General features: G+C 44.6%; 4 protein-coding genes and 1 long non-coding RNA gene across 10 annotated transcripts; 1 reads left to right on the forward strand and 4 right to left on the reverse strand.

Annotated features, from left to right (window-relative positions):
- Window positions 1–9,915: 9,915 nt before the first annotated feature.
- HLF (HLF transcription factor, PAR bZIP family member) lies at window positions 9,916–68,505 on the reverse strand. Of its 2 annotated transcripts, none has more exons than XM_033962439.1 (4): window positions 68,294–68,505; window positions 66,748–67,077; window positions 13,802–14,022; window positions 9,916–10,508 (listed from the first exon to the last, which is right to left on the reverse strand). In XM_033962439.1, the coding sequence occupies exons 1-4, from the start codon at window positions 68,400–68,402 to the stop codon at window positions 10,293–10,295; spliced, it is 876 nt and encodes a 291-aa protein (XP_033818330.1). In that variant the 5' UTR covers window positions 68,403–68,505; the 3' UTR covers window positions 9,916–10,292. The 2 variants fall into 2 exon arrangements, with proteins under 2 accessions (XP_033818330.1, XP_033818329.1); XM_033962438.1 differs by having other exon boundaries at window positions 9,916–10,511.
- A 51,667-nt stretch (window positions 68,506–120,172) lies between these two features.
- Window positions 120,173–297,701, reverse strand: STXBP4 (syntaxin binding protein 4). The gene is given in 18 exon segments (XM_033961059.1): window positions 120,173–121,442; window positions 137,456–137,513; window positions 163,411–163,544; window positions 181,748–181,797; window positions 194,817–194,933; window positions 198,631–198,807; window positions 225,784–225,849; window positions 236,863–236,946; window positions 242,980–243,101; window positions 244,258–244,354; window positions 253,036–253,130; window positions 264,119–264,197; window positions 265,700–265,919; window positions 270,584–270,608; window positions 270,611–270,667; window positions 270,670–270,682; window positions 281,531–281,663; window positions 297,628–297,701. Coding segments are annotated over 18 exon segments (1,707 nt in total). The 3' UTR covers window positions 120,173–121,336.
- Window positions 297,678–316,884, forward strand: LOC117367940 (cytochrome c oxidase assembly protein COX11, mitochondrial). The gene is made up of 4 exons (XM_033961060.1): window positions 297,678–297,933; window positions 299,979–300,134; window positions 310,861–310,986; window positions 315,779–316,884. Exons 1-4 carry the CDS (start codon window positions 297,712–297,714, stop codon window positions 315,959–315,961), a joined length of 687 nt encoding a protein of 228 aa, XP_033816951.1. The 5' UTR covers window positions 297,678–297,711; the 3' UTR covers window positions 315,962–316,884.
- A 2,581-nt stretch (window positions 316,885–319,465) lies between these two features.
- Window positions 319,466–428,329, reverse strand: TOM1L1 (target of myb1 like 1 membrane trafficking protein). Of its 5 annotated transcripts, none has more exons than XM_033961329.1 (16): window positions 428,088–428,326; window positions 390,954–391,038; window positions 390,369–390,447; window positions 380,233–380,382; window positions 375,442–375,573; window positions 372,480–372,569; window positions 370,610–370,726; window positions 368,778–368,911; window positions 366,655–366,715; window positions 353,130–353,283; window positions 347,633–347,729; window positions 336,988–337,042; window positions 332,624–332,720; window positions 329,796–329,868; window positions 325,878–325,952; window positions 319,466–320,770 (listed from the first exon to the last, which is right to left on the reverse strand). In XM_033961329.1, the coding sequence occupies exons 1-15, from the start codon at window positions 428,149–428,151 to the stop codon at window positions 325,886–325,888; spliced, it is 1,455 nt and encodes a 484-aa protein (XP_033817220.1). In that variant the 5' UTR covers window positions 428,152–428,326; the 3' UTR covers window positions 319,466–320,770; window positions 325,878–325,885. The 5 variants fall into 5 exon arrangements, with proteins under 5 accessions (XP_033817220.1, XP_033817221.1, XP_033817219.1 ...); XM_033961330.1 differs by lacking the exon at window positions 319,466–320,770 and adding an exon at window positions 322,603–323,088; XM_033961328.1 differs by lacking the exon at window positions 319,466–320,770 and adding an exon at window positions 322,603–323,115 and having other exon boundaries at window positions 428,088–428,325.
- Window positions 428,330–532,279: 103,950 nt separating this feature from the next.
- LOC117367691 lies at window positions 532,280–570,190 on the reverse strand. The gene is made up of 3 exons (XR_004540824.1): window positions 570,060–570,190; window positions 533,682–533,819; window positions 532,280–532,527 (listed from the first exon to the last, which is right to left on the reverse strand). It is a non-coding gene; the product is annotated as an uncharacterized LOC117367691 (long non-coding RNA).
- Between the last annotated feature and the right edge of the window lie 6,526 nt (window positions 570,191–576,716).

Below are 576,716 nucleotides of genomic sequence, written 5' to 3' on the forward strand. Positions count from 1 at the left end.
CTACCCTTGGTGAATCCATGTTGGCTGGGATCCCGGAGATTTCCCTCGTTCAGGATCGTATCTAATTTATACTTAATTAGTGTTTCCATGAGTTTACACACTATTGAGGTGAGGCTTACCGGTCTATAGTTCGCAGCCTCAGCCTTGCAACCCTTTTTATGTAGAGGAACGACGTTGGCTGTTTTCCAGTCTAACGGAACTTTCCCCGTACTTAGTGAGAGATTGAAGAGCACTGCCAACGGTTCCGCCAGAACATCTTTAGCCTTGCCAGTTCATTGTAGACGTCCCCAGGTGTGAACTCAAAATTCTGAAACGGGTCATCCACGTCTTGTTTTACCTTCAACTGTGGTCCGTGTCCCGGTGCGTGGGGAGCAGGCAAGGGGTGGTGGTGGACAGCCGAGGAAAAAGAAAGACAGAAATACAGAAAGCGGCTAAGGAGAGAGAGAAAGAAATAAAGACAGACACACACACATATATTCTAGCACCCGTTAATGTAACGGGCTATAAGACTAGTATGTTCATATAATGATTCAAAATTTTGTGTGATCGTGACACCGAGGTGCCCCCCCCCTTCAAACCCAAATGGGAAGATTGGAGAAGATGAGACAGCGTTGGAGCTCATGTCGTCTTTTGTCAGCTAAGTCCTTGAACGTGCCTCCGGGTGACTTTGCCCTTTTCTAAACCTGTTGGGTTTTTTTGCCAGTGAAAGTATCAAAAGCAGTTTTGATTTGTACCTTTTGGTTGTATACTCCCACATTAGTCTGAGGCTTTTTCTCCCTCTTTTTGGGTGCATGCTGGGTTTGAAGAGGAGGGTACCTCGGTGCCACGATCACACAACATTTTGAATCATTTTAATGATACTCATCATGGTAGTGACTTGTATATCATAGGCATTTTTATATTCTGATGTATACAGATGCTTGTTGTTGAAGCAATTTGTATGTTATTTGTAGTTCTATGTGTATATTTTGGTTAGAGTGATGGTTGTGTTGATGTGATCTGTATGTTAAATGTAATGTATTATTTTGTATTTAAAAGTGTTACTCGCCCTGGATAAGGGCGGGAGATAAATAAACGAACAATATCCTGTTTCCATCAGTGGCCAACTCAGATCACAAATGCCCTGGCAAGATCCCAAAGTGGAAAACATATTATATGCTATTTATCCTAGGAATAAGCAGTGGATTTCCCCATATACATCTTGATAATTGCTTATGGACTTCTCTTTTAGGAAGTTAGCCAAATCTTTTTTAAACCCTGCTACGCTAACTGCTTTTACCACATTCTCTGGCAATGAATTCCAGAGTTTAATTACATGTTAAGTGAAGAAATATTTTCTCCCGTTTATTTTAAATCTACTACTTTGTAGCTTCAATAGATGACCCCTAATCCTAGCATTTTGGGAAATGATCCAAGTTCCACAAAATGTCCAAACTCGGATTTGGCCATCATATCAAAATTCCCCTCCATATATGCCACATACAAGGTAAAACCACATTCAGTATATGAGAACATAAGGACTAAACAGCCGGTATAAAGAACCGAATTTGCAGAGGATACTGTCATTTCCACAGCCTTCTTCAAAAAAAATATGAGCACCAAAAAGCAGGATATTTTGGAAAGGGTCAAGCAAATACACAGTACAGCAGTTCTTAATGCAAATGTTCTTTAACCCTTTCAGGACCATAAGGATCGTAGGCCAATTTTTGTGGTTTTGACGACATTTTTATGGTAAAAAGGCTTGCAGATGCCAAAAAATTGATTTTTTTTGTGAAATATCATTATTTTTATTTAAAAAATCACACTTCTGGCTTATGGACAGTGTGGCAAGTGAATCTTCTCGTCAATCTGGCAACGACGCTAATGAATGAATGTCGGAACCAGTTTGTTTACATAAAGGCAGTATCATATGGAATCCGTACATATCAAATTTAGAACTGTAGACTATCCCAATCAAAATTTATAGGATTTTAAAGTTATGGGACAAATATGTCCCTTGGTCCTGAAAGGGTTAAAGTATTTGTAACATGGAAGTCCCTCTAAACTGACATGGCTTTTACAAAATTTAGGGCCTGTTTTACAAAGCCGCGGTAATGGCCCCCGAAGCCCACAGAGATTTAAAGGGCTTCGGGGCTGTTGCCGCATGGCAACAAGTTTTAGCTGATGTTCAACCCTTACAGGAATTTAAAAATAATGTGTTTACAGATCAAATAAATTTGCAAAGAAAAATAGAGCAAATGGAAAATTATAACAGGAGACTGAACCTTTTTAATTTTCCACACGATCTTGCTATTTCCCCCTTGGATATGTTCAAGAAATACCTGACTGAAATATTAAATTTTTCCTCCGACATGATTCCACCTTTAAATGTTTATTACTTGAACGTAGTAAGGAGAGAATATTACATCAGTTATTCAACATGAGAAATTGGATTTAAATAATATTTCAGCAATTTTGAGAGTCTGAATTAGATATTTCATCTCGGTCAACTTTAGTGGCTTCCTTCGTATTTGAACGAGATTTGAATAATGTATTGAAATTATATTTCCGTAATTTGAACGTTTCCTTCTTTGGCCAAAGGGTTTGGATTTATCCTGACGTTGCTAAGATAACACAAGATCAAAGGAGAGCTTTGCTAGCATATAGGCAAGAGACGGTTAATCTTGGCACTATATATTGATTATGTTATCCATGCAAATGCTTGGTAAAATTTGGAGGTTTAAAGTACAGTGGTACCTTGGATTACGAGCATAATCCGTTCCAGGAGCATGCTCGTAATCCAAACTGCTCATTTATCAAAGTGAGTTTCCCCATAGGAAATAATGGAAACTCGCTTTGATGCGTTCCCCCCCACACACGAGAACCAGCATTCTTCCCCCCGAAGGCCCCCCCCCTGCGATCGGGCACCTCCCCGCCACGCGATTGGGCACCCCCTGCCACGATCCGGCACCCCCCGACGTGATTGGGCACCCCCCTGCCACGATCCGGCATTCCCGACGCGATTGGGCACCCCCCCCCCCTGCCAAGATCCGGCACCCCCCCGACGCTTCTTACCCTCATCTGAACATGAACTCGCAGGCCTTGAGCATGCTCAGATGCTCAAGGCCTAGCAGAAGAGGAGGCAGATCTTCGGGCACCGGCACCAAGCACTGGACATGCCGGTGCCAGTGCCCAGATGAGGGTAAGAAGCGTCGGAGGGGGGGTGCCGGATCGTGGCGGGGGGGGTGCCCAATCGCGTGGGGGGGGATGCCGGACCATGGCGGGGGCATGCCAATCGCGTCGGGAGGGTGCCAGATTGCCGGGGGGGGGGGGGGGGGGTGGAGGGCGCTCGTAAATCGAGCCATGCTCAGTTTCCGAGGCACCGATTTTGCAAATGTTTTGCTCGTCTTGCAAAACACTTCAAACCTGTACACTCGTAAACCGAGGTACCACTATATGTATTTTTTGATCCAGAGCAGTTAAAAGCCTTTATAGATCTAAAGAAGATTATCAAGCATTAAAATGGTGGAAGTATAGGATTATACGCTGTATTAGTGTTAGGGCTAGAAGGGCTCCTTTTACAAAGGTGAGCTAGCGTTTTTAACACACGCTCCAGATTAGCGCGCGCTAGCCAAAAATCCACTGCCTGTTCAAAAGGAGGTGATAGTGCGTGCGGCAATTTAGCGCACGCTATTCCGCGCATTAAGGCCCTGGTGCGCCTTTGGGCTCCTTTTACGAAGCCGCGTTAGCGCACGCACCACTTTTCATCATGCGCTAAACCCCGCGCTAGCCGAAAAACTACCGCCTGCTCAAGAGGAGGCGGTAGCGGCTAGCGCAGCCGGCGGTTTAGCGTGCGCTATTACGCACACTAAACCGCTACCACGGCTTCGTAAAAGGAGCCCTAAGTGCTAATTTTATTTTTCTTCCGATTGATCTCCTTTTTTTGTTTCAGTTTAACTCCCCTAATGAGGAAGTTGGTTTAATTTTTCTGCTGTAAAGAATTTTTTCCTAAAATTGTTTAGGAATCTGTATTTCTGTAGCAAGTGGGTACTTATTACATTACATTACATTAGCGATTTCTATTCCGCCATTACCTTGCGGTTCAAGGCGGATTACATCCAAACTAAAACAAAAATTACATTCAAAATTTGAAGGAATAGAATAAGCAATGACATAGAATTTTTAAGGTAAAGAGTTACCAAAGGGAAGTGGAGGTCTTTAGGAGATAAGAATAGGGTGAAATTATGGGTTTTAGATAACGTTTGGTAGATAGAAGAGTATTATAGAGAGATCTAAGGGTAAATAGAGTGTTGGATATTGGGTTGGGATTGGTTGTGCTGGATAGGTTTTATGTGTTTTTTGAAGACTATGGTTTTAATATCTCTCCTGAAGGCTTTGTAGTCTGTAGTCGAAGATAACAGAGTTTAGCAGCTTTGGAGGCTATTAGGTTATCATAAAGTTTTTTTCGTTTGACATCTTTGGATGATGGGTGAGTGAATAGTGAGTGGGATCTTCTGTGTCTGGTTGAGGAGGATTGATTTAGTCGGTTATTCCGTTGAGAGCCTTGTAAAGTAAGCAGTAGAATTTGACGTGCACTCTCACTTCTATTGGAAGCCAGTGCGAATCATGGTATGCCTCTGTGATATGGTCATATTTTTTTAGGAAATAGTCAAGTCTCAGGGTTGTATTCTGTATTGTCTGCAATTGCTTCATCATAGTCGCAGGACAAGGTAGGTATAGTATGTTGCAGTAGTCTATCATCCCAAGGATAAGAGATTGTACCAATAGTAGAAATTGCTTATGTAATGTTTATAAGTGCAGCATACGTACCGACCCATATATCATCAAAAGTCCCAAAGTTACCTTTGCATAAATTGATGAACATACAATCTTTATAGTTTAAACATTGATTTTTTTTTATTTTTTTCTTTCCCATATATATGTCTTTCAAAATACATGGTATTTGTATTTGAAAAATACTGTACAAAAAAGTATTATAATTACTCTGTATAAACTTTACATGCCTTAAATCTCTCTTTCTTTTGGTCTATAGTAAACATTGGCTTGATCGGCTTAACCACGGTTTATGACATCACCAACTGCCTTTATGAAATACACCAGTGTCCTTTTACATTCATGTTCAGAAATCTACTTTATACAAAAAAATAAAATACTACATAAACATAAAAAGCACATAACTAAAACCAAACAGAATTCCAAAACAATCAGCTCATCAAATACTCCATATTTTGTCACGTGAAAACCAGAATTTCTTAAGCATACCAAAGAGTCAAGTTGGCTCTATAGCTTCTTGGTGATTTTTAAAAAGTTCTTTGCTGTTATCACAAAATTGGCAGCAATAATAAAGCAAAAAATTAAAAATTAATTTGTTAGTGGAAATCTCATCCTAAAAGAAATTTCAAGATGGCTTAACCTTTTCCTCTCGTGTGTCCCGGATGACGGGACATTCCAAAAATGTTGTTGCCTTCGTGGATAAATAGTCTGTATGGACTAATAAAGAGCCAGGAACACAAAATATTTGAATTGACAGACTTATGACTTATTTACATTATGTTTACAATAGCCGTAAAGGATAACGGTGAATAATACAAAACTTTGCTAAAATAATTACGACTGGAACCAGCGTAACGTAAAATTTATTACGATAGGAAAAGGTTAAGGCTCCTTTTACTAAGCTGTGAAAGCGGTTTTAGCGTGCACTAGACCTTAGCATTGAGCTGGCGTTAGTTCTAGCCATGTAGCGCGGTTTAACGCACGCTAAAATCGCTATCGCAGCTTAGTAAAAGGAGCCCCTTAATGTCTAGCCAGGCAAAACTGGTCCCTTTGCTGAGCTGGACAATATGTTTTTGACCTACAGCTTTCCTCCAGGATGGCTTATTTCTCCTGGAGGAGCCATTTTGCGCCACCGCCACAGAAGAACGCTCGGCCAATCACGCACTCTTCTGCTACTGTTGTAACAAAACGGCTGCTCCCAGGGGCAGTGGTGACTCTGCAAAGTTAAGCTACCTCAAAAAGTTATTTGGATGTAAACCTTATTTCACAGCCAAAAAAAGAACTCAGACCTTGGCAGGACAAATCACCTAAGAGCCAGGGCACTAAACTGTATTGAGATGGACCGCAAAGGTGTAGTAATTGCATCGGATGTACAGATTTCATGGGCCATATGGGTCTTTATCCGTCGTCAGTTTCTAAGTTTCATGTTAGTGACGTGAAAAAGAGTTCTGCATTCATTTCCAAGCATTAATGAAGAACTTGCACGTGTGCATTACCGTAGAAATGCTGTGTTACGCTACACTTTTTGCATCCTAGTTGCGCAGCGTTTTTGCGCGAGACTCGCAAGCCACAGTAGTTTGCATGTGCTGGAAATGCTGCAAAACGCAGAAACTAGTTTATATGTGGGATAAATGGGGTCTTTTGACTAAAATGCATTAGATTTTGCAGTTACCGTGGCTTAGCACAAAAAAAATTAACATGCAATAGCGGTTTCATAGACAAAACCGCCGAAGACAAAGGCGCGCCGACAACTGAGCGCAAGATGGAAGCACGCGCCGAAGAAAAAGAGTGTTTTTAGGGGCTCCGACGGGGGGGTTTGTTGGGGAACCCCCCTCCACTTTACTTAATACAGATCGCGGCGGCGTTGTGGGGGGTTTGTGAGGGGTAACCACCCTCATTATACTGGAAACTTAACTGTTTCCCCTGTTTTTTAGGGAAAAAGTGAAGTTTTCAGTAAAATGTGGGGGGTTACAACCCCCCACACGCCCCCACAATGCGGCGCGATCTGTATAAAGTAAAGTGGGGGGTTCCCCCACCCCACCCCCCGTCGGAGCCCTTTAAAGCAGTCATTTTCTTCGGCGCGTGCCTCCGCATTGCGCTCAGTTGTCTGCACGCGCCTTTGTCCCGGCGCGCTTTTGACCTGACACCGCAATAGCTGCAGATTTAACGAGGTAACACATTTTTCCCTGCAGGTCTTGCATTAACTGCTGCATTAGCATGGGGTAATCAAGCTGCAGTTAGCACAGAGGAAAATACCCCTAGATTCTGTATCATCACCAGCAGTTAAGCACTCAATTTTGGCAATCTGCGTGTAAAGTACAGTGGTGTCTCACACAACGAACTTAATTGGTTCCAGGAGCAAGTTTGTTATGCGAAAAGTTCGTTATGTGAAACGTGTTTTCCCATAACAATACATGTTAAAAAAAATAATTCGTTCTGCAGCATAAAATATGCTAAGATGACATAAAAAAAGATAAATTTTTGGTTATTATTTTTATTTAGATACATCTAAAAACATAATTGTTTTTTAAAACAACACACATTTTTTAAATTTAAAGACAGACTAAGTAGAGTCTAATTTTACAGTGAGAGAGGGCAGAGTCTCAGCGGCAAAAACTGGGACTTAACTGTTCATTTTTTTTTTTTCTAGCATCGGGGAAGCGGCGAGAGTAGCTCCGCCCCCCCCAACGCATCAGCAGTAGGCGCCGGGCCCCTGCGAGCCGACGGTCCGCCACTGCACAGGGAGCCAGGCGGAGAGAGGGCAGTTAAGCGCAGTGCCTGCGCGGAAGGATGCAGCTCGGGCGACTTCGTTGTGTGAAACGAAGTTCGTTGTAGGAAGCAAGACATGAAGTTCGTTGTGCGCAGCGTTCGCTGTGCGAGGCGTTCGTTATGCGAGGCACCACTGTAATTGGCTAAATGGCTCTAACGATCGATTACCGACATTAAGAAGCACTTAACTGACAGTAATTAGAAGTTATACACAGATCTATCCTATGCCCTATTCTATCACATGCAAGGGAAGAATGAGGGAGGGGGGCGGTCCACCCCGTGCGCTATTTTGGTTGGAGTGCCAACACCTGTCCTCCTCTCTGCCCCTCCCTGCTCCTTCTTGACCCCCCTGCTGCGCGCAGAGTTCAACTGTGTATTTTCGCTTCAGACTTCGCATCAATTAGTTTCTTCAAGATTCGAACCATTTTGCTCCACATTTGCATATTTCGTCAGCCCATCACTCCGGAACCCTTGAAGAAGGCTTGTTTGCCGAAACACGGCCCGTGTCGGGTCCGTTAAACATTATTGCAATCTAATGCGGATAAGTTTTGGGTGTTGAAGATTTTTGCAAGAAATAAAAGGGGGGGGAAAAAAAGTCAAGAACATTGTAGTTTCTACCTCCATTGTATGCAAATCTCTCTCATGCATATTCATTAGGGCTATCCCGAAAACCCAACTGGCTGGTGGTCCTCCAGGACAGGGTTGGGAACCACTGCTCTAAAAAGAGGACAGGCTCAGGTCAATCTGGACAGCAGGTAACCCTATCTGCGAGCCTTTACTCTGACTGAAAAGCAGGAGATCATCCCGGTTCATAGACAAAATCGCGCGAGACAACGGCGCGCCGACAACTGAGCGCAAGGCTGACGGCGCGCCGAAGAAAAGCACTATTTTAAAGGGTTCCGACGGGGGGGTGTTGGTGGGGAACCCCCCTATTTTACTTAACAGACATCGCGCTGGCGTTGTGGGGGGTTTGGGGGGTTGTAACCCCCCTCATTATACTTGAAACTGAACTTTTTGCCTGTTTTTTAGGGAAAAAGTTCAGTTTTAAGTATAATGTGGGGGGTTACAACCCCCCAAACCCCCCACAACGCCACACCCCCGTCGGAGCCCTTTAAAATAGTGCTTTCCTTCGGCGCGCCGTCAACCTTGCGCTCAGTTGTCGGCGCGCCGTTGTCTCGCGCGATTTAGTCCCGTCACTGATCATCCCACATACTACAGGAAATCTAGCATGCCTCGTCATACACAGGATTATTGCTTCAGGTAAAAACAAAGATATGCAAAAAAAAATTCTTACAAAACAAACCCTGTCTTAAGAATTATGTTCCTACCCATGAAAAGGTCTCTGAAAACGAAAAGAACCTTAGCAGATAGAAAAATCAGTAAATATAGACTCTTAAGTACAGCAAATTAAATTCTAACAGCACTTTACATTCTGAAGACAAATATAATACCACCAAAAATGTTTTAAAAAAATACAATAAAAGCAGCTAATAAGTTAAATATCTTTTCTCTGCAGTGTATTTCTACATTTTCATACATATATATATATTTATTTATAAATTAGCTTTTTTTTAAATGAAATTGTATATATATATATATACAGTGGTACCTTGGTTTACGAGCATAATTTGTTCCAGAAGCATGCTCGTAAACCAAATTACTCATATATCAAAGCGAGTTTCCCCATAGAAAGTAAGGGAAACTCGCTTGATTCGTTCCCCCCCCCCCGAGGCCAGTGGCACTGCTCTACCTCCCCCCCCCCCGCGAACCGGCATTGCTCCCCCCCCCGCATGATCCGGAATCCTCCCCTGCTCGAATCGCCCCCCCCCCCAAACGCCGCGATCCGATATCCTCCCCATCCCAACACCCACCCAAACGCATCACTTACCCCCCCATTGGCACCCGGCACCAAGGCACAGGACATGCCGGTGCCCGAAGATCTCGCATCCTTTTTGCTGGGCCTTGAGCATCTGCGCATGCTCATGGCCTTAGTTCCTACTCTCTCCGAGATTCTTGGAGATCTCGAGAATCTCGGAGAGAGCAGGAATTAAGGCCTTGAGCATGCGCAGATGCTCAAGGCCCAGCAAAAAGGATGAGAGATCTTCGGGCACTGGCACCGGCATGTCCTGTGCCTTGGTGCCGGATGCCAGATGGGGGGGGGATAAGTGATACGTTCGGGTGGGTGATGGGTATGGAGGATATCGGATCACGGCGGAGGGGGGGGGGGTGACGCGAGCGGAGGGGTGCCGGATCACGCGGGGGATGCCGGATAGCAGGGGGGAGGTGCTCGTACATCGAGGTAAGCTCGGTTTGCGAGGCACCAATATTGCGAATGTTTTGCTCGTTTTGCAAAACACTCGCAAACTGGTGCACTCGTAAACCGAGGTACCACTGTATTTTTTTTAATGGGAGGGCTTTTTTTTTTTTTCACTGGAAATTTTTCCGTGCCAGAGAGCGAGGGAGAGGTGGAACACAGAATCGATTCAGTGACATCAATAAAGAACAGTTTCCTTCTGGAGGTTCTCGCACGCTTTAGCCTCCTTGAAGACGGGCTTCAGAGACCAGGAAGCGCCGAGATACATTTGCACGCAACAAACAAAAAAAATATAGAAACATATGTTAATAATATTCAGTCAGTTTGTTTCGGCTTCCGGTAAAGTGCTAATGAGAAAAAAAAGATCGGTTTGGGTGCGGAGCTGTCGAAGAGGAAACGCCATTGTCCAACCATTCAGAGGCCGAAGAGAAGCCGTCTACAGAGGCCCATGCCTCGCCTCGTATTTAACAAGCGCGCTCTTACACTTGCTCAGCTCCCTCCGTAAGTCAGACACCTCGAGACGCAAGGCAGAGTTCTCTTTCTCCAGGAAAGACGCACGGATGGCTATCTGGTTCTCCTTCAGCCGCCGGGCGTCTCGCGAGCGTTTGGCAGCCATGTTATTCTTCTTGCGCCTTGCCCAGTATTTGTCATCCTGCTCAGGAATGAAATGAAGATAACAGAAAAGATTAGATTTCAGAACAAGAACGCCAATGGCTCAGTTTTTTGTTTTTTTTTCCCTCTCTCTCTTTCTCAAAAGGAATGTCTTAATTGACAGGGATTAACCTTAAAAGAACAATACAACCGCCCCTCCCTAATTCTATATACAGTACTACCTTGGATTACGAGCATAATCCGTTCCAGGAGCATGCTCGTAATCCAAAATGCTCGTTTATCAAAGCGAGTTTCCCCATGGGAAATAATGTAAAACTCGCTTTGATGCGTTCCCTCCCCCCCGAGAACCGGCATTGCTCCCCTCGAAGGCCCCCACCTGCGATCAGGCACCCCCCCCTGCGATGCGGCACCCCCCCTGCCTCGAACCGGCACCCCCCGACACGATTGGGCACCCCCCCCGACACGATCCGACCCCCCCGACACGATTGGGCACCCCCCCTACATGATCCGACATCCCCCCGACACAATTGGGCACCCCCCCGGCGCTTCTTACCCTCATCTGGGAACTCTAGAAGATCGGACTCCTCGTCTGCTGGGCCTTGAGCATCTGAGCCTGCTCAAGGCCTGCAAGTTCACGTTCACGTTCAGAACGTGAACTCGCAGGCCTTGAGCATGCTCAGATGCTCATGGCCCAGCAGACGAGGGCCGATCTTCAAGAGTGCCCAGATGAGGGTAAGAAGCGGCGGGGGGAGGGGGGGTGCCCAATTGTGTCGGGGGGGGGGGTCAGATCGTGGCGGGGGGGTGCCGGTTCGAGGCAGGGGGGGTGCCGGATTGCCGGGGGGGGGGGGGTGCTCGTAAATCGAGCCATGCTCGGTTTCCGAGGCACCGATTTTGCAAATCCTCATACCCAAAGTACTACTGTATAAACGGCATCCAGCTTTGAGCATTATTTTTGGGTGCTTAAATCTGGGCGGCATTACAGAATTGAGACCCAAGTCCTCAAATTTAACACCACTGCTACTATTTATCACTTATATAGCGCTGAAAGGTTTACACAGCGCTGTACATTTTGACATTTAATAGACGGTCCCTGCTCAGAAGAGCTTACAATCTAACTTGGACAGATAGACATGACATATAGAGTTGGGGATGTAGAACCCAAGGTGAGAGGAGTTAGGAGTTGAAAGAACTCTCAAAGAGGTGGGCTTTTAACTTGGACTTGAAAACTTTATCTTCCCCCCCCCCCCCCGACTGACCCAGATTTGTAAGCAATGACAGAATTCAAAAGCATGGGATAGAGCTTTAGCAAGAGGATGGGATCAAACCAAAATAACCCCCCCACACACACTTTTACAAAACCACAGAAGCGGCCTGCGAACGCTCCGCACTGCTCCCGATGCTATAACAGAAGAATGAATGTTGGTAGCCTTGGATTTCAGCTGGGGCGAAGTTTTGGATAAACCTCATTCTCACTCTCATAAGAACATAAGAATAGCCTTACTGGGTCAGATCAATGGTCCATCTAGTCCAGTAGCCTGTTCTCACGGGTGGCCAATCCAGGTCACTAGTACTTGGCTAAAACCCAAAGAATAGCAACATTCCATATAGAATCTCAAAAAATAGCAAGATTCTGGAATGCCAGAGAGTAACAAGATTCTAGAATCCCAAAGAGTAGCAACATTCCATGCTACCGATCCAGGGCAAGCAGTGGCTTCCCCCCTGTCTTTGTCAATAACAGACTAGGGACTTTTCCTCCAGAAAATTGTCCAAACCTTTCTTAAAACCAGCTATGCTATCCGCTCTTACCACAACCTCTGGAAATGCGTTCCAGAGCTTAACTATTCTCCGAATGAAAAAATATTTCCTCCTATTGATTCTAAAAGGAGGGAGGTGGAATCAAACGGGTAAAGATCAATTGATTGGAAGGATTTTTGGTTTGTTTGATTTTTTTTTACCTGTGTTCAGGTGCAAATATTCACAATTTCTCAGTCACCTTTAAAATATTTATGGGGCAATATTCAACTCTGGTTAACTGAGCAGGGAGGGTTCAACCTGGTTAAGGAGCCCTAATCTAATGTCTGACACCATAGCAATATCCAGTTAGGCTTAAGGATGTCCTGAGTTAACTTGATGTCTACCCAGGTGCCATCGCTGAATCTGAGAGTACCCGGGTAACTCCTGGTGCCTGCCTCAGATTCACACTTTCAGTAGCAACACCCAGATTGGGGCTGTCTCTGAATATCTAGGCCTAATTCAACGCGGCAGCAGCCAGAATTTAAAGAAATACTGGACCACCACCAGTTAAATATTGTTCCCTTAATAATTCATGCTCAAATACCTCAGATCTGCACATATTAGCATCAATAACCTCAGATTTAACCAAGCCAATTCATAATTGCCCCTAATAATTTAGGTCAACTCAAATATCCATGAACTGGAATTGAGAAGACGTTCATCTAGCCTGAAACAAACAAGCAAAAAGCCCTCTGGGTAAATCACCTGATCCATTTTGTCTTTATGATTTTCCAGTCAATCAAGAGCCCCCGCCCCAGTTGGTCCTACTCATAGTTACTTCTATGTCTGTGTCAACATCCAGGAATACTGATAAGGAGAAATACCGATCACAATAGGAGAGGAGGGGGGAGAGGCATGTTAACACACTGCAAGGGGAGGGGGAAATGACAAAATATTGTGCCAAGCTGACTATAAGCCAAGGTCCCAATTTTTGGACTTTTTTTTTTGGGGGGGGCAACATATTTCAGTTTATAGTCGAGTGTATAAGGTATAAACAAATTTTTATTTATTTTAAAATTTTCTATACCGCCAAAAATGTCAGCGGTTTCCAAATGTGGTTCCCTAGTACCGATACAATATTTCCTAAGTCACTCATTTCATTTTTAATCTGAAATAACTAGAAAATCCCCAGGGTGCCCTGTTTGAGCAAAAAGAGTGCAATATGGATGACACTGTCCCTCGAAATGGGGGGGGGAAACGTTTTTTTCACCCAAATAAAATGAAATCCCCAAATAAATCTAAACCAAACAAACCTAACCTATACAGCACCGAATGAATGCATGTTGCACAACTGCTAGTAGCAGCAGCGGAAACAGAAAGACCAAACGACTCCACAGTCATTAAGATATCTTCATCGTCGCATTTACTCCCTGTCCTCAGTAAACTCTTAATATAAAAAGAACTACATATCCCAGAATGCTATTGGGCAACAGATTCAGCAACAAGTAGATGAAAATGCCACCTAAACTTTAAAATGATGCTTGCATGGAAACTAGCACCCTTTCTGCACTCCCAGCCTGGTTACCAGTTCCAATTTACCTTCAACTCTTCTGTGATGAAGACTTTGCGAGCTTTTTTGATCATCGGCTGTGGTTTGAGCTCCTCCTCCGAGAACTTGCATTTGCGAGGATCAAACATCTCCTGCCCCGGGATACTGGAGAGCGCAAGATCTGCAGGGTCTGGTTCATAACCCACAGGAACTTGAATGGTTTCCGGGTCGATGGGGCTTGGTGTGTTGCGACTGGATGGCAAAATGTGACCTACAAGCAATGCCAAAAAAAAGAGGAATATAAGGGTTTTCTTTTTCGAAAGAAAATTTTCCCATTACGTTCTTCGTTTCCCCAGGAATTTTTTTTTTTTTTTTTTGTCTCTTCTATCCTCATGATGTTTTGGTTTTTTTTTTAAATAAATTCTTTATTCATTTTAAAATCAGATACATAGTGCAAACAGCTAAACAAACAAGTACAGTGGTGCCTCACACAACGAACTTAATTCGTTCCAGGAGCAAGTTTGTTATGCGAAAAGTTCGTTATGTGAAACGCGTTTTCCCATAACAATACATGTTAAAAAAAATAATTCGTTCTGCAGCATAAAATATGCTAAGATGACATAAAAAAAGATAAATTTGTCAAAATGGTGAAAATGGTGGTCTTGCTGAGGCCAAACTCTTTGACGAGGTCACACTGTTTTACCCCACATTCACTCCTTCTAATTATTTCCCGTTTCATTTCAACAGAAATCACCTTCCTGCTTTTTCTAGAAGCCATGATCTATAAAAAATATTGAGTTTATCTTAAAAGGACGACTGTATACAGTGAGAGAGGGCAGTTAAGCGCAGTGACTAACGACTGCCTGCAGTGCCTGCGCGGAAGGATGCAATACATCGGCAGCTCGGGCGACTTCGTTGTGTGAAACGAAGTTCGTTGTGTGAATCAAGAAATGAAGTTCGTTGTGTGAGGCGTTCGTTATGCGAGGCACCACTGTAATATATCCAATTGCACTTTGATTCAATCAAATACTATACAATTATTAAATCCCACCTCCCACCCTCCCTTTCCCTCCCCCCATCCTGGATATGTATACCAATCTTTCATAAACCAAAGAAAATTAATATTACCATATCATAACTTGCAATATTTTGTTAATGGGTCCCATATTTCCTTACATTTACTATGATGACCCCTCTGTAAAGAAAAAAATGTTTTCAAACTTATAAATTTGACAAACGGACTCCCACCAAAAACTATAATTCAAGTTATTACAATTTTTTCCAATTTTTCATTATCGTCTGCATGGCCACTCCTGTCATGATAAGAAGCAATTTATTCTTATTTGCTTTATAGGTTTCTTAGTGAACAATATCGTTCCAAATAATATTATATCATATGATATCGATAGTGGAACTTCCAATATCAAAATAATTTGACCCCAAATGGTTTTCCAGAAGTTGAGTATCAAAGGACAATAATAAAGCAAATGATCTAACGTCCCTATGTCAAGATGAGAATGCCAGCATTTATTAGATTTCATACTATCCAACTGATGTAACCTAACCGGGTTCCAAAAAGATCTATGCAATAAGAAAAACCAAGTATGTCTCATAGATGCTGATGCTATACATTAGAGAATGTCACGGTGGTTGTTATCCGCGGCTAGCTGCGGGTAACCCGCCAAAACGGTGACCAAAAAAAAAAGGTCACCGTGAGATCGGGGACAAGGCCATTCACCGCCCCGTGGAGCGGTGAATGGTTAGCACGCGCGGTGAAGAGCGTTCGATCCGGCAGCCCCCTCTCTCCCGCCGGCCGTCCAGCCATGCATCTCCCTCCCTCCTTTTCCCTTAACCTTCTCTTGTTGAAACTGGCGATTTCTATAAGGCTATGTGCTGTATTACAGCCGGAGCCTTGAAGTTGCGTCGCGTTGCCTGCTGGAAAAGTCTCCTCCAATGCAACTTCCTGTTTTCGGTTGCATCGGAGGAGACTTTTCTAGCAGGCAATCCGACTTGGCTTCAAGGCTCCGGCTGTAATACAGTGCATAGCTTATAGAAATTTCCAGTTTCAACAAGAGAAGGTAAGGGAAAGGGAGGGAGGGAGGGAAATCCACGGCTGGCCAGCAGGAGGGAGCTACTGGAGAGTGTGAAGGGTGCTGGGGGTGGGAAGATGGAAAGGAGAAGACGCTGAAGACGGGGACGGGGCGGTGATAGGGACAGCGGGGACAGGGACGGGGCAGTGAAGGGGACGGCAGAGATGGGGACGGGGCGGTAAAGGGGACGGGGCGGTGAAGAGGATGGTGGTCCGGGGACGGGGCAGTGACGGGGACATAATTTTTCCCCGTGTCATTCTCTACTGTACATCTCATCCTCCAGTTTCAAATTCATGGCCATCGAGATGCAGAAATTTGCTGCTTTATCTCAATACGCCAAATATCGTTAAGACAAGTTTTTGGGTTTTTATTTATTTGGATTTATCCTCATGATGTTAAACATTTTAAGAATAATGAAGCATGCGCAAAAAGACACGTTGTAACCCTTTTCTGAACGCATTATCAATTTTGGTCCAGCACTGTTGTCCACCTACTTTGGCAGCCTCTATGGTGCCATGAACCTAAATTTGCAACTAATAAGAGTTTCTTCTCATATTCTCTATTCCCTGCCTCCCCCCCCCCCCCCCAATTAGTAGTCATTACAGCAAAGGGCCTCAGCCGTGGGCCATAAATTAGAGCTTCCACCTTAATGTAGCTACCACGGCTCCTGAGTTTCATCACAGTGATAGATGGACTCCTTCACTCCACAGGCTGTCAGTGCCCAGTGAAGAAATGCCAGTCCCAGGAACTGAAGTCAAGGCAGTGAATACAGGGGTTATTCTGTATCTCCTTCCAGCACCCAATTCAACCTCCCATCCGCCGCTGCCTGCCAGCATCCCTCCTTCCAGCACCGATTCAAATCCCTGCCCGCCGCCGCTGCTCCTTCTTCTTGCCACCAAGAAGCCTTCTTCCCATCAGTTCTGACGTTGGAGAGGCAGTTCCGGGCCAACCAGGCAGCGATTGGCTGACCTTAAATTTCCTCTCCGATGTCAGAATTGACGTTGGGAAGAAGGCTCCTGGGCGGCAAGAAGAAGATGCAGCGGTGGCGGACGGGGGTTTGAATCGGCGCTGGAGGGAGGGGAAGCGATCACCTGCCCCGTTGTCCCGACGCACAGCTTTGGGACGCTGTCCCTGAAAACGGGACATTTCAGGACAATGGGACAGTCGGTCCAATAACGGGACAGTCCCGTTGAAAACGGACGTATGGTCACCTTATCTTAAAAGCCCTGCATTTCATGTCTTGCTCTGCTTGAATGAATTGCCATAAAACACTAAATATTCCTACGTAGCATCGCAACCATTTGGACAAGTCTGCACAACAGCTGTGGTCCAGAGGAAACAAAGTCCTTTCACTTTCCAGTGCAAAACATCTGGATCTTGTTGTGTTTGGGAAAGGGCCGACAATTGAGAGGAACAAATATATTGTATTCATAAAAACATCTAATTCCTCAGTTGGGGGTTGTTCTTTAGCAAAAATATAAAATAAAACCAAAAAATAGCTGGAAACCCCAAAAAAATTCAGAATATGGAAAACAAGATTGGAGGAAGACCAGAAAGACCAAGAGAACTTAGATTTAAGATCAGTTCTCCATCTGCTTGATGTAACTGCTGAAAAGATAGGATAAGATATGGGGCTGAAGAGGGGCACTTTAATTGCTTATCACATTCTCAGGATAGATAGTTGTAACAGATTTTCCTATATGATGCCATTTCATTCCTGAACTCCAGGAGAAACTGGGAGAAGGATCAAAGTCTTTCACTTGATTTTTTTTTTTTTTTGGGGGGGGGGGTTCATTTTCTTATTTTGTCTAAACATTCCAGTGATTGGCAACTATCAAAAAGCCCTCTTTTGGTCTAGGAAAGAAAACAGATATCCTGGGGATGGGTGGGGGATTACATCAAGGAATTGTCTGGATGGGAACGTCTGGAAGGAGTAGAAATGCAGAAACTGAAAGGAGTTATTGTAAGGGTGACAAAATCTTTTTGTGATGCAAGTAAGAAAGGCCACTTTGGTTCTCAAAAGTAGAAGCTGAGAAGGTAAGGAATAAGAGGTTAGCTTTCATAAACCACACACACACACAAAAAAAAAATCGCAGAAAGAGGAAGACAGACAAAAATATCTGGAAAAGCTAAGAGAGGCTGGTCAAGAAGTCAGGAAAGCAAAGATACAAATGGAAGAAAAAAAATAGCTGACACGGTAAAACGGGGAGACAAAACATTTTTTAGATCTATCAATGATAGGAAGAAGTACAAAAGTGGCACTGTGAGACTCAAAAGTGAAGTGGAGGGAAACTGATAAAGAAAAGGCTGAATTGCTTAACATACATTTCTGTTCTGTATTCATGGCTGAAGATCCAGGAGCAGAAGACAAATGCAAATAGGGTTGATGGAGTGGAAGACCTGGCCTAACTTACTGGTGCCCACCACAGATACCTAATGACGTCTAAGTCAACCAACAATGAGACACAACCAACTATGAGACACAATCAACCAACTATGAGAATCAACAATTTATTAAAAAATATATAACACATAGAATATACACAAAAATTGACACATGTAGCATATATGAAATATATGTATAGCAAGGCCTAAGAAAGTCTTTAAATCCTCTGTTTCCTGGACTCCAACACAGTCTGTGTTTCGGCTGAAACAGCCTTCCTCAGGGGTATTTTAAAAAATGCCTCCAAAACAGTTGATCTGGGCCTGCCTCTCATAGTTGGGCCCGATTCTCATAGTTGGTTGATTGTGTCCCTTCCCCACTCTCTCTTTTCATATTACATTTCCCATGTGGGGCTGTTTTTCTTTTCTTTTTTGGATAAGGTATTTTCTACCTCTAACCATGCAGGTAGGCATTGTTAAGCGCTGGTAGGCGCTGTGCTGAATTCTGCATGCAACATCAATTAAATGTTAAATAAATGCTTTCTGTTTTTAAATTGCCTTGGAATGGCGTTTTCAATTAATTAATTTGGAGTGGCACGAATAATTCGGCTGGGTGCCTCGAATAAAGTGCCATTTACAGAATTTCCCCCTTTGTGTGCACTGATATTTTAATCAGCACTACACCACAAGAGGGCACAACCTGTCTACAAAACTCGTCTAATTATCAATCGCAAACTCTGCTTTTCTAATTTCTGGCTCCAATGTCTTCATTCTAAAGCAACCGTTAAAAGCCAAGGCAGTTGTATTTCTACTCTGCAAGTTTTAATAAAGTAAAAAAAAAGCTGATTATATCAAAAAAGGTGTACTCTGTTTGGCACACAAGGTTCTTTTCTTTCTACCAGGTCCCAAAATAGCTTTGAACAAAACATGTGAACCCACCTCAGAGTTTCTTTAAATACTGTCCTTGAAGACAAAAACAATATTAACTACTGTATTTTTCGGACCATAAGACGCACCAGCTCATAAGACGCACCCATCTGTAGAGGAGGAAAAACCAAGAAAAAAAAAATTTGGTTCAGAATTTTTTTTCTTCTTGTTTTTTCCTCCTCTACACGTAGATGCGTCTCGTGGTCTGGTGCTGGGAAGCCCGCAGCCACCCAAAGCCCGAAGCCGCTAGAAACTGCCCACAGCCCAAAGCCACCAGCAGCCTCCCTGATACCTTTTTTAGTGGTGGTGGTCCAGTGCTTCCTGCCTGGTCCCGCATTGCTCTGTAATTGGCTGCAGTCAGTAACTGACTGCAGCCACTCACAGAGCTGCGCAACCAGGCAGGAAGCGCAAAGGTCACGCTCCTGCATTGTGCGTCGCTCTTCTAAAGACCAAGGCAGCCGTCCAGGAGACTAGAGAGTTGCGCGGGGACAGAAATCCCACCCGTCCCCACCCGTCCCCGCCAAAGTCCCACCCGTCCCCACCCGTCCCCGTGAGGACTCCCACCCGTCCCCGCGAGGAATCCCTCCGTCCCCACCCGTCCCCGCGAGGAATCCCCTCGGTCCCCGCGAGGAATCCCCTACATCCCCACCTGTCCCTATAAACTACAGAAATAGTTATTTCATTTAATTATGCTACTGAATTAAAGGCTCTGGTAGAAACCCATTTAAAAATAAGCAAAAAGACTTTATTAATTTGGAAATATTAATTGGGAAGAATACATACTTTGTAAATGGGTTTCTACCAGAGCCTCTAATGTTTATAAATTTTTATCAACACAACTAATATACTACTTTATCCTTAAGCAAAAAAAAAAAATAATAATAATTTTTTTCCTACCTTTATTGCCTGGTTTCTGCTTTCTTCATGTTCTCATTCAATTCCTTCCATCCACTGCCTCTCTTCTCTCTGTGTCTTCCATTTGCTCTGTTACTGTGCCTCTCCCTTTCTCCCCCCTCCCAAATTGGTCTGGCACCCATCTTTTTCCCTCCGCTCCCCCCATAGTCTGGCACCTCTGTCTTCTTCCCTGCCAGCGTCTTCTTCCCATTCCCTCTTCCCCATTTCCTTTCAGTGTCCTTCTCCCCCACCATCTTCCCCATGTCCTGTCAGGCAGCATCCTTCTCCCCTCTCTGCCTTCCCCATGTCCTTTCAGCGGCCTTCTCCCCCCTCTGTCTTCCCCATGTCCTTTCAGTGGCATTCTCCACCCCTTTGTCTTCCCCAGTGCTTTCAGGGTCCTTCCCCCCCCTTCCTCCCGTTTACCCCATGTCCTTTCAGCGGCCTTCCCCACCCCTATTTTCCCCATGTCCTTTCAGTGGCATTCTCCACCCCTTTGTCTTCCCCAGTGCTTTCAGGGTCCTTCCCCCCCCTTCCTCCCGTTTACCCCATGTCCTTTCAGCGGCCTTCTCCACCCCTGTTTTCCCCATGTCCTTTCAGTGGCATTCTCCACCCCTTTGTCTTCCCCAGTGCTTTCAGGGTCCTTCCCCCCCTCATCTCCCGTTTACCCCATGTCCTTTCAGCGTTCTTTTCCACCCCTTTGTCTTCCCCAGTGCTTTCAGCGGCCTTCTCCCCCCTTAAGCGTCTTTTCTTCTCCACTCCACCTTTCCTCCCTCCCTGCCTCCACCTTTGTGGCGCTTTTGCACCCGACCGACAACAGAACAGGCCCGGTCGGACAAATCTCCCTGTCCTGTAGCCGCAAATCTAAATTACCTTCTTACAGCAGCTGGAGTAGTGAAGCTGCTGTAAGAGGTAATTTAGATTCGCGGCTACAGGGCAGGGAGATTTGTCGGCCGGGCCTGTTGTCGGTCGATCGGGGGACCTGACCGGCTGTGCACATTCTTCGGGGCGGACCGCCCCCTCCCCCCTCTTTCGTTCGCCATTGCCTTCTCCCTACCTGCCCTGTCGCAGCACACAGCCGAACGGAAATCTTCCTGATGTCAGCGCTGACGTCGGAGGAAGGGAGGGCTTTGCTTAAGCCCTCCCTCCGACGTCAGCGCTGACATCGGGAAGATTTCCGTTCGGCTGTGTGCTGCGACAGGGCAGGTAAGGAGAAGGAGACTACCCTCGCGGCTCGACCAACCCCGCTGCGATCCAACCCCGCAGGAACCCCGCGACCCTCGGAGGCGTCCCCACGGGATCCCCGCGACCCTAGGGGGCGTCCCCACGGGATCCCCGTGACCCAAAGGGGGAACCCGCGGGATCCCCGCGGGTCCCGCGGGATTCCCGTCATCCCCGTTCCCGTGCAGCTCTCTACAGGAGACCGCGCTGGACCACGGCCACTAAAAAAGGTACGGGGGGAGGCGCAGTGTATTCGGTCCATAAGATGCACCCCCTTTTCCACCCCCTTATTGGGGGTGGAAAAAGTGCGTCTTATGGTCCGAAAAATACGGTATTTGATAAGCAGAATTAAGACAGATTTGACAAACCTTAAAATAATTTCCATTATATCATTACATTACATTAGTGATTTCTATTCCGCCATTACCTTGCGGTTCAAGGCGGATTACATTCAAACTAAAAACAAGAATTACATTCAAAATTTGAAAGAATAGAATAAGCGATGATATAAAATTTTTAAGGTAATTAAAAAAAAAAAAAAAAGTTGTGATAGCTAATTCCAATGCACCCACAAGTCCTGTAAGAAAACATGTTTTCAAGAAGAATAAACCACAAGATTAAACTGTTTTTTAATCACCCATCCGTCTCTCCCGGTCTCAATCCACCCAGCTCAGTGGCGTAGGAAGGGGAATGATCTGCCCCGGGCGCCATCTTGCCCCCTTCCTACTCCTCCTGCCGCACCTGCGCCCTTTTCTCTGTACCTTTTTAACTTTGGCACGAGCAGCTGCCAACTTGCTGCCCATGTCGGCTTCGGAGCACTCTCCGACGTCACTTCCGGGACCCGCGCCTAGGAAGTGATGTCAGAGAGGGCGCCGAAGCCGATGCGGACAATTCTAGTGGCTGCTCATGCCGAAGTTAAAAAGGTACGGGGAAAAGGGCGCGCGCGTGTGGCAGGGAGGGGCTCACCCTCGCTACGCCACTAACCCAGCTCATCCTGTTTTTCAACTAACCCACCCCACCCTCATAACATACCAATCATCTTATATACCGCAGGGCCATGAAGTTCTATGCGGTTTACTAAACGTACAATTAAATGAAAATTAAAGATCCAAATGATTAGAAAATAAGACTATAAAGGCCTTGTAGTTCGTTAGGTTTGCGATATCTGTGTAAATTCAAACTAATTACGTGAGATTGTCATTGGAGTGCTTTTATGTTTCCCTTATACACTTCTCCCTTCGTATTCGCTGGGATAGGGGATTAATAGAACCGCAAATACAGAAACACTGCAAATAACTTTTTTATATGTTATTCACTGTTTTCTATTAAAAACCATCGTGAATAACATGGTGGAAAACTTAGCCTGTTCCTGAAGGAGAGGCAAAACATGGTGAAAAAAGTGCCGGGAATTGGCGATTTTCTCTGTAAACGCTTGGAATCAGCGATTTCTCTAGGCAAGCTGATATAATTTGGGGGGAGGAGCCAGCAAGCTAAAAACCGTGAATAATCGAAACCGCGAATACGGAGGGAGAAATGTACTTTATATTCAGATATTTCTCAGCATTTGCTCATTTCTGATCTGAAGGTGGCGCTGTCTTCAAATGCTAATAAAAAAATGTATTATGCTAGTCCAATTAAAAAAAAGAGAGATCATCTTTCTTTCTTTTCTTTGTTTGGTTTCTCTTTATTGCCTTCAAGAAGAATGAAATTGAACAAAATGTCTTTGATCTTCAGACACCAGAACTCTCACTTCTTCTAATCTAATACAAGATTTCTAAATCGCTCTAATACCATTTAGTTCAAGACAATTTACATCAAAAAGAAGCCAACGTAATTCTAGAGGAAAATACAATTCCTTGGATAAAAAGATGTTCTTACAATTCTTTAAAGTACTAATTTCACAATCTTTCATATAAAAATGTTTTCAACGTTCTACATTTCCAATAACTAACTTCTGTCCTTATTTGTACAGGTAAATCATTCCAAATGACAATAACAGCATATATAAAAGAAGAATTAAACTGACGTTTCAAACGTATACAGTAAACCACCGCGAATTCGCAATTCACGAACTCAGTAATTCGCGGTATTTTCCAACCGCCACTTCCTTGTGCCAAAGTCATGATTATACCAATCAGGAGCTGCTTTGGTACGCTATCTGGCGTGTCAAAGCAGCTCCTGATTGGTGTAGCCTGACTTTAGTAACAGGAAGAGGCGGTCGGAGCAGACCGCGAGTGATTTTTCAGCCCCCGCCAGCGCCCCAGCTGCCCTCTCCTGCCTCTCGACAGGCGAAAAACGGTATTTGCGTTTTTTCAAAATCCACGGGGGTTCCTGGAATGGAAACCCTGTGAATTTCGGGGGAGTACTGTCCCTCTAAAAGGGGGAAACTGCAATAAAAATGTATTGCTCAATCTTTTGGATGAATAAGGCAAACGTGAAAAGAACAAAGTGAGATGATCGGAAGCCTCTGCCTGTATAAAATGATGAGTCAGACAAACTGTTTTAAACTATACATTTCTCTATAGGCAGCCAACAGTGGCGTAGTGGTGGTGGTGATGGGGTCTGCCCTGGGAGCCATGTTGGTGGGGGCGCTAACACTCCTCCTCTTCCAATTCCTCCTTTCCACGCGCGCCCCCCCCCCCTTCCCTCTAGTTGAAGTTGTTTGCGGCAGTCAACGTGTTCTTCGCGACCTCATCGTCTCTCTCGCTGACATCACTTCCGGGTGTCACGCATAGGATGTGACATCAGAGGAAGAGCCAACGGGGTCGCGAGGAGCGTGTTGTTGACCGCCACGAGTAACAACTTCAACTAGAAGGGGGCGATTGCGGCAGGAGGGATCAGGGAAGGAGTGGGGGGGGGAGGTGGAAATGAAACAAGGACTGGGGAGGGCACCACCACCCCAGGCACCTCTCACCCTCGCTACGCCACTGGCCAAAGGAACCAGGTTTGACTCCCACTGCACCTCTTTGTGACTCTGGGAAATTCACTTAACCCTCCATCACCCCAGGTACAAAATAACCACCTGTATATAATGTGTAAACTGCTTTGATTATATGTGCTGAAAGGCAGTATATCAAGTCCCACCCCTTTTCCCTTCAGTATCTGAAGCGTATTCCTATCTGCAGGTGGGATGAAGAGGTGTCAAGTCACACAGGGTCCATGAACGAGAAAATGCATCCCCTGAAATCTTCAGGTCAGTGTATCTCAAACTATGTGCCAAGGCACACTAGTGTACCTCGTGAGATTTCAAGTGTGCCACGGTACACTGGGGAGGAGAAGCACCGGCGACAGCCGACTGCCTCCAGGACGTGGCTCTCGTGGCGAGAGGCACGTCCTGTAGGCAATCAGTGGGCGCCAGCACCTATCCTTCTCTCTGGCCCTCCTCCCTTCTGGCACCCCCCCCCCACTGGTGTCTCAGGGCCCGCCTGGAGGGCCTTCACACACACGCGGACATCGACACGATGATGTCAGGCATGCGCGTGATGTCATCACGGCGATAGCCACTCACTTCCGGGTGCCTCGAGCCACGGCCACTACCTTTAATGCGCCGTGGTTCAAGGACGTTGGCGGGTCACTGCTTCAAATGTACGACACCACTAGCTCCATAAACAAGATCATTGTAAAGGAGAAAAGCAAGCCCAGCCCCCTTCACTGGAACACCACAGTTGAACAAAGGAGTTACAAGGAATATTAGTACACTTCTCCCTCGTCATTCGCGGGGGATACAGGCAGAGCCGGACCGCGAATGCCGAAAAAACGCGATTATCCGGCTCTGACCCACCCCCACCTCCCTGCCACCTTCCTGGCCTTACCTGGTGGTCTAGCGGGCTTTCGGGGCAGGAGCGATCTTCCTATGCTCCTGCCCCATGCAGATCACCATAAGGAAATGGCTGTAGGGAGTTCCCAACATAGTCTCAAGAGACTACGGGAACTCCCAGAGGCCATTTCCTCATGGTGATCTGCATGGGGCAGGAGCGTAGGAAGATCGCTCCTGCACCGAAAGCACTCTAGACCACCAGGTAAGGCTGGAAGGCGGCAGGGAGGAAAAAAAGATGGATTTTTTTTTTAATTTTCCCCCTCCCCAGAAAAAAATTGCGATTATATGAAACCGCGAGTGCAGGAACCGCGAATGGAGAGGGGGAAGTGTAATCATATTTTTGATTTGAGTGAGGGGGGTCTCAAGTTCCTCTGGTGGTAGAAGAGTGCAGGAGTGAAGATTCCCTTCTCACCAAAAAAAAGCCAATCTCTGTGTTTAACACTTGAGGAGTTGCCTAGCAACCCTGCTGGAGCCCACATCCTGGGTTTCCTTTCCAGCCCCTTCTCAAAGGATGCAATGTTTTGCTGAATCTGAAATACCCAAGAAAAGCAGCAACTAAGCAACCTCTTTGTACGATTTCTGTCTCGCCTCAGTCAAACCAGGATGCCCAAACCCTCCCACCACCAACCAACACCCCCCTCCCCGGCAGTGGGAGTGATGCCCAGTCACTCCCGCTGCCAACCAATACACCCCCCTCAACATTTCCCAGCCCCTGGCAGCGGGAGAGATGCCCAATCTCTCCCGCTGCCAATCAACACGCCCCCCTCAACCCCCTTCAGCAGCGGGAGAGTTGCCCGCACTCAACCACCACCAAGCAACACCCCACACCCATGCCTCTGATAACCCCCCCCTATCTCCCCCTTTCCTTACTTTAGATGGCAGGCCGGAGGGATGCCTACTCCCTCCAGTCAGCTGGCTCGCCTCTTTAAAATGGTGGGCCTTCCCCTGGGAGAGGCCTTAAACAACCTGGACCAATCAGAGCCTCAAGCCCTTGCCCGGATGTACTGGGAAGGGCCCATGGCTCTGACTGGCCCAGATGCATAAGGCTAAACCTTGTGGAACCAGTTTAAAAGGCAACCTTAAATTCTGAGAATCTGGCCCTAAGTGCCAAACCCTCCTCCTCCACAGGGAGCTGATTAGTAAAAATTTATCATCACCAATGGTGGGACTTTCCTCTACCACCTGCCTCTATCAGGAAGCCACACTCGACTGGGAGAGAGGGGGGAACGCAACTTCCTAGAACATTCTACAGAGGCTAGGTGAAAATGCTCGTACTTAGCACGGCTCAAACTTTTAATGTACCACATCAAGCATTTTATTAATTGCTTTTCCAAACCTGAGTTCGAGGCAAGTTTCAATTCAAACACCACAAGTCATTTCCCTCTACCTGGTGCAATGGAGACATGTCCAGCATCACAAGAAGCATAATTAAGATAAAGGGGATTCAAACCTTGGCTTTGTTGGTTCTCAGCCTACTGCCCTAACCACCAAAGCTATTTTTTAACTCCATGTAGAAGCGTTGAGGAGTTGACCCACCCAGGACATCTGCCAGTAGAGGCTTTCATGCATCTTACTATCAGAGCACAACACATTAGTAATAATATATACCTCTATATTCACTTCTCTAAACATCACTCCTAGTAACATAGTAACATAGTAGATGACGGCAGATAAAGACCCGAATGGTCCATCCAGTCTGCCCAATCTGATTCAATTTAAATTATTATTTTTATTTTTTTTTCTTCTTAGCTATTTCTTTGGCGAGAATCCAAAGCTTTACCCGGTACTGTGCTTGGGTTCCAACTGCCGAAATCTCTGTTAAGACTTACTCCAGCCCATCTACACCCTCCCAGCCATTGAAGCCCTCCCCTGCCCATCCTCCTCCAAACGGCCATGCACAGACACAGACCGTACAAGTCTGCCCAGTAACTGGCCTAGTTCAATCTTTAATATTATTTTCTGATTCTAAATCTTCTGTGTTCATCCCACGCTTCTTTGAACTCAGTCACAGTTTTACTCTCCACCACCTCTCTCGGGAGCGCATTCCAGACATCCACCACCCTCTCCGTAAAGTAGAATTTCCTAACATTGCCCCTGAATCTACCACCCCTCAACCTCAAATTATGTCCTTTGGTTTTACCATTTTCCTTTCTCTGGAAAAGATTTTGTTCTACGTTAATACCCTTTAAGTATTTGAACGTCTGAATCATATCTCCCCTGTCTCTCCTTTCCTCTAGGGTATACATATTCAGGGCTTCCAGTCTCTCCTATAATTCTTTCCTTCCATCATGGCCTTAAATTACCATATTTTTCGCTCCATAAGATGCACTTTTCCTCCCCCCCCCAAAAAAAAAAGTGGGTGGAAATGTAGGTGCATCTTAAGGAGTGAAACATAGACTCGCGACTCGTGAGAACTGACGGCAGCCATTCAGGGAGCAGCGCGGGACCAGGTAGGAGTGCAAAAAGCTCACGCCTGACTTGTGCGCCGCTCTGCTGCAAGAGACGAGGAGGTAGCCGTCAAGCGAGGGAGGAGCAGGAGCGTGGAAAGCTCCTGCCGATAAAGCGCTGGACCACCAGAATTTTTTTTAAAAGGTACCGGGGAAAGGGGCTGCCTACCACTAGACCTGCCCTGTCCCAGCCTACCACTAGACCACCAGAGGGGGGACAAGGTACATTTGGGTCAGAATTTTTTTTTCTTGGTTCTTCCTCCTCTACACATAGGTGTGTCTTATGGTCAGGAACATCTTATAGAGTGAAAAATACGGTATATCCCCTTCTTCTGGAACGCCCATTCCCTCTGAAAAGAAACCAAGGCTGCGATAACCCTTCTAGCCCAGTAAATTCCAGAGCTGGAGTAAATCCAGGATTTCTGTTTAATCCTCTACTTTTGGTGGACTGGGAGTGTCTTATTTCCAAAGACTGCAATAAAATTCTCCAAAGATTAAAGGATAAAAATAGCTGAATTAAAAAAAAAAAAAAATGTTTTTCCCATTGCTGGGGTGTAATCCACTCTGTACTTTTGACTTCCTAAAGCAAGAGAGCGCACATACCTGTGAAGAGACCGTTAACGTTCTGCCTTTGAGCAGTGCTGGAACCCTTAGTTGCTTTATCAGAGTAATGTAGTTCTGCCCTTTTTCTCACCCCCCCCCCCCCCCACACACACACATTTTCTAGAGCAAGAGCTATGTTTTCCCTCCTGATTGACAGGCTAGGGAGGATACACCCGTGAAAGGGAAAATTTGTGCTTGTATAAATACCCAGCTCAGGGGAGGTTCCTGGTCTTTGGTTTCTGATCTCCATCCACTGTCATAATGTAGAGAACTAGCAGTGACATTGTAAGGGGGTGGAGTAGGGCACAGAGCGCCCCTGGTGCCATTTTGGTATCTCTCCTTCTCTCCCTTTCCCCCCGGTGATGGGGGGGGAGTTCTCTTAAATGAACCCCCAGTACCTCTTCTAGTCATCGCCGGCAATAAAAAGAACTTCTTCCCACTGCTCATGCTGTTCCCAGCCCTCCCTCTGATATCATTTCCTATTTGCAGGATCAGGAAGTGACATCAGAGGAAAGGCTCAGCTGGTGCAAGCAGTGGGTAGGAGACCCTAATCACTGTCAGTGACGAAAAGAAGACTTGAAGAGATACAAGGGGAGGGAAGAGGGAAGAGTGCCTCTAAGCAATCCCCTGCCAAACCCCCGAACGTGGGAACACACCCTGCCAGGGTCTTGCTGGGGTCATGAATATTATCACTGGTCCCACTCCACCTCCTTCCACTCAAAAGTGGTTTCATTGTAAAATTTGCAATTTGTGCTCAACAAACACCCAAAAAGTGAACATTTGATGCAGTTTCAAAAAGTTCTAAGAAGGAAACACTTAACGCTCCCGACGGAGAATCATCCGTTTCACAGTAAGCTTCATCAGGGGTTAGTCCTCTCCACTCCACCTCACAATTGCGTACAGTCGCAGGAAAGCGCTTGCATGAAGTTACAGCAGTGAGGCGGGCAACTTTGCAGAACACAACCGCCGGACATGACCGCCGGACACTTAAGGCACAAGTTTTCCATAAAGAATCATTCTTTTAATACTCGAAAGAGGGTTAAAAAAAAAAAATTTGCAATTTATGCTCAATAAACACCCAAAAAGTGAACATTTCATGTAGTTGCAAAAAGTTCTAAGAAGGAAACACACAACTTAACACTCCCGACGGAGAGTCATCTGTTTCACAGTAAGCTTCATCGGGGGTTAGTGTTTCTGTATCCTGATATACAGGTATCGTATAGGTCACTGTAATATTTCTTTAAATACAGGAGACTATGACTATTTTGCTGGAATTCGGCCAGTAACAAAGCGTTGCAAAGTCTCCTGTATTTAAAGAAACATTACAGTGACCTATACGATACCTGGGTGAAGAACTTCCTTACGTTTGTACGGAATCTATCCCCTTTCAACTTTAGAGAGTGCCCTCTCGTTCTCTCTAACTTGGAGAGGGTGAACAACCTGTCTTTATCTACTAAGTCTATTCCCTTCATTATCTTGAACGTTTCGATCATGTCCCCTCTCAGTCTCTTCTTTTCAAGGGAGAAGAGGCCCAGTTTCTCTAATCTCTCGCTGTACAGCAGCTCCTCCAACCCCTTAACCATTTTAGTCGCTCTTGTCTGGACCCTTTCGAGTAGTACCGTGTCCTTCTTCATGTACGACGACCAGTGCTGAATGCAGTACTCCAGTTGAGGGTGCACCATGGCCCGGTACAACGGCATGATAACCTTCTCCAATCTGTTTGTGATCCTCTTCTTTATCATTCCTAGCATTCTGTTCGCCCTTTTTGCCGCTGCCATTAATTGCGTGGACAGCTTCATCGACTTGTCGATCAGAACCCCCAAGTCTTATGTGTTTTATGATTGTTCAATAAAGTCTCATAGTCCTGTACATCATCACTGCAGTTTTTGCTTTTTGTTCTTTGGTTTTTCTCTTCTTCCCTTTCCTCATTAGTTAATGCCATCCTTATTTCAATTCCTTTGATGTCTTATTGATTTATGGCCTTATTTTGTACATGAGTATTGCAAGTTTGTAATTGCTGAATTGATCCATTTTTGTTCTGTTTCTGTGTTATATTGATAATTCAATAAAACTTACTTGAACTTTAAAAAACAAAAAAAGTGTGGGGGGGGTGAGGGGTTGAAAGTTTTCCTAATTCCCTTGCACCAGTTCTACATTGCCATGGTGTCCTACATGTCTATCACAACAGAGGAGTCGTGAGGATCAGATGTCAATGATTCAGCCAATACACTTGATTGACTGTAGCACTGCGAAGGCTCGCGGGGACGGGAAAATGAGTTCCCACGGGGACAGTAACAAATCTGCCCCCAGGTCATTCTCTAGCCTGTATTTCCCTTGCATGTGAAAATGAGCTCTTCTACTTACTGAAAAATGTCTTGGGTTCAGCATCTGGGTGCCTTATGGAGAAGCTCCACCACACCCTGCACATCTGGCAAGATCAAGGGCTCCGGTTTTAGTATCCAAAGTTGCCATCCCAAGAAGTTTGCAGTTCAAGCGATTCCCGAAGCCCATCTCTCTTTCGGAACGTCCATTTTCTCTTGATAGAAATTCCTTTTTTGTTCCCGTTGCTCTTTGGGTACTGCCAAGTAACTTTTATTTTTCTTACCAACAGCTGCTCATTATCTTCCATACACATATTCATTGTGGATATCCTGAAAACCCGACTGGCTATGAGGTCACTTAAGTTTGAGAACCACTGTGTTAAAATAATAAGCTGCTAACGGTGGAAAGAAAGTACTCCGAGTACTGAATAACTCAAAAACATAAGAGTTGCATTGAAGAAAACACGGTGTCAGGTCAAAAGCGCGCCGGGACAAAGGCGCGCCCAGACAATTGAGCGCAGCGCGGAGGCGCACGCCGCTCAAAATTACTGTTTTTAAGCGGGGGGGTGTGGGGGGAACCCCCCACTTTACTTAATAGACATTGCGCCGCGTTGTGGGGGAGTTGTGGGGGGTTTGGGGGGTTGTAACCCCTCATATTTTACTGAAAACTTCACTTTTTCCCTGTTTTTAGGGAAAAAGTTAAGTTTACAGTAAAATGTGGAGGATTACAACCCCCCAAACCCCCCATAACGCCGGCGCGATGTTTATTAAGTAAAGTGGGTGGGTTCCCCCCCAAAAAACCCCGTCAGAACCCCTAAAAACAGTAATTTTGAGCAGCGCGCACCTCCGGGCTGCGCTCAATTGTCCGGGCGCGCCTTTGTCTTTCGCGCCGTTGTCTATGAACCGAAAACACAGCCAGATATAACAAAAACATTTCTGCTTGTTCACCTTCCTCTAGTGTGTTAAGATTGATTTAGAACAGAATGAACTGGAGCTGAGAACAGCACCTGGCATATTTAATTTCAAAACGTCGATAGTTTCTCAAGGCAAGTCAACGTGTTTGAGATGCTCGTGTGTTCTCTCTGGCTGCTTCTTGTTTAATTGGAAACTTTTCATTATAACAACTGGTCTGACATGGAAAAACTGCGCTCTTTTCCGCCATCGCGATTAACCAATTTTAAAGCACAGGAAAAAAAGTAACGAATCAACACCCCTTTACATGCCTCTTCAATCAACACCACTCTGTGAAAGGATGAAGAGGGTAAATAACTCAAAGATCAAAGGGTCTTTTGGGCGCCAAGGAATGTCTGTCATATCTGAGAAAAAAAAAGTGAAGATTGGTAGAAACATAGAAACACGATGGCAGATAAAGGCCAAATGGCCCATCTAATCTGCTCATCTGCAGCATCCAATATCTCCTCCTCTCCCTACTGGCTAAGGCTCTTAACATTTGCATTTCCTCTTCTTATAGGCTAAGGCTCTTTACAGCTGCATTGTGATGTCATAGAATTTTATGGTTATAGAAACATGATGGCAGATAAAAGGCCAAACGGCCCATCCAGTCTGCCCATCCGCAGTAACCATTATCTCTTCCTCTCTCTAAGAGATCCCACGTGCCTATCCCACGCTTTCTTGAATTCAGACACAGTCTCTGTCTCCACCACCTCTTCCGGAAGACTGTTCCGTGCATCTACCAACCTTTCTGTAAAAAAGTGCCATTCTATAATGTGTAATGTAATCAAGGTTTGTGCTCTAGTAAATATCATTACCGTACTAATAGCTTTGGTTTTCACAAGGTAAAATTTCTTGTGTCAGAAACTGCTTGAACCTACTTTTGAATATGGATATGGATTGCTCCTTTTACTGTTGAATGTGGAGATGAACTTCTAATCTGTTACCAAAAGGGTCTCTCCAGTTCCGCTTTAAATCACACAGGAGACAATGGAATCAGGAGTGTCTTAGGACCTCTGCCGGCACACCACTGGGGAGGTTATACTTTCCCTTCAGGAGGGAGTTAAAAGATAAAGCAACCCAAAATCATTTGAAACCAAGAGTGCCAAAATCGCCAGTCCTCGAGGACTGCAAATGGGTTGGAACGACTGTACAAGGATAAACCTTGTACAGTGGTGCCTCGCATAACGAACTTCAGGTCTTGCTTCCCACAACGAACTTCGTTTCACACAACGAAGTCGCCCGAGCTGCATCCTTCCGCGCAGGCACTGCGCTTAACTGCCCTCTCTCCGCCTGGCTCCCTGTGCAGTGGCGGACCGTCGGCTCGCAGGGGCCCGGCGCCTACTGCTGATGCGTTGGGGGGGGGGGGGCAGAGCTACTCTCGCCGCTTCCCCATGAAGGGAAGGGTGAGCGCTCAGAAGAAGAAATGTTTTATGTAAAAGCAGCACAAACTCGGGGGAAAACGGCAAATGCTGGGACTGTGAGCTGCCCCGCCAGTAGAGCAGAGATCTGCCTTGCAGAAACAACTGCCCTCTGACCGGCCTTTATTGCTGAAACAAGCACTGGCGCTACAGCCGACACCCCGCCGAGAAGAGAAAGTGATGTCGGCAGGGAAAGAAGCACGGTATCAAGCAGCTGTGGGTCCTGCACCGCCGATGCGGCTGCATCCACTGAGAGAGCCAGCGAAACTGAATTCACATCATTCGGGCGGGAAAATGCCAACTCAACCGGCGCCATTACTACATCTTCCCCCGAAGCGTCCACATACCCTGCAGTGCATAACCCCGATGGTGTTTGCCGCTTCCCACACCGGAAACAACTTTTAACCACCTCTGCTGCCATGTTACTGCACCGAAAAAGAGAAAAAACTAACACCACAGAACATGAAAACCACCGGGCCAACCAAAAATAAGCCAAGAAAAAAAAAATGAACAGTTAAGTCCCAGTTTTTGCAGCTGAGACTCTGCCCTCTCTCACTGTAAAATTAGACTCTACTTAATCTGTCTTTAAATTTAAAAAATGTGTGTTGTTTTAAAAAACAATTATGTTTTTAGATGTATCTAAATAAACATAATAACAAAAAATTTATCTTTTTTTATGTCATCTTAGCATATTTTATGCTACAGAACGAATTATTTTTTTTAACATGTAAACATGTATTGTTATGGGAAAACGCGTTTCACATAACGAACTTTTCGCATAACAAACTTGCTCCTGGAACGAATTAAGTTCGTTGTGTGAGGCACCACTGTATATATTAATGAAAAATGTTCTGAAAACTTGACTCCGGAGGCAATTACGGATCAGAACTTGAGGCAAATGCCACACTGCCCCCCCCCCTACACCCCCATCCTGCCTCCTCCATTAAAATTATGGGCCTGATTTTATAATGGGGTGAATGTGGCGCAGCGGTCAAAGTTTCAGACTCAGCCTCCTGAGGTTGTGGGTTCAAACCCACAATGCTGCTTGTGACCCTGGGCGGGTCACTTAATCTAATATAATAAAATGGTAGGACGCGCATGCGCACTCAAAAATCGTGTTCCCTGATCCATCGCGGAAACACGAGTGCGCATGCGCGCGTTTTACGTCACCGATCTCTTCCTCCTGCACCATGGCACGCCAGCCATGTCCGCCGCTGGCCTCGAGCTCCTGGGGGCCGGCGGCGCGAGCCGCCCGGCCGGTGCTGAGGCCCCGCCTCCCGCTTCCGCCCTACACGGCGACGCCAGACCCGGCCCTACAAAGCGCTGAGGCCCCGTCTTCCGCCCAACATGGCGCCGCCAGAACCGGCCCTACAAAACGGCCCTACACTCACCGCGAGCAGGGTTGCCATGGAAACAGAGGGGATCAGGAGCTAAACAGAGATTAAAAAAAAAACAAAAAACAACAGTGCACAAGGACAGAGACACACAGACACTCACAGAAAGACAGGGGGCTAAAGAGACAGATTGAAAAAAATAACAAAACACTAAGGAGAAAGAGACATAGGTAAGGCGTGCTGCTGGACAGGGGGAGCAGGGAAGAGGGTCAGGGGGAGCAAGTAAGGAGTGCTGCTGGGCAGGGGGAGCAGGGAAGAGGAACAGGGGAGCAGAAGTGCTGCTGGACAGGGGGAGTAGGGAAGAGTGACTGGGGAGCAGGGAAGAAGTGCTGCTGGACAGGGGGAGCAGGGAAGAGAAACAGGGGGAGCAGGTAAGGAGTGCTTCTGGACAGGGGGAGGTAAAAGGAAGGGAGAAGGCCTACTGCTGGACAGGTGGAACAGGCAAGGGGTGATGGTTGACAGCCGAGGAAAGAGAGAGACAGAAAGCGGCCAAGGGGGGAGAGAGAGAGAAAGAAAGAAAGAAAGAAAGACACACACATCTATTCTAGCACCCATTAATGTAACGGGCTTAAAGACTAGTCCTGGTATATTAGACAGATTGTGAGCCCACCGGGACAGACAGGGAAAAATGCTTGAGTACTTGAATAAATTCAGGTAAACCGTTCTGAGCTCCCCTGGGAGAACAGTATAGAAAAATGAATAAATAAATAGTGTGAAAAGTTTCTGATAACCAGAGCAGGTATTGTGACATCATAATGCCTCATTCCACCAATGCCTAAGAGCCAACCTCATCACTGATGTCACAATGGCTTGATTGCCCTATACTTGGCTCACTTTTACTACATTTTGATTTCTAGAGTGGTGCAGTGGTTAAAGCTAAAGCCTCAACACCCTGGATTGTGGGTTCAAACCCCATGCTGCTCCTTGTGACCCTGAGCAAGTCACTTAATCCCCTCCCCCCCCCATTGCCTCAGGTGCATTAGATAGATTGTGAGCCTGCAGGGAAAAATGCTTGAGTACCTGAATACATTCATGTATACTGTTCTGAGCTCCGCTGGAAGAACAATATAGAAAATTGAATAAATAAATACAGTGGTACCTCGGTTTACAAGTGCACCGGTTTGCGAGTGTTTTGCCGGGCCTTGAGCATGCACACATGCTCAAGGCCCGGCACAGGAAGAAGATTTTCGGGCACAGGACATGCTGATGCCGGCGATGCCGATGCAGAGGGAAGTAAGAAGAGGGTTCGGGTGGGTTGGGGGATCTCAGGTGGCGGCGGGGGGGGGGGGAAGTGCATGATGGCGGCGGGGGGGTGCCGGATCGCGGGGGGGAGGGTGCCTGTTCGCGTGGGGGGGGCCTTCGGGGGGAGCAATGCCAGTTCTCGTAGGGGGGGGGGGGAAGGTTTGGGGTGGGAACATATCAAAGCAAGTTTCCCTTACTTCCTATGGGGAAACTTGCTTTGATATACGAGCATTTTGGATTACGAGCATGCTCCTGGAACGGATTATGCTCGTAATCCAAGGTACCATGTAGTGTGAAAAGCTTCAGCCTCTGGCAACCACAGCAGGTATTGTGATGTCATAATGTCTCATTCCACCAATGCCTAAGAGCCAACATCATCAGTGATGTCACAATGGCTTGATTGCCTTTACTTGGCTCACTTTTACTACATTTTGATTTCTAGAGTGGTGCAGTGGTTAAAGCTACAGCCTCAGTACCCCGAGGTTGAGGGTTCAAACCCACACTGCTCCTTGTGACCCTGGGCAAGTCACTTAATCTCCCCATTGCCCCATATACATTAGATTGTGAGCCCACTGGGACAGACAGGGCAAAAATGCCTGAGTACCTCAATAAATTCATGTAAATCATTCTGAACTCCACTGGGAGAACAGTATAGAAAATTGAATAAATAAATATATGAGAATAGGGTTGCCAGATTTCACGACTGTAAAATCCACACCCATGGCCCCACCCCCCAGGCACGCCCAAGTCACGCCCCGCTCTCGTGCCAGTGTTGGCTCTTCCTCCGACATCACTTCCTGAACCCGCGCCTAGAAGTGACATCAGAGGAATAGCCAACGCTGGCATGACAGCAGCTGCTGCTCACGCCAGGAATGTCACAGAGGTACGGGGGAAGGGAAGTGGCGTGCGCATGGCAGGAGGGTGCGGGGAAGGAGCGTGTGGGGGTGGAGGGTGAGGAGAAGAGGGCGGGGAGGGGTGCCTCTCACCCTCGCTACGCCACTGATTGGGGGGGGGGGGTGCTTTTTTGATGGTCCAGAGAGATTCAGGAATTATTTTTTAAGTAAGTGTTATTTTGTTTTATTTTAATTATATATGTGCTCTGTGAGCCACTTTGATAAAAGCGCATATAGATATGGTAAATAAATAAATAATAATAGAGAGGAGCACTGAAAGGCATACTCCACCTTTTTCTTTTTTAAATATGAAGGAATGAATTGTTTGGAGTATAACCTTTTCTCCACCTTTTACTAAGCCTGACATTGCAGGCCGTTGCAGTAAATGCTCCAATGCCCTTAGGAATTGAGTGGGCGTCAGAGGATTTGCCGCATGGCACTTGGCTGTGCAGATTAGTAAAAGGCCCTGTAAGTTTTAATCATTTGATATATTTTCTCTTATTCAAAAACATATAGGCAGTTCACAATCCAAACATTTGCATAATATAAGTCAAAGGGGCATTACAATGTGGAGTCGCATTTTAGCTAGAATTGACAGATCCAGGTCAGTATGTACACAATTCTAGTAGTATTAACCCGACACTTTGTCTGGGTTTAGCTTGGGACCTCATCAGGAGGGCATTTGTGCATTTGCGGATGCAACATGGTGATGTCATACATAAGAATAGCCTTACTGGGTCAGACCAATGGTCCATGAAGCTCAGTAGCCCATTCTCACAGTGGCCAATCCAAGTCACTAGTACCTGGCCAAAACCCAAAGAGTAGCAATTTTTCTCAGTAGAGTAGAGAAAAAAAAAGAGTAGAGATCTTTTCTCAGATGAAATATGCGCCTTAGGTGCAGGGCTAGCTTGAAAAGACTTTCTCAGCCCTCTTTGGACAGTTGAATGGCTTACACGAGTTTTGATTTGTTTTGTTTACACGGTCTTGTATGTGTTGTCGGAACAACGTTTAAACTTGTGTTTTAATTGTGCATGTATAGTCGTAATCCACTTTGAATAAAAGTGGGATTTCAATAATAAACTATACCAAGCTATAATATTCTCCTTACACGATCTCTTTACTGGCCTGATTAGGGGGAGATTAGATTAGATAATGGACCTGCTATAAGGTTGATCTATGTATTTGTTATTATACTGCAAAATAAGAGCATAAGAATTACCGCTACTGGGTCAGACCAGTGGTCCATCGTGCCTAGCAGTCCGCTCACGTGGCTGCCCCCAGGTCAAAGACCAGTGCTCTAAATGAGTCCAGCCTCACCTGCATACGTTCCAGTTTAGCAGGAGCTTGTCCAACTTTGTCTTGAATCCCTGGAGGGCGTTTTCCCTTATGACATCCTCCGGAAGAGCGTTCCAGTTTTCCACCACTCTCTGAGTGAAGAAGAACTTCCTTACATTTGTACAGAATCTATCCCCTTTCAACTTTAGAGAGTGCCCTCTCGTTCTCTCTACCTTGGAGAGGGTGAACAACCTGTCTTTATCTACTAAGTCTATTCCCTTCATTATTTTGAATGTTTCGATCGTGTCTCCTCTCAGTCTCCTCTTTTCAAGGGAGAAGAGGCCCAGTTTCTCTAATCTCTCACTGTACGGCAACTCCTCTAGCCCTTAACCATTTTAGTCGCTCTTCTCTGGACCCTTTCGAGTAGTACTATGTCATTCTTCATGTACGGTGACCAGTGCTGGACGCAGTACTCCAGGTGAGGGCATACGTTTGTACAGAAACTATCCCCTTTCAACTTTAGAGAGTGCCCTCTCGTTCTCTCTACCTTGGAGAGGGTGAACAATCTGTCTTTATCTGCTAAGTCTATTCCCTTTAGTATTTTGAATCTAAATTGCAAAAGAAATATATAATTATCCCCCACTCGTACTTCCTCTAAGAGAGAACACACACCTAGTCCGCAGGTTCGGGAAAAAACACAAGTGTTAGTTACATATTCCCCAGTATGACATCATAAGGGACAATGTCTCCAGCCAGACTTCTTTCTCGTTGAAAATCATTCACAGATATCACCTGACAATTACAAGAATTACCTGAACGCAGCAAGGTTTCTGTGAATTGCCAAGAAAACAAAACAAAAACAACGAATCAACAAACAAATCGTCACAGAGTAAAACAGGGGTGGGGGAGGGGAAGAGAAAACCAGAATCCATGCAGTAAAAAAAAAAAATCAACAACCCTCCCAAAAAGTACCTCCAGGAAAGTGAGCAAACTCCTATTTTAGCAGGTTTTTGCCCACTTTTAAGTTCTGCTGAACCACAACAGTAAAAATAAAGTTTTTTTTAAAAAGTGTGTGAACAATTTGCTTAACATCTTCCCCTCAAAACCCCATCAAACATAAGAACATAAGAATAGCCTTACTGGGTCAGACCAATGGTCCATCAAGCCAGTAGCCCGTTCTCATGGTGGCCAATCCAGGTTACTAGTACCTGGCCAAAACCCAAGGAGTAGCAACATTCCATACAGAATCTCAAAGAATAGCAAGATTCCGGAATCCCAGAGAGTAACAAGATTCTAGAATCCCAACGAGTAGCAACATTCCATACAGAATCTCAAAGAATAGCAAGATTCCGGAATCCCAGAGAGTAACAAGATTTTAGAATCCCAACGAGTAGCAACATTCCATACAGAATCTCAAAGAATAGCAAGATTCCGGAATCCCAGAGAGTAACAAGATTCTAGAATCCCAACGAGTAGCAACATTCCATGCTACCGACCCAGGGCAAGCAGTGGCTCCCCCATGTATTTCTCAATAACAGACTATGAACTTTTCCTCCAGGAAACTGTCCTAAGCTTTCTTAAAACCTGCTACGCTATCCGCTCTTACCACATCCACATAAATAATCAAAATCAAAACCTGTTATTAGCAGATCTGCATCTTTCTGGATTCAGATTAAGCTGTTAGCAAGGGGCAGTATCACCTTGCTGATTACTAACATAGCCAGCCATCCTTATTTAGGAATTGGGGTGAGCTGGTCTAATTAACAATCACCAAGTGAAAGTGCTTCTACTTACATTTTGAGGCCCTTTTACAAAGCTGCGTTAGCTTAAAATGGTGTACTGTGGAACGCACTCGGGCTGCCTGCGGAAAATGCCATTTAAGCATGTACTAAATCCAGACGCTGAAAAATTTGTCTATTTATTTATTTATTTATTTTTTTTGGGGGGGGGGTAAGGGACATCCCTATAATAATCCAGAAAAAGGAAGATGGACTGAGACATCCAGGTGTTACTTCCATTGTTTTCAAGGGCGGTGAACCCCGGATGTCTCAATCCGTCCCCCTTCCTTTCATTGCTTTCAGGGGCAGTGATCCCCGGATGTCTCGATCCGTCCCCCTTCCTTCCATTGCTTTCAGGGGCAGTGAACTCTGGATGTCTCGATCCGTCCCCCTTCCTTCCATTGCTTTCAGGGGCGGTGAACCCCGGATGTCTCAATCCATCCCCCTTCCTTCCATTGCTTTCAGGGGCGGTGAACCCCAGATGTCTCAATCCGTCCCCCTTCCTTCCATTGCTTTCAGGGGCGATGAACCCCAGATGTCTCAATCCATCCCCCTTCCTTCCATTGCTTTAAGGAGCAGTGAACCCCAGATGTCTTGATCCGTCCCCCTTCCTTCCATTGCTTTCAGGGACAGTGAACCCCAGATGTCTCAATCCATCCCCCTTCCTTCCATTGCTTTCAGGAGCAGTGAACCCCAGATGTCTCGATCCATCCTCCTTCCTTCCATTGCTTTCAGGAGCAGTGAACCCCAGATGTCTCGATCTGTCCCCCTTCCTTCCATTGCTTTCAGGGGCAGTGAACCCCGGATGTCTCGATCCATCCCCCTTCCTTCCATTGCTTTCAGGGGCACTGAACCCCGGATGTCTCAATCTGTCCTCCTTCCTTCCATTGCTTTCAGGGGCAGTGAACCCCGGATGTCTCGATCTGTCCCCCTTCCTTCCATTGCTTTCAGGGGCAGTGAACCCCAGATGTCTCAATCCATCCCCCTTCCTTCCATTGCTTTTAGGGGCAGTGAACCCCGGATGTCTCAATCTGTCCTCCTTCCTTCCATTGCTTTCAGGGGCAGTGAACCCCGGATGTCTCGATCTGTCCCCCTTCCTTCCATTGCTTTCAGGGGCAGTGAACCCTGGATGTCTCAATCCATCCCCCTTCCTTCCATTGCTATCAGGGACAGTGAACCCCGGATGTCTCGATCCGTCCCCCTTCCTTCCATTGCTTTCAGGGGCAATGAACCCCGGATGTCTCGATCCGTTCCCCTTCCTTCCATTGCTTTCAGGGGAAGTGATTCCCGGATGTCTCAATCTGTCCCCCTTCCTTCCATTGCTTTCAGGGGCAGTGAACCCCGGATGTCTCAATCTGTCCCCCTTCCTTCCATTGCTTTCAGGGGCAGTGAACCCCGGATGTCTCGATCCGTCCCCCTTCCTTCCATTGCTTTCAGGGGCAGTGAACCCCAGATGTCTCAATCCGTCCCCCTTCCTTCCATTGCTTTCAGGGGCAGTGAACTCCGGATGTCTTGATCCGTCCCCCTTCCTTCCATTGCTTTCAGGGCCAGTGAACCCCAGATGTCTCGATCCGTCCCCCTTCCTTCCATTGCTTTCAGGGCCAGTGAACCCCGGATGTCTCGATCCGTCCCCCTTCCTTCCATTGTTTTCAGGGGCGGTGAACCCTGGATGTCTCAATCCGTCCCCCTTCCTTCCATTGCTTTCAGGGGCGGTGAACCCCGGATGTCTCGATCCGTCCCCCTTCCTTCCATTGCTTTCAGGGGCAGTGAACCCCAGATGTCTCAATCCGTCCCCCTTCCTTTCATTGCTTTCAGGGGCAGTGATCCCCGGATGTCTCAATCCGTCCCCCTTCCTTCCATTGCTTTCAGGGGCAGTGAACCCTGGATGTCTCGATCCGTCCCCCTTCCTTCCATTGCTTTCAGTGGAAGTAAAACCCAGCAGTCTAAATCTGTCCTCCTTTTCTGAAGCCATGTGGTAACCCTAGGCCAGATTCTATAAACAGCGCTTAACTCAGCGGGCGTCTAGCAAAGTGGCGCCTACTGCATCCCAGTTAAAGTTAGGCGCCTAAATTAATTTTACTGCCGGTAGGCGCCAGCGTATTAAGTCAAACCATCCAACTCAATCCACATCCAAACTCCGCCCCTAACCTACTTTCCATGCAGGCACCGGTAGTCACCTCAATGTAGTTTACTGGCTAATTAAACACACACACACCCCCTTTTACAAAACCGCGCTAGCGTTTTTTTTCGCTGGTCATGGCAGTAAAAGCTCCGATGCTCATAGAATTGCTATGCGCGTCGGAGCTGTTACCGCCACAGACGGCGCTAAAAACCATGCTACAGTTTTGTAAAAGGGGTGGTGGTAAATTATTTTAAATTAAAAATTAACCCCCCCCCCCCCCCCGCTCTTTTATGAAGTCGCATTAGGGATTTTTATCGGCGGCTGTGGCAGTAAAGCTCCGACGCTCATAGCAATTCTATGAGTGTCGGAGATTTTAAAAAAAAAAAAATAAATCCTAATGTGGCTTCATAAGGGGGGTGGGGGGGAAGGTAATTTAGGTTCCTAACTCAGCAGGCGCCTTTTATAGAATTGGGGTCAAGTGCCTACGTAATCTTTTTTTTTAATAACCATATGCTAATGACAACATTGGTGCATGGCCTTTCAATAGAAAAAGTGGGAAATCAGTTGTTTTATGGCTGCTGCAAAAACAACGCAGAGAAAAAGCCCATGCGAGGGCATGCTAGGGTCGTATTTATCCTGCAGCTTAGTAAAAGAACGTCACTTCTTGGTATTTATTTAATAACCTTCAAGGAACCCACCCCCACATTAAAATAACAAGCCTCAACGAATATCGCAGGCCAGAGTGATCCCGTATCTTGGCTCGTTCACTGCTGGGCAGAACGTTCAAACCGATTTCAAGAGAACAGGCACGAGAGGAACCCGAAATAGAAAAGGCAGTTTCCCTTCATGTTTTGCACATGAAACGCAGGCGGACCCTAAACAAAGCGGGAAGGCTTGCTACCAAAAACATGCGCCTCCTGGACACGCTGCCAAAGAGTCAAACACGCCTGGGCGCTCCAGCCCAAGATGCTGGCTTGGCTGCGTGCCCAGAGCTATTCTGAACTTCGCTCAGACAGCCCCAGAGCCTGGCAAAACAGAGAGAGCACACGCTCAGCTCCACGTGAGGGAGAAGCCGGGCGCGGGCTGCCTCCCTTCTCCACGCTGTGTCCGGGCCTGACAAAACGTGATGAGGGAAGGAAGGAGGGGGGGGAAAAAATTCCAATACCGCTGCTATCACAACAGTAGAAAAAAAAAAAATAAGCAGACAACAGGTTAAACTTACTCTACAGTCAGCAAAATCAAAGGTGCCTGTGTGTTTCACAGTACTACCAGTAAACAAACAAGCTTTTTTTTGAAGATTCATGGGGAGTTGATCCATAAAAATCAACTTTGTTGTGCTTAAGCCCTTCCAGGAGGTCACTCAGGATCTGTGTACTGGAAAAGGTAGAGCTCTCTTTTCCGAGAACTGTTTTTCTGGGGCGCATGGGGGGGGGAAGAGAGTGGGCTCAGCTCCACAATACAACCCTGGCCTGTGGGAAGAAAGAGAGCACGAGGGGGTGGGAGCGAGAGCAGCTCCTTACATCCTGCTTCTTGGAAGATTACATTTCAAAATATTTTTTAAACTAGTAAGGCCGGGACAAATGGCTGCAGTTTTTAAACCCTTGTAAAAAGCAAGTGTAAAAATATGGCAAGGAGAGTGTGGCATAGTGCTTAGAGCTGCAACCAGAAACGAGTGACAAAATTCATCACCGCTCCCGTCTCCGCAGATAACCGTGGGAAGCAATCCTGTGTCATTCTTTGGTGCCATCAGAATTGCCATCAAGCCCAGTAGCCCGTTCTCGCGGTGGCCAATCCAGGTCCCTAGTACCGGGCCAAAACCAAAGAATATCTCAACCTCGGTCCTTCTACAGCGTTCTCCAATGCAAGGCTTGAGGGTCGGTGGTGGTTCCCAGTCATACTCTGATTCTACCCTCTCTCCTTAAAGAAGGACATGGAGATGGGGCGGGAACGGCAATTTAATTCTGTCACCATGTCATTCTCTGGTTCAAACCCTGCACTGCTCCCTTCTTTCTAGTCGTCTAGCTAGTTGTGTTTTTTTTTTAGGAGTTCGGTGTCAAACCATTTGTAAATAAATATAACAAATGGTTTGACACCGAACTCCTAAAAACAAAACAACTAGCTAGACGACTAGAAAGAACTTGGAAAAAAACAGGAGAATTGGCAGAACGTAACAAATGGAGAGCCAACATAAAAACCTACAAACAACTAATAAAAACAAACGTAAAGCATTCTATTCTACTAAAATCAACTTATCTTGCAATGGTTAAGAACATAAGAACATAAGAATTAGCCTAGCCTCTGCTGGGTCAGACCAGAGGTCCATCCCGCCCAGTGGTCCGCTCCCGCGGCGGCCCTCCAGGCCCATCACCTGTGCAATGGTCCCTGACTATTCCTATATCCTACCTCAACTCCTATCTGTACCCCTCAATCCCCTTATCCTGTAGGAACCTATCCAAACCTGCTTTGAAGCCCTGTAATGTGCTCTGGCCTATCACATCCTCCGGAAGCGCGTTCCATGTGTCCACCACCCTCTGGGTGAAAAAGAACTTCCTAGCGTTTGTTCTAAACTTGCCTCCTTTTAATTTCACAAGGAATCAATACAAAAGAGCTGTTCAACCTGATCACAAAATCTATTTGACACCACTCGTTACACCATGCCCGTGCACAACTCTAAATTACCCTCTGCAAATGACCTAGCGCTGCATTTTGATTCAAAAATTAAAAACCTAAGAAAAAACTGTTTAACAAACATCCCCCCCCAGTGACTACCAAATAGCTAACGCTCAAGGAAATGAAATACCAGCAGGCATGATCTGGAGTTCCTTTCAAGACTCAGAATGGAATAACTACACCAAACTATACAACAAATACTCTAAATCTTATTGCGTCCTGGACTCATGCCCCCCGGAAATTATGAAAGCGGCGCCATTAGAATTTAAATTATCATTGCTACACTACTTAGCCCATAACCTAAAAAATGGGAAGTTCCTCATTAACAACGGTCACATAATAATAACCCCAATCCTAAAAAATAGAAAGGAACCATCAGTGCTAGTAACCAACTACAGACCTATAGCATCCATTCCATTTATTGTAAAAATCATGGAGGGATTGGTTCACACCCAACTGATGGAATATCTCAACCAGTTCGCTCTCCTCCATGAAACTCAATCCGGTTTTAGACCTTTATTCAGTACGGAGACAGTAATCACAGCTATCTTAGACAATCTGCGCCTATTGTTTAGCCTCAATGCCCTGATCTTGCAATTCGATATAAGCTCTGCTTTCGATCTGGTAGACCATGGGAAATTGCTTCAATGCCTGGATGCCATTGGCATCAGGGATGAGGTGTTGAACTGGTTTCGTGGCTTCCTTACATCTCGTACCTATCAGGTACGTTTCAACTATGATCTCTCCGATACCTAGAGCAATTCATCCGGTGTGCCACAAGGGTCACCACTATCCCCTTTGCTTTTCAATGTCTACATGTCCTCATTGGGCATGCAATTAACCCAGCTAGGGATAAAACTATTCAGTTACGCAGATGACTTTACGATCATCATCCCATTTGCTAACTCTATCTTGGAAACCATTCCCAAGACAACAGAAGCAATAAATGTGATGGAGCAATGGATGACAGACTTCAAGCTCAAACTTAATTCAGAAAAAACGAAATTCTTCATTGCTTCCCCTCACCCGCTTGACACCAAAACCCCACTATGCATCAATGATCTTAGATACCCTATTCAGTCCACCATGAAGATATTGGGTGTAACTCTGGACAACAAGTGCCTAACCATGAAAGACCAGTGGACTCCATAATCAGAAAGGGTTTTTTCAACTCTCTGGAAACTGAGGATCCGTAAGTCATAGTTTGATACGTCAGCATTCAGAATCCTGGTACAATCGGAGGTGATTAGTGGAGTACCACAGGGCTCAGTCTTGGGCCCAATCCTATTCAACATCTTTATAAGAGACTTTGGCAGAAGGGTTCGAGGTAAAATAACATTATTCGCCGATGAGCGCCAAACTTAGTAATGTAGTGGGCAAATGCACAACAGACGAAGATTCAGTGCCCGACAACAGATGCACGACCTACTCCTACTGGAGCGATGGTCTAGGACATGGCAACTCAACTTCAAATGCCAAAAAATGCAAATTTATGCACCTGGGCAGCCAGAATCCATGCAGGGCTTATACCCTTAATGGTGCGAGAATCCTAGCAAAAACGGTAGCAGAACGAGACTTGGGGGTAATCGTCAGTGAGGACATGAAGTCTGCCAATCAAGTGGAGCAGGCTTCGTCCAAGGCAAGACAAATCATGGGCTGCATACGAAGGGGTTTCGTCAGTCGTAAGGCGGAAGTCATTATGCCATTGTATAGATCCATGGTGAGGCCCCACCTGGAATACTGTGTGCAATTCTGGAGGCCGCATTATCGCAAGGATGTGTTGAGACTGGAGTCGGTGCAAAGAATGGCCACCCGGATGGTCTCGGGACTCAAGGATCTACCATACGAAAAACGGCTTGACAAATTACAGCTATACTCGCTCGAGGAGCGCAGAGAGAGGGGGGACATAATAATAATAATAATAATAATAACTTTATTTTTATATACCGCCAACAATCTTGCGACTTCTAGGCGGTTTACAATATAAGAAACTGTTTACAATAAAAGAAACTGTAACTACAATAAAAATAAAGAGAAACTTTACGTACAGCGAATTGAAGAGTATAACAGTGAATATCTCGTACAACGAATTAAAGAGTATAGCGGTGTACATCTGATAACATTAATAATGTTAACGTCAGTTTGTGTGTTGCAAGGCCAGGAAGTGCCAAGTTGTTTACACAGAAGTAGAAATGATCGAGGCGTTCAAGTATCTTACGGGCCGCATCGAGGCGGAGGAAGATATCTTCTTTTTCAAGGGTCCCACGACAACAAGAGGGCATCCGTTGAAAATCAGGGGCGGGAAACTACGAGGTGACACCAGGAAATTCTTTTTCACTGAAAGAGTGGTTGATCGCTGGAATAGTCTTCCACTACAGGTGATTGAGGCCAGCAGCGTGCCTGATTTTAAGGCCAAATGGGATCGGCACATGGGATCTATTCACAGGGCAAAGGTAGGGGAGGGACATTAAGGTGGGCAGACTAGATGGGCCGTGGGCCCTTATCTGCCATCTATTTCTATGTTAATCCCTCGTACTAAGTCAACTTGGCTACTGCAACATCGCCTATTTAGCAATTTCCCAAAAGAATATGAGACGTCTGCAACTAGTGCAAAATGCAGCGGTCAGACTTATCTTAGGGTTAAAGAAGTTTGATCACGTGACATCTTACTACCGGCAGTTGCACTGACTACCGACAGAAGCACACGTAAAGTTTAAGTTCGCCTGCCTCTGCTTCAAAGTACTCTATGGTCTAGCCCCTAAATATATAACAGACCTTTTCACCTTCTCCACCAACAAACACAAGAGAAGCTCACATCTGAACTTCGTTTCCCCCCAGTCAGAGGTTGCAAACTAAAAAAACACCACGAACACCTTGTCTCATATCAAGCAGCATTATGGGGCAAAGACCTAGAACAATTGCTTTCGCCCACCACTTATGAGGAATTTAGGAAGCGCCCAAAAACATACCTATTGCTGAAGTACCTAGACAACTGACCCGTACACCTCTCTCAATAACAGTTTTCTTGACCTATTCTCATTCTCTTCTCTCTTAAGTTCACTCATTTTGTACCTCTTGTAATCTTTTGTAAACCTCATAGAACTTCATGGTATTGCGGTATATAAACTGTTATTATTATTAGGGTTACCAGTCAAAACCCGGACGCGCCCTCTTTTTAGAGGACATGTCTAGGTGCCTGGAAGGACTTCCACAACCCGGCAGTTTGTCCGGATTATGGAACTCCCCGATGCCTGGGTAGCAGGTGGAGGGCCTCCGTGCATGTGCGGACGTCAGCGAGATGACGTCATGCACATGCACGTGATGTCATCGCGTTGACCTCCACGCATGTGCAGAGGTCCTCCACGTGCTGCCCCGATGCCATGGAGGTTTGGGGGGGGGGCATGGCCAAGGGTGGAACGTGGTAGGGTTGAAGGCGTGGCTATGCATCCAGGATTTCGGCTAACAAAATCTGGTAACCCTACCTATGATCCTGCATAAGCCACTTCAACCTCCACTGCCCCAAGTACATTAGACAGATTGCGAGACCACTGGGGCAGATAGGGAACATGCTTGAAGAACATGTATGTAATAAACTGCTATGAGTGTGGTAGTTAAACTATAAAAAAGGTAGTAAACAAGTCCCAATCCCTTTCCTCTCTTTGCAAAACTAATTATCACATGCGGTATATAAACTTAAGGTTTAGTTTAGTTTAGAAACATGACGACAGATAAAGGCCAAATGGCCCATCTGCAGCATCCACTATCTCCTCCTCTCCCTATTGGCTAAGGCTCTTAACATTTGCATCTCCTCTCCCTATAGGCTAAGGCTCTTTATACCTGCATTGTGATGTCATAGAACTTTATGGCTATAGAAACATTGTAACATGATGGCAGATAAAAGGCCAAATGGCCCATCTAGTCTGCCCATCTGTAGTAACCATTCTCTCTTTCTCTTCTGAGAGACCCCGCGTGCCTATCCCAGGCCCGCTTGAATTCAGACACAGTCTCTGTTTCCACACATCTACCACCCTTTCCGTAATAAAGTATTTCCTCAGATTACTCCTGAGCCTGTCACTTCTTAACTTCTTCCTATGCCCTCTCATTCCAGAGCTTCCTTTCAAATAAAAGAGACTCGACTCATGCACATTTACATCATGTAGGTATTTAAACATCTCTATCATATGTCCCCTCTCCCGCCTTACCTCCACAATATACAGATTGAGATCTTTACATCTGTCCCCATACGCCTTATGATGAAGACCACACACCATTTTAGTAGCCTTCCTCTGAATTGACTCCATCTTTTTTATATCTTTTTGAAGGTGCGGCCTCCAGAATTGTACACAGTATCCTAAATGAGGTCTCACCAGAGTCTTTTACAGGGGGAATTAATTTCTCCTTTTTCCTACTGGCCATACCTCTCCCTATGCACCCTAGCATCCTTCTAGCTTTTGCCATCACCTTTTCAACCTGTCTGGCCACCTTAATGTCATCACGTATAATCACACCCAAGTCCCACTCTTCTGTCGTGCACATAAGTTCTTCACCCACTACACTGTACCATTCCCGCGGGGGGTTTTTTGTGTTTTTTTTTAGCCCAAATGCATGACCTTGCATTTCTTAGCATTAAATTTTAGCTGCCAAATTTCAGACCCTTCTGCAAGCTTCGCCAGGCCTTTCTTCATGTTATTCACACCATCCGGCATGTCTACTCTATTGCAGATTCTGGTATACCTGCAAAGCCTCTCTAGCACTAGCCCCTGAGCTATGAAACTATCAAGGAGAATTCAGGTCTTCTGCTCGCCCTACTGACCAGCTGCAGAGCCAGAAGCAACCCTCACAGCGTTTTGGAAGAATCCCTGGTGAATTGTCCCAAAGGACTATGACTGCAATGATTAGACTGAAGTCAGTCAAGAGGGAAAATGAAACAGGGGAGGAGGGTGGGGTGGGGGCTGGCTATCCTCTGGTAATCGAGAATGAAGAACAGCAGGGACAGGGCTGGCCTATCTATTAGACCATAGCTAAACAAGAGATCCTGAAAATTATAGAAATTCAAGAACCATCAGCATAAGTTACCATATTTTTTTTAAAAAAGAAAACCCCGGACACATAACCCCGCCATGTTCCTCCTCCAGCCCTGTCCCCAGAAAGCTTCCTCTTTGCGACGAGCTACGCCCATATCTGTAGGGTCTGGAGCATGCGCGGATGTGTACGACGTCATCCGCACGTGCTCAGAAGCCCTCCAGATGGGTCTGGAGTTTGTGGGGGGGCTCTCCAAAACCCAGACAAACTGCCAGGTTTTGGAATAAGAACTTAAGAACTGCCGCTGCTGGGCCAGACCAGTGGTCCATCGTGCCCAGCAGTCCGCTCACGCGGCGGCCCTCAGGTCAAAGACCGGCGCCCTAACTGAGACTAGCCCTACCTGCGCACGTTCTTGTTCACCAGGAACTTGTCTAAGTTTGTCTTGAATCCCTGGAGGGTGTTTTCCCCTATGACAGCCTCCGGAAGAGCGTTCCAGTTTTCTACCACTCTCTGGGTGAAGAAGAACTTCCTTACGTTCGTACTGAATCTATCCCCTTTCAATTTTAGAGAGTGCCCTCTCGTTCTCCCTACCTTGGAGAGGGTGAACAACCTGTCCTTTTCCACCAAGTCTATTCCCTTCAGTACCTTGAATGTTTCGATCATGTCCCCTCTCAATCTCCTCTTTTCAAGAGAGAAGAGGCCCAGTTTCTCTAATCATTTGCTGTACGGCAGCTCCTCCAGCCCCTTTACCATCTTAGTCGCTCTTCTCTGGACCCTTTCGAGTAGTACCATGTCCTTCTTCATGTACGGCGACCAGTGCTGTACGCGGTACTCCAGGTGAGGGCGCATCATGGCCTGGTACAGCGGCATGATAACCTTCTACGATCTGGTCGTGATCCCTTTCTTTATCATTCCTAGCATTGTGTTCGCCCTTTTCGCCGCCGCCTCTAAAAAGGGGACATGTTTGGGTTTTTCCAGACGTCTGGTAACCCTGCATCAGCATGCACTTTTACACAGGAAGTGGGTAGGCTAACTCATGCCACGAGGTCCCATTTTATATACGAGTAATGAAAGCGAGCTACTGAGAATTGGGGTTAACAGCAAAATAACATGTCTTTACAGGAGCCCATGCCGATAACTTCTGGTATTGGCTTCAGATCTGCACATGTTACATAGAATTTGACTGCTACAAACTAAGAAAGATAGCCAGGAAAGGAGACCTTTTGTTTTCCAGTTATTCTGCACGGATGATTCCATTTGTCTCATTTTACCAACCTTATAAGCCCTACTTCTGCTGCAACAAGGCAACACAGGACAGGAACCGTTCCAAACGTGGTGATGGATGAAGAGTCGCCTATGCTCTGTTCTACTAATGGTTTGGTCATGCAAGCATTGAAGGTGAGCATGCAATCAAATTTCCAAAGGAGCCAACTCAGTTATACACTTTCCTCACCCATCATCTCACAAAGTTAAAAGATATGAAAGTGACTATATTTAAAAAAAAAAAAAACAACAACCCACAGCAACCGACAATGGACCTGCAGAATCATGAAGTGAAATCAAAAGCCTGAACAAGAAAAGTTAACTTATCAAAAACCTGTTTTGCATTGCGTTTGAAATTAGCAAAAGATCAACCTGCTAAACCTAGAGAGTGCAGAGGCCTCTAATTTCTTGTCCGTGTGGAAGCAATTTTTCAGCTTCCAGCGAGTTACTGCTTCACGCCCTGGTCCCAATGCAATACCAGGAAACTGACAAAAACCAGGCTTTGATGAAATGTGAGGGGACAGCAAATGGTCAACTGATGCCTACGGTGCTGCTAGAGAAAGTTTTCAAATTTCATTTAAAATTTGATATACCGCTTAAAAATATTGTCGGGCAGGCCTCTCTTATTTTATTTATTTATTTTAAAACTAATCTTTAAGCCCATTACATTAACAGGTGCTAGAATAGATGTGTCTGTCTGTCTTTCTTTCTTTCTGTCTGTCTCTCTCTCTCTCTCTTTGGCTGCTGTCTGTCTGTCTGTCTCTCTCTCCTTAGCCGATGTCTGTGTGTCTTTCTGTCTCTCTCTCTCTCTCTCTCGTTGGCCGCCGTCTGTGTGTCTTTCTGTCTCTCTCTCCTTGGCCGCTGTCTGTCTGTCTCTCTCTCTCCTTGGCCGATGTCTGTGTGTCTTTCTGTCTCTCTCTCGTTGGCTGCTGTCTGTGTGTCTTTCTGTCTCTCTCTCGTTGGCCGCTGTCTGTGTATCTTTCTGCCTCTCTCTTGTTGGCCATTGTCTGTCTGTCTGTCTCCTTTTGCTGACTGTCTCCTTGCCCACTGTATGTCTGTCTGTCTTTTTTTGCTGTCTTTCTCCTTGGCCACTGTATGTCTTTTTTTTCTGTGTGTGTCTCTCTCCTTGTCCACTGTCTGGCTTTTTTTTCCTTTCAATCTCTCTCCCTGGCCCCCTGTCCTTCTATGCGTGTGTGGAGATGTCAAGGGGATGTCAGGGGAGGTCCAGGACGTCGGGGGAATATTGGGGATGTTAGGGAGGGGATGTCAATTATCGTGACCCTTTTCCCACCTACCTTTCATTATTTTTTTTTTTATCACACATTGTGTTGAAAACGGCAACCGGCACAGAATAACCGCTACTGGGTAAAGTAAACCGCCACTTGCAGCAAATCGAACTTGTGCATACACGCCGAATGCGCGGACACGTTGCACGTTTTACCAACTTCTCTGCTTTACAATACAATTTCTCTGATGGCCTCAGAGCTACGGACACACGGAGCTACCAGATTTGAAGTGCGCATGCACACTAAGGGAATTATTATAGCGGATTTTCTATACCGTTTAAAACTAAACGGTTTACATAATTTACATACATAATTTTGTAAAAACATGATAAAACAGACATAAACAATCATCTGAAATCATATCGACAAACTAATACCAAAGCTTATATAATTAAAATCATGAATAATTCATCAGCTGTGCAGAGAGGAAAATTATTGGCTAAAAAAAGGCATCTACAAATAACTGCGTCTTGAGCAATTTTCTAAACATGCCCTTTTCACTACAGTTTCGTATTTGGCCTACAAGGGAGTTCCATATTTTAACTCCTGCACAGCATAAAGTCATTTTCGTCTTCAGTAGTGCTAAATTCTCAGAACGTAGTGATCCGTTCGGTGTATAGCAGGGATCTCAAAGCCCCTCCTTGAGGGCCACAATCCAGTCGGGTTTTCAGGATTTCCCCAATGAATATGCAGGTGTCAGGTCAAAAGCGCGCCGGGACAAAGGCGCGCGCAGACAATTGAGCGCAGTGCGGAGGCGCGCGCTGCTCTAAATTACTGTTTTTAGGGCTCCGACGGGGGAGCGTGGGGGGAACCCCCCCACTTTACTTAATAGACATCACGCCGGCGTTATGGGGGGTTTGTAACCCTCCACATTTTACTGTAAACTTAACTTTTTCCCTAAAAACAGGGAAAAAGTGAAGTTTTCAGTAAAATGTGGGGGTTACAACCCCCCAAACCCCCCACAACACCCCCCACAACGCGGCGCGATGTCTATTAAGTAAAGTGGGGGGGGTTCCCCCCATGCCCCCCCGTCGGAGCCCTAAAAACAGTAATTTAGAGTGGCGCGTGCCTCCGCGCTCAATTGTCTGGGCGCGCCTTTGTCCCGGTGCACTTTTGACCTGACACCATAATAAATAGTACAACACTAGAATATAAAATATTAAAATCTATTAAGAGACATAACTAAGATGTAAACAGATTCAAACACGTATACACAAGTGGAAAAGGGGGGGGGGGAGAAATACACCCCCTCTTCTACGAACACGTAGCGTGGGTTTTAGCACCGGCAGCAGCGGTAACTGCTCTGACACTCAAGTTTCAAGTTTATTTAAAATTTCTTATACTGCCCAATCAACCTTCTAGGCGGTGTACAAAATCATAAAAACATAAAAATATACTTTGGCTAAAATACAAATTTAAGCTGACAAAACATCACCACACAGTAACAATAACTTACGAAGACTTTTAAAACCAAAAACAAAGAGGAACAAAAGGTAAAAAGGCAAGAACTACAATAGTCAAAGTAAAAGAGAACAATTAGGGAAAAGCAATAGGAGGAGCTGCTATAAATAATGTTGAACTCAATTGCCCTTAAAAGGACAGTTAGGGCGTTGGAACAGTTGCCACCATTGCAGGCACTAAAACCCACGCTATGTGTTCGTAAAAGAGGGGGACAATTTGTAATAGGATAGAAGAACAAAAAAGGCCAGCACAATAGGGGGGGGAGGTTATGCTCTTCCTTCGTTGATTATCTCTAAAAGAAGCTACAGATCGTAGGCATCCTTACATAAGAATGTTTTTAGATCTGTTTTAAATTTCTCGGTGTGGGCCTCTTCCCGTAGATACAGTGGGAGAGACGTTTCCATTAGAGAATGACACGGGGAAAAAATCTGTCCCCGTCACCGCCCCGTCACCGGTCCACCATCCTCTGCACCACCCCGTCACCGCCGTTCCCTTCACCGCCCCGTCACCGTCACCGCCATCCCTTTCACCGCCCCGTCACCGCCACTGCCATCCCATTCACCGCCCCGTCACCGTCCCCGCTGCATCCATATAAGCCTTAGTACTGTAATATTTAGCTTATTCCTTTCTTATAAATCAATAGTTCCTGCTGCTGAACTAGAGAAAGAGATGTTCAGCTGGCAGGGCTTTGTTTATAAATTTTTATCAACACATACTAATATACTATTTTATCCTAAAGCAAAAAATAAATAAATAAATATAATTTTTTTTTCTACCTTTGTTGTCTGGTTTCTGCTTTCCACATCTTCTCATTGAATTCCTTCCATCCACTGTGTGTCTTCTCTCTGCGTCTTCCATTTGCTGTTACTGTGCCTCTCCCTTAACCCCCCCCCCCCCAATTGGTCTAGCACCCATCTTCTTCCCTCCGCTCCCGCATAGTCTGGCATCTGTCTTCTTCCCACTCTGTCTTCCACATTTCCCTTGGGGGTCTGTTCCTCTCCACCCTCCTTCAAGGTCTGTTCTATTCCTTTCCACCACCACCCTTCCCTCCCTCCTTTACCATCTGTTCCTTTCTACTACCCTTCAGCTCCTCTCGCGTGGCCTATCTACCTTCCTTCCTCTTATTTTCATGGCACGTTACAATGTAATTTGTGCAAGCCACTGGAGCCTGCAAGCTCGGTCCCTGTCCCATCCCCACAAACCATCTCACTTCTGTGCTCCTATTTTCTCCATTTCTAATATCTCCCCTATGTATCTGTCATTGCCCCCCCCTGTGTCCATATACCATCCCCATGGCATGTCCCCTTTATGTCTCTGTCCCTATGCCCCATGCACATAATTTCCCCTCTTTCTGTTACCTTCCTGTGTCCAGATTTCCCCTATCTTCCTCTTCCATACCAGTGTGTCTCTTCTTTTCAAACCCATCTAGCTTTTTTCCCTCTTTCTTCCCCCCCCCCTGCTTCTAACATCTGGCTCACCTGCCTGTCCTTCCCTTTCTTTCCTGCTGTGGGTTTTTCTTTCCGACTTCATCCCCTTGGCCCAGAATCCTTTTCCCTTTCACTCCCTCCTTCCAATTTGAGCCGGGAACACTAGCGATCGCACGGTCCCCGCAGCCACTACCTGCCTGCCCAATCGATTCTAGTGTTTAGCCAGCTCTCTCCCTTCTCCTCACCTTAGTTTGTAGATTTTCTTTTTCGGCGACCCGCACGCGCGGCTGCTCAGTGTTCAATCTTCTGCTCTGCTGCAACTTCCTGTTTCCGGTTGCGTCAGAGCAGAAGATGGAAACTGAGCAGCAGCGGGTGCGCGGCTCTCTGATAGCGTGCGGGTCGCCGAAAAAGAAAATCTACAAACTAAGGTGAGGAGAAGGGAGAGAGCTGGCTAAACACTAGAATCGATTGGGCAGGCGGGTGTGAGCTGCGGGGACCGCGCGATCCTTCATGCCTCACTGCGGGGACAAGACCATTCACCGCCCCGCGGGCGGTGAATGGCCTTGTCCCCGTCGCCGCAGCGACTGCTAGTTTTATTCCCCGTTTTCGGCGGGTGACCCGCGGCTAAAATGCGGTGGCCGCGGGTAAACCGCCACCGTGTCATTCTCTAGTTTCCATCTACACAGCAGTGGCCCGACCATCAGAACTAGGCAGCTGCCTAGGGCAACAGGCTCTGGGGGAGACAGCAAAGCCACCCATTAAACCTGGATAGCCAAAAGTCTCAAAGAATCATTAGTATGTAGTTTATACATGCGGGAAAGGTGGGCAGTTTCAAATCTAATCTAATCTAATCTAAACCTTAAGTTTATATACCGCATCATCTCCATGAGAATGGAGCTCGACACGGTTTACAAGAACTTAAAATAGTGGGTAGAGAAGAAGAAAAAGGAATTACATGAACTTATGTGTAGAAGGGGGGAGAGAAAGGGGGAAAGGATAGAGCTACAATTTGCTGAAAAGCCAGGTTTTCAGTTGTTTGCGGAATAACTGAAGGGAGCTCAGGTTCCGCAGCGGGGTGGTGAGGTCGTTCCAAAGACCTGTGATTTTGAAGAGAAGGGATTTTCCCAGTTTGCCTGAATAGCCCATTTATTCTGGCAAGGATAGTGTTGGGGCATCACGATTGTTAAGAACATAAGAATTGCCGCTGCTGAGTCAGACCAGTGGTCCATCGTGCCCAGCAGTCCGCTCACGCGGCGGCCCTCTGGTCAAAGACTAGCGCCTAACTGAGACTAGACCTACCTGTGTACGTTCTGGTTCAGCAGGAACTTGTCCTCTTTGTCTTGAATCCCTAGAGGGTGTTTTTTCCCTATGACAGACTCTGGAAGAGCATTCCAGTTTTCCACCACTCTCTGGGTGAAGAAGAACTTCCTTACGTTTGTACGGAATCTATCCCCTTTCAACTTTAGAGAGTGCCCTCTTGTTCTCCTTACCTTGGAGAGGGTGAACAACCTGTCCTTATCTACTAAGTCTATCCCCTTCAGTACCTTGAATGTTTCAATCATGTCCCCTCTCAATCTCCTCTGTTCGAAGGAGAAGAGGCCCAGTTTCTCTAACCTTTCGCTGTATGGCAACTCCTCCAGCCCCTTAACCATCTTAGTCGCTCTTCTCTGGATCCTCTAGAGTAGTACCGTGTCCTTCTTCATGTACGGCGATCAGTGCTGTACGCAGTACTCCAGGTGAGGGCGCACCATGGCACGGTACAGCGGCATGATAACCTTCTCCAATCTGTTTGTGATCCCCTTCTTTATCATTCCTAGCATTCTGTTCGCCCTTTTTGCCGCCGCCGCACATTGCACGGACGGCTTCATCGACTTGTCGATCAGAACTCCCAAGTCTCTTTCCCGGGAGGTCTCTCCAAGTACCACCCTGGACATCCTGTATTCGTGCATGAGATTTTTGTTACCAACATGCATCACTTTACACTTATCCACATTGAATCTCATCTGCCATGTCGATGCCCATTCCTCGAGCCTGATTATGTCACGTTGTAGTTCTTCGCAATCCCCCTGCGTCTTTACTACTCTGAATAACTTGGGGACGGTGGGCGGCAAAGGATCTAAGAGTTAAGGTTGAGGGGGAGGGGTTGAACAGTTGCCTAATCCCTTTGCACCAGCTCTACATTGCCACGGTGTCCTACATGTCTATCACGTGAGGATCAGATGTCAATGATTCAGCCACGGGCGTAAAATTCAAGATACACTTCATTGACTGTAGCACTGCGAAGACTCGACACTGACAGTGTTTCGACGTCCATGAACAGGGCAGAGGCAGAATGGGGTAGGGCTGAGGTGGAAAAGGGCGGAGTTATGTGTCTAGGGTTTTATTTTTTCAAAATTAGGTAACCCTACCCATGTTGGGTCTTCTGTTCCTCAGGTCAGCTGGGGGAGGGCGTTGCTGCACAGCCTTTGGGGAAAAGAGGAGGAGGGAATCATTAATATAGAAACATAGAGCATGACGGCAGAAAAGTTTGCCCACTCAAGAACCCTCCCTCCCTCAAGAATCCATCTATTAAGCTTCCCTCCCTCCCTTGATCACTGCTTATGAGTGACACCTAGTAGCTATAAGTTTCAGGGTCTACGACTATAGAGCTCCATAAGAAGACCTGGTACAAGGCTCCTGGACCAGGATTATCACTACTACCACCACCACTAATCATTTCTACAGACATCACATTTTTCCCTGTCTGTCCTGGCGGGCTCACAATCTATCTAATGCACCTGGGGCAATGGGGGATTAAGTGACTTGCCCAGGGTCACAAGGAGCAGTGCGGGATTTGAACCCACAACCTCAGCTCTAACCAATGACCAGGCTAAGTAAATGTTTTCCAGAGCATGTGTGTTGGGGGGAGGCGGTTAGAATATCAGAAAGGAGACAAAATCCCAGGGTAGCTATGAATGAAGATATTTGATACCAGATCACAGCCCTGGCTATCTTGCAGTATCAAGGATCAGATAAAAACTGTCAGGGAAGGGAAGAGGGAGACCAAAAGCAATTCAGAAATAATTATAAATTACTATTTATTTTAATAATTTATATTCCGCATATCCTACCATTCTTTGCAGATTACAAATTATTCAGGTACTCAAGCATTTTTTCCCTGTCTGTCCTGGCGGGCTCACAATCTGTCTGTCCTGGCGGGCTTCACTACCCTGCCACTACTTCGGGTGTCTTCTCTCCATTCGGCCGCCCGAGTGGAAACAGGAAGTTTTCACTGAGGGTGGGCTGCGGTAGAGAGAAGTCACAAGGAGTATTGGCAGGAGTGGATCACTAAATAACTACCGCCACCAGCAACATGATGTAACATCAAAATAAAGGTAGTTGGGGGGGAGAGGGGAGTTGGACTTGGTGGAGTTGGTGGACTGGAGAGGGAGAGATGGGGAGAAGATGGATGGAAGAGGTGTACTTGGTGGGGGAGGGGAGATGGTCTTGGGGAGATCATGGAGAGGGGAGATTGGGGGAGGGATAGAAGAAATAATGGATCTAAAAACAGGAGAGGGAGAGAGATGGTGGACAATGGGATTTAGGGAGGGAAGGAACAGAAAGGGAGAGAAGTTGGACACAAGGGATGGTGTGGTGGAGGGGGAATAGAGATATTGGATAGGAGGGTAGTTAGAAAGAGAAAGGGAAAGCTAGTGGGGAATGAGGGAGAGATGCTGGATAAAAGGGTAGTTGAGAAAAGGAGAGATGGTGGATCTGGGGATAGTGGAGACCATCGTTGCAGCTGCCAGGATGGAGACGAAAAAAAGGAAAGATGCCAGACCTCCAGGGGAGGGAAGGGAAATGGAAGGAGAAGAAAGAGATGGAAGATGGATGATTAACACGGAGAAAGAAGAAAATGACAAATGGGCAGGAGACCCTGGCAAACGAGTTATCAGAAGACAACCAGAGCCTGGGACCAACATGATTTGAATAATGACCAGACAACAAAAGGTAGAAAAAATAATTTTATTTTCTGTTTTGTGATTACAATATGTCAGATTTGAAACGTGTATCCTGCCAGAGCTGGTGTTAGATGTGAGCAAACGTGAGCTAGGATTTAAGAGAGAGAGGAAAAGTCTTTTTTGTTTATTTCGTTTACACCACAGCGCCAGTGTGGGTAGGAGAGGGCGAAGGGGGTGAAGAGGCTATAAAATAAACCCACCAGGATGTTTGGAAATAAAACACCCAATTAGGCAGGAAAATCGAATCGAAAAATCGATTCAATAGGCTGAATCAAATCGAAATATTTTCTCCCGAATCGGGCAGCACTATCTATCACAGCTTAGTACAAGAGTGTGTGAATTTCCTGCTGCTTTCAATGGTGAGAAGGGAATACAGAGAGACAAACTGCCCCCAAAAAACAGGTTCAAAAAATTCCCTGTGGGACTCATGTCTACAAACCAGCTTTGAATTCTCTCCTAAGCTGTGCAGGAGTGTTTCTATCCTGTATCAGACTGAATGTTTTGTTCTAATTTATATTTCATTCTCTGACTGTATGTTTCTTTACTGTAAACCGCTTTAAACTTCTGGTATAGCGGTATTTAAGAAATAAAATTATTATTATTAAGATTTGGAATTCTTTGGTAGGACAGATATGGAATTGTTGTGAGAGGGGTATGTTTAGAAAATTACTTAAAACCCAGTTGTTCTTTCTTTTAGTCAAACTCTCTTCTTAAGTAAACTTGATGAATTGTTTGAGATCTGGAGTTATGATATTAATTTGTATCCACGACACGATATTAATGTTTATCTCTTTTAAGGTTTATTTTTATGTAAAGCTTTGCTAGCATTTTTTAGCTATGAGTTTCAAGATCTTTTGTATGTCTATTTGATGATGTTTTAAGATTATGTATGTACAGTGCTCCCCCGCAAATTTACGGTCGGCGGTTTGCGGTCCCGGTCATTCGCTGTATTTTCTGACCGTGAATGAACGGGCAGGGGAGACAGGAGAGGGCAGCTGGAAAGGCAGGAGAGGGCAGCCGGAGCGCCGGCGAGTGAAGGCTGCATGTCAAAGCAGCTCCTGATTGGTGAGGCCCGACTTTAGTACAGGAAGAGGCAGTCGGAGCATACAGCGAGTGATTTCCTTCACTTGCCGGCGCTCCAGCTGCCCTCTCCTGCCTAAAAAATGTATTCGTGGTTTTTTGAAATTCGCAGGGGTTCCTGGAACGTAACCCCCACGAATTTGGGGGGCGTACTGTATAAAATAAATAAATAAATATGGTAAAAAATAGTTCTCATAATAGGAGTATTTATTACAGGTTAGATTTCCCAAAATTTTAAATATTTTTGATTTTTTTTTTTAATCATTATCATTCCAGGTACTGCATCACAAAAAAAGTCTATAATTCAGTTCCTCATTCCTGATTTCTGTCATTCACTCTTTGATTACATCCGTACACTAGTAGAAATTGATCAAAATAACAGCAAAGAATCTGTAACTAGAAGTACATTTTTTTTGGTTAATTTTTTGGCTAATTATTTAAAAACTATCAAGTCTGTACGGAATTATCATTTCCTTCCTTATTAGACAACGTTCTAGCATTTTCCAAAGCCTTACATTATCCAAATCTCATCCAGTAACGTTGCAAATATTACTCTCGGCTTCTGTAAATGGTCTCACACCACCCCCTGCACATGAGCTGGGCCGCTCAGCTTTCCTGCTCTTGTGCGAGTTCACCGTGTGATCAGTGGTAGCTGTGTTCGCACGAGTCTGTCACGGTGCTTCCAGCCAAAGCAAAACTGATGCCGAGAGGCTGCACAGGGCAGGGCATGTGCAGGAAGCACATGGTGCTACAGGCCACACCAGCACCTCCAAGCATGACTCACGTGAGAAGAAATGTGAACAGAAGCATTCAGCACTGTACCATCACGTGCAAATCCTACCGTACGGCAGCAGCAAGGAATTACTAGGACGATTAGTCACTGTGCAGTCTACTCAGAATAAAGCATGCAAACTCATCAAAGTTCTGCCTTGCACTTTGGAAAAGGGCTCCCAAAAGCAGAATAATGCAAATATTTCAGCCATCAGGTACAAATAAGCTTTAGTAAAATGTAAGTAGTTTTCTGCTCGTATTTATTTGCCTTACAACTGTGCAGTACGTAAAGGCTTCATTTTGAGCTAATTAGGGATTCTTTCAGAGCACAGAAAAAAATGTCAATGTTTTTGTGGCTTTGGCATCATTCCACCTTTTCCAGTGGAATCTGGTTCCCAGGATCTCTACAATGAACAGGCCCGAAACTGTGTATCCGCACATATCTCCATCATGTGCAAATCTCTCTCATTCATGACAGAAGCTGAAAATCAGGTTTGCAGGCTTTTGGTCTTTACTTCCAGTGCTTAAGGGTCAAGGCTTTCAAGTTATCTCTCGTGAATATGCATGAGAGATCTGCATAGGGTTACCAGACTTCCGGATTTCTGTTTGAGGACATGTCCGGGGGGGAGGGAGAGGGGTTCCTGATGGCTTTTCAAAACCTGGCACTCTGGGTTTTGAAAAGAAATCGCATCGGGAGGGGGGTCATCCACGCATGCAACACAGCGACACCGCGCAGGCACGGGTGCCTTCCTGGGAGGCAGGGCAGGGAAGGGTGGAAAGGGGGGGGCGGGTCTAGGGGTCCGGATTTAAAATCTGGTAACCCTAGATATGCAAGCCTACTAGTCTCGTTTTATGCAATTATCATTATGAACATCCTGAAAACCTGACTCATTTGCAGCTCTCGAGAACCAGGAGTGAAAACAACTGAGCTCAAAAGTATCCCGGGGCAAGGTTGAAAACTTGAGCCATTTTTCTTGGGGTGGAGGAGGATTCTGGATTTTGTACAGACAACAAAGGATGACAGAATCCAGAATGCTAGGGATCCGGCCCTACCTGAACCGGAACGTACGCAGGTAGGGCTAGTCTCAGATAGGGTGCTGGTCTTAGACCAGAGGGCTGCCGCGAGAGCAGACCGCTGGGCACGATGGACCACTGGTCTGACCCAGCAGTGGCAATTCTTATGTTCTGCAGCTGAAAAAGCCAGTACGGTTCAGGGGGTCCCTGATGAACTGAAGTGAGTTGAGCAATGTTCAAGCCTTAAATATTTCCTTCGATTCCTCCAGCCACGACTCGATGCGAGACACCTTAAAACATAACCCTTCATCTCTCTCCTGTCAAAACTGAGACGTAAGGGGCATTAAAGGGGGGGGGGGGGCATTAAAGCTGATTGAGATATACATTTTTATGATCAACAATTCCTCCCATTTCTCAGCCACATGCAGCAACACTTCTATATCATATCCCTCAAAATGCCAACCCCCCCCCCCCCCCCGCCTTCCAAAACAATTATTTCCAAAATAATTCAAGTCTGACTTTGACAATGTTAACCATCGCCTGATTCACCTGTCCATTAACCTCTGTTGCTAAAATACAGATCATACAGACTTTGCTTTCTCAGGCCAGCCTGTCCTCTTGCCAGAGAGTCCAGCACGGACTGATGAGCTCAACAGCTAAAACCGAATTAAATTCATTTTCAGCTGCTCCGATCTCTGTCTTTATCCACCTCGAATGCAAAGTGCAACCATAGTGCAGATTCGGACTTTAGACCGATCGCATTGATCTTTTACAGAATATAAAATAAAGTATCACACCGGCAGTTACATGTTACACTTTTGTCATGTATAATTTCAGAAAACATAACACTGCATTTCGGTATCAAATAAAATGTCACACGATGATGAGACAATCTGATAATGTGCCCCTATTTTGTCCCCATAAAAAGCCACATAACCTCCCCCCTTTCTTTTACAAAACTGTAGTGGGTTTTTAGCGCTGGCCATGAAGGTAACAGCTCCGACGCTCATAAGAATTCTATGAACGTCAGAATTCTGTTAGTGCCGCGGCTGGGCTAAAACCACACTACGGTTCTGTAAAAGGAAGGGGTGGGGCTTAAATAAGCAAAAATATGCTTTAGAAGGGTTTATCTTTTAATTTAACACATACACATCACATCACTTTGCACGGGCAAAGTGATATTAAAAGGCTGCATTCAGGGAAGGGAGAAGCGTTGTGTGAATGCTGAAGTTTAAAAGTAACCTTCCATAATTATTGCAGCACTGAAAACTGTTCCTTATTATCCAATAGTTCCATTTGTAGAAGCATCTGGATTAGAGAATGACATGGTGACAAAATTCATCACCGTCCCCGTCCCCGCGGATAACCGCAGGAAACCATCTTCATGTCATTCTGGAAGGAGAGAGGGAAGAATCAGAGTATGAATGGCCACAACCACTGACCCGCAAGCTTTGCTTTGAAGAATGCTGGTGTAGAAGGACCGAGGTTGAGACAGACACTACAGAATGACAGTCTCTGGTATCCAGAGCAGATATTGTGATGTCATAATGCCTCATTCCACCAGTGCCTAAGAGCCAATCACATCAGTGATGTCACAATGGCTTCATTATCCTTGGCTCCCATAAGAATCAGAGTATGAATGGCCACAACCACTGACCCACAAGCTTTGCTTTGAAGAATGCTGGTGTAGAAGGACCGAGGCTGAAATAGACACTAGAAAATGGCATGGGATTATTTCCCGCGGTTATCCGCGGGGACGGGAACGGTGATGAATTTTGTCACCGTGTCATTCTCTAATCTGGATGTATCCTTCTAAGAAGTGGCCTGTAGTTCTAGCAATTGACAACCAACAAATCAGGAAGTACAAAAGCTCCCTTCTCATCATGCTTGTGGACCTGTTCCTGCACCTATAGCACCTGGGTACTATCAAAGTAAGAACTGCATTTTCTAGGAAGAACTTCTGCAAAACAACTTATTACTCTGCTTTACCAACGTCTGTTCACTTCTCTCAGGCACTGAAATTGAAGACACGCGATTCTAGCTCAGTCCAAATGTCCAAAAACGGCGGTGCTCAGTCTGTCCTGGGTCAGCCCCAGCCAAGTGAGGTTTTCAGAATACCTTGCACGCCATGCGACAGATTTGCTTGCATTTGCCCTGCTGCATCTCCCGCATATTCATTGCGGGTATCCTGCAAACCTAACATGCTGACGCTCTCCCGGGAAAGATCTGCGATTCACCGGACTAATGAGCTAAAATCAAACCATGCCGTCGTTAACATTTAGCCACATCCTTGCTAACCAATAAGCATTTGTGTAAATGTCAAAAATCACATGCCACAGCACCTTTAGAACCAGGCTTCCCCCAGTCAGTCGGGATTTTAGGATAATCACATTGAGCATGCATGCGACACATGTGCCTACAGTGGAGACCTAGTGCATGCAAACTAATGTCCTGTGTATTTTGTATAAAACAATCAATAAAGGCACAACTTTTTATCTTTGGAACTGTAATCAAACCCACACAAATGAAACTGGTTCCAAAATGTACGTTTATGATCTTCTTTCAGCCTTCACATTCAAGTGTTCTTATTTCATCTAATCAATATTGCTCATGCCACAGACCTCAGAAACACCCCTCCTCCATCCCATACAGGTTATGTTTTTAAATTAAGATGTTATGCGGGATGGATGTTTAGCGGCACGAGTGGATTCCTGACGAAGCGGCAGCGAAACATGTCGGGTCCACCCACTTAAGCATTTAAGCACTTATGAAGATAAGTACTATAGCTCATTATTTTTCTAAGAATTTGAGAGATTCATAAAATGTATTAATGAAATGAGTAAATCATTAGAAAATTGAGCCCCGACCGGTGAGGAGTTCATACTCGTTTCTCCCCGTTAAAAACATAACCTATAGAGAGTAGAGAGGGACAGATTCTTCAAACTTTCAAAAAATAAAAGAACAAGAGGGCATTCGGAAAAGTTGAAAGGGGACAGATTCAAAACGAATGCTAGGAAGTTCTTCTGTTCCTTTTCTAAGCAGTTCCAGATACTCTGGATCCTTTTCATTAATCTAGTTCTATTCAAACGATTGTAGATACGAATATTTGATACATGATTTTTAATATGATTCTATGTGTTTGAACTGCTTTCTGTTTATAATTCTTATAATATTCAATAAAATTATTGAACTAAAAAAAAAATAAATAAAACCGAATAAATGAATGAAAAACATAAAAAGGAAAGCAAAAAAAAAAAGGAAGTTCTTCTTTACCCAACGTGTGGTGGACACCTGGAAGGCGCTTACAGAGGACGTAATAGGGCAGAGTACGGTACTGGGGTTTAAGAAAGGATTGGACAGTTTTCTCCTGGAAAAGGGGATAGAGGGGTATAAATAGAGGATTACTGCACAGGTCCTGGACCTGTTGGGCCGCCGCGTGAGCGGACTGCTGGGCACGATGGACCTCGGGTCTGACCCAGCGGAGGCATTGCTTATGTTCTTATGTTCTATATGGGACGGAGAAGGGGTGTTTCTGAGGTCTGTGGTATGAGCAATATTGATTAGATGAAATAAGAACACTTGGATGTTTAGGCTGAAAGAAGATCATAAACGTACATTTTGGAACCAGTTTCATTTCTGTGTATTTTGCATGCATCTCCTCAAAAACCAAACAGGCTGGAGTCATCCATATGCTACTTAGGAAGCCTTGCATTGCAGATACATCCAGCCATAAATACTGGATCACGTGAATACTCTCATGTGGCTGCACGCCTTAAATAGGTTTGGCAATGCAGGGCTTGCTTGAGCCAGTAGGCTGATATTTATGGCTGGATTGAACATTTGTGGCTCGTTTCAAACACGCCGCAGCTCGCCATGCAGGAGATGGGGGTTAAATCAAGTCTTTGGTGTGTGTGCACCGACCTTACAATGGACAACCTTTCCTTAGGAAGCAATATCAACTCCATTAGATGATACTGCTTGTATCACTCCAGCCTTGCGTCGCTAGAATGCACTTTATTCTAGCCTTAACCTGCTAACGCACTGTTGCAATTTGGGGGGGGGACGATTGTTCTTGGATATTAATGTGTTTCAATGTTTATATTCTTTCCCCGACATGCAGACTGTGCAAAGTGTGTATCACAGATGTCTTCTTTCGATAACTCCACTCCCCTCACTGCCCCTCCCCCTCACACGACTACATTTTAGCTGAAAAATGAGGTGCTATTCTCCGACTACAGACGGCCCAGCTGTAGGAATGCCGTGAGCTTTTAAGTGATTAGAAAAACCATAAAGCAAAGGAATCCCTCGAATCAAAGTTGCTCCCCTCTGATACCGGATTGCCCCAGGCCAAGCCGACTTCTGTACCATCTTTCTTCAGATGCCTAATCGCTCGTCTGTCTGGTCAGCTGCGTTTCCTTTCTCCTCCTGGTTCTAATTTCTTATAAATAAAATTATCCTTATTTTCTTTCCTCTCCCTGTACCTTACATAGTATTGTCTCATTAGTAATACTTTTTTCCCTTGCAAAAAAAAAATTTATATATTGAGTGGGTGTTGGGAGCGAGAGAGAAATGCCAGTAGAAGATCTGAAAGAATGCTTCCAAACAGCTTTTGGTTTTGTTTACATCTTTACACTTCTCCTAAAAGTCTCTCTAGGGCAGTGGTCTCAAACTCAAACCCTTTGCAGGGCCACATTTTGGATTTGTCGGTACTTGGAGGGCCTCAGAAAAAAAATAGTTAATGTCTTATTAAAGAAATGACAATTTTGCATGAGATAAAACTCTTTATAGTTTATAAATCTTTCCTTTCGGCTAAGTCTTAATAATAATATTGTAATTTATAGCTAAAGAGACAGATGATCAAGAAACTGTTTTATTTTACTTTTGTGATTATGCTAAACATACCGAGGGCCTCAAAATAGTACCTGGGGGGGGGGGGGGGGACGGCGCAAGTTTGAGACCACTGTCTAGGGCAAGGGTGGGCAACAAGGGCCGCAATCCAGTCGAGATTTTAGGATTTCCCCAATGAATATTCATGAAATCTATTTGCACGCATTGCCTCCATCTATGCAAATGGTTCTCATGCATATTCATTGGGGAAATCCTAAAATCTCAATTGGATTGGGGCCCTCGTTGCCCACCCCTGCTCCAGAGCTTAGGTCTAATTTTCTTGGGATAAATTCAGCAAATAACTGCCAGGCCAAAGCTCTCTTTCAACGGAAGCCTTACCTGGCCTGGCTGGGCTAGGCAAGCAGTTTGGAGACCCCATGCCCGGGTGGATCGATGCCGATGCTCGACTGCTCAAGTCCATAACGGGGGGAGAGTTGGAAGGGGGCGGCTGGAGGCCCGACTGACGTGGGCTGTGCTCGTGGTGCGACGGGCTAGGCGGAATGCCATTTTCCGAAAGGAACTCCTCCAAATCCATGTACTCCAACTGGAAAGTGTCTCCATTGTACGGCAGGGTCTTGTCCCACAGCGTCGGACCCAAGAAAGCAGACTGGGGGACTGTGGAAGCCGAGCTGTCGTCGTCCAGTTTCTTCTCTTTCTCTTTGCCAAAGACTAAAACGAGAGAGAAAGGACATAGGATTTGCACAAGGTGAACAGTTTCTCGTGATAATAGACCTTCTACAAGCCGTGGACGCAATAGGATGCTTCTCAAGCCTTTGGCCAGCTGAACTTTTGCATTCCTGTTAGAGATATAACCTTACAGCACAAGAAACTATTCTAAAAGATGACGACGAAGAGACATTTTGTATCTTTGCGGGGGGGTCAGTACTTACTTTTTTTTCCCTCCGATACATATTTAAAGTGTGATGGTTTTGCATTTTAAGTGCGTTGTATGATTTTAATGCAGTGGTTCCCAACCCTGTCCTGGAGGACCACCAGGCCAATCGGGTTTTCAGGCTAGCCCTAATGAATATGCATGAGAGAGATTTGCATATGATGGAAGTGATAGGCATGCAAATTTGCTTCATGCATATTCATTAGGGCTCGCCTGAAAACCCGATTGGCCTGGTGTTCCTCCAGGACAGGGTTGGGAACCACTGTTTTAATGCATTGATTATATTTTAAGTCACTTTTTGCTAGCCTGTGGCCTTTTTGATCGCTTATTATTGGAAGGGAACCGTTTTCAAATCCCTCTGACCAGATGAATAACTCATAAATATACTCCTAAAACGCTGAGCAGCTGGAGAACCCAACTGTCATCTAAGCAAATCCGGCTCTATCCGAGGGGGGGTTTAAGAGTGTCTGTAAACACTTCCAAGCCCTCCCTGTATCCAGCAGCATCACCTGCAGCAAAGAACAAGGAGACATCAGTCTGCCTCCAGGCTGGCTCTTCATTTCCTCTCCTGGCCAGAACTAAAAGAAAGACAGAACTCTTCCGGAGTGCTTTGGAATCCTTTACTAAGGGTTTACCTTCTGCCTGACAGCATTTTTAAATGCCCAAATGCTAATGCTGTAGGTCACACGGACACAACCAGCTTAAGTCAACATCCAACAACTGATTCATCTTTTCTTAAGAGTGCCTTTGTGTTTTATGGTAAACAGTATTAAAAAGGTAAAGCAAAAAAAATTAAGCAGATTGTCCCGGGAAGAAATGAAATGCTCAAATCGTAATCACCCCCCACCAAATAATCATCTGAATAAGCCCACCTGAGTTCAGTGACTACATCCTGCTGTCCACGGAGAACCTACGCTACAGGTAAGTAACTACACGTTTTCTCTTCCCCTCCCTCCCCCCCCCAATTAAACTGCAGGGATGCAACAGCGTTACCGTCTTCCAGGGGCAGCTTCAGCGGGTTCTCCAGCAGGGACTTGAGCACGCCGTAGGTGGGGGGGATAAAAGGCGAGCTGAGAAGCAACGGGCGCGACATCTTCTCCATCTCTCACCCCGGAGACGCAGCCTCAGCTAATACTGAGGCCGATCACTCGCAGCTCCATGTGCCCCGACCTCGGCCGCCTGACGTCACGGCCCGGCCCCCAAGCTCCACGTCACGGGTGGGGCGGGGCCTATCGGGAGGGGGCGGGGCAGCCCGCTGCTGCTGTTGCACCGCTGGCCACCGCTGAACGCGCTCAATTGGTGCATGCGCAGAAATCCCTATATCCCTGCCTGGTTGATCACAATCCCCGGGCTTCGTTCTTCAGTGGCTCAACACATTCCCACAACGTGTCTTTTTTGCCACCTTTTTCTTTATCCTGGCACTGCTTCCTCCTCAAGGGCCGGGTCCTGGCTTTTCTATTATTTAACAGCTTTCTCAGCCTTTTGGCAATATTGGTCCAGGACTCAATGCCCACTGGCTGTTCAGGGCATTTTGAACCTATCCAAGAACCCATAAAAAATGACAAAGACTAGGAGACTCTCGTTGAAGTTACAGGGAAATACTTTAAAAACTAATAGGGGGAAATATTATTTTTCACTCTGGAAGGCATTGCCAGAGGGTTTAAAAAAAGGTTTAGACAAGTTCCTGGAGGAAAAGTCAACAGGCTGACACAGGAGGAGCCAATACTTTGTCCTGGGATAGATAGCATGGAATGTTGCTCCTATTTTGGGTTTTACCAGGATTGTCATTGTGGAAATGGGATTCTGGGCTAGACTGGACCTTTGGTCTGAGCCAGTATGGGCTATTCTTATGTTCTTATCTTGGATCACTGGTTGACCTTTCCAACCTTCCGTTATGCCACTGTTTCTAGGTGCCACAATTACCCTCGTGGACAGCTCTGTGTACCTGGGCATTAGCATTAGCTCTCTTTTGCACCCCAGTTCTCTGCAATGGTGAAACTTGACTTCTTAGCTCGGCAGCAATTCTTAAAAGTACCTGGACAAATTCCCATGCTTAATTCTATATTCCCTGTTGACCACCCATGCACACATCAGCTTCTTGGTAGCTCCAAATCCGTGGGCACACGTCCCCTTTCCCTTCGTGCAGAAGCCTCATCATCAAAAAATTCAAGGCTGCCCTATCCGGCTCGGTTTCCAAGAGCAAATGTAAAACATCTGATGTGCAGCAGACCAGGTATCTGAGCCTGTAGTCTTCCCTCTTTCCTCCTGAACCATTCTCTTCTGCCCTTCCTCCCCCCCCCCCCCCTAAGTCCTGTCCCCCATCTGTCTTCTGACTCCCCTTGGTTTTTTAATCTCTCGTTTACCAAACCTGGTCTCTTTCCTTTCAAGAGCTATGGGGCTTCTTTTCTACCTGATAATGAATAAATAAATATTTATCTGTAAATATCTGCTTATCTTAGGGTGGTATAGAACAGGGTTTCTCAAGTCAGTCCTGGAGTATTTATTTATTTAAATCTTGATATACCGCTTTCATAGTCAAAGCGGTTTCCAATTAATACAAAGTTTTACCCCTTTGCCAGTCAGGTTTTCAGGATATCAAGTTTCAAGTTTTATTGAGATTTGATGAATCGCTTATTATATACCAAGCGAATAACAGTAAAATATAAAATCAACATATAATTTAATGTACAGCATTAAAATGGGTTAGACGGACTGACAGACAGACAGATAGACCTTGATACATAAGGGAAAAAGGGAGGAAATTACAAAATTAATATTTTTCATTATTAAAAGGTAAAAAGTTAGAAAATGGAAAGAACAGGAGGAAGGGGTGTAAGGTATGTCTTTAAAGATTAAAAGTGTCTCTAAAAAGAAACGTTTTCAAGTTGTTTTTAAATCTATTAAGATCTTTTTCTTCTCTTATATATAATGGTAGGACATTCCAGGTCTGAGGGGCCATCACTGAATAAATATCATGGCGTCTAGTTCCAATAATTTTCAAAGAAGGGACCGTTAACAGCCCCTGGACTGTGGAGCGGAGAGAGCGTGATGATTTGTATGGGGTGAGCATCCGATTTATAAATTGAGGTTCATTAGTAGTCAGTGTTTTAAATACTAGAAGCAGGATTTTATATAAATTATACGTTGGTTAATCGGAAGCCAGTGTGAGTCAATCAAAAAGGGGGTTACGTGATCAAATTTTTTTCCGTTGTGGATAATTTTAACTGCGGTATTTTGAATTATTTGTAAACGTTTCCTTTCCTTTTGAGTGATATTTAAAAGAAGTGAATTGCAGTAATTGAGCTTAGCAATAACAAGTGAATGTATTAAGATGTTTAGCGATTTAGGTTCCAGAATATGCATAAACTTGATTTGCATACACTGCCTCCATTATATGCAAATTTCTTTCATGCATATTCATTGTGGATATCCTGAAAACCTGACTGGCAAGGGGGGGGTACTCCAGGACTCTCTTGAGAAACACTGGTATAGAAAATATACCAGCAATATACGGGGAATATAAAAATTAGCTCAGCATTCCAAAACAGGTATCAATGCTTTAACGCATGATATCAAAATATATGAAAATCCAAAAAATAATTAAGAAATAGTGAAAAATAAACTTAAAAGAATCTGTCCTCCTCTTTTACAAAGGTGCGCTTAGCATTTTATCACGCGCTAAACACGTGCTAAATGCTAATGCGTGCATGTTATCCTATGGACGCGTTAGTGGTTAGCGCACGTGTTGATTTCACGTGTGCTAAATCTGCACTAAAACGCTTAGCGCGTCTTTGTAAAAGAGGGCCTTAGTGTATTAGTGAATGTGCTCAGCACCCCCAAACGCCGGTCACAGATAAAGACCAATGAGTTAAAGGACCATCACTGCAGCATTCCATCCTTATCGAGACTAGAGGTCTGCAAGGGAACGGGGATCGGGGAATCCTCCCTAATCCATGGGACTCCCACGGGGACCCCCCTCTAGCCAACGGGACTCCCACGGGGATGGAAGGCTTTGGAAGCAGGGTTCGTCCATATAATATAATGGACATGTCAGCCTTAGTAAAAGAGGGGGTTTATAAGTTAATTACCTGAACAGAAAACAAAAAAAGGGTTCCACCAAAGAGATTCCACAAGGAAAACAGCAGCGCAAACACAAAAGAAACTGTGGAATTGATGATCCTGCCAGAAGTAATTGCTGCTTTTTATGGGGACGGGCGGGGATGGAGGTAATTCCTTGCGGGGACGGGTGGGGATGAAGAGGATCCTGACGGGGACGGGTGGGGACGGAGAGGATCCTGGTGGGGACGGGTGGGGACGGAGAGGAACCTGGCGGGGACGGGTGGGGATGGAGAGGATCCTGGCGGGGACGGGTAGGGATGGAGAGGATCCTGGTGGGGATGGGTGGGGATGGAAAGGATCCTGGTGGGGACGGGTGGGGACGAAGAGGATCCTGGCGGGGACGGGTAGGGACGGAGAGGATCCTGGCGGGGATGGAGAGGATCCTGATGGGGACGGGTGGGGACGGAGAGGATCCTGGCGGGGACGGGTGGGGATGGGTGGGATTTCTGTCCCCGTGCAACTCTCTAAACCCTCCAATTGGCTAACAAATACTACTAAAACGTAGCATTTAATAAACAATTCCATAAAACACTCTAATTATCCCAGCATAATTCCATGCCAACATATTAGGAAGCCTTCAAGGAATATGAAGAGAATTACTTATCTGGATGCCAGAAGTTCTTATGTTCTTATCAAAAAGGGATTGGATGATTTCCTGAAGGAAAAGGGGATTGAAGGGTATAGTTAGATGGTTACTATACAGGATATTAAATGATCAGGGAATAAAATGTTTTAGGTAAAAAGATCACTTACAGGTCATGGACCTGGGGGGGGCCACCACGGGAGCGGGCTGCTGGGCCTGATGGACCCATGGTCTGACTCGGCAGAGGCGATGCTTATGTTCTTATGTTCTTAAGTTATCTTGAGATGGTATCAGAGGTCCAACGTCTCCAAACAACGGTGGAGAAGATTGTTAAGTCCTCACAGTCCAAAAAATCTTCATGGAAAATTGACAAACGTGCACAGTCCTAAAGTAAAAGGATCGAGTGTTGCTCAAAAGTGTTCAAAATCCAAAACAGAACAAAAAAGAAACCAAATAATGTCCAAAGTAAATTCCAAAATAAATAACCCACTAGGAATATCTAGGACCTCTTCTATTAAACTGCGCTAGCAGTTTTCTAGCGCAGGGAGCCAAGCTGAATGACCCGCGCTGCTCCCGATGCTCATAGAGATCCTATGAGTGTCAGGAGCAGCGCGGGCCATTCATCGCAGCTCTCTGCGCTAAAGACCACTAGCGCAGTTTCATAGAAGAAGGGGTTAGGATCCTTTTAAGTTGATTTTTCACTATTTCTTAATTATTTTTTGATTTTCATATATTTTGATATCAAATCTTTGTTAAAGCATTTTTGATTGATAGAAACTATACAAACACACACACAGAGTTGAGATTGTGGAAACAGCACTTTTTAAAAAGGAAAATAAAATGTAAATATACTGCTAAGTAGCCAGTCACCTAGGGCTTGCTTTTACAAAGCTGCGCTAGCGGTTTTAGCGTGTGCTAAAATGCAGCACGCACTAGACGCTAACGCCAGCATTGAGCTGGTGTTAGTTCTAGCCATGTAGCGTGCGCTAAAATTCTGCGTGCGCTAAAAACGCTATCGCAGCTTTGTAGAAGGAGCCCCTAATTTTGAATGTTTTTAGTAATATTACAGTCTGTATACAGTCTCTTCCTCTGTAAACCGCTCTGAACTGTTTGTGGTGTTGCAGTATATCAAAATTAAGTTGTTATTATTATTGTTATTATTATTACTAGTATTTTAGCCTATTACATTAACAGGTGCTAGCTGTCTGTCTTTCTTTCCCCCCCCCCACCACTTCCCTGTGCAGCAGCCACAGCAGCATTCCCTCCCCCCCCATGTCTCTGTGCAGCAGCATTTCCCCCCACCCTACTTCCCTGTACAGCAGCATTTCGACCCCCCCCCCCCACTTCCCTGTGCAGCAGCCACAGCAACAGAATTCCCTCCCCCCACACCACTTCCCTGTGCAGCAGTAGCGTTTCCCTTACCCCCCCTTTCCCTTCCCGCAGTCCCGACAAACCTGCCGATTCCAGCAGCATGTGCAGCACTCTACACACGCTGCTTCGGGGCCTTCTACTGCCCTGATTTACTCTGGCACATCCCTGATGACATCATCAGAGACGCGGCAGAACAAATTAGGGCAGTAGAAGGTCCCGAAGCAGCGTGTGTAGAGTGCTGCACACGCTGCTGGAATCGGCAGTTTTGGAGTCGGGACCGTGAAGAATGTAGTGGCTGGAGTGTTTTTTCGGCACTACCCTTCCCGCCCCGCGAGGTGTCGCCGCGGCTCCTCTCGATCCCCGCCAGCGTCAGAAGCCTTCTCCGATGCTGATGCGGCTGGTGAGAGGAGCCGAATATTGCGGAGAGCAGGGAGTCCAGCGCTGGCGGCCAGTCCTGTTGCGAGTGTAGGTAGGTGTAGGCACGCGCACTCCTGCAGCCACAGACCTACTGATCATGAAAGCACGCAGTTAAGAGTGCGCATACGCGGCTATGGTTTTATTATATAGGATTACTGTATGATATTTATCATCATTCCTGATTGTGTGATATTATGTACATCGTTCACGAGTGAACATTTCTAATGGAAACCATGGTTTATAAGACCGAGATCATTTTGCAGAGAGGTAATAGGTACAAGGGTTTGCGTGCCACTGGGGCTTGCGCGCATCTGAGAAGCTGAAAGCTATGCCGTCGGTAGTTTCACTCCCAGCAAGGCCTCTCAAGGCAGACAGGATTCAGTGGAGATGTCAGATATACACCACCTGTCTGGGCAGCAGCAGATGGGCAGTGTTGGAGGCGGAGGATCGCGTTTGATTTGACAGCGGCGACAACATTGAATTTATACGGTGCAGAAAATAGGCCCGGCTACCTACTTCTGTATTCTGCCACGGAAACTTGTTGATGTTCACCAAGTTGCTGGAACTCGAACACGAGTCAATGGCACCTAACAACAAGTTAGACTACAATACTCTGGTGAGATATATTATCTGGGGATACAGGATAGAGAATGACACGGGGGCAAATTTTCCCCCGTCCCAACAGGAACTTGATTTCCAAGTCCCGTCTCCGTGAGTTTTGTCCCTGTCCCTGCAAGCTATGCCTCTAACCACACAAGCCTCAACAACTTATGATTTTAAAGTGTCTGAGGCTTGTGCAGATGAGGACGGAGCTTAGGCATTGGTGGAATGAGGCATTATGACATCACAATCTGAGCTCTAGAATGTTGCTACTTAGGATTTTAAAGTGTTTGAAGCTTGTGCAGATGAGAACAGAGCTGAGGCATTGGTGGAATGAGGCATTATGACATCACAATCTCAGCTCTAGAATGTTGCTACTTAGGATTTTAAAGTGTTTGAAGTTTGTGCAGATGAGGACGGAGCTTGAAGGAATGGGGCAGGGACAGGAAAAGAACATGCAGGGACGTGACATGAAAATTTGCAGGGATGGGGGAAAACTTGTCCCCGTGTCATTCTCTACATGGGAGAACATTATAGAAAATTGAATAAATAAATATTGTGAAGAATTTCAGGCTCTGATAACCAGAGCAGGTATTGTGATGTCATAATGCCTCATTCCACCAATGCCTAAGAGCCAACCTCATCAGTGATGTCACAATGGCTGGATTGTCCTACACTTGGCTCACTTTTCCTATATTTTGATTTCTAGAGTGGTGCAGTGTAGAGAATGGCATGGGGACAAATTTGTCCCTGTCCCTGCAGGAACTCAATTTCCCTGTCCCGTTCCCGTGAGTTTTGTCCCTGCCCCAGATATTAACGTAGAACAAAATCTTTTCTAGAAAAAGGAAAATGTTAAACCAGAGGGCATAATTATAGGTTGAGGGGTGGTAAACTCAAGAGTAACCTAGAAAGGGACTTGGGGGTTCTGTTGGACCAAACAATGAAGCCGGGGGCACAATGCGCAGCGGCCTCAAATAATGCGAACAGAATGTTGGGCATTATCAAAAAAGGAATCACTACCAGAACCAAGGAAGTTATTCTGCCGTTATTTCGGGCGATGGTGCACCCGCATCTGGAGTACTATGTTCAATACTGGTCGCCTTACCTTAAGAAGGATATAGCGACATTCGAGAGAGTCCAAAGAAGAGCAACAAAAATGATAAGGGGCATGGAAAACCTTCCCTATGCCGAGAGGCTGGAGAAACTGGAGCTCTTTTCCCTGGAAAAACAGAGACTTAGAGGAGACATGATAGAAACTTACAAGATCATAAAGGGTGTAGAGAGGGACAGATTCTTCAGACTGGCCGGGGTAACAAGAACGAGAGGGCACTCATGAAAATTGAAGGGAGACAGATTCAGAACAAATGCTAGAAAGTTCTTCTTCACTCAGAGGGTGGTGGATACCTGGAATGCACTTCCAGAGGAGGTGGTAGAGCAGAGTACGATTTTGGGTTTCAAAAAGGGGTTGGACAAGTTCCTGAAGGAAAAGGAGATTGAAGGGTATTGTTAGAGCAGGTACTATGCAGGTCAGAATGTCTTAAATAAAGGATCAATTACAGGTCGCTGACCTGGTGGGCCGCCGCGGGAGCGGACTGCTGGGCACGATGGTCCTGTGGTCTGACTCGGCAGAGACGATACTTATGTTCTTATGTTAAGTAATGTTAGGAAATTCTTCTTTATGGAGAGGGTGGTTGATGTCTGGCATGTGCTCCCCAGGGAGGTGGTGGAGAAGAAAACTAACAGAGTTCTAAAAAAAGCGTGGGATGAACACAAAGGATCTCAAATTAGAAAACAATTGTACATATTGAAGAACTAAGGCCGGTAGTGGACAGACTTACATGATCTGTGTCCTTTATATGGCCAATTGGTTGAGGATGGGCTGGAGAGGGCTTCGACAGCTGGGATGGTTTAGATGGGTTGGAGTGAGCTTTGATGGAGACTCCAGTAGATAGAACTTAAGCGCACCGGGCAGAGCTCTGGGTTTCTGGCCCAGAAATATGTAAGAAAAAGGACCATTTAAATTAAATTATAAATGTATAGAGCGTGCACAATTGGGCAGACTGGATGGACCATTCGGATCTTTATCTGCCATTATTTACTGCATTGCCTGCAGCGATGATTTCATATTGTAATAGCCAAAAATCTTCCTGGAACTGGCTCATTTGGCAGCTCTCTTTCTATATACTGTATATAAATATGAGTATGAATTTGATACATATGTATGTACACTTCCCCCTCCCCATTTGCGGTTCCTGCACTCGCGGTTTCATATAATCGTAATTTTTTTCTGGGGAGGGGGAAAATTAAAAAAAGTCTTAAATGTAAAAAAAAATCCATCTTTTTTTCCTCCCTGCCACCTTCCCAGCCTTACCTGGTGGTCTAGAGGGTTTTCGGGGCAGGAGCGATCTTCCTACGCTCCTGCCCCGTGCAGATCGCCATGAGGAAATGGCTGCTGGGAGTTCCCGTAGTCTCTCGAGACTACGTCGGGAACTCCCTACAGCCATTTCCTGATGGCGATCTGCACGGGGCAGGAGCGTAGGAAGATCGCTCCTGCCCCGAAAGCCCTCTAGACCACCAGGTAAGGCCAGGAAGGCGGCAGGGAGGTGGGGGTGGGTCAGAGCCGCATAATCGCAGTTTTTCGGCATTCGCGGTCCGGCTCTGCCGGTATCCCCCGCAAATGACGAGGGAGAAGTGTACAGTCGACTCCACCTAAGTGCACGTCGGATAAACACACGTCCCGGTTATCCGCACCCTACCACCACGGTCCCATTTTTTTTTTTACATTAAAGTCAATGGACGTAAACTCTGGATATGTGCACCTCTGATAAGCACACTATCCGCTTATGCGCACTGATGTCGTAGGTCCCATCTCTATTCTTTCATGTTACCTTCACTCCAGTTAAATGCAATCACAGGTCCTCTGTGTTTATTGCACCGCATATACTATCCCCCCACCCATCCCCCTTCCAGGAACATCACAGCATCACGAGCCGTCCAAAGCGCGCCGAGCGCTCACCAGCACCTTCCTCTCAGCACTGTTTGCTGTTGCCGCCATCACCCCAGGTAGCTGCCGATACTGGCTAAACGACCGCCTGACTAAACCATGACTAAAAGTGGTACTCCTATTAAGCGCACGTGGCGGTCCGGTCCGGAGGCCTTGCACTTAAGAGGAGTCGACTGTATATGCAGTGATGATTTTCTGCAAGATCGCAAATCTTGTGCCTTTCCTACGTCCGCTGGAGCAGAAGAGTATCTTGACCCTGTACCATCTTTTATTAGAAAATTACTACTAATATATTTTCTCTCTCTCTTTATATCAGTGGTCTCAAACTCAAACCCTTTGCAGGGCCGCATTTTGGATTTGTCGGTACTTGGAGGGCCTCAGAAAAAAAAATAGTTAATGTCTTATTAAAGAAATGACAATTTTGCATGAGGTAAAACTCTTTATAGTCTATAAATCTTTCCTTTTGGCTAAGTCTTAATAATAATATTGTAATTTATAGCTAAAAAGACATATGATTAAGAAACTGTTTTATTTTGCTTTTGTGATTATGATAAACATGCCGAGGGCCTCAAAATAGTACCTGGCGGGCTGCATGCGGCTCCCGGGCCGCGAGTTTGAGACCACTGCTTTATATCTACTTCTATATATTATATTACTATTTTTTTTAAAAATTATTTTTTAGAGATTCTGATTGGATGATTGGCCACGTGATGAGTTGCCAGAGTAACTGGAAGGAATTTTAATGGTGTCATGACCTTTCATGCGCACCCAGGCATGATGGAAAGAAAAGTATGTCTTAAAGGATTTCCTGGAAAAAGAATTGACTTTGACTTTTATTGCAAGCAAGAGAAAGCACGAGATGGGATTAAGCAGAAACATTTTCCTACTTTTCAAGGTCCGGGGACGTTGGTTTCCATAGTCTTTGTATATTGTCTTCTTTTTATTTTATTTTTTTTTGGGGGGGGGGGGGTTTCCTTCATGCTAGTCCCGAAACTGTAGTAACTTCCTCATACAGAGCCGTTGTGCTGCAAAGCAGCGAACGGAGATTGTAAAGTGCGCAGTACACACGCAAGGTGCGACACAATACAGTGAGAAGGCATTAATTCACCTAGTGGAAACTTTGGAGCATGCATTTGCTGGCCTGGACTTTGATGCAAGTTCTTACAAGGTTTTTTGATAGCAGTGTTTGCTAATGCTAAATATAATGAATGAATCAAATCAACCTACTCCTAAGACAGGGATCTCAATGTCCCTCCTTGAGGGCCGCAATCCAGTCAGGTTTTCAGGATTTCCCCAATGAATATGCATTGAAAGCAGTGCATGCACAAAGATCTCATGCATATTCATTGGAGAAATCCTGAAAACCCGACTGGATTGCGGCCCTCAAGGAGGGACTTTGAGACCCTAAGAGAAGCTTTAGAGAACAAAAAAACAGTGTGCAGCACTTTCTGGGATGCGCCTTAATGAAACTGTTTCACATAGGTGAGTAGAAAGCCTTTTAAAGCAGGGGTGTCAAAGTCCTTCCTCGAGGGCCGCAATCCAGTCGGGTTTTCGGGATTCCCCCAATGAATATGCATGAGATCTATTAGCATACAATGAAAGCAGCGCATGCAAATAGATCTCATGCATATTCATTGGGGAAATCCTGAAAACCCGACTGGATTGCAGCCCTCGAGGACCGACATTGGACACCCCTGGACTAGCCAATTTATTTATTTATTTATTTAGATTTATAGGTATTCTCTACCCATAGAACTCCAATTAATATGATAATACTAAAGTATTCAGGTATTCATAACCCATAGAACTCCAAGTAGAACGTAAGTTTCCCATTTAGTTTATTGTAAAATATTTAGACTCATTGAATGGTATTGTACTTAGACTCATTGTATTGTATTGTATTTAGACTCATTGTATTGTATTGTATTGTACTGTATTCAGACTCATTGTATTGTATAGTAAGCATTAAGACCTTGTATTGTATTGTATTGCATTAAGACCTCTTGTAATTCGCTGAATGTCCAGCCTTCTTACCATGTTAACCGCCTAGAAGTCACCTGACTATGGCGGTATAGAAAAATAAATTTATTATTATTATTATTATTATTATATCCCGTCCTCCCAGTAGCTCAGAACGGTCTACAAGTAAACATACACAATGGAAGTAATTAGACAAATAAGATGTACAGTAGGTTTAAATGCTTGGACATACAAGACTGTGCAGTATTTATCAGAGTACAAACAATTTCTCAGAGTACAGACAATTTATCAGAGTACAGACTAAGAGAGGACTATACTGAAATTTAGGGAGGTTAAACAGGGGAGAGAAGAGAGAGGTGGGGTTTAAGGGGGGGTGTAGACTGAGGGAGACCTTTAGTTGAAGAGGAGGGTCTTTACCATTTTACGGAATTAGGGGCAGATTCTGCAAACAGTGCCACAATCAGCAGCCCGCCTACTAAAATGGTGCTACGCGTATGTCAGTCACACTACAGCATCGTTTGCGGAATTACGGCATCGGTTAAAGGTTGGCGCCAATAATATAGGCCTGAGTTTTAAAGGCATATATTTACCGGCGCCTGCCTTTGATGGAGAATTAGGCCTTAACACGCCTAAGGTCATTCCTGGCCCAAAACAACGCCTATTTTGATCTTCGGTGCCATTAGGCACCTATGGAGGCGTGATTCTGGTGCCCAGAACATCAGCTAGCACTCCTTCTCTCCTTACCAAACGAGACTGACCCCCCCCCCTCAAGGCCTACCGTGATCTCCTGGTAGTCTAGCAGCCATTCTTCCTATGCAATGTAATATGTAAAAATAAAACAAAAATATAAAGGAAAATATATATATATATATATATATATATATATATATATATATATATAATACCTTTTATATTGGACTAACAAAATGTAGTTTATGATTAGCTTTCAAAGGTAACCTCTTCTTCCTCAGATCAGAAGGGGTTACCTTCGAAAGCTAATCATATTATCTTGAAGTTTTTCTCCAGAAAAAAATTGGTTGCCAAGACTTCCAGCAGCAGTCTCGCGAGGCTGCTTTGAGCCTCGAGAGACTGCTTGTGGAAGTCCCGGCAGCCATTTGTACTGCGGAGGAAGAATGGGCAGGAATGAGTAGGAATCACTCCTGCTCCGATGCGCTGCTAGACCGCCAGGAGATCACAGTAAGCCTGGGTGTGTCAATCTCGCTTGGTAGGGAGGGAAGGAGCGCTAGCTGACGTTCCAGTGGTGTGCAGACGGGGATGCAGGTGTTCCTCTGGCTTGGGAAGGAGGGAGGAAGAGAAGGAGCAGTAGCTGATGTTCTGGTGGGGGTTGGGGCATGGGTGGTGTGCTGGTGGGGTGCAGGCATTACTCTTGCTTGGGCAGGAGCACTAGCTGACGTTCCGATGATGGTAGAGCGGGGTTGCTGGCATGCACTGATCACATCGGTAAAGGTCTGCCAGTTCAGGGAGGTTGCTGCAGCGGTGGAGGGGGAAGACTCTAGTATAAACCAAGACCCCCCCCCCCCATTGATGTGTCTCGGTTTATATTCGAGTACATATGGTAAATCCAGCCTTGATGGAAGAGAGTTTGACAGACATCTCAAGCAAAACCTTACTAGGACTCTTTTAGATAACAGAAAACCAGTTCAGAAATGTTTTAGCTACCTTTCCTTTCTTTGTGGTCTGACTCTTTTCTGATCTTTTATGAGCTACTGCTTGCCCTGGATCAGTAGCATGGAATGTTGCTACTCTTTGGTACTAGGGACCTGGATTGGCCACCATGAGAACAGGCTACTGGGCTTGATGGACCATTGGTCTGACCCAGTAAGGCTATTCTTATGTTCTTACATGAGCCAAGTATAGGACAATTAAGTCATTGTAACATCACTGATGAGGTTAGTTCTGAGGCACTGTGGAATGAGGCATTATGACATCACAATCTCAGCTCTGGAATGTTGCTCTCATTGGGGTTCCGGAATCTTGCTATTCTTTGAGAATGCTGATACTCTTTGGGTTTTGGCCAGGTACTAGGCACCTAGGTTGGTCACCTGGAGAATGGGCTACTGGGGTTGATGGACCATTGGTCTGACCCAGTAAGGCTATTCTTATGTTTAACTGGTAGAAAAATGTGTTACAGTGAAAACTAGAGTAGCAGATAGTTTTACTTCATTCATATCTAAAAAAAAAAAAAAAAAATCCAATATGGTATAAAAAAAAACCCACATCCCCAGGGCAGCCATTTTTGATTAGGTAGTGTGCATTCACCCATACCTGTGCCGGTGCAAACATGATATTCAATAAATGAATTTTGTGCAGAAATTCAGTATGTAGAATGGTCTGATGGCCACAGAAGAACTGTGTTTAGTGTTCTCATTTTCTGAGCTCTTTCATGCACTGTGCACATGCCAAACTGCTGAGCAAATTGTAAATAGATATGACAATCATTGTTTGAAATGTCTGTATGCAAATGCTAGAGCCTAAGAAACAAGATGGGAGAGTTAGAATATAAATGAAAAGATAGATATAATAGGCGTCTCTGAGACCTGGTGGAAGGAAGTTAACCAATGGGATACTGTCATACTGGGGGTACAAGCTATATCGTAGTGATAGGGTGGATCGAATCGGTGGAGGCATATCGCTATATGTTAACGAGAGCCTTGAATCGAATGGATTGAAAATTCTACAGCAGCAAAAACACACCTAGAAATTCCAAGTGTAAGGCGGAAAAGCATAGGAGTGCACTACTGTCCACCCGACCAGGATGAATTGGCAGATGCTGAAATGGGTTCATAGATAATTGCGCGCAAGACAATCGCGCGCGGACAAAGAGGCATGGACAACTGAGCGTAAGACAAGTGAGCGCTAGTCAGTTGAGCGCGAAGACAAGCTAGACAATTGAGCAAGACAATTGAGCGCAAATTATTTTCTATAATGTGCACGAGCGGGATAACTGAGCGCGAGACAACTGAGCGTGAGACAACTGAGCCAGAGTCATGTGAGAGCCGGCAGGTGAGTGCCAGACAATTGAGCGCCGGCGCTATTGTCTTTGCACAGTATTGTCTTTGCGCTGAGTTGTCTTTGCATTTATGTCGGCGCGCGATTGTCTTGCGCGCAATTGACCTGTCACCGCTGAAATGTTATCAGAAATTAGGGAGGTTAACAAACTGGGTAACATCTGTCCTACCTACCCAGATGCAGCAAGTCCCAGCCTGCAACAACTGCGGCTATCAAGACAGTCCATGCATTGGTTAAGAAATCATTTTTATTACTCAGAAAATTAAGGAGAATACAGTGATGTAATAAGGGCGGCGAGGGGGCGGGGTCCGCCCCGAGCGCCGTCTTCCTAAGGGTGTGACACCCCTTCTCCTCTCTGCCTCCGCTCCTCTCCTTGCTGCACGCACACACCGCTTGCCTTCTCTACGCCTTTTTTAGTTCCCCGGCATGAGGTTGCTGCTCGCATCGGCATCAGCGTTCTTCTGACATCACTTCCAGGACCCGCGCGCTTAGGAACTGACATCAAAGGGCGAGCCAACAGCGACGTGGGCATTCTGCTCATGCAGGAGAAGTTAAAAAGGTGCGGGGAACGGGAAGGGGATGCACATGCAACGGGGGGGGGGGGGCGGGGAGGGGCACCACCGCCCCAGGCGCTGCTCACCCTTACTGCGCCACCGGGAGAATACGAAGTTTCTTGGATTTATCAGTCTTTTGGTTGGTGGTGCAAAGTCTGCTCTTGCCTCAACTAGATTATTGCAATGTTTTGTATGTAGGCTATCGTAAGTATTAATTCAGAAATTACAGATGACAGTATAATCTCATTATAATGGACTTCAAGGGACCTGGCAAAACAGTCCATTATATCCAGAGTCTGTTATATCCAGAGTTGCATTTTTTTTAAAAAACATTATTTAGGTCAACTTGAAACAACGTATAATCAATGAATAACAGTCACTGCACAAACATAACAGCAACACCAAGAACAAAACTCAGCGAAACACTGGTATGGCATGAATCGTTTACAAAACCAGACCCCTAAAAGATGTTCTAAAGCGTTATGTCGCACTGTCCTGGAAAGAAAAATACGCTGTCATTTTCTTCTGGGCTGCATTTTGATACTGTATCACCGGCATGCCGTGCACCTTGTAGGCGGAGCCTGCATGTCCGTTATAGCCGAACAAAAGTACAACTAAAAGTGGCTCTGGGGACCAAATTGGTTGTCCGTTATATCCGAAAGTCCGTTATATGCGGGTCCGCTATATGCGATGATTTTCTGCATGTTTATAAAGGTGCTAGGCCAGGACCAGCGGACCTCATCCGCTATAGACGAGGTTCCGTTATAACGAGATTATACTGTACTAGCTTTATAGCCCGTTACATTAACGGGTGCTAGAATATGTGTGTGTATGTCTGTCTTTATTTCTTTCTCTCTCTGTCTCCTTAGCCACTTTCTGTATTTCTGTCTTTCTTTCTTTCTTTCTTTTGGCTGTCCACCACCACCCCTTGCGTGTTCCCCCTGTCCATTCTCCCTTCCTTTTACCTCCCCTGTGTCCACCACCACCCCTTCACTGCTCCCCTTATCCAGCAGCAGCCCTTCTCCCTTTGTTTTACCTCCCCCATGTCCATCAGCACCTCTTCCTGCTCCCCCTGTCCAGCAGTAGGCCTACCTTTCTTTTTTCCCCCCCTGTCCATCAGCACCTCTTCCTGCTCCCCCTGTCCAGCAGTAGGCCTCCCTTCCTTTTTCCCCCCCTCCTGTCCATCAGCACCTCTTCCTGCTCCCCCTGTCCAGCAGTAGGCCTCCCTTCCTTTTTTCCCCCCTGTCCATCAGCACCTCTTCCTGCTCCCCCCTGTGCAGCAGCGGCCTCCCTTCCTTTCCCCCCTGTCCATCAGCACCTCTTCCTGCTCTCCCTGTCCAGCAGTAGGCCTCCCTTCCTTTTTCCTCCCCTGTCCATTAGCAACTGTTCCTGCTCCCCCCTGTCCAGCAGTAGGCCTCCCTTCCTTTTCCCCCCCCTGTCCATCAGCACCTCTTCCTGCTCCCCCTGTCCAGCAGTAGGCCTACCTTTCTTCCCCCCCCTGTCCATCAGCACCTCTTCCTGCTCCCCCTGTCCAGCAGTAGGCCTCCCTTCCTTTTTCCCCCCCTCCTGTCCATCAGCACCTCTTCCTGCTCCCCCTGTCCAGCAGTAGGCCTCCCTTCCTTTTTTTCCCCCCTGTCCATCAGCACCTCTTCCTGATCCCCCCTGTCCAGCATTAGGCCTCCCTTCCTTTTCCCCCCCCTCCTGTCCATCAGCACCTCTTCCTGCTCCCCCTGTCCAGCAGTAGGCCTCCCTTCCTTTTTCCCCCCTGTCCATCAGCACCTCTTCCTGCTCCCCCCTGTCCAGCAGTAGGCCTCCCTTCCTTTCCCCCCCCTGTCCATCAGCACCTCTTCCTGCTCTCCCTGTCCAGCAGTAGGCCTCCCTTCCTTTTTCCTCCCCTGTCCATCAGCACCTGTTCCTGCTCGCCCCTGTCCAGCAGTAGGCCTCCCTTCCTTTTTCCCCCCCTCCTGTCCATCAGCACCTCTTCCTGCTCCCCCTGTCCAGCATTAGGCCTCCCTTCCTTTTTCCCCCCCTCCTGTCCATCAGCACCTCTTCCTGCTCCCCCTGTCCAGCAGTAGGCCTCCCTTCCTTTTTTCCCCCCTGTCCATCAGCACCTCTTCCTGCTCCCCCCTGTCCAGCATTAGGCCTCCCTTCCTTTTTCCCCCCCTCCTGTCCATCAGCACCTCTTCCTGCTCCCCCTGTCCAGCAGTAGGCCTCCCTTCCTTTTTTCCCCCCTGTCCATCAGCACCTCTTCCTGCTCTCCCTGTCCACCAGTAGGCCTCCCTTTCTTTTCCCCTCCCTCTTTCCAACAGCACCTCTTCGTTCTCCCCTTGTCCAGCAGTAGGCCTCCCTTCCTTTCCTCCCCTTTCTCTATCCCCCCAACAGTCCAGCATCTCCCTTCTCTGTATCTCCCATCAACCAAGCATCTCCCCTCTGTCTCCTCCTGTCAGCCGCTGCCATGGTGTTCAGCTCCGGCGCGTTGCTCAAAGGCAGAGCAGCGGGAGCAGCACCACCAGCAGCAGTGCTTCCGGACACTGCGGGAGCCCTTCTCAAGGGGGCGGGACAGGCTGCTGAGTAGCTTCGGGGGCTGCTGCTGTTAGCCCTGGCAGAGACGTCTTCCGATATCGGTTCGATTTTTACATGTCACCGCTGAGCTGGCGGCAGTGCCAGCGCCGCTTTCCCTCTCAGCGGGCCGGTGTTTTTATTTATTTGAAAGCCACCACCGCAGCTCCTCTCTCAATCCTGGTGCAGTTCGAGAGAGGAGCCGGTACGACGCACAGTGAGAGCCGGGGGTGAGGAAGGCTGCCGCAGCTGTGTAACTTTTTTTTTTAATTTGAAAGCCGCCACCGCAGCCAGGGCCGGAGGAGTGTGTGGCACAGTGGATGGAGCTACGGCCTCAGCACCCTGGGGTTGTGGGTTCAAACCCCGCCGCTGCTCCTTGTGACCCTGGGCAAGTCACTTAATCCTCCATAGCCCCAGGTACGTTAGATAGATTGTGAGCCCACCGGGACAGAGAGGGAAAATGCTTGAGTACCTGATTGTAAAAACCGCTTAGATAACCTTGATAGGCGGTATATAAAAAAAAACTAATAATAATAAACTTGTGTTTCCGCGACGGATCAGGGAACACGACTTTTGAATGCGCCTGCGCAGCCTCGCATTTTATTATATTAGATTCAAAATACGTCAGCTTATTTGATCTATTCAGCACATAGGCAAGATGGAATTATTTTATTGTTAACAGATTTCCATTGGTTGTTTATTGAAGCTCAAACTCAATTCAAAATGTGTCTAATGATAATTAGAATAATATATGGGACAGCATCGTCATACATGTTGGTTTTAATATGTATGCTGAAAGGAAACAAAATTAAAATGTACAATTGAAATGTTGCGGCTCAAACTAGTAAAGGAACAAACTACTTTAAATACCTTTTTAAACGAGAGAGGTGCTCAGAATCCAAGATGGAGTAAAAAACTTCAGTTTGGGGAAAACAAACTGAGGTTTTTTACTCCATCTTGGATTCTGAGCACCTCTCTCGTTTAAAAAGGTATTTAAAGTAGTTTGTTCCTTTACTAGTTTGAGCCTATTCAGGGTTTTTGGGAACAACCCCCTTTTTTTGAAATTTTCCCCAGTTGCTACATTTTCCAAACCCTAAGAGGTTATGTTATGGGGTTTTTTTTAATTACATCGGCTTTTTCTTATCAAGCATCACTTGTCTGGAATTCATTACCTGCTCATATTAGGATGATAGAAAATTACCTAGTATTCAGAATCATTCTTCTTTAGATAATGTTTAGCGATGAGCTGCTGAGTTTACGTGTTTTGGGTCATTACAAAGTTCTCTCCCCGTGATTTTCTTGGTTCTCTTGATTGGAATGCACATAGAACTTCACGGTGTTTGCAGAATATAAGAGCATTTGTAATGTAATTTGTAAAAGTTTCCATTGATCCCTCTCTTAGGATGACGCTATGAGGGGGTGCTGAAACGTTCAAAGCCCCACCAAGAGCGTTATTTTGCCACTGTAGCTGAAAAGTGTTATCTTATTTCGTTAAGTGCCAATTTGCAGAAACAAAATTCTATGTTTTGACATTGTTTCCGATCATTGATTGAACCATATCCATGTCATTATCTTGGTTGGGCTGAGAACTTATCAGCACCCCCTTGAAGCAACATTCCAGAGCTGAGATTGTGATGTCATAATGCCTCATTCCGCCAGTATCTAAGAGCCAGCCTCAGCAGTGATGTCACAATGGCTTGACACTTTTATTACATGCAAGGGGGTGCTGAAAAGTTCAAAGCCCCACCAAGAGCGTTATTTTGCCACTGTAGCTGAAAAGTGTTATCTTATTTCGTTAAGTGCCAATTTGCAGAAACAAAATTCTATGTTTTGACATTGTTTCAGATCATTGATTGAACCATGTCCACGTCATTCTCTTCTTGGTTGTGAACCATATCCATGTCATTCTCTTTTTGGTTGGGCTGAGAACTTTTCAGCACTCCTTTCCTAGCAACATTCCAGAGCTGAGATTGTGATGTCATAATGCCTCATTCCGCCAGTGTCTAAGAGCCAGCCTCAGCAGTGATGTCACAATGGCTTGATTATCCTATACTTGGCTCACTTTTATTACATGGAAGGGGGTGCTGAGAGGTTCTCAGCCCAACCAACCAGTTACCTTAATTCTGAGCGTTATTTTGCCACTGTAGCTGAAAAGAGTTATTTTTGTTAAGTGCCAATTTGCAGAAACAAAATTCTATGTTTTTTTGACACACAGTTTCAAACCATTGATTGAACCATATCCATGTCATTATCTTGGTTGGGCTGAGAACTTATCAGCACCCCCTTGAAGCAACATTCCAGAGCTGAGATTGTTATGTCATAATGCCTTATTCCACCAGTGTCTAAGAGCCAGCCTCAGCAGTGATGTCACAATGGCTTGACACTTTTATTACATGCAAGGGGGTGCTGAAAAGTTCAAAGCCCCATCAAGAGCGTTATTTTGCCACTGTAGCTGAAAAGTGTTATCTTATTTCGTTAAGTGCCAATTTGCAGAAACAAAATTCTATGTTTTGACATTGTTTCCGATCATTGGTTGAACCATATCCACGTCATTCTGTTCTTGGCTGAGCTGAGAACTTTTCAGCACCCCCTCGTAGCAACATTCCAGAGCTGATTGTGATGTCATAATGCCTCATTCCGCCAGTGTCTAAGAGCCAGCCTCAGCAGTGATGTCACAATGGCTTGATTGTCCTATACTTGGCTCATTTTTATTACATAAGAGGAGGCGCTGAAAAGTTCTCAGCCCAACCAACTTCCTAAACGAGTGTTATCTTATTTTGTTAAGTACTAATTTGCAGAAACAAAATTCTGTGGTTAAGATGTTGCTTCAGATCATTAATTGAACCATATCCACATCATTCTCTTCTTGGTTGGGCTGAGAACTTTTCAGCAAACCCTTGTAGCAACATTCCAGAGCTGATTGTGATGTCATAATGCCTCATTCCGCCAGTGTCTAAGAGCCAGCCTCAGCAGTGATGTCACAATGGCTTGATTGTCCTATACTTGGCTCACTTTTATTACATGGAAGGGGGTGCTGAAAGGTTCTCAGCCCAACCAACAAGCTACCTTAATTCTGAGCGTTATTTTGCCCCTTTAGCTGGAAAGAGTGTTAAGTGCCAATTTGCAGAAACAAAATTCTCTGTTTTGTCATTATTTCACATCATTGATGGAACCGTTTCCAAGTCATTCTCTTGGTTGGGCTGAGAACATTTCAGCACCCCCCTCCTACTTGACGTATATACCTTGTGTGTTTGGGAGGTTTGGAGAGGGAGTGAAAGAGAGGATATTGTCAATGCTTTCCCAGTTCTAGGTGTGCAAGAAATAACACTTCATGGTGGCCATTGTTTTGATCTTTAGGACAGGCACTTTAGAGGGAGAAAAAAAAAAGCAGCTTTCACAGTCTCAGGTAACGCTATAATCCAGAAAGGGTAAAATGTCTGGAGACAGACTAAACAAACTCTTTTGTGTTTACCATGAATGTTTACGTATTTACGGATTTAGCAAACTGGAGGAGAACCGATGCAGTCCTATGAAATAGTGCATTGCCAATTCTCATACCCAGGCCGGGCATGCCAGGGCAAGGGTGTGGTAATTCCAGGCTCTAAGGAAGTCTCAGAAGCCTCCCGCTGATTCTTTCTTTTGTAACCTTTATCATTTACTCTTCCCTTTATTAACGCGTAGAGCGGGTTTCAGCGCCAGCAGCGGCGGTAACTGCTCCGACGCTCGTAGGAATTCTATGACGCCGGCGTTAAAACCTGCCCTACGCGTTAGTAAAGGAGGGGGTTAATTTTTCTGTAAACTGAGTTAGAGTACCTTTGGTTGCGATATGTGGTATACTAAACTAAACTAAACCTTAAGTTTATACACCGCATCATCTCCACAGAAGTGGAGCTCAACACGGTTTAGAGGAATTAATAAAGAAAGGAACTCCAATGGAAAGAAGAAAGGCTTGGTAAAAAGGAAGGAAAGAGGGGACTTAGTATAATGGAGAGGGAGGGAGTAGTTACATTTTGGAGAAAAGCCAAGTTTTCAAATGTTTTCTGAAGCATTGGAGGGAGGTCGAACTCCGAAGATGGGCAGTAAAGCTGTTCCACAGCTCGGTGATCCTGAAGAGGAGGGATGTTCCAAGATTTCCTGTATGGGATATGCCTTTTAAAGAGAGGAAGGATAGTTTGAATTTTTGAGTGGATCTGTTGGAGTTAGGTTTCGAGGAGAGCCAAGATAGTGGAAAGAAGGGAGGAAGGATGCCGTGAAGAGATTTGAAGGCTAGACAGGCGCATTTGTAGTGAACCCTGAGGATGACTGGGAGCCAGTGAAGCTTAGACAGAAGCGGGGAGACATGGTCGAATTTACTTTTTGCGAAGATTAGTTTAGCTGCGGTGTTCTGAATCCGCTGAAGTCTGAGAAGACTTTTCTTTGTTAGGCTTAAGTAGATGGGGTTGCAGTAATCTAGTCTGGATAGAATAATGGATTGAACGAGGACAGCGAAATGTTGTTGGTGGAAGCAGGATCTGACTTTTCTTAGCATGTGAAGATTGAAAAAGCATTTTTTTTTTTACTAGGGAGTTGATGTGGTCGTTGAAGGACAGTGTAGAGTCAATGATGATTCCCAGAACTTTGCTTGAGTGCTCAAGCTGTAGATTGGTGCCAGAGGATAGTGGGATGAGGGTGGGTATATGAAGTGTGCAAAATAAAAATAATATACATTTCTGCAGCAGCATCAGAAGGCTACGGGGGATTTATAAGGTCTGTGGTGACAAACTCAGATTAAGGGCCAAATTCACTAAGCTTACCGATCGTGTCCCGACCACTTTGCAACCCCCGACCCGATTCACTAACCTTCCTCCCGATCTGTACCTCGGGATACGAGCATGCATATGAGGGGAACTGGCGTGCAAAGTAGGAAGGCAATTCACTAAACAGAAGAAGCAACACCGACTGGCAACTCCTGAGGACCAATCGCTCACGTCCTTGCCAATTGTCCTGCTCTTTGCTGCCCTGAAATCCACTACAGTATAATCTCGTTATAATGGACTTCAAGGGACCTGGCAAAACAGTCTGTTATATCCAGAGTCCATTATATAAAGTTGCATTTTTTAAAAACTTTATTTAGGTCAACTTGAAACAACGTTCAATCAATGAACAACAGTCACTGCACAAACATAACAGCAACATCAAGAACAAAACTCAGCAAAACATTGGTATGGCACGAAATGATTGCAAAACCAGAACAGACTAAAAGATGCTCTAAAGCAGGGGTGTCCCACCTTTTGGCTCCCCTGGGCCGCATTGGCCGAAAAAAAATGTTCTGGGGCCACACAAACGCTGCAGCAAGACAAAGGAGGGAGCCGGCAAGACGGTAAACACCCGGGGGCAGCAGAGGAAAACACTGCATCGCCCTTGACTGGGGCCGCACAAAATATTTCACAGGCCGCAGGTTGGACACCCCTGCTCAAAGCATTATGTCGCACTTGTCCTGGAAAGAAAAATAATCTGTCATTTTCTTCTGGGCTGCATTTTGATACTGTGTCACCAGCATGCCACGCACCTTGTAGGCGGAGCCTGCATGTCCGTTATAGCTGAAGAAAACTACAGCTAAAAGCGACTCTGGGGACCAAATTGGTTGTCCATTATATGTGAAATTCCGTTATATGCGAGTCCGCTATATGCGGTGCTTTTCTGCATGTTTGTAAAGGCACACGGCCGGGACCAGAGGACATCATCCGCTATAAACGATATTCTGTTATAAGCGAGTCTGTTATAACGAGATTATACTGTAGTATCAAAAGTAAAAACAACAAAATAAAGCATCTCCCAGATGCAAAAAGCGCCCTGCTCTCTGCCACCCTGCCTCTCTGCAAGCCCATGGTTTTTACCCGCGGGTTTAAAGCGGGGCTCTATGACATGTTCTGTTCCCCTGCAAAGCATGTTCCAGTGAGAGCAGCCACCCCTCCCCCCTTTCGTTTTGACCTCAAGTTTTGTGCGGAGAGCAGGCGCAAGTGCGGATCACATCTACAGGCAAAGAGATGGTCTGCGCATGCGTCTGGATCGCTCTGCAGCGATCTGTATGGTCGGTAAGGGGCGTGCGTCCAATCACTTCATTTGCAGTAAGTTTAGTGAATCTAGGCCTAAGAGTCTGCAGAGTGCAGGGGTCTGCTTGAGAAGACCTGGGAGTGGTTGCAAACAGGCCCTTTCTTGCTTGGGCTCTTCTGCAGAAGATGATCAGTCATTTTTATGTCACAAAGGGTCTATAGTCTTTAGGAAATTCAGTTGTTTGGCCAGGCTGGTCATTAAATTTCTTTGCTTCCTTTGCTTCAGTGGCCACTGAGCTGTCCAATTCCTGGTTGCTAGAGGTGAGAGGTTCTGCCTGTCTCTTAACTTGCCTCACCCTGGTTCGAAAGCTATACTGTAGATAGACAGTAGACATCCTTAGCTGCCAGGACCACCTGAAGGGGCAAGCAAGATGGTAAGCCACTAGGGCATCAGGCTTGGATGTTACAGGGACCTACACTACTTTGAATATTGTCAAAATAAACAATAAGACGAGTAAAACCAAATCATTATAAGAGGGCAGAAAGTTATTTCAATAAGCTTATGGGGATAATATTTACTTCATAGTGGTCAGCTTTTGTTTTGGTTTTTTTTAATGCTTGCCACCACAGGTTTTTGCTTTGTTTCTTTAACATATAGTAACATAGTAGATTACGGCAGATAAAGACCCGAATGGTCCATCCAGTCTGCCCAACCTGATTCAATTTAAATTTAAATTTTATTTTTTATTTTTTTTTCTTCTTAGCTATTTCTGGGCAAGAATCCAAAGCTTTACCCGGTACTATGCTTGGGTTCCAACTGCCGAAATCTCTGTTAAGACTTACTCCAGCCCATCTACACCCTCCCAGCCATTGAAGCCCTCCCCTGCCCATCCTCCACCAAACGGCCATACACAGACACAGACCGTGCAAGTCTGCCCAGTAACTGGCCTTAGTTCAATATTTAATATTATTTTCTGATTCTAAATCTTCTGTGTTCATCCCACGCTTCTTTGAACTAAGTCACAGTTTTACTCTCCACCACCTTTCTCGGGAGCGCATTCCAGGCATCCACTACCCTCTCCGTAAAGTAGAATTTCCTAACATTGCCCCTGAATCTACCTCAAATTATGTCCTCTGGTTTTACCATTTTCCTTTCTCTGGAAAAGATTTTGTTCTACATTAATACCCTTCAAGCAGGGAAGGAAGAGAGAAGTTAACTCAGGACCGCCACAGGAGAAGGAGCGAATGATCACAGCACGAGGGAGACCGTGGAAAGGGAAATGCAAGGGGGTTGAAAAAGCGAAAGATGGGACGGGAAGGGAAAGGGAGGGGAAGGAAGCCTACAACGAAAATTTTTTTTAAAAAAATTTAAACAAAGGCGAACGGAGGCTCTTCTGTAGCTTTAACGGTGATCTCAGTGACGGCTTCAAATTGAGTGGAAAAAAAACACACCGCCTAACAGAGGGAACAAGGGCAGGAGGAAGAGGAATCTCTAGCACCCGTTAATGTAACGGGCTAAAACACTAGTATACAAGATAACGAGGAAAAAAATATATTCCCAATGACCGGAACACTTATTAGATTTTGTGGTTTCTAAAGAAGAGTTGAAGGTCTTGGTATGACATCTTTTAGTTTAGGATATACTGTATCAATAGGCTGAGGTCTCTCTCTAATTTAGGGCTTCTTTTATCAAGGTGCGGTAGGCACGGAATACCGCGCGTTCAACCGCCTGCCGCGCTAGTCGCTAACGCCTCCATTGAGAAGGCATTAGTTTTTTGGCTTGCCGCGGGGGTTAGCGCGTGATGAAATGTCCGACGCGCTAACCCCCGTAGCGCACCTTGATAAAAGGAGCCCTTAGTTGATTGCCTCCCCCACTGCTTTTCCCCGCCACTCGAGCGCTCCTCTCCCGCATGCCTCTTGAAATGTTCACCTGTGCGAGCAGCATCTTTCATTTGTAAGAACGCTTAAAACATTAGGAGTATGTTTGGATACTTCTTTGAAGACGATAGAGCATGTTTCTTGTATTGTTAAAATATCTATATACAGTATATATATTTTAAAGCTGAGGCTTTTACTTTAAAATCACAAGTAGCAACATTCTAGAGCTGAGATTGTGATGTCATAATGCCTCATTCCACCAATGCCTAAGCTCCATCATCACCTGCATAAGCCTCAAACACTTTAAAATCCTAAGTAGCAACATTCTAGAGCTCAGATTGTGATGTCATAATGCTTCATTCCACCAATGCCTAAGCTCTGTCCTCATCTGCACAAGCCTCAAACACTTTAAAATCCTAAGTAGCAACATTCTAGAGCTCAGATTGTGATGTCATAATGCCTCATTCCACCAATGCCTAAGCTCCATCATCACCTGCACAAGCCTCAAACACTTTAAAATCCTAAGTAGCAACATTCTAGAGCTCAGATTGTGATGTCATAATGCCTCATTCCACCAATGCCTAAGCTCTGTCCTCATCTGCACAAGCCTCAAACACTTTAAAATCCTAAGTAGCAACATTCTAGAGCTCATATTGTGATGTCATAATGCCTCATTCCACCAATGCCTAAGTTCCGTCCTCATCTGCACAAGCCTCAGACACTTTAAAGTCATAAGTTGTTGAGGCTTGTGTGGTTAGAGGCATAGCTTGCAGGGACAGCGACAAAACTCATGGAGACGGGACTTGGAAATCAAGTTCCTGTTGGGACGGGGGAAAGTCAGTGTTAACCAGTTCTAATTCTCATTTGGTTAATCAAAGTCAGATTTTTCCATATTTTGAGTATTGTAATTCCTTGGTTGTTCGTAAGAAAAACTTGAGATCGTCACAGGTTGCTCAGAACTCTGTGGCAAGGTTAATTTCTGGAACTTCTAGTTGGAAATTTGAAGACATCATTCCTGTTCCTAAAGAACTGTGCTGGTTGCCAGTTGAGCATCGAACTCGTTATAAATTGTCGCTACTTGTTTTTAAAACATTGGCTGGCAGAAAATCTCCCGTTTCGTTAGGCTCCCTTTGTATTTGTCGACCAACACAGAACTTGCGTTCCTTGATCAGTAATGCCCTGGCAGTCCCATCTGTTCATGAAATTCACTGCGAGGAATATAGGAAATCTATATTCTACGAGTGTGGGCCACAGTTACGGAACCAATTATCTGAGTAACTGCGAGAACTTGGTGATGCCGATTGTTTCAAGATTCTGCTGAAAATGTTTTTGTTTAGGGAGGTGTTAATACTGATTTTCCAGATTTTTTAAGAACATAAGAATTTGCCTCCGCTGGGTCAGACCAAAGGTCCATCGCGCCCAGCAGTCCGCACCCGCGGCGGCCCATCAGGTCCATGACCTGTAAGGTGATCCTTGTCTAAAACCCTTTATTCCCCTTTATGCTTCTATCTATACCCTTTCATAATCCTATCTCTACCTCTATCTGTATCCCTCAATCCCCGCATCCTTCAGGAATCCATCCAATCCTTCTTTGAATCCCCGTAGCGTACTCTGCCCGACCACTTCCTCCGGGAGCACGTTCCATGTGTCCACAACCCTCTGCGTGAAGAAGAACCTCCTGGCATTGGTTCTAAACTTGTCCCCTTTCAGTTTCTCCAAGTGCCCTCTTGTGTTTGTGGTCCCCCGTAGTTTGAAGAATCTATCCTTGTCTATCTTCTCCATGCCCTTCATGATCTTGAAAGTTTCTATCATGTCACCCCTAAGCCTCCTCTTTTCCAGGGAGAAGAGCCCCAGCTTGTCCAGCCTGTCAGTGTATGAACAGTCCTCCATACCAATTATCATTTTCGTAGCTCTTCTCTGGACCTTCTCAAGTATCGCCATGTCTTTCTTGAGGTACGGCGCAGTACTCCAGATGCGGGCGCACCATTGCACGATACAGTGGCATGATTACTTCCTTCGTCCTGGTTGTAATTTCCTTCTTAATGATGTCCAGCATTCTGTTAGCTTTCTTTGAAGCCGCTGCACATTGTGCTGATGATTTCATTGTTGTGTCCACCAGTACACCCAAGTCCTTTTCAAGTGCTTTGAAGTTTAAGTAATTGCTATTTTAATGTATTTGTTATAAGTTATGAGAGGTGGTGGAGATGAAAACGGTGACGGAGTTCAAACACACGTGGGATGAACACAGAGGATCTAGAATCAGAAAATAATATTAAAAATTGAACTAAGGCCAGTACTGGGCAGACTTGCACGGTCTGTGTCTGTATATGGCCGTTTGGGGGAGGATGGGCTGGGGAGGGCTTCAATGGCTGGGAGGGTGTAGATGGGCTGGAGTAGGTTTTAACGGAGATTTCGGCAGTTGGAACCCAAGCACAGTACAGGGTAAAGCTTTGGATTCTTGCCCAGAAATAGCTAAGAAGAAAAAATAAAAAAATTTAAATTGAATCAGGTTGGGCAGACTGGATGGACCATTCGGGTCTTTATCTGCCGTCATCTACTATGTTACTATGTATGTTTGTTGGAATATACATTTTTAAAATAAATAAAATCTTCCACCTCCTGCTCACGCCAACCTCAGCTCTCTTCTGACATCACATCCTGGTCCTGTGGTTAGAAGGGGCAGAGAGGAGGCGAGACCCCTGCACTCCCGCCAGGATAGAGCCCGGGTTGGTTCACAACCCCCTTACTATGCCATTGAATAAGCACATAGGGGCCCTTCTTTTTATCACTCATGGGGGAAGGAGGTTTGGTGGCTACTAGACTACCGTTACCTCGTGGAGGGGAGGAACGTCAAAGCATTTCACGGAGGCCTTTTAAATGCTGCTGCAGCTGCTTGAAGGATATACAGAAAAGTACCTGTACCTTTTATATTTTGTGAAAATGTGCCCACAGAGCTTTTCTTCACACACTTGTTTTTTGCAATTTTGGTTGCTAATGAGCTGCTTTGCATGAAATTTTGTTATCACAGAAACTCATGAAAGGCAAATTTAAATAAATCCTCACACAAAGCAAATTTTGTGTGAAAGTTGATTGCTGCATAATGCCCTTTCGTGAACTGACTTCAGAAAAGTTTGCTTTGGCATCGTAAAATGCTTAAACTTTGGCATTTTTGTGTGTTTCCATATGTTTTCTACGTGGATCGGGATGGTGCAGAATAAGTTGTGAAGGAGGAACCTTTTCTTGAAGCAGCCTGTCGGCGAAACATGTCGGATATGACAGGTCCCTTTCCCGATGAGATAAGATCATCAAGAAAAAGAATATAATAAGATAAGTTTTAACCAGTTTTTATAACGGTTAAGTTATTGACATTAAGCACTTTAATAAGTTTGAGATATAATGAAGCACTTTAAAAAAAAAACAAAAAATTGTGAAACATATTGAGTAGGGGCTAGTGAAGAAGCCATAGCCAGTGAGAAGAATTTTGGCAACCAAGCAAACACAAAAAATTGTGTGGTGACCAAATGGCATGTCTGAAGCCCTGATAGTTTGATTAAAGCAATTTATTAAGAAGAGAGAGCGGCATTGAGAGATATAGTTGTGGTCCATATGTTTTGTGACATTTTTTCTAGGCAAAGCGCATTTTTATAAGATCACTTCGTGCTTTAGTGTATACGACCCTGAATTAATGAAGAGTAATAGAACAGCCCATTACCAGAGCCGGATTAACAGTTAGGCCTAGTAGGCACGTGCCTAGGGCCCGAACTTGTCAGGGGGGCCCGGTGAAGAAACAAGCAGCAGCAACTCCAAATTTTTTTGTTTTCAAATGGCAACGGGCCCCTGAGAAAATCAGCAATGCGGGCCCCCCCTCCCCCCCCCGGCATCAGCAGCAACAGTTCTGTTGCAAGCGGTGCTCAGCCAAAAGCTTCCCTTCTGACTCAGCTTCCTGTTTCTGCCTGGGCGGATGAATTATGGATGAATAAGTTCAAGTTAAAACTCAATTCAAACAAAACAAAATTCCTCTATGCTTCTCCATGTAAGAAGAAAATTGAATCGAGCCTAAACTTGAATGGGACTTTATACCTGATTAATACCACAATTAGAATTTTAGGGGTCATTTTAGACCAAAATCTCTCAATGAACACTCATCCTGATGCTTTGGTAGAAACATAGAAACATAGAAAGACGACGGAAGAAAAGGGCCACAGCCCATCAAGTCTGCCCACTCTATTGACCCACCCCATTGAGTGCTAGTGACCTAGTTCCTTAACTTGACCCTCGTAGGGATCCCACGTGGATGTCCCATTTATTCTTAAAATCGAGCACGCTGGTGGCCTTGATCACCTGCACCGGAAGTTTGTTCCAGTGATCTACCACCCTTTCCGTGAAGAAATACTTCCTCGTGTCACCACCAAATTTCCCCCCTCTGAGTTTGAGGGGGTGCCCCCTTGTGACCGAGGGTCCCTTGGGAAAGAATATATCGTTTTCCATCTCGACGCGACCAGTGACGTACTTAAATGTCTCAATCATGTCACCCCGTTCTCTGCGCTCCTCCAGGGTATAGAGCTGGTAAGGAAGCGTTTGTATATGCTGTGGAAATTATGAGAACAATTAGACCATACGTTGATATTTCTTCTTTAAAACTGTTGGTTGGTGCAATTTTTAGTTTTGAATATTTTAGATTACTGCAATATTATTTATTTTGCAGGTTACTAAAAAAAAATCTTTGCTGATTGCACATTATTCAAAATCCAGCTGTGCCATTGATTTTTAATTTTAAAAAGTCAGATCATATTTCACCTTATTCTCATACATTACATTGGCTTCCAGTTAAGGCAAGAGTAATTATCAAATTTGGATGCATAGGTTTTACAGGGTCCTCGAGAGCCGTATTCCAGTCGGGTTTCAGGATTTCCCCAATGAATATGCATGAGATTTATTTGCATGCACTGCTTTCAAAGCATATTCATTGGGGAAATCCTGAAAACCCGACTGGAATACGGTTCTCGAGGACCGGAGTTCCCTACCCCTGGGTTATAAGGTCTTACATGGCCAGATACGGAACTGCTGTGAGAGAAATATGTTTAGACAATTACTTAAAACTCAGTTATTTCTTGATGCCTCCTTTTAGACACACCTTTCATGATCCTGAGCTCTGATATTAATGTGGATTCATGACATCTTATTAACTCTTCTTTATTTTAAGCTTTGTTTTTAGACAAACTCGTGGTAGTACTTTTTAGCTATAAATCTTAAAAGTTCTTTGTATGTTTAGCTTATCATGTTTTATTTATTTTTTTTATTCAATTTTTTTATACCGTTTATATGCATTTTTTTATACGGTTTACATGCATTTATTCAGGTACTCACGCAGTTTTACCTCTCTGTCCCGGCAGGCTCACAATCTATCTAACGTACCTGGGGCAATGGGGGGATTAAGTGGCTTACCCAGGGTCACAAGGAGCAGCGTGGGTTTGAACCCACAACCTTGGGGCGCTGAGGCTGTAGCTTTAACCACTGTGCCACACTCTCCCGATGACTACAAAGCACATTAGCAATATCAATCTGTTTGTTGGAATCCACCAAGAAATGTTGATAAGAGTGGAAGATAAAATTTTAAATATATAAATATAAAGAAGGGGAAAGGGGAAAGATTAAGAAGTAACCCGATGAAATACTTCTTTATGGAAAGGGAGGTGAATTCGTGGTATGACCTCTCAGTGGAGGTGGTGGAGATGAAAACCGTATCTGAGTTCAGGAAACTTGAGAGAAGTACAAAGGATCTCTAAGGGAGAAAAAAGGCTAGTGGATGGCATAGTTGGGCAGACTGGAGAGGCCACGTGGTCTTCATTTGTCTCATTTTAATGCTAGGTGCGTCAATTCTGGGTTATGTCAGTTTTCTATAGGTGCACTTACCATGCGGCCTCGAATTTCAACCATAAATTAAATCAGAACTAAATAAATCAATATGGTTTCCACGTCACATTCACCCTCAAGATATATATTTTTAATTTGTAGGTTACTGTTCATCTTTAAACATTTATGACAGAAGAATCTTCTAAACAGAAAGCAAAAAACCGTGGAACTGATGGTACAGAGAGGTATACAATTAAAAATGTACAATAGCACAAAAGACACGGTATAAATGTGGCATAGACCTGACACGGGCCGTGTTTCGGTCGTGACAACGCACTTCTTCCGGGGTCCGGTCTTGCTATGAGCCACAAGCTTAAAAGTGCAAAACGGCGCAATAAAAACTGTACGATCATCGTGTATACAGCTTTCATTGCATTGTGCTATGGTACATTTTAAATTGTATACCTCCGCACCATCAGTTCCACGGTTTTTGGTTTTTTGCTTTGCGGTTAATTTTTTGGACTTTTTTTTAGTTTCCTGCTCTAGAAGAATCTTCTAGCAATTTTTCAATACCCATTTAATCATTAATTAAGAAGCTTTTTAAATATCCAGAACAAATGACTTTCCACCACTAAGATTTAGCTCCACTTTCTGCAGTTAGCAAAGGCGTCAAGTCAAACTGTGTTTCAAATAAGCTTACGAAAAGCAAACGGAGCAAATTACAATAATCGTTTCTTTTTTTCAGTTGCTGATAACACACAATGACATTTTTGAGAGACAACACTCCAAGCAGTAATGATATATTAGTAATACAGCACTTATTAATTACACAGCTCTAATTTGATCCTGTTGCCGTTTCACTGTTTTAATTAGCCCCTGGAACGTGTGGCATTGTGGTGCCTAGTGGAGTGACAAAAAGCACCAGCAGGTTTCCATGTCGGGTTTGGAACAAGGGCAGAAAAGAATCAAACTCAGGGCCTCTCACAGATGCCAAATGTGGAGCAATGTTTCTTGTGGCATAACAGAAACAGCTAATTATCAAAGTGACTGTCTGCTAACCCTGCTACACAAACGAGCCTAGTGCAATCCTGTACGAGTTAATTTTGAACACTTGGCAATTAACTTACTGAGCTCTTTACTGACAGGAAAGTATATAATTTTCACAGCTATTCCCAGTGTGCAGTTGCTGGGCTGCTTTCATCAAGGACCAAACTGATTCTGAAAGGGAGGGTGAAGCTGGGCACTGATTTTAAGATGGGTGACTATCCGTTTGTTTGCTTGTTGAAATTTTCTGGGTCTTGCTGCGTCTGGTCAGGTAGAACCGATGCATCATACCCTGAAAAAAGCCACAGCATGATGGCTAGAGTGTCAGTTCTACCTGACTGGACACAGCGAGACCTGGAAAACTGCATCGAGCACGATGCCAGCTGTGGGGCTTAGGCCCCACCCCAGTGCATCATGTGATTCACAGGAGGGGCCTAAGGCCTTGATTGGCTCAGGTACTGCAGGTTCCTCCCTTGGGTGGGGTCTGAGGCACCAGAGCCAATCACGGACTTCCTTAGGGAGGAGCCTTAGTGAATTTAGTGAATCTGGGCCTTGGTATTTTCTTAGTTGTGTTATTCTCTCCTCATTGTACTTCCTCTAGGCTAGAGGAGAGATTAACACAACTTTGAAAATACCAAGGCCCAGATTCACTAAATTCACTAAGGCTCCTCCCTAAGTCACTGATTGGCTCTGGTGCCTCAGGCCCCAACCAAGGGAGGAGCCTGCGATACCTGAGCCAATCAAGGCCTTAGGCCCCTCTGCATGAATCACATGATGCACTGGGGCAGGGCCTATGTCCCGCATTGCACAGGAGGAGGCCAGAGGAGCAGGAGGAACTTTGCACCCCTTCGACTCCCAACTTAAAAGTAGGGGGGATGGGATGGGGATGACCCGACCAGACCCAATGGCAGGAGGGAATGGGCATACCTCCTGCCATAAGTTCTGTGGGGAGGGGGCCAATGGCAGGAGGGAGTGTGCATCCCTCCTGCCATAGTTAAGAGTGGCAGGGGATGTCTAATGGCAGGAGGGAGCGGGCATCCCTCCTGCCATTTTTTGGGGTTGGGGAGGGGGCGCTGTCAGGAGACTTTTTTGGGGGGCACATATTTTGCGTGTGTAATACATGCAAAATATCTGTGCCATTAAAAAAAGGCCTCCCGACAGAAGCTCTAACAGCAGTGACAGGATGCTACTTCTCCTGTCACTACTGTCAGGGCTCTGCACTGAGCGATTGAGTCAGGGAGTTTGCATGCAAATCATTTGCATGCAAACTTGATAGTGAATCAATCACTGTTTAAAAATCGGCCAACAGCGATTGAGTCACTATCTTTAGTGAATCTTGGCCCAAGTCAGGTTCTCTGAGGAAGCCGGTCTGGCGAAACGTGTCAGAACTCGTGTATGGCTTCTCAGAATTAATTCAAGATAAGAGTCACCTGCTATCATTTGATTAATACAATGAAAATTTGTTTTAAGTCAAGTGGTGTAACAGTACCATAAAGCGCAGTAAAAGACGACGCGAGGCGCATTTAGGGGCGTGTCCCCGATTGTGTTCTCTCTACCGTCAAGATTCTGAGCACTTATAGTAACATGGTAAAAGATTATTTAAAGACACAACATAAAACAATCTACTACTACTTATCATTTCTACAAGCACTGAAAGGCGTATGCAGTGCTGTACATTTAACATTCGATAGATGGTCCCTACTCAGAAGAGCTTACAATCTAATTTGGACAGACAGACAGGACATCTCAGGGTTGAGGAGTTTCTGGCAGAAGGCTACAATGGGTGTAGATATCTGACAGTAGTTGAAAGCACCTTCAAAAAAGTGGCCTTTTAGCTTGGATTTGAATATCGCTAGAGACAGAGCATGATGTATCGATTCAGGCAGCCTGTTCCAGGCATATGGCACAGCATGAAAGAAGAGATGGGGTCTGGAGTTGGCGGTGGAGGAGAAGAGGGACTTACCCGATGCATGGAGTTCACAAGGGGGAGGGGGGAACGGTGGTGGTGGTGGTGGGGGGAGCATAGTGGAAGATAAGTGAATAGACTTGATTAGCAAACATGTCTTTCTGTTACAGAAAAACAGTTTCAAGAAATGCTCAAGACAAAATCCAAAAGGTCTCTGGTTCCATGCGCTCATTAGAGATGGTATCATGGGACTCCACCAAAGGCCGAGTGCACAATAAAGTTCTTGTGCTTCTGAACTTCACAGAACAAATTATTCACCGTGCACAGATTTAAGCCACACACATTAAAGCTGAAATTCTGATCTGCAATGTCCTAACACAATCTAATGCTAAGTGTAATGGGTGGTTCAAGAAATGCAACCTGTCATGCTGTCATGTTACATTCTGTTCAGCCTTAGAGGGAGTCTCATGATTGCACATGGAAACCAGCATCCCACTAGCTCAGCAGAGAGTCCATTAGTAGACCAGGAATGTGTTTCTGCCTTTCTTGATTTTCCTCTCGTTTTTTGAGAGTACAACCATCTAGAGCCAAGCAGCGCTCCCCCTCCCCCGCCATGGCCTTCCCTAGGATGCAAGTGCCAAATTGCATCAAAAATGTACAAAAGGGTGGAATATTCAAGCCCTGTATGGAGATTGAATTTCATTTGGAATCCCTAGGACAACACACTTCCCCCTCCCTATTCGTGGTTTTGGGGTTCGCGGTTTCGATTATCCGTGATTTTTATTTTGGGGCGGTGGGAAAAGCATAGTTTTACTCCTTACGTTGTGGTCTAGCGAGCTTTCAGGGCAGGAGCGACTTCCTATGTTCCTGCCCTGTGTAGATCGCCAATAGGAAATGGCTGCCATGAGCTCCCATCGTAGTCTCGAGATACCACGGGAACTCACGGCAGTCATTTCCTATTGGCGAGTTGCACGGGGCAGGAGCGTAGGAAGTTCGCTCCTGCCCCGAAAGCCCACTAGACCACCAGGTAAGGCCAGAATGCTGGGGGGAAGGCGGGAGGGAGGTGGGCTTGGTCAGAGCCGGACGAGAAGTTATTCGCGGTTTTTCACACTTTGTAGTCCGACTTGCCCCTATCCCCCGCGAATACCGAGGGAGATGTGTATATCTAGCTGCCCCCTATGCCTAGAATAAATTACCTGAGTTTCTCCATTAAGCCCCTTCCCTTCCCTTGTTTAAAAGCAGACTGAAACCCCACCTTTTGGAGGTAGCCTTTAAACCTTAATCCTCTGCCCTCCAACCCAGCCAGTTGATTAACCATTGCCCTTAACTGGATCCATGACATCCTGTTTGGCTGTTTAGATTGTAAGCTCTTTCAAGCAGGGACTGTCTTCTTTGTGATTCTGTACAGCGCTGCATGCGTCTGATAGCACTATAGAAATAATCTATAGTAGTAGTGTGAAGAGTTTCAGTTTTTGGGAAGCAGAGCTGAGCTTGTGATGTCATAATGCCTCATTCCACCAATAAGAGCCAACCTCATCAGTGATGTCACAATGGCTTGATTGTCCTGTACTCCCCTCAGCCCTCCAACCCAGCCAGCAGATTAACCGTTCCCCTTGACTGGATCCATGACATCCTGTTTGTCTCTCTTGTCTGTTTAGATTGTAAGCTCTTTTGAGCAGGGACTGTTTTCTTCTTCTTTGTGACTCTGTGCAGCGCTGCGTGCGTCTGGTAGCGCTATAGAAATAATTAACAGCAGTAACTTCAGACACTGAGCATGTGCCGTTCCATGTTGTGTGCTTATCTAGTTCAAGAACAACCCATGCTCCTTTTGTGGCAAAACAGGACTGTTTGCTTCACCACCACAAGCCTCAGTGATAGCTGTTGCCTCAGAATTTATCTAGCACACGGGAGCACTTTAGGACTTCATATATTCTAACGGAGCAGCAATTTGCTCTGCAGTTACTGTGCTCACTGGAATTGTTTAGCAGCTTTTAGAAAGTAAGGATGTTCACTGTGGAGAAAAATTAGGGAGGATGATAATCTTGGCAGCTGTGAATGCTGAGCAGCAAATTCACCTAAGCTTTGTTGTTTGTAATCTAAATTGATCTCTTCTGCAAAGCTTTACCTCCCCTCCTACACCAAATGGCTTGTTTCCTGCAGTTGATGATATGAAATAGAAACAGAAGGAAAGCTAGACGGCTGTGATTATTTTTACTGCAATTTATGATTAATTTTTATTAGTTTATTTTGCATTTCATTATATACTTTATACCATACTAGTGTTTAAGCACGTTCCATTAACGGGTGCTAGAATATATGTCTGTCTTTCTTTCTGTGTCTCTCCTTGCTCCGATCTCTTTTTTCCTTTCTCTCTCCCTCCCGCTGTCTTTCTGTCTGTCTTAGAGGTCTGCACGGGAACGGGGATCGCGGGAATCCCCCCTAACCCACGGGACTCCCACGGGGACCCCCCTCTGGCCCACGGTACTCCCACGGGGACCCCCCTCTAACCAACGGGACTCCCAAGGGGATGGAAGGCTTTGAAAGCAGGGTTCGTCCATATAATATAATGGACACGTCAGCCTTAGTAAAAGAGGGGTTTATAAGTTAATTACCTGTACAGAAAACAAAAAAGGGTTCCAAAGAGATTCCACATGGAAAACAGCAGCGCAAACACAAAAGAAACTGTGGAATTGATGATCCTGTCAGAAGTAATTGCTGCTTTTTATGGGGACGGGCGGGGATGGAGGTAATTCCCTGTGGGGATGGGTGGGGACGGAGAGGATCCTGACGGGGACAGGCGGGGATGGGTGGGATTTCTGTCCCCGTGCAACTCTCTAGTCTGTCTCTCTCCCTGGCCCCCTTTGTCTGTCTTTCTTTCTTTCTGTCTCTCTCCCTGCCCGCTGTGTTTCTGTGTGTCTGTCTTTCATTCTTGTGCGCTGTCTGCCTATCTTTCTGTCTCTCTCCATTGCCCCCTTCTGTCTCCCCCCAAAGCAAACCAAGATTGCTCCCTGGCCCCCTTTCCCTCTCTCCCCCCACCACTTTCCTGTACAGCAGCAGCATTCCCCCCTTCCCTGTGCAGCAGCAGCATTCCCCCCTTTCCCTGTGCAGCAGCAGCAGCATTCCCTCCCCGCCACTTCCCTGTACAGCAGCAGTATTCCCCCCCTTCCCTGTGCCCCCACCCCTTGCCTGCTCATCCTGTCCTGCAGTAACCCTTTTCCCTTCCTCAAGCCAGCAGCACCCCTTCCCTGCTCCCCCTGTCCATACGCCCCGCAGAAATCTACTTGCCTGGGGATGGCTGCAACAGTGTCTTTGAAGCTACTGTGTTTAACTTCAAAGAAAAGCACCGCGCCGCACTGTTGCTGGCCTCAGTGTCTTCTGTCTACTGTGGTCAGCCCTAGCGGAAACAGGCAGTTGTCAGAGGGTGGGCCACAGTGGAGAGAAGACGGTGAGGTCAGCAGCAGCACGGTGCAGCACTTTGTGGGTGGGTGAGCAGACGAGAGGAAGGAGGGGGAGAAGTAGAGGCAGGCAGGGACGCCTGTGCCCCCCCTTCCGAATCAGCGGCGGCAGCGGTTTCTCTGGCGGTGAGGGTGGGAGGAGGGAGTCGCCAGCGTGTTCCCTGCCTCCGTGTTTGATAATGGAATTCGGCACGGACCCAGAGGCCACAGTCGCAGGGAACACGGTTTTATTATAGAGGATTGTGATCTGCTTTGATGTTATCCATTCGCTAACAGCAGAATAAAATTAAATTGAGAGGTCTCCAGGGACAAGGAAATATCCACGGTACCTGAATGTAACTCTAATTGAGCTACAACTGAACAAGGTTACCACCAAAATACAATTAAATTTAAAAAGTAAATATCAAATGGAATAAAACAAACAAGATAAAGGACTATGTATATTATTGTGCACAAATACTTAGCAACTGCAGTGTTAATTTCCTAATTTAAAACACAATAAATGCAAACCCTCCGTGTTGGGGGAACATTTTGTGGGAGGGCTGCCATGCAGTCAACACTGAGAAAAGAGAAGTTTGCTATTGCCTAGCAGATAACTTGCGATGCAGCTACTCGTTTCTAGCAGTTACTTGGATCAAAATCCAAAGTCGGAAGGTTCCTGGCCCAACTACAGCAGTTGCAGTTCACATGTAGGTGATGGAGGCAAATGCAGTTGACCATTGCTACTTCCCTCTGTGCCTCCTGAACCTAGCTGTCCCCCTGGGGTTTTATACTTCCTGGTCTATGCTCTGGGGCCACTATCCCTCTCATGTCATTTCCCCCTTGAGCTGGACTAGGTATCCTTAAGGGAAAGGAGCCACACCCTACAGATTCCCTCACAGCAACAAAAGATTGCACAAGGGCTAGCACAAAGTTCTGAGGACCTACCGTGTTTCCCCGGAAATAAGCCCTCGTCTTAGGCAGCCGCGCTTCTGTGTACTGATGACATCATCAATAAGGTGGAACAGAGAAGGCCGCGAAGCAGCCTGTGAGTGCTGCTGGCCCGATGCTCCTCTGCTGGAAGGTATTTATGGTCACAATCAGCCGGGATCAGTTGGGAGGGAAGGATGGAGGGTCAGCAGGGGTTTGGCTGCATGGCGGGGACGGCAGCGGCGGTTGCTCAAGGGTTCTACTGCAGGAGGGATGGGAGGGAGGGAAGGATGGAAGCTAGGCAAAGGGTTCTGCTGCACAAGGGATGGGAGGGAAGGATAGAAGCTGGGCAAAGGTTCTGCTACGGGAGGGAGGGAGGGAAGGATGGAAGCTTGGCAAGGGTTCTGACGCACAGGGGGATGGGAGGGATAGAAAGATGCTGCAGACAGATGGCACAAGGGGATGGATAAGAGAAGAGGAAAGATGTTGCACATCTGGGGGAAAGGAAAGAGGAAGAATTGGGGTGAAGGAGAGGAAGGGAGAGATGATCATATACAAGGAAAACATAAGCCCTATCCTTAAATAAGACCTAGTGCCTTTTTGGGGCCCTAAATGAATATAAGAGACTGTCTTATTTTCAGGGAAACACAGTATCATTTACATATATTTATTTGTTTTCTATCCCATTCTCCCCGACGAGCTCAAAATGGGTTACAGGTTGACATACATAATAGGAACAAATGAAGTGGGGAAGGGACACAAGTCAAATCACTGTGCGGACAAATACGTTTATTTGAAATGTCAAACAAATTTCAGTTAAAATCAAACAAATATATAAATAAATAAAATTGCAACGTTATTCTGAGTTTGCGTTTTAATAGTGTGTCAGGTGGCAGGAACATTCATTACAAGTTTACCTCATTTTTGCTTGATTTTGTGTCCTTTGGTGCCATCTACTGGGCTACTTTTTACACCCCTGAAGAAGGCTGTTGTGGCCGAAACACGGTACGTGTTGGGATCCAGTATATGTTTATTACAAAGGACTTTATATGCCTGCCACATTTTATTTATTTATATCTTTGTGTGATTTTAATGGAAATTTGTTTGACATTTCAAATAAACGTATTTGTCCGCACCTTCCCCACTTCTTTTTTTGGTCCTATAGTTTGCCCGTGGGGTTGTGTTTTTCCCTTTGTATTGTATGACATACATAATATACAGCGTAGTCAAAACGGGATACAGTTTTCCATATTTACAATACAATGAGGAGCATTGTCGATAGGACATCTAAGTCTGAGTTTGGAATTTGGGGAAAGATGTCCAGAAATCCAGTGGAGAAAATGTCCGTTCTCAAATCAGCAAAATGCCTTTTTTTAAAAAAACAAAAGCAACCTATGTAGACGTTTTGGTTCTTAGTACGTCTGTTGTTTTTGGCCATTCTCGAATATAAATACATCCACATGAAAAACACACAAAAGAAAATTTTTGTCTAAGCATTCTTAGCAAACTGTTCAGCCAGCTGAGCACAGCAGAGGGCCTCTTCTAAGAAGTACTGAACAGATGTCACTATATCTTGCTTCTATTGTATGGTGAGCCCTCCAAAACCCACCTAAAACTTATTGTACCCACCTGTACACCACAACAATAGCCCTTATGCCTGCAGGTGTCATCTTAATGTAGGGATCACCATATAATGTAATCAAGATATGGTGACATCTGTACCTGGAACTTTTAATGTGACATTCACTGCAGTAATTTCTGCTCTCCAAGCTCAAATGTCTGTTAACATCGGAAGTTGCTTGGGCTGAGAAATTTTTAGCATCTCTTTGTAATACGGGCTAGAATGTACTGGGGTTGTTTTTAATCATCTTTGGGGGGTTGGTGACAACTAGGGGAGTAAGTGGGGGGAGGGGGGGTCATGCCTTAATCCCTCCAATGGTCATATGGTCGGTTTGGACACCTTTTTAGCATTTAGACCCTTTTAAAACAGGTTCAGCTCCAAACTTCTAAAGAATTCACAGCAATTCTTGTTAAAGGTTTGATCATGCCTGATGAGCGTCTGAGTCCTAAGCCCACCTCAAGCCTTCCCAAAACATGCCTCTAACACGCCCCCCTCAAGATTTGGACACACTGGAGACAAAACAACCAGAACTACATAAAGTCAGTTTTGAGAATGCCCACTTGGATGTTTTGACTAGTAAGACGTCTAAGTGCTGTCTTTTAGATGTCTAATCATTTTTGAAAATGAGTCCCAATGTGTTTATCCTAGCTTGACATATACAGAGGATCTGGTTCCAATATACATTTCTTTTTAATCATACAGCAATGGCAGGGCTATTAGATGAAGAGGTAAGTTCAGGAATCAGGAGCCCTTCGAGTAGGGTTAGCATACGGCTCCAGAAAAAGGAGGATGGATTAAGACATCCGGGTTTTGCTTCCATTTGTTTCAATAGAGTAAAGCCCACATGTCTCTCTATCTGTCCTCACTTCCATTGCGTTCAGTAGAAGTAAAACCCGGGTGTCTCAATCCGTCCTCCTTTTTCTGGAGCCATATGGTAACCCTACCTTCGCGGGATCTGATCTGTGGGAGGGGGCAGTCGATTCCAGTAGCTTGGTATGAAATGGGAGTAGGAGTGTCATCTGACATTTTGCAGTTGGAGGGCACGACCAGGACCTAATATTTGGAGACATGTTTATTTTTGTTTTTTTTTTTTGCTTTAGACATCTTTTTATTCTGTTTGATGTTTGGGTTTTGCTGTGGGATATTTTGTGATTTGTGGTTTTGTTGATATTTTTATTCACAATTAACTAAAATTTGTTTTATTATAGTGTATTTATGTGATATATATTTTTAGATCTTGTAATTACTAAACCTCCTCTCTTTTCTCTTTTTCAACAGGGTGCAACTTTCCTCTTTTGTATACTTTTGCTTAGGGTGGAACAGATACTCTTCTTTCATTCCTTTTTTGTTCCCCTTAGGCCTTTGATATTGTCCATCACGATATCCTAATTTACCAACTTTCTGAGATAGGCATTGATTCCACAGTCTTAGACTGGTTCTCAAAATTTTTACGATCCTGCTCTTACACTGTTAACATGAATGGAACCATGTCTTCTCCTTGGAGCCTGCTTTGTGGTGTTCCCCAGGGATCACCCCGTCCCCTATTCTTTTCAATATTTATATGACTTCTTTGAAATTCTTCCATCTATCTCCCTTTGAAACTCTATTTACATATGCAGATGACATCTTTGTCCTTCTCGAGATAGATTTGAACCTCAATAACCTCACCGAAAATATAACAGCTTGCATAACAAATCTCCAATCCTGGGCCCTCGCTGTACAAATGAAGCTGAATGAGTCCAAAACAAAACTACTCTGGCTTGGCCCAAAATTAGATCAGTTACCCACGCTCATTCCACTACCTTCTGGTCCCACACTGCAGATCGAATTCTCAAGCAAAGTTTTGGGCATCATTATTGACTCTATACTTTCCTTTAATCATCATCTCAACTCTCTGGTAAAAAAATGTTTTTTTAGTCTTCACATGTTGAGAAAAGTGAGATCCTGCTTCCGCCAACATTTTGCTGTCCTTGTACAATCAATCATTCTTTCCACTGGACTATTGTAATTCCATCTATCTAAGTCTAACCAAGAAAAATCTTCAAAGTGGATCCAGAACACTGCGGCTAGGTTGATCTTCGCAAAAAGCAAATTTGATCATGTTTCCCCGCTTCTGTCAAACTTCACTGGCTTCCGGTGATTTCTAGGATTCACTTTAAATGTACCTGCCTAATTTTCAAGATCCTACATGGCATTCTTCCTCCCCTAATCCCACTATCCTGGAATTCTTCAAGACCTGACACTACCAGACTTGCCCCCATATTCAAACTATCTTTCCCCTCGTTAAAAGGTGTCATGTATGCAGGTAAATTAGGGAAATCCCTTTTCTTCAAATTCACTGAGTTTTGGAATAACCTCCCTGCCCCGCTGCGGAACCTAGGCTCATTCCAATTATTCCGAAAGCATCTGAAAACCTGGCTTTTCCCCAAAACGTAAAGCTATCTATTTAAAATGTAAAGCTAGCTATCCGCTTCATAACCTCTAATTTCTTACGTCCATCCCTCATGCCGAGCTCTATCTTTATGGAGATGATGCGGTATACAAACTTAAGGTTTAGTTTAGTTTAGAATGACATGGGGGAAAAAAATATGTCCCCGTCACTGCCTCGTCACCGGACCACCGTCTCCTTCACCGCCCTGTCCCCAAACCTGCCATCCCCTTCACCGCCCCGTCCTTGTTGTCCCCTTCACTGTCCCGTCCCTGCAGCATCCACCCTTCCCTCTCACCACCTCACCGCCCTTCAGCAGCCTGAGAATCTCCCTCCCTCCCCCTTACCATCGCGGCGTAAAGAAACTTAAGGGAGGGAGCGCGCGCAGCCCCTTCCCTCCCTCTCGCCAAATCTATCTCTCTCCCTCCCTCCCCCTTACCCTCACGGCGCTTTAGAAAAGAAATTGAAGCCGGCGAAGCCTGCCTGTGCTGCACTGCAGTCGCGTGTGTGTGGGCGGAAGCTTCTTCTCTGACACAACCGGAAGTTGCCACTGTGATGACTAAGAAGGCGATCGGGCACAGTGAAAATGAGATCCTTCTACTAAATTTTTATTAAAAGCGTGGTATGAACACAGAGGATCTAGAATCAGAAAATAATAGTAAATATTGAAGAACTAAGGCCAGTACTGGGCAGACTTGCAAGGTCTGTGTCTGTATATGGCCGTTTGGATGAAGATGTGCTGGGGAGGGCTGCAATGGCTGGGATGGTGTAGATGGGCTGGAGTGAACTTTGATGGAGACTTCAATAATTGGAACCTAAGCACAGTACCGGGCAGAGCTTTGAAATCTTGCCCAGAAATAGCTAAGAAGAAAATTTTTTAAAAAAAATTGAATCAGGTTGGGCAGACTGAATGGACCATTTGGGTCTTTATCTGCCATCATCTACTATGTTACTATGTATTATATTTCAACCGCCACAGGACATTTTTGAAATGGTTTACAATCCTATCTGGAAAGTTTCAGCCATGGTCCCATTTTAATATTCACTTTTTTTATTTTATACGAGGACGCACAACATATAATATATTCATATCAGTCAAAATGTTAAGAACATAAGAACATAAGCATTGCCTCTGTCGGGTCAGACCAGGGGTCCATCGTGCCCAGCAGTCCGCTCCCGCGGCGGCCCTCCAGGTCCATGACCTGAAAGTTTTCCCTACCTAACCTAAAATGTCCATACCCTATTCGCTCAATGTCCTGTAAGGTAAACCTCTATCTGTACCCTGTTATCCCCTTCGCTTCCAGGAAGTCATCCAGTTCCTTTTTGAACCCCAGAATTGTACTCTGTCTTATCACCTCTCCGGGAAGTGCGTTCCAGGTGTCTACCACCCGTTGAGTGAAGAAGAACTTCCTTGCATTCGTTATGAATCTGTCTCCTCTCAGTTTTTCTGAATGACCTGTTTTAGTTGTCCCTGCTAGTCTAAAGAATCTGTCCCTCTCCACCTTCTCCATGCCTTTCATGATTTTATAATGTCCTATCATGTCCCCTCTCAGTCTCCGTTTTTCCAGGGTAAAGAGCCCCAGCCTGTCTAACCGTTCGGCATATGAAAGGTTCTCTATACCCTTTATCATCTTCGTTGCTCTCCTCTGGACCCTCTCGAGTATTGCCATGTCCTTCTTGAGGTATGGCGACCAGTATTGGACGCAGTATTCCAGATGTGGGCGCACCATTGCTCGATACAGTGGCAGGATAACCTCCTTCGTTCTGGTAGTGATACCTTTTTTGATAATGCCCAACATTCTGCTCGCTTTTTTTGAGGCCGCTGCACATTGCGCCACCGGCTTCATTGTGTTATCCACCAATACCCCCAGATCTTTTTCTTGGTTGCCTTCCCCGAGTACCCTCCCTCCCATCGTATAGCTGTACATGGAGTTCCCCTTCCCTATGTGCAAGACCTTACATTTCTCCACATTGAAGCTCATCTGCCATTTTTTTGCCCACTCACTCAGTTTGTTCAGATCGCTCTGCAGTTCTATGCATTCCTCAACAGTTCTGACCCTGCTGGAGAGTTTTGTGTCATCCGCGAATTTGATAACTTCGCACTTTGCCCCGTTTCTAGATCATTAATAAATATATTGAACAGCAGTGGTCCCAGCACTGACCCTTGCGGAACACCACTTGTGACCCCTATCCAGTCAGAGTAGTGCCCCTTTACTCCCACCCTCTGCTTCCTGCCCGCCAGCCAATTTTTGATCCATCTGTGCACATCCCCTTCCACCCCGTGACTCCACAGTTTCTTCAGTAGGCGTTCATGGGGCACCTTGTCGAAGGCTTTTTGGAAATCTAGATATACGATGTCTACAGGGTCACCTTGGTCCAATTGTTTACTTATCCCCTCAAAGAAATGCAGTAGATTCGTCTGGCATGATCGGCCTTTACAGAAACCATGCTGGCTTGATCTCATCAGATTATGTTTTCCTATATGCTCATTGATACCTTCCCTGATCAGTGATTCGGCCATCTTCCCCGGAACAGAGGTCAAGCTCACCGGTCTGTAGTTTCCCGGGTCACCTCTTGATCCTTTTTTGAAGATCGGTGTAACATTCGCTATCTTCCAGTCCTCCGGGATTACCCCTGTTCTCAAGGACAGATTGCAAATATGCCGCAGTAACTCTGCTGTTTCATTTCTGAGCTCTTTCAGTATTCTCGGGTGGATCCCGTCTGGGCCCGGAGCTTTGTCAGTTTTTAATCTATCTATTTGCCTGAGAACGTCTTCGAGGGTTACCTCCATGCATGATAATTTCCCCTCTTGATCTCCCCTGAAGATTTCTTCCGGTTCTGGCACACTGGATGTGTCTTCTATTGTAAAGACCGACGAGAAGAACTTGTTTAGCCTACCAGCCACCTCTTTTTCCTCTTTCACCCAGCATGCACCCAAAAAGAGGGCGAAAAAGCCTCAGACTAATGTAGCAGTATAGAACCAAAAGATATAAATCAAAACTGCTTTTGATACTTTCACTGGCAAAAAAAACTCCCTCAAAGAACAGCTCAGGTTTAGAAAAGGGCAAAGTCACCTGGAGGCACGTTCAAGGACTTAGCTGACAAAAGACGACTTGAGCTCCAACGCAGTCACGTCTTCTCCAATCTTCCCAAAAAGCATCCTTGTTTCATCAATATTTGGCTCATCAGGGGAACAAACAATACAGTTTTGAAAAGTGCAACCATGCTGAGACAAGCCACGATCACACAACATTTTGACTCATTATATGAACTTTTTTATTTTACATTTCTTAGCATTGTAAACTGACCAGATACACATCGATGGTTGGTATATCAAATTATATATAGACTTGAAAACTCATTCAGTAATATGATGGATTCTTATTCCTCGCTGTTTTTGTTTTACGTATTATTGACTTCTAATACAGAGAAAAGGTTGATTTGCCCACTCTATCTTAGCACGGTTAAAAGAGTAGTTCTTGTGCTTTTTGTTTCTAGATGGAATATCTTCACAGGACTCCCCAAATCTCCTGGTATCCCCAAGGTCATTCAACAGTGAGAATGCATGAGATAGATTTGCATTAAAGGCACTCTAGTATGAGCAAACTTACCTCATGCGCATTCATTACAAATATCTTGAAAGTCCAAATGGCTCTAGGGGTCAACTGGACAGGTTCAGGAAGCCCTAATTTCAAGACAAAATATACTGTAAAATATACCTAAAAAAGTTTTTATCTAGACATATTCACAAATAAGAAATTTGCTTTAAAATAATAAGAACATAAGAAAAGCCTTACTGGGTCAGACCAATGGTCCATCAAGCCCAGTAGCCCGTTCTCATGGTGACCCATCCAGGTCCTTAGTACCTGGCCAAAACCCATGAAGTAGCAACATTCCATACAGAATCTCAAAGAATAGCAAGATTCTGGAATCCCAGAGAGTAACGAGATTCTAGAACCCCAAAGAGTAGCAACATTCCATGCTACCGATCCAGGGCAAGCAGTGGCTTCCCCCGTGTCTTTCTTAATAACAGACTATGGACTTTGCCTCCAGGAACTTGCCCAAACCTTTCTTAATACAGAAACAATACAAAGTAGTGAGCAAACATATATGAGCACTGGCCAGGAAAAAGCATCAAACAACTACATTGGCTAATTTGTACAAAGCTATTTGTACAATGGCTGAAGTATCAGTACATTTTTCTTATGATGATGGTTGTAAAACAGTCCTATTAGAGGAATGGGAGTTGAAGGATATAGCAGACCCTCCCCCCATGAAGGAGGAAGGCATCTGATGCTGGTCTGCCACGCAACCTGAGTCTGGATCAGTACTGAGGGACTTTATTGTGCCAGATATGAGGCTCTGAGCACCATGCCATACTTGAGAGACCACTGTCTCATCTGAAATGCTTCCTGACACAAGGGCTGGGAGCCTTCACCCCTCTGCTTGCTTATGTAATACACTGCAACCTGATTGTCCGTTTGAATTAGAATAATTTGATACATTAGCCAATCTCTGAAAGCCTTTAGTGCGAGTGGTATGGAATGCTCTAAAGCAGTGGTTCTCAACCCTATCCTAGGGGACCCTCAGCCAGTTGAGTTTTCCAGATATCCCTAATGAATATGCATGAGAGAGATTTGCATATAATGGAGGAGACAGGCATGCAAATGTGTCATGCATATTCATTAGGGATATCTCGAAAACTCAACTGGCTGGGGGTCCCCCAGGACAGGGTTGAGAACCCTAATGAATATGCATGACACATTTGCATGCCTGTCTCCTCCATTATATGCAAATCTCTCTCATGCATATTTCATTAGGGATATCCGGAAAACCCAACTGGCTGGGGGTCCCCTAGGATAGGGTTGAGAACCACTGCTTTAGAGCATTCCATACCACTCGCAGTTCCCGGAGATTGATGTGAAGAGACTTCTCCTGCAGGACCAAGTCCCCTGAGTGTGAAACCCATCTGCATGAGCCCTCCAACCTTCAACCCAGGTTAGATGCATCTGTGGTCAAAATCTTTTGGGGGTGGTGGAATTCAGAATGAGAGTCCTAGGGTCAAATTGGTTTCAATTAGCCTCCCCTAAGGGAGGAATGAAAAGTAAAAAGTGTGACAAATTGAGGAAAAATACTCACACGCAAAGGCACAAAATCGCAAGAAAATAAGGCCCTGAGTAGATTAAAAGAAGGTGAACTTTTAGCGCCATAGAAAAAACAAAACTGAAGGTCCCATACATTTGCGATGAGGTCACTACGAAAAGTTTCTTAAAGCTATAGCAGTGGTCTCAAACTCGCGGCCTGGGGGCCACATGCAGCCCACCAGGTACTATTTTGAGGCCCTTGGTATGTTTATCATAATCACAAAAGCAAAATAAAACAGTTTCTTGATCATATGTCTCTTTAGCTATAAATTACAATATCATTATTAAGACTTAGCCAAAAGGAAAGATTTATAAAAAGTTTTACCTCATGCAAAATTGTCATTTCTTTAATAAGACATTAACTATTTTTTTCTGAGGCCCTTCAAGTACCTACAAATCCAAAATGTGGCCCTGCAAAGGGTTTGAGTTTGAGACCACTGGTATATAGTGTCCATATCGAGATGTCACACAGACATAAGGATTCCACTGTCCTGCCTCTCCTCAGAGAAAACGAGCGAGTCTCACGTTGTAAGCATTAGTAAATTGTGTCCAACATGTGAACAAAGTTTGAAACCTCTAAGCTATAAGTTCGTAAAGCGATTTATTTATACGGATGCGATTTCATCCACATGATGATGCCAGTTCCAGATTAACAGAACACAACAAAAGCTCTATGGCTAAAAAGTGAAGCAAGTAGGGGACAGAAGGTAGTGATTCCGGAATCCCAGAGAGTAACAAGATTCTAGAATCCCAGAGAGTAACAAGATTCTAGAACCCCCAAAGAGTAGCAACATTCCATACAGAATCTCAAAGAATAGCAAGATTCCGGAATCCCAGAGAGTAACAAGATTCTAGAATCCCAACAAGTAGCAACATTCCATGCTACTGATCCATGGCAAGCAGTGGCTTCCCCCATGTCTTTCTCAATAACAGACATCTCCTTGGAAAACCATGATGGTTTTCTTTTTCTTTGCTTTCTTAACCGCAAAAATCTATTCTTATTATAGCTCCTTTCAGTTTGGTCCATTGTCTTTCCACATTCCTTATTTATTTATTTCAATTTCTATCCCGTTCTCCCAGAAGCTCAGAATGAGTTACAAGTAGACATTCACAATCATTTTGAAAACAGACTAGTCATGACAACAAATAGGTTACAGTAGACAATAACAGAGCTTATTCTAGAGACCAGACTGGTCATAGCGAAGAGTACTAGAAGTATATTGAGGAGGCAGTTTTTAATGGCCCAGTTGGCGGAAGAGGAAGGTCTTTACTGCTCTGCGAAAGGTCATTAGTGAGTCTAGCAACCTGATCTATGTGGGTAGTCGGTTCCATAGCTGAGGTAGGAAATGGCTGTAGGATCTTTTGTACGCCGCACTCATTCAGAGGGATCTCCCTGCGGGAATGCTGAGTCTTTGTTCTTACTTCCCCCCCCACCCCCCCGCCCATTCCTATTTCAGAAATTGCCCCATTTTTCTCAAGTCGGCATGTTTTAAGCTTCTGTAGAAAGTGGATTACTGTAGGTTACTCAACGGATAGTTGAAAAAAATTATAATTTTAGAATAAATTGAGAAATATTGGGTTTTGTTTGAGTTTACTATCGTGTAGCATTCTTCTTGGAGATGTGATAAATAAGGATCCAGTATTTACGCACCAAATATGAGTGTAAAAGGGGAATTTATCACATGGCCTATTGTTAAGATATTATTTTAGTGTTAACCTTGGTTATTACCAACTAGGGGCTCCTTTTACTAAGGTACGCTAGTGTTTTTAGCGCATGCGTAAAATTACCGCAGGCTACGCTTCTAGAATAACGCTAGTTCAATGCTGGCATGCGGGGAAATTTAGCACGCGTTAAAGCCCTAATGCGGCTTAGTAAAAAGAGCCCTAGGTCTCATTGCTTAAAATGGGACCTATGCTAAATTACCATGAGTAACTGGTAAAATAACACATCTTAATGGCAGCCCATATTGATAAATATGCCCCTCAATGATCAGAATACCAACATATATGTTTGTATGTGTGCGGATTATGTGCATAAGCACCCAAAATGTCTGTAAATAGGCACATATCTTACATAGCACGTAGCTGTACAAGTGCACATCACTTATAGAATTACTATAAGTCAGTGATTCCCAACCCTGTCCTGGAGGAACACCAGGCCAATCGGGTTTTCAGGCTAGCCCTAATGAATATGCATGAGAGAGATTTGCATATGATGGAAGTGATAGGCATGCAAATTTGCTTCATGCATATTCATTAGGGCTAGTCTGAAAACCCAATTGGCCTGGTGTTCCTCCAGTACAGGGTTGGGAACCACTGCTATAAGTGATAGCTTCATTTTACAAATTCTATTTGCATTTGATACATGCATAAAATGGCCCTTAAATGATTATCTTGAATAAATGGCCAGTTCCTTATGCACACGTCAAAACCAAAAGGGTGCAAATGGCAAGGGGGCGTGATCTAGGGTTTTTTTGGGTGGGACAAGGGTGTGGCAAGTTCACAGGAGTTTGTACTTCATATCAGAAGGAGACTAAACATCTGTACCCTAAAAGATCCACATCAGGAGTCACATCTGTTACCCAGCACTTTTAGGATTTGCTAAAGAGATGCTTCTGAGCAACACTTTATTGCAGTGTTCTTCAACCACCGGTCCATGGACCAGTGCCGGTCCACAGAAATTTCCTGCCGGTCCATAGGGCCAGCACGTGCATCAGGCCCAAAACTATGTTCTTCAACTGCCGGTCCGCGGTGCAGTCGATGCAGCGTTATCTTTGAACCAGCTCCCTCTTCCTAACTGATTCAGTGCACAAAGCCACAAGTAGTGGCTCCTACGGGCATCCTGCGCCTGAACCGGAAGCCTTCTCTATGACGTTGCAACGTCAGAGGGAAGGTTCCAGATGAGGCACGGGACGTGCAAGGTGCAATTAGTACTATTATGGGGGCGGGGTCTGGGGTGGAGATTGGGTAGAGATGGGCGGGGTTTGGCCCATGACTTAGTCCAGTGTTCTTCAACCGCCGGTCCACGGACCGATGCCGGTCCACAGAATAATTCTTTTATTTCTGCCGGTCCCTAGGTGTAAAAAGGTTGAAAAACACTGCTTTATTGAAAGGTTTCCTCTTTAATCCCCCAGTGGTTATTGTCCCCTCCGAATGCTGAACTGGTTATCTTTCTAAGGTTATGTGCTGATTATGAACACATTAATATTATATACACAAACGTCCATTTCCCCTGTATTTTATAACATTGGCTCTAAGTTGGCAGATTCGGTTCTAAAATACTGGTGAATCTCGAGACACACACTAACTTGCATGTCTCAATTCCTACTTCCATGACCTGTCTAAAAAAAGGGTCACCCAACGCTTACATCAGCTCTTTGGCCTGCTTGTAAGAGCTCATGCAAAACCACATACACACATAAATACTTGTTACACTAGTATTTTAATACAGTACAAAGGGATCAAAATAAACAAAACAGTCAATAACACCCACAAAGAAGTGTACATGCCAACAGAACTGGGACAAATAATTCTTTATTTGGTAAAAGACCCGACACTGCCAGTGTTTCGGCTCTTGGCCTGCGTCAGGGGTCTTTTTTTGGTTGTCAGTCTTATAATTTCCTTTTCAAAAATGAAGGTCCCAATATTGTTTCTAACAAGAGAAAAAAAAAATCCAACACAATATGCAGTGAATAGAACACAAACCAAAACAAAGAGAACTGCAGACAGATGTACAAAGATGCAGGCCCAATTTATTAAACCAAAATCATAAATGCGGTTAATGTTACCACCTTGAACCAAACCATAGGACCCGACACGGTCCGTGTTTCAATAAACACGCCTTCATCAGGGGTCCCAGGTGGATAAGGTATCCAATCAAACCGCAAACAAAAACTTAGCCTTTCTAAGAAATACGAGCAGCAATTTTACATTTTTTAGCATTGTAAACCGACCAGATACACGTCGATGGTTGGTATATCAAATTATATATAGACTTGGAAACTCATTGAGTAATATGGATTCTTATTCCTCGCTGTTTTTGTTTTACGTATTATTGACTTCTAATACAGAGAAAAGGCTGATTTGCCCACTCTATCTTAGCACGGTTGAAAGAGTAGTTCTTGTGCTTTTTGTTTCTAGATGGAATATCTTCACAGGACTCCCCAAATCTTCTGGTATCTCCAAGGTCATTCAACAGTGAGAATGCATGAGATAGATTTGCATTAAAGGCGGAGTATTTCAAGAGATTGTCTTATTGCTGTTCGTATTTCTTAGAAATGCTAAGTTTTTATTTGCGGTTTGATTTCATACCTTATCCACCTGAGACCCCTGATGAAGGCGTGTTTACTGAAACACGGACCGTGTCGGGTCCTTTGGTTTGGTTCAGGGTGGTAACATTAACCGCATTCATGATTTTGGTTTAATATATTGAGCCTGCACCATAAGAACATAAGAAGTTGCCTCCGCTGGGTCAGACCAGAGGTCCATCCCGCCCAGTGGTCCTCTCCCGCGGCGGCCCATCAGACCTATCACCTGTGCAGTGGTTCCTGACTATTCCTATAACCTACCTCTACTCCTATCTGTACCCCTCAATTCCCTTATCCTCTAGGAACCTATCCAAACCTTCTTTGAAGCCTTGTAACGTGGCATTTGTCTGCAGTTCTCTTTGTTTTGGTTCAAGCCGTCTATCACATCCAGCATTCAGCAAAGACTTTTGTCCCAGTTCTGTTGGCATTTACACTAGTATTTTAGAAATGAAAGCAAGCAACCACTTTCTTTTACAGAATAGATTTCAATATAAGTGCATTGCTACAAAATTACCCTTCATGTGTGCATGACCACATACAATGACCAGTTTTTCTTTTAATCTTAGAGATTTCCACTTGTGCAAATATGTTTTATTGCTTCTGAACATTTTGCATAGAAAATGATTTCTCAGAAAACATTACTGGAAGTGTCTTAAATAAATCTTAAAAAGTATAACCCCCAACTCCCCACTAAAGTTCCTGATTTAGAAATTCTTAGAGCTGGAAATGCCGAGAGACTACCGTACTTATGCTCAAAAGGTACCCATCAGCAGTCGTGGGATCTAATTCACAAAGGTTTTTCTCCTGCTTTGTGTTTATGGGGGAAAGATTATTGAATTGAGCCCAACGTATCTCCTTGAGCATCTTGCAGGGTGAGAAATTTATAGAACTAATAAAAATTCAGCAAATTTCAACATTTGCAAACCTTTAAATAAAGGACACTTAATCAGAATGCTGATAATGGAACTTTGGTTTTTTGTTGTTTTTTTTTTTAAGACCATGTTTTTATGTAAACCGCTTAGGATTGTCTTAAGCGATTTATCAAACTGAAATAAACTTGAAATCAGAAAATGTTCTAATCGTTATGAGACAGATGCAGGGCATTATGAAGATGTGGATCCAGACGTTGCAGCATAGCACTGGAGAATACAGTGAAATACCCTCTCTGCCTACAGCTGATTAGAGTATATGAAAGAATAAAACTGGAATGTTCTCTTAATGGTCTCCAAGACCACCTTGATTCTAGGGCTCAGGAGGCTCATCTGGGTCCTCTCCATTCTCCTCAGAATAGGAAGTGCTCAATGCCCTAGTCACAGGATGGATCCAAGATGTTGTTTGTGTCACATGGCTGAGAAAAAAATATATATATTATTAATTCACAATAAGGAGCAGAATGGACTAAAAAATATTACATGTTGATAAATATACATATTAATGAGAAAAAAGAGAAATAATAATTTAACATTTAAAATCATTCTGAATATGATTCCTGTATCAGAGGTAGTTGTTTGCAGTCCTCAGTCATTTGCATCATGGTGGCATCCAAATGGTTGGACTGCAGGTGTCTCACTGCACTGACTGGCTAGGCGCCTACCGCTTCGAGGTAGGAGTCTAGACCAAGGCAAGGGGAGTTAAGCACTTAAAACAGCATGCCTATCCAATCTAGGCGCCTAACTTAATTTTTTTTAATTGGCTTAATCAGCGCTGATAATTGAAAGCACCGTTAAAGCCTGAACATGGCCCTGCATTGAATATCCAGGCTGAATTCTGCCCACTGGCTTAGTGGCTGAAAAACTGCTGAATATCAGCCCCCAAAATTTTTTGTGTATTTTTTTTCCAGTCCTTGTTTTAAGGAATGAAATATAGGAGCAGCAATAAACGCGTCAACTTTCACTTAAAACTATAGGTGGGGTGAAAAATCTTCAAAGAGCAAGAGCTGAAACTGCAGCACAGATCCAGGAATTTTCCTGTAGAATTTAATGAGCTGAATTACCACATCACACTGCTGTAAACCTGGCAGGCTGCAATCTAATCAACCTCACTAGTGTGAAACTTTCACCTGGCAACTGGGTTTCTGGCTGCAATTCAGCTACAGCTTTTTGGCTCACTTCTTGTTAAAACAAATTACACTACTATGGTAAGAAACTTTATTTTTCTTTTCCGATTCCTAGCTTTATGCTTTGAAATATACTAGATTATTTATTTATTTAAAAATTTTTCCCCGTCCCCGCAAGCTCCATACTCATCTGCACAAGCCTCAAACACTTTAAAAGCCCAAGTGTTTGAGGACTGCGCAGTTAAGGCAGAGCTTATAGGAATGGAACAGGGACAGCGACAAAACCTGTGGGGATGGGACGGTGAAATTGAGTTCCTGTAGGGATGGGGAAAAATCTGTCCCCGTATCATTCTCTAGTTTTTATCTGCCTTCATTTTTCCAAGTATGGCTCCAGCCAGTGCTACTTAAGTGGGCAGCAGCACCCGTTACCTGGATAAGTATTAGAGAATGACACGGTGGCAGGTACCATTGGCTAGCCACAGGTAACCTGCTGAAACGGTAGGGGGGAAAAGTGCTACCTGTGGGCATGGGGACAAGGCCATCCACCGCCCCGTGGAGCGGTGAATGGCCTTGTCCCTGCAGTTAAGAGAGGGAAGGCGCGCGGTCACCGATCGCGTGCGGCCCCCCTACCTACGGCCAAATCTATCTCCCTCCCTCTCCCTTACCTTCGCAGTGCTTTAGTAAAGAAACTTACTGAAGCCTGCCTGCCTGCAGTCGCGTGTATATGGGCGGAAGCTTTTCCTCTGATGCAACTTCCGGTTGCGTCAGAGGAGAAGCTTCCGCCCATACACACGTGACTGCAGGCACAGGCAGGCAGTCTCCATTGGCTTCAGTAAGTTTCTTTACTAAAGCGTCGCGAAGGTAAGGGAGAGGGAGGTTCTCGGGCTGCTGAAGGGCGATGAGGTGGTGAGAGGGAAGGGTGGATGTGATGGGGACGGTGGTCCGGTGACGGGGCAGTGATGGGGACAGATATTTTCCCTGGACATAAGAAAATGTGCTGTGCAGCTGAGAAATAGTATTATTGCTCTGAAGGAAAACTAATCCCTTTTTTAACTTCTTAAAGTCTGCAAATCAGAGTCGCAAAGATAATTGCCAATAAACACATTCATCGAATTTGAAATGTATGAAAATCAATGCAAAAAACTGAATTGACCTGACATCAATAGCATAAGGGCTTGTTTCAGTCTGACTTTTGATTGATTGTTGTTTGCTTTAAAAAAAAAAAAAAAAAAAAGCAGATGTAACCAAAATCATTACACTATGCATTGTTAAGAGAGGATGGAATGGATTTCTATTCTGATGAAGAAAAATCACTCAGAAGAAAGGAAGGATCTTTGCATTCAGACAGCGTCTTCCATACAGGGCTTGACCAGAACGAGGCAGACTGAGGATCCTGTTAACAAGTTTTCCTGAGGCTGGCGTAAATAGCACGCTGAGAACTCATTAGTTTCCAGCATGTCTCCAATCTATGCTACAAGCAAATGCTGAGGCGAGATGTCTACCTTTGCTGAACTCTGGCAAAGTCCCTTAATTAAGTTTGCTGCAATTTTATTGACTTGTGTACTCCCAAAATGATTATCTTTCCCCTCTGCCATCATTTACTGCTGAGACTTTTTTGACCCTTTGATCTCATAATCACTGGTTTATTGCTTCCATTTTTTTTATTTTTATTGAACTGAAGCTTAGCCAGGTGGAGAGCTAAATTAGATTTATGTATCTGCAAACTACATATGGAGAACTCTAAAAGGGCATCACTATTTTACTGACAATACAGAAAATGTGGTTATTTCCCTGGAAAGTGCTCATTTGATAGTAACTAATTTAAAACCCTATTATCAAAAGCCACTGTTCTGAAAAATGACAAATGCAACCAGATTCTGATTGTTAATATGATGGTCAATGAACAGAAAAAAAACAGGAATGGCTTAGAAAATTGGGATGAAAATAGCATATGCTTGCTTGGCAGTTGCCCTTAGCAACTTGCATTTTATTTCATTATTTTAAGAATAAAGAAATTCTGGCTCCTTATTTTCAAAATCTGTCTATGGTAAAAGTCTTTTGATAACAGCCTTGCTAGGCCCTGTCTTTCTCAAACCACTCTCCCCAACTGACAGCCACAAGGGGATGAACAATTCCAGTTCAATAGAATTCTTATCAATTAAAAACAGACCAAGTGATTACCGTATTTCCACAACGATAGGCCGCAGCTTATAGATTGATTTTACAGACATGAGTACTGGGTGCAGCTTGCTTAAATGGGGCAGACTAACTAATGACATCCCCCTGTAAATCATCCTCCCCCTCCCCCCGTACCTTTTTAAATCCCCCTTAAATACCTCCCTCGCTGGCAGGCTGCCTCCTTCAATCTTGCAGCCAGCAGTGCAGGGCAGGAGTCCCGCGAGAACTGACGGCAGCCATTCAGGAAGTGGCGCGGGGCCAGGCTGGATGGTGAAAAAAATCACTCCTGCCCTACATCGCTGGCCCTGAGATTGGAGGAGGCAGCCGGCAGCCGTCCAGCGAGGCAGGTATTTAAGGGGGGATTTAAAAAGGTCTGGGGGAGGGGATGATTTTAAAAAAGTTCAGCTACTCTAGATAAGCTGCAGCCCACCTCATTTCGACTACTAACTATTAGATAAGCTGTGGTTAGTAACGTGGGGCGACTTATTTAAGGGCTAGATTCACTAACCTGCCCGATCGGACCCGATCCGGGCAGGTCCGACAAATTCACCAAACTACAACATGCAGATGGGAGTAATCGGAGGAACACCCCTATCTGTTGGCACGGATCGCTCTATAGCGATCCCCGCGCATGCGCAGACCATCTTTAGATGGTCTGCGCATGTGCTGGACCTCCGGCGTGGCACTTTTTTTATTTTCTTTCTTTAAACTTTTTTTTACAGCCCTTGGTTTTAACCCGCTTAAAGCCTGTGGGTTAAAACCACGGGCTTACACTGCGGGGAAGGGTGGGAGAGTCGGGGCAGGCAGGCGATGAGGGCAGCTACAGTCGGGGCAGGCAGGCAGATCGGGGAAGCAGAAGATCGGGGCTGACAGGGCCGAGAGCAGGGTGGCAGAAAGTAGTCAGAAAGGGCTTCAGCGACTGGTCCTCTGTGGTCGCTTTTTGGGTTGATCGGCCAGCACAGTTGAATCAGCAAATTTGTTTAGTGAATCGCGTCCCTGCCTACTTTGCATGCAGTTCCCCTCATTTGCATGCGCGGATCGGAATCGGATCGCAAAACAGGTTAGTGAATACTGCAGAAGGGAATTCGGGTCGCAAAGGGCTCGCAAACCGATTGGTACAAGATTGGTTTGCTTAGTGAATTTAGCTCTAAAAGTTTTAAAATGTAACTCAGCATTTTCTACGGCCTATCATGTGGGGCGGCCTATAGTTGGGGAAATACGGTATAATAAAAGTAGGCAAAGCCAGCCTCCATCGTTCCTCAAATTGTTAAAGAGAGGATGCAGATGAATGATTTGATATGAAAAGGTTTCAAGTAGAGAATGACACGTTGACAAAATTCATCACCGTTCCCGTCCCCGCAGATAACCACGGGAAATAATCCCATGTCATTTTCTAGTGTCTATTTCAACCTCAATCCTTCTACATCAGCATTCTTCAAAGCAAAGCTTGCGGGTCAGTGGTTGTGGCCATTCATACTCTGATTGTTATGTGAGCCAAGGATAATGAAGCCATTGTGACATCACTGATGTGATTGGCTCTTAGGCACTGGTGGAATGAGGCATTATGACATCACAATATTTGCTCTGGATACCAGAGACTGTCATTTTCTAGTGTCTGTTTCAACCGCAGTCCTTCTATATCAGCATTCTTCAAAGCAAAGCTTGCGGGTCAGTGGTTGTGGCCATTCATACTCTGATTCTTCCCTCTTTCCTTAAAGAATGACATGAAGATGGTTTCCTGCAGTTATCAGCGGGGACGGGAACGGTGATGAATTTTGTCACCGTATCATTCTCTAGTTTCAAGTATTAAATGTGCTGGGGCAGTAAAGACCATCCACATGGTTAATCCCTATTTAAGTGCACAACAATTCAATTAAAGTTCTAATGGATCAGATCAGCAGATTAAACCACTTTACTATAAGTTTCCCCCAAGGAAGAAATGCTCCACCTCACATATGTTGATTCTAATTGTTGAAACATTGGACCCTTTGCTTTCCGTTTCAATAGTGAACTTGTAAAGGAAAATGGCATTACAAAAAGTCCGTGGAGAATGTATAAACGGTTTTCTTTCAACAAACGCAGGATCTTCAGATTCACTATGCTCTCTTTGCTTTCTCTAATTTAGTAGTGGCCAGAACTGAGCCTTTTTGAGCCCCATTTCCTGGCCGTTTGCCTGCAAAATATCAGCGCACATTGGTGGTTCCCAAATCTATTCTGAGGGAACCCCAGCCAGTCCAGTTTTCAGATTTGATATACTCAGAAAGGGAGTATATCAAATCTATGACTCTTTATCCTCTTGTATACTTTGGAGGAAAGTCGGGAGAGGGGAGATATGACAGAGACATTTCAATACAATCAGCAAAAAATCGTTATTAGCCTAGTGGTGGCGATACCCCATGAAAGTACATTTATAATAGGTGGAGAAAAAGCCTCAACTTATCAACAATATACGGACGGCAACCCAATGAGTTCTTAAGCCAGTCCTGCTCTGTATCAAAGGCAAAAAAACTCCCCACATTTCAAAATGTAATTTCTCCAAAACGGGACCAAAGCCACCACTGTGCACAGGGAGCCAGAAAAAGAACAAAACAGTTCACTTATCTTCTGACGATGGCAACAACAGCAGCGAGTGGATCTTCCTGCTATAGCACTTCTCACGCTGAAAAAAGACAAGGAACTGGATGTCACCAACAAGGCTCTTGTTTCGCCGAACAACGGCTGCGTCAGGGCAATCATATTCTCTCCTGCTCCGTCCACACCCAGCTCAGAATGGCGCTGGAATTTGTACTTCCAGGTTCATAGGGGTCACTGTCAAAAAACTTTATTTACTGGAACAAACAATCTCCCCAGCAGTAGAAGGCACACCATTCTATTTTCTGATTAAGTCCATTAGGCCAGATAGTTTTCAAAAAGAAAATAGACCGCTGTTCACTTTGATATAAAGAGCCTTGTTGGTGACATCCAGTTCCTTGTCTTTTTTCAGCGTGAGAAGTGCTATAGCAGGAAGATCTACTCGCTGCTGTTGTTGCCTTTGTCAGAAGATAAGTGAACTGTTTTGTTCTTTTTCTGGCTCCCTGTGCACAGTGGTGGCTTTGGTCCCGTTTTGAAAGGTTACAATTTGTAATGTGTGGAGTTTTTTTGCCTATGATACAGAGCAGGACTGGCTTAAGAACTCGTTGGGTTGCCGTCCGTATATTGTTGATAAGTTGAGGCTTTTTCTCCACCTATTATAAATGTACTTTCATGGGGTATCTCCACCACTAGGCTAATAATTTTTTGCTGATTGTATTTATATTTTGTTATTGTGATTTGGATTCTTGAGAGACATTTCAGTACCTATGCGGCGTAAATAGGCCTGAGGCTAGTCTCTTTCAATTGAAATGAATCTCCAGGGTGAGAGGGTATGGGATAAAGTTAAGAGGTGGTAAGCTCAGGTGTACATAAGAACATAAGAGTTGCCTCTGCTGAGGCAGACCATAAGTCCATCTTGCTCAGCAGTCCGCACCCGCGGCGGCCCATCAGGCCTATTGCCTGAAACAGTGGTCCCCGACTAATTTTATAACTTACCTCTACTTCTATTCTTATCTGTACCCTTCTATCCCTTTGTCCTCCAAGCACCTATCCAAAGATTCTTTGAAGCCCTGTAGCGTGCTCCTGCTTACTACATCCTCCGGCAGCGCATTCCATGTATCCACCACCCTCTGTGTGAAGAAGAACTTCCTGGCGTTTGATCTAAACCTCTCCCCTTTCAATTTCTCTGAGTGTCCCCTTGTACGTGTGGTTCCCCTTAATTTGAAAAGTCTGTCCCTGTTATTTTTTCTATACCCTTCATGATCTTGAAGGTTTCTATCATGTCTCCTCTAAGTCTCCGCTTTTCCAGGGAGAAAAGCCCCAACTTTTTCAGTCTGTCAGTATATGAGAGGTCCTCCATGCCCTTTATTAGTTTAGTTGCTCTTCTCTGTACTTTCTCAAGTATTGCCATGTCCTTCTTGAGGTGCGGCGACCAGTACTGAACACAGTACTCCAGATGCGGTCACACCATTGCACGATACAGTGGCAGGATGACTTCCTTCGTCCTGGTCGTGATACCCTTTTTAATGATACCCAACATTTTGTTTGCTTTCCTTGAGGCTGAGGCGCACTGCGCCGACGCCTTTAATGTTGGGTCCACCATCACTCCCAGGTCTCTTTCAAGGTTGCTTACCCCTAGCGGTGAACCCCCCCATTTTGTAAGTGAACATCGGGTTCTTTTTCCCTATATGCATGACCTTGCATTTCCCTATGTTGAAGCTCATTTGCCACTTTTCGGCCCATTTTTCCAGTGTTGTCAGATCTTTTTGGAGATCTTCGCAGTCCTCCATGTTATTGACCTTGCTATATAGCTTGGTGTCGTCTGCAAATTTAATAACCTCACATTTTGTTCCTGTCTCCAGGTCGTTAATAAATATATTGAACAGGAGCGGTCCCAGTACCGACCCCTGAGGAACTCCGCTCGTGACCCATTGCCAGTCTGAGTAATGGCCCTTTACTCCAACCCTCTGCTTCCTGTCCGCCAGCCAGTTTTTGATCCATCGGTGGACCTCCCCTTGTATCCTGTGGTTCCATAGCTTCCATAGCAGTCTTTCGTGTGGCACCTTGTCGAAGGCTTTTTGGAAGTCAAGGTAAATGATGTCTATGGATTCCCCTTTATCCACCTGGCTTGTTACCCCCTCAAAGAAGTATAATAAGTTCGTGAGGCATGACCTGCCCTTGCAGAAGCCATGCTGGCTCGACTTTAGCTGCCCATTTTTTTCGATGTGTTCCCAGATGCTGTCTTTAATCAGCGCTTCCATCATCTTTCCCGGGACCGAGGTCAAGCTAAAGAAATATTTTTTTTACAGAAAGACTGGTAGATGCGTGGAATAGTCTCCCAGTTGAGGTAGCGGAGACAAAGACTGTTTGAATTCAAGAAAGCATGGGACAGGTACATGGGGTCTTTTAGGGAGAGGAGGAGATAGTAGATGCAGCGGAGGGGCAGATTGGATAGGCCATTTAGCCTTTATCTGCCAACATGTTTCATGTTTCTATCTGCAATGGGGGAAGTGGTTAGGGAGGGACAAGTATCTAATACATGTATGAGAAAAAAATGTCACCGCTGAATTTTGCACCAGCTTAGAGGCATGCACAGATTATTTCTGCCGCCACAATGAAACCAAATTAAAACTGCAGCTGTACGACTTCACCGGCACTTACCCGTTTGAGTTTGTTCAGTGGGATACAATGGGTGGTAATGGCGCTATGTTTGTGCCACTCAGTATGTTTCTCAGGTGGCAGCTCCTGCTGCAGGCACTAGAAACCGTGCACTCCCTACAGGTATTTTAATAAAAGGGTCTGGGTTGGCACAACCTGTTCGAAAATAGTCAGAATCGAGTACATCCCAACCCCCATCTCCACGTGCTATGTGCAATTGGCTCTACATCTGTGCGATGACCCACAAATATGGCTAACCCTCTGGAAATACTGGGCCTTCTTTCCTGATTATAGGCTGCCCAACTTGCGCATAATCAGTTTAATCAATTTTCTACTTATTTCCCTTTGAAAATTATCCCACAGAAAACATCCATATACATTTAGAAGTCCTGTTTGGTATGCACACCTTTCCTTGCTTATTTCCCAACTCCATCACTTGTATCAGCTCTGGTTGGATAAAAGATGTGTATCCCTGGATTTTATGTACAGTCAGTGAGGACATGAAGGCTGCCAATCAAGTGGAGCAAGCTTCTTCCAAGGCAAGACAAATCATAAGTTGCATACGCAGGGGTTTCGTCAGCCGTAAGCCTGAAGTCATTATGCCTTTGTATAGATCCATGGTGAGACCGCACCTGGAATACTGTGTGCAATTCTGGAGGCCGCATTACCGTAAGGTTGTGCTGAGGCTGGAATCGGTCCAGAGAATGGCCACCCGGATGGTCTCGGGACTTAAGAATCTCCCGTACGAAGAATGGTTAGATAAATTACAGCTATACTCGCTCGAGGAGCGCAGAGAGAGGGGAGACATGATCGAGAAGTTCAAGTATCTCACGGGCCGCATCGAGGTAGAAGAAGATATCTTCTTTTTCAAGGGTCCCACGGAAACAAGAGGACACCCGTGGAAAATCAGAGGCGGGAAACTGCATGGTGACACCAGGAAATTCTTTTTCACCGAAAGGGTGGTAGATCGCTGGAATGGTCTTCCACTTCAGGTGATTGAGGCCAGCAGCGTGCCTGATTTTAAGGCCAAATGGGATTGACACGTGGGATCTATTCGCAAAGTAAAGGCAGGGGAGGGTCATTAGGGTGGGCAGACTGAATGGGCCGTGGCCCTTATCTGCCGTCGATTTCTATGTTTCTATGTTACATTGCTCAAAGTTGGGCATGGAGTCCAGATGCGTGACCAACTAGTTGGTCAATTGGGTGCCAACAACCAATTATTAGCATTAGAGTTAATTGGGAGTAATTTGGATTTAAGCATGCTTTGCCGTATAAGCTATTCTATAATGCTGCGTGCCCATAGGGTCTTGTGTGCAACCCAAGAGCGGGTGTGGCGGGTGATGGGCATTTCAAAAATTTAGGAACAGTATTATAGAATACCAGGATTTACATAAGGTTCCAGCAGGTGTTAGTCCTCATGCCCAAAGTTGGGTGTGGGAATCTGGAGTAGCCTGGTGGTTAGAGCTGATGCCTCGGCACCCTGAGGTTGTGGGTTCAATCCCAGCACCCTGGCCAAGCCACTTAACCCTCCAATACCCCAGGTACCACAGTTAGATTGTCAGCCTGCTGGGGTAGATAGGGAAACATTTAAAAGTACCTGATCACACAGTAAACTGCTTATATATATAGTATAAGTGGTATAGAAATCACATTCACATTCTATGAAAGGCATCAGCTTGAAGCACTCTTTATAGCGTAGAGCTTGCTGTGGATTTTTCCCAGCACCTATTAAGCAGAATTCCCCCCCTATAAAGTCTGAGCAATTTTAACAAAGGATTTATCCAAGAAAATACTTTATAAATTATCCCCTAAACCTTCTGGTTTCTATCCTGCCTTTTTTTTCTCTTTGCCATTAAATGTACACATGGTCACACTCAGAAGAATGGCTGAAGTAGCAAAAGCTTTAAACGTGGGAGCTGGAGCATCAACTACCCAAAGTACCATCCAAGTGCTTATCATAAACTTTCATAAATCAAGTCATTTTCTTCTTAAACTGGAACAGTCACTCACTTGAACTCAGTCAACTAATTTTCCATTAAGAGTGATACGGCGACAACTGACTTTTACCGGTGTGGCATGTCAAACGACCTAATGCTCAAAGGTGATTGGGTATTGATTAGTGCACAGGCCTAGCAAGCTCAGCACAGAATGGTTCCCGACAGTCTTGCCATGGCAGAGACTTCTACAAGACTATGTACGGTGATAATAACGAGGGGGGCGGCAGGTGTCTTTGCAATTAAAAGCACAGTAAGAGCCATATTCCTTTGGGGCGAAACTAGGGCAAAAAGAAATCCGTTTGCTTGCATAATTTAGAAACAGACAACCAATATTCAAAAGCACTTATCCATATAGTAGGACCTGCTGTCTGGATAATTTCTGCTGACCAGGTCTATTCGCTGATGTTCTGTGGCACTATCTAGATGGTGCCACTGAAAATCATTTATAAATGCCCCTGCATTATTCAGATTGTGCAGGGGTGGTCCATGAAACGAGCATGGGCCGGTCCAAGAATTACCTGGGTACTGGCAATATTCAGTCTAGGACTGAACATTGCAGCTACCGATATTACGCTGGTGCTGCCTTTGAATCTGGATAAGGCACTGAATATCCATATTATATTTAAATGCTATGGCTGGTGTTATACAAATGCCGACTGCAGCGTTTACATACTGACCCCAGAGCATCTTTCTCCCAGGAAAATGAAAGCTAGTCAATAAAGTGTATCTGGATTTTCAGAAGGCATTTGACAGTCTCTCATGAACGACTCCACAGGGATATAAAACTCATGGGGCAGGAGTACAGTGCAACAAAATATGCTGACATGATGTGTGCTAGCTGCTTTTCGTCTGGGTGCCTGGATGTCATTAGAAAATATAGCATAATTCAGCAGTCGTGCACCGATACGTTTATGGCAGGGGTAAACGTGCACATCGAAATGTTGCACTTTAGCATGTAACTTATAATATTCTCTAAGTTACACGCTGTGTAAATGTGGCACCTGTCCAAGCCCCTGCCCTATCCGTGTGCTTTCTCCTCTTGCAAATACACATTATAGGAATGATTCTACATAAAGCTCCAAAAATATTGACATCGACTAGAATGACAGTGCGATTCTAGAAGGTGCATGCACCTTTTATAAAATCATGCTTAGCATCTGTGTGTATTGCATAAGTTAGGTGCATCCATTTGGGACAGATAAAACCAGGCTTTAGGGCTAGATTCACTAAGCCCACTGATCGTGTTTGCGATCCGATTTTCCTCCGACCTAATTCACTAACCTCTGTGCCGATCATCCTCCAATTCGCGCATGCGAATGAGGGGAAATGGCATGCAAAGTAGGACGGATGTGATTCACTAAACTAAAGAAAGCACACCGACTGGGCTGGCCGATCCAAAAACAAGTGACTGGTGAGGACCAGTCGTTTGAGCAAAAACCCTGCTCTCTGCCCCGACTCTCCTGCTCTCTCTGCCCCAACTCTTTTATGCTGGCTCCCCCACTCTCTGCCCAATGCTGGCCGCACTGCTCTCTGCCTCGATTCTCCTGCTTGCTTCCCCGCTCTCTCTGCCCCGACTCTCTGCCGACTTCAGTAAATCATCTCCTGCTCTCTGATGCAATTCTCCTGCTTGCCACCTTGCTCTCTCTGCCCCGACTCTCTGCCGACTTCAGTAAATTATCTCCTGCTCTCTGATGCAATTCTCCTGCTTGCCACCTTGCTCTCTCTGCCCCGACTCTTGCTGGCCACCCCGCTCTCTGCCCTGACTGTCCTGCTTGCTGCCCCACTCTCTCTGCCCCGACTCTTGCTGGCTGCCCCGCTCTCTGCCCCGACTCTCCTACTCTCTCTGCCCCGACTCTTGCTGGCTGCCCCGCTCTCTGCCACGACTCTCCTGCTTGCTGTCCCGCTCACTGCCCCGACTCTCCTGCTTGTGGCCCTTCCCTGCAGCACGAGCCCGTGGTTATAACCCGCGGGTTAAAAACCACAGGCTGGCGAGTAATAAAGTAAAAATAAAAAAAGAAGCATGGACAGCAAACGCATGCGCAGACCATCTACAGGCAAAGTAGATGATCTGTGCATGCTTCGGGATAGCTCTCCAGCGATCCATGTCTTCGGTGAGGGGCGTGCCTCCAGTCACCCCCATTTGCATGAGGGCGCGTTGAGGATCAGTCAGTGGGCTTAGTGAATCTAAGCCTAAATGCCTGCACATAACCCCCTGGCCACACCCCCTTTTCAAATTCACACACTTCAACTGGCACATTTTTTTAATAGAATCATGCTTTCCAAGTTGTGCATATAACTTTTAATTAGTGTCAATTATCAACAATTACACACGCAAAATATCTGCCCGATTTAAAAAAAAAATTAACCCCCGCCTCCCAAGTGCCCTGAAACCCCACAAAAAATTTGCCCTGCAGCCTGCTCTCTGCTGCCCCGAAGCTCTTCCCCGAATATGCCTGCCTTGACTCTCCCCTCTCACCCCAAATCTCTCCTGCCCTTCCCTGCACTGGGAGCCCGTGGTTTTAACCTGTGGGTTAAAACCATGGGCTCCCTGGCCTACAAAAAAGTAAAAAAAGGAAAAGGTTTTTTTAAAAAAATTTCTTTATTGATATTTTGAACTTGACAATGTATACATTTGAAAAATCGAAAAAAAAAAAAAAAAAAGAACTATATGAAAATACACTATTAACATCAGAAATATTACAATAAAAATATTAAATCCCTTCTTAACCTATAACAGTAATGATATTATATTATACTCATCAAAGTCGTGGCTCAGATGCATAGCCCCTCTTGTGTCGATGTCCCTACCCCCTGTGCCAATGCCCCACAAAAGACAGGAGGGATGCCAACTCCCTCCTTCCATGTTAAACCCCTCCTGGCCTGGCCTGGCCCGGCCCACCTCCCTCCCTGTTGCAAAATCTAGTCTGGCCAGCTGGGCAGAACCGAGCCCAACTGCAGGAGAGATGCAAACTCCCTCCTGCCACCACCCCCCCTGGACACCCCATCCCCATTCCAGGCCCCCTTTCCACCCCCTTCCCTGTATCTGCTGCCGGTGACTAGGGCTTATTTTTGGGGGTAGGGCTTATATTAAAACCTACCCTGAAAATCATGCTAGCGCTTTTTTTCGGGGTAGGTCTTATTTTTGGGGAAACACAGTAGTAGAGGTATACAAGCAGTATTAACAGTCAAAGGCATCTTTGAATAGAAATGTTTTTAAGTTCGATTTAAATTTGGTAAGAGAGGGGGTCTTCCCGAAGGTACATAGGCATACAGTTCCGTAAGGATGGAGCAGTGACAGAAAAAAATTGATTTTCTGGTCGTGTATTATATGACGTGGTGATGGAATTTCTAATCAATTTTGATTGCTTGAGCGTAGTGATCGTGTAGGTGTACTGTATATAGAATAAGGTATCTATGGATGAACTCCGGGATTACGTCGTTCTGGTTTTAAAATTTAGGAGCAGAATTTTATAAGTCGATGAGATAAGGGTAACCAGTGCGCTTTGAGTAGAAGGGGGGTTAGATGATCAAATTGTTTTGCTTTAACATGTAACTGGGAGACACACCCATGCCCCCCACACATGCCAACCCCTCTTGCAGTTAGGTGTAATGGCACCTTTGGCACACATAGGTAGTGCCTATCTCTAGGTACCTTTCAATGTTTATAGTATATATAAAGAGAATCTCACTCTTTACACCAAAACAGTTCACTCCAACTTAAATAGTATAATAGCGCTAGATAATATATCAATGTTTTATAAATTATTTCTTAGTCCAGTTTCTTTACAATAGTACATCTTAGGAATTCAGATATCCACCCTTATCGATAGATACAGGTGGTGGGATTCTTCATGATTCCAAGTACTATTTCCCAACTATTTACTTATTTCAATTATTTTGTATAAATATAATAAATAATAGACTTAGCTTATTCAAAGTCCATTCCCCTTCCCGACGCGTTTCGCCAAACTTTCTCAAGGTCGGGGGAACTGGCCATTACAGCATAGCTTCTCCTAGTATAACCAGCCATTTGAATAAGCTAAGTCTATTATCTAATATAATAAAATGGTAGGACGCGCATGCGCACTAAAAAAATCGTGTTCCCTGATCCCGTCGCGGAAACACGAGTGCGCATGCGCGCCTACTACGTCACCACAGCCTGCTCTCCACCTCGCGCCGCTACAGGCCCCACACTTGCAACTCACACATCCGCTGTAGCCTAGCAACTCCGACCACAGCCTTCCCCCCTCAACCGCCTAGGAGCTGCGGCGGGGGCTTTCAGAACAGAATATGATTACCATCTTTCTTTAGGCAGCCCCGGTTGTTTACTTGGATTCAATGTCAGCATTAGGGTTCGCCGGCCGCCAGCCGTGAGAGCCGGGTGAGGAAGGCCGCCGCAGCCTCGCCGCTAGGTAGGGGGACAACAATCGCGCTTATGCTCAAGCCGCCGCCACTACTCCTCTCTCGAACCGCACCAGGATCGAGAGAGGAGCTGCGGCGGGGGCTTGAGCATAAGCGCCATTGTTGTCCCCCTACCTAGCCACGAGGCTGCGGCGGCCTTCCTCACCCGGCTCACATTGAATCCAAGTAAACAACCGGGGCTGCCTAAAGAAACCGGTGCTTGGCCCGCCAAACAATTCCTGCTGTTGCCGAAATTTGCCCCACCGTTCCTTCCCTTCCTCCATCAGGTCAGTTCAGCTCTGTCTATGTTAAAAGCAGCTGCTTTGAAATTGGAGCCCTGCCGCCACCGTAACACGTCCCCTCTGCCGCGGTCCCATATGTCAGAGAAGGGGCGGGACCAAGGCAGAGGGGAACGTGCTACGGCAGTGGCAGGCCTCCGATTTCGACGCGGCTCCTTTTAACATTGGTGGATTCACTGCACCTGATGGAGGGAGGGAAGGAAAGGTGGTTGGGCTCTGTTGAGCCCCTCTTTGCCCTCAGACCCTCTCCTAACTGCTCCCTCCTGTCTTAGACCACAGGGGGGAGGTGCCTGTCTTTAGCTGCAGGGATGGAGGGAGGGAAGAAGAAAGAAGGGGCCCTGGCAAGCGAGTTATCAAAAGCCAACCATAGCCTGGGACCCCTACATGATATGAATAATGACCAGACAACAAAAGGTAAGAAAAATAATTTTATTTTCAGTTTTGTGATTACAATATGTCAGATTTGAAATGTGTTTTGAGGGAGGCTGCCGCGGCGGCTTTGGACAGAGGGGTACCATTTTCGTGGGAGCCGGCCTTCGGAGAGGCTTGGGACGCGGGGACAGATGCGGGAGGGGCTGCCACTGCGAAGGGCTTTGGTGGGGGAGCCAGCCAATCTAAACTGCGAGTGTGGGGACGTTGTAAGCACGGATTGGTCAAGGAGCCGCCGCTTCCGAGGCTTTGAAATTGCTCTCCCACCGTCACTCCCTCCCGCCCCGGCTCTGCCTCTGCCCCTGCCCAGGTTCAAAAGCAGGAGAGTTAATCTAACGGGTTATTATATTTATACAAAATAATTGAAATAAGTAAATAGTTGGGAAATAGTACTTGGAATCATGAAGAATCCCACCACCTGTATCTATCGATAAGGGTGGATATCTGAATTCCTAAGATGTACTGTTGTAAAGAAACTGGACTAAGAAAGAATTTATAAATCATTGATATATTATCTAGAATCTCTAGGTACCACATTATAGAACTGGTCCCTAAATTATTACCTAGGAAGTATAGGTGCTCTGTAAACAAGTCTGTTTAAATGGCATTACGGCACAGAAGCTGTATTCATGGTCGTTCATTTCCCCCAATTAATTTTTATGTTCCTATTGAGAGGTTCTGCAAACGCTGTTTGCTGATTATTCACATCTCTGCCCTATTCCCTTCCAGATGTGAGAGAAATTGCTTAGGCAGCTCTGAAGCCAGCGCTTACTTGATAAAGTACTTGATTCCATCTGCTGTGTAAGCTTCCTCCCAACCGTAAGGTAAACCTATGAAGAAAAACAAAAAAGGAAATTATTTAAACATGCCGGTAAGAAGAGCTGGAGGCAGCATACCATGGAACGGGGCTGGTTTGTACAACACCGTTACAACTTTGAACCCAACAAAAGTTCAAGATAAACTTTGGGCTCCTTTTACTAAGCTGCGTTAGGGCATTAAAGCGCGGAATAGCGCACGCTAGACGCTAATGCCAGCATTGCGCCGGTGTTAGTTCTAGCCGCATATCAGCCGCTCATCAGCTGCGTGCGCTAAAAACACTAGCGCACCTTAGTAAAAGGAGCCCTTTGTCTTTTAACATAGCTGCAAGATTCAACAGATGACGGGAAAACTGAAATGAACCATATCATACTCACCAAGCAGGAGGTACAGAAGAAAATATGATGGAAAATGTTAAAACAGTAGTGGAACTCTCTGTCCTTTGGGTATTAAGAACTGAATGTATATTGTAGAAACTGGCATCTCTGGTCCAAAATACAGCCAATTTCTTATACAACCCTTGTTCCCAAATATTGAGAGAACTGTGCTATAGGGACAAGGTACAAATGGATAATGCTTGTATTATAAGAACATAAGAATTGCCGCTGCTGGGTCAGACCCGTGGTCCATCGTGCCCAGCAGTCTGCTCACGCGGTGGTCCTCTGGTCAAAGACCAGCGCCCTAACTGAGACTAGCCCTACCAGCGCACGTTCTGGTTCAGCAGGAACTTGTCTAACTTTGTTTTGAATCCCTGGAGGGTGTTTCCCCTATGACAGACTCTGGAAGAGCGTTCCAGTTCTCTACCACTCTCTGGGTGAAGAAGAACTTCCTTACGTTCGTACGGAATCTATCTGCTTTCAATTTTAGAGAGTGCCCTCTCGTTCTCCCTACCTTGGAGAGGGTGAACAACCTGTCCTTATCTACTAAGTCTATTCCCTTCAGTATCTTGAATGTTTCGATCATGTCCCCTCTCAATCTCCTCTGTTTGAGGGAAAAAAGGCCCAGTTTCTCTAATCTTTCACAGTACGGCAACTCCTCCAGCTCCTTAACCATTTTAGTCGCTCTTCTCTGGATCCTTTTGAGTAGTACCGTGTCCTTCTTCATGTACAGCGACCAGTGCTTGACGCAGTACTCCAGGTGAGGGTGCACCATGGCCCGGTACAACGGCATGATAACCTTCTCCGATCTGTTCGTGATCCCCTTCTTTATCATTCCTAGCATTCTGTTCATCCTTTTTGCCGCCACAGCACATTGCGCAGACGGCTTCATCGACTTGTCGATCAGCACTCCCAAGTCTCTTTCCTGGGAGGTCTCTCCAAGTACAGCCCCGGACATCCTGTATTCGTGCATGAGATTTTTGTTACCTACATGCATCACTTTACACTTATCCATGTTGAACCTCATTTGCCATGTCGATGCCCATTTCTCCAGCTTGATTATGTCACGTTGCAGATCTTTGCAATCCCTCTGCGTCTTCAATACTCTGAATAACTTTGAATCATCTGCAAATTTAATCACCTCACTTGTACCAATGTCCAGATAAAGATGTTGAAGAGCACGGGTCTGAGCACCCAAGCACCGAGTTACTTCGAATTTTATTATGTATGATGTTATTATTATAGTGTATGTCGAGTACCTACTGTGTAAACCACTATGAACTGCTGGATAGGCGGTATATAAAAATAAATAATAATTATTATTATAAATAAACACAGGTTTGATTCTTATGGGAAAAAATACAATTGGTTCTTTTATCTAGTTATTGCAATGTAACCCGCTATGACCTGTGACCCAGAAATAGCGGTAAATCAAGATTTACAAAACCAAACATTTGAACATATTTTACTGTTGTATTTGTCTAATGTCTATGTCCAGCTTATTGTTGCAGTATACCACCTTGGGGAATTTCTTCAAAAAGGTGATAAAAAGATGATCCTAATAAATAAATAGCCTTTTTTTTTTTTTTTTTTTGGAAGTAGTATTAGACATCAAAGAGGTAAGCATTACTGACTCTGCAATCAAAAGTAAAGACCCCTGTCCAAACAAGCAGGAAGCAGGCAACTAATTCTAATGCCTTGGAGCACATCTAAATGTTGATACGGAGATTTTTTAAACTATCCTCCCCTTTTATCAAGCTGCGCTCGAGATTTTTAGCATGGGCCGGTGAGGTAAAAACCTCTAACACAGTTTGATAAAATGGAGAAAAATATTTTAAAGGTTTGGACAATTTCCTGGAGGAAAAGTTCATAGTCTGTTATTAAGAAAGACATAATAATAATAATAACAGTTTATATACCGCAGGACCATGAAGTTCTATGCGGTTTACAAAAGATTAAAAGAATGTACAAATTGATTGAACTTAAAAGAGGTGAAAGAAAGTGGTTAATAGGTCAGGAGAACCGATTATTGAGGAGAAATAGATGTACGGGTCAACTGTCCAGATACTTCAAAAACAGATATGTTTTTAGGCGCCACTGCTTGCCCTGGATCGGTAGCATGGAATTTTACTACTCGTTGGGTTTCTGGAATCTTGTTACTCTCTGAGATTCCTGAATCTTGCTATTCTTTGAGATTCTGTATGGACTGTTGCTACTCTTTGGATTCTGGAATTTTGTTACTCTTTGGGATTCCGGAATCTTGCTATTCTTTGCAAGCGTTAGCAGGCTTTTGGGGGTTTTTGTTAAACAAGATTTTGGAGGGGAAGATTAATATGAGGGGGTGGATTTATGTTTATTTATGACCGTCTTGATTTGTAATGTACTGTACAATGCTGTTTTATGACTGTGATCAATTATGCGAAAAGTCACTATTGACCAGATTCTGTAACTGGCACCTTAAAAGCGGCCACCGATCGTATGTCAATCATGCATCGGTGCTGGTTTCAGAATCATGCCTATGGGAAAGATAGGTGTTGGAAATGTAGGGCAGGGTTTTCTGGGCATACGTTTCTGGGGCCTATCTGTGAGTTAATGGCGTCTAGGTAGGTGCTTTAGGCCGTCCAGCACCTAGCGCTAGAAAAGGTTCAAGGAAGAGCGACCAAGATGGTAAAGGGGATGCAACTCCTCTCATATGAGGAAAGCCTAAAATGGTTAGGGCTCTTTAGTTTGGAAAAGAGATGGCTGAGGGGAGATATGATTGAAGTCTACAAAATCCTGAGTGGAGTAGAACGGGTACAAGTGGATCAATTTTTCACTCTGTCAAAAATTACAAAGATTAGGGGACACTCGATGAACTTACAGGGAAATACTTTTTAAACTAATAGGAGGAAATATTTTTTCACTCAGAGAATAGTTAAGCTCTGGAACATGTTGCCAGGGTTGTGGTAAGAGTGGATAGCTTAGCTGGTTTTTAGAAAGCTTTGGACAAGTTCCTGGAGGAAAAGTCCATAGTTTTGTTATTGAGAAAGACATGGGTGAAGCCACTGCTTGCCCTGGATCGGAGTATGGAATGTTGCTATTCCTTGGGTTTTGGCCAGGTACTAGGGACCTGGATTTGCCAAAGTGAGAACAAGCTACTGGGCTTGATGGACCATTGGTCTGACCCAGTAAGGCTGTTCTTATGTTGTAGTATAGATGTTTATTTGTATGTGCAAGTTTAACGACTATAGCTCATCTTTTCTGGTTGCTCAAGATATATTGTTGTGTGATATCGAAGCTTTTTTAAAATAATGGAATACAATTGTGTAAGGCTGCATCCAGTTTTCACTGCTGACAACTGAGGCTTTGACTAGCAGGGGTACCAACTTTGTATTGTAATTATTTTTAATTGCTTTAAATTATGCTGTGCTTGGAAACCTGCTTTGTTTCTCTACAACAGAATTGACTTTTTTTAATGAGTAGCCGCTTTTGTCCCTCTCTTTTTCATACATATACAAAGACCGGGGGTTCTTTACAGGTTCTTATCTGGGAGAAAATAAATTCCTTATGTGCCAAGTCTGTCTGTCTGGTATTATAAACAGATAAAATAGCTTCTTAGATATATTTCTTTTAAGGCAGATTAACATCTATGTAAAAACTGCTATAAAAAAGCCGTAGCTATCAATTATTATGGAAAAAGCATAGGACTCGATAATCAAACACACTGGACAGTACTGGGACATTGCAGTTCTGGTCTCCTTATCTCAAAAAAGATATAGCAGCACTAGAAAAGGTTCTAAAAGGGATAGAACTCCTCTCGTATGAGGAAAGACTAAAAAGGTTAGGGCTCTTCAGCATGGAAAAGAGACGGCTGAGGGGAGATAGGATTGAAGTCTACAAAATCCTGAGTGGAGTAGAATGGGTACAAGTGGATCGATTTTTTATTACTGCATCAAGATTTACAGAGACTAGGGGACACTCGATGAAGTTACAGGGAAATGCTTTTAAAACCAATAGGAGGAAATATTTTTTTCACTCAGAGAATAGCTAAGATCTGGAATATGTTGCCAGAGGATGTGGTAAGAGCGGTTAATGTAACTTGTTTTAAAAAAAGGTTTGGACAAGTTTCCAGAGGAAAAGTCCATAGTCTGCTGTTGAAACAGACATGGGGAAAGCCACTGCTTGCCCTGGATCGGTAGCATGGAATGTTGAAACTATTTGAGTTTTTGCCAGGTACTTATGACTTGGATTGGCGTCCGTGAGACGGGAGACTGGGCTGGATGGACCACTGGTCTGTCCCAGTAAGGCTATTCTTAAGTTCTTATGGAGTGTGGGAGGAGGCAAAATTATTCAGTCTAGGCAGAACTGCTTGCCTAATTTTATCTGGATAGCAGTTTGAATATCAGCTCTATCTGAATCTCCAGATATTCTGTGCCACTCACTATCTGGATAGTAACACTAAGGAGGGATTCATCAAAGGGCAATAAGTGTGTTAGCGCACGCAATCAAGAAAATCCAGAGGCTCCTATATTGTGTACAGAACCTAAGAGGTCAGAGGCAGGGAGGCGCCTCAGCCAATCGGGGCCTTAGGCCCCTCCCCGTGCATCACATGATGCACCGGGGCATGGCCTAAGGCAGCTATTGCGTTGGACCGGCAGTCAACAGGAGCAGGAGGACTTTGCGCTTCCTCCTGCTCCCAAAGATTACTGGAGACCTAAGGAGCAGGAGGGAGTGGGTACCCCTCCTGCTCCCAACATTTTTAAAGGTACGGGACGGGGGGTTGGGCCAGTCAGGGTGCGGTTGGGGCCGGTGGGGGGATCGGGCCTACAGAGCAGAAGGGACTGGGCACCCCTCTTGCTCCCAACATTTTTAAAGGTACGGGGAGGGGGGTTGGGCCAGGGGTGGGGGGGTGCGGTGGGTCGGTGGGGGGATCGGGCCTACGGAGCAGGAGGGACTGAGCACCCCTCCTGCTCCCAACTTTTATGTAGGGTGGGTGTCAGGCCGGGGGGGTGCAATTTTTGATTCTCCTGCTCTCTGCCGCCCTACCCGCAGTGCAGCCCTGCTTTAAAACCACGGGCTCGCACTGAGGGGAAAGGCGGCAGAGAGCAGAAGAGTCGAGGCAGGCAGAGAGCAGGTCGCGGCACAGAGCAGGAGAGTCATGGGAGGCAGAGAGAGTCAGGGCAGGCAGAGAGCAGGTCTTCTAGGCAGAGAGGAGTGGAGTTTTTTACACAAGCGACTGGTCCTCACCAGTCGCTTGTTCTTGATCGGCCAGACAGTCGGGTGTGTCAGGAGAAAAGTTTAGTGAATCGCGTCCCTGCCTACTTTGCATGCGTTTCCCCTCATTTGCATGCACGGATCTGAAGCGGCTCACAGGACAGGTTTGTGAATCGGGCCGGAGGGAAATCTGCTCGCTAAGGGCTCCTAAACCGATCGATACACGATCGGTTTGCTTTGTGAATCTAGCCCTAAGTTATACACAAGATTTTAGACTATGCACTGATGTACATTTAGGCCTGGTTTTAGGTGGCCTAAATGGCTGTGCCTAAGTTATGCATTGCATAGCGGTGTTTAGTGCGATTCTATAAAAGGTATGTACATCTGGTAAAAGCACGTCAAGCGTCATTCTAGTCAGCACTGATATTTTAGGCGACATATATAGATTCAGGGCCTATGCCTTTTTCCTAACACGTTTTAGTAAAAGGGCCCCCTAAATTTGTACTTGAGGCTAAAATGACTTGCCCTAGATCACAGGGAGCTGCAGTGGCATTTGAACCCCGGTTCCCCTGGTTGTCAGTCTGCTACTCTCACCGTTAGGTTTCTCCTGTACTCAGCTGATGGGATAGTGCTCTTTTGATTTAGATACGGTCATTTTGTGCACCGTTCTGCAAATGTAGAAAAAAATAATAATAATAATAATAACTTTATTTTTCTATACCGTCATAGTCAGACGACTTCTAGGTGGTTCAATATCGAAAGAAGGCTGGACATTCAGCGAATTACAGAAGCATAAGGGGAAAGTTACAGAAGAAGGGGTGGGGGGGGGGGAGTGGAGGGAAAAGTAAGAGGGGTTGAAAGTGAGAGGGGTAGGAATTGCCTGATGCAAAGGGGGCAAAGCGTAGGTCTGTTTAGGTGATGAATTTGTCAAACAGAGCGGTTTTGATAGATTTTCGGAAAGCGTTGTAGGTCTGTTTGGTTTTATTTATGTAGTTTCCCAGCCAGGATTGTTGTCTGTTAGCTTGGAACTGGGAACTGATGAAAGATTTTCTTTTTAAAGGAAACTTGTAAGTGGCACTGGTTAAAGCTATACATAATGAGTGCTATTACTAAGCATGTGCGCTTTTGAATAAGTGCCCACCATAGATGTCTGTGGTTTTGCAGCAGTCATGAATAACTGAAAGTCCTCCAGAGGCTTCAAGTGTTCACGGACTCACAGGGTGATTATACTTAACGGCCTCATGGAACTATGTTAACAGCACTGAGCTAATGAGTGGCCTGAAGAATACTGCATGACTGTTATTTATCATAACTCAAGAAAACCTATTTTTTTAAAATAAGGACCGTCTTTCCTTCCACTCTCAGATTTTCTAAACAGAACCTATAAATTGTCTAGGTTTGGCAGCTCTAGCCATGGTGCGCCCTCACCTGGAGTACTGCGTCCAGCACTGGTCGCCGTACATGAAGAAGGACACAATACTACTCAAAAGGGTCCAGAGAAGAGCGACTAAGATGGTTAAGGGGCTGGAGGAGTTGTCGTACAGTGAGAGATTAGAGAAACTGGGCCTTTTCTCCCTCGAACAGAGGAGATTGAGAGGGGACATGATCGAAACTTCAAGGTACTGAAGGGAATAGACTTAGTAGATAAGGATAGGTTGTTCACCCTCTCCAAGGTAGGGAGAACGAGAGGGCACTCTCTAAAACTGAAAGGGGATAGATTCCGTACGAACATAAGGAAGTTCTTTACCCAGAGAGTGGTGGAAAACTGGAACATTCTTCCGGAGTCTGTCATAGGGGAAACACCCTCCAGGGATTCAAGACAAAGTTAGACAAGTTCCTGTTGAACCAGAACATACACAAGTAGGGCTAGTCTCAGTTAGGGCACTGGCCTTTGCCCAGAGGGCTGCCGCATGAGCGGACTGCTGGGCACAATGGACCACTGGTCTGATCCAGCAGCGGCAATTCTTAAGTTCTTATCTAAAAATGTATGCAATTCATTAATAGATTTAAAAAAAAAAAAAAAAAATGACGTCCAACACTTTAGCAATTCTGTACAAGCACAAAAGTTCACAGCTGAGGACCACCATTTAAAACCGATTTTGAACTTTTAAAAACAATTTGAGTAATTGCAGACGATTTGGATGTGTTAGTATGCAACATGAAACATCTGTACTGATTTTAGCATGTCCCAGTCTACTGAGTAACACAGAGACACCTTTTGGTCTAAAGAGGTTAAAAAACACAAATTACCTGTACTACATTTTTTTTTTTAAATGCAGACACATAGGGTCCCTTTTACAAAGCTGTGGTAGCAAGTCTTGGCGCAGCATAGGCAATGCAGTTCAGAGGAACTGAATGGACTGCGTTGCATTTGTTGTGTGGGAATCGCTACCGCGGCTTTGTAAAAGGGGCCCTTACCTCCTTACTTACGAGGGTAAATCAAACAGTAAAGGCAAAACACATTTAACAGCTTTAAGAGAAGTAACTTTGAGCAATTGAACCATATCACTTTTCCACATAGTCCCCATGGAAGATGACAAATTTGTTGTATCGTTTCAACTAGCTTCTGCATTCCTGCAGAGAAGTTTTTCGGCTGCTCCCGAAGCCAGGTGAGCACTGTTTCCTTTACTTCATCATGCTTTGTCTTTTGCTCTCCAGGCCTTCTTTGCATAATGTGAGACTACTTTTATAAATTAGGTATTATACACATTCATCTTTGAGCCCATATGATGTCTGAAATTAGCTTAACAAAGCACAGTTAGAAAAACAGGCCACCAATCCAATAGCAATCTTAAGTATATGATAGATTAAGAATATGACAGAGAACTCCAACAGGGTGGCAGTGAAACTGCCTTTCTGATGCTGTGTTTCAAATATATATTCTAGTGCAATAGGTGTGTCACAAAAAAAAAAAATGGAACAGCCTCCCCACAGACAGAAGATTAGAACCAAACTACAGTACCTGAGTTTCATTAGAAAATTGAAAGCATTTCTCTACAAAAGCCACCTATCAGCGGGAAGATCCTTACAAACTTCCCAGAGCTACCAAGCTCATACCGCCATAAACTTATCGCATCGACTGTCCTGCATAATTCTCATGTCGTTCTTTGTCTGGTGATTCCCGCAATGTCTTCTTTGTAAGCTTCCCTTGCCGTATTGGCTCTTGTTTGTAAGCTCTCTTCTTCATTGTAATCCATTACTGCAACTCTTCTGTAAGCTCCCCCATGGTTGTATGGGCTCTTGTATAATTGTAAATCACCTTGAACCTTTATAGGCACAGAGTGATCCACAAACCCTAGATTAGATTAGATTCTGGACAAGCGGGTTATATCCCAGTGCTTGCGAGCTTTACAGAAGGAATCCACTCTGGATTTTTGAATCCCTCTTACTTCACAGAAGACTTTGCTGCCCCCTAAAGTTTTTTCCTTCTGCATGCGAGCCGGAAGGAGTGTTTCTGATCTGTCTTGCTTATTTCTTTATTTTTGGTAATTTTATTACCATATTTTCTTCATCTTTTGCCCTTCTCTGTACCTTTTCTAATTCTACGATATATTTTTTGAGATACGGTGACCAGAACTGCACACAGTACTCGAGGTACGGCCATACCATAGAGCATACAAGGGCATTATAACATTTTCATCTTTGTTTTCAATTCCTTTCCTGATAATTCCTAACATTCTACTTCCTTCCTTAGCAGCCGCCGCACATTGAGCTGAGGGTTTCAATGTATCCTCAACAATGACACCTAAATCTTTTTCCTGGGCAGTGACTCCTAACGCAGAACCTAGCATCATATAGCTATAGTTCGGGTTCCTCTTTCCCAAATGCATAACAGTAAATTAAACCAAAATCCCAAGAAGCCACACCTTGCATGTAGTAACACCAAATAGAAAGATCCATTTCCTTCTATATTGTGTAAAACAAAGATCAAACATGGCAGGAATAGAGTTATAGGAGTGCAACTGCCCCCTCACTAGAGAGAACCCTAAGCCTGATGGAAGCTGAAGAAAGCACAGCCTAGTACTGGGCTTTGTGGTCCCCAGTTTTGTCTAATACCAGCTCTGGCAGGATCTAAATTTCAAATCTTATATATTCTAATCCCTTCTTTCTCAAGGTCCAGTGATTATAGAAGATCTGGATTGCTTTGCTCTTATGGAATGACTTTTGATCACGAGGTGTTAGCATGCAAGGGGTATTCAGAATAATAATGATAACTTTATTTTTATATACCGCCATACCATAAACAGTTCTAAGTGGTTTACAAGGGAAGCTTTACAGAAGGAATCCAGACAGCGACTTTACAGAGAACTTTCGAATTTACATTGGCATGTTAAGTTTAGTCAGGTTTATCTGGAAGTGTATTGGAAGTACATCAGGTTGAAGTGGGGTCAGAAAAATTTGTCAAAGAGATAGGTTTTTATTGACTTTCTAAACGTCTGGTACGAAAGTGCATTTTAGATGAAGTTGGTTAAACATTTGTTCCATTTGCCTGCTTGGAATGATAGTGTTCTATCGAGGTATCTCTTGTAGGTGCAGCCCTTTATGGATGGAAAAGTGAACAAGTAGGTACTGCGTGTATTAGTTGTGCCTGGGAATTCGAATTGGTGAGACAGATAGGTTGGGGATGAACCTGTCATGGTTTTGAAGCAAAGGCAAGCAAACTTAAAAATAACCCTTGCTTCCACAGGCAGCCAGTGTAGTTTTTTGTAATATGGGCTTGCGGCCATAAATGAGACGGACTACAGCATTTTGGACGACTCTCAGTCATTTGATGTTTTTTTTTGAGAGATCCCAAGTATATAATATTGCAGTAGTCTAAGGTACTTAAGATCAGGGATTGAACCAGCAATCGAAAGGAAAAGAAATCGAAGTATTGTTTAATGGTACGAAGTTTCCATAGAGCACAGGTGTCAAAGTCAGTCCTTGAGGGCCGGAATCCAGTCGGGTTTTCAGGATTTCCCCAATGAATATGCATGAGATCGCTTTGCATGCACTGCTTTCAATGCATATTCATTGGGGAAATCCTGAAAACCCGACTGGATTCCGGCCCTCGAGGAGGGACTTTGACACCCCTGCCATAGAGTGAGAAAGCATTTTTTGACTTGAGCATTAGTGTGATCTTCAAACGTCAGGCTTCGGTCCAGGGTGACACCAAGGATTTTGGTTGTGGGATTAATTGGGTAGCCTGATCCATTTAATCTCAAGAAGGTGTTCACGATCTTGTTATTGGGACTTGCCAAGAAAATCTTGGTTTTTTTGGGATTCAGTTTTAGTTTGGAGTGCATAGTCCAATGTTCAACCTTGGTATGGACGGATGAGATGAGTTGTTCTGTCTCTTGGGTCAATGAGGTTATGTGAAAAATAATTGTTATATCATCTGCTATGCTTACGATTTTAGTTTTAAATCGGATAACATATTTCCCAGTGATGCCATGTAGATATTGAAGAGTGAGGGGGAGAGTGGGGAGCCCTGTGGTACTCTGCAGGGATTGGACCAAGCTTGAGAGTAGGTTTCTTCGTTGTAGATCTGGTAAGTACGTTTTTTTAGGAAACCCGTGAACCAATTTAGTACCTGTCCAGAAATGCCGATGGAATCAAGGCACCTAAGTAGGAGATCATGATCGACAAGGTCAAAGGCACTGCTCAAGTCGAACTGCAGTACCAGTGCGCTTTTTCCCCTGGGAAAACAAATGGAAAAGATGGTCAGTCACAGAGGCCAAAAATGTTTCGGTGCTGTAATTTGTTTGGAAGCCAGATTGAGAATCATATAGGATGTTGAACTTCTCTAAGTATTTTGTGAGGTCGATGTTAACCAGACCTTCCATTAGTTTAAGCAAGAATGGTATGTTGGCAATGGGTCTGTAGTTGGCCATCAAGGAAATGGACTCCTTTGGGTTTTTGATAATAGGAGTCACGAGGATATGCCCAAGATCCTACTCTACTCAGGTCTAAAAAGGCTTGGGCAACTTTCCAGCACTGATGCATCCAGGAAAATGAGGAGCTGTTCTCTGCTCCTGTCTCTATGGTGTTAGCGTTCCTCCATGCTGGCCTTGACAAGGGACTTATGGTGGCATCCCTTTGAGTCCAAGTAGCAGAACTCTCTTGTTTTAGGGTTCGAGACCACAGATCTATGCTGGCGTCTCATCCAGACACAGCCAGATTCCTAAAGGGAGAACTGTGTACCAGGCCCCTGGTAAAACCTCCATTCCCTTCCTGGGATTGTAACATGGTTTTGCAGGGGATTAGCCAAGCTCCATATGAGCTGCTAAAGGAAGTATCCTTGATGGATCTGACATTCAAAACAATTTTTTCTGGTGGCCATTACCTCAGCAAAAAGGGTCTTGGAGTTACAGGCTTTTTCTTGCAGAGAGCCTTTCCTTAAATTTACTGAAGCTGGAGTCTCTTTACGCACTGTTCCTTCCTTTCTGCCAAAGGTGGTTTCAGTGATCCATGTCAATCAGGAAGTCAGATTGCCAGCGGTCCAATCAACAGGTTCTAAGAAAAAGGACCAGATTCTGAAGAAGTTGGATGTTAAGAGGGTGCTTCTCCAATATCTCGAGGTCACCAACATATTCAGGCTATCTGACCATCTGTTTGTGCTGACAAATCCAGCTGACGTGGTGCACTGGGTTCCAAGGCCACAATTGCCAAATGGATCCATAGGGCCATTTAGTCTGCATATATTATTCATAGGAAACGGTCCCTTGTTTCCATAAAAGTGCATTTGACAAGCAGTGTGGCTTCATTCTGGGCAGAAGCTCGGGTGGTCTCCCTCAAGGAGACTTGTAGAGTGGTGACTTGGTCCACTCTACATACATTTGCCAGGTTTTACAGAATGGATGAGGCAGAAAGGGAGGATTCTGCCTCTAGGTCCTCAATGCTAAGAGCCAGCACAGTGGTCCTGCTCTAGATTTCTAGGACTGCTTTTGTACGTCCCGCTCGTCCAGAATGACACACCTATTACACTAGAAAAAGAGATTAGGTTCTTACCTTGTGTCAATCTGGACCCCACCCTATCATTCATTTCCTATGCCTGTCTACTATCTCATTCAGAATGTTCTTATGAACATTCTTATGATATTCTGGATGCCAGTCAGACCTTAAGGGTATGAAGAACAGTCTATTGATAGGACACTTTAGGGTATTATGTGAGCTCCATTAATGTTTCTGTTTGGCATGATTGTTTTGCAATTTGATGTTTAACAGGTTTTGTTATAATTTCAGAGCAGAACAGACTTGTTCTTCAGGGAGTTTCCCCATACCCCTCCTTCACTTCTGTTTCTAGAAAGGGCTATTGTCTGCTTTGGAACTAACTGTAGAGGGCAGCAGAAAAATCCGGAGTGGTTTCCTTCTTCAAGGCTCACAAGCACTGGGATATAATCTGCTTGTCCAGAATGACACACCTATCTTCTAAAAAAGATATTAGCAAGGTAAGAACCTAATCTCTTTTTTAAGATTGCTATTGGATTGGTGGACTGTTTTTCAACCTGCACTTTATGAAACTAATTTCAGACATCGCATAATAAATGTGCATTTTCCCCAATGCAGGCAGTTGCTGAAAAGTGGCCGTGTCAGGTTTATGATTATTTATGATTTTGCAATAATAAACTATGAATTGCTGCTGTCTGTCCTCATTCTGACTGGTGTCTGTTCTTGGATTCACTGCCTTGGTAGCGACGCCTCTCTCTCGTCACCAGTAATTTTATAAAGTTGTTTTCGTGTGTACATGGCCACATGCATGCATAAGTGCACTGTTAAAAAAATGATGACTGAAGTAAAAGTATGCACGATGACACGATAGTGTGGTCTTTGCCAGTAGGTGGGTGCAGGGATGGAAGCTACAAGTATTCATGAAGTTAAAAAAGTTTGTTAAGTATTTGTGATCTTTATAAGTAAACATTTACACTTGCACTCAAACATTTCTTACTATGAAGTTTATTTACAAGTTGTCTATGTGAACCTATGTTAAAGGCTGGAAATCAGATCCAGCGCTCTCCCTTGATTCTGGTCACCCAGTCAAAGAAATTAATCAGATTTGTACGACAAGACCTACCTTTAATAAAACCAGAAACCTATTTTTTGTATCTGCATCGGGCCTATATTTCTCGGGCTGGGGGGGCTCATATGGGCCTCTGGGAGGGAGCAGTTTGTACTAAATGTAATCGTTTCTTAGGTCCCCTTACTCACCATTTTTTGGAATGTCCTTCTTCCGACTTATGGCTGCAAGTTCTTCCATTTTTGGAGCGCATTCTTCAACAAGATGTGTCATGGTCTTATGGTTTCTTGCTCTTGGGAGATCAACGTGATTTGATTGAGGGAGGGCTTACGCTTCCCCAGCACAGGGTTCTTTACATGGCTGTCTTGGTGGTAAAAAAGCTCTTGTTGCAGCATTGGATGGCTGACTCAGTGGCCTCTTTTCCGCAGTGGCTTGCTCGTTTTGCTGAGGTGGGGCGGTATGAGCTTCAACGCATCCCTAGGTCTGGGACTCTGGTCCTCCGCTGCTATCAAGCCTTGTGGGAAACGGGTGTTAACTGTTTGTTCCGGCTTGGAGCCGGTGGATACGGAGTCCCTATCCTGATATATCTTCTTGGTGGGGCTGTTGCTCTCTTTTGCTCTTTTTGTTTTTGCTTTTCCACAGAGTGGCTGCACTGGTGTGTGTGCGGGTGTGAGTATTTGGGTGGTTGGCTGTCTGGAGGTAAGCTTGTGGAGTGTTTGTTGTCTGTTAGTTGGGATTTGATGCTGCGTGCTTGAGGTATGGTGAGTTTGATTGGGGGATTTGATATTTCAAAATGTCAATTGTGATGGGCATACTCCCATTGGGTTCTTGTACGGTACACTTTTTGCTGTTATAGTTTTCAAGTGCTGTTTTTCTGGCTGATCTGTTTTTATGCTTACTCTGCTCCTGGTTGTATGTTCCCTTTGAAATTATTAATAAAGATAATTGAAAAAAAAAAAAAGAAGTGTTCCAGTTAATTTACTTACCGGACTAACGAGCCTGTAGTTCCGTCTCCTTCTTATGTCCACTTTTATGGAGAAACAGCGCATCCAACTTTCTCTAGGACTCCAGAACTACTGCGACTTTGGAGGGTGCCAGGTCAAAAGCGCGCCGGGACAAAGGCGCGAGCAGACAACTGAGCGCAGCGCGGAGGCGCGCGCAGAAGAAAAAGACTGTTTTTAGGGGCTACGACGGGGTGTGTGGGGGGAGCCCCCCCCTTTACTTAATACAGATCGCGCCGCGTTTATGGGGGGTTTGTAACCCCCCACATTTTACTGAAAACTTAACTTTGTCCCTGTTTTTAGGGAAAAAGTTACGTTTTCACTAAAATGTGGGGGGTTACAACCCCCCAAAACCCCCCACAACGCCGCCGTGATATGTATTAAGTAAAGTGGGGGGGGGGGGCTCCCCAACAAAACCCCCCGTCGCAGCCCCTAAAAACAGTCTTTTTCTTCGGCGCGCACCTCCGTCTTGCGCTCAGTTGTCGGCGCGCGCCTTTGTCTTCCGCGTTACTGTCTATGAACCCTTTGGAGAAGTATTGAAAAGGTCAGCCAGCGGAGGGCCAGAGATTTCCTAAGTTAGTATCCTTGAATGTGTGCCATCTGGCCCCATCGTTTTGTCCACCTTTAGCTAGCACCTCACAAATACAGTCCTCTGAAAATTGATCATGACCTACAATACCCTCTATTCTCTCAGAGGCTGACGAGCAGAGTAAGGGGTTTAGGAGCTTTAAGAACATCTCTGCCCAAGGATAGCTCTGTTGAGGGCTCTAGAATCTTCACCAGGATGATGCAGAAGGCCATACAGAGAGCTTCAAGAGATGGCCACAAATATATGTTAGCCCCCCTAAATAGTTATCATCTATAGGCCTATTTGTTGACCTTTCTTTCTACACCTCACAATGGACCAACATAGCAACTGAATGAACTAGGTCTGATGCAAGTATATAGTCCTCTAGTTTCATCCCATTGCTACTGCTTTTACTCAATAATGTTGAACAAGTCAACTAACCCCCACCAGTGCTCAGCGGCTTCATGTACTTTCCTTAATGTCAAACATAACTCTTCATCTAGATATTCACAATGAAGAACTATCAATCTTTGTCAGCTCTTAATAGCGCGGTGCTGTTTTTATTGATGCTTCTTTATATATAGTACACAAAATAAAGATGTTTATGTCTAATGAAGTACAATCCTCTTTGGATTAGACTGTTCTTGTTTGTAAGAAATGCTGCTGCAAGGTTTTTTTTTCATTAGCATGCTTGCATCTTTCACGTGCAATCAGCCCAGGCCAGCAACATCATTTGCTTGCAGTAAATTGAGCAAAAGTGTGATATATTTTCTCAAGGGAATGCTACCGATGCTGCATTCTTTTGTGACCTAGTTTTTACTCAAAACAGTTTACTCTCAAAAGATTATATTTCGGTTACTTTGCTTTTTGCTGAATTACAGAAAGTGAAAATCTTGCTATGATTTATTACATGTCTGCAGCTGAACAAGTCACTGGAGAACATTTCAGGTGAACATGAATGAGGTCAATTATCACTTCTTGCATTCTGCAGAAAATAAGAGTGTGATGAGCTGCTCTCATTTGCATAGAACTTGATGTTCCATGAAGTTGATAATAAGAGATTGTTATTCTAACAGGAAGTACATATTAGTGCTATAAAATGCTGCCAAATAAAGTTTTCAAGCCATACTTCAATAAGCAGAGGGAAGTGGGATGTTTTGGATTATAGCCTTGCTGTTTTTGCTGACTGTGTGAATTGTTGGAAAGCCTGATGCTAACACATGGAGAGGGACCAGATTGTTAGATTTACTGACATTCTTTCAAAGAGGAAGATAAGTCCTGAAATGGCCTATTAGTGGGGATGGTGGACTGGAGGCCAATATATTAACAAATTTTAGGCTTGCCCTGGTCTGATATAGAGAGAAGTAGGTATGTGTTGTTTTGTTCCTTGCCTAGCGAGAATAGGTGTGTTACAAATAAAATAAGATTAAATAAATAGAAGGATCAGATAAAAGACATTTGAGAGGACAGGAGAACTAATTGCTAAACCTTCTACTGTGTATGTAAACTTGTAACCCATACTGGGCTCTTCTGGGAGGATGGGCTAGAAATCCGACTAAATAAATAAATAGTGTTGAACTGCTTATGAGTTGTAGTGTGCTCAGATAACAAGAGTGGAAGAATCTCAACTGGACAGACTAGGTGGGCAAAACTGGTCTTTTTCTGCTTTTGGTCTGCTCTTGCTTCTACTGCCTTGGTTTTTGCAGATCTTCACCTCTTCTGTTTGTTTTCTTCCTGTGATACTAGCAGCCATAAGGGACTGTAGTAAATTTAATGCATTGGCATGTTTGACATAGTTTTATTGGTGGGAGCTACAATTAGGAAGCTCCTTAGGGTATAGTACTTTCTGGGGGATGTCCCGATTGTTGCCAAAGCACAGTTACTTACCGTAACAAGTGTTATCCAGAGACAGCAGGCAGATATTCTCACGTATGGGTGACGTCACCGACGGAGCCATGGTACGGACCACTTTAAAAGTGCATCGCCACTTTAAGACTTTAGAAAGTTTACGATAGCCCAACCCATGCATGTGCGAGTGTCTTCCCGCTCGACGTGGTCGCGCGGTCCCTCAGTTAAGATAAGCCAGCTAAGAAGCCAATCCGGGGATGAGGGTGGGTTGTGAGACTATGTGCCTGTTGTCCCTATTATGTTAATTAACTGTGCTTTATCCCAGGACAAGGAGGCAGCATATTCTCACGTATGGGTGTTCTCCAAGCTAACAGAAATGGGATGGTGGGAGTGTTAGCCTTTAAGAAAATAAATTTTGTAATACAGATTGGCGTAAGCGCCCATCCCGTCTGGAGAATGACTCCAGACAGTAGTGAGAAGTGAAGGTATGAACTGAGGATCAGTTGGCAGCTTTGCAGATTTCCTCAATAGGAGTAGATCTCAGGAAAGCCACAGAAGCTGCCATAGCTCTAATTTTGTGGGCTGTAACACGACTCTCCAGTGCCAGTCCAGTCTGAGCATAACAGAACGAGATGCAGGCAGCCAGCCAGTTGGAAATCGTTCTTTTGGAAACAGAATGCCCCAACTTGTTGGGATCACACGAGATGAACAGTTGGGGAGAGGTTCGATGAGGCCAAAGCCCGTTACAGTCCAAAATATGTAGAGCGGTTTCTCCCACATGAGAATGAGGCTTAGGAAATACACTGGCAGAACAATCGATTGATTGAGATGAAATTAGAACCACCTTGTCATGATGAAAAACTGTGAAGGGTCGATCTGGTACTAAGGCTTGTAACTCACTGACCCTCCTGGCAGAGGTGAGAGCAATAAGGAAGACCACTTTCCAAGTGAGAAACTTGAGATGAGCTGTGGCATTGGTTCAAATGGTGGTTTCATCAAACTGGAAAGGACCACATTAAGGTCCCAGACGACAGGTAGAGGTGATTTGACATTGAAAAGCCCCTTCATGAATCTGGAGACCAAAGGATGAGCAGTAAGAGGCTTTCCCTCAACTGGTACGTGAAAAGCAGTAATAGCACTGAGATGGACTCGTATGGATGTAGATTTAAGCCCAGAGTCTGACAGGGAAAGAAGATAATCCAACACCAACTCCACTGCCAAGAAGTGGGATCGTAATGATGAAGGAGACACCAGGAAGAAAACCTAGTCCACTTTTGTTGGTAACATTGTTGAGTGGCTGCTTTCCTGGAGGCATCAATAAAGTGACATACAGGCTGAGAGAGATGTAATTCAGAAGAACTCAGGCCAAGAGAAACCAAGCTGTCAGGTGCAAGGAGTGCAGGTTAGGATGTAAAGGGACTCTTGATTCTGAGTAAGCAGAGTAGGAAATATTGGAAGAGGTATGGGCTCCCTGGAGCTGAGTTGAAGTAGAAGGGAGAACCAATGTTGCCTGGGCCACCGTGGAGCAATGAAAATCATGGTGGCTGCTTCTCTCTTGAGTTTGAACAGAGCTCTCAATATGAGAGGGATTGGAGGGAATGCATATAGAAACAGGCCTGTCCAATCCAGGAGAAAGGCTTCGGTTTCCAGACGGAGAGGAGAGTAAAGCCGGGAGTAAAACTGGGGCAAATGGTGATTGTGAGGGGCCACAAACAAGTCCACTTGTGGAGTGCCCCATTGAGCAAGATGGACTGGAGAATTGTAGAGTTTAGAGACCATTCGTGAGGCTGAATAATCCTGCTGAGGCTGTCTGCTAGGGAATTCTTCTCCCCTTGAATAAAGACAGCCTTCAAGAACAGGTTGTGAGCCGTTGGCCAAGTCCAGAATTTTTGGGCTTCCTGGCATAACAGGAGAGAGCCCGTGCCTCCTTGCTTGTTTATGCAGTATATTGTTACTTGATTGTCCATGTGAAGGAGAAAGACTTGAGGGCAGAGGAGATGATGAAAAACCTTGAGGGCATAAAACATCGCTCTGAGTTCCAGGAGATTGATGTGAAATTTCTGTTCCCTGGCAGTCCAAAGACCCTGAGTCTGCAGGTCGTCCCTATGAGCCCCCCAGGCATAAGGAGATGCATCTGTCGTAATAACCTTGTGATGAGGGGGTAAATGGAAAAGGAGACCTCTGGATAGATTGGAGGAGGTTATCCACCATTGAAGCGACTGCAGAAAAGATGATGTCACAGATATATGTTGTGAGAGACGATCTGTTGCTTGAGTCCACTGAGGAGTGTGAAGATGCAGCCTTGCCAGTGGTGTTACATGGACAGTGGAAGCCATGTGGCCTAGAAGAACCATCATGTGTCTGGCAGAGATTGATTGAAGAGGATGCAGTTGCTCACACAGACGTATGAGAGCTTGAAGATGATCTGGAGGAAGAAAGGTTCTTCTTTTTGAAAGAAAGAACGATAAAACAAGAAACAAATTATGACAAAAAAGTCACAATCTGCGAGAGTGGTAAGGCAAGCAAAGAAAATTAAACTTCAACAGAAGCTGAAGTGCGTCTTACTAGCTCCGTGGAAATTAGAAAACTGAGGGACCGTGCGACCACGTTGGGTGGGAAGGCACTCGCGCATGTGCAGTTTGGGCTATCGCAAACTTTCTAAAGTCTTAAAGTGGCGATGCACTTTTAAAGTGGTCCATATTGGGGCTCCTTCGGTGACGTCACTCAAATGTGAGAATATTCTGCCTGCTTGTCCTGGGATAAACCGGTTTGACCAGTTTAGTGATCGATTGGATTTCCCGATACACAAAACTGCCCACTGCGTGGTTTTCCCCTTGATCATCCATTTTCCGATCCGATCCATGCACTAACATCGCTTGGCTATTTAGCATCGGGTTTTACCGATCGTAAAACCCGATTGCTCTAGACCTGTCGGTAACTGTGCTACCGACTGGTCTATCTGTTGTTTTTTTAAATTTTTTTTTCTAATGGCACAGATATTTTTCGTATGTCCCATAAAAAAAAAATAATAATCCTCCACCGCCGGCCCTCCCCAACGACCCCAGACAAACCTATGTCCCCCTCACAAATGTGGCGACCCCCCCAAACCTAAAACAAATGGCAGGAGGGATGCCATGAAGGACCCCCCCAAAAATATGTTTTTTCTCAAAATTGTAAAATCCTTCCCTTTATCTTTTTATTACTGTAGATCTTATTGTAAACCGAGTCGAGCTCTTTTTGTTTGGAGATGACATGGTCTATAAATTTAAGGTTTAGTTTAGAATGACCACTTCCTCCTGCCATCCTGACTGACCCTCCCCACCCCACGGCAAAATGGCAGGAGGGATGCTCACTCCCTCTTGCCACCGGATGACCCCTCCCTCTCCTCCATACCTTTTGTTGGGGAGCAGGAGGGGGAGCCTAAGGCCCTGATCGGCGCATTCAAGCCAATCAGGGACTTCTTTAGGCCCCTCCCCATACATCACATGATGCATCAGGGTGGGTCCTAAGGCCCCGTGTCGTAGTTGGAGGGAGGAGGAGCAGGAAGTGTTCTCAGTACCTCCTGCTCCCAACTTTTAAGAGATATGCTTATTGCTGGTTGTTTTGTTTTTTCCTCCCCTTCGTTCCTCCCTACTTCCTCCTTTCTCTTTAAATATTGTAGTTCTTCCCTTTATACTTGTGTTGCAGTACTAATATGTGGATTTCTTGTCTCCTGTCCATTTGATTATGTAGTCTTTTATGTTTCCCTATTTTACTTTTGTAAACCGCCTTGAAGTCTGACTAGGCGGTATAACAAATTTGTAATAATCTTGAAACTAGAGGGGGGTGTGTCTCCAGTGGCAGGAGGGAGTGGGCATCCCTCCTGCCATTTTTTCGGGTGGGGAGGAAGGGAGTTCCTTCGTGGCAGGAGGGAGTAAGCATCCCTCCTGCCTTTTTTTGGATGGGGAGAGAGGGAGTTCCTTTGTGGCAGGAGGCAGTGGGCATCCCTCCTGCCTTTTTTTCAGGTGGGGAGGGAGAGAGTTCCTTCGTGGCAGGAGGGAGTGGGCATCCCTCCTGCCTTTTTCTCGGGTGGGGAGGGAGGGAGTTCCTTCGTGGCAGGAGGGAGTGGGCATCTCTCCTGCCATTTTGCTGCAGGTCAAGGGGAGGGGGGTTGAACAGTGGCTTGGGGTGCCAGCGCAGGGTGGGAGGGCATGGCAAGGGGGGCTTTTCTTTAATGGCACAAGTTATGTTTAAACACACGCACAACATCTGTGCCATTAAAAAAAAACAAAACAAAACCAGAAGCCCTAATAGCAGTGACAGGAAGCTGCTTTCCCTGTTACCGCTGTTAGGGCTTTGTACATGTGTCAATCGCTCACTGAGTGATTGAATTGGTCACATTTGCGTGCAAATGATTTGCACCTCCGTGCAAATCATTTGCATGCAAACTTGTTTGTGCATCATTCACTGTTGGGGAATCGGCCAACAGAGATTCAGTTGTTAATACCGACTGACTTTTGGGCATCTATGAGCTCAAAACAATGAATTCAGTAGATAGGACTTAAAGTTGCCTTTTTTTAAAGTGTTCATCAAAATACAGTGCTTATGAGATAGAGAAATTATGGGCTACAGCTAGTTTAGAAATAAAGGCTGTACATTCATACAACCACAGCTTAAAACAATCTCCACCACTAGTTGCTTTCTTTGATCCATATATATATCTGAAATGATGAACTAGAAATCAACAGCAATGAAATCTGTTATCCATTAGTTAATTTATTGAGTGCAACTGTGCCTGACTCAGTCATTTGAGACGCAATGCTTAAAGACCAAGCTATTTCTCTGCCAAAAACACACATTACTGATACTTTGAAATGTAGGACAGATTACAAAATATTTCTCATTTACTTTTCACAAAGTAAAACATGACTGGTAGAGATTAAACTGAATGTAAATAAAAGCTCTCATAATCTTGCAGAATGAATTTGGTTGGCTGGCGCACGGAGGGGGACATTTTCAGTAAGGAGCCTATCTGCAAAGGTACACTGCTCTCAAAAGGTCGCCTGGAACAGAGCAACTTTCATACATAAGCTGCTCTTGTAGACTGAATTTGAAAGCTGGCTTGTGATCCATATTAACACAGCACAATACACATAAAGCAAAGGAAATCAAAATATATTGATGCCAGTTCCAGAATGTGCTCATTACAGCTCTTTCATAGCTTTTTCTCGTGACTGTGTCACAGGGATTCAAGAAAAGGTTGGATAAGTTCCTACTGGAACAGAACAGACGCAGGTAAGGCTAGACTTCAAATAGGGCACTGGTCTTTGACCTAAGGGCTGCCGCAAGAGTGGACTGCTGGGTCTGACTCAGCAGCGGCAAATCTTATGTTCTTAATAACACTGCAGTTGATAGAACAAGATGACCTAGCCTATCCAGTCTGCACAGCTATTCTAAGCCAGAGGCTTATAGAGTATTGCTCCTTATTCATATTGTTTTGTTGTCTTCTTCACTGGTTCTCTACCACCCCTGACAAAGCAGCATGCCAAGATATCACATCTAAACCAAGGAAATGCAATCGGTTTAGAAGTGAAGATTCAGGAAGTTGTTGAACTTGATGTTTCATCCAGCATGGGGGGTTCTCTGAAGAAGCCTGTCGGCGAAACGCGTTAGGACCCACCTGTACCTGCTGTAGCAAGTTGGCTTCCTAAACACTCACAGTTAAGTTTGGCCTATTTTGAGGATCATAGTTTTCACTTAAGCTTTAGACATTTTAAATGGACATTTAATAGAAAAAAGAAGAAAAATAGTACAAAAAGACATTCACCAAAATTTAAATACCATTTGAGGATGGTGCAATGATAGACTCTTTGACAGTCCTTACAGGGGTTGTTGCCCTGCCCTAGTCACTTTCTTACCATATATTGGTTCTGAGCACCTTTGAGGTTTAAAGGCATTTTCATTTTGTTTTTTGTTCCCTTTTTGTTAGTTCACAGTCCTTTGGGAACTTTCTCTGTTTGAATTTCACTCAGTTGTTATATTGGACATCTAAACCAAGACCATCAAAGCTTCTTTCCCTTATCTCGCCACAAAACCCTGTAGCAATCCAAGCACAATTAAGTGTGGTCGCTGCCTGATTACCCATTGCCCAGTTTTGAAAAGGCTAATCAGACAAAAATAAGCTTTCAAGATTTTCCGGAATGCCAAGAAATTAAACGAATGGAATGTGGAATTGAATTCCATAATAAAGGTCCAGCCACCTGATACATTCGGGATCAATTTACAACTTTAGTGACCGAATGAAATGGGGGAACAACCAAGAGGTCTCTAACTTGTGATCTCAAAGGACGACCAGGTACATATGTCTGGAATAAAGAGGCAATCACCTTAGGCAACAAGTCACGAACAGATGATCTCGGGGCTCAAGGGTCTCTCGTACGAAGAAAGACTAAACAAATTGCAGCTCTACACTCTAGAGGAGCGCAGGGAGAGGGGGGACATGATTGAGACATTTAAATACATCATGGGACGTGTCGAAGTGGAAGAAGACATCTTCTTTCTCAAGGGACCCTCGGTCACAAGGGGGCATCCGTTCAAACTCAGAGGAGGGAAATTTAATAGTGACATAAGGAAGTATTTCTTCACAGAAAGGGTTGTAGATCACTGGAACAAGCTTCCAGAGCAGGTGATCAAGGCCACCAGCGTTATTGACTTTAAGAATAAATGGGATGCCCTAGTAGGATCCTTACGAGAGTCGAGTTAAGGAACTAGGTCATTAGTACTCAGACTTAATGGGGTGGGTCAGTAGAGTGGGCAGACTTGATGAGCTATAGCCCTTTTCTGCCGTCATGTTTCTATGTTTCTATGTTTCTATGATATCCAAATGAATAAAATCCAATGCAATCCAACCAGTATATTTATAAACTGCCTTCCCAAACCAACCATGAACTTACTAGCCAGTTGGTTTCTGATGATTTCTGCCCCATTAATACCAACCTAGCTACATCATGATCTGCTGCCATGATTTGACTCCTCAGTCTATTCTTACCAAACATGGCCGGATGGAAAGTGTATGTGTACTTTCAGACAGCTGAGCATCTGTTTACCTGCATACAGATGACTTTTGTGGATTAACTCTACTTTTTTTTTTACCTAAACTTAAGTATGAGTAAATAAACTTTTTGAGAAAGCAGTGTTAGCTTTGATGCAAAACACATTATACTTGTTTTCTGCACATAAATGCTTTTTATTATAAAAGTCTCCAACTATAAGCCTGGCTAGATGTGTTACCAGCAAAAGAATGTGTTAGCAGCAAAAGAACTAAGCGTTCATCTGCCTACTTAAAGGATATTTGGCTTTATCCTAGAGATTCAGGCCTAGATGCACTAAAGCCAGCGATCATCGCTAAACCTGTTTTAACAGCTTCAGCGACGACTGCATTTGTTGACCTGATGCAGAAAATGGCTCACTGCCTGGTTTTCTGCACGATCACTCATTCTTCAATCCAACCATGCAAATTAAGCTAATTAATATTAAACTGCCTTGTAAACTAGTAGAGCGATTGATGCTCTAACATAGGTTCCTGATGCAGTAAAAAAAAGTGATCGCTTTTAGCGATCCAAAAAAAAAAAAAAATGACTGGTTACCTGTCTAACCTTTTTTTTTTGAATGGGCGCAGATTCTATGCATGTTACACATACATATGCCCCATTAGAAAAAAAAGTAAAAGAGCACCCACCCCCCGGCTAATGATGGCCCTCTCCAACGAACTGGCACCAGGAAACAACCCCCCCTCCCATGCCAGCAAAAACGGCTAGAATGCCCCTCCTGCCATGGCAGAAGGGATGCCCACTCCCTCCTGCCATGTAACTCCTCCCATGGCAGCAAAATAGCAGGAGGGATGCCCACTCCCTCCTGCCACTGGAGGTAACCTGAAACCCCACCTCCGAATCCCCTTTGTACCTTTTCAGAGAAGTTGGAGCAGGAGGGAAGATCAGTCCATTCCGCTCGTAGGCCTAGTCCAAATTGGAAGCCTTTTCCTTCCCAGTGCATCATGTGATGCATGGGGAGGGTCATAAGGCCCTGATTGGGAGAGTCTTAAGGCGTTTGAGCCAATCAGGGCCTCTCCCTCTGTATCCCAGGATACAAGAGGGAGAGGAGTATAAGGCCCTGAGTGGGCATATCTCCTGCCTTTTTTTTGGAAGGGGAACGGGGTGGGTAGGGGATGTTTGGGGGGGGCCTGGTGCAGGGTTGGGCCTTTGATGTCAGGAGGGAGTGGGCATTCCTCCTGCCATTTTGATGTCGTGGAGGGGGGGTCGGCATGGCAGGAGGGAGTGGGCATCCTTCCTGCCATTTTTATCTCACATGGGGGGGGGGGGGCACGAATGACAGGAGGGAATGGCCATCCCTCCTGCCGATCTTTGCTAGCAGGTGGGGGGGAGGGGGAAATTCCCAATGTCACATTTGTCGGGGGTCATTGAGGAAGGCTGTCATGAGTGGGGGAGCTTTTTTTACTTTTTTAAAAACGGGGCAGATATTGTTTGTGTGTAACACGCACAGAATATGTGCCCATTAAAAAGAAAAAAAAAAAGATTTCCTGCTCTAAACATCTGAGTGGCAGGAGGCTTTCCTCTGCCTCTCAGCTGTTCAGGTTTCCCCTGCCGGCTCTGCGCATGTGTGAGAGTCATTCTCACAGCGATCAATCAGATGGCAGAGTTGGGGATTATGACGAACATTTGGGTGAATCATTTGCATTCAAACCTTTTAGTGCATCAATATCTCTTTCTGAATTGGCCAAAAAATCAGATTGGAGCTGACCCACACAGTCTCTTAGTGCATCTAGGCCTCAGTCCCATTCCCATGACCACATTTCAAACTTCCACCTCACATAAACACAAGTTAATACTACTCTCTAGAAAAGAGAATAGAAAAATCTGGATCAGAACTTACAATCTACTTCCAAAATGGACCGGACTGATTTTGCAAGGTCTTTTGCTTCTGCTGAAAGAGCTGCTGTTATGTTTCGATCATTCCTTCCCAGTCCAGTGAGGAGAGATTGAGAAGAAGACATGGACCTTCTATCACTGAAAGAGAAGTAAAAGAAGATGTCTCCATTTCTTCAGTTCAATACTAATACGTTACAATATTCTGAATATTCTGAATGGAAAATGTAAAAATGGTTAAAGAAGGCTAAGAAAGCAAACAGAATGTTAGGAATTATTAGGAAAGGAATGGTAAACAAAGATGAAAATAATATAACGCCTTTAAATTGCTCCATGGTGCAGCCACACCTTGAATAATGTGTGCAATTCTGGTCACCATATCTCAAAAAGATATAACAGAATTAGAAAAGAGAATTAGAGGTTAACAAAAATGATAAAAGGAATGGACCACTTTCCTATGAGGAAAGGCTAAAGCAGCTAGGATCTTCAGCCTGGAGAAGAGACGGCTCAGGAGTGATATGATATAGGTTTAAAAAATACTGAGTGGAGTAGAATGGATAGATGTGAATTGCTTAAATACTCTTTCTAAAAATACTAGGACTAGGGAGCCTGCAAGGAAGCTACTAAGTAGTAAATTTAAAACAAATTGGAGAAAATATTTCTTCTCTCAATGTGTAATTAAACTCTAGAATTTGTTGCTGGGGAATGTGGTGAAAGCGGTTAGCTTAGCAGGGTTTAAAAAAGGTTTGGATAATTTCCAAAACAGACATCTATAAACCATTATCAAGATGGACTTCGGGAAATCCACTGTTTATTTTTGGAATAAGTAGCATAAAATCTGTTTAATTCCTTGGGATCTTGCCAGGTACTTGCTTTCTGGGTTGGCCACTGTTGGAAACAGGATTCTGAGCTTGAAGGACCTTTAGTCTGTCCTAGTATGGTAAGTTATGTTCTTATTTTTGAATAGCTTAGGAGACTTGTCTTAATTCATGGAACTCTGCAAAAAGAATTTAGTACTGCCCTTCAATTATGGTTCAATCTGAACTTAAAAAAAACATTTAGAAGTTCCATAAATATGTATAAACAACTAAGATACTTTGCAATGGTTATTTAATTACTATGTAAAAATACACTCTGGCCCGCTCAGAGGCACTATACGTATTCCTAGATTACCACAGTATGCAAATAGATCTCATGCGTATTCATTTGGAAAATCCTGAAAACCAGACCTGGTGAGGGCCGAAATTGGACACCCCTAAACTATTGTTTCAACAATACTACAGTTGATGGACTTTTACCAGATGGAGCCGTTAAGTTGTGGAACTGATGATCTGAGAGATATTAGATGGGGTATCAGTGATTGAGGAGCAAGAGAATCCTAAGCAGAAGTTTACTATAAGTTGTGATAATTTATTAATACCATATTTTTTCGCTCCATAAGACGCACCCACCTGTAGAGGAGGAAAATCCAAGAAAAAAAATTCTGAACCAAATGGTGTGCCCTGTACCCTGTCCCCCCTCTGGTGGTCTAGTGGTAGGCACATCTAGTGGTGGGCACGTGTAATGGCAGCCAACCAGCTCCTAGCCCCCAGCCTGCCCCAAGGCAGCCAGCCCCAAGCCAGCCAGTTAGTCCCAAGACAGTCCCAAGGCAGCCAGCCAACCAGGCAACCCAACCCAAGCCAGCCCCCAGCCAACCCCAAGCCAGCCAGTCAGTCCCAAGCCAGCCTGCCTCAAGGTAGCCAGCCAGCCAACCCGCCCCAAGGCGGGCCAGCCAACCAGCCAACCCACCCCAAGCCAGTCAGCCAGCTATCCCCAAGACAGACAGTCAACCCCAAGCCAGCCAGCCCCAAGGCCATAGTAGGCACCCCCTGGTACCTTTTTTCCCCATCCCAGTGGTCCAGCGTACTTTCCGCACTCCTGCCTCGGTTCCCCTGCTCTCTTCCAGCAGGGGCACAGCAGTGCACGAGGCAGGTGCGCGCTTTTTGCGTGCCTGCTTGGTCCCTCGCTGCACTCGCGGGACGATAACTGACAGGCAGCCATTTGGAGTGCAGCGCAGGACCAAGCAGGCATGCGAAAAGCACGTGCCTGCCTCGTGCACCGCTGTCGGAAGAGAGCAGGGGAACCGAGGCAGGAGCGCGGACTGCCAGGATGGGAAAAAAAGGTACGGGTTTGTTTTTTTTTTTTTTTTACATTCACTCCTTAAGAATTTCCACTTCCTTTTTGGGGGAGGAAAAAGTGTATCTTATGGAGCGAAAAATAAGGTAATTGTAAATTGCTGCAGCACTAATGTAGACTGTGGTATATTTATTTATTTATTTATTTATTTAAAACACTTATTTTTTTTTTTTTGCAAGAAATTTTATTGAAAGTTTTGTCAAATATACAAAGGGAAAGACTGATATATATCAATATCATAAACAGGAGACTATAAATCAACAATAACAAGTAATCTGATCACAACGTAAGGAAATAGAGTAAATGAGCATAGAATGCAGTATCAAAATAGTTGAACAATAATTCAATAATAAATGAGGAAAGAACAGGTAGGGAGAGGAGAAGAAGAAAAAGAAAAAGGGGGAAAGGAAGAGGAAAAAAAGGGAGAGGGGAAGAAAGAAGTCATAATAAACTATGGGAAGTAGAGAGATAGATCCCCCAGAGGTCAAAGGGATGAGAAAAGTGGAGAAAAAGAGAGAGGAAGAATGAGAGGGAGAGAAAGAAAGAAAGACACTGTTAAAACACTTATAACCCACATATCCAGCATCTATGCGGGTAACAGCAATACATGAATAATTAAAACAAAACTCAACAAATCACACTAAATATAGCATACAATTTACAACCTGAAACCTGTGCCTTAGAAATAAGGCTGAATAACTAACAAATTACACATTGCCCAGTTTTGAAAAGGCCAATCAGACAAAAATAAGCTTTCAAGATTTTCCGGAGTGCCAAGAAATTAAACGAATGGAATGTGGAATTTAATTCCATAATAAAGGTCCAGCCACCTGAAACATTCGGGATCAATTTACAACTTTAGTGACCGAATGAAATGGGGGAACAACCAAGAGGTCTCTAACTTCTGATCTCAAAGGACGACCATGTACATATGTCTGGAATAAAGAGGCAATCACCTTAGGCAACAAGTCACGAACAGATATCCAAATGAATAAAATCCAACCCAACCAGTATATTTATAAACTGCCTTCCCAAACCAACCATGAACTGTTCAAGGAGGTATACATGAAAAAAGGAAAACATCTTTATATGCCCTTTTCAAGGCACAAATATCTTCATCGTTCTTCTGTATGAATGCCTCCTCGAGCTGACTACAACTTTCTTGCACTGGTACTGAATTTTAATCCAACCCATTATAAATCATACGCATTGACACCCTCCAAACAAACAAACAAACAATATAGAGTGGTAGTGACCAAGTTAGTGACCAGGTCCTCTACTTTAGTTCAAGGGAACAACTTTAAAGTAGGTACCGTATTTTTTGCTCCATAAGACACACCTGACCATAAGATGCACCCTAAATTTAGAGGAGGAAAACAAGAAAAAAAAACATTCTGAACCAAATTCTCCCTGCTAGGCTCTGTACTCAACCCCACACTCCTTGCCAAGCTCTGAACCCTTTCCCCCCTCCCTGCCAGGCTCTGTACCCCCTCTGGTGGTCTAGTGGTAGGCCGGGACAGGGCACAAGGCAGGCAGGGACAGGGCAAAAGGCAGGCAGGCCTAGTGGTTGGCATGCAGGTAGGGACAGGGCAGGCAGGCCTAGTGGCTGGCAGGCAGAGGCAGGGCACAGGGGAGGCAGGGCTAATAGCTAGCAAGCAGGGCACAGGGCAGGCAGGGTCAGGGCAGGTAAGGTTAGTGGCTGGCAGACAGGGCACCCCACCCTGAGGGAGGCTGGCAGGGCTAGTAGCTGGCAGACAGGGCACAGGGCAGGCAGGGTTAGTAGCTGGCAAGCAGGGCATAGGGCAGGCAGGGCAATTATCTGGCAGGCAGGCAGGGACAGGGCAGGTAGGGCTAGTGGCTGGCAGACAGGGCCCCCCACCCCGAAGCAAGCAAACAGGCAGGCAGGCCCCGGTACCTTTTTATAAATTCTGCCATCCAGCACTGTATGGCAGGAGCTTTCAGCGCTCCTGCCCTTCCCTATTGTGAGAACTGGTGGCAGCCATTCATGGAGCAGAGCGGGACCAGGCAGAAACGCGAAAAGCTCACGCCTGCCTCGTGCTCCCCTCTGACGCTGCCGCGAGAGTTCAGGAGTCAGCGGAGGGAAGGGCAGGAGTGCTGAAAGCTCCTGCCATACAGCACTGGAAAGACAGATTTTTTTTTTTATATGGTATGGGGGTACAGGGGGGGTATTCGCTCCATAAGATGCACCCTTATTTCCACCCACATTTTTTTTGGGGAAAAAGTGAGTCTTATGGAGCAAAAAATACGGTACCTTACGTTTGCAACATGACCTTCCATAGAGCTGAATTAAATGTACTCAGATGGAGAGAAAAAGATGTGAACAGACAGCATGTAGATGGTTGTTATGGAAACCACATCACTTATTTTGAATGTTTTGCTTGTTTGGCATCTGAATGAAAATTACATCAAAATTAAAAATTGGGGAAGCGGGAATACAAATGATAAAAATAGAAAACTTAATAAAATATAAATCAACTGGAATGCTGATGTACTTGAAAATAATGAGAAAATTCATTTTGAAGCATCCCTCAAGAAGTGAAAAACGAATAGCACAGGTAAGCTGCATACCACAGCTATCCTCAAATTCACAATTCATTTTCCAGTTTTCATGTGTTGCCCATAATGTACTAAATCACTATGGGGCTTATAATCAAAACTTAAACATGTCTAAAAACCCTAAAAGACAGGTCGTCCAAGTGCCGATAATCCAAACCAACTTTCTGGACGTACCAGGGACTTTTCTGAATGTCGCTGTGCGCCCAGAGTTGAAAGGGGCATATCTGGAGGAGTGGTTAAGGTAGTATTTGGGCAGAATGTGGGCTTAGTCGTCGTGCAGGACTAATCGAATGTTTCACGAGACTTCCTAGACGAAACTTATACTTTGTGAGTTAGACAATGTAAAAGCAGGTATAAGTGCCAAAAAGATATCCAAAGTGACCAGATAACCACTGCAGAGACAACGTAAAGACCCCCACACACTCCACCAGTGATCACTGACCCCCTCATACTACCATAAATATCAGAATAAAAAAAGCACATACCTGCCTCCAGAACATTAGCACCTGCTATAGGAAAGCCTAGTAGAGCTGCAAACAGCTGTCTTATTAGGCTGGGGTGTGTGCTAGTGAACCATAGAGAGGAGAACCCAGGCCCATAAGCCATTCTAACCACTGCATTCATGGTGGAAAATGTGAGCCCCCCCAAAACCCTACTTTACTGCAATATAGGTGCCACCTGCAGCCATAAGGGCTATTGGGGTTGTAGATAGGTGGGTATAGTGGGTATATAAGGGAGTTCTGGTGAGATGTTTATCTGGCACCCTTTTTGTGAAGTTCACGTAAGATGCCCTAGGCTCTGTTGCCATGTCTGGGTGGCCAGGCCATTACAAGATCGGCCCCTCCCAAGTCTAAATGGTCTTGTTCTGGGCGTTTGGGACTTGGACAAAATTTTGGTCGAAAATGTGGTATATAGATAGATGTACTGGCGATTTGGACGAACAATAGCCTGGATGTCCAGAGAGACAATTAAAAAAAAAAAAAATTCTAGACGTATTTTTCGAGAATGGGCATTTTCCCACTGCCGACTTCGGGCGTCTAGCGCCATATGACCAAATTCAACTTAGATGTTTGTTTTGATTATGCCCCTCCATGCTTGTCATACGTAAGCCACTGCTTGCTCTGGGATCGTTAGCATGGAATGTTGCTACTCTTTGGGATTCTGGAATGTTGCTACTCTTTGAGTTTCTGCCAGGTACTTGTGACCTGGATTGGCTCTTTTGCTTATCCTCTATAATAAAACCTTTCTCTCTCTCTCCCTGGCCGCTTTCTGTCTGTCTGTCTGTCTTTCTTTCTGTCTCTCTCTCTCCTTGGCCGCTGTCTGTCTTTCTTTTTTTCTGCCTGTCTCTCTCTCCTTGTCCGCTGTCTGGTTTTTCTTTCTTTCAATCTCTCTCCCTGGCCCCCTGTCCTTCTGTGTGTGTCTTTCACTCCCACCTACCTGTCTTTCAGTGTGTGTGTCTCTATTTCTGTCAGCCTGTCAATGTCCCGTCTGTTTTTATTTTTTTTTTCTTTCATTCTCTCTCTCTGTCAATTATTGTGCCCCATCCTACCTTTTTTTTTTTTTTTTTTTTTTAAATCACTCGTTGTGCTGGGAAGGGCAACCGGCACACAGTAACCACTGCTGGATTAGGTTAAACCGCCAATCGAAGCAAATCGTCATACACCTCACGCTTTACAGTTTCTCTGCCGGCCACGGAGCTACAGACGTACGGAGCCACGAAAATTGAAGTGTGCATGCGCACTAAGGGTATTATTATATAGAATGTGGGCAAGAAACTATTCATTTAGCACTTTTCTTCAGATTTGTTGGTCTTCCTTCTCTATCTGAAACAGAGTCTCAAAGTATTTTTATCTCACACAAAGTATAGTTGTGAAGCTACTTGTGTGTACATGTATATTAGGAGAAGACAAAGTGCTTCAACTATGTAAGAACATAAAAGTTTATTTTACAAATAATCACATAGAATGAGAGAACAATTATATAAAGCAACTAGTGTGTATTTCATTCTTTTCCTTTCTTGCTGAGGGTGTGACATATATTTCTAATATAGAAAAAACAGCCCCAAAGACTCAACTAGGGATAGATAATACAATGGAACCAGCAGGTTTAAATGGAACTATTGAATGGCAAGCATTTTATTAAGAATTACATTTGCAAAAGTGCCCTTTTGAATCTCAGTAGAGGAATAGTGCTTTATTTCTTAAAATCTTTACAACTTCTTTAATTCCTTTACTTTGGGTGGTCGAAAGAGTGCTGTACCTCCTTAAAAAACTGTTGACATCTCAGATTGGTGCTTTTGAATTGCCGGTTTCTGCTTTAAAAATCGGCATCTTTGTCGAGAACTGGCTCTCTATTTTGGATCTCCTGAAGCAGCGGGGTTTCCCACGAAACAAGTGGCCCTTGTCGAGATTTGATCTGTATTAACAAAAGGACTTTATGAGAGACTAATTGGAGATGGTATGGTTATAGCAAACAAGGATTTTTTGAAGTACACTGAGAGCAAGTTCAGCTGGGAGCTGAGAGCCAAGAGTGAAATGATGCAGTCTGAAAATATTTCAATGTGACACAAATTGTTTGCCTAAGTGCTGGGCATAGAGAGCCAGGAACAAAAGACTCCCTACATGAACTAAAGACTAGTCTCCTGTTTTGTCTATTTTCTTTCTTTCTTTAGTTTTTTATTTAAACTTCATGGGAAATTGTATAATTGGCGACTATAATTGAAAGTAGGTCCAGCTGGGAGTGAAATGCTGTAGTATGGAAGGATTTTAATGTGGCACATATTGCTTCAGTGCTCAGTACGAAGAGGCTTTCTGAAGCCGGAAGAAGGATTTCAGTGTGAAACAGCACAGTTACTTACCGTAACAGGTGTTATCCAGGGACAGCAGGCAGCTATTCTCATATGTGGGTGACGTGATCCAACGGAGCCTACTTGTGAGAATACCTGCCTGCTTGTCCTGGGATAAATTTTGTTTCAGTGCTCACCCCGAAGAGGATCTATGAAGCAGATCAGAAAGACTCCCTACATATATTTAAGTTAAGTTCGACTCTTTTGCTTAGATTTGTTTTTTTATATAAAGACAAGTCTTCTCTTTTTGTTTTTTAATATCCTTACATTTTTTAGTTTTAGAGAACCTTTTCTTGCATATCATTTTGCTTTTCTGGCTGGCTTTTGATAAACTACACTTCTTCCTCCGAATCCGTGGTTTCATTATCCGTGGATTCGGTTATTTGCGATTTTTTTACAAAACTATTTTCATTTTTGGGCTATTTTTAAGCCATCCAAGCCTCCCCAGAACCTTACATGGTGGTCTAGCGGTGGAAGCAGGGCAGGAGCGATCTTCCTATGCTCCTGCCCCGTGCAGAGCCGTCATCAGAATGGCTGCCGTGATTTGTAGTCTCGAGACCAGTGTTCCCTCTAAGCGGGCGGGTGTTGTGAGCAAACTTTTTTCACTGTGAGCTAAAAATATCGGGCGCCAGCAAGTTATGAGCCAAATAAATATGTTGCTTTCTACCACAGAACTTCCTTACGTTTGTATGGAATCTATCCCCTTTCAACTTTAGAGAGTGCCCTCTCGTTCTCCCTGCCTTAGCTACTAAGTCTATTCCCTTCAGTACCTTGAATGTTTCTATCATGTCCCCTCTCAATCTCCTCTGCTCAAGGGAGAAGAGGCCCAGTTTCTCTAATCTTTCGCTGTACGGCAACTCCTCCAGCCCCTTAACCATTTTAGTTGCTCTTCTCTGGATCCTTTCGAGTAGTACCGTGTCCTTCTTAAAGTACCAGTGCTGGACGCAGTACTCCAGGTGAGGGCGTACCATGGCCCGGTACAGCAGCATGATAACCTTCTCTGTCTCTTCAGTCCAGCATCTGCCCCTTCCATTCACTGTCTGTCTTTCCCTGCCATCTCTCCTCCTGCCCCCCCCCCACCCTCCAATTTGGTCTAGCATCCATCATCTTCCTTCTGTTCCCCTCATGGTCTGGCATCTCTATCCTTCCCTCCCCCCTGTGGTTTTTAGCATATCTCTCTTCTCATTTCCTCCACTCAGATCTGATCATTCTCTGCTCTCTTCCCTTTTCTTCTCTGGTCTTCCTTCTCTATTTTCTGCCTCCATCTAAATTAAATTCTTTCTTACTATTTAGTCCCGTTTCCCTCTTTTCACTGTGTCTACACACAGCTTGTCACCCCTTTCCCTCACCCCTCCATTATCTTACTATTTTCTTCCCCCTTTATTTATCTCCTCCTTCCATCCAGTATGTGTTCTTTCCCCACTTCCATTCAGCATCTGCTCTCCCCTCTCAACTGACATCCATCTGCCTTCTGCTCTCTCTCCCTTCTTCTCACTTCCATCATCTGTCCCCTTCTCTCTCTCTCTCATCTCCTCCATTCCATCATCTGCCCCTTCTCTCTCTCCCCCCCCCAACTTCCATCATCTGCCCCCCTTCCCCTCACCTTTGTGGGTCACTTTCTTTCCCCTGAGGGTGGCTCATGTCACAGGGGAAGCTTTGGCCGAGCAGAACCGCTTGATTGACAGTGGAACTTACTTGATTGATGTCGATGCTGGGGCCCGTTGCCGTTTGAAGGAAAAAAAAAAAGGTGGAAAAAAGGAACCTGTAAGGCGAGAGGAAGGGAAACCTCCAGGATAGCTGCTTTTTGCCCTCCTTCAGCGGCCCAAGAGTTCAGACCAGCAGCGGCAGCTCTGTATGCTTTTAACTTCGGCACAGAGCTGCCCCTAATCAATAGTTTAGCGCGGTTTCATGAGGCAGCCTCGGGGCCTTTGATAGCCGGCCCGCTTCGATGATGCGATGTGGGCCGGCCTAGCAAAGGCCCCGAGGCTGCCTTATGAAACCGCGCTAAACTATTGATTAGGGGCAGCTCTGTGCCGAAGTTAAAAACATACAGAGCTGCCGCTGCTGGTCTGGAGGTGCGGAGACAAGGCAGGAGGCAAACGCGGTGGAAGGCAGGAGTCCCGGCGAAGGCAGGAGTCCCGGCACAGCGACTGCAACAGGAAGTTGCAAGTCAGCTGACGCCGGCCTTTCGTTGCGGCGGGGACCGAATCCTTCGCGGACCGGCAAGATTTTGTTTGCGGACCGGCGGTTGAAGAACTGTGCTCTACAATGTGTGCGCTGTGACGAGAAACTTGTGCGCTGCCAGGTAATATTTTGTGCGCAAGCGCACACCAGCGCACCTTAGCGGGAACACTGCTCGAGACTACAACGGGAACTCACGGCAGCCACTCTGATGACGGCTCTGCACGGGGCTGGAGCATAGGAAGATCGATCCTGCCCCACTTCACTGCTAGACCACCAGGTAAGGTTCCGGGGATGCAGGAGGGAGGCGGGGGTGGGTCAGAGCCGGCCGAGAAGTTATTCGCGATTTTTCACACTTCGCAGTCCGGCTCTGCACCTAACCCCTGTGAATAACGAGGGAGAAGTGTACTTCAATAATGCTGCCAGATTTTTTTTTTAGAGCACTCAGTTTTTTTTCCTACAAGAAAGTGGGGGTTTTAGTTGTGCTCTTTTTTCTGGCAACACCAGCCAGTGATAGTTTTCTGTGCTCCAGAAAAGCATAGTTTGTCCTGCTCTCTATTCTTGTTGAGTATTTGAGGCTGTTTTTTAAAAATATATTCTTACAAATATATGTCACACCCACAGCAGGAAAGGAAAAGAATAAAATACACACTAGTTGTCATACATACATAAAAAGTTGCCATACTGGGTCAGAACAAAGGTCCATGTAGCCCAGTATCTTGTTTCTAATAGCAGCCAGATCACATGCTATTTCTTTCCCCTCCTCCTCCAAAACAGCAGAACAAGATTCATTCTTACCAGCCAACTTTATTAAATTGAAAAGTCTCACTCTGGCACATAAGATGCTTCATTCTGATAAGTCTTTACATTTGGCAGCCTGTTTTCTCTCTTTAGATCTTCACAAAGCCTTCACTCATCTCAGACTGCTTCACTTGTCATAAGAATAGCCATACTGGGTCAGGCCAGTGATCCATCCAGCCCAGTATCCTGTTTCCACAGTGGTCAATCCAGGTCACAAGTACTTGGCAGAAACCCAAACAGTAGTAACATTCCATCCTACCGATCCCAGGGCAGACAGTGGTTTCTCTCATGTCTATCTCAATAGCAGACTAAGAACATTTCCTCCAGGAACTTGTCCAAACTATTTTTAAAACCAGCTATGTTAAGCACTGTTACCATATCCTCTGGCAACATGTTCCAGAGCTTAACTATTCTCTGAGTGAAAAAAGATTTCCTCCTATTGGTTTTAAAAGTATTTTCCTATAACTTCATCGAGTGTCCCCTAGCCTTCGTAATTTTTGACGGGAGTAAAAAAAAAAAATAAAAATTAAAACCAAAACAAAACTCTTTTATCTTCCAGCAGTCATTCGGTCTGCATTTTAAATGGGAGACTTGGATGAGTCAAAACAGTCTCATTTATGTTTATGGTATATAATCCCAAAGTGTTTATGCTAGACAATTTAGAAACAAACATTTATTTTTCCTGAAGCTGTCACAGAGTTTTATATTCCTTGATATTTTCACTACCAGGGATTAAGGAGGCAACATCCCTTAACCTCTCCAGTGGAGTGCTGCTCTATAGCAGCACTTTATTGAAGCCTGGTGTCAGGTCAAAAGCGCGCCGGGACAAAGGCGCGCGCAGACAACCGAGCGCAACGTGGAGGTGTGCGCCGAAGAAAATGACTGTTTTAAAGCCCCCACTTTACTTTATACAGATCATGCCGCGTTGTGGGGGCGTTGTGGGGTTGTAACCCCCCACATTTTACTGAAAACTTCACTTTTTCCCTAAAAAACAGGGAAACAGTTAAGTTTCCAGTATAATGAGGGCGATTACAACCCCCGAAACCCCCCCCCCCCAATGCCGCCGCGATCTGTATTAAGTAAAGTGGGGGGTTCCCAAACAAAACCCCTCGTCGGAGCCCCTAAAAACACTCATTTTCTTCGGCGCGTGTTTCCGTCTTGCACTCAGTTGCTCTAGAAGCCTTGACCAATCAGGCCTTAGGCATAGCGGGTCCGCCCATCCCCATTAATCCTAAGACCTGATTGGCCCAGGCTAGGCAAGGGGCCGTATGTGCTGGGAGGTGAGAGGCTTACAAGCACAGATGGAGAAAGGGACCTTGGGGTGATTGTGTCTTGAGGATCTAAAGGCATCTAAAAAGTGTGATAAGGTGGTGGCTGTAGTCAGAAGGATGCTAGGCTGTGCAGAAAGAGGAGTAACCAGCAGAAGAAGGGAGGTGTTGATGCCCCTGGATAGGTCTTTGGTGAGGCCACACTTGGAGTATTGTGTTCAGTTTTGGAGGCTTTATCTGGTGAAGGATATAAAAAGACTTGAAGCAGTCCAAAGGAAGGCGACAAAAATGGTACTGGGTTTGAACCAAAAGAAGTACGAGAAGAGATTGGAAGACCTAAATATGTATATTCTGGAGGAGAGGAGGGGCAAGAGAGATATGATACAGATGTTTAAATACTTGAAAGGTATTAATATAGAACCAAATCTTTTCCAGAGAAGGGAAAATTGTAAAACTAAAGGGCATAAATTGAGGTTATGGGTTGGTAGACTTAGGAGTAATGTTAGGAAATTCTTTTTCACGGAGAGGGTGGTAGATACCTGGATTGCCTTCCCGAAGGAAGCGATGGAGAGAAAGAAGGTGGCGGAATTCAAAGAGGTGTGGGATAAACACAAGAGGATCTCTAATTAGAAAATGAATGGTATAAAAGAACTAAGGCTGGTACTGGGCAGACTTGTACGGTCTGTGTCCCATGTATAGTGGTTTGGTGTAGGATGGGTTGGGGAGGGCCACACTGGTTGGATGGTTGGATAGACTGGAATGAGCTTGGATGGCAACTCCAGCGGTTGGAACCTAGGACAGTACCGGGTGGATTTACGGTCTATGGCCCAGAAATATCAAAGAAAAAAGACAAGTTCACTTAATCATGAATTTTAATGAGTGTAGCTTGTGGGCAGACTGGATGGACCGTTCAGGTCTTTTTCTGCCATCATTTACTATGTTTGTTTATAATATATGTAACCTGCTTTGATAAAACTCCCTTCCTCGAGTCTAAACAGAAGAAGCATCTTTAAACAATATACAAATAAGACAATGAAAGAGAATAGGGCTAAAACACAGGGGGACAGTCTGTTTACTAAGTGAAGGTATATTATAAAGCTGAGACTCCCTCCGTTCCTACTGGCATATCCACTTAACTGTAAAACAAGTTTGCATGTTAATATGCATCCCACTGCTAAATATGTTTAATTACACTATGACCCAGGGACATGAGATCGCGGACATTAGGTGGCGAGTTATAGCACACATAAGAGAAGGGTGGGAGGGTGGTGACTATAAACAAAAATTAAATCGGATGGAACAAAAATGGATTTACAAGTTGGATATGGTGCAACCAGGGGGTTTAAATCAAGAAATAGAATGGGGTAAGTTATTATAGTGTGTGATTCTGATTCGCTAATACAATGAGGTGACGTCAGAGAAAGGGGAGGTACTTATTGAAGCAAAAAAGACGCCGCGGCCATCTTATCTAAATAGAAAATACACAGATCGGGATGGTTGTTTGAATGGATAAAGGGTAAGCGTATGATATTAAATGTATTGTATGGTTCCCTTAAATACGTTTGAAGAAACAAGGGGGCAGGAGTAATATTGCCTTTTCTTGCTTGTATAAGGGACTGATTCTTGAAGCAGCCTGACGGCGAAACGATACGATTTAGAGAAGAGAGAAACTACATCTTTTAAGATAAGTTCTAAAATATCAAACTATTTATGAAAGCACTAAGCACTTTATAACAGTTTTTACTAATTTAAGAATGACGACAAAGATGTTAAAGACGATATAGAGGGGGCAAATGAAGAAGCCATAGCCACCAAGACATTTGTGTCACCGAATAAAAAAACGGATGACCAAGTGGCATGTCAGAAGCCCTAAGAAATTATACAAAATAGTTGGTTGCATTGACTTTTGAGATTGATTAATTACACTATGAAACAGGTTGAGATATTAGCAGGGTATTTTTTTTTTACAATTAATGTTATTTCTGTGAATCTTGGCAAGGACCCTGTAAGAGCAAAGAATGAATGAGGAATAAGTCAGTTTCAGGGTCAGAGGGAAAACCGAAAGGATGAAGCCATTTCCACCTGCGTCTCAAGAATTTTACTGTATTTAGGGAAATCTCCAATGAAATGCAAAGACATTTGATGGACTAGTTTGGTTCAGCTTCTTAGGGAAGTTTTTTTGGGCAGTAAATAAGGATTCAATCTAAACTGCTGTATACATTTATCAGTGGCAAAATAAATAATAGGCCGGCCTTGAATTGAGGTTACAAAGTTTGAACTAGACTGCACAAAAAACAGCATTTCCATTGCAAATGAAAATTTTTGTGTTCCATTCTGTAAACTAAACTAAACTAAACTAAACCTTAAGTTTATATACCGCATCATCTCCACGGATGTGGAGCTCGGCACGGTTTACAAGAACTTAAAATATAGGAAGAGAAGGAAAAAAAAGGTTTACATAAACTTATATATAGAAGAGAAGAGTAAGGGGGGAAAGAATTACATTTTAGTGAAAAGCCAGGTTTTCAGTTGCTTGCGGAATAATTGGAGGGAGCCCAGGTTCCGCAGCGGGGTCGTAAGGTCGTTCCAAAGACCTGTGATTCTGAAGAGAAGGGATTTTCCCAGTTTGCCTGCATAGCGAATACCGTGTAGAGAGGGGAAGGATAGTTTATACCTTTGGGTGGGTCTGGTAGAGTCAGGACTCGAGGAGTTATAAGATAGTGGGATTAAGGGAGGAAGGATGTCGTGAATGATCTTAAAAGCCAGGCAGGAGCATTTGAAATGGATTCTGGAAATCACTGGGAGCCAGTGAAGTTTGGCTAGGAGTGGGGAGACATGGTCAGACTTGCGTTTTGCAAAGATCAACTTGGCTGCAGTATTCTGGATTAGCTGGAGTCTTTGAAGACTTTTTTTTGATAGGCTTAAGTAGATGGCATTGCAGTAGTCTAGTTTGGAGAGGATGATGGATTGGACAAGGACGGCGAAATGTTGTTGGCAAAAATAGGATCGTACTTTCCTCAGCATGGAGGCTGAAAAAGCATGATTTAGGCAAGGAGTTGAGGTGGTCATTGAGGGAGAGAGAAGAATCGATCATGATGCCAAGGACCTTGCTTGAGAACACAAGCTGCAGTGCAGCGCCTGAGGGTAGTGCGAAGAGGGTGTGCAGGTGTTCTAATTTTGGGCCGAGCCAGAGTAATTTTGTTTTTGATTCATTCAATTTCATCTGTACCGAAAAGGACCAGGAATGGAGTCTCATTATGCAAGCTGTAATGTTCTCGTGGAGGTTGGTGAGGTTCTGTTCTATCTCAAGGAGGACAAGGATGTCATCAGCGTATGTATAGATTGTTTCAAGAGGGGATAATTGGAGGAGTTTCAGTTAAAGTAAGCAAAGCCAGGCACTTGAACAGCTAACCAAGATGCACTTCTACCTCAATCATCTATGTAATTTCTAAAAGCAAACAAGCTTATAGACTACTCAAAATTACTCAATAAATAACATGGGCACAAATTGCTCTGGTTACTGCATGAATTACTCAAGAGGTTGGGAATTTGCACACTCACTTTTTACACCAGCTTACTCGAGACTCCTTCCCAAACTGCTCTTCTACAGTAAGGGCTCCTTTTACTAAGCTGCATTGCCGCGTGCACTAGACACTAACGCCGCCATTGAGCTGGCGTTAGTTTTTACGCGTAGCGCAGGGGGCAGCGCACGCTAATCTGCAGCACGAGCTAAAAACGCTAGCGCACCTTAGTAAAAGGAGCCCTAAGTTTTGTCAGAAATATTACACAAACAGAAAAGGCAAATTATGATGAATGGAAAAATGGAACTTTCTGATCAGGATGAAATATAAGGATTAATAGGGAATCTCAGCCCATCAGAGCCACTCACATCAATATTCTTTTGCAATTTTTAATTTTCTTACCAGTGGCCATTGAAAAGTTCTCAGCCCAGCCAAGAACAGAATGATATGGAGCCATGAAGCTTACGAGTTTTTCCACACTTTACTTGACACATTTCATTTCATGCATCTACTAAATGGGCACAAGTATAGGGAAACCGAGCCACTGTGACATCACCGATGAGGTTGGCTCTTAGGCATTGGTGGAATGAGGCATTATGACATCACAATACGAGGGGCCACTGAAAGGTTCTCAGCCCAACCAAGAAGAGAATGATGTGTAGCCATGAAATGTACAAGTTTTTCTACACTTTTCTTGACGCTTTTTGTTACGTTTCATTTCATATCATTGAAACGAAAAGTGTCGAGAAAAGTGTGGAATAACTTGTACGTTTCATGGCTCCGCATCATTCTCTTCTTGGCTGGGCTGAGAACACTTCAGCAGCCGCTCGTATACTGAATAAAATAAAAATGGCACCCTTGCCTCTTTAGAGAAAGAAAAATGTGTCCTTTTACTAAGCTGTGGTAAGCACTAGTGTGCTGTGGTAGAAATGGCCTTAGCAGACAGGAAAAACCTGTATAAGGTTGTGTTAAGGCCACCTTTTACTGCAGCTTAGAGAAAGGATCCCAAAGTTCTTATTATATTTGAATTTACTGCGTTCTTGCTTTCACGGAAGAACTTCATATCAGCAGTTGATTAAATTAGGTCAGATTTTAAGGTTCTGTGCTAGAGAATGACACGGGGAAAAAAATCTGTCTCCATCTCCGCCCCGTCCCCACGAGCTTGGTTCCTGTCTCCGCCCCCTCCCTGCAAATCATCTGATCCCATCCACACAAGCCTCAAATAATTTTATACTGAACTTATTTTATTAAAGTATAAAAAGAAATAATATACTGTACAATTGTCATTTTATAAATCAAAGTTCTGGCTGCCGAACTAGAGGAAGAGATCTTCAGTTGGCAGGGCTTTATTTAAAAATGTTTATCAACACAACTACAATACTACTTTATCGTAAAGCAAAAAAAAAAAAGAATATTTTTTCTACCTTTGTTGTCTGATTTCTGCTTTCCTCATCTTCTCATCATTCAATTCCTTCCATCCACCATCTTGTCTTCTCTCTGTCTCTTCCATATGGCATCTGCTCTGTTTGTATGCCTCTACCAGAAACTGTCCGCCTCTCCCTTCCATCTCTCCCCCACCCCCCACCCCCACATTGGTCTGGCACCCATCTTCTTCCCTTTGCTCCCCCCATAGTCTGGCATCTCTGTCTTCTTCCCTTCCCTCCCTTAGGTGGTTTTTAGCATCTCTCTCCTCCTTTCCTCCCCTCAGATCTGGTATCTGTCTCCCCAATCCAGCATGTGCCCTTTTTTCTTTATCCCCTCCTTCCATCCAGTATGTGCTCACCTTTTTCCTCCCCACTTCCCTTCAGTATCTGTTCCACTCTCTCCCCTTCCCATTTTCCTTCAGCATCTTCTCCCCTCTCCTACTCACTAACATGCAGCGTCTGCTCCTCCCTCCCCCCTCTCTCTCCACTTCCTTCCAGCGTGTTCCTCTCTCTCTCTTCCCCATTTCCCTTCAGCGTCTGTTCCTCTCTCCCCTCCCCCTCTCTCCACTTCTCTTCAGTGCCCTTCGTGTGGTCCAGCAACCCCCTCCCACCTGATTGCCACGGTCCGGGCATCTGCCTCCCTCCTTCCCTTCACCTTCGCTGGCAATTTTCATTGTTTTGTCTCTATGCGACCCGAGCCTTTTCTCAAGTCGCGTGTGACTGTTTTGAAACTTCTCCTCTAACGCAACTTCCTGTTTCCGGTTGCGTCAGAAGAGAAGTTTCAGGCAGCAGGATATCCCTGATGAATATGCATGAGAGAGATTTGCATATAAATGAGGTGGGAGACATGCAAATCTGGCTCATGCATATTCATTAAGGATATCCTGAAAACCCAACTGGCTGGGGGTCCCCCAAGACAGGTTTGAGAACCACTGATCTAATGGTATAGTCAGTGCAGGAGCAATGCCCCAGTCACGGCAGCCATTTTGAGAGCAGAGTTAAAATGGATAGGAGTAACTGGGGATCGCTCCTGCCTCAACTACATCCTTAGATTACCAGGAATTGTAAGATAGGCCCAGGAAAGCCTACAGGTAAGGGAGGGGGGGAGGGGGGGTGAAGCAACTCCTGTTCAGGAAGGGAGGGGGATGTAACAAGATAAACGGGACAAAGTACACATTTTTGGCTTCTACCGAAAACACACAGTTTCAGAGGAAATCAAAATCGTGGCTGAAAATTAAAATAACTTTTTGGCCAAAACCAAAACTGGGCAGAAAAAAGGATTTGGAGCCAGTTTCAGCACCATAACTGAAACCGAAATTTAATCGGCCTCTACTGCACATTATCTTCTTTTTTGATATTTAAACAATGAAGCCAGAAAAAGAAAGCACTCAAGCGTGGTGTTTATTCAAATGCTTTGTACTATCATACTTTTCACTTCAGAAAGGGTTTTGTTTTTTAGTACTCTGAAAAAAACAGCATTCACTATATCAACAAACTACATTTCATAAGTAGTATTAGAATACTGGTAGCAGTACATTTTGTGTTTTCTTACCTTATATTTGATAAAGAAGCTGAGGTATCCAACAGCATTTCATGGACAATCTATTTCAAACACATAAAGGGGTAAAATGTAGTTTAAAAACATCTGTAGTGGACTTTCTCTTATCTTACTGTATCCTGGTTTGCTTCTCCTTATTTCATGTAAAAACACGTCATGTTTTTACACAGACCCACAGCTCCCCTTTTTAAACACTCAAATAGTACTGTATATTGTGAATATAAATCTTCATGGTATGCCACTAAGGGAGGAATTCACCAAGGGGCATATAATGGGCATCTTAGCATTTAGCGTGCACCCCAAATCCATTAGCATCTGCTAACAGAGTTAGCGCCTCTTGATAAATTCCTCCCTAGAAGTGAGAAAAATATGCTAAAAAGATTTCACAATATGTTTCATGGATAAATTTACTAAACCGTTGTGTGTGCAACATGGGTTTTAACACGTGTTAAAATAAAAAGCACAGTAAATTAACAGTATACATTAAAGACTTACGGGGAAACTGTATACTCTAGGCACCTGTATTTGTGAACTCTGGTGCTTGTAAATATACTGTATACAATACTAGTGCTTAATAATAATAATAACTTTATTTTTCTATACCGCCTTAATCTTGCGACAGAGAAGAATAGCTGTACAGTCAGCGAATTACAATATACAGATAGAGAAGAGGTCACAGAGCGATCAGAGATTACAATGGTGCATATTGGCAAGAAGAATGATATACATAGATTACAATATAATTTTAACATATTACATTGAAATGGTTGGAAAGCCAGCGAATAACAGAATACAAATGGCGAAGAAGACATTGAAGAGTCAGAGAATACGGAATACAAAGTACACTTACCTGTGAAATTACCAGCAGGGTGTCTAAGCCCCATTCTATAAGATGGGTAACATATATCACATGCAAATTCAAGGGAACATATACATGGGCGGATCTCCCAGTTCGGCGTGTAACTTACAGAATACTGTATATTACATGCATCCCTAATGCATTTAAATGCCCAGAGTTATGCCATGTTTATGACTGGTGTACCTGTGGGTCTATACATGTTAGTTAAGCTGGTGGAGTCTAGTGCAGTGGGCTGAGAATCAGGTTTGATTCCTACTGCAGCTCTTTGCAACCCTGGCCAAATTCGTCAACTCTCCACTGGCCCCAGGTGCAAAAACTTAGGGCCGGATTCTCTAATATCACCGGTAAAATCTATAGCAGCCGTAAATCTAATGATTCCAAAAAGACGAGCCATTCTCATAAAAATCACGTATGCAAATGAAGTACGCGGCGGGTCACAAAAATGTGCCAGGAAAAGCTACGCCTACTAGGGACGGAGAAAGTATCGGTATATAGTATGTAAACTGCTTAGGTTATACCACAGAAAAGTGGCATTGCAAATCCTTTACCCTGAACCCATATTCTATAATGGAACCTAGGCAACAAGGTGCCCCCTTAATGTGGAAATTCATATTAGTAGGCAGGTAGGAGTTGGGGAATGCATCTTTTTAAAATGTGTCTTGTCTGCTACAACGGCAGACAATATGGATTAGTTAACTAGTGGCTGTGCTGCTAACACATAGTAAAAACCACAGGCCCTTGTCAGCAGCACAGCGCCCTTCTATAAAGTACTACTGTGTTTCCCTGAAAATAAGACAGTGTCCTATATTCATTTGGGGCCCAAAAAGCACAGTTACTTACCGTAACAGGTGTTATCCAGGGACAGCAGGCAGATATTCTTAACGCATGGGTGATGTCACCGACGGAGCCCCGGTACGGACATTTTAACTAGAAAGTTCTAGTTGGCCGCACCGCGCATGCGCGAGTGCCTTCCCGCCCGACGGAGGAGTGCGTGGTCCCCAGTTAAGATAAGCCAGCTAAGAAGCCAACCCAGGGAGGAGGGTGGGACGTAAGAATATCTGCCTGCTGTCCCTGGATAACACCTGTTACGGTAAGTAACTGTGCTTTATCCCAGGACAAGCAGGCAGCATATTCTTAACGCATGGGTGACCTCCAAGCTAACAGAGAGGGAGGAGGGATGGTTGGCCATTAGGAAAATAAATTTTGTAACACAGATTGGCCGAAGTGTCCATCCCGTCTGGAGAAGGCATCCAGACAGTAGTGAACGTGTGAACTGAGGACCAAGTGGCAGCCTTGCAGATTTCCTCGATGGGCGTGGAACGGAGGAAAGCCACAGAAGCAGCCATAGCTCTGACCGTGTGGGCCGTGACAGCACCTTCCAGTGAGAGACCGGCCCGAGCATAACAGAACGCAATGCAGGCAGCAAGCCAGTTGGAAAGCGTCCGTTTTGAGACAGGACGACCTAGGCGGTTAGGGTCGAAGGACAAAAAGAGCTGAGGGAACGAGCGGTGGGCCCTGGTACGGTCAAGGTAGTATGGAAGGGCACGCTTACAGTCCAGCGTGTGTAACGCCTGTTCCCCAGGATGAGAATGGGGCTTAGGGAAAAAGACAGGTAACACAATGGACTGGTTGAGGTGAAATTCCGAGACCACCTTGGGAAGGAATTTAGGATGGGTACTCAGAACCACCTTGTCATGGTGAAAAACAGTGAAAGGTGGGTCGGCAACCAGTGCATGCAGCTCACTAACCCTCCTGGCAGAGGTGATGGCAATGAGGAAAAGCACCTTCCAGGTAAGAAATTTGAGCGAAGTTGTGGCAAGAGGCTCAAAAGGGGGTTTCATGAGGGCAGATAAAACCACATTCAGGTCCCAGACGACTGGAGGAGGCTTCAGAGGTGGTTTGACATTGAAGAGGCCCCTCATGAACCGGGAAACCAGGGGGTGAGCCGTGAGAGGTTTTCTGAGGATAGGCTCATGAAACGCAGTGATGGCACTGAGGTGGACTCTGATTGAGGTAGACTTGAGGCCAGCGTCGGATAGAGAGAGCAAATAGTCCAGTACAGTTTCCACCGCCAATGAGGTGGGATTGTGGTGATGTAGTAGACATCAAGAGGAGAACCGGGTCCACTTCTGATGGTAACATTGGAGGGGGCCGGTTTCCTGGAGGCATCCAGAATATGACGGACAGGCTGAGACAGATTCTCTGGAGAGGTCAGCCCGAGAGAAACCAAGCTGTCAGGTGGAGCGAGGACAGATTGGGATGCAGTAGAGACTGATGCTGCTGTGTAAGTAGAGTAGGAAACACAGGAAGAGGAATGGGTTCTCTGGAGCTTAGCTGGAGCAGGAGGGAGAACCAGTGTTGGCGGGGCCACCGAGGGGCGATGAGAATCATGGTGGCTCTGTCCCTGTGGAGTTTGAATAACATCCGCAACATCAGAGGTAGTGGAGGAAAGGCATAGAGGAACCGATCCGTCCAGTTGAGTAGGAATGCATCTGGGGCCAGACAATGAGGAGAGAAGAGTCTGAAACAGAAAAGGGGCAGCTGATGGTTGTGAGGAGCTGCAAATAGGTCCACCTGAGGAGTGCCCCACCGAGCAAAGATGGAGCGGAGTGTGGGAGGATCCAGAGTCCACTCGTGAGGTTGAAGGATGCGGCTGAGATTGTCGACCAGGGAGTTCTGTTCGCCCTGGATGTAGACAGCCTTGAGGAAGAGACTGTGGGCCGTGGCCCAGGTCCAGATGCGGATGGCCTCCTGACAGAGGAGGGGAGATCCGGTGCCGCCTTGCTTGTTTATGTAGTACATGGCGACTTGGTTATCTGTGCACAGGAGAAGAACCTGAGGGTAGAGAAGGTGCTGGAAGGCCTTGAGGGCATAGAACATGGCCCTGAGTTCCAGGAAATTGATGTGATGTTGACGCTCTTGAGGGGTCCAGAGTCCCTGAGTGTGAAGATCTCCCAGGTGAGCTCCCCACGCATAGGGGGAGGCATCTGTGGTTATGATCATGGAGTGAGGGGGTAGATGAAAGAGTAGACCCCTGGAAAGATTGGAGGAGTTCAACCACCATTGAAGAGATTGCTGAAGAGACGATGTCACAGAGATGGGATGAGAAAGAGGATATGTGGTCTGCAACCATTGGTTGGCTAGAGTCCATTGAGGTGTCCTGAGGTGGAGTCGCGCCAGAGGAAGCACATGGACCGTCGAGGCCATGTGGCCCAGGAGGACCATCATCTGCCGAGCTGGGACGGAGTGATGAAGGAGCACCTGACGACAGAGGTGGAGCAGGGTCCGTTGTCGGTCGGAGGGGAGAAACGCCCTCATCAGAGTGGTGTCGAGAACCGCAACAATGAACTGAAGTCGCTGCGTGGGAAGCAGGTGTGACTTGGGGTAGTTGATCTCGAACCCCAGGAGATGGAGGAAAGAGATGGTGTATTGAGTGGCTTGTAGCACAAGCGGAGACGTAGGTGCTTTCACCAACCAATCGTCCAAGTAGGGGAACACCTGGAGGTTGTGAGACCTGAGGAAGGCCGCCACCACAATAAGGCACTTGGTGAACACCCTGGGCGATGATGCGAGGCCAAAGGGTAGCACTTTGTACTGGTAGTGATGGTGCTGTATCTGAAACCGGAGGTAGCGACGTGAAGTCGGATTGATTGGAATGTGAGTGTAGGCCTCTTTGAGTGTGAGTGTAGGCCAGCCAGTTGAAAATACATGCGTCTTCTTCGCTCCGCGGAAACGAAGAAACTGGGGACCACGCACTCCTCCGTCGGGCGGGAAGGCACTCGCGCATGCGCGGTGCGGACAACTAGAACTTTCTAGTTAAAATGTCCGTACCGGGGCTCCGTCGGTGCCGTCACCCATGCGTTAAGAATATGCTGCCTGCTTGTCCTGGGATAAACGGCACTAGGTCTTATTTTCGGGTAGGGCTTATTTTTTTCATGTACATGATCATCCCTCGCTTCCTCTCCTTCACACCAATTCTTCCTCTTTCCTTTTCCCCACCTGAGCAACATCTTTCCTCCCCTCTCACCCATCCCCTTGTGCCTTCCCTCTGCAGCATCTTTCTATCCCTCCATCCCTCCCATCCCCCTGTGCAGCAGAACCCTTGTCCAGCTTCCATCCTTCCCTCCCTCCCATCCCTCGTGCAGCAGAACCTTTTGCCCAGATTCCATCCTTTCCTAACTCCCATCCCTCGTGCAGCAGAATCCTTGAGCAACTGCCGCCGCTGCCCCTGCCGCTCAGCCAAACCCCCGAAGACCCTCCATCCTTCCCTGCCAACCGTTTCCTGCCAACCGCGACCATAAATGCCTTCTGGCAGAGGAGCGTTGGGTCAGCAGCACTCACAGGCTGCTTCACGTCCTTCTCGCTGGGGCCTTCTGTGTACTGATGACATCATCAGTAACTCGGCACACAGAAGGACCCAGCGAGAAGGCTGCGTATAGTAGCCTGTGAGTGCTGCTGGCCCGACGCTCCTCTGCTGGAAGGTATTTATGGTCATGGTCAGCGGGGATCGGTTGGGAGGGAAGGATGGAGGGTCAGTGGGAGTTTGGAAGTTCGGCTATGCGGTGGGGGGAAGCGTGGCTGCCTACGACTAGGGCTTATTTTTTGGGGTAGGGCTTATATTAAAACCTACCCTGAAAATCATGCTAGGGCTTATCTTTGGGGAAATAAGGTAGGATCATCTCTAACAGTTATCAGAGAGGCTTTTCAACTACCACAGGTATACTTTTGTTGTTAATGTGGTTTAGTAAACATGCCCTATTATTTATACAGTTAGTTCACCAATTTCCCTTTTGCTTGTGCAATTAAATATCCGTTACAAAAGTTCTCTCACCATTTTGTGTTTACAGCTTTGATTAATCTCAGGTAAGGTCCTTTTTCGCATCCACTATTGACGTCTCCTGTTGAATTTATCCAGGTGTCATTTATCACCAAACCTAGGTCAGTTTTAGTCCTCTATTTTGTTTTTATTTTCATGTCTAGTTCTTGTGTTCAGCTTGAGATAAACCAGCTCAGGTTTCAGAGAACAGTGTGAAAGACTGAGAACAATGATAGAATCAAGTGGCCTTTATAGTAATCAGGAAAAGTAGGTGTTATCCAAGTTGTTTTAAGCATTTCTTCCTTACTGGTTGTCTACCGTTCTGGATGGATGAACATATAGGATCTCAAAAAACATTCAACACCAAGCCTCATTCCTCAGCCATGTCTTACTTACAATCTCTTATCCCCAACGGTCTTCAAAACATCAATAAAAAAAACACACACACACACAAATGCAAAAAAAGAAAGATTATGTTGTTTTGCAAACTCTAATTTCCTTCCTATTGAAGCCATCAAAGTAGGTTCCCATCACTCAAAGTGATCAAAAACAAAGAGTACTTTGAGGGTGCTTTTCTGAAAAGATTTTTCTCATTGAGTAAGAAGGGTAGAAAATGTTTTATAATGTAGCTTTACAAGAAGTTGGACTGAATAGTTCCACTGAAGTGCTATTCACGGAGATGAAAGAAGTGTACTGCCAAGTTGCACTCCTAGGTTTAGCCCATCTGGGATTGTGTCTGCTGTTTCTGAATAGCCTGGAGTCCTAAAAACTTGAACTATTCATTCATTTGAAAAATCTTAAAGTGGACATGGCTTAAAATCAAGAGCATCAAAGTACACCAGACCTTCTTTATTTGTTTGATTTTTTAGCCTTTTCTCCCCAAAGGAGCTCAGAACGGGGTTACAAATCAGGCACTCAAGCATTTTCCCTACAGTCTATCTAATGTACCTGGGGTAGTGGAGGATTAAGTGACTTGCCCAGGGTTACAAGGAGCAGCACTGGGCTCAAACCCACAACCTCAGGATGTTTGATCTTTGTAATCATGTATATTACCATAATAATCAGAATAGAAAGGCTAAAACTGTATTTGAATTCAAGAAAGCATGGGATAAGTACATTGGATCTCTAAGGAAGGGTTGGAGATGTCATGGATAGGCAAACTAGACAGGCCATATGGTCTTTATCCGCCTTCATTTTCCTCTGTTTCTATGCTAATTCAGAATTGACATTGCATTTATTGAAAAGAAATTGAGCTAAACCCATTTAAGATTGTTAATAAAGAAGAAAAAAAAAATAATGATAGTGGAATGGTCTAGTGCAGCGGTCTCAAACACGCGGCCCGCGGGCCACATGTGTCTCTCCAGGTTTTATTTGCGGCCCGCGGTCTGGAGGCATCATTCTCTTCCTTTTGGAGCAGCAGCCGGCTCGTTCGTTCAAAGCCGCGGGTTGGCGGCTCCTTGCGCTATCCACTCCTGCATCGGAAGCCTCTCTGATATCACAACATCAGAGAGGCTTCAGACGCAGGCACGGATCTCGCAAGGAGCCGCCACCCGTGGCTTTGAACGAACGAGCCAGCCAGACACGCTGCTGCTCCAGTGGCGTACCAAGGGGGGGGGGAGCGGTCCACTGTTCTCCCTAGAGTGCGGCTCTCGGCTCGTCTAGAGTAGTGGTGCCGAACCTGCTTCACTTCCCTTCTCACTGCTGCCATCGGGGATCAGGCCGGCACCGTGTTCTTTGATCTCCCTGCTTCTCTTCCCTGCGGGGCCGACCAACTCTTGCGGCCCGACGTCAATTCTGACATCGAGAAGACGTTCTGGCTTGCCAATCGCTGCCTGGCTGCCCGGAACATCCTTTCCGACATTAAAATTGAAGTCGGGCAGCGAGAGTTGGTCGGCCCAGTGCAGAAGAGAAGCAGGGAGATCTCTGCCTGTTCCCGATAGTGGCAGCGGCAGCAGCCTATTCCACGGCGGCGGTGGCATGGGGGAGGGCAGGAAGGAAGAAAGAAAGAAGGTGGGGTGGGGACAGGGAGCCAGAAATAAAAGCAAAAAATGGGGCACGGAGGAAGGAAGGAGGGGGGACAGGGAACCAGAAACAAAGCAAAAAATGGGGCACGGAATCAGAGAAAGACAGACAGAGAAAGAAAGAAAAAGTTGGGAGAGGGAATGAGGTCTGGAGGAGCGGAAGCATACAGGAGGCTGAAAGAAGGGAAGAAGTATTGGATGCACAGTCAGAAGAATAAAGTGCAACCAGAGACTGATGAAATTACCAAACAAAGGTAGGAAAATGATTTTATTTTCAATTTAGTGATTGAAATGTGCCAGTTTTGAGAAAGAAAAGAAAAACTTTTAAATGTGAGTGCTGCAGAAAAAAATAGAGTACTTGGAGGGCCGCAGAAAAAATAGTTAATGTCTTATTAAAGAAATGACAATTTTGCATGAGGTAAAACTCTTTATAGTTTATATATCTTTCCTTTTAACTGTTAAAGGAAAGTTTTATAAAGTATAAAGAGTTTTACCTCATGCAAAATTGTCATTTCTTTAATAAGACATTAACTATTTTTTTCTGTGGCCCTCCAAGTACCTACAAATCCAAAATGTGGCCCCGCAAAGGGTTTGAGTTTGAGACCACTGGTCTAGTGATTAAAATGCAGCTTCATCCTAGCGCTGCTCCTTGTGACCCTGGGCACGTCACTTAACACTCCATTGTCCCAGGTACGTTAGTCAGATTGTGAGCCCACCAGGACAGATAGGGAGATATACTTGAGTACCTGAATGTAAACTGCTTAGGCTATAAGCAAATAAAATACCAATTGATAAGATTTTTCAATCATTACAGCTGAAAATGAAGTTGCTTAGCTGTAACGGTGGTTTCTCGTAGACAGTAGGAGAATGTAGTCACACTTGTTGGTGAAGTCCTTAGACTAACAAGTTGGACTACATCTCCCCTGCTTGTCTCCGGAGAAATGATTATAACCAGGAGCAGTCAATCAGTTACAATGGACCCTTCAAAATAAAGTGCAGTTACAGCACTTTAATCGACACAATTAATGTGCCACAATTGCAAATCCTCTGTGATAACCGTTGAGTGCGTTTTCACAGCCTTTTCCATTTAGTTAACACAGAGGGAGGAAATGTTATTACCGTACTATGCATTAATTGCACTGCAGTTAGCTATAAAACTGATGTTGCATTAACAGATAACACAAGGTAACAACTCTGTTCCATGCTAGTTTTAATGTAGAAATTACAATGCATTAGCACACTTTAATTACCAGTTAACAGTTAATGTAGTATTGTAATTAAGTCCCCAATCCTTAATCAGCGAGGCCCAGATTCTCAAAACTTTAACTCCTTTGCTAAACTGTTTACCGACGGTTTAGCCTGTACGCATTTTAGCGGCGGATTATCAAAGCGGATTATCTCTGTCAATAGCGAGCTTTCTAGCAGTCTCCGACAATGACATGCAAATAGGCTCTTCAACATTGAAATGAGCCCTCTGGTGGATTCTTAAAAAATGCCGAGCCATTTTAGAGAAGCGGCGTCAGCTTTTGGCAACCACAATAAGCGACTGGTCCAGGGGTGCCGGTAAAGGCACGACAGTGTCAGAGATTGCTAGAAAGCCGTGCTGTGAAACAGGGGGGGACAGATGCTCAATTCAAATCAATTCTTGATTGTGGAAATGTTCACACAGGACCTCAACTCAGTCTGTGTTTTGGCAGAAAGCCTTCATCAGGAGTCCAACCCAATACAGTAAAACCTTGGATTGCAAGTAACTTGGTTTACCAAGTGTTTTGCAAGACAAGCAAAACATTTTATTAAATTTTAACTTGATATACAAGCAAAGTCTTGCAATACGAGTACATACAGTTTACGCGCGTCACATCAACACAACTGAGCCGAAGGTTCTTCTCTCTCTGACACTGCGGGAGTGTAATGATTGTTCTAAACAAGCGAGGGCTTGTAATACGAGTACATACAGTATACACGCATCACATCATCACAACTGAGCCGATGGTTCTTCTCTCTCTGACGCTGTGGGAGTACAGTGACTGTTCTAAACAAGCGAGGGCTTGTAATACGAGTACATACAGTATACACGCATCACATCATCACAACTGAGCCGATGGTTCTTCTCTCTCTGACGCTGTGGGAGTACAGTGACTGTTCTAAACAAGCGAGGGCTTGTAATACGAGTACATACAGTATACACGCATCACATCATCATAACTGAGCCGATGGTTCTTCTCTCTCTGACGCTGCGGGAGTATAGTGACTGTTCTAAACAAGCGAGGGCTTGTAATACGAGTACATACAGTATACACGCATCACATCATCATAACTGAGCCGATGGTTCTTCTCTCTCTGACGCTGTGGGAGTACAGTGACTGTTCTAAACAAGCGAGGGCTTGAAATACGAGTACATACAGTATACACGCATCACATCATCATAGCTGAGCCGATGGTTCTTCTCTCTCTGACGCTGCGGGAGTACAGTGACTGTTCTAAACAAGCGAGGGCTTGTAATACGAGTACATACAGTATACACACATCACATCATCACAACTGAGCCGATGGTTCTTCTCTCTCTGACGCTGCGGGAGTATAGTGACTGTTCTAAATGAGCAAGGTCTTGCAATATGAGTACATATAATATGTTGTATTAAAATTTTTGGGTGGTGGAATTAATCGTCTGAGTTCCCATTATTTCTTATGGGGAAATTTGCTTTGATATACGAGTGTTTTGGATTACAAGCATGTTTTCGGAATGAATTATGCTCGTAAACCAAGGTTTTACTGCATTCTGTCACAGCAATACGACAGACATACAAAGAAAAACAACCATCAAAAATCACATTACAAAATATGCTAAAACTTTATTTTAAAAAAGGTTAAAAATGCTTAAATATCCACAAAATAAAAGTGTTTAGAGGTAACAAAGGTGTTCATCATAAGGCTGTATATTTCTTTTAACATATTAACTTCAGCTGTTTTTTCTATGTATACACATGGGGCTCCTTTCACGAAGCCGCGGTAGTGGGTTTAACGCGCATAATAGTGCGCGCTAAACCGCCGGCTGCGCTAGCCGCTACCGCCTCCTCTTGAGCAGGCGGTAGTTTTTCGGCCAGCGCGGGGGTTAGCCCGTGATTAAACATCGCGCGCGTTAAAGCCGCTACTGCGGCTTCGTAAAAGGATCCCATGGTTTCAATAGATGCTTGGCTGTTTTCACTCAGAATAAACACGGCTTTTGCGGTGGCTCTCTATCAGAGCAGCACATTCGATCTTGATTTTGAGCTCTTTTTTTTTTGAAAAAAGAAGTGTGATTGCAGAAGCATGAGCAAGCAAATTAATCTATTAGCTTGGGTCATTTTAGTTACCTTTCTCTTGTCATGTTTACTACCTTTTTTGCAAGTTTCTTATGCATTTGATATAGCGTACGCTTACTTTTTCTGATGGACTTATTCTTATCCTATACCCTATGGCTTGTCAGTATAAGTGTCTCTCATGCATCATGTTTGCATCATTTTAAAAAATATTTTATTTATGTATATAATGTTATTTTTAGGTGTAGCTTTATGATGAACACCTTTGTTACCTCTAGACACTTTTTTGTGGATATTTGAGTATAAGCATCTTTTAACATTTTTAATATGGTTTTAGCATATTTTGTGATTTTTTTAAATGGGTTTTCTATTTTATTTTCTTTGCATGGCTATCATATTGCTGTGATAGAATATTGGGTTGGACTCCTGATGAAGAATTGATTGAATTTTGTCCCCTTTGCATGTTTATTTTGATTCTCACTCAATTCTGACTGCTTGGCTTTCTTCATGGGATATCAGCATCTTTCTTTGTTGTTTTCTGGACTTTATTTAGGCCACTGTAGAGGTTTCTACCAAGGCCCAAAGTGCTATATGTTCTGACGCTGCTCTGACGCTCACAGGAATTCTATGAGCTTTGGAGCAGCATTGGAGCATTTAGCCATCCGGGCCACGGTAGAAACCTCTACCATAGCTTAGTAAAAGGGGGGAGGGTTAGTGAAGATCATTATGACATTTATAATTATACTTATACAAGAACTGCACAACTGTGAAATCCAGGTTTATTCTTAGTAAGAATTTGCTTTAGCCCTTGATAAATGATATTACTATAAATATATTACTATAAGTTCCCTTCTTATAATCTTCTCTGGAGTACGTATAGAGTTTTGAATAGGGCATATTTCTCACAGGTACAAGCATTTCATGCTGGTTTAGTTAATTCTCCTATTTGTATCAAATGTGAGAAAGATCCGAATACTTTATCTCATGCATTGTGGAAATGTCATCTTATTAAATCTTTCTGGTCTGCCATCCTATTATTTTTAGGTTCATTATAGAATTGTCAATTGGTGGAATCTCCAAAGGGGTGTTATTTGGTAAAGCTGCGGCTTGTGGGGTTTTTGGACAGGGAAGAAGTATTCTGTTTCAAACGACATGAGGGAGTAATAGGGCAGAGTACAGTACAGGGGTTTAAGAAAGGATTGGACAATTTCCTGCTGGAAAAGGGGATAGAGGGGTATAAATAGAGGATTACTGCACAGGTCCTGGACCTGTTGGGCCGCCGCGTGAGCGGACTGCTGGGCATGATGGACCTCAGGTCTGACCCAGCAGAGGCATTGCTTATGTTCTTATGTTCTTATGACATGTATGATTGGTCATAAATGCATTTTGCAATATTGGTTACAGAAAGATCCTCCTAGTTATTGGCATTGGAGGAACCAATTTCATCGTTGAATTTTATCTGAGGTTTGGGAGGTTCGTAAATTTCCTAGAACTCTTTTGGTTTTTTTTGAAAATTTGGGACCCTTATATACAAAATTTATCCTCTAGAACAAGAAGTATGATTCTTAATGCTTTACATTAAAGGTTTGGAAACGCTCTTTGCATTTTAATACTTGATGTCACCTTTCATTCTAGGGTAGGGGTGGGAATAGGAAGGATGATAGTAATATGTGTGGAATTACTTGAATTGTATTTTTGTTTAATTCATTCATTACAATGTTATAATTAAAATTAAAACAATGGGGGGGGGGGGGGTGAGGGAGAGGTGAATAGGGGAAAAGGGATGGAGGAAGGAAACAGGGGGAGAATATTGAGAGATGTAATGGGTAATATGGAAATATATTTTGAAGGAATGATAGACATATGATGGAAAATTTATATGGTAAATTTAAATGTAATGACTATTTTATTGTATATTTTATTTTAAATTGTTTATTTATTGGATTCCTTCAATAAAATGTTATGAAATAATCTTCTCTGGAACTTGATTAATTTTGTCTGTTTGAAGGCCTTTCGTTTTCTTTAACAACAATAATAATAATAAAAAGAATGGCAAAACAAATACTACCTCCACAAACTGCAGAAGTTTTTCGGTGGACACCTCCAAGGTTTTCCTGACCGCTTCCGACTTCCGCAGCTGGCAGTCTAGCACCGTTACTCTTTTTCTTAAATCTTGGCCGCTATCCTAGGAACAAATTTCAAACAAAATGACTCTGTTTGCAAACAAAAACTTGACTTTGCTTGCCCTAGGCCAGGGGTAGGCAATTCCGGTCCTCGAGAGCCGGAGCCAGGTCAGGTTTTCAGGATATCCACAATGAATATGTACGAGATGGATATGCATGCACTGCCTCCTTGAGATGCAAATCTACCTCATGCATATTTATTGTGGAGATCCTGAAAACCTGACCTGGCTCCGGCTCTCGAGGCCCGGAATTGCCTACCCCTGCCCTAGGCCAAATATCCCTGTCTGATAGGATGAAAATACTGAAGACCTTCATGTTTGCAAACCTCTCTTCTCTAATGCACTTTCTGTAAAGCAGTACTGGCTCCTTAAAGTGCATTTTAAGAGGCTTCCAGCTTCTATTTTCCCTGTGTAGTTCTGCACAAGGTGCTTGTAACAATGGAGAAAAAAATGCACTTTTTCCATACACTATAGTGGCCAGCAGCGTACAAGTGGTTTTATTTTTCTGTCAGCTGTTTACTCATTACTCAGTGCTCAATTTGTAGTATTTTTAATCATTGTAAACCGCATAGAACTTCACGGTCCTGGGATATATAAACTGTTATTATTATTATTTTATAGCACAGAGATGGAGTTGGTTCTCTGGCTATTGCCATTGTTTTGAATAAGCATAACCAAAACCTAAAGTAGATGACTTGTAACTGTGCCCATGTATAAAAAGTATGCCGCTAGTTTTCTCTATATGGCTAGATTTTGAAAGAAAAAAAAAATATTCATGCACTTCTATTTAGAGAATTATCCCAGAGAAGCTCTGAACATTTACACCTTCTCTTCCCATACACAAATGTTAAACCCCTCATATCTAGTGTATCTTGGGAGGGTCTCTGGGGGGTTGGGTGGAGGGAAAGGTGGGCCTCCAGGCTGCACATCTTTTTGTGCCGGGCCAGCCCCTTTAAAAGATGCTTCTCTGGAGCACTGTGCAATGTTTAAGAGGCCCAACATCCCAGGGAGCAAAACAATGCAGGCTAATGACTCCCATGGTAAACTAAGTAGGGGTAAAATCACAACCTAATAACTTCCTTCTTATCCTAGTAGAGGCCAAACACAATTTCAGCATACACAGTATTCATGTTTTCTATAAACGTCACCTGCTAGTGACATACCGTTTCTTTTGCTTATAAGCATTTGTCAAGACTTTATTATACTTTATTTATTTAAAAATTTATTATTCGTGCCATCCTCTAGTTCTGTGCGAGTTACAGAATAGCATTCATAGTTAAAACACAAACAACAAAATATCACACGTATTGTACAACAGCACTTTAAAATGTTGGGTATCATTAAAAAGGGTATCACAACCAGGATGAAGGAAGTCATCCTGCCGCTGTATCTTGCAATGGTGCGCCCACATCTGGAGTACTGTGTCCAGTACTGGTCGCCGTACCTCAAGAAGGACATGGCAGTACTGGAGGGGGCCCAGAGAAGAGCGACTAAACTGATAAAAGGTATGGAAAACTTTTCATACGCTGAAAGGTTGAAAATGCTGGGGCTGTTCTCCCTGGAAAAGCGGAGACTTAGAGGAGACATGATAGAAACCTTCAAAATCCTGAAGGGCATAGATAAGGTAGACAGGGACAGATTCTTCAAACTGTGGGGAACCACAAGTACAAGGGGGTCACTCAGAAAAGTTGAAAGGGGACAGGTTTAGAACAAATGCTAGGAAGTTCTTTTTTACCCGGAGGGTGGTTGACACATGGAACGGGCTTCCGGAGGTTGTGATAGGCCAGAGCACATTACAGGGGTTCAAGGAAGGTTTAGATAGGTTCCTGAAGGATAAGGGGATTGAGGGGTACAGATAGAAGTAGAGGTAGGTTATAGAAATGGTCAGGAACCACTTCACAGGTCATAGACCTGATGGGCCGCCGCGGGAGCGGACCACTGGGCGCGATGGACCTCTGGTCTGACCCAGTGGAGGCAACTTCTTATGTTCTTAAAATAACTGCTTGCTAAACAACCTTCTTACTGTCCAAAAAGTCAGGAAGAAAAGCTGTGTCTGAATAATCTACCGTATTTTTCGCTCCATAAGACGCACCCCAGATTTAGAGAAGGAAAACAAGAAAAAACCCATTCTGAACCAAATTGTATACTAATATATACCTGACACCTTTAAATTCCGTCCCAGCCTCCCTGAATCAATCATCATTTTTACATACCCTCAGCACCTTTAAATTCCAACCCAGACCCCCCCAATCAATCATCATTTTTACATACCCCCCAGCACCATTAAATTAAATCCCAGCACCGTTAAAATTCTGTCCCAGCCCCCCCCATGGTGGTACCTTTAAATGTTGGAGGTCGGTGGACGGCTGTCTGCTGCTTGTCGGGGCCCGTAGCGCACTAATGCCTGGGCCCGGACACTTCCCTAATTGGGCCGGTCGCTGGTGCTTCGCAGTGCTGCAGTGGGCGGAAATAAGGGTGTGTTCTACTGAGGCAGCCATTTAGAAAGTGGCTGGCCACGCAGCAGCGCGCTTGTGCGCCGCTAGCCCTGACGTGCTGGTAATTAGCAGGCAGCAGCCCTGCGAAGCACCAGTGACTGGCCCAATTAGAGAAGTGTCCGGGCATTAGCGCGCTTGTGTGCTGCAGACCCCAACAAGCAGCAGGCAGCCGTCCACCAGCCTCCAACATTTAAAGGTGCCGCCGGGTTGTTTTTTTGTGTTTTTTTTTTTTAAATATTCGCTTTATAAGACGCACCCTTATTTCCGCCCACTTTTTTGGGAGAAAAAAGTGCGTCTTATGGAGCGAAAAATACGGTAATCTAATCTAATCTTCTATTTGTGAGTCGCACAAACCTATACAAGCTCTAGGCGACTGAAGAGTAAACAGGGAGGGAAAGGGAAAAGAAGGGGGAAGGGGACATATAGGAGGAAAGGCAGGTATTAATTAATTGTCATAGAGGTAAGTTTTTTTTTTTACCTGTTTCAAAGAGGGTACCTCCAAACACAGTTGATCCTCTGATCGCAAATTCCTCACCAGCTGATATTCAGTAAAGATGCCACTTACTGCTAATGGACATTGTAAATGAACTAATTTATAAATCAAACGAAGCACCTTGAATTCAATTCGGGCTTGCACAGGAAACCAGCGCAACTGAACCAAGATCGGTGTAACATGTTCAAATTTGGCAGCATTGACAATTAATCATGCCGCTGCGTTTTGGACTAATTGCAAGGCCCGAACTACATATTTCGGTAACCCCACGTACAGCGCTTACAAAAGAGAAACTGATTTAATTATAACAGGATTTAAGTTAGCCCAACGAGAGCCAATTAACTTGAAAAATGTGAGTTCATAAACAGGTGTCATGACATATCTAAGCTCTCACTCCCATCTTTAAAAAAAACCTCACATCCTACCTATATCCATTAACCGTTTCTATAAAATTGTCATGAGTATCGATATATTAATACAATGCTTGCAGGTCACTGGTTAACCAGTTGACCACAAATTCCTGGCTCCTTCCTTCTATCCCAAAGACATCTAGATATAGGAAAGAGTCAATGCAAGTGGTGTGCCTCATTCCAGAGACGCTGAAGACAACATGACAAACAGCAACCTACTTTAGAGGAGCAGATGAGAAGACAAGATACCTGACAACGGCAAGAATGCTATGGCAACAAGCCGAGATGGCGGACTTGCTTACTTTAGCGTGGCCGGAGCGATCAGCTGGCTGAGCCTTTAGCTCTGTAATTTCGGCCTCTAACAGATGGATAACTTCTTCGTAGTCTTGTTCCATTCCCTGAGCTTGCCTCTGCGTGGCTTCTGCAAGATGAATCCTGCTTCGCAAAGCTTTTGTTTCTTCCACCGCAGCTTTGGCCTCCTGTGCGTTACAAAAACATGTTTAGAGCAAGACTTTTCAAATAACAATTTGTTCATGCCTTTTTAAAATTTAATACTTTCTTCATTTGCAGGAAGCTACAATCACAATACCGATTATTGAATTTTTTTTTTTATTCTGATGTGTAACAAATACACCAAAATATTATTGGATCTTATAAGTCTATAAAAACATCAATATCTCTTTATAAAATATGCACCTTTCTGCCCTATTAACCCCCCTCCCACACACACACAAAAACAACAGCAAAAAGAAAGATAAAAAGAAGGGCTAATTTTCATAGGATTTAGGTTCCTAATGTTGAGAATTAAGGGCTCTTTTTACGAAGGCACGGTAGCGGTTTAATGTGCGCAATATCACGCGCTAAACCGCCAGCCGCTACCGCCTCCTCTTGAGCAGGCGATAGTTTTTAGGCTAGCGCGGGGGTTAGCGCGTGATGAAAAGTTGCGTGCACTGAAGCCTCTTTGAAAATTTACTAGGGCTGACTATCTAAATTTATGGGGGAATTCATCAAAGGGCGCTAACGATTAGCATGCGCTAAACACACATAATGGGCGTTTTTCACTTTCAGCGTGCAGCAGAGCTCTTTGATGAATTCAATCTCACTCAACATCTACATTTTGGAGCCTAAATATTGGATGGCAACAAGGGTAAATTTGAGGCAGGAAAAAAAGTTAGGCGCTTAGCACTGATTTTCAGTAAGAGATACCTAAGTTAGTCTGGTAAATCTAGACAAATGAATGACAGGTCTAAATTGAAAAGCAGAACTTTTTAGGTTCTTGAATTTAGGTGGATTCTAAACTGAAAACTGAGGCTCCTATGTTTGGCTGAAAATAAGGAACAAATTTGGAACTTCAATTGAGGAGTTCAGCTTTTTTTGAACATTGGTCTGAAGTATTTTGGACTACAAGTTAGGTTCAGCGATCAAGTGGTTCGGCCAGATATTAGCAGACCTGTCCCGTGCAGCCTCCTAATCAGTCAGGTTTCAGGAAATCTCCAGTGAAAATGCACGAGGTACAATTTTCATATGAGTATTCAATGCAAGCAGATTTGTCTCAGGCATTTCCTGAATGGAGGCCGACCAAATTTCAGTTTTGAAAATGGCCTGAAATAGGTATTTGGTCTTGTTCTGGTTCCACTGCCTCCATCCTCCCCTTCCTGGAGGAGGTTTCTGCAGCCATTTTGATTGAGCAACTGTTATGGGCAGGACCACTCTTGCCCCGACTAGCCACTGCACAACTGATTCGATAGAACAGTAGGAGGGGGAGTGGCTTCGTCTTTTCAGAGGGGGAGGAAGTGGGGGCTAGGCCAGTTTCGATTGCAGCTTTGGTTTAGCTAAACCGAGTGGCAAATTTCAGATGCAGATTTGGTTTCGATTAGAGAATGACATGGGGACTAACTTTGTTCAGGTCCCGTCCTCACAGGCTCTGTCTCCATCCCCGCCCCTGAAGACTCTATCCTCATTTGCACAAGCCTCAAACACATGATTTTATATTTAAATATTTTTAAGAACATAAGAAGTTGCCTCCACTGAGGCAGACCAGAGGTCCATCTCGCCCAGCGGTCTGCTCTCGCGGTGGCCCATCAGGCCCACTGCCTGAACAGTGGTCTCTGACTAATTTTACAAATTACCTCTAATCCTATCCCTCTAACCTACCTCTACTCTTATCTGTACCCCTCAATCCCTTTGTCCTCCAGGTACCTGTCCAGACCCTCTTTGAAGCCCTGTAGCGTGCTCCTGCCTATCACATCCTCCGGTAGCGCGTTCCATGTATCCACCACGCTCTGGGTGAAAAAAAACTTCCTGGCATTTGTTCTAAACCTTTCCCCTCTCAATTTCTCTGAGTGCCCCCTTGTACTTGTGGTTCCCCATAGTTTGAAAAATCTGTCCCTGTCCACTTTTTTTATGCCCTTCATGATCTTGAAGGTTTCTATCATGTCTCCTCTGAGTTGTCTCCTCTGAGAAAAGCCCCAGCTTTTTCAGTCTGTCATTGTATGAGAGGTCCCCCATACCCTTTATTAGCTTAGTTGATCTTCTCTGGACTCTCTCAAGTATCGCCATGTCCTTCTGGGTTTATTAAAGTACTAGTCTTTAAGCCCTTTACATTAACGGGTGCTAGAATATATGTCTGTCTTCTTTTTTTTTCTTTCTATCTCTCTCCTCCTCCATTTCCCTGTGTAGCGCTGTCTCTGCTTTCTTCCTCACTTTGCACTCTCCAGCTGTAACATTACTGCCTTGCTTTTTCTCCTGCAAGCATGTCTGCTCTCTTTCTCATGCTGTATTTTTTTCTCTGTATGCTCCTGATCTTGTGTTTCCCTGTAGGTATTTATTCCTATTTTTTTTCCTTCTTCAGTCTCAGCTCTTCTTTCTCTGAACATTTCCTACCTCAGTCTCTCCAATTTTCTTTCCTTCTTCAGTCTCAGCCCTTCTTTATCTGAACATTTCCTACCTCAGTCTCTCCAATTTTCTTTCCTTCTTCAGTCTCAGCCCTTTTTTATCTGAACAACTCCTACCTCAGTCTCTCCAATTTTCTTTCCTTCTTCAGTCTCAGCTCTTCTTTATCTGAACATTTCCTTCCTCAGTCTGTCCAATTGCAGCTCTCTTGCCCTCTAAGCCCCTGCTGCAAATGGCTGGTGCATGTCTTCTCTCCTGCTCCCCTTTCCCAACAAACCTGCGACTCCAGCAGAGTGTGCAGCACTCCACATGCTGCTTCGGGGCCTTCTACTGCCCTGATTTAGTCTGGCACGTCCCTGATGACATCATCAGAGATGCGGCAGAGCAAATCAGGGCAGTAGAAGGCCCCGAAGCAGCGTGTGTAGAGTGCTGCACATGCTGCTTGAATCGGCGTTTTGAGTCGGGACCGCAAAGAAAGTAGCAGCTGGAGTCTTTTTTCGGCGCTTTCCTTCCCGCCCCTTGAGGTGTCACCGCGGCTCCTCTCGATCCCCACCAGCGTCGGAAGCGTTCTCCGATGCTGGTGCGGCTCGTGAGAGGAGCTGACAGGAGAGCAGGATGTCCAGCGCTGGGGTCCAGTCCTTCCGGCGAGTGTAGGTAGGTGCTGAGGATTCGCGCATGCGCACTCCGGCGGCCACAGACCTACTGATCATGGAAGCACGCCGATAGGAGTGCACATGCGCGGCTAGTGTTTTATTATATAGGATAAAAAGGGACAATATTCTGTGTAACTGTTTATACATCATAAATAGAGCCTTTCATTTCAAAAATTTGGTTTTGGTACAACCTTCCCAAAGATTCAGTTGCCTATGTTTTTACATCATCTGAGAAGGTATTGGGATTGTCTTTCAGACATGGGTGGAGAAAAGAACCTAAACTGTGTAGTAAATGAACAGTAAAACAAGTGTCTTATTAAATGTTGGAAATGTTCCTTGATGCCAGCAACGATGGACGAATCTACTGCAATAACAGTAAGATGCTTGAGCAGCTGAGCCACGATGGGAAGAACTTTGCAGATGGTAGGAGTCTGATTACATTACATTAGTGATTTCTATTCCGCCATTACCTTGCGGTTCAAGGCGGATTACATAAGATTTATCAGGAGGTTATAAGAATTGTAACTTTACTTAAGAATTGTCAAAGGAATTACATAGGAGTTACATAAGAATTGTCGGGAACTTGAGGTGATACATGTTGGGTAATTAGAAATATTTTAGATTTGAAAGGGGTAGATGGTGTGGTAGGTGGAAATTGGGAAGGAACTGGTCGTGTTAAATAGGTTTTATGTATTTTTTGAAGAGTAGGGTTTTAGTTTCTTTTTTGAAGGTTTTGTAGTCTGTGGTCGAAGACGGCAGATTGGTGATTTGTCTGTCTAGTTTTGCTGCTTTGGTGGCCATTAGATTGTCATATAGTTTTCTTCGTTTGACATTTTTGGTTGGTGGGTGTGTGAATAATGAGTGGGTTCTCCTGTGTCTGGTTGAGGTGGATTGAGTTAGTCGGTTGTTCCAGTAGGATGATCAGCAGAAAAGACTCTTGTTGTCACATCAAAGGCAGACAAGCAATGATGTCGCTTAACTGTGGTTCATTTCAATCCAAAAGCAATTTCTGCAGTTTCTCTTTTAATTGAATTCAGTTGCCAGTTGTCTAAGATGTGTTAAGCTTTACCTATTGACACTAGTCTCAAGTTTTTAGAGAATGATATGGGAACAAAGTTCATCCCTGTTGACACGGGCTCTGTCCCCATCCCCACGAGGATAACCATGGGCACCAGTCCCCGTGTCATTCTCTAGTTTCGATTGGCCTCTAATTCTGAAACCTTTCCAGCTGTGAGGTCCTTAGGATATGGACAGGAAACTGTAGGCTAGAATCTCTGGACTGACACAATGGAATCCTGGGTTTGATTTCACATCCTGCTTGCCAGACTGACTAAAACATTCTCTGTGGAGGACATCCAAATGCTGCTCTTAACAGGATATGCATGGCTTAGCCAAAAACCACAACTGGAAGGAGATATGAAGAATGTTGAATCTTGTATCCTGCTACTTGGTATATGAAGTCTGTTTGACTTTTAATCCTTTGAAAAAGTGCCAGAGGCACAAAAATGCCACTGAGATGGTCACGGGCCCCTCACCCTGCTCTGGCAATACTGATGCTCCTTCTGCTTCAAGAGAAATGTATTTCTAATCACTCTCCCAAATTGATGCCTGATTGCTATGTGAAACTTTGTCAGAAACAGATTTCTAATTAACTCAACAAACTAGATGAGAATGTTCTATTCACAGGTTTTCTAGAGCATTGAAGTAAACCCTTTAAATTATCAGCTTGAAAGCGGAATTGATTGAAGAGACCCAATTCCTGCTTGCTAATTATCTTCTTATTAGCATGTAAAATGCTACTTTCTTTGGTGCATTTCATCAAGTCACTGATAAAGAACCAATAATCCTCTCCTCATTGCATGGCTCTCTGAAATTGGAATCCGAGACGCTGCATTATGATGGTTCACTTCCTTCCTGAATAATAGATCCCAAAGAACACTGCTCAACAGTGTGCTATCGAAACCAAAACTGATCAAATACGGTATACCACAGGGGGCTCTACTATCCCCCTACTATTCAATCTCTACATTAGACCTGTCCTAGACATAGCCCACAAATACCAAATACAGATTCACTCCTTTGTGGATGACATCCAACTATATCTACTGCTAGGAGAAATTCGTGACTCCCAGATCATGAAACTCCTAAACTGCCTCTCAGAAATTTAAAAAAAAGGATGACCCTCAACAAATTACAACTAAACACCTCCAAAACAGAACTCCTTTAGATCCGGAAAGAGCACTGCAACTGCACCTGTCCCTCTCTCCACGGGGCTCAACTACCATAACTGCAAAGGACCAAGCACACAGCCCTTCTTGACTCCAACCTATCCTCATGTCACAACACACCACTAGGGACTGGAGTCGGTCCAGAGAATGGCCACCCGGATGGTCTCGGGACTCAAGGATCTCCCATACGAGGAACGGCTGGATAAGTTGCAGCTATACTCACTCGAGGAACGCAGAGAGAGGGGTGACATGATCGAGACATTCAAGTATCTCACGGGCCGCATCGAGGTGGAAGAAGATATCTTCTTTTTCAAGGGTCCCGTGGCAACAAGGGGGCATCTGTGGAAAATCAGGGGCCGGAAACTGCACGGGGACACCAGGAAATTCATTTTCACTGAAAGGGTGGTTGATCGCTGGAATAGTCTTCCACTTCAGGAGCAAATGGGCATCACTTTTGAGGTGGGTGATGAATGTCTGGGGGGATGTTTGGGTATGGGGTACACTAGGCTACAAAAGATGTTTAAGTCAGGGGTGGGGGACTACCAGGTATTTAATGTTTTATGTTGGGAAGAGGTTAGGGTCACCAGATGTCCGGGAAAACCCGGACATGTACTCTTTTTAGAGGACTGTCCACGTGCCCGGATGGACTTTCCAAAATCCGGCAGTTTGTCCAGGTTTTGGAAAGCCCCAATGAGTTCTGGCCGCATCTGAAGGGCCTGAGCATGCGTGGATGATGTCACACACATCTGCGCATGCTCCAGGCTCTCCAGATGCGACCGGAGCTCGTCGGGGAAGAGAGGGCTCAGTTTTGTTTGAGTTTTGTGGAGGGAAGGAGGGACCACTAGATTACTGGGGATTTATTTTTTATGTCAGAGAAGGGAGGTCAGTTCTGGAAGCATTAAATCCTCACAAAAGCACAGTTACTTACCGTAACAGGTGTTATCCAGGGACAGCAGGCAGATATTCTTAACATATGGGTGACGTCACCGACGGAGCCCCGGTACGGACACTTTTAACTAGAAAGTTCTAGTTGACCGCACCGCGCATGCGCGGGTGCCTTCCCGCTCGACGGAGGAGAGCGTGGTCCCCAGTTAAGATAAGCCAGCTAAGAAGCCAACCCGGGGAGGAGGGCGGGTCCTAAGAATATCTGCCTGCTGTCCCTGGATAACACCTGTTACGGTAAGTAACTGTGCTTTATCCCAGGACAAGCAGGCAGCATATTCTTAACGTATGGGTGACCTCCAAGCTAACAGAGGGGAAGGAGGGATGGTTGGCCATTAGGAAAATAAATTTTGTAACACAGATTGGCCGAAGAGTCCATCCCGTCTGGAGAAGGCATCCAGACAGTAGTGAGTAGTGAACGTGTGAACTGAGGACCAAGTGGCAGCCTTGCAGATTTCCTCAATGGGCGTGGAACGGAGGAAAGCCACGGAAGCAGCCATAGCTCTGACTCTGTGGGCCGTGACAGCACCTTCCAGTGAGAGACCGGCCCGAGCATAACAGAAGGCAATGCAGGCAGCAAGCCAATTATAAAGCGTCCGTTTAGAGACAGGGCGACCTAAACGGTTAGGGTCGAAAGATAGAAAGAGCTGAGGGGATGAGCGGTGAGCCCTGGTGCGATCAAGATAGTAAGCAAGGGCATGCTTACAGTCCAGCGTATGCAGCACCTGTTCCCCACGATGAGAGTGGGGTTTGGGAAAAAAGACAGGCAAAACAATGGACTGGTTGAGGTGAAAGTCCGAGACCACCTTGGGAAGGAACTTAGGATGGGTGCGCAGAACCACCTTGTCATGGTGAAAAACAGTGAAAGGTGGGTCGGCAACCAGTGCATGCAGCTCACTAACCCTCCTGGCAGAGGTGATGGCAATGAGGAAAAGCACCTTCCATGTCAGAAATTTGAGTGAAGTAGTGGCAAGAGGCTCAAACGGAGGTTTCATGAGGGTTGACAAAACCACATTCAGGTCCCAGACGACTGGAGGAGGCTTCAGAGGTGGTTTGACATTGAAGAGGCCTCTCATGAACCGGGAAACCAGGGGATGAGCCGTAAGAGGTTTTCCAAGGATAGGCTCATGGAACGCAGTGATGGCACTGAGGTGGACTCTGATGGAGGTAGACTTGAGGCCAGCGTCGGACAGAGAGAGCAAATAGTCCAGTACAGTTTCCACCGCCAATGAGGTGGGATCGTGGTGATGCAGTAGACACCAAGAGGAGAACCTGGTCCACTTATGATGGTAACATTGGAGGGTGGCCGGTTTCCTGGAGGCATCCAAAATGCGACAGACAGGCTGAGACAGATTCTGTGGAGAGGTCAGCCCGAGAGAAACTAAGCTGTCAGGCGGAGCGAGGACAGATTGGGATGTAGTAGAGACTGATGCTGCTGCGTAAGTAGAGTAGGAAACACAGGAAGAGGAATGGGCTCCCTGGAGCTGAGCTGGAGCAGGAGAGAGAACCAGTGTTGGCGAGGCCACTGAGGAGCGATGAGAATCAAGGTGGCATTGTCTCTGCGGAGTTTGAACAACGTCCGCAACATCAGAGGAAGTGGAGGGAGGGCATAGAGAAACCGACCCGTCCAGGTGAGCAGGAACGCATCCGGGGCCAGACGATGAGGAGAGTAGAGTCTGGAACAGAAAAGGGGCAGTTGATGGTTGTGAGGAGCTGCAAAGAGGTCCACCTGAGGAGTGCCCCACCGATCGAAGATGGAGTGGAGTGTGGTCGGATCCAGAGTCCATTCGTGAGGTTGAAGGATGCGGCTGAGATTGTCGGCCAGGGAGTTCTGTTCGCCCTGGATGTAGACAGCCTTGAGGAAGAGATTGCGGGCCGTGGCCCAGGTCCAGATGCGGATGGCCTCCTGACAGAGGAGGGGAGAACCGGTGCTGCCTTGCTTGTTTATGTAATACATGGCGACTTGGTTGTCTGTGCACAGGAGAAGAACCTGAGGGTAGAGAAGGTGTTGGAAAGCTTTGAGTGCATAGAACATGGCCCTGAGTTCCAGGAAGTTGATATGATGTTGACGTTCCTGAGGGGTCCAGAGACCCTGTGTGCGAAGTTCTCCCAGGTGGGCTCCCCATGCGTAGGGGGAGGCATCCGTGGTGATGACCATGGAGTGAGGGGGTAGATGAAAAAGCAGACCCCTGGAAAGATTGGAGGAGTTCAACCACCATTGAAGAGACCGCTGAAGAGACGATGTCACACAGATGGGATGAGAAAGAAGGTCCGTGGTCTGAGACCATTGGTTGGCTAGAGCCCACTGAGGTGTTCTGAGGTGGAGTCGTGCCAGAGGGAGCACATGGACCATGGAAGCCATGTGGCCCAGGAGGACCATCATCTGCCGAGCAGGGATGGAGTGATGAAGGAGCACCTGGCGGCAAAGATGGAGCAGGGTCTGTTGACGGTCGGAGGGGAGAAACGCCCTCATCAGAGTGGTGTCGAGAACTGCTCCAATGAACTGAAGTCGCTGTGTGGGAAGCAGATGCGACTTGGGGTAGTTGATCTCGAACCCCAGAAGATGGAGGAAAGACATGGTGTGTTGAGTGGCTTGTAGCACAAGCGGAGACATAGGTGCTTTCACCAACCAATCGTCCAAGTAGGGGAACACCTGGAGGTTGTGAGACCTGAGGAAGGCCACAACCACAATAAGGCACTTGGTGAACACCCTGGGCGATGATGCGAGGCCAAAGGGTAGCACTTTGTACTGGTAGTGATGGTGCTGTATCTGAAACCGGAGGTAGCGACGTGAAGTCTGATTGATTGGAATGTGAGTGTAGGCCTCCTTGAGGTCTAGGGAACATAGCCAGTCGTGTTGAGAGAGAAGAGGGTAAAGCGTGGCCAGGGAGAGCATTCTGAACTTTTCCTTGACCAGACACTTGTTGAGGTTCCTGAGATCGAGGATGGGACGTAGGTCTCCTGTCTTCTTGGGTACCAGGAAGTAGCGGGAGTAGAATCCCTGACCCCTTTGGTCTTGGGGGACTTCTTCGATGGCATTGAGAAGAAGGAGGGATTGAACCTCCTTGAGAAGGAGGAGGGTTTGAGAGGAGTGAGAAGCAGACTCTATGGGAGGATTGTCTGGTGGAAGAGTCTGGAAGTTGAGAGAGTAGCCGTGGCGAATGATGGTAAGGACTCACTGGTCTGACGTGATGACCTCCCAACGGCTGAGAAAAAGTTGCAGGCGTCCTCCGATAGGTTGAGGAAGAGGTAACGCTGGTGAGAGACTGGCTATGCCCTGGAGAAAGGAGTCAAAAGGGCTGAGAAGGTTTTGACTGAGGGAGAGGCTTGGCAGGTTGATGAGATTGGGAGCGAGCCTGAGTTTGCTGTTGCTGACGAGGTCGGCGAGGTTGTTGCGGAGGTGGATGAAGAGGTCTGGCTGAGAATCTGCGTTGGTATGAAGACTGCTGTCTATAGGGGCGAGCAGGCGGAGTCGTCTTCTTTGGTTTGATGAGAGTATCCCACCTGGTCTCGTGAGCAGAGAGTTTCTGGGTGGTGGAGTCTAGGGACTCTCCGAAAAGTTCATCACCAAGACAAGGTGCGTTAGCCAGGCGGTCTTGGTGGTTAACATCGAGGTCGGAAACTCTCAGCCAGGCCAGACGTCTCATGGCAACCGCCATGGCCGAAGCTCGAGAGGTGAGCTCGAAAGAATCATAAATAGAGCGCACCATGAATTTGCGGAGTTGGAGCAGACTGGAAATGTGTTGTTGGAAAAGAGGGACCTTAAGTTCAGGAAGATACTTTTGTAATGAAGAGAGTTGTTGAACCAGATGCTTCATGTAGAAGGAGAAGTGAAAGGTGTAATTATTGGCTCTGTTTGCAAGCACTGAATTTTGATAAAGGCGCTTGCCAAATTTATCCATCGTTTTGCCCTCTCTGCCAGGAGTGGTAGAAGCATAAATACTGGATCCCTGGGTTTTCTTCAAGGTGGATTCAACAAGAAGAGATTCATGGGGTAGTTGGGGTTTGTCAAACCCCGGGATAGGGATGACCCTGTAGAGACTATCCAGTTTTCTAGGGGCCCCCGGTACCGAGAGAGGGTTCTCCCAATTCTTGTAGACAGTTTCCCGTAAGATGTCGTGGACGGGTAACTTTAGGAATTCTTTGGGGGGTTGCTCGAAGTCTAGGGCATCTAAGAAAGCCTGTGACTTCTTAGAGTCAGATTCTAATGGGATAGAGAGAGCTGCTGATTTCCCGAAGAAATTTGGTGAACGAGGATTGTTCAGGCTTGGAACCGGTATCGATTGTGGAGGGCTCCTCGTCGGTTGAAGAAGCCTCATCGTCGGTACCGGGTTGGGATTCTTCCCAGAGGTCCGGGTCCCTGACGTCGGTGTGTATAGGACGGGACGGTGGTGTGGATGGTTCTGCGTGGCGAGTCTTAGAGAGAGATTTGCCAGAACGCATGGAGACGGTACCGGGGGAAGAGGAGCGGTGCCAGTCTCGGTCGGCTTGGCGACGGTCCCGATGTCGGAGAGGATCGGCATCAGAGTGCAGTTGCACGAAAGGGTTGATGGGTTCCGCCGCGAGCACCGGCATGGAGGTGTTTAATGGTACCGATGGAGTCGACTCCGGTGGTATGGTGCGAGGCTCGGGCCGGTCCGGTACCGGAAGGAGCGTGGCCAATATTGTTGGCAACAGGTGCTGTAGTTGTTGCTGTAGCTGCTCCTGTAATTGAGTTTGGAGTATTGCCGCAATGGGGTCGTCCAGAGGAGGCACCGGTACCGCTTTTTTCTTTTTTGGTACCATAGGTGCTGCTCTACGCCCCGGCGATGAGGAGGCCGATGACGAGGCACTCACCGAAATCGGGGCAGAGCGTTTACGGGGTCGGCTGGATGCCGGGAGGACCGGTGTCGCCGCCGTGGCAGGAGGGCGCTCAAGGGAAGTGGAAGGCTTCTTAGCCGGCTTACCTGACGCCATTGACCCCGAGGAAGGATCAGGCGGTGTGGAGGTAGTCAGTGCCGACTTTAGCGGCGCCGTCGATGGTGTGGCAGACTCCATGGCAGATCCGGTGCCAAAAAGGATGTTCTGCTGGATCTGCCTATTCTTTAACGTACGTTTTTTTTAAGAGTAGCACAGCGGGTGCAGGTGTCAGCCCGATGCTCTGGACCCAGGCACTTAAGCACCAATTGTGCGGGTCAGTGAGAGAGATCGGGCGTGCACACCGCTGACACTTCTTAAAACCCGGCTGAGGGGGCATGAATGGAAACACGGCCTCCGCAAAATCAAACCCGGAGGCCTGTATGTTGGCAACAGGCCCCGCCGGGGCCGGCCAGAAAAATAAAGGAAAAGACAAATTAAAGAATTTTTTTTTTTTTTTAGACGAAAAAGAAACCCGAAGGGAAAAAAGCAAAAAAGGAAGAAAATTACGCGAGCGGGAAGGCAAAGTAGAAAATTTCAACAGCCGTTGAAAGCACATGCGTCTTCTTCGCTCCGCGGAAACGAAGAAACTGGGGACCACGCTCTCCTCTGTCGAGCGGGAAGGCACCCGTGCATGCGCGGTGCAGTCAACTAGAACTTTCTAGTTGAAAGTGTCCGTACCGGGGCTCCGTCGGTGACGTCACCCATACGTTAAGAATATGCTGCCTGCTTGTCCTGGGATAATAACCTTTCTATGACACCTCAGACCTGACAGTAGATTTCTTGCCTTGTGTTTGTATTTTTCTCCCTTAAAAAACATCCTCTGCATTGCAGCAGATTAACAATGTCCTCCTTTGCATGCATTTTTTAGGACTGTACCGAATATTTGTATTTGTTTTGATTCAGTGCCACATGCATTATTCGTATTTGGCTGATTTAAATTTGAATACAAATAATCCGGGGCTCTATTGTGCTAAACCCTACTGAAATAAACATTTGATTGCACATTGCTTCTTTTTTTTTAATATCTTTATTCATTTTTAAGCCATACATAAGTGCAACATATTATACAATCATATTACACTATAAAAGCACTTAAAATCAATAAAATTGTAATCTATGACAACTAGATATATCACCCCCCCCATATTCGTATTCAAAAATTGCACTCAAATTAAAGAATTAAAAAATGTTTTCCAATTCAAGCTGATGTAATTTGGGGGGAGGAACCAGCAAGCTAAAAAACGTGAATAATCGAAACCGCGAATGCTGAAACCGCGAATACGGAGGGAGAAGTGTACACCCTTATACATTTGTCCCAGGGGACCCCCCCTCTTCTGATATTGTGCTATGTCAGTGAGCTTCCCCTCCCACCAAGCACTGCCTATAAAGCAGGGCTCAACAAATCCTAGACACCAAGTCACCATGACAACTAGAAATCTCCATCTGGTGCCTGGTATTTTCATGCACCGGTTTGCTGCTGCTGCTGGACCAGGAACATCGCCCATTATGGGCCATGTGGTTTTATGCGCATATAAGCCACGTGATGCAGCAACTCTTGCACTGGTCTCACGAGATTTGAGAACCAGAGACTAATGTGAGAGTTCCTCCAAACAGTGGTGTTGCCACAGGAGGGCCCTAGACAGGGAATGGTAATCCGGCTTTATTAAACTGGGCCCTAAAGGGAGATGCAGTTGTGATCCTTCTCCTCCTACTCTTCAACTTCAGTAGAGACAACTGGCTGTAGGGGGAGGGAGAGTCTCCGCTACTAGTTCCTGCTTTTGGTCGGACTGCTAAATTCAAAATAAATTCAAGGCCTGATGTTCTTGCAATTGCTGCCAATTCTTTTCCTTAGTCTGTAGCAGTACCCCCTCAGAGTTCCCCCATTCCAACCCTTCTCTTTATACTTGCCCCTATCCCCCCCACTCCAGGAATCTCACAGGCTTTCTTCTGCGTAAGGTAAGGGGTCTCATTTACACCACATAGCACCTTCCCCCCCTCCTCTTTTCCTCTGACTAGAACTGCCTTCTAAATCTTCTGCACCAAGTGTCCTCCTAAGGCAGTGGTCTCAAACTCGCGGCCTGGGGGCCACATGCGGCCCAAGTACTATTTTGCGGCCCGCAGTCTATATTAGTGCTGTCTGTACTAGTGCTGCCCACTCTTTGCAGCATCCTCCGGCTTCCCCCCTGGCCTCCCGCTCTTACCTTCAGATAATTACCACAACCTGCAGAGAGATTCGTCGGTGCTGTAGCGATCCTTGCAGGCTGCCGTCGTTCTCAGCAGCATGTTCCCTCTGCCGCGATCCTGACCCTGAAGTCAGAAGAGAGGCAGGACCGCGGCAGAGGGAATGTGCTGCGGAGACCAATGGCAGCTTGCAAGGAACGTTACAGCACCGGCGATCTTCTCTGCAGGCTGCGGTAATTAGCTGAAACTAAGACCGGGAGGCCAGGGGGGAAGCTGGAAGACGCTGCAAAGAAGGGAGGAACATGCAGGCCTTTGGGGGGGGGAAAAGATTTATAAACTATAAAGAGTTTTACCTCATGCAAAATTGTCATTTCTTTAATAAAACATTAACTATTTTTTTCTGCGGCCCTCCAAGTACCTACAAATTCAAAATGTGGCCCTGCAAAGGGTTTGAGTTTGAGACCACTGTCCTAAGGGCTGGAAGTCTGTTGACTCTTGCTCTTGGGCCCATCCTGCTTGGGACTGAGTGGACCTGGGATCATCATCAGGAAACTAACAGGTTTGCTGGTACTTCTGGACCCACTTGGAGCAAGACAGACTTACTCTCACAGCGGAGGGGAGATTGGAAAATCAAATTGCTGGATATTTTTCAGACACTTTAGTCATCCTCTTGGCTTCTTGTATGTTACTTCAAATTTTTTACCATCCTGAAAAATATCCAGGCAATTGGTAATCTTAACTGAGGCGCAAAGCGTTTTAGCGCTGATTTAGTGCGCGCTAAATCAACGTGCGTGCTAAATGCTATCACGTCCATAGGATAACATGCATGCATTAGCGTTTAGACCACGCCAAAAAGCTTAGCGCATCTTTGTGAAAGAGGGGGTAAGTGTTTTGATAGAGTCCACCATAGTCTGGAATGGATGTGGGGGGAGTGATGAAGCAATGTCCCTCTAAATATTGCAGATGTCAGTACTGAATTGATTTTTCCTGCCTCTTCTAATTACTTTCTTACCCTTTGTTCCTCCAAATCAAGCAAACTACACCAATTGGTTTCCTTCATTCTCTTTTCCAGAGTGGGGAAATGTTATTAAGCTTGGTTGAACAGATGATGCACAATTCCACTGAGGGATGATGACATATTGGTGAGAAATCTGATCATTGCAGGGTTGGAGAGTATATTTGACTGGTGTGGGTCAAATAGTCTGGTTGGATTTTGGGGAAACCTCTGCAGCACGAGGGCAAAAACCGCAAATGAAAACACTAAATTTAGAGAAAATAAACATGAGCAGAAAAGACAAGTTCCTACAGTCTGGCTTGTAGGAATGAAAATGGTTCCTGAGGGGACAGTGCTGAGTTAAGACGGGTGGAGCTTAAGTCTCTGAGATCTGAGGCTTCCTACAAGTTCTGGCAGGTACAGGAAAATAACTCACTAGTCCCGGAATAAAGTGGGGTTGTACAAGAACTTGAACTATTTACTTTGCCAAGTTTTCCAAGTTTCCAAGTTTATTATCCGCTATAATAATTCCCTTAGCGTGCATAAGTTGGTGGGTCCATGATCCGTGGAGCCGTTCCCGCACTTGCACAGTGCCTGCCTCAGCTGATTTCCTGATCTCCAATGCTGGCTGACTTCTGACTATGCTGTGCTTGCTGGCTTCCCGACTCTGTTCCTCCGAAACGGGAGACAGGTAAGGGAGGAGAAGCGAAGCTGGCAAGCACAGTGTTAGAGCCCCCGGAGTATGGCCGAAGTCGCTTCCAAGCTAGGGCGGCATTGGCGGAAGATAGGGCAGGGAGGGAGGCTTCAACTCGCTGCTCCTGCTTACTTCGGGCCTTCCTGCTTGCCGGGTCCTGACTTCGCGAAAACAGAAAGTATGTGGGACCCGGCAGCAATGAAGGACCGAAGGAAGCTGGAGCAGCGAATTGTGAATGCTGTGCTGCCAACGGCTGTGTGAGACCCAGGAGGGGGGGGGAGGAAATGAGAAACGCTACCGATGGCTGTGTGAGACCGTGGGCTGGGGGGGATGCTGCAGACGGCTGTGTGAAACCGTGGGGGGAATGAGGGAGAAGGAAGACCAGGGAAGGGGGGAGGGGGAAAGAGAAATGCTGCTGTTGCACAGGGGGGAGTTAAAAGGAAGGGAGAAGGGCTACTGCTGGACAGGGGGAGCAGGGGAGGGGTGCCTCTGGACAGGGGGGAGGTAAAAGGAAGGGAGAAGGGCTATTGCTGGACAGGGGGAGGTAAAAGGAAGGGAGAAGGGCTACTGCTGGACAGTGAGAGCAAGGAAGGGGTGCTGCTGGACTGGGGGGAGGTCAAAGGAAGGGAGAAGGGCTACTGCTAGACAGTGGGGAGGTCAAAGGAAGGGAGAAGGGCTACTGCTGGACAGTGGGGAGGTCAAAGGAAGGGAGAAGGGCTATTGCTGGACAGTGGGGAGGTCAAAGGAAGGGAGAAGGGCTACTGCTAGACAGGGGGAACAGGGAAGGGTTCCTGCTGGAAAGAGGGGAGAGACAGAAAGAAAGAAATACAGACAGATAGCAGGCAGGAAAGACAGACAGACAGGGGGCCAGCGAGAGAGACAGAAATAAAGGCAGACATAAAGAAAGAAGGGGCAGAGAGAGAGAAAGAAAGACAGACATACAGAAAGAAAGAAAGAAAGAAAGAAAAATAAATAAATAAATGCCTAAGTCTACACATCTATTCTATCACCCGTTAATGTAACGGAGTAAAAAAACTAGTTGATTTAATATACCACCTTATTTATTTCAATGTGGTTGTACAATAAAAAATTAGGGTAATACAAATAATACATCATAAAAACCCATTAACATAAACGGACAAAAAAACAAGGCACACCACTGGACAAATGGGTACAAATGGAAAAGAGAGAAGAACTACAATAATGTTTAAAGAAAAGGAAAGATACAAGGAAAAAGAACAAAAGGGCGGGGTTATGACAAGTAGGTCCAATGCAGATGCACTAAAAAAAAGTTTAAAAATCCTTAAAAGGACACTCCGACTTGGAAAGCTCCTTTAAAGAGAAATGCCTTCAGAGATGAGTTGAATTGCTCCAGGTTCGTTATCTCTCTTAATGCGTTCGTTGCCGAGTTCCAAAGGGTTTGGGGCGACTACAGAAAAGATTGCATTTCTTCTAGTATTTATACAGTCGAGGGATGGGATTGCTAATAGATTTTGATCAGAGGATCGGAGAAGACGTGATGAAGTATATGGTATCAAAAGTCTAGTGATAAATTCCGGTTGGCCACTGTTTCTTGTTTTAAAAGTCAGTAATAGTGTTTTGTAAGTGACTCGGTATAAATGGCTTTGAAAATGCCTTTCACATAGATCCAGTAAGTTTGAAGCACAAATCTGTTCTATAGTGCCAATTATAAATTGCTGAATTTTCCTTTTCTTATAACGCGTTTATGTACCCACTGAATATCCAGAAACCGCCTGGTAACTTCTGGCCTCCGAAGTTCTGGAATGATGGTTCCGGGATAGAAAGTGCCACTATAAGATACTGAAAAAGTGTGAAACTGCTTTTTCAGCTCCTTGGCTGGCTAAGAATTTGGATATATAATGCGGTTCATAGTCTAAAACGCGCGAGGACAAAGGTGCGCCGACAACCGAGCGCGGACAACTGAGCGCAGGACTTCATCGCGCGCTTTTGACCCGTCACTATATAATGCAGATGGTCTGCTTGTTAAAACATAATTGACCATCTGAGATCCAAAAGCCATAATATGTATTGCCCCCTTTTGCCAAGCGACACACTAGTTCCTATCTGCTTGGTCCTGTGGGTTTTTGTTGTTTTTTTTGCTTTTTTTAGGGGGGGTTAAACACTATATAGTGTGGAATAAAAAGACTCATGTCTTTTTATAGCTGACATTATTAGCAAATTACTATAGGTGATATATCCTAAAGCAGTGGAAGAATAACTATCCAGTGATATCAGTTCATTCTTTAATGAAGCAACAACAGAATTATAAATCGGTTATTTCAGATTCATGACGAACCAATCCAATATAAGATATTCGCCAAAGTTTTGCCTCTTCATATTTGGCTTAAAACATGCCGACTTGAGAAAAATGGGGCAATTTCTGAAATAGGAATGGGCGGGGGGGGGGGGGGGGGAGTAAGAACAAAGACTCAGCATTCCCGCAGGGAGATCCCTTTGAATGAGTGCGGCGTACAAAAGATCCTACAGCCATTTCCTACCTCAGCTATGGAACCGACTATCCACATAGATCAGGTTGCTAGACTCACTAATGACCTTTCGCAGAGCAGTAAAGACCTTCCTCTTCCGCCAACTGGGCCATTAAAAACTGCCTCCTCAATATACTTCTAGTACTCTTCGCTATGACCAGTCTGGTCTCTAGAATAAGCTCTGTTATTGTCTACTGTAACCTATTTGTTGTCATGACTAGTCTGTTTTCAAAATGATTGTGAATGTCTACTTGTAACTCATTCTGAGCTTCTGGGAGAACGGGATAGAAATTGAAATAAATAAATAAGGAATGTGGAAAGACAATGGACCAAACTGAAAGGAGCTATAATAAGAATAGATTTTTGCGGTTAAGAAAGCAAAGAAAAAGAAAACCATCATGGTTTTCCAAGGAGATGTCTGTTATTGAGAAAGACATGGGGGAAGCCACTGCTTGCCCTGGATCAGAGCATGGAATGTTGCTACTCGTTGGGATTCTAGAATCTTGTTACTCTCTGGGATTCCGGAATCTTGCTATTCTTTGAGATTCTGTATGGAATGTTGCTAATCTTTGGGATTCTAGAATCTTGCTACTCTCTGGGATTCCAGAATCTTGCTATTCTTTGAGATTCTGTATGGAATGTTGCTACTCTTTGGGATTCTAGAATCTTGCTACTCTCTGGGATTCCGGAATATTGCTATTCTTTGAGATTCTGTATGGAATGTTGCTACTCTTTGGGTTTTGGCCAGATACTAGGGACCTGGATTGGCCACCGTGAGAACGGGCTACTGGGCTTAATGGACCATTGGTCTGACCCAGTAAGGCTATTCTTATGTTCTTATGATTGGAAAAAGGTGGCTATAGCCCCTTTTCACAAAAGGTGGGAAGCTACAGGCTGCTAAGTGGTGGGGAAAGTAACAGAATCGCTGCTGAAGAAAAAGATTGTGAGATTTTTACAGTACAGTGCAGTGGCTTGCAAGATTCAAAGCAACCTGGTTTCACCAATGGCAGACCATCCCAAACAAATCTGAATGATTTCTTTGACTGGGTATCTAGAGGACTAGGCAAGAGGACATGCACTAGATCACTGGAGGACCACCAGGCCAGTCGGGTTTTCAGGATAGCCCTAATGAATATGCATGAGAGAGATCAGCATATAATGGAGGTGCCAGGCATGCAAATCTGCTCCATGCATATTCATTAGGGCTGTCCTGAAAACCCGACTGGCCTGGTGGTCCTTCAAGACAGGGTTGGGAACCACTGCGCTAGATAGTGTACTTGGACTACAGAAAATCCTTAGATACGGTTCCTCATAGAGATCTTATAGATAAACTGAGTAACCTTGGGGGTAGGTCCCAGGGTTATCAACCGGATTAAAATCTGATTGACTGACATTAAGTTAGTCCAATAACAAAGGTATATTTTTTTATGCTTTTGTTTTATTTCTACATATTAACTTATTCAGCCAAAGCCCAAATTTTTGATTTTGATAGCATCCATTTGCAAAAAAATTATTACAGCAAGCAATAATGTTTGCTGTTTTGAAAACTCTACTTTCTGGCAGCTGCACGACAACAAAACTGAGAAGCAATTAGCAGCAAACTTTCCCAGTCTCCTTTCCCAGTAATAATAATAATCATCATGATAAATCCAGACAAACCCCGTTTTCTTAGTTGCAAGAGCACTGTAAGTAATGCATCAATTATTTTAGGGCCCCACAGTCAGCCTCCTGCAGATCCGTTTTACACTTATCAACAAAAGCAGGGTTGACATGATTTCCCACAGAGAATTCAATTCTGCAAAATTTTCCTTCAGTTTTATGGTGAAGGTTTTGCTTATGACAGATGCCAGACTAACGCTGGAAAGTGAAATCTAATTGGCCTGTAGCACCATACTGCAGTAGCACATAAGAACCCCGAACCCTTTTGCCTTCCCCCCACTCAAAGGCACACAACGCAAGAAAATGTTTGACAACCTTCTGGAAACACAAGCAGCAAAACTCAACCATTCCATCTCTAACCTGCTGACAACATCGGACGACTTCAAAACATTCCGTAAAAAAATCAAAACCCTGCTTTTCAAAAAATTCATCCAAATATCTTAAACCCTCTTCACCTACCTCCATAGAATTCACCTACTGCCAGATAATTTCTCCCCCAAATATCCCACCTAAACACCTTTCAAGTAAACAGACCCCTAAAATAGATTGTAATCTTGCCTACTCTAACTGTATTCCATTTGCTAATATCACACAGTTCGGCACTGTCAGTTTACTATCCAACCCGTAAGATCCCCTAGAATTCTATCCAACTACCCCCCATTAAAAAAAAAAAAAAAAAAAAATATTGTATCTTCACTGGAAAATGTCCAGTCAAATCTTTTGTAATCCGCCTTGAACTGCAAGGTATAGGTGGAATAGAAATCCGTAATGTAATGTAATGTAATGTAAAACCTCCAAAACTGCTCTACCAATCTACTATCGTCCTGACCCAGATTCTGGGAGGAGTAAGGCAAGCTTAGTGCCATATCCGTACACCACATATAACACGCACAAATTGCAAAGTCATGTGAAAACAAACAGCCCCCCCCCAAAAAAAAAAAAAAAACATTCATAATGTGCCCATGTTATTTCTGTGAAAATGCAGTTTATGGCAGCATTGGTCAAAGTCCTACGTTCTCTTTTGCATCCTCTCCTTTCCCCCTCCCCGTAATTATCCTGAAAAATCTGGCATCTCATCCATTCCCTTCTTCTCCTACCTCCCCTCCATCCTGCAGTCCTCCAGCTGAATCCGATACCTTTCCTTTGCCTATCCACCATCCTTCCCCGCAGTCCTCCTTACTTTGGTTCTGATTCACTCAGGCAGCTTTGAGCAGCATCGGAGGGCCTTTCCTCTGGTGCATCACACTTGTTATGGCAGGGGAAAGGCCCCCCCGATGCTCCTCAAGAATACCTGTGTGAATTAGATGCAAAGTTAAGAAGGTCTGTGAGGAAGGAGAGTGGGTAGCGGAGGAAGGGAAAGGGAGAAATATTAGATATCAGATTCGGCCAGAAGACTGTAAGGAGGAGAAGGGGGAGGGAAAGATACCGGATTTGCACAGGACTGTGGGAAGGAGAGGAAGCGAAAGAGAGAACTACTCAATACTAGGTGATCTGGTTGTTAAAAAAAATTTGGTATAGCATGATCATGCTTATTGCGTGTGGGGGGAAGGAGGGTCTGCCAGTTTGCAAAATCACATTATGGGCTCCTTTCACTAAGCTGCGTTAGGGCTTTAACGCGTGGAATAGCGCGCGCTAGACCTTAACGCCAGCATTGAGCTGGTGTTAGTTCTAGCCGCGTAGCGTGTGGTGTAGCGCACGGTAATTTCCTAAGTGCGCCAAAAACGCTAGCGCACCTTAGTAAAAGGAGCCCTATATGTGTGAAAATATGGTAATCTCAGCATCTCTTCCACAGCTCTATGGGTGCTTCTGAGCTAGCAGTGTAGGCAGGAACAACTGGGAAGAATTTACATAGTAACATAGTAGATGACGGCAGATAAAGACCCGAATGGTCCATCCAGTCTGCCCAACCTGATTCAATTTAAATTATTATTTTATTTTTTTTTTCTTCTTAGCTATTTCTGGGCGAGAATCCAAAGCTTTACCCGGTACTGTGCTTGGGTTCCAACTGCCGAAATCTCTGTTAAGACTTACTCCAGCCCATCTACACCCTCCCAGCCACTGAAGTCCTCCCCTGCCCATCCTCCTCCAAACGGCCATGCACAGACACAGACCGTACAAGTCTGCCCAGTAACTGGCCTAGTTCAATCTTTAATATTATTTTCTGATTCTAAATCTTCTGTGTTCATCCCACGCTTCTTTGAACTCAGTCACAGTTTTACTCTCCACCACCTCTCTCGGGAGCGCATTCCAGGCATCCACCACCCTCTCCGTAAAGTAGAATTTCCTAACATTGCCCCTGAATCTACCACCCCTCAACCTCAAATTATGTCCTCTGGTTTTAGCATTTTCCTTTCTCTGGAAAAGATTTTGTTCTACGTTAATACCCTTTAAGTATTTGAACGTCTGAATCATATCTCCCCTGTCTCTCCTTTCCTCTAGGGTATACATATTCAGGGCTTCCAGTCTCTCCTCATACGTCTTCTGGCGCAAGCCTCCTATCATTTTCGTCGCCCTCCTTGTGGGCCAAATGCTCCTTAACAGATGACACCAAATATATATGCCTGGAACAGACTGCCCGAGTCGTTAGGTCAAGCTCCATATCTAGCAGTATTAAAATCCAAGCTAAAAGCTTTCAACTCTTCACCCCACTTACCGTAAGATACCCATGTCCATCCTGCCATTCTCTCTGCAAAAAACTCCCCAATCCCTATATGTCTGTCTGTCCAAATTAGATTGTAAGCTCTTCTGAGCAGGGACTATATATTACAAGTTAAATGTACATGTACAGCATTGTGTATGCCTTTCAGGCTTTACAAATTAGTAATAATACACATCCAAGCAATGCAAAGAGTACTAATAACATTTTAACTTTCAATCACTTTAATTTATCCACGTCACACGAGTCACAACTAGAGCCAACAAGAGAATGCAGCTCCTCCTTCTCAGCCCCAACCCAACTTGGCAGTAACCAAGTCACCAACTGGAATGCAAATGGCAGAAACATAGCTAAACATTCTATAAATTATTTTATAAAGTTGATCTATTATGAGAATTAAGTCTTCTTGCATTTTTAGGAAAAGGGAAAGGAAGAAAGATGTATTATGATATTAGATTCATGAGCAATACAATATAAACATAAATGAACCCCACCCCCACCACACACACACAAAAAAATATTAAGTACTGCAAGCAATTTTGAAAATGTCTGCAACACAAGCTCCTGGATAAAATCCCTCTGCTGGTTCTCAGCAGTCAACCCTTAAATACTTCTGAGAAAATTCTAATCTTCAGCCTTTGGTAATCTACTAGCATTGAAGTCTTTAGTAGAGAGCTGACCTTCAGAATTAATTAGATTTATGATGACCAAGAAATACACGAGGACCTCAAGTGGTACAATAAGGTACTGCACTTAATAACAGAAAAGAAATACACACTAGAGAATGACTCGGTGGTTGTTACCCGCGGCTAGCCGCAGGTAACCCGCCAAAACAGTGACCAAAAAAAAAGATCACCGTGAGTTCGGGGACAAGGCCATTCACCGCCCCGTGGAGCGGTGAATGGTAGCACGGGGCGGTGAACAAGTAGTGAATGCGCGGTGAACGACGGTTCGATCTGGCAGCCCACTCTCTCCCGCTGGCTGTCCATGCATCTCGCTCCCTCCTTTTCCCTTACCTTTTCTTCTTGAAACTGGCGATTTCTATAAGGCTACAAGCTGTATTACAGCCAGAGCCTTGAAGTTGCGTCACGTTGCCTGCTGGAAAACGCAACTTCCTGGTTCCGGTTGCATCGGAGGAGACTTTTCTAGTAGGCAACCCGACGCGACTTCAAGGCTCCGGCTGTAATACAGCTCGTAGCCTTATAGAAGTCGCCAGTTTCAAGAAGAAAAGGTAAGGGAAAAGGAGGGAGGGAAATGTATGGCTGGCCGGCAGGAGGGAGCTGCTGGACCGCGTGAAGGGTGCTGGGGATGGGGGGATGGAGAGGAGAAGACGCTGAAGACGGTGACGGGGCGGTGAAAGAGACAGCGGGGACGGTGAAAGGACCAGCGGGGACAGGGCAGTGCAGAGGATGGTGGTTCGGGGATGGGGACAGAATTTTTCCCCGTGTCATTCTCTAATACACACCATAAGAACATAATATGGGGTCCATCTAGCCCTGTATCCTGTTTCCAACAGTGGCCAATCCAGACAGACCACACTACATGTGACAGTCTCTGGGAAAGTTAATTAAAGTAGCGGATCCAAAAAGTTAAGAATGGCCAATTTTCATGTCATGGGTCCATAAGCTGTCTGTAAAAGTTACATGTTTGAATTTCTGTAACCTTTTTCTTTGTTCACATAAAAGGATAGGATTTGGACTGTTGCATTACAAATTGTTTACCACGGCTAAGCTAATCTTCACAAAAAGTAAATTTGACCATGTCTCCCCGCTCCTGTTCAAACTTCACTGGCTTCCAGTAATCTCCAGGGTCCACTTTAAATGCGCCTGCCTAACTTTTTAAGATCCTACACGGCATCCTTCCTCCCCTTATTCCACTATCTTGGAATTCCTCAAATCCTGATACCACCAGATCCACCCAAAAATTCAAACTATCCTTCCCCTCGTTAAAAGGCGTATCCCGTGCAGGAAAACTAGGGACATCCCTCTCCTTCAGAATCACAGAGCTCTGGAATAACCTTACTACCCCACTTCGGAATCTGGGCTCCCTCCAACTATTCTGAAAACATCTGAAAACTTGGCTATTCTCAAAAATGTAATACTTCCTCCCTCTATGGTATACTAAGTCCCTCTAAACCAGGGATCTCAAAGTTCCTCCTTGAGGGCCGCAATCCAGTCGGGTTTTCAGGATTTCCCCAATGAATATGCATTGAAAGCAGTGCGTGCACATAGATCTCATGCATATTCATTGGGGAAATCCTGAAAACCCGACTGGATTGCGGCCCTCAAGGAGGGACTTTGAGACCCCTGCTCTAAACATTCTTTATACTAAGTTCCTGTAACCGTTCATCGGAGTTCCTTCTTTATACCAGTTCCTATAAACCGTGACGAGCTCTACGATTGTGGAGAGGATGCGGTATACAAACTTAAGGTTTACTTTAGACAGAATTAAAGCCTCATTTAAAAAAAATTTCTGTTGACTTTAGTCATCTTTTCCCAGAGCTTGTGACATATACCCTAAATGCCTGTGTTCGAACATTTTCTCAATGGTGAAGCATAGGTCAAACCAGCACATGCAGACAGCAGGCCTTTAAGAAGCCAATTCCACACGGCAGTGCTTGGAGGACATGTAGTCTGTTTTGTTCTTTTACAAACCATCCCCCTCTTTTACTAAGGAAAGTTAGCCATTTTAGCACGCGCTAAACGCTAACGCATCCATAGAATATAATGGACACATTAGCATTTAGCACGCGCTAAAACGGCTAGCTCGCCTTAGTAAAAGAACCCCTACGTTTGTATTGTCATGGCCTAAACGCTTCTGTCTGCTTTCATTTCCTGCCTCTCAGTCTCGTCTTTCCTCTTGAATCTAAATTTCTTCTTCCTCTTCTGACAGATACTTGGCTGTAAAGTCACAGAGAGCAGCATTCCTATTCCAGTGGAAAGTACAGTGGTACCTTGGTTTACGAGCATAATTTGTCCAAGAAGCATGCTCATAATCCAACGTAGTCGTATATCAAAGCAACTTCCCCATAGGCCGTAATGGCAATGCTGAAAATTCGTTCCACAACCCGAAAGGTGCCAAGGAACTGGGAGGAAGTGGTGAGGGGTGGCCCAGGGGTGTGTATCTGTCGGGTGCCAGGTGCTGCAGCGCCGTCTCAAAGAAACGCCTCCTCCGTCCGCCAGCTGATGGAGAACCCCTGAGCTTTGGGGAGATGCCTCTTCTGTCCTCCAGCCGCTGGATAATCCCTGAATCCACACAGCGCCGCTTCAGTGGGGATGCCTCTTCCATCCGCCAGACAGCCCTCCACGTCGGGTGCCTTCTGAACCATGCTGAAGAGCCTCTGAGCCCACGCAGCCGAGCGCCATCCCACCTGCACGTTGCGTATGATCAAGCACAACGTTGATGATTGACGTTGTACGTGATCTTACGCAACGTGTAGGTGGGACGGCGCTCGGCTGCGTGGGCTCAGAGGCTCTTCAGCATGGTTCAGAAGGCACCCGGCGTGGAAGGCTGGCTGGCGGATGGAAGAGGCATCCCCCTGAAGCGGCGCTGCCTGCAGCTGCAAGTGCTCGTTTATCGGGACGCTGCTCGGTTTGCGAGACAAAAGTTTGCCGAGTGTTTTGCTCCATCTTGCAAAACACTCGCAAACCGCGTTACTCGCAAACCAAGGTTCCACGTATATGAAATGCGCCATGTCTACAGAAAATATTTAATTTTTTTTTAACAATAAGAGCATAAGAATAGCCTTACTGGATCAGACCAATAATCTATCTAGCCCAGTAACCTGTCTTCACGGAGGCCAATCCAAGTCACATGTAGGTGGCAAAAATCCAAATAGTAGCAACATTCCAAGCTACCGATCCAGGACAAGCAGTGGCTTCTCCCATGTCTGTCTCAACAGCAGACTATGGATTTTTCCTCTAACCTTTTGTAAAACTAGCTACATTAATCTGTGAAGATGTTATTCTTCCCTCTGCCTCTCAGTTTTTTCCCTACATATATGAGGAAAAATATTTGAAAAAATGTTTCTTTAAAGTTATTTTTTATATATATAGTGATTAGAAAAAAGAATGTGTGAACAGTGGTGTAGCGAGGGCGGGAGGTGCCCATGGCGATGGTGTCACTTGCTCTCTTCTCTGCCCGTCCCTCCCCCTCCTCCCTGCTATACGCATGCGCATGTGGTTAGAGCTACAGCCTCGGCACCCTGAAGTTGTGGGTTTGAATCCCGCACTGCTCACTGTGACCCTGGGCAAGTTACTTAATCCCCATTGCCACAGGTACATTAGATAGAGTGGGAGCCCACCGGGACAGTTAGGGAATAATACTTTTGAGTACCTGAATAATTTGTAATCCGCATAGAATTGTAGGATATGTGGAATATAAATTATTAAGGAAAAAAAAAAACCCAACCTTCCCTGTTGCAAGCAGCATCTCCAACTTGCTGTTCACACTGGTCTTGGCTCTCTCTCTCTGACATCACTTGCTGGTCCTGTGAACAGGAAGTGATGTCAGATGGACAGCCGAGGCCGGTGCGAGCTGCATATTGGAGTTGCTGCTCGTGCTGGCATACAGCTAAAGGTATCCAGTGGGGAGGGAAGGCGTGGGGGAAGGAGGGGAAGGAGTAGAGAGGAAGAGAGGTGCCAGTGCCCCCACCAAGACAGTGCTCAGTGGTCCATCCTCTCCACCCCCTCCTTACTACACCACTGCGTGTGAGAGAGGGCAGAGCTGTGACCTTACAGAAGGGGCTAAGGCTAAAATTGACAGGCAATGGGAGGAGTCTTGGAAGGCAAGAGTCCCTGCAAGTGCCCAGTAAGCCCAAGGCTTATTGTAACTAGGAGAGAGCACCGACCCACACAGGCACCAACAAGTGTGCCAGCATATCCCCTGCTTGTCTCGGGAGAATATATTTTCCACATATTAAAAAAATGAAAAATGTGGGTTAAGTGAGGATTTAATAGTGAATTCTTGAGCACAACAAAAAAATATAGGCAAGGAATCAAAGATTCTGAGATTGAAAAACCAGAAGAAACCAGCTGAAGTTATGGAAAATAATGAGTACTAAAGGAATTCAAGCTTATTTTAATCACAGAAAGTAATCTTTGTAAACATAATCACCATTGTGCAGAGGAACAGGGAAAAATAAAGCTTACTTGTTTCACTTTTCGAAGCTCCTCAGATAACTGTTTCCTATGCCTTTCAGAGTCACACAGCTGTTTCTGAGAAAGAAAATGCAAGAATACACTGAGAATTAGACCAATGCATTTGAATTTCATTCATCCCAATGTGGGGCCATTACTCTCCTTATGCACCTTAGCATCCTCTAGCTTTCACCATCACCTTTTCAACCTGTTGGGTCACCTTAAGATCATCACAAATTATCACACCCAAATCCCACTTCTCTTTCATGCACAAAAGTTCTTCATCTCCTAAACTGTACCGAGCTTCGCTAGGTCCTTCCTCGTGTTATTCATACCACCAGGGGCAAATCTTACCTGACAGTCATTCAAGCAATATCATGTACAAAAATGTTAAAATGAACAGGCCCATGAACGGAACCTTGAGGCAGAGAGATCTCCATTGACCACTACTCTCTGTCACCTTCCACTCAACCAGTTCCTGACCCAGTCTGCCACTTTGAGGCTAATACCCAATCTGCCTCGGAATGTCCACAAAGTAGCCAGTTTTGGCATTGGTGCTAGCCAGGTATTTTTGGCAGCACTGTTCAGTTAAGTGCCGCTGAATATGCCTGTTTAGCCCTGGACAAATGATATAAAGTCAGGAACTGCTTCTTGCTATTTAAATCACTTTGAAGACTGACCTCATAATTTACAAGCAGCTGCTGAAAGTAACTGCACAAAATTATGACCTTGAAAGCTGCTTAAATAAATATGCTTTCAGTCCTTTACAATAAGCTAATGTACAGTGCTACATACGTCTAGCAGTGCTATAGAAATGATAAAGTTGTAGTAGAAGGAGTTGATTTAAGTTCCTGTGGGAGTTAATGCCACAAGACTGGTCCCATCATTGAAAAAATGGTTCATAGTTAAACGCGCGCAAGACAATGAAGCGCAGGATAAATGTGCACAGGCCTATATCGTGCAAGACAACAGCGGGCAAGACAAATGTGCGCTGACACATGAACGGATAAATGCGCGCAGGTCTATATTCAGTATTGTGTTTCCATATAAATATTGTGGTCCTTTGCCCCTATTGCCTCCTTCCTATGCCCCCAGTGCCTCCTTCCTAAGTCTTTAGTGCTTCAAATGCCTCCTTTGCCCCCAGTGTTTCCTTCCTATGCCCACAGTGCCCCTTCTTCCCGCTACTATGTGCCTATCTGACCCCAAGCTAACCTGCTTCATCCCTCCCCCTCCTGGTCCTTCTGTCTCCTTCGCTGTGGGGTTGTCACCTGTTCCCTCTGCAGAAGGATTGGATCATGATTATGAATATTATGAGTGTACTCTTGTAACCCATCTGCATGAGATGCAGATACTTTGACGCCAATACAACCAACCAGGCTACCTACTAGAGGTATGTAGTAGAGAGTTGCGTGGGGACAGAAATCCCACCCGTCCCCGCCAAAGTCCCACCCGTCCCCGTGAGGACTCCCACCTGTCCCCACCCGTCCCCGCGAGGAATCCCTCCATCCTCACCCGTCCCCGCGAGGAATCCCTCCGTCCCCGCCCGTCCCCGCGAGGAATCCCCTATGTCCCTGCGAGGAATCCCCTACTTCCCCGCCCGTCCCTATAAACTACAGAAATAGTTATTTCATTTAATTATGCTACTGAATTAAAGGCTCCGGTAGAAACCCATTTAAAAATAAGCAAAAAGACTTTATTAATTTGGAAATATTAATTGGGAAGAATACATACTTTGTAAACGGGTTTCTACCAGAGCCTCTAATGTTTATAAATTTTTATCAACACAACTAATATACTACTTTATCCTTAAGCAAAAAAAAAAAAGAATTTTTTTCCTACCTTTGTTGCCTGGTTTCTGCTTTCTTCATATTCTCATTCAATTCCTTCCATCCACTGCCTCTCTTCTCTCTGTGTCTTCCATTTGCTCTGTTACTGTGCCTCTCCCTTTCCCCCCCCTCCCAAATTGGTCTGGCACCCATATTTTTCCCTCTACTCCCCCCATAGTCTGGCACCTCTATCTTCTTCCCTGCCAGGGTCTTCTCCCCATTCCCTCTTCCCCATTTCCTTCCAGTGTCCTTCTCCCCCACCATCTTCCCCATGTCCTGTCAGGCAGCATCCTTCTCCCCCCTCTGCCTTCCCCATGTCCTTTCAGCGTCCTTCTCCCCCCTCTGTCTTCCCCATGTCCTTTCAGCGGCCTTCTCCCTCCTCTGTCTTCCCCATGTCCTTTCAGCGGCCTTCTCCCCCCCTGTTTTCCCCATTTCCTTTCAGTGGCCTTCTCCACCCCTGTTTTCCCCATGTCCTTTCAGTGGTATTCTCCACCCCTTTGTCTTCCCCAGTGCTTTCAGGGTCCTTCACCCCCCTCTGTCTTCCACATGTGCTTTCAGCATCCTTCCCCCCCTCCTCCCGTTTACCCCATGTCCTTTCAGCGTCCTTCTCCACCCCTTTGTCTTCCCCAGTGCTTTCAGCGGCCTTCTCCCCCCTTAAGCGTCTTTTCTTCTCCACTCCACCTTTCCTCCCTCCCTGCCCCTTACCTTTGTGGCGTTTCCGCACCCGACCGACAACAGAACAGGCCCGGTCGGACAAATCTCCCTGTCCTGTAGCCGCGAATCTAAATTACCTTCTTACAGCAGCTGGAGTATTGAAGCTGCTGTAAGAGGTAATTTAGATTAGCGGCTACAGGGCAGGGAGGTTTGTCGGCCGGGCCTGTTGTCGGTCGATCGGGGGACCTGACCGGCTGTGCACATTCTTCGGGGCGGACCGCCCCCTCCCCCCTCTTTCGTTCGCCATTGCCTTCTTCCTACCTGCCCTGCCGCACACAGCCGACCGGAAGTCTTCCTGATGTCAGCGCTGACATCGGAGGAAGGGAGGGCTTTGCTTAAGCCCTCCCTCCGACGTCAGCTCTGACATCGGGAAGACTTCCGTTCGGCTGTGTGCTGCGACAGTGCAGGTAAGGAGGAGGAGACTACCCTCGCGGTTCGAATGCACTGCGATCCAACCCCGCAGGAACCCCGCGACCCTCGGAGGCGTCCCCACGGGATCCCCGCGACCCTAGGGGGCATCCCCATGGGATCCCCGCAATCCTAGGGGGCGTCCCCACGGGATCCCCGTGACCCAAAGGGGGAACCCGCGGGATCCCCGTGGGATTCCCGTCATCCCCGTTCCCGTGCAGCTCTCTAGTATGTAGCATTCATTAAGTTCTGTTATTTACTTTCTTTTTAGGTTTGCCACCCTTACTCATTTATTTGTTTTTTTTTCTTTTCCCTGAAGGATACCACTGTTCTATGATGTGGACTCATCCCATTACTTTACATATCCTTTGTCTTGAATAAGGAGAAATTAAGTTCTTACCTGCTAATTTTCTTTCTGTTAGCTTGTAGACTGGTATAGTCCTTACGAATGGGTTATATACCTCACTGCTACCAGCAGGTGGAGACTGAGCACAAACTTGTATATCAGTATAGCTTCCCCTCTTGCAATCCAGTCTGCCGAATAGCCAAGCAGAACCTAGAAAAGACTTCAACTGAAAAAAAGTATAACACACTCCGAACAGGAGTGGAAAAAATAACAAATACTTATAAACTACTGTTGGAACATGTGTAGAACTGAATCCTGGTATAGAAAACAAACCCCACAGCTCACCAGCTAAGCCAGCTGAGCCATTAGCCGCTGTTCTTACTTCTCCCTAGCCCTAAAAAAATTCTAGAACCCGCAGAAAAAACAAAATCTGCACATGAGCAAAACAAAAACCTGCAATCACTGCACAAAGACAGACAGGGTGGGGGACTATACCATTCTACAAGCTAACAGAAAGAAAATTAGCAGGTAAGAACCTAATTTCTCCTTCTATATCGCTTGGTAGATTGGTATAGTCCTTATGAATGGGACATACCAAAGCAGTATCTATTAAGGGTGGGACCCCCCAAAGGGCCAACACCTAGAACATGTTCACCAAATACTGCGTCTCGACACGCTTGAACATCCACATGGTAGTAGTGTCTTACAAAGGAATGCAGAGAAGACCAAACTGCAGCCTTGCAAATATCCACTGGAGACACTAGAAAAGACTCAGCCCAAGAAGCTGCCTGACCCCTAGTGGAATGAGCCTTGAGAAATTCTGGAACAAACTTCTTCTTTAGAAGATAAGCGGAAGCAATAGGATCCTTGATCCAGCGCGCAATAGTATTATTATTATTAAGTTCTTATATACCGCCATACCCAAAGAGTTCTAGGCAGTTCACATCAATTAAATTAGGATCCGGTCTGAACACGGATTTACAAAATTTTGTCGGAATTACAAGCAACGAGGAAGGAAGTATTGGGGTTTTAGCAGAAGTTTATCATAGTTGGATTGGAAGAGATGAGGGAGTGAGAGGGAACCAAGGGAGGGGAGGGGGAGAGAAAGGAGGGGGTGGGGCGGGAGTTGGATTGTTGCGGGGAATAAGGGTTAAGGGTCCTGTTCGCGGAAAAGGTATGTTTTGAGAAGTTTTCTGAAGTCGAGGTAGGTCGGGGCCTCAAGCATCATTTGGGCTAGCCAAGGGTTCAGCTTAGCCACCTGGAAGGCGAAGGTTTTGTCGAGGAATCTTTTGAGCTGGCATAATTTTATGGAGGGGAAGGCAAACATCTGAATTCTGCGGGATTTCTTATTGGTGCAATACATAGTGAAATGGGGGGAGAGGTATTTTGGTGAAAGACCAAATACTGTTTTGTAGCAAATGCAGGCGAACTTGAAAAGGACTCGGGATTCGAAAGGTAGCCAATGCAGTTGGTGGTAGAAGGGAGTGATGTGTTCAGGCCGAAAATGAGGCGGACGGCTGTGTTTTGAATCAGTTTTAGTCTTCTGGTGATTTTCTTTGTGGAGCTTAGGTAAATGATATTGCAGTAATCCAGTATACTGAGAATAGAGGATTGTACTAGTAGGCGGAATGCGGTGTCATCAAAGTATTTCTTTATGGTACAGAGTTTCCAGAGCTCCGAAAGGCCTTTCTTAACAGTGAGGTCGGTGTGATTTTCTAGGGATAAATGTTTGTCAAGCGTGACTCCTAGTGTTTTTAATGTTTGTTCGAGTGGGAAAACCAATCCTTTCACTTGGATTGTGGTGTCTTTGATTTTGTCTTTGGGGGTGGCCAGGAAGAATTTTGTTTTGTCCGGGTTTAGTTTTAGTCTGAAGGAGAGCATCCAGAGTTCTATCTGACTGAGTATGCTAGTGATGTAGGTGAGAAGTTCCTGGGATAGACTGGTTAGAGGGATGACAATTGTGATGTCATCTGCATAGATGAAGAATTTGAGCTTAAGTTTGTGAAGGAGGTTACTGAGGGAGGCGAGGTAGATATTGAACAGGGTGGGGGACAGGGGGGGAGCCTTGCGGCACACCACAGAAGTTAACCCAGCTGTAGGAGAAATTGTCATTTTTGCGTACCCTGTAAGATCTGTTTCGTAGAAACCCTTGGAACCAGCTGAGGACCTGGTCGGAGATGCCAATGTGGGCCAGGCATTCCAGGAGAATAGTGTGGTCGACTAAGTCAAATGCACTGCTCAGGTCAAATTGCAAGATCAGGGCGATGGAGCCCGGCCTGAAGAGTATGTGCAAGTGGTCAAGTAAGGAGGCTATAATGGTCTCTGTGCTGTGGTCCGTGCGGAAGCCCGATTGATTGTCGCTTAGGATATTGAATTTTTCCAGGTATGCAGAGAGTTCTGCTTTTACTGCCCCTTCCGCAATTTTGGTGAATAGCGGTATGCTAGCAATTGGTCTGTAATTGGAAGGTGCATTGGAAGGTTCCTTTATGCTTTTTATGATTGGGGTTATTAAGATATGGCCTTGCTCTAGAGGAAAGTTTCCTGCGGATAGTAGGGAGTTGACCCATGATAGCATGTTTGCTTTGAAGTGGATCGGAGCCATTTTCATAACATTTGGGGGGCAGGTATATAGTTTGCAGAAGGAGTTGGTTTATTTGTTATAATATTTGTTGAAGGTTTTCCAGTCGATTGTGGTAAATTGGTTCCAGTAGCCTTAGAAGTGCCATCCCCTTCACGAGGAACTGCTAGAAGGACAAAAAGATGATCTGATTTCCTGATCTCTTGGGTCCCCTGCACATAAGAGCGAAGGGCCCTACTGACATCCAATTTGCGCAGTTGTTGTTGCTCAGAAGAGCCCTCTCGACTACCCAACACTGGGAGGACTACAGATTGATTGACATGAAAATGAGAAATTACTTTTGGCAGATTAAGATAACCTCAAGACAACCTGCTCCCTAGAAAACTCCAAGAAGGGAGCCCTACAAGAGAAAGCCTGCAGCTCAGAAACATATCTAGCTGAAGTAATGCCACCAAGAAGAGTACTTTAAGATTAAGGTCCTTCAAAGAGCAGTCGCCCAACGGTTCAAAAGGAGGGTGCACTAGAACTGACAGAACCAGATTCAGATCCCAAGAAGGAACAGAGGGCCGCACGGGAGGCCTGAGCAACTTGGCCACCCGCAAGAAGCGAATCGCATCAGGAATGGCAGTCAAATGCTGACCTTTCACTAATCCCCGAAAGGCTGACAAGGCCACAAGCTGAACCCGGAGAGAAGATCAAGTCAGTCCCCTATCCAGGCCATCCTGCAAGAACTCTAGGATGTTAGGTTGGGAAGCACAAAAAGAGACCACTCCATGTGCATCACACCACTCTTCAAATAGACACCAAACCCTCACATAAGCCCGAGAGGTGGAAAGCCTCCAGGACCTCAAAAGAGTTGAGATCACTTTATCTGATTACCCTTTCTTACCTAGGCAACCCCTTTCAAGAGCCAAGCCATAAGACAAAAGGGACCCAGATCAAACATTGGAATGGGACCCTGAGTTAGAAGGTCGTCCAAGAGAGGCAGAGGAAGAGGATCCGCCACCATATGCCTCACCAGATCCGTGTACCATGGTCGTCGAGGCCAATCCGGAGCCACAAGAACCACGAGGCCCGGATGGTGAATTATGCGGAGAACTCTGCCCACTAATGGCCACGGAGGGAACACATACAACAGCCCCTCCGATGGCCATGGTTGAACCAGAGCATCTAGGCCCTCGGCCTGACCGTCTCTGCGATGACTGAAGAAACGGGGTGTTTTGGCGTTCACACTTGTGGCACTATCAACTGAAAAGCCACCTGGCTTAGACACCACTCTACAGGATCTAGCACGTGACGACTTAGGAGGTCTGCTTGAACATTCTCCACTCTGGCTATGTGGGATGCTGATATTTCTTGAAGGTGCGACTCCGCCCAGACCATGAGCAGAGTCACCTCCTGTGTCACCAAAGTACTCCTGGTGCCTCCTTGATGATTGACATAGGCCACCGCTGTGGCATTGTCTGACAGAACCCTGACTGACTTGCCCATCAGAAAGGATTGAAAGGCTAGCAATGCCAGACGGATGGCTCTGGTCTCCAAGACATTGATTGACCAAGAAGCCTCCTCCATGGACCAGGTGCCCTGAGCTGAGTGACCTAGACACTGAACTCCCCAACCGAGAAGACTGGCATCCATGAGCAGCACCATCCACTATGGCTGGTCCAGACTCGCCCCTTGTACAAGATGGGGGTTCTGGAGCCATCAACGAAGACTGCCCCGAGCTAAGCTTAGAAGTGGAACAGGGTGATCCAGACTGTGCCTCTGAGGCAACCACCTCCAAAGAAGAGCATAGTGAAGAAGACACATCTGGACCTGTGACTACCTCACTACATTGAGGGAAGCCGCCATCGACTCCAAGACTTGGAGGAAATCCTGCACTCGAGGACACCGGGACGCCATAAGCAGGCGAATTTGAGATTGCAATTTGCTTACCCGGGCCTCTGGAAGGAAGACCTTCCCCAAGGAAGTGTCAAACAGCACGCCTAGATACTCCAGGTGCTGAGAGGGAGACAGCTGGCTCTTGGCAAGGTTCACTACCCATCCCAGCGACTGCAAAAACTGCACCACACGAGCCGTGACTTCGCTTGGATCAACCAGTCGTCCAGGTAGAGATGAACTAGAATGCCTGATGGGAGGCCCGAATAGGAATGTGCAAGTAGGCCTCGGTCAGATCTAAAGAGGTCAGAAACTCCCCCGGCTAAACCGCCAGAATCACAGACTGCAGAGTTTCCATGCGGAAGGAAGGCACGTGAAGAGCCTTGTTGACCCCCTTCAAATCCAGGATGGGTCGAAAGGTCCCTTCTTTCTTTGGCACCACAAAGTAAATCGAGTATCACTCCTGCGGGGGAACTGGAACCACCGCATAGAGATCCAACAGTCGTTGAAGGGTCTGATGAAAGGCCTGCTACTTCCACGCCACCTGCGAGGGAGAAGCTGAGTTTAACACCCCCAAGGTCGGATGGATCCACAAACAGGACCCGTCCAAGGTCTATCTGGCACAAAAGGGGAACCCAGGAGTCCAAAACAAAATTCCAACAGTACTAAGAGTGGAGCCGAATTAGTTTTACCACCTGCTTTAATGGAGACTGAGGAGACTGGATTGCAAGAGGGGAAGCTATACTGTACTGATATATAAGTTTGAGCTCAGTCTCCATCTGCTGGTAGCAGTGAGGTATAACCCATTCGTAAGGACTTTACCAGTCTACCAAGCGATATAGAATAAGATCTTTGTTTGGGAATTTTATTGAATAAAGGTTGAAATGTGTTGAAGATCATTGCTCAATACATTTGCATGATAATAGCTACATGAAAATACACTCACGTGTCCCATGTTCTCAGCACATATAAAAAGAGCCTACGTAACCATAGTAATGAAAATGCATTCACATGACCCAGCGATATAAAAGTGACGTCCCTTTACATCATGCGTTGGTCATGTGTAGATTTCTGAGGCGCAACGTAGGTACGACCAAAAATGAGGCCTTTAATGATTTTTAATAACTGACAATTAGATTCACTAAACCCTTCACTTTTCCTTGTACTGCTTCTTTAATGCTAGTACTTGAAATTTACGCAAACTCTAACACTTATGAGGTAGTGATCTTGGCCCATTTCCATTACTGGTATAATGTCACACTCACACCTCATACTACCACCATCACGAAGTGTGAAAATTGTCTTCTTACAAGAACTGGTACCTCATAGAAAAAGGTGAGAATTAACCAGCCCCAAGAATTTACTTCTTAGGGTCAAATTTGATTATACTTGGTTCTGTATCTTGTTCAGATCCAGTTTGCCTTTCAGATAGAGCATTAAGTGCACATCAAAAAGAAAGTGTGATGTATTTTTCTGTTTTGTTTCTTTTTTTTTTTTTATTATGCTGACAAATTTCTTCAGAACATAGCAAAAAAAAAAGTATCAGTGACATTCAGTGTGACTGTGAGGTACACTTTACAACTAGAATCAGCCATGCCAAATAAAATTATATGATCTTATTAATCAATTAAGTACTTACCCTACAGGCTGAAGGAACTTTCTACTTTAGTTACCATATTTTTCGCTCCATAAGACGCACTTTTTTCCACCCAAAAGTGCGTGGAAATCTCAGTGCAACTTATGAAGCGAAGGTGCAAAATTTAAATCCCCCGCACAATTGCAACACCCTCCCCCTGCGCACCAGACACACCACCTTGTTAAACACCGCCCGCCACCTTGTTAAACAGCCCCCTGTACAATTACAAAACACCCCACCTCCGCACCACCCCACCTCCGCACCACCTTTCAGCACCGCTCGCCATCCCCCCAGTACAATTACAAAACACTCCTCCCACGCCGCAGCACCTTTTTTTAAAACAGCCCCCCCCCCCGATGCTGTCGCCGCCGCTGTCGACACTGCCAAACCTTTTTCCAAGCCTGGTGGTCCAGCGTACGGCTCGGTATTTCTCAGCAGCAGGCGCATGCTTCAGGAGCGCGGCGGTCAGGACCAAGCTTTACATGCTCCCACTTGGGCCCATGCCGCTTTCCGAATGGCTGGCTGCAGTTCTCGCAGGTCTCGTGAGAACTGCCAGCAGCCATTTGGAAAGTGTCACGAGCCCAAGCAGGAGCGTGTAAAGCTTGGCCCTGACCACCGTGCTCCTGAATCGTGTGCCTGCTGCCCGGAAATAGTAAGGAGCCATCTAGGGAGGGAGGAAAGAATTTAAAAAAGGTACAGGGTTTAAAAAAAAAAAAAAAAAAAAAGGTACGGGGGCGAGGTATGATTAAAAAGGTACAAGGGGGATGACTAAAGGTACAAAAGGGGGTAAGATTAAAAGGTACACGGGGGGATAATTAAGGGTACAGGGGGGTATGATTATAAAGGTATAAGGGGGGATGATTAAAGGTACAAAGGGGGTATGATTAAAAAGGTGCAAGGGAGATGATTAAAGGTATAAGGGATGATTAAAAAAGGTACTGGGGCACGGGGGGATGATTTAAGGTAATGGGGGCATGTGGGGGGATGGGGATGATTTAAGGTACTTGGGGGGTACGTGGGGGGTATGGGGCCTGTCACTAGGCCTGTCTGCCTGTCACTAGGCCTGTCTGTCACTAGGTCGGTCCTGGAGTGTCCCCTTGTCAGTCGGGTTTTCAGGTTGTCCAAGGTGTTTGTGCATGAGATTGATTTGCATGCACTGCCTCCACTGTGTGTAGGTCTGTTTCGTGTGTGTTCATTGTGGATGTTCTGGGGATCTGGCCCGGGGGAAGGGGGGGGTGGGCCTCCAGGACCGACTTGGGAAACACTGCTCTAGGGGATTTAGGCAATCAGGGTTTTAGAGGAGTGTGCAGGAATATAATGTCAAATTATGTCAAAACAGAAGACAAGAATAAGGAACATTCCATGTAAAGAAATATTAGCAAAAGATGCTTCCTAGGAACAGCAGGATCTGAATTGACCCATAGGAACATCATAGGCAAGAGTGCAAGGAGCAGAGGCACAGGGGAAGCAAGGCTTTCAATGTAAGTTTCCTATATCAAAGGAGGTTATGTTAGAATTCTATACAGGAAAGCACATATCTAAGTTCATTTACAGAATAGACCCCAACTAAGTGCCCAGCTACAAAATTGTTCTCAATGTTCCCATAAGACACTATTTACAATGGCTTGGACAAGATCACCTAAAAATCAAAGGCAACAACACGCTTCCTCACTTGATTAGATGACTTTTTAAAATGAAATATTACCTTTAGTTCATTTATTTCTTTGAAAGCTTCATTCCTTTCACTGACAAGTCTTTCAAAGTCTTTTGATTCCAAAAATTCACAAGGCTGAAATTGAACAAAAAATATTAGAAAACGAGCAATTAAAGCCATGCTGTATATATATTTAAAAAAAAAGAAACCCTTCAACCTCTCTCTATTCACTAATAGCTCTTAAAGTGCATGCATAATTTCAAGCATAGGAAAATCTTAAAGGAGCAATTTTCAAAATGATTCTCTGTTGATAAATAGATGACTAAGGAAAAATCCCCTTTCAAAGCTGCATTCAGTTCTCCCCCCCCCCCCCCCAATAAGTACGAGGGAAAAGGAGGGGCTCTGGGGCTGTTTTGGCAAAGTATCCACATGGCATTTATTTTTAACTCCCTGTGCATAATTATTCCACACCTAAAAACTTCATGGGGGAGTCCCTGCTGGGCAAGATAATTTCAAACGGAAACTGTGCAGATAGCTTCCCTTTGAAAATGAGTTTGCAGGCTGGGGGATACTTTGCAAGATGTGCAGGGGGAGCTGAAAATGTCTAATTTATTCATATAGGGGGCATTAGTCTTTAATGTACAAAGAAACTGCTTTTCTAAAATCAGCACAAAAAGTTAATGCAGTTTCGCTAGTATCGATTTTGCAGGCATAATGATTTCAAACGTTAATGTTACTAATAACACTCATCACATTTTATTTTGAAATACATTGTGAACAATGGCCCCAAAAGATGCAATTAAAGGCAGTCTCAGATGAACAAGGAGCTTATAAGCTTGTTTACGACTTAACACTTCTTCTTCTTTGTGACTCTGTACAGCGCTGCGTACATCTGGTAGCGCTATAGAAATAATTAGTAGTAGTAACACTATCGGCCTCTTTCAGAAAGGCGCGCTAGCGGCTGTGCTGCGCTAATGGCCCCGAAGCCCATAGAGATTTAAAGGGCTTCGGGGCTGTTGACGTGCGGCTTTGTAAAAGAGGTCGTATGATCTTGTGACCACTATTTCAGGTTCAGAAAACTTTTTTTTTTTTTTTTTAAGTTCAATCATTTTTATTAACATTTTAATGTATACATAAGCATTTCTGTGTCAAGACAGGGAGCCAACCCAAAATTAACTGTAACAATAATTGTACAAACCCATTTTTAAACTGTACAATGCAACTCATGGAAGAAGCAAGAAAAACAAGAGTGGAATTGTCCAAATCAGAATGATGTGCACTTAAAAAGTGTCCTCCAACTCATCTGATGATACAGAAAATCTTTATTCTTCCAATGATGCAATAATACATTCAATAATTCAATGACTCGACTCGACATGTACGTGTTTCGGCCCACAGGCCTGCCTCAGGAGTCTTAGAAGTCAATAATGATGATATTCAGAATGTACTATGGTCCAAAGAGGGGCACAACCCAAACACAAAAATAGCATGTCCTCTGGGACGTGTGTTTGTTCCTTCAAGCAAGTTTGTGCTACACGCACATTAGGCGTGCCACGTCACACGTCCCAGAGGACATGCTATTTTTGTGTTTGGGTTGTGCCCCTCTTTGGACCATAGTACATTCTGAATATCATCATTATTGACTTCTAAGACTCCTGAGGCAAGCCTGTGGGCCGAAACACGTACATGTCGAGTCGAGTTATTGAATTATTGAATGTATTATTGCATTATTGGAAGAATAAAGATTTTCTGTACCATCAGATGAGTTGGAGAACACTTTTTAAGTGCACATCATTCTGATTTGGACAATTCCACTCTTGTTTTTCTTGTATTTTACTTTGTGGTTTTGTTTTCCCCTGTTTTTTCCTCAATGCAACTCATGGGACATATAGATCAGCCAAAGATGACCTACTTAAACGTGTAACTAATTATTTGAAACTATGACCTAACTGTGGGGTCCTTTTACCAAGATGCACTAGCCCATTTTAGCGCACGCTATATATTAACGCGCGCTAAACGCAAACGTGTCATTATATGGAAGCAAGGAAGCCTCTAGTTCCAATAGCAGTCTCTATGCCTTCAAATGTGAATAATGTGGAAAATAATGATTACTTAGGGCTCCTTTTACAAAGCCGCGATAGCGGTTTTAGCGCGCGCTGAATTGCTGCGCACGCTAGACCTCAACGCCAGCACTGAGCTGGCGTTAGTTCTAGCCGCATAGCACGGGTTTAGCGCACGCTAAAAACGCTATTGCAAGCTTAGTAAAAGGAGCCCTTAACATGTAATCCGCCAGTTATAAATCAAGTCTTTCATGATAATTTTCCTTTATTCTCCGTCTTTTTTCCACATCTTGCCTCAGTCTTCCTTTATAAATTTCCTTTTTAATGAGGTTTAAAAGAGTCACTTATGTAAATTTTGTTGGAAATATATTTCTTTATACTTTGTTTCAATTGTAACTCTATTTTCTTTGTCAAGATTTATTTTTGTAAAATTGAAAATTTGAAAAAAAGAACGTTGCTGGGCTGACTTTATGGTATGTAGCCACAAATGATGAATTGGTTGGATGGGCTGGAGTTAGCTTTGACAGCACCTCCAGAAGTTAGGACCTAAGGACATTACCGGGTGGACTTTACAGTCTATGGTCCAGATAAATCAAAGAAAAAAAGGACAATTTAATAATAATAATAATAACAGCTTATATACCGCAATACCGTGAAGTTCTATGCGGTTTACAAAGATTAAGCAAGGGTACAAATTGATTGACTTTAAGAGGGGAGGAAGAAAGAGGGTTAATAGGACAGGAAATCCATTTATTTTTTTAATTTAATCTTTTTTAAAAAAAAATTATTTATTCATTTTGAAAACTTACAGCAAGCGTACAGAAATATATCATTGGTAACAACAATAACACTTGTAATTCTTATATAATTCTAAAAACATAAAAATTATATCCCGTCCCACCCACCTTCTTTCAAATATTATAATCAATTATATCATAAATATAATATAAACATATAATTTAGTGAAATTTCCAGAAAAACTCCCCCCCAGCCCCCCTATATGTACATATATTCATCCAAGGAAAATGATGTTTACTCCTTACAATATCATTCCAATGGCCCCCAGATCTTTATAAAATTATTATAGTCCCTTTCTGTATTGCAATTGCTCTTTCCATCTTAAAAATATGGCATACCGAATTCCACCAAAATGTATAATTAAGATTAGTATAATTTTTCCAGTTATTGGTGATATGCTGAATAGCAACCCCAGCCAAGATCAATAATAGATAAGGACAATGTAATCTAATTATGAATTTATAATGCATATAACTAATGGGCAGACTGGATGGACTATTCAGGTCTTTATCTGCTGTCATTTACTATGTTACTACATAGTCGTCAGACGTTGGCTTTGAATTGACAGCAATTCAATCAATCAATCAACCACACCATTCTCAGTAGTTCAAGAAAAGTTTCATACAGGCACAGGAAGTATATTCTTGCCCTCAGAGGGCTTGCATTCAAGGAGACTTGCCCAATGATTTCCAAATTCTATCACATATTTTAACTAAATGTAAAAATATGTATCCTAAACGCATAATAATAACCTGAAATGAGTACAGTGGTATCTCGGTTTACGAGTGCACCGTTTTGCGAGTGTTTTGCAAGACGAGCAAAACATTTGCAAAATCGGTGCCTCGGAAACCGAGCACGGCTCGATTTACGAGCGCTCCCCCGCAATCCGGCACCCTCCCCCCCCGGTGATCTGGCACCCCCCCCTGATGCGATTGGGCACCCCCTGCCACAATTCGGCACCCCCCCAATGCGATTGGGCACCCCCTGCCACAATTCGGCACCCCCCCAACGCGATTGGGCACCCCCTGCCACAATTCGGCACCCCCCCAACGCAATTGGGCACCCCCCCCGCCACGATCCGTGCCCAATCGCGTGGGGGGAGGGTGTTGGATCGTGGCGGGGCAGTGCTGAATCACGGGGGGGGGCGAATCGCAGGGGGGGCCTTCGGGGAAGCAATGCCGGTTCTCGTGGGGGGGGGGGGAACCTATCAAAGCGAGTTTCCATTTCCTATGGGGAAACTCGCTTTGATAAACGAGCATTTTGGATTACGAGCATGCTCCTGGAACGGATTATGCTCGTAATCCAAGGTACCACTGTACGTGTATTTCCAAGGAAAATTCACTTTACTGTCGAAATACAAGCAATGCCAAAATAATACTGCAACTATCTTCAGCTTTACTCGCATCTACCCTGCTTTGTACAGATTAGAGAACGACACAGGGACAAATTTTTCCCCGCCCTCGCAGGAACTCAATTTCCCCATCCTGTCCCTGTGAGTTTTGCCGCTGTCCCCGCCCCATTCCTGTAAGCTCTGCCTTAGCTGCACAAGCCTTGAACACTTATAATTTTAAAGTGTTTGAGGCTTGTGCAGATGAGGACAGAGCTTAGGCATTGGTGGAATGAGGCATTATGACATCACAATCTGAGTTCTAAGAATGTTGCTACTTAGGATTTTAAAGTGTTCGAGGCTTGTGCAGATGAGGACGGAGCTTAGGCATTGGTGGAATGAGGCATTACGACATCACAATCTGAGCTCTAGAATGTTGCTACTTAGGATTTTAAAGTGTTTGAGGCATGTGCAGATGAGGACAGAGCTTGCAGGAATGGGGCGGGGACAGGAAAAGAACTCGCCGGGATGGGAATCAGAGCTCCCGTGGGAATGGGGAAAAATTTGTCCCCGTGTTATTCTCTAGTACAGAGCAATATATTCCTTTCAATTGCCTGTTGCTCATGGTCCCTTTTCTTTAAAGATGACCTCTAAAATCATTATTTTTATCCTATTATAGGTGAAGTCCAATTTATTCCATCACACAATCACTTGTTTGTTTCACTCTCCATAGGCAGCCATCCATACTTTTCATGACAGAAAATACTTAAGCGGGCTAAATAACAGCATGGTCTTCCCCACTAAAGTCAATTTTCACAGTGCTAGTATATTGTAAATTGTTTCTGATTGGGAAGAGGGGGAACTACATCAAAAGAGATGTCTTTACGGCTCAGACCCTTGAACATTGAAAACAGCTTCACAAGGAACATGTTCATTTCAAACTCTAACTGCTGCAAAATGGTTGCATCGATACAGGTTTTGCTCAAGAAAAGCTCTGCTATTTTATGCATACTGCTTCTCTTAGCAAATGTAGCGTTTGTAAAAAGTGCCACTTGGACAGCACTGGAAAATGAAGAGCCTCCTATTTCCCCAGAAACAAAAGCACCAACGTTACTAGAGCTGTTTGGGCAATCTGACTCTTTGTTGAGACCGACAACTAGGATGTGAATTTGTTTCATCTGTGATAGTGAAAGCCTGGAATGACCTCCCAAGAGCCAACCGAGTTGAATCTATCTACACTAAGTTTCGCAAGACACTGAAGACCCTTCTCTTCAACTCTACCAGCAGCTAAATCCAACTTCCATCAACGCCAAACCAGACCCAAACACAACAGACTCTCAGAGAAATAGACGCATGGTACCACTCGTCATCTTTTTACCACAAGGGATCCAAATACTCTGCTAACACTGGATAATGACTGCAACAGACTCTACCTCTCCCTCATGACTTGCTTCCTCTAACTATGCTAGCTCTCCTGTAGCACATGCTCCCCACCTATGTTCTTTCAATGCATCTTAATGTTGTACCAAATTCCCTCCATTCACACAATATGTCTTCTCTATCTTAATTCCCTAAGATCTTAGCCTAATGCTTCTCTATGCTGTAAAGTATACCTTTGCTGTAAGGTATTCCTAATTAGAGAATGACAAAGGGACAAATTTTTCCCTGTCCCCGCGGGAACTCATTGTCCCGTCCCATCCTGTCGAGTTCTTTTCCTGCCCCATTCCTACAAGCTCTATCCTCATTAGAACTTATAGGAATCGGACAGGAACAGTGACAAAATTCACGGGGATGGGACAGCTGGTGAGGATAATGGCTCTCTGAGAACCATAATGAGACCATAAACCCAACAGCTCTCCAAAGCTTATCACTTTTTTTTTCTTAGTACTGATGACCAAATGATGAAGAAAGTTACTGATCCTGGTCAGGAAAGGGTATTCATGCTATTGCAAGCTCTATCAGGTATTAGAGGAAACCACTCACCTGAGAGGAGTGAGAGTCTAACAAGTTGGCTATTTCACCGGCACCGAAAACCATGGGTCCCTGGCCAATGCCCACTTCATCCAGTTGCAAATGCAACACTTTTCTAGCCACCTGAACAAAATCTAAAATAGACAATTACAGGTTTAGCACATCAGTATGAAAACACCATACAAGCAGTACACCATGGGGTTGATATTCAGCTGGCAGCACTCATCATTTTGCTGACTGCTGCCAGTCTTATGCCCGGAAAGTCAAAACTGGGCCACATTCAACCTCTCATCTTTCGACCTATGACCAGATGTTTTTATGTCCCAAATTTTTTACCCCACCCTCTCGTTTTTCCCCTTTCTGTTTTTTTCTCTCTAACAAAGAATTGTAACTTTTCCCCCCTACCCGCCACGACTCATGTCTGTTTTAGATTTGTAAGTCCGAAGTTATTTTGTATGTTTTCACAACCTTGTTTTTATGAAGCTGTACATCGCTTAGTAAACTGAATAAGCGATTCATCAAATATTAATAAAAACTTGAAACATCCAGGCTCTGGCTTTGAATTTTTGGGTTTCCGGACCCAGCTACACCATAGTCGATTAAGTGCAATATCTAACACTTAACCAGCTATGGGATACTGTCTTTTTTGTGGTCCTATTTATGTGGTGACCTTGGTCAGTTAAGTGTTGATATCAGCACTTAACCTGTCAAGTGCCAACCCCACCCCGGAACACCCCCAAAATACCTGGTTTTGCCTGAAGCACTAACTGGTCATTTTCAGTGACACTAATCAATTAAGTGCCGCTGAAAAATGACCAGTTATCCCCCAACAGGAGGTTTAACTGGTCAGGAGCAATTTCAGGCTGGTTATACTGCTGTTTGAAGCACTGTCGACAGATTTACTTATTTTAGATAGCATTTCTTTTGGAATTAGTAATTGATATTCTTTGGTTTCTTGGCTTCTATGTTTGGTGGAAGATATCATACAATTCCAATTTTGCATGCATGAAAGACATGATAAAATTATATTTGCATTTTTAAAATGAAATTTCATGATATTACTCCATTAAGTCACCTACATCGACTCATATGAAAAGGCAGATACGATAAATTAAGGAATGAAAAGAAAATTCAGTTTGATGCATCCTTCTTCTCGTCCCCATGTGTGTATGTTTTCAGAAGCTATTACCTTACACAGCAGAAATGAAAAGTTATGTATATGAAAAATATATAGTAATAAAAAAATCCTCCATGATCATTACTGCTACAACACAATGAACAAATGATTACCTCCAAAAGAAACTGTTCCCTTGTTATCTATCTCTAATTCTTGCCTCAGGCACAGCTGCTGATCTTCCATAGGCTTGATTCCAAGATAACTTAAAGCCTGAAAGAACAGATGAAATATCAGTTTAAAACATTACAGGATATTTGGTCCCCCCTTTTTTGATATCTATCAATAGAGATGAAGAGCAAGACAGTGAGGCCCTGATTCTGCATAGGATGCCGGTCTCAGTGACCGCCTAAGCGGCTGAGAATCACATACAGGCGTCCTACGCAGAATCACGTCTGCCCTAAAGAACAGATGCCTAACTCCCCAATTCTCTAACTAGCGCCCATGTCAACTGACGCCGGTGAGAGAATCCCGGTTTTCAATTGTAAAAGTAGAGCAGCTGGCTGAGCTGATGACGGCACGGGAATCCCGGTTTAGCTGAGCTGGCAGGACTCCCTGAAACCGCGGCTTTGTGGAATCCTGCCAGCTCAGCTGATCAGTAGAAAAATACCCCTGCCGCAATCAGCTGAGCTGGCTGCAGCAGAGGAACCCCTGACACTCAACTCCCGATATCGGCAAAAGGGATGCCCACTTCCTCCTGACACCCTCCCTCCGAGATTGTCAGGAGGGATGCCCACTCATTGCTGCCTGACACCCCCCAACACTCATACCCCCCCTTTCCTGAGATTGGCAGGGGCGATGCCCACTCCCTCCTACCGCTGGGGCTCCCAAACCCCCATTATTGGTATTCTTATGCTCTTATGTTTATAACGTATTATTTCTGGAATATTATGGACATCACAGAGATAAAATAAGTATCAGACACATGTTATCCTAGTCTGTATGGATTCTAAGTAGGAAGAAAGAGGTAACTAACTGCACTTTGCTATGAAAGGATGTTTCTTCCCTTGGCCTTGGAGAACTTTCCAACTAGAGCAGGTCATCCGAATGTCGCAACCCAGTCCGGTTTTCAGGATTTCTCCAATGAATATTCATGAGATCTATTTCCATGCACTGCCTCCATTATATGCAAATAGATCTCATGCATATTCATTTTGGAAATCCTGAACACCCAGCTGGGTTATAGCTCTCAAGACCAAGCTCTTGCCTACTTCTGAGCTAGAGTATACTGTATGTACTCAAATATAAACCTAGATTTTTGGCTCAATAAAATGTCCCAAAAATTGGGGTCTTGGTTTATATCTGAATCCTCCCCCTCTTGGATCCATCACAGGCCTCTCCCCAAGTCTACCTTAAGCCCTGCTAGTCCAATGATGAGCCAGTCACAGCTTGTACAGCTTGCAACAGTACTTCAGAAAAAGAACGGTTGGTAAGAATACTTCCTTATATTGCCTTTTTTACGACAACAATGCTTTGCGGTAGGTGCATTTGGAGCCCGCTAATGGCGTCCGCGATTAAACCACACCCCATTCCTACGCAGTGAAGTCCTAAAGAGCAAGCGCATGCATTATGAGCTTCAAAACCAACAAGGATACAGTGCGTAAGTGCGTCGATCGATGTTTCAGCGCTAATAGCAGCGAGTTTACGATTGGATCATTTGCATGGACAAGCTTTACTGAATCAATCTTCTACAATGACTCGGAAACGGGTAGGACACGAATAGGATAGATTTCAGGACTTTAGTGAATCCACCTGATCTGTGCAGTACTCAAAATGGCTGACATTAGTTTATTTATTAACTGCCTTTTAATGAAGGGATTCGCCCAAAGTGGTCAACAATACATTGAATAGTAATCAGGTACTCTTAAGTATTCTCCTTTTGTGTCCTGGGAAGCACACAATCTAACTGTGCTACCTGGAGCAATGGAGTGGTAAGTGACTTGCCCAGAGTCACAAAGAGCACACTGAGATTTATCTCAGAACGTCAGGGTACTGAGGCAGCAGCTCTAACCACTAGGTCAACCCTCCATGCCACAGTAACCTCATGAGACGGCTGTGAGTTCAGTTTATATTCCAGTCAACTTTTCTTCCGCCATTTTGAGGAGAAAAAATTACCTCAGTTTATATTTGGATGGAATTATATTCAAGTATATACAGTACTAGCTTTATAGCCCGTTACATTAATGGGTGCTAGAATATTTGTGTGTGTGTGTTTATTTCTTTCTCTCTCTGTCTCCTTAGCTGCTTTCTGTATTTCTGTCTTTCTTTCTTTTGGCTGTCCACCACCACCCCTTGCGTGTTCCCCCTGTCCATTCTCCCTTCTTTTTACCTCCCCTGTGTCCATCACCACCCCTTCACTGCTCCCCTTATCCAGCAGAAGCCCTTCTCCCTTTGTTTTACCTCCCCCCTGTCCATCAGAACCTCTTCCTACTCCCCCTGTCCAGCAGTAGGCCTCCCTTCCATTTTCCCCCCCTGTCCATCAGCACCTCTTCCTGCTCCCCCTGTCCACAGGAGTTAGTACAGGCCCAGTCTCTGCCGTTCTCCCCGGAGTTTGTTCTTTACTCGGATAGAGAGTCCTTGCCGCCGCCGCCGCCCCCCTCACTTCCCGTGGGCCCAACTACGAACCTGGCGATTCCAGCAGCGTGTGCAGCAGTCTTTACACGTCTTTACAGTCTACTGCCCTGATTTACTCTGGCACGTCCCTTATGACATCATCAGAGACGCGGCAGAGCAAATCAGGGCAGTAGAAGGGCCTGAAGCAGCGTGTGAAGACTGCTGCACACACTGCTTGAATCGCCAGGTTCGTAGTCGGGTCTGCGGGAAGGGAGGGGCCGCAAAGGACTCGGCCTCCTCTGGTCTATTTCTCGGTTCGTCCCGGAGGGGGGGGGGGGGGCAGGAGGCGCTCTAAGTGTAAGGGAGCCGGGAGAGGAGCTACCACCGCCGCTGTGAACTTTAAAATAAGGGAGCCAGAGCCGGCAAGACCGCACATCACCTTGCGGTTTGCGAGAGAGGGAGCGTTAGCCACGGACCTACGGATCACAGATCACGCAGGTATGAGTGCGCATGCGCGGCTAGCATTTTATTATATAGGATATGCTATGCCATGAAGGAACACAAACAACAAGAAAGAGGAATGGAGGGAAAATGTACAATATACTAGAAAACAAATCACTCCATTAGGTCAGTACACACCAACGCTAGAAAAAGTATTTTAAAGCGAAAGAAAATTGTCAGAACTAACTAGAAGAAACAAGCTAGTTAGAAAAGAGCCAGGCCGATGATCATTTGGTGGCTTCTAAGCCACTGCTTCAGGGCCGTGACACCAATGCTCCAGACGATCGATTCGCAGGAGTAGCAAGCAGGAGTTATACTCTGCGCATCGATAGTCTAGAGCAGTGGTTCCCAACCGTGTCCTGGAGGACCACCAGCCAGTCAGGTTTTCAGGATAGCCCTAATGAATATGCATGGAGCAGATTTGCTTGCCTTTCACCTCCATTATATGCAAATCTCTCTCATGCATATTCATTAGGGCTATCCCCAAAACCCGACTGGGCTGGTGGTCCTCCAGGACAGGGTTGGGAACCACTGGTCTAGAGTGTTGGTGTCACGGCCCTGAAGCAGTGGCTTAAAAGCCACAAAACGATCGTCGGCTTGGCTCTTTTCTAACTAGCCTGTTTTTTCTAGTTAGTTCTGACTATTTTCAGTCTCCCACCTGCCAGTAATAAGTTATATTTGAAAGTTTTGCCAGTGATGCTTGGGTGGAAGAGAGTGGGAACATCTCTCCGTATCTGAGGCTTTTCTTTCGCTTTAATATACTTTTTCTGGCGTTGGTGTGTACTAACTAGAGAGTTGCACGGGGACAGAAATCCCACCCATCCCCGCCCGTCCCTGCCAGGATCCTCTCCATCCCCACCCGTCCCCATCAGGATCCACTCCGTCCCCACCCATCCCCGTTAGGATCCTCTCCGTCCCCACCCGTCCCCATCAGGATCCTCTCCATCCCCACCTGTCCCCGTTAGGATCCTCTCTGTCCCCACCCTTCCCCGCAAGGAATTACCTCCATCCCCGCCCGTCCCCATAAAAAGCAGCAATTACTTCCGATAGGATCATCAATTCCAGTTTCTTTTGTGTTTGCGCTGCTGTTTTCCTTGTGGAATCTCTTTGGTGGAACCCTTTTTTTGTTTTCTGTTCAGGTAATTAGCTTATAAACCCCCTCTTTTACTAAGGCTGACGTGTCCATTATATTATATGGACGAACCCTGCTTCCAAAGCCTTCCATCCCCGTGGGAGTCCCGTTGGCTAGAGGGGGGTCCCCGTGGGCCAGAGGGGGGTCCCCGTGGGAATCCTGTGGGTTAGGGGGGGATTCCTGCGATCCCCATTCCCGTGCAGACTTCTAGTACTAACCTAATGGAGTGATTTGTTTTCTAGTATATTATGCCATTAAGGAGTACACATATTTTTCAAAATTAGCTAAGAAAATGAAAATGGCTATCCAGATAAAGAGATTCAGAAAAAAAAGTCTAATATGAATTTAAGATTTGTAATCAATGGCTTACCATAATTGAATGCCTAACTACCACTGGCAATATAACTGTCAGTGTATTAATAAAAGTGGTTAGGAATCCAGATGTAGGAAAGGAAATAAGACAGAATCAAAGAAAAGTAGCCTTTTTTGGAAAGTACCAGCCACTGGACAGGTTAATTATAATATAGAGGGCAGCTTATAAAGAAATTTGTGCAGGTAAACAGCTATTTGCCGAAAGGAAAATGCCAGTACAAAACTGCACCCTCTTCTAGGCAGATGGAAGAGGAGTTAGGGTATGGCAGGGAATTTACATCCACAGATTTCAAAATTGGTGCAAATGTTTGTGCTGAAAATGGGGTCTGATTTTCAAAGCGAAAACTCTGAGAAGAGCTTCCCTTTAGAAAATGGGCTTGTACGCTGTCGGCAATTTACCCCAATAACCAACAGGATTAAAATGAGGAAACAGGTACAAAACTAAGCAGACTTACTCACATATGAGAATACGGCAACCGGTTTGGCTACAAAATAATATATGACAATAATAGCAAAACAGAGTTCATAATTTGTTGACATTTTCCTTTCTAGCTGCATGCTCTAGATCAGTGTTCTTCAACCTTTTTACACCTAAGGACCGGCAGAAATAAAAGAATTATTTTGTGGACTGGCATCGGTCCGCAGACCGGCGGTTGAAGAACACTGGGCTAAGTCGTTGGCCAGACCCTGCCCATCTCTACCCAGTCTTCACCCCAGACCCCGCCCCCATAATAGTACTAATTGTAACACTATTTTTTCCATTTATTTTTCACAGATACACAATATAATCTTATTAACAACACATAATGGTTAACCACAAAATTAAACTACACAAAACACAGACGGCAGATATAAATTCTCAAAATTGACATAATTCAATCACTAAATCAAAAAATAAAATCATTCCCCCCTACCTTTGTTGTCTCCCACCCTCCATGCTATGCCTTACCCCCTCTCCACCTTAGAAAACTGATCAAACCCCTCCTTTGCAACAGACCTATCCCTTAGCCCCCCCTTCCCCCATCTAAACCCTCCTCTCCCCTCTCCCCCCCTTACTTTCCCACCCCCCTTCCAAGTTGGTTGCCCCCCCCTTTTTCCATCTAATATGCTCATATCTAATTTCCTCTCTTAAACTCTATTGTATCCTACTGCAGCACACATTGTATGTATCTCGTATTTAGCCCTTCCCCCTCCTAAACCGTTTATGTAAACGAGTATGTCCCCACGATTGCCTTGTTATGTTCTTCTTCTTTCGAATCGCACTGTATGTAATTCATCTATCTGTTGTGAACCGCCTTGAACTCCCTGGGTATGGCGGTATACAAAATAAAATATTATTATTATTATTATTATTACCTTCTGGCCTGCTCCCGCCTGGCCATTTTATGCCGCCCCCGGTGTTATCTTCAGGCCGGTTTCCTCTTCCTCACTGATGCAGTGCACAAAGCTGCGGGCAGCAGCTCCTTGAGCGTCCCGCACCTCATCTGGAAGCCTTCCCTCTGATGTTGCGACGTCAGAGAGAAGGCTTCTGGTTCAAGTGCAGGAAGTGTGTAGGAGCCACTGCCCGTGGCTTTGTGCACTGAATCAGTGAGGAAGAGGGAGCCGGCTCGAAGATAACGCCGCATCGATTGCACCGTGGACTGGCAGTTGAAGAACACTGTTTTGGGCATGTGCTGGCCCTGTGGACTGGCAGGAAATTTCTGTGGACCGGCACTGGTCCACGGACCGGTGGTTGAAGAACACTGCTCTAGATCACTGTTCTTCAACCTTTTTACATCTATGGACCGGCAGAAATAAAATAATTATTTTGTGGACCAGCATCGGTCAACAGACTGGCGGTTGAAGAACACTGGGCTAAGTCGTGGGCCAGACCCTGCCCATCTCTACCCAGTCTCTACCCCAGACCCTGCCCCCATAGTCCTAATTGTAACACTATTTTTTCCATTCATTTTTCATATATACACATAATATAATCTTATTAACAACGCATCGATCGCACTGCGGACCGGCAGTTGAAGAACACAGTTTTGGACCTGATGCACATGCCGGCCCTGTGGACCGGCAGGAAATTTCTGTGGACCGGCACTCGTCCATGGACCGGTGGTGGAAGAACACTGCTCTAGATCAGCTCAACAGAACACTGTCTTGCATCTTCCTTTACTTAAACAAATTCACTCAACAAAATCAAACTCAATCCTGGCTGGAGTGAAAGGAAGAGCCATTCTAGTGTCTGCTCCTTTCTGTTTCTTTCCATTTAACAGAAAATGAACACAAAGAAAATATTGATGCTGGCAGAACATTACCGTTAAGTCTATTTTATCCTGAAATGCTATTTCACAAGAACCCTTTTTCATAGGAAAGAAATTGGATAACTGTTCTTGCTGAAAATGTCTATTAAATATCCATTTTCTCTGCGGAAAAATGGGCATTTATAGTGCCTATCCTTTCACTTAGGACTAAACAAAGTGAAATAAGAAGAGGACCAAACACATTAAGCTATACAGAAATAAAACAGTTCTTAGCTTAATTCAACTTTTAATACAACTGCTAGTCTACATAAAAATGTTTGGGGTCAATATTCACCCTGCAGCGCTCAGCGTTTTGCTGACTGCTACTAGCGTTATGCCCGGAAATTCAATACTGGGACATGTCCGAGCACCGGCATTGAATTTCTGAGTTTGCGGAGTTGGCTAAAGCCTAGTCTGTTAAGTGCAATATTCAGCACTAAACAAGCTATGGTGCAGGATCCTCTCCGTCCCCACCGTTCCCGTCAGGATCCTCTCCGTCCCCACCCATCCCCGCAAGGAATTACCTCCATCCCCGCCCATCCCCATAAAAAGCAGCAATTACTTCTGACAGGATCATCAATTCCACAGTCTCTTTTGTGTTTGCGCTGCTGTTTTCCTTGTGGAATCTCTTTGGTGGAACCCTTTTTTTGTTTTCTGTTCAGGTAATTCACTTATAAACCCCCTTTTTTACTAAGGCTGACGTGCCCATTATATTATATGGACGAACCCTGCTTCCAAAGCCTTCCATCCCCGTGGGAGTCCCGTGGGCCAGAGGGGGGTCCCCGTGGGTTAGGGAGGGATTCCTGCGGGACCCCCGCGATTCCCGTTCCCGTGCAGATCTCTACTTCAGACCAGGCAGCAATATTGCCCATGCTGCGAACCAACAAAAGACCACTTTTAAGGTAGACTGGCCAGAGTGGGAGCTGATGCTGAATTGCAGGTGGGGATAAAGATGCTGGATTGAACTGAGGACAGGGGTTGGGATTGGCAGAGAGCAAAAAAGATGCCTGGAGGACACAGGAGACTCTGCAACATGATTAATGTTTTTAAACATGATTTATATATATATATATTTATTTATATTTAAGTATTTATAAACCACTTATAATCTAAGTGGTTTACATTCAGGTACTCAAGCATTTTTCCCTGTCTGTCCCGGTGGGCCCACACTATCTAATGTACCTGGGGCAATGTGGGATTAAGTGACTTGCCCAGGGTCAAAACGATCAACGTGGGTTTGAACCCATTACCTCAGGGTGCTGAGGCTGTAGCTCTAACCACTGTGCCACTCCCTACAATATATGCATTAATCACAAAGTTAATTAGAACATAAGAAAAGCCCTACTAGGTCAGATCAATGGTCCATCAATCCAAGTCCTAAGTTCCTGGCAAAAAATGAAATAGTAGCAACATTCCATGCCACCAATCCAGGGCAAGCAGTGGCTTCCTCCATGTCTGTCTCAACAGCAGACTATGGACTTTTCCTCCAGGAACTTGTCCAAACCTTTAAAAAACCAGCTACATTAACCGCTCTTACCACATCCTCTGGCAATGTGTTCCAGACCTTAACTATTCTCCGAGTGAAAAAATATTTCCTCCTATTGGTTTTAAAAGTATTACTCTGTAACTTCCATCGTGTGTCCCCCTAGCCTTTGTAAATCTTGATGCACTAAAAACTTGATCCACTTGTACCCCTTCTACACCACTCAGGATTTTGTAGACTTCTACGGCATCATATCTCCCCTCAGTCATCTCTATTCCAAGCTGAAGAGCCTTTCACTTTTTAGTCTTTCCTCATACGAGAAGAATTACATCCCCTTTATCATAATATTGAAAACAAGACATTTGTAGCTATTACATTATTCCGATATAGAAGATAATGTCTATGCTACATGTATTTTCTCTAACTCTATAAAAACATACATTCAAGTTATTTCAGATAAGAATAAGAATGGCTTCTTTGCTTGCCTTTTTCTCTTGTTCTTTATTTGTCTTCAATTCCATATTTATTTTTTTAAAAAAGTAGAAAAGCTGTTAATAAAATGTACCATTTCTAGCTTCTCTACTTTGAGTCGAACAGTGGGATCTAGGGAAATCTTCCTTCCTTGTAATCCATAATCTTCAGTCCGGCTGGGGCCAACAGCTAAGAGACAACAGGGAACATATTAATTGGACTGTTTAATTGGAGGTCTGTAGTTTTTTTTCTGCAAGATACGTTTATGAACTCCTGCAGCTTAACATAATTACAATTACTGTCATTGTCCGATTGACCAAATTCTTACTTTCCTGGCAGAACATCTTTAAACCCCATAGAGCAGGGGTGTCCAATGTCGGTCCTCGAGGGCCGCAGTCCAGTCGGATTTTCAGGATTTCCCCAATGAATATACATGAGGTCTATTTGCATGCACTGCTTTCATTGTATGCTAATAGATCTCATGCATATTCATTGGGGAAATCCTGAAAACCCGACTGGATTGCGGCCCTCGAGGACCGACATTGGACACCCCTGCCATAGAGAATTAAATATGGCTAAAATACTGACAGAACTGTCTCTGCAGTTCAAAATAACGGGGCCATTTTACTAAACCAAACCGACAGAAGTGTGGAATCGATGATCTTGATTTAAGTGTTTATTAAAACGTCTTCACAAATAAAAGTGATGCAGATCAGTTAGTCAATTCATGTGTTACATTATGGGCTCCTTTTACTAAGGTGCGCAGGCGTTTTTAGCGCACGCACGAAATTGCCGCGCGCTACACTGCACGGTACGCTTCTAGAATAACGCCAGCTCAATGCTGGCGTTAAGGTCTAGCGCACACGGCATTTTAGTGTGCACTATTCCGCGCGTTAAGGCCCTAACGCACCTTAGTAAAAGAAGGCCTTTATTTCTTGCATTTGGCTTTATCACTTACACCACATCATAATCATTTCATCTAACTCACTTGTACGCTCATATTATTGTATATTCACATAGGACCCCAGTTTTTTTTACCGAAACACGGACTATGTACTGTGTAATATATGGATTGACTAATTGACCTGCATAATTTTTATTTGTGAAGACTTTTTAATAAACTTTTAAATCAAGATCTGGAAATCAAGGGGGGTGTTATTTGGTAAAGCTGCTGCTTAAGGGGTTTTTCGACAAGGAAGAAGCATATTATTTCAAAAGACATGTATGATTGGTCATAAAAGCATTTTGCTATATTGGTTACAGAAAGATCCTCCTAGTTTTTGGCATTGGAGGAACCAATTCCATCGTTTAATTTTATTTGAGGTTTGGGAGGTTTGTACATTTCCTAGATGAACTCGTATCTTTTTGAAAATATCTTTCCTCTAGAGCACGAAGTATGATTCTTATATTGAAGCTTTGGAAACAAATCATTGCATTTCAACATCTGGTAATTTGTGTCATCTTTCATTCTGGGGGAGGGGAGGAAATGGGAGGGATGGTAGTAATATGTATGGAAATACTTGAATTGTATATTTGCTTAATTCATTAATTACAATGTTATAATTGAAATAAAAACAATGGGGGGGAGGGGGTTGGGAAGGGGGGAAGGGGGATGGGAATAGGGGGAATGTATAGAGTATGAAATAGGTAATATGGAAATATATTTTGGAGGAATGGCAAAAATATGTATGAAAAATTAGTATTGTGAATATAATTGTATCTTATTGTATTATATTATTGTATACTTATTTGATTCTTTCAATAAAAAGTTATAAATTAAATCAAGGTCATCAATTCCACAGTTCTGTCTGTTTTGCTTGGTTTTCCCTTTCTTACTGTAGAACATTTTGGTGATTTTCTTTGTCTTGCCATTTTACTAAAGTGCATTAGATTTTGCAGTTATTGTGGCTTGACTAGAAATTAAAAAGAGATAGGTGAGACATTCTAGACAGATGGATAGTGTCCTCATGGCCGCGTGCCATCTGCAGAAGGAGTGCACTCCGGATTTTTTTCTCTGTGCCTCTGCTGTATTTCACTGTGTTCTCTAGCTCCACCTACAGTTAGTACCCAAGCACTACGAGCCACCAAATCAACATGAAGTAGAGACACACATGGAAATCAAGTTCTATAACAACTGTTCTGCTCAAGAATTAACATTAGAACATCAACTACAAACAGCCAACAAAGGCTTCAAAGGAACTCCCCAAGAGCTGACAGGAATCCAAGAAAAAAACTTGAAACATAAACAGACTGAGACAGTAGGCTGGCGCAAGAAGGACAGGGCAAGAGTCTAGAATGCCTCACCTATCTACTGAAAAAGAGCTTACCAGGGTAAGTACATAATCTCTTTTTCCAGTACAATAGGTGAGAAATTCTAGACAGATGGGACATAGAAAAGCAGTCCCCAAAAAGCTAGGGTGGGCTTGCTGCTCTGGCCCATAAGACCGAGGACCCAAAGGCAGAGTCCTATATCACCACCACATCCACTCTGTAAAACTTGATAAATGTGTGTAGAGAGGACCACGTTGCCGCTCTGCAGATCTCAGGGGAAGACAACTCTACCTTTGGCCTCGACGAAGCCACACTCCTGGTAGAATACGCATTCACGGAAACAGGAGACTGTTTCTCAGAAAGAATTTAGGCTGCCAAAATAAGCAGGAGTGCCTCGCTCAACAGAATGAGTCAGCACAAACAGATGATCAGAGAGATGAAACTCATTAGTGACCTACAGGTAGTGAAGAAGTAATCTGCGCACATCCAGTTTTTTCAAGAGGCGATCTTGCGTCTTGGAACCAGAAGGCTGAAAAGCAGGCAAACTCACTTCTTGATTAACTTGTAAAGCCAAAACCGCTTTTGTTAGGAAGGAGGGAACTGTACACAGGGAAATCCCAGTCTCCGAGATGTGGAGGAATGTTTCCCTATAAGAGAGAGCCTAGAGTTCAGAGACCCACTGTCCTGAGGTAACAGCGACCAGAAACATGGTCTTGATCATCAAGTCCAAGAGGGAAGCATCCTTAAGGGGCTCAAAGTGAGCCTTAGTAAGGCTAGACAGCACCAAATTGAGGTCCCAGGAAGGGAATGGCTGCTTGACCAGCGGTCTGATTTGAAGAACCCCTTTCAAAAATCTAGCGACATCAGGAGAAACGACGATCTCGGGCTCTAAAACAAGAGAGCCCGGCTACCTGGACCTGAAGAGATGCTACAGTGAAGCCTTTATCAAGTCCAGCTTGCAGAAAGGCAAGAATCACTGAGATCGGAGCCAAATATGGGTCCACCTGGTCCTGAGCACACCAATGTTGAAAAGCCTTCCACGCTTTAGTGTAAGCAGAAACTGTGGATGACTTTTTAGACTGGAGAAGAGTGTCAATAACCACTTCAGAATAACCTTTGTGTTCTAAGGCTGCGTGCTCAAGAGCTATGCCATAAGAGAAAAGCAATTTCGGTCCTCTATGTAGACCAGACCCTGCATAAGGAGGTCTAGATGGGCACTAAGCCGAAGGCCATGACCCTTGTGAAGAGGCAGCATATCTGTGTACCATGGTGTGCGAGGTCAATCTGGAGCCACCAGAATGACTTGACCTGGATGGACCACGATCCACCGAATGACTTGGCCTATCAAGGGCCAGGGAGGAAAGACATACAAGAGAATCTTCTGAGGCCATGGCTGCACTAGAGCATCAAGACCCTCACTTCTGGGCTCAGATCTTCGACTGAAGAAAAGATCCGCTTTCTTGTTCTTTGCCGTGGCCATGAGGTTGAAGCGCAGCTGGCATCAGCACAATACTATGCCTCAGAAAACCACTGCGGACAGGGCCCACTCACCCGGATCCAGAGTCTGTCTGCTTAGAAAGTCAACTTGAACATTGTCGACTCCCGTCACATGCGCTGAGCCTGGAGGTGACGTTCTGCCCATAAAAACAGAAGTCGGGCTTCCTGAGCTAGCAGGGTGCTGTTGGTCTCTCGCTGCCGATTGGCATAGGCTACTGCCGTCACATTGTCGGAGAAGACCCTGACCGCTTGGCCCTCCGGCATCTTCTGCAATCACATCAGAGTCAGCCAAATGGCTCTCAGTTCTAACCTGTTGATTGACCATTTTCTCTGAGAGAGTGTCTAACATCTCTGGATGGGACAATTGCAGTAGGCTCCCCAGCCCTGAAGGCTGGCATCTGTTATCACCACAATCCAGGAGGCAAACTGCAGCAGAACGCCCCTGCAGAGCAACTGCAGGAGAAGCCATCAATTCATGCTGACTTGAGCCTCCAGAGTCCAGGGAAAATAGGACTGTAAAGCATCCCTCTGCGGAGTCTAGCAAGAGAGCAGGGCATGCTGGAGAGGATGCATGTGCACCCACAACACTACATCTATAGTGGCCACCATTGACCCCAGGACCTGAAGATAGGCACGCTGAAGGAGCTGACAGCTCCAGAAGGGAAGAAACCTGGGCACACAGATTGTCTGCACGCCTCTGGAAGGTAGACATGACCCGCCGCCATGTTGAAAAGAACTCCCAGATATTCTAGCGACTGCGTGGGCGTCAGATTGCTCTTTCAGTTCACGATCCAGCCAAGGTCCTCCAGCACCTGGATCACCTGATCCACCATGTGTTGCCCCTCGACCAACGAGAGAGCCCTTGATCAGCCAGTCGTTCAAGTAAGAGTGAACCTGCAGTCTCATTTTTTGCAGGTAAGCTGTTACGACCGTCACCTTGGTGAAGGTATGGGGAAACGTTGCCAGCCCAAATGGCAGAGCCGAGAACTGGTAATGCTGTTCCGGGACATGAAACTGCAAGAATTTGTGATGGGCTGGAAAAATTGGAATGTGTAAATAAGTAGGCTTCTGTGAGATCCAGAGAGGCAAGGAACTCTCTGGGGGGCCACTGCTGCAATGACCGATCGCACCGTCTCCATGCGAAAGCGTGGATCCTTGAAAGCCGCATTCACATGCTGAAGATCCAGAATAGGCCTCCAATCTTTCAGGTGGCACAGGCTCTATAGCATGAATATCCAGCAAGCATTAAACAGTGGCTTGATCCTTGAGCGCCTTGTTCGGCCGCCCCATGGGAGAGTCCACAAACCAGTCCATCAGAGGTCGGGCAAATTCCAGCCTGACTGAATAATGTTCAAGACCCACTGGTCGGATGAAATGCAAACCAAGACGGACAGAAATGCTTGGAGTCTACCTCCTATCTGAAGAGGGGCATCCCTAGGCTTGGTGTCACTGCACCATTTTGGCAGAGGGAGCAGCACAGGAAGCAAAAGGCTGGGCCCACCTATAGCCAGCAAGGAATTAGAAGCTGTGCCTAGCCCCAAAAATAAAGAAGGCCGCCCTATTGGGCTAGCTGAGTGTTTGTTCACCTGCTTCAACAAGGAAGAGGCTAAGCTAGACACTGCTGCCTCTCCCGGGCATGCTATATGTCACAAGAACGCTCTTGAGGTGCTAAATTTGCACAATCCTGGTAAGAATTCACATCAGGAGAGCGCAAGGACTCCATCCCAATAAGTTTTGAGGCAAAAATTGCAGTTTTGGAGAAACAGGGAGCTTTTGAAAAAAAAGATTGCTAAAAATCCAAGATGGCCACTGCTATGAAATTCGTGCCAAAATCGTGATATTTTTCATACTTACCAAAGTCAAAAAATGTTGATTTTAGGATTTTTCAGGTGGGGGAACACAGGGTGGCAAGCAGAAATCTTGAAAAAAAAAACCTTTTCAGAACTCCCCTGATTCACTTCACAGGCTGCGACAGCTTTTACTCACTGTGACCTGTCTGTGGATCTGTGCTGCAGCCTGCCTCGGCTCTCTTAAAGTAGCTGGATCAGAGAATCGCAGCTTCATGCTGGGAATGCCTCTGCAATGCTGATCTTCTGCCAGTCAGACCCTAAGCCTGATTGCACCTCCACCCCTGTGGACCAACGAATGCGCACCGAGACGAGCAGAAGTGAGAAGACGTAGCCAGCACCCTGTGAGACACTGCCAAGCCACTTAAGGGCACCTAACAGCCTGTGAAACAACTTTAGGGATGGCCCTGAGCTCTAAAGAAAACTAAGCAGGTTGGCTAATAGTAACAGGCACTCACTGGGATTGGTCTATCAGCTACAGAATGAACTGTGTGTTCTCGATGCAGGCAAAGCTGAAGAACGCTACAAGCACAAGAACCCCTTCCCCCCCAAAAAAAGGACTAAAAACACCGAATAAAATAATAAAGGAGAGAGCAGAACACTGCTGCTGATACACATGGAGAAGGAAAAAACTGTAGGTGGAGCTAAAGAGCACAGTGAAGTACAGCAAAGGCACAGAGAAAAAAATCCGGAGTGGATTCCTTCTGCAGATAGCAAGCGGCTATGGGGACATTACCCTTCCATCTAAAACAGTATCTTGCAAACTTTTTTGAGCCGGGGCACACTAAACCTAGTATCCCTGGCTCGAGACAACCGGAAGAGCGCTGGCGTCGGCGTGATGACATCATGCGCATGTGTGATGTCGGCGCATGCGCAAAGGCCCTTCAAATGGGCCTTGTGACAACAGAAAGACTCGCGTAGGAGAGAAGGGCCGGCAGAGAGAAGAGGTGCCGGCGTCAGGAGATTGCTTACAGGACGTGCTTCTCTTCGCGAGAGGCATGTCCTGTAGACAGTTATCTGGCGCCGGCACCTCTCCTTTTCCCCAGTGTACCGCGGCACACCAGAAATCTCAGGAGGCACATAGTTTGCGATACACTGGCCTAGAATGTCTCACCTATTGCACTGGAAAGCACAGTAGCTACAAAACCTAATATAGCAGATATTAGGGGCATGGCCAGCATTTTTCATACATTAACGGTTGCATTACTGCTTAGTGCTCAGGCTGCAGGCAGTGCAGAGGCAGTAAGTGGACCCACATTAACACAGTACCGTAAGTGCTACACATTGTTGTACACATTCTCTGCCCATGCCCTGCCTAGTTCTGTCCCCCAACACACAATTCTGTTAGCGTGATTTAGTGAGAACCTTAAAAATACCACCGAAGTTACCACATTTGTGTGTTTGATGTTACTCTGTGCTAAACTACATGTTAACAACATAACAGAGAAAACAGCCCCATGTGACACTGTTAGAGAAGAAGACACAGAAATCTAAACCGTTCGACATGTCAATAAAAACCAGGGGCAGTATACGAGTATAATAGCAATGTAAAGATCCAATTACACAAGAATTCCTGGACTACACACGTGAAATGGAAGTTACTAGACGCAGTGCGTGTTCAAGCATTACTAAAAAGATTATAAAAACATAGAAGAAAAACTGAGTAGAAAGCTCTTTAAAGTTTCAAGTCAAGTTTATTAAAAAAATTTTAAAACCGCTTAATCAGGTTTCTAAGCGGTGTACAATATAAAAATTACATAAAAACAATTTAAAAGCTAGGGATGCTAAACGGTACCAACACAGATTAGTAAGACGCATAATGAGACTTATGGACTAACTTCAAACAGTGGGGAGGAAGGGTGAGAACTACAATTGTGAGAAAAAGAGCACAATAAAAAGGGAAAAAAAACAATAGGTTAGGGTAAAAAGCGATGAGGCTGTTTTAGTCCTTAAAAGGACAGTTATTGTCCAAAAGCATCCTGGAACAAGAATGTTTTTAATTTTGATTTGAATTGATTTATTACGGATTCACTGCGCAAATGATTAGGCAGCGAATTCCAAAGAGAAGGGGCAGTGAAAGCAAAATTGTTGGATCGCAGCGTGTTGATTGATTTTAAGTGATGGTACAACAAGAAGGTTCTGTGACATTGAGTGAAGTGATTTTGAAGGACTGTAAGGAATTAAAAGTCTATCAAACTCTGGTTGATTATTTAACCGTGTTGTACAAGTTAAAAGTAAGATTTTATAACTAATTCTATGTTCAACGGGTAACCAATGCGCGCTGAACAGGAGAGGTGAAACATGATTACATTACATTACATTAGAGATTTCTATTCCGCCATTACCTTGCGGTTCAAGGCGGATTACAAAAGAAATAAAAAACGGAGGGTTACAATGGAAGAACATGCAGTGAGATGGTGAAATGCAGTACAGCATTATCCAGGACAATCGGAAGAAATTTACCATCTGCTAAGAAAACACAAGGTCTTGTTCACCAAAGCACTAATCCAGACAGAAACTTTAATCCATGCAAGATCACATGTATACTTGATACCTTCAAAACATAATAATCCAATGGTGTGATCTGGTACATAGTGGAACATATGACACACTGTACATCCACTCTTTCTAATCAGCCAGGCTTTTCTTTTTGATCATTCATGCTTTACTTATATTCATTTAAAACAAAGCTTTCAGTCTTTCTTATTTATCACGTGGACATAAAACCAGAAAAATCCGTAATGATTTAGGACTGATTACAGAGGCTGCAGTGGAAGGAGATTAAAGGAGCCTCTAAATACATCTTTTTAGCTCTGTATTTGGCTGTTGTAAGATTTGGGAAGATGGCTGTAGAATGATTTGTTTGCCTAGTTTCTCTTTTGTGAATTTTCCCCTTTCTAGATTTCAACCTTAAATCAGCAATGACCAACATAAACACAGCAGGAAAATATTCAACCACTGTGGTCAGTGTTTTTAAGTAAAGCATGGTTATTTAGGGCTCCTTTTACGAAGGTGCGTTAGGGCCTTAACGCACTGAATGGCGCACGCTAGCTGCTACCGCCTCCTTTTAAGCAGGCGGTAATTTTTCGGTCTTTAAGATTGTAATTCGCTGATTGTACAGCTCTCTTTACTGTGAACTGCCTAGAAGTCGTAAGATTATGGCGGTATAGAAAAATAAAGTTATTATTATTATTATTAATCTCGTGCGTGCGCTAAAACCGCTAGCGCACCTTCGCAAAAGGAGCCCTTAGTGCCAGATTACAGATTTCAGCCGACACCAAATATCTGTGCAATGCAGTCAGTGAAGGTGCTATCTGGAAAGTGGCAACATTGCGCCTGCTAACCAGATAATTATCTGAATAAAGTTAGAACAGAAATTTTTACCCAGATCATCCCTATACTTGTGTGTTTACACAGCAATAAAGGACTAAAGGCTTGAAATCATTCAGTAGCAGTAACCTAGATCACTTCCTAATCACTGGAAATGTCTTTGGTGTCATGCATGAAAAATCAGAGCAATGAGATGCAAGCACATCTGGAAGGAATTTGGAGATGGGACATTATTTTTAACTTCTAAATCCTACAGGACCAATAAAATGTTGCAGATGACCACAGATTTCAGCTGCAGTTCTACTAATTTTAATTAAGTCGCTGGAGGGTTTCTGCAGACAGCCATGGCAATGCTTGCCACTGAATGATCAAGCACAGCACATTAATCCAGGTTCCATTATAATCTCTCTCTTCCTCTGATTAATCTACAACTTGAGGGTGGTTTTCATGACCCCCACCCAACATGATTGCAGACTTGTGAATAGGCCTGCAAGCAGATTTTCAAAGTGAAATTCCCCTTAAGGAAAACAAACAAAGAAACAAAAGGTTCGAGGGGAGATCCGGGAAACTACAGACCGGTGAGTCTGACCTCGGTACCAGGAAAGATGGTAGAGTCGCTGATAAAGGACCGCATCATTGATCAACTTGATGGACACGGGCTGATGAGGACCAGTCAGCACGGTTTTAGCAAAGGCAGATCGTGTTTGATTAACTTGCTGCACTTCTTTGAGGGAGTAAACAGACAGATAGACAAGGGCGACCCGGTCGACATTGTATATCTGGATTTTCAGAAGGCGTTTGACAAGGTTCCGCATGAACGACTACATCAGAAAATTGCGAGCCATGGAATCAAGGGTGAAATACTCATGTGGATTAAAAACTGGCTGGATCATAGCAAACAGAGAGTGGGGGTAAATGGACAATACTCGGACTGGAAGAGCGTCACCAACATCTTTATATAAATGATCTAGACATTGGTACGATGAGTGAGGTGATTAAATTTGTGGACGATACAAAGTTATTCAGAGTACTGAAGACATAGGGGGATTGCGAAGATCTGCAATGTGACATAATCAGGCTCGAGGAATGGGCATCAACATGGCAGATGAGATTCAACGTGGATAAGTGTAAAGTGATGCAAAAATCCCATGCACGAATACAGGATGTTTGGGGTGGTACTTGGAGAAACATCCCAGGAAAGAGACTTGGGAGTTCTGATCGACAAGTCAATGAAGCTGTCCATGCAATGTGCGGCAGCGGCAAAAAGGGTGAACAGAATGCTAGGAATGATAATGAAGGAGATCACGAACAGATTGGAGAAGGTTATCATGCTGGCCCTCACCTGGAGTAATGCGTCCAGCACTGGTCGCCGTACATGAAGAAGGACACGGTACTACTCGAAAGGGTCCAGAGAAGAGCGACTAAGATGGTTAAGGGGCTGGAGGAGTTGCCATACAGTGAAAGATTAGAAAAACCGAGCCTTTTCTCCTTCAAACAGAGGAGATTGAGAGGGGACATGATCAAAACAGAGAATAGACTTAGTAGACAAGGACAGGTTGTTCACCCTCTCCAAGGTAGGAAGAACGAGAGGGCACTCTCTAAAATTGAAAGGGAATAGATTCCGTACGAATGTAAGGAATTTCTTCTTCATTCAGAGAGTGGTAGAAAACTGGAATGCTCTTTCGGAGTCTGTCACAGGGGAGAACACCCTCCAGGGATTCAAGACAAAGAGGACAAGTTCCTGCTGAACCAGAACGTACACAGGTAGGTCTAGTCTCAGTTAGGACGCTGGTCTTTGACCAAGGGCCGCTGCTTGAGCAGACTGCTGGGCACGATGGACCGCTGGTCTGACCCAACAGGTCTTATGTTCTTAAAATCAAAAGTAAATACAAACGTCTTCAACATCATATTAAGTCAAAAATGAACTGTTTCTATGGGTACCTAAACTTTTGATTTAGTAAACAGTCATCATTATCTGGCTTCAATAGGCTCTATTGATCACAGAGAATGTTATGACAATACATTCCAGCTGTTTGCCCATGAAAATGTCCCAGAATAAGTTATACTTAATAGGAAATATTGGAAGCTGCATTCATCTCAGCCTTTTTATTTGTCATTTGTGAAAAGGGACATGTATTTTTCTTCAAAGTCTATTAAGAAGCATTATGTACCACAGCCTGCGGATGAGTAATTGTTTAAAAGAGTATGAAAAAGGTGAGAAATGCACATTACCATCAGTGCATAGGTCTGGAGGGCTGCTCTCTGCAGAAAAAACTGGAGCTGGTTCTCTTTTCACCCATCCAGCTTTGATCTATGAAAGAAAATCACAATTCACACAAAGCAAGTTATAGAAAAAAAAGAGGTTAAAGACCCAACTGGCAACTTCGAAATGGGTTAGACAGAGCAGAAATCTCTAAAACATATCTAGCCACAGGCATTTAAAAATACATCTTACATTCTAATTACACCATTGAAATCAGTAAAGATAAAGGATGTCTAAGTCCAACTTGAACATTTCCCGATAAACCTACAAATTCAGAAGCACAGAAACGTCCATTTTCAAACAGGACATTCACATCTTTTTTTTTTTTTTCCCGAAAATCGCCTACTAGGACGTCCTGTCTGCCAAAACGTCTAGACTGCCAGGACTTCTACCTTTAATCACCGTTTTTGACAACAAAAATGTCCAAGTTAGGAACATCCAAATTAGCACTATTTAGTGTCCTTCCCTAATCCCACTTTTTTCAACTCCTCGTGCCCTGACTCCACCAGGACCGCCCATAAATTAAAACTATCCTTCCCCTCCCTACATGGTATTCTCTACGCAGGTAAACTGGGAAAATCACTTCTTTTCAAAATCACAGGTCTCTGGAATGACCTTACCATCCCGCTGCGGAACCTGAGCTCCCTCCATTTATTCCGCAAGCAACTAAAAACCTGGCTCTTCTCTAACATGTAATTTATTTCCCCTTACTTTTCCACTCGATTTATAAACCTATGTAAACCTTTTCCTACCCTTTCTCATTTTTAAGTTCTTGTAAACCGTGCCGAGCTCTACTTCCGTGGAGATGATGCGGTATATAAACTTAAGGTTTAGTTTAGTTAGTTTAGTTTAGTTGTGGGAGGGGCCAGCATTCTAATGGACTGGCCAAATTGACATGCCTACAGAGCAGTGGGGCATCTTAAAGGGCACAGCTGAGAACTCCACATAAAGTGTACCAGATATACATTTCACCATATACTCCTTATAATTTATGGTGAGCCCTCCAAAACTTCCCCAGAACCTACTACGCTTCTCCCTCCGTATTCGCAGGAGTTAGGGGCAGAGCTGGCCCGCGAATATTTAAAAAACCGCGAATAATATTTGGGCCAGTTCTGACCCTAACCCCCGCTTCCCCCGGCTATTTTAAGCCCTGAAAGACCCCCTTAAGCCTTACCTGGTGGTCTAGCGGGTTTTCAGGCAGGAGTGATCTTCCCACACTCTTGCCCCGTGCAGATCGCTCACAGGAAATGGCTGCCTTGAGCTCCCGTAGTCTCTTGAGCCAATTCCTGTGAGCGATCTGCACGGGGCAGGAGCGTGGGAAGATTGCCCCCGCCGTTTATAGAATCTGGGCCTAAAGGAACATTGAGCTCAGCATCCTATTTCCACATAAGTCCCAGACAGAATCTCAAAAAGAGACAGATGCCATGCTGCTGTTCCTGAGATCTTTCCCATCTACTGTGCTATGAATGGTTTACGTATTTTTCCTCCACAAGCACTCATAAATTAACTATATTAATACCAAGAGACTTATTAATAAGATAAGGTCTTACTAGATATGGTTTAACAGAAGGAAGGATGGTGTTTAAAGAGCTGGGAGTCGAGGACATCTTAGGAGTCAGTTTTTCACAAAGGTGTAGACCACCTGAAGCTCCTGCTAGCTGTTTGCTTCCTGCTAAAAGGGGGTCGAGGCTGGCAGATCGCTGGCGGCTTCTACAATCACCTGGGGAGCCTTTCTGTCTAATGAAAGCAATCTCCCATGTAGGTTCTGGCCTATAAAACAAGGTTAAAATATTAACAAATTTAAATATCTATCTTCAGCTCTTCTGCTTTATAATGATCCTTTGCAGGCAGGCAGGCTTAATTTAATTTAATTTAAATTTAATTTAATTCTTATATACCGCTAATAACCGTGAGGTTTCTAAGCGGTTTACAAAAATGATGCATTAAAAGATACAATAAATAAAAACTAAATAAATAAGATAGGTACTTGGAAATTCCCTAACTGTCCCAAAGGCTCACAATCTATCTAAAGTACCTGAAGAAACAGTATGAAAAATAAAAATAAAAAGACAGAGGTAGAGATAGAGATAGAAATGAAATATTCCAACAAGTAATGAAGAAATAATTTAAAGATAGAATTAAAATAATAATTAAAGTAAACAAAATAGAGATAAAAATAAGCCTAGAGAGAAACAGAAACACACTCCAAAAAAAGCATCAAGATCTTTGACTTGTAATTATTAGGATCATTTAACACCAGATCTTAACACTTTGGTGGGCACTAGGAAAACAAACATTATGACCCCCCCCCAAAAAAAAAAAAAAAAAATATTTAAATACATTTTAACCCCCCCACACACACACACACAAATATGGCCCTGTATAGTTCTGACTGTACAGAAATATCAGCAAAGGAGAAAGCACCAGTTAAGAAGTGCTGCATGGCAACTCTTGCTATGTCAGCTGGAGAACAAATTACGGAGGAGGGGATGTTGGAACAGACAGACCTCTTTGGGGGAGTGGAGATGACAACGTTCCTCCCTTCTTCCACACATTCGCTCGTAAGTATCTAAAAACTTGGTTATTTTCCAAATTGTAAAATTTTCTTCTCTTTATTTTTCTTTTCTATTTACTGTAAACCGAGTCGAGCTTTATTGTTATAGAGATGACACGGTCTGGAAACTCAAGTTTTTTGGGCTCCTTTTACTAAGCTGCGCTAGCGGTTTTAGCGCACGCTACAGTGCCGTGCGCGCTAGACGCCAACGCCTCCATAAAGCTGGCGTTAGTTTTTCCGCGTAGCGTGGGGGTTAGCGAGCGCTAAAAATGCTACCGCAGCTTAGTAAAAGGAGACCTTAGTTTAGTTTAGCCAGCAGCTGGACTTACCAGGGCAATATATACCTTGGGAAAATTAGCACATGTGAGAGGGTCTTGTTAAACATGTGGTCCCTAAGTACGCCTGTCCTTTAATCCTGCCCTGGTTCTTCATTCGTATATTGCAATTCTACCATATGTTAAGAGTTCCTCACTATCAAGGAAACAGAAACACACGTACACAAAACAAGACTCCAGTTTAGTTAATTTATTTGAGGACTTGCCATACTGAAGTCTTTTTCCTCCCAATGAAATCCATTAGTGGTTGATAAAATCGATGGTTTGACTTACACTTGTTTATTAGTAAAACGTAGAGGTCAGCACACAAAGCAGAGAACATCTCTGCAAGAATGGCTTATTTTTTTTCTTAATCACACAATGCACGAACTTATGGTCTGATTCAAGGGTGCTAGATCTATAATATCAATCTTCCAACCAGATAGTGTTTTTTTTTACTATCAGCTGCTTTGAAACCCTATATTTTTCATTTTTTCAGGATCCTCAGCGCCACCACTCAGAGCTCAAACAGATCTCATTGCTCTAAGCTTTACGTGACAGCTCCTCATCGGGTACTATGCAGTGCAACATAGTAAAGATTTATCTAATTGTGTCTGCTATAAAGAAAATAATTGACGATAGCTTTTGTTACATTTTAGGGGTTAAGCCTTGATAAAGCTGTAATAGCGAAACATGTTGGCGTGATGTTCCCCCCTAGCCAGAGACCACAAGATAAAATCTAAGTACATGCTTAAATATTGATAAAATAAACGGATTATACAAAAGCAAACAAGCTCACATAATACATGATAATTATTTTTTTTCTTGCCATGCTCGTCCATATGCATGAAATGTAAATGATTCTCACAGCAATTTCCGACTGACATTTTTTGCATTAAAAAAAACATCTTAACTATGCCTCTCGAGATGTAGTTAAGGTTTGCAGAAAATCAGAAAATTGCCCTCAATGTTATTTTATACGCGACCATAATAATTTTGATTTATACTAACTGGATTTCTAGCTATGATGCTGTAACTTTACTTACACCCTCTTTAGGTATCAGTGGAGAGCAAGTGTCAAACTAAACTAACCCCTCCCCTTTTACTAAAGCGCGATAGCGGTTTTTTTTTTTTTTTTTTTTTGTAAATTATCTTTATTGACAACTGCAAAGGAACACACAACCACGAGTGAAACAATCAGAAAACAGAGCATCCAGAAACAGTACAGGATATCAGAACAAGGGAGCTGCACTGAATGCTCCACGGCTCCCTGCGCTAATAACTGCTATCGAGCTTTAGTAAAAGGGGGAAGGGGGTTAAATTAAAAAAAACATTTTTGTGGGTAACTAGCTCTTGCAAAATTGTTAATGATCTGATTTGTATGATTTTTGGCTCACCAGAGATTTTGCATAATTTTGACGAATGGCTTCACGTGTGAAAAATAGTATTTGAAACCAGAAAATAACAATGCCAAATTAAAATTTACAAAAGTCATGCCGCATGCCATTCCCCATTTCTACGTATGCTGTTGTCTTTGTGAAAAACAAATCGAAGTGGAACTCGTGGATGCTCAGGATCCTATTCTGTTTAATATATAGTTCAGCAAAGTGTCAATACAAGCAATTACACCGGAAAACATCTCTTTCTAAACCGGAATGGGATGATTCATCTCGGCCGTTTCATCATGGGATGTTTCAGCACAGTGAGGCTGGGCTTCGTGGTACCCGCAGAGGGCGGCCGGCGTAGCAGCTCCGGCAGTTGATTAATTATCCCCTCAGGGCTCGGGCTCAAAGAACACAATGCAGCAGCTCCAACGGCAGCTTCACCCCCCAGGACCCGGGCTCCACACTAGCCACTGCAGAGGTGTTGAAACACGAACAGGGAGGAGAGGGAGAGGGTGTAATATTTTTTTGGGGGGATGTGGGGGGGCATCACCTTTCAAATGCTGAAATCTTGCATTGCCCCCCCGAAATGCTGATATTGGACAGTTCATTGAGGCCAGTTCATCACACTGAACTGGTCGCAATGACCACAATGAATCATCCTAGACCAGGGGTGCCCAATAGGTCGATCACGATCGATCGGTAGCTCGCCAAGGCAAAGTGAGTCAATCATCCAGGACTCACTTTGCCTTGGCGATTTATCGGGCCGATCAATCTTCCTCTCCCCGACGTCAATTCTGCCGTCGGAGAGGAAGTTCAGGCCAGCCAATCGCTGCCTGGGAGAGGAAGATTGATCGGCCCGAAGCAGAGAGAGCATGGGGCGTCGTCGGCGTCAGCTTTGGGGCCTGTTATCCATTGGTGGCGTTTGGGTCCTGTTCCCCGATGGCAGCGGCAGTGGCTTGGGGAAGGGCAGGGAGAAAGAAAGAAAGGGGGCAGGCAGGGAAACAGAAGGAAAGAAGAGAAACAGAAAAAAAGAAAGGGGGCATGAAGAGAGAAAGAAAGAAAGGGAAGGGAGAGAGGAAGAAAAAGTTGGGGGAGGGAAAGAGATATGGAGGAGAGGAAGCATACAGGTTGACAGAAGAGAAGAAAGATTGGATGCACAGTCAGAAGAAGAAAGTGCAACCAGAGACTCATGAAATCACCAGACAACAAAGGTAGGAAAAATTATTTTATTTTAAATTTAGTGATCAAAATGTGTCTGAATTTATATCTTCTGTCTATATTTTACAATATGGTCCCCTTTTACTAAACCGCAAGTGTTTTTTAGTGCAGGGAGCCTATGAGCGTCGAGAGCAGCGCTGGACATTCAGTGCAGCTCCCTGCGCTAAAAACTGCTATTGTGGTTTAGTAAAAAGGGAAGGGGGTGGGTATTTGTCTATTTTTGTATGTTGTTACTGAGGTGACAGTGCATAGAGTCATCTGCTTTGACCTCTTTGAAAAAACCCCGGAATAGGAATGATAATTAACAATTCTATGCGTACAGTGTGCGTTGTGTTTTTTTAAAATTTTATTGTTGGTAGATCATTTTGACTTGGTCATTTTAACAGTAGCTCGCGAGTCAAAAAAGTGTGGGCACCCTGTCCTAGACCCTTTCTAAACAGTTGCCAGCTTTGGGATTGTCAGAACTGATGAGAACTGTTACAGTTATGCATTCAGCAAATTAAAGAGTGCATGAGCTTGGGATTTGGCTGTCCAAAGTGTATTAGTTAACTCTTCTTGGCATTAAGATTGGTTGAACATAATGCTTTATGTTATTCCACTTGGCATTAAGGTTCAGTCCTTCTGATGAAGGTGGACTCGCTGAAACACGGCCGTGTCGAGAGAAAGCAATTGTTTGTATTCACGCTTTGCTCAATGTTGTTTTTAAGATCAATTGCTTGCATTGACAATTTGCTGAACTATATATTAAACAGATACAGGATCCTGACTATCCACGTGTTTCACTTTGCTTTGTTTTTTGCCCGTTTGCCACGTGGGACACACCCCTTTTCCTTCCTCCCATTGTATTGCCTTTAAAAGGCCATTTGCATCTTGGCCATTCAGCCAGCTTCCAAAGCTCTTATGATCCTACATAACGCATAGCAATCTCTCTGCCTATATGTGTGTATATTGCATTTACTGTACCTCAGTTTTGACCTGGCTAAAATGCTTCTTCGTAAGAGACACCAATTAACGATTCCTTGTTTAAGGATACATACTGGTCTCCAGCCTCAGTCGTCCATCCTAATGAAAATGACAAAATACAGTAGGTTGGATGTATTACTCCAGCAACACTAACCCCCTCTTTTACTAAGGTGAGCTAATCGATTAGCACGCGCTAATTGAATTAGCATGTGCTAAACGTTAATGCGTCCGTAGACTAACATGCACGTGTTAGCATTTAGCGCGCGCTAATTTGATTAGCGGGCGCTAATCAGTTAGCGCACCTTAGTAAAATAGGGCATAAGTTACATACCCCCAGAATTTAGTATATAGGTAGCCCAAAGTTGGGCACCCAAATTTGGAGGCAGATTCCAGATGCGTGCACAAACTAATTAGTGAATTAAGTGCCAATAATCAATGACTTAATTGGAGTTCACTGGCATTTAATTGGCTGTAATTAGGAGTTCCATGTACATCTTCTCTAAACTTTAATCTATAACATCCGCGCTTACATCTCTTAGCATTCAACTCAAAAGGGGCATAGGTACAGGAGTATAATAAATGGATCGGGGGCACTTCCAGAAGTTAGGCATGGATGTTATAGAATAATGGCATATCTGCTCCTAAGCTGGGCACTTCTTTTACACCAGGTTTCAACTGGTATAAATCGTGTGGCTAACATTAGCCATAAGATCCGCGCTGCTAGTATTCTGCAAACAGCGTATACCTTAGCGTGGATCTTTTTTGCACTTAACTTTGGGCTCCATTTACAAAACCCAATCCACTGTGCATACATTTAGAGCTGAGGAGGAGCGCTCCATATACACACTGCTTCGACTCCACTTAGCCTTATCCAGACTGAGAGAATGTTAGGCTCTCAAGAGAAACAGAAGCACCAGGTACAAGCATCACTCACTGACAACAAAAAGTGTGTTTATCAGAGGTAGAATATCAACTGTTTGCAAACAGATAAATAATCCCCAAACTGCAAAATTAGGAGGGTAATTCTATAACTGGGTTCCCAGGAGAACCTATTCTATAAGCAGGGGTCTCAAAGTCCCTCCTCGAGGGCCGCAATCCAGTAGGGTTTTCAGGATTTCCCCAATGAATATGCATGAGACCTATGTGCATGCACTGCTTTCAATGCATATTCACTGGGGAAATCCTGAAAACCCGACTGGATTGCGGCCCTCAAGGAGGGACTTTGAGATCCCTGCTATAAAGGGACACAGGCTCCTGCTTTCTTTTATTGAATACTAGTGTGTAACAACTAAAATAAGTGCATTATATTTAAATACACCAACCAATGTTGCAACTGAGGTGGTGTAAGCTCGGAGAGTGGAAAGTGCAGGGCTGGTCTCGACAGAGCTGAGCGATACGTTGGAAATGTAGGATGCAGGAAGGGGGAGGGGCCCCCTTCAGTTCTCTACCCCCCTTCTCCCCCCCACCCCACCAGTGCACCACCAGTGGGGGGTGCCAGCAGGGAAGATGCACAGAGAGAAGGTGAGGCGCTGGCACAGCTGCATGCCTACAGGACGCGCCTCTTGCCGCGAGAAGCACGACCTGTAGGCAGTCAGCCGGCGCCTTTCCTCCGCCCCTAGTGTGCCGCAGCACACAGTTTGCGAAACACTGATGTAGAGGGATCAAAGACTATAAAGAATTCATCTTTCACCACTCCAGCAGAGACACCAGATCCGGGCATGTGTCTTCTGGAGTCTAGGTCTCTCTCCCAGCGCTCCGACATGTCGACCCAGCCTCATCATGAGCTAAACAGTTCTTTTCCTGTCCCATTCCTGCAAGCTCTGTCCTCATCTACCCAAGCCTCCAACACTTTAAAATCCTAAGTAGCAACATTCTAGAGCTCAGATTGTGATGTCATAATGCCTCATTCCACCAATGCCTAAGCTCTGTCCTCATCTGCACAAGCCTCAAACACTTTAAAATCCTAAGTGCAACATTCTAGAGCTAAGATTGTGATGTCATAATGCCTCATTCCACCAAATGCTTAAGCTCTGTCTTCATCTGCACAAGCCTCCAACACTTTAAAATTCTAAGTTGCAACTATCTAGAGCTCAGATTGTGATGTCATAATGCCTCATTCCACCAATGCCTAAGCTCTGTCCTCATATGCACAAGCCTCCAACACTCTAAAATCATAAGTTGCAACATTCTAGAGCTCAGACTGTGATGTCATAATGCCTCATTCCACTAATGCTTAAGCTCTGTCCTCATCTGCACAAGCCTCCAACATTTTAAAATCATAAGTTGTAACATTCTAGAGCTCAGACTGTGATGTCATAATGCCTCATTCCACCAATGCCTAAGCTCTGTCCTCATCTGCACAACTAAACTAAACTAAACTAAATCTTAGGTTTGTATACCGCACCATCTCCACAAGCGTAGAGCTCGGCACGGTTTACAGGGTTAGGTTGAAAAGGAGCTACAATGAAGGATTATAGGAAAGGAGCTAAGAAGATAAAGAGGGACAGGGTACCAAAGAGCGGGAGGTGTTAGATTTTTGAAAAGAGCCAAGTTTTCAGGTGTTTGCGGAAGGATTGGAGGGAGCTTGAAATTCTGAGCGGGGATGTGAGGTTGTTCCAGAGTTCTGTGGTTCTAAAGGAGAGAGATGTTCCTAGTTTTCCTACGCGGGATATACCTTTTGCAGAGGGGAATGATAGTTTCAGTTTTTGGGAGGATCTAGTGGAATTAGGGTTAGAGGAGTTCCAGAAGAGTGGGATAACGGGAGGAAGGATGCCATGTAGGATCTTGAAAGCTAAACAGGCACATTTAAAGAGGACTCTGGAGTGAACTGGGAGCCAGTGAAGTTTGGACAGGAGTGGGGAGACATGGTCGAACTTGCCTTTAGCAAAAATAAGCTTGGCCGCGGCGTTCTGGATTAGCTGAAGTCTATGGAGTTTTTTTTTTAGTTAGGCTTAAATAGATGGAGTTGCAATAATCCAGTCTAGAGAGGATGGTGGATTGAACAAGGACGACGAAGTGAGAATGATGAAAGTACGATCTCACTTTCCTCAGCATATGAAGACTAAAGAAGCATTTTTTTACCAAGAAGTTGAGATGGTCATTGAAGGAGAGAGAGGAGTCTATGATGATGCCAAGGACTTTGCTTGAAAACTCAAGCTGAAGAGTGGAGCTGGAAAATAATGGGATGGAGGTGGGTAAATGACCTAATATTGGGCCGAGCCAATATTCTAAAATCATAAGTTGCAACATTCTAGAGCTCAGACTGTGATGTCATAATGCCTCATTCCACCAATGCCTAAGCTCTGTCCTCATCTGCACAAGCCTCCAACATTTTAAAATCATAAGTTGCAACATTCTAGAGCTCAGATTGTGATGTCATAATGCCTCATTCCACCAATGCCTAAGCTCTGTCCTCATCTGCACAAGCCTCCAACATTTTAAAATCATAAGTTGCAACATTCTAGAGCTCAGATTGTGATGTCATAATGCCTCATTCCACCAATGCCTAAGCTCTGTCCTCATCTGCACAAGCCTCCAACATTTTAAAATCATAAGTGTTCGAGGCTTATGTGGGCCAAGGACAGCGATAAAACTCACGGGGATGGGAAAATGAGTTCCCGCGGGGACGGGGAAAAAAGTTGCCCCTGTGTCATTCTCTACACGTAACCTCTCTTCTCCGTTTTTTACATTAGCTGCCAGTATCCTACCAATCCCACTGTAAGACTCTTTCATGGCATTCAAAAGCTTATCACTGTGAGACTCCAAAAGGCTTGTGATGGTGAATGGGTTAGATTGTTTTATATAATAAAAGTTTTCAAGTTTTTATTAAAATTTGATGTGCACGCATTGTGAAATATTTCAAAGCATAATACTAATTAAAAATTGGGGAAAATATTATAATAGATTAGTACAAACTAATATATGCATACAAAAATTCAATACAGGTACAAAAGGAAAGAGGGATGAACTACAATAATTATAGAAAAAGAGAACATGTATGGGTAACACATCAGGGAGAGGAAAAATAAGGAATAATGAAAAAGATTAAAAAGAAAGTCTTGCAAATGAGGTCTGATTTCATGTTGAATATTTTAATAATAAAAATATTTTTTAACAGAGACTAATCGTCTTATTTATATCTCATAGGCATCCCTATACAGAAAGCTTTTGAAAGAGCCTTTGAATTTTTCTAATGTTTCTCCACGCAAATAGCTTGGTAAAGTATTCCAAAGTTGAGGAGCTGTGACCGAAAAAATAATAGTTCTTATGCCAATGACTTTTAGGGAAGGAATGGTCAAAAGATGCTGTTCTGTAGATCTTTTTTTTTAAAAAAAAAAAAATAATAATTTTATTATTTTCAATTATACTATCAAGTATCAACTTGTACAGAAAGGAATTTTAAGCAGAGAAATCTTTCCATGCCAACATAAAGTTAAAAAAAAGAAGAAAATAATACATGCTTAAATTCAACTCAAGTCCTCTATTTAAATCTGAGATCCAAGGTTTAACATAACAGGATTAATAATAATGAAAATAAAAAGAAGAGAGACACAACTAAACAGTCTGAACTCAAGGCTGCCCTTTTTCTACTTTATTCAGGGCTTAAAGCTTAGATTTTTATTTTTCCTCTTTTTCCAGTCGCGATTGCCATAGGAAGGTCGTCAGTTGCGAGGGTTCAAAGAAAGCATATTTTTGCAAAGAATAATATATAACACATTTACAAGGGTGGCATACATAAAACGTCACCCCCATAGCTAAGACTCCAGGTCTTAAAAGTAGAAATTCTCTCCTTCATCTCTGGCTAAATCTGGGTACATTTGAATTTTTAACCTAGAAATTCCTTCCATTTATTTTTAAATAATTTTTTCATGAGAAAATTCTTACCTGGGGTCAAAGCCACCGTCAATAATAAAGTCACTGGGGTTACCAACTCTCTATCAGATATTTCAAGCAATGTGATTACATTCAGATCAGCAACAATTTCTTGCTGTTGATTCTGTATTTTAGTAGGTAGATAATATACCTGTGTTAGAGGAGGTAAAAGCTCCTCAGTGATATTCAGAACCTCTAACATATACTTTTTTAACATTTCCGCAGGAGTAACCATGGTACTTCTAGGAAAATTAACCAGCGCGTGGTGGGTGCTTGGAATGCGCTCCCGGAGGAGGTTGTGGAGGAGACTACTGTTCTGGGATTCAAACGCAAGTTGGATGCACACCTTCTTGCATATCATATTGAGGGATACGGTAAATCCGGGTCTCCAAAAAGGAGTACCTAAATGGGCCGCCGCGTGTGCGGATCGCCGGACTAGATGGACTTCGGTCTGATCCGGTGAGGGCGTTTCTTATGTTCAATCTTATGTTGTTAGATCTGGAGGAGTTCTCTAAGGATTCTAATTTTCTTCTCAAATTAATATTGTCCTTGATCAGAATTTCTTGGACCTTTTTTGATGAGGTTATTTCCTGGTTAATAATACTCAAGGAGGTTTTAGAGTTAACCATTTCAGATTGAAGGTTCTCAATCTCTATTGCCTGAATTTTCATTTTATCCTCTAAACGTTGAAAATGAGGATTTATAAGAGTTGGCAACCTTGCCACAAGATCCCAACTAGAGTCAAGAGTTACCTCTCGAGGTCTCGGGAGTTGAGAAATGGAAATTTGTGAAATGAAATCCTCATTCTAACTCCCCATGCTGCTCGGTAACCTGGATTCGTTCATCCCCAGAAGTTTCCTCCACTTCAGGTTCCACTCCTGAACTCTCCTGCGATGGTAGGGAGTCCAGCTCCAAACTCTCTTGTCTGTTCTCTCTGGCCTCCAGAATGGATTCCGCTCCAACATCCGGGTGCTCATCAGTTCGCGGGGTGTCCTGAGGGCGTGGCCCTGGTGTCGGGACTGAGAGTGGTTTCGAGTCCTGCTGACCCGGGGCGCCTCTAGCGGGAAGGTCTCCGACAATGGAAGGGCAGCCCGCATTCGCCGCAGTAGCTCTTCAATATTGCCAGAGCCGGCCGGTCCAGAGCTCCGCGAGGCCCCAGCCGAACTCTTTCCCTTCGCTTCGGCATCTCAAATCAAAAAGGTAATTTTCTAAGTAGAATCTTTACGTAAGAGGAGCTCTCTGATGCGCGCTGCTCAGACAGGTCAGTCCGCAGCCATCTTGGATCTCATTGCTCGCTGCTCTGTAGATCTTAATATCCCTAAATGGAGTATATGGTATAAGAAGACGGTCAAGAAATATTGGTGCATTTGATAGTCGGATTTTGAAGGTTATTAATGCAATTTTGTATGTGATTCTATAGTTAAATGGTTTGTCTTGCGAGCCTAACAAAGAAAGTGAGCTGAGTGCTCCAGAGCATCTGTAAACTATAAAGCTGATGTTTCATAATACCTGCATAGACTGCAGAATGACAGCATTCAATCTCCATAGGTTGGGATGCTAAAATAATTTGGTGGGAGGGAGAATTTGTATGCAGTATGTATTACAGCAAATGTGAACTAAGTATATAATAACTCAAATCAAAACTATAGGATCTATTCATGAGAATCATGGTATTACAGTATAATTCTACAACTTTCTACCCACAAGGAATTTGTATTTTTAAAAAAATAATAATTGGTGGTTATTCAGGGTATAATTACTTCTGCTGTAATTATCTTTCTTCTGTCTCACTCAGTAATACAGGAAAAAACAGAATTTTTATGCAAACATATATTTCAGTCTAATGCAACAAGGATCTCCTTTCATGTAGTCTATATTTTAGTGAATGGTGCTCTCGTTACTGCAGCACAATGGGAAAGAAAATAAAGCAATAATTCTCTATTACAGACATGGTTGCATGCATATCATTAAGAGCAAACCACTATGATAGAGGCAGCTAATGATACTGTGCCAAGACACAACTGCCATTTGATTTTAAGTCGTACTTGCAGCCTATGAAAATGTCCACTATGGAATGGATGTTAGTGTCACAGTTCCCTCTAAGCCAGTGGTTTCAAACTCACAGCCCGGGGGCCACATGTGGCCCGCCAGGTGCTATTTTGAGGCCTTCGGTAAGTTTTTCATAACCACAAAAGTAAAATAAAACAGTTTCTTGATCATATGTCTCTATAGCTATAAATGACAATATTATTATTAAGACTTAGCCAAAAGGAAAGATTTATAAACTATAAAGAGTTTTACCTCATGCAAAATTGTCATTTCTTTAATAAGACATTAACTATTTTTTCTGAAGCCCTCCAAATCTAAAATGTGGCCCTGCAAAGGGTTTGAGTTTGAGACCACTGCTCTAAGCTGAGCAGGAATCCTCCATCTACAGTCCCGTCAGTGGGAGGTGCTGTTTCACTATTACATTTTCGATATGAGGGACAGGCAAGCTCTGCAAGACTCCAGGGAACCTGCCTGTCTCTAACAATTGAAAACACTTTATTGAAACAGTACCCTCCACTGGTAGCAATGCTCAGCTCTTGCTCAGCTTAGAGGGAACAGTGGGCGGTGCCACTTTTTTTCCCTGGATTCTTTGGATTTCCCATGTTGTAGTTTCTCCTGTGCTTGATCCAATTATGACAGTGCTGTTCACACACTGGTAGGATCTCTCTCAAGGACTGAAAACCTTACTATCATGCACCAGGGTCTAGGAAGCTTCTTGCAAGTGACGCAGGGCTGCTCAGACTGGAATCTTTTTGCCGCCGAGTTCCTCATTCCAACGTAACTTTCAGCCAGAAGTTACATCAGAAGGAGGGGCTCGGTGGTAAGAAGGTTCCGGTCCGAGTAGCACTGTGTGCAGGAAGCTTTCGTTTCAATAGGGGTATGCCTGCCCTGGGGGGCGCAAAGGGGCAGACCCAGGAGTCACACTTGCAGGTTTGTTTGGGGGTATTTTTTGCTGTCTGCCATCGGGAGGGAAGGTGCGAGGATTGGGGGGGGAGGGAGTTGCTTGGGCTGCTGGATGTGGACCAGCTGGAGCTGAAATGGAAGGGAGACAGTTGCTGGATCTAGTCTGGGAAAACCGCTCAGTGCCGAGCAGCAGCACCAAAGCGCGCTCCTTCTTGGTGCCACTCAGCGACTGAACAAAGCGGAGCTCGAATCACGGCAGCCACCCACCGACCAACCGGGTTAGCAGCAGGGCAGGAGCATGGAAAGCTCGCTTCTGCCCGCTGTACCTCTGGACCACCAGGGATCAGCAGAGGAGGTAAGATGGACAGGGCAGGGAGGGGGGCTGGGTACAGAGCCTGACAGGGGAGGGGGGGTGCAGTGTCTGACTGGGGGGAGGGTGGGAAGGGGACTGGATGCAAAGTCTGGCAGGGGAGGGAGGGAAAGGAGCTAGGTGCAGTGTCTGACAGGGGAGGAAGGGAAGGGGGCTTGGTGCAGAGCCTGGCAGGGATGGGGATGGGTGCAGAGCCTGACAGGGGATGGAGGGAAGGGGCTGGGCACAGAGCCTGGACAGGGCAGGGCACTTGAATAGTAAGCCATCGACTTATATTCGAGTCAACCATTTTTTTATTTTTTATTTTTTTCTTCCTTTTGGGGGAAATGAGGGTCTCGATTTATATTCGGATTGACTTAGATTCGAGTATATACGGTATGCAAAACTGTGCACTGCCATAACAGCTGCTGCATCAGCCTAGGACTTTAGAATAGGGTATCTATGAAAGAAGTGATCTAAAACCAACTCTTAAGCAAACATACAAAATGACGGCAGATAAAGACACCGGAGCCTATCCAATCTGCCCACCCATGATTAACCAATTAACTACAACCCCATCCTCTCCCTCATAAATCTGTGCTGTTCCATGCTTTCTTAAATTCAGATACAGACTTTGTCTCTACTACCAACACTGGGATACACTTCAATGCTTCTATCACCTGGTTAAAGAAAAATATCCTTTGCTTACTCCTCAGTCTACCCCCAGTATAAATAACAGATCAAAACTAATTCACCTCAGGATTCCAGATACTACCTAACGCTTAAGTTATATTATGTTGTTTTACAAAGGAAAATGCATCTTGAAATGTTAAGATACTTGCTCTGAATTATTCCCATATTCCTTTGCTGGGCAGGATTACAGTAAGCCTTATTACAGAATGAATGCTGCTCTCTTGTGGAAAGAGGCCAAATTCTTTTTGTAATCTGGAGAAAATAATAAGTCTGATTTTTGGAAGCAGTGATTTTATTTCTGTATTCAACAGCTCTATTTAAGTGGAGCCCCCGAATATTGTACTGTATTGCTGTATTAGTGCCCAAATGATCTGGAGAGCAGCTCAGTTTCACTATTCTATGGGTAACTACTGAATTTCACTTCTCTCTGGATAACATTTGTGCCACTCCCAGCCTATCCCTAATGCCACCCTTTTTATATATAGGCATATGTTGGAACATATTTATTTGTTTGTATTTAGCTCTAGGTGAGTTACCTGAAACAATGACTTGTCCAAAATGACACACAGAGGAGAGGGCTGGGCTCCCCAGGTTATCAGCCTTGTGCTCTAAGCACTAGGCCAGGGGTAGGCAATTCCGATCATCGAGAGCCGGAGCCAGGTCAGGTTTTCAGGATATCCGCAATGAACACATACGAGATGGATTTGCATGCACTGCTTCCTTGAGATGCAAATCTATCTCATGCATATTTATTGTGGATATCCTGAAAACCTGACCTGGCTCCGGCTCTCGAGGACTGAAATTGCCTACCACTGCCCTAGGCTATTCCTTCACTAACTGCAGCTGAGTTTGAAAAGAAAGCCTGATAGGCTCACATAAATAGGTTTGAATATCAGAACTAAAATTTATATCATGCTGGTCCTGTTTTTGGATTCTCTTCATCTTCAGGGTGTATTACAGCAGTGCTTCTCAACGCGGTTCTGGAGTACCCCCTTGCCAGTCAGGTTTTCAGGATATCCACAATGGATATGCATGAAAGAAATTTGTATATAATGGAAGCAATGTATGCAAATCTAGTTTATGCATATTCATTGCGGATATCCTGAAAACCCGACTGACAAGGGGGTACTCCAGGACCGAATAGAGAAACACTGTGTTAGAGGAATGAAATTATTTTAATTTATAACATTTTATTGAAGAAATCCAGTAAATATACAATAATATAATACAATAAAAGTCATTACATAAAAATTCATCATATTAATTTCCATCAAATGTCTTTCATTTCTTCAAAATATATTTCCAAACTACCCATTACATCTCTCAATACCATCCCCTTATTTCCTTCCCCCTTCCCTTTTCACCTCTCCCCCCTATCCTCCCCGTAATTTTTAATTATAACATTGTAATAAATGTTGGTTATTTTTGAAAATTTGGGACCCATATATTCAAAAATTATCCTCTAGAGCAAGGAATATGATTCTTAATACTTTACATTGAAGCTTTGGACTCGTTCTTTGCATTTTTAATATTTGGTAATTGATGTCACCTTTCATTCTAGGGTCTGGGTGGTAATAGGGAGCTGATAGTAATATATGTGGAATTATTTGAATTCTATTTTGTTTAATTCTACAATGAAATTCTTTTAAAGTTCTGTGTTCTGCTTCTGCTCCAGAGCTTGCACCCTGTTCCTCTTGCCTGGAAAGGAGGAGAACCAGGAAGCATGTGATTAGACCTCAAACAGGGCTGCTATATTACTCCAGGTTTTCTCTGAATGATCCAGTTCCATTTGCACCCTGCTAATCTGCATGGGCTTGCAATTTTGCTTTTCCTGGGAAATTAATAGGGAGAGTAGAAATACATCAAGCAGTACGGTAAAAAACCTGGAGTGGATCAGTCATTCCAACTTGCAAGCTCAGCCTCAAAAGTTTTTTTGAAACGTTACTCCCATGGGAAAGACTTTCCCGACAGCAAAGCAACACTAGCGGTTGAACCAAACAATAGGCTTCAGTTCTGGATAGATGGGTGACCTTGCTAAGTTTCCCATAGGAATAAGGGAAAGAGTATCCCGTAATTATTACCCTGTGGCAGTCTCCTCCGGGGATAACTTCTTGAATGTACATCAAGGGTCTTTCAGTTCTATTAATTCCGCCCACAGTGTTCAAGCCTAGGCCTGTTTCCTTGGTGACCGTGATTATCCGAAAGATAATGTCACTAAGATAAAACAAAATCATCAGTAAAGGTCAAGGCGCATTAGTACAGGCAGCAAAAAGGAAAAAAAAAAAAAAAAAGATGGTTGGAATAGCAGAAAGGGATGCAAGGCTTAATTAGGAGATCTTGTCAATACTGAATTATGCACAGTATGCAATCGTAAGAGTACCAAGAGCTACTTGAATCTGTCATGAGACAGGTCATTTTATAAGGCTTTCAGATGTATCTGCAGTATGGAGGCAAGTCTATAAAGGACAACACAATTCTGGTGCCCAAAAAGTGAAAATTATTAATTCCATATTCTCCAAATAGAACTCTGAGATCCAACGAACAGAACTTACTAACTATTCCATCTCTTAAGGTTATTAATACAAGACGGCAATTCATTTTCTCTGTTACCGCACCTCAGACGTGGAACGCCCTTCCAATTTATTTAAGGGAAGAGCAGAATCTTGAGAAATTCAAAAGTAATTTAAAAACATTTCTCTTTAAAGATGCTTTTGGTAATTAACTAAATACTCCATAGGTCAGATTAGTTTTACTGTATCATATTATATTTTCTATTTGTTGCCCATTTTGTATTTTTCCCTTTTTGTTCTACTTTTCTATATTGATATTGTATTTCATCTCCCCCCTTTCCTTGTGTATATAAGTTTGTTAAGTTAAACTTTTAATCCCGAATGTCATTATGTATTGTTTTGTAATGTATTGTCTCCCATTAATTGTAATTTTAATTTGTTCATCGCTTAGAAATATGATTAAGCGATTAATCAAAACAATCATTAAACTTGAAACTTGTCAAGCCAGTATTCTCTGATGGCCAAACTGCAAGCAAAAATCATTACATTTATTTATTTAAAATATTTCTACCCCACTACATCCTATGGTTCTAGGTGGGGTTCAACCTAGATATACATAATAACAGATATACATAGTAATGGAATACATAAAATCAAATGCTAGCTTAAATCAGCAAAAATGCGCCGACATTTGTACCTAATTAAACAATTAACTTGTACTATTATTAACTGCCACTATTCTACACCCTGCGGATACAAATATGTGCACAAGACGCATATGTTTGCACAGAAGATTACAGAATGAGGGCATTACGGTTTGCTATATGGGGAGGGAATTATCAGGCAGTTGATTCATAAGCATAAAGGGTCCGATTCTATAAATCGGTAATTGCCTAGGAAAATGGCACCTACTGCACGTCATTCAAAGTTAGACGCCATTTATAGAATCGCGCCTAGCGGTACCTAAATCGAGTTAAGCACCAGTATATTAGGTCAGGGGTTTTCTTGGCCTAAAATACTTGTGTCTAACTCAATGCATGCCCAAACTTCGCCCTTCCATGCCTACTTTTCATGTAGGTGCCAGTAGACACCTACATTGTGCATACCGGCAAATTATTCTTCTCCCTCCGTATTCGCTGGGACAGGGGATTAACAGAATCGCAAATACAGAAAAACCACAAATAACTTTTCCGTATGTTATTCGCTGCTTTCTATTAAAAACCATTGTGAATATGGTGAAACTGCGAATAACATGGTGGGAGACCTGGCCTGTTCCGGAAGGACAAGCAAAACACGGTGAACAAAGTGCTGGGAATCAGCGATTTTCACTGTAAACACTTGGACTAGAGAATGACAAGGAGACAAATTTTTCCCCGTCCCCGCAGGAACTCAATTACCCCATCCCATCCCCACGAGTTTTGTCGTTGTCCCTGTCCCTGCTCCATTCCTGTAAGCTCTGCCTGAACCGCACAAGCTTTTAACACTTATGATTTTATAGAATCTTCCAACGCACTACATCCTAACCAAACTGGCTTTCGCAAGCATCATAGCACTGAACATTCTATGATCGGCCTCATTACGAATATTCACTATTACCTTGATCATCATAAATCTGTAGCCCTCTTTTCTTTAGATCTATCCGCGGCATTCGATACAATCGATCATCAACTCCTACTTGATCGATTACAGTCTTTAGGCGTAGAAGGCCAAGTTCTCGATTGGTTAACTTCTTATCTATCTGGCCGTACTTCTAGAGTCAAATTTAATGATGTCTATTCTGCTAATTTCACCTCCTCATATGGAGTACCACAAGGCTCAATTCTATCTCCCTTACTATTTAATATTTTTTTATCCCCTATCATTACTATCTCTCAGTCATTGGGCTTTACAGCCTTTTCTTATGCCGATGACATCCAACTAATCCACCCTCTCAACCCAGAAAACGCAGAGGAAATAAAAATTATCAATGACAAACTAGAACTAATAAAAAACTGGTTAAATAATAATAAACTGGCTCTAAATACTCAAAAATCAAAAACAATGCTTTTCACTTGGAAAGGAGACATAATTCAAAAAATACCATTCATAATAGATAATACTCTACTTGAATCAGTATCTCAATTGAAAATTCTAGGAATATTAATTGATACAGATCTTTCATTTCACAGTCATATAAGTGAAATAGTTAAATCTTGCTTTTATAGATTGCGGCTTCTTCGATCTATTTCCTCCTTTTTAGATTCCAAATCAATCAATATTCTAGTTCACTCACTAATTATCTCAAAATTAGACTATTGTAACTCTCTTTTGATCAACATAACCCAAAAAGAAAAGAGACGGCTTCAAATAATCCAAAACACCGCAATCAAACTAATTCATAAAGCAAAAAAATATGATCATGTAACCCCATTTTTTATTAAATCACACTGGCTCCCTATCTCTCATCGAATCACCTTTAAAGTTATATTCTTGGTTTATAAAACATTAATCTTTAATGAGCCTCAATTCATATCAAAAATGATTGTCCCATATAATTCTTCTCGCTCTCTACGATCGTCTTCATTGAATCTGCTTTCAATCCCGTCTTTGAGGGTTATCGGCACAAGACGAAATGATATGTTCTCAGTAGTGGCACCTTCCTTGTGGAATGCCCTTCCAAATTTTATTAAACTTGAAAAAGATATCACTTCTTTTAAAAAAAATTTAAAAACATATTTATTTCAAGATGCATTTGATTTATGATAAACATATTCCAATTTCCTGCATTCTTATAATAATCAACTAAAATTTTTTATACATCTATTCCATTTTTACCTAATGTGCTTCCCGTTTTATGTAATTTCACTAAATATTACAATTGTAACTTTTTCCCCTCTTACCTACTCATTCATGTATGTCCAAATCCCCTGTCTAATGTCTTGTCCCACCATATTAAATGTATTACCAAAATCTGTTGGTTTTTAATTTGTACATCGCTTAGATATTGTAATAAGCGATCCATCAAATGTAAATAAACTTGAAACTTGTTTAAGGCTTGTGCAGATGAGGACGGAGCTTAGGCATTGGTGGAATGAGGCATTATGACATCACAGTCTGAGTTCTAAGAATGTTGCTACTTAGGATTTTAAAGTGTTCGAGGCTTGTGCAGATGAGGACGGAGCTTAGGCATTGGTGGAATGAGGCATTATGACATCACAGTCTGAGTTCTAAGAATGTTGCTACTTAGGATTTTAAAGTGTTCGAGGCTTGTGCAGATGAGAACGGAGCTTGCAGGAATGGGGCAGGAACAGGAAAAGAACTCGCGGGGACGGGACGGGAGAATGAGTTCCCACGGGAACGGGGAAAAATTTGTCCCCGTGTCATTCTCTAGCTTGGAATCAGCGATTTCTCTATGCAAGCTAATATAATTTGGTGGGAGGAGCCAGCAAGCTAAAAACTGTGAATAATCAAAACCGCGAATACTGAAACCTCAAATACGGAGGGAGAAGTGCAATTTTTTAAATTGTTTTTTTAATGGCACTGTTCAATTAATAGTACCGATTGAACCAATTAAAAATTTACCCTCTCTTTTACTAAAGCATAGCGTGGAATTGAGCACTGGCAGCAGCGGTAACTGCTCCGACGCTCATAGGAATTCTCATAGGAGCGCTGGAGCAGTTACCACCGCTGCCGGTGCTAAAACCCACGGCCACGCGTTAGTAAAAGAGGGGGGTAAGTTAGGCACGTGGATCTAGAAGCCTAAAAGTAGACACTTTTTATAGAATCAGGGCCCAACAGTTATGTACCACAAATTTAGCAATAAAGGATTTAAGAAAGTTACTTTACAACTTGAGGAGCAGTGACCATGGCAAGATGACTTCCACTGGCATTTACGACAATGTACCTTTGAGCTTAACAACAAGGAAGTTTGTGACTCTGATAAGGATCCAGAAGAAATGAAGTCATAGGGCTTCTTCTAGAAGAAATATAGTTGCAAGGTGGGAATATTGTTAAAGGGAACATTTAGAATGCTACAGTATCAATCTCGAAAAAGTTATTACAGCAAAAAAATGGCCAGGAGTGGAAAGCTGATCCCCACAGACACACATTGAGAAATCTCTTTTTAAACACATCTAGCTCCAAGGTATAAAACTGAATTTCATGTGCTAGAATCAAGTAAGGAATTCAATTTTATGATTTAATGCAATAGTGCCATGTAAATTCAAATAGCTAACTCTTGAAGAGCTGCCAGCAGGTACAGGGCGAAGACCCCCCCCTCCTCCCTCAAGGGTGCTTATGTGTTCCTCTTCTCTTCTCCAACCTGCCCACGCATATTCTGGGTTCCTGAGACCAGGAGACGAGCTTATTCCAAAGGGAAGCTGTGCAGCACTCATGAAAACAGAACCTGGAATTCAGCTCCTGCTTCCCACTTGCAGATATTAAAATACTGAAATGCTTAAACCAGAGATTGATTTGCATGTAATTTCCACTGAATGCCCACCTCTAGCACAGTATAGGCTTTACTTATTATTTAATTGTATAAACAGTTACAGGTAAATTTTTATAGCCATTTCAATGGTTTACCATGAAAATAGGCTATTTGATAAATACCCACCCTTTGTGCAGGTAAAAGTACACTTCTCCCTCTGTATTCACTGTTTCAGCATTCGTGGTTTCGATTATTCACAGTTTTTAGCATGCTGGCTCCTCCCCCCAAACTACAACAGCTTGCATAGAGAAATTGCCGATTCCAAGCGTTTACAGAGAAAATCACCGATTCCTGGCACTTTCTTCACCGTGTTTTGCCCCTCCTTCAGGAACAGGTCAGGTCTCCCACCATGTTATTCGCGGTTTTGCCATATTCACAATGGTTTTTAATAGAAAACAGCAAATAACATATGAAAAAGTTATTCACGTTTTTTTTCTGTATTTGCGGTTCTGTTAATCCCCTATCACAGCGAATAAGGAGGAAGAAGTGTATGTACATCATTCCACAGTGCATGCAGTTTGATCTGCATACTCTGAAACTTTCAAAACTATGCTTATTGTTTGAAAAAAAAAACCCCAACTGAAGAGTGTGTGGTGCAGTGGTTGGAGCAACAGCCTTAGCACCCTGAGGTTGTGGGTTCAAATCCCTTACTGCTCCTTGTGACCCTGGGGAAGTAACTTAATTCCTATATTGCCCCAGGTACATTAGATAGATTGTGAGCTCACCGGGATAGATAAGAAAATGTTTGAAGTACTGGTGATGGGACAATCGTGCACCAGACACCAGCGCACTGACAATCGAGCACTGACAATTTGGCGCAAGACACAAGTGCACCGCGGGAAAACTTAGTTTTAAAGAGCCCCCCCCCCCACACTTTACTGCATACTGTTCGCACTGCCGTTGGGGGAGAGGGTGCAACCTCCCACATTATAAAGAAAACGGAACTTTTCCTGAAAAAAATCAGAAAAAGTTCCGTTTTCTCTATAATGGAGGGTTCCAACCCCCCAACCCCTCCCCCCCCAACAGCAGCGCAAACACTATGCAGTAAAGTGTGTGTGTGTGTGTGGGGGGGGGGGTTTCCCACTCACACCCCACTTCGGAGCTCTTTAAAACTAAGTTTTCCCGCTGCGCACTTGTATCTTGCGCTGAATTATCTGCCTTCCATTGTCGGCATGCTGGTGTCTCGAGCGCGACTGACTATGAACCGAAGTACCTGTATGTAAACTTCTTTGAGTATGATTGTAAAACTACAAAAAAGGCGGTATACAAGTCCCAATTCCTTTCTCTGATATCATAATGCCTCATTTCACCAATAAGAGGCAACCTCATCAGTGATGTCACAATGGCTTCATTGTTCTATACTTGGCTCACTTCTGGTATTGTACTGGAGGAGAGTGTGGTGCAGTGGTTAGAGCTATAACCTAAGCACCCTGAGGGTGTGGGTTCAAATCCCTCACTGCTCCTTGTGACCCTGGGCAAGTCACTTAATCCCCTCATTGCCCCAGTACATTAGGTAGTGTGTGAGCCCACCAGGACAGATAGGGAAAAATACCTGAATATAAATCACTTAGGCTATAAATAAAAAGCAGGTGCAAATCTCTGTTGGGTAAGTTTTTGAGGGCAATTCTGTTAGAGGTTTTGAATGTCTTTTTGTAGGCCTTATTTGAAAACTGGCTTTGGGGCAAGTGTGGCCAAAGGTGGCCCTAGTTCTCATCCAAAAAATGATGCTCAACACCAGTGGTCTTCATATTTTGTATGTAGTTATGATGCAAACAAAAACTTGCCCGCTTTACACAGTGTCTGGCAGTGGAAGGAACATATGCTGTTCCGGACAATTTGTTTATTTTTATTTTGAGTTGTAAGGGGGTTAAAAGGGAGATGGGATTTGATACGCCTTTCTGTCATTATAATCAAAGTGATTTACATATTATATAGAAGTATTTATTTTGTATCTGGGATAATGGAGGATATCTGTTTGTCATTTCCTTTATAGCCCAATACCTTATCCATTTCACTGTTCCCTTTGAAATTCCAAACCTGAGCAGTGTGTAGAGACCCTTTTTGCCCTGTTTGTCTATCATAATTTGTTTCTTAGCTCTTGGGGGGGGGGGGAGGGGGTTCACTTGGCAGTAGGAGAGAATGGGCATCTTTCCCGCTGCAGGGGGGGGTTGGTTTTTCAGGAGAGATTGGACATTTCTCCTATTGTTCTTGTGTATTGGTTGGGGGGACGACATTCTGCATTTATTCTACACATGTACCCATCGCTATCGCCAGTGAAGGGCACATGCAAATTTAGCAAGTCTTTGCTACTCTCCGCCAACCTCATTTGTACGAGTGTTTTTTGGAGAATGACTCGCTTTTTTTTTTTTTTTTTTAAATCGTTACCAGAATGGCTTGCAATAGTAGCCCATCAGTTTTTAATGCGGTGTTTTGAGAATCTAGGCCAAAGTTAGTTAGAGGTAGGCTCGCATCTCTCTCATAATCTCTCATTTCATCATAGACTCTCTTGTTCCAGTGTATGCCTGGATACTTAGCTTATGTTACTGGCACAAGTATACAATAAACACAAGGGCCTGTGGTGGCCACCTTAAAAGCAACCACCAATCGCGTGTCAATCTTATGATGGCTCCGTTTATAGAATCATTGCTTCGGCGATGATAGACACCAGAAATGTAGGCCATTAATCGTGTCTACAGTGGCGTTAGGCATTGTAAAGTGTCCCCATAGATGTGATTCTGGTGCAGTATTTTTAGGCACCAGCAGGAACCTTGAAGTTTGCTTTAAGACCACTTTTAAATGGCGTTTTGCACTTAACTTAGGTGCTGGAAAGCATAGCTGGCTTAAAGAAAGGTTTGGACAATTTCCTGGAAGAAAAGTCCATGAATGACATGGGTTTTTGCCAGGTGCTGGTGACCTGGATTGTCCACCATGAGGACGGGCTACTGGGCTTGATGGACCATTGGTCTGATCCAGTAAGGCTATTCTTATGTTCTAATGCTGATAGAAATCCTTTTTACATCAGAATGCTGTTGTTACCAAGCTACGTGAAGAGTACAATAAGCTGGCAGTGAATTTTGCAAAGTGGGAATATTGGCATATTCAAGAATATCGAATAACGGAAGAAAAATGTCCAAGAACATCACATCCTTTAAAAAGGTCAATATCAATTCAGGAAATCAAAACCAAGTATTCTTTTTTTTTTTCTGTCCCTCAGCAGCAGCAGAATCAGTGCTCTCCAAAATCAATGAAAACATGCCCCGCGAGCCACATCCCCTATGTTTAAGGCTTTTTGGCAAGTTGGATTATATGCCCGATGCCTGTTTTGGATACTTGACCAATTCATGGAAATAGTTGTCCAGCTGGTGTACATCGGGGTTCATGCACATGACTTTCTTCCAGGCTGAATCAATGGAAGTATTTAGCCGATGACATGAGCAATCTATGTGAGTTTTTGCAGCCACAACATTTGATCCTTTGTCAGTTGTGCATGGTATATCACCCAAATTCAGTCCAAGTTCTGTGAGAGTAGTGCCAATGAAATTCTCTATGCTCTTTGCTGTGTGGAAAATACATTTATTCACTGCATGATGCAGGACCTAGTTATTCACCTAAAACACATTGTAAGAATTCTTGATCATGTCATCAGTTGTCATATCTGTGCAGAATGACACAAATTATCAACAGAACTACCGTGTCTCCCCGAAAATACGCCCTAGCATGATTTTCGGGGTAGGTCTTAAAATAAGCCCTACCCCCAAAATAAGTCCTATTTGAAGTGCTGGATTTGCAGGCAGCAGCACTTCCCCCCGCCCCCAGTGCACCCTCCTCTCGCTGACCCTTCCATGTCTCCCTCCCCATGCCGAACGTGAGACCAACTTACCATTACCTACTTCTAAACGGTAGCGTTGCGGCAGCAATTTAAACGCGCTGCTTAGTGTCTTCTCCCGCTGGGGCATTTCTCTGCTGCATCACTGATGATGTCATCAGCAATGCGGCACACTCAATGCCCCGGCGGTAGAAGACCCGAAGTAGCCCCGGCGGTAGAAGGCCCGATTGCTGCCACCATGCTGCCATTTGGAAGAAGGTAATGGTAAGTCGGTCTCGCGGCTGGCATGGGGAGGGAGAGCTGGATTGGGTCGGCAGGGGTTCGGCTGCACAGCGGGAGGAGGGGGGGAGGGGGGTGAAAGAAAGATGTTGTGGGTTTGTTATTGGGCATTGTTTCCCCAAAAACAAGACCTACTGGGTATTTTGGGCCCAAAATTAATGACGGTGTCTTATTTTCAGGGAAACACGGTAGTCGTAACTTGTTTCTTGATCTCCTTGTATCATTGCTTCATTTTTTTTAAAGACTGCTTCCCTTACAATACATCATCAGCGCTTATATTTCCATAATTGCTGCTCATTAAAATCATTTGCTGGGCAAATGATTTCAAACCTGAACTCAAAACAGAGAATGATAACACAGCCTCAACAACTAGATGCCGTCCAGCACTCTTCACAGCAGCTCTATCTCCTGGTGAAACATTTGTACCAGGAATCTTTCTCACAAACCAATCAATCAAGTTTGGTGACAGCACATGACTTCATATGATCTGTCATATTTTTTATCCCATACTGTTTAATCCCCCCAGCTTTCCCTGCCCTCTAGTTCGTTGTCTCCCCTTGGCCCCTAACCCCCATTTCTCTGAATTCTTTCTCTCTTTACCCTCATATTACTGTTTTCCTCCCGGATAATTTGGCATATGGAAGAAACAAGCAGCAGCACATCAGACTACTTAAGAACATAAGAATAGCCTTACTGGGTCAGACCAATGGTCCATCAAGCCCAGCAGCCCGTTCTCATGGTGGCCAATCCAGGTCACTAGTACCTGGTCAAAACCCAAAGAGTAGCAACATTCCATGCTACCAATCCAGGGCAAGCAGTGGCTTCCCCCATGTCTTTCTCAATAACAGACTATGGACTTTTCCAAACCTTTCTTAAAACCAGCTACGCTATCCGCTCTTACTACAAATTCTGGCAATGTGTTCCAGAGCTTAACTATTCTCTGAGTGAAAAATTTTTTCCTCCTATTGGTTTTAAAAAGTATTTCCCTGTAACTTCATCGAGTGTTCCCTAGTCTTTGTAATTTTTGACGGAGTAAAAAATCGATCCACTTGTACCCGTTCTACTCCACTCAGGATTTTGTAGACTTCAATCCTATCTCCCCTCAGCCGTCTCTTTTCCAAGCTGAAGAGCCCTAACCATTTAAGTCTTTCCTCATACGAGAGGAGTTCCATCCCATTTACCATCTTGGTCACTTTTCTTCGAACCTTTTCTAGCGCCACTATATCTTTCTTGAGATAAAGAGACCAGAATTGAACACAATACTCCAAATGAGGTTTTCTACTGGTCTGGATCAACTGCTTAGTTGAACCATGCGGAACTTTGTACAGCAGTAGAACCTAGGAGAGTAGAGGAGAAAAAATGGTTTGATGCACAGCCACTTGTTTCTTTCTTATGCCACATGATCCAAGAGGGCAGGATAAGTCTGGTGGGAGACAAGGGATTTTTTTTTTTCGAACAGTCTACGGATGTGTGACGCAAGAAGAGGAGGATCAGAAAACTGACATGGTTTTCTTCCCTTTATATCCTGTGCAGAATTCCCTCAGGTGTGACCTATGAATTGACAGCACTACAAATATTACACTGGACCTTAAAATACCAAAAAACCTATACAAATAAAACAGAAAAAGTGGGACTGTTACAGATCTCAACACAGAAACTATATATGCAAACAAATACCACATCTCAGTCACGTGAAGAACACAGACAGACCCTCACCAGATACAGAGCAAGGGAGCCCAAATTAAAGTTTGAAACATGAAGACAACAATTGAACTGGGAATTCCAAAAAGCTAAGATCAGCATTTTCTGTCACACTAGAGCAGTGTTTTTCAACCGCTGTTCCGCGGCACACTAGTGTGCCGCGAGATGTTGCCTGGTGTGCCGTACGGTCAGGGCCGCCATCAGGGCAGTACCACCAGTCTAGGGAGAGGGGCGGTCCGCCCCACGTGGACAGGAGAGAGCTGGACGGGGGACCCGCGGAGTTCAATACATCTCGAGCCGCGAGGCTCGTCTTCTGTTCCTGCCTGCCCTGCAGCTAACAAACATATAGCCGATCGCAAGCGTTCCCCGATGTCAGCGCTGACGTCGGAGGGAGGGCTTAAGCAAAGCCTGCCCTCCGACGTCAGCGCTGACGTCGGAGAATACTTCCGTTCGGCTATTTGTGTGCGGCAGGGCAGACAGGAAGCAGAAGACAAGCCTCGCGGCTTGAGCTTCGTTTTGCTGAGAAAGTTGCAAAGATGGGCTGGTAGGCAAACACGGAACACAAAAGGGGGGAGGGAGTGCGTTTTGGACACAAGGCATGAACTTGGGAGAGAGGAAGGGAGGGAAAGAGATGCTGAGGTGGGGGAGGGAATGCGTTTTTGGACACAGAAGAAATGGACTTGGGAGAGAGGAAGGGAGGGAAAGAGATGCTGAGGTGGGGGAGGGAATGAGTGTTTGGACACAGAAGGCATGGACTTTGGAGAGAGGAAGGGAGGGAAAGAGATGGTTGTGTACACGGGGAATAGAAGAAAGGAGAATTTTTGGTCATAGGGAGGGAGTGAGGTACAGATAGTGGCATACCAGGGTGGGGGGGGGGCGGTCTGCCCCACCCCGGGTTTACGTCCCAAGGGGGTGCACAGCTGGCCACCCTCCAGTGTTGTCCCTAGGCCGGCAAACTGCGGCTCTTTAGCCACTTGAGTGCCACCGCCGCCAACGGTGTTGTTGGCGGTGGCAGCATTATAAAATACTTTCTTTGTGTTTATTTGATTCCTATTCAAGAGAATTACTTTATATATAGTCAATATAGGCACAGAGTTAAATTTTTTAACATTTTCTAATGGTGGTGTGCCTCGTGATTTTTTTCATGAAACAAGTGTGCCTTTGCCCAAAAAAGGTTGAAAAACACTGCACTAGAGAAACAAAATTCCTTTTGCACTGAAAACAATACATAAATATCTAAGATATACAGTTCACAAAGTTAACATATTTCAATTAATAAATTCAAAATAAAACACTTTGGGGTCCATTTTTCAAGGCGCGCTAAACAATTTAGCATGCATTAAATGCTAAGGCGCACATAGAATATAATGGATGCCTTAGCATTTAGCGTGAGCTAACCTTTGGCGCTAATCAGTTAGCACGCCTTAATAAAAGGGACCCCCTTTTTTTCTACATTTTGTGTGTCTGGGCATTTTATTTTTCCATCGCATTGGTCTCGGGGTTTTTTCTGCTATCTTATCTTCTGCTAATTCTTTTTCCAGCAGCCGCTGACAATTTATTTCTCTTCTGTCCTACAATCTTGTTATATCCCTCATTATACCTGTCTGACAAATCGATCTTAAAACTCTCTCGTCCATTTTTCTGCCTCTGTCTACTCAGATTTCACCCTCTTGATCTATTCCTTTGCACTTTTTATCTCGTATCAACTTTCTATCTCCTTCTCTCATTCCTTAGCTCTCACATTTCCTGTCCTCCTATTCCCTTTTATCTGCTTTCCATTACATTTCCACCCTCTATACTCACTATCCTCCTCTCACTCATCTCCTTGACAACCCTCCAATGGATTCTCCCATTCCTAGCATCTCCACTCCTTGCCCCTTGCAACTAGCATTTCTTCCCTTTCTGGCTTTCTCCCTCCCACAAGTCCAACATCTCTCCTTTCTGCCCTTCCACTCCCTCCTACCCAGGGGCATAGCCAGGCATGCCAATTTGGGTGGGCCTCAGCCCAAAGTGGAGGGGCTACATACTATTCCTCTCCCCCCCTCCCCCCCATATTCCCAAATTCAATTTTAATACATGTGCTCTCAGGGATCCCTATACCCCACCAGTGGAAGAGATCTTGCTCCAGTGGCCCAGAACATACCCATACTCACTGCAGCTAGCAGCACTATTTATGGGCCGCTGCCAAACCAGCCTTCCTCCCTACTGCATATTCGCAAAAACTGAGCATGTGCAGAAAATGGGTGAGCCAGTACAAAAATGGCCCATAGTGTCACCAACTGCAATGAGTATGGGATCATTCTGGGCTGCCAGAGAAGGAATTTTCCAGCTCAAGGATCCTTGCCAGTCTAAACAAGAATGCCACAATTTTGGGTGGACCTATTCCTCCCAAGTCTGACATCACTCTCTCCCTCCCACCCCCTTTCAGCCCTAAGTTTATCTCCCCTCTGCCTTTCCCTGTATCTCTCTCCTTTCCTTCATCTGCTCTCCCTCTCCCAGCCCCTCTCTCCATTTTACACCTCCCCATCCCCCAATTCCATCTCTCCCTTTCCCCCTTCTACCCCTTCTGTTCTCCCCAAGTCCATATCTCCTTCTCCTGCCCCCTCCAAAACTCTGACATCTCTCCCTCCTTCCCTCCCTTGAATCCAACATCTCTCGTTTACATCCCCCCCCCCAATCTAACATGCCTTCCTTCCTTCTTTGCAGGCCTCCCTCAAACCCAACACTTATCCCCTATTCCTCCTATTCTCCAGCTTCACTTAAATTTCTCCCATCCATCAGGAATCCCCCCTTCCTTCCTCAAACCAGTCCCCTACCTCCCTGAGTCTATCTTTAATTGTTTCAAAGGTTACAGGGCAGCGACATTGATTCACACATGCTGCCCTTCTGCTGCCAGTCCGACGTCTTCTCTCTATAGTGGCCCACCCCAGTGGAAATAGGAAATTATGTCAGAAAGGGCAGGCCACAGTAGAGAGAGGATGGTGGGCCAGTTGTAGAAGGGGTGTGTGAATCATTGTGCCGCCCGGCAACTTTGATACAATTAAAGGTAGACTCGGGGGGCGGGAGCAGGTTGAGGAAAGAAAATAGATGCTGGCCTGAGGGGAGGGAATGGAAGAAGAGATATTGGGGAAGGAATGCATCAGAGATAACAAGTAGGTAGGCTGGCCGGCAGCAAGATGCTGCTTTCAGAAATGGGCCGCCTGAGGCCTCTGCCTCAGTTGCCCTCATTATAGGGTCGCCCCTGCTCCTCTTGTTAATTCATGTGAATGTGAGAGAGGGCATAATGATAGAAATTTCCCATGGTGCTCACTCATTTCAATTTAAAACAATATATCTTCACTGATTTGATGTGTTGGCTTCATATTCTGTATTTTAGTCTGGTGTTTTGTGCTTTTTTAACAGCCATAATGATTATATATGAGATGTATGTATGCAAGTAAATAAGCTAATCTGCCCCCCCTAAAAAAAAAAACAAATCCGTCAAACTATGCCCATGCCACAAAGGAAAAATAAGCATACATTATTTATGCATTTCTGTGATTTTAAAACTGCAAAATGTATTGTTCTGATAACATCAATAACATCTGTATTGCACAACAAAAAAGAAAGCACAACCCCATGTATAACAATGCAAGACAAAACGAGGGGGGAAGGGACACCCACACATCAGCCTCAACGACAATCAATTTATTGAAAACATGTAAATTGTAAAAACATATAAATATAAATAACTATAACATAAGGCAAGCTTTACAGCGAGTCTTTAGTCCTTTTTGTACTGGACCCCAATACGGTCTGTGCCTCGGCTTGAAGAGCCTTCCTCAGGAGTGTATAAATAAAATCTATAAAACAAAACAGCAGAAGATGTACCTGCACATGCATATATATAAATCATACATTACATAAGAAAAGCAAAGAAAACCCCATGTTAGGGTCCAGTACAACAAGGACTAAAGACTCTCTGTAAAGCTTATCTTATGTTGTAGTTATTTATATGTTTTTACAATTTACATGTTTTCAATAAATTGATTGGGGGATGAGACCAGTGGGAGGCAGGGGAGGGGCAGGGCACTGTGGGTGGAGCATGGCACCCACATGTCCTCTTTTTTGACTCAATGCCCATCCTTCAGGATTGTACTACTATTATTAATTATTTCTGTAGCACTACCAGACGCACACAGCGCTGTACAGAGTTGCAAAGAGTAAGAAAACAGTCCCTGCTTGAAAGAGCTTACAATCTAAACAGGCAAGACAGAAAAACAGGACAGTTAATTTGCTGGCTGGGTTGGAGGGCAGAGGGGTGTACAGGACAATCAAGCCATTGTGACATCACTGATGAGGTTGGCTCTTATTGGTGGAATGAGGCATTATTACATCAGTCTCAGCTCTGCTTCCCAAAGACTGAAACTCTTCACACTATGAATTATTTCTATAGCACTATCAGACATGTGCAGTGCTGTACAGAGTGACAAAGAAGATAGTCCCTGCTCAAAGAGCTTACAATCGAAATAGACAAGACAGACAAACAGGATGCCACGGATACAGTTAAGGGGAATGGATAATCAGCTCGCTGGGTAGGAGGGCAGAGGAATAGGGTTAAGGATTGAAAGCTATATCAAAAAGGTGGGTTTTCCGTCTGCTTTTAAACAAAGGAAGGGGCTTGGCGGACAAACTTAGGTAATTTATTCCAGGCATAGGAAGCAGCTAGATGAAAGGAACGAAGTCTGAAATTGGCAGAGGAGGAGAAGGATAAAGCTAAGAGCAGTTTATCTGAGGAATTGAGTTCTCTGGGAGGTGTATAAGGAGAAAGAAGCGAGGAGAGATATCGAGGGGCAGCAGAAAGAACACACTCGAAGGTCAGCAATAAGATCTTGAACTTGGATTTTCTTAAACTACGAGTCCCTACATGCACTGGGGCAAAGGAAGGACCCTGCCAACGAGGTTCCCAAAGTTCCTTTATACCGTTTGGCTCAGGCAAAAACACGGTATCAGAGCCAGCGGTGGAGGCGACCACCACAGCCCCGCACAAACGGTAAACCGTTCTCCTGTTCCAAACAAATGACGGAGCTGCGAATGCGACGCGTGGAATATCGCTCGCCTCATTTCCATCCCAGAGTGAAACAAATCCGAGCTCCCCCCCCCCCATTCCTGTATTTACCTCAGATCAGCGGCGGAGCGAGCCCCGAATCTCGCGATATGAGCCTCCCTTCCCCACACGGGCCGAGTCTCGCGCAGCTCTTTAGGCGCCTCCTCCAGCGCGAGCCGACTGGAAAATGCGGCGCGGGGGTCTCCCGGGGTGCTCGTCACGTGACCTATCCCCTCTGCCTCCCCCGTCTTTTCGGCATTGCCAAGGCGACGGCGGCGGCCTAGCGCGATGCTCGTCACGTGACCTACCCCCTTCGGTCCTCTTCCGGGTGCTGGCCAAGGCGATACGGTACCGGAGCAGGGGGGGGCGCCAGCGGCGTCATCGGTGGAGGGATGGCGCGTTGGTCAGGTTGCTGTCGGGCTTGGACGCTGCTGGGGCCGTGCTCGGGCTCCTTCCGGCCGCCGGCGGCGTGTCGGGGCTTCCGGAGCGGCGGCAGCCAGGAACAGGAGTGGAGGCGGCGGAATAAGACGGCGCTGAGTTACGTGGCGGCGGCGGCCGTGGGCATGCTGGGCCTGTCCTATGCGGCCGTGCCCCTCTACCGACTTTACTGCCAGGCAAGTGAGGGCGCCCGGGCTGCGCTGCTTTACCCATGTGGAAAGTACAGAATTTGTTCGGGATCTATACAGCCACAATCCCCCGATCCCAATATTCCCTCCCCCCACCATCACAATGTAAACCAAAATACAGTATACAATTGAATGAAAAGCTGCCAGAAGAACCAAGCACAAGATATGACAGATGAAAAACGATCCAGGCAGAATGAAAGAGTAGCAAGCAATACGAGAACAGAGAAAGAGCAAGTAGCCCAACCGAGGAGGCCTGATCAAAACCAAATCAAAAGCTTGACACTGAGGGCCCTGGATTCTGATGAGCCCCAAGTCCCCCCACCCCCTAAGACTAATAGACAGCAAACAAAGATTAAAACCAAGGCAAACACAAAATAAAAAACAAACAAAATAAAGACGTGTATATACATATATTCCTTTATTTCACACATATATATATATATGTGAAATATATATCTATATATATTTCACATATATGTATATATATATATATGTGTGTGTGTGTGTATATATATATATATATATATATGTGTGTGTGTGTGTGTAAAAAATAAAGGACTATATATACATATAAACTTCCAAGCTGAGGGACGGCTAACCCCCCACCGCTCAAGGCCAATGAAACAGGCAAGGTATTAAGAATCAAACTACAGGTTCTAGGAGACAAGGAATATATATAAGGACCCCTTTTCTACAGTTCACTGACTCCCCTGAGATCCTGTTTTCCACAAAACCAAATACCGCTTTTGAGGGAGAGCTGTATTAGTCTGAACAGAAGCAACGTAGAATGAAATGGTAAATGTATCAATAAATTTGCCACTAGCCTCTGTGTCACTTAACGTTTTTCCCCTTGTTTTGACGTTTTACACTTAAAGAGGCCTGTTTATTAAACTACTATAAATTTTACATTTAGTGCAGGTTACATGTAAACAACGTATAGAAAGTGTAAAACCTGTGTGCAGTTGAAAGTGTTTACCATACAGAAAAATGCTTTACCATGTTTAAATGTATTTAGTTCTTCCTAAATTGAAGGCAGTAAGCACATCCACATTAGCTGCAACAGTAACTGCAGTGCACAGTCCAAGTTCATTTCCTGACCCATAACAGGCTATGCAGTAAAAGGTACTAATTTGCACACCAAGTATATAATGTAGCTGCACTGCTCATTCCTAGGATAAGTAGCATAGAATCTGTTTTACTGCTTGGGACCTGGGTTGGCCACTGTTGGAATTCTGAGGTTCTTACTGATTCATATGATTGGTGCCATAAATTGGCAGCTAGGTGCTGTTTTATAAAATGCACATATATCACTTAACGTGCAACCACAAGTGAGCCGTGTGGATGGACATGTCATGGATGTTGTGTGCACTGCAAGGTGCACATAGATGTGCCATCTTATGTCAGCCACTGACTCTGTGTAAGTGGTTTTGCCACTTTATTGAATTTCTATCATAGTTCATGAATTAGCATGTGCAGTTGTGCCAATGTGGTAACAGCATGAACTGATTCACCTTCTGCAAGTGCACTTCATTAAACAGGCCCCAGATTTACACACTTTATAATTTATTTTTTCAATGGCCCCCAGATTTAATCATGCACATCCATCTACTGTGTATGTAAACTTGTAACCTGTTCTGGGCTCTTCTGGGAGGACGGGCTAGAAATCCAACTAAATAAATAAATAAATAAAAAAGAATATTTCCTGAAATAATAAATCCAAACTAATGTAACTTCTGAGGTGAGGAATAGCCTTGTGGTAGAACTGCTACCTCAGCACTCTGAGGTTGTAGGATCAGTCCCAGCACTGCTTGTGACCCTGGACAAGTCACTTAATCCTCCATTGGCCCAGGTACAAAATAAGTACCTGTATACAGTATATGTAAATTGCTTTGAATATGTAACCACAAAAAGATGGTATACAAGTCCATCCCTTTTCCCCTTTTTCTTTTAGTTATATCTGCTTATCTGTAGATATGTAATACATTGAATGTTTAATTACAGTACTTGTTTCTGGTTGCTGTGCTTTCTTCTAGGCTACTGGATTAGGTGGAACAGCTGTAACTGGGCATAGTTCAGACAACATAGAGTCCATGCAGCCAATTAAAGACCGAATAATTAAGGTTACCTTTAATGCAGATGTGCATTCAAGCTTGCACTGGAATTTTAAACCTCAACAAACAGAAATATATGTGAGTTAAGTACTTTACACATTATTTGCTTTCTCATATACACTCAAATCATGCATAAAACAAATACAGTGGTGCCTCACACAACGAACTTAATTGGTTCCAGGAGCAAGTTTGTTATGTGAAACGTTCGTTATGTGAAACGCGTTTTCCCATAGGAATACATGTAAAAAAAAATAATTCGTTCTGCAGCATAAAATATGCTAAGATGACATAAAAAAAGATAAATTTTTGGTTATTATTTTTATTTAGATACATCTAAAAACATAATTGTTTTTTAAAACAACACACATTTTTTAAATTTAAAGACAGACTAAGTAGAGTCTAATTTTACAGTGAGAGAGGGCAGAGTCTCAGCGGCAAAAACTGGGACTTAACTGTTCATTTTTTTTTTTTCTACCGTGTTTCCCCGATGATAAGGCAGGGCCATCAAATAAGACAGCCCCCCCTTTTTAGAAAAAAATGTAAAATAAGGCACCCCCCCGCAAATAAGCCACCCACCGATACCTGCGCTTACCCGAATCGGGTGGTACGGTGGGTGACTCCGTGTGGTCCTTGGCACCCCCGACACGATCGGGGCAAGAGGGAGCTCAAGCCCTCTTGCCCCCCCGACTCCCCGACACGATCGGGGCAAGAGGGAGCCCAAGCCCTCTTGCCCCCCGACTCCCCGACACGATCGGGGCAAGAGGGAGCCCAAGCCCTCTTACCCCCCCGACTCCCCGACACGATCGGGGCAAGAGGGAGCCCAAGCCCTCTTGCCCCCCCCCGACTCCCCGACACGATCGGGGCAAGAGGGAGCCCAAGCCCTCTTGCCCCCCGACTCCCCGACACGATCGGGGCAAGAGGGAGCCCAAGCCCTCTTGCCCCCCCGACTCCCCGACACGATCGGGGCAAGAGGGAGCCCAAGCCCTCTTGCCCCGCCGATTCCCCAACTCCCCGACAATATCGGGCCAGGAGGGAGCCCAAGTCCTCCTGGCCACGGCGACCCCCTAACCCCACCCTGCACTACATTACGGGCAGGAGGGATCCCAGGCCCTCCTGCCCTCGACGCAAACCCCCCTCCCCCCAACGACCGCCCCCCCCCAAGAACCTCCGACCGCCCCCCCAGCCGACCCGCGACCCCCCTGGCCGACCCCCACGACACCCCCAACCCCCTTCCCCGTACCTTTCTGTAGTTGGCCGGACAGACGGGAGCCAAACCCGCCTGTCCGGCAGGCAGCCAACGACGGAATGAGGCCGGATTGGCCCATCCGTCCCAAAGCTCCGCCTACTGGTGGGGCCTAAGGCGCCTGGGCCAATCAGAATAGGCCCGGGAGCCTTAGGTCCCTCCTGGGGGCAGGGCCTGAGGCACATGGTCGGGTTGGGCCCATGTGCCTCAGGCCCCGCCCCCAGGAGGGACCTAAGGCTCCCGGGCCTATTCTGATTGGCCCAGGCGCCTTAGGCCCCACCAGTAGGCGGAGCTTTGGGACGGATGGGCCAATCCGGCCTCATTCCGTCGTTGGCTGCCTGCCGGACAGGCGGGTTTGGCTCCCGTCTGTCCGGCCAACTACAGAAAGGTACGGGGAAGGGGGTTGGGGGTGTCGTGGGGGTCGGCCAGGGGGGTCGCGGGTCGGCTGGGGGGCGGTCGGAGGTTCTTGGGGGGGGCGGTCGTTGGGGGGAGGGGGGTTTGCGTCGAGGGCAGGAGGGCCTGGGATCCCTCCTGCCCGTAATGTAGTGCAGGGTGGGGTTAGGGGGTCGCCGTGGCCAGGAGGACTTGGGCTCCCTCCTGGCCCGATCGTGTCGGGGAGTCGGGGGGGGCAAGAGGGAGCCAGGCGGAGAGAGGGCAGTTAAGCGCAGTGCCTGCGCGGAAGGATGCAGCTCGGGCGACTTCGTTGTGTGAAACGAAGTTCGTTGTACGAATCAAGACATAAAGTTCGTTGTGCGCAGCGTTCGCTGTGCGAGGCGTCCGTTATGCGAGGCACCACTGTACTTTTAAAACCAATAGGAGGAAATATTTTTTCACTCGGAGAATTGTTAAGCTCTGGAACGCGTTACCAGAGGTTGTGGTAAGAGCGGATAGCGTAGCTGGTTTTAAGAAGGGTTTGGACAATTTCCTGAAGGAAAAGTCCATAGTTTGTTATTGAGAAAGACATGGGGTAAACCACTGCTTGCCCTGGATCAGTAGCATGGAATGTTGCTGCTCTTTGGGTTTTGGCCAGATACTAGTGACCTGGATTGGCCACCGTGAGAATCGGCTACTGGGCTTGATGGACCTTGATCTGACCCAGTAAGGCTATTCTTATGTTCTTATATACATGTGACTTTAGTCTGTAGTTTTCAAGACCATTTATTATTGTATTGCAGCAAATAATTATTCCTGGGAAAATTCTGTGTAACTGCTCAGCACAGAATTTGCCCAGAATTTCCCACCCCGGCAGGATGCACATAATAATCTGCACTGAATTCAGCACAGACAGCAGCAGCTCTGTCCCCTCCCCTGCTGGCAGCAAGAATTGCTGTGCATCAAGTCAGTTCCTCCTGTGCCAGCTTAGACCTAACTGTTTATGTGAACTGCAGTCGCAGTCATAGAAAGTTGTGTCTAGGCTGGCACAGGAAAAGGAAGTGACCCAATGTGCAGTTCTTCTTGCTGTGGGAGCAGAAAGCTGAAGGTGTGCCACTACTGTGTAGGTGGGCAAACCTGAACATGGGAGGAGAGAGAGAGAGTGACATCCGGGGGGGGGGGGGGGAGGAGAAAGAATGAGAGGCTTGGATATTGCATTCAGGAGAAGTCTTGGGGGACAGACAGAATTATGGGTCTTATGGGATTTAGATAGGGAGAGAGGGAACTGAGGAGGCTGGAGCCTGAGAAAAGAAAAGGCAGGAAGGGATTTCAGGCCTTATGATGGGGGAATTCTGTGCAAAAATGTGAAAATTCTGCAAAGCTTATTTGTAGCGTTTTGCGCAGAAATGCCCAGGAGTAAAGTACTACAAAATAAGAAGTGTTCATACCACCATGCTGCTGTGAATTAGTATATATCAGTTATCTGCTATTGATTTATACTGTGTACGTTAAACTGTAACCTGTTCTAGGCTCTTTTGAGAGGACGGGCTAAAATATTGAATGAATGAATAAATAAGTCACATTGTAAAGGATTATTGCAGATTTAAATAATTAGTATGACAAACACCCCGGTCCTTTACCGATATTAGTGTTATTGAATGCAATATTTGTTTTAAAAATTGGTAATTGTTTTCATATGTCTAATGGGATGTTATCCCAGGACAAGCAGGCAGCATATTCCCACACATGGGTGACGTCAGCAACGGAGCCCCGCAGCGGACAGCCTCGAAAGCAAACTTGCTTGAAGATCTCGAACTTTCGAGTGCTGCATCGCGCATGTGCGCGTGCCTTCCTGCCCAAACTAGGGGGCGCATCTCCTGTGAGGATCCTCAGTTCAACGTTTTCCGCGGAGCTGAGAAGACTTGTCAACTTAGTTCCCGTAGCGTTGTGCCTTCTCTTCACCGCGGCTGAGTAGTTTTTCTTTCTGTTCGGTCGCTGTGTTTTTTGATTTGTTTCTAATTGTAAAAGTAAAAAAAAAAAAAAAAAGTAAAACTTTTAGTTTTTGTTTATTTGCGTCGGGTTGGGAGATTGAGGCCTAGGCCTCTCTCCCTCGTTCTCGATACGGACTTTGTCCTTTCTATGTCCCGGCCTGTTACCAGGTTCAAACGGTGTTATCAGTGTGGCAGGACTATTTCCATAACTGACCCCCATAGTCGGTGTATGCTCTGCTTGGGGACGACTCATCGTCCCGAAGACTGCCTTTGCTGCCTCACTCTTCAACCTCGTGCCTTTAAGCGCCGCTGCGACAGGTTATTCGAGCTTTTCCCTCGAATGGAGCCTGAAAAAGCGGTGGCCTCGGCCAAGGCATCTGTGAAACCCTCCACTTCAGGACAAGCCTCGAGTACGAAGACTTCGACTTCGCCTACTCTGCAGGCCTCGGCCTCGAAGACCTCCGGGTCCTCGGCCTCGAAGGCCTCCTTGGTGCCCTCGAAGCCTGGACTGGGGGGTAAGTCTCCTGCTTCCTTTTCAGGTACCATTCCTAAGAAGCCAACGGAGTCTAGTACCTCGCAACCTGGGGCTCCAGGTTCGGCTCCGTCTTCTAGACCGTCCTCCAAGCGTGCTTCCAAATCGAGGGAATACTCTCCTCCGAGGTCGCCCTCAATGGAACGCACGAGGCCTCCCGTGACTCCGAGTCCCTTGGTCTCTGTCCCTATGTTTGAGGACATGCTCAAGTCAATTCATCGTGGCACAATTGGTCCCGACCTCGACCTTGTCTTCACAGGTCCAGCCTGAACAGCAGTCTCTGCCTCGTCGGCGGTCACCTCGCCGCAGGTCTCGATCTCGAGTCTCTTCCTCGGACTCTTCGCCTGACCGAGCCTCTAAGCGGTCTTTACCTCGATCGAAGCACCGCTCTAAGTCTTCGAAGGTCCTTTCCTCGAGGAGCTTGAGGCCTTCAGATTCTTCGAAGCACGTGCCTCACTCTCAAAGTACTGTTGCCTCCTCTGTTTCATCGAGGCATTCTAGGTCGAGGACCCCACCTTCGAGACTTTTGCCTCGGGAGCTGTCTCCTTTAGCGAAACCTCGTACTCTGCGCACTTCTCCGTCTCGGAGTCTTAAGTGGAAACATTCCACCACACCGCCTCTAACTGGTAGTGCAGCATCCTCTGTTACCTTACGTCTCGGTTCGGAGCCAGTTTCCCAGTATTCACGCGAGACCTCCCCATCTTTTTCAGTGGTGCCTCGCTCTGCCTCTCCTCAGGAAGCCTCTACGTCGAAGTCTTCTTCCTTTGCAAAGTTTGTCTTCGACATGGGCCAGGCTCTTAACATCGACTTGCATTCAGATTCGAAGTACACACCTGATTATTTGGCGGATATGGAACTTTCCCATCCTCCCAAGGAAACTTTGCATCTGCCCATGACACCTGTGCTGAAGCAGACTTTTCTGCGGAATATGGAGACTCCTTACTCTGTGACAGCGATCCCATCTAAGTTGGAGTCTCGATATCGTACTGTGCCTTGCAAGGGGTTTGAGAAATCACAACTTTCTCACCAATCTTTAGTAGTGGAATCATCCCTGAAGAAAGCTCATCCTTCTAAAGTGTCTGCTACAGTTCCACCAGGGCGTGAAGGTCACACTATGGATAAATTTGGGCGAAGACTTTATCAAAATTCGATGATGACTAACCGAATTCTAAATTATAACTATGTCTTCACTTCATATTTTAATTATTTTTTGAAGCAGTTGTCATCCTTTTGCCCAGACTGGACTCAGAGAACGCCTTGCTGAGTATAAACAAATTATTCAATCTCTCTCACAATTGCGTCTCTTCATGTTGCAGGCATCTTATGATGCATTTGAGCTTTCTTCTCGGGTATCAGCGTTCGCAGTGGCCATGCGACGTCTGGCCTGGCTCAGAATAGTGGACATGGACCCCAACTTACAAGATCGGTTATCAAACCTACCGTGCCAGGGCTCTGAGCTTTTTGATGACTCGATTGAAGCGGCTACTAAACGGCTCTCGGAGCATGAACGCTCCTTCGCCTCTCTTATTCGCCCTAAACCAAAACCTTCTACATCTAGGGCTTACAAGCCTCCGGCAGTAGATACCCTATGAAGTCCACGCCAGCTTTCTCTAGGCCTCCACCTAGAAGGCCTCAAAAACAGCGTCCTCAGAAGTCGCAGACGCCTGCTACAACCAAACCCGCTCCATCTTTTTGACGGTCCAGTGGTGAGCATTCCAACCGCCTTGCATCCGAACTCCTCCCTGCCCATCGGAGGCCGCATTTCCCTTTTTATATCTGTCTGGGAAACCATTACATCGGACCTCTGGGTCCTCACGGTCATCCGCGAGGGATACTCTCTACGCCTGCTTCAGGTGCCTCCAGATCATCCTCCAGGAGAGTGTCTTTCCAGTCTCTCGCAACTCCCCCTTCTTCTTCGGGAGGCTCAGGCACTTCTTCGCCTTTGAGCTGTGGAGGAGATTCCTCCTTCCGAGCACAATCTGGGGTTTTACTCCAGATACTTCCTAGTTCCCAAAAAGACGGGGGATTTGCGACCCATTCTGGATCTCCGTGCTCTCAACAAATTTCTAGTCAGAGAAGTTTTGCATGCTCTCTCTTCCAGTTTTGTATTCTCTCATGGATCAGGGAGATTGGATGTGCTCACTGGACCTCAAAGAGGCTTATACTCACATTCCTGTCCATCCGAAATTTCGCAAATATCTCCGGTTCAAGATGGGGAACATTCATCTTCAATACAGGGTTCTTCCGTTTGGCTTGGCGACCTCCCCCAGGGTCTTTACCAAGTGTCTAGTCGTGGTAGCTGCAGCCCTCCGTGCTCGAGGCCTTCAGGTTTTTCCTTACCTCGACGATTGGCTTATCAAAGCCACTTCTCTTTCAGAGGTTACTCAAGCGACCCTTCAGACTATTTCTTTTCTTCAAAGTCTGGGGTTTCATATCAACTTTCCAAAATCTCAGTTGGTTCCAACTCAATCGATCCAATTTATTGGCGCAGTGTTGGACTCTGTTCACATGAGAGCTTTCCTTCCTCTCAATCGTCAAGAAACTCTCCTACACCTTTGTCATCGCGTAGTTTCAATGTCGACTCTCACGGCTCGCCAAATGATGGTCCTCCTCGGGCATATGGCATCTACGGTACATGTGACTCCCTTTGCAAGACTCCACCTTCGCATCCCTCAGTGGACCCTGGCGTCTCAGTGGCAACAGGGCCTAGATCCGCCTTCTCGTCATATAGCGGTGACGCCTTTATTAAAGAAGTCTCTCCGCTGGTGGATGCTCTCTTCCAATCTTTCCAGAGGTTTGCAATTTCACCATCTTCCTCATCAGAAAGTACTTACAACAGATTCATCCGAATACGCATGGGGAGCCCACATAGATGGTCTCCGTACGCAAGGGTTGTGGACCGCCACAGATCGTCGTTGTCACATCAATCTGTTGGAACTCAGAGCGATCTTTCTTGCTCTCAAAGCTTTTCTTCACCTCCTTCACGACCAAGTAGTCCTTGTTCGGACGGACAATCAAGTAGCGATGTATTATGTCAACAAACAGGGCGGGACGGGCTCCCACTCCCTTTGTCAGGAAGCTCTGAGGTTGTGGCATTGGGCGATTTCTCACAACATCCTCCTTCGGGCTGTCTATATTCAGGGTCAACAGAATTGCCTTGCAGACAAATTGAGTCGTCTGCTTCTGCCTCACGAGTGGACGCTCAACTCCCCTACACTTCGTCAAGTATTTGCTCGATGGGGAACTCCTCGGGTGGATCTCGAGGCGGATGCTTTCCTTCTGGACTGGAGGGGTCAGTTTCTTTATGCATTCCCTCCATTCCCTCTAATTCTCAAAACTCTGGTCAAATTGAAGTCGGACCATGCCACGATGATTCTCATAGCTCCCAGGTGGCCCCGACAACCTTGGTTCTCTCTTCTTCTTCAACTCAGAATCAGGGAACCTCTTCTTCTACCAGTTTTTCCTTCTCTGCACACTCAGAGTCAGGGGTCTTTACTTAATCCCAACCTACAGTCTCTTCACTTGACGGCTTGGTTCCTTTCCACTTGACTGATCCTTCTCAATTCTCTCAGTCTGTTCAGGATGTCTTTCTGGCGTCCAGAAAACCGTCCACTCGTCAATGTTATGGTCATAAGTGGACCAGGTTCTCGGCTTGGTGTTCCGCTCATAGTCTTCAACCAAAATCTTCCCCTTTGACTTCAGTTCTGGATTATTTGCTTCATTTATCTCAGTCTGGTCTTCAATCTACCTCTATTAGAGTTCATCTTAGTGCCATTGCTGCTTTTCATCAACCTTTGGATGGGAAACCCCTCTCGGCACATCCTCTGGTTGCTTGTTTTATGAAGGGACTTTTTAATCTCCATCCACCAGTTAAACCGCCTCCTGTTGTTTGGGATCTTAATGTTGTTCTGGCTCAACTGATGAAACCTCCGTTTGAGCCTATTGACTTATCGCATTTTAAATATCTTACTTGGAAGGTTGTTTTCTTGATTGCCCTCACTTCGGCTCGTCGAGTCAGTGAGTTGCAAGCTTTAGTCTCGGACCCGCCTTTCACAGTTTTTCACCATGATAAGGTAGTTCTACGTACACATCCAAAATTCTTACCTAAAGTAGTGTCTGATTTTCATATCAATCAATCTATTGTGTTACCAGTGCTTTTTCCTAAGCCGCACTCTCACCCTGGTGAGGCGTCTCTACATACTTTGGACTGTAAACGTGCGTTGGCGTTTTATCTTCAACGTACTCAACCTCACAGGACATCTCAACTTTTCCTTTCTTTTGATCCAAATAGGTTGGGACGTCCTGTCTCGAAGCGTACCATCTCCAACTGGATGGCTGCTTGCATTTCTTTCTGCTATGCTCAAGCTGGTCTTCCTCTACAAGGTCGAGTGACGGGCCACAAAGTTAGAGCTGTGGCGGCTTCTGTTGCTTTCCTCAGATCAACTCCTATTGAGGAAATTTGCAAAGCTGCCACTTGGTCCTCGGTTCACACTTTCACCTCTCATTACTGTCTGGATACTTTATCCAGGAGGGATGGCCATTTTGGCCAATCTGTTTTGCAAAATCTTTTTTCGTAAATTGCCAACTTCCCTCCTCCCTTTTTTTTTACTTAGCTTGGAGGTCACCCATGTGTGGGAATATGCTGCCTGCTTGTCCTGGGATAAAGCACAGTTACTTACCGTAACAGGTGTTATCCAGGGAGAGCAGGCAGATATTCCCACAACCCACCCACCTCCCCTGGTTGGCTTCTTAGCTTGGTATCTGAACTGAGGATCCTCACAGGAGATGTGCCCCCTAGTTCGGGCGGGAAGGCACGCGCGCATGCGCGATGCAGCACTCAAAGTTCGAGATCTTCAAGCAAGTTTGCTTTCGAGGCTGTCCGCTGCGGGGCTCCGTTGCTGACGTCACCCATGTGGGGGAATATCTGCCTGCTGTCCCTGGATAACACCTGTTACGGTAAGTAACTGTGCTTTACTGTATGAACATAACTTTAAGCTTATTTTATTTATTCAGCATTTACTATACCACTGAAACTGACTTGCAGGACCAATCTAAAATCAAAATAAGAGGAACTCCATTAGCAAATAGGAAAGATTTCACACACATCCAAAGACAAATCAAACAAATTAAGTCACATAGTGTGATGGGACCTGCCCCAATGGCAGTCCACGGCAAGCTCAAGAAGGAAATACACATCCAAACAGCCATGTTTTTAGGCAAGTTTTTAATGTGTTGGTCATGTGGTGGTATGCACTATCAAAATAATATGCCAAAAGAGTGATCTTTATTAAAATGAAAGCAGTTCACAAAATCTCAGCTGCTTATGACCATCCCCTTTTTAAAAAGCAGGCATGTGAGAGCTACACAGTTGGATTCAGCCTCTTATCAGTCTCCTGTATTGCTGGTTTATTATCATAGAACCTTTAAGTTCCAGTTTTTATTTAAAGCGAATGAATGAAAACACTGTTTTTATTTGGTCAGTCTTAGCTTGTTGCAGCTTCTAACTGGAGAGTGTAATAGCTGATAAGAAGCATATTAATGCCTGCAGTTGTGGAGAGCAGGACAGAAATACGACTTCTCTCTTAAATGAAAAACTCAAGCCAGAAAACAGAATTACTCAAAACTTGCTTTCTTTCAATTTTAAAGCTTTTAGGCCCTGATTCTATAAAGTCTGCCTAAAGTTAGGCGTTGATATAGTCACCGATTCTATAAAACTTAGGCAACCATTATGGAATCACACTTAGCATCACCTAATCCTGCTTAGGTGACGCTCAGCATCCTAACATTTAGGCATACCCAATTTATGCTGAGGTTTTCTATGCCTAAAGTTAGGCACCAATATCGGAGCCTAACCACACCTGATTTGCAAAGAGACGCCTGAAACGAACAAGATCCGTTTCTTGGTCCCGAAACTGCCCTGCAAAACACTGTCATCTGGAGGCAATTCCTCTTAGAAAGAAAGATACGTAGACAGTATTATAAAGAGATTTTGCCTGTTTTATTATCAGTCTGCATTCATTTATATATCTTTCAGTGGTATTAGCAGATGACGTACAGACCATATCTGGTGACAGGATACATAGGCTTCAAAGAAGTAATCACAAAGGAGCAGGATATGTACTTCATTGTTTAAAACTAAAAGGTGTAAAAAGCTTCCTTTATCTATCTCAACCGGTACATAGCAGTGGGGGGTCGTGCCTTCATTGTCTGAGAGCTAACTTCGTTAACATAAATTAAATGACCTCTTCCCAAACCATTAAGAGAGTAAACACGAACATTCTACATTTGATTACTTCCAGCATGGACAGAGACAGAAAACTTATCCATTAAAATGTGTCCTTTCAACGCCTACCTAAGAAATACGCCCATGATCTGCTCTTAACCAAGTCCACTTTTAGTGTAGATGCTTTGGGCTAGGCACCTACTTTTTATAGAAACGAGTTTTTCAAGTTAGGCACCTAACTTTCAATTAAGTCCAATTAAAACTGATTGCGAGGTGTTGAGTGCCAATATAGGTGCTGATTAAGCCTGTTGGCTCAATTAAAGTAGGTACCAATATTGGCACCTAACTTTAGGTAGACTTTATAGAATCAGGGCCTTGGTACTTATGATATTTCTAACTGACTTTTTGAAACAGAAATTGACAAATCAAACCTAATTTCTTAGGTAGTGCCTGGAGAAACAGCATTAGCCTTCTACAAGGCAAGGAACTCTACTGACAAGCCAGTAATTGGAATCTCAACCTACAACGTGGTACCGTTTGAAGCAGGACAATACTTTAATAAAATCCAGGTATGTCAATGGAATACATTCAGCACAGCTCCTGAACTGCTTATTTTTAAGGTCCTTGGAAAACTATTTCAAGGATTAATTTTTCACAGGCAGGCAGGAGGAAGAGCTGTGCTGGCAATTGCTCTTCTGAGCAAGCGCTTCCCCCCCACTTTACTGGTGATTTTCCGCACACATAGCATGTATATAATTTGCATGCTATTTTGCTGAGAATCGCCCGTGAAACACGATTCTCAGCAAAATAGCATGCAAATTATATACATGTTATGTGTGCGGAAAATCACCAGTAAAGTGGGGGGAGGCGCTTGCTCAGAAGAGCAATCGCCAGCACAGCTCCTCCTCCTCTGGTATTTTTTACCATGGTATTGGAGCTAAGAGAATCTGGCTGTTAGACTTCTGCATCCCATTTTTGTCCAATTATTTTGTATGTTACCTTGTAACCCATTCTGAGCTCTCTAGGGAAGACGGGGATATAAAACAAACGGCCTCTTTTACAAAGCCGCGCTAGCTGCCCCGAAGCCCATAGAGATTTAAAGGGCTTCGGGGCGGTTGCCACGCGTCTTTGTAAAAGAGGCTGAAAATAAATAAATATTTTTACAAGTATTAAAAGCAGCTCAGCCAGCCACAGCTGGTTTCTAGGTGCTGCCACATAATTGATCAGCTACATAATTGTAAACTGTCCTGCCCATACCTGGAAAGATAAGCTCTTTGTCCCCAATCATTTCTGTGCAGGTGTATTAATGTAATTAGCAGAGAAATATCAATATTTCAGTAGTGAACAATTAGGAAAAGAATAGAGATAAAACACAATCGTATTTCTTGTATTTAGAGGGAGAGTTTATCTCTTTAAAAAATCTTAAACTCAGAATGTGGTTTTTTGTGATCAAACAACAATGGCATACCGCCAGAAACCTGTTGATGTTCTGAAATACAAGTTAAATACTGAAAGGTAATGTTTCAGTTCTAAAGAGACTTTATCAGGGATCTGGCATCTCAGAGCTTATCTCTTACTAAATGTTTGCCGGTAGCATCCAAAGTAAGTTTTCTGTCTACATTTTTAGGTTTAAAGTAACTTGTTATATCTGTCTTGATTGTACAATTCCGTAAGAGTATTTGAAAATTGAAGCCCATGAAATCATTTTAATTTAACAGGAATGTTTCTATTCTATTTATCTAAAATAGTTTAAGGCAGATTAGTCATTCAGTTTTTAACCATGACTCAGCTCCTTTGTATATACAGTGGTACCTCGGTTTACAAGTGCACCGGTTTGCGAGTGTTTTGACATTTGCAAAATCGGTGCCTCGAAAACCAAGCATGGCTTGATTTACGAGCGCCCCCCCCGCATTCTGGCACCCCCCCGCCACGATCCGGCACCCCCGACATGATTGAGCACCCCCCACCACGATCCGGCACCCCCCCCCCGACGGGGGGGGGGGTGCCCAATCGTGTCGGGGGGTGCTGGATAGTGGCGGGCAGGTGCCCGATTGTGTCGGGGAGTGCCGGATCGTGGTGGGGCCTTCGAGGGGAGCAATGCTGGTTCTCGGGGGGGGGGGGGGGGGAACGCATCAAAGCGAGTTTCCATTATTTCCTATGGGGAAACTCGCTTTGATAAACGAGCATTTTGGATTACGAGCATGCTCCTGGAACGGATTATGCTCGTAATCCAAGGTACCACTGTATTAGGATAATCAAAATTAAAAATGTATAAAATCCATAAACAAAGGTGAAGATCTACTAACATTTGCTCAAATGCTCTAGACCAGGCTAATAAGGAAGACTTTCAGTTACACAGTTCAGGGTTATCACATCTTACCTCTCTCTAAACATTTTCTAACTATACCTGCAAATATTTTGGGGATAACCAAGTCTTTAGAAAGTGTTTAAAATCTTTTCAAGTGACATCAGATTCCAAACCTCTGGATCCCTTCCTGTAAGTGTTCTGATTGATTTCCCATAATTTACAGTCATTTGCTATTAGGAAACCACCTACTGAACCACCTCTACAGAATGCATAGTGCACGTTAAATGCTAAGGCGACATCCATAAGTATAAAATGAGCTTCTTGGCATTTAGGCCCTCTTTTATAAAGGCGCGCTAAGCGTTTTAGCGTGGATTTAGTGCGTGCTAACAATGAGTGCGCTAACCACTAATGCGTCCATAGGATAACATGCACACATTAGCGTTTAGCGCATGCTAATATTTAGCGCGCGCTTAATAGCTTAGCGCACTTTTGTAAAAGAGGGGGGGTTAGTGTATGCTGAGCTTTAGGAAAAGGGTCCCTTAATATGGTGAACTAACTTTAGATTGGAAAAAAAAAAAAACCCAACAACCCACAATTAATTTTGTCACTTGAGCTTCCATATTTACAGCTCCTTTTACTAAGCTGCGGTAGCGTTTTTAGCTTGCACTAACCCCCGCACTACACGGAAAAACTAACGCCAGCTCAATGGAGGAGTTAGCGTCTAGCATGCGCTAAAACCGCTAGCGCAGCTTAGTAAAAGGAGCCCTTAGTCTGGAGTAGTGCTGCCCGATTCACGATTTGAATCGGTTCACCGATTCACTTCAGGTGAATCGATTTGAATCGATTTAAAACCCCCCAAAATCGGTTTCCCGATTCGTCTGACCCTCCCCTTCGCCTCCTAAAGCAGGAGCGGCAGCACTGCTCTTGCTGGCCGGCCACTGCCTTACCTGCTTTAGAGGGGATCAGGGAGAGTCAGTAGGGAAGTGCTGCTGTGGTGGTTTCCGACTTCCCCCCCCTCCCTGGCGTCCAGTTTCCCCCCTGGCCTCCCCGAAGGACTGCACCCCCCCCTTCCCCAGGAAGGCCTCCGTGTTCCCCCTGGCCTCCCCATACCGTTTACCTCATAGCTGCAGTCTGCAGCGAAGATCGCGGCTACAGCATCTTTGTAAACTTGCTTTTGAGCTGTTTCCTCCACCACAATCCTGCCTCTGACATCAGAGGAGGGGCAGGACCGCAGCAGAGGAAACAGCTCAAAGCAAGTTTACAAAGACGCTATAACCGCTATCTTCACTATAGCTATGAGGTAAACGGTGTGGGGAGGCCAGAGGGAACATTGAGGCCTTCCCGGGGGGGGCAGTCCTTCGGGGGAAACAGGCCTTCAAGGGGGGGATAGGCCTTCAGGGGTGGGGTGCAGGCCTTCAAGGGGAGGTGCACGCCTTCAGGTGAGGACAGACCTTCGGGGGGGGGGGGCCCTGGTGTAGAAGTACACGGAGGGAGGGAGGGAAGGGGGGTTCAAAGAGACATGCATTTTCTGGACTTTGGGGGAGAAGAAATAATGGGTCTAAAAATAGAGGAGAGGGAGAGAGATGATGGACAATGGGATTTAGGGAGGGAAGGACTAGAAAGGGAGAGAAGTTGGACACAAGGGATGGTGTGGAGGGGGGATAGAGATGCTGGATAGGAGGGTAGTTGGGAAAAGAAAGGGAGAGATGGTGAATCCTGGGGTGGTGGGGAAGGAGGGAGAGATGCTGGATGAAAGGGTAGTTAAGAAAAGGTGGATCTGTAGAGGGAGATGAAAAAAAGGAAAGATGCCCGACCTCCTGGGGAGGGAAAGGAAATGGAAGGGGAGGACAGATGGATGGTTAGAACGGAGAAAGAAGGAGACCCTGGCAAGCAAGTTATCATTAGACAATCAGAACCTAAGACCAACAAGATTTGAATAATGACCAGACAACAAAAGGTAGAAAAAATAATTTTATTTTCCATTTTCTGATTACAATATGCCAGATTTGAAACGTGTATCCTGCCAGAGCTGGTGTTAGACCGCAAACGTGAGCTAGGATTTAAGAGAGAGAAGAAAAGTCTTTTTTGTTTGTTTATTTTGTTTACACCACAGCGCCAGTGTGGTTAGGAGAAGGCAAAAGGGGTGAAGAGGCTATAAAATAAACCCACCAAGATGTTTGAAAATAACACCCAATTGGGCAGGTAAATCGAATCGAAAAACCAATTCAATAGGCTGAATCGAATCAAAATTTTTTTTTCCTGAATCGGGCAGCACTAGTCTGGAATCCAGAATTACTTCCAAAATTCTGGACCATAGATACCATGATTGTTGCAATTGTCTGGGTCTTGCTGCGTCTGCATAAGTGGAACTGATGTTTCAGCCATTATGCTATGGCTTTTTGAAGAAAGCCACAGCATGATGGCTGCAACAATCATGGAAGACTAAGGTAACAAGATAACAGTAAATAGTACACCAACTTCCACCAATATCCGATTAAGAATAACTATTAACCATAAAATGTAAATATGATATTATTCCTAGGCTGGCTGAAACTAGTTTATGAATTTTTCTTTCACAGACAGAGTATCAGACCAATCTGGATGCATTCTTGGACTTGATAGCCATTCTTGCTTTTTCTTTCTTTCTAGATAACCTTGTCACTTTTTCAAAACATTTTATCTATTTATAAACCAGTACTTTAAGTACCAAAGTGCTTTGTGATGAGATTCTGGGCCATTTTATGGGCGTTTTTCAGTCTCAAAGGTATCCTTTAGCTTTGTAGGTAGATAGGTTTTACTCATTCAGACACACCATAAAGAAACTTATTGTAAGGATTGGACTAATGCCAGTTATTTAGAGGTGAGGGTCATTGTCTTTTGCAAAAGAAGAATGAATAACTTTTATGTATTAAATCAATATTGTAGCTTAGTGGGAAAAATGCACTATAACAGACTTTTAAACATTTTGAGAATTTTGTCCTTTTGTAGAATTGTTTTTTTATAATCAGATGTGAATGTTTTGTTTTATTTTTTTCTTGTTTACAACTATTTAGTGTTTCTGCTTTGAAGAACAGAGGCTCAACCCCCATGAGGAAGTAGATATGCCAGTATTTTTCTTCATAGACCCCGAATTTGCAGATGATCCAGCAATGGCGAGAGTTGACACAATCACGCTTTCCTACACATTCTTTGAGGCCAAGGAAGGACACAAATTACCACTTCCAGGCTACAATTAAAATGGAGATTGGACATTCTAGCTCTAAATATTTCTATGCACTGTATAAGCCAAAAAGCTCAGTAACCCAGCAGCCCCCTGACTATTATGGAGAGACAACAGAGCAAATATTACACAATAAAAAATATTCAGCTTAAAATTTGTTGAAGACCCAGATCCAGGATTCCGTCTCACCCTAATGAATTGGACTTTAATTCCTTTCGAGCTATTTTTATACGTATTCATAAGTTCAGCTCTGGTCTATGAATTTCGTGTTACCAGCTGTTTCCAATTCCAAACTGAAGATACAGAACATGAAGTTAAGTTAAATGGTATTATTAGGACTAATTCAGGAGCCCTTGTCAGCTGACTTAACCTTGGTTCCTACAAACAGCATAGAGAGGTACTGTGAAATTGTCTTCAATTGTTGCTTCTATTTTCAGCAGTGTACCAGTACTTGCTACTCTAGTACTTGACTCGGCCTTTCCTATTGTTCAATTCAGGTTTCTTCTGCTGTCACTGAATGTAGAGTTTTGGCTTTTAGTTGGAGAGAAAGTGCTGTTGGATTTATATAAGTGTGTATTGCACATATAGTGGAATCTTGGTTTACGAGCATAATTCGTTCCAGAAGCATGCTCATAAACCAATTTACTCGTATGTCAAAGCAAATTTCCCCATAGAAAGTAAGGGAAACTCGCTTGATTCGTTCCACCTCCCATCCCCCCTGGCGCTACTCCACTCCACCCCACCACATCCCCAAAAGACCCCCCACCCCCCACGAACTGGCATGGCCCCCCTGCCCGCAAACGCTGCACCCTCCCCCTGTGAACCGGCATCAACCCCCTTCGCGAATGCCAGCCCCCCCCCCACCCAAACTGAAAGCTTACCCCCCAATGTGGCACCGGCATGCAGCACCAAGCCACAGGAGGTGCCGGTGCCTGAAGATCGTGCCTTTCCTCCAACTGGGCCTTGAGCATCTGTGCATGCTCAAGAACTTCTGGCTCCTGCCTCTCTCTAAAACACTCGCAAACCGGTGCACTCGTAAACCGAGGTTTGACTGTATATTGTCTAAGGCAAATGTCTGTTAATTATGAGTTGCTTGCCAGTGTCTCATCAGGGCTAATTTTGAGTGAGTCTGTGAGCATTGTTTTTAAAGTTATAGTTAAGGACGATTCTATTTCTAAAGCAACTAAAATTTAATCACATGAAACTATGCCTGCTTTTTTCAGCAATACAAGGCAGGGGCTAAATCTGACTATATGATGTTAAAAATCAGTGTTGGGTTCTTCTCTCGCCTCTCCTTCCTGACCCCCAAAATGGTGGTGCTGCTCATTTTTTGAGCAGCTAAATTTAGACACTTGGCTTGGGTACATTTTCAAAGAAGCCACTTGAACCACCTAACACCCCCCCCATAGAGGCCAATTTTAAAAGTCCATGTGAAAAACCTTATGATATGCAACATGTACAGAATAAAGTGGGCATAGTCATTTCAAAACGGTCCCATTCTAATCCCAGCCCTAGAGCTGCCCCTTTTTCCCTACAAGAGCAAATAGTGAAGGGTTATTTGGGGGAGGGTTTACACATTAAAATCCTATTGAAAATTACTGCCATAAGAAGCTGCACCAAAGGGAGCTGGAAGATAACTGCTGTACTTACATTTCCTCTTTACTTTGTGGATGCAAACATGAGTGACTATGAACTTTCTGATGTATAGATTGAGCTTTCCTGACCTGGTAACCCTATAGCAGCTGGTTTTCAGGATGATTGTGATCTCATCTACTAAACTTTATTTTATGAGCATTTATTTTTGTGTTTTGAATGATGATTTTATTTTATTATAACTCACCCTGCACTATTTTTTGGTAGGGTTGAATTATCAAGGTTTATCGATTTGTGAATATCCTAAAAGCAGGGTTAATTGGGGGATCATTGGGACAGGTTTGGAAAGCCTTTGCTTAGATTAAAAAGAATATCAGGATGAACATAGGGGCCACAGACCTGGAAATGTACAGGACCTGAATTAGATTGATTGGCTAGTTCTACTTTCTTAAAACATATTTAACATTGTGTTAGAACTGGATCCTGATTTCAAGCTATAAAAGCTAGGTAGTGAGTAGGACTTTGGGGAGAGACAGGGCTTTTGTAATCTCAGAAAATACAAACAGGAGACATCATTAAGTTCAGAGTTGTGAATCCTATATAGATTGTATTGCCGCGGTTTCAGCTGCTGATCACAGAAATTTGTTCATGCTATACTCTCATCTTTTAATTTATTAAAGTAACTTTATTATTAAATAATTATGCATGGCTACTGTGTTCATTTTTACAAATGAAACTTAGGGCTCCTTTTATGAAGCCGCGTCAGCGGCTTTATCGCACGTGACTTTTTATCACGCACTAGCCCCCGCGCTAACCGAAAAACTACCGCCTGCTCAAGAGGAGGCGGTAGCGGCTAGCGCAGCCAGTAGTTTAGCGTGTGCTATTACGGCTTCGTAAAATGAGCCCTTAGAATATCAAGATTGTACAGAGGGTGTGTTTGTCTGTTTCATTACTATTGTGAGCAAATTTGGCCAGTACTCAGGAGATCAGTAAGTGCAGAGCCAGGTATCTTGCTTATACAAATGAGAATGCACTTTGTCAGGTTTTATGGCTGATTTGTACATGTGTAAGGGGGATATAAATGCATTAAATACATATTGTAAAGATGCTATATAAATTTTTAACTCTGCCAATTAAAACTGTTTTATAATCCTTCCATTTTTAAATGGAGTCAAATATTGTGTCACTAATAGTCATTTGTTAGAAAGAGAGATCAGCAAAAAAAGGGGCAACTTGGTCGATGCACCCCCAATCTGCTCATTTATACCTGCCTGTTGTGCTGTCACTCATTGATTTCTTCATTCTCTGTGAAATGCTTCTTTTGGGAACTTTTATTATGTCTTTCAGAGATGCAAACATTTCTATCTTTGACTTAAGGGCAGGGTGGGCACAATTTTCTTTCTTACTAGGAGTGTAAATAAATATATGGGTTAAAAGCAGGATGAATAAATTATCTTAATTCAGATTTTTATTATATACTAGCTCTTTAAGCCCGTTACATTAACGGGTGCTAGAGACGCTTCCTCCCTTTCCCCTTGCACGGTCTCCCTCGTGATCAGGACGGGGTGGAGGGGGCTGCCGTCTGGGGCCGGCGGAGAGGAGCTAGGCGGCTGGAGGAGTAGCAGCAGTCGCTGTCGATCGCAGCCTCCGTCCTACCTGGATTTCCTTTTTTATCTGCATCGGGAAGGTGGAGAGCGGCCTGCGAGGTTTGCTACAGCGGCTGGCGAACCTCAGCAGGCTGCTTTGAAGAGCAGTGGGAGGGAGGAGTCTCTGGAACACACGCCTCCAGCTAGCGCAGGCACCGTGAGGTGTAACACAGAAGCACACCTCACGCCACCAGGAATCATGATTTTTGAAAAGCGCATGTGCGCTTAGCCTTTTATTATTATGGATTTTTTAAAATCAACATAATTAAATTTCTCTTTCAAAAAAAGGTTACAAATGTCATCCCATGTGCAAATTTTATACATCCTTCTCATAATCAAGAACTAATGCTCTAAATACTTGACCAAAGAGTGATCGGTTCAGTTTGAGGGAGTTAGTTACTAAACTGTGGAGGAAAGGCTGTGGCTCACCCAGAGGCTGTGAAATCAAATCCCGGTGCTGCTCCTTGTACCCTGGGCAAGTCACTTAATTCTCTAGTGCTCACCATTTTGAATATCAGTTTTGAAATGCGAAAGCGACAAAAAGATGGTATACAGGTCCTCATTCCCTTTCACCTAAAATATTATTAATGCATGGCCCCCTTGACCTATCACCCCATTTCCCTGATCCCAATATCCATATGATTACCACTAGGAGGTTAACGGGCACCATTTTTAACTGGCAGTTTAGGAGGGTAGATGCAACTGTGTATTGCTTATGTGATTTAGAACCCACCACCACCACCAGAAATAAGTAGTATGGTGAGTAGGCCTGGGGGCTGTTCTAGGTGTCCCAGTGGTGGAGGTGAGGGGAGTGAAAGGCCATCAGTATGGCACTTAATTTACTTTTTTGGTGCTTTTCAGATAGTCCCTGGGAACCTTGGGCCATGTGTTAGCGATCCTGTACTAGGAAGGACCCATAACACCAGTTCGAAGCTGCAGCTATTTTTCCATGAAGAACCTAGAAGTTCAGCATAAGCTGTGTTATTTGATTTGCATAATAGTGAAGTGTTTGCATGCTTTGAATTTCTATGTAGCACCTGTAAATTGTACAAATGAAAAAACAAAATCCTTTATTAAATGGCAAAATTGTTGCATTATCCCCTAATGTGGGTTTATCTAATCTAATCCTTAGGTTTGTATACCGCATCATCTCGACGCGGTTTACAGTAGGAGAAATAGGAAGGAACTACAACAGAGGGTTAGAGGTAGAAGTGTGAAGAAAATTTATCTCTCTGCATTTGAAACCTAAAGGATCAGCAAGAAACTTCTGAGCTAAAACAATAAATAAAAGTTTATCTTCCTTTGTATTCTGCTATTGACAAAACCTGACACAAAGGAACACTGTTCAGGCAGTTTTTCTGTGGGTAAAATTTTATTTATCTTGAAAATATAGCCAGCTTGTTGCCGGCAGACACCGTGTGTACCAGTGCATACACTGTTCTTCTATACCCACATTGTCAAGGCCAGCAGTGTTTGCAGCTGTATCCATGGACTGCAAGCTCCACAGGGAATTCATTTGTGCCTTCAACAGTAGCTGGTGTAGACAGCTATCACTGCCACATTAGATTCTAGGGGCCAACATTTATCTAAGAAAAGTGTAAATGCTTTTTAAATATACTACAATAATAGCTGATCTTTCTTTTAGCAATGCACATTGAATCTTGATGATTCCAGGGTATCTATATGCCTTGTTTAAAAGAAAAAAAAACCCCAGTATGGAAAAAAACTTGGAACTAGAGAATGACACGGTGACAGAATTCATCACCGTTCCCATAGGAAACCATCCTGTGTCATTTTTTAGTGTCTATTTCAACCTCTGCCCTTCTACACCAGCATTCTTCAATGCAAAGCTTGAGTGTCTTTGCTTGTGCCTATTCATACTCTGATTCTTCTCTCTTTCCTTTAAGAATGACACAAGGATGGTTTCCCGCGGTTATCCGCAGTGACGGGAATGGTGATGAATTCTGTCATCGTGTCATTCTTTACTTGGAGCTGCCTATTTTATTTCTCCTGTAAGGTAAACCTCCCTCTTCCATTAACAATATTTGCACTGATGTTTTTATTGAGTATAAACCTTAATAAAGATGTTTTGAACAGTGCAAATATCCTCAGAATCCAATAAAGCATAGCAACTTTGGCCATGGCTTAAATAAGACTTTTCACAGTATGTTTTAATGTAGTCTTGTTCTGTATAGTAATAAAAAAATTGTATTTCTATTAGTTTTGACTAGTGCACAAGGTGCTAAGAACATGCATTCTTGTAAAATGGAGCCAAAGTGCAACACGGTGCAGATCTCACTATACTGTTTCCAAATTTCATTTGAGAAACTGATAATTGACTTGTAATCCATATTTGTAAGGTATGTTTTATTCTGCATGAACAAATATGTAAGAGAGCGGAACTGCTTGGATACATGGATTAGCTAATCACAATTGATTTCAGATCTATATAATCTTAAAACAATGCAGATAACCTTCTGCATTCGCTTCTCTGGTCTTAAGTTAATTGTGCTTAAGATGGGTTGTTGTTCATGCAGAGCAGGGATGCCAAAGTCCCTCCTTGAGGGCTGCAATCCAGTTGGGTTTTCAGGATTTCCCCAATGAATATGCATGAGATCTATTTGCATGCACTGCTTTCATTGTATGCTAATAGATCTCATGCATATTTATTGGAGAAATCCTGAAAACCCGACTGGATTGCGGCCCCTGAGGAGGGACTTTGACACCCCTGATGTAGAGTAATTAGGTCTCTACCCAAAGAAGGTATGTCATTTAAAGGTGATAGATGACATAGATGATGATAGATGGACAATGAGGTCAAAGCAACTTGTGCAAGGTCACAAAGAGCCTTACCCTGTTTCCCCGAATATATGACACTGTCTTATATTTTTAAAAACTCCAAAATATGCACAAGGTCTTATTTTCAGGGAGATGTCTTATTTTTCCATGAAGAAGAATACAGTACACATTTATTGCTGAAAACTCGTAATCGCCGACAGGAGGATGCCCAACTCCTCCTGTCGGAACCCCGGAACCCCCCTCCCCCCCAAACTCGTAATCGCCGACAGGAGGATGACTACTCCTCCTGCCGGAAAGCCCAACGACCCCCCGCCCCAACTAATCTCCCTCCCCCAACTAACCTTTCAATGTTGGTCAACTGGACGGGTCTTGCTGCCGTCCAGCCGACGGGTCTGCCTTGTGGAAATGAGACGGCATGCCCCTTCCCGGCCCATCCCCGCTAAATCTAAGGCCTGATTGGCCAAGGTGCCTAGCCTACAGCTGCCTAAAATCGGGACGCACTTTTGGAGAATCAGGGCCTCAGTGTACAGAGGCTGTTCCTGGGCTTGTTTTCCTGGACAGCGGAAGCAGGAAGTTGTGTGACCACGCATACGGTACTGTACCAGTACTCTGGATCGCCAAGACATGCTTGCCAAATAGTGCCTTATTTTCGGGGGGGGGGGCCTTATATTTCCCAGGTGGGGAAAAAAAAGGGGGGTGTCTTACTAAAGGAGGAGGTCCTATAATGGGGGAAACACGGTAAGAGAAGAGAGATTTGACCTCTGTCTTCTCAGATCACTGCTGTAACCTCTAGGTCTCTCCTAGATGCTGTCCAGTACAATACAGAAGCAGTATACACATATTTTTAGGAGAATATGCTCTGTGTTGCATCGGGGGAAATTGTACGATAAGAATTGTGCTGAAAGTTTGTTTAGAGTTTGCAGTGGCCGACACTTGTCTTTAGAAGAACTGCATGTTAACTGTTCCATGGTGCATTCTACAGTGAGTATGGAGCTGTTGGTGAATTTTCGGATTTGCATCTTATGTATGCTTCATACACTGTCACTGTAAATTGCATTTCCGTTCCATGCTGTTCTCTCAGTACTTGTCTGTATCCCATCAACAGCTGCAGCACAGAAGGAAATAGTTTTGGCTGAAATGAGAACAAACGGCATATTGTCTTATGTTTACTGCTAAACTATTTTTTAGTTAAGGCAGTAGTAAACGTATCCTGTATAATGTAGCTCATTGATCTTGGCCTGTATTTATCTAGCTGTTTTTTCCTTGCGCCCTAAGATCTTAGCATTAAAATAATGCTACAATCAAGGAATGGAAAAGTAGAAGTAGGCTGAAAAATAATGAGCTGCTTGTATATCATTGTGTCTGAGCATCCACATTACTACTTTCTAGACAACCCTAACTAGTGCATTATGGGATCTGCATCACTGATTCTGCAGGATGAAATTGTAGACTTTGTGTACTACTCTGCTTTTGTTATAAGTTTAAAGCCAGAAAATCCAAAATGTTTTCCTTTCAGGACTAGGGCACCCTTTTATTAGATGTTAGTATGTGTTAAATGTTTTGCCTCCTATGTTACACTGCTAAACTTTAGTAAAGGGGATCCCTAGGTAACTTGGCAGCTCTGTTATGTGGTTCTTAACTGAGCCTTCAAACCACAAATACCCAATCTGATTTTCAGGATCGCCACAGTAAATATGCACGACATTTGCCTACAAGGGCAGTATTGCCTGCAAGCCAATTTATGCATATTTATTATATCAATCCTGAAAATCTCCTGAAACCCTAACTAGCTCTGTCTGGAGGATTGGCTTGAGAACCATTATGTAGCATTGGCTCTCTGTCTAATATGTAAAGCAATCACAAAATATCAAGGCAAAAAGAATAAACACATATTTACATAGAAATAGACGGCAGATAAGGGCCACGGCCCATCTAGTCTGCCCACCCCAAGGACCCTCCCCTACCTTTCTCTGTGAATAGATCCCACATGTCTGTCCCATTTGGCCTTAAAATCAGGCACGCTGCTGGCCTCAATGACCTGGAGTGGAAGACTATTCCAGCGATCAACTACCCTTTCAGTAAAAAAGAATTTCCTGGTGTCCCTGTGCAGTTTCCCGCCCCTGATTTTCCACGGATGCCCTCTTGTTGCTGAAGGACCCTTGAAAAAGAAGATAACTTCTTCCACCTCGATGCGGCCCGTGAGATACTTGAATGTCTTGATCATGTCACCCCTCTCTCTGCGTTCCTCGAGAGAGTATAGCTTTAATTTATCCAGCCATTCCTCATACGGGAGATCCTTGAGTCCTGAGACCATCCTGGTGGCCATTCTCTGGACCAACTCAAGTCTCCGCACATCCTTACGGTATTGCGGCTTCCAGAACTGTACACAGTACTCCAGGTGGGGCCTCACCATGGATCTATACAATGGCTTAATGACTTCAGGCTTACGGCTGATGAAACTCCTGCGTATGCAACCTATGATTTGCCTTGCTTTGGATGAAGCTTGCTCCACTTGATTGGCAGTCTTCATGTTCTCACTGACGATCACCCCTAAGTCTCGTTCTGCTTCAGTTCTTGTTAGGATCTCACCATTAAGGGTGTAAGTCTTGCATGGATTTTGGCTGCTCAGGTGCATGACTTTGCATTTTTTGGCATTGAAGCTGAGTTGCCAGGACCTAGACCAGCGCTCCAGTAGTAGTAGGTCATGCATCATGTTGTCGGGCATTGAATCTATTTCCATTGTGCTTTTGCCCACTACATTGCCCAGTTTGGCGTCATCGGCGAATAATGTCATTTTACCTCGCAGCCCTTCCGCTACGTCTCTTATAAAGATGTTAAAGAGGATCGGGCCCAGGACCGAGCCCTGCGGCACCCCACTGATCACCTCCGTCATTTGTGGGCTATGTGTTAACCCCCCCCCCCTGCTTTCATAGAAGGCACTGGATTAAGTTCAGGATTTAGTGAAATAGATCACCCTAAGGGAGAGGTAGTCAACTCTGGTCTTCAAGTGCCAGAAACCTGTTGTAGTTTCAGGTTGTCAACCCTGAATATGCTCTGGTCCAGCATCTTCCTTCCCCTAGTACAGCTACTCCCCAGGGATAAAAAGTAGCATAACTGCACAGAAATGTTTTAGGGGTATTCCCTATATCATGTCTACACAGTCCTGCCCCTTCTGACATCTGTTCTGTTTCTGAGGGGCAGGACTGACAGAGCCAGCCGTGAGTGACATGGACTGATAGCAGCTCCACACTTTTATGTTGCTTTTTTATCTCTTGTAAGCAAAGTATGCTGGACTGGGGTAATGGGAATGGTGCTGCTGAATTGTGGAGTGGAGGCCCACTCCAGAAGGATTTTCGTAGGGCCTCATACATGGCTAATTAATGCATCCCTGAGGGGGTTCTGCCATTCTCGGTCCATGGGACAATTGGACTTAGTGAACTTCTCTCGGCAAAGATCTGAGGGATCTGCTTTTGTAACACAGCCTATACTATCCCATCTGCAGTAATAGCATGTTAAAATGTCAGAAAGAACAGTGACGGTCTCAGGGCTGCATCATTCGCCCTATGACATGAAGCAGACCAAATAACTACCCAGGTAAAAGAGCTACTGAAACTTGCTCATCCTGTATGTACACTGTGGAACAATATTTTTATAGGTTAAATTTATATACTATTTATACAATGAAAAGACTCCAGACTTATTTTATAGAGAAACATACCCACATTAAAAGCAGATGCAAGTCACCTTTCTCTGGACAATTTTTCAAAGAAAACATGTGCATTCTGATTTTCCATTTTGAGCTATGATACAAAATCAGAATTAAAAGTACCCAATTTGAAAATTTACCCTCAGAAGGAGCCACGTAAGACCTTTACACACACATAGGAACCCTACCGTAGCTTTCAGCATTTGGATTGCATCTTAGACTCTGGTTTGGCCAGAAAACTGTCAATTTCTTCATAAATAACTCTGGAATAAGAGCAAAGGATTCAGAAAACCTAATGTGCTACTTTTCAGAAGAACAACAGCTTACATTTTTAGTACAGTGCGTGGAATTTTAAATGGAAATTTTGTTACATCTCTAGATTTTGTACAGGTGGTGATCAATTCATTCAGTACTCCCCTGAAATTCACAGGAGTTCCGTTCCAGGAACACCTGCGAATTTTGAAAAACTGCGAATACGGTTTTTCAGCTGATCGAAGGCAGGAGAGGGAAGCTGGGGCGCCGGCGGGTGCTTAAATTGTACTTACCAAGCCAGGCAACATTTTCCGACCGCCTCTTCCTGGTACTAAAGTCATGGTTACACCAATCAGGAGCTGCTTTGATATGCCAGATAGCGTGTCAAAGCAGCTCCTGATTGGTGTAACCATGACATTATTACCAGGAAGAGGTGGTCAGAAAATACCGCAAATTTCTGAGTCCGCGATTTGCAAACTGCGAATTTGCGGGGGTTTACTGTACTTACAGCTTTAAGCATCTCCCATATGGAGGCGGAGCCCAGTGCACCCTCCAGTTTTGTTCTGCAAGCAAACTGCAGAGGTTTTTATGATCTGCTCTGCTTAGAATTTTTTTTCTTTCTTTCTTGCATTCAAAGTTAATTTTTCTGAGGCTTCGATGCCCTGAGACCACATTCTTGGGGATTCTCTATCCGGGCTCTGGGTCTGTTCCCTTGGGACCCAGCTCACCTTCTGAGTTTCTCAGTGGCTTGAGTGCAGGCTGTGGGTACCCTGTGTAAGAACCCTTAGGCGCCCATTACAGAATCACACTTAATGGTGCCTAATTTAAAACTTAGGTGCCTGTTTTAAAGGCCTGCATTATAGGTGCCTAAATCCTTTAGAGAGTCACGCCTAGTAGTGCCTAAGTCCTTCTCTGCCCCTAAACACACCTACTTTGGAGATAGGCGCCTATCTTTTGATAGAAGATAGGTGCTTATCTCCCAATTAAATTTATTTTTTTTCAGTTATGAGTTTGTTAAAGCTCATTATTGAAACCAGTTTACTAATTAAGTTAGGTGCCTCTTATAGGATTTCCCCATCACTGCATGAAATATATATCTCATGTGTAGTCATTTTGGATGTCCTAAGGAGTAGAGAATGACACGGGGAAAAATCTGTCCCCGTCACCGCCCCGTCACCGGCCCACCATCCTCTGCACCGCCCCGTCACCGCCGTTCCCTTCACCGCCCCGTCACCGTCACCGCCATCCCTTTCACCGCCCCGTCACCGTCCCCGCTGCATCCATATAAGCCTTAGTACTGTAATATTTAGCTTATTCCTTTCTTATAAATCAAAGTTCCTGCTGCTGAACTAGAGAAAGAGATGTTCAGCTGGCAGGGCTTTGTTTATAAATTTTTATCAACACAACTAATATACTATTTTATCCTAAAGCAAAAAATAAATAAATAAATATAATTTTTTTTTCTACCTTTGTTGTCTGGTTTCTGCTTTCCACATCTTCTCATTGAATTCCTTCCATCCACTGTGTGTCTTCTCTCTGCGTCTTCCATTTGCTGTTACTGTGCCTCTCCCTTAACCCCCCCCTCCCCCAATTGGTCTAGCACCCATCTTCTTCCCTCCGCTCCCGCATAGTCTGGCATCTGTCTTCTTCCCACTCTGTCTTCCACATTTCCCTTGGGGGTCTGTTCCTCTCCACCCTCCTTCAATGTCTGTTCTATTCCTTTCCACCACCACCCTTCCCTCCCTCCTTTACCATCTGTTCCTTTCTACTACCCTTCAGCTCCTCTCGCGTGGCCTATCTACCTTCCTTCCTCTTATTTTCATGGCACGTTACAATGTAATTTGTGCAAGCCACTGGAGCCTGCAAGCTCGGTCCCTGTCCCATCCCCACAAACCATCTCGCTTCTGTGCTCCTATTTTCTCCATTTCTAATATCTCCCCTATGAATCTGTCATTGCCCCCCCTGTGTCCATATACCATCCCCATGGCATGTCCCCTTTATGTCTCTGTCCCTATGCCCCATGCACATAATTTCCCCTCTTTCTGTTACCTTCCTGTGTCCAGATTTCCCCTATCTTCCTCTTCCATACCAGTGTGTCTCTTCTTTTCAACCCCATCTAGCTTTTTTCCCTCTTTCTTCCCCCCCCCCCCCCTGCTTCTAGCATCTGGCTCACCTGCCAGTCCTTCCCTTTCTTTCCTGCTGTGGGTTTTTCTTTCCGACTTCATCCCCTTGGCCCAGAATCCTTTTCCCTTTCACTCCCTCCTTCCAATTTGAGCCGGGAACACTAGCGATCGCACGGTCCCCGCAGCCACTACCTGCCTGCCCAATCGATCCTAGTGTTTAGCCAGCTCTCTCCCTTCTCCTCACCTTAGTTTATAGGTTTTCTTTTTCGGCGACCTGCACGCTTTCCCAAAGAGCCGCGCACGCGCGGCTGCTCAGTGTTCAATCTTCTGCTCTGCTGCAACTTCCTGTTTCCGGTTGCGTCAGAGCAGAAGATGAAACTGAGCAGCAGCGGGTGCGCGGCTCTCTGATAGCGTGCGGGTCGCCGAAAAAGAAAATCTACAAACTAAGGTGAGGAGAAGGGAGAGAGCTGGCTAAACACTAGAATCGATTGGGCAGGCAGGTATGAGCTGCGGGGACCGCGCGATCCTTCATGCCTCACTGCGGGGACAAAACCATTCACCGCCCCGCGGGCGGTGAATGGCCTTGTCCCCGTCGCCGCAGCGACTGCTAGTTTTCTTCCCCGTTTTCGGCGGGTGACCCGCGGCTAAAATGCGGTGGCCGCGGGTAAACTGCCACCGTGTCATTCTCTACTAAGGAGCTCAAGATATCTATATATAAAGTCATTTAGAAATACGTCCAAAACCCGTTTTTAGTATCGGCACTTGGACGTTTTTGAGAAATGTTCGTCCAAGTGCCGACTTAGGCTGGTTTTTGGACGTTTTTCTCTTTCGATTATGAGCCCCCTAGGCTATAAGTGGTATATAAATACTAAAATAAATAACACATGTGTAAATGTTTAGGTGCAGATCCAAAAGGGGGTTGTGGCTATAGGAGGGGCACTGGCAGGTCATGGGCATTCCATGCCTAATTTAGGTGTGAGAATTTATACCAGGTTTATATTTGGTGTAAATTCTCAAGCTCAAAATTGAGCATGGATCCTGGTACCAAACACTGTTCTAGAAATGGCACCCTACTCTGAATGCTGTTTAGGGAGCAGCACTTAGGCCCAAATTCTATACGTGACGTGCTGAAGTTAGGCAGCGCAATGCGCTCTGCCGCTGCCTAACTGACCAATTGAGAGACACGTTTTTTAAATAAAAATTGAAGGCGCTGGTCTCACGCCTACGGAGGTGCATAGGGATGCCTAAGGCCGGTGGGGGCGTGGTTTGCACCGGAAGTGGCCTTAGGTGTCCCTATGCGCCTCCAAGGATGCGAGACTGACGCCATCAATATAGGCCTTTAAAATGTTGGCCTACATTAAAAGGCACCCGTTTTACATAATAGCCACGATTCTACAAATGGCGCCGGTGTGTGATTGACACGCAATCGGCGGTTATTTCATAGGCGGCTTTCAATACCAGCGCTCTTTATAGAATTTGGCTCTGCTAATTTTTATGACACCTAATTTGGGCGCTATTTATTGAACAGAGTCTTAAAAATTTAAGGCATACTAATGAATAAAATTTTTGTTAACCAATGCACCTTCTTAGTATTTATTTTGTTTTATAACCCATCCTCCCCAGAGAGAATGTATGTTGCATCTATGGATTTTATGGTCTTTCAATTTGTGTGTCACAGAAACTAGAATGCTACTGCACTGAAATAGATTTGTAATGTTTCAAGTTACTTACTCTGTCTTTGCTAAAGGATCAAACTCTAGCACCTCATAGTAACTAGGTGGTGATGGACTGTCTTTGGCCACATCTGAAATGAAAAGATGATGAACAAAATTTAGTTGATCCTTAAAAGCAGAAAGGCCACGCGGATGGCATTCATGTGAACCTGGGTAAGTACAAAAGATCTACTACTATATATATATATATATATATATATATATATATATATATATATATATATATATACATACTAGTCTTTAAGCCCGTTACATTAACAGGTGCTAGAACATATGTGTGTGTGTCTGTCTTTATTTCTTTCTCTCTCTCTCCTTAGCCGCTTTCTTTCTTTCTGCTTTTCTTTTTCCTTGGCTGTCCATCACCACCCCTTGTCTGCTCCCCCTGTCCATTTTCCCTTCCTTTTACCTCCCCTGTGCCCACCACCACCCCTTCACTGTTCTCCTTATGCAGCAGCAGCCCTTCTCCCTTTGTTTTACCTCCCCCCCTGTCCAGCAGCACCTCTTTCCTTCTCCCCCTGTCCAGCAGCACCTCTTTCCTTCTCCCCCTGTCCAACATTAGTCCTCCGTTCCTTTTTCTTCACCTCCCCTGTCCATCAGCATCTCTTTCCTTCTCCCCCTGTCCAGCAGTAGGCATCCCTTCCTTTTTTTATCTCCCCTCCTCCTTCTTATCCCTATGATACTCTTACCTTGCTCTGCCCCTGATCAGAGGTTCCCGACAGCCAACCAGTTGCACCCATTGGAAAAGTTCCCACTGTCGCATCCCGCACCCCTCCTGACGTGGCTCCCGCTGTCCTTTCTGTCTGTCTCTGTCCCTGGCCCCCTTTGCCTGTCTGTCTTTCTGTGTATCTCCCTGCCCCTGTATCTTTCTTCTTTTCTTTCTGTCTCCCTTCCTCCCTCTGTCTGTCTGTCCAAAGCAGCATTCCATCCTTCTCCATTTCCCTCCCCCCACACCAGTTCCCTGTGCACCTGCCCCTGTGTCTTTCTTATTTTCTTTGTGTTTCCCTTCCTCTCTCTGTCTGTCTGTCCAAAGCAGCATTCCAATGGGAACTTTGCCAATGGGTGCAACTGGGCGGCTGTCGGGAGCCTCTGATCAGGGGCAGAGCAAGGTAAGTGTATCATAAGAATAAGGAGGAGGAGGGGGGGAGAAAAAGGAAGGGAGAATGGACAGGGGGAGCAGGCAAGGGGTGGTGGTGGACAGCCAAGGAAAAACAAAGAAAGAAAGAAAGAAAGCGGCTAAGGAGAGAGAGAGAGAGAGAAAGAGATAAAGAGAGACACACACACATATATTCTAGCACCCGTTAATGTAACGGGCTATAAGTGTGTGTGTGTGGAATAGGTGTGAGGGTGGGTGGAATAGGTCTTTTTAATTCAAATCCAATATACCCTCCCAATTCTTTTATATCATAAATCCAAATTGTTATTTTCAATACTATGAGAATTACATCATAAGGTGGGGGAAAAAAGCATTAGATTCCTGTCCAAAGCCAGAGCAAATTTTGCTTAAGGACTAGAAAGGGTAACAACCTCACAGGTTGTATTTCAATGTGGTTCTGGTTAACCTCAGATTTCTTTTATAACACCGTTCAATTGATTCAAAATCACTTATTTCTGTTTCAAAGTGTATCTGGAACACAGACGACGAATACTTATCCATCGACAGCAGCTGTCCTGCTTTCCAGCTCTGCCGCCTTCAGTGCCTTCCTCCAACGTTGGCCAGCCAGCGTTTCGCTGTAAGCTGCATCAGGGCAGTTGGATGTGTTTTTTGCTTGTCGGCATACTCTTCTGTGCTCAATACTGTGAACATGGAAGAGTGTGCCGACGAGCAAAAATCATGTCCAACCAGTATGTTAATTATTTTTGTTTTGCAGGCCTGCGCTAATTTTTCCATTAGCGCAAGGGACTTGCAAAACAATTTAAAAAATAACACAGGAGTGCTTATCGCCTCAAATTTAGGAGGTGCTAAGTACTCCTGCATTAAGTCCACCTTATCAAGTTAGAGTGGGCTAATCAGAACATGCTAGCTGAATAACAGTTCCACATCCATTCCCCGCCCATGACACACTTCTGAAAAAATTAGAAAAAATATAACCAACACATGATTAGCAGGCGCTGGATTCACTAACAAAAAACTTGCAACAACGACTGAGTTGGCCGATCACAAACAAGCAACTACTGGGGACTAGTCATTCACTGCTTTCCGACTGCCATCTCCTGCTCTCTGCCTGCTGTCTACCCTGACTTTCCAGCTCTCTGCTGCAATTTTCTTCTGCTGTCCTGCTCTGCTCTGAATTTCCTTTCCTGCTCCCTGCCCCGACTCTCTACCTTTTTCTCCTGCCACCCTTCTCTGCCCCGAATCTCCTCTCCTGTTCCATGCCCCAACTCTCTGCCTTTTTCTCCTGCCGCCCTGCTCTGCCCCAAATCTCATGTGCGCTGCCCTGGCCTTCCCCCCGCAGTGCAAACCCATGGTTTTAACCCACAGGTTTAAAGTGGGTTAAAACCATGGGTTCGCTGGGCTAAGTAAAAGTTTAAAAAAAGGTCGCTGCTCTTCGACGCATGCACAGACCATCTACAGATGGTCTGCGCATGTGTCGGGATCGCTACAGAGTGATCCCGGCGGTCGGTTGGGGGTGTGATTCTGATTGCCCTCATATGCATGAGGGCAATTCGTAAATCAGCCCCCCGGACATGGATCAGATCGGATCCGATCCATGCCCTTAGTGAATCTAGGCCTTTGCTCATCCTTGTCTCAGGGTCCAGTAAATTCACAGAGCAGGTCAATGAAATCTTGGACAAAGATAATTTCTATGAATTGCTGCACTTTCTTACCCTTGTAGGCTACTGTCTGCCCGTTTTGAAGCGAGACAGTAGGGTGGAGAGGCTGGACTGTTGGAAGCAAAGGCCTGGGAGGTAGAGGGGAGGAAATCTAAAAGGGGAGAAAGAAAAAAAATGTGTTAATATCATGACCTGGAAATCACACTGTACCAACAGATATACATGTGTGTGAATCTAGGAGATGTTTTTTTTTTCTCTTTGACTGGTCCTTTTCAGTGGACACTAAAACAGGGGAAACAAATCCACAAAAATCAAACAAGCAAGAGCAAAAGTGGAAATGTCCAATCAGAATGGTGCACAAAAAGTGTCTTTCAATTCATCTGATAAATCCAAATGTCTTTATTCATCCAAAATAACTCATTCATCCAAAGTAACTCAATGACTCGACATGATCATGTTTCGGCCACCCGGCCTGCATCAGGAGTCTTAGGAGTCTTTGGGTATCAATTGGATAAATATGCTCTAAAACACAACGATCAAACCGTTGCTCCGAATCTTGTGACGCTACAAACCAACAAGACAGCAGTTGTGGATGATACTGTGACTTTTAAAAAGCTACTAAAATCCCATTTATGTATTTGAACCCTGATCGTAAGTCTTTATATCTTCGGGGCAGCCACCGCACAGCGTCAACGAGCAGGCCTGCCCCTGGAAGTAGAATGAAGGGATCCGGGGCAGGCCTGCTCGTTGACGCTGTGCGGCGGCTGCCCCAAAGAAATAAAGTACAATACCAGGAAATGGGTGTGAAGCAAGGCACCAACCGCTGACCACCAATTTTTGGGAAGGCCGTGGCCCCTGTTCTAAAGTAGAGAATGATGCGGGTAACCCACCAAAATGGTGACCAAAAAAAAAAAGGTCACCGCGAGATCAGGGACAAAGCCATTCACTGCCCCGTGGAGCGGTGAATGGTTAGCACGTGCGGTGAATGAGCGTTCGATCCAGCAGCCCCCCTCTCTCCCGCCGGCTGTCCGGCCATGCATCTCCCTCCCTCATTTTCCTTTACCTTCTCTTGTTGAAACTGGCGATTTCTATAAGGCTATGTGCTATATTACAGACGGAGCCTTGAAGTTGCGTTGCGTTGCCTGCTGGAAAAGTCTCCTCTGATGCAACTTCCTGTTTCCGGTTGCATTGGAGGAGACTTTTCTAGCAGGCAACCCGACGCAACTTCAAGGCTCCGGCTGTAATACAGCGCATAGCCTTATACAAATTGCCAGTTTTGCCACAAGGGAAGATAAGGGAAAGGAAGGGAGGGAGGGAGCTGCTGGAACGCATGAAGGGTGCTGGGGGTGGGGGGATGGAGAGGAGAAGATGCTGAAGACGGGGACGGGGCAGTGAAAGGGACAGCAGTGACGGGGCGGTGAAGGGAACTGCGGTGAAGGGGACGGGGCGGTGAAGAGGATGGTGGTCTGGGGACGGGGCAGTGACGGGGACAGAATTTTTCCCCGTGTCATTCTCTATTCTGAAGCCTATGGTCCAGCCTGTCTTAAAGAGGTGGTATATCAAAAAGGGTGCTTCCGACACATATGAGAGTGTAGCCAAGATAGATTAGGGCTATATGAGGTCCTTTCACTAAACTGTGATCAGTGCTAACACGTGCTTACCACAGCTTAAAAGAGCTTATCGCAGGACACGCTCAGGTATCTTGCAGTAGGTTCCCTAACTGGCATGTGCTACCCACACCCTAAAAAAATATTTTTAATTTTTTTCATAGAGGGATGTGTCTGGGGCGTTGTCAGAGTGGGCATTTCTGCGCTAATTAGTGCATCCACATCACTACATGTTAACTGATTAGCACAGGATTACTTCAAGAGTCTTTAACACCTGCAAAAGAGATACGGGTAAGTGCTACCATTATAATCTTTTTTTTTTTTTTTTTATTTTATTTATACTTTTACAAATTAACATATCAATCAATACTTGAAGGAAATATAACAATCCAATAAGGAAAACAAATATTAATTATAAAATAATAACACATGGTAACTATGATTAAAGTCCACAATCTGAGAGGAGAAGGAATCAATCACTTCCAAGGGTAGTTGGTTTCAGGAAATAAACTAAATTAATTCAAATAACAGAGTGCAGTTGGAGTTATTTAACTAATGGCCTGGTGGGCTGATTCCATGGAGGTATCTGGAGTTCTCGTGGTTACTTTACATTCAAGAAAAAACTGCAATTGATCGGGTTCATAAAAGATATATCTTTTATTCTGATAAGTAATGCAGCATTTACAGGGGAAACGTAATATATATAATCTTATTTTAATGGCACTAAATAATAAGAAGTTTGCTAATGATGAATTGCAGAAAGGGGTAATCCTGGAAAATAATACTTAACAAATTGCAAGCCTCCGAACCGGGAAACGGACTTCAAAATAAACCATTGCTAGAATCAGAAGCACAGCTCATATCACTGGCTTGCTTTTAACAGTCAGGAAAAACAGAACAAAAAAAAAAAATCTACACGATATTGTAGGACAGGGGTAGGGAACTCCGGTCCTCGAGAACCGTATTCCAGTCGGGTTTTCAGGATTCCCCCAATGAATATGCAGTGAAAGCAGTGCACGCAAATAGATCTCATGCATATTCATTGGGGAAATCCTAAAAACCCGACTGGAATACAGCTCTCGAGGACCGGAGTTCCCTACCCCTGTCCTATAATATCGTGGAAATTTTTTTTTTCTGTTCTGGGCTTCCGATTCTAACAATGGAGGAGTGTGTGGCGCAGTGGTTAGATCTACAGCCTCCGCATCCTGGGGTTGTGAGTTCAAATCCTGTGCTGTTCCTTGTGATCCTGGGCAAGTCACTCAAGGGCAAATTCTATAAGAAGCGCCCAAAAGTTAGGCGCCTAATTAGGCACTGTTCAGCGCGATTCAAGTAAAATTGGGTGCTGTTTAGTGAATCGCGCCGAGCGGCACCTATTTTGGAGGCGCCCAAGAAATAGGCCAGCTCTAGGCACAACTAAAAGGTAGGCGCCCACGCGAGCGCTTAAGCACGCTTAAGAGCAGGGATTCTGTAAGAAGGTGCCTAACACTTAGCCACGCCCACGCCTAACGTGCATAGCGCCAATTTTTTTGAAGGCCGCCTAAATTTTTTAGAGGCGCCTTGTTACAGAATCGCGTTTTTCTTGATAGGCGCCCATGTTTCAATCAGTGCTGATTAAAAAGCTTAATTGAGCTTAGCCTCCAATTTAGATAGGCGCCTAGTTTTAGGCGCTGGTTACAGAATTTGGGCCTCAGCCCTCCATAGCCCCAGGTACATTAGATAGATTGTGAGCCCACAGGGACAGATAGGGAAAATACTTGAGTACCTGATTGTAAAACCGCTTAGATAAACCTTGATAGGTGGTATATAAATATCTAATAAACTTGAAACTTGAACTTTATTTTGAAGCCTAAACTAAACTAAACTAAACCTTAAGTTTGTATACCGCATCATCTCCACAGAAGTGGAGCTCGACACGGTTTACAGGAATTAATAAAGAAAGGAACTCCAATGGAAAGAAGAAGGGCTTAGTAAAAAGGAAAGAAAGAGGGGACTTAGTATAGTGGAGAGGGAGGGAGTAGTTACATTTTAGAGAAAAGCCTGTTTCTTGGTTTTGAGGCTTGCTATAGTTAAGTATTATCGTCCCGGATTACCCCTTTCTTCAATTCATCATTAGCAAACTTGTTGTTATTTAGTACAATTTTGCTGTATTAAGTTCGTTCCCTTCTATATTCTCACACTAATAGCGACATTGAAACATAGAAAGATGACGGCAGATAAGGGCTACAGCCCATCAAGTCTGCCCATACCATTGACCCCCTTTTAAGTCTACTGGCCCCCTTAACTCTACTGACCTGCTCTATTAAGTCTATATCCTAGCGACCCTATTCATTGGTATGACTCCCGCAGTGATCCCACATAGGTATCCCATTTATTCTTGAAGTCTGGGATACTGCAGGCCTCGATCACCTGTACTGGAAGCTTGTTCCAATGCTCTATCACTCGTTCCGTGAAGAAGTACTTCCTGACGTCTCCACGAAACTTCCCTCCCCTGAGTTTGAGCGGATGTCCTCTTGTGTTCGAGGGTCCTTTGAGAAGAAAGATATCATCTTCCACCTCGACCCGTCCCGTGATGTACTTAAATGTCTCAATCATGTCTCCCCTCTCCCTACGCTCCTCGAGAGTATAGAGCTGCAATTTGTTCAGTCTCTCTTCGTACGAGAGACCTTTTGGTGCATGGCTATTAAAGGAAAAAATGGCCTTGGCATACGGAAAACACCCACATTAGGGCGTGCAAAGATCACTTTCTACTGCAGCTTAGTAAAAGGACCTCTATGAGAGCTGAAGAATGAGAGAAGGAATCTTTGAACTCACATTATCATAGAGGGGGCTGTAAGGGGCTCTTGGACCATGTCTGTCCATTGTGAACCTAGAACAGAAATAGTAACAAGATGTTAAAAAATACCTTTTGGCGAAAGAAGTGTATTGGTTATGTTCTTCCACTTGAATGTGTAGAAACAAGAGCCAATCAATGCACATAATATAAGTAAAGTGATACTTTTTTATTTTACTGGATTAACTTACTACATTTTTAAAAATAGTTTTCAGGAGTTGATTCTCCACTAGATCAAAACAGCATCATCTTTTGCTCTGACCTGCATTTTCTGTTCTGACCTGAGGAAGAACATAAGAATAGCCTTACTGGGTCAGACCAATGGTCCATCAAGCCCAATAGCCCGTTCTCAGGTGGCCAATCCAGATCACTAGTACCTGGCCAAAACCCAAGGAGTAGCAACATTCCATACAGAATCTCAAAGAATAGCAAGATTCCGGAATCCCAGAGAGTAACAAGACTCTAGAATCCCAAAGAGTAGCAACATTCCATACAGAATCTCAAAGAATAGCAAGATTCCGGAATCCCAGAGAGTAACAAGACTCTAGAATCCCAAAGAGTAGCAACATTCCATACAGAATCTCAAAGAATAGCAAGATTCCGGAATCCCAGAGAGTAACAAGACTCTAGAATCCCAAAGAGTAGCAACATTCCATACAGAATCTCAAAGAATAGCAAGATTCCGGAATCCCAGAGAGTAACAAGACTCTAGAATCCCAAAGAGTAGCAACATTCCATACAGAATCTTAAAGAATAGCAAGATTCCGGAATCTGAGAGAGTAACAAGACTCTAGCCAAGGAGTAGCAAAATTCCATACAGCAGTGTTCTCCCTAGGGCCTTTTAGCCGGGCGCTCCGCCCAGCTAATTTAGATGAGCGCCCGGCTGTCATTTCGGTTGCAAATTTGTCTAAGCCTGACTTTTTTTTTTTATTTTTTTTTAAAGCCCAGCAAGCGGGTTTTCAGCTTTACTTTTTTTTTTTAAATTTCCTACTGCTGTTTAGTTTTTACAGTTGCAATTGGAGGCAGGGACTGCAGGCTCATTATGACCAGTGCGCCTCTTTCTGATTGGTTTCGCTTTATTATTCTAATTGGTTTCGCTCATTATGACCGAGTGCGCCTCTTTCTGCTGCTTATCCTGCAAGACAGGCTGGACATTGGTTCTTCAGAAAGAGTAGAGGCGGAAGCTAGTAGCTGCGTGTTTCAGTAATTGCTGCTTTCACACAGAAAAGGAGGGAGAAGGTGCCTAAGAGGAATAAAGCAGGTCCGAGAAATAGATTCGCTACAGGCTAAGGCGGGAGATAGGTCAGCGATGGAGGGAAGCTTGCTTTCTTCAGGCCTTCCTCGCTGCCTATTTTCTGTTTCCCTGAAGGCAGCGAGGAAGGTCCGAAGCAAGCCAGCTTCCCTGCATCGCTGACCTATCTCCCACCTTAGCCTGTAACGATCTCCCGACCGGGAGGGGGGGAAGGGGGGGGGAGGAGAGAAGAAGATGCCAGACCAGGGAAAGGAAGGAAGGTGGGCCCTTGCTCATGTGACGATATTTTACAGCATCTTTGGAAAAACTAAAGAAGCATGGAAACCTGTGGGAAAGTAAGAAGCTTTTAAACTTGGCAGGGCTAAAACATTATCCAGTGTACCAGTCTGATGAATCAAATTCTTTATTTCTTACAATTTAGTATCACGTTTAAGCTAAAAGGGAAAAAACAAAACACCTCAAGAACAGTAGAAAAACGTGCAGGCTGTCAGTCAAGTCAAATTCTGTAGCTGCTGGGATATTATTTCCATGGTCATGTTAAATGTGTTGTTTTTTAATTATTATTTCATTTACTATTTTTGCTCTGTCTTCACTGGTGTAATCAGGTTGGGCTACACTTGAGAGTCTGAGGAGGTTAGCAGCAGAAGGATGGGACAATGCCTTGATTTCTCTTGGGTCGATACAGTATGCCACCTCACAATGACATTTTGTGTCAAGGTCACAGCTGTGCAAGGAATATTCCTGGGGAGTTTATAAAAGTTCTGTATAAAATCCTGTATGTTTTAATTGTTCTTCCCTGCCCTAGACTTGTGCCATACTCATTATTTTTCACCCTTTTCCAGCAATCAGTCCTTAACCCTTTCAGGACCATAAGGATCGTAGGCCAATTTTTGTGGTTTTGACGACATTTTTATGGTAAAAAGGGCTTGCAGATGCCAAAAAATTGATTTTTTTTGTGAAATATCATTATTTTTATTTAAAAAAATCACACTTCTGGCTTATGGACAGTGTGGCAAGTGAATCTTCTCGTCAATCTAGCAACGACGCTAATGAATGAATGTCGGAACCAGTTTGTTTACATAAAGGCAGTATCATATGGAATCCGTACATATCAAATTTAGAACTGTAGACTATCCCAATCAAAATTTATAGGATTTTAAAATTATGGGACAAATATGTCCCTTGGTCCTGAAAGGGTTAAGGGCCAGTGTAATAAAATGTGGGAGATTATTCCGAGTTCTGTACTAGTATAATAAGTGTCTACTAGTTTTGCACAGTGGGATGGTGTAGTTTTTGCCCATTCTTGGCAGAATAGCCCAGTCTTGTTCAATTTCACCGAAGATTATAGCAATCTTGCAGTCCTGACACTGATTTTCTGTTAGATCAGGCGTTATGACTGGGCTATCCAATGACATTCACTTATGGTCTTTGACCTAAGGGCCGCCGCACGTGCAGACTGCCGGGCACGATGGACCACTGGTCTGACCCAGCAGAGGTGATTCTTATGTTCTTATAAATAAATGGCTAGATTGAACCTAATGACTTCATTAACGTAGTTCCCTTTTTTAAACCTCTATTCCAATGTTCTTCAACCGCCGGCCCCTAGAAATTTCCTGCTGGTCCACAGGGCTGGCACGTGCATCAGGCCCCAGACAGTGCTCTTCAGCCACTGGTCCACGGTGCAATCGATGCGGCATTGTCTTAGGGCCAGCTCCCTCTTCCTCAGTGCTGCAGTGCACAAAGCCGTGGGCAGAGGTGCCTATGCGCGTCCTGCGCCTGAACTGGAAGCCTTCTCTATGAAATTGCAACGTCAGAGGGAAGGCTTCCAGATGAGGTGCGGGACGTGCGAGGAGCCACTGCCCACAGCTCTGTGCACTGCAGCACTGAGGAAGAAGGAACCGGCCCGAAGATAACACCAGAAAGCAAGACCAGAAAGCAAGGCACAGCAGGGAGAGAGGGAGACAATGGTAGAGGGAATTATTCTATTTTTGAATTTAGTGATTGATTTACATCTGCTGTCTGTTCAGGGAGAAATGCATTTGTTTCTTTTCCTCTGGGGTTGTACTGCTTGCGGAGTCTTGCATCTTAGGGTTTGTTTGTATGTATTAGTACTTTTAGTTTTTGGTCCCTTATTTGCATAGGGGTTTATCTGTGTTCTGGTAGGAATTAATATTGAGAAGCATATAGTGTGCTTTGTGTAGTTTAATTTTGTGGTTAACCATTATGTGTTGTTAATACGATTATATTGTATGTGTGTATATATGAAAAATGAATGGAAAAAATGGTGTTACAATTAGTACTATTATGGGGGCAGGGTCTAGAGCAGAGATTGGTTGGAGATAGGCAGGGTCTGGCCCACGACTTAGCCCAGTGTTCTTCAGCTGCCGGTCCGCAGACTGGTGCCGGTCTACAAAATTATTATTTTATTTCTGCTGGTCCATAGGTGTCAAAAGGTTGAAGAACACTGGTTTATACCATTTGAAAGAGGGCAAATATCTAATTATTCACTTCTAGAATTGGATACTTCTTAAATTTAATAAAAATATTCTGGCACAAGTGTCAAACCTTAAAAAAGGAAGTCATATTGAGCATTGGAAAATAATTAATAAAAATTAACTAGTAAAATAGTACACATTTAATTTTCCCCACCCGGCTACTTTTTCATGCCACCCGGCTGGAAAAAAATTCTAGGGAGAACACTGCCATACAGAATCTCAAAGAATAGCAAGATTCCGGAATCCGAGAGAGTAACAAGATTCTAGAATCCCAAAGAGTAGCAACATTCCATACAGAATCTCAAAGAATAGCAAGATTCCGGAATCCCAGAGAGTAACAAAACTCTAGAATCCCAAAGAGTAGCAACATTCCATACAGAATCTCAAAGAATAGCAAGATTCCGGAATCCCAGAGAGTAACAAGACTCTAGAATCCCAAAGAGTAGCAACATTCCATACAGAATCTCAAAGAATAGCAAGATTCCGGAATCCGAGAGAGTAACAAGACTCTAGAATCCCAAAGAGTAGCAACATTCCATACAGAATCTCAAAGAATAGCAAGATTCCGGAATCCCAGAGAGTAACAAGACTCTAGAATCCCAAAGAGTAGCAACATTCCATACAGAATGTCAAACAATAGCAAGATTCTGGAATCCCAGAGAGTAACAAGATTCTAGAATCCCAAAGAGTAGCAACATTCCATACAGAATGTCAAACAATAGCAAGATTCCGGAATCCCAGAGAGTAACAAGATTCTAGAATCCCAAAGAGTAGCAACATTCCATACAGAATGTCAAACAATAGCAAGATTCCGGAATCCGAGAGAGTAACAAGATTCTAGAATCCCAAAGAGTAGCAACATTCCATGCTATCGATCCAGGGCAAGCATGGCCTCCCCCATGTCTTTCTCAACAGACATGAATTTTTCCTCCAGGAACTTAAGAACTTAAGAATTACCGCTGCTGGGTCAGACCAGTAGTCCATTGTGCCCAGCAGTCCGCTCACACGGCGGCCCTTAGGTCAAAGACCAGTGCCCTAACTGAGACTAGCCATACTAGCACACGTTCTTGTTCAGCAGTAACTTGTCTAACTTTGTCTTGAATCCCTGGAGGGTGTTTTCCCATATAACAGACTCCGGAAGAGCGTCCCAGTTTTCTACCACTCTCTGAGGAGAAGCTTCCACCCACACACACGTAACTGCAGGCACAGGCAGGCAATCTCCGCCAGCTTCAGTAAGTTTCTTTACTAATGCGCTGCGAAGGGAAGGGGGAGGGAGGGGGCCGTGCACGATCTGTGACCGTGCGCCTTCCCTCCCTTAACTGCGGGGACAAGGCCTTTCACCGCTCCACGGGGCAGTGGATGGCCTTGTCCCTGTGCCCACAGTGAGCACTTCCCCCCTTCCCCCTACCCCCCCCCCTCCCGTTTCAGCAGGTTACCTGTGGGTAACTGCCACCGTGTCATTCTCTAATCCAGAGCAAGCAGTGGCTTCCCCCATGTCTGCCTCAATAGCAGGCTATGAACTTTTCCTCCAGGAATTCGTCCAAACCTTTTTTAAAGCCAGCTACTTTAATCGCTGTTACCACATCTTCTGGCAATGCGATCCAAAACTTAACAATTCTCTAAGTGAAAAAAATATTTCCTCCTATTGTTTTTTAAAGTATTTCCCTGTAACTTCAACGAGTGTCCCTTAAAATTCACTATAAACAGAATGCTTCCTTAGTCCTGTAGTTACCTTAGAAGTTAATTAGGAAATGGCTGCTATGGAATCTTGCATAACCCACCTTTTCCTCAGTGGTGTCGCTATCTGAATGTACCAGTTTGTCACAAAATAAAATCTGTAGCTTTTTGCACACAGTGTGCACATTCATACCTGTTGCAAGTTTCCCTAATGATACAGATTTATTGCAGGAGCCAAGATTTGAGCCTTGGGCTTTAGCCATGCTTCCGCTGCACAGGGAGGATTTATGTCCTGCAAAAGATCGAATCAGTCAGTCTGATTGATTGATTCGACCTTTACTGACATCCGCAGTAAATCACATCATTGCTGACAGACACTCTTTGCTAGAGTCCAAGGCCTGAATCAGCTCCTCTGACATTCTCCGATATCTGCACAGCAAAATTCTTTCCCAAGCATTCAGTGAGCTATACTTAAGCATTTTTGCTCATAGACACAGAGACCCTGATGCTATAAAATCTGCCTAAAGTTGGGCGTTAATATTGGCGCCAATTCTATAAGAAAAAGAAAAGTAGGTGCTCATTATAGAATTATGCTTAGCGCGCTCAGGGCTCCTTTTACAAAGGCACGCTAGCGGTTTAACGCACGTGATAGCGCGCACTAAACCACCGGTCGCGCTAGCCGCTTAACGCGCATAATAGCGCGCACTAAACCGCCGGCCGCGCTAGCCGCTATCGCCTCCTCTTGAGCAGACGGTACTTTTTCGACCAGCGCGGGGGTTAGCGCGTGACTAAAAGTCACGCGCGCTAAACTCGCTAGCGCGGCTTTGTAAAAGGAGCCCTCAGTGTCCTAACATTTAGGCGCACCATATTCATACCAAGGTTTTCTTCGCCTAAAGTTAGGCACCTATTCGCAAAGAGATGCCTAATAGAGAATGACACGGTGACAAAATTCATCACCGTTCCCGTCCCCGCAGATAACCACGGGAAAGCATCTTCATGTCATTCTTTAAGGAGAGAGGGAAGAATCAGAGTATAATTGGCCACAACCACTGACCCTCAAGCTTTGCTTTGAAGAATGCTGGTGTAGAAGGACTGAGGTTGAAACAGACACTACAGAATGACAGTCTCTGGTATCCAGAGCAGATATTGTGATGTCATAATGCCTCATTCCACCAGTGCCTAATAGCCAATCACATCAGTGATGTCACAATGGCTTCATTTTCCTTGGCTCACATAAGAATCAGAGTATGAATGGCCACAACCACTGACCCACAAGCTTTGCTTTGAAGAATGCTGGTGTAGAAGGACTGAGGTTGAAACAGACACTACAGAATGACAGTCTCTGGTATCCAGAGCAGATATTGTGATGTCATAATGCCTCATTCCACCAGTGCCTAAGAGCCAATCACATCAGTGATGTCACAATGGCTTCATTTTCCTTGGCTCACATAAGAATCAGAGTATGAATGGCCACAACCACTGACCCACAAGCTTTGCTTTGAAGAATGCTGGTGTAGAAGGACTGAGGTTGAAACAGACACTACAGAATGACAGTCTCTGGTATCCAGAGCAGATATTGTGATGTCATAATGCCTCATTCCACCAGTGCCTAAGAGCCAATCACATCAGTGATGTCACAATGGCTTCATTTTCCTTGGCTCACATAAGAATCAGAGTATGAATGGCCACAACCACTGACCCACAAGCTTTGCTTTGAAGAATGCTGGTGTAGAAGGACTGAGGTTGAAACAGACACTACAGAATGACAGTCTCTGGTATCCAGAGCAGATATTGTGATGTCATAATGCCTCATTCCACCAGTGCCTAAGAGCCAATCACATCAGTGATGTCACAATGGCTTCATTTTCCTTGGCTCACATAAGAATCAGAGTATGAATGGCCACAACCATTGACCCACAAGCTTTGCTTTGAAGAATGCTGGTGTAGAAGGACTGAGGTTGAAACAGACACTACAGAATGACAGTCTCTGGTATCCAGAGCAGATATTGTGATGTCATAATGCCTCATTCCACCAGTGCCTAAGAGCCAATCACATCAGTGATGTCACAATGGCTTCATTTTCCTTGGCTCACATAAGAATCAGAGTATGAATGGCCACAACCACTGACCCGCAAGCTTTGCTTTGAAGAATGCTGGTGTAGAAGGACTGAGGCTGAAATAGACACTAAAAAATGACATTGGATTATTTCCCGTGGTTATCCACGGGGACGGGGACGGTGATGAATTTTGTCACCATGTCATTCTCTAACGCCTAACTCTAAAACACACCCATGAGCCACCCCCTAACCACAGCCCACTTTTACTGTAGGTGCTTTTGGCTAGGCGCACTCTTTTTATAGAATCGATTTTACGTTGGGCGCCTATCAATTAGGTCCGATTAAAGTTGATGGTGAGGTGTTGAGTGCCACCATCGGCACCAATTAAACCTACTGATCAATTATGTTGAGCACTTATATCGAAGCCTAACTTTAGGTGGACTTTAAAGAATTAAGGCCAGAACTGGCAAGAGTTCTCTTTTGAAAAAATCGACTGACTTTTCGGCTGAAAAGTCCTTACCAATTGAAAGGTTGTAAGAAAGGGATTTCGGATTTAGCTCACACCTTTTTCATTGGTTTCTCAAGGCATGTTATAGTCAGGTACAGTAGACATTTTCCTGCCCTGGAGATTTTACAGTGTTTATACCTGAAGCAATGGAATTCTATAAAGTCATGCCCCCAGTGGCGTAGCGAGGGTGAGAGGCGCCCGGGGCAGTGGTGCCCCGCCCCCACCCCATCCGCTCCTTCCCTGCCCCCTCCTGCCGCGTGCCCCTTCCCTTCCCCCGTACCTTTATCATTCTCGACACGAGCAGCAACCCCAACCTGCTGCTCACGCCAGCGTCGGCTCTTCCTCTGACATCACTTCCTGGGCGCAGATCCAGGAAGTGATATCAGAGGAAGAGCTAATGCTGGCATGAGCAGCAGGTTGGGGTTGCAGCTTGTGCTGCGAACGTTAAAGAGATATGAGGGAAATACTTTTAAAACCAATGGGAGGAAAAATTTTTTTCACTCAGAGAATAGTTAAGCTCTGTAACGCGTTGCCAGAGGTTGTGGTATGAGGAGATAGCATAGCTGGTTTTAAGAAAGGTTTGGACAAGTACCTGGAGGAAAAGTTCATAGTCTGTTATTGAGAAAGACATGGTGGAAGCCTCTGCTTGCCCTGGATCGGTAGCAAAGAATGTTGCTGCTCTTTGGGATTCTAGAATCTTGTTACTTTCTGGAATTTCGGAATCTTGCTATTTTTTGGGATTCTGTATGGAATGTTGCTACTCCTTGGGTTTTGGTCAGGTACTAGGGACCTGGATTGGCCACCTTGAGAACGGGCTACTGGTCTGACCCAGTAAGGCTTTTCATATGTTCTTATGCTAATAAGAATCTTTTGCAGATCTTGGAAGGCATCGAACTGAAAACTACTCCCAGTAGAGCTTTCTCCTACACAACTCTTCACCTTGGAATCAGATCCCATTGAGATAAAGGCAGTAGGTGATATCCCTGCATTCTGAAAACATTGCACAGTTTGGCCATTTGAAATAGCTTTTTTTTATAGTTTGAAAGTTTTATACTGTAATTTGATGTCATTGTTATGTTACTACCTTTGTAGAGTGATGCAGAAAGACTCGCAGTAGAGTGGTGTGTGGATGTCTAAGCACGTGGTCAACTGTCCACGTAATACTGCATCACATAAAAAGCTGATATGCTATAAATTTTATGCACAGAAACCTAGCAGCTAATGGAGGAAGAGTGCTGGACACATTCACACAAAGGTTTCACGATAAGAGCAACTTCTTGTGCGCATGTTCAAATAAAAATTCACATTGGTGTCTGTTCTTTTGCGCCTAGATATGAAAAATTGTTTGCAAATGGATTTTTTTTGCGAGCCTCATATTTAAGAGCAGAAGAACAGGCACCAATGTGTATTTCCACTTTCAGTTTTGTTCCGCCAAGCGCTTATGTCTATTATCTTCCGTCTGCCTTTGAATCTTGCAGGGGCTTCTTTCTGGTTGCAAAACCAGACAAATCTAGCAATTAAAAATCTCATAAACAGACAGAAAATCCTCTCCAGAAACTTTTCAGCGGCCCCTCGTATTCTTGGCTGCGGTATTGATAAAGGAAAAGCAATTAGTTACTTTAAGCAGGTAACTGTAATTAGTAAACAATTACTGTCCTAAATGAGCAATTTAGTTGCTGCAGTTAATTACTTTTAAGCGGAGAAGTAGTAACTATAATTAATTACTTTTGAAAAATATACGCACCGATTGTATTCTGTTCAAATTAATGCCCATGCACAATCCACCTGTGCGATGCTTGGCACATAACACTTATGGGCTCCTTTTACTAAGCTGTGTTAGGGCTTTAACGCGCGAATAACGCACGCTATATTGCCCCGCGCGCTAGACCTTAACGCCAGCATTGAGCTGGCATTAGTTTCTCCACGTAGCGCGCGGTAATTTCCCACGTGCGCTAAAAACACTAGCGCACCTTAGTAAAAGGAGCCTTATGTTCAGTCTGTAGCAACCAAACTGCCAGGTCCACGGTAACTTTCTGCATTGGCCCCCTTGTAGCCTGTGGAGGCAGTGGTGTAGTAAGGGCGGGCAGTCTGCCCCAGGTGCCATGCTGGTGGGGGCACCGGCACCTCTCCTCCTCTCCCCACTCCCCGCCAAGCTCGCGCGCCCTTTTCCCTTCTCCCGCACCGCTAGTTGTTCATTGCCACGAGCAACAACTTCAAAATGCATCTCGCGCCCGTGCCACCTCTGCCGCTGACACCACTTCCGGGTGCCGCGCATAGGAAGTGACGACAGAGAGAGAGAGAGAGAGAGAGCCGACGGGGTCGAGAGGAGCACGTTGAAGTTCTTGTTGCTCGCGGCAGTGAGCTAAGGGGGAAGGGGGCGCAGGCGCGGCAGGGGGGGATCAAGGGAGGTGCGGGGAAGTAGAGACGAGGGGCAGGGAAGGGACGCCACCTCCCCTCACCACGCCACTGTCTGGAGGGGTTGTTGAGAGATTTTGATAATTTAAAACAATAGGCACAGCAAACAATAAAGAAATTATTTTAACTGCAAGGGAGACCATAGCAGTAGCACATGGAACATTATCCCTTGAAAAATATAAACCGAGCTTGGGAAAGCATTCGTGAAAATATTGTACTTACAAGGCAGATGAAGTATCTCCTACAGTTAATAAATTCAGCTGCGGGTAAAGGAAAGTGTTTGCCGTTCCTGGACCAGCAACGTCCATCTGCTCCAAATCTAAAAAATAAATGCCGCATTGTTGATCATGTATCTTCATACTCCGTGCATCTCCGTTGCTCTTTTCAGACATTAGAAACATAGAAATAGACGGCAGATAAGGGCCACGGCCCATCAAGTCTGCCCACCCCAATAACCCTCCCCTACCTTTCTCTGTGAAGAGATCCCACGTGACGATCCCATTTTGTCTTAAAATCAGGCACACTGCTGGCCTCGATTACCTGTAGCGGAAGATTATTCCAGCGATCAACCACCCTTTTGGTGAAGAAGTATTTCCTGGTGTCACCGTGTAGTTTCCCGCCCCTGATTTTCCACGGATGCCCTCTTGTTGCCGTGGGGCCTTTGAAAAAGAAGATGTCCTCTTCCACCTCGATACGGCCCGTGAGATATTTGAACGTCTCGATCATGTCTCCCCTCTCTCCGTGTTCCTCGAGTGAGTAGAGCTGCAATTTTTTCAGCCGTTCCTCATACGGGAGTTCCCCGGATTCTAGAGACGGTGACCAGATTTGCCTGTTCAAATTTGCGCGCACACCCAAGATGCGCATGCAAATTAAGGTCCGGATTCCAGAAATGGCACCACAAGTTAAGGCAGCAGTAGGCGTCCTACTGCCCCCCTAACTTAATTGCTTTAATTCGTTTTAATCAGCGCAGGAATTGACTGCGCCATTAGAAACTGATGAAAAGTTCATTGCAAAAAAAAGTAGGCACCAGAATCGCATCTACGCATGGCATTAGTGGCGCCTTAGGTCAAATAAGGTCTAGTTATGGGTGGAGATGACCTTAGGCATCGTTATGCATGATTCTCCGTCAAACTTAGGTGCCGATAATGTAGGTCTTTAAAACCCTGGTCTATATTACCGGCACCTAAGTTTTTTTTCTTAGGTGCCAGAGTAGGGTTACCAGATTTTCCAAATGGAAAATCCGGGCCATGGCTCCGCCCCCAGGCCTGCCCCGTTCCGATCGGCCAAGCCCCATTCAGCCACCACGCTTTCGAGGACTGAACTTGGACAAACCTGTTTAGCTGGATTACATTTATTTCGTTAGCTCACATTTTTCAGGGGCAATAACCTGCTGCATTGTAAAAAGAAGAAAGAACCCACTCTCTCGTAAAATGTGCATTAACTCACCATCTTAGGAGATAAAGCAATAGCTTCTGAAAAGGAAGGAAGGGCTGCCGTCTGGCTCAGTGTCCTAAGAGCAGCCTTAGCAAGTCCTGACTTAACCTTAATTTATATACAGAGATTCCAAGTTACTCAGTTCCAGGCTGCAGATTTTGAGATGCAGTTGTATTATGGGTCTTGCAGCATCAGGCACAACAAACTCCACATTGCTTTGGGATGTACCAGGATTGACTAATTTTTCTCCAGCCTAGACGTGAGTAACTTGACATTTCTGCAAACATAGCTTCCAAGTTACCCAGTTCCAAGAAGAGGCTTTTTAATCCAGGCTTGGTTTTGAAATTTAATCCCAAAGAAGCGTGGGATTTCTGGTCCCTGATTTCACCCATTGAAATCAGTCCAGCAGGTCCCATAATGCATCTGGATAGCGTTGTCAGACATTCAGAACTGGCCTGCGCTCTCACTCCTGAGATGTTGCTACTATTTGGATTTTTGCAAGGTATTTGTGATCTGGATTGACGGAAGCAGGATACTGGGCGAAATGGATCATTGGTCTGACCCAGTATGGCTATTCTTATGGTATTGGGTAACCTGGAAGGTCTTTTGCATGCCTGGATTTGTCGTTTTGATTTTTCCAAGTGCTGTAATTTCACATGCATGCCTTGGAGTATAGCAAGGACTGGATTCCTGTATTTCTTATACCATGAAGCCAGCATATTTACAGGATCTAAGAGACAGAATTTTGACTGTCAGAACAGAGTTCTAGAACAGTAGTTCTCAAACCTGTCCTGTGGGACCTTCAGTCAGTCAAGCTTTTAGGCTGGCTCAGCAGAGCTTCTAAGTTACCCAGTTCCAGGAGGAGATTTTAGACCAGTTCTGGATTTCTGGCAACCTCGTCCTGACAAATTATGGCAGTGTTTCTCAATTCAGTCCTGGAGTACCTCCTTGCCAGTCAGGTTTTCAGGATATCCACAATGTATATGCATAAACTTAGTTTGCATACACTGCCTCCGTTATATGCAAATTTCTTTCATGCATATTCAGGACTGAGTTGAGAAACACTGCCATAATTTGTCAGGACGAGCTAATTTCAATGGGTGGAATAAGGGACTACAAACCCCACACTACTTTGGAATGTAGAGTAAGTTTAAAACCAGGACTGGCCAAAAAATCTCCCTCCTGGATCTGGATAACTTGGCTGCTCTGGCTCCGGGGTGAACAACACGGTCCTCGAGGGCCACAACCCAGTCAGGTTTTCAAGATTTTCACAATGAATATGTATGAGATCTAACTGCAACCAAAAACAAAAACGCTTTGGAGAAGATGTCCTGGATGCAGGCTTTATTGAAGATACAGTCAAAAAATCCACATCATAAAATGTCTAGGACCCATATGATGGGAACTATGGACCCCATAAGATGGGAACTATGGACCCAACACGGGCCATGTTTCGACGACCCTGTTTTCCTCAGGGGTCCTATGGATAATGAAATAATAATGATTGGAATATGTCCTAAAATGACATGTGCTTTATTTATGAATAACATGTGATGAGTAGTGATTAAAAAGTCAAAAAAGTGACTGGTGTCAAAAATTATATTCTATGAGTGTATAAATGTTGAAAATATCTCTTAAAGGTGACGGAGTCAAACTGTGATAAAAAGTGCCTCTAAGTGACCAAATTGTAACTAACTGCATACAATGGAAGCAGTACATGCAAATCAATCTCATGCATATTCATTGTGGAATCCTTGAAAATCCAACTGAGCTGTGGAGCTTCTACCACAGCCGAAATACTGCAGAATGCTAGAAAATAACTGCATGAAAATGTTTCGTGTAGAGAACCTGCGGCAAATGTGGGAGGAGCATGTCGGGTGCTTGCGCCAAAGGTTTCACATTAAGCACGGTTTCTTGTGCGCATGTCCAAACAAAACCCGAAAAGTATCAGCCCTTGCTCTTCTGCGCCTAGGCACGGAACAAGCGCCCACGTGTGCTGACACTTTCGGTTTTGTTCCGACACATGTTTGTTACACTTCTCCCTCCGTATTCGCTGTGATAGGGGATTAACAGACCCACAAATACAGAAACACTGCAAACCACTTTTTCATATGTTATGAAATAATTTCCTATCTAATGTAATCTGAACCTCAATTCTGTAATCCTAATTTAATCTATTCACTGAATACTTGTTGGGATGTTAATATCTTGTCTCTATCTTTGTTTTTATCTTTTCTATCTTTACCATTTAAAAATTTTTTTATTTTATTTATTTATTTTTTTCAGGTACTTTAGCTAGATTGTGAGCCTTTGGGACAGTTAGAGAACTTCCAAGTACCTATCTTTATTTATTTTTATTTTATTTGTATCTTTAATGCATCTTTACTGTAAACCGCTTTGAACCTCACGGTATAGTGGTATACAAGAAATAAAATAAAATTATTCGCTGTTTTCTGTTAAAAACCATCGTGAATATGATGAAACCGCGAATAACATGGTGGGAGACCTGGCCTGTTCCTGAAGGAGATGCAAAACACGGTGAAGAAAGTGCCGGGAATCCACGATTTTCTCTGTAAACGCTTGGAATCAGCGATTTCTCTATGGAAGCTGATGCAATTTGGGGGGAGGAGCTAGCAAGCTAAAAATCGCAAATAACTTTTCCATATGTTATGCGCTGTTTTCTATTTTAAAAAACCCATCGTGAATATGGTGAAACCGCGACTAACATGGTGGGAGACATGGTCTGTTCCTGAAGGAGATGCAAAACACGGTGAAGAAAGTGCCGGGAATCGTCGATTTTCTCTGTAAACGCCTGGAATCAGAGATTTCTCTATGCAAGCTGATGCAATTTGGGGGGAGGAGCCAGCAAGCTAAAAACTGTGAATAATCGAAACTGCAATTGCTGAAACCGCGAATACGGAGGGAAAAGTGTACTTCCCATCTGCCTTTAAAACTTGAGGGGGCCTCTTTTGGCTGGCAAAACAAGAAAAACCCAGCAGTTACCATAAATCATCCCCACAAAACCCTCTACACAGCGGTGTAGCGAGGGTGAAAGGTTGCCCGGGGTGGTGGTGCCCCTCCCCCACCCTCGTCTCCGCCCCCCGCTCCTTCCCCGATCCCGCCTGCCACGCGCACTCCCTTCCCTTTCCCCGAACCTCTAGTTACAGTTGTTGCTCGCGGCGGTCAACATCGGGCTTCTCGCGATCCCCCCCTTGGCTTTCCCTCCTACGTCACTTCCTATGCGCGGCACCCGGAAGTGACATCGTCAGGAGAGCCAACAGGGTCGCGAAGAGGACATCATTGACCGCCGTGAACAACTTCAACTAGAGGTATGGGGCAAGGGGGAGGGGGAAGGCGCGCGCATGGAGGGGAGGAATGGGAGGGGGCAGAGAGGAGGAGGGGTGCTGGCGCCTCCACCCATATGGCGCCTGGGGAGGACCCCCACTCGCCCACCCCCTTACTATGCCACCCTGGACCCTAGTGAAAAAAATTTTCACGTTGCGCCTGCATTGAAAGAGTGGCATACTCTCTGCATGGCACAGAATACCTAAATTAGCTCATTAGCACACGTTTCAATACAACATATGGATGTATATTTCATGTGAACTGACACCTGCGCCAAAGTCCTCTCTGCATTACTTGGCGCGTACAGCCTGTATTCAGCTTGTGGTAAAACATGTGGATGAGCCTGTGGTTGCTTTTCTTATCAGACTCTCAGTACTCATACTGTTCCACTCAGCACTTGTTGGGTGTCCAGCCAAAAGCACGCGAGACAAACCCGTCCAGACAATCGTGCGCAGGACGTCAGCAAGCTGGATTTCAACACTATTTTAAAGTGCTCCGAGAGGTGTTGTGGGAGTGGAACCCCCCTCCCTCCACTTAGAAATGTTGGTGCTCCCTTTGGGGGTGGGGTGGAGGGGAACCCCCAATACAGAGCAAACAGTCATTTTTCCCTACAAAACAGGGAAAAAGGCTGTTTCCTTTGTAATGGGGGGGATCCCCCACACAAACCCCCCAAACTGGAGTGCCAACATTTCTAACTAAAGTGGTAGATCCCCCCCCCTCACAGCGCTTTAAAATAGTGTTGAAATCCAGCGCGCTGCCGTCCTGCGCACGATTGTCTGGGCGGGTTTGTCCGCAAGCAATAGTCTCGCGCAGTTTCGTCTAGGAGCCACTTGTTGGATACTGTGGGGTTGAGAAAGGAGGAAAGTGGCCTGCCAACAAAGCTGTTATCTCTCTACGATTGTTATCTGGCTATGTTATTGGTCGTTAAATGTTTACTGACTTGCAAACGGTGGCAATAAAGTGTTCACCGCTGGGATTTCTGAGCCTGTCGTCAGCCTCTCGTGTCTTGCTGATGGGACGTCCGCATGAAAAACCGAAGATCTAAAGCTGAGGTCAATTAAATCGCTTGCTGGAGCTGACGGAGTGTTACGATTCTGTTAATGAAAAATACAACATTAAAAAGTTTATGACATGCCTTTAGTTCAGCATTTCTACGATATTTCATGTTTTGCAGATAATATCTATGGGGCTCCTAATCAAAATTTAGAAATGTCTAAAAACCATCAAAAGTCAGCGCTTGGATGTCCTAATCGCTGGGACGTCCATGTGACGATGTTTGGAGCTGTTTTTCTGGACGTCTAGCAAGGTGTTTTGCCCGCTGTGCATTCAGAGTTCCAGGGGCATTTTGAGAAGTGTGTTATAGGCAGGCTTTTGGTGTGCTTAACTTACTAAACTAAACTAAACCTTAAGTTTATATACCGCATCATCTCCACGGGAGTGGAGCTCGACACGGTTTACAAAGCTTAAAAATATAGGAAGAGAGAGGAGAAAGATTTACAAGGGCATATATAAAGAGGGGATGTAACGGGAGAAGAGATGTTATATATTAGAGAAAAGCCAGGTTTTCAGTTATTTTCGGAATAGTTGGAGGGAGCCCAGGTTCTGCAGCGGGATAGTGAGATCGTTCCAAAGGCCCGTGATTTTGGAGGAGGAATCTTCCCAGTTTTCCTGCGTAGAGGATGCCGTGTAGAGAGGGGAAGGATAGTTTATGTCTGTGGGCTGATCTGGTGGTAGCAGGCGTCAGGGCGAGGAAGGATAGAGGGATTAAGGGCGGAAGGATGCCGTGAATGATCTTGAACGCCAGGCAGGAGCATTTGAAATGAATTCTGGAAAGTACTGGGAGCCAGTGAAGATTGGTAAGTAGTGGGGAGACGTGATCAAATTTGCGTTTAGCAAAAATCAGCTTGGCTGCAGTATTCTGGATAAGCTGGAGTCTGCGAAGACTTTTTTTTGTTAGGCATAAATAAATGGCATTACAGTAGTCGAGTTTGGATAGGATGATGGATTGTACAAGGACGGTGAAATGTTTTTGGTGAAAATAGGATCTAACTCTCTTCAGCATGTGGAGGCTGAAAAAGCATGATTTTGCCAGGAAATTCAGGTGATCGCTGGACGTCTTGTGGCAATAATCAAACATTTCCCAAGATATCCTGGACGGAACTTAGATGTTAGGAGCTAAATCTGTTTTAGAAGCATCTAAGTGCCACAAAGGTACCCAAACTGACCAGTTGACCACTGGATATTTTAAGGTATGACCCCCCATTGCTCTCTGACCCTCAAAAATCTAAATGAAAATGTACATACCTGTCTCTAGAACAGCAGCAGTTGGCATGGGAAAGCCAAGTAGAGCATCACAAATTGTGTCTTAAGTAACCCAGTGGATGGGCTAGTGAACCCTAGAAAGGAGGACCCAGGCCCATAAGCCACTACATTTATGGTGGAAAGTGTGAGGCCACTAAAACCCTACTATACTGCCATAAAGGTGCCACCTGCAGCCATAAAGGCTATTGGGATGGTAGACAGGATTGGGGGCATTTTGGAGGGCTCCCCAAAAAGGGCGAGATGTACTTCTGGCACTCTTTATGTGAAGTTCACAGCAGTGCCCTCCAAGGTGTCCCACTGCCCGGTTGGCATGTCACAATGATGGCCACTCCCACATCCAAATGGTCTGGATTTACACATTTCCACCTTGGACTTTTCTATGGTTAAAACTGGGGTGTATACAGTCAGGCATCCTAAGAGTTGGCAATGTTGGGAGTGTGTGGTGCAGTGGTTAAAGCTACAGCCTCAGCACCCTGAGGTTGTGGGTTCGAATCCCATACTGCTCCTTGTGACCCTGGGCAAGTCACTTAATTCCCCCATTGCCCCAGGTACATTAGACAGAGTGGGAGCCCACTGGGACAGTTAGGGAAAAATGCTTGAGTACCTGAATAATTCTTAATCCACATAGAATTATATATATATACATACACATACACTAGTCTTTAAGCCCATTACAATAACGGGTGCTAGAATAGACGTGTGTGTCTGTCTTTCTTTCTTTCTTGCTCTCCCTTTCCTCGACTGTCCACCACCACCCATTGCCTGCTCCCCCTGTCCAGGAGCAGCCTTTCTCCCTTCCTTGTACCTCCACCGTGTCCTCCAGCAGCAGCCCTTCTCCCTTCCTTGTACCTCTACCGTGTCCAACAGCACCCCTTCACTGCTCCCCCTGTCCAGCAGCAGCCCTTCTCCCTTTGTTTGACCTCCCCCCTGTCCAGCAGCACCTCTTCTCTGCTCCCCCTGTCCAGCAGCAGCCCTTCTCCCTTCCTTGTACCTCCCCCATGTCCAGCAGCACCTCTTCACTGCTCCCCCTGTCCAGCAGCAGCCCTTCTCCCTTTGTTTGACCTCCCCCCTGTCCAGTAGCACCTCTTCTCTGCTCCCCCTGTCCAGCAGCAGCCCTTCTCCCTTCCTTATACCTCCCCCGTGTCCAGCAGCACCTCTTCTCTGCTCCCCCTGTCCAGCAGCAGCCCTTCTCCCTTCCTTATACCTCCCCCGTGTCCAGCAGCACCTCTTCTCTGCTCCCCCTGTCCAGCAGCAGCCCTTCTCCCTTCCTTGTACTTCCCCCGTGTCCAGCAGCACCCCTTCCAGCAGGGAATTTTTACCAGCATATGACACCTCGCAGCACCCGCAAGACACCCTCCAGCCGTTTCTCTAGGCGCCAGCGATCAGGAATGAAACCGCCACCGCCGCTCAAATGACTGCACATGCCGACAGCCGTCACAAGCTGGCGTGCGCCGCAAATAGAATATGGCCTCGGAAGAACACAGCACGCCGTCAGGGATCACAGTCTCTTAAGTGCACATGCGCGGTTAGGGTTTTATTATAGAGGATTGGATATCAAGCAATTTGGCTTTTGAAAATGGATGTTTCTGTGCTTCCGACTTTGGACGTTTAGTGGTAAATGTCCAAGACGGACTCAGACATCCTTTTCAAAAATGGCCCTCCACATATTCATGGGATCTAGATATTTTTAGACATCTAGGCTGAAGCCATGTGGCCATATCAGGACAGCAATTACCTGCAATCTGTGCATGAAACTTGAGTCTAATGTAGAAGCCAGTGGAAATGAGTCAAGTTCAAGCTCACTTTCGTGTCACATGAATTTGTAATGATTGTTATAAATGTTGTGTATTTGACCTGGGCAGAAAAACCACCGATATTTGCAGTGACTTTTCTTTAAGAGGAAACCTCATAAGTAAAACAAAGGTTATCACACCACTGACACACCTGGAAATGTCAATAGTTTTTTCGAACAGGGAGTGTACACCTATAGGGCTTAGCGTTGCTTTAGGAAATTCACTGTAGCCACTGGTAGGCGAGCCAAAGACTGAGGATCCCTTTTTCTAAAGGGTGCTAGGCAGCCACCATGTAAATTAGTACAGCTTACTGATCATGCAAGAGCAGGAACAATTACCATGCTATCACGACAATTAGTGTACACTAGAGAATGGCACAGGGACAAATTTTTCCCTAACCCCGTGGGAACTCATTTTCCCATCCCTGCAAGCTCCGTCCTCATTTGCACGAGCCTCAAACACTTTAAAATCATAAGTAGCAATATTCTAGAGCTCAGATTGTGATGTCATAATGCCTCATTCCACCAATGCCTAAGCTCCGTCCTCATCTGCACAAGCCTCAGATACTTTAAAATCATAAGTGTTCGAGGCTTGTGCGGTTAAGGCAGAACTTACAGGAATGGGGCAGGGGGAGTAATAAAACTTGTGGGGATGGGACGGGGAGATTGAGTTCCTATGGGGGAGGGACACATTCCAGGGAAGACCGAGGCCCCAAGTCAGAGCTGGTGTAATTGCTTTGGCACTGTGCGATCAAGGAATGGCGTAAAAGAGAAGGACCATGGGAAGGGAGAGGGAGAAGGCGAAGGTTTGAACATTTGGGAGACAGGAGGGTGCTGGACCCAGGGAATGAGAAATTTTTTCATTTACTGGACGGGGGAGGGAGGGAGAAAGAGAAGTGTGCGGGACACAGGAATGAGAAATACTTCTACTCTGGATGGGGTGGGGGATAGGGATAGACAGTATGAGGTAATGGATCTTGAAGGGGGGAGTTTTTGTAAGCTATTTTTCCTATGATACGAAAAAAATTTGGAATCTCTGCTGGACTAAGTATATAGCCCTAAATGTGGTTATTTTTTTTACCAAACCTTTCAAATCACTCTCAAATATGCACCATCTGCTATGCTTTTATTTAAAGACAGCCCACCATGCTTGAATTTCCTTTCTATTGGCTTGGTAATTTGTGCTGAGTTGAGCACCCCCAATCATTTTGAAAAGTTGGCTCCTATGCAATAAATATTCTGTGCAGAATGCCCTAAACAGCACACAGGCTTTCCACTTACTGCCTATTATTCTTTTTGCACACGTGTTAAGTGCAAATGTTTACCACACTTTAGTGAAAAGGCCCCTTAGGTATTTCACTGATCTGTGGCTAGTTGGGCAGTCCATAAATTTGTGTTTGATTTACCAGGTTAATTGCAGCAATGCCCATTTTATTTTGGTTTCCCTTCATTTCAATTTCGGGGAGCAATATCGTTAAAGGTGCACCCCCCTTTCTATTAGTTCATCCTCTTTGCAAAGAGAGTGCACTCTTTTCCAGTGGTTGCATGCACAATGGTTTGCACAGGTATGCACTATCGGGCAAGAATATGCAATATATCAGCAAAACAAGAAAAGGGTTCTTTTTTTGCTCATTTTCATTAATTAACGACATGCAATGATACGGGATATGTCATTAACATTTCTCATGTCATTGCAAACAACAGCCCATCCCTATTTCTCCTTTGTCCCCCATGCCCGATTTCTTCTTTTTTTTTTAACCCCTCCAAATTTTTCCATCTAGATGCTATGCAGAGAAAAGAATGCTCTCAGCAAAGAAAAGACAAAGATGCAATTAAAACAAAAACAAACAAACAAAGGAAAAAAGAGCTGATGGCATTAGATTTCACAGAAACAATAAAATAGAGCCATTTGACCTGATCGGAAACAGAATATCTGAATAATGCCCATTGTGTTAAGAAGCCTCTGTGTTACAAGCCATAATCCTGGTTCTCCTAGGACAAGCAGGATGAGTCAGCCACATATGGGGTGTTGTCCCAACACCTCCCAATTTGTGGATAAGCTCTCCAATAGCTCAGAGAGATTTTTTTTTTTTTTCTCTGAGCACGTGCAGTGCCCGGGCCCCACTGGGCATGCCCGAGCTCTACCCATTTCCCCCTGCTTCCCCCTAATCCCCAGTCTTTAGTTTCCGCCCGTTCCCATCGGTCGGATTTTTCTACAGCTCTCCATTACAACTTTTCTACTCATCAACTTGAAGATGCCTGAATCATCTAAAGAAACAACTGGAATGCAGGAGGAGGATGAACACACTGGATCCTCATGAATTGTGCGCCCACTGATTGGATCCGGCGCTCGAGGTTTCCGTGTGGCTTGCATTGTGCGCACATGTCACCACATGCACGCAAGCTAAGGAAGAGGGCACTGAGACACTTCATGAAGAGAAGTGAGGCCCGAGAATCTTCCTCCAGCAGCCATCCTCATCGGAGCGTAGCAGCGGGGGATCCACAGACGAATCCGGTGAGGAGCCTCCAGGACATCCTGGCTCAGTCAACCCCCCCGACTGCAACTTGCCCGGTCGAGAAATCTCTCCCGGAAGTCCTGCATGCTGTCGTTAGCCGCCAGCCCCTGCAGGAAGCCGATAGGAGTCTCACCAGACCGAGAGATCTCTTCAGGAGTTCCTGCATGTTGCTGCTTACAGCCAGCCTCCGCAGGGCATGAAGAGAAGTGAGGCCCGAGAATCTTCCTCCAGCAGCCATCCTCATCAGAATGCAGCAGCGGGGGATCCACATGCTACAGTGGCAAGGAGCCTCCAGGATGCCCTGGCTCAGCTAATCCCCCCGCCTGCACTTGGCCCGGTAGAGAAATATCTCCCGGAATCCCTGCATGTTGCCGCTTAGAACCAGCCTCTGCAGGGCAGCTGATAGGAGTCTCGCCAGACCGAGAGATCTCTCCAGGAATCCCTGCATGTTGCCACGCACAGCCATCCTCTGCAGGGCAGCCGATAGGAGTCTTGCATGCTGCTGCGTAAATCCACAGCCTCTGCAAGCAACAGATCGGGGCTTTCACCCTCCAGACGGCATGCTGTCTCTTTCAGCCAGCCTCTGCAGGGAGCCGATTGGGGTTCAAAGGTAAGTCCTATCTGCTTGTTTTTGAGAAAACCTCTGATAATCTGTTGCAGCCCCGAGGGCTCTGCCCCACCTTCCTCCCAATCTGAATTTAAGGAGAAAGAATCTCCCATGCTTCTTTCCCTTGGAGGGGACCTGCAGACCTCTCCCCCCAGTAGGAGACATGCTGCCCCAGAGTTCAGCTTATAAAGGACATGCTGAAAAAAAAAAAAAACAAACAAACTCGATGTTTCTTTCCCTCTTGGGGTCCTGCAGAGTCTACAATTCACACCTTTCCCACCCCGCCCCCTCCCCCTCCCCCTCTCAGGTTGGGAATGAGGAGTCTGCCTTTCTCAGCAGGGTGCTGATATCTTCAGAGATGCGGCATGTCAGACCATGCCTCTCCAAGGGTGGGGGTTTGAAACTCCTCAGTCTAAAAAGCTGTTTGCTCTTCATAAAACCTAGGCAGAGTGCTTTTCCAGCTAGCATGAGGGACTCTGTACTATTCATGATTTCTATAGCACTGAAAGGCATATGCAGCGCTGTACAGTTTAATATACAACAGGCAGTACAGCAGCAGAAGCCCACTCAAGAGGCATTATCACTCCTCTTTCTCTGCCTCCAGGCACAGTGGGAAACGCAGCCAGGTGCACTGGCACAGATGAAGGGGTGCATCCTGCCCCTTCTCTGCAGGCTCTCCCCCCCTCTCAAGAAGGACAGAGAAGGGCGGTGGGGTACATGGAGCCACCCAACCAGTCAAATGGAGCAGCACATGAACCTGCGAACCACCAGGGGTGGGACCAGCAGCCACAGTTAATCCTCCTGCTGACCCACTCCTCTCTCAGCGGGCTACACTCCCCACTATGTCCCCCTTTAGAGGGAGCCACGCACAACAACATGGCGCGGTTCAGCGGCATGCCATGCACCCAAGCAACGGAGGAACAAGCTACACACCAGCCTCCAGCCACGCCCCGAGTCACCACCCACAAAAATAAATAAATATTTACTAAAAAAACAAACAAACAAAAACCCACAAACGAGGACTCACCCCAAGTCCCTCCAGAAACTCACAGCCTTTCTCAAGACCCACGTGGGTGGACAACAAGTACCCAAGACAGAGTACTACAAGGCCTGAACTACCAGTACCAGTACTTCACGCAGGCAGTGGCGATTCCAGTCCACAAGAACCTCCTGGACTGCAGAGACGAGATTTGGCTGACTCCCTCCTCAGGGCAACCAACATCAAGAAGACTGGGATTGAAGTACCAGATCTTTCCAGCCCAGGGATTCGACAACCCGCAGCAGCCATACATGGACACTGCGGTAGCTTAAGAGAAACAGGGCAGCACGACCCCCCCCCTCCAACCCCCGTCAGGGAAGGACCTGAAAAACCCTGGTTTCCACGGGGAAAAAGACCTTCGAGGGCGCAACGCTGAGCGCACGAATTGCTGCGCTCCAGTTCCAGATGCGGCTTTATCAGGAGGCCAGTGAGAGGAAATAAATAAATAAAATAAAATAGAGACTCCAGCTCACAACTGAGCCAGTCCACACTGGCAGCAGTCTGTGCCCCAGCACTCGCAACAGTAACATAACTGCTACGCAAACAAGCACCGCCCGAGGGGCAGGGGCATCCAAGGGCAGCCCTTTCCCCAAGACAAAAATAGAACCTTGACCACCCTCCGGCCCAGCAGGATCAGATTGTCTGCGAAGGCTTGGCCCAGGATCACCATCGACCAGTGGGCCCTCAGCATTATCAAGCAGGGATTCCGAATTCGTCTCCACTCCCGCCCCCCCCCCCCCCGAGTGGGCGGGGCACCCTCCATCTGACGACCCAACTTTCCTGCAGAAAGGAGAGGACTGCTTCGGCAGAATCAATAGAGGTGGTGACGAACAGAGGAGATCACCAAGGGGTTTCTACTCCAGGAACCCCCGCATCACCATGGACAAGGACAACGCTCGTCCCTGGATCTCGGTAAGCTCAACAGATGCATACACAAGGTCCAGATGCACTCTCTGGGTACAGTCTTGGCCCTGTTACAGCCCAAGTATTGGCTAGTATCCCATGCACCCAGCCCACAGGAGGCATCGTCTCTCCTAAAGCCAAGACAGCGCCTCCAGTACAAGGTCCTGCCCCTTGGACTCTCAACGGCTCCAAGAGCGTTCACAAAGTGCGTGGCAGTGGCACATCCTCGCCTTCAAGGGGTGCGCGTCCTATCTTATCTCGACAGCTGGCAGCCCCAAGAACTGGGGTTCCTCATCAACTACATGAAATCCCACCTGATACCCACCCAGGGGATATCGTTCATCTGGGCAGTCATCGACCACCACGCAGACCAAGGCCATCCTACGGGACTACCAGATCGACGCCATGACGTCCCTGGCCCAGTGCATCCCTGCCAGCAGCTCATCGTCAGCACGCTCCGGTCTTTGTTGTGCAGCACACCAGACTACTCATGTGATCCCTGAAAGGGCACCTCAGACGTCACTGGGACCAGTGTACCCAACCTCTGAACACCCACCCACTGGAGCTCAGGGCCTTAGGGAATGCCCTCGAAACCTTCAAACAGGCAGGGCAGTCCTCACCCAAACAGAAAACCAGGTGGCCTCGCACTATATCAGCAAACAGGGAGGGACAGGGTCAACCTCGCTATGCAAGGAAGCTTGCCACATGAGGGAGTTCTCCAACTCCATTCAATGCACCATCCAGGCAACTTACCTCCTGTGGGAGCAGAACGACCTGGCAGAAAGACTCAGCCACCAGCTGGATCCTGATGAGTGGTGTCTCAACCCAGCGGCGATGAAGAAGATCTTCAGTACCTGGGGCACACCGAGCATCGACCTGTTTGCAACCGAACCGAACTTAAAATACTCGACCTTCTGCGCAAAGAGATCAACCCATCGCCGTCTCGGCCCCGACGGTCTGTCTGTGAGTTGGAACACCCTAAGTCCTGCAGAAGATTCTTCAGGACAGAGCAACGGTGATCATGATTGCCCTGTTCGGGCTCCTGCAACCATGGTTCCCGTTCCGGCAAAGGATAGCGGTTCACCCACCTCTCCCCGCTCCCGTTCAGTGCAGTTCTCATTACCCCCTCCACCACGACCTGCGTTCCTTAGCCCTGACCGCATGGATGATGAGAGGATGAACCTACCACAAGATGTGGAGCACACTCTTATGGCAGCCAGAAGACCTTCAACAGAAAATGCTATGGGTTGAAAGGGAGAAGGTTCCGCTACCAGTGCACAGACACGCAGCGAGACCCCTACAACTGCCCCATACCGGACATCCTGCAGTACATACTGAGCTTATCTCAGGGGGACCTAAAACCCACTTCCATCAAGGTCCACCTAAGTGCAATCACGGCATACCACGCTGGCCTAGACAGCAAACCAGTGTCGAGGCATCCAGTAATCACAAAATTTCATGAAGGGACTGTCCAATCTGCACCCACCGGTCAGACCACCACCGCCCAGATGGGACCTCAACTTGGTGCCGCATCATCTCACCTCGACCCCTTCAAACCTTTGGGGGAGGCAGATCCCGATTTCCTGGCTGGGAAAACCCTGACCATCGTGTCTACCGACACACTCCCTCATGAGAACAGGGTGGTACCCAGAACCCACCCCCGATTCTTGCCGAAGGCGGCTTCAGCGTGCCTCCTGGCACTCTACATCTCCCCACAGGGAGGCACACTGCCACCTCAGCAACACCTCCTGGACTGTGTGCAGGCCCTGACTATGCAGCAGATTAGACAAGCCTCAATTGTTCATCTCCTACGACCAAAACAGACCAGGACTTCCGGCCACCAAACGCAGGCGTGCGCGCTGGATATAAGAGTACATCCCCTTCACCTATAGAAAAGCGCATCAACCACAGGTGGGAGCCAACGCCCACCAGCGCAGAACCATAGCCAACACAACGGCACATCTGCACCACACACCAATAGGGGACATCTGCGATGCAGCCACTTGGTCCTCCATGCACACCTTCACCAAGCACAGGTTCCCTCCCGGGAGGGACAGCAACCACTAGCACAGCCTTGACAAACACTGATCAATTAGGGTGTTATAAATATCGACAAACACTGTTCAAGTAGGGTGTTATAGATATTGATTAAGTAGGTCTTCCAGCACTCCTTCCTAGACTGAATGTGGAATAGGCAAGTATGAATTCTCACATGCAAGTACTATTTGTCACTGTTGACCAGTTGGTTTCTCACTGTTCATTGATTGTCATTGACCAATTTCACTGTTCTGTGAGTTAAGTAGGTCTTCCAGCAATCCTGTCTAGTCTGAAGGTGGAATAGGCAAGTATGAATTCTCATATGCAAGTACGAATTGTCACTATTGACCAGTTATGAATTGTCACCGTTGACCAGTTGGTTTTCTCACTGTTCATTGATTGTCATTGACCAGTTTTCGCTGTTCTGTGAGTTAAGTAGGTCTTCCAGCACTCCTGTCTAGTCTGAATGTGGAATAGGCAAGTATGAATTCTCATATGCAAGTACAAATTGTCACTGTTGACCAGTTGCGAATTGTCACTGTTGACCAGTTGGTTTTCTCACTGTTCATTGATTGTCATTGACCAGTTTCGCTGTTCTGTGAGTTAAGTAGGTCTTCCAGCACTCCTGTCTAGACTGAATGTGGAATAGGCAAGTATGAATTCTCACATGCAAGTACGAATTGTCACTTTTGACCAGTTGGTTTATCACTGTTCATTGATTGTCATTGACCAGTTCACTGTTCTGTGAGTATTATTGCTCAGTTAACACAGCACTTTATCTAAAACCTTGTTTCCACAACTTTACCTGCTTTGCCTGATTACCCTGCCCGGCTCGGCCTCCACAGCCAGGCGAGGGATGCACAAAGCGCTAAGGCGCAGATCCAGTCGGTACATCCCTCGGCTAGGGAGTCACCCATATGTGGCTGACTCATCCTGCTTGTCCTAGGAGAAAGTGTAGTTACTTACCTGTAACGTAGGTTCTCCGTGGACAGCAGGATAGTCAGCCACACAACCCACCCGCCTCCCCATACGGCTGACCCGGCCACAGCTAGGAACATCCTGGGGATTAGGGGGAAGCAGGGGGAAATGGGTAGGGCTCGGGCATGCCCAGTGGGGCCCGGGCACTGCACGTGCTCAGAGAAAAAAGAAAAAAAAAATCTCTCTGAGCTATTGGAGAGCTTATCCGCAAATTGGGAGGTGTTGGGACAACACCCCATATGTGGCTGACTATCCTGCTGTCCACGGAGAACCTACGTTACAGGTAAGTAACTACACTTTCCAGTTGAGAGAGAGAAAGAGAAAGAGAGAGAGAGAGAGAGAGAGAGAAGGAGAGGAGAAAGAGAGAGAATGAAAGAGAAAGAGAGAGAGAGGAGGAGAAAGAGAAAGAGAGAGGAGAAAGAGAAGGAGAAAGAAAGAGAGAGGAGAGAGAAAGAGAAAGAGAGAGAGAGAGGAGAAAGAGAGAGAGAAGGAGAAAGAGAGAGAAGAGAAAGAGAGAGAAAGAGAAAGAGAAATAGACAGAAAGAGAGAAGGAGAAAGAAGGAGAGAGAGCGGAAAGAGAGAGGAGAAAGAAAGAGAGAGAGAGAGAAAGAGAAACAGAAACAGAAAGAGAGAAAAGGAGAGAGAGAAGGAGAAGGAGAGAGAAGAGATAAAGAGAGAGAGAAGGAGAAAGAGAGAGGAGAAGGAGAGAGAGAGAGAAGGAGAAGGAGAGAGAGAGAGAAGGAGAAGAAAGAGAGAGAGAGAATGAGAAAGAGAGAGAGAGGAGAGAATGAGAAAGAGAGAGAGAGGAGGAGAGAGACAGAAAGAAAAAGAGAGACAGAAAGAGAGAGAGAGAGAGAGAGAGAGAACGAGAGAAACTCTACAATGAAAATCACAGCCAGTCACCCATTTACAATATAGCAGTGCATCCCTAGAATCTATCAGTTCAGTGCCAGAAACCTGTCACATACGTTCTCACTCTCATCACTTATTGTATAACCCAGTGCCAGTGCTTCACTTCTCTAGTTTCTGTAGACAGCAGACATTTGTCACTGTTCATTTGCTCATCTTCCTCCCTTCCTGTATTTAAGCCTGAAACACCTTGTCTTCTTTTCCACAGAATTCTTTTTCTTTACCCCATTTTGCAGATGTTTGCATTTCCTCTCTGCATATTTCACTATTAAGGTATCATTTTCTTAATCAGAGGAGGTATAGCACAAATATCTACTATTTAAATTATTGTTTTTGAAAGGTTTAGTACAATTTGGCTAATGACAGTGCGTCTAATGGTCAAGTCGTCTAAGGATACAATTGGTCTAAACACCAGTTCATCCAAAGAGAAAATTCATCTAAAAGTTTAACTTATCTAGTGGACAATTTGTTTAAAAATTAAGGGTCTCTTTTTCTAAGCAACTATCACCCAGGCTTTATATTTATTGAGTGGCAAATGAAAAGGTTTCCTGCACTGGAGTGCACATTGAAGACAACGTTGAAATGCCCAGCCATAATGAGTTCTCTTCTTTCACAGTTGGCAACTGATCAACAAGACTCTGGGGTAGTCCTCGATGTCCATGCTTAGCCTTAATTTCTGATGGTGCCCCTCCTGGCTTCTATTCCAGATCAGAACCTTGTTATTATCATTATTCTTTTCTTGTAACATGTATAACAGATCTAGGCCTTCACCTAAGGTTACCAGATTTTCTGTTTGGAAAATCCAGACTCTAGCCCCGCCCCCTGGCTCGCCCAGTTCCATCCAACCCTGCCCCGTTATGCCCTAGCCCCCCCCCCCCCCACTGCCTGATCTCGTCAGGCAGGAGGGCATCCGCGCATGCAATGCGCTGACATCACATGGAAGTGCGTATGCAATGCGATGACATCACATGTAAGTACGCATGCATGTGACACATCACATGGCATCTCTCTCTTTCTCTCTCTTTCTCCTCTCTCTCTCTCTTTCTTTCTCCTTCTCTCTCTTTCTCTCTCTTTCTCCTTCTCTCTTTCTCTTCTTTTTCTTTCTCCTTCTCTCTCTCTCTTTCTTTCTCTCTCTCACTTTCTCTTCTCTTTCTTTCTCTTTCTTCTCTCTCTCTCTTTCTTTCTCTCTCTCTCCCAAGCTTTTCAAAATCTGGACAAAGTGCCGGGTTTTGAAAAGCCATCCGGACATGTCCTCAAAAGGAGGACATGTCTGGGTCAATCTGGTAACCCTACCTTCACCGAAAGGAGACACACCTATCCTTAGGATATCTTCCTCAAGCTCCCCTCACGTTCTAGCATTACCTGTGCAGGCTCCTCTTTCTGTGTGCTGCCCTCTGCTATGCGGATCCTATTTCTAGAAAACCTGTAATAAAAGCCACAAGATGCATGAGTAAATTGTAATGCCATTAAAGATTATCAAATCAATCTACAGTGACCCGAGGAAATACTTTTTCAGGAAAATGGCGGTGAATTCATGAAATGGCCTCCTGGTGGAGACAAAGACTACTGGAATTCAATAAAGTTTGGAAGTACATAGGATCTTTAAGGGAAGATGGAGTAGAAAACTCACTCCTTCCTTTACAAGGCCGCGCTAGCGTTTTTAGCGCCGGCCGCCGCGGTAACAGTTCCGATGCTCACAGAATTCTTATGAGCATCTGAGCTGTTACCATCATGGCTGGTGCTAAAAACACTTGTGCGGCTTTGTAAAGGACGGGGTAAATAAATAAATAAATGGATGGGCTGATTGGATAGGCCATATGTTCTTTGCCTTCATTTTTCTATATTATCTACTGAAAAGCAATTGAATTTTAAAACATATTTAATGGGAAAGATCCTATTGAAGTGAGTAGATTATAAAAATCACATTTAAAAAAATGGCTGTTTATGTGAGTCAGAGCACCGCTCTAGAAATTAAAATGTAGTAAAAGTGACCCAAGTGTAGGACAATCCAGCCATTGTGACATCACTGATGAGGTTGGCTCTTATTGGTGGAATGAGGCATTATGACATCACAATACTTGCTCTGGTTGTCAGAGGCTGAAACTCTTCACACTATTTATTTATTCAATTTTCTATACTGTTCTCTCAAGTAGAGAATGACACGCGGACAGATTTTTCCCCGTCCTCACGGGAACTCATTTTCACGTCCTGTCCCGGCGAGTTCTTTTCCTGTCCCTGCCCCATTCCTCATCTGCACAAGCCTCAAACACTTTAGAACAGGGGGTATCAAAGTCCCTCCTTGAGGGCCGCAGTCCAGTGTGGTTTTCAGGATTTCCCCAATGAATATGCATGAGATCTATTTGCATGCACTGCTTTCATTGTATGCTATTAAATCTCATGCATATTCATTGGTGAAATCCTGAAAATCCAACTGGATTGCGGCTTTCGAGGAGGGACTTTGACATCCCTGCTTTAGAATCATAAGTAGCAACATTCTAGAGCTCAGATTGTGATGTCATGATGCCTCATTCCACCAATGCCTGAGCTCTGTCCTCATCTGCACAAGCTTCAAACACTTTAGAATCATGAGTAGCAACATTCTAGAGCTCAGATTGTGATGTCATAATGCCTCATTCCACCAATGCCTAAGCTCCGTCCTCATCTGCACAAGCCTCAAACACTTTAGAATCATAAGTAGCAACATTCTAGAGCTCAGATTGTGATGTCATGATGCCTCATTCCACCAATGCCTGAGCTCTGTCCTCATCTGCACAAGCTTCAAACACTTTAGAATCATGAGTAGCAACATTCTAGAGCTCAGATTGTGATGTCATAATGCCTCATTCCACCAATGCCTAAGCTCCATCCTCATCTGCACAAGCTTCAAACACTTTAGAATCATAAGTAGCAACATTCTAGAGCTCAGATTGTGATGTCATAATGCCTCATTTCCACCAATGCCTAAGCTCCGTCCTCATCTGCACAAGCCTCAAACACTTTAGAATCATAAGTAGCAACATTCTAGAGCTCAGATTGTGATGTCATGATGCCTCATTCCACCAATGCCTGAGCTCTGTCCTCATCTGCACAAGCTTCAAACACTTTAGAATCATGAGTAGCAACATTCTAGAGCTCAGATTGTGATGTCATAATGCCTCATTCCACCAATGCCTAAGCTCTGTCCTCATCTGCACAAGCCTCAAACACTTTAAAATCATAAGTGTTTGAGGCTTGTGCAGTTAAGACAGAGCTTACAGGAATGGGGCAGGAACAGGGACAGCGACAAAAGTTGCAGGGATGAGGAAATTGAGTTCCTGTGGGGATGGGGACATCCCAGTGTCATTCTACTAACCCGAAAAGCATGAATGCATTTTCCAAATACACTACAAGATTTCCCTTAGTCACATTTAAAAATTTGTTTTCCCTGGTATCTCCCGGATGAAACACTGACAATCCACCATAAATACGCAGCAATCCACAGATACCTTTCAAATCTCAAGAAGGCATTATTCAGGTCATCGTTCACTTGCACAAGTTCTGCAATTATGTCATCGTTTTGCACCTCCACGAGCAGCTCCATGATCCTCTCCTGCATGTCTCGGCAGGTTTTGTGCAATTTCTGTCAAGAGAAGTGCAAAGATCCCCCTCATCCTCACATACTTGCACAAACTGGCATTAAGCTTTAACACATAGCTAGCGCACCCATAAAAAGGCTTCTCACAAAACATGTTAATGTTTTTTGCATTAATTTACCTTTTGCGTGCGATAAATACATGGCATGGAAGTGTTAACCAACCAGCGTGTTCACATTATCGGATGCTAACTGGCTAATGCTGAGTTAATACGGGAGTGCTTTGCACCTCTTAAATAGGAGATGGTAAGTACTCCTGCATGAATTATTTTTGCTTGGAAAAATTAGCATGGGACCTGGAAAATGAGAAAAGCTCTGTTTCAATGACATACAAGAAATGGGCTTAGCCCATGGGAAACTCCTGTGTTAACATGTGTGAAACCAATTTCATAGCATATCTTAATAAAAGGGCCCTTAAGTTAGGTATACATAAGAATAGCCTTACTGGGTCAGACCAATGGTCCATCAAGCCCAGTAGCCCATTTTCACAGTGGCCAATCCAGGTCCCTAGTACCTGGCCAAAACCCAAGGAGTAGCAACATTCCATAAAGAATCTCAAAGAACAGCAAGATTCCGGAATCCCAGAGAGTGACAAGATTCTAGAACCCCAAGGAGTAGCAACATTCTATACAGAATCTCAAAGAATAGCAAGATTCCGGAACCCCAGTGAGTGACAAGATTCTAGAACCCCAAAGAGTAGCAACATTCCGTGTTACCGATCCAGGGCAAGCAGTGGCTTCCCCCCCCCCCCCCATGTCTTTCTCAATAACAGACTATGAACTTTTTCCTCCAGGAAATTGTCCAAACCCTTCTTAAAACCAGCTACGCTATCCGCTCTTACCACAACCTCTGGTAATGCTCCCTCTTGCCCCGATCGTGTCGGGGAGTCGGTGGGGCAAGAGGGCTTGACGTCAGAGAAAGGGCGGGACCGCCGGAAGAAGCAGCGCAGGCGCAGGGCTCACAGAAGGGCCGGGACCGCCAAGAGGAAGCAGGACACCGGTAGGAGCTTCTACATGATTGGGGGGGGGGGGTCGGGAGGCTGTGGGGGTGCGAGCAGTCCTTCAGGGTGGGAGTGCGGGTGGGAGTGCATGCGAGCGGTCCTTCGGGGTGGGGGTACGAGCGGTCCTGCGTGGAGGGGGTGAATCGGACGTCGGGGGGGGGGGGAACTATGTAAAAAAAATTTTGTACAACGCGCTCACGCGCAAGGTTATGCACGGTTTGTAAAAACCGTGTATAACGCGCGCGTTATATGCGTGAAAATACGGTACTTATTACTTCAAAAGCTTATTTATTAAAGAACTATACAGAAAAGCTTCTTTAATATGTGAAGAGTGCAGCACTGACTGATTGAATACGAGTAAATTTTAGGCATAGATCCCTAAATTTGCACGTGTATATTCAAATTAAATCCAATTGATACTAATAATTACTTGTTGAAAGAAGCCACTTATCTGCGCTAATTGACTCATTATTCAATTAAGTTGCATGTGCAAATTGGGTGCGCATGCAACTCAAAACATCATTTATAGAATTTGGGAAAATAGACCAATGGGCTTCTTAGCATTTAGTGCATGTTAATTCCGTGAATGAGCGTTAAGACTCTAAGATTGCTCAATGAATTCCCCCCCCCCCCCCGTAAGTGCCAAAGTCATCAAACAACAATGGACCATGTAAACAAGAGAATACCTGTAGGAGGTCGATATCTTCAGGTTTCTCTTGGCCAGGAACATTTTCTAGCAATATTGCTGACATCACTGTCACATTCATTTTCACCATATCCAGCTCACTGTACAGCTTTCCAATCTATTCATCACAACATAAGGGAATAATTTATTTTTTTTGTCACACTTTTATTCCGTTGATCCCCAAATGTTTCCAAGCAAGAATGCAAACTAATTAACAAATTAAGGCCCTTTTTTTTCTAAGCCGCGGTAGACATTTCTATCGTGACCTGGGGTGCTTAATACTCTAAAGCTCATTTATTTTTATTTATTTATTCAATTTTCTATACCGTTCTCCCAGGAGAGCTCAGAATGGTTTACATGAATTTATTTAGGTACTCAAGCATGTTTCTCTGTCTGTCCTGGTGGGCTCACAATCTATTTAATGTACCTGGGGCAACTGGGGGATTAAGTGACTTGCTAGGGTCACAAGGAGCAGCGTGGGTTTGAACCCACAACCTCAGGGTGCTGAGGCTGTAGCTTTAACCACGGCACCACTCTAGAAATCGAAACGTAGTAAAAGTGATCCAAGTGTAGGACAATCCAGCCATTGTGACATCACTGATGAGGTTGGCTCTTAGGCATTAATGGAATGAGGCTTTATGACATCACAGTACAAGCTCTGGTTATCTGGGAATAACTAAAGGAAGGGCTACCAGATTTTCCATCTGGAAAATCCGGTCCCCTAAACCCTCCCCCCAGGCCCACCCATTTCCACCCACCCCTGCCCTGTCACGTCCCGGTCCCGCCCCCAATCCAGCCCCGGCCCTGCCCCCCGCTCTGGTAGGACATCCGCGCATGCGCGGATGCCCTCCTGCCCGAAGGAAAGCTTTTCAAAACCCGGACAAAGTGCCGGGTTTTGAAAAGCCGTCTGGGGAAATCTGGACATCTAGCAACCCTAACTAAAGGGTCGTTCTACTAAGGAGAATTAAGTTCTTAGGCCCGGATTCTCTAGATGGCACCGTTGTAGGCGGCTGCTGATAGCGTGCCAATCACACGATGGCACTGTTTAGAGAATCACACCTCCGGCAAAGGTAGGCAATGGACACATAGGCCAGGGTTTTTAAGGCCCGCATTTCCAGCGCTTACTTTTGACGTGAATCATGCCTCCGGAGGCCTACAGTGGTATTCGGCTCTGGTGGGGTGCGATTCCGACGTCTTGAAATTTCCTTCACGTACCATTTTAAATGACATTTTGGACTTAACTTAGGCGCAGGTAAGGCGCCCACTGGTACCTGAGGCGCCGTTTAGAGAATAGGGACCTTAATGCGCGCTGTTCATATTCAGAACATGCTTCTGAATATGAATCCGCCTTTGTGTAACTGCAGCGGCAGCACCGGGGCCTGAGACGCGGCGAGTGAACAGCGATCTGTGGAGGGTGGCGGTGAAAAGAGAAGCCTTTATGTGATGAAAAAGAAGAAGATCCTCTCAGCCCATACCGATGGTGCGTGCGCGGCCCCCCTCCCTACTTACTTAGCTATGGTCAAATCTATCTTCCATCCGCGATCCTCACGGGAGCAGCGGCCGACCCTCAGCGGCTCGAAGCCCTTCTCCCAGCAGCCGCCGCTCCGCACCGCCTTTCGTGCGCATGCGCACTCATGCCGGCCACAGCCCGACGGATCAGGGATCAGGCAACACGGCGGTAAGAGTGCACATGCGCGCTTAGGATTTTATTATATAGGATGACAAAAATACCACAAATGTCCCCACTACTTGTGTCACATTTGGATTTGCAGCAACTAAACCCTAAAGTCCCGTATTTAGCTGCAATAAAAGGGCTGCTTTGAAACCAAGAGAATCTGAAGATCAGCCGCCATCAAAAGTCATTGCCACACCTGTTCGGGAGACAGCAGCACAGTCGCACCATTGGAAGTGGCTGGTCGAGGGCAACTCCCAGAGGGAGCGGAAGCGGTTTGATGTGAACTCTGATAACACAATAGGGAAAAAAAACAACAACAATTACAGCCTGGACCACAACATGAACATCAAAAGGCAGCCCTAGGGTCTCTTCTATTAAACTGTGCTAGCCGTTTCTAGCAGGGAGAGCCGCAGTGAATGACCTGCGCTGCTCCCGACGCTCACAGAGCTCCTATGAGCAGCGGGAGCAGTGTGGGCCATTCAGCGCGGCTCTCTGCACTAAAAACCGTTAGCGCAGTTTAATAGAAACAAGATCAGTAGATATAAGAAAATAATTTAACCCTAGGGAAAACTATTGACCTACGGCAGTGGTTCTCAAACCTGTCCTGGAGGACCCCCAGGCTAGTCGGGTTTTCAAGATAGCCCTAATGAATATGCATGACAGAGATTTGCATATAATGGAGATGCCTGGAATGCAGATCTGCTCCATGCTTATTCATTAGGGCTATCTTGAAAACCTGACTGGCCTGGGGGTCCTTCAGGACAGGTTTGGGAACCACTGACCTAATGGATTAAGCTGATTCCAAATTTTTACCCTCCCCCCTTTTTTACAAAACCGTAGCATGGTTTTTAGTATCAGCCAAAGCACTAGAATTCCTATGAGCGTGGCAGCTTTTACCGCCATGGCCGGCGCTAAAAACTGCGCTACGGTTTTGTAAAAGTGTGTGTGCGTGTGGGGGGAGGGTTTAGACTTGTGGAATTGTTTTTGTTGCTATAGATATAAAGAGGGGATTTTTTTTCTGGCTTTCTTTTAGATTACTTCGGAGAAAAAGCCGCTAGGCCAAAGTTTAAGCAGTGTGATTTGTACCACTAGACTTTAATTTTCCAATTCTAGGAGAATTTTCTAACTTCCACATTTATTAACTAAGGCTCCCTGTTATCAAGCCACGGTAAAGCGTTTTAGCACTGGCCGGCGAGGTAAATGCTCCGACGCTCATAGGAATTGAATGGCCAGTGCTAAAATGCTCCATTGCGGCTTGATATAAGGGGCCTAAAAAAAGGGGGGGGTTTCTTTATAAATATCCTCTACAACCTGAACCTTCTTTTTCAACATGACATCATGTGGCTTCTAGCGTATTCTTTTTCTTTTGATATCTTTTACGTCAGTGGTCTCAAACTCACAGCCCGGGGGGCCAGGTACTATTTTGAAGCCCTTGGTATGTTTATCATAATCACAAAAGTAAAATAAAACAGTTTCTTGATCATATGTCTCTTTAGCTATAAATTACAATATTATTATTAAGACTTAGCCAAAAGGAAAGATTTATAAACTATAAATAGTTTTACCTCATGCAAAATTGTCATTTCTTGAATAATGCATTAACTATTTTTTCTGAGGCCCTTCAAGTACCCACAAATCCAAAATGTGGCCCTGCAAAGGGTTTGAGTTTGAGACCACTGTTTTACGTGGATTCTGGTCCTAAGGATTTCTTTTGCTTCACCAACAGAGAACTTAAGACACCATCTTACCTAATGCGTGTATCCTCCCTGGGTATAATTATGGGATATTGCGACATAATACTTCAGTCCAAAAATAAATTAGCTAAGAGCTATGAAAGAGGCAGAGAGGGCTGAAGGATTCTCAACACAGTCCTTGGGATACACCCAGTCAATTGGGTTTTCAGGATATCCACACTCATTATATACACAGGATAGATTTACATACAGTGGAAGAAGTATGCAAATCAATCTCATACACATCAATTGTGATTTTCCTGAAAACCCAGCTGACTGGGTGTGTCGTGAAAACTGGGTGGGAAATACTGGTATGATGCACAGCTCTCAATCAGCTCCACCCCTTTCAGAACAACTTCTGGTTGTGAAACCACTGTATTCATGCTTCAAGAGACTGTAGTATTTTTTGAGTACCAAATTCAGAGCCATCACTCTAGAACTTAGGGAATGTTACAGTCAAGAAAAGAAAAAAACTGGATTGTCTCAACTAGAGAGCTGCACGGGAATGGGGTTGTTGGGAATCCCGCAGAGTACACAGGGAAACCCTCCCAGGCCCATGGGGATCCCACGGGGATGAAAATAGTTACTCTGCAGATCCTGGCTTCCTTGTCCTTAATTCTCTCCAGCCACGCTTGCTTTTTTCAATCAGCCACCGGCAGTGGTTCCAATACGCTGCCGGCGGCTGACCCAGAAGTCTTCCCTCTTACACGTTTGCATTTTGTGTCAGAGGGAAGGCTTCTGAGTCTGCCACTGGCACTGTGCAGAAACTGCTGCTGGCGACCTGTGAGAAGGAATTGCTGCGAGAAAATTTTGCCCATGTAAATAGCTTTGAAAATTGTCATCTGCATTAAAAAAAAAAAAAATGGTCATGGTCTGAGGTAAGAGGGAGGGAAGTTTGAGCTGAATATGAGAAATACTTCTTTTTTGAAAGAGTGATAAATATTTGAAGAAATAGCCTACAAGAGGTGGCAGAAGCCAAATTGCTGACAGAATTTAAGCATACTAGAAAAAACCAATAGTAATAGGTAAAGGGTTAAAAGCCTGGTAAAAAGATGGAGGGAGGGGGGCTGAGTGGTGGAAATAGTGGATTAATATATGTGCCCAGAATGACAGACCAAAATGTAGCCAGCGCTAAAATCTGCGCTACGGTTTTATAAAAAGGGGGTAGGGGGGAGAGGGGGTAAATGAAGTAACTACTTCTGAAGTATTGGGGGATGGGCAGGGATGGAAGAGATTACTTGTGGGGATGGGTTTGATTCCAGTGGGGACGGGTTTGATTTCTGTCTCCGTGCAACTCTCTATTCTCAACTTGAGTGTTTGGAAAGGGGAAGGGCATGAGGATCGTGAATAAAGAGTAAAGAAAGGAAGAATATGATTGGGGTGCTTTTTGCAGTTAGGGTTTCCTCAAAATGCTTTTCTACCTACCGTGTGCTCTTCCGTGCCTGTTCTCGGGTTAGCCTGTGCAGATGGAAACTGGATTCCTTTCTTGATTAGGTCCAGGTATACTTCCTTCACATCACTGACATCAACAGAACCCCCCAAACCTTGCGACCACGTCTGTTTCACAGAAATGAACATCAATAAAAGGGCTTGACACTGTAACAATTGGAAAGCAGATGGTCTGCAAAGTCAGGTACGCCAACATTCAAAGACAATGTTGATAAGAACATAAGAAGTTGTCTCTGCTGAGTCAGACCAGAGGTCCATCCTGCCCAGCGGTCCGCTCCCGCGGCGGTCCATCAGGCCTAATTGCCTGAACAGTGTCCATGACTAATTTTGTAACTGCCTCTAATCCTCTAATTCTATCCCTATTACCTACCTCTACTCCTATCTGTACCCCTCAATCCCTTTGTCCTCCAGGTACCTGTCCAGACCCTCTTTGAAGCCCTGTAACGTGCTCCTGCTTATCACATCCTCCGGTAGCGCATTCCATGTATCCACCACCCTCTGAGTGAAAAAGAACTTCCTGGCGTTTGTTCTAAACCTTTCCCCTTTCAGTTTCTCTGAGTGCCCCCTTGTGCTTGTGGTTCCCCGTAATTTGAAAAATCTGTCCATGATAAGAAACTCCGTTACAGAGGGTTGCGTTCAAGTACGAGGTTGCAAAAGTACGGGACGTGTAATCATTTGGAAATGACATGAAGAGACCAAGGACATGTATTTTGTGGTTACTTTCACAAGAATAAAACTAAAATGTATCATGCTGATTTGGGGGTTTTAAGACATGCTAAAACAATTTAGTGAGCTCTAAAACCATTTAACACATGCTAAGTGTTTTTTTTTTTTGACCATGCAAGACCATGCAAGACCATGCATATGAACCCCCAACACACAAAAAAAAGACAACCATCCCAAAGTGAAAATGGAAAAGCCTTCCTCCCCAAAAACTTCCTGAAATCAAGAAACAACAAAGAAACTTTGTCATGCTCACCACTGCTATAAGTTGACTATAGTCACATAGAGGTCAACTTGCAAGATCTCACGCTTCTGCGCACTTCAGTTTGTTCTGCTTCTTACCACAGACATCAGCTCCTCCCCTGTGAATTTGAATTTCTTACTTTTCTTTTCCAAATCTGAGCTCAAGCTCAGTTCCATATCCAAGTCTGCGAATTAATTTCTCGCCCAAATTGGCTTCTAATTTCTTGCCCGCAGAATTGACTATCATTACATTTTATAGGTCAGTTTATAGAAGGGTTTCTGTATCACTCAGGGGAACGATGGAGCAAATCTCAATGTTTCATAGACACCCTCAGCCCGATATTGAGACAGTGGGAGGCAGCCTGGCTAGCTCCCATGATTGGCGACGAACCCAGATATTCAATGCAGGGACGATATCTGGCCACTGGCATTGAATTTCTGGGTTAAAGTTAGCCGCCACAGACTTATCCGGCCAAGCCGATATTCATCAGCTGGCCACCTAAGGCCTAGCAGCTAAAGACAGACCTGCTTTTTAGGTGGATCTATCTGGCCGCATGCCTTAGTCGGCAAGCCAATGAATATTGGTGGTGACCGCTAATGTCATGTCACTGGCCAATCCACTGAATGGGATATTCAGCCGGAGATAGCTGGCTATCAGCTGCTGAATATTTGTGTTAGCTGGCTTAGCGGTACTTAACCGTTAATGAAGCCTGCCCCGGATTTCTTCTTTCACCTGTCCAATTGGGACTTAGGCAGCAGTGGGTGATATGCCCCCCTCTTTTGCTCAGTGGCGTAGTAAGGGAGGTACGGTCTGCCCCAGCTGCAGTCTTCCTCGGGGCGCTGGCATCCCTCCTGCTCTCTGCCCCCCTTCCCACTCCCCCCCCTCCCGTACACACCTTTTTAACTTTGGCGCAAGCAGCCACAAACCGGCTGCTCGCATCGGCTTCAGCACTTTCTCCAACGTCATTTCCGGAACCCGCACCTAGGAAGTGACGTCAGACAGAGCGCCGAAGACGACGCAAGCAAATTAGTGGCTGCTCACACCGAAGACACAAAGGTACGGGGCAGGAGCGCACGCGTGCGAAGCAGGAGAGGTGAGGAGGAGCGGGGCTCCACTGCCCCGGGTGCCGCTCATCCCCGTTTCACCGCAACATTTATCCGATGGAACGGAAGCTTCTGCAATGTAAGCGCTTGCCAGCAACGAAACTGAACCGGCTGCTATGAAACGACCGCACTGAATTGTCCTAGACCTCATGAAGATGAGAGTGCAAATCTTTATAACGTGCAACTGAAAAGGCAGCATGGCCACCGGAGGAGCAATATTTTAGAGGGAAAAATGTTAAAGAAAGGTAATCGCAATTGCGCCTACGGAGGTGATCTACAAGGCCTACCACCTGTAGGTATGGCGAATGCTAGATGTGGCGTTAGGTGTTGTAAAGCGCCTCCATAGGCGCGATTCACGTAAAGGAAGGCGCCAAAAATGAAGGCCTTGAAAACCCTTGGCCTACATTTCCGATGCCTACATTTTTCAAAACCAGAATTCTATAAACAACGCCGCTGCTTTATTTGACATGCGATCGACAGCCGTTTTTAAGGCAGCCATCGACAAGGGCGCCGTTTATAGAATTCGGGCCCAACAGCTCTTTTAATCTTTTATGTAATAAAAATGTTGTTTGGACCTCTTCAGGCCTCTTCCCAACCTCAACTCTACACAAAGGGTTACCAAACTTTACAAAGGTAAATTCAGGGCACATGGCCCTTTCCCCAGACCCGCCCAGTTCTACCCAGCCCCACCCAAGTCACGCCCCCTTTTGCCCCAGCCCCAGCCCCACCCTCAAACTTCTTCTCCTTGAGTTCGTAGCCGTGTTTGGAGAGCCTCCAAGCGTGCGTGGGTGTGGCATGATGATGTCACATGCATGTGCGCATACGTGTGACATCACCTCGTTGCATCCACGCATGTGCGGATGCCCTCCAGATGCAGCCCTGACTCAACGCCTGGACAGTCCTCTAAAACAGTGGTTCCCAAACCTGTCCTGGGGGACCCCCAGCCAGTCAGGTTTTCAAGATATCCCTAATGAATATGCATGAGAGAGATTTGCATATAATGAAAGTGACAGGCATGCAAATCTCTCTCATGCATATTCATTAGGGATATCTTGAAAACCTGACTGGCTGGGGGTCCCCCAGGACAGGTTTGGGAACCACTGCTCTAAAACAACGCTGCAATGTGACTGACATGCAATCGACAGCCATTTTTAAGACAGCCATTGACAAAGGCTCCGTTTATAGACTTCGGGCCCGACAGCTCTTTTAATTTTTTTATGTAATAAAATTGTTGTTTGGACCTCTTCAGGCCTCTTCTAAACCTCAAGACCAACCTCAACTCTGCACATAGGGTTACCAGATTTTATAACAGTAAATTCCAGGCACATGGCCCTGCCCCCAGCCCCGCCCAATTCCACCCAGCCTCACCCAAGTCACACCCCCTTCTGCCCCAGCCCCGCCCCCCAAACTCCTCCTCGAGCTTGGAGCTGTGTATGTACGGCCTCCAAGCGTGTGCGACATAATGATGTCACATGCATGTTTGCATGTATGTGACATCAATATGAAGCATCCACACATGCGCAGATGCCCTCCAGGTGTGGCCCCGATCTCAAGGCTTTTCAAAACCCAGACAAAGTGCCAGGTTTTGAAAAGCCATCCAGACGCCTAGACAGTCCCCTAAACCAGTGGTTTCAAACTCGCGGCCCGGGGACCACATGCGGCCCGGCAGGTACTATTTTGAGGCCTTCGGTATGTTTATCACAATCACAAAAGTAAAATAAAACAGTTTCTTGATCATCTGTCTCTTTAACTATAAATTAAAATATTATTATTAAGACTTAGCCAAAAAGAAAGATTTATAAACTATAAAGAGTTTTACCTCATGCAAAATTGTTATTTCTTTAATAAGACATTACCTATTTTTTTTCTGAGGCCCTCCAAGTACCTACAAATCCAAAACGTGGCCCTGCAAAGGGTTTGAGTTTGAGACCACTGCCCTATAGGAAGAGGAGATGCAAATGTTAAGAGCCTTAGCCAATAGGGAGAGGAGGAGATAGTGGATGCTCTGGATGAGCCATTTGGCCTTTATCTGCCATCATGTTTCTATAATCATAAAGTTCTGTGATATCACAATGCAGGTGTAAAGAGCCTTAGCCAATAGGGAGAGGAGGAGATAGTGGATGAGCCATTTGGCCTTTTATCTGCCATAAAGTTCTATGACCTCACAATGCAGGTGTAAAGAGCCTTAGCCTATAGCAGTGGTCTCAAACTCGTAGCTCGCCAGGTCCTATTTTGAGGCCTTCGGTAAGTTTTTCATAACCACAAAAGTAAAATAAAACAGTTTCTTGATCATATGTCTCTTTAGCTATAAATGACAATATTATTATTAAGACTTAGCCAAAAGGAAAGATTTATAAACTATAAAGAGTTTTATCTCATGCAAAATTGTCATTTCTTTAATAAGACATTAACTATTTTTTTCTGAGGCCCTCCAGTACCTACAAATCCAAAATGTGGCCCTGCAAAGGGTTTGAGTTGGAGACCACTGCTCTAAACGGAAGACATGTTTTGGGAAATCTGGACACCTGGCAACCCTATCTGCACAACCTGAAGCATCTGACAAGACTAGAGCTCAAAGTAGGAATGACTGCATTACTGCAAGGTGATGCTACAGTATGTAAAATGTTGCAGTCAGAACATATAGCATAAAGCTGGCATGACCTGTCACTGTCAGTTTTCAGCTAGGCCAAGGCTTACCATGATAAAGTGTAAGATTCTGTTTTGGATGTGGATTGGTAGGTTATATTTTGGACTCAGCAATTTAACCAACACATCTTTACAGAAGTCTTTCTTCACAACCAAGGACTGGAAACCTGGTCTGCAGTTCTGCATACACATTTCAAGAAGCTGGAAGGAAAGAACCAGGGCAGATGGTCATGCTGGATGACTGTTAAAAATGTGGAATTTCCAGTCACTTTTTTAAACGCAACAACACAATTCTAGCAGAAATGTTTATCTTTTGCTGTTAGTCATGGGGGATCACAAAAAAGCACTCAAAAACACCTGCAGAAAGAAGTAGATGGCAACGACTGAGAAAAGCTATTGGAGGGCCAGAATGAGTTTTGGAATTCACAAAAAAGAGCCGAAACAGCATAGTGAAGTTTGGAACATTCAGTGAAGTACTACCAAGTCTCTGCAATAAAGTAGCCCAAATATAAGGTAATTCACTAATGGCAAAAGTTTCTTTTACTTGTTTATGCTGTACATCAGGGGTGCCCAATACGTCGATCGCGATCGACCAGTAGCTCAGGTAGGCAACGTGAGTCGATCGCGGAGCCCATCCTGGGCTCCGTGATAGACTTGTGTTGCCCTCCTGATCTTCGGGCTGATCAGCCTTCCTCTCCAGTGTTCTCCCTAGGGCCTTTTAGCTGGGCGATCCGCCCAGCTGTCATCTGCCGCTGCTGAACATTAAAAAAAAACCAAAAAAAACGGCTTGGAGATTTCAGCCCGTAGCGAATTTATGCTCCGGGCTCTAACGTGTGCGTGCCGGCTTCTCTTCTCTTCCCTCCGAAACCGGAAGTTATGTCTGGGAGAGGGGGGGGGAGGGGGAGAAGGGAAGCCGGCACGCACATGTTGAGAGCCCTGAAGCAAGCGTTCGCTATGGGCTAATGCGGGAGAAAGGTTAGTGAAGCATTTGTTCTTCTTCCTGCCGGGTCCTGCCTACTTTCTGTTTCCGCGAAGGCAGGACCCGGCAGCATTTCCCCCAATAGGTTGATCACGATCTTGGGCTGATCAGCCTTCCTCTTCCCGACGGCAGAATTGACGTCGGGGAGAGGAATGTTGGTTGGCTGAAGCAGGGAGAGCTTGGGGCCTGTTATTGGTGGCGTTTGGGTCCTGGTCCCCGATGGCAATGGCAGTGGCAGTGGCTTGGGGGAGGGCAGGGAGAAAGAAAGAAAAAGGGCAGGCAGGGAGACAGAAGGAAAGAAGAGAAACAGAAAAAAAAAAAAGAAAGGGAGGCAGAGAGAAAGAAAGGGCAGGGAAGAGAAAGGAAAAGTTGGGGGAAGGAATGAGGTCTGGAGGAGAGGAAGCATACAGGCTAAAAGAAGGGAAGAAAGATTGTAAGCACAGTCATAAGAAGAAAGTGCAACCAGAGACTCATGAAATCACCAGACAAGGTAGGAAAAATGATTTTATTTTAAATTTAGTGATCAAAATGTTGTCTGAATTTATATCTGCTGTCTATATTTTACACTAAGGTCCCCTTTTACTAAACCGCGATAGAGGTTTTTAGCGCAGGGAGCCTTTGAGTGTCGAGAGCAGCGCTGGGCATTCAGCGCAGCTCCCTGCGCTAAAAACTGCTATCGTGGTTTAGTAAAAAGGGAGGGGGGTATATTTGTCTATTTTTGTATGGTTGTTACTGAGGTGATAGTGCATAGAGTCATCTGCTTTGACCTCTTTAAAAAACCCTGGAATAGGAATGATAATTAACATTTTCTATGCGTACAGTGTGCGTTGTGTTTTTTTAAAATTTTATTGTTGGTAGATCATTTTGACTTGGTCATTTAAAAAGTAGCTCGCAAGCCCAAAAAGTGTGGGCACCCCTGCTGTACATTAAACATGTAAAAGAAAATCCCTGCTCCATAGAGCTTACAATCTAATTAAAACAGACAAATAGGGGTTAAGGAATTTCTCACAGAGGGAATGATAAAACAGACACGGGTGCTTTACAAGTGAGTGGGAGCTAATGACGCTGGAGCAGAAAAAAAATCTAACAGATGGTCATGGGGGATCACAAAAAAACACTCAAAAACAGTTAGGGGTTAAAAGCAGTCTTGAAAAAATGGGCTTTTAGCCTAGATTTGAACACTGAGAGACGGAACTTGACACATTGACTCAGGCAGTCTGATCCAGGCATACGGTGCAGCAAGATAGAAGGGATGGAGTCTGGGATTGGCAGTAGAGGAGAAGGGCACATGTCATGTAGGAAGTCAGCTGGCACAGATGACTCTCCTCCTGGCCCGCATCTCTCCTCCTCTCCACGCACCTCCCCCGAAGCGGTTCAGGACCAGATGGGCTTCCACGCACGCACGGACGTCGATGTGATGACATCACGCATGCACATGACATCATCACATCGACGTCCGCGCACTTCCGGGTGCCTTTCGGCCGGTGCACTGGATTTAGAGTGCTGCCGGCCAGAAAGTTTGCGAGACACTGGATTAAGTGCTGAATTTTTGCATTTAACACACTAATGCCAACTCTACCTCTGAACACCCCCTCCCCCCCCCCCAAAAAAAAAAAAAGCTGGTCTTCAGTTTGACACTAACCAGTTGTTTTCAGTGGCCACTAACCAGTTAAGTCCCGCTGAAAATTAGTGGTTTTTCTCCGAACAGGCAATTTAACCATCCGGGAAATGTTATGGCCAGTTAAATTGCTTTGAATATTGATCCCTAGGTGTTGTCTTTTCACAAAGCTGGGACTGTCTCAGGGGCTTGTATAAGAGTACTGGGTTCCTTACACTCCTTTCAATTAACTTTTAAGCCTGTAGATCCCCCCCCTCCCTGAGACATAAATTTTATAATTAAATTCAACAATCATGATTATCCAAACACCACCTTTTCCACAACAATCCTGTAACAATTCATAACTTGACATCAACTTTGTATGTATTGTGTGTATTGAAATAAGAGCTGGCTCAATCATTAGGCAGGACTATGCGACCACCTAGGGCAGCCGCTTATGGGAGTCTTGAAAGAGTAACTGGAGTCAAAGCAAAACAACATATCCAGACTCGATGAAGTTACAGGGAAATATTTAAGACCACTCAGAGAATAGTTAAGCTCTGGAATGCGTTGCCAGAGATTGTGGTAAGAGCGGATAGTGTAGTTGGTTTTAAGAAAGGTTTGGACAATTTCCTGGAGGAAAAGTCCATAGTCTGTTAATGAGTCAGACATGCGGAAAGCCACTGCTTGCCCTGGATCGGTAACGTGGAATGTTGCTATTCTTTGGGATTCTAGAATCTTGTCACTCTCTGGGATTCCGGAATCTTGCTATTCTTTGACATTCTGTATGGATTGTTGCCACTCCTTGGGCTTTGGCCAGGTACTAGGGACCTGGATTGGGCACCGTGAGAATGGGTTACTCGGCTTGATGGATCATTGGTCTGACCCAATAAGGCTATTCTTATGTTCTTATGATAGGACCAAGGTAAGATGATATCAAAATCTTAATCTATATGACAAAGGCATATCTAAAGAGAATGGTTTTTAGGCTAGATTTAAATTTGGTGGCATTTGGTTCTCATCTCATGTTCAATGGACGAGAGTTCCACAGTGAGGGAGCTATAACTGAACAAATTGTCTTACGAGTTGAACCATAAAATATCTGGTGAACTGAAGGAATTGATAATAGCTGTTGCGGAGTTGATCGTAGCAATCTGGAGGATGTACATATATATGGGATCAGAAATCTTCAAAGGTTTAGGAGAAGAGCCAGGCTTTCACCTGCTTCCTGAGGTAGAAATGGTAGAGGCGAAGCCTCTCAGGGAGTGTGATCCAAAGTGTAGGGCTATGTCTGAGAAGGCTCATTGCTAGTCCTTTCAAGCGTGTATGCTTAAGAGTCCTCCCAAGGAGTATCCCCAGAGATCTTGGAAGTGTAGAGAGGGAGATCCAGTTCTTCAAATTTGAAAATGACCCACCCTCCCTGCAGGTAAAGAATGTGCTAATGGTTCTTTAGTTGGTAGGATGTATTGCCACGCCCCAGAAACTGCCGCACGATGAAAATCCGTTTCCATGTATTGCTTTTCCTCTGTCAAAAACACCCGCAGGAAGGTCTCTTTTTAATGCCAACCACAAATGCTGCTTTGCATTTAAGGATTGCAACTGCGCTAATGAGTTCCTCTCAATTAACAGACAGTATGCATTAGTTCCACAGTAAGCATATATAAAATAAACATTAATATTCATGTGACATGTGTCCTCGGTGTGTAGTCAGAAGTGATGGGCACACCGACCCGAAGGTGGAAGCTCTATGCCAGGGGGTCCTCAAACTTTTAAAACAGGGGGTCAGTTCGCGGTCCCTCAGACTGTTGGGTGCCGGACTATAGAAACATAGAAATAGACGGCAGATAAGGGCCACGGCCCATCTAGTCTGCCCACCCCAATGACCCTCCCCTACCTTTCTCTGTGAATAGATCCCACGTGTCTATCCCATTTGGCCTTAAAATCAGGCACGCTGCTGGCCTCAATCACCTGAAGTTATTCCAGCGATCAACCACCCTTTCAGTGAAAAAGAATTTCCTGGTGTCCCCGTGCAGTTTCCCGCCCCTGATTTTCCACGGATGCCCCCTTGTTGCCGCGGGACCCTTGAAAAAGAAGATATCTTCTTCCACCTTGATGCGGCCCGTGAGATACTTGAATGTCTCGATCATGTCACCCCTCTCTCTGCGTTCCTCGAGTGAGTACAGCTGCAACTTATCCAGCTGTTCCTCGTACGGGAGATCCTTGAGTCCCGAGACCATCCGGGTGGCCATTCTCTGGACCGACTATAGTTTGAAAAACAAAACAACAACCATGAACGAATTCCCATGCACACTGCACATATCTTATTTGTAGTGCCAAAAAAACCCCAAACAAACAAAGAAAAAATGTGAAAGAATAATACAATATTTAAAATGAAGAACAATTTTAACCAACACGTCCTCGGCCCCAGCGCTTCATGTCACCGCAATCTCCCGGCCGACGCTAATGACGACGCTGGAGCAGAAAAAAATCTAGGAGATGGTCATGGGGGATCACAACAAATCACTCAAAAACACCTGCAGAAAGAAGTAGATGGTAACGACCGAGAAAAGCTATTGGAGGGCCAGAATGAGTTTTGGAATTCACAAAAAAAGAGCCGAAAAAGCATAGTGAAGTTTGGAACATTCAGTGAAGTACTACCAAGTCCCTGCAATAAAGTAGCCCAAATATAAGGCAATTCACTAACGGCAAAAGGTTCCCGCCAGCCGTACCGAACTTCCACGAAACCCTCCCAGCGGCAGCAGGTCTGTGCGCATCAGCCCACACGCTCAGCAGATGGGTCGTGCCGCACGGAAGCGCTGTCTGTCTGGCCGTCCAGCTCACGTGAAGGGGTTACTGGTGGCGTGTAGTGAGGAGCGATACAAATTGCAGAGCGCTATAGTGGGAAAGCCACAATGGAGCAGGTCAGCAATGGTTAGGAACACGAGCAATCAAATCTCCTGTGCGGTCCGGCTAAATGACTTTGGAGGGCCTTATCCGGCCCGCAGGCTGTAGTTTGAGAATCTCTGCTCTAAGCTTTATTTTAATTGACTTCCCACCGTGCTTATCCATCATGTGCTGAAATAAACTCAATTAAGTGCACAAATAGTGAATGAATCAAAATTATGTAAGTATATATAGGGTGACCCGTCAAAAGCGCGCAGGACTTTGGCGTGCCGAGAATCCCATGGTGAAATTTGCACACAGGACAAATGTGCGCTGCCACTTCTGCCATTCCTGTTAGCGCTCTGAGGGTGAGTGTGTGTGTGGGGGGAACCCCTCCACTTACATTTAGAAGTAGAGGTCTGCACGGGAACGGGGATCGCGGGAATCCCACGGGAATCCCCCCTAACCCAGGGGACTCCCATGGGGACCCTCTCTGGCTCAGGGGACTCCCACGGGGACCCCCCTCTAGCCAACGCGACTCCCACGGGGATGGAAGGCTTTGGAAGCAGGGTTCGTCCATATAATATATTGGACACGTCAGCCTTAGTTAAAGAGGGGGTTTATAAGTCAATTACCTGAACAGAAAACAAAAAAAAAGGGTTCCACCAAAGAGATTCCACAAGGAAAACAGCAGAGCAAACACAAAAGAAACTGTGGAATTGATGATCCTGTCAGAAGTAATTGCTGCTTTTTATGGGGATGGGCGGGGATGGAGGTAATTCCTTGCGGGGATAGGTGGGGACGGAGGGGATCCTGGTGGGGACGGAGAGGATCCTTAAGGGGACGGGCAGGATTTCTGTCCCCGCGCAACTCTCTACTTAGAAGTCCTCGTGCTACCATTGAGGGGGAGGGGGATGTGGTGGTGGTGGGGAACTCCAATACACTGAAAAATTCCAAAGAATGAAAATTGGAAGGAAAACGGGACTTTTCAGTGTACTGGGGGGGGGGGGGTCCCCCCATCCCCTCCATGGAAGTGCAAACTCTTCTAAGTGTAGTCGGGGGTTTCCTCCCATACCCCCCTCAGAGCGCAAATGGGAACGGAGGAAGCGGCAGCACACATTCGTCCTACATGCAAATGTTGCCACGGGATTCTCAGTGTGCCAAAGTCCTGTGCGCTTTAGTTATGGAACCATACGCAACCTAAAAACCAGCTTTGTTCAATGTAATGTAATCTCCTGGAAATGTCCAGCTATCTTCAAATGTAATCCGCTTCGAACCGCAAGGTACAGGCAGAATAGAAATCACTAATGTAATGTAATATATGCTTCCTGGGTTCATAGACAACAACACGGAAGACGAAGGCGCGCGCCGACAACTGAGCGCAAGACGGAGGCGCGCGCTGAAGAAAATTACTGTTTTTAGGGGCTCCGACGGGGGGTTTTGTTGGGGAGCACCCCCAGTTTACTTAATACAAATCGTGCCGGTGTTGTGGGGGGCTTGGGGGGTTGTACCCCCCCACATTTTACTGAAAACTTCACTTTATCCCCCCACAACGCCCCCACAATGCGGCGCGATCTGTATTAAGTAAAGTGGGGGGGTTCCCCCCCACGCCCCCCTGTTGGAGCCCTAAAAACAGTAATTTTCTTCGGCACGCGCTTCCGCACTGTGCTCAATTGTCTGCTCGCGCCTTTGTCCCGGCGCGCTTTTGACCTGACACCTGCTTCCTGTGCAAGAAATACAACAGTTTGTATAAAAAAGACACACTGAGGACACACTTCACATGAATATTAATATTTCTTTTATATTAATATTGGTATGCTTACTGTGGATCGAATGCATATTGTCTGTTAATTGAGAGGAACTCTTTTATCGCAGTCGTTAACTTGTTCCTCAAATTGGGTTTGTGTTGAACTGCATTTGAGGATGGCAATTTCCAGTCAGGTCATGTTACCCAGCTACACTGCTCTCAGTGGCGCAGCGAGGGTGAGAGGTTCCTAGGGCGTCCCCACCCTCATCTTCACCCCCCTCGCTCCTTCCCCGCTCCCCCCTGCCACGCACGCACCCCCCTACCCTTCCCTCGTCCCTCTAGTTGTTCACCGCCGTGAGCAACAAGAACTTCAACGTGCTCCTTGCGACGCCGTCAGCTCTCCCTCCGATGCCACTTCCTATGCGGGCGCCCGGAAGTGGCGTCAGCGGGAGAGAAGAGCACGCTGAAGTTGTCCCTCGCGGCTAGAAACTACAGGGGATGGGAAGGGGGCAAGCACGTGGCTAGGAGTGGGAAAAAGTGGGGGAGCGGAGAGGAAGGGGGTACTGGCGCCCCTAGCAACATGGTACCCGGGGCAGACTCTCCCTTCCCCCCCTTACTACACTAACTGCTCTCCCTCTATATATTTGCAAGTGTTTCTGCTAACTTTATTAACAGTAGCTCCAGGATTTCCCCAAAACTATCTAGTTATCTGTAGAATTCAAGGAACAAGATTTGAATCTCTTTCTAGCTTCCAAAATTCATGCAATATTGAAACAATGGTAGTACAGAAAGTTTGTGAGTTCAGCTGTTACTATGTAAATATTGAGCTAAGCAAGATAAACTTGTATCCGAGAAAGGCTTCAAAATAGTTTCCCATCTGTTGATTGTATCCAAGGTAACTTGAAAGTTCATATTGAAGTAACAATTGTTTTGAACTTCCAGATGTTGCAGAGAGGCCCGGTTCCTCTCTTGCCGCTGAACTGAGACCAAGCCTGCCCATCCCAGTCAGAGCAGGTAATGCAGCTGCTTCACCAAATCAAATGACAGAAACGGTGACTTGGCAGCACATATACCAGGAGTTGGCAACCTCAGTCCTCAAGGGCTGCAGCCCAGTTGGGTTTTCAGCGTTTCCCTAATTTATATGCATGTGCTGCCCACATCGTACGAACACACACATCTCATGCATAGTCATTGGGATATCAGATGTCCGGATTTCCCCGGACGGCTTATCAAAACCTGCCACTTTGTCCGGGTTTTGAAAAGCTTCCCGTCAAAATCGTGTCAGGAAGGGGTATGAGCGGACGCAATGCGGTGATGTCACATACATGCATGCATGCATGGATGGCGTCATTGCATTGCGTCCGTGCACGCGCGGATGCTGGCTGGGGCGGGGCTGTGGGCCGGAATTGGGATGTGACAGACGGAATGGGGCGTGGCTGGGGGGGCGTGGCCATGGGATCCGGATTTTTCCCTAGGGAAAATCTGGTAACCCTAGTCATCAGGGAAACCCTTATAATCCAACTAAGTTGATATCCTCGAGGGCAGAGGTTGCCCGCCCCTGACATATGCAGTACACCCTCAAGCAAAACTCTTAAGATTGTTATGGAAATATAAAAATGGGAACCGAGAGCTGGCTGAGAAAGTCTCAAAGAAGGCTTAAGCTTCTTTTTTAGACTGAGAAGATTATATATACACTTCCCCCTCCCTATTTGCGGTTCCGACGTTCACAGTTTCACTTATTTGCGATTTTTTCCCCAGCATCTCCCCCCCCCCCCCCCCGAGAACTGGAAAAAAAACCCAAAACGGCCCTGGTACTTGGATCAGGGCGAAAAAGGAGGTGATCGGAGGTGGAGGGGGGCCTCAACACAATAACAGACCGGTTCATCTTTGCGGCGATGTGAGAGAAATGAAGAGCACCGAGAAGCTGGACCCTGGAGAGAGCGGTCAGGGCCACGCAGACCTAAACATACTCACGCAAGCAGGCTCCAGCCGCTCCCTGGCCTTTTCCGACACAGGCTGCCCGGCTCAGGTCCTATGCACTCAGAGAGGAACGATCTCCCCTCTCAGCATCCTATAACCCTGCCTATCATCCCCCACCCCGGCTTGCGCCTCTTACCTGCATCCTCCCGCCGCCGCCTCTTTGCTCCCCCGGCCCAACACCGAAGCAGGGAAAGAGGAGACCCAAGCACCCACATTTTTGCATAGGCTGGGCTAGGGAGGACATTGATAGGAGCTCCAGTAACTTGGAACATTAGGCCGTTGCTAGGCAGATTTTACGTTATATCCACAAGCAACGAGATGGTTGGATGGGTTGGAGTTAGTTTTGACGGCAACTCCAGAAGTTGGGAGCTAAGGACAGTAGCGGGCGGACTTTAAAGTCTATGGTTCAGAAATATCAAAGAAAAAAAGGACAATTTCATTTTATTATGAATTTATAATGCAGACTGGATGGACCGTTCAGGTCTTTTATCTGCTGTCATTTACTATGTTACAAGCAAGGATTTTTTTTTTTTAATGGGTTGCATTTGCTGTAAGACATTATATGGATTAATACTTACTTAACTTGTGAATCATTTTATGGATAGAAATCCAACCTTGCGCAAACATCATTTAGTAGTAAAGGGCTGTATTTATAAGCGGGTTTTTTCCCAACTGCTCCCTAGGGTGAACCACTCTCTTTCGGAATCCAGTAGAGCTAAAAAGGTTTGTTAGATTTTCTTTTTCATAAAGCAATTCAATCTGCATCCAGACATACTCACAGAATTAGCTTATGAATATTTATACTAGGTGCAGATGGCTCTGGCCTTGAGTATCACAACAGGCATGGTTTTCAGGATATGAGATAGACCTCTATATTCTTCCACTATATACAAATCTATCTTAATATGTACTACCCATGGATATCCTGAAAACCAGACCCGTCTGTGGTGCTGAAGGACCGGAGTCGTCCATTAAAAAAAAAAAAAATTAATACTACCTACAGAGAGGGAGAATTTAAGTTCCTTCTGGTTATAATTTTTGGAAATCCTCTTCTTTAAGGCTCTTACAGCATCCTTTGGCCTGTCACATGAAGAAAGGGAGAGAGAGAACAGTTAATGATATGAATAATGACAACAAAGAGAAATTGTCTATGATTTATGCTTTATAGGGGGAAAGTTACCCATTTCCAAGGTAGAGCTTTTCTGGGCCAGTCCTGGTTTTGCACTTATACCCAAAGCAGTGCGGGATTTGCAGACTCTGATCCTGACCATTAACATCCAGGACCGCCCCAAAATCTCCTGCCTAGAACTGAGCAACTTGGCATCTCTGCATGCTGTTCACTAATATCCACAGAGATAAAATAAGCACGTTTGTACACATTTACCAAAGACCCCCATATCCTCCTGCTGACCTGTCTTTTTGAAAAGGGAATCTCCCTTTGAAAATAAGATTGCACCCCCCCCCCCCCTCTCCGGTATAAACCACTTGAGAGCTTAGAAGTCTCTCTCTCTTTCCCCTACAGAGCATTTCAGTCATGTTCTCTTTTTATTTCAAATTCAAATGAAAAAAATAAATAAATAACGCACCCATCTTCAGTTGTGTTTATGACATCACAGATATTCAAGAACTGTCCCCAGTCTTCAGAATGGTTTGTGCCAAGAGTATTCCTTTCTATAAAAGAAGATGAGGAGTTACTTTGGTAAAATTCTGCAGGCACCATCGGGTGAAATTCTTCTCTGTCAGGCCCATAGAAGGAAACCAAAAAAAACTCTGTGGAGTGACGATGTTCCTAAATGGACTTTATTTGAAAGTGTCAAAGTTCCAAAGGTACACTGAAATCATCCACATAAAATAATTCCATCCACATAAAAGTAAATCATCTACATAAGAGCCTTAGAAGACCAAGCCGCTAGGGATACAGGACCCAACACGGTCCGCGTTTCGACAAAAAGTCTTCTTCAGGGGTCCCTGGAGGTCCTATAAAAGTGAATACATGGGACACATAAAAGCCTTAAAGGACCTAGTCCGCTAGGAATACAGGACCCAACACGGTCCGCGTTTCGACAAAAAGTCTTCTTCAGGGGTCCCTGGAGGTCCTATAAAAGTGAATACATGGGACACATAAAAGCCTTAAAGGACCTAGTCCGCTAGGGATACAGGACCCAACACGGTCTGCGTATCGACAAAAAGTCTTCTTCAGGGGTCCCTGGGGGTCCTATAAAGGTGAGTATGTGGGAAACAATTGTGTGGTGAGCCGGAAGTGAGACACCACACAATTGTTTCCCACATACTCACCTTTAAAGGACTCCCAGGGACCCCTGAAGAAGACTTTTTGTCGAAACGCGGACCGTGTTGGGTCCTGTATTCCTAGCGGACTAGGTCCTTTAAGGCTCTTATGTGGATGATTTACTTTTATGTGGATGGAATTATTTTATGTGGATGATTTCAGTGTACCTTTGGAACTTTGACACTTTCAAATAAAGTCCATTTAGGAACATCGTCACTTCACAGAGTTTTTTTTGGATTTCTCTGGATTTTCTTCTTTGTGGATATTTTGGGGTCAATTCCTTTTGTTTTTAGGCCCATAGAAGGACCAGCTAAGAATATGCCATAGTAAGTCAGCAGACCAATGGTCCAGTAACTTGTTCCCAACAGTGGTCAATCTAGGTCACAAGTTCCTCGCAGAATCCTAAAGAGCAGCAAGATTCCAAGCTACCAATCCCAGGGCAAGCAGTGGTTTCTCCCGTGTCTGTCTCATTAGCAGACTGTGAACTTTTCCTCCAGGAACTTGTCCAAACTTTTTTAAACCCAGCTACACTAACTGCTGTTACCACATCCTCTGGCAATGAGTTCCAGAGCCTAGAGTATTTTGCTGCAATAGTAAACCTAGTCTTACATGTGTACATACATAGGATGATTGATTTGATATAAACATGTGTATATAAGTAGGATGATCAATGTGCCAGTAACATTAGGATGATAGATTATGGCATAATCATGCCGGTATTAATAACTCAGTATTGCAACACCACCACAGAGCTCCGTGTATTTCAGTATAGAGCCCATGTATTGTAACACCTCACAAAAGCTCTATACCAGGGGTGTCCAATGTCGGTCCTCGAGGGCCGCAATCCAGTCGGGTTTTCAGGATTTCCCCAATGAATATGCATGAAATCTATTTGCGTGCACTGCTTTCAATGCATATTCATTGGGGAAATCCTGAAAACCCGACTGGATTACGGCCCTCAAGGAGGGACTTCGAGATCCCTGCTGTATAGTAACCCTCTATCTCAGGGTTAGGGAACTCCGGTCCTTGAGAGCCGTATTCCAGTCGGGTTTTTAGGATTTCTCCAATGAATATGCATTGAAATCTATTTGCATGCACTGCTTTCAATGCATATTCATTGGGGAAATCCTGAAAACCCGACTGGATTGTGGCCCTCGAGGACCGACATTGGACACCCCTGCTCTATGCAAATCTGTATGGTAACATCTCTACAGAAGCTCATGTATTGTAGTGCTTTTGCAGAGGCTCATGTAGATTGCTCTGAATTGGCTCTCCAGTCATTAGTAACATCCTCTATCTCCCCTGCCTCGCAGTCATGATAAAACAACTACAAACAGTACAAAAAACAGCCCTGAGACTGATCTATTCGCTGAAGAAATAAGACCATATCACCACCGCCTACCTCGACTCACACTGGCTCCCAATACAAGCAAGAATACGATTCAAATTCTACTGCCTACTATTTAAAACCACGAATGGAGACAGCCCAGCCTACTTGAACTGCCTTATCCGAACTACCACAACCAGGCAAAGGAGAACCCAGACACCATTCACGCACCCCCCCAATCAGAGGCGTCAAAACGCAAAAAAAAAAATGTACGATGGCCTACTGGCCACGCAGGCAGCGAAACTAGACCACCAACTATCCAATCTACTGATCACGACACCAGACTACAAAACTTTCAGAAAAGAAATACAAACCCTGCTCTTCAAGAAATCCATCAAAACAAACTAACACCGCAGGAAGCACTTCAGTCCCCCGAAGTAACCCGTTCAACTCTGTAACTCTTCTGGAAATGTCCAGATAACCTCTTAAGTAATCCGCCTTGAACCGCAAGGTAATGGCGGAATAAAAGGCATCAATGCTCTCGATAAACATAGGACTCCTTTCACAAAGGTGCGCTAGGGCCTTAACGTGTGTTAAATTCTCAAGCGCGCTAGCCGCTACCGCCTCCTTTTCAGCAGGCGGTAGATTTCCGGCTACCGCGCGCAGTAATTTTGTGCATGCGCTAAAAACCCCAGCGCGCCTTCGCAAAGGGAGCCCATAATCTAATTGCCACCGGGAGAATATTGCGGAATTTTGCTATCTGAATCGTAAAAGATTTTCCCGCAAAGCCTCTAAAAGACAGGAATTGCAACACACGACTCGTATAAGTTCGCCGACTCTCAAAGCCACTCGCAAGAGATATTAATGATGTCGGCTGGAACTGGCAAAATCTCCCACGGAAGAAATACAGAAATCAACTTAATTCTCTGGCAGATTGGTAGGCAGTGAAGCAGCGTTAGTGAAACTGTGTGCAAGCGTCTTTTCTCAGACCGTCAGAGGGATAAAGAACGCAGAAAACAAACTGGGCGATATCCTGTGGGCGTCTGAACGCGTACGACTGGCACACGGGCGAGGTCCTAAGCTACAGCAGGGCAGACTAGCTGGGCCAATTTATATATTTATTTCATTTTAAAAATTTATATACTGTTTAAACCTAAACATAGAAACATAGAAATAGACGGCAGCTAAGGGCCACGGCCCATCTAGTCTGCCCACCTTAATGTCCCTCCCCTACCTTTGCCCTGTGAATAGATCCCATGTGCCGATCCCATTTGGCCTTAAAATCAGGCACGCTGCTGGCCTCAATCACCTGTAGTGGAAGACTATTCCAGCGATCAACCACTCTTTCAGTGAAAAAGAATTTCCTGGTGTCACCTCGTAGTTTCCCGCCCCTGATTTTCAACGGATGCCCTCTTGTTGTCGTGGGACCCTTGAAAAAGAAGATATCTTCCTCCGCCTCGATGCGGCCCGTAAGATACTTGAACGTCTCGATCATGTCCCCCCTCTCTCTGCGCTCCTCGAGCGAGTATAGCTGTAATTTGTCAAGCCGTTTTTCGTATGGTAGATCCTTGAGTCCCGAGACCATCCGGGTGGCCATTCTTTGCACCGACTCCAGTCTCAGCACATCCTTGCGATAATGCGGCCTCCAGAATTGCACACAGTATTCCAGGTGGGGCCTCACCATGGATCTATACAATGGCATAATGACTTCCGCCTTACGACTGACGAAACCCCTTCGTATGCAGCCCATGATTTGCCTTGCCTTGGACGAAGCCTGCTCCACTTGATTGGCAGACTTCATGTCCTCACTGACGATTACCCCCAAGTCTCGTTCTGCTACCGTTTTTGCTAGGATCTCGCCATTAAGGGTATAAGACTTGCATGGATTCTGGCTGCCCAGGTGCATAACTTTGCATTTTTTGGCATTGAAGTTTAGTTGCCATGTCCTAGACCATCGCTCCAGTAGGAGTAGGTCGTGCATCATGTTGTCGGTTTACATAGCGTTACATACATAATTCGGTAAGACAATTAAAATCAAACACTGACATATCATCATCAGAAAATCACGTAAAATCAAAAGAACAGTCGCAAAGATCAGTTCCTAAAAAAAATGCATTAACAAATAACTGCGTTTTTAATAGTTTTCTGAAATTACCCTTGTGAATTCAAGCTTATGTGCCGTCAGTCCTCTACTATGTTACTAAGGGCTCCTTTTACGAAAGTGCACTAGCGTTTTTAGGGCACGCACCGGATTAGCGCGTGCGCTAGCCGAAAATCTACCACCTGCCCAAAAGGAGGCGGTAGTGGCTAGCACGCACGGCAAGTTTGCGCACGCTATTCCGCCCGTTAAGGCCCTAGCGCACCTTCGTAAAAGGAGCCCTAAATGTTCTAGGTTCCTATTTAGCAAATAAATATTTGGCCTGTTTTATTAAAACTAACCTGATGAAATGTATCTTTCTTTTTGCTTATTTTCATAGAACACAAAGATTCACTTCCAGAGGACTTATTAGTTTGCATTAAATAGAGGCCACTGGCAGGGCAGGATTAACCTTTCAGTGGGCCCACAAACGAATGGACCCGTATCCTAATATAAATACATTTTAAGACACCCTATAATAGAGCTCTGCATCAGAGGTCTGCACGGGAACGGGGATCACGGGAATCCCACGGGTCCTTTGGGAATCCCCCCATAACCCACGGGACTCCCACGGGGACCCCCTTCTGGCCCATGGGACTCCCACGGGGACCCCCCCTCTAGCCAACGGGACTCCCACGGAGATGGAAGGCTTTGGAAGAACGGTTCGTCCATATAATATAATGGACACATCAGCCTTAGTAAAAGAGGGGGTTTATAAGTTAATTACCTGAACAGAAAACAAAAAAAGGGTTCCACCAAAGAGATTCCACAAGGAAAAAAGCAGCGCAAACACAAAAGAAACTGTGGAATTGATGATCCTGTCAGAAGTAATTGCTGCTTTTTATGGGGACGGGCAGGGATGGAGGTAATTCCTTGCGGGGATGGGTGGGGACGGAGAGGATCCTGGCGGGGACGGAGAGGATCCTGGCAGGGACGGGTGGGGATGGAGCGGATCCTGACAGGGACGGGTGGGGATGGAGAGGATCCTGGCGGGGGCGGGTGGGGATAGAGAGGATCCTGGCGGGGATGGGTGGGGACGGAGAGGATCCTGGCGGGGATGGGTGGGGACGGAGAGGATCCTGGCGGGGACGGGCGGGATTTCTGTCCCCGCGCAACTCTCTACTCTGCATGGTATTTACTGCAGAGGAGAAAGTAGCAAATAAGACATGCTCACAGACTCCCCCTACTGACTGGGGACATTGCACAGGAGTAGAGGGAGACAGCGCTTGCTCTGGTCCTTCCTCCACTCTTATCTCACAGCAGCTGACTTTCCAGGGCAAAAATCTGCCTTGGGAGCCACTAAATTAATACATCTTTGAGGGTCCTTCTCAAATATTTGGCCCTAGCCATGTGCTCAGTTTACCTACGCCTTTTATTTGACTCACAGAACTACTAATTTTTCACCATCAAACGTGATTTAGGGGAGCTCGTTCCAAGGAGCAAAAGGAAACTGCAAAATAATAATAATTTAAAAAATACATAAAAGTTTCATGACTGCAGAAGACTGACTTTGAGTTAATATGATCCTGATTAGAGACTGACACGGGGACAAATTTTCCCCGTCCCCCGCGGGAACTCATTTTCCCATCCCGATGAGTTCTTTTCCTGCCCCTGCTCCATTCCTGCAAGCTCCGTCCTCAACTGCACAAGCCTCAGACACTTTAGAATCATAAGTAGTAACATTCTAGAGCTCAGATTGTGATGTCATATTGCCTCATTCCACCAATGCCTAAGCTCCGTCCTCATCTGCACAAGCCTCAGACACTTTAGAATCATAAGTAGCAACATTCTAGAGCTCAGATTGTGATGTCATATTGCCTCATTCCACCAATGCCTAAGCTCCGTCCTCATTTGCACAAGCCTCAGACACTTTAGAATCATAAGTAGCAACATTCTAGAGCTCAGATTGTGATGTCATATTGCCTCATTCCACCAATGCCTAAGCTCCGTCCTCATCTGCACAAGCCTCAGACACTTTGAAATCATAAGTGTTCGAGGCTTGTGCGGTTAAGGCAGAGCTTACAGGAATGTGGCAGGGACGAAGAAATCGAGTTCCTGCAGGGACAGGGAAAAATTTGTCCCCCATGTCATTCTCTAATCCTGATCTCGCATACAATAGCTCACAGTAGCTACACAGTACAGCTCAAAGTTCACCGTTTCTCCATGGCCCCAATCATATTTATTAGATAAAATATTACTTTGTTAAATGTTAACTGTCGCTCCCTGTTCACTCTGCCTGGATGATTCCTTTCTGTTACTCTCTGTTGCTTTAGCTGTGCCAGCCCTGATGACAGGGTGGCCACAGTGTTACCCCTTAAGGAAGGCAAAACAATGGTCAAATCCAAGAGTGAAAATCTCAGACCAAATCAAGTTATTAGGCAAAATTTCCTAGTACCATCAAAATGTTCAGGGAAAAGAAATGCAGTCCTTTAAGGTAGGATAACCACAGGGGTTGTTTATAAGAACATAAGAATAGCCTTACTGGATCAGACCAATGATCCATCTAGCGCAGTATCCCGTCTTCACGGAGGCCAATCCAAGTCACAAGTACCTGGCAAAAACCCAAATAGCAGCAGAATTCCAAAGCTCAGATTGTGATGTCATAATGCCTCTTTCCACCAATGCCTAAGAGCCCAACGTCAGTGATGTCACAATGGCTTGACTGTCCTATACTTGGCTCACATAAGAACATAAGAATAGTCTTACTGGATCAGACCAATGATCCATCTAGCCCAGTATCCCGTCTTCACAGAGGCCAATCCAAGTCACAAGTACCTGGCAAAAACCCAAATAGCAGCAGAATTCCAAAGCTCAGATTGTGATGTCATAATGCCTCTTTCCACCAATGCCTAGGAGCCCAACGTCAGTGATGTCACAATGGCTTGACTGTCCTATACTTGGCTCACATAAGAACATAAGAATAGCCTTACTGGATCAGACCAATGATCCATGTAACCCAGTATCCCGTCTTCACGGAGGCCAATCCAAGTCACAAGTACCTGGCAAAAACCCTAATACGGTTGGTCCTTTACTTCTGCTAATTGTGTTCTATTAAGGAACGAGAAAATTACGGGCCAGGTAGATTCCGAGATGACATCGTGCCCTATGCTCTCTCGCGCCCTGGTCTACCCACTGTGCCACAGCCACCACAGAGGAAACGAGGGTCAGGGGGGTGATTGTTGTGCCCATCTCCCTTGTGCCCTCCCAGCCCATGAAATGGCTCCAGCAACAAACCAGTCTCCTCCTTGCAAACCATTTTCAATCGCCAGGCGAATTCATTTAAGCATTTTTCTCCCTTTAGGAAAAGGTGGCTATTTTTTCAACATACCCGTACTTCCTATAACTGACATCTGATACTGTAGCCTGTGATGTAGCTTTCATGCAAATAACCCAGGAAGTGCCTCCTCATGGGACCATAACCCCTCGACCTTGGTGAGCAGGACTGCACACTCTAATGATATGGAGAGCTATTTTGGTGCAACCTAACCTCCTGGGAGGGGCATTCTTGCTGAACGGCTCCTTAAGCAAAGAGTCACACTTAACACCGCAGCACACGTTCTAAAGTTTGAGGCTGTTAAGCTGTTTATTCTGAAACTTCAAGCATGGAAGTAACACAAAAGCAGCCCATGTATTTTCCAACACGGAGCAGCTGACTTTAAAGCAACAGGCCTAAGAGGGAAAGCAAGGTTCGTCATGTGGCTTCTGAGCACCTGGCGACCTGGGAAAGTGTGTCAGATATGAGGCAATATTTTGATTAACAATCCCTGGTATCGTTCTAACCTGTACAGTTGCTGCTAGCTTCACAGACGCCCAGCATTTTCCTAGATTAATGATTAAAGAATGAAACAAACAGTTTTGTTATCATTTTTAAAATGATTCATTGGGCATTTATAAGTCCAATATACCAGTGTAATAAATGTTCAAACAATAAATGAATGGATAAACCCAAGGGACCCTTTTATTAAAAGGAATCGAAATCTGGGCTTATCACATGAGAAAATCCTAAATTAAAATGTGCTAAACCCAGTTTTACCAAATAGAGAATATCAATCTCTGCGCAAACACCAAAGAATCCAAGAAAAGCAGAGCAGGCCAGGTCTTCCCACCAAACACACTTTAATAGCAACCATATATAAATTTATTATATGTTATATTTTCATTTATGTACATTTGTATATTAAGAAACTAAAGCTTGACTTTATATACCGGGTCATCAACCTAAGGAAGCTCGACTCAGTTTACAACAATTAAATAAGAACTGAAAGAAGTAAAAATAGAGGTTTCAAAAGAGATTAATTTTCAAAATATTTAGCAAATAGAAAAGTTTTTAGAAATTTACGAAAAGATTGGAAAGCACTGGGGGCTCCTCAGAGTTAAGGGGAGTTCATCCCATAGTTGCAAAAGTTTAAAAGCCACAGATTGACTAACCCCCTGTTTTACAAAGCTGCGCTTTAAATCTCTAGGGGCTTCGGGGCCATTACCGCAGCGCAGCCGCAAGCGCGGCTTCGTAAAACAGGCCCTAAAGATCTTAACTCCTTTAATTTCTTTCCTGCAAGGAAGGGAAAGTTTGAATTGTTGGATGCCTCTTGCACAGGAGAATCTGTAAATATTCCATAATAAGGGAACGAGGGGAATAGAAATACCATATAAAATTTTGAAAGAGATGCAAGCACATTTGAATTGAATGCCAAGATAAGAATTACCATACTGGGACAGAATGAAAGTCCATCAAGCCCAGTATCCTGTTTCCAACAGTAGCCAACCCAGGTCCCAAGGACCTAATCTAATCTAATTTAATCTTCGGTTTATATACCGGGTCATCTCCAAACAGAGCTCGACTCGGTTAACAAAAATCAGAAGACCGGATTTTACAAAGAGATAGATCCCAAGTAGTAAAACAGATTTTATGCTGCTTATCCTAGGAATAAGCAGTAGATTTCCCCAAGCCATCTCAATAATGACTTCTCTTTTAGGAAATTATCCAAACCTTTTTTAAACCCCGCTAAACTAACTGATTTCACCACATTCTCTGGCAACGAATTCCAGAGTTTAATTACACGTTGTGTGAAGAAATATTTTCTCCAGTTTGTTTTAAATCTACTACCTAGTAGCTTCATTGCATGTCCCCTAGCCCTAGTATTTTTGGAAAGAGTGAACAAGCGATTCACATCTACCCTTTCCTCTCCACTCATTATTTTATAGACCTCTATCATATCACCCAGAGCCGTCTCTTCAAGCTGAAGAGCCCTAGCTGCTTTAGCCTCTCCTCATAGGGAAGTCGTCCCATCCCTTTTATAAATTTTGTTGCCCTTTAAGTCCTTTCTATGATACATTTCAGGCCTCCTGAGGCAGACCTTTTAGCCGAAACATGGCCCATGTCGCATCATATGAATGATTGAGTTTTATGAATGTTCAATATATATGGTTTCTTCAACCCTGGTAATTTTGGTGTGTTGCAATATATATGGTTGCTATTAAAATGTGTTTGCTTTGAAGACTTGGTCTTCTCTGCTCTTCCTGGATTCTAAATCCAGATTTAACACGGCGCTATGTTCCCATTTGTGCACAAGATATACAAAGAAAATTAATGCGAGAGTACTTACCGCCTCCGAGGGTGGCAAACAGAGCAACTGCCCTAGACTCCTATGCTGCAGGGGGCCCCAACGTTGCCCCATGCTGAAGGAGGCCAGCCACGGGGCCCCTTCCCCAGTTTTCTGCCCTGGGCCCCTAAATATCTAATACGAGCCCTGATCGCCTCCTAATTAGGAGACACTAGCTGGCAAATTCTATATAGTCTGCCTGTAGGCACCTATATTGGTGCGCCTAGCCGATGTAGGGAGTCTAATTTAATTGGTTAATAGGCTTAATCAGCATAATTGGCAAACACCTCATAACGGTCATTAATTGGACTTAACTGAAAATTAGAAACATAGAAGATGACGGCAGAAAAGGGCCATAGCCCATCATGTCTGCCCACTCTAATGACCCATCCCCCTTGATTTTCCCACATGTGTATCCCATTTCCTTTTAAAATCTGGCACGCTGCTGGCCTCAATCACCTGAAGTGGAAGTTCATTCCAATGATCAACCACCCTTTCGGTGAAGAAGAACTTCCTGGTGTCGCCATGAAATTTCCCACCCCAGATTTTCAGTGGATGCCCTCTTGTGGCCGAGGGACCTTTAAGGAAGAAAATATCATCCTCCACCTCAATATGGCCCATGATATATTTAAACGTCTCTATCATGTCTCCTCTCTCTCTCTACGTTCCTCGAGTGAGTATAGCTGCAATTTATTCAGCCTTTCCTCATACGGGAGATCTTTGAGTCCCAAGACCATCCTGGTGGCCATTCGTTGAACCAACTCAACTCTCAGCACATCTTTTTGGTAAAGGCGCCTAACTTGAAAAACGTGATTCTATATAAAGTAAACACCTATTCCAAAGCACCTATCTAAACTGGGCGTAATTACAGGCAGATTGTGGGCATTTTTTTGAGGAAGAAGTGCAGGTATTTAGGTGAAAAAAAACAACCCTGGCATAAATACAGTGTACTTAAAATTAGGGCATCTAATGACGTCTAACGCCGTTTAGTCAGCAGTAAGGGCTCCTTTTACAAAGGCGCGCAACAGCACACGTTAAATTCTCGAGCATGCTAGCCACTACCGCCTCCTTTTTAGGAGGCGGTAGATTTTCAGCTACCGCGCACTATAGCGCACGGTAATTTTGTGCGTGCGCTAAAAACCCTAGCGCGCCATCGTAAAAGGAGTCCTAAGTGTGATTCTATACGTTGAGATATTGCTATTATTTAAAAAAAAAATATATATATATATAATATATCTGTATGAAATCTCAAAGAAAATCCTTTTTCTGATTTCTCAGCCTCCCCCTAATTAGAAATGGCCTTATTTATCTATGTATTGCGTTTTAAGACCTCTGTTGACTTCCAGTCCAAATATGATATGGCCCATGTTAAATAGTGTTGGAAAGATCCTTTCGTGCAATTATGCAAGGCATTGTGGGAGCCACTCTGTGTATATATTGTATCAACTGAACAATAAATGCAAATAATATATAGGTAAGCCTTTTCTCATGCACTAGCCATGCATTAGGTATTAATGCCCTTTAGTAACTGGGACACTAAATAAATTGAATACTTTTTAAGGAATAGGTTTTAAGGATGTGCAGTCATTAATACGGTTTCATTTTAGAGCTTTGCTTGCGATACTAGGTGACACCTCCTGGACTGGAAACAGAAAGCAGAGCAACCAGTATAAAGTGTAAAAAGTGGGTTATAAATGAATAAACAAACCAACCAGAATAGTATGAACAAAGTACATGATACTAAATATGGATGTATATATTTTTATATGTGTATAAGAAGGTATAATATGAATAAATATTTGATATATTTTATAAAGGTATGTACAGGTGGGTATGCATAAGCAAGTAGTTTGATTATATATTATAGGTAGAAATAAGAAAGAGGATTGATTATCGTTTAAGAGGGCTGTATGGCGAGCCAACTCAGAAAACGCAAACTCTGTATTGTAACACCTTTACAGAAGCTCATGTATTGTAACACCATTACAAAGCTCATATAAACCTCTCTGAATTGACTCCCCCAGTCATTAGCAGCGGTATAGAAGCTTTCAATAAACAATAAATAGATGTAGAAAAATAGAAGCATAAAAATATAGGGCCTCTTTTACAAAGCCATGGTAATAAGTCCTGGTATCGCAAATATGACACAGCCCACAGGAACTGAATGGGCTGCTTCGCGTTTGCCACTGTGGCTTCGAAAAGAAGTCCACAGTGTACGATACACAAGATATACACGGAAAAACAAAACTATATAAACAGCATCAATTAAAAATAAAATGGTCTAATGGCGTGCACCAACATTTTTCCCACTCACACCCTTAATCTTTATTAGCTGCCTACCCAATCGTTGAAACAAAAAAAGTGAATGATCAGGCCCCTTTAAAGGAATCAAGCATGCGTATCACCGTTTGCATTCTTCGTAAACAACGATGTCAAGAGTGACTCAGCACTTTGTTCTGTACCATAGGTTGGTGTCTGGGTGTTCAGCTTACCGAGTCAAATATGAAACATTCAAAAGAAAACATTCTTCTCCTTTAATAATATGCCGAGTTCTCTCTGTTGATCTAAAGTGACAGATTCCTCGTGAAGAATCTAAATGGCATTGTTTGTGTAAACTAGATTTTATGTTGTCAGCATTTAAGGGTTAGTCCCTAGAAAAAACAAGAAAGCAGTGAGCCAAATCAGTAGCGTTTAGCATGATCAGACTTAACTGAGATACGGCTATTATTAAAAGAATGTATATCTCTGTTTGAAGTCTCAAAGAAAATCCTTCTTCTGATTTCGCAGCCTCCCCCTAATTAGAAATGGCGGATCTTTTCCAGATAAGCCCCGCCAAAAAGTTAACCCCTGCCGCCCAGAAAAGATTATAAAAAAAGAGAATATGAAACTTGTATTTGTAGTTTTTATTGAAGAGGGTGAAATTGGGACATGTCATTAATAATTTGTTTGAAAAGGTCCGTATTTCGGTACCTTTGCCTCCAAACGAACTCACACAAGTAGCTGTCCACTAAAGATCAGTGAGCTCCAGTCGTTGGATCCACAAAGTTTTCGGTATGATTAACCGTTTGATGAGTATAATTCATGCCAATCATCGTTTCAATTCCTTGATAGGATGCCCACATATCGGAAATGATGATTGAGCCGGGAGCGATGCAGGCTTGGATTGTGTCTAGCAGAATGGCCGCAGTTCGATCTGGCACTGCATACATGAACACGTCTTTAGTCTCCCGGCAGATCCCTCCGAAAATCCACTGCTGAGAAAGGACTCGCCCTGCGTGGTTTTTACGGCGAGATATGAGCGTTTCATCGAGCTCGATGTGTAGACCTGGGCCGCCAACAACTGTTGAAGTCTGCAAAAGCCGCCAGGCGCAAATTTCGCGAAGAAAGTTCTTCCAGTCAACAGCGGTCGTGTGGCCAATAGATAATTCCTCTGAGCAGAATTTGATTGCTGCCAGATTTCTGGACCAGCAATAAATGAATAGAATTACTGTCCTAAACTCCATCCTAGACCGCTCCAGCCAAGTTCCCTTTCGAACACCGATTTCTTGCCGACACTGTCGGGCATTACACCTCCACCTGTCAGAAACAGTTGAAAGTGTCATTTGGTGGCCATTGTTGCATAAACGTTGCTGATGGATCACTCCGTGGGTTTGAAAAAAACGTACTGCCCTCTCCTTGTCATGAACGAGAGTCGAAAGCGTCAGAAAGTTCATGGTCTGGTTTTACGTTACAAAAAAACGTTACAAAAGTTTGAGTCGAAAGCGTCAGAAAGTTCATTTGTGGTAAATAGGTCAAGATTGGGTGCGCGAGTGTTAGAAAGTTCATTTATGGTAAATAGGTGAAGGTTGCGTGCGCTGGCAAAAGTTGGCGGGGCTTAAGTTTTCGCGCGTGCACTTTTTCCATTAGCGGCGGGGCTTATCTGGAAAAGATCCGAAATGGCATCATTTATTTATTGCGATTTAAGACGTCTCTTGACTTCCAGTCCAAATATGATACTATGGCCCATGTTAAATAGAACATTGAGGTGGCAATTGAGAAGCCCAGGTTAGAATGTTCACAGTACTACTGGTATTTTACAAAAAGCTCTGTCCCGTGTGGAACCTTCAATTGTGAGCTTATTAGGGACAGATAAAGTGCCTGCATATAATATATGTAAACCACTTTGGTTGTACCTACAAAAAGGCATTATATCAAACCCCTGACCCATTTGCTCAGATACAGCCCAGTATTGAGTATTTGGCAATGACACCTGCAAATGGCCAAATGCCGATTTAGGATGCTTTCGGGACGTCTTTGTTTTTTTGATTATAGAAACATGATGGCAGATAAAGGCCAAATGGCCCATCCAGTCTGCCCATCCACAGTAACCATTATCTCTTCCTTTCTCTAAGAGATCCCACGTGCCTATCCCAGGCCCTTTTGACAGTCTCTGTCTCCATCACCTCTTCTGGGAGACTGTTCCATGCATCTACCACCCTTTCTATAAAATAGTTCAGTGGTACCTCGGAATCTGAACTCCCCAGAACTCGAACGTTTGGAATCCAAACTTTTTTTTGTAGTAAATTTTATCCCAGAATCCGAACTCTGCTTTAGAATCCGAACGCCCTGCACACTGTGCGTGTGTGTTTCTGCCCCAGAATCTGAATGCTGCTTTGGAATATTTGTTAATATTTTACCTTAAAATCCAGTGCATTTCCTATTAAAATTTGAGTTTGTGGGACCCAGGAACGGATTAATCCAGTTTCTATTATTTTCAATGGGAAAAATTGTCTTGGAACTCAAACGGGGTTCTGGAACGGATTAAGTTCAGATTCCAAGGTATCACTGTATTTCCTTACATTACTCCTGAGTCTATCACCTCTTAACTTCATCCTATGCCCTCTCATTCCAGAGATTCCTTTCAAATGAGACTCGACTCATGCACATTTACATCATGTAGGTATTTAAACATCTCTATCATATCTCCCCTCTCCTGCCTTTTCTCCAAAGTATACAGATTGAGATCTTTAAGTCTGTCCCCATACGCCTAATAACGAAAACCACGCACCATTTTAGTAGCCTTCCTCTGGATCGACTCCATCCTTTTTATATCTTTTTGAAGGTGCGGCCTCCAGAATTGTTCACAGTATTCTAAATGAGGTCTCACCAAAGTCAATACCTCCTTTTTCCTTCTGGCCATATCTCTCCCTACGCACCCTAGCATCCTTCTAGCTTTTGCCATCACCTTTTCAACTTATGAGCCTGTTAAGCTATAAATGGTGTATAAATACTAAAATAAAATCATTGTTCACAAGTTGCTAAAGACACCTTTTGTATGAGGTACACTGACTAGCCAAGAAATGTAATAAGTTACATATTAAATGTTAGCTAATATTGCCTTCAATTCTGGTCTCCTTATCTCAAGAAAGATATAGCGGCACTGGAAAAGGTTCAGAGAAGAGCGACCAAGATGATAAAGGAGATGGAACTCCTCTAGTACGTGGAAAAACGGAAAAGGTTAGGGCTCTTCAGCTTGGAAAAGAGACGGCTGAGGGGAGATAGGATTGAAGGCTACAAAATCCTGAGTGAAGTAGAACGGGTACAAGTGGATCGATTTTTCACTCCATCAAAAATGACAAAGACTAGGGGACACTCGATGAAGTTACAGGGAAATACTTTTAAAACCAATAGGAGGAAATATTTTTTCACTCAGAGAATAGTTAAGCTCTGGAACGCATTGCCAGAGGTTGTGTTAAGAGCGGATAGCATAGCTGGTTTTAAGAAAGGTTTGGACAAATTCCTGAAGGAAAAGTCCATAGTCTGTTATTGAGAGAGACATGGGAGATTCCACTGCTTGCCCTGTGTCAGTAGCATGGAATGTTACTACTCTTTGGGATTCTAGAATCTTGTTACTCTGGGATTCCAGAATCTTGCTATTCTTTGAGATTCTGTATGGAATGTTGCTACTCTTTGGGTTTCTAGAGTCTTGTTACTCTCTGGGATTCCGGAATCTTGCTATTCTTTGAGATTCTGTATGGAATGTTGCTACTCTTTGGGATTCTAGAGTCTTGTTACTCTCTCGGATTCCGGAATCTTGTTATTCTTTGAGATTCTGTATGGAATGTTGCTACTCTTTGGGATTCTAGAATCTTGTTACTCTCTGGGATTCCGGAATCTTGCTATTCTTTGAGATTCTGTATGGAATGTTGCTACTCTTTGGGATTCTAGAGTCTTGTTACTCTCTCGGATTCCGGAATCTTGTTATTCTTTGAGATTCTGTATGGAATGTTGCTACTCTTTGGGATTCTAGAGTCTTGTTACTCTCTGGGATTCCGGAATCTTGCTATTCTTTGAGATTCTGTATGGAATGTTGCTATTCCTTGGGTTTTGGCCAAGTACTAGTGACCTGAATTGGTCACCGTGAGAACGGGCTGCAGGGCTTGATGGACCATTGGTCTGACCCAGTGAGGCTATTCTTATGTTCTTATATCTTTGTCTTGTGAATATGTTTATTGGGGCATAATTACTTTTAGTTGTAGTCTTTTAAAAATTGCCCATCTTTTACACTTTGCATTTCTATTTTAACTCGATATCATTGTATTGATTTTCTTGTTCATTTTTAATTTGTATATATTTATCAGAGTTGACAGATCACCCCTGATGCAAGATATTGGGGCGAAACATATTATGTCTCTTTACACCCGCTGGTCTGTTTGGTTTGGTTTGTTCTTCTTATTACTTGCGGATCACTGCCTCTGTTTTTTTGCAAAAGGAAAGAGATATTGAGTTGAAGGGGGAAAGGAGGTGCAGCAGAATCCTACTCTGCTCCCTTCTTAGTGAAACTCCAAAAGTCATCCCTCATACTGAACGGTGTCAGGTCAAAAGTGCGCCGGGACAAAGGCGCACCCAGACAATTGAGCGCAGCGCGGGGGTGCGCGCCGCAGAAAATTACTGTCTTTAGGGCTCCGACGGGGGGGGGGGGGCGTGAGGGGGAACCCCCCCACTTTACTTAATAGAGATCGTGCCGTGTTGTGGGGGTATTGTGGGGGGTTTGGGGGGTTGTAACCCCCCACATTTTACTGAAAACTTCACTTTTTCCCTGTTTTTAGGGAAAAAGTTAAGTTTACAGTAAAATGTGGACGGTTACAACCCCCCAAACCCCCCAAAACGCCGGTGCGATCTCTATTAAGTAAACTGGGGGGGCTCCCCAACAAAACCCCCCATCGGATCCCCTAAAAACTGTAATTTTCTTCGGCGCGCGCCTCCGTCTTGCGCTCAGTTGTCGGCGCGCACCTTTGTCTTTCGCGGGGTTGTCTATGAACCATACTGAACAACCGAGACTGAAAGGCATCTGAAAGTCTTTTTAATGTACAAAAAATATTCCCTAAGTTGGTACATACATGCTTCGTGTCAAGTACAGCACAAAGTCCTTACAATAGTCCGCCAGGTTTTGTATAGGTTGGCTCTGGCCTGGTGCATTGTGCGAGCTATCCAAACCAGGAAGGAGGGATGAAATTAACTGTAAAAGGAAAGGGGAGTGCATCATGTGACCTCTAAGATGAAAACGTTCTGCATCGCTGGTGTGCATCTGTGGAACAGTCTGAGATTGTGCACAGAATATGCCAACTTTAAGAAATTATTAAAGAACCAACTATTTGTCGATGCCTATACGTAGGTAGTAAAAACAATTCTTGTGCCCTGTTGGACATGTGACTGTCCTATAAATGTAAATCATAAGTACTGCCTGTGTTTATGTCTTTTACAGATATGCAGATAATGAATATTGTTTTGTCGATGATTTCATGTCCTTGATATTGGAATCCGCCTAGATTTTAGGCCAGGGGTAGGGAACTCCAGTCCTCAAGAGCCGTATTCCAGTCGGGTTTTCAGGATTTCCCCAATGAATATGCTTTGAAAGCAGTGCATTCATTGGGGAAATCCTGAAAACCCGACTGGAATACGGCTCTCGAGGACCGGAGTTCCCTACCCCTGTTCTAGGCGATATATAAATGTGTTAAATAAATAAGTAAGTAGGTAAATTGTATGACAGAAGAGATGTTTTTAATTTATAACACATATTACTAATTCAGGGATCCTTTTACGAGAGGTGCACTGTGGGCTTCTTAGCATTTAGCATGCATTAAACCCTTTAGTGTGGTGCAGTGGTTAAAGCTACAGCCTCAGCACCCTGAGGTTGTAGGTTCAAACCCTCACTGCTCTTTGTGACCCTGGGCAAGTCACTTAATCCCACTCCCCCCACCCCATAGGGAAAAATCCTTGAGTACCTGAATAAATTCATGTAAACCATTCCGTGCTTCTCTGAGAGAACAATAAAGAAAATTGAATAAATTAATAGTGTGAAGAGTTTTAGCCTCTGACAATCAGAGCAGGTGTTGTGATGTCATAATGCCTCATTCCACCAATAAGAGCCAACCTCATCAGTGATGTCACAATGGCTGGATTGTCCTTTACTTGAATCACTTTTACTACATTTTGATTTCTAGAGTGGTGCAGTGGCTAAAGCTACAGCCTCAGCACCCTGACATTGTGGGTTCAAACCCACACTGTTCCTTGTGACCCTGGGCAAGTCACTTAATCCCCCCATTGCCTCAGGTACATTAGATAGACTGTAAGCCCACTGGGACAGACAAGGAAAAATGCCTGCGTACCTCAATAAATTCATGCAAATCGTTCTGAGCTCCCTTGGGAGAACAGTATAAAAAATTAAATTAATAAGAGGATTCCTCATTACTGTCTATTCCTGCTAACTGTCCATTTCACTTAGGATAAGTATAGAGAATATGGGCTATTACTGATTTTCATAAATAATAATAATAATAATAATAACTTTATTTTTATATACCGCCAACAATCTTGCGACTTCTAGGCGGTTTACAATATAAGAAACTGTTTACAATAAAAGAAACTGTAAATACAATAAAAATAAAGAGAAACTTTACGTACAGCGAATTGAAGAGTATAGCAGTGAATATCTCGTACAACGAATTAAAGAGTATAGCGGTGTACATCTGATAACATTAATAATGTTAACGACAGTTTGTGTGTTGCAAGGCCAGGAAGTGCCAAGTTGTTTACACAGAAGTAGAAATGTTCCGTAAGTTGAATAGAGTGTTCATATTTAGTGATTGGGGGTTTGGGTTAACAGTTTGCAAGTTCAGGTATGTGGTGATGTTACGAGGGGGGTTGATCTGCCTAACACAAAGATGGCCATTCAAAGTTGCTACAACTCTCCTTTAATTCAGACAAGCCATATATCTCAACCTTGAGCGATTCTGAGGGGGATAATGTATATATAGCAAGTGTGTCCGATTTTAGGCTAGAAATGTTTGCAAGGGAGAATCCCTTAAATCTCTCATTGGACATGGCAATGCTTGAGGGAGTCCAGAGAAGAGCAACTAAACTGATTAAGGGTATGGAAAACCTTACATACACTGACAGACTGAAGAGGCTGGGGCTGTTCTCCCTGGAGAAGCGGAGACTCAGAGGAGATATGATAGAGACCTTCAAGATCCTGAGGGGCATCAAAAAGGTTGACATGGACACATTTTTCAATTTGAAAGAAACCACAAGAACAAGGGGTCACTCGATGAAATTGAAGGGGGACAGGTTTAGAACAAACGCAAGGAAATTCTTCTTCACACAGAGGGTGGTGGACACATGGAACACCCTTCCTGAAGCCGTGATAGGAAATAGCACAGTACAGGGTTTCAAGGAAGACCTGGATAGGTTCCTGGAGGACAAAGGGATTGAGGGGTACAGATAAGAGCAGTGGAAGGTTTAGAGATAAGTGTAGAGGTAGGCATAAAATTAGTCAGGGACTGCTGCTCAGGCAATATGCCTGATGGGCCGCCGCGTGAGCGGACCGCTGGGCAGGATGGACCTCTGGTCTGCCCCGGCGGAGGCGACTACTTATGTACTTAATCTGAAAACAGTTTCAAAATGAGTTTCTGGTCACGGCAGTATTTTCTGCCAAAGAAAATTTGCCAGTCCATGTTTCTTAAGCTTCTTATCTTTTCTTTGCCTTCATTAAATTTTGTTCTCTCTTGGCCACGTGATGGACGTCTCTTCTTTCTCATCCCTTTACTATTTATTCTCTCTTTCCCCGGCATCTCTTTTCTTTCCTTCCTCTTCTCTCTCCTTTTTGTACTCCTCTGATTCTCTCTTCCCCCTTCCTAACGTTTCCTTTTCTCCTCTTTTGACCTTGCTCCCCCCCCCAAGGAACAGAGGCAGCAGAGGTTACAGTGGAGCTAGAGGAAAAGATCTCATGTTCTAAGCCGGGAGCGAAACAGAGAGAGGAAATATTTCCCCTAATCCTCCCAAACTGCACAACATTCTCAGGTTAGGTATTCACCAGTTGACTGTTACCTAACCAGTCTTCTGGGTTATGAATTACACAAGGAAGTGGAAGAATAATTTCAAGGGGCACTGTGTCCACATGGGATATTATGACAGTAAGGAAACTCACTCCTAATAGTAACATAGTAACATAGTAACATAGTAGATGACAGCAGATAAAGACCCGAATGGTCCATCCAGTCTGCCCAACCTGATTCAATTTAAAATTTTTTTTTTTTTTTCTTCTTAGCTATTTCTGGGCAAGAATCCAAAGCTTTACCCAGTACTGTGCTTGGGTTCCAACTGCCGAAATCTCTGTTAAGACTTACTCCAGCCCATCTACACCCTCCCAGCCATTGAAGCCCTCCCCTGCCCATCCTCCTCCAAACGGCCATACACAGACACAGACCGTACAAGTCTGCCCAGTAACTGGCCTAGTTCAATCTTTAATATTATTTTCTGATTCTAAATCTTCTGTGTTCATCCCACGCTTCTTTGAACTCAGTCACAGTTTTATTCTCCACCACCTCTCTCGGGAGCGCATTCCAGGCATCCATTACCCTCTCCGTAAAGTAGAATTTCCTAACATTGCCCCTGAATCTACCACCCCTCAACCTCAAATTATGTCCTCTGGTTTTACCATTTTCCTTTCTCTGGAAAAGATTTTGTTCTACGTTAATACCCTTTAAGTATTTGAACGTCTGAATCATATCTCCCCTGTCTCTTCTTTCCTCTAGGGTATACATATTCAGGGCTTCCAGTCTCTCCTCATATGTCTTCTGGTGCAAGCCTCCTATCATTTTCGTCGCCCTCCTCTGGACCGCCTCAAGTCTTCTTACGTCTTTCGCCAGATACGGTCTCCAAAACTGAACACAATACTCCAAGTGGGGCCTCACCAATGACCTGTACAGGGGCATCAACACCTTCTTTCTTCTACTGACTACGCCTCTCTTTATACAGCCCAGAATCCTTCTGGCAGCAGCCACTGCCTTGTCACACTGTTTTTTCGCCTTTAGATCTTCGGACACTATCACCCCAAGGTCCCTCTCCCCGTCCGTGTATATCAGCTTCTCTCCTCCCAGCATATATGGTTCCTTCCTATTATTAATCCCCAAATGCATTACTCTGCATTTCTTTGCATTGAATTTTAGTTGCCAGGCATTAGACCATTCCTCTAACTTTTGCAGATCCTTTTTCATATTTTCCACTCCCTCTTCGGTGTCTACTCTGTTACTCTAATCCAGGGCATGCGGAAAATTATCCCAGTCTATTGCTCACTGTTGTACTGGCATTGTGCCAACGAGAGCTTCCTTCTAGAGTTCATAAGATCCACTTTGTATTTTTTTTTTATTTATTCAATTTTCTATGCCATTCTCCCAGGAAACTCAGAACAAGTTTCCATGAATTTATTCAGGTACTCAAGCAATTTTCCCCGACTGTCCCAGTGAGCTCAAAATCTATCTAAAAACATAGAAACATAGAAATAGATGGCAGATAAGGGCCACGGCCCATCTAGTCTGCCCACCCCAATGACCCCTACCTTTCTCTGTGAATAGATCCCACGTGTCTATCCCCTTTGGCCTTAAAATCAGGCACGCTGCTGGCCTCAATCACCTGAAATGGAAGACTATTCCAGCGATCAACCACCCTTTCAGTGAAAAAGAATTTCCGGGCGTCCCCGTGCAGTTTCCCGCCCCTGATTTTCCACGGATGCCCCCTTGTTGCCGCGGGACCCTTGAAAAAGAAGATATCTTCTTCCACCTCGATGCGGCCCGTGAGATACTTGAACGTCTCGATCATGTCACCCCTCTCTCTGCGTTCCTCGAGCGAGTACAGCTGCAACTTATCCAGCCGTTCCTCGTACGGGAGATCCTTGAGTCCCGAGACCATCCGGGTGGCCATTCTCTGGACCGACTCCAGTCTCAGCACATCCTTACGGTAATGCGGCCTCCAGAATTGCACACAGTATCTGGGGAAACAGGGGGATTAAGTGACTTGCCCAGGGTCACATGGAGCAGTGTGGGTTTGAACTCACAACCTCAGCGTGCTGAGGCTGCAGCTTTAACCACTACGCCACTCTAGAAATCCTAATATAGTAAAAGTGAGCCAAGTAAATGACAATCAAGTCATTGTGACATCACTGATGAGGTTGGCTCTTATTGGAGGAATGAGGCATTATGACGTCACAATACCTGCTCTGGTGATCAGAGGCTGAAACTTTTCACACTATTTATTTATTCAGTTTTCTATACTGTTCTCCCAGGGGAGCTCAGAATGGTTACATGAATTTATTCAGGTACTCAAGCATTTTTCCCTGCCTGTCCTGGTGGGCTCACAATTTATCTAATGTACCTTGGACAATGGGGGGATTAAGTGACTTGCCCAAGGTCATAAGGAACAGCGTGGGTTTGAACCCACAACCTCAGGTTGCTGTAGCTGTAAAGTACAGGCAACTTAACCAAGTGTGTTTGGAAATTCCGTTTTAATCAAGCCTTTTGCACCCAAAATGATGAGAAATATTTCTGTATTTTTCTGCTACATTTTCCTGGTCTCTGACTGAATTTCTTGAATTTTAAAGATCTTCTTCCTCTCTTCCCAATTTACAGAATAACATTTGGAGCCGACACAGAGAAATAAGTTAAACAGCATGATTTTGCACCAGATAAGCAAATCCAGGTTATTCACCTACTCACTTCCCTTCCTCTATCATGAGTCCATGTTTCTCAAGCATCTGCACTGCAATATGCATCCTTTCAATTAGTCCTCTGCCTACACCCCCCCCCCAAAAAAAAAAAAAAAAATTGGCTCAAGTTCATTGAAACCAAGTTTTTTCCCAATTTTAGGTACTTTTTCAGTTTATTTGACCTCATTTGTTATTTGCCTATATATTGTAAATATGTCAGAATGTTTTAATGCATGCAAATTGATTATTCATGCCTCGGTTCTTAGGTACATCCAGCGTTCCAGTGATTTGCATCCAAATGACCCGAGCGCAGGCCCAGAAATGCACACCACTACTTCCTTCTCAGTTTCCCGCCACACGCGTTTTCGGATTGGATTGTTTTATAATTTGTACCGATAAAGTAGGTTAAAAATTAAGAATATGGGGGCTGATCTATAAAATGGTGAAGATTTCTGTCAAAATGAGCTGGTAGACTCAAGAGTCGCTTTTCATAGTTGGCTTATTAAAACAATATGAAAATTTTATTACTGGCAAATGTGGACTTTTTTCTTTCGTACTAAAGTTTAATTACTTCTCTCTGTTATTCTGCAAACAATATAGATAAATGACAAAAAAAAATGTTGTTTTTGTGAAATTCTTCACTCAAAACTTTAATTATGCAGAATCCGTAAATCATTTGTGCGATGTTCAGCTCATTAAGGAACCCTTTTATTACACTATGGTAAAATTTGCAATTACCAAAGCTTAGTGCAGAACTTTGCATACGGTAGGTGCAAATTTTAAGTGGCATCTGTTGGTTGTGTTCTCTAAATGCAAGATGAAAGAAATGGATTTTTAATACAATTTTAAAAGCTTTCAAATTAGGTTCTAGCCTTATCTGACTTGGAAGTTGATTCTAAAGGCTTGGAGCTCCACGGCTTCTGGGGATGGGGTGGGAGAGTGGTTTGGGGGTGGGGAGCGGGTGGTATAGGGTGATAACAGTAAAAAAATTGGTTCAACTTGGGGCTGGGGCTGTTGGTTACCTGATGCTCCCACTTTTGGATTGTTTGGCTCCTTATTGCTCTGTGTATAGAAACATAGATGACGGCAGAAAAGGGCTACAGCCCATCAAGTCTGCCCACTCTGCTTACCCACCCCCTGTCTATGCCCTAATGACCCAATTTCCTTATCTTGACCCTCGTAGGGATCCCACATGGGTATCCCATTTATTCTTAAAGTCTGGCACGCTGTCTGCCTCGATCACCTGCACTGGAAGCTTGTTCCAATGATCAACCACTCTCTCTGTGAAGAAATACTTTCTGGTGTCTGCAGCAGCCACTCTCTCCTCCTCTCCCTATTGGCTAAGGCTCTTAACATTTGCATCTCCTCTTCCTATAGGCTAAGGCTCTTTACACCTGCATTGTGATGTCATAGAACTTTCTGATTATAGAAACATAGAAACATGATGGCAGATAAAGGCCAAATGACCCATCATAGAAACATAGAAGATGACGGCAGAAAAGGGCTACAGCCCATCAAATCTGCCCACTCTGCTTACCCACCCCTTGTCTATGCCCTAATGACCCAATTTCCTTATCTTGACCCTCGTAGGGATCCCATTTATTCTTAAAGTCTGGCACGCTGTCTGCCTCAATCACCTGCACTGGAAGCTTGTTCCAATGATCAATCACTCTCTCTGTGAAGAAATACTTTCTGGTGTCGCCATGAAATTTTCCGCCCCTGAGTTTGAGCGGGTGCCCTCTTGTGGACGAGGGTCCCTTGAGAAAGAAAATATCATCTTCCACTTCGACACATCCCGTGAGGTACTTAAATGTTTCGATCATGTCTCCCCTCTCCCTACGTTCCTCGAGAGTATAGAGCTGCAATTTGTTCAGTCTCTCTTCGTACGAGATACCCTTGAGCCCCGAGATCATCCTGGTGGCCGTCCGCTGAACTCAGCCCCAGCCGCAAGTTGAACCAATTTTTTTACTGTATGTGTTGTGGTTTGTTATCATTGCTTTTACCTTGTTTCAAGCTGACTTAAATGAAGTTTAAAAACAATAACTCCGCTAGTTATAAATTTCCAATGATGTTTTCTTTTTGATCCCTGTTGGTTTCAATCTCTTGCCTCAGGTTTCTTTCTTAATGAGATTTAAATAATGTTACTTATTGTATATGTGGGAAATTCATTTTTGTATACCTAATTTTAGTTGTAACCTTATTTTCTGTTTGAGATTTATGCTTGTAAAAATTGGAAATTCTAATAAATAAAAACAAAACATCTTTGAATGTATTTATTCCTTTTTTATATATATATTTCTTTATTCATTTTTAAACTTTCAACAACTAATTCATTATACAATCATATACACTGTAATATTAGTTCTAACTGAAGGGATAACTAGTCTATTATCTTGCAGGGATCTTAGAGCAGGGGTCTCAGAGTCCCTCCTTGAGGGCCGCAATCCAGTTGGGTTTTCAGGATTTCCCCAATGAATATGCATGAGATCTATGTGCATGCACTGCTTTCAATGCATATTCATTGGGGAAATCCTGAAAACCCGACTGGATTGTGGCCCTCAAGGAGGGACTTTGAGATCCCTGGTCTAACTCATTCTCCTATCTTTCTAGACCAGGGGTGGGCAACTCCGCCACAATCCAGTCGGGTTTTCAGGATTTCCCCAATGAATATACATTGAAAGCAGTGCATGCAAACAGATTTCATGCATATTCATTGGGGAAATCCTGAAAACCCGACTGGATTGCGGCCCTCAAGGAGGGATTTTGAGATCCCTGCCTTAGAGCATGTAGTAGAGCAGGGGTCTCCAAAGTCTCTCCTTGAGGGCCGAATCCAGTTGGGTTTTCAGGATTTCCCCAATGAATATGCATTGAAAGCAGTGCATGCACATAGATCTCATGCATATTCATTGGGAAAATCCTGAAAACCCGACTGCATTCGGCCCTCAAGGAGGGACTTTGGAGACCCCCTGTAATAGAGTATATGGGATGGTTAAGGAATTCAAGTACACTTCTCCCTCCGTATCCGCGGTTTCCGTATCTGCGGATTCGCGATTTTTCAGCTACTGACCCTGCCTCCTAATTTTTGTCACTGAGCCCGGTGTTTCACTTTAGAAATCGCTGCTCCCGGCATTGTATGGAGCAAATCGCAGGTCGGGTTATTCATGGTTTATTATCTTTTTCAGGTCTGTTTTACCAAAAAACCGTGAACATGCAAAAAGTTATTTGCGGTTTTTTGGTATTCATGGCTATGTTCTGCCCACATCCCCAGCAAATACGGAGGGAGAAGTGTATGTGGGTTGCATAGAGTGTATTGATTTATGAGTACACAGTCAAATGTGCACGCAAATTCTTATTGGCACCATCTTGGTTGTTAGTGGCCAATTATTGCTTGTTAACAGCTCGTTAGTCTGGTTGGCCACTGTTGGAAACAGTATGCTGGGCTTGATGGACCTTCGGTCTGTCCCAGTATGGCAATTCTTATGTGAGCCAAGTTTAGTACAATCAAGCCATTGTGACGTCACTGATGAGGTTGGCTCTTAGCCATTGGTGGAATGAGGCATTATGACATCACAATCTCAGCTCTGGAATGTTGCTACTCTTTGGGCTTCTTGGGACCTGGGTTGGCCACTGTTGGAAACAGGATGCTGGGCTTGATGGACCTTCGGTCTGTCCCAGTATGACAATTCTTATGTTCTTAAACTGTACAGGCATCTCAAACTCATGCTCAAATTCAGGTGCCCAAATCTGGAAAAGAGGCGGCTGAGGGGGAGACATGATTGAAGTCTACAAAATCCTGAGTGGAGTAGAACGGGTACAAGTGGATCGATTTTTCACTCCGTCAAAAATGACAGACTAGGGGACACATAGTAACATAGTAGATGTCGGCAGATAAAGACCCGAATGGTCCATCCAGTCTGCCCAACCTGATTCAATTAAAAAATTTTTAAAATTTCTTCTTAGCTATTTCTGGGCAAGAATCCAAAGCTTTACCCGGTAATGTGCTTGGGTTCCAACTGCCGAAATCTCTGTTAAGACTTACTCCAGCCCATCTACACCCTCCCAGCCATTGAAGCCCTACCCAGCCCATGCAATGAAGTTACAGGGAAATACTTTTAAAACCAATAGGAGGAAATATTTTTTCACTCAGAGAATAGTTAAGCTCTGGAACGCGTTGCCAGAGGTTGTGGTAAGAGTAGATAGCGTAGCTGATTTTAAGAAAGGTTTGGACAAGTTCCTAGAGGAAAACTCCATAATCTGTTGTTGAGAAAGACACGGGGGAAGCCACTTCTTGCCCTGGATCGGTATCATGGAATGTTACTATTCCTTGGGATTCTAGAATCTTGTTACTCTCTGGGATTCCGGAATCTTGCTATTCTTTGACATTCTGTATGGAATGTTGCTACTCTTTGGGATTCTAGAATCTTGTTACTCTCTGGGATTCCGGAATCTTGCTATTCTTTGACATTCTGTATGGAATGTTGCTACTCTTTGGGATTCTAGAATCTTGCTACTCTCTGGGATTCTGGAATCTTGCTATTCTTTGACATTCTGTATGGAATGTTGCTACTCTTTGGGATTCTAGAATCTTGTTACTCTCTGGGATTCCGGAATCTTGCTATTCTTTGACATTCTGTATGGAATGTTGCTACTCTTTGGGATTCTAGAATCTTGTTACTCTCTGGGATTCCGGAATCTTGCTATTCTTTGACATTCTGTATGGAATGTTGCTACTCTTTGGGATTCTAGAATCTTGTTACTCTCTGGGATTCCGGAATCTTGCTATTCTTTGACATTCTGTATGGAATGTTGCTACTCTTTGGGATTCTAGAATCTTGGTACTCTCTGGGATTCCGGAATCTTGCTATTCTTTGACATTCTGTATGGAATGTTGCTAATCTTTGGGATTCTAGAATCTTGATACTCTCTGGGATTCCGGAATCTTGCTATTCTTTGAGATTCTGTATGGAATGTTGCTACTCTTTGGGATTCTAGAATCTTGATACTCTCTGGGATTCCGGGATCTTGCTATTCTTTGAGATTCTGTATGGAATGTTGCTACTCTTTGGGATTCTAGAATCTTGTTACTCTCTGGGATTCCGGGATCTTGCTATTCTTTGAGATTCTGTATGGAATGTTGCTACTCTTTGGGATTCTAGAATCTTGTTACTCTCTGGGATTCCGGAATCTTGCTATTCTTTGACATTCTGTATGGAATGTTGTTACTCTTTGGGATTCTAGAATCTTGGTACTCTCTGGGATTCCGGAATCTTGCTATTGTTTGACATTCTGTATGGAATGTTGCTACTCTTTGGGATTCTAGAATCTTGTTACTCTCTGGGATTCCGGAATCTTGCTATTGTTTGACATTCTGTATGGAATGTTGCTACTCTTTGAGTTTTGGCCAGGTACTAGGGACCTGGATTGGCCACTGTGAGAATATACTACTGGGCTTGATGGACCTTTGGTCTGACCCAGTAAGGCCATTATGTCCTTATATGTATTTTAACAGGTGAAATCATGTTAGCAATGCTGTTCATGGCTTTGCACCTCCTCCTGATTACTAAGTGACTGAAGTTTGCAAATCTAGAAGGGAATAGGACTTGTATACTGCTTTTTTGTGGTTACACATTCAAAGCGGTTTACATATATACAGGTACTTATTTTGTTCCTGGGGTAATGGAGGATTAAGAGACTTGCCCAGGGATTTGATTCCACAACCGCAGGGTGCTGAGGCACCATTGGTCTCAAACTCACGGCCCGGGGGCCACATGCGGCCCGCCAGGTACTATTTTGAGGCCCTCAGTTTGTTTATCATAATCACAAAAGTAAAATAAAACAGTTTCTTGATCATGTGTCTCTTTAGCTATAAATGACAATATTATTATTAAGACTTAGCCAAAAGGAAAGATTTATAAACTATAAAGAGTTTTTACCTAATGCAAAATTGTCATTTCTTTAATAAGACATTAACTATTTTTTTCTGTGGCCCTCCAAGTACCTACAAATCCAAAATGTGGCCCTGCAAAGGGCTTGAGTTTGAGACCACTGCACTACACCATTCCTCACCTCTAGTTGAAAATGAAACCTCCCCCCCCAGTTGTAATTGGTAAATAAATTATAAGTCAACTTTTGATAATCTCCAGAGAAAGTGAACATTGAGGCAGTTTTGGATTTGATCCATGGAGACCTGGATTTCTACCAGTTCCTGCTCTATAATATGGCCACATGTGACCTAGATAAATCAGCGAAGGTCATGGTCTGTCTGCTTAGCTTTGTATTGTACTGCGAATATAACTTGTTTTCAAGCTGGTGAATCAAGATCCACAGATGAGTCATCCAACTAATGCCACAAGATGTAGCCCCAGTTGCCAAAAGTCAATTTTCATCTCACTAAAAGTGGCAGTCTGCTACATCCCCTGAAGAGTGGAGGAGATTAGAAACATAGAAGATGACGGCAGATAAGGGCCGTAGCCCATCAGGTCTGCCCACTCTACTGACCCACCCCCAAGTCTACTATCCTATGGATCCCACTCCTGGTGACAGGTTCCCTTGGCTTAACCCTCTAAGGGATCCCACATGGGCATCCCATTTGCTCTTAAATTCTTGCACGCTGTTTGCCTCGATCACCTGCACCGGGAGCTCGTTCCAAGGATCAACCACTCTCTCAGTGAAGAAATATTTCCTGGGTGTCGCCACGAAATTTCCCGCCCCTGAGTTTGAGCGGATGCCCTCTTGTGGCCGAGGGTCCTTTGAGAAAGAGAATCTCTTCTTCCTTCTCGATACGGCCGGTAATATACTTAAACGTTTCGATCATGTCTCCTCTCTCCCTACGTTCCTCGAGTGAGTACAGCCGCAAATTTTTCAGCCTTTCCTCGTACGATAGATCCTTGAGCCCCGAGACCATCCTGGTGGCCATCCGTTGCACTGACTCTACTCTCAGCACATCTTTTCGGTAGTGTGGCCTCCAGAATTGCACACAGTATTCCAAATGAGGTCTCCGATTCTATTTCCTGATATTAATAGCCCTATGATAAAGTTCCAATCACAATTTTTAAGGGAAGAAAAATAATTTAAAAGCGGAGACTTGGAGTGATTTCAATTTCAAGTTGGAGAGGGTTCAGTTATGATTCTGGTTTGGAGGTCCACAGATTTCCGGGCATATAAATGCAGAAATATTCTCAATTTTTTTCAGTCACCGCTGGTGTCAAATGGCCTCGATTCACTAACCTGCCCGATCCTGTCCGATCCGTGGCTGCTCCGAGGCAGGACGACTGATTCAGAAATGGGGGCGATCAGAGGCACACCTCCCACCGACTGCACGGGTCGCTGGAGAGCGATCCTTGAGAATGCCAGGGCATCTTCTTTTTATTTTTCAGAGCTGGAAACTTTTGCCAGCCTGTGGTTTTAACCCACGGGTTGAAAGCGGAGCTGCATCCCGGATTAAAAACCACGAAGTCGGGGAAGAGCAGGAGAAGCAGAATGGGGGCAGAGAGCAGGGTTTTTGCACAAGCGACTGGTCCTCAGCTGTCTCTTGTGTTTTGATCGGGCCGCCCAGTCGGTGTACCTGAAATTGTTTTGTGAATCGCGTCCTTCCTACTTTGCATGCTGTTCCCCCCCTCTTTTGCATGCGTGGATCAGAGGATGATCGGCACAGAAGTCAGTGAATTGGGTCGGAGGAAAATCGGGTCGGTACACGATCGCAAACACGATCGGCGGGCTTAGTGAATCTAGCCCAAAGAGAGTGGGAGGTAACTGTCCAGGTTAGAACAAGCCTCACGTGATTCAGGTTTTGAAACAAGCCCAATTAAAGCTCAGTTTTGGAAAATCAAAATCAAAGGCATTTTGTATAATCCAGCAGGTAGAAACTTTGCTATATAGAGAGCACTGTTTCTCAACTCGGTCCTGGAGTACCCCCTTGCCAGTCAGGTTTTCAAGATATCCACAATTAATATGCATGTAAGAAATTTGCATATAATGGAGGCAGCAGTGGCGTAGTTACGGGGGAGGGACAGTCTGCCCCAGGCACTGTCTTAATTAAATTTTATTATAAAGTGTTATTTTAGTGAATTATTCTGCTTTTTTTTTTGTTTTTTCAACTTCCTTTTGTATTTTCCCTGTATGTTCTTTCTTTACTATAAAAAATGTATTTCATCCCCTCTTACCTTTTGTTTATATTATAATTAATTAAGTGTATGTAATGTTTTTGTTTCCTTATGGATGTATATTTTATTGTACATCGCTTAGAAATCCGATTAAGCGATTGAACAAGCCAATTAATAAACTTGAAACTTAAACTTGAAACTGTCTTGGGTGAGGGTACACATCACTTCACTTTCCCGTACCCCTGTAACATTCATGGCTCGAGTAGCCACTGGGAGGCAGTGTATGCAAATAAAATGTATGCATATTCATTGTGGATATCCTGAAAACCTGACCGGCAAGAGGGTACTCCAGGACCAAGTTGAGAAACGCTGATAGAGTGCACGCAAGATATCACTTGATAAGCAGCATTAGTGCTGAGCCTCAGCCAGCCATTCTCCAATCCAGTCCTCAAAGTCCGCGACTCACCCTGGTTTTCAGGACCTCTACAATGAATATGCAGTGGTGTAGAAAAAAAGTGGGGTGCGAGAGGGTGGTCCATCCCGGGCACGGTCTTCCTCGGGGCACCGGCACCCCTCCTCCTCTTCCCTTCCCACTCGCGCCCCAGTCCCCCTCCCCCATACTTTTTTAAACTTTGACGCAAGCAGCAACAAATTTTGCTGCCCATATCGGCTTCGACGCTTTCTCCGACATCACTTCCAGGAGGAAGTGGCGTCAGAGAAAGCACCGACGCGGACAGCAAGTTCATCACTGCTTGCACTGAACTTTAAAAAGTACGGGGGAGGGGTGTGGATGCGCGCGGCAGGGGGGACGGGAGAGGGGCGCCGGCCACCCTCGCTAGGCCACCGTGACTATGTACGAGATCCATTTACATGCAATGGAAGCAGTGAATGCAAATAGATCTCGTACATATTCATGGGGGGAAAACCAAACTGGGTTGCGGACCTCGAGGACTGGATTTGAGAACCCCAGACCTAAGCTTTATGGCAGCAACTTTCCAACAATGGGCACATCTGTAAAACCTGTTGACATTCCTGACCGTGGACTTTTAAATCAGTTTTCAAACAATCAAGTGAAGTATGTAGGTACTTTTTTCCATTTAAGCATATATACATACCTAAGGAAATCCAGAACTTTGTAGATGTCCCTTTTCCTATCTCAACCAGAAATATCATTCTGATGTGCAGGGAACCTTTCATGCACATAGTGGAACTATGCCCACATAAATTTACCCGCAGAGAGGGTAGATAGATAGGGATGTGCATTTGTTAGCATCCAGTTAGCTTAATCAAGTGCCTCAGATATTTTAGGGCTCCTTTTACTAAAACACACTAAACTAAGGACTTAATATGTTTTGGGTGACGGGACTAAATCGCGCGAGACAACGGCGTGCAGACAACTGAGCGCAAGGTTGACGGCGCGCCGATGAAAAGCACTATTTTAAAGGGCTCCGACGGGGGGGGGGGGGGGGGAACCCCCCACTTTACTTAACAGACATTGCGCTGGCGTTGTGGGGGGTTTGGGGGGTTGTAACCCCCCACATTATACTTAAAACTGAACTTTTTCCCTAAAAACCCGGCAAAAAGTTCAGTTTCAAGTATAATGAGGGGGGTTACAACCCCCCAAACACCCCACAATGCCAGCGCAATGTTTGTTAAGTAAAATAGGGGGGTTCCCCACCAACACCCCCTGTTGGAACCCTTTAAAATAGTGCTTTTCATCGGCGCGCCGTCATCCTTGCGCTCAGTTGTCGGCGCGATTTTGTCTACAAACCATTTTTTGACAGATCTTTCCCACATGCTACGTCTATATTTAATGTTTGGTTGGTTTGGTTTATTTATAATCCACCTTTTACAAGGCAAAGTACATTAACACATTCATAAATCCACACAAATGACATTACAACCATTTTACAAAAAAATAAAACAACAGTAAATGACAAACTGACATAAGAACATTAATCTCGCCAGATCAGCTCAATGAACATGCCATAAAACATTAAGAGTTTACTTGCAGGCTCTGCAAGAATTTTTGCATTAGCACATTGGGATCTGCAAAAAAATGGACAAGGGAGCACTTACCACCTCCTCAGTGGCCTAGAAAGGGAAGGTGGCCATGTGAGTGTTACCTGGCGAGGGTGCCAGCATCTCTTCTTCCCTCTCCCAGCGCAGGGGGCAGGGGTGTCTCTTAAAAATGCACTATCCAACCTCCCCCCACCCCCGTACCTCTTGTAGTTGTTATCAGAAGTGAGCAGGGCCTCACCCTGCTGTTCGCGCTAGCCTCAGCCCTCCCTCTGATGTCACTTCCTGTTCCTGGGTCAGAGGGTAGTCTTAGCTGGTGTGAACAACGGGTGGGAGACCTTTCTCACTACTGGTGCCAACTACAAGAAGTACAGGGGGGGGGGGAGAATGTATTTAAAAGACCCCCCTACCGCAGTGGGGGATACCTGACATCCTGCCTCTGTCCAGGGCACCACTGGCTTTTGCTACACCACTGCATCTCCTATTTATGAGACACTAATTGCTCCCAGATTAACCTTGAGTTATCCAGTTAGTGCTTGCTAAATATAAAAAATATAAAAATAAATAACTTGCAATTAGTACATGTTATAGGCAAATTACCACAAAACAATGGACTAACTTGCTATATAAACAACTTGCCTTGTGTTCAGCCATCCATCTATTTATCCCAAAGGTCTCTGTACCAGCCATTGTCCCCATCTATATACTTTTTAGGTCAGTGCATAAATTAAGCTCTGGAATTTGTTACAGTTAATCCAGCTGGGTTTTAAAAAATGTTGGCACAAGTTTCTGGAGGAAAAGTCCATAAACGGTTATTAAGATAAATTGAGGAAGAGCCACTGATCATCCCCGGGGTAAGTAACAAGGCCGGTTACTGCTCTTTTGGGATCCTTCCAGGTAGTGGTGACAGGAGTCAGTTCCTGTTGAAAGCAGGGCATGGGTTTGACAGATCTTTGATCTGACCCATTGTGTTCTTTTGGATGGAGTTTATCTTGCCAGAAAGACCTGTGTCTGTTATAAGAAGCTTTTCTGCAATAATGCCACCTTGAAGTGCAGGAGGCTGCAGCTGACTTGTGGTTACAGTATACTGTGCAAATATACCTGGGTTCAGGCAGGGTTTCACAAAGAGTGACAGCAAAATGCTGTGGAGAGTGGCCAAGAGTGACTATGGAGTGATCGAATCCAATTCCTTTATACCAGGGGTGTCAAAGTCCCTCCTCGAGGGCCGCAATCCAGTCGGGTTTTCAGGATTTCCCCAGTGAATATGCATGAGATCTATTTGCATGCACTGCTTTCAATGCATCGTCATTGGGGATATCCTGAAAACCCGACTGGATTCCGGCCCTCAAGGAGGGACTTTGAGACCCCCGATATAGTAAGTCCTTCCTTCATTGGATTCTCAATTCTTCTCTATATGCGATCTTCTGCAAATAGTTGAACAAATAAACCCAACACAGTTCCGTGTTTCGCTTTCCAGCGTCATCGGGGGCGTTAAGCAGCTTCAGACTTTCACAAGTTCTACAATGTAAACATTATCCAATAATATTCCAAAAACTATATTTAACATTATACTAATACATCATCATTATTATACTAGACTTCGTCAAATTCGTTCTCTTTCGCAATATTCCTGCTCTAAATCACTCAACATTCTTATTCATTCTTTGGTGATCTCTAAAATCGATTACAGTAACGCCCTTTTTAATGGAATTGCACAAAGTGAAATTAGACGATTCCAAATTATACAAAATACCTCCATTAAGCTTATAACAAAAACAAAGAAATTCGATCATGTAACTCCACAAGAATGCACACTGGCTACCGGTATCTCACGGTTCATAGACAATGGCGCAAAAGACAAAGGCACGCCCGGACAATTGAGCGCAGCGCGGAGGGGCGCGCCGCTCAAAATTACTGTTTTTAGGGGTTCCGACGGGGGGTTTTGTTGGTGAACCCCCCCCACTTTACTTAATAGACATCGCGCCGGCGTTATGGGGGGGTTTGGGGGGTTGTAACCCTCCACATTTTACTGTAAACTGAACTTTTTCCCTAAAAACAGGGAAAAAGTGAAGTTTTCAGTAAAATGTGGGGGGTTACAACCCCCCACAAAGCCCCCACAACGTGGCGCGATGTCTATTAAGTAAAGTGGGGGGGGGGTTCCCCCCCCACGCTCCCCCCGTCGGAGCCCTAAAAACATTAATTTTGAGCGGCGCGTGCCTCCGCGCTGCGCTCAATTGTCTGGGCGCGCCTTTGTCCCGGCACGCTTTTGACCTGACACCGTATCTCACAGAATAACTTATAAATTACGCTTACTTACCTTCAAATCCCTACTTTATAAAACTCCTGCATTTATTTTCAAACTATTAATTCCTTATTCCTCTAATACAACATTACGATCAAATGAACAACATCTATTGACAATTCCTTCTCTCAAGATCATTAATACAAGACAACAATTTATTTTTTCTGTTATGGCCCCTCAAGTCTGGAACTCTCTTCCTATCTATTTGGGAGAAGAACGCAACCTTGATAAATTTAAGATTAATTTAAAAACTTTTCTTTTTAAAGATGCTTTTGATAATTAATTATCTCTCTTTGTTTTTATTTATCTTGCTGATTATGATTATGGAATTTTATATCCCCTACCTTATGTTTTTTTCCTTGATTGTTCTACTTTTAATATTTTTTAGTTCACTTCCCTTTTTCCCCTCTTTTCTTGTTTGTTAAATTTGTTAATAGTCCTTTTCGGACCTAAGTTTATGTTAAGTATTGTATTATTCCCTAAATACTGTAATTTTATATTATGTCCATCGCTTTGAATTATGATTAAGCGATTAATCAAAAACACTAATAAACTTAAATGTAAAACTCATACCTGTTCATTCATCATACATTATCTAGTGACCACACACCAGTATGAGAACTCCAAACCAAAACCCGTTCATGGCAATACCTCAATGAAGACCAAAAACATCATAACTACCTCACTTCCTGTGTGATTTTTAACCGTTTTTTACAGCTGATCTCAGTTATAGTAAGTGCCATTCTACTTCCTTGTTTAATCCATAGGGCTCAACTGTTCCCCAGGAGTATATCATTTTCTGCTCTTTTCTTAACAAAATTTCCATTATAGGTAGATTTCTCTCATGCATATTCATTGGGGAAATCCTGAAAATCTGACAGGACTGCGGCCCCTCCAGGAGGGACTTTGACACCCTTGCTTTATATCAAGGGGTAGGGAACTCCGGTCCTCGAGAGCCGTATTCCAGTGGGGTTTTCAGGATTTCCCCAATGAATATGCATTGAAAGCAGTGCATGCAAATAGATCTCATGCATATTCATTGGGGAAATCCTGAAAATCTGACTGGACTGCGGCCCCTCCAGGAGGGACTTTGACACCCTTGCTTTATATCAAGGGGTAGGGAACTCCGGTCCTCGAGAGCCGTATTCCAGTGGGGTTTTCAGGATTTCCCCAATGAATATGCATTGAAAGCAGTGCATGCAAATAGATCTCATGCATATTCATTGGGGAAATCCTGAAAATCTGACTGGACTGCGGCCCCTCCAGGAGGGACTTTGACACCCTTGCTTTATATCAAGGGGTAGGGAACTCCGGTCCTCGAGAGCCGTATTCCAGTGGGGTTTTCAGGATTTCCCCAATGAATATGCATTGAAAGCAGTGCATGCAAATAGATCTCATGCATATTCATTGGGGAAATCCTGAAAATCTGACTGGACTGCGGCCCCTCCAGGAGAGACTTTGACACCCTTGCTTTATATCAAGGGGTAGGGAACTCCGGTCCTCGAGAGCCGTATTCCAGTGGGGTTTTCAGGATTTCCCCAATGAATATGCATTGAAAGCAGTGCATGCAAATAGATCTCATGCATATTCATTGGGGAAATCCTGAAAACCCGACTTGGAATAGGGCTCTCGAGGACCGGAGTTCCCTACCCCTGCTTTATATCCTTCTGCTTTCTCCAAGTACCGCGCCCTCCATCCGACTCTCCCCCCCCCCTCCCAAAAAAAACAACAAAAAACTATCCAGGAGCAATCGCCTCAGGATCATTCGTTTTAAAGCTATAGACAAGATGTGGGTTAGCCGGATTCACTGAGCAGCGGCCAAACTTTTTGGACGAGAGCAAACTCGCCTGGGCTCTGCTCAAGCCAGCGGGAAAGCCAGATTCGGCCGCCTGTTCCCGGGCTTCCCGTTTCCCTTCCCACTCTCTTACCTATCAGGTGCCCGACAGTGGTGCCGAAAGGATCCTTGGACGTCTTCCCAAAAGGCGCAGCCATAGGGGAGCCGCGATCTCGGCGAGAGTCCGACGCAATTCCGCAAAATTCCCGGGGAAAGGCAGCCGAAAGGTTCGGCCACTTCTAGCCCCGCTCCTTTGTGCGCACTGCGCGTGGCTCAGCCTGCCAAAGCGCCGAGCTCCGGTGAGCTGGACAGGGCGGGGACTGGGGGGCGGGGACAGCCGGGGCAAGGCTGCAAGCAACAGGCGGGGCGGGGCTATGGAAAGAGCAATCGACCGCTGCCCCACCCCAGGGGCAAAGGGAGATCACTCGCTGTAGTTCTCTGGGCTTTCCTGGCAACGCACCTGCGCTTCTTCCGAGGACTTTCTTTGCAATGCACTTCCTGGTTCATTCCAAGCCATATCCGACCTGAAGGAAAAAAGCTGGTGGGCCTTCTTTTTTTTTTTTTTTTAGTCAGTTTATTTATTGAATTTTTACAAAATTACAAAGTATGGAATAAAACAATCCATAATAGTGGAAAACAAAAGATATGCCAATGAATGGAATCAACAAATACAGAAAATGAAATGCAGAACATGGTGGGCCTTCTAAAGCTTGTCCCCCCCAAAAAAAATGTATCTTTAGTCCAAGAAACAAAGGGCTCCTTTTATCAAGGTGCGGTAGGCGGTTAACGCACGGAATACCGCGCGTTCAGCCCGCCTGCCGCGCTAGTACCCGACGCCTCCATTGACGAGGCGTTAGGATTTTAGGCTGCCGCGGGGGTTAGCGCGTGATGAAATGTCTGATGCGCTAACCCCCCCCCCCGTAGCGCACCTTGATAAAAGGAGCCCAAAGGGCTCCTTTTATGAAGCCGCGGTGGCGGTTTAACGTGTGTAATAACGCACATTAGACCGCTAGCCGCCACCGCCTCCTCTTGAGCAGGTGGCAGTTTTTGGGGCTAGCGCGTGATGAAATGTCCGACGCGCTAACCCCCCCCCTGTAGCGCACCTTGATAAAAGGGGTCAAAGGGCTCCTTTTACGAAGCCGCGGTGGCGGTTTAACGTGTGTAATAACGCACATTAGACCGCTAGCCGCCACCGCCTCCTCTTGAGCAGGTGGCAGTTTTTTGGGGCTAGCGTGTGATGAAATGTCCGACGCGCTAACCCCCCCCCCCCGCCTGTAGTGCACCTTGATAAAAGGAGCCCAAAGGGCTCCTTTTACGAAGCCGCGGTGGCGGTTTAACGTGTGTAATAACGCACATTAGACCGCTAGCCGCCACCGCCTCCTCTTGAGCAGGTGGCAGTTTTTGGGGCTAGCGCGTGATGAAATGTCCGACGCGCTAATCCCCCCCCCCCTGTAGCGCACCTTGATAAAAGGAGCCCAAAGGGCTCCTTTTACGAAGCCGCGGTGGCGGTTTAACGTGTGTAATAACGCACATTAGACCGTTAGCCGTCACCGCCTCCTCTTGAGCAGGTGGCAGTTTTTGGGGCTAGCGCGTGATGAAATGTCTGACGCGCTAACCCCCCCGTAGCGCACCTTGATAAAAGGAGCCCAAAGGGCTCCTTTTACGAAGCCGCGGTGGCGGTTTAACGTGTGTAATAACGCACATTAGACCGCTAGCCGCCACCGCCTCCTCTTGAGCAGGTGGCAGTTTTTGGGGCTAGCGCGTGATGAAATGTCCGACGCGCTAACCCCCCCCCCTGTAGCGCACCTTGATAAAAGGGGTCAAAGGGCTCCTTTTACGAAGCCGCGGTGGCGGTTTAACGTGTGTAATAACGCACATTAGACCGTTAGCCGTCACCGCCTCCTCTTGAGCAGGTGGCAGTTTTTGGGGCTAGCGCGTGATGAAATGTCTGACGCGCTAACCCCCCCCGTAGCGCACCTTGATAAAAGGAGCCCAAAGGGCTCCTTTTACGAAGCCGCGGTGGCGGTTTAACGTGTGTAATAACGCACATTAGACCGCTAGCCGCCACCGCCTCCTCTTGAGCAGGTGGCAGTTTTTGGGGCTAGCGCGTGATGAAATGTCCGACGCGCTAACCCCCCCCCCTGTAGCGCACCTTGATAAAAGGGGTCAAAGGGCTCCTTTTACGAAGCCGCGGTGGCGGTTTAACGTGTGTAATAACGCACATTAGACCGTTAGCCGTCACCGCCTCCTCTTGAGCAGGTGGCAGTTTTTTGGGGCTAGCGCGTGATGAAATGTCTGACGCGCTAACCCCCCCCGTAGCGCACCTTGATAAAAGGAGCCCAAAGGGCTCCTTTTACGAAGCCGCGGTGGCGGTTTAACGTGTGTAATAACGCACATTAGACCGCTAGCCGCCACCGCCTCCTCTTGAGCAGGTGGCAGTTTTTGGGGCTAGCGCGTGATGAAATGTCTGACGCGCTAACCCCCCCCGTAGCGCACCTTGATAAAAGGAGCCCAAAGGGCTCCTTTTACGAAGCCGCGGTGGCGGTTTAACGTGTGTAATAACGCACATTAGACCGCTAGCCGCCACCGCCTCCTCTTGAGCAGGTGGCAGTTTTTGGGGCTAGCGCGTGATGAAAAGTCACGCGGCTTCGTAAAAGGAGCCCAAAGTTTCACCTTATTTTCTTCGGTTTTGCTGTATTTCCATGTTTTGTTTTATTTATCCCTATGAAAATTCCCTAAATAAATTTAAAACAAATCTCTTTAAAGTGGGGAAAGAACAACTTTTAAGAAGCGACATCCCTGTTTCCCTCTCGTCACTCCCCATCCCTCTACCCTCCCTTTTATTTTTATTTTTCATTGTAATTAAAACTTCCCTATCCCCCAAAACCTCTCGTTTCTAATCAGTCTTAATTTGTCATAGTTTTAGGTTTAACCTCTTTTTATTTTATCTCACCTAAATCAAAAATTATATTAGACTTTTCTAATTTTGAATATTGTAAACCGCCCAGATACGTGTGATGGTCAATATATCAAGCCATGAATAAACTTGAAACTTGAAGATCCCATAGATCAGGACTGCCCAAGTCCGGTCCTCGAGATCTACTGGCAGGCCAGGTTTTCAGGACATCCACAATGAATATGCATATGAGAGAGAGATTTGCATACCAAGAAAGCAGTGCAGGCAAATCTCTCTCATGCATATTCATTGTGGATATCCTGAAAACCTGGCCTGCCAGTAGATCTCGAGGACCGGACTTGGGCAGCCCTGCCATAGATAAACCAAGAGTTGTGCCCCCTATAGACACGGTGTGGTCTTATTGGCCCTCAGTACATAAATTTCCCTAATTATTACCACGCGTGCTGCTCTTTTAGGGGTTTATGAGTTCAGAGAGGTGGAAACTGGAGGTTTTGTTTCATGGTAACAGGTCTCTCCAGACCACAACCAGCTAGTTACCAAATCAAGGAAGAACTAACAAGAGAGGAGGGGGGGGGGGGGGAAGGAGATGAGGGTGGTTTCTCCAAACCGGAAAAAGGTTGTTTCTAGTAAAGGAAGTTAGAAACTATAAATGCAAAAATAGAGAAGGCAGCCTCCATAATGCATCCTGACTGAAATAGCACACGACACACATGCACAGTAAGTCAGTAGTATGAGGGGCCGCTGAAAAGTTCTCAGTCCAACCAAGAAGAGATCGATTCAGGGATCTCAAAGTCCCTCCTTGAGGGCCGCAATCCAGTCGGGTTTTCAGGATTTCCCCAGTGAATATGCATTGAAAGCAGTGCATGCACATAGATCTCATGCATATTCATTGGGGAAATCCTGAAAACCCGACTGGATTGTGGCCCTCAAGGAGGGGAGCCATGAAACTTAAAAGCTATTCCACGCTTTTCATTTCAATGAAATTATATGAAATGAAAAGCATCAAGAAAAGTGTGGAATAACTTGTATGTTTCATGGCTCCACATCATTCTCTTCTTGGTTGTGCTGAGAACCTTTCAGTGGCCCCTCGTATTGTGATGTCATAATGTCTCATTCCACCAATGCCTAAGAGCCAGCCTCATCGGTGATGTCACAATGACTCGGTTTCCCTATACTTGTGCCCATTTACTAGATGTATTTGCCTCATTGAAACAAAAAGTGTCAAGAAAAGTTTGGAATAACTTGCAAGTTTCATGGCTCCACATCATTCTCTTCATGGTTGGGCTGAGAACTTTTCAGTGGTCCCTCTCTACTGCTTTGTATTACCATGTGGTGGAAAGTGGGTTTGTTTTCTTAGGCCCAGATTCACTCACTATCTTGTTTGCATGGTGCAAATCATTTGCATGCAAACTCCTCAACTCAGTCGCTCAGTGAGCGATTGAGTCAGCACAGAGCCTGACAGTAATGACAGGAGAAGCAGCCTCGTGTCACTGCTGTCAGGGCTTCTGTCGCCCACCCCCCCTCCCGCCGAACTAAGGCAGTAGGGATGCCCAGTCCATCCTTCCTTCGGCCCCCTCCCCTGCCCACCTGTGACCGGCTGAACACCCCCACCCGCCGAACACCCGAGCTTAAAAATATGGCAGGAGGGATGCCCACTACCTCCTTCAACCGGACAGTGGACGCTCCCTCCCCTTCCCCTCCCGGTACCTTTAACAAGTTGGGAGTAGGAGGGTTGATCAGTCCCTCCTGCTCCTCTGATGCAATGCGGGCCTTAGGCCCTGCCCGGTGCATCATGTGATGCATGGGGAGGAGCCTAAGGCCCTGACTGGCTCAGACAGTGGCAGGAGGGAGTAGGCATTCCTTCTGCCTTTTTTTTTCAGGAGGAAGGGGGCAGGGTAGGGGATGGTTTGTGGGGGCCTCCGTTGGCAGGAGGGAGTGGGCATTTCTCCTGTCAATTTTCTCTCCTGGGTGGGTGGGGATGGCATGGCAGGAGGGAGTGGGCATCTCTCCTGCCATTTTCGCTGCTGCGGGGAGGAGTGGGTGTTGGTTGGTTCCAGGTGCTGGGATGTCGGGGAGGTCTTTTTTTTATTTTTTATTAATGAGGCAGATATTGTGCGTGTGGCAGGAGGCTGCTTTCGGGGTTTCCCCTGCCTCCCAGCTGCTCAGGCTTCCCTTTGCCAGCTTTGCACACGTGTGAGAGTCGCTCTCACACTGATCAATCGGACGAGAGAGACGGGGATTACAATGCACTTCTGCGCAAATCCTTTGCATGCAGTCTTTTATGTTACATCGATCACTCTTCCACAATTGGCCAGAGAATTGGCCAACAGCGATCCAGTCGGTATTAGCGATGATGTTGAGTGCATCCAGGCCTAAGTCACTTAACTCTTAATGTGATGCATCATTTATAACACACCCATGCATGCTGCAATCTTGCAATTTTCTGGTTAGATACTGTCTGTCATGCCTATGAGTTTCTAGAGAGGTGCTGTAGCAAATTAAGGCAAGCCAGGTTGGAGGGTACAAGCTTCAAAGCTATGGTGCTATCTAGTGATAGACTTCCAGTGAACATTAACCCCTGCTCTTCTCTCTCTTGTGCAAAGAAAATGGTGCACAGAGCAGTACATTCAGCACTTTACAAAATCTGAATATTGTTACAGTGAACCCCCCTATCTTACCCCCTCTCCCCCATTTACGAAGCCATGGTAGAGGTTTCTACCGCAACCTACAGCGCTAAATACGCCAATGCTGCTCTGACGCTCATAGAATTCTATAAACGTCAGAGCAGTGTCGGAGCGTTTGGTACTCTGGGCTGCGGGCTTAGTAAAAAAAAAAAGGGGGGGGGGTGTCAGTGATTTTCTTGGAATGAATTCCCTGCCACTGAACTTCAGAAGGGCAACATTGCCATTCTAGTGAGAGAATTCTGGATGGTCCATTTTTCAAATTACAGTAACTCAGGGGTCCTTTTACCAAAGCGCGCTTCCCGATTTAGCGCACACTAACTGATTTAGCGCACGTAGCCTTTAACGCGTGCTAAATCGGTTAGCGCGTCTTGGTAAAAGGACCCCTCGGTTCTTTTTCTTGCCTATTTGTTCCCGATTGTGCCGGAGTGATTCTGGCTAAGCAATAACCCCCCCCTAGAGGAAAATCCCTGCAAGTTAATGATTCACACGTTTCACCCAGACGAGGCTTTGACTGACAGAAAATGAGGCATCGTGGTGATTAGCGCAATATGACCAAACCTTAACTTATTTACCGTGCTTGACCTTCCACACATTCCAGATGAAGCTCATGTTGATAAAAAATTTTAATTAATCAAATTACCCCCCCCCCCCTTTTTATCAAGCTACGCTAGAGGTTTGTAGCGTGAGCTGGCGAGGTAAATCCTCCAATGCTCATAGGAATTTTATGAGCATCGGAGAATTTACTGCGCCGGCTCACTCTAGAAACCTCTAGTGCAACTCGATAAAATGGCCCTAATTGATGAAATGAATTGATGAATCACATTATTAAAGTGTGTGACCCCGTCACACCCTCCTTTAATTGCGCGATTAATCACAATCACAAATTTTAATCAAAATGCAGGCATACATTGAAGAATAAAAGCAACAAAAAGATAATAAATACAAAATAGAAACTGACAAATTAACAAATTAAAGAATCTAAAACAGCATGCAGACTAGCTGTAAACGGCTTTACAGTTTTCATGGTCTACCTCAGAAATGCAGCCGTAATAAAAAAAATATATTTCAGAAAGATGCAGCCACTATAAACTGTGGTAGAAAAGAACATTTCTAGTGGACTAATGGTGTACACTTCTCCCTCCGTATTCACGGTGGATGCGTTCTGGCAATAGGCGTGAATATGAAAAAAACCACAAATAATTTTTTTATGTTATTCGTGGTTTTTGGAAAGTGACATCGTTTTTACTATTGAAACCGCGAATAACGTATCAACTGTTATTTGCGGTTTTTGAATTAAGCTGCCACTATTACTACTATAAAAATTCTCAAATTTTTATTACTGCATACAGCAATACCCGTACAGTCATTTCCAGGGCAAACAAGCAGCGATTTCTGGGCAGCCAACCTGCGATTTCAGGGCAGGCAAGCAAGCAGCGATTTCATGCATGCTGGGAAGAGGCCTTTCTCTCTAGGGATGCTGGGAAGCAGCATTTTTCTCAGTGCACATTGGGAAATATGGAAGCAGCAAGTTTGTGTGAGAAAGCATGGCAGCAGCGATTTTCAAAGTTACAATACAGTAATGGTAAGTGATAAACTTTTTTATCGGTACTGTCCAGAAAAGTAAGAGGAAAAAACTTTAGTGATGACGTTTTTGCGGGGGCGCAGTCAGCAGCCGAAAAATCGCGAATAAGCAAAACCGCAGGTATGGAAACCGTGAATACGGAGGGAGAAGTGTACCTACAATTGAACTGGGCTAGAGATGTTGCCACAGAAGCATTTAACAATACTTTAACTCCGTACACCACATGAGCTATTATCGACGACAAACTATTGTATCACGATCATATTAGTAATGCTGTCAAATGCTGTTTTTACCGCTTGCGTCTGATCCGTTCTATGTCCAAGTTTCTGGAACCTAAATCATTAAATATTTTAATACATTCACTTGTCATTGCTAAGCTCGATTATTGCAATTCGCTATTTTTAAATATCACACAAAAGGAAAAGAAACGTTTACAAATAATTCAAAATACCGCTGTTAAAATCATCCACAATGGAAAAAAAATTGATCACGTGACTCCCTTTTTGATTGATTCGCATTGGCTCCCCGTTAATCACCGTATAACCTATAAAATCCTGCTTCTAGTGTTTAAAACACTGTCCACTAACGAACCTCAATTTATAAACCGGATGCTCTTTCCATATAATACGTCACGCTCTCTCCGTTCCACAGCTCAAAGGCTGTTAGCGGTCCCTTCTTTAAAAGTTATTGGTACTAGACGCCATGACATATATTCAGTGATGGCCCCTCAGACCTGGAATACCCTACCACAACATATAAGAGAAGAAAAAGATCTTAATAGATTTAAAAACAACCTGAAAACTTTCCTTTTTAGAGACGCTTTTAATCTTTAAATGACATATACCCAACGTACCAACACCATTTATATATATATATATATATAAAAAATTAAATAAAATTTTACCTTTCCTCATGTACCTTCCATTCATGGTTTCTTCTTTTCTTTTTTAAAATGAAAAATATTAACTTTGTAACTTTCTCCCTTTTTTCCTCATGTATTCAAGTTTCTCTATATGTCTGTCCGTCTAACCCATTTTAAGCTGTACGTTAAATTGTATGTTTATTTTATATTTTATTGTCACTCGCTTAGTAAATTATATATAAGCGATTTATCAAATTTAAATGAAACTTGAGCTGTGAAAATGCTGTGGCACCTTTCCTCTCTCATACATAAATTTCTGCACTCTATATGAAAGGATCTGTCTGTGACTCTTTGGTTTCAGCCTGACTGATTTTATGTTCCTGGGTCATTTCAATATCTGCCCTGTTTTATTTTCAAGTGGCCACTGGTATTCCCTGGTCAGAACACTAGGTGGCACTACAGTAGAAATACAATAAAACCTTGGATTGCAAGTAACTTGGTTTGCGAGTGTTTTGCAAGACAAGCAAAACATTTTATTAAATTTTAACTTGATATACAAGCAATGTCTTGCAATACGAGTGCATACAGTATACACGCGTCACATCATCACAACTGAGCCGATGGTTCTTCTGTCTCTGACGCTGCAGGAGTGTAGTGACTGTTCTAATTGATAGAGGTCTTGCAATACAAGTACTTATTAAAGTTTTGGGGTTGTGGAACGAATCGTCTGAGTTTCCATTATTTCTTATAGGGAGATTTGCTTTGATATACGAGTGCTTTGGATTACAAGCATGTTTGCGGAACGAATTATGCTTGTAAACCAAGGATTGACTGTACTCATATTCATTCCCATCAACTTCTTGAACAGAAATGTAAAGCTCATTAATATTACAGTACTCCACCAAAATTCGCAAAGGTTCCATTCCAGAAATCCCTGCGAATTTTGAAAAACCACAAATGCAGTTTTTCACCTGTCAAAAGACAGAGGAGGGCAGCTGGAGCGCCGGCGGGTGAAGAGAATCACTTGTGGTCTGCTCCGACCGCCTCTTCCTGTAGTAAAGTCGAGCTACACCAATCAGGAGCTGCTTTGACACGCAGCTCCTGATTGGTGTAGCCTGACTTTATTACAGGAAGAGGCGGTTGGAGAAAACCGCGAGTGAGCGAGTCCATGATTCATGAAACGTGAATTTGCGGGGAAATACTGTATTTTACTTTTATTTTATTGTTTAATGCATGTTTACTTATGTTTTATTGTTTAACTAGTCTTTAAGCCCATTACATTAACGGGTGCTAGAATAGATGTGTCTGTTTGTCTTTCTTACTTTCTGTCTCTCTCTCTCTCCTTGGCCGCTGTCTGTCTATCTGTCTTTTTTTCTTTGTCTCTCTCTCTTTCTGTCTGTCTCTCTGGCCCCCTGTCTGTCTGTAATTCTTTCTGTCTGTGTCTCTCCCTGGCCCCCTGTCTGTCTTTCTTTCTTTCTCTCTCCTTGGCCACTTTCTGTCTGTCTGTCTTTCTTTCTGTCTCTCTCTCCTTGGCCGCTGTCTGTCTGTCTTTTTTCTTTGTCTCTCTGTCTTTCTGTCTGTCTCTCTGGCCCCCTGTCTGTCTGTAATTCTTTCTGTCTGTGTCTCTCCCTGGCCCCCTGTCTGTCTTTCTCGCTCCTTGGCCGCTGTCTGTCTGTCTGTCTGGCCCCCTATCTGTTTGTCTTTCTTTCTGTCTGTCTCTCTCTCTCCCTGGCCCCCTGCCTATCTCTCTCTGCCCCCCCCTCGAGCAAATTAAGATTGCTGCCTGCCCCAGCACACCCCTCCCCCCAAAGCAGCCCCTTTTCCCTCTCCCCCCCCCCACTTCCCTGTGCAGCAGTAGCAGCCGAACACCTCGCAGCACCCGCACCCTGTCCGCTTCGTCCAGGCCGAAGGACACCCTCCTGCCATTGCTCTCACCGCCGCTCTAACCGCTGCACGCGCTTCAAGCCGTCGCACGCTGCACATGGCCCAAGCCGCCGCACACGATGCAAATCGAACATGGCCACGGAGTCACACATCACACTGTCAGGGATCACGGCGTTGTAAGTGCCCATATGCGCTTAGGGTTTTATTATAGAGGATGCACAGTAACAGCCAGACTACTACCCCTTAAAGCAGGGGTGTCCAACCTTTTGGCTTCCCTGGGCCGTATTGGCTGAAAAAAAATGTTTCTGGGGCCACACAAACGTACAAACACTGCAACAAGACAGAGGAGGGAGCCGGCAAGACGGTAAACACCCGGGGACAGCAGAGGAAAACACTGCATCGCCCTCGACATGGGCCGTACAAAATACTTCACGGGGCTGCATGCGGCCCTTGGGCCACAGGTTGGACACCCCTGCCTTAAAGGATTTGTGCAGTAGCCACTTGCCGTGTGTACTAACTAAAGATAAAGTCTTGCCTTTTAGTAAATGGATTGTTTCATCTTTAAAGAAAATTACTCCTGGCTAATGCAACGTGCTTGCTTTTTCCCTGGACTGTTTAATATTTTTGGCTTCCAACACTTCTCTCAGTTCCAGGGGTCCAGCTCAGCTAGTGCTAAGCCACAAGGTTTGGCCACTTTCCTGGACTGATCTGATGTTCCAATTCGAAAGCCATTAAAGAAAAAGAATTGAAAACAACAACAACAAAAAAAAAAACCATCTTCAAATCAAAACTCTGACTGATATAATTAAACCAGCTTTGGGAGCAGAAGTGCTGGGTGAGGAATTTATCAGGTTTAGGGAAAACTCAGTTTGTGGGCTCATCCTTGCCCTCAACAAGAGAGGATTTTGCAGCTGGCTGGTAATTAACAAATGATTAGAGTTTCCAGAGGAATGAGGAATCAAACTGGCAGGGAAACCTGCTGATCTGGAAATTAGCATGAAGCTTTTGCCAGCACTGGAGGCCAAACAGAGATGCCAAGCTACCCAGTTCCAGGACGGAGATTTTGGGACAGTCCTGGTTTTGAACTTATGTCCCAAAGCAGCGTGGGATTTGCAGTGCCCAAGTCCCGTTATACAAATCCAGGGGTGTCCCAAATTCTCCAACCTAGAACTGGGGGTAACTCGGCATCCCTGGGCCAGGTGTTGGAAGCTGGCGTTGAACCTCTGAAATTCTTAACGTCAGATATCATTTTTAAGGGCGCAGCTGCTTTGCCACAACCATTTCAGCAGCATTTAAGAAATGTTTCTGGCAAGTTAGAATGAGCTGCTCAGTAAACCGCCGTCAGCAATTCTGCCAAGGCAAAGCTGAACTTATAGCATTGATGAACAAATCTACAAGCGTTACCTTACCTAATGAGGCTTCAAATTTAACTCGTCCAATTACTGTAAGTTGCATACTCCATCGTGACCTCTACCATGCCAGGAATGCATGTGATGTATTACAAGAACACAATAGCAAGTGTGCAAGCCCCGGGTTCTTTTCTGAATGCCGTCGGCTTGACAAGTAGTGTGTGTAAACCTTTGAGGTATGTTAAACTTGATGGGTTATGTCTGAATTATAGAGATAAGTTATTCTAATCAGTGCTTGTTGCCTGTTTCGTTTTTTAGATCCCTAGCCTTGATAAAGATGTGCGAAACGCGTTGGCACTGGGGAGCTTCATTCTAAAGTTGAAGCATGTTCGCTATGAAGCTAAGTTCATTTAACCTATTTAAATTATTTAATTCACTTATTAAGTATAAAAGAATAAGAAAATCACCAAAAAAAAGCATTATATATAAAACATTAAAAAATGCATTACGCAGGGATGAATGAGGAAATGACATAAACATAAACCGAAGAGTGCTACTACTCGTAGGTCATATCTGATATCCCGTTGCGCTACGCATATGATACCAGAGATAACTCCCACTTGCTATTATTACATCATTGTGATTGCGGAATAATGCATTTCTCTTCCTAGGTTTCCTGAGCGAAGGCCATGGGGTCTACTACAAGGCTGAACTACTGAGAAGTGTGTGAGCTAAATCGTCTGGGGCAAATTAACCGGCTGCCATTTATAATGGACCCAGTCACGTTCTTATTACAGTTTGTTTGGTGTGCTTTCTCTGTCACTCACCAGCTGGTTAATTTGCCCCTGACACACCAATTAAGGCAAATGCAGCCACGTCAGGCACTTTTTCACACCTTTGAAGTACGCTTAATAAATACCGTATTATTTCATTTCGTATGATCTGCTTCTTTTTAACCCTTTACGTTGGATCTAGAACAGTGGTTCCCAACCCTGTCCTGGAGGACCACCAGCCAGTCAGGTTTTCAGGATAGTCCTAATGAATATGCATGGAGCAGATTTGCATGTCTGTTACCTTCATTATATGCAAATCTCTCTCATGCATATTCATTAGGGTTATCCCTCCAGGACAGGGTTGGGAACCACTGATCTAGAAGACCTGCTGCCTTCTTGTTTTCTCACTCATCAACCTATGACAGGGATGTCAAAGTCCCCCCTCGAAAACTGCAATCCAGTCGGGTTTTCAGGATTTCCTCAATGAATATGCATGAGATCTATTAGCATACAATGAAAGCAGTGCATGCAAATAGATCTCATGCATATTCATTGGGGAAATCCTGAAAACCGGACTGGATTGCGGCCCTCGAGGAGGGACTTAGACACCCCTGACCCATGATTACTCTCACATAAAACTGTGTAACCCGGGGATGCAGAATAATAATGCGCCCAAGGAGACCCCCACCTAGGTCGTGATACCAAACCCTGGTGCTGTGATCTCATATGGTGCTCCGACTCACAATTTGGGAAGCTCTGTCCCAGAGCAATTGGAGTAAGGCTTTGAAACGGCAATAATTAAATGCCTCGCATCTCTGTGGCAATGTGCACAGGACAGGCCCAAAGCACTGGTAAAACAAGCACTTGAGCAACCAAAATTAAATTCAAAGACAAATTTACAAACTAAAGCTGAGGCTTTCCTCAGGCTGGTGAGCACGTGTTGCATAGCTAAAGAGGAACCAAGTAGCACATGGCCTAGTTTAAAACTGGGTTTCTGCAGTTTCACAGCAAAGATGGAGCTGGAAAATTTGATGCCTGTGCTTATACTCTAACCATAAGGCACTAGGAAGTGGAATTAGCCTCAATCTATTGCTCCGAACCCCCCACCCCATAAAAAATAAAGTGTGTGTGTGGGAAATAAAATGAAGCAATGCAGTACTCCACCACTAGAGGCAGGGCACAAAGCAAATTGCACTGTTCAGTTGTAGGTGTTGCTTTATACAGATTCTACAAAACAAAAGTTTGGCAGGAAAACTTCAAATCCCCTTTCAAAACCGACAAGGCACTGAATCAAAAAAATCATGATTTCATGCTTAATAAAAGGACAAATCTGTACGGGCCAAAAAAGTTAAATAATAAATAAATACATAGAACTTTTTTAGCTACAGACAGGAAACTCCTAAATAACAACCTAAATAAGTCCTGCCCCGTACGTCATCTAGTCCTGTGCGAAATGCATATAAACGGCCAGTGCAAAACTTCAATCAATATTGAAAGGGGAAGAGAAGGAAAAGAAGATGGTTCAAAAACCCCTCCCCAATTGAAAAAACTAATCAGAAATCAATAAAATATATCAATATCCACAATCCCCTCCTTTTGTTTTTTCCTTTTTTTTAACTAATCCCAAATATTGTAACTTTTAACCCTATTCCTCAAACTCATGTCTGAATTGTTTTAAATTTGAAATTTGAATTTATTTTGTAAGTTTCTTCTATCTAAATTATAATATGTACATCGCCTAGAAATTGTAATAGGCGATTCATCAAAAATTAAATAAACTTGAAACTTGAAAAACAATAATATTCAAATGGTGTTGTTAAAAACAAGTGTCCAAATAATATGAATCAAAAACTTATCTGAAACGTGAAAAGTTCAAGTCACAGTTCGGAACACAGGGAATTCAGTGGCCATTTGTATGCATTTCACTCAGGACTAGATGATGTAGGGGGGCAGGACTTATTTAGGTTATTAACCTATGAGTTTCCTGCTTGGGGCTAAAAAAGTTACATAAGAACATAAGAATTGCCGCTGCTGGGTCAGACCCGTGGTCCATCGTGCTCAGCAGTCTGCTCACGCGGCATCTCCCAGGTCAAAGACCAGTGCCCTAACCGAGATCAGCCCTACCTGCATTTGTTCTGGTTCAGCAGGAACTTGTCCAACCTTGTCTTCAATCCCTGGAGGGGGTTTTCCCTTATAACAGACTCCGGAAGAGCATTCAAGTTTTCTACCACTCTCTGGGTGAAGAAGAACTTCCTTATGTTTGTATGGAATCTATCCCCTTTCAACTTTAGAGAGTGCCCTCTCGTTCTCTCTACCTTGGAGAGGGTGAACAACCTGTCTTTATCTACTAAGTCTATTCCCTTCATTATTTTGAACATTTCGATCATGTCCCCTCTCAGTCTCCTCTTTTCAAGGGAGAAGAGGCCCAGCTTCTCTAATCTCTCACTGTATGGCAACTCCTCCAACCCCTTAACCATTTTAGTCGCTCTTCTCTGGACCCTTTCGAGTAGTACCGTGTCCTTCTTCGGGATCCATAAGAGAGTCAATCTGACTAAATAGTCACTGGGTATAGACTTAAGAGGAAGGGACAGTACGGTGGGCAGACTTGATGGGCTATAGCCCTTTTCTGCCGTCATCTTCTATGTTTCTATGTTTCTATGTTTCTTCATATACGGCGACCAGTGCTGGACGCAGTATTCCAGGTGATGGCGCGCCATGGCCCGGTACAGTGGCATAACCTTCTCCGATCTTTTCGTGATCCCCTTCTTTATCATTCCTAGCATTCTGTTCGCCCTTTTTGCCGCCACCGCACGTTGCGCAGATGGCTTCATCGACTTGTCGACCAGTAATCCCAAGTCTCTTTCCTGGGGGGGGGGTCTCTCCAAGTACCGCCCCGGTCATCTTGTTTTTGTGTATGGGATTTTTAATACCGACATCCACGTTGAACCTCATTTGTCATCTCGCTGCCCACTTCTCGAGCGTGGTTATGTATTTATTTATTATTTAACTTTTTTGGCCCGTACAGATTTGTCCTTTTATTAAGTATGAAATCATGATTTTTTTGATTCAGTGCCTTGTCGGTTTTGAAAGGGGATTTGAAGTTTTCCTGCCAAATTTTTGTTATGTAGTATTTATCATTGGCATACTTAGGGTTTGTTTGTGGCCTCTTGCTATATACAGATACCATTAACCCTTTCAGGACCATAAGGATCGTAGGCCAATTTTTGTGGTTTTGACGACATTTTTATGGTAAAAAGGGCTTGCAGATGCCAAAAAATTGATTTTTTTTGTGAAATATCATTATTTTTTTTAAAAAAAATCACACTTCTGGCTTATGGACAGTGTGGCAAGTGAATCTTCTCGTCAATCTGGCAACGACGCTAATGAATGAATGTCGGAACCAGTTTGTTTACATAAAGGCAGTATCATATGGAATCCGTACATATCAAATTTAGAACTGTAGACTATCCCAATCAAAATTTATAGGATTTTAAAGTTATGGGACAAATATGTCCCTTGGTCCTGAAAGGGTTAAGTAAGATATAGGGTTCAGACCCCTAAAGGAAATGAAATACAGACCTGAACACTAAGGTCCAGGGCAGCAGAGGGAGAGAGGTGTGGTTTCAGTGGGTGGGTCAAAGCGAATGAAAGAGAAGGAGTCACTGCCTAGTACACCTGATTAGAATCTTGACAGAGTTTTCAGCTTAGTTGTGTGAATTTTGACCACGCAGTTTTAATCTCTATATTTTGGCATAATTTTGAAGGAACAGAGAACAACATCCTGATTGTAACCTTTATCTTGATGATACCTGATACAGGCATTTCACTGAAACACCGTCTGTGTTGGGTTCATCAATAAACCCAATGTCAACCCATTGTCCGGGTTTTGGGAAGCCCCCAACCTCCCGGCCACGTCTGGAGAGTCTCTGATCATGCGCGGATGACATCACATGCATCTGTGCATGCTCAGAGACCCTCCAGATGAGGCTTTGCGGGGGCAGGGCTGGAGGCAGAACGGGGGGGGGGGGCCATGTGTCTGGGTTTCTCCAGACAAAAATCTGGTAATCCTACCCATTCTCAGAGACCCATTGTACTTCTTTCATTTGTTAGGGGGCGGGGGTGTTCAAAAGTGTCCCCACTGTCCCTTTACTGCTGACTCTTGTAATTTCACGCTTTTTAATATAGCCTTCAATACAAAACCCATTTCCACACTGCCCGCCAACCTAGCCAGCGATTAACCATTCCATTTAACTGTATCCATGGAATCCTAAACTGTAGACTATTTAGATTGTAAGCTCCTTCAAGCAGGGAGTGTCTTCTTTGTGACTCTGTATAGCGCTTCATGTGTCTGATAGCGCTATAGAAATAATCAATAGTAGTAGTAGTAGTGTGAAGAGTTTCAGTCTTTGGGAAGCAGAGCTGAGCTTGTGATGTCATAATGCCTCATTCCACCAATAAGAGCCCACCTTATCAGTAATGTCACAATGGCTTGATTGTCCTGTACTCCCCTCTGCCCTCCAACCCAGCCAGCACTCCCCTTAACTGGATCCATGACATCCTGTTGTCTGTCTTGTCTGTTTAGATTGTAAGCTCCTTTGAGCAGGGACTGTCTTCTTCGTGACTCTGTACAGCACTGCGTATGTCTGGTAGCGCTATAGAAATAATAATTCGTATTATTAGTAGTGCCACCACCATAAGGATTTTAACTAGGTCCACCACTCTAGGTCCACCATTCCATCTCACTCTACCCTGGTTCTAGCCCCATCCCTATCTCGCCATAGCCCCACCCCACTTTAGACTCCCTAAAAATCTGTCACCAATCGCCTATGTACTTATCTTAGCCTCTTAACATAAAAATTAAAATTTGACATACAAAAGTTTATTTGAAAAAACTCTATATTCAGTTAAATATACCTACATTTGATTAAACCTTTTTTTCTTGAAGTCTTTTTATTTCTTTTCCTTAATATTATATGGCAGCCCCCCCCCCTCAATATTTTTTTCCCATGGGCCCCTGACGTTCTAGATACGCCACTTAACTGGATAATGCCATTGAAAATGTCTGGCTAGTGTCAACCAAAATTTGCTGCTTTGTGGGCATTCTGAAACGGAGTCAGCACTTAGTCCGGTTAAGTGTGGATACTCAACACTTAACTGACTAGGTCAGAGGTAGGCAATTCCGGTCCTCATGAGCCACAGGCAGGTCAGGTTTTCAGGATATCCACAATGAATATGCATGAGATGGATTTGCATGCACGGCCTCCTCGAGATGCAAACCTATCTCATGCATATTTGTTTGTGGATATCCTGAAAACCTGACCTGCCTTTGGCTCTCGAGGACTGGAATTGCCTACCCCTGGACTAGGCTAACTGCATATACTAGTAGACCACATACAATGCAGTCCTATCTTTATGTGATTCCTTGTAGCCAGTTAATTGCAAAATATCGCACTTAACCGCTGTGTCTGGCTGTGGCCCAGCATTGAATAACCAGGCATAAAACAGGAGACAAAACCCCCCCCAAAATGCTGACCACTGCTAACTGAATATCTACTCCACCAAAGGAACTAACAAATCGATTCTGGAAGAGATCAAACTGGCTATGTCACTCGAAGCCCATATGATCAAGTTATGACCGTCTTATTTTGGTCATACTTTCAGAAGAGAAAGATCATTGGCGAAGGTTTGGGAAGATCAAAAGAACCAGGCAAAGAGGGCGACCTGCGACCAGATGGCTGGACATGTTGAAAATAACCATATGGATGACGCTGGAGGACTTTTCCAGACTAGCACAAAAACAATTTCTTTTTAGAAATGTAATTCATCAAATCGCTAGGACTTGAGCACGAGTCAATGGTACCTAACTAACTAACCATAAGCCTTTATAAATTAGGCATTTTTAACTCTCTTAACCTAGGTCATTTGTTATAAGATTTCCCTACATATGTCCGCAGGGAAAGAAATTAGCATAGCCATTCCCAGTTTGTACTGCTGGGCTGTAGCCACCAGATGGCAGTCTTGCTTAGCTAATCAATTGCACATCCTTCTGCAAGTTATTATGGAATCTACAGGATAAGTTATTGGGAATAACAAAGGCTTTGAAGACTGTATGTAAACAAGTACAAGCCACTCCATAGAGAATGACACTGGGACAGAATTGGTCCCCGTCCCTGCAGATAACAGTGGGAAACCATCTCGCGTCATTCTTTATTGTCCATCTCAACCTCAGTCCTTCTACACCAGCATTCATCAATGCAAGGCTTGAGGGTCAATTCCTGTGCCATTCATACTATGATTCTTCCCTCTCTCCTTAAAGAATGACACGGGGATGGTTTCCTATGGTTATCCGCGGGGACAGGGATGGAGTTGGAGTCAAATTCTGTCCCCATGCCATTCGCTGCTAGCCACTGGCACATGCCTGATTCCATTACAGACTCTCAGAGGGATTTTTTCCCCAATATCTTTATCTGAGTACAGAATATATATATTTTCGTGAGACTGAGCTGCCTCTTTGATCTTGAAGAATCAGGTTATAGAGTTTGTTTTGCAGCTTCTGACAGATAATACTGTTTACTCAAGAAAATATGTGTTGCTCTCTTTCACCTAGAGAAATCTTTTGCTGATGCAGAAAGACTTTAAGTGAGTTTACAGAGTAAGGAGAATGGAGAAACCCATTGCTGCAGAAGTGATTTTCAGTGACTTGCTCAATGGTTGGGAATGTTTTACTACATAAAATGCAAAACTATAAGGCCTCGATTTACTAGGTTGCATTTTGCTGTTTAGTAGAAATATAGAAATTTGATGGCAGATAAAGGCCAAATGGCTCATCCACTATCTCCATCTCTTCCTATTGGCTAAGGCTCTTTACACCTGCATTGTGAGGTCATAGAACTTTATGGTTATAGAAAGATTGTAACATGATGGCAGATAAAGGCCAAATGGCTCATCCAGAGCTTCCACTATCTCCTCCTCTCCCTATTGGCTAAGGCTCTTAACATTTGCATCTCCTCTTCCTATAGGCTAAGGCTCTTTACACCTGCATTGTGAGGTCATAGAACTTTATGGTTATAGAAAGATTGTAACACGATGGCAGATAAAGGCCAAATGGCCCATCCAGTCTGCTCATCCATAGTAACCATTATCGTTTCCTCTCTCTAAGAGATCCCACATGCACTGTTCCCTCTATGCTGTGCGCTTGTGCCGAACCCGCGCACACAAATTAAAATAGCGCGCCCAAAAAAATAAATTTTTGCCTAAAATGATTTTCACTGCTAAAATGAAATGTTGCAAAAGACCAGCTGTTCCGATTTCCCATTTATCACATTTATTGAAGCGCTATAATATAAATTTTAAGTCATTCACGTGATTCCGTTATCTTTGGCAGTTGAACTTGACACGTCACGTGCCCCATAGGGCCATAGCCTATGGCCCATAGGATATGAAACACTTCCAATTCTTTGACTTCCTGAAGTTCCGCCATATTGTTTATGGCGGAATCGTAGTGTGCAGCGTGGTACTGCAGTTGTATAACTGTATTCGTTTATTAAATTGCAACCAGATATAACTCTTAAAATGCCTAAACCGTGAATGGTGAAAAGTGTAAAACGCAAGAGAGCTGCAACAGCTTTTAGGTCTGAATGGCTTGAAGAAATTGTTGAAACGGAGACACCGGAATCTCGAAATACAATGCGTGTTCGACTGTGTGAAATATTTACCTATGACGAAGACGATGGAGTTGTGTGTTGTTATTGTCAAGATGCCAAAGCAACTGGAAAATTCTCTACTGAAAAAATATGGGATGATGTCTGGAAACTGGACTTTCTGAAACGCCATCTATCAAGTAAAGCTCATACCGACAGTATTAGGAAACTCAGAAGTAAAAATCCAAATTTAAGAGGGGGACTGGTTAACATGTTGCTTGAAAGCCCAACCAAAAAAGAAAACAGGCAAATTAGTAATGAACGGAAGCGTTCCAGTCCTGATGAAATTAAGGTTCTTGTCGACAGTGTTGTGCTGGCCATTAAGATGAATATCTCAATGCTCTCTGTTCAAGATATCGATGAGCACATGGCGAAGTATGTTAGTATACCTGATAGCTGGAGAAGCAAAAACTATGCGTTTGAATTTCTTGGAATTATCAATGGCATCGTGCAAGATGATCGTATGGCAGACATTAAATTATCAACGTATCATACGTTAACTGTTGATGAAAGCACAAACATTCTGTCAACAAGTACTTAATACTCTACTTTAAGTATCAGCCAGTCAATTCAAATGAGTATAGGACATCATTTGGTGGGATGCTACAGTTGGAAGCATGTGATGCTACATCAATAGTAACAGCAATTAGGGAATTCTATAGGAAACATGAACTTGACCTGAATAAAATGGTTATGTTCACCTCTGATGGTGCCTCTGTTATGTTGGGCAAAATAGATGGTGTTGCAGCACAGCTGAGAAAAGACATTCCACATTTAGTGCAGCAACATTGTATTGCACATCGGGAAGATTTGGGACTTTCTGATTCATGGAAAGAAGTAAAATTGATGAAAGAAGTAGAAACTGTAATGAGAACTGTGTACACAGTGTTCTGTCGGTCTTCTACTAAACGATGCAAATTTCAAGAAATAGCAGATGCATCTGAATGTGAATCAATTGCTTTCAGACCTCTGAATGAAGTGCGCTGGTTATCTAGACACTTTTGCACTTAAAGCAATTATTCAAAATTATGATCCCCTGTTAAAATATTTTGAAGAAGACAAAGATAATGATCCTATTGCAAAGTACTGCTATAAGAAACTGAACAATTTCATATTACACTTGAAGTTTTGAATGATGTCTTATCAGAACTGGCTTCCTTAACCATGGCATTTCAAAAACGTGGTTTGACACCATTGGAAGCTTATCATCTTGCACAGAGTAAATTGAACAAACTTCGAATGTAATACTTAGGCGACAAGGTTAAGTGGAGTGATAAAGTCAACAGTCTTCCTGACAACAGGATGAGGTCTGGAGAAAAAGTTTCAGTGGATACTAATTCCATATTAACCTTCATCAACATCCTATGTTTGCATCTGGGTGAAAGATTTCCTGAAAATGAAGTTGAGGAATGGTCTGCTTTTGACTGTACAGTAATATCACAATGCGACTGACTTCGGAAATGGACATATCAGATCTCTTTGTTTAAAGTATAAACAATTTCTTCCGGAGGAAAGTGTTATTATTCAGCAATACAATGACTTTAAATTCATTGTTGCAGAAAAAATCAAAAGAAATCTGATAAACAGCTTTCCAGATATGACGAAATTTGCATTTCAGAATGATCAATTTGCAGATTTAGTAAAATTGATGGACATTGGTGCCACATTCTTAGCATCTAGTTCAGATTGTGAGCGTGGTTTTAGTCTAATGAACAATTTGAAGACTAAACAAAGGAATCGTTTACATTTAGAGCATTTGGAAATGCTGATGCGTGTTAAGAGTCACCTTCAAGATGGAGGCTCAACAGATCTTGACAGAATTTATTTGGACTGGATAAATATGAAAGATCGCAGGGAAAAACTTTGAAAACTAAATTGCTGTTATTTTCTAAATTTTAAGTATAAAGTACAATGATACCTTATTTATAGGTAGCGCTCAATAAAACATTTCAATGAAACATAATTTATGTTTATTGAAATGAGACTTTATGTTACATAAAGTGTAACTAATATAAAGTGTAACTAAAATTACATTGTGTTTTTGTTAAATCAGCCTAAACTCAAAGACCTGCCCATAAATGCCCATAATTGAACTCCGTGCCCTCTGGCAATCATTTTTATAGCACACACAAATTTAGTATTTCTTTAAAATGCGCACAGATGAAATTTTTTGCGCACACAGCCTATGAAAAATTAGAGGGAACATTGGTTTCATGGTAATGCCTTTTTAATGCTTTTTGTATGACTGTTGTATTCTTCTTATGTGCAATGCTCCTTCAATAAATATATAAAAAAAAAAAAAAAAAAACTTTTTGGGGAAAAATTGACAAAAGATTGAAGTTTGCATATGGGTTTTCTTAAAGACCAATGCATAGAGGGAAGAGTGTGGCGCAGTGGTTAAAGCTACAGCCTCAGCACCCTGAGTTTGTGGGTTCAAACCCACGCTGCTCCTTGTGACCCTGGGCAAGTCACTTAATCCCTCCATTGCCCCAGGTACATTAGATAGATTATGAGCCCACCGGGACAGACAGGGAAAAATGCTTGAGTGCCTCAATAAATTACAACCATTCTGAGCTCCCCCGGGAGAACCATATAGAAAATGGAATAAATATATAAATAAAAGAATCATTTCCCTATCAAGGACAAAGATGAACATCCTGCATCTGGGCGTTTGAGGTCCTTTTTTCCCCCATTTGTGGAATATCACATCTTTTCACACTCTAATAAACTGTGCATGGCTTGTTGGTTTATTTACAGATTATTTTTTTTCCGCAGGATCATTAAATTTCAGCTTTTTCCCTCAGGCGGCACAAGCCAGTCTTGAATCTGTGACCCCCTGGGTTAGAGAGAGCGCTATCTTCGTTCCACGCAATGCTATGCCACCTCTTCAGAATTTATCAGCTCATGCTTAGCATTGCCTTCAGGTTCTACTTCAGTGTTGTTCTTGTCCAGCTATAAAAAAAAAACCAAACACATGAAAACTTATAAATAAAAAATTTTAAAAAGTCTGCAATAAGCACAGAAACCCCTCCCCCCCAAAGAAAATCCTCAAATACATATTTTTTGCCTACACATCTCTAGTAAGGCATGCCACTGTGCAATGAACTTAAATTCCCCTGCGCTACACAGGAGAATGAAATAACTTTACGTGCTTCTGCCTCACTCAGTTTCATGACGGGAGAGAACCCCTTTGTCTGAAAATGAAAGAAAATCAGTGCTTCTCTAATGCGGTACCCTTCTTACTCATACCTTGTTAGTCACAGGCCTCCAGCACTTAACTCTAGCCACTGCCCTTACCCCTCCCCCTGTAGCCACTAGCCCCCCACCCCCACACTGTATACTGTTTTAATAAAGATTTATAGCTGGTTCACATCCACCTCTACATCAGCAGTGTATCAGCCTTGGCCGGCGAGTTCACATGCATTGGTAATACAGGGCCAATGGTCAAATGAAGGGCACTCAGATCAGAAGATATGGACGTGGCCACAAGGGGGCCCCCTATCCCAGCTGCTTGTGTGGAATTCATACCCCTCTGGTAACCCCTGGCGAGTTTGTGCTTCAAAGTATTATATTCTAATAAAGAAATCTTTTAATGGGGCTATTTATAACACAGAAAACACAGTCAGTGAGAAGCACAGAAATCTCACGTCACCTCCGTAGCTCGGTTGGTTCAATATTCAGACCTGGTGGCGAGTATTTACTTTTAAACAGAAATATTCAGTGCCACTATTTGGATAGGTGGTGCCACTGAATATACTGTGTGTAGAAAGGTTTCCTTTTGTAGCATACATACACAACCAGATATTCCGCGCTATTTCACTCTGGGAACGACTCCTGGCCGGCTAAATATCTCTAAGCCAGCTAACCACTGATTTTCAGCATCTGGCTATCTTCCACTGAATATCTCGATTTTTGGCTATGCCATGCGACATAGCTGTTCAATATTCATTAGCTGATCAGCTAAGTCTAGCGGCCAGACATACCTGCGTAAAAAGTAGGTCTATCTTTGACCACAATGACTTAGCCAGCCAGGTTTGGCCAGCTTTGTCAAATGTGGCTGAACTTAGATTGGAAATTCAATGTGGGTGGCAGGTACGGCCCCAGCACTGAATTTTGGGCTCATTGCCAACCGCGGGAGGTAACCAAGCTGCCTCCCATGGTCTGAATATCGGTCCCACAGTGTCAATTTTCAGCTGCTGTATTTGTAGTTAAGTGGTTTAAGGAATGATTTTTCATTCCTAAACTGACTGCTGAATTATTCAATTTGATTTGACTTAATAGAGCCCGTAACAGAATAGCATGAAAGCAATTTACAATTTAAAATTAAACCTAGCAAACAAAAATTCACAAAAATTTTAAATCACACAAAATGCTCGAAGAACTAAGAGGGTCTTTTTGCTAAGCTGTGTTAGGCGCTAACGTTTGCCTAACACAGCAAAAAAAGCCTAGAGTGGGATGTGCTAATGCATTCCACATTAGTTGTGGGATAATACGAGGGGCCACTGAAAAGTTCTCAGCCCAACCAAGAAGAGAATGATGTGGAGCCGTGAAACTTACAAGTTATTCCATACTTTTCTTGACGCTTTTCATTTCAATGAGGCAAATGCATCTAGTAAATGGGCAAACGTATAGGGAAACCAAGCCATTGTGACATCACCGATGAGGTTGGCTCATAGACATTGGTGGAATGAGGCATTATGACATCACAATACGAGGAGCCACTGAAAGGTTCTCAGCCCAACCAAGAAGAGAACGATGTGGAGCCGTGAAACTTACAAGTTATTCCACACTTTTCTTGACGCTTTTCATTTCAATGAGGCAAATGCATCTAGTAAATGGGCAAACGTATAGGGAAACCAAGCCATTGTGACATCACCGATGAGGTTGGCTCATAGACATTGGTGGAATGAGGCATTATGACATCACAATACGAGGAGCCGCTGAAAGGTTCTCAGCCCAACCAAGAAGAGAACGATGTGGAGCCGTGAAACTTACAAGTTATTCCACACTTTTCTTGACGCTTTTCATTTCAATGAGGCAAATGCATCTAGTAAATGGGCAAACGTATAGGGAAACCAAGCCATTGTGACATCACCGATGAGGTTGGCTCATAGACATTGGTGGAATGAGGCATTATGACATCACAATACGAGGAGCCACTGAAAGGTTCTCAGCCCAACCAAGAAGAGAACGATGTGGAGCCGTGAAACTTACAAGTTATTCCACACTTTTCTTGACGCTTTTCATTTCAATGAGGCAAATGCATCTAGTAAATGGGCAAACGTATAGGGAAACCAAGCCATTGTGACATCACCGATGAGGTTGGCTCATAGACATTGGTGGAATGAGGCATTATGACATCACAATACGAGGAGCCACTGAAAGGTTCTCAGCCCAACCAAGAAGAGAACGATGTGGAGCCGTGAAACTTACAAGTTATTCCACACTTTTCTTGACGCTTTTCATTTCAATGAGGCAAATGCATCTAGTAAATGGGCAAACGTATAGGGAAACCAAGCCATTGTGACATCACCGATGAGGTTGGCTCATAGACATTGGTGGAATGAGGCATTATGACATCACAATACGAGGAGCCACTGAAAGGTTCTCAGCCCAACCAAGAAGAGAACGATGTGGAGCCGTGAAATTTACAAGTTATTCCACACTTTTCTTGACGCTTTTCATTTCAATGAGGCAAATGCATCTAGTAAATGGGCAAACGTATAGGGAAACCAAGCCATTGTGACATCACCGATGAGGTTGGCTCATAGACATTGGTGGAATGAGGCATTATGACATCACAATACGAGGAGCCACTGAAAGGTTCTCAGCCCAACCAAGAAGAGAACGATGTGGAGCCGTGAAATTTACAAGTTATTCCACACTTCACTGAGGCAAATGCATCTAAAAAATGGGCACAAGTCAAGAGAAACTGAGCCATTGTGACATCACCGATGAGGTTGACTCTTAGACATTGGTAGAATGAGGCATTATGACATCACAATACGATGGGCCGCTGTAAAGTTCTCAGCCCAACCAAGAAGAGAATGTTGTGGAGCCGTGAAACTTACAAGTTATTCCACACTTTTGGCTTCATTTCATATCACTTAAATGATACGTGTCAAGAAAAGTGTAGAATAACCTGTAAGTCTCATGATTCTACATCATTCTCTTCTTGGTGGACTGAGAACTTTTCAGCAGCCCCTCGTACACATGCTAACTGCACACCAGTTACTTTTCTGTTCCTACGTTAGTTAACCAGTTAGGACATCTACATTACCGTGTACTGATTAGGCAATTGATCAGGTGCTAATTATTTTAAATGGCTACGTGCTAATGGTCAGTATAGCGAGGGAATCACAGTACAGAATGCAGGAAAAGCAGGACTCCCCTCCGGCACCGAGGGCCTTCAAGCTTGAGGCAATCAGTCTTCCTTTTATTGATGGACCGGATTCAGGCTGTGTTTTTGCTCTCAGAAGGAGAGTGTGGCATAGTGGATAGAGCTAACAGTTTGTAAGTTCAAACACCACACTGCTCTTTGTGACCCTGGGCAAGTCACTTAATCCTCCACTGCCTTATAAGAACATAAGCAAAACCTCCGCTGGGTCAGACCTGAGGTCCATCGTGCCCAGCAGCCCGCTCACGTGGCGGCCCAACAGGTTCAGGACCTGTGCAGTAATCCTCTATCTATACCCCTCTATCCCCTTTTCCAGCAGGAAATTGTCCAATCCTTTCTTGAACCCCAGTACCGTACTCTGCCCTATTATGCTTTCTGGAAGCGCATTGGCTAAGGCTCTTAACATTTGCATCTCCTCTTCCTATAGGCTAAGGCTCTTTGCACCTGCATTGTGATGTCATAGAGCTTTATGGTTATAGAAACCTAGAAACATGATGGCAGATAAAGGCCAAATGGTCCATCCGCAGCATCCACTATCTCCTCCTCTCCTATAAGAACATAAGCAATGCCTCCGCTGGGTCAGACCCGAGGTCCATTGTGCCCAGCAGTCTGCTCACGCGGCGGCCCAACAGGTCCAGGACCTGCGCAGTAATCCTCTGTCTATACCACTCTATCCCCTTTTCCAGCAGGAAATTGTCCAATCCTTTCTTGAACCCCAGTACCGTTCTCTGCCCTATTATGCTCTCTGGAAGCGCATTGGCTAAGGCTCTTAACATTTGCATCTCCTCTTCCTATAGGCTAAGGCTCTTTGCACCTGCATTGTGATGTCATAGAGCTTTATGGTTATAGAAACCTAGAAACATGATGGCAGATAAAGGCCAAATGGTCCATCCGCAGCATCCACTATCTCCTCCTCTCCTATAAGAACATAAGCAATGCCTCCGCTGGGTCAGACCCGAGGTCCATCGTGCCCAGCAGCCCGCTCACGTGGCAGCCCAACAGGTTCAGGACCTGTGCACTAATCCTCTATCTATACACCTCTATCCCCTTTTCCAGCAGGAAATTGTCCAATCCTTTCTTGAACCCCAGTACCGTTCTCTGCCCTATTATGCTCTCTGGAAGCGCATTGGCTAAGGCTCTTAACATTTGCATCTCCTCTTCCTATAGGCTAAGGCTCTTTGCACCTGCATTGTGATGTCATAGAGCTTTATGGTTATAGAAACCTAGAAACATGATGGCAGATAAAGGCCAAATGGTCCATCCGCAGCATCCACTATCTCCTCCTCTCCTATAAGAACATAAGCAATGCCTCCACTGGGTCAGACCTGAGGTCCATCGTGCCCAGCAGTCCGCTCACGCGGCGGCCCAACAGGTCCAGGACCTGTGCAGTAATCCTCTGTCTATACCACTCTATCCCCTTTTCCAGCAGGAAATTGTCCAATCCTTTCTTGAACCCTAGTACCATACTCTGCTCTATTACGTCCTCTGGAAGTGCATTCCAGGTGTCCACCACACATTGGGTAAAGAAGAACTTCCTAGCATTGGTTTTGAATTTGTCCCCTTTCAACTTTTCCGAATGCCCTCTTGTTCTTTTATTCTTTGAAAGTTTGAAGAATCTGTCCCTCTTTACTCTCTCTATGCCCTTCATGATCTTATAAGTCTCTATCATATCCCCTCTAAGTCTCCTCTTCTCCAGCGAAAAGAGACCCAGTTTCTCCAATCTCTCAGCATATGAAAAGTTTTCCAACCCTTTTATCAGATGTGCCGCTCTCCTCTCGAGTAACACCATATCCTTCTTAAGGTACAGCGACCAATATTGGACGCAGTACTCCAGATGCGGACGCACCATCGCCCGATACAACGGCAGGATAACTTCTTTCGTTCTGTTTGCAATACCCTTCTTGATTATACCTAGCTCTCTTAGCGGCCACCGCGCACTGTGCCGTTGGCTTCATTGTCATGTCCACCATTACCCCTAAGTCTCTTTTGGGGTACTCTCATTCAATAACATCCCTCTCATCGTATAGTTGTACCTCGAATTTCTGCTTCCCACATGTAATACTTTACATTTCTCAACGTTGAACTTCATCTGCCATCTCGTCGCCCATTTCCCTAATTTGTTCAAGTCTCTTTGCAATTCTTCACAGTCCTCTTTAGTCCGAGCTCCACTAAATAGTTTGGTGTTGTCCCCCAGTACATTACCAGTACTACTATTAATTAGATAGATTGTGAGCCCACTGGGACAGATAGGGAAAATGCTTGAAGCACCTGTATGTAAAACCACTTTGAGTGTGGTTCCCACTCACACCCCACTTCGCAGCTCTTTAAAACTAAGTTTTCCCGCTGCGCACTTGTGTCTTGCGCTGAATTGTCTGCCCTCCATTGTCGGCATGCTGGTGTCTCGCGCGCGGCTGAGTATGAACCGAAGTACCTGTATGTAAACTGCTTTGAGTGTGATTGTAAAACTACAAAAAAGGCGGTATACAAGTCCCAATTCCTTTCTCTGATGTCATAATGCCTCATTCCACCAATAAGAGCCAACCTCATCAGTGATGTCACAATGGCTTCATTGTTCTATACTTGGCCGACTTCTGCTATTGTACTGAAGGAGAGTGTGGCACAGTGGTTAGAACCACAGCCTCAGTCCAATAAGGTTGAGGGTTCAAACCCCACACTGCTCCCTGACGCTGTGCAAGTGACTTAGGGCTAGATTCACTAAGCCCACCGATCATGTCCTGACCAGTTTGCGACCCCGACCCGATTCACTAACCTTCCTCCCGATCCACACATGCAAATGAGGGGAGATGGCATGCAAAGTAGGAAGGCAGTGAGTCACTAAACTCAAGAAGGAACACCGCTTGGGCTGGCTGATCCAAAAAGAAGAGACCGCAGAGGACGTCCCTGCCGACTCTCCTGCTCTCCGCCGCCCTGCAGTGCGAGCCCATGGTTTTAACCCACGGGTTATCCTCCACTGCCCCAGGTACGTAAGATAGATTGTGAGCCCACCGGGACAGACAGGGAAAATGTTTCAAGTATCTGTATGTAAAACCACTTTGAGTGTGGATGCAAAACTACAAAAAGATGGCATAGACGTCCCAAGCTACCTGCATCAGGGGTCTAAAAGGTCCAACAAACTTTCCCCTAAAAGCAGATTTCTCTCACAAACACAGTTAGACAGCAATTCCACAGAGTTTCATCACGGTCGAGAGGAAATCCTGCCACCCTATGGAATGGCCGTCTACTTGTTCTAAGCAGCTAGAGTTTGATATTTGCCACTCTGGCTGGTTTTAGCGTGCGGCAGCCATAAACGTGGGTCCACCTTAATGGCCGCCACATGCTCACAATTGTGCTCGCCACACACCACAGCCCAGTCAACATCTCCAAAAACTACAACTCAAGCCAAACATCCGTTCCACCTTCCAGAAGAGAATGATTTCATTATTATAATGATCACCGAATGTAAAAAAAAAAAAAAGTCTTAATCTTGAACCTGTGTTTTTTTTTCAGGGGCACCAACAGCCATCCGACTCTCTCGTGGGCGCAAACACATGCTCTTTGACCACACGGATGCTGTGCAAAGCGCCATTAACCCGAGACCTTTGCATATGAATGCTAAAGAGCTATTTTAAAAAACATCTTAATCACAAAGACTATGAAGAGGAGACATGACCTTTCTGCTGTACGGGCTCTTCTCTGCTTCGGATTTGAACTTGCTAAAGCTGTCAACAATCTCCAGACTCCTATGGGAGGTTCCCTGTAATTCCCTTATGCAACCCGTAAGTTAATGGTTCACTGTCTTCTGTAATGTTGTTTTTTTTCAGTAGCATGTACTGTTCACGCCCCCTACCTTACTCTCCAAAAGGCTGCTTGTGGTTGTATACACGGATGTCTTCTGTTACCATTTTCTTTTTAAATATGGTGATCTTTTTTCTTTTGCCCGTTTCTCTTCCTCTCTATCAAGTTTCAAGTTTATTATTAGCGTTTGATGAATCGCCTATTTGAATTACTAAGCGATGAACAAAATTTAAAAATAGCGTAAATGACATAAAAACAAACCAAATAACAAGAATCTATAATTTAATACAAACATGAGAAGGGAGGAAAGGAGGAAAAGTTACAATTTTTATCTTAGAAGAAATAGACAAACAAGGAAAATACAAAAGGAAATAGGGGTGGGTGGGTTGAAACTAGAGCACTTTTTAAATTTATGGTAAATTTAAATGTTAAAAGCATCTTTAAAAAGATAAGATTTTAGCGATTTTTTTTTTTTTTTAATATAAGATCCCCTCCCCTCCAGGGACTCCCCTCAAAACAAATCCAAGGTAATAACGTGCACCTCAGCACGCTGGCCTGGGCCCACTTCGTTTTTTCTTGGGTTTTTTTTCCCCAGTCTCTATCCTTTCTACTTTGCTGCGCCTGGAACAAACTGCCTGACCAGTACGTCAAGCTGCGTCTCTGGCAATATTCAAATCCAGACTCAAAGCTTCTTTGAAGCTGCTTGCAGTTCTAAACTAAACTAAACCTTAGGTTTGTATACCGCGCCATCTCCGCAAGCGTAGAGCTCGGCACGGTTTGCAGAGTTAGGATAGAAAGGAACTCCAGTGAAGGGTTATAGGAAAGGAACTGAGAAGATAGAGAGGGACAAGGGTCCCAGAGAGCAGGAGGTGTTAGATTTTTGAAAAGAGCCAGGTTTTCAGGTGTTTGCGGAAGGATTGGAGGGAGCTTGAATTTCTGAGCGGGGATGTGAGGTTGTTCCAGAGTTCTGTGGTTCTAAAGGGGAGGGATGTTCCTAGTTTTCCTGCGCGGGATATACCTTTTGCAGAGGGGAATGATAGTTTCAGTTTTTGGGAGGATCTGGTGGAGTTAGGGTTTGAGGAGTTCCAAAAGAGTGGAATAACGGGAGGAAGGATGCCATGTAGGCTAAGCAGGCACATTTAAAGAGGACTCTGGAGTGTACTGGAAGCCAGTGGAGCTTGGACAGGAGTGGAGAGACGTGGTCGAACTTGCCTTTTGCGAAAATAAGCTTAGCCGCGGCATTCTGAATTAGCTGAAGTCTATGGAGGTTTTTCTTAGTTAGGCTTATATAGATGGAGTTGCAACAATCCAGTCTAGAGAGGATGGTGTATTGAACAAGGATGGCGAAGTGAGAATGATGAAAGCAGGATCTCACTTTCCTCAGCATATGAAGGCTAAAGAAGCATTTTTTTTACCAAGGAGTTGAGGTGGTCATTGAAGGAGAGAGAGGAGTCTATGATGATGCCCAGGACTTTGCTTGAAAACTCAAGCTGAAGAGTGGGGCCGGAAGATAATGGGATGGAGGTGGGTAAATGATCTAATATTGGGCCGAGCCAAAGTAATTTTGTTTTGGACTCATTCGGTTTCATTTGTACAGATTGGGCCCAGGATTGGAGATTCATTATACATGCGGATATGTTCTCAGCGAGGTTAGTGAGGTTCGAGTCAGTCTCGAGGAGGATGAGGATGTCGTCGGCATAGGTGTAGAGAGTTTCTAGGGGGGATAGTTGGAGGAGTTTCAGAGAGGACATGTAGATGTTGAAAAGGATAAGAGAGAGGGGTGAGCCTTGCGGGACTCCACATATCGGCTTCCAGGGGGAGAATGAGGTACAGGAGCATCCTCATTCATAGACAACGGCGCGAAAGACAAAGGCGCGCCCAGACAATTGAGCGCAGCGTGGAGGTGCGCGCCGCTCAAAATTACTGTTTTTAGGGGCTCCGATGGGGGGTTTTGTTGGGAAACCCCCCCACTTTACTTAATAGACATCGCGCTGGCGTTATGGGGGTTTGGGGGGTTGTAACCCTCCACATTTTACTGTAAACTTAACTTTTTCCCTAAAAACAGGGAAAAAGTGAAGTTTTCAGTAAAATGTGGGGGGTTACAACCCCCCACACCTCCCACAATGCCCCCACAACGCGGCGCGATGTCTATTAAGTAAGTGGGGGGGTTCCCCCCCACGCCCTCCCCGTCGGAGCCCTAAAAACATTAATTTTGAGCGGCGCACGCCTCCACACTGCGCTTAATTGTCTGGGCGCGCCTTTGTCCCGGCGCACTTTTGACCTGACACCAGGCAAACTAGATGGGCCATTTGGCCTTTATCTGCCGTCATGTTTCTATGCTTCTAGAATGAGGTACAGGTAACGGTGCAGGAGCTCCAGCACACCTGCTAAGCACCACTATCTGTCTTATCATTCCCTCCGTATTTCCCCCACCTGGGTACAGTGTATTGAGGCATCTTCTTGTCCAGTTTGTCTGTCTTGACTAGATTGTAAGCTCTTTTGAGCAGGGACTGTCTCTTCTGTGTTTTGGTGTACAGCACTGCATATGTCTAGTAGCACTATAGAAATTAGTAGAAGTAGAAGCTGTCTGAACGCTCAGTGACATTACAATGCATCTGGATCATACCCAGAATTCTTGATGACATCATAATGCAGCTGTATATGGTTCCCCCACCTGATGCACCCTCTTGTCCAGTTTGTCTGTCTTGACTAGATTGTAAGCTCTTTTGAGCAGGGACTGTCTCTTCTGTGTTTTGATGCACAGTCACAGTAGTAGAAATTGTCTGAATGCTGTGACATCACAATGCATCTGGATCATACCCAGAATTCTTGATGACATCATAATGCAGCTTTATATGGTTCCCCCACCTGATGCACCTTCTTGTCCAGTTTGTCTGTCTTGACTAGATTGTAAGCTCTTTTGAGCAGGGACTGTCTCTTCTGTGTTTTGGTGTACAGCACTGCGTATGTCTAGTAGCACTATACAAATTAGTAGAAGTAGAAGCTGTCTGAACGCTCAGTGACATCACAATGCATCTGGATCATACCCAGAATTCTTGATGACATCATAATGCAACTGTATATGGTTCCCCCAGCTGAGCACTGTGTATTGATGCACCTTCTTGTCCAGTTTGTCTCTCTTGACTAGATTGTAAGCTCTTTTGAGCAGGGACTGTCTCTCCATGTTCTAATGTACAGCACTGTGTATGTCTAGTAGCCCTATAGAAATGATACATAGTGATAGTATAATAGCTCCCCACTGTGTAATCTGGCATAAGGGAGACAAAACTATCATATCAAAAGACTATTTTAATATTTAAAGTTTTAAAGAGGATAGTTCAGTGAAACATCATGCTTTTCCAGCAATAGATACATTGACAACATTGAGTCAAAACAACTCTACTGTAATAAATTAATCACATCATTTTGCTCCTCATAGTACAACAATGTAATGTGTTTATAAATTGATATAACTTGAACAAGAAAACCCTTCAAAATTGCCCACTTGACAAAAAAAAATTACCAGATCAAAAGTTTAGAAGCATAATATGCCATTCGAAAAATGCAAAATTTTAAATCTTTTCTGGTCAGCGCATCCAACGAGGACCCCCTTCTGTACTCTTCTTCAGGGATCAATCGTGTCCAGCCTCTTCACCACAAATACTGATTGAAACTGGGCTGATGGCGTTTCAACACGGAGACCCGTTCCCCTTGATAAGGGCGCAAAAAGGAAGAAACATCCGGGAGTGTCATGACATCATAACGGCTACCACACCCTAACGCTTGTGCTGCCTGCACACCACGGCCCATTAAACTTCTCCAAAACCACAACTCAAGTTGAACATCCGTTCTGCGCTTTAGGGACTCAGCGCATGCAGCTCCCGCATTTTCTCCATGTTAATTACACCCCTCAGCTTACGCCAGCGAGTTCCTTCTAGAGGTCTTCACGGGAACGGGAATCGCGGGAATCCTGCGGGTCCCGCGGGAATCCCCCCTAACCCACGGGACTCCCACGGGGACCCCCCTCTGGCCCACGGGACTCCCACGGGGACCCCCCTCTAGCCAACGGGACTCCCACGGGGATGGAAGGCTTTGGAAGCAGGGTTCGTCCATATAATATAATGGACACGTCAGCCTTAGTAAAAGAGGGGGTTTATAAGTTAATTCCTGAACAGAAAACAAAAAAAGGTTCCACCAAAGAGATTCCACAAGGAAAACAGCAGCAGAAACACAAAAGAAACTGTGGAATTGATGATCCTGTCAGAAGTAATTGCTGCTTTTTATGGGGATGGGCGGGAATGGAGGTAATTCCTTGCGGGGATGGGTGAGGACGGAGAGGATGCTGGCGGGGATGGGTGGGATTTCTGTCCCCGTGAAACTCTCTAGTTCCTTCTCCTCTCTTCCTGCAATGTTTTTGCTTCCAGAGTTTTGCAAAACACGTTTCACCTGAAGTTTTCTTCTGCAGCTTTGAAGATATAAATAAATAAAGAGACAAAGGTGAGACCTTAATTCAGTTCTATAAAGAATGAGTCAACATGTAGGCGCAAAATACGAGGGCCATTTCATAAATAATGCACACAATTTTTTAAAATTTACGTGTTTTTTTTTTTCTCATGTATTTCTTTACAATCCTTCAATATAGTCACCCCTGCTTTGCAACGACTGAGTCCCAGCATCTGGGAAGCTTCATTATTCCATCCAAGACACCGTTTTAGTTCAGTTGCCGATGGCTCGGGTACCGGCGGAAGAAAGCTCTTCCAGAGATGCAAAACGATGTCCACGCATAGGTTGTTTCAACTTCGAAAAAAGGTCAAAGTCTGGTGGTGTCTCATGTCTGAGTGAGGATCTGCTAAGAGGAAGAAAAACTCCATTGGAATATCTTACCTGCTGGCATTCAAACTAGGGAAAAGGTAAAACGGTGTCAGGTCAAAAGCGCGCCGGGACAAAGGCGCACCCAGACAATTGAGGCACGTGCCGCTCTAAATTACTGTTTTTAGGGCTCCGACGGGGGTATGTGTGGGGGGAACCCCCCACTTTACTTAATAGACATTGTGCCGCGTTGCGGGGCCGTTGTGGGGGGTTGTAACCCCCCACATTTTACTGAAAACTTAACTTTTTCCCTGTTTTTAGGGAAAAAGTTAAGTTTACAGTAAAATGTGGAGGGTTACAACCCCCCAAACCCCCCATATCGCCGGCGCGATGTCTATTAAGTAAACTGGGGGGGGGTTCCCCAACAAAACCCCCTGTCGGAGCCCCTAAAAACTGTAATTTTGTGCGGCGCGCACCTCCGCGCTGCGCTCAATTGTCGGCGCACGCTTTTGTCTTTCGCGCCGTTGTCTATGAACCGGTAAAACTTGGGTTCAGTAGGTTATTTCATTGCCCTTCTTTTTAATTTATTTTTTTTTTTTTAGCTCAGTTCTCTGCTTTTTCAGCAAAGTCAGTTTAGGCAATAGTGTAGCCTTTAGAATCTCTGTTAGAGTTTTTATATAAAAGGTGTTTTAGTCTAGATTAATATTTTAGTTTGCATTTCAGAACATAAGATCGGATCAGATTAGGGTACAGAGAGTTGTTTAGTGTTTAATTCCCATCCACCCTCCACAAGGCTGATCTTTTGATTTCAAAAGATATAAAAAGGATGGAGTCGATCCAGAGGAAGGCTACTGAAATGATGTGTGGTCTTCATGATAAGGTGTATGAGGACAGATTTAAAGATCTCAATCTGTATACTTTGGAGGAAAGGCGGGAGTGGCGAGATATGATAGAGTTGTTTAAATACAGTGGTACCTCGGTTTACGAGTGCACCAGTTTGCGAGTGTTTTGTAAGACGAGCAAAACATTCGCAAACTTGGTGCCTCGTAAACCGAGCTGCATCCCCCCCGCTTGCGTTGCCCCCCTCCCCCGCGATCCTACTTCTCCCCCCCCCCCGAGCAGTCAATGACACCCTTTACCCGACTTGGCACCAGTGCCGGTGCCCGAAGATCCTCCCTCTTCTGGCGCGGCCTGGGCTGGGCGGTGCATCGGAGATCCTCCTTCTTCTGGGCTGGGCTGGCTTTGAGCATTTGCGCATGCTCAAAGCCTTCTGGTCTCGCTCTCAATCTCGGAGAGAGCGAGATCAAAAGGCTTTGAGCATGCGCAAGTGCTCAAAGCCAGTCTAGCCCAGACCAGAAGAAAGAGGATCTTCGACGCACCGCCCAGCCGCACCAGAAGAGGGAGGATCTTCGGGCACCGGCACTGGTGCCAAGTCAGATAAAGGGTGTCATTGACCGCTTGGGAGGGGGGAAAGTAGGATCGCGGTGGAGGGGGGGCAACGTGAGCGGGGGGGGTGGATGCCGGTTCGCAGGGGGGGAAGCTGGATCGCGGGGAAGGGGTTTGGAACAGCGTCAGATTCCTCAAGGGGGGGGGGAGAATGGAGCAGCGCCGGTAGCCTCGTGGGGGGGGGGGGGGAGGAGGTGGAACCAATCAAAGCAGTTTCCCTTACTTCCTATAGGGAAACTTTCTTTGATATACGAGCAATTTGGTTTACGAGCATGCTTCTAGAACGAATTATGCTCGTAAACCAAGGTTCCACTGTACCTATGTAATATAAATGTGCATGAGTGGAGTCTCTTTCATTTGAAAGGAAACGCTGCAATCAGTATCATAGGATGAAGTTAAGAGGTGTAATCTAAGGAAATACTTTTTTACAGAAAGGGTGGTAGATGTATGGAACAGTCTCCTGGAAGAGGTGGTGGAGACAGAGACCGTGTCTGAATTCAAGAGGTCCTGGGATAGGCACGTGGGATCTCTCGGAGAGAGAAAGAGATAATGGTAACTGTGGATGGGCAAACTGGTTCATAGACAATGGCGCAAAAGACAAAGGCGCGCCCAGACAATTGAGCGCAGCGTGGAGGCGCGTGCCGCTCAAAATTACTGTTTTTAGGGGCTCCGACGGGTGGTTTTGTTGGGGAACCCCCCCACTTTACTTAATAGACATCGCGCTGGCGTTATGGGGGGTTTGGGGGGTTGTAACCCTCCACATTTTACTGTAAACTTAATTTTTTCCCTAAAAACAGGGAAAAAGTGAAGTTTTCAGTAAAATGTGGGGGGTTACAACCCCCCACAATGCCCCCACAACGCGACGCGATGTCTATTAAGTAAGTGGGGTGTTCCCCCCCACGCCCCCCCGTCGGAGCCCTAAAAACATTAATTTTGAGCGGCGCACGCCTCCGCACTGCGCTTAATTGTCTGGGCGCGCCTTTGTCCCGGCGCACTTTTGACCTGACACCGGGCAAACTAGATGGGCCATTTGGCCTTTATCTGCCGTCATGTTTCTATGCTTCTATGTTTCTAATTAGGAACAGGGTATTGCTTTGGTAGGATTCTTCTCTTTTTTCCCCACCAGGCTTGTGGAATCAGGAAGTTGATTCAGATGGAAGGCTTGGAGCAGGCCTGAACAAGGGGAATGAATTAATGCTTGCTGCTGACGAAGATCTAAGGATTTAAAGGTACCCGGGAGGTCAGGGGAGTGGAGATAAATGACCCCCCCTCCCCCACCCCAATCACATGGGATGTGGAGGAAGAGATGCCAGGAGTTGTCTTGCTTACCCACTTTGGGCTTGGGCCTGTCCAAAACTGGGTTTCTGGCTATGCCCCTATTATTTTCATAAAAAGTAAAATAAAAATAAAAAGTCTGAAAGGTTCCTATTTCGGGAAGATGAAACAAGCTAATGATTGGAGACTTTTCTAATGTGTAGTCTGGGTACAAGATGCTCTTAATCCTTTAATGGACAGCTCAGGCTCAGGCATAAATGAACACACTGTAGATTCATTTGCTCGGCTCCTCAGAAAGTAATCATTATGCCGAAGCCATTCTGTTTGTGTACAAGTGACACTTATTTAGTTCAGAGTTTGATTTCTTTCCAAGATCTTCCTTTCGAGGGGTTTTACATAAACATAACATTTGTGCAGGCCAGTCAAGCTTATAGTGAATTTGTTCTTCTAATGGTTTAATGAATGCGCCTCGCACTGGGCTTGTTTAAATCCAGTGTAATTTCATCGGTCTGTTATTTTCCGAGGCAGGGGGGCCTGTGAGCTCATTTTCTACAGCTTAGAGGAAAAGACAGAAACCATTTGGCACCTCTGAGACTATTTTTAGCAGGCTGTATGCAGTTTGTCCTGTTTTCCTGCCTCGCAGCCCAAATGCGTAATTGGTTGTTTCTCTCCAAAGCCAAAATAAATCATTTGAGCGGGCGAGGAAACGTGGAAGTTATCATTCACCAGCTTTTGCTCTTTTGGGTTCCTCTCGTTAAGACATCATGATATAAAATCTTACATAGCAATTATACCCAACTGGTCAAGTACAGACAGGGCCTGAAGTCGAATGATAATGGAGTTTACTTACAGCGCATCGATAAAATCAAAGAATGAGAGGGTTATCAGTACAGCAGTCACTCTTCTGGAACTCACTTATCCACACAAGGGAAAAATGAAGAGAGGTTCAGAGGGAACAGGAGAAAGTGCCTTTTCACCGAGGAGGTGGTCGGCTTCCAGTGAGGGCAGAAAGTGTAGTTACTTACCTGTAACGTAGGTTCTCCGTGGACAGCAGGATAGTCAGCCACATATGGGTGTTGTCCCAACACCTCCCAATTTGCGGATAAGCTCTCCAATAGCTCAGAGAGATTTTTTTTTTTCTCTGAGCACGTGCAGTGCCCGGGCCCCACTGGGCATGCCCGAGCCCTACCCATTTCCCCCTGCTTCCTCCTAATCCCCAGGATGTTCCTAGCTGTGGCCGGGTCGGCCTTTTGGGGAGGAGGGTGGGTTGTGTGGCTGACTATCCTGCTGTCCACGGAGAACCTACGTTACAGGTAAGTAACTACACTTTCTCCTAGGACAAGCAGGATGAGTCAGCCACATATGGGTGACTCCCTAGCCGAGGGATGTACCGACTGGACCTGCGCCTTAGCGCTTTGTGCATCCCTCGCCTGGCTGTGGAGGCCGAGCCGGGCAGGGTAATCAGGCAAAGCAGGTAAAGTTGTGGAAACAAGGTTTTAGATAAAGTGCTGTGTTAACTGAGCAATAATACTCACAGAACAATGAACTGGTCAATGACAATCAATGAACAGTGAGAAACCAACTGGTCAACAGTGACCATTCGTACTTGCATGTGAGAATTCATACTTGCCTATTCCACATTCAGTCTAGACAGGAGTGCTGGAAGACCTACGTCGAACGTGAACTCTCAGGCCCAGCACAGGAAGCAGATCTTCAGGCACCGACACGCACAGGACATGCTGATGCCGGTGCCGCTGCGGAGGCTATAGAAAAGTAAGAAGAGGGTTTGGGTGGGTTGGGGGGACCTCAGGTTGCGGCGGGGGGGGAGGTGCCCGATGGCAGCGGGGGGATGCCCGATGGCGGCGGGGGGGGGGGGCCTGATGGTGGCGGGGGGTGCCGGATCGCGGGGGGGAGGGTGCCAGTTCGCAGGGGGGGCGCTCGCAAATCGAAGCGCGCTCGGTTTCCGAGGCGCCGATTTTGCGAATGTTTTGCTCGTCTTGCAAAACACTCGCAAACCGGTGCACTCGTAAACCGAGGTACCACTGTACTTACTTGATTTGCACGAGAACTCTCCCATCTGTCTCTTGCACTGAGCCACAACTGTGCATGTGAGACATGTCATCACTTGCACAGACTTGTTTCAACATGCTTGCTACTTTTTTTTCATGCTCAGGTAGATAAATGATTGAACGCCCCTCTTAACATTAGAGATGCTGCTACAGTGAAATTTCGTTTTATATCAGATTCTTTTTGAAGCAGTAGTGACCTGATAGTAACTAACAAAGTTTAAGTCCATTCACTAAACAGGGGGTAAGCTAAGGTCCATCAGGCCCATCATCCTGTTTCCAGCAATGGCCAACCCAGGTCCCAAGTACCTGGCAGAAACCCAAACAGTAGCAACATTCCAGAGCTGAGACTGTGATGTCATAATGCCTCATTCCACCAATGCCTAAGAACCAGCCTCATCGGTGATGTCACAATGGCTTGATTGTCCTATACTTGGCTCACATAAGGACTGCTTTCAACTGTGCTTTTACAGTACTCATTTGTAACATATTCCTGCATACCAGAAGCTGGATGCTATGATATATTGACTGAAGACTCCTGTGCTCACTATAAACAATATTTCCAGCAAAACAAAGCCCATAAAATAAAAAAAAGATTCTAGCTCATTATAGTCTTATAGGCCCCCTTTCATAAAGCAGTGCAGTCGAGTGCCGGGTGGCAAATGCTCCGATTCCTATGGGCATCAGAGCATTTACCGCGCCGGCCTCACGCTGTCTGCTTTAGAAACGAGGAGGATAATTAGTGACACTATACTGGGGAACTAGTTTTTGGGTATTTCAAATAAAGCTCATCTCCAGGATACGGTGAGACACTGCAGCGCTTCAGTGAATCTCAACTGAAAGTGATGTAGGCAAGAAAAACAGAATGAAAATATACATAAACTAGTCTTTAAGCCGGTTACATTAACGGGTGCTAGAATAGATGTGTCTGTCTTTCTTTCTCTCTCTCTCCTTGGCCACTTTCTGTCTGTCTTTCTTTCTTTCTCTCTCTCTCCTTGGCCGCTGTCTGTCTGTCTTTCTTTTTGTCTGTCTCTCTCCTCGGCTGTCCTCCACCACCCCTTGCCTGCTCCTCCTGTCCAGCAGTAGCCCTTCTCCCTTCCTTTTACCTCCCCCTGTCCAGAAGCACCCCTTCCCTGCTCCCCCTATCCAGCAGCAGCCCTTCTGTGTGTGTCTTTCAATCCCACCTACCTGTCTTTCAGTGTGTGTGTCTCTATTTCTGTCTGTCTGTCTTTATTTCTGTCTCTCTCTCCTTGGCCTCTGTCTGTCTGTCTTTCTTTTTGTCTGTCTCTCTCCTCGGCTGTCCTCCACCACCCCTTGCCTGTTCCTCCTGTCCAGCAGTAGCCCTTCTCCCTTCCTTTTACCTCCCCCTGTCCAGAAGCACCCCTTCCCTGCTCCCCCTATCCAGCAGCAGCCCTTCTGTGTGTGTCTTTCAATCCCTCCTACCTGTCTTTCAGTGTGTGTATCTCTATTTCTGTCTGTCTGTCTTTATTTCTGTCTTTCTCTCCTTGGCCGCTGTCTGTCTGTCTTTCTTTCTGTCTGTCTCTCTCCTCGGCTGTCCTCCACCACCCCTTGCCTGCTCCTCCTGTCCAACAGCAGCCCTTCTCCCTTCGTTTTACCTCCCCCCTGTCCAGCAGCACCCCTTCCCTGCTCCCCCTGTCCAGCAGCAGCCCTTCTGTGTGTGTCTTTCACTCCCACCTACCCGTCTTTCAGTGTGTGTGTCTCTATTTCTGTCTGTCTGTCAATGTCCCTGCCCACTGCCTGTCTGTTTATCGTGCCCTTTCTCCCACCTACCTTTTTCTTTTCTTTTAATCACGGACAACCGGCACACAGTAACCACTGCTGGATATAGTAAACCGCCACGCGCGCACTCGTAAACCGCCGAATGCGCCGAGCCCACACTAATATTTCTCTGCCGGCCACTGAGCTACTGATCACGGAGGCAGGGATCACGCAGGTAGGAGTGCGAATGCGCGCTTAGGGTTTTATTATCAGTGATAATGCCTTATATTAAAAAAAGAGACTGTACATGCACAGAACTCGAGAAAGAGGGAGAGTGCGCAGTTTTTACCTTCCATATATTCATTGATGAATGAATCGAGTGGTTTACTATAAAGCGCGTGCTGGTGTTCCAACACAGAGAAAGGTATAGAAAGCCCGAAGGTTACTGAAGTCATTCCAGTTTGGTTCTTATCATTTTCTCCCCTTGGCAGAGAGCCTAAGTGATGCTGAGCTGTTGTTGCTATGGTTATGTCACTTACACCAGCCAAAGGTTTAGCCTGTGGGTTTCTCTCAGCTGTGGGGGTTTCCTCCCCCCCTAATGGAATTACACTGTTGAGGGGCCTCAATGTCCTCATTTGATTATGTGAGAAATTATCCAAGAGCCTATAAGGAGTCTAGTGGAAGGGAAACCAGATTCAAATGCCATCGTTTAATGCAATAATAGGAAATAAATCTTGAATTCTCTTGCTAATGTTTCTATGGACTGGTTGAAATTGAGTGGAACACCTACAGATTCCCTTGGGTGGCGTTTTACGAATATTACAGAATGGCCCACATAGTTTTATTGATATACTGTGTATATATATATTCCTCTAATTTTCTACTAAAATTCATTTCAGACCTCTTTTTCTCATGCTATATAAAACTGATCTCTAAGGGTTTTTCCAGGCTCCTGTTTTGACAATTGCTGATCAGCTGCACTGATGTTCATATATGAGGTATTATTTGAAAGCTGGAAATATCTACATTCCTGTCATGCGAGGGGCTGCCATAAAGATCTCAGCCCAACCAGCCAACTTCCTAAATTCTGAGCACTAAATTCCTAAATTTTGTCACTGTAGCTGAAAAGAATGTTATCTTATTTTGTTAAGTGCCAATTTGCAAAAACGAAATTCTGTGTTTAAGACATTGTTTCAGATCATTAATTGAGCCATATCTGCGTCATTCTCTTCTTGGTTGGGCTGAGAACTTTTCAGCACCCCCTTCCTAGCAACATTCCAGAGCTGAGATTGTGATGTCATAATACCTCATTCCACCAATAAGAGCCAACCTTGGCTCACTTTTATTGCATACGAGGGGGTGCTGAAATGTTCTCAGCGCAACCAAACTTCCTAAACGAGTGTTATCTTATTTCGTTAAGTACCAATTTGCAGAAACAAAATTCTGTGTTTAAGACATTGTTTCAGATCATTAATTGAACCATATTCACATCATTCTCTTCCTGCTTGGGCTGAGAACCTTTCAGCACTTCCTGATAGTGTAAAGAGTTTCATTCTCTGGTAACCAGAGCTGAGACTGTGATGTCATAATGCCTCATTCCACCAATAAGAGACAACCTCATCAGTGATGTCACAATAGCTTGATTGTCTTGATTGAACCATATCCATATCATTCTCTTCTTGGTTGGGCTGAGAACTTTTCAGCACCCCCTTCCTAGCAACATTCCAGAGCTGAGATTGTGATGTCATAATGCCTCATTCCACCAATAAGAGCCAATCTCATCAGTGATGTCACAGTAGCTTGATTGTCCTATACTTGGCTCACTTTTATTACATGTGAAGGGATGCAGAAAAGTTCTCAGCCCAACCATCCAACTTCCTATATTCTGAGTGTTATTTTGCCATGGTAGCTGAAAAGAGTGTTACCTTATTTCTTTAAATGCCAATTTGCAGAAATGAAATTCTATGTTTTTGACATTGTTTCAAACCGTATTTATTCAGTTTCTCCCAAGGGAGCTCAAAATGGTTTACATGAATTTATTCAGGCACTCGAGACTACAACGGAAACTCATGGCAGCCATTTTGATGACGGCTCTGCATGGGGCAGGAACGTAGTCGATCGATCCTGCCCCGCATCACCGCTAGACCACCAGGTAAGGTCTGGGGAAGGTCCGGGACACAGGAGGGAGCAGGGGGTGGGTCAGAGCCAGCCCTAAAAATTATCTGCGATTTTTCAATATTCGCGGGCCAGCTCCGCCCCTTAACCCCTGCGAATATTGAGGTTCTGCTGTACATTGTGCAACAGAGGTTTTGGGGCATGAATTGTAGTGGGTGTTCTATAGTGATTTGGGATCGCTGAATTCAAAACTGACCTTAATTTTTCGGTATAACCCTCTGATTTTTGGCAAAAGAGCATTATAATGCAAAAATTAACATTTGTGATATATTTTCTAATGCTTGAAGTAAATGCTATAACAATCTGAAATATTAAAACAGTTTGCCTCAAATTCGATTTTTAAGCTAAACTATTAACTTTAATGATGTAATAGTGTGCTATATAATTAAATTATTATGGGTGAGGAGGCGGAGCTGGAATATGCAGTTCTCTGTAGGCCCTATTGCATCATCAGTAATGCGCTGTATTGCATCATCAGTAATTTTCAAGCTCCATCAGCACAGTTGAGATTAAGTTGTTGATTTTGTATCAGGGCTTTGCTTCTTAGTTAAATCGGCGCAATGCGTTACATTATGACTTCTCATGCTATGAATATTTGCGATTTGCTCAAAAACTATATGTGATAGGAGAAAACCGAGGTCATTTTCATACACAGGAGGCCAAATTCTATAAAGTAAACCGACTTTTCTTCTTGCCCCAGAAAAAAAATTTGATGCACAGTGACTAAATTAAGTTGTGCGTGCAACTGACCTTATTCTATAAATTGGACGCGGGAGTTCGCATCGAGGTGGAAGAAGATATCTTCTTTTTCAAGGGTCCCGCAGCAACAAGGGGGCATCCGTGGAAAATCAGGGGGGGGGGGAGGAACTGCACGGGGACACCAGGAAATTCTTTTTCACTGAAAGGGTGATTGATCGCTGGAATAGTCTTCCACTTCAGGTTATTGAGGCCAGCAGCGTGCCTGATTTTAAGGCCAAATGGGATCGACACGTGGGATCTATTCACAGAGAAAGGTAGGGGAGGGTCATTGGGGTGGGCAGACTAGATGGGCCGTGGCCCTTATCTGCCGTCTATTTCTATGCTTCTATGTAATTAGGACAGTAACTAGCATTGTCTTGGAACTCTGAGAACACGGTGATCACTGTTCCACGGCGAAGCCTCGTCTGAGACTTGACCTGACTTGGCAGATAATCTGTTAACTTATATTTGAAATTTAGCCCAGAAGACAACGCCTGCAACGGTCCCTTTGTTCCTATCGCCATCATGAGCCCTACAAGAAGCACGGCTGCTGAGTCAGTGATATTTGTTGTGTTTGGGTGATCTGTAGTGATATGCTATAAAGTAAGGTGAAATGATCTCACAGTATTTCAGTCTATGACCTTTCCGGGAGACAGCTCTGAATGATTTCCAGTCAATGCTCTCTGGACTTGATTTAGAAGCCTATTCTGAAGGTAAAAAGGCCAGCACATCCAGGCAGCTCATTATACCACTCTTCTGCTCCATCTTGATAGATAACAAATCTGACCTTTGCTGCAGAAATAGGTTGTTGTGTGAAATAAAAGTTTGGTTTGAGTGACACTGTAAATGTTAAACATCTCCGATGCCAAGGAGCGCGGGCCGCGAAAGAACCGAAAAGTAAAGTTTAGAGGCGCAGTGGGAAAGATTAAGTGGAGAAAGCGAGCCTTCCCTTCCCTTAATCATTGACTATGACGACGACTATGGGCTCCTTTTACGAAGCCGCGTTGGCGGCCTTATCGCACGCACATTTTTAGCGCGCTAGCCGAAAAACCGCCGCCTGCTCAAGAGGAGGCGGTAGCGGCTAGCGCGGCCGGAAAATTAGCGCGCGCTATTACGCGCGTTAAACCGCTAACGCGGCTTCGTAAAAGGAGCCCTATAGGCGCTAGGATAGTGGTATTCACTTCCTGTCCTCAAGGCTAACAAGTCCGCTTTTCGGAATATCCCTACAATTTACACTGGTATTTTCTAAAGACTTGTCTCTATAAAATAAGCTTCACCAAGGTGCCTTAACTGGTGCTTTATGCTCTATAACGGCCTTGTCCAACCTACGGCCCTCGGGCCACAATTCACTAGGTGCCACCAGACACCAGATACTATTTTTAAAAGATTACAGTCGGGCAGGGGCGGGATGGGAGAATGGTCCCAGTCAGGCCACTAAATACCAGGGAAACGGTTTCTTCCGTGAATTTTTTTATTTTATTTTAAATATTGTGGGGGGTGTGGGTGGGAGTGAACGGGGTCAGATGGGTTTGGGGGAATGAAAGAGTGCTGGAGTGGGGCAGAGGAAGGAGACGGGGGGGATGGGGGGGGGAGGGGGGTCAAGGCTGACCACAGGATCTCAATGCCAGCCTCAGACCTGGAGGTAGCGTTCTGAACTTGAGCTCCTGAGGTAGATATAAGTACCCACCCCTTCATTTGTGCTAAAGAGCTTGATCAGCTCTTTAGCACAAATTTTAATTGGCTGTGTACTGAAGTGCAGAAAACCTTTTAGCATGCAGTGACCATTAACGAGCAGGTAAACTACTCATTAAATGCACACTGTAGTCCATGGCAGCTTTCTGTATGCCCCCCCCCCCTCCCGTTAGCAGCTAGAAAGATGAATCTTTGCAAAAAGGCAGCAGATATGATAAAAGAATAGCAACAGGAAAGAACTGGGGTGGGGGAGGGGCATGGAGTGCGATCAGGAGAGAGGAAACTGCCGAGATGAAAATCGAGGCGAGAGCTGCGTTTTCTGAGCATTGCACGAGGAATTGTTTTGCTGACTGAAAAGGTGCAGACGCACAAGAAACCATACGTGCACAGATGGAAAGACAAACCAGACAGACAGGCTGACTCTCCACAACGAACACTAAGGGCTCCTTTTACGACGGTTGCGTTAGCGTTTTTTAGCGCACGCACCGGATTAGCGCGCGCTGTAGTGTGCGCTCCCCGAAAAACTGCCGCCTGCTCGAGAGGAGGCGGCGGCGGCCAGCGCGCGCTCTTCCGCGCGTCAAGGCCCTAACGCACCTTTGTAAAAGGAGCCCTATCTCTTGTCGAAAAAGTGCCTAAAATGTAAAGGTCATGAAACCACCGGGTCGTCTCTTCACTTGAGCCCAGCGCTCCCAGAGTCTTCAAAATGACATTAAAATGAAAAGGCTCCTGGTAAGGTGAGGATTCGGTGTAACGATCTCTGAAGTAAGATTTTGCCGGAAACATTCAATTACCGATATGCAGCGTTTCGGCTCACCTTGTCTATATTTCAATGACACTTGTACTTGTTTAATTAAAGGAAAATAAATGAGTCTTGAAGCAATAGCGTTGGTAAAGGTGCGCGTTAATTACAGCAAGCATCTTGGAACCTTTCAATTAGGGAATCAGTTTAATACTTAATTATCAGGCACTTTCTCTTTCTTAGAGCAGTCGTCCAATTTAAGGTCACTTGACTCTGGAGATGTGTACTAGTGTGTGAAGCTTGATAAGTTTTGTGTTTTGCTGTTTCCTGTGTCCTTTACGGGAATTATTATTATTTTTTAGGGGGGGAGTGAGTGTAGGCTGGCATATATATATATATTTTTTTATATTCTTTATTCATTTTCAAAATTACATTAAGTGTTAAATATATTCATTCAGATTAACATTAAATACATCATTTATATATTACATAAAAACATATCCCTTCCTTTTTCCCACCCCACCCACCCTTATATTCCATTATCGTATAAAACATGTAATAATAAAATTCCCCCCCTCCCTACCCCTTAAATCGATAAGTATAAGGGAAACAATTTCAAATTAATCTTTACAATACTTTGTTAATGGTTTCCACACATCCCGAAAATTCTTAAAGTATCCCCGTTGCAATGCAATAAACCTTTCCATTTTATAAAAATGGCATAAAGAGTTCCACCAGAAGTTATAATTTAATCTCCTCCAATCCTTCCAATTATATGTAATTTGCTGAATGGCAACACCGGTCATTCTAAGTAGTACCATAATTTATTATTATTCGCAGAAATCTGACTCTTTGCTCTCATTTCCATTCCAAATATCACAGTATCATAGGATAATGCCACTGGGTTATCTAATAAATTATTAATTTGGTCCCAAATTGATTTCCAAAAATTCATAATAAATGGGCAATGAAACAGTAAATGATCTAAAGTTCCTGCTTCCAGGTGACAATGCCAACATCTATTAGACAAAAAACTATCTAATTTTTGTAACCTAACAGGGGTCCACAACGCTCTATGTAACAGAAAAAACCAAGTTTGTCTCATAGATGCTGACACCGTACATTTCATCCTCCAAGACCAAATTTGTGGCCATTGAGATGCAGTAATTTCATGCTTAATCTCAATGCTCCAAATATCTCTTACACCAGTTTTTAATTTATTTTTATTAAATCCACTTAACACTTTGTACCACTGGGCGGCCTGGTGACCCAAGAAGTCTGTCTGAAAACACAGAAACTCCAAACTACAATGTTTGTTAAGGTTTTTCCAATCAGGGAACCCCGCCTGAATGGCATGCTTCAGTTGCAACCATCTAAAATTTTCTGAATTTTTAAGACCAAATTTGGCTGGCATATTTTTTATTACAGGAGCAATGTCGTTAAGACTGCATGCTCTTTTGGAAAAAGCATGAAACACTTTTGGTAAAACCGTGCACTCTTCCGAAAAACGTGTGCACTCCTTCCTGACACTGAAGTAGACGTGTGCAGTGGCTCTTACATGTTCACTACTGGGGGAGAGTGCAGCCTTTCCGCAAACAGTATGCACTCGTCATGGAAGGTGTGCATTCTTTGTGAAAAGTGTGCACTCTTTCAGCAGACCAGGCACTATCAACAACACACACACACACGATAACAAAATTTCATGTTTTTCTTTATGCTGTCATTGTCTTTTTCCTGTGAAAATGGCGTAGAATGATTTGGGAATGACATAAGAACATAACATAAGAACCTAAGATCAGACCCTGGGTCCATCAAGTCCGGTGATCCGCTCACGTGGAGGCCCAGCCAGGTGCAACCTGGCGAAAACTTAGTCACCGGTATCCCTCTATTTGCCTTCCGAGGAGATGTGAATCTAACTTGCCCTTAAATCCTAGAATGGTGGCTTCCACAGCAATCTCCACCGGGAGAGCATTCCAGGTATCCACCACCCGCTGTGTGAAGCAGAACTTCCTGGCATTTCTCCTGGGCTTGTCCCCCCTCGGCTTCAGTCCATGACCTCTTGTCCTAGTCACATTTGACATCGTAAATAACTTTTTGGCCTGCTCTATCTTGTCGATTCCTTTTATTATTTTAAAAGTCTCAATCATATCCCCTCGCAGTCTCCTCTTCTCAAGGAAGAACAGTCCCAGTTTTCCAAGCCGTTCTTCGTAGCTTAAGTTCTCCATACCTTTTACCAGCTTCATTGCTCGCCTCTGCACCCTCTCGAGCATCACTAATGTTTACAGGCCAAATATTTTCAGCTCATTCGTCTTTTCCGGGTTTCTGGGTGTTTTGGGTTCATTCCTCACGTGCGTTTTAATAACTTATTAAAAAATACTTGTTCAAACTGTTTCAGGCCATGAGCATTGGTAGTTTGCGTCTGCGTTCATGGATTTGGAACAAACGAAACATTTTTCAAGCATATTAACATACCAAGGGGCTCCTTTTACAAAGGTGCGCTACGGGTTTTACCGCACGCACCGGATTAGCGCGCTAGCCAAAAATCTACCTCCTGCTCAAAAGGAGGTTGTAGCGGCTAGCGTATGCTATTCCGCATGTTAAGGCCCTAGCCTTTGTAAAAGGAGCCCCAAGTGTACACTGATGAATGCACATTTCTACTTGGTTTAGCATTAAGCAAGTAATTCTACAATGAGATGTTAAAAATTCGGTAGATGTACGTACAGAAGTACTAGTATTCTACATGTACGCATATATGAGGTCTGTTCAAAAAGTTCCAAGACAGTTTGAATTGCGTGCCAACGGGAAGCTCTTTTGAGACGCGCTAAGTGGCAGTGAGTAGCTTGAAACTAGTGAGTAGCTTGAAACTAGAGAATGACACGGTGACAAAATTCATCACCGTTCCCGTCCCCGCGGATAACCGCGGGAAATAATCCCATGTCATTTTCTAGTGCCTATTTCAACCTCAGTCCTTCTACACCAGCATTCTTCAACGCAAAGCTTGAGGGTCAGTGGTTGTGGCCATTCATACTCTGATTCTTATGTGAGCCAAGGATAATGAAGCCATTGTGACATCACTGATGTGATTGGTTCTTAGGCACTGGTGGAATGAGGCATTATGACATCAGAGTATCTGCTATGGATACCAGAGACTGCCATTCTGTAGTGTCTGTTTCAACCTCAGTCCTTCTACACCAGCATTCTTCAACGCAAAGCTTGCGGGTCAGTGGTTGTGGCCATTCATACTCTGATTCTTATGGGAGCCAAGGATAATGAAGCCATTGTGACATCACTGATGTGATTGGCTCTTAGGCACTGGTGGAATGAGGCATTATGACATCACAATATCTGCTCTGGATACCAGAGACTGTCATTCTGTAGTGTCTATCTCAACTTCAGTCCTTCTACACCAGCATTCTTCAAAGCAAAGCTTGCGGGTCAGTGGTTGTGGCCATTCATACTCTGATTCTTCCCTCTCTCCTTAAAGAATGACATGAAGATGGTTTCCCGCGGGGACGGGAACGGTGATGAATTTTGTCACCGTGTCATTCTCTACTTGAAACCTCATGAATAAACCTCCTTTTTTTCCATTTATTGATATCTGGTTTTATCTCCGAGCTACAGCAGTTTTTGTGAAAGTGTGTTTTCGTGATCGTCTCTTTTTCATCGTGTGCAACCTCAATGAGCAGCGCTACAGCGTGAAGTTCTGTTTTAAATTGGGCAAGACCGCTAGAGAAACTTATGAAATGTTGAAAGTGGCTTATGGGGAACATGTCATGAGTCGTGGAGGGTGTTTTGAATGCATCAAAATTTGCGAAATTTGACATCTTATGTTACCTCACTATAATAGGTTTTTGATTGTGAGTCAGTTTTTGTTTATTTTGGTACACATCCAGGGATGGGGGGGGGGGTTATTTCTGTCATAATTTGATTTTTAAATATTTACACTTGGGAAGGGTGGGAGGATGGAAGGATATGGCTAATAGGGTAAGGTTATTGGAGAAATATATATTTCTGTGTTTTATTAAGTTATCATTAGGTGGTTGGGTAGGGGGAGGGGGAGAAATTGGTTGGTTATGTATATTGAAAGTTAAATGTGCTTATATTGACTTATTATATATGATATATTTATTTATTGCACTATTGACGATTGTAAAGTCAATAAAGATTTAAAAAAAGAAAATAAAATAAAAATTTGCAAATTATGCGCAAAAATGCAATGACGGTTCTTCCTCGGCCACCTCACTCTCCTGACTTGGCCCCTGCTGACGTCTTCTTGCTTCCTAAACTTAAATCCACGCTGAAAGGAAAGCGGCTTGACGCCATCGAACACATAAAGCAAAATTTGACGCAGCAACTTTTGGCGATTCCTGAGGACGCATTTAAGGACTGTATCCAGAAGTGGAAATGATGTTGTGCAAAAGTGTATGCGTAGGGAAGGGGAGTACTTTGAAGGGGACCCAATGGAATAAGTTGCAAGATTGTTTAATCAATTTTTATAAAATCAGTCCTGGAACTTTTTTGAACAGACCTCGTATATGGATAGAAACACCCACAAATAACAGTAATCCAAGAACACAAGAACATACTTTGAGTCTGATTCTACAAACGGTGAGACGTACTCAATAGCAGAGATTTTCGTTTTTACTATTTAATCCACAAGCCTGCAAATAGGACCTATAGGGACCCCTGAGGAAGACAATAGTGTCAAAACACGGACCCTCTTGGGTCCATATGCTTCCAGTGGTTCAGGCCCTAGACTTTTTTTTTTTAATGTGGATTATTTATTTATTTGTTCCAATAAAGCCTTCATCTTGGACATCAACTCTCCACAAGTTTTTTCGTTTTTGGTTGTGCCTCTTTTTGTGGAGAGATTAGGGTCAACTTTCTTGTTGCGTTGAAAATGAACAATTGTCTTTAATTTTTGATCTAATCTAATCTAATCTAATCTAATCTAAACCTTAAATTTATATACCGCATCATCTCCATGAGAATGGAGTTCGACACGGTTTACAAGAACTTAAAATAGTAGGTAGAGAAGAAGAAAAAGGATTACATGAACTTATGTGTAGAAGGGGGAAGAGAAAGGGGGGAAGGATAGAGCTACAATTTGCTGAAAAACCAGGTTTTCAGCTCAGGTTCCGCAGCTGCCCTCGTATTACCGTAGGCGTTCAAGCTTAGATTTCTGGGCATACACAGAAACATATTTTCTGCTTAATTTTCCAATCACAGCCCAGGCTGACTTTTCTAGTTGTGAAGTAGTCTATAAATAAATAGGATTATTAGTAAAACAATTATATTTCACCTGGAATTTGTCACTCTGAAGCAAATTACATTCTCCGAAGGCAGATCACACAGCAGGTACTTTAAATTCCAAGTTACTCTGGTCTCTGTCTTGCCATTTGAATGAATTAATGGATGTCACAGTTTCATGTCTAGATGAGATGCTTTTGCTGCCCCTGTTGTGTTCTGGGGGGGGAGGGGGGGTGGAAGGTTGAGCCCATCACTCTTTATTTCCATGGATCCACCTGGGGTCTTTCAACCAAACTGTGCCTTTTCCCTAGACAGATATAGAGCGATTGCATTTTGCATGATGGAGATATATATTAACATTAGGCACAGTAGCTCCTGAAATGGAGTTTATGTGAAACATACATCAAATAAATTATTTTACAGCATGAGAGAGTGGCATTTGTTTTCATCACTTATCCATCACTTCAGCGGGCTATAATTCAAAGTCTGAATTGCTGTATGTTTAGGCCAGCTGACCCGAGTGGCTTAAGGCAGTCTATAGGAGATGTGGGTTTTGTTTTTTGCTTTTACTACGGAATGGAAGAGTGGCCCAGTGGTTTATTCACCAAGCTGAGGTAAGGTTACCAGATTTTTTGTTTGGAAAATCCAGACCCCCTAGAGACACCTCCCAGGCCTGTCCAGTTCCACCCATCCCCACCTCATCACACCGCAGCAGGAGGGCATCCGCACATGCGCGGATGCGATGATGTCACACGACGGCGATGGGATAGAAGCTTTTTCAAATCCTGGACAAAGTGTCCGGACCCCCAGACCTGTCCTCAAAAGGGGGACATGTCCTGGGACATGCTGGTAATCCTAAACTGAGACCTAGCGAAGCCAGGCTTCAAATCCTGCAATCAGAGCTATCAAGGGAGCTGACCCCCTCAGTGGGAGATTCAGGGTCTGCCCCCCCAGCCGGCCCCACCCTGCCCACTGCTTTGCCCTTCTCTGTCCATTGCTTCACCCTTCTTTGCCCATTGATCTGCTCCTGGCACAGTTGATTGGTGGCCAGGGGCAAAAGGAGTTGCTTCCTTATTCTGTGGCAGCTGGAAAGGACTTCATAGAAGGTCATCTCCTGCTTCTGTTCATCCCACATAAGAATATAACATAAGAAACATAAGAAACGCCTTCACCGGATCAGACCCTAGGTCTATCTAGTCCGGCGACCCGCACACGCGGAGGCCAAGCTAGGTGCTCCCTGATGGAGACCTTGATTACCCGTCTCCCTCAATGTGATTTGCAAGAAGGTGTGCATCCAACTTGCGCTTGAATCCCAGAATGGTAGTCTCCGTCACAACCTCCTCCGGGAGAGCATTCCAAGCATCCACCACTCGCTGTGCGAAACAGAACTTCCTGACATTTGTCCTGGACCTTCCGCCCCTCAGTTTCAGTCCATGACCTCTTGTTCGTGTCACATTTGACAATGTGAATAACGATGTTTCTTGCTCTATTTTGTCGAATCCTGCTGTCATGGTACAGGGAGGCAATCCAGTCAATGAAATCATAACACCAAAATTCAAAAAGACTATAATAGTCAACATATTAAAAGACATAAACAAACATATTAAAATTATATAACTAATATAAAAACAGTAAGAAGTAAGCCCTGTGCCATTCTCTAGTACAGTGTTCTTCAACCACCGGTCCATGGACCAGTGCTGATCCACAGAAATTTCCTGCCGGTCCACAGGGCCAGCACGTGTATCAGGCCCAAAACAGTGTTCTTCAACCGCCGGTCCACGGTGCGATCAATGCGGCGTTATCTTTGAGCCAGCTCCCTCTTCCTAACTGATTCAGTGCACAAAGCCACAGGCAGTGGCTCCTATGGGCATCCTGCGCCTGAACCGGAAGCCTTCTCTCTGACGTTGCAACGTCAGAGGGAAGGCTTCCAGATGAGGCAAGGGACGTACAAGGTGCAATTAGTATTATTATGGGGGTCTGGGGTGGAGATTGGGTAGATATGGGCAGGGTCTGGCTCACGACTTAGCCCCGTGTTCTTCAACTGCTGCTCAATGGACCGATGCCGGTCCACAGAATAATTCTTTTATTTCTGCCGGTCCATAGGTGTAAAAAGGTTGAAAAACTCTGCTCTAGTAGGCAGTAGGCATGCCGTTTTCAGTTTGAAGACTTTTGTCCATTTAGTCAGTATAACAGCATGGTAATTATTGTAAGGGTGAGGATGAGAATTTTTTGTCTGTCAAGTCAGGCTAAAACAATTTGCAAATACGTTTTAACATAGGGTTACCAGATTTTTGTAAGTGAAAAATCTGGACTAATGGCCCCGCCCCATTTCACCTAGCTCCGCCCTAGTCACGCCCCCTCAACCTGTTTGCTCAACGGGATTGCATCTGCACATGCGCTGGTTGTGACACGATGATGTCACATGGGTGCGCATGATGTCACCATGATGCCCCCCGCATGCGCAGATGCCGTCCCGATATCGCACGTTGGCAGAAGCTTTTCAAAACCCAGACAAATTGCCGGGTTTTGAAAAGGTGTCCGGACCCCTGGACATGTCCTCAAAGAGGAGGACATGCCTGGGAAAATCCGGAAGTCCGGTAACCTTATTTTGACTAGTATGTTTGGGGAATAGAAACATAGAAAAAGACGGCAGATAAGGGCCGCGGCCCATCTAATCTGCCCACCCTAATGACCCTCCCCTATTTAACTCTGTGTAGAGATCCCACGTGACGATCCCATTTCTTCTTAAAATCAGGCACGCTGCTTGCTTCGATCACCTGAAGTGGAAGTTTATTCCAGCGATCAACCACTTTTTCGGTGAAAAAGTATTTCCTGGTGTCGCCGTGCAATTTCCCGCCCCTGATTTTCCATGGATGTCCTCTTGTCGCCGTCGGACCTTTGAAAAAGAAGATATCTTCTTCTACCTCGATACGGCCCGTGAGGTATTTGAACGTCTCGATCATGTCTCCCCTCTCTCTGCATTCCTCGAGTGAGTATAGCCGTAATTTATCCAGCTGTTCCTTGTACGGGAGATCCTTGAGCCCCGAGACCATCCGGGTGGCCATTCGCTGGACTGACTCAAGCCTCAGTACATCCTTGCGGTAATGAGGCCTCCAGAATTGTACGCAGTACGCAGTATTCCAGATGTGTAATTATAATGCAGTAATTGCAATATGGAAAAATAAACCAATGTAATTGTTATTAAATTTGACAGTGAGATTTGGAGCAAAGTTTGAATTTAACAGCTTTTGAGCTGTTGCCTTAAATTATGTTGTGTTGTTTTGTAAACTGCCTAGACTTTAGGAGGTAGATACATTTTTAAAATAAATAATGTTCGGAGTATAGCAAAATTATTTAAACGAAGAGTTGTTGACAGCAATGTAGCTTCATTAAAGTAGGTTATGCATAGTGGGACCCTACGTCTCGTTTTGAACGGGACTGTCCCGTTTCTAGATCGCCTGTCCCGTTGTTCCCATGCATAGCTTCGGGACGCTGAAATGTCCCGTTTTCAGAAAGAGTGTCCCAGAGCTGTGCATGGGGACAACAGGACAGGTGATCGTGGAGCTCTGCTTCTTCAAAGCCGCAACAGATCAGGTGCATGCAACGACTGCTCAAGCCTCTCCCCCCTCCCTGACGTCAATTCCTGTCCCATTTTGATGAAAAAAAATAAATGGTCACGTTAGTCATGCATATTCATTAGAGATATCTTGAAAACCCGACTGGCTTGGGATTCTCCAAGACAGGTTTAAGAATCACTGCCTTAATGGATGTCACCTTAAACACAATTTTAATGTCTATGTTAAACTTAATAAAGCCTCTATGCTAACCTATTTCAGCATGACGATGAGTAAATTATCAACACAAAGGAATCCAACGAAAACTGCAGTATCACCAGCCAAAGCAAAAACAAAAAACAAACTGCAGACTCCTATGTACCAGATGCAGGCAATGTTTTATTATACCAAATATTTTATGCAGTCGAAAATAGCACCTTATAACAAACCAAGGGACCTGACACGGTCCGTGTTTCGGAAAACACTCCTTCCTCAGAGGTCCATGGTTGCTAAGGTATAAAGTAAACCGCAATAAAAGATATAAAACAGCCGTCTGTATGGCATCCTTCTCCACTTAGAGCAGCGGTCTCAAACACGCGGCCCACGGGCCGCATGTGTCTCTCCAGGTTTTATTTGCGGCCCGTGGTCTGGAGGCATCATTCTCTTCCTTTTGGAGCAGCAGCCGACTCATTCGTTCAAAGCCGCGGGTTGGCGGCTCCTTGCGCTATCCACTCCTGCATCGGAAGCCACTCTGATGTCACAAAAATCAGAGAGGCTTCAGACGCAGGCACGGATCTCGCAAGGAGCCGCCACCCGCGGCTTTGAACGAACGAGCCGGCCAGACACGCTGCTGCTCCAGTGGCGTACCAAGTGGGGGGCGGTCCACTGTTCTCCCTAGAGTGCGGCTCGCGGCTCGTCTAGAACAGTGGTGCCCAACTTGCTTCCCTTCCCTTCTCACTGCTGCCATCGGGGATCAGGCAGGCACCGTGTTCTTTGATCTCCCTGCTTCTCTTCCCTGCAGGGCCGACCAACTCTGGCGGCCCAACGTCAATTCTGACGTCGAGAGGACGTTCTGGCTAGCCATTCGGTGCATGGCTGCCCGGAACGTCCTTTCCGACGTTAGAATTGATGTCGGGCAGCGAGAGTTGGTCGGCCTCATGCAGAAGAGAAGCAGGGAGATCTTGGCCTGTTCCCGATAGTGGCAGCAGCCTATTCTGCGGCGGCGGTGGCATGGGGGAGGGCAGGAAGGAAGGAAGAAAGAAAGAAAGAAGGTGGGGTGGGGACAGGGAGCCAGAAAAAAAGCAAAAAATGGGGCACGGAGGAAGGAAGGAAGAAAGAAAGTAGGAGGGGGGACAGGGAACCAGAAATAAAGCAAAAAATGGGGCACGGAATCAGAGAAAGATAGACATAGAGAAAGAAAGAAAAAGTTGGGGGAGGGAATGAGGTCTGGAGGAGAGGAAGCATTGACTAAAAGAAGGGAGACTGAAAGAAGGGAAGAAGTATTGGATGCACAGTCAGAAGAATAAAGTGCAACCAGAGACTGATGAAATTACCAAACAAAGGTAGGAAAATGATTTTATTTTCAATTTAGTGATTGAAATTTGCCAGTTTTGAGAAAGAAAAGATATTAAACTTTAAATGTGAGTGCTGCAGAAAAAAATAGAGTACTTGGAGGGCCGCAGAAAAAATAGTTAATGTCTTATTAAAGAAATGACAATTTTGCATGAGGTAAAACTCTTTATAGTTTATATATCTTTCCTTTTAACTGTTAAAGGAAAGTTTTATAAACTATAAAGAGTTTTACCTCATGCAAAATAGTCATTTCTTTAATAAGACATTAACTATTTTTTCTGAGGCCCTCCAAGGACCTACAAATCCAAAATGTGGCCCTGCAAAGGGTTTGAGTTTGAGACCACTGACTTAGAGTGTTATAAGGTGGTATTTTCAACTGCATAAAATATTTGGTATAATAAACATTGCCTGCATCTGGTACATAGGAGTCTGCAGTTTGTTTTTTTGTTTTTGATGAGTAAATTATCCCCATCACCATGAAATTACCCTAAGCTATTTTCAGCTGAAGGCTTGGTTGGCAAATTCTGCTTGAGGGGAAAACCTTTAGGAAACAGGGCTCCCATGGATTTGGTGATTTTTTAAATTCTCCCCTTGTCCCCTGTGAAGTAAATCCCTGTGAGGCTGTGCTAGCTGCAGTCATGTTAGTGTGACCATGCATTACTGATAAGCTGCGTGGATTTCTCAGAGGCGGTGTGTGTGCACCGTGTCAGTGTAACCATGGCTTTGCGGAAATATTTCTCTACGATCAAACTGAAGAAAGAAAAGTCACATAGAATTCAACGCCTTGGGGCAATTGTAATGCACCTGTTGGCCTTTGTTAACTGAAAAAAAAAAAGTTTCTTTTTCTTTTTCCATGAAAAAGGTTCCTATCTGTGTCCGTTTCTTTGTTTGTAAGAAAGCCCTGAAATTTCCAACTGTTGCCGAGCCCCTTTCTGATTAAGGCACCCTTCCCCCATACATTAAGAGGGACATTTTTGATATGATGTCCAAATCTGAGTTTGGACGTTGTGTGGAGCACGCAGAAAAATGCCTTATCTTTTTGTTTCGAAAATGGCCATTTCTCAGATGTGCTTGTCCTCAATGCATCTATCTTTTTGAACCATTTTGTGTGTGTGGGGGGGGGGGAAGTCTAAAACAAAAACACACAAGTGATTGAGATGTAGGAGGGGCCAGGAGTTTTAGTAGATCTGGCACGTGACGACTGAGGACATTCTCCGCTCCTGCAATGTGGGAAGCCGAGATGTCTAGAAGATGAGCCTCTGCCCAGGCCATGAGCAGAGCCGCCTCCTGCGCCATCGGACGACTCCTGGTTCCCCCCTGACGATTGACGTAAGCCATCCCGTGGCGTTGTCTGAGAGAACCCAAACTGAGTTACCAGTCAGCAACGTCTGGAACGCTAGCAACGCCAACCGTCTGGCTCTGGTCTCCAGAACATTGATCGACCAAGACTGGCCACACAGACATCGCAGCAGAGCAGTGGGACACTGCAGTGAACTTTCACATAAAAACTCCCACGTACACAACTCACCATAATCCCTATATATTGTATGATGAGCCCGCCAAAACCCACCCAAAACTTGCTGGGTCCAACTGTACACCACCCCAATAGCTCTTATGCCTCCAGGTGGCACCTATATGTAGGTACAGTGGGATTAGGGTGAGTTTTGGAAGGCTCACCTATTCCATCATACATGTAGTAATTAAAGTGGGATATTGGCCTGAGTCCCCACTCGTAGGGTCACTAAATCATCCACTAAGCTACTCCAGGTACCTGATTGCTGGTCTACTAGGATTGGTCATAATATCTAAAGCTGTCATACAGGCAGATATATATTGTTTCATTCACATATTTGGGGAGTGGTAGTGGGTCAGTGATCACGGGGGGAGTAGGGGGTGTTTCACGTTTATATCGCTCCAATGGTCAACTGGTCAGTTTGGGCACCTATTTGGCACTTACTCATTGTTAAAACAGATCTAACCCCAGACATCCAAACTGTGCCTGGATGTTTTCTAAAATGTTTGACTATTGCAGAAAAGGGTGTCAGGTCAAAAGCGCGCTGGGACAAAGGCGCGCGCAGACAATTGAGTGCAGCGTGGAGCCACGCGCCGAAGAAAATTACTATTTTTAGGGGCTCCGACGGGGGTGTGTGGGGGGAACCCCCCCCACTTTACTTAATACAGATCGTGCCGCGTTGTGGGGGCGTTGTGGGGGTTTTGGGGGGTTGTAACCCCCCACATTTTACTGAAAACTTCACTTTTTCCCAGTTTTTAGGGAAAAAGTTAAGTTTCCAGTAAAATGTGGGGGGTTACAACCCCCCCAAACCCCCCACAATGCCGCCGCAATCTGTATTAAGTAAAGTGGGGGGGCTCCCCAACAAAAACCCCCGTCGGAGCCCCTAAAAACAGTAATTTTCTTTGGCGCGCACCTCCGTCTTGCGCTCAGTTGTCGGTGCGCGCCTTTGTCTTCTGCGATTATGTCTATGACCCAGAAAAGCATCCAAATCATAGGCCTGCCCTAGGCCCTCCCATATCACGCCTCTAAACATGCCTCTTTGAGATTTAGGTACACTTCTGACAACAGCCATAGAAATCCGTCTAGATCATGGGTCTTGAAAAAATCAAATTGAAAAGGTTTGGCGAGAAAAACATTCATCTGCTCCTTCATGCCATATTATGGATGTTTTTCTGTTTTTTTTTAAATGAGCCCCTAACTCTTTGGTGTCTGGGATTTTTTTTTTTTTTTTTTTTAAATGGTCAAATTCCTTTGGAGTAAATGCTATCCCTCAAAACTCTTGGGGCCCGATATTCGAAGTACTTATGCTCCTAAAATGGGCTCTGAAAATTTATTAAGGCCGAATGCATAATTTTTTTACTCCAACGGGACAATATTCAAAGTGATTTAACTGGCCAGAATTGGCTCCTGACTAGTTAAGTAGCTTGCTTGTGAATAACTGGTCATTTTCAGTGGCCTTGGTATGCAAAAAAAGGAGTTTAAAATTTCAAGTTTCTTTATTTTTGATATACCGTTTATCAGTCGGGTATCAAAAGGGTTTACAATAAAATGACATTTAAAAAATAAAATATCAAAATAAAAGATATATCATATCTATAATTGAAAGGTACGGGGGCACAATCAGACTGACGTACATGAAACGAGGGGGAGATGAGGGAAGGTACGTTAGTAAATATATAGAGATATAAATAAAAGGAAGGAAAGTGGAGACGGGTAGGGCTCGCTTCAAAAGAATTTTATGAGAGTTATTTGAGAGAGCCACACTATCCTATATAGTAAAACCCTAGCCGCGCATGCGCACTCTTATCTGCGTGCTTCCATGATCGGTATGTCTGTGGCTGCAGGACGCTTAGGGTCTGCGCGCTTAGGGTTCCCCCCCCCACCCTGTAAGACAGTTCATCTTTGTCGGCGTCATCTTTGACCCTCCTCCCCGGCACACCCAAACCCCCGTTCAGCCTCCTATCCAACCCTCCCTTCCCGCGGCCTGGCCGGCTCCCTTAGTCCCTTGCTGCCGCCCCTCTTCCCTTCCCACGGTCCCGACAAACGTCCTGATTCCAGCAGCGGCTGTAGCACTCTAAACACGCTGCTTTGCTGCCTTCTACTGCCCTGATTAGCTCTGCCGTGTCGGGCAGAGCAAATCAGGGCAGTAGAAGGCCGCGAAGCAGCGTGTTTAGAATGCTGCAGCCGCTGCTGGAGTCAGGACATTTGTCGGGACCGTGGGAAGGGAAGGGGGCGGCAAGGGACTAAGGGAGCGGCCAGACCGCGGGGACGGTGTGCGGCAGCCTCAACAGCGTGTAGGCGGGCGGTGCGTGAAGGAGTTTGAACAGGTGGTGGCAGTTTCGCTGGAGTTTGACCGGTGGTGGCAGTTTCGCTCAGAGGAACGGCTGGAGGTTATGGTGCCGGTGCTGCAGGTGTCCCATGCAGGTAAAAATTCTCAAAGGAGGGGGAGAGGGAAAGGGGGCTGCTTTGGGGGAGGGGTGTGCTGTGAGGCAGACAGCTTTGTTTGGGAGGGGAAGACAGAAGGGGGGCCATGGAGAGACAGTCAGGGAGGAACTGGAGGGGGAGAGGGAAAGGGGGCTGCTTTGGGGGAGGGGTGTGCTGGGAAGCAGACAGCTTTGTTTGAGGGGGGGAAGACAGAAGGGGGGCCACGGAGAGACAGGGAGGAACTGGAGGGGGAGAGGGAAAGGGGGCTGCTTTGGGGGAGGGGTGTGCTGGGAGACAGACAGCTTTGTTTGAGGGGGGGAGACAGAAGGGGGGCCATGGAGAGACAGTCAGGGAGGAACTGGAGGGGGAGAGGGAAAGGGGGCTGCTTTCTAGCACCCGTTCATGTAACGGGCTTTAACACTAGTATATCTGAGAAAAGAAAAGAAGAAGAGATGACCAATAATCAATCTGGTATATAAATTGAACAAACACATAACAGGAACAATACTGGTCCAATTCAGTGCTACCCGTGATTGCTTAATTTGATACATCTTTTGACTCAGCAGATTAGCAGAATATTTGGAGATTTTTATGGACTCCCTGATGCAGGCTTCTTAGCCAATGTAAAAAAAATGATTCTTTCTGAATGTGCTCACTAACCCCCCTCTTTTACTTAGGGCTCCTTTTACGAAGGCACGGTAGCGGTTTAACGCGCGTAATAGCGCGTGCTAAACCGCCGGCCGCGCTAGCCGCTACCGCCTCCTCTTGAGCAGGCGGTAGTTTTCCGGCTAGCGTGGGGGTAGCACGTGATTAAAAGCTGCACGCGTTAAACCGCGGCTTTGTAAAAGGAGCCCCAAGGTGCGCTAACAAATTAGCGCGCACTAAACGCTAATGCATCCATATGGAAAGCTGTGGAAAGCATTTAGTGTGCGCTAATCGGTTAGCGCACCTTAGTAAAAGAGGGGGGTGAGAGATATTATTTATTGGCGACCACACTATCATTTTCTCTACCAAAAATCAATTGTGCAAGAGTGAAGGTCCTCAGTATTCACAACTCATTTGCAGGAACTTCCTGCTCGAAGAGTTGTTCATTTTATATTATACCCAGGTAGGTAATTAAGCGTGAAACATCCTTGGACCTTTTCATAAGAACATAAGAATAGCCTTACTGGATCAGAAAAATGGTCCATCAAGCCAGTAGCCCGTTCTCACGATGGCCAATCTAGGTCCCTAGTACCTGGCCAAAACCCAAAGAGCAGCAACATTCCATACAGAATCTCAAAGAATAGCAAGATTCCGGAATCCCAGAGAGTAACAAGATTCTAGAATCCCAAAGAGTAGCAACATTCCATACAGAATCTCAAAGAATAGCAAGATTCCGGAATCCCAGAGAGTAACAAGATTCTAGAATCCCAACAAGTAGCAACATTCCAAGCTACCGATCCAGGGCAAGCAGTGGCTTCCCCCATGTCTTTCTCAATTACAGACTATGGACTTTTCCTCTAGGAAATTGTCAAATCTTTCTTAAAAGCAGCTACGCTATCCGCTCTTACCACATCCTCTGGCAACGCGCTCCAGAGCTTAACTATTCTCTGAGTGAAAAAAAATTTCCTCCAAAAATAACGTGAAAAATCAACACTTATGAAATGTCTCTTATAATAATTATTCAAAAATTAGAATCCAATATTCTAATGATATCCTAGTCTGAATTATCACCATAGTCCACACAGTGAAAAAAAAAGTGTACTTATCTTGAAAATGTCAGCAATTATAGAATTCACTGTCCATAACGTGTCAATTGGTCACCCTGCTCTACAGAGCTCCGTTTCGGAGGACACAACCTCCTTTTTCGGGAGCAATCACACTGTTCAGGATTGGAGAGAGGATCGTGAAGAGAGGATCTTGACTTGAAAATGGCGCTCCAGTTTCTTAGCCTAAACATGGCCTCATGTCGGGTCTCTGCTCCACTCTTTTTCTTTTATGTAATGGACTTTATTGGCCACCCCCCCTTTTACAAAACCACAGAAGCATTTTTTAGCGCAGGCCGGCGTGCTGAATGATCTGCGCTGCTCCTGACGCTCCTAGGAACTCTACGAGCATCAGGAGCTGCGCAGAGCATTCAGCGAGCCGGCCCGCGCTAAAAATCGCTTCCGCGGTTTTGTAAAATGGGGAGGGGGGGTGTAAATTTATTTACCAGATCGATTACTTGGTCATCTCTGCTTCTTTTGTTTTCTCATTTCACTGGTTAATGCCGCTGAAAATGTCCGGTTAGCACCTTTCTCAAAGCTGGCCGTTTTGGGAGAATTCCGAGGTGGGGTTAGCAATTAGGGGTCCTTCTACTAAGGCGCGCTAACCAATTTAGCGCATGCTAAAGATTATATTCTATGGGTGTGTTTGCATTTAGCGCATGCTAAATTGGTAAGCGCCTTAATAAAAGGACCCCTTAGCCCAGGGGTAGGGAACTCCGGTCCTCGAGAGCCGTATTCCAGTCGGGGTTTTCAGGATTTCCCCAATGAATATGCATGAGATCTATTTGCATGCACTGCTTTCAATGCATATTCATTGGGGAAATCCTGAAAACCCGACTGGAATACGGTTCTCGAGGACCGGAGTTCCCTACCCCTGCCTTAGCCGGTTAAGTGCTGATATGTGGGGGGAGTGTGTATGGATGGAATTTTCATAAGTATGCATCCGTCTTTAGGCCAACTCATACTTTATCCCACAATATTTGCATAGCATCTGCATACTAAAATATAGGGATGTACAGATTTTCTTTAGTTTCCTGTGCAATTTTAATCATTTTTTTGGGAAGGCAGAAGTGGATAAGAGCAACACTAATTTAGAAATAGAAGACACAGCTGAGTATGTACTGGCTTTAGCTCACTCTCAAGGGGCCGAATAGCTCCTCCTGGAAGGCAGCGATTTCCCTAAACCAGTGATTCCCAAATTTGTCCTGGGGGGGGGAGCCAATCACGTTTTCAGGATATCCTCAATGAATATGCATGAGATAGATCTACATGCCAAGGAGGGAAACGATTCATAGACAACTCGGCGAAAGACAAAGGCGCGCGCCGACAACTGAGCGCAAGACAGAGGCGCGCGCCGAAGAAAATTAAAGTTTTTAGGGGCTCCGAAGGGGGGTTTTGTTGGGGAGCCCCCCCAGTTTACTTAATAGAGATCGCTCTGGCGTTGTGGGGGGTTTGGGGGGTTGTAACCCTCCACATTTTACTGTAAACTTAACTTTTTCCCTAAAAACAGGGAAAATGAAGTTTTCAGTAAAATGTGGGGGGTTACAACCCCCCACGCCTCCCACAACGCCCCCACAACGCGGCGCGATCTCTATTAAGTAAAGTGTGGGGGGGTTTCCCCCCACGCCCCCCCGTCGGAGCCGTAAAAACAGTAATTTTCTGTGGCGCACGCCTCCGCGCTGTGCTCAATTGTCTGCGTGCGTCTTTATCCCGGCGCGCTTTTGACCTGACACCAGGGAAACTGATCTCAAGAATATTCATTGCGGATATCCTGAAAACCTGCCTGGATGGGGTTCGCCTAAGACGGGTTTGAGAATCATTGCCTTAAACCAAGAGCTACATGTTCTCTAGACCAGTGGTTCCCAACCCTGTCCTGGAGGAACACCAGGCCAATTGGGTTTTCAGGCTAGCCCTAATGAATATGCATGAAACAAATTTGCATGCCTATCACTTCCATCATATGCAAATCTCTCTCATGCAAATTCATTAGGCTAGCCTGAAAACCCGATTGGCCTGGTGTTCCTCCAGGACAGGGTTGGGAATCACTGCTCTAGACCAACACCTCCCCCCCCAAAAAAAAAGATTCTCCTTTTATTTTATACTTAAATATGATTCTGCTTATTTAAATCATTTCCAAACATACGTTCAGACTGTTTGGTTGTTTTATAAAAGAGGATGTCAAGGTAGAAATGTCCACGTTGACCAAAACACTTCATTTTTTTTATCTTAATTCAGGAGTTAGCTTCCTGTTCCGTGGCTCATTTAGAATCCTGGAGAATAAATCTTTCCTATGCTCATATAATAATGCAATATCCTCTAATATAATTTTAACATGTAGTCTTTTACTTAAAATGACCCTGCTGATAAATCAGATGGGGGTTAGAAGGTGGCATTTTTAGTGAAACATAAAAAATGTACACTTTTATTGCACAGTGGGAAAATCTAATTGAAGTCTTATTTAAATCACTGCTGAGTGCTGAGCAGACTCAGGCCTCTGTAACTCTCTCCAATATTTGAATAGTCTACAAGCTATTGTCACATTCCCATTCTACCTTATCCGGCCGATATTCAGCATGAGTTAACCAGCTGGGAACAGCTGCTGACCGGTTAACTTGCATCTCGGCGGCTAACCGGTCATATTTGGTGGCATCTAACTCATTATCACCGCTGAAAATGCCTGGTTAGTGCTGAAACCCCCCCCCCCCCCAAAAAAAAACTGGTGAAGTTGGGGATGTTCCAGGAGTGTAACCACTTGTGTGTGTGTGGGGGGGGTGTCAGGTCAAAAGCGCACCGGGACAAAGGCACGAGCAGACAATTGAGCGCAGCGCGGAGGCGCGCGCCGAAGAAAATTACTGTTTTTAGGGCTCCGACGGAGGAGGCGTGGGTGGGAACCCCCCCCACTTTACTTAATACAGATTGCACCGCATTGTGGGGGCATTGTGGGGGGTGTGGGGGGTTGTAACCCCCACATTTTACTGAAAACTTCACTTTTTCCCTGTTTTTAGGGAAAAAGTTAAGTTTACAGTAAAATGTGGGGGGTTACAACCCCCCAAACCCCCCACAATGCCGGCGCAATTTGTATTAAGTAAACTGGGGGTGCTCCCCAACAAAACCCCCCGTCGGAGCCCCTAAAAACAGTAATTTTCTTCAGCGCGCACCTCCGTCTTGCGCTCAGTTGTCGGCGCGCGCCTTTGTCTTCCGTGTTGTTGTCTATGAACCAGGGGGGGGGGGTACTCTAGAAATGGTGCCTCAATTTAGGTGCCCTACAGGTGCCAAAGTTAATTAACAAACACTAATTAAAATGGCAAAACCTGGCACCGTTAAAAAGCATACCTGGTGCCTTAATAATACATAAAAAATAAAACAGAGAGCTACAACCAATAAACAACGGGATTGAAAAGTAAATCTCAAAGATAAGAAAAAGAAATCCCTAAAGAGTATATACCACAGAAAAATACTATAATATCAGAGCAATGTACTCAAATTGCAAAATTTGAAATATTGTACATATTTATTAATTTAAAATTTGCAAAAATATCACAAAATTTTCATATGAGAGCCCCCAGGAAAGAGACTTGGGATTACTTGTAGACAAGTCAATGAAACTGTCCATATAATGCGCAGCGGCGGCGAAAAGGGTGAACAGAATGCTAGGAATGATTAAGAAGGGCATCACAAACAGATCTGAAAAGGTTTTCAAGCCGTTATACTGGGCCATGGTACAGCCCCACCTGGAATACTGCGTCCAACACTGGGCACCGTACATGATAAAGGACACAGTACTACTCGAGAGGGTCCAGAGAAGAGTGACAAAATGGGTAAGGGACTGGAGGAGTTGCCGTACAATGAGAGGCTAGAGAAACTGGGCCTCTTCTCCCTTGAGAAGAGAAGACTGAGAGGGGACATGATCAAAACATTCAAGATATTGAAGGGAATTGACTTAGTAGAGAAAGAGATTGTTCACCCTCTCCGAGGTGGAGAGAACAAGAGGGCACTCTCTAAAGTTGAAAGAGGATAGATTCCGTACAAACGTAAGGAAGTTCTTCTTCACTCAGAGAGTGGTAGAAATCTGGAACGCTCTTCCAGAGGCTGTTATAGGGGAAAAAGCACCCTCCAGGGATTGAAGACAAGGTTGGCTAAGTTCCCACTGGAACAGAACATACGCAAGTAAAGCTAGACTCAAATAGGGCACTGGGCTTTGACCTAAGGGCTGCCGTGTGAGCGGACTGCTGGGCACGATGGACCCCTGGTCTGACCCAGCAGCGGCAATTCTTATGTTCTTATAAAAGTACCATTGGACCTTTTAATATATTGATTTTTACATCCTTTGCATTGCCTGCAGCTGAGTTACAGCTAGAAAACAATTACTGGACTTTACAATAAAACTTACTTTCATCCACATACAATTGCTTTCTTGTTTCACGTTTTTTTGTTTGTTTGTTTCTGTGGTGTGGAATTCTCCCCCTCCCCCACCCACTTTTTTGTTTGCTTTCTATTTCTGTTAACCAAAGGTTCAAATAGACTGTTAAAGCAAAGTTTTCTATTCATAAACTATTGTCATCATTTGATCATATATTCTAAAACTGTGTTTAGTTAGTTATTTATATGTGTGCTATGCATGTGATAGTGAAACATAGAAACAGAAACATGGTGGCAGATAAAGGCCAAATGGCCCATCCAGTCTGCCCATCCGCAGTAACCATTATCTCCTCCTCTCTTTATTGGCTAAGGCTCTTTATACCTGCATTGTGATGTCATAGAACTTTATGGTTATAGAAACATAGAAGCATGATGGCAGATGACCATTATCTCTCTCCCTATTGGCTAATGGCTCTTAACATTTGCATCTCCTCTTCCTATAGGCTCTTTACACCTGTATTGTGATGTCATAGAACTTTATGGTTATAGAAACATTGTAACTTGATGGCAGATAAAGGCCAAATGGCCCATCTAGTCTGCCCATCCACAGTAACCATTGTCTCTTTCTCTCTCCGAGAGATCCCACGTGCCTATTCCAGGCCCTTTTGAATTCAGACATAGAAACATAGAAACATGATGGCAGATAAAAGGCAAATGGCCCCTCCAGTCTACCCATCCGCAGTAACCATTATCTCTTCCTCTCTCTATTGGCTAATGCTCTTAACATTTGCATCTCCTCTTCCTATTGGCTAAGGTTCTTTACATCTGCATTGTGATTTCATAGAACTTTATGGTTATAGAAACATAGAAACATGATGGCAGTGGCATGCTTAAGTGTGCCAAAAGGTGTCACGCATGTACATTCACCATATGCTCTTCTATAAGGGCATATTTAATGCTATAGTGCCCAGGTGTCAAACACAAGGCCCACGGGCCAAATCCGGCCCGCCTGGCCATTTTATGCACCCTGCGGTGCGATTTGGCATTTTCCTCATTGCCGCCACCGGGTCATTTACCTTTGGCCGGCTCCCTCCTCCTCACTGCCGCAGTCGTTGGTGCACAAAGCCACGGGCAGCGGCTCCTCATGTGTCCCGCACCTTGTCCGGAAGCCTTCCCCCACCTGACGTTGCGCACACAAAGCTGCACATGTATCCCTTTTGTGCATGCAAGTTAATTGAATAATAACCTAATTATAGGAGAGACCAGCGCCAAAATAATTCAGATTTACAATCGGAATGAACTCATTCCCGCTCAGAATGAATATCTGTCAATGTAGAGAAATTCCTTTTCGAGATGACAAGTCATTTTTTTCCACTTTGGAAGGGAAGAAACGTTGATATGCAAGCTAGCTCTTTACATAACTACATAGTAGAAATGTCAGATACAAAATGTCATTTTTTATCCTCCCCTGCAAGGCCTTTCAACTCACTCGGTGCTGAGGGAGACAGCTACATGTCATTATATGAAGAGCTCTTTGCTTTTCTGCCCCTTAGGGCTAATTTTTATTGGGAAGTAAGTCTCAACAAAGTCTTTGGGTAGCTGACAGCTCTGAAGAAATATATCGGCAACTGTGATTGGTGGATGGGGAGGATGGTCTGTTGCTGTCCCTACACGAAAAGTCTTGTGCAAGCGGAGCAGCAAATGAAATATAACTGAGAAAGTAATTCCATTCTATTCTGGGGTTTTTTTTTTTTTAATTGTTGCTCCCTTCCTTTCCATCAAAATCTGTTTAAAGCTGCTTATAAGATATCAACATTAAACTTTTAATTCAACACATCCTTATTATTAGGATTCTAATTATAGACTTGGCTGTATACTTAACGTGACCATTTATTTTTTTCTTCAAAATGGGACATTACTAATTTTTAGGTAATAACATTGTAGATATCTTTCTTTCTTTCTTTTTCTCTCCCTGCCCCCTTTCTGTCTTTCTTTCTCTCTCCCTGCCCCCTTCTGTCTTTCTTTCTTTCTCTCTCCCTGCCGCTCCTTTCTGTCTTTCTTCCTTTCTCTCTCCCTGTCCCCTTTCTGTCTTTCTTTCTTTCTCTCTCCCTGCCCCCTTTCTTTCTTTCTTTCTTTCTCCCTGCTCCACCCCTCTCCACTGCCGCCAATTTCTCCAAGCCACCGCCACCGATTTCTTCCTGCTTCCCCGATGCCAACGCAGCAACAGGCCAGGTGTGTGCAGTGACTTTACAAGCAGAGGGCCCACAAGCTTCCCTGCCCCCACCCCGGCGCCAATTCTGCCGTCGGAGAGGAATTTCTAGGCCAGCCAGGCAGCGATTGGCTGGCCTGGAACTTCCTCTCCGACGGCAGAATTGATGTGTGTGTGGGGGTGGGGGGGTGGGGGGGGGGTGGAAAGAAGAATCCTGTTGCCCCAAGCACAACACCTTTTTTTGAAATTGTTACAGTTCGTTGCTCTCTTTATGAAAACGGGACATTTTGGCGTCCCAAAGCTGTGCTTGGGGACAACGGGATAGGCTACCTAAAAACAGGATGGTCCCGTTCAAAACAGAACGTATGGTCATGTTATGCATACTACTACTACCATTAATCATTTCTATAGCGCTACCAGATGCACACAGCACTGTACAGAATCACAAAGAGTAAGAAAACAGTCCCTTCAGAAAGAGCTTACAATCTAAAAAGCCAAGACAGACAAACAGGATGCCATGGATATAGTTAAGGGGAACGGTTAATCTACTGGCTGAGTTGGAGGGCAGAGGGGAGTACAGGACAATCAAGCCATTGTGACATCACTGATGAGGTTGGCTCTTAGGCATTGGTGGAATGAAGCATTATGACATCACAATACCTGCTCTGGTTATCAGAGGCTGAAACTCTTCACACTACCACTACTACTATGAAGTATTTCTATGGCGCTACCAGACACACAGAGCGCTGTACAGAGTCCCTGCTCAAAAGAGCTTACAATCTAAGCAGACAAGACAGACAAACAGGATTTCATGGATACAGTACATACTATCCAAAGCAAAAAAACAAAACACAAGCTAGTATGTGCCATAAAACTGACACTTACGACAAAAGGTTTTAAAGGAATAAATAGCAGAAAAACAAACCCTTAGTGCTTTCTCTACCCTCCCCTTGCCAGTCTGGATTCTCTTCTCGGTTCTGCACCTTCTCCATAGTGATGATTTCATGTTACATGTTATTTGATTCAACCAGCAAAACTACCCAGGCCCTACCGCCGTCTAACGTAAGTGATTTCATTGGTTTTAATTGGCATTGTAATTGACTGCATTGGTTAAAACCAATTAAAATGTCATTTAAAAATAGCAGGCACATCCAAGGATGCCATAATTCTGTCCACAGAGGCAACTAATGGTGTCTAAGGTCAAAGTCGGCGTGATTTACGCTGGAAATGACCTTAGGAGCTGCTAGGTACCTCTGTAATGTAATGTAATTTATTTCTTATATACCACTACTTCATGTCAAACCTAGGCACTGGGAATGTAGGCCTTCAAAACCCGGGTCTACTTTACCGGCAAACAGCGCCTTGGTGTGACTGACCTGCAATTGGCAGCATTTTGGGGGGGCGGCCTACTGTAAACCCTTAAAGAGCCCCTACATTGTTATAAAATCAACATCTAAATTCACAATGTTATAAACAGCTACATGAGAAGATGTGGGGCTGATGTTGAACTGTGGCAGTCAGTATTTAACTAAAATTTTTCGGAACACCCCTAACCCAACCATGACCCTCTCATGGCTGCACTACCTTTTGGGTTGTGGGCAAGACACTCCAGATACTCAGTGCTATAGAATAGTGCATAGGTAGATCTGTATAGCTGTATAGGTTGAGGCCAATGCTGCTGCCGTTTGATTTCTGGACTGTGGTCCAGAAGCTAGATTACTGCAATGCACATAACAGAAGACATTACAAGTACAGTAAAACCTTAGATTGCAAGTGTTTTGTAAGACAAGCAACAAGCAAAAAAACAAAAGGAATTGACCCCGAAATATCCACAAAGAAGAAAATCCAGAGAAAACCAAAAAAAACTCTGTGGAGTGGCGATGTTCCTAAATGGTCTTTATTTGAAAGTGTCAAAGTTCCAAAGGTACACTGAAATCATCCACATAAAATAATTCCATCCACATAAAAATAAATCATCCACATAAGAGCCTTAAAGGATCTAGTCCGCTAGGGATACAGGACCCAACACGATCCGCGTTTCGACAAAGTCTTCTTCAGGGGTCCCTGGGGGTCCTATAAAGGTCAGTACTTGGGAAACAATTGTGTGGTGAGCCGGAAGTGAGACACAACTGAGCCGATGGTTCTTCTCTCTCTGACGCTGCGGGAGTGTAGTGACTGTTCTAAACGAGCGAGGTCTTGCAATACGAGTACGTATAGTATTTTGTACTAAAGTTTTTGGGTTGTGGAATGAATCGTCTGAGTTTTCAATATTTCTTAATTCACTTTGATATACGAGTGTTTTGAACTACAGGCATGTTTTCAGAATGAATTATGCTCGTAAACCAAGGTTTTACTGCACTAATGAATTCTGCAGCAAGATTGATTTCGAGGGTTTCCCGGCGGGCTCACATCACGCCAATCTTGAAGCAGTTGCATTGGCTTCCAATACAGAAAAGAGTTCAATTCAAGGCCTTGTCCATTGTACAACAGACTCTATACCAGTGGTCTCAAACCCGCGGCCCGGGGGCTATTTTGATACCCTCAGTATGTATATCATAATCACAAAAGTAAAATAAAACAGTTTCTTGATCATATGTCTCTTTAGCTATAAATTACAATATTATTATTAAGACTTAGCCAAAAGGAAAGATTTATCATCATCATATATAATAAAACGCTAAGCGCGCATGCGCACTTGCGCTGCGTGTTCCCTGATCAGTCACGGCGACACGAGTGCGCATGCATGCCAGACAAGCTTCCCTGCTCTCCACCTCACAATACGGCCCTACCGGCCGAAGTGTCTTTAGACGCTGCCGCGGCAAGGCAGTGCGGAGCGGCGGCTGCCGAGAGGAGGCCGCGGCGGCTAGCACCCCCTGCCCTCTTCGTCGCGGCTCAGGAGAGACGTGGCAGTGCAAGGCCTGGATGTCACCGCCGCACGATGCGACGCCTGCGCGCTGCAGTAGGGACTCTAGAGGAAGTGGCTAGAAGTGCAGACACCAGCTCCCCGCGACACGGCAGAGGCCCCGCACCAGAGTGAACTCACGCTGCCAGCCAGAGCTCCCCCACCTCTGCTGACCCTTGCCCCTGCCTGTCCCACAGGGCACCCCTGGCAATCCTGGCCCACAATAGTCGGCCCAGACCTGGAACATCAACAATGCAACAGGTACTCTAATGATGCTGGATGGGGTGGAAAAAGGTGGAAATAGGAAAGGTAAAAGGGGAAATGGGAATATTGGTAGGTAAAAAGAAGGGAGAAGGGCTACTGATGGACAGGGGGGAGAGACAGAAAGAAAAGACAGAAAGAAAGGGGGGCTGGGAGAAAGAAAGAAAGACACACATACAGAAAGAGAGAAAGAAATGCCTAAGTCTACACATCTATTCTAGCACCCGTTAATGTAACGGGCTAAAAAACTAGTTTCCTATGCTAGGCTGCCAGGTGCTGATGTTCTGGAGGCAGAATTTAAAATTTGTGACTATGATTTTTATGGGGCGGGGGGTGGGGGGGGTTGTTGATCACTGGGGTAATGTGTGGGGGGGGGTCTGTATTATGTGTTTGCAGTGCTTATGTGGTCACTTTAGGTTGGTTTTTGTGACTTAGACGATGTTTAAAATGGTCCAAGTCACAACGTCCAAATTTCGTCTACGCTGTGTTCTAAAACGTTCGGTTATACACGCAGTGCGACTAAGTCTAAGCTGGCCCATGTCCCGCCCAATTCCAGCCCTTGACACTCCTCCTGAAACGCCCCGTTTAGCTCTGGTCGTTCAGCGGCACTGTGAAGACCTAGGTCGTTCTAAAATACATCCAAAACCCGGTTTTATCATCGGCACTTGGATGTATTTTGACAATGTTCGTCCAAGTGCCAACTTAGGCCGTTTTGGGAAGTTTTTCACTTTTGATTATGAGCCCCAAAGGTATCAGCATTTATATGTTTCTGGGAGAGAGGTGGTTTTTTTTTTGTTTTTTACCTCAAATTTTGTATTGATTGTTTTTATGCCTTGCATTTTGTTTGAAATTCCTGTATGATGTGTAAATGTATTTGCTTATTTTGCACGTTCTTTGTACACCGCTTTGCTTTAAAGCAGTATATGCATTTTTAAATAACTAATTAGTTTGCATGCAGATATTGGATCCACACCCAAATTTAGATAACTTTTACAGAATCCAGGGGTTGATGGACTGTGGATGCTGTAGGCCAGGGTGTCAAAGTCCCTCCTCGAGGACCGCAATCCAGTCGGGCTTTCAGGATTTCCCCAATGCATATGCATGAGATCTATTAGCATACAATGAAAGCAGTGCATGCAAACAGATCTCCTGCATATTCATTGGGGAAATCCTGAAAACCCGACTGGATTGCGGCCCTCGAGGAGGGACTTTGACACCCCTGCTGTAGGCCATGGACTTGAAGAGTTGCCTTCCTTCACCATTTTGTCTGTACTTATGAAACTCTGCTCCTGCTTTCCAGCTTCTCATGTCACGTTTTCTCCTTCTGTCCTGTCTTATTCTCCTCAATCTGTTGCGGTGCTCTTCACATTGTGAACTGTCTTGTTGGGTTTGGCTTGAAAGGCTGCACATTAACTTAAAATAATCCTAAAATCAGGTATTTTAGGCCAATGCTCCGGATTGGCTTAAATGTCAAGCATTGCACTTTGAATCAAGTTTCAAGTTTATTAAGTTTTAATATACCGACCATCAAATAAATATCTGGCCGGTGTACATTACAATAAAAACATAAATAAAATAGGGAAGGGGAGTTAATATATTCAACATTTAGAGGTATAAATAGTGTATATTGCAACATAGACTAGACAAACTTGATTGTGAGGGAAGAGGTTTATGGAAGGGTAAAGTTACAATGTTGAGAGAAAAGGGAGAAAGAGGGGATGGGAAAACAACATTTGGGTAGGGAAGTAGTTAAAATAAATTTGTGATGTTGAACGATTGAAGATGACTGAGAGATAGATACTAAGCAGAAATAAATGCATCACGGAATAGGAAAGTCTTTAAACCTGTTTTAAATTTTTCTAGTTGTTGTTCATCACGAAGAGGTTGTGGTAAAGAGTTCCATAGCATTGGGGCAGTAACAGAGAAATTTGTTTTCCGTGTGTAATAAAAGCTTTTAATGGAGGGGATCAGAAGAAGATTTTGATTTGTGGATCTTAAGGTACGAGATGAACATTGAGGGATGAGGAGTTTATGTAGAAATGAAGGTAGATGGGAGGATTTTATTTTGAAGGTCAGGAGAATAATTTTATAAGTAATTCGGTGGGCCACAGGAAGCCAGTGGGCATCTTTCAGGATTGGGGTGACGTGATCATATTTTCCTAATTTATAAATGAGTTTTATTGCTGTATTTTGAATCAATTGAAGACGTCGGATTTCTTTTTGTGGAAGACCATTAAAGAGGGAATTACAGTAGTCTAGATGAGAAATGATCAAGGAATGGACTAGAATTGTAATAGATTCGGTCTGTAGGATTGAAGTCAATGAGCGGATGATACGAAGTTTATAGAATCTAACTCTACATAGGGATGAACAACTGGAAATATTTTTTTTTTTTCTGTTCTTTCCACTTGGTATTTTTTTCATTTCCAATGAATGTCATCAATAATATGCCCTCGTCTTAAAGAGTGTACATTAAACGTTTCTTTAAAAACAGATCCAAGGACTTTCTGGGTCTCCATATTCAGATATTTCCTGACGTCTCGAGAGAGACTCAGAAGAGAAGAAGGGAATTTTTAATGTTAAAAACCAGGAGTGACTCAGGAAGGGAGTCTTTTCTTTCTTAGGTACCCTTGTAAATGTGTCATCAGATACCGTTCCTTGAAATATGTATTTGAAGAACCAGCCCACTTAACTGCTTTCCTTTCTTTGAAACGTCTTGAGTCTGTAGAACCATCTGTACCCTTGCAATAATAATTAGCTCACTTTTCAGTAGCAGTTTAAGTGATTTTCCTTGTTAAAATATTCTTTAATTTCTACTCTTATCGTTAATCCTGGATCCTAATTTGAGGAATAGTGTGTGATTAAGTTATGATGTTTATTTTTCTTCTAATATTTTGATTTATTTTCAGGTTTGAGAGTAAATAATAATATTATTATGTTTTCTTGATCTCACTTTCTGTACAAGATGATATGCTTGACAATAAATGTGTAAATTCTATAAATAAATAATAATAATAATAAAAAAAGAGTGTACATTAATTGCACATACCCCTGGATTCTTATAGGTCACCCAAATTTGGACATGAATCCCAGATTCACATGTAAACCAACAGACAACTACGTGATAAACAATGGAGTTTTCAAGCACTGAGTTGCCAGTAATTAGGAGTTAGGTGAGGTTCTGACCTGGGCTCTATTCTATAGCACACAACTCCGAAGGGTGTAGGACAGGGAACTCAAAGTCCCTCCTTGAGGGCCGCAATCCAGTCGGGTTTTCAGGATTTCCCCAATGAATATGCATTAAAAGCAGTGCATGCACATAGATCTCATGCATATTCATTGGGGAAATCCTGAAAACCCGACTGGATTGCGGCCATCGAGGAGGGACTTTGAGACCCCTGGTGTAGGACATGGAAAGGGGCAAGGGTGGGTTAAGGACATTCCGAGAATTTAGACATGGTGCTACAGAACACCGGCATTGGCTGGCATAAGTGCTCGTGTCTGAAGTTAGGCGCAAGAAATGCATCAAGCTAGGGTTACCAGATTTTTACTTTAGTAAAATCCAGACCCCTAGACTCACCCCCAGGCCCAACTCATTCCGCCCCAGCCTCCCACCCCCCGCTGCCCGCTCTTGTCGGGCAGGAGGGCATCCGCCCATGTGCAGATGCCCTCCTGCCCGATGTGATTTTGAGGAGGCTTTTCAAAACCCGGACAAAGTGCCTGCCTGCCGCCCTGCTCTACCCCGAATCGCTGCCCTGCTTTCCCCTGATTCTCTCCTTCCTACCGCCCTGCTCTCCCCCAAATCATCACCCTGGCTGTCGCTCAAAAATCTCTCTTGCCCTTCCCCGCACAGCGAGCCCATGGTTTTAACCCCCGGGTTTGAGCAGGTTAAAACCACGGGCTCACTAAGAAGTTGAGAAAAAAAAGTTTTAAAAAAAGAGGCTGCTGCTTCCGCCGGGGTTGAAGTTAGGGCCCCCCCCAAACAAAACAAACAAACAAAAAAACGCAGCAAAAGACCACGAACGCTTGTGCAGACCATCTACAGGGAAAGCTAATGGTCTGCGCATGCGTCTGGATCGCACACTAGTGATCCGAGCGCCCCCATATGAATATTGTGGCTTGAAGAATCCATCGGACCTGCTCGGATTGGACACGGATCGGTTGCGATCGGGCAGGTTAGCGAATCTAGCCCAAGATGTTGCGTGCACATCTTAATTGTTTAACAAGATCAATCAGCGCCGATAATTGTCAATTAACAACTCATAACTGAATTTCATGCAGAGTTTATACTGCATACCGCTAAATCATCACACTGGCTTCGAAGCGTAAAAACTAGACTTATTCAATAGCCAAAACTCTAATCAGGTACTTAAAGTAATTTCCCTCTCTGTCCCAATGGGCCCACAATCTAAGTGCAGTGCCTATAAGAACATAAGAACTGCCATCTCCGGATCAGACCTTCAGTCCATCAAGTCCGGCGATCCGCACACGCGGAGGCCCAGCCAGGTCTACCCATATCCCTCTAAGCCTTTCGTAAGGAGATGTGCATCTAGTTTGCTTTTAAATCCTAGAACGGTGGATTGCGCAATAACCTCCTCTGGGAGAGCATTCCAGGTGTCCACCACTCGTTGCGTGAAGCAGAACTTCCTGATATTTGTCCTGGACTTGTCCCCCCTTAGCTTCAGTCCATGTCCTCTTGTCCGTGTCACAATCTCAGCTCTGAAATGTTGCTACTCTTTGGGGTTCTAGAATCTTTTGTTACTCTTTGGGATTCTGGAATGTTGCTACTCCATTGGAACATCACTGATGAGGTTGGCTCTGAGGCACTGTGGAATGAGGCATTATAAGAATATAAGAATCGCCATCTCCGGATCAGACCTTCGGTCCATCAAAGTCCGGCGATCCGCACACGCGGAGGCCCAGCCAGGTGTACACCTGGCGTAATTTTAGTCACCCATATCCCTCTATGCCTCTCGTAAGGAGATGTGCATCTAGTTTGCTTTTAAATCCTAGAACGGTGGATTCCGCAATAACCTCCTCTGGGAGAACATTCCAGGTGTCCACCACTCGTTGCGTGAAGCAGAACTTCCTGACATTTGTCCTGGACTTGTCCCCCCTTAGCTTCAGTCCATGTCCCCTTGTCTGTGTCACATTGGACACTGTAAATAATTTTTTTCCTGCTCTATTTTATCGATTCCTTTCAGTATTTTTGAAAGTCTTGATCATATCCCCTCACAGTCTCCTCTTCTCAAGGGAGAGCAATCCCAGTCTCTTAAGTCGTTCCTCGTATTCCAAGTTCTCCATACCTTTTATTAGCTTCGTTGCTCGTCTCTGCACCCTCTCCAGCAGTTTTATATCCTTCTTTAGGTTGGGAAACCAAAGTTGGACACAGTATTCCAAGTGGGGTCTGACCATTGCTCTATAAAGTGTCATTATAACTTTCTCTGATGTACTCGTGACTCTTTTCTTTATCATGCCTAACATTCTATTTGCTTTCTTTGCCACTGCCGCGCATTGTGCCGATGGTTTCAGGGTCCTATCTATCAGTACACCCAGGTATGAAAAGCATTGAAGAAACAATTTTGAATGCCCCTCGTAATTCTTTAAAGTGTGAAATTTATGTAAGTTTTACTGTGACTGGAAATGCTCTGGAACTTGTTGCCAAAGGATGTGGTAAGAGCAGTTAGCATACTTGGCGTTAAAAAAGTTTGGACAAATTCCTGGAGGAAAAGTCTATAATATCCTATTGAGACAGCTATGGGGGAATCCACTGCTTGTCCTGGGATCAGTAGCATGGAATGTTGCTATTAATTGTTGTTGGGTTTTTTTTGCCAGATACTTTTGACATGGATTGACCACTGTTGGAAACAGGATACTGGGCCAGATGGACCATTGAGCTGACCTAGTATGGCTTATGTATCGGTCTTCAAGCTATGCAGGGAACCTCTGCATTAATCTCACATTTTTTAAATTCTGTTACTCTTCTGACCTCACATCTTTCCATGGAAGAACATAACATAACATAACATTATACTTATAGACCGCGTTACCAAAAAGTTCTATGCGGTTTACAAAAGATTATAAACATTAAACTTAATCGTATATTTGAATGAGTCAGCATTCCAAGCATTCAGCACTCTTTCTATGAAAAAGTGTTTCCTGATGCTGTGTTTAAGGCTGGCGCCGATGATAGAACCTGGCCCTTCGTTCTCTTGAAGTGCAGAGCACCCTCGCTAAATATTCCCCTCTTTCTGTGCTTTATTTAAACCAGTGGTCTCAAACTCGCGGCCCGGGGGCCACATGTGGCCCGCCCGGTACTATTTTGCGGCCCGGGGTCTGTACTAGTGCTGCCCGCTCTTTGCAGCAACCTATGGCTTCCACCCTGGCCTCCCGCTCTTACCTTCAGATAATTACTGCAGCCTGCAGAGAGGATCGCCCGTGCTGTAGTGCTCCTTGCAGGCTGCCGTCGTTCTCAGCAGCAAGCTCCCTTTGCTGTGATCCTGCCCCTGATGTCAGAGGAGGGGGCGGGACCGTAGCAGAGGGAACGTGCTGCGTAGGCCGATGGCAGCCTGCAAGGAGCGCTACAGCACTGGCGATCCTTTTTGCAGGCTACGGTAATTAGCTGAAACTAAGACCAGGAGGCTAGGGGGGGAAGCTAGAGGATGCTGCAAAGAAGGAGGGGAACATGCAGGTCTTCGGGGGGTGGGGGAAGATTTATAAACTATAAAGAGTTTTACCTCATGCAAAATTGTAATTTCTTTCATAAGACATTAACTATTTTTTTCTGCGGCCCTCTAAGTACCTACAAATCCAAAATGTGGCCCTGCAAAGGGTTTGAGTTTGAGACCACTGATTTAAACAGACCGTGCGTGGTGCTTCAGCCATATGCTGTTCAGTATGCAGCTTTGCTCTCTCTTCCCCCTCCAGGAGTCCAGGCAAGTTGGCTCAGTGTACTCTTTGCATGCTTCTTTGTAGAGCCGAAGACCGCTCACGCACACTCAAGATCATTTCTTTGGCGCTGCCCTAAGGCTTCTCTCACTTTTTCCAGTGCTGCTGTCTCTGCTGGTTGCTTGTAGGACTAGTGCATTTTGATCAATGTTCCCAGCTAAGGAGCAGACCTACAGGAGACATTATACTTTGGTAGAGCTGCATTTTGACAATTTATTTCATATATATACTGCAGTTCCTGTACGTCAGTGAAACGGTTCTGCTGTGAAATATATATCAGTAGTCACAGTCCAGAATCATTGCTGGACTCGTTTGGAATATAGTTCAGTCCTATTTCATTGTCTTGTCTTGTCAAAGCCATGCAGTCTTTGGAAGACAATGATTTTCCAAATCGCTGGGGTTCCCTAAAGACCGCTGACCATCTTTGTGCTCACAAAACAAGCAGAAAGGGAGAGTCAGGTAAATGGGTCGATAAGCCTAGCACAGGCTGAGGATGATTTAGGAGAACCCTGGATGTGAAGCACCGCAGGACACTCCCTTTTCACCAATATTGTTTAAGGTAATGATGGTGCCTTTTGGGGAAGAGACTTTCCCCAGTTGGGGGTTTTGTCCACTAATTTATGCCAATGATAATTGCAATGTTTATCCTGTTTGCGGGAGATATTTAAGATACAATTCCAAATGTAAAACTGGGGCTGGATACTCTACTTTTAAATTGAAGTTGAACAAGGAAAAAACAAAATTTCTGATATGTATTTATTGGGATTTATTAACTATCTATATGAAAAGATTCATGCGAGGCAATTTATATTGAATATATAATAGTCAGGTGTGTGTATATGCCTTTGAGTTGACCACCAACTCATAGAAACATAGAATATGAAGGCAGAAAAGGGCCTTCGGCCCAACAAGTCTGCCCTCCCCCCTAAGTTCTTCTTTGAAGTCAACCCACATGGTTGATCCCATTTGTTCTTAAAGTCAGTCACGTTATTGGCCTCAACTACTTGAAGTGGAAGATCATTCCAACGGTCAACCACCCTTTCGGTGAAGTGGAAGATCATTCCATCGGTCAACCACCCTTTCGGTGAAGTGGAAGATCATTCCAACGATCAACCACCCTTTCGGTGAAGAAGTACTTCCTAGTGTCACCATGAAATCTCCCTTCCTGATTTTTAGCGGATACCCTCTTGTCGCCGTAGGTCCTGTAAGGAAAAAGATGTCTTCTTCTACCTCAATACGGCCAGTAACGTATTTGAACGTCTCTATCATGTCACCCCCCCTTTCTGCGTTCCTCGAGAAAGTATAGCTGCAACTTACCTAGACGTTCTTCATATGGGACATCCTTGAGTCCTGAGACCATCCTGGTGGCCAACCGTTGAACTGATTCTATTCTCAGCACATCCTTCTGATAATGTGGCCTCCAAATTTGCACACGGTATTCCATGACTGCATGTATAACGTGACCAGTTATTTCTTTTCCTCAAAATGGGACAGGCCCCTCCCCCCAGGCCCCCTGGACCTCCCCGGTACCTTTTTTTTAATCCCGGTGGCTGCCTCCTGTCCTGATGTATTCCGGCAGCGGCAGCGTGAGCTTTTTGTGCACCTGCCTGGTCCCGCGCCACTCACTGAATGGCTGCCGTCAGTTCTCATGGAACTTGCGAGAATTGATGACAGCCATTCAGTGAGCGACGCAGGTGCAGATAAGCATGCCGCTCTGCCGCTGCCAGAAGACATCAGGACAGGAGGCAGCTGCCGGGATTAAAAAAAGGTACTGGGAGGGGGCTGTATTCGGTTCTTGTTTCTTCAGCGGGCCCCTGAAAATAGGACATTTTGGCGTCCCTAAGCTGTTCTTGGGGACAGTGGGACAGGCTACCTAAAAATGGGATGGTCCCATTCAAAATGGTCCCGTTATGCATGCACAGTGAAGAATCCTCCCTCTGATGTTTCAAGGTAGAGTACAGGAGTGGTTTGCCGTTGCCTTCTCCCCCACAGTGGGTGGCTCCATGATGTTTCTGCTGCTCAACATAGGGCCCTGCAGCCTACAGCGCCTGGTATTCCCCAGGGGTCCCCCATCCAGCGACTAGCCAGGCCTGACCCTGCTTTGCTTCCGATTGCAAAAAACAGACCAACCCAGGTATTCTAATCATCTTCTTTATCTGCCCAAGTGGTCTCACAATCTAGCTATAGTACCTTGGACAATGGAGGGTTAAATGACTTGTCCAGGGTCCTTATTTATTTATTTTTGTAGTAATTATATACCACTTATAGCCTAAGTGGTTTACATTCAGGTACTCAAGCATTTTCCCGCTCTGTTCTGGTAGGTTTACACTCTATCTAATGTACCTGGGGCAATGGGGGATTAAGTGACTTGCCCAGGGTCACAAGGAGCAGCGTGGGTTTGAACTCACAATGTCAGGGTGCTAAGGCTGCAACTTTAACCACTGCACCACTCTAGAAATCAAGATGTAGGAAAAGTGAGCCAAGTATAGGACAATCAAACCTTTGTGACATCACTGATGAGGTTGGCTCTTATTGGTGGAATGAGGCATTATGACATCACAATACCAGCTCTGGCTATCACAGGTTGACGTTTTTCACACTATTTACTTATTCAGTTTTCTACACTGTTCTTCCAGGGGAGCTCAGAACAGTTTACATTAATTTATTCAGGTACTCAAGCATTTTTCTCGTCTGTCCCGGTGAGCTCACACTCTGTCTAATATACCTGGGACAATAGGGGATTAAGTGACTTGCCCAGGGTCACAAGGAGCAGCGTGGGTTTTGAACCCACAGCCTCAGGGTACTGAGGCTGTAGTTCTTCTAACCACTGCCCCACACCTTGTGTTAAGGACTTATGTATTGATAATATTCGGTTTCCATTAGAATCCATTTTAACAATCTTATCTTTGATAGATGTCTCACATTTGAACCCCAGTTGCAAGCAATTGTTACCAAAGGTTTTAGGTTATTATGGAGAGAGACGTAGTAGGTCTAATTTCAGTCGTGACATTTCTAGAATGATTGTACAAACAATGCCTATGTTGATTATTGAAACATCATTTACATGGGTCGCAAAGAAACCATCATAAAGAAATATGAGACCTTGTTAAATACTGCAGCCCAAATGATTTTTTTTTTTTTAATCTCAAAGTTCAAGATGGCCATGCCATTTGTTAGTGAAACTATACTGGTTACCAGCAGAACCACATTTTATCTTTAAAATATATTCTCTGATTTTGCATGGCTAGGGTCTAAATACATTTTCCGCTTCTTGATTTATCAATTACCCGAGATTGTCTGCTAAGCCCCTTCCCTTGTTTAAAAGCAGACTGAAAACCCACCTTTTTGATATAGCCTTCAATCCATAACCCTACTGCCCACCAACCCAGCCAGCAGATTAACCATTCCCCTTAACTGTATCCATGACATCCTGTTTGTCTGTCTTGTCTGTTTAGATTGTAAGCTCTTTGGAGCAGGGACTGTCTTCTTTGTGACTCTGTACAGTGCTGTGTACATCTGGCAGCACTATAGAAATAATTAATAGCAGTAGTATTAGTAGTGTGAAGAGTTTCAGTCTTTGGGAAGCAGAGCTGAGAGTGTGATGTCATAATGCCTCATTCCACCAATAAGAGCCCACCTCATCAGTGATGTCACAATGGTTTGATTGTCCTTTACTCCCCTCTGCACTCCAACCCAGCCAGCTGATTAACCGTTCCATGACATCCTGATTGTCTGTCTTGTCTGTTTAGATTGTAAGCTCTTTTGAGCAGGGACTGTCTTCTTTGTGACTCTGTACAGCGCTGCGTACGACTGGTAGCTCTATAGAAATAATTTATGTAGTAGTAGCTAGAAATTCAAGTCCAGAATCTAGGCAATTCTTAATCATGCACTATCCAAACCCTAGGAAGATTGTTTACAAGAAGATATTTTTGGCAATGTTTTCATAACAGGCTGCGAGTCAATGGAATGCATTACTTATAGCATATTTTGGAAATTGTTGAAGATTTGTTTACGCCCCTTTTACAAAGCCAAGAAAGTAGTTTATAGTGCAGGCTGGCATGCTGAATGCTCTGCGCTGCTCCCATTGTTCTTAGGAACTCTATGAGTGTCAGGAGCAGCGCAGCAGCGCCAGCCGGCGCTAAAAACCGTTTTTGCGATTTTGTAAAAAGGGGGGAATATTTAGGAAGTATAGGACATATTCTATAAAAAAAAAATGTACCCCCCTTTTATCAAACTAGTAGTTTCTAGCGCGGTCCTGCGAGGTAAGAACATTTACTATGCCGGCTCATGCTAAAAACTTCTAGCACAGCTTGATAAATTGGGGTGGGGGGGTAGGGGGGTACCCGATTTTTGTCCACATAAACCCGGACACATGGCCCTGCCTTGTTCTGCCTCTAGCTATGCCCCATTCTGCCTCCAGACCCACCCCACCTGTAGCCCTCCATCCGCGTCCAGGGGGTCTCCGAGCATGCGCAGATGTGCGCGACATCATTTGCGCCTGCTCAGAGGCCCTCCAGACACGACCGGGAGGTCGGGGCTTTCTATAACCTGGACAAACGACCGGGTTTTGGAAAGTCCGTTCAGGAACCCAGACAGTCCTCTAGAGCAGTGGTTCCCAACCCTGTCCTGGAGGACCACCAGGCCAATCGGGTTTTCAGGCGAGCCCTAATGAATATGCATGAGAGAGATTGGCATATAATGGAAGTGACAGGCATGCAAATCTGCTTCATGCATATTCATTAGGGCTAGCCTGAAAACCCGATTGGCCTGGTGGTCCTCCAGGACAGGGTTGGGAACCACTGTTCTAGAGGACATGTCTGGATCAGGAGTCTCAAAGTCCCTCCTTGAGGGCCGCAATCCAGTCGGGTTTTCAGGATTTCCCCAATGAATATGCATGAGATCTATGAGCATGCACTACTTTCAATGCATATTCATTGGGGAAATCCTGAAAACCCGACTGGATTGCGGCCCTCAAGGAGGGACTTCGAGATCCCTGCCCTAGATAAAAGGTGCCTTTAATTATATCTCAATAAAATGTAATAATTTTTTTTTATGCTCCATACAGTGGCAATAGACTATTAAAAGAGTTGCTGGCCCTGTATCAGTGCCCACCCTTAAGAGCAATGGTTCCCAAACCTGTCCTGGGGGACCCCCAGCCAGTCAGATTTTCAAGATATCCCTAATGAATATGCATGAGAGAGATTTGCATATCTGTCACTTCCATTATATGCAAATCTCTCTCATGCATATTCATTAGGGATATCTTGAAAACCTGACTGGCTGGGGGTCCCCCAGGACAAGTTTGGGAACCACTGCTTAAGAGACCTCAAATTCCTAGTAGGCTAATGACTTTCTAACCTCCTACCTGGCACTGGACTTCCCTGAAAGTACCACCCTGGAAATACCGCCCCTTTTTGAAACCCCACTCTGTCACCCCAACAACCAAATCGTGGCCTGGGGCCCTTCCTGGCCTCCATCCCCTAACTCACACCCAAAGGTTGAAACTCAGAAATTAGGACGAGTTTGTTTTTTTTAAACTGACCTTACCTGTCCCCTAGAGCAAGGGTAGGCAATTCCGGTCCTCGAGAGCCGGAGCCAGGTCAAGTTTTCAGGATATCCACAATAAATATGCATGAGATAGATTTGCATCTCAAGGAGGCAGTGCATGCAAATCCATCTCATACATATTCATTGTGGATATCCTGAAAACCTGACCTGGCTCCGGCTCTCGAGGACCGGAATTGCCTAACCCTGCCCTAGAGGTTCATTAGGTTGCATTCCTTGTACCAGGCTCATGCAAGTTCAGTCCTCAAGGGTGCAGATAGGCCAGATTTTCTGCATATCCCTAATGAATATGCATACAATAGAGGCAGTAGGCATGCAAATCTCTCTCCTGTACATTCATTAGGATATCCTGGAAAATCTATTCTGCTTACAGCCTTTGAGGACTCAACTTGGACAAGCTTGCTTTGGATAGACATCAGTGTAATGATTAATTAGGTGGTAGCAATTGAAAATTAGAAGAGCCTCTTAAGTTGCACTGGCTTTTTTTTTTTTTGTCTTATACTAGACAGTACCAATGTGATTCGGTCATGAAACGCATATGAAATGAGAATTTCATTCCCCTTTTAGAATTCTCACTATGGGAAAATTGAAATAGGCGTAGGAGCCAGATAATATGATTTCCCTTCAGGGTTTTAGCTACTGTGTAAAATCATAATTATTACTATCGGTCTGACATTTTGCAACTGAAAATGTTCTTTATTAACTGTAGGGAGTGTTGCCTTCGCTTTTATTCTAGTCACAAATTTTGGGTCTACTGTCAAGGGATTTTTTTTTAAAGTATGCCATTGTGTTTCAGATTAATTGTTTTGGACATTTAGATATTTTGATATAAAGAGATCAGTAGTCCATGTTGATACCGTATCTCTTAAGGCAGGTGCCTGTCCCCCCCCTGAAGGTCTGCATTATCCCCCCTGAAAGCCTGTCCCCATCCCTGAAGGCAAGTCCCCCTTGAAGGCCTGCACTACCTCCTTGAAGGCCTGTCCCCCACCCCTGAAGCCTGTTCCCCCTTGAAGGCCTGCTTGTCCCCTCTCAAGGCCTGCATCCCACCCCTGAAGGCCTGTCCCCTCTGAAGGCCTGCACTACCCCCTGAAGGCCTATTATCCCTGAAGGACTCTTTGAAGTGGCACTGGGGGATGGCCCTAAAGTAAGTGGAGGGAGGCTCCTTTTTGGCCTGGATACTTGGCGCCATCAACATTTGACACTTTAGGTAGTTCCTGTTGCTTATTCCTAAATTCAGAGTTACCCGCATATGGGTGCATGACTTGTAAGGTGCCATCGTTTGGGCACACTAGGTTTTGGGCCTACAGACATGCTTCATTTCATGCAGGGCGGTAGTGCTGCTTCTCATTTGGTCAGCTGCACCGCACCATGCAGCCGGTGCAGCCTGGTCTGCGGTGCACCTCTACGGGACTGGCAAACCATAGGGTTGTCTGGACTGGCAAAGGCACAGTGCTGCAGGTGGCATAGACCCTTGGAGCTTGGGCAGCAAAGGGCATTGGCAGTGCGGACCTCAGAGCAGAAAGAAGATCTGCTCTGTCCCAAGCGCTGGTGGGTGTTGCCTGTGAGGGAGGGTGGAATAGGCTTCCATAGAATGCTGAGGAGGGAGAAACCAACTGGGGTCTGCTAAGAGGGTCAGGTCTTGAGCTGTGAGGTCAGCATGGGGGAGAGACAAGAGATTTGTTAATTACATGTGCAGAGATGAAACGGAACTTTTAGAAATCACTGTTTGGGCACACAAAAATCTGCTGCCAATGTGCATAAGCACCCAGTGGCACCAAAATGGCATCACCTAAAAGCTCTGCTTTGTCACATAAGAGTATAAGAATAGTCATACCTGGCCATACCAATGGTCTAACTAGCCCACTATCATGCTTCCACATTGGCCAATCCAGGTCACAAGTACCTGACAGAAAACCAAATAGTAGCAACATTTCGGAATCCCAGAGTATCAAGATTCCATGCAGAATCTCAAAGAGTATCAAGATTCTGGAATCCCAAATAGTAATAACATTTCAAAATCCCAAAGAGTAGCAATATTCCGGAACCCCAAATAGTTGCAACATTTCGGAATCCCAGAGTATCAAGATTCCATGCAGAATCTCAAAGAGTATCAAGATTCTGGAATCCCAAATAGTAATAACATTTCAAAATCCCAAAGAGTAGCAATATTCCGGAACCCCAAATAGTTGCAACATTTCGGAATCCCAGAGTATCAAGATTCCATGCAGAATCTCAAAGAGTATCAAGATTCTGGAATCCCAAATAGTAATAACATTTCAAAATCCCAAAGAGTAGCAATATTCCAGAACCCCAAATAGTAGCAACATTCCATGCTACCAATCTAAGGCAAGCAGTGCCTTCCCCCCATGTCTGTCTCAATAACAGACTATGGACTTTTCCTCCTGGAACTCATCCAAACCTTTTTTAAACCCAGCTACGCTAACTGCTGTTACCACATCCTCTGGCAAAGAGCTCCAGAGCTTAAGAACATAAGAATAGCCATACTGGATCAGACTAATGGTCCACCTATCCCAGTTTTCTGTGATGTCATCATGTCGCATTTGCGCATGCTCGGAGGCCCTCCAGACGCAGCCCCGAGCTCGAGGAAGAAGAGATGAAGTTCGTGTGGGGGCAGGGTTTGGGGTGGAATGGGGTAGAGCGGGGAGTGGAATAGGGTGAGGCTGGGATGGAGTGGGGCGGGGCTGGAGGCAGAATGGGGTGGGGCCATGTGCCATCTTTTTTTGCAGCCAAAATCTGGTAACCCTAGTACTGTATTTAATAAAGACACATAGCTAGGGCTTTTCTCCCTGGAAAAGCGGCGACTTAGAGGAGACATGATAGAAACCTTCAAGATCATGAAGGGCATAGAAAAAGTGGACAGGGACAGATTTTTCAAATTATGGGGAACCACAAGTACAAGGGGGCACTCAGAGAAATTGAAAGGGGACAGGTTTAGAACAAACGCCAGGAAGTTCTTTTTCACCCAGAGGGTGGTGGATACATGGAACGCGCTACCAGAGAATGTGATAAGCAGAAGCACGCTACAGGGCTTCAAAGAAGGTCTGGACAGGTACCTGGAGGACAAAGGGATTGAGGGGTACAGATAGGAGTAGAGGTAAGGTTATAGGGATAGGATTAGAGGTAAGTTATAAAATTAGTCAGGGACCACTGTTCAGGCAATAAGCCTGATGGGCCGCCGCGGGAGTGGACCGCTGGGCGAGATGGACCTCTGGTCTGCCTCAGCGGAGGCAACTTCTTATGTTCTTAATAGGTGTCTGCTTGGTTTTCACATACAGGGGACTAGTTATGAAATGACCCTCCCCCCTGCTTTATACTACAGGCGCATGGCAACGATGTAGGGGAAAGAGAAAAGACTGTAGCATCAACTAAAGATGTGATGGCCTTGAATCAGCTTCATTTTCTATCACACAACAGTGCCATTGCAGTTATAATTAACACCATTTTGTTAATCCCCCTCAACTCCTTTTTCCTGATAAAACTGCTCGTCAGTATCGGAAGCGGCAGAAGAAATTGAGTTATTCCTCATTTCCGAGTCTTTAAGACAGATTAGCTGATTTCTTCAGTCAGAAATCGGAGCACTTATTCTGGAGGAGATCTGTAATCATTCTGGCAATTTGGGAGGTTATTTTTTGGATCCTGTGGGTGCAGCATAGCAGTAGAAGCTAATGAAAGAGGTCCTTTCTTAACTGCAGATGGGGAGAATTCATTGGGCTTGACTGGAAAATCAGGGAGTCCCAGATGCCCTGGGACATAATAAACCAGATCCTATGAGGAAAGCTGTGATCTCAAGCCCACTTTTTTGCATACTGGAGCCACTAGAGGGCAGTAAACCCAAAGAAATGAGTGGCCTCAGTACCTAACACATTTTCAATAAATTACATTTGGGCGTGTGGATGGAAATGCAGCCGTGAAGGCTGAATAGATTGACTGAGAGGCACTTTACGCACATGCCTAAAGATGGTAATCATATCTGGGAAAAATTACCACGGGAGAAAAAGGTGCTAAGTGCTACAGTGCCAAGATAACCTGCACTAATCAATTCTATTTCAGATGAGTGAAATGTTGTCTTTCCACTTTAAAATTCAGTGTCAGCAGTATTCTCGTCCTACTGTGTTGCCTTAATGTAGTCATAGGTTTAATATTAATAGGGTTACCAGACGTCCTTTTCGAGGACATATCCGGGGGTCTGGATGGCTTTGTCTGGGTTTTGGAAAAGCTTCTAGCAACGAGTAACATCGGGATGGCATCTGCACATGCGCAGATGCAACGTGTGTGATGTCATGATTTCATGCCAACACATGCGCAGGTGCCGTCCCAACGAGCAAACAGGTTGAGGGGGTGTGGCTGGGGGCGGAATGGGGCGTGACTCGGCTGGCACGGGGTGTGGCCAGGAGGCGGGGCCATGGGTCCAGATTTTCGTTCCTGAAAATCTGGTAACCCTAAATATTAGGACTGTTACAGAAATATTAGGACTGTTACTGACGTCAGAGAAAAGGCGGGACCGTCGGAAGACGAAGCAGCGCAGACGCAGGGCTCACAGAAGGGCCGGGACCGCCAAGAGGAAGCAGCAGGACACTGGTAGGAGCTTCTACATGATGAAGGGGGGGGTCGGGAGGCTGTGGGGGTGCGAGCGGTCCTTCAGGGTGGGGGTGCGGGTGGGAGTGCGTGAGAGCGGTCCTTCGGGGTGGGGGTGCGAACGGTCCTGCGGGGGGGTGAATCGGATGTCGGGGGGGAGGAACTATGTAAAAAAAAATTTGTAAAACGCGCTCACGCGTATATGCACGGTTTGTAAAAATCGTGTATAACGCGCGTGTTATATGCGTGAAAATACGGTATTTGTGGGTTTGATAAAATATAGTTTTAAATTATTTGTAGCCTATAATATACATATTCAAAGAATTGCACTTTGAAAGGCAAGACCAGAAAACTTCAGGAAGCAAAATGTAATCCCAAAACTCTGAATAAAACCCTCTTAATTAAACAGAGACATAGATGTGGTAGAAAACGAGGACATAAACTGGTAGACATAGGCCCATATTTTAAGAAAATAAGAATTGCCATACTGGGGCAGACCGAAGGCCCATCAAGCCCAGCATCCTCTCTCCAACAATGGCCAACCCAGGTCCCATGTACCTAGCTAGATTTCAAGTAGTAAAACATAGTTTATGCTGTTCATCCTAGTAATGAACAGTGGATTTCCCCAACCCATCTCAACAATGGCCTATGGACTTCTCCATGAAATTATCCAAACCGTTTTTTTAAACCTTGCTGAGCCAACTGATTTCACCACATTTTAGAAGCTCTATTCGAGTTATAGACATTTGAAAACCAGAATATATTGCACGGACATCCAAATCCCAATTTTATAAAGGGATATGGACATCTAAAGTCATAGAAACATAGAAACATAGAAGATGACGGCAGAAAAGGGCTACAGCCCATCAAGTCTGCCCACTGCTTACCCACCCCCTCTCTATGCCCTAATGACCCAATTTCCTTATGTTGACCCTCGTAGGACATCCTTATGGCAAGGGGACATTGTCTGGGCATATTTGGGGTAATACTAGGGAGGGGCCAAAATATAGATGTCCAACTCTTGTTTTCAGAAGGGGAAGGGAAGTCTATGTCAAATTACAGATCCCTTTCTGTAAAATGGATGTGCTGGATACCAGGTCTAAATATCAACATCCATCTTTATGGATATAAAGATACTTCTTTCTTGAAATCTAACATCCAAGTCTTCCCTGATGTCTCTAGGTGTACACAGGTTAGAAAGAAAATGTTTCTTGAACTAAGGCAACCTCTGGTTTCTCTACTGTGTTTGATTATTTGTATATTGAAAGCATTCTGTTGTGCCTCAAATGTACATTTCCAAGACTCTTCTTGTTGTTTCCCCCCATCCAGATAGAAGCCAGGTCTAACCCTACTTAGCCAAATTCTCACAGGGAGTACAAGGACAATGCTGATCCAGAAGGCCGCCCTCAGAGGCTGTGAAATGAATCGACAAAAGAGACAGTTTGAGAGGAGCAGATCCATTAGACAGCTCATCCTTTCTGTAAATAGATTCCTGGCTCACTGCGAGAAAGGGGAATTACAGGCTTGTCATTGATTAGGAAGAGTCAAGGCCTGCCATTAATTAACATCTACAGTTCATCACACTCCAGGACTTTGATTAAATATTTACAAGAAACAACGTGCTCTGGTAAATGGCATGGCCCGTCGTCTCCTTCCTGAATAGTAGGCCAACATCAAACAGTCTTAATGAGGAGAGAAGATTTGATGAATGTTAATTAATGGAGACAGTCAAGGCTTCGACACTAAATGACTTCAGAGAAAAACTGGACAAGCTCTTGGAGGAAATATAAGCCGTTGGTGGGGAGGATGATAGAATTAGAATCAAGAGACCACTGCTAATTCGGAGGACTGGTGCCCTTCACCTTATTGGAGAAAATATTTTTCTTCTACCGTGTAAATAAAATGGTTGGAGATACTGTGTGATTTCTTCTTCCTCCTGTAGAAATATTTCAGGATGGTGGAGGTGGAGGAAAAATCCATAGTCTGTTATTAAGACATGGAGGAAGCCTCTGCTTGCCCTGGATCAGTAGCATGGAATGTTGCTACTCTTTGGGATTCTAGAATCTTGTTACTCTCAGGGATTCCGAAATCTTGCTATTCTTTGAGATTCTGTATGGAATGTTGCTACTCCTTGGGTTTTGGCAGGTATTAGTGATCTGGATTGGCCACCTTGAGAATGGGCTACTAGGCTTGATGGACCATTGGTCTGACCCAGTAAGGCTATTCTTATGTACATAGGTAAATAGCAGTTTTCCCCAGCAAAGTGGAGTGTCTGTAAACTTCCCTCCTCAGGGCTCAAGTATGAGAGCTTTCAGCTGATTTAAAAGGGGGCATTCCTGGCAGGGATATGATAAGGTTGGATAAGAATGGCATTTTCAAAACTGCATGCATTTCCCCTCCCCCCCTTTCCTACCACTGCAGAAGAAGGATGTTCAAGAAATGTGCAGCCTATTAGTGAACATTTCCGAGCAGTTCTACTAGTATGAGCAGGATGCATGGATATTTGAAGATTCTCTGTAAAGTTCATACCACCCAAATAACAAAATAATGGCTGTGAACTAGTGGACCTTCATCCTCTCTTCAGCTCCTTTGATGTGTGCCTAGATTCTTTCTGCTCTGGTCTCAGGGTATCTTCTCTAATCTTTATTTATTTTTTTTTCACTGTCACCATTCCAGCATCCTCCGATATGGTCTGGTGTTTTTCTTTCTGAAAGAACTTCACCCTTCTGATGGAAGGTAGTCCCTGCGCTTCTTTCATTCCAGTCTGTTCTTAACTTTTTGAGTCCTCCAGTTATGGCTGGTCTGGTTGAAGATCGCTCCCTTTCTGCTCTGGAGTGGGTTTTTTTTCCCTCTTTGTGTTCAACAAGCTTCATAGCAATTCCTCTGGCTTTTTCTCCAGGCCGCTTTGACCCTTTTTGCCTCCTCTCTGGGCTTTTCGATATTCCCCGCTACAATGCGCTTGAGGGACCATAAAACCCAGCAAGCGGGCTAGAAATGAGAAAATAAAGTACATAAAATACATTCAACCTTCCTTATAAAATAGCATGCAACTGTCAAAAATGTGGGCAAGCAACATTTTTGTACAGTAAGCTAGTTGAACTTGCAAATTGGTGTTTATTTTCCAGAGGCCTGCCATGCTCTCTTTTTACTTTGGGCTTCCAGTGATTTGCAAGGCAATTCTATAATCTAGGCCAGGGGTGCTCAGTGCCAGTCCTCAAGCATTGCAGCCCAGTTGGGTTTTCAGGATTTCCCAAGGAATATTTGCACGCAGTACCTCCATTGAATGCAAATAAATTCCATGCATATTCATGTGGAGATCCTGAACCCCCCCCCAACTGGGCTGCAGACCACGAGGACCGCCATTGAGTACCCCTGACCAAAGCACTCACGTTTCCATGCGCATTACACAGATAGACATTTAGAATACTGCCATCTATGGTGTATGTGCGCAGCTGGGTGCAATAATTCTAGCAGGACGCCTAAGTGTTATTCTGCAGAAACCTGCTTAACTTACTTAGCACGTACGTGCAAGGGGAGCCTACACAGTGGCAGGGCACAGGCGGGATTCCCACTTACGGTATTTTGTGAATTACATACGCCCCCTGCTGCACTGCTGGTGTAAGTGCAAATTCTACATGTTACTCCCATTAATACTGGGTAATACTAGTGTTCTATAAAAGGAATTAGATGCTTAATTTCCTTTAGGGAATAAGCTCCTACTATGATATGGCTCCATAAAAAGGAGAAGGGATGGAAGTAAAACCCAGCTATCTCAATCCATCCTCCTTCTTCTGAAGCCATAGGGTAACCCTTCCTACCATGGTAAAACCAGAGGGCATCGTTTGAGGTTGAGGAGCGGCAGATTCAAAAGTAATGTTCGGAAAATCTTCTTTACGGAGAGGGTGGTCGATGCGTGGAATGTGCTCCCGAGGGAGGCGGTGGAGAAGAAAACGGCGACAGAGTTCAAACAAGCGTGGGATGAACACAGAGGATCTCTAATCAGAAAATAATGGGTATACATCGAAGGAACTAAGGCCAGTACCGGGCAGGCTTGCACGGCCTGTGTCCCGTATATGGACATTCAGTTGAGGACGGGCTGGGGAGGGTTTCGATGGCTGGGATGGTGAAGATGGGCTGGAGTGAGCTTTGACGGAAACTCCAGTAGGTGGAACCTAAGCACACTACCGGGCAGGGCTCTGGGTTTCTGGCCCAGAAATATCTAAGAAAAAGGACCATTTAAACTAAATATTTAATTTATGGAGCATGCATGGTTGGGCAGACTGGATGGACCACTCGGGTCTTTATCTGCCGTCATTTACTATGTTACTATGTGCCCTCCAGATGCTTACGTGGAGGCCAAATTATAGAATTCATATGAAAAAAACAACCGTTTGACGGGGTAATCTGTTTTGTTGTAGAAAGAGATTTATTGGCCATTATCTGACAGCGTAAAAGCCACCCAAATACTTTTTTCCCCTCTGTTTGCACTTCTGTTCAACTCACTTAAGTCTGATTACTGCAGTAGTGGTTTTCAGTCTAGGACCCTGAACAAGGCCTCTTTCTACGGAATCTGCAATCAAGCAACCTAACACCAGCCACTAGGGGTCACTGTTGCATGATGTCTAACGCTCCCTCCCCAGGGGCTCTGAATGCCAGCCCAAGCAGCAGCAGATATGAACTGGGAATCAAACGTAGGTATATCCATATGGCAGTGTGGAATTATCAGACTAGCCTTGGTATCGCTGTTTTAAAATGTGAAACATTGACAAGTCATAATTGAAATATAAATACATTTGAAAAGTTAAATAATTGAGAGTGGTCTCACTGTTTTATTTGAGTTTTATGAACAATGATTGCCTTCTATTTGTAGCACATTAAGACACTTAACACTTTATTAAATATATCACATTCATATTTTGGCAGTGATAAAGCAAATAAATTTGTAGAAAGGGATAAATATCTGCAATGCAGTTTGAAATTAATTCATAAAGCAGCTTACCAGGGCACATGAATGAATGCAAAGGCTTTTGACAGGATTTCTTTGTATAAGTAGGGGAGATTATCTCGTTAGCTAAGAAAGGATGTCTGTTTTCATTACCGTGCTCCTTAAATATTCTGAATTATGGTTCTACGGTTGGCATCTCAGTAACTGAAGGAGAAACAAACTCGTCAATTGATGACATTTCTAGTCTCCAGATTGGCATCCAAATGCCATTTTCTTTCAACTCGTTTCTTAGCTGGGTTGGCAAGAAACTTTTGAAGAGAATGGATTATGCTCCTTTGGTGCCAAACTAGAGATGAGTCGAAAAGATTTCACAATTGAGAAAAGGTGAGCTCATGTCGACCATTCACACTTCGAAAGGTACAGTACACATCTCAAAAACAAAGGAGGACTCCGGAAATAATGTTCATGATCTAGGATTTTAGTCAAACGGTAGAGTGTGACCCATCAGTGGAATCCACATAGGCAATACAAGGTAGGGACCTAACACGGCTCATGTTTTGACAAAACCGTCTTCTTCAGGGGTCCTAAGATATGAGGATCCAATGGTAAAAACAAATGTGGATATAAAACGAACAACAGGAAGTACTTGAGGTTGCTCGCCACCGGTTCTCCAGCACTTCAACCCACCCCCTCTAACGCCATCTCTCCCTCCATTGGGTTGTTTGTGACAGCATTATATTTTTAGGAAAGATATTGGTTATTGGGACAAGAACAGGTGTCATGGCTGCCATGTTCACTTCTTATTGTAGGGACCTATGATAAAAATCATGTTAGGCATCAGCTTTACTAGTCGTAGAGCAAATGATGCAATTTCTCTAAACATATGAATAGATTTTAAAAAGTGGAGGGACATAATCAAAAGAAACGTCTAAGGCTGATTTGGATGTAGGGTGCTAGTTACCCAAAGTTGGCAGGGGCAAAATGTCCATTCTTGAAAAGTACGTCTCAAATGTATATATTTAAAAAAATCATCTTCTATATGTCAAGGCATTTGATTGTCCAGAATGCCACTACATCTATCTTTATATCAAAAATTTGTCCAAGTCTGAAATGTCCAGAACAAGACCATTTGGACATGGGAGGGGCCAGTATTGTGATGGATTGACCACCCAGACATGGCAACAGAGTAGTGGGGGCACCTTACAGGACACTGTTGTGAACTTCACAAAAAGGGTGCCACAAAAACATCTCACCAGAACTCCCTTATAGTTATGATAAGCCCCCCAAAAACACCCCCATTATACCCACCTCTCTATAACCCCAATAGCCCTTATGGCTGCAGGTGCCACCTATATGGCAGTAGAGTAGAGTTTTGGAGACTCACATTTTCCATCATGAATGCAGTGGTTAGAGTGGATTATGGGCCTGGGTCCTCCTCTCTAGGCAGCAATGAAGTGTGCCTCCTGCTGATGGCCTGCACTGGAAGCCGTCTTTCTGCAGTGCTGCCTTCACGGGAACAGGAAGTCACTGCAGAGAGGTGGCTTCCTGGGCAGGCCGGCAGCAGCAGGCTTACCTTGTTGCACGTGTGATTTAATTGACTAGCAAGCTAATTGGCATTGTTAATTAGCATTTTAACAAGCAGTTATTGACGCTAATTAGAATCAACTACAAATTAAGCATGCAAATTTAGCTACAGGATCCGTGCCTACATTTTACACGTGAGTCAAAAAAGAGGGTGTGGAAATGGGCAGATCTGTGGTGTTACTTTAAGTTATGTGCGTAATTATATGCTCATTTTCTCTGGCGCAAATGGCTGTGACTAATTTGTGGCTCCTGGGCGTAAGCACAATTCTAACGCGCCTAACTTTAAGCGCGGTTTATAATATAGCACTTTTTTCGGTGCCAATATAGAATTCAGCCCTAACTGTACATTATGGGCTTAACTCCTTGAACAGACTCCTTGAATCTCTGGGTTAAGCTCTGTCCCTAGCTGTATTCAAATCCAGGCCTAAGGCCCACTTTGAGGTTGCATTTACCGGTAATTCCTAACCCCCCCTCCCCCACTCGCTGTAGGGCATTTATGCCTGAGGAACTCCCCAACTCACCTACTTGTCATGTTTGTCTGTTGATTAGATTTTAAGCTCTTTTGAGCAGGAACCATGTCTCGAAAGTTCTAATGTACAGTGCTGTGTACATCTAACAGTGGCATAGAAATGATAATACTAGTACACAGTGGTTCAAGCTACAGCCTCAACAGCTTGGGGTTGTGGGTTCAAACCCATGCTGCTCCTCGTGACATCGGGCAAGTCACTTTATCTCCCCAGTGCCCCAGGTACATTAGACAGATTGTGAGTCCACCAGGACAGAGATGGAAAAATGCTTGAGTGCCAGAATAAGTTAATGTAAACCATTCTGAGATCCCTTGGGAGAATGGTATAGAAAAGTGAATAAATAGTGTGAAAATTTACAGCCTTTGATCACCAGAGTTGGTATTGTGATGTCATAATGCCTCTTTCCACCAATGCCTGAGTCAACCTCATCAGTGATGTCACAATGGCTGGATTGTCCTACACTTGGATCACTTTAGCTACATTTTGATTTCTAGAGTGGTGCAGTGGTTAAAGCTACAGCCTCAGCACCCTGAGGTTGTGGGTTCAAACCCACACTGCTCGTTATGACCCTGGGCAAGTTACTGGATCCCACCCATTGCCCCAGGTACATTAGATAAATTGTGAGCCCAAAAGGACCGACAGGGAATAATGCTCGAGGACCTGAATAAATTTATGTAAACCATTCTGAGCTCCCCTAGGAAAAAGGTATAGAAAATTGAATAAATAAAGAGTGTGAAACGTTTCAGCCTCTGACAACCAGAGCAGGTATTGTGATGTCATAATGCCTCATTCCACCAATAAGAGCCAACCTCATCAGTGATGTCACAATGGCTGGATTGTCCTACACTTGGATCACTTTTACTACATTTCGATTTCTAGAGTGGTGCCGTGATTAAAAGCTACAGCCTCTGCACCCTGAGATTGTGGGTTCAAATCCATGCTGCTCCTTGTGACCCTGGGCAAGTCATTTAATCTCCCCATTGCCCCAGGTACATTAAATAGATTGTGAGCCCATCAGGACTGACAGGGAAAAATGCTTAACTACTTGAATAAATTCTTCCGATAATCACCAGGGTCCACTATAAATGCGCCTGTTTAACTTTCAAAATCCTATATGGTATCCTCCCTCCCTTTATCCCTCTTTCTTGGAATTCCTCAAACCCTAATACCACCAGATCCTCCCACAAATTAAAACTATCCTTCCCCTCGCTAAAAGGCATTTCCCACACAGGAAAGCTAGGGACCTCCCTCCGCTTCAAAATCACTGAGCTCTGGAACAACCTTACCTCCCCTCTTCGGAACTTGAGCTCTCTCCAAGTTTTCCGCAAACATCTGAAAACCTGGCTTTTCTCCAAAAATGTAAGTCTCCCTCCAACTTAGGAATCAAGGAAACTCTTCTATCTTGGCATCCCCAAGTCCTCTAAATTTTCTTCACACTTCTACCTCTAACCCTCTGTTGTCGTTCCTTCCTATTTCTCCTACTGTAAACCGCGTCGAGCTCTACGAACGTGGAGATGATGCGGTATACAAACCTAAGGATTAGATTAGAAGATGGAATTAAATAAATAGTAGTAAAAAGATCCCTTACATATTAATGCAGCAAAAACAAAACAAAACCCAATAAAACCAAAAAGCACTGAAATGTACAGAATGCTCCGAGATGAAAAGCAACTACCCCCTCAGGAAGTGTAGTTCACTTTTTGTAATCCCATCTGCGTAGACATATATACTTCAGCATCTGTGGTCATGCATGCCTCATTTGCAACCCATTATCCCCGGCCGTTAGTAGGCCTGATAAACACACATTTATGTGTGCTAACAGCCCATGTTAATGCATTCTAGCACACTGATTCCCAAGCCCTAGCAGCAGCCTCCTTTGCAAAATGATTTGAAGACTAAAGGTCAAACGAGTGCCTGCGCCTGACCTGAGAATTGAATCCATCCAACATACAGCATACTGATGAGTCTATCAACAGGGGAGATGTTACTCCAGCCCAGCGTTTGCGACCGTCACTGTAAAACAGCCTGGCCTTTCCAACTCTCTGGCTCACGGAGAGACCGTGTACAACAAATTCCTGTAAGTTTGGGGACAGGCAACAAACCTTTAACGCACACCAGTTAATTACCGGTATGAGTCGGTCATTGGGTAGGGAAATAGTTTTTATTGCCGTCATGTTTTTTGGGTTCTATATTTGCAATAACGGTTCGATTCAACCGAACGTAGCATTAATGAAATATGACGTGGAAAGCAGATTAAAGAGTTAATGCGGAGAACTCAGATTCATTCCTGCTAATGAATCCCTTAAAAAGATGGTTTATTTCATAGTTTGTAAGGCTCTGTTTTTCTTCATGAGAAACCTAAGACAAGTTCGAAAATTCTTCAACAGAGAACAGTTCCAGCTCATGGTCCAGTCCCTAGTCCTAGGTCTCCTAGACCAGTGGTTCCCAACCCTGTCCTGGAGGAACACCAGGCCAATTGGGTTTTCAGGCTAGCCCTAATGAATATGCATGAAGCAAATTTGCATGCCTATCACTTCCATCATATGCAAATCTCTCTCATGCATATTCATTAGGGCTAGCCTGAAAACCCGATTGGCCTGGTGTTCCTCCAGGACAGGGTTGGGAATCACTGTCCTAGACTACTGTAACATCCTCTATCTCCCCTGCCCCGCAACAATGATAAAACAACTACAAACAGTACAAAACACAGCCCTGAGACTAATCTTTTCGCTAAGAAAACACGACCATATCACCGAGGCATACCGAGACTCACATGCTCCCAATTCAAGCAAGAATACTATTCAAATTCTACTGTCTACTATTTAAATCCATAAATGGAGACAGCGCAGCCTACTTAAACGACCGCCTAATCCAAACTACCACAACCAGACACAGGAGAACCCATTCACATACCCTCCAATCAGAGACATCAAACGGAAAAATCTGTACGATGGCCTTCTAGCCACACAGTTAACAAAACTAGACCACCAACTCTCCAAACTACTAATCGTGACCCCAGATTACAAAACTTTCAGAAAAGAAATAAAAACCCTGCTATTCAAGAAATCCATGAAGGCTAATTAACACCGTAAGAAACATTTCAATCCTCTGAAGCAATTCGCTCTACTCTGTAACACCTCTGGACATGTCCAGAAATCCTCTTCTGCAATCCGCCTTGAACCGCAAAGTAATGGCGGAGTAAAAATCACTATTGTAATGTAACATATTGGCACAAAGGGCCGGATTCTATAAATGGTACCGTCATCATCATCCACCTAAAAAACAGCTGCCAATCACTTGTTAATCACACAATGGCGCCATTTATATTCCTGTGATTGCCTTCCCTGCCACTATTTTTTCCCTCCCCTCTATGTGGTATTACCTTCTCCCTATTGCCTTGCAACACTGTATCCTTTCTTTATTGATGTGATTGCCCCTCAGTAAGAAGCCCAAAGACTGAGGGGTCCTTTCACGAAGGCGCGTTAATGTGCCTTGGCGTGCGCTAAATGTTAACACGTGCTAACGCATCCATTATATCCTATGGACGCACTAGTACGCGTTAGCATTTAATGTATACTAATTTTGGGTGCGCGCCTTCATAAAGAGACCCTGAGTGGTATTGCTGAATAATTTTGCAGCCGCTTGCATGAACCCTTGAGAAAGCCAGTAATTGTGGCGAACCAGGTCCCGTCAGGCAACATCTACTATAATAAAATGCTAAGTGCGCATGCACACACTTACCTGCATGTTCCCTGATCTGTATGTCCGTGGCAGGTAAGAGTATGCATGCGCTTAGGGTTCTATTCTAGGAAATACGACTGCCGGCAGGTAACACGCTTCGACTCCCCCCCCCCCGGCGCCGACCCTACCCGGCACACCCGAAACCCCCGTTGACCCTCCCAGCGAACCTCCCACCGCGAGACAAACACAAACCTCCCGGCTCCAGCAGCGTCCGAGGCACAGTAAACACGCTGCTTCGCGTCCTTCTACTGGCCTGATTTCCTCTGCTGTGTCCCTGATGACATCATCAGAGACGCGGCAGAGGAAATTAGGGCAGTAGAAAGCCGCGAAGCAGCGTGTTTACTGTGTCTCGGATGCTGTTGGAGCCGGGAGGTTTGTCGGCCGTCTAGCGGTGGGAGGGTCAGATGGGAGGGTCAGTGGGGTTGACTGCACGGTGGCGGTAGTGGCGGGGGGGGAGTGAAATGGAAACATGCTGCTCAGTGGAATGGGAGGGAGGCAGGCAGGCTGGCTGGCATTGGGGTGGGGTGGGACAAAGTCTGGAAGATAGTGATGGGGACATAGGAAGGAGGCACTGGGGGCTCTAAGGACATAGGGAGAGACACAGACAGAAAAAATGACAGACAGACAGGCAGCGTCCAAGGAGAGAGCGACAAAGAAAAAAAACAACAGACAGACAGACATCTACTCTAGCACCCGTTAGTGTAACGGGTTTAAACACTAGTTTAAGAAAAGTCCCTTGAAGACATATTTAATACCATTCTCATGAATATGGTTCTAATGAAGATTTAATGGAGATTATAAGACAAATTATCCCCCTGTTTTACTGAGGTGCGCTAAGCGTTATAGCATGCGTTTAATGCGCACTAAATCTACACGCATGCTACATGCTCACGCGTCCATAGACTAACATGCATGCATTAGCGTTTAGCGTACAGTTAGCGCATGCTAATATGTAGCGCGTGCTGAAATGCTTAGCGCACCTTAGTAAAAGGAGCGCTATATCAATAAAACTATTGAAAATCACTATAAATAAAAGATAAAATAGGAAGGAGGAGATTTTTCGGGATCAGTGAATGAAACGTGGAACCTTCTCCGACTTGGCTGAGGTTTATTCCCTGTTCCCAAGCAGGTTTTTGAGATCCTTTTCCTCCCCCTCTTTATACCCTATGCTTTGAAGAGTGGGATTTTTTTTTTGTCAGTTTGGAGTTTAATGTATCCCAGGGGTGTCAAAGTCCCTCCTCGAGGGCCGCAATCCAGTCGGGTTTTCAGGATTTCCCCAATGACTATGCATGAGATCAATTAGCATACAATGAAAGCAGTGCATGCAGACAGATCTCATGCATAAGTCATTGGGGAAATCCTGAAAACCTGACTGGATTGCGGCCCTCGAGGAGGGACTTTGACACCCCTGACCACTGTTCCCCATGCGTTGTTATGGGCCTCTAAACTCGTAAATCGCCATGAATCTGTACTGGATAAGTGTGATACAGAAATCCAGATTAGATTTATAGCGTTGCAGCGTAGTGAAAGGTAGGCGCTGGACGTGTAAGCCAGGGTTTTTAAAGGCCTACATTTCCGGTGTCTACCTTTCACGTGAATCACAGCTAAGGAGACACTTTACAATGCCTAATGCTACTTCTAGTGTTAACAGTCCAAAGCAAACCCACTATCTTGCCATGTATAACTCCAAATACAAAGAACTAAACTTTGATATATAGACACTGGGGATATCTCAGAACGCTACTCTGAAAGATATCAGCGTAGCAGCACTCCTCACTGAGTTCACCCTGTGTATATCAAACCTAATATTTTTTTATTTTTATATTTTATAGTTCAACTCGTAACTTGTCATGAAAATTTTCTTTATACATATTAATTTTCTTTAATATATAGCTGCTAGCACTTGCAGCTGCCATTTTGAACCCAGAGTGGTACAGGCAGCTGTAAAGCTGTTGCCTGCCCTACCCTAGTCCACACAAGCATACTTCAGATAGGCCAGGGAGGGATGAGGAGAGTCCTCCAGAGGGGAATGGATATACTTGTGTAGGTTCTTTGTAAAAATGTTCTCCCAGAAGGGAGGGTGGGATGGATTCAGGAAAGTTATGGATGTGTTTAGGAGTTAGTCTTCAGGGAGGTTTCTTCTAGGGGCATTGAGAGGGGGGTAGATGCTCTGGTGTTGCTTTGGGAGGGCTTTGGAATAGGGTGCATGCTCTTGGGGACTTGGGGGTGAGAATCTTTGGAAGGAAGGATGCTTGTGGGGGGGGGGGAAGGTTTTGGGAGGAGGATACATGTTTTGAGGTGGGCTTTGGAAGGAGGATGCATTGCATGAGGGACTTTGTGAAGTGTGGATGCTCCTAGGGAAGAGCTTATGAAGGGAGGATTCTATTGGAGAGAGGCTTTTAGAGGAGGGTGAATGCTCTTAGGAGGGTCTCCAGTACCACATAAATTGTGACTAACCACAGTTGAAGAACTGTAATCAACTGATTAATCTTGATTAAAAATTTTCCTTGAACAGCACACATTATAATAATAATAATCCTTGTATATGATGGCCCCTGATAGAGGATTTTGTATCATGCTGTTGCCTTATTTAGAAATAACAAAAAAAGTGAAATTGTTAGCAAGATCCAAGAGCTGTAAGTAAACATCTGTGTTATCATATCCATCCATCATATCCAATCATCTAACCCTGCCATTGCTTAAAAAAAAAAAAAAAATGCACTGAAACATTTTGCATTGGAGAACAAAAGATCCAGCCATGACTGAAATGTCTTCAGGCGTGGGAACAAACTTGAGGAATTAGGTCCAGTGCTCTGTTGACAGATTGCTGGAGTGGGAGGAACTTCTCGATTCCCGGCTCATTATCATACAGATAAAGAAAATGTTATTAAATATTTGGTGGCAAGAAATAAAACATTGATTAATTACTGTACTGAAATGGAACAAATTCAATGCAGGTTCTTCTCAGATCTAAGCAGTCACATCTTCCAGCATCTTTTTCAATTCGTTAAACATACTCAAGGGTCCATGTTCTAAACATAACATATAAAATAAAGAACCACTGATATAAGTCAAAATGACACTGCAGGTCATTTTTTCCCTCTGATTATTATATAAATTGGAACAAGCCTCAGATTATGGAGTTTCACCCATTCCGGGTTTTCTCAAAGAGAAAGACAATTTTTTCTCTTACTCCTATTTCCATCAATGGCTTGAACCCATCCTCCGTACCATAACTAAAACTATTAATTTGTTCTTTATTTCTTAAATTACTTTCTCTTTAATTAATCACTGTTCAGTCTCCAATTAATCTATATTGAAATTTATACTAAACTCAATTGTTTAAATCCTAAAAAAAACCTCACAATTCATTAATACTTTGTACTTAAGAAAATTCATTAATACTTTGTGCTTACAAAACCTCACAGCTCATTTCAAAACTCAAAACCGACAGAAAAAATTGTACTAGTCTTAAAAAAAAGTGCACTGGTGCTTCAAAGTGCTATGTCAAAAAGTGCATTTGTGCTGTAAACTACTTTAGTTCATTTCAGACTTTTAGAACTTAAAGTACTTAGCTTATGCTCTTTAGAAACCAAGGCCGTTGCTTATTGCTTTCAATCATCCAACGCAGCCTGCGTTTCACGGGATAGAATTACATCCCCGCTGTGTCAGGGAAAAGTCTCTCAAGCAACGCTTCTCTGGGCTATCAACAACTCCTGCCGGTTCTGAGCATAACATAACATAAAATTGTACAGCTGAAGTCACAGAAATAATATAGCCAATGAAAAGCCAATGCATTGTCATCTTCTAGGGCCAGTGGTTCACAACCCTGTCCTGAGGGACCCCCAGCCAGTCGGGTTTTCAATATACCCCTAATGAATATGCATGAGAGAGATTTGCATATAATGGAAGTGACAGATAAGCAAATCTCTCTCATGCATATTCATTAGGGATATCCTGAAAACCTGACTGGCTGAGTTGGGAGCCACTGTTCTAGACAGTAGAAAGAGAGATAAACTTCTGGAGGAGCCCACTTGGTCTCTGATTAAAGCCAACCTCATGCTTGTCCAATGGGTTCCTCTGGGAACTTGTTGTGCCTACTGATGTCCAGAGAATAACTGTTCAATGACTTCTACAGTGTTTGTACAGCTCCCATTTCTTCAGGTCCAAGAATCCAACCTTTTCTCCTAAGGATCTCAGGTTCAATCCCCATCGAGTCTCCTAGCCAGTCAGACTGGGAAAGAAACAGTGAAAATCACATCACCATAAGCTTTTCGACAAGCAATCCAACAAGCCTATCCCAACCTCACTTTCAAATCCTACGGTTTTTTAATATCATTGTGAATCTGAGATCATCAACCATTTCCTTACCATATCTCTCTTGGATTTCAGATGAAGAGAGCTTGAATTAATGTGTGTGGAAAGAGGAAAAAACAATCAGGCTTAGAGACTGAAAGGTCACACCCAGGGCTCAGGTACAGAGGGGCTAGGCATTGGTTAAGTTTATCAGAGAAAAAAATAGGCTCCTTGGAAGAGAGCAGACAGACTCCATAGTGTAAAATAAACTCAAAAGAGTACTGGTGCACTTTCAGAGCTCCTCTCCTGGTACCTTGGGATCTCCCTGTCAATAGTGGTGCATCTTGCCCATCTACCAGTACCGATATTCAGTGGTATTTAGCCAGCTGACTCTCTCCTGAATATTCCAGTCAGCAGATTGACTGCCCTGGGTGCCTCTCACTCTCGCTACACAACTGCAGAGAGAGATCATCGAACTGGGTGGCACATTATTTGAAAGTTCCATATGTTCTGCATTGAAATATAACATAGAATGGGAATGTGTCTATGATTTGAAATCTTTTTCTATTGATGGAATGAAGAAAAGTTGTGTGTGTGTGTGTGGGGGGGGGGGGGAATTAGCATTGCTTCTTGAAATATAAATCTCAAGTTTTATTTGGATTTTCTTTCCAGGTTTGCTGATAGGATGTTTCCTAATCATGAAATGAGACACAGGCGGTCGGGGGATCTCATTGCAGCAAGATGGCTGCCTGCCCATTGCTCGTCCATTTGTTCGGGCCTACTGTGCCATCTGACATTGATGCAAAGTTACAGAGACCAAAGGCAAAGACAGGATAGGCAGCGCCAAAGGAGCAGTTCTGATTCAGTCTCTCTCCTAAAGCCAGATGCTTCAATTCGGGCCTTTAACAAAGAAGCACCTGCCTCACTCCAGGAGACACAATGAAGCACGTCAAGAAGCAAGAAATCTAACATGCTTGAGTGGCCGTCGGAGCAGAAGCGTGATGCACAGTGACTGCTTTGTACGTATGGTGTGGAAAGTGTGGACGGGAGAGAGCGTGTTGATGGAAAAAGCATCTGCCTCATTTTCCACACCTTTGAGAGGTCTACCCAGGATCAGTCCTTTGACGTTCGCTTTCCGAGCCAGGTCATTCTTCTCAGCGGACTTCTTGAACACCATCAGGACCTGCTAAGTAGGAAAATCAAATATGAAGCTCATTATGTGATGTTTTCCTGTGGAAAAACAGAGAACAATGGTTTAGAGTGGAGAAATATAAAGTGGGTTATTCAAACACAATATAATGACCACCTTCGCAGCTTTCAATTACATGGTCACAGTTGTCACCATAGGTTCCAATTAAACTATATGGTAGCACAAGATGAATCTATCAACTATTTTAGTTTCATTCTCTCCTTTCCAGACATTTTCTTCTGTTCCTTTAGGCTTCCGGCTTAATTGGAACTGGCTTTGACTGGTCCAGCATTTTTTTTATGGTGTAGTAAGGGTCTGTCCTGAGCATCATCTTCCTCGGGGCATCGGCAACCCTCCTCCTCCCCCTTCCCACTCCTTCCCCTTCCACGCGCGCACCCCTTCTCCCGTATCTTTTTTTTTAACTTCAGCGTGAGCAGCCACCAACTTACTGCCCATGTCAGCTACAGCGCTCTCTCCGATGTCGCTACCGGGACCTGCGTCGGAAAGAGTGCCAAATCCGACGCGGGCAGTAAGTTGGTGGCAGCTGGCGCCGAAGTTAAAAAGGTACAGGGAAAGGGTGGGCACGCGGGGAAGAGGACGGGGTAGGGATGCCACTGCTCATCCTCACTGTTCCACTGTTTGCATTAAATATGTTCTGTATAAGATTTTTTTTTTCAAGTTCAGCTAGCCATGATAGTACTGGTCATTAGTCAAAGGCCACAAACAATGGTCCATTTAGGACAGGGATAGGCAACCATGGTCCTCAAGGGCCATAACCCGGATGGGTTTTCTCCAATGAATATGCATGAGATCTACCAGCAAGCGCTGCCTCCACTGTATGAAATTAGATCTCGTGCATATTCTTTAGGGACATCCTGAAAACCTGACGGGGTTGCAACCCTCGAGAACTGAGGTTGCCCACCACTGATTTAGGAGCTTGGCTAACACAGATGCCAAGTCCAGCCACTAGGTGTCACTGCTGACCAACGGCCGAGACTACCATTTTTTTATTCGCTCTTGAAGTGTTATTCTGCCTCAGTCACTGGAGGAAATAGCTCACATGAAGGATGTGCATTTGTTAGCGCGCATTTGGTTCATTATTCTGCCTTCTGATTAAACTGCGCTGGCTGCCTGTTGAGGCAAGAGCTCTTAATGGTGCTCCTTCAAAATATATTACTCATCAGGTCCAGGAAGATCCCTTTAGCGCCTAACTTAAGTGGAAAAAGCCATTTAAAAATGATCCAAGCTGTTAAAAAAAAAATGTAGGCACCTTCGGGCACCTGGAAAAATGACACCTTCACTGCGGCTCCAGGGGCACTTTATGACGTCCAACGCCACTGTATGTGTGGCTAACACTAGAAGTAGAAATCAATGGCTTTGTGGCAAGTATTAAATAACAGTCCAAAGCAAACCAGCTATCATGCCTTGTATAACTCCAAATGCAAAGAACTAAACTTTGATATATAGACACTGGGGATATTTCAGAACGCTACTCTGAAAGATATCAGCGTAGCAGCACTCCTCACTGAGTTCACCCTGTGTATATCAAACCTAATATTTTTTAATTTTTTAATTTTTATATTTTATAGTTCAACTCGTAACTGTCATGAAAATTTTCTTTAAACATATTAATTTTATAAATATTTCTTCATCTTTTTTGCTTATAAAAACTTCATCTTATTAATAATAATAATTAATAATAATTATACGAAAATAATAATTATACGAAACTACACAAAACAATTTAGGAGTTATTAAAGTCACTGGTTAGTAGGGATGGGCAGCCATTAACAACAACAGAGGAAATAAGAACATAAGAATAGCCTTATTGGGCAGACCAATGGTCCATCAAGACCAGCAGCCCATTCTCATGATGGCCAATCCAGGTCACCAGTACCTGGCCAAAACCCAAGGAGTACCAATGGTCCATCAAGCCCAGTAGCCCGTTCTCACGGTGGCCAATCCAGGTTACCAGTACCTAGCCAAAACCCAAGGAGTACCAATGGTCCATCAAGCCCAGTAGCCCGTTCTCACGGTGGCCAATCCAGGTCACTACCAAAACCCGAGGAGTAACATTTTCTTGGTCATTTCCTGTCATTGCAAACAACAATGAGTTGGGTTTTGTTTGCAATGACAGGACATGACAGAGGAAATGTTATTTGACATTTCCTCTGTTGTTAATGGCTGTCACTGACAGGTTTGACAATGTCAGGCACCTCCCTGCCCTGATCTAGAGAGGTCCATTTGGGCAGGAGCATGTACAAATGCAGAAGAAAGTGGAGTAAATGGGCTGGATGTAATCAGGTTAATTGTAAACAAACAAGAAGTAAATACAATTGGTACAACGATGTAACAAATAATGATCTCAAATAATCTCTGGTTGGTGCTGATCTCAAGGCTGAGTCGCCTATATTGGTCAGACCAGTCTTGAGATACAGTGAACCAAATACTGGCGTAATGTAGAGATGGTGTAGAACTGCAGGGTGGGTGGTTCGGCATGTGAAAGTACCTTCATCAGGGGTCCATGGTTAGGGGGATCACAAAATGCTAGAAACATTCACAGCATGCATTGCATGTTAAAACATCACAGTACACCAACAATTAATTGGAATTATATGTAGTATCCAGGTGCTACAAGTTTTAACCAGTGGCAGGAGCCTTATGCATCTGGGTCAATCAGAGCCTTAGGCCCCTCCCCAGATGTATCTGGGAAGGGGCTTGAGGCTCTGATTGGCCAAGGTTGTTTAAGGTCCCCTCCTATGGGGTGTGTGTTGGTTGGCAGTGGGAGAGATTGGGCACCTCTCCTGATGACAGGGTGTGTGTGTGTTGGGGGGGGGGGGGTGAGTGGCAGCAGGAGAGATTGGGTCTATGGGAGGGGCCTTAAACAACCTGGGCTAATCAGAGCCTCCCCGGTTGCACCGCAGAGGGAAAGGCTCGCCATTTTGAAGAGGTGGGCCAGCTGGCCGGAGGGAGTAGACATCCCTCTGGCAAGTCATCTAAAGTAAGTTAAGGGGGGGAGATGTCAGAGATACGGGGGGGGGGGAGGTGTTGCTTGGCGGTGGGAGAGCATGGGCATCTCTCCTGCTGCCGAGGGGGATTGGGGGGGGGTGTTGGTTGGTGGGGGGAGTAATTGGGCATCTCCCCCACTATTGGGGGGGCTATTGTTTGTTGTGGGAGAGAGTGGGCATTTCTCCCACTTCCAGAAGGATGTTGTATGTGGCGGGAGAGAGTGGGCATCTCTCCTGCTGCCAAGGAGGGTTATAATACAGGCGCTCAAGAAACGTGCTTTCACCACTCCCTCATAAAAAACCCTATAATTTATGAGAATCGTGTAATTTTTTTTTTTTTTTTTTCATTAGCCACAGTCAAAACACATGCTACAAGATACACTTTTAACATTGCTGGCACTGTACCAGCACCCCTGGACCAGTTGCTGATTTTTGTCGCCAAAAGCCGGCGCCGCTCTTAGAGAATGGCTCGGCGATGTTTAAGAATCCACCGGAGTGCCCGTTTCAATATTCAAGAGCCCATTTGCACGGCAGTGTCGGAGACTCCTAGAAAGCTCGCGATAAACCGTTTTGATAATTCGCCGATAAAATGCATGCAGGCTAAACCAGGTGGACCTAGTTTAGTGACCGTGTTTAAGGCAACCTGAAGTTTTGAGAATCTGGCCCCCAGTGATCTAAGTACGCAATGCTGTGTTTAATCTCTTAGATCCCTTTAAGATAGAGATCTATTCTCAAGGTCCCTCCTTGAGGGCTGCAATCCATTCGGGTTTTCAGGACTTCCCCAATGAATGTGCATCGAAAGCAGTGCATGCACGTAGATCTCATGCATATTCATTGGGGAAATCCTGAAAACCCGACTGGATTGCGGCCCTCAAGGAGGGACTTTGAGACCCCTGCTTTAAGACATGCCCCTTAAATAACATTTTCCGTAACTGTACCATACCACATTTATCTACAACTAAATATGCTTTCTGAGCTACTGGGGCTCTGCTGGAGGTATTCAAGATCTGTTCATAATTACAGGTTTCAATTCTTCCATAGCTCATTTTTCAATGACTCTCTAGCGGACCTGCTGTGCATCAGTTTTCACTGAGGTGCATGAATAAGCTCTACCATTTACTTCCTGCCTTGATTTTCTGACCATTTCTTTGTCTCTTGAATTCTAATGTGTGAGCTTGACATGAAAGAAGGTGGCACTAGACCAGGACTAGATCCTTAATAAGATGGACTGTACAGAAATTTCATCTGTGGGATTATTATTGTGTGGTGAACTGTACTGAAACTCTGCCTCCTTTCTAATTAGTTGTAATGAAAGTGATTGCCTGTAAGTTACACTTTGTAAATAATAACTTCACTTTTGTTGCCTGGATATAATTTTGTTTGTAAGCTACAGATTCCTCAAGTCGTCTCATTGGCTCCCTGTCCTCTTCCACATACGGTTCAAATTCCTCTTCTCTTATCTCTCCCAAAAACCTGCCCTGGGAACTCTATTCTTCGGGTACGTCTCCTGTATTGCCAACTCCCGCCTCTGCCTGTTCTTCATTGCTGCGCTGTATGCCTGGAATAGCCTGCCTGTATTGATACGCCAGGCTCCATCCCTGGCGGTATTGAAATCCAGGCTCAAAGCCCACTTTTTCGAAGCTGCGTTTAGGCCCTAACTCCTGCAGCTTGTAATACACTATATCTGCTCTCATTCCCTCTGTAGCCTGTACCCTCACTAGCTCTTCTTCCCTCGTTTGTCCCTTCGTGAGCATAATATATTGATCCGCCCTATGTCTTGTACTTAGATTGTAAGCTCTTTCGAGCAGGGACCGTCTCTTGTGTGTTTAATGTACAGCGCTGCTTGCTTCTGATAGCGCTCTAACAGTGTCTCTCAAACTTTTTCAGCTCCGGCACACTAAACGGAGCAAATGTTTTTCGTGGCACATTAGATAGAGGGTGAGCCCACCGGGACAGATAGGGAAAAATAGTTGAGTACTTCAATGTAAACCACTTAGGCCATAAGAACATAAGAATTGCTGCTGCTGGGTCCTTCGTGCGGCAGCTCCCAGGTCAAAGACCAGTGCTCTAAATAAGCAGTATATACCGCAAGTCTCAAACTCCACCTCTCACTAAAGCCAACTACCCCAAACAAATAACCTTACCCATTTCTTACTCTTTTTGAAAATGACCAATTTTTTTTTTTTTGTAAGTTCTTGTTGTAATCCATCTTGGATAATTCTTTTGTAATCCGCCTTGAACTGCAAGGTAATGGCGGAATAGAAATCCCTAATGTAATGTAATGTAATGTAATGTAAAGGACGCTAAGATCAACACAACAAAATTTACTAACTATCCCTTCATTAAAAATAATTGGGACAAGAAGAACAACTATATTTTCAGTGCAAGCACCTCAACTGTGGAATAATCTACCTATTTATTTACGTAACGAAACATCACTAGACAAATTTAAACATGGTTTGAAAACCATTCTTTATAGAGATGCATTCAATACATAAATAGATAATGATAATAAACACAATATTTATCCTTTAGGAATCAAATATGCAGAACATCAACATAGAAATTAAAAGAGTTCTTTTAATCTTACATTTCTTTCTTTTCTATCAAAACATCTTTTTTTTTTTTTTCTTTTCTCTCTTTCTCTCCTTCATCATTTTTCTCACCTACCCTTATGTATAAACCTTAATTGTTAAAAAAATTTTTTTTTTTTTTTTTTAAATTGTAATTCCATTTTTTCTTTACCCACTTGTTTCAGTTTGTATTAATAATTCATAATGATTAGTTTGTATAATTTTGTCTTATTTGTATTTGTATTTGTCACCCCAGTTTTTTTTTATTGTACATTTCAATTATGTAATACGCATTGAAATATTTGATATTGCGTAAAATCAAAATTTAATAAAACTTGAAACTTGAAAACTTATATATGTCAATAACTTCTAATTGAAAGTATAAAATTGCACAACCAAGAAAAAAATTCAGATTGAGGGTTATTTATTTAAAGGGCTCCTTTTACAAAGGCGCGCTAGTGGTTTAACGCGCGTAATACTGCGTGCTAAACCATCGGCCGCACTAGCCGCTACCGCCTCCTCTTGAGCAGGCGGTAGTTTTTAGGCCAGCGCGGGGGGGGGGGTTAACGCGTGATGAAAAGCCGCGCACGTTAACCCCGCTAGCGCGGCTTAATAAAAGGAGCCCAAACTTCTTTAAGCTATGCATGGTTAATTGTAACAACGGTAAAACTAACGGCTTCTTTTACTAAGGTGTGTTGGCGTTTTTAGCGCATGCAGCAGATTAGCACACGCTAACCCCGCGCTACATGGCTAGAACTAACACTAGCTCAATGCTGGCATTAGCGTCTAGCGCGCGTGGAATTGTAGTGTGCGCTATTCCACGCGTTAATGCCCTAACGCAGCTTAGTAAAAGGAGCCCTAAGGTACATAGACTAGAACTGCTAAACAATGCGATGGATGAGCTTGTTTTTGAGAGCAAATTAACTCAAAATGTGACTCGATAGTTGACAAGCAAACACGCATTTCATCATCCACCATCTGCAGTTCTCTCTTTTTTTTTAAAAATTTAATTTCTGTCAGTGCTGAAAATCCCAGTTTGCAAAGATAAGAAGATCCGAAAGATAACAAAGCCTTGATTGCTTTGTTGCTCAAGTTAGGATAACTACTGCATCTAATATAATAAAGCCCTAAGCGCGCATGCGCACTCCCACCTGCATGTTCCATTTTACGTGTGCTGTAGTCTCCCGCAGGCAGGAGTGAATCCCCCGAGGCGGATGTCGGCCGTGGCAGCTGTCGGCAGCTGCAGGCTGCAGCGGCGGCAGGCCTCGGTGGCTGAAGGCCGCAGCGGCTGTCGGCGGCTGCAGGCCGCTGAAGACTGGCTGGAGGAGGACGAGGAGGAGCTGCGAGAGACAGGTGGATGAGGACAGAGGGAAAGGGGGTAGGGGAAACGCTGCTGCTGCACAGGGAAGTGGTGTGGGGGGAGGGAAATGGAGGGGGAGGGAATGCTGCTGTGGCTGCTGCACAGGGAAGTGGTGGGAGAGAAATGCTGCTGCAAAGGAGGCAGGGTGAGAGACAGATAGATAGAAAGAAAGGACGAAAGACACAGGGGCAGGGAGAGACACAGAAAGACAGACAGACAAAGGGGGCCAGGGAGAGAGACAGAAATAAAGACACACAGACATATATTCTAGCACCCTTTAATGTAACGGGCTAAAATACTAGTAAAAAATAAAATAAAACTAAAATTACTTGCCGTTAGTTTTCAAGGACCAATCACGTCAAAGAATGATGCTTGTCTGGGCGGTTGAATCCTTACGAACACAAATATTCATAACACTGACAGACTCTTGCATACGCAATGTACATGTCATCTTATGAAGGGAATTTTTTTTAAAATTTTTTTTATAAGGTACAATTCTGCAATCTGTCATGGCACACCCAGAATCTCTTCGATGAATCAAATTTTAATAAACTTGAAACTTGATAAACCTAATTTAGGAGCCTAGTATTAAAAATCAGTGTTAAGCTCTGCTCTAAATCTGCCCTTGTTGCCACCCACTTTTTATGCTCCTAAATTTAGGAGTTTAAGGAACTTTTGAGTATAAAGTTAGGCACTCAAAGGGACAGAGACAGTGTTAGACATGCTGGAACCCAGGGCAGAAATTAAGGAGGAGACCTCCCAATTCCTCTCCTCCCTGCCCCTCCCCTGATTTCCCACCCTCCAAATGCCCTCTCATCTAGCATATCTCCCTTCCTCCTCTTCCCCCCACCCCTACCGACGAGTCCACCACATGCCCTCCCATCCAATATCCTTCCCTTCATTTTAAAATCAGTTGTTCCAGGGGGGCCCCATGGGCAGGGATGTCCTTCTCTTCCCCTACCCAGTTCCGAAGCCCCTCTTACCAGTAAAAATGTATGAGGGTCACTGGCACGGCAGTGATTCTCTAATGCTGCCCTCAACCTCTTTGGTGCTCTTCCTCTGCCATGATCCACCCAAGTGGAAACAGGAAGTTGCATCAGAGGGGCGGGGTCAGACCATGGAAGTAGAAGAGCACCAAGGAGACCATGGGAAGCATTAAGAGAATTGCTGCCACACCGACAACCTTCTTGTATTTTTACAGGTGAGGGGGGCTTCGGAACTGGATGGGGAGAAAGGAAGGATATTCCATCTCATGGGGGTTCCCTGGACCTATGAGGCCCACGGCAGCTGCCCTTTTTGACCCCCCCTCTAACGCTGGCACTGCAAAAAGGCCAACTTAGGAGCCTAACTCTCAACATTAGGAGCACAAATCCTTTGATTGCTGATCTGAAACTTAGGAACGCCTTATGCTTCTGCGATAAAAGCGGACAGCAGTTTCATCTCCTTATTCCATTCCATTTGTCATGCTTGTAACATGTTTATGGAAAAGTAGCTTGAAGGCATCAGGGCATGATAAATTTGTGCCCATTGTCATCTTTATGAGATGTCTCCAAGGTTTCCAGGTCTTTTGAATACAGATTCATTATAGATGAACCTTCTGTCTATTTCCATTTGCCATGCTGTTAATTGCGTGGCGGAATGAGGAAAAATGTATCGTAATACACAGAATGAAAAAGACCCAGATTTCCAGAACAATCAACTCCAGATGTTTTTTTCTCCATGATATAGTCACCATTTCTAGCTGGATTTTGGAATGGTTTAATTATGCTGTACGTTAGCTACTAGAGTGCACTGAACTTTGCAAACGGGTTTGCATGCAAAATATTTAGGGGAAGATATTCAAAGTGATTTAGGCAGCCAGAAACAGCTTCCGACCAATTAAATCGCTAGTTTGGGGCTAACTGGGCATATTCAGTGATACTTAACTGGCTGGTGCCGCTGAAAATGACGAGTGAGGCCCAGATTCTCTAAATGGTGCCGGATTTTTAGGCACTGGTAGGCGACCAAACTCAGTAAAAAAAAACACAAAAAACAACACTGTTGAAATGACATTTTTAACTGAGTTTCAAAGAGCCTACTGGCGCTGTGGGCGTGGCTAATACCAGAAGTGGCATTAGGTGGCTTAAAGCATCTACGAAGGCACGGTTCACATCTTAGGCAGGCGCCATAAATGAAGGCCAGGAAAGCCCTGGCCTACATTTCCGGCGCCTGCCTTTGTTAGAGGCACGATTCCGTACCCCGTCGTATGAGTGACGTGCGACCGGTGGCTGCTTTTAAGGCAGTCACCGGCAACGGCAACAGCTACATAAACCGGGCCTGAGTGGCTACGTCAAAACTAGCTAGTTTGTGGGCATTCCTAGGAGTCGGCACTTAGCCACTTAAATACTGACATTCAGCACTTAAGCAGGACGACATAGAACACAATTCTATCATCATGTGATTCACCATAGCTGCTTAAGTGACGAATACAGTCGACTCCACCTAAGTGCACGTCGGTTAAGCACACGCTTCGGTTATCCGCACCCTATCGCCACAGTCCCGTTTTTTTAACATTAAAGTCAATGGATGTAAACTCCGGATATTTGCAATTCGGATAAGCACCCAATCCGCTTATGCGCACTGATGTCATAGGTCCCACCTCTAATTCTTTCACGTTACGTTCACTCCGGTTAAATGCAACCACGTTCTGACTGGGAGGAAAGCCAGTTGGCAGAATAGATTGGCCGGTAGGATGCCTTCTGGAGACTAAGTTGAAACGTCTCTTATAGAATATGGGCCTAAGTATAACGTGTTAGCTGGTTAACACTTTCCTATCCCTTCTCTACATATGATATGCCCCTTCCCTAAAATATTTTTTAAAAAATCTGCAAGGCAAGAGATAGTGTGCTCCAAACAAGCAAAACACCGCAAGCGGGTTTCTGCAGTAGCCTCTTTGCGCAGGCTAACTATGTGTTAAGAACACCCTTTTGTATATAGTCCCCTAAGGGGTTAATATGGAGTCCGAGGCATCAGAATTTTTCAAAATACAGCTTCTATAGGGAAAAAAAGATCTAAAAATTCAGCAGCAGTAGTTTACCCAGTCACTAGCCACTGATGAACTTTAGTTTCCTCCCCGTTCCACACACACATCGTGCTGGCTAGGGTTACCAGACTTTACTCCTGTAAAATCCGGACCCCCATAGCCCCGCCCCCTAGGCCCGCCCAGTTCCACCCAGCCCTGCCCAGTTTCGTCCAATCCACGCCCTGCTCTGCCCCAGCCCCGCCCACCATCCCCGCCCCCTCAACCTGTTCTCATCCTTGGGACCGTGTCGGGAGGTCATCTGCACATGCGCGGACGCAACGCAACCACGTCGCATGCCCGTGTGCATGCATGCGACATCACCGTGTTGCATCCAGGCATGCGCAGATGCCCAGCTGCTCTCCTGATGTGGTCCCGAGGTGGAAGCTTTTCAAAACCCAGACACGTCCGGGTAACCCTAGCCCTGGCGCTATCTACCGTATTTTCACTCATTTACCGCACACCCGTGTAAAACGCGCACATGGGTATAGCACGAGGGGAACTGTAATTTATGTAAATAAATTTTTATATACAGCGCACACCTGTATACCGCGCATGCTGCCCCGACTCTCCCGTCGCTGCCCGACTCTCCTTTCGCCCGCCCCGACTCTCCTCTGTCCATGCCCGACTCTCCTTTAGCCCACCCCGACTCTCCTCTGGCCAGCCCGACTCTCCTCTGGCCAGCCCACTCTCCTTTAGCCCCCCCGACTCTCCTCTCCCCCTTGAAGTCCTGTCCCCACCCTAAAAGCCTGATGCCCCCCCGACGTCCGATTCACCCCCCCCCGCAGGACCGCTCGCACCCCCACCCCGAAGGACTGCTCGCGCTCGAACATGCACCCGCACCCGCACCCCCACCCCGAAGGACCGCTCGCACCCCCACAGCCTCCCCACCCCTCCCCCATCATGTAGAAGTTTCCTACCGTCGTCCTGCTGCTTCCTCTGCCGGCGGTCCTGCCCCTTCTCTTAGCCCTGTGTCTACGCTGCTTCCTCTTCTGGCGGTCCCGCCCTTTCTCTGGCTAAGAGAAGGGGCAGGACTGCCGGCAGAGGAAGCAGCAGGACGACGGTAGGAAACTTCTACATGATGGGGGTGGGTGGGGAGGCTGTGGGGGTGTGAGCGGTCCTTCGGGGTGGGGGTGCGGGTGCGTGTTCGAGCGCGAGCGGTCCTTCAGGCTGCGGGTGTGAGCGGTCCTGTGTGTGTGTGTGGGGGGGTGAATCGGACGTCGGGGGGGGAACTATGTAAAAAAAAAGGGGATAACGCGCTCACGAATATAACGCGCATGATTATACACGATTTGTAAAATCGTGTATAACGTGCGCGTTATATGCGTGAAAATACGGTACATTGTGCTGGGGCACTCAGAATAAATATTCAGCAGCACTCTCCAGACACTGGGCTCAGTGGAAGGACTAACCAGAAAAGCCCTTTTTAATATCGGCCTCTAAGCATTTTAGGATTTCTTTTCAGACAATCTAAATCTTTCAAGCTGGCCCAATGTTCTTGTTTACTAAAGGACTTCTTCCATTTGCAAAGTCACAGGAGAGAAAACCCCCGTTTAAGCTTTGATCCACGAATCACAAAACTCCTTTACAAAATGTAATAATAGTGCTGAGAAAGCAGAGAAAAGAATGTAACTGGCTCAGGAAAACTTACTTTGAAATACAAATGCAGGCAACAATTGGGCCTGTACGGGAAGGATGCCCCGTCACTCTAAATATTTCAAGGCAAAAGAATGAATGGACCACATGAACGATATAAATCTGTTATAACTGACCTGCGCTGAAAAGATAATTCCAGTGCTTTAGAGACATTAAAGGAAAGACAGACACGGAAGCCTAGCAGAACTCAAGGCAAGATAATTACGAGGTTTGGAAATTCACAATATTTTGACAGTAAGTTTATGATTCATGTTATGTAACAAAGGAAGACACCAGATAGGAAGACGCTCCTGTGTGCTGGGCATTTTGATGACTTTATTCTTGCCACTGCAGCCTTTCTCCGATTGTTTCAATCGTCGCTCCTGACTTGACCCGATTTGAAAGGGCCAGCACTCTACTGACATGTCCTTTCCATTGCAAATGCTAGCAGTGTCTCACTTCTGGTTCACCACACAATTGTTTCCCACGTACTCACCTTTATAGGACCTCCAGGGACCCCTGAAGAAGACTTTTTGTCAAAACGCGGACCATGTTAGGTCCTGTATCCCTAGCAGACTAGGTCCTTTAAGGCTCTTATGTGGATGGAATTATTTTATGTGGATGGAATTATTTTATGTGGATGATTTTAGTGTACCTTTGGAACTTTGATACTTTCAAATAAAGTCCATTTGGGAACATCGTCACTCCACAGAGTTTTTTTGGTTTTCTCTGGATTTTCTTCTTTGTGGATATTTTGGGGTCAATTCCTTTTGTTTTTTGTTTAGAGCTACACTGGTTGCCAGTTAAGAGTGAAATCCAATTTAAATATGCATGTATATATCCACATGGGTAGGGTTACCAGATAGAGAATGACACGGGGAAATAAACTGTCCCCGTCACTGCCCCACCATCCCCTTCACTGCCCCGTCCCCGCCATTCCCTTCACCACCCCGTTCCCGCAGCATCCACCCTTCCCTCTCGCCACCTCACCGCCCTTCAGTGGCCCGAGAATCTCCCTCCCTCCCCTTACTTTCGCGGCGCGTTAGTAAAGAAACTTAAGAGAGGGAAGGCGCTCGATCACCGATCGCGCGCAGCCCCCCTCCCTTCCTATCTCCCTACCTACCGGAAGTTGCTTCAGAGGAGAAGCTTCCGCCCACACACACGCGACTGCAAGCAGGCAGGCTTTGCCGGCTTCAGTAAGTTTCTTTACTAAAGCGCCGCAAAGGTAAGAAAGAGGGAAGGAGATAGATTTGGCCATAGGTAGGTAGGGAGGGAGGGAGGGAAGGAGGGGATGCGCGCGATCAGTGACTGTGCACCTTCCCTCCCTTAACTGCGGGGACAAGGCCATTCACTGCTCCACGGGGCAGTGGATGGCCTTGTCCCCGTGCCCGCAGTGAGCACTTTTCCCCCCCAACCATTTTGGCGGGTTACCCACAGCTAGCCACGGGTAACTGCCACCGTTTCATTCTCTATTACCAGCCATCCGGATTTACCTGGACATGTCCTCATTCCATTATTTTATATTGTTTGATATTTGATAGTGATATGTTGTTTTGGGTTTTTTAAAATCTTTATTCATTTTTAAACCTTCAACAAGTAATTTAAATATACATTCATATATACTTTAATAACACATATTAATCATACATATATTGTATCATAATAAAATTCCTCCCTACCCCCTCCCTCCCATATAACATTTTCAGAAATAACTAAAATTTACACCCACCCTCCCCCTACCCTATACTTCAATAATAAAGGGGAAAAATAAATTATTAACTATAATCAATCCTTACAATAATTTGTTAATGGCTCCCAAACATCAATAAATCTTTTATATCGTCTCTGCTGAATAGCTAATATTCTCTCCATTTTAAAAATATGGCACAATGAATTCCACCAGAAATTATAACTTAGTCTATCATAATTTTTCCAATTTCTCGTAATTTGTTGAATGGCAACTCCTGTCATTATGAGTAAAAGTTTATTGTTTTTAGAAGATATTTGACTCTTTTTCCTCATTGATGTGCCAAATAGTATCGTATCATATGAAAGCGCTACCGGATTCTCAAGTAAATTATTTATTTGACTCCAAATAGATTTCTAAAAATTATGTATCAGAGGACAAAAAAATAATAAATGATCCAATGTACCAGCTTCAAGATGACAGTGCCAGCATCTATTAGCCTTAGAACAATCTAATTTTTGTAAACGTACCGGGTCCATAATGCTCTATAGAACAAAAAATACCAAGTTTGTTTCATAGATGCTGACACTGTACATCTCATCCTCCAAGACCAAAGTCGTGGCCATTGAGATGCAGTAATTTGATGCTTAATCTCAATGCTCCAAATGTCTCGAAGACCAGTTCTTGGTTTTTTATTCATAAATTCAGATATTAATTTGTACCACTGAGCAGCCTGATGTCCCAGAAAGTCCACCTGAAAACATAAGAAAGGCAGGCTGTACTTATTACTAAAATTTTTCCATTCAGGGAACCCTACCTGAATGGCATGCTTCAATTGCAACCATTTATAAATTTGTGATTTATTAAGATCATATTTGTACTGCAATTGTAAAAAATCAAACAACTTACCATTAGAAATAATATCATCTAAAGTACGTATACCTGCCTTAATCCAATCTTTCCAGATGACCTTATATCCACCAATTTTAATCTTGGAGTTTAGCCATATGGTCTTTGTCGATTGAAGTATTGAAATAGGTGTTAAGTCATTAACATATCTCAAGGTTTTCCATGTATCTATTAATATTCTATGATCTTTATATAATCTAGGCATTTTGATACTGAGGACATGACTCAATCTCAAAGGAAACCTAAGTTGCCATTCCAATGCCAACCAATCCGGAAACTCTTTCATGAGCTCAGGGAGGATCCAGTACATACCTTGACGCATAATATAGGCTTGATGGTACCTATAAAAGTTTGGAAAATTTACCCCTCCCTCTGCAATTGGCTTTTGTAAAGATACAATAGCAATTCTTGCAGATTTTCCAAGCCAAATAAATTTTGTTAGAATACTATTTAATTTTTTATAAAAGGACCCCTGGAAATAAATTGATAACATACTCATTTGATAGCAAACTACAGGTAAAAAATCATCATTTTAACAGACTGAACTCTCCCCCACCAAGACAGATGCAAAGGGTTCCATTGTTCACACATCTCTGTAACCTTTGTCAATAAATATTTTTCATTTACCTTCATTGTTTCTTCTATTGTATTATGAATCCAAATTCCTAAATATTTGATGCCTTTATCCTTCCAAATAAAGGAAAACGAATCAAATAATCCTTTTTGACAATGAATATTTAATGGAAGAATCTCTGATTTATCCCAATTTATTTTATATCCTGATATTTCTCCAAATTTATTTATTAATTCCAATAAATGTGGAATGGTAGATTCCGGATTCTTCAAATGAAGCAAAATATCATCCGCATATGTAGAAACTTTATATTCCCGACCTGAATAAGGAATACCCTGAATCTCCTTTGATTGTTGTATAGCTAATAAAAGGGGTTCCAATACAATATCAAACAATAACTTGTCTAACTCCCCTCTTCAGATCAAAACATTTTGAAAAATTATTATTAATATACAATTTAGCAGAAGAGGACATATACAAGGCTTGAATCATTTGTATAAATCCCGAACTAATTCCAAACCATTCCATTGCCTGGTACATAAAGGTCCATTCCACACGGTCAAAGGCTTTTTCTGCATCAAGTGACACAGAGAAGGCTGGATCTTTTAGAGTTTTTGATAAATTTAATATATGAAATGCTAGTCCTGTGTTATTAGAAGAATGCCTTTGAGCAACAAACCCTGTCTGGTGCATTCCAATGATATATGACAGAGCTTTAGCCAATCTCAAAGCTAGAATTTTTGCCAACAATTTCTCATCCACATTGGTTAATGAAATAGGCCTGTAGTTTGAGACCAAAGTAGGATCTTTATTTGGCTTGGGCAAAACAATAGTTAAAGATTCTGCCATAGTACCTGTGACACAACCATTAATTAGTTGATCTTGATATAAATTTAACAATTGGGGTAATAATACAGTTTGAAACGATTTATAAAACTCAACCACCTGGAGCGGATCCAACTCTAAGGGATTTCAATGCAGTCTGCAATTCTTTTAATGTAATTGGTTTTTCTAAAGATTCTTTCTTTATTTGAATCAAACTTGGAAGAATATAATGCTTTATAAAATTTTAAAAATTGTTCCAATATATTATTAATTTGAGAATGAATCTCTCCTCTTTCATCTTTTATTGCTACAATTTTTACTTTCTTTTTCTTTGCTTTAAGGTAATTAGCTAACATTCTTCCTGCCGTATTCGAAGTATCATAATACAATGCCTGCTGGTAAAACAACTCTTTTTTAGCCATTCTAGAGGAAATCTTATTATATTTATATTTATTTTTTAACAACTCCTGTAATATGTTTTGTTCCCATTTTAAGGCCAATTTTAATTCTAAATCTTTAATTTTGTTTTCCAAAATAGAGAACTCCATTTTAAGCTTTTTCTTTATATGTGTCGAAAATGAAATAATATGCCCTCTTATAGTAGCTTTAAATGCATCCCACACAGTCACTAAAGAGATTTCCTCTGAAGTATTTAGTTGAAAATATTCATACATTTTTTGTTGTAATTCTTCAATAAAGTTATCTTCAGCTACCAAATCATTATTAAGCCTCCAAACAGGTCTACCACTATCTTGATCTGTTATTTGCAATTCTATCCAAACTCCTCCATGATCCGAAAAAATTATCGGATCAATGATAGCCTTTGTGACCTGTTGAATCAAAGTATACGACACAAAAAAATAATCAATTCTTGAAAAAGATTTGTGTACTTGAGAACAAAATGAAAATTCCTGATCATTAAAATGTAGTATCCTCCATATATCTTTCAATCCACAAGATTGAACTAAATTATCCAAACCTAATGACTTCATTATTCTACTTGGTTTTTTATCAATCAAAGGATCCATAACCGCATTAAAATCCCCAGCCATAATCAATTTAGATGTAGCCAGTGGTAATAGCAACTGCTGAAGAGATTTTAAAAACTCCATTTGACCCGAATTAGGTGCATAGATATTAACAAGCGTCAAAGTATCATTCCCTAAGTTCATGCTCACTTGAATCCATCTTCCCAAGATATCTGCAGGAATTAATCTAAAACTTCCATTACATTTTTATTAATTAAAATGGCCACTCCTGCTTTTTTATCTAAGGCTGGAGCATAGAAACAGTGTTTCACCCAGCCTCCCTCTAACTTTGATGATTCAATTGCCGAAAGGTGAGTTTCTTGAATGTAATAAACATCAGCTTCTTGTTTTTTTTAAGAAATTAAGTCTTCTTTCTTTTAATCGGATGATTGAGGCCATTAACGTTTAAAGAAAAAAATTTAACCATCATTGTTTACTTTATTCATTAATATTCTAAAACATATTCCCATTAATTCCCCTTTTTTTCCAATAAGTCAATAATACACAATTTCCCTACCCCTTTATCCCCTACCCTCTCCCTCCCCCCCCTTATGAATATTGACTGCTTGGAAGTGTTTATATGAAGCTAAACCCCAAAGTTCCCCCCAAAACCTTATCTAAAAGAATTCCTACTTTTAATGACATATTAAACAAAATCATAACTTAAAATTAATTGTAAAGAAATAAAATATAACTCCACAATATCTGATTAAACCTACAAATTAATTATTCTTCATACCCTTATATCCCCTTACTAATTGTTAAAAAACATTAACGAGTTATTTAATTCCCTTCTATCACTATCAAAATTGTTAACATTGTATATTTCTACCTAACCTTTATTCATTATAACTTGGAAATCTCATTTCATTTTTAATTAAATATATTGAAAGAAAAATATTTCAATTGATATCATGAAATCTCCAACGTATAATATCATATTATTTAAATTCATAATTTACAATCTTAATGGAGAAAAAATTATAAGTATATAAATATAATCAATTATAAGTATACAAATATAATATTATATTTGAGTTCATTAAAAATAATTGAACCCTAAAGCACAAAGGTTAATTATTCTCCTTATATTCTATATCTTAACTGAAATTATTTAATATTTTCAATGAATTAATGATTTCTTTTACCATCTTCAAATTTATATAATTTGATTCCATATAAATCTTATATTTCTCCAAACTAACATAAATTTAAAGCCTTCGTTTCTTTCAATTTACTTCCTATATTATATAAAATAAATTTATATAATTTAAAAATGTTGTATAATTCATTCCAATTAATAAATAAATTGTTTAAAGTCAACAATTTGATCCAAAACTTATTTATAATACTTCCACCAGTGATATGTTTACATTCCTTATACTTTTAAATTTTAGACTGCTGATGCAGACCATCTAGCTGGAACATAGCCCCTGTTGAGTCAAGTGAAGATTCTGAATAAAGGACATTTGAGCACCCTTGTTCATTTTTCAATGTGGCTTACACAATCCATGTGGTTTACATGGGGCAATTAAGTGTTACGTGACTTACCCAGAGCTGTAGTGGGAATTAAACTCACAGCCTCAGGGTACTGAGGCTGCTGCCTGGACTTTTCCACCAATACTTTATAGCAATGCAGCTATACGGTGTGACGTTACAGATTAGAAAAGCCAAAGAAAGAAGGTAAGAACATAAGAAGTTGCCTCCACTGGGTCAGACCAGAGGTCCATCGCACCCAGCGGTCCGCTCCCGCGGTGGCCCATCAGGTCTATGATGGGCCATTTCTTTAACCTACCTCTGCTTCTATCTGTACCCCTCAATCCCCTTATCCTTTAGGAACCTATCTAAACCTTCCTTGGACCCCTGTACTGTGCTCTGGCCTATCACAACCTCTGGAAGCACGTTCCATGTGTCCACCACCCTCTGGGTAAAAAATAACTTCCTAGTGTTTTTTCTAAACCTGTCCCCTTTCAATTTCTCCGAGTGACCCCTAGTACTTGTGGTTCCCCACAGTCTGAAGAATCTGTTCCTGTCTACCTTCTCTATGCCCTTCAGAATTTTGAAGGTTTCTATCATGTCTCCTCTAAGTTTCTTCTTCTCTAGGGAGAACAGCCCCAGCATTTTCAACCTGTCAGCGTATGAAAAGTTTTCCATACCTTTTATCAGTTTAGTCGCTCTTCTCTGGACCCCCTCAAGTACTGCCATGTCCTTCTTGAGGTACAGCGAACAGTACTGGACACAGTACTCTAAGTGCGGGCGCACCATTGCATGATACAGCGGTATGATGACTTCCTTCGTCCTGGTTGTGATACCCTTTTTAATGATACCCAACATTCTGTTCGCTTTCTTTGAGGCTATCGCACACTGTGCCGATGCTTTCAATGTTGTGTCCACCATCACCCCTAGGTCTCTTTCAAGGTTGCTCACCCTAGCAATGATCCCCCCCCCATTTTGTAGCTGAACATTGGGTTCTTTTTCCCTACATGCATGATCTTGCATTTCTCTATGTTAAAACTCATTTGCCACTTTTTTGCCCACTCTTCCAGTCTCGTTACATTACTGTAGACAAGCTTATTAAAGACTGCTTGACGCAAATCCAATTTATACATAAAATATCCACATGGCAAGCAGCTAACACTCTTTCCCTTCTGTTCAAAAAACAGCAAACACTATAATTAACATACCAGCCTCATTGAGAAATGGCACAGATGCATTAATTCCTCTTTCAATTAAAGTAAAACCCGGATTTCTCAATTTGTCCTCCTTACTTCCATTGCTTTCAATGTAAGTACAACCCAGATGTCTCAACCTGTCCTCCTTTTTCTGGATAATCCAACACAAGCCCACTCGAAAAACCAATAATATTAGAACTACACTGTCAACCTGGTTCACGGCACAATAACCATATAAACATAAAAAACCAATGGAGTCGTAAAGAGAATACTAAATGTTGCTGAAAACACTGGAAATTGAAATAAAAAACGGACAGCCCTCAGCCAACACCTCAAAACACCTTTTTTCTTTGAAAATTATCATGAGGTAGGAAAAAGCCTCAGATCCCCCCTCCACCAAACCAATAACTCAGGTTGTTAATAAGTGGAGACTATAAGGGGTACATTCAAGTCATTGGCATAAAAAACCTCCTCATGTAATATTTCACTATACGAAAAAAGCCTTGTGCAATGCAAGTGAGGAAGTGTCCGTTCGATATTCAAAGCTCACAGCAACATTGAAGAGCAATGCCCCATGAAGATGGAAAGCAAAAGTACACCACACATCGACGATGGCCAGCATTTCGCTAGTTATAAGCTGCCTCAAGATGTGAAAGTGGTCAATCCTACAAGACATAAAATAAAACACTTAATACTTAACGTCTGTGGAAAAGCTTTTCTCTCTTCTCTTCATTCAATAGACCGAAAGCCCCAACATACTATCAATGTGGCTCCAAGATGCAATATGGTGGCTCCTCAGACATGGAAACTGGAGAAAGCCCCGCCCATTTAACTTGTCAGTTCAAATACACATGTCAGATTGTGATTGGATACAATTGTGTGTGACATAGTCCCAATCTCGAAACCAAAGTTAGCATTGAAAACTACGGTTCTCGATCAAAGTAAGTGATGCCATTCCAGTTTGGAATTTAACCCTCCAGGCTCCTGCGTTTTCAACGTACAGATCCAAAAAAGTTCTCTCCGTAAAAGCAAGCGTTGTCTATTCTTGTGACTTATGGGGACATGATCTATAGCACAACATCTTAATTCTTGAAAGAATATGATTATATTCTTGACAATGAGCAACGATTGGAGCCTGCATCTTGCCAGTGTTGAGGCAGCTTTTGTGTTCCGTGATCCGTGTTTTAAGGGGCCGTGAGGTTTGGCCTACATATATTTTTGGACACGGACATGTTAATAAATATACTATATGATCTGTCAAACAGGTAGTGTGAAAACGAATAGAATATGTTCTGCCTGACACTGGGTATAAAAAACAGCCAGTTAGATCTGTCGTAATAACGCAGATCTGGCACGTATGACATTTAGAATAACTACCTACAGATTGACAATATTATTGTTTGGAGCCATTTAGTAACTCTATGTGCAGTGTTACTGAATACTGGGGATATAGGCCTAACTTACGTGCCAGGATTTACACCGGATTTCAGTTAGTATAAATCCTCTTGCCCAGAGAATGTGGTGAAAGCAGTTAGCCTAGCAGAGTCTAAAAAAGGTTTGGCTAATTTCCCCCGAAGAAAAGTCCATAAGCCATTATTAAGATGGACTTGGGGAACTCCTCTGCTTATTTCTAGGATAAGCGATATAAAATCTGTTTTACTCTTTTGGGATCCTGCCAGGTACTTGCGACCTGGGTTGGCCACTGTTGGAAACGAGGCACTGGGCTTGATGGACCTTTGGCCTGTCCCAGTAGGGCAACTCTTATGCTTTTATGAATTTTTTGCTCAGAAATTTCATTCACGCATTTGACTAACCCCACGTCCTGACACACCGGCAAATGTGCACGGCCATACATTTTATCTTTTAATATTTTCTTCCATGTGTAGTGAAGCATTTCTGATTAAAAAGTGAAAGCATCTCTTTTCCAATCAAGCTTAATAAAAAAGCTTCCATACGGTATGTTATTAATAACTTCAGTCGCTGGGGCTGTGTAGCAATTATTGGATTAAGATTGTTGCACGGAATTAGCTCATTGATTCCTGCCTCTGTCCTCAACCAGCAGAGCATGTGTGCTTAATACTGCATAAAATACTGAATGTGGGCCCTGTGCATGTGTCTTAAACTCACCCACCTCCCTTAGATTAAAAGGATTACAAAATTCACATTATAAAAATGATCTAGTCCTAGCAAAAATGATCAATGAATCACTACTGAATTCGTTATATAAGAAAATAAGAACATAAGAATTGCCGCTGCTGGGTCAGACCCGTGGTCCATCGTGCCCAGCAGTCCGCTCACGCGGCGGCCCTCTGGTCAAAGACCAGTGTCCTAACTGAGACTAGCCCTACCTGCGCACGTTCTTGTTCAGCAGGAACTTGTCTAACTTTGTCTTGAATCCCTGGAGGGTGATTTCCTCTATGACAGACTCCGGAAGAGCGTTCCTGTTTTCCACCACTCTCTGGGTGAAGAAGAACTTCCTTACGTTTGTACGGAATCTATCCCCTTTCAACTTTAAGTGCCCTCTCGTTCTCTTCACCTTGAAGAGGGTGAACAACCTGCCCTTATCTACTAAGTCAATTCCCTTCAGTACCTTGAATGTTTCGATCGTGTCCCCTCTCAATCTCCTCTGTTGAAGGGAGAAGAGGCCCAGTTTCTCTAATCTTTCGCTGTACGGCATCTCCTCCAACTCTTTAACCATCTTAGCTACTCTTCTTTGGACCCTTTCGAGTAGTACCGTGTACTTCTTCATGTATGGCGGCCAGTGCTGGACGCAGTACTCCAGGTGAGGGCTCACCAGGGTGAGGCTTTTTCATGTCATACAAAGGTATGTAAGACACAAGAAGTGCTGTAATGTCAGAGCCAGTGACGTATGAGTAAGTGGGAGGGGCTTTTTGGATGGGCTAGGCAGTCGGTCAGAAGGGGGCTCATGAGCCAAAACAGAAGCATGTGAGATATGGCTGGATTTTGTTAAATAACATTCAATTAACGACATAATTGACATTTTAAAGACATTTTAAAGACCGATTAGCGCTCGCTAGTCAAATTAGCGTACGCTAACGCGTCCATAGACTAACATGCACGCATTAGCGTTTCGCGCATCTTAGTAAAAGAGGGCCATAGTTCAGATTATTTGTACTTTCAAATAAATATTACTTAATTTCTACATATTTCAATTGCGATTTGATGTAGGTAAGACACACTTTAAGCAGTTTCTGAAGTTAACTGCAGAATTTGGTCACGAGTAGCTTGTAAAGTTTGGAAAAATTAAACATCTACTCCTAAAATTGACACACCCTATTCTTCAGTGTTTCCCACTGCCTGTGAGCTTATTTATGACCATATGGAAACAGCCACAATAATGTGTGATTTATGTTTCCAATAACGTACATGGAATAAATATTTTATTTTCTTCACTGCTCTGCCAAACTGTTAAAGAGCTAGAACAAGAGATCTGTGGCCTCAGTAGGGCACAGGATGCCAAATATCGTCTAGACTGTAATGTTTTAAAATATTAACATGCCAGTTTGCAGGGCCTTTCTTATCACAGCGATGGAGGATTTTTTTTCTTTATTCAATGTTCTTTCTGCCATTAAACTAAATCACTGCAATTTTACACTAAAAGAAAAAAAAAAACCAACAACCCGAAACCAAACAAAATCAGACACTACTTAGATGCATTTACTCCATCCGGAGAGCTTTCATAATTCTCGACATCTGAACTCACCGCGATTCATGCTGGGTTTGGTTATTTGTGTATTTTGTATTTATTGGGATTTATCTACCACCTTTTTGAAGAAATTCACCTAAAGCAAGTGCGCAAGAACAATCTGGGTGAAGGCAATATACAATTTCGGTAGAAAACAAAATAATCAGACAACAGTACTTATTACCCTGAAATCTACAAGGGCTGATTGAAAAGTGACGGGACTGCCTCTGTTTTTCTTTCCAAGAAGTAGACATGGAAGCACTGTTTTGGTTCTTGTGAAGCCCATACATTGACCTTTCTGAACCTACCGTTGGACTGCTGTCATCTTCGTTGCTGGGTCACAGCGAGAGGAAGAACTTTAATACGTTTTGTCACGGCAGATGAGGAAGGCGTGTCTGTGAAAGCAGTGGCATAGCGAGGGCGAGCAGTGCCCGTGTCGGTGGTGTCCCTTCCCCGCCCCCACTACCGCTCACGTGCATCCCTTCCCTGTACCTTTATAATGTCGGCATGAGCAGCCACCGACTCACTGCCTGCGTCGGCTTTGGCACGCTCTCCGAGGTCGCTTCCTAGGCACGGGTCCCGGAAGTGAATTCAGAGTAGAGCACCGACGCATGGCTGTTCGTGCTGAAGTTGAGAAAGGTATGGGGGAAGGGAAGGAGCGATGTGCGGCAGGAGGAGGAGTGCAAGCGTCCCGAGCAAGATGGCACCCAGGTATTATCTGCTAATATGGTCGATGAGTTTCTGGAACCCTTATACACACTTTCACTGCATAGTGTTCCCCCGGTCATTTGCGGTCGGCAGTCCCGGTCATTCGCGGTATTTTCCGATCGCGAACCACCTACAAGGAGAGGGCAGTGGGAGAGGCAGGAGAGAGCAGCCAGAGCGCCGCGAGTACAGGAAATCACTTCTTCCTGCACTAAGTCGGGCCTTATTCAATCAGGAGCTGCTTTGACATGCAGCTCCCGATTGGATAAGGCCCGACTTAGTGCAGGAAGAAGCGGTCGGAGCGTACCGCGAGTGATTTCCTGCACTCGCAGCGCTCCGGTTGCTCTCCCGCTGTTCTCTCCCGCTGCCCTCTTCAGGCTCCCCCATGAAAAACCATATTCGCAGTTTTTCGAGATTCGTGGGGGTTCCTGAAAAAGGACCCCCGCGAATATCGGGGGAGTACTGTATGTCTATTAAAATATACATAATAACATAGTAAATGACGGCAGATAAAGACCTGAACGGTCCATCCAGTCTGCCCATAAGTTATACTCATTAAAAAATACATAATTAGATTAACTTGTCTCCTCTTTGATATTTCTGGGCTGTAGTCTGTAAAGTCTGGCATTGTCCTAGGTTCCAAATGCAAGCTCACCCCATCCCGTTGTTTGCAGGACATCTACTGACTGGCCTTAGTTCTTTACTTTACATCCTATATTTTCTAATTAGAGATCCTCTATTTTTATCCCATGCTTTTTTGAATTTCATCACCGTTTTCCTCTCCACCACTTCCCTCGGGAGGACATTCCAGGCATCTACCACCCTCTCTGTGAAGAAAAATTTCCTAACATTGCTCCTAAGTCTTCCTCCCCGTAACCTCAAATTATGCCCTCTAGTTTTACCATTACAGTATTTAGATTTCTCTCCAGGCATCTACTAAATTTTATTTTCTAATCATCTCAGAATTAACCTTTTGCCTTGTGAATATCGGATCGATAAAGGTGTTGCCTTGTGATGCAGTTTCCAAAGCTAATTAGGCACTTAAATTCACCTGCAGCTTAGATCCTACCAGCCCACGGACCATGCTAAAAATAAAGACAGCAATTTAGCAAAACTGTTATTATCTCTTACTGTCTGGAAGTTCCTTGCAGCAAAATGCATCTATTCCACTAATCCTTTGTCGCTTTATACAACATGCCCCCTCTTCTACGAAACCGCACTAGCGGTTTCTAGCGCGGGGAGCCGCCCTGAATGGCCCACGCTGCTCCCAACACTCATAGGAACTCAATGAGCGTCGGGAGCAGCGCAGGCCATTCAGCGCAGCTCTCTAGCTTGGTTTCGTAGAAAAGGGGGATGGTGTATAAAAGGAATTGATTTTCACAGAAGAAGATAGAAAATACGTTCTACTTATTGGATCCTATCCCTTGCATATATTGTAGTTTTTTCTTACTCTTTGTGACTCTGTACAGCGCTGCGTGCGTCTGGTAGCGCTATAGAAATAATTCATAGTAGTATTAGTAGTGTGAAGAGTTTCAGTCTTTGAGAAGCAGAGCTGAGAGTGTGATGTCATAATGCCTCATTCCACCAATAAGAACCAACCTCTTCAGTGATGTCACAATGGCTTGATTGTCCTGTACTCCCCTCTGCCCTCCAACCCAACCAGCAGATTAATCCTTCCCCTTAACTGTATCCATGACATTCCGTTTGTCTTGTCTGTTTAGATTGTAAGCTCTTTCGAGCAGGGACTGTTTTCTTACTCTTTGTGACTCTGTACAGCGCTGCGTGCGTCTGGTAGCGCTATAGAAATAATTAATAGTAGATGCTCATTGATATATAACCCTTTGCATTGTCTTCTAATCTCACAATAATAGATGTAATATCTAATATAATAAAATGGTAAGCTGCGCATGCGCACTTCCTATGCGTGCGCCGGTTTTCCGTGAGCTGTAGCGACACATAGGAAGTGCGCATGCGCGGCTTACGATTCTTTGAAAGACGCGGCGGTGGCTACTCTCACGATCCCCGCCTGTGTCGGACTTCCAACGCAGGTGGGGATCATGAGAGGAGCCACCGCCGCGTCTTTCAAATAAAAAAAAAAAAAAAAGACAAGGCGGATGTCGGCCCGATGGCTGGAGTTCACTGCTGAGTCTGGTGAGGAGTGCTTCCCTCAACAGGAACCGTCGGGTCGAATTCAAATACTCCCGGCAGGTCAGGAGGGGGCGGAGCAGGCTCGCACGCCTGGCGGGGACCTGGCAGGAACTAGACTCCCTGCAGGAGCCAGCCTGATGGCTGGAGATCACCGGACTGGACAGGGGGAGCAGGTAAGGGGGTGCTGCAGTACAGGAGGAGCAGGGAAGAGGTGATTCTGGACAGGGGGGGAGGTAACAGGAAGGGAGGCCTACTGCTGGATAGGGGAAGCAGGGAAGAGGTGCTGCTAGACGGGGGGGGGGAGGTAAAAGGAAGGGAGAAGACTTACTGCTGGACAATGGGTGCTGCTGGACAGGGGGAGACTTAAAAAGAAGGGAGAAGGGCTACTGCTGCACAGGGGGAACAGGGAAGAGGTGCTGCTAGACCGGGGGGGGGGGGGAGGGGGGAGAGGTAAAAGGAAGGGAGAAGGGCTCCTGCAAAGGAGAAGAGCTACTGCTGGATATGGGGAGCTGGAAATGGGGTGATGCTGAACAGGGGGAGATAAAAGGAGAAGGGCTACTGCTATATAGGGGGAGCAGGGAATGGGTGGGGGTGCTGCTGGACAGGGAGGAGGTAAAAGTAAGGGAGAAGGGCTGCTAGCACCCGTTAATGTAACGGGCTAAACAACTAGTAATATAATAATATCGTATGATTGGAGAAGCTACTAAAGCACAGAGATGGTTAACAGTAGGACAAAGGGACATATCTACAGTAAATTTATTATTGAGTCAGAATGGACCCAAGAGCACGCTATTTAGAAAGAAAAGTGATAATGCTACATCTTCTGTCAATTAAATTACTGCTGGGGTGGCTCTTCAGCAGGTCGGATTTCTATTCAGCTTTCCGTTTGCTTTGCATTGAAATCCAAACTTTTGTATGTCAGCTTCTAAACTTCTCATTTTCACTGGTTCACATTTAGGAACATTTTCAAAACACTAAGGGCTCCTTTTACTAAGCCACGTTAGGGCATTAACATGCACCAGCATTGAGCTGGCGTTAGTTTTAGCCACGTAGCACAGGTTTAGCGCACGCTAGAATGCTGCATGCGCTAAAAATGCTAACGCAGCTTAGTAAAAGGAGTCCTAAGACGTCCCCAAAAACCAGCATAAATCAGCACTTGGATGTCCTAATCACCAGAATGGCCAAGTGTTAATTTTTGAAACCATCTTTCTGGATGTCTTGCGAGGTGTTCTACCCATTGCGCTTCCAATACTAAAGGGGACATGTGGGAGGTGGTGTTCTGGGTAGGCTTTGGATGGGCTTAGACTTGGATGTCATGCGGTGATAATCTAGTGTTTCCCAAGACGTCCTGGACGGAACGTACTGTATACGTCCAAGACTAGACCTATTTTAAAAATATCTAAGAGCCAAAATAGGTACCCAAACTGACCACTAGAGGGATTAAGTTATGATCCCCCCCACTCTTCCCCAGTGGTTACTAACCCCCAACCACCCCCCACCCCCCCAAAAAAAAAATCAGAATGAAACAGTACATGGCAGATGCTTCAAGAAAAATCATGACCCATAAATGAAAATTGATCATGTCACTCCCCTGATGATTAACGCCCACAGGTTCCCAGTGGAACACAGAATAGTATACAAAATAATGTTACTCATCTTCAAAACTAGAATTAGTGGCCAACCAGATTTCATTAATAGGCTTCTAATCCCTTACAGTCCTCAATGCTCTCTTTGGTCCGTTAACCAAAACTTGCTTTCAATTCCTTCATTGAAGTACATTAACATGATGCGTTAGAAACATAGAAACATAGAAATAGACGGTAGATAAGGCCACGGCCCATCTAGTCTGCCCACCCCAATGACCCTCCCCTACGTTTCTCTGTGAATAGATCCCACGTGTCTATCCCATTTGGCCTTAAAATCAGGCACGCTATTGGCCTCAATAACTTGAAGTGGAAGACTATTCCAGTGATCAACCACCCTTTCAGTGAAAAAGAATTTCCTGGTATCCCCGTGCAGTTTCCCGCTCCTGATTTTCCATGGATGCCCCTTGTTGCCGCAGGACCCTGGTATCTTTTCCGTAATAGCCCTCCCCCCCACCCTTTGGAATTCTGCACCAAATTTCTTAAGAGAGGAAATGTCTTTAAACTCCTTTAAATGTATTATGCAATATTGGTTGCAAACAGAAACTCCTAGTTTTTGGCATTGGAGGAACCAATTACATCGTGTACTTTTAGATGAAGTTTGGGAGGTTCGTCATTCTCCAAGACAAACTCGTCTCTTTATGAAAATTTGAGACCCCTATATTCAAAAACTTCCACCTAGAGCACAAAGTTTGATTCTTAATTACATTGAAGCTTTTATTGCCTTCATGGCATCCCACACCTGGCTGGTTTTGTCACCTTCCATCCTGGGAGGGAGGGGGGAATGGGAAGGAGGGAGGGTGGAAGGGGAAGGGGTGGGTGGGAGGGGTTTAGGGTTTGTCATATAAAATATTTGGAGGAATGATAGTATTTAATTGAATATGTAGATTGGATTTTCAAAATATATGAAATCATTTGTAACGAATAATCTATATGTACTATATTCTTCACCATGCGAAACCTAAGAAAAATAAGGAAATTCTTTAACAAAGATCACTACAGGATCATTGTCCAATCCCTTATACTTAGTATCTTAGACTACTGCAACAGCCTCTACCTACCATGCCCAAACAACATGATAAAACTACAGACCGTTCAGAGCACAGCCATCAGACTCATCTACCGTACTCGCTTAGCAAATTTGACCACATCACTCCCGCTTATGTAGACTCTCACTGGCTACCGATAAAAGCAAGAACTCAATTCAAATTCTACTGTCTACTATTTAAAGTAACCCATGGTATTGCCCCCAGTTACCTAAACAACCGCCTATACCGTTACCTCTCACCCAGAACAAGGAGAACTCAGAACCTATTCACCTTCCCCCCTCAAAATGGTACCCGACGTAAGGAACTATACGACAACCTTCTAGCGACACAGGCAGCGAAAATTGACCCTACCATCACCAAACTGATGATCAAAACAACAGACATTAAAGTGTTTCAAAAAGAAATCAAAACATTTCTATTCAAAAAACACTTCCCTACATACTAACCTCCACCCTAGTCGCACATGCATACTCCCTTGTGAATACCACATTAGTCAACTCCTCAAACCATACCTCCAATATATATTCAGATACCTAAATAAGCAACCACCATCTGTATCCAGTAAACGTCTTCCTTCAATGTTATGTAATTATCTTCTGTTACCCGAACGTATTGTTATTCTCCATTGTATTCTGTAATTACTTGAATCTTTGTTATGTAATTCTCTCGGAAAAGTCCAGATATCTTCTAATTTGTAATCCGCTTAGAACCGAATGTATTGTTATTCTCTACCATATCCTGTAACATACTTGAATCTTTGTTATGTAATTCTCTTGGAAATGTCCAGATATCTTCTAATTTGAAATCCGCTTAGAACCGCAAGACACAGGTGGAATAGAAATCACTAATGTAATGTAATGTAATGTATATAAATGTATATTTAAACTAAACTAAACTAAAACTTAACCTTATATACTGGGTCTTCAACCAAAGGAAGCTTGATGCGGTTAACAATAAATTTTAAAAAAATTAAAAAAAATTGAAATACAAGAGAGTTAATTTTCAAAATGTTTAGCGAATAAAAAAGTTTTTAGAAGTTTACGGAAGAGTTGGAAGGAACTGGGACACCTCAAAATTAGGGGAAGTTCATTCCATAGTTACATTACATTACATTGCATTAGAGATTTCTATTCCGCCATTACCTTGCGGTTCAAGGCGGATTACAAAAGAGATGAAAAACGTTGGGTGACAATGGAAGAACATGTGTCCTTTCTAGAGAGGTAAAGAGTAGGTTATGTAGTTTCTGTGTGGCGGGAAGAGGGGGGAGGAAGGACGGTAAGTTTGAAGTTATTCCTGTTTCAGGAATTTCTTGAAGAATATAGTTTTTATTTCTTTTCTGAACGTCTTGTGGTCTGGTGTCGTTATCAGTAGATTGGAGATTTGGTTATCTAGTTTAGCTGCTTGAGTGGCCAGGAGGCCATCGTATAGTTATTTTCCGTTGTACTTCTTTGATCGAGGGGTGTGTGAATGGGGTGTGCGTTTTTCTATGTCTGATTGAGGTGGTTTGGATGAGGCGGTTGTTCAGGTAGGTTGGGCTGTCTCCGTTTAAGGTTGTAAATAATATACAGTAGAATTTAAATAGTATTCTTTCTTGGATTGGTAGCCAATGTAATGTAATGTAATTTATTTCTTATATACCGCTACATCCGTTAGGTTCTAAGCGGTTTACAGAAAATATACATTAAGATTAGAAATAAGAAAGGTACTTGGAAAATTCCCTTACTGTCCCGAAGGCTCACAATCTAACTAAAGTACCTGGAGGGTAATAGAGAAGTGAAAAGTAGAGTTAGAGGAAAAATAAAAATAAAATAAACATTTTAACAAGACAGCATTGATCTAAATACTTTGGAAGGTAGAAGAGAGGAGAGAAAGGAATAGAAGCAGAAGGGGGAGCCGTTGAACAGTAGAATTCTGCAGCATCCACTATCTCCTCCTCTCCCTATTGGCTAAGGCTCTTAACATTTGCATATCTTCTTCCCATTGGCTAAGGCTCTTTGCCTGCATTGTGATGTCATAGAGCTTTATGGTTATAGAAACCTAGAAACATGATGGCAGATGAAGGCCAAATGGTCCATGTAATGTAATGTAATTTATTTCTTATATACCGCTACATCCGTTAGGTTCTAAGCGGTTTACAGAAAATATACATTAAGATTAGAAATAAGAAAGGTACTTGAAAAATTCCCTTACTGTCCCGAAGGCTCACAATCTAACTAAAGTACCTGGAGGGTAATAGAGAAGTGAAAAGTAGAGTTAGAGGAAAAATAAAAATAAAATAAACATTTTAACAAGACAGCATTGATCTAAATACTTTGTGAGTTGACGTATGCTTCTCTAATATGGTCGCGTTTTCTCAATGAGTAGATGAGTCTCAGAGCTGTATTTTGGATTGTTTGTAGTTGTTTAGTCATTGTAGCAGGGCAGGGGAGGTAGAGGATGTTGGGGAAATTTAAACGCCAGAGGGCGGCTAAAATTCTTAACTCCTTGAATTCCTTTCCTAGAAGGAAGAGAAAGTTTAAATCGATGAATGCCTCTCGCATATGAAAATCTATAAACATTCCATAGCAGAGGAACAAGAGGAGCAAAGATACCATGTAAAATCTTAAAAACAATACGTAAACACTTAAACTGAATTCTAAAATAAACCGGGAGCCAATGGAGAGAGAAAAACAAAGGAGTCACATGATCGAATTTGCTCAAAGGGGGACATATTCTGGGAAATCCAGACGTCTGGTACCCTACCTTTGTAGGCATCTATCTGCACCTACTTTTTAAAAATGGTTTTTAAATCAGATTTAAATCAGTTACCATACCAATTAAAACCACTGCATAACTTATGGTACTGTTTATAGAATCTGGCCTTGAATTTCTTTCTTGTCTCCCTCATTTACCCTCCCCCCCTTTTTACAAAACCGTAGTGCGGTTTTTAGCGCTGGCCGCGGCAGTAACAGCATGAGTGTCAGAGTTTTGTAAAAGGAGACGGTAAGGAGAAGTACTGTGTGCAATTCTGGAGGCTACATTACAGTAAAGATGTGCGCAGAATTGAATCGGTTCAGCGGACGGTCACCAGGATGATCTCGGGGCTCAAGGGTCTCTCGTATGAAGAGAAACTGAACAAATTGCAGCTCTACACTCTCGAGGAACATAGGGAGAGGGGAGACATGATCGAAACATTTAAGTACCTCACGGGATGTGTCGAAGTGGAAGATGATATTTTCTTTCTCAAGGGACCCTCGGCCACAAGAGGGCACCCACTCAAACTCAGGGGCGGAAAATTTCATGGCGACACCAGAAAGTATTTCTTCACAGAGAGAGTGGTTGATCATTGGAACAAGCTTCCAGTGCAGGTGATCGAGGCAGACAGCGTGCCAGACTTTAAGAATAAATGGGATACCCATGTGGGATCCCTACGAGGGTCAAGATAAGGAAATTGGGTCATTAGGGCATAGACAGGGGGTGGGTAAGCAGAGTGGGCAGACTTGATGGGCTGTAGCCCTTTTCTGCCATCATCTTCTATGTTTCTATGGTAATGTTTTAGTCAGAAGGAAAGGGGTGTGCAGTCTGTGTGTGTGTGTGTGGCCTCCATTCGGCCTTTTCATGAATTCACACAGTGAAAGATTTGGAAGGGAAAGAGTTAACACCGGATTTGCTTCACCCGCCACCGTCTTGTGCATCTTTCACTGTGGTTGCTGCCGCTGTTGTTCATTCTTTTTTTGAACACCGGAAAAGAAAGAGGGGGAGGATTCCCGACAGGCGCTTTTCCTGGTTTTTGACAGCATCCTTTCTCTAAATTACATTTAGGTGATAGGGAGAGCAGAGGGATTTTTAAAAATATAAATTGCAATTGAGTGGGAGGAAGGGAGCACAGATTTGGCAGGATGCACACTTTTGTTTTATAATGCAAAATTATAGTGGAGGGGAAAGAGAGGATTTGCTGGCTTGGTGGAGGTGGAGGGTTGACAGAAATAAGCTAAGTTTCCTACAACTACCTGATCAAACTCTAACTATATGGATTTAGATGAATTTTCAGCTGAAAGCTGTTGGCTCAATGGCTGTTTAAAAACTAATTTGTTGAATTTTATCTATCATAAAAAGTGTTCATTCTGTGCAGAGTACCTTCTTTTCTCAAATAATGTGCAATAAGGTAGCAGAGAAGGGACAGTGGTTTTTAAATCAGTGGGGGGAGCCCTTTGCTTGATTGAGTGTAGCGCAGTGGTTAAAAGTACAGCCTCAGCACCCGGAGGTTAAGGGTTCAAACCCACACTGCTCCTTGCAATTCTGGGCAAGTCACTTAATCCCCCCATTGCACCAGGATTGTGAGCCCACCAGGACAGACAGGGAGAAATGCTTGAGTACCTGAATAAATTCATGTAAAGCCGTTCTGAGTTCCCTCTGGAAGAATGGTATAGAAAATTGAATAAATAAATAAAAAATGTTTCAAGTGGCAGCACCCTCCAGATTCCGCCTTTGCTCCACCCACGTTCTGCCGATGCTCCTCCCCTTTGCATTTGAGTGTTCTGTCACTAACGAATAAGTACCAATAAGGTGCCCAAACTGACCAGATGACCACTGGAGGGATTAAGGCATGATCCTTCCCTTACTCTCCCAGTGGTCAATGACCCCCTTCCACCACCTAAAGGTGTGACTAAAACAGTACATTCAAGCCTGTATTACAAAGGGGTGCTGAAAAGTTCAAAGCCCCACCAAGAGCGTTATTTTGCCACTGTAGCTGAAAAGTGTTATCTTATTTCGTTAAGTGCCAATTTGCAGAAGCAAAATTCTATGTTTTGACATTGTTTCCGATCATTGATTGAACCATATCCATGTCATTCTGTTCTTGGCAGGGCTGAGAACTTTTCAGCAACCCCTCGTAGCAACATTCCAGAGCTGATTGTGATGTCATAATGCCTCATTCCGCCAGTGTCTAAGAGCCAGCCTCAGCAGTGATGTCACAATGGCTTGATTGTCCTATACTTGGCTCACTTTTATTACATACGAGGGAGTGCTGAAAAGTTCTCGGCCCAATCAACCAACTTCCTAAATTCCGAGCGTTATTTTGCCACTGTAGTTAAAAAGTGTTATCTTATTTGTTAAGTGCTAATTTGCAGAAACAAAATTCTATGTTTTGACATTGTTTCAGATCATTGATTGAACCATATCCATGTCATTCTCTTCTTCGTTGGGCTGAGAACTTTTCAGCATTCCCTCTTACAGCTTCAGACACAAACAACTGAGCCCAGTGGAGAAGAGCGGAGGGGCACTTTTGGGGGCTATTGCAGTGAATTTCACATTTAAAAGTTCCATGTACACATGTCACTATAACCCACCCAAAACCTACTGCACCTACATAAAGATGACACCTGCAAGCATAAGGTCTATTGTTGCGTACAGGTGGGTACAGTAAATTTTGGATGGGTTTTGGAGGGCTCACCATACAATATAAGCAGGTTATAGTGACATGTGTACCTGGGACTTTGAAATGTGACGTTCACTGCAGTACCCCCCTGAGTGCCCCTCTGCTGTGCTCAGCTTTCTGTGAACCATTTGCTAAGAATGATGGCTGTTAGCACGTCCGAAAAACTGGCTTTTGTTAATTTTTCAGGTGGACGCATTTCTATTCGAGAATGGCCACAAATGATAGACGTGCTAAGGACCGAAATGTCTACATTCTCAAAAACAAAAAAAAGATAGATGCTGTGCTGGGTTCATAGATAAAATCGCGTGAGACAACGGCGCGCCGACAACTGAGCGCAAGGTTGATGGCGCGCCGAAGAAAAGCACTATTTTAAAGGGTTCCGACGGGGGGGGGGGTGTTAGTGGGGAACCCCCCTATTTTACTTAACAGACTTCGCGCTGGTGTTGTGGGGGGTTTGGGGGGTTGTAACCCCCTCATTATATTTGAAACCGAACTTTTTGCCTGTTTTTTAGGGAAAAAGTTCAGTTTTAAGTATAATGTGGGGGGTTCCACCCCCCCAAACCCCGCCAGCGCAATGTCTGTTAAGAAAAGTGGGGGGGGGGGTTCCCCCCCCCACTTTCCCCATCAGAGCCCTTTAAAATAGTGGTTTTCTTCGGTGCGCCGTCAACCTTGCGCTCAGTTGTCTGCGCTCAGTTGTCTCGCGCGCCGTTGTCTCGCGCGATTTAGTCCCGTCACCGCTGTGCTGCTTTGAGAATGGAACTTTTCTCTACTGGATTTCTGGACATCTTTTCCGAGATATCCAAACTGGGACTTAGAAGTCCTGTTGAAAATGCTTCTCCAAACCTGTACTTGTGGAGGGTAAAGTAACTTGCTGAAGGCTGCAAGTGAGATTTGAACCCAGCTTTCTGCCCTAACTATTCGGCTACTCCTTCACATACATAACGCAATCACTTTCTTAAAAGTTGGAAACAGATTTTGAAGCTTCTTTAACAAACTTGTTTCTGTTCCTGTGCTTTTCTTCACCTATTTTCTTTCTTTCTTTTTTATTTTATTAGGTACTAGCTGATCACCCGGCGTTGCCCGGATATAAATTCCCTTGAGGAACATTCACTTGAAGATTAACATAACACAAATTTTCAGTTTTCACTTTCTGTTTAGGCTTCACCACACCACACCACAGCTGCATTTCCTTATATACTCTTAAATGACTGTGACATCATTCCCAAAGCTGGCATCTCTCCTCCTCTTTTCCCCTTACCCACCTCTTCCCATTCCTCCCCTCTATGTTCTCGCCCCCTTCCCTTCCCCCATACCTCTAGTTGAAGTTGTTTGCGGTTTTGCCCGGCTATAAATTCCCTTGGGTTTTGGCTTACATTCACTTGAGGATTAATATCACACAAATTTTCAGTTTTCAGTTTCTGTTTAGGCTTCACCACACCACAGCTGCACTTCCTTATATACTGTTGACTGTGACATCAATCTGACTGTGTGACATCATTCCCCAAGCTTCACACCATTGGTCCATCTATATATTTAAATAGCTGATGCCCCGGCGTTGCACGGGTATTTAATTATAGCAATAACACTGTAAATGGATTCAAATAAAGATGCTTTATAGTGGTGAATGAAATTATTTTTTTACAGCTTAATAAAAAGTACAATATTCAAATTATAATGTGAAATATTTGACAAAATGAATACAATACAACTAACGCAAAACGTGATTATAAACAACATTTTTAGTTTCACCTCCAGGAGCAAGAACATATAAATTCTTGGGTGAACCCAGCCCTGAGCAAGCAACATAGAGTTGTGGGCCGCGAGACCCCCAGAACATATCACCCCAGGTAGTGAGGGATCTGCATACCAAGTTTCGTTCAAATCGGTCAAGCCGTTTTTGAATTACAGTGAGAATGGCAGCTTTTTACATTTTTTCCATTGACATGAATGGGTGAAATCTGATTTTCTGTTTGTAGCTCCGCCCACGTGTGCAGGTGGGCCACGAGACCCCCAGAACATATCACCCCAGGTAGGGAGGGATCTGCATACCAAATTTCGTTCAAATCGTTCAAGCCGTTTTTGCGTGATCGCGGCACATACACACATACATACCTCCGATTTTATATATATAGATTTAATATACTGTCCATACTGCCCTTGTGGTTTGATTAATGCGTTTTTCTTTTTTTACCCCAATTTTATCATTATTTGTAAATCGCTTTGAATTACGATTTTGCGACCAAATCAAACGTTTATTAAACTTTAAACTATCTAATGTACAGTACCTGGGGCAATGGAGAATTGGGTGAGTTGCCAGGGTCACGGAGTGCAGGTCAGGGTTTCAACCCACAGCCTTAGGGTGTTGAGGTTGTGGCTTTAGCCACTAGGCCACTCCTTCCTCCAGCTCCACCTAGAATGAACTGAAATGAGAACAGTATCTATTTAAGAACATAAGAATTGTCATACTGGGACAGACCGAAGGTCCATCATGCCCAGTACCCTGTTTCCAACAGTGGCCAACCCAGGTCCCAAGTACCTGGCAGAAACACAAATAGTAGGAACATTCCAGAGCTGAGATTGTGATGTCATAATGCCTCATTCCACCATTGCCTAAGAACCAAACTCATCAGTGATGTCACAATGGCTTGATTGTCCTATACTTGGTTCACATAAGAACATAAGAATTGCTGTACTGGGACAAACTGAAGGCCCATCTAGCCCAGCAACAGTGGCCAACCCAGGTCCCAAGTACCTAATTAGATCCCAAGTACTAAAGGAGTTAATTTGACAATATTCCTAGACACAGACGATCTACTACTACTGTTACTTTTAATTATTTCTAGAGCACTACCAGATGTACGCAGCCATGTACAGAGTCAGAAAGGATAGAATCCCTGCTTGAATGAGCTTACAATCTAAACCAGGGGTGTCCAACCTGCGGCCCGAGGGCAGCATGTGGCCCAGTGAAGCATTTTGTGTGGCCCTGGTCGAGGGCGATGCAGTGTTTTACTGTGCTGCCCCTGGGTGTTTACCGTCATGCCGGCTCCCTCCTCTGTCTTGCTGCAGCGTTTGCGCGGTTCATAGACAACCCCGCGAAAGACAAAGATGCGCGCCGACAACTGAGCGCAAGACGGAGGCACGCGCCGAAGAAAATTACAGTTTTTAGGGGCTCCGACGGGGGTTTTTGTTGGGGAGCCCCCCCCCCAGTTTACTTAATAGAGATTGCGCCGGCGTTGTGGGGGGTTTGGGGGGTTGTAACCCTCCACATTTTACTGTAAACTTAACTTTTTCCCTAAAAACAGGGAAAAAGTTAAGTTTTCAGTGAAATGTCAGGGGTTACAACCCCCCAAACCCCCCACAACGCCTCCACAACGCGGCACGATCTCTATTAAGTACAGTGGGGGGGTTCCCCCCCAACGCCCCCCGTCGGAGCCCTAAAAACAGTAATTTTTTTTGCAGCGCATGCCTCCGCGCTGCGCTCAATTGTCTGGGCGTGCCTTTGTCCCGGCGCGCTTTTGACCTTTTGACCGTTTGCGCAGCCCCAGAAACATCTTTTTCGGCCAATGCGGCCCAGGGAAGCCAAAAGGTTGGACACCCCTGATCTAAACAATCAAGACAGACAAAGAGGATGCAGGGTAGGGTAAATTGCTGGCTAGGGTGGTGAACAGAAGGCCGAGGAAAGTAGGGTTATGGGTTGAAGGATGTTTCAAAAAGGTGGGTTTTAGGCCTACTTTTGAACAAGGGAAGAGAAGGGGCGTGGCGGATGAACTCAGTTTATTTCAGGCATACGGGTGGCGAGATGAAATGAACAAAGTCTAGAACTAGAAGTGGAGGAGAAGGGTACAGATAAAAGCAGTTTGTCTGAGGAACGGAGTTCTCGGGAGGTGTATAAGGGGAGACAAGAGAGGAGAGATTCTGAGGCGGTTATAACCACTTATGAATGAAATATTAATAAAAAACATTATTTTGTTTTATGATCACAAAATAAACAGTTTACGGTGCATCAAAAGCAGAAGAAAGCAAAATACATTGAAAACAATTCCTCGGGGCTACAGTGCTTATTGGAAATATTTATCTAGGTCAATAATGCCTAAAGATTGAATGAGACAGAAGGCCATCAATAACTTTGTGAACGCCATTGATTATTTTGTGAGCTGTTTCAAAAGCAATGCGCGTTTCCCTAATCCATAGGGTTACCATATGGCTGCAGGAAAAGGAGGACGGATTGAGACATCCGGGTTTTACTTCCATTGCTTTCAATTTGGGTTGCCAAATTTTCCAATTGGAAAATCCAGAACCCTAGACCTACCCCCAGGCCCCCCCAGTTCCACCCTGTAAAGTCCTAATCCCAACCCTACTCCCACCATAGCCCCGCCCCCGCGGATCTCCTCCCTGCCTGACGCGATTTGAGAAGGCTTTTCAAAACACGGACAAGGTGCCGGGTTTTGAAAAGCCGCCTGGACCCAAGGACATGTCCTCAAAAGGAGCCATACGTCAAAAGGAGCCATGTCCTCAAAAGGAAAAATCCAGACGTCTGTTAACCCTGCTTTCAATGGAAGTAAAACCCAGATATCTCAATCTGTCCTTTTTCTGGAGCCATATGGTAACCCTGGTTCATCCTATCATGTTTAAACAGATGCTCTGTTCCGTTCTCATTTCCTTTCGCATCCTCTTATCTTTGACCTTTCTTTTTGAAGGTATTCACGGAAGAGAACGCCGGTGTTTATCTTCCCGCTGTGCTCCCATCTGCTTCTGAAGTGCAAGTTCTATTTCCTCTGTAAAACTCTGAATGATAGACATATTTCTAAGATGATTTTCTATACTTAAGATGATATGGTTTTATCCCTTCAGCATAAGAATAAACAGTAATAGTTCTCCACTCATCTCTATGGCCGAGCCACTCTCAAGTACAGGTGGAAAGTTACAACTTAATGAAAAAGGCTCTCCACTAAAAACGTGAAAATTTGTTAGGTACTTAGGGGTAAATTCAGGAAAAGCTGACTAGTTAGCTGCCAGTCAACTCCCCCTTTTTTAAGACCTTACTCGTCATGCTGATACTATGCACCATCTGTAACGTTTTTCTGTCTTTTCACAGACAACTCGATGTCTTCCTCACCTTCTGTATTCTGTAAATCGCTGACTTTCCAGCTGCTTCGATGTAACTTGTTAAGATTATTTCTGTAACCATTTGTACCCTGTAATCACTGACTGATCAGTGACTTCTTACTAGAGAATGACACGGTGACAAAATTCATCACCGTCCCCGTCCCCGTGGATAACCGTGGGAAATAATCCCATGTCATTTTCTAGTGTCTATTTCAACCTCAATCCTTCTACATCAGCATTCTTCAAAGCAAAGCTTGTGGGTCAGTGGTTGTGGCCATTCATACTCTGATTCTTATGGGAGCCAAGGATAATGAAGCCATTGTGACATCACTGATGTGATTGGCTCTTAGGCACTGGTGGAATGAGGCATTATGACATCACAATATCTGCTCTGGACTGTCATTCTGTAGTGTCTGTTTCAACCTCAGTCCTTCTACACCAGCATTCTTCAAAGCAAAGCTTGCAGGTCAGTGGTTGTGCCCAATTATACTCTGATTCTTTCCTCTCTCCTTAAAGAATGACATGAAGATGGTTTCCCATGGTTACCCCCGGGGGCGGGAACTGTGATGAATTTTGTCACCGAGTCATTCTCTACTTCTTACCTAATTTTCACCCTGTAATTCGCTGATTGTACAGCCCTCTTCACTGTGAATCGCCTAGAAGTCGGAAGATTATGGCGGTATAGAAAAAATAAAGTTATTATTATTATTATTAGAAGCGTTTTGGCCCCGATCGTGCCTAGTGGGTTTAAGCATCGATAGGTGGCTAACCTTAGACACACCTTATTTGTACCAGGGTTTTCTCAGACTAAATAACTGAACCTAAGTCCAAAACAGGTGTCTACGTGAAAAACATGCCCCTTAACCACATCTTCTTTCTTGGCCTAGGCGCCTGCGTCAAAGTGGTTGATGCTTACCAAGTCAGGCGCCTCCCATCCAATTAAGTGCAATTTAAGACAATTCCAAGGTGCTAATTATTAATTATTCTAAAACCTGTATCAATGTCATTTATCATTTGTTTCTAAACTTTTTGTTTTATTTTTCATAGGGCCTCAGACTAGCCATTAGGTGCCATACATTTCTATGGTCACCATTCAACTTCGTGGCTATGGCTCCCTCATTCGCCCCATTATATATCTTTTGATCTTCACGTTTATCCTTATTCAAAATGCTAAGTGCTATATTATATACTTTAATAACTTAATTCTTAAAATTTTTTTTGTATAACTTAATTGACGTAATAGGACAGAGTACGGTACTGGAGTTCAAGAAAGGATTGGACAATTTCCTGCTGGAAAAAGGGATAGAGGGGTATAGATAGAGGATTACTGCACAGGTCCTGGACCTGTTGGGCCGCCACGTGAGCGGACTGCTGGGCACGATGGACCTCGGGTCTGACCCAGTGGAGGCATTGCTTATGTTCTTATGTTATCTCAAGAAGAAGTATGCAGATCGGGATGGTGCGAACAAGTTTGAAAAGGGGGGACTTTTCTTGAAACAGCCAGGAGGCGAAACATGTCAAATGACAGGTCCCTTCCCGATGATATTTTGAGACAGGACTGACTCTAAGATAAGTCAATTAAGTTATACAAAAAATTTTTAAGAATTAAGTTATTAAAGTATATAATACAGCACTTAGCACTTTGAATAAGGATAAACGTGAAGATCAAAAGATATATAATGGGGCGAATGAGGGAGCCATAGCCACGAAGTTGAATGGTGACCATAGAAATGTATGGCACCTAATGGCTAGTCTGAGGCCCTATGAAAAATAAAACAAAAAGTTTAAAAACAAATGATAAATGACATTGATATAGGTTTTAGATTGATTATATTTTCAATGTCTTACAACTGACTGCGGGTGATACTGTTGAATTATTAATTATTGGCATTGATTAAGCCTTTTAATTAATTAACCCCCCTATTACAGAACCGTAGCGTGGTTTTTAGTGCCGGATGCAGCGGTAACAGGTCCGATGCTCATAGGAATTCTGTAAGCATCGGAGCGCTAAAATCCGTGTTACGGTTTTGTAAAAGGGGGGTAAATTAGGTGCCAAGATCGGCTAGGTGTGCTGATCAGATGCCTAATTTTAGACATCATTTAATACAGTCACAAAGGAGACAATCCCTGCTCAAGTGAGCTTACAATCTAAACAATCAAGACAGACAAACAGGATGCCATAGGCTCCCTGCGCTAATAACCGCTATCACGGTTTAGTAAAGGGGGGAGGAGGGTAAGTGAGGAGGGATCTGGAGATTATTTTGCCAGCAGAGAGAACAGATGTGGATATTTAAATTATCCCACCCACCCCTTTTACAAAAAGTGCAGAAGAGGTTCTTAGTGCCAGCTCGATGTTTGTGATACTTTTTCAGGTTTTTATTTCGGATTTTTACAAATGATAATGCTTTGGGCAGCGGAAGCTGTGTCTGCCCACTTTCGCAGTCCACTCGCAATGTGAGGATGCGGTGGGCTAAACTCGCATAAACGCTGAAGCGCCATTTTGAAGATTTACTCAAGTTTATGCCTGGTAGGCGCTGATTTGGTTGAAGTTTTAAGTTGTGCTTGCTGGAACTTTGATGGCGACCTTTTTGACTTTTAGATGATCCCAAGAGAACCTAAAGCAGCGGCTGTGACCGCTGCATAACGATGGTCGCCTGCGGGGGATCAAAAATCTACTTCAGTTAACCCTTTCAGGACCATAAGGATCGTAGGCCAATTTTTGTGGTTTTGACGACATTTTTATGGTAAAAAGGGCTTGCAGATGCCAAAAAATTGATTTTTTTTGTGAAATATCATTATTTTTATTTAAAAAATCACACTTCTGGCTTATGGACAGTGTGGCAAGTGAATCTTCTCGTCAATCTAGCAACGACGCTAATGAATGAATGTCGGAACCAGTTTGTTTACATAAAGGTAGTATCATATGGAATCCGTACATATCAAATTTAGAACTGTAGACTATCCCAATCAAAATTTATAGGATTTTAAAGTTATGGGACAAATATGTCCCTTGGTCCTGAAAAGGTTAAGTGCAATTTTCATTACTTTGATTTAATGAGCTCTATTTGAACATTGGGACACTGTCAGAGTGGTTTTGTTGGGAAAGAAGGTTTTCTTCTGCCGGTGAAGATTTTGCTAAATGCTCACTTTTTGCCGCTACCAGGGGCAATAGCCCCTGTAACGTCTGAGGCTTTTTTCATTCTTTTCCTTATTTGTGAACAGTGAAATTTGAACAATAGTTTTATTCGATCAATTGCTAAGTTTTGAGAGCCAAAATCACTTAACATATTGATTCATTTATTAGTTATTTCGAAACTTGACTACTGTAATTCTCTATTAATAAATGTTACCCAAAAAGAAAAGAGACGTCTTCAGATTGTTCAAAATACAGTTCATAGACAACGGCGTGAAAGACAAAGGTGCGCGCCGAAGAAAATTACAGTTTTTAGGGGCTCCGACGGGGGTTTTTGTTGGGGAACCCCCCCACTTTACTTAATAGACATCGCGTCGGCGTTATGGGGGTTTGGGGGGTTGTAACCCTCCACATTTTACTGTAAACTTAACTTTTTCCCTAAAAACAGGGAAAAAGTGAAGTTTTCATTAAAATGTGGGGGGTTACAACCCCCCAAACCCCCCACAACGCACCCACAATGCGGCGCGATGTCTATTAAGTAAAGTGGGGGGGGGTCCCCCCCCACACACCCCCGTCGGAGCCCTAAAAACTGTAATTTTGAGCGGTGCGCGCCTCCGCGCTGCGCTCAATTGTCTGGGCGCGCCATTGTCCCGGCGCGCTTTTGACCTGACACCCAAAATACTGCCATCAAACTGATACATAA

The sequence above is a fragment of the Geotrypetes seraphini genome, chromosome 10 (assembly GCF_902459505.1).
Source record: "Geotrypetes seraphini chromosome 10, aGeoSer1.1, whole genome shotgun sequence".
Classification (NCBI taxonomy): Eukaryota; Metazoa; Chordata; class Amphibia; order Gymnophiona; family Dermophiidae; genus Geotrypetes; species Geotrypetes seraphini.

Excerpts from the sequence above, each read along its gene's own strand:
- LOC117367940 (XM_033961060.1), top strand. The coding sequence starts at position 297,712 with ATGGCGCGTTGGTCAGGTTGCTGTCGGGCTTGGACGCTGCTGGGGCCG. Across the intron at positions 297,934-299,978 it reads TCTACCGACTTTACTGCCAG|GCTACTGGATTAGGTGGAAC; the intron begins GCAAGTGAGGGC and ends GCTTTCTTCTAG. Across the intron at positions 300,135-310,860 it reads CTCAACAAACAGAAATATAT|GTAGTGCCTGGAGAAACAGC; the intron begins GTGAGTTAAGTA and ends CTAATTTCTTAG.
- HLF (XM_033962438.1), bottom strand. The coding sequence starts at position 68,402 with ATGGAGAAGATGTCGCGCCCGTTGCTTCTCAGCTCGCCTTTTATCCCC. Across the intron at positions 67,078-68,293 it reads GAAGCTGCCCCTGGAAGACG|TCTTTGGCAAAGAGAAAGAG; the intron begins GTAACGCTGTTG and ends CTCTCGTTTTAG. Across the intron at positions 14,023-66,747 it reads GCCTAGCCCAGCCAGGCCAG|GTCACATTTTGCCATCCAGT; the intron begins GTAAGGCTTCCG and ends CATTGCTTGTAG.
- TOM1L1 (XM_033961329.1), bottom strand. The coding sequence starts at position 428,151 with ATGGCTGCGCCTTTTGGGAAGACGTCCAAGGATCCTTTCGGCACCACT. Across the intron at positions 372,570-375,441 it reads CAGGCACGGAAGAGCACACG|AGTTCACATCAAACCGCTTC; the intron begins GTAGGTAGAAAA and ends TTGTGTTATCAG. Across the intron at positions 325,953-329,795 it reads GATCCTTTAGCAAAGACAGA|AGTTATTTATGAAGAAATTG; the intron begins GTAAGTAACTTG and ends CTCTTATTCCAG.